Source organism: Giraffa tippelskirchi, chromosome 1 (assembly GCF_054371585.1).
Source record: "Giraffa tippelskirchi isolate mGirTip1 chromosome 1, T2T-mGirTip1v1.2.pri, whole genome shotgun sequence".
In the NCBI taxonomy this organism is placed as follows: domain Eukaryota; kingdom Metazoa; phylum Chordata; class Mammalia; order Artiodactyla; family Giraffidae; genus Giraffa; species Giraffa tippelskirchi.
Window position 1 is genome coordinate 131,177,134 of NC_137275.1, and position 507,867 is coordinate 131,685,000.

General features: G+C 43.2%; 6 protein-coding genes, 2 long non-coding RNA genes and 2 pseudogenes across 35 annotated transcripts in view; 6 read left to right on the forward strand and 4 right to left on the reverse strand.

Annotated features, from left to right (window-relative positions):
• Positions 1-38,872: 38,872 nt before the first annotated feature.
• On the reverse strand, positions 38,873-181,910 carry ELP3 (elongator acetyltransferase complex subunit 3). Of its 4 annotated transcripts, XM_081497041.1 has the most exons (16): positions 181,699-181,910; positions 179,669-179,799; positions 153,256-153,355; positions 150,066-150,204; positions 139,753-139,823; positions 138,362-138,425; positions 135,931-135,999; positions 133,489-133,643; positions 113,522-113,683; positions 110,023-110,149; positions 99,135-99,328; positions 79,109-79,199; positions 76,214-76,279; positions 73,991-74,218; positions 72,977-73,058; positions 38,873-39,510 (listed from the first exon to the last, which is right to left on the reverse strand). In XM_081497041.1, exons 3-16 carry the CDS (start codon positions 153,330-153,332, stop codon positions 39,434-39,436), a joined length of 1,602 nt encoding a protein of 533 aa, XP_081353167.1. In that variant the 5' UTR covers positions 153,333-153,355; positions 179,669-179,799; positions 181,699-181,910; the 3' UTR covers positions 38,873-39,433. The 4 variants fall into 4 exon arrangements, with proteins under 4 accessions (XP_081353167.1, XP_081353166.1, XP_081353171.1 ...); XM_081497040.1 differs by lacking the exon at positions 181,699-181,910 and having other exon boundaries at positions 179,669-179,886; XM_081497045.1 differs by lacking the exons at positions 179,669-179,799; positions 181,699-181,910 and adding an exon at positions 172,873-173,817.
• On the forward strand, positions 67,883-72,804 carry LOC145509101 (uncharacterized). The gene is made up of 2 exons (XR_014055854.1): positions 67,883-68,056; positions 72,462-72,804. It is a non-coding gene; the product is annotated as an uncharacterized LOC145509101 (long non-coding RNA).
• NUGGC (nuclear GTPase, germinal center associated) lies at positions 166,501-214,480 on the forward strand. Of its 14 annotated transcripts, none has more exons than XM_081496936.1 (20): positions 166,501-166,644; positions 172,385-172,602; positions 173,611-173,698; positions 178,517-178,621; positions 179,622-179,730; positions 181,043-181,265; positions 181,823-182,053; positions 185,108-185,317; positions 189,533-189,708; positions 190,641-190,659; positions 190,911-191,000; positions 196,199-196,304; positions 196,686-196,819; positions 203,202-203,366; positions 206,112-206,269; positions 208,038-208,179; positions 209,671-209,779; positions 210,686-210,822; positions 212,933-213,023; positions 214,213-214,480. In XM_081496936.1, exons 3-20 carry the CDS (start codon positions 173,656-173,658, stop codon positions 214,350-214,352), a joined length of 2,388 nt encoding a protein of 795 aa, XP_081353062.1. In that variant the 5' UTR covers positions 166,501-166,644; positions 172,385-172,602; positions 173,611-173,655; the 3' UTR covers positions 214,353-214,480. The 14 variants fall into 14 exon arrangements, 13 of the variants coding, with proteins under 13 accessions (XP_081353062.1, XP_081353079.1, XP_081353090.1 ...); XM_081496953.1 differs by lacking the exon at positions 172,385-172,602 and adding an exon at positions 211,204-211,282; XR_014055840.1 differs by lacking the exons at positions 172,385-172,602; positions 209,671-209,779 and adding an exon at positions 211,204-211,282.
• A 25,754-nt stretch (positions 214,481-240,234) lies between these two features.
• SCARA5 (scavenger receptor class A member 5) lies at positions 240,235-391,265 on the forward strand. Of its 3 annotated transcripts, XM_081497064.1 has the most exons (10): positions 240,235-240,592; positions 244,634-244,754; positions 272,332-272,460; positions 319,807-320,481; positions 334,547-334,627; positions 337,419-337,517; positions 339,399-339,455; positions 361,667-361,861; positions 372,505-372,659; positions 372,790-374,623. In XM_081497064.1, exons 2-9 carry the CDS (start codon positions 244,640-244,642, stop codon positions 372,639-372,641), a joined length of 1,488 nt encoding a protein of 495 aa, XP_081353190.1. In that variant the 5' UTR covers positions 240,235-240,592; positions 244,634-244,639; the 3' UTR covers positions 372,642-372,659; positions 372,790-374,623. The 3 variants fall into 3 exon arrangements, with proteins under 3 accessions (XP_081353190.1, XP_081353197.1, XP_081353187.1); XM_081497071.1 differs by lacking the exons at positions 372,505-372,659; positions 372,790-374,623 and adding an exon at positions 391,066-391,265; XM_081497061.1 differs by having other exon boundaries at positions 372,505-374,623.
• On the reverse strand, positions 361,311-361,404 carry LOC145521754 (U6 spliceosomal RNA; annotated as a pseudogene).
• A 10,841-nt stretch (positions 391,266-402,106) lies between the features above and the next one.
• PBK (PDZ binding kinase) lies at positions 402,107-423,309 on the forward strand. Its single transcript, XM_081497086.1, has 8 exons — positions 402,107-402,262; positions 403,858-403,935; positions 406,016-406,109; positions 410,190-410,332; positions 412,367-412,536; positions 414,443-414,572; positions 421,567-421,749; positions 422,330-423,309. The coding sequence occupies exons 2-8, from the start codon at positions 403,878-403,880 to the stop codon at positions 422,527-422,529; spliced, it is 978 nt and encodes a 325-aa protein (XP_081353212.1). The 5' UTR covers positions 402,107-402,262; positions 403,858-403,877; the 3' UTR covers positions 422,530-423,309.
• LOC145539564 (double homeobox protein A-like) lies at positions 405,008-405,674 on the reverse strand (annotated as a pseudogene).
• Positions 423,310-426,877: 3,568 nt separating the features above from the next.
• Positions 426,878-452,447, reverse strand: ESCO2 (establishment of sister chromatid cohesion N-acetyltransferase 2). 6 transcript variants are annotated; one of them, XM_081497109.1, is made up of 11 exons: positions 452,387-452,447; positions 450,965-451,025; positions 449,397-450,222; positions 446,953-447,046; positions 443,826-443,883; positions 440,641-440,767; positions 439,106-439,237; positions 437,947-438,036; positions 437,109-437,252; positions 430,393-430,568; positions 426,878-427,568 (listed from the first exon to the last, which is right to left on the reverse strand). In XM_081497109.1, exons 2-11 carry the CDS (start codon positions 451,015-451,017, stop codon positions 427,436-427,438), a joined length of 1,833 nt encoding a protein of 610 aa, XP_081353235.1. In that variant the 5' UTR covers positions 451,018-451,025; positions 452,387-452,447; the 3' UTR covers positions 426,878-427,435. The 6 variants fall into 6 exon arrangements, with proteins under 6 accessions (XP_081353235.1, XP_081353274.1, XP_081353244.1 ...); XM_081497148.1 differs by having other exon boundaries at positions 452,316-452,447; XM_081497118.1 differs by lacking the exon at positions 452,387-452,447 and adding an exon at positions 452,226-452,310.
• A 1,686-nt stretch (positions 452,448-454,133) lies between these two features.
• On the forward strand, positions 454,134-487,054 carry CCDC25 (coiled-coil domain containing 25). 5 transcript variants are annotated; one of them, XM_081497170.1, is made up of 9 exons: positions 454,134-454,236; positions 459,816-459,863; positions 463,041-463,080; positions 466,460-466,511; positions 472,146-472,221; positions 476,175-476,278; positions 476,488-476,690; positions 479,805-479,850; positions 483,808-487,054. In XM_081497170.1, exons 1-9 carry the CDS (start codon positions 454,209-454,211, stop codon positions 483,835-483,837), a joined length of 627 nt encoding a protein of 208 aa, XP_081353296.1. In that variant the 5' UTR covers positions 454,134-454,208; the 3' UTR covers positions 483,838-487,054. The 5 variants fall into 5 exon arrangements, with proteins under 5 accessions (XP_081353296.1, XP_081353286.1, XP_081353315.1 ...); XM_081497160.1 differs by having other exon boundaries at positions 459,816-459,903; positions 483,808-485,331; XM_081497189.1 differs by lacking the exon at positions 466,460-466,511 and having other exon boundaries at positions 459,816-459,903; positions 483,808-485,331.
• Positions 487,055-496,333: 9,279 nt separating this feature from the next.
• Positions 496,334-507,867, forward strand: part of LOC145509158 (uncharacterized) — a 29,820-nt gene continuing 18,286 nt past the window's right edge. Inside the window, exons 1-3 of the long non-coding RNA XR_014055884.1 lie at positions 496,334-496,488; positions 497,537-498,676; positions 506,187-506,500. This is a non-coding gene — a long non-coding RNA (uncharacterized LOC145509158). The remainder of the gene's footprint in view (positions 496,489-497,536; positions 498,677-506,186; positions 506,501-507,867) is intronic.

A 507,867-nucleotide genomic window follows, 5' to 3' on the forward strand; every position in this document is an offset into this window, starting at 1 on the left:
CAGTCAGACATCTTCCATTAGTTGGGAGTTTTAGTTCTGCAAAAGAGTTCAAATATATTGTTATTGCTCCTCCCTTCCCTCTGCATCTTCTCCCTTCCCTGTTTAGCAACTGTTTGAAGCTTCCCTTTGGAACTCAGGGAAGGTCCTGGAGGCTGGAGGCTAATCCCTACGAAGAAAAAATGGGGGGAGCGGAGCACAGTAATGTTACCATGCCCAGAAGTCCCACAGGATCCTGTTTGGTTTCAAAACCTTTTCATTTTCAAATAAATGGAGGGCAGGAGAGTGGGAGTAATTTTCCTAACATCAGCCAGGCAGCTGAGAGCAGAGTGGAGCTCAGAACTGAAATTTCACAACTGTGCTTTCTAATGAATTGATTTCACCCTGTTCAATTGTTGAATTTTATCTCAGGAAGCAGTACGCCCTGTCAAGATGATATCCTTCAGTTTGGTGAAAGTCCTTGGCATTTTGCCCAAGGGAAACCAGCCCAGTGGAGACTGAAAGAGAAAATCTCAAGTGCTGAATTTCTGGAGGGCTTGACTTCCTTGCATTTCTGATTAGATGAACTGTGCTGCAGGCAAGATGGTTGTGCCACTGGCCAAAATCTTGGCCTTCTCTGCCCACTGAAGTCAAATACAAAAAAACACGGAGACAGAGCTTGGAGGAAATAGAAAGGTGGCTTTAATTCTCAGCCAGCAGAGAGGGGAACACAGTACACTCATGCCTCAAGAACTGTGCCCCCACTCCATGAGGAGTCTAGGGGCTTATATAACACGAGGTCTCCTATTCAGGTGTCGGTGATGAGGAGCAAAGGTGATTTTTTCCTCTTGCATTGTTTCAAAGACAGTCATAAACTGGCATCAGTTACCCAGTAATTGAGTCTGGCAGTTCGTGGCTCTGCAGCCTTCTTTCTGATATGTAACTACAAGGGGAAGGGTGTTGTAATGGTAAACACCAGATACAGGATGTATTTAGCATAGAGTCAAAGGAAAATAGGTTCCAAGTGTAGCTTCTGCAGTTAGGGGGCAGAAAAGCAACTTAGTTACAGACATGCAGAGTTAGGAGCAGTTAAAGTAAAAAAAAAAAAAAAATCTAGGAATGTTCAGGCCTGCTCACTGTTCTCTTTATCTTCTTTGTTCTCAGGAAAGGGAAAGAAAAAACTCATTCTTCTTTTTTTTCCTTTTCACTGAAACAAAATTGAACTGAGAAGTGATAACTATTCATGGCAATAAAATGTCTCCTTTATTTAAAAAATGTTTTTGCATTTTAAAAAGAAGATATGATCTTTAAAGCTGGACAGTTTGAACAATAGGAAGAAAACAAACTAGTTATAGTCTTAACAGAGAGCGCCACTATTAACATTTTTGGAAACTTACTTCTGACTGTTTTGTATCTGTATTTTCTGTAATACAGAATTATCATCATCAGAGTCTATGTAGGTTGTTTTTTCTCAACATCACATCTCGAGAACCTGTTTGAAGGAGAAATTCTTAACATACCTATTTATACTTAAACTAAAGACTTTTAAAGTTTTTATTCTTTCTGCACATTCGGTTTGCCAGTTCCCTTAGAGGCTGATAAAACCCTTCCGGTTCCATTTTGTCATACTGTGCTATGTAGAGGAGCTGCCTAGGAAACATGTTACAATTCAGATTCCTGGGCCCACCTGCAGAAAGTACGTTTCCAGGCTGGAGCAGGAACTGGGAATGTGCATTCTTACCTAGCATCTCCAGTGCTTCTGATGCAGCTCGCAACACCAATCTGCTCTGAAAAACCCTGTGATCCCTGTGAATGGAGTAGCTTTCATCAGGTGGGTGGGGGTGGGCCCCACAGTTCAATGCCATTCATCACGGAATGTCTCTCTGACATCTCAGCAATTAGCAATGAATCAATCAGATTTTTTCCTCATATAATCACAATTAAGTTGCAAACGAGGCAAAAATTACTGACTACTTCCTCTGGGGCAGGTATGAATTTAAAATTCTTTTCTTTAATTATAGTTTATTAATAGGGGAGGATTAGATGCTTTATTTCATGAAATTAACAATAATCTTCCTTCCATCAAACTCTCTTTAAGCAGTGATCGTGCTTTGACCAGCTCTCTCTTACAGCGGTGCATAAAGTGAATGTCAGGTCACTCAGAGTCCCCAGATGATGTAACAATGACAGAATTATAGTTGAGGGCAGCAGAGCAGTGCAGGGCAGCAGCATAGTTCAGAATAAATTTGTCCATCTTACTGGAGTCTTGGCAGTGAGGGATGTGAAATTTAACCTCTCGGCCTTTCTTACTAACGTACATGACAACTTGGGCTGAAAACAAGGACCAGTCAGAAAAATGGACTCACAATAAAGAGACAATCTCATTTAATAATAGTAAGAGGACTTGAGTAAATATTTTTCAAAAAAGATATGCAAATTGCCAGTAAGAACATGGAAAGATGCTCACCATCATTAGTCATCAGGGTAAAGGAGATCAAAGCAGCCAGACGATACTATTTTATATGCACTTAAAAGGCTTCCGTGGTCATCACCATCATCACCATCACCAAGGAAATTGACAGGTATTGGTGAGGATGTGGAGAAATTGGAACCCGTTGCTGGTGGGGATTTTAGCTGGTATAACCACTATGAAAAATAGTTTGGCAGATCCTCAAAAGACTCAATATAGAATTACCACATAATCCAGTAATTCTAATGTAATCATGTACCTCCAAAGAATTGAAAACAGAAACTCAAGCAAGTATTTGTTCATCAATGTTCATAGCAGTTTTACAATACTCAAAATAAGGAATAATCCAAGTGTCCACGAACAGATGAATGGGTAAACAAAACATGATCTATACATCTAAATTAATATTTTTCAGTCATAAGAAGGACCGAAGTACTGAGACATGCTACAACATGGATGGACCTCCAAAATATAATGCTAAGTGAAAGAAGCCAGTAATGAAAGACCACATATTATACTATTTCATTTATATGGAATGTCCAGAATAATCAGATCTGTAGAGACAGAAAGCAGGTTAGTGATTGCTTAGGACTGATGGGTTTGTGGGCCTAGGAGGGTGATAGTTAAGGGTACAAGGTTTCTGTTTGTGGAGATGAAACATTCCAGAATCGACTGTGGTGATGTTTGCACAATTCTGTGAATCTACTAAAAACCATTGACCTGACCACTTAAATGGGTGAATTGTATGGTGTGTGAATTGTATCTCAACGCAGCTGTTCTGCTTATATTCCAGATTCAAAAGGACACAAAAAAATTCATGATAATTATTGATGTAGAACTCTGTTTATAATTTTAGAAGAAGTAACAACAGAATACTTTAAAAGAACATAAAAAGCTATGTGTTAGTGCACAACTTGTTATCTGAGAAACATACCAGCTGGCGTTACATTGTAATTTGCTTGTTAATATGATGACAATGACAAAAATTGAAAATATTTTCTTTTGCATTTTGGTTAAAGATACATACTCAGGAGAAGTTTTTCTGATCTTTTCAATATACCTATGTGCCCATGAGTGCATACTTTCTTGTGTGTATAATTTGTGCATAACCCAACATGCACACAGAGAAGGCAATGGCACCCCACTCCAGTACTCTTGCCTGGAAAACCCCATGGACGGAGGAGCCTGGTAGGCTGCAGTCCATGAGGTCGCTAAGAGTCGGACACGACTGAGCAACTTCACTTTCACTTTTCACTTTCATGCATTGGAGAAGGAAATGGCAACCCACTCCAGTGTTCTTGCCTGGAGAATCCCAGGGATGGCGGAGCCTGGTGGGCTGCCGTCTCTGGGGTCGCACAGAGTCAGACACGACTGAAGCGACTTAGCAGCAGCAGTAGCAGCAACACGCACACACATGCATGCAAATTAGTTTGGCTTGTACGTTTCAGTTATCTGAAGGCATACATCTGTACAGATTGCTGGTCAGATCCTTTTTATTCCTTAATGGTGTGCTCTTCACTTGCATTGTGTAAATAACGCCCTTGGCTATGTGAATTATCCTTCTCTGACCAAATTGAATGCTCTGACCACTGGTCCCAGGGATCCATGAAGACATGATTAACCAATGGGCCTTGCACGGAGTCTTCTAATACATAGCATCTAATTCCCCCTGGTTCCAGCTTCTGTTTCCCTAATGTCTTTCACAATCTAGCCAATCCACTTGTTAATTCAACCAAGGAAATGGTGATAAAAATTTACATCCTGAAACTAAGAATGGAGTCTATTAGAATGGGGAAGAATGAGCAAGGGAAAAATATGAAGAGGAAATCAATTTAAAAAAGACATCACTGTACCACACCGTGATGGCTTGGTTTAAAAAGTCCGAACAGTTTGTTAATATGTTGTTGTTGCTTAGTCGCTAAGTCGTTCCTGACACTTTTGCTACCTCATGGACTGTAGCCTGCCAGGCTCCTCTGTCCTTGGGATTTTCCAGGCAAGAATACTGGAGTGGGTTGCCATTTCCTTCTCCAGGGGATCTTCCCAATCCAGGGATCAAACCTGTGTCTCCTGTTTGGCAGGCAGATTCTTTACCACTGGGAAGTCCATTTGTTAAAATAGTGTATCACATTGATTGACTTGCAAATATTGAAAAATCCTTACATCCCTGGGATGAATTCCACTTGATCATGCTGTTTGATCCTTTTAAAGTGCTATTGGATTCTGTTTGCTACTATTCTATTGAGGATTTTTGTGTTCATGTTCATCAGTAATATTGGCCTGTAATTTTCTTTTTTTGTGATATCTTTGTCTGGTTTTGGTATCTGGGTGACAGTGGCCTCATAGAATAAACGTGGGAGTATTCCTTCCTCTGAAATTTTTTGGGAGAGTTTGAGAAGGATGTTAGTTCTTCTCTAAATATTGGATAGAATTTGCCTGTGAAGCAAAGTCCTGGTCCTGGACTTTTGTTTGTTGGGTGATTTTTAGTTACAGTTTGAAATGTCATATATTAATGCATAAATGTGGAATCTAGAAAAATGGTACAAATGAACCTATTTGCAGGGCAGGAATGGAGACACAGATGTAGAGAATGGACAGGTGGACGGGGTTGGGGAGGCGAAGGGGATAAATCAGGAGATTGACACTGACACATGTACACTACCATGTGTAAAATAGATAGCTCATGGGAAGCTACTGTTTAGCCCAGGGAGCTCAGCTTGGTACTCTTTGATGACCTAGAAGGGTGGGATGGGAGGTCCAAGAAGGAGGGGATATATGTTACATATAGCTGATTCACTTTGTTGTACATAACTTTGTAAAGCAACTATAACCCAAATTAAAAAAAAGTCAGAGCACAATGCCCACATCCCAACAGATCCAAGAGAGAATATGTACTGAGATTGAGACTATGTGTTGAGAACCTGTGCCTCCTGGCCTGAGGGGCTTGTGTGGTCATTCATGGGGTTGTTTATAGTAAGGATATTTATTGTTTTTAACATATGACCTTGAGTGTTAACTTATTCTTAAAATCTTTCCTCTTATGATTTTTAAATTTTAGTTATTTTTTGGCTGTGCTGGGTCTTCATTGCTGCGCATGGGCTTTCTCTAGTTGTGGTGTGGGGGCTTCTCATCACAGTGGCTTCTCCTGTTTCCGGGCACAGACTCAAGGGCGTGTGAGCTTCAGTAGTTGTGGCACAGGGGCATAGTTGCTCTGCAGCATATGGAATTCTTCTGGACCAGGGGTCAAACCTATGTTCCCTGCATTGACAAGTGGACTCTCATCTACTGTACTACCAGGGAAATCCTCCTCTTATGATTTTTAAATAGACTTAAGCTTTTAGAGCAGTTTTAGATTCATAACAAAATTGAGCAGAAAGTACAGAGAGTCCCCATATGCCCTCTACCCCACATATAGCCTCCCCCACTACCAACATCCCTTCCCAGAGTGGTCCATTTGTTACAATTGATGCATCTTATGGTGAACATCATCATCACCCAAGTCTGTAGTTTACATTAATGTTCATTCTTTTTGTTGTCCATTCTAAGAGTTTGAACAAATGTATAAGGACATGTATCCACCATTACGGTATTATACAGAACAGTTTCACTGCCCTAAAAATCCCCTGTGCTCCATCTGTTCATCCATCTTCCCTCCTAATTCCTCACCAACAGTAATCATTTTATTGTCTATGACTCCCCCCACACCCCACCCCGCCTCCAAAATGTCCTATATTTGGAATCCTTCACTATGTAACTTCTTCAGATTGCCTTCTTTCCCTTAGGAATATGCATTTAAGTTTCCTCCACATCTTTTCATTGCTTTGCAGTGCTGAATAATATTCTATTTTCTGAATAAGCCAGAGTTTATCTATTCAGCAATTGCAGGGCGTCTTGATTTGCTTCCAAGTCTTGGCAGTTACGAATAAAACTGCTGTAAACATTCATGTCTAGGTTTTTGGGTGGACATAAGTTTTCAACTTCTTTGGGTAGATACAAAAGAGCATGATTACTGGGTTGTATGTTAAGAGAATGCTTAGTTTTGTATGTTTTGTAACTGTCTTCTCAAGTGGCTGTACCAGTTTGCATTCCCACCATCAGTGAATGAGGGTTCCTGTTGCTCTACACCCTCACCAGCATTTGGTGTTGTCAGTGTTCCAGGTCTTGGCCATTCTAGTAGGTGTATAGCAGTATTTCATTGTTATTTTAATTTCAGTTCCCCAATGATGTGTGATATTGAGTGTCTTCTCATGTCCTTATTTGCCATTTGTATATCTTATTTGAAGTGTCTGTTTATTTCTTTTGTACTACTCCAAAAAAAATTTTTTTTTTATTATTTAGTTTTAGGAGTTCTTGGTATATTTTGGAGAACAGACCTTCATCAGATGTGTCTGTTGCAAATATTTTCTCCCAGTATGTGGCTCATTTTTTCATTCTTCTGTTAGAGTCTTTCCCAGAGCGGAAGTTTTTAATGAATTCTAGCTTATCACTTCTTTCCTGTACACATCATGCCTTTGATGTCATATCTAAAAAGTCAATACCTATGCAAAGTCTTTAGGAGTTCTTCTGTGTTATCTTCTAGGAGTTGGTAATTCTGTATTTCACATTTAGGTCTCTGATCCATTTTAAGGTAATTTTGGGGGAAAGGTGTAAGGCCTGTGTCTAGATTTCTTGCATGTGACTTACTGGGCATTTATAAAAATTCACATGTTTTAAAGGAGTGTTTCAGTTCCCTTCCATGTGGGCCTTTTCAAAGTTACATCATTTAAAATCTTTCTTAAACAGTTTTTAAACACAGAGAAATCATTTTCAGTCTCTGTCAGGGGCATGAATATCTTGCTTATCATTTAGAAGCAGCGTGGGCCTCAGCCAAGTACAGATCTGTTCTCTTGTTGATCTGATTTGCTTTCCTTTTTCAACTTGGTTAGTAGCCAGGCCAGGCAGGGCATTTATCAGTGACAGCCAGTTTCTGGTAAACAATGAGTTAGGGAGAGGGTTACTGCTGATTTCAATTCAGTCGGCGGCAGTGGCAGCCATTGTTTGGGGCTAAGAGCATAGAAACAGATCCTAAATTGTCTCTGGAAGGGAAAACACGAAGCAGAAGCTACAGAGCAGGGCAGGAGGGGGCAGTGGTGATTCAGGGCTTTATGGCTTCTTCTGAGTCATCCCAGAAGCAATTTCTCAAAGGGATGGTGATTGTTTGGGGGCATGGCACTGGGAAAGCTAAGCGCAGCCAAGTTCTGCAAAATGAGCAAACTGCAGTGAAGGTGGACCAAGCTGGGGCCCATTAGCTCAGGAGGTCAGGCTGGGGTGAGTGAGACCCCAACAGAAAGGAACATGGGGCCTCTACCTTGGTGCGTCCTAGTGCTGGATAGATGAGGTGGTGAGCACAGGAAGCAATACAGTTCAACCTTGTGCTTTTCTCCATGTCTGGGTTTCTCTCCTGATTTATTTCTGTCTTGTCCCTCTCTTTAACCCCTCCTCCCACTCCATCTCTCACTCAGAGCCCGTCCTTGCTCTGGACTGTGGTTTTCACTGGTACCTCCACCCTCCGCCAAACAAGATTATTGAGTGTCTGCTCTGAGCCCAGACACTGGGCCAGCACTGGGCCTTGGGGAAGACGGGAGCAGAGATTCAGGAACAAAAAAGTACAAGACAGTTGCTTTACAGAGAGTTGGGAAGGGAAGTGTGTCAGTGCTGCCATTTTGACATCAGGATCATTTTTTAGAGTATGGTAAAAAACACATAACATTTGATTTACCATCTTCATCAAGTTTAATTACAGTTCAGTGTGTTAAGTATATTCACATTTTGTGCAACAGATTTCTAAAACTTGCAACACTGCAGTACTACACTGATTAGATACTAATTGCCCCAACATCAGAATATTTAATTTTTTACTAATTTTTATTGGAGTATAGTTGATTCACGATTACTTTCTGCTGTACAGGATCAAGATGGTGATGATTCAGATGCATGCTAGAGAAAAGTTGAGGAAAGAACTCAACACTTGGCTCCATCTGCTGTAGGGGGTGGGGCAAAGTCCAAAATGACCATGAACTTAGAATTTGGAGTTGGGAGGCTATTGGAACCATTAGCAGAAGTAGAAGTCAGGCAGGGCAGCTGTTTTGTGGGGATGGAGGGACTTAGGCTTAATTTTCGATGACTTGAGGTGACAGCGGGCCATTACAGTGGAAATGTCAAGCATGCAATTGGAAGCGGGTGACTGGAGCCCACAAAGAGGGGACTTAATGGTCACTAATGGATTCACAGCACGCCTGAGCTCAGAGCAGAGGCTGCTGTTCTTCTAGAGAGGTGACAGGAGGGTGGTGAGGATGCTCACTTGTTTAACATAAAACGTTGTCTGAGTCCAAGGAAGGCAGGAAGAATCATTGCGATCCTGGAGAGAGAGAAAAAATACTGGGAAAAAGTCCCCCAGAATTTATTAAGTAGGAGATTCCGTGTTGACATTTTATAGCATAGGAAACTTTTTTGTTAAAACATTTAAAGTAAAAGCTCCCTGACTTACAATATTAAATAGGACTCCCCTGGTGCCTCAGATGGTAAAGAATATGCCTGCAATGCAGGAGACCTGGGTTTGATCCCTGGGTTGGGAAGATCCCCTGGAGAAGGGAATGGCCACCCACTCAAGTGTTCTGGCCTGGAGAATCCCCATGGACAAAGGAGCCTGGTGGGCTACAGTCCATGGGTAAATGCAAACTATAAAATAGAAAACAGCTTCGGTTATTTTTGTGTCTGGTGAGACAGATGCAGAAAGATTAAGAGAGAAACAACACATTGATGACAACACCCTGAGCTGAGGCGGCTCAGCTTCTCTCTAATAATATCAGACGATTCCACAGCAGGAGAGTGACTGCCTATCTGGCCTTTTCTCTAGCAAACATTTCCTGAAGCTACCCGTGTGCAAGGCTCTGGGTACACGGAGGTGAAGGGAGGGTGCTGGGACTGGAGCCACTTACAGCCTGGAGGGGCAAGGGTGAGCCCCCAAGTTCTGCTCACTTGCCTTCTGTACTCAGATGCGGTTGTAAAGAACTCACGTCATTGCATCTGAGTAGATGGGGGAGTCAAGGACTTGTCACTGCGTTTGCAGCTCTTTGGACCCACCGCCCCCTCCTTTGTCCATTTGCTACTGCATTCTGAGTTCTCAGATGTCTTTCACCTTGTTCAACCCACTTCTAACTCTGGTCTTTTCACTGTGGAGGAAGATTGCCACCTGCCTCATCAGTCCACAAAGGATGCTGTGGGCACAAGCCGGCACTCTGAGGGGATTCAGGGTGGAGAGGACAGGATACTTGCCTTAGATAAGGTGCATATCATAGGAATGATTGCAGTGAGCCCAGACTCGTGCATCTTCCTATACATAGAAGTGTTAAATTCACTAACTTGAGATGTCTGCCTTTTCTTTAGTTAGCAGTAATTTTTTGATGTTCGACAACGTGTTTTGTTGTTGTTTGTTTGTTGTGCAAAAGCTCCTTTTATCCTGGCTCTTCTCCCACCTCTTCAGAACAGCCCCTCTTTCACTTCCCTGGTGGTCCAGTGGTTAAGACTGCGCTTGCAATGCACAATAGGTGGGCTTGATCCCTGGCAGGGGAACTAAGATCCCACATGTCATGTGGCATGGCCAAATAAAAAAGAAAAAAGTAAGCCAAATAAAAAAGAAAAACATAAGCCAAATTAAAAAAAAAAAAAGGACAGAACAGTCTCTCTGAGCTATCTGAGAGGCTATCTCCCTGGCTTAAGTCCTCAGCAAGTCTGCTAAATAAAGCAAAGTTCTCAATTTTTAGGTTGCGCATTTTTTTTCAGTCGACACCATGTAGTGCTAAAACATCCCAGGCTGCACCCACCCTCCCCCACCACCTTGTCCAGCCTCTAGAGTGCACTCTGCTCTATGACTTCTTTTTGCAGGTTTGTGAGATTCCCTTGGCTTAGAGTTCTCTCTGTGTTCCTGCACCCCAGCCACTTTTGCTCATCCTCATAGCCCTCCCTGCAGAAGGTTTTCCTTTCATTGAATGCCTTCTCCTAGGCTTCTGTAGATTTTCTTAAGTATTTGTCAACTGAAAAGGAGATGTCCCACCTAAAAGTTGAGAATCATGCATTACTGAGGGCTTCCCAGGTGGCACTAGTGGTAAAGACTCTGCCTGCCAATGCAGTAGCCGCAGGAGACATGGGTTTGATCCTTGGGTTGAGAAGATCCCCTGGAGAAGGAAATGGCAACCCAATTCTTTGTGACCCCATCAACTGTAGCCCACCAGGCTTCTCTGTCTATGCGATTCTCCAGGCAAGAATACTAGAGTGATTGCCATTCCCTTCTGCGGGGGATCTTCCTGACCCAGGGGTTGAACCTGAGTCTCCTAGCATTGCAGATGGTCTCCTGCATTGCAAGGAGATTTTTTTTTACCATCTGAGCTACGAGGGAAGCTCCAATACTTTGGCCACCTGATGTGAAGAGCCAACTCATTGGAAAAGACCCTGATGCTGGGAAAGAATGAGGGCAAGAGGAGAAGGGGGCAACAGAGAATGAGATTGTTGGATGGCATCATCAACTCAATGGACATGAGGTTGAGCAAACTCTAGGAGATAGTAAAGGACAGGGAGGCCTGGCATGCTGCGGTCCATGGGGTCGCAAACAGTCAGACATGACTGAGTGAGTGAACAACAGTATCCTTGCCTGGGAAATCCCATGGATAGAGGAGCCTGGCATGCATTACTGACGACTATCGCCCAGGGAGGCATACGCTCACATAGCTCTGAGGGACTGCTTTGAAGAGAAAAGGGAGGAGTCAGGATGTAGAGGAGTTTTTGATTTAAAAAAAATGGAGTGGGACATCAAACGATTACTGCTAATCACAAAAAACATGTGTCTCAAGTTAATGATTTTAGTGCTTTTTTACATTTGGGAAGATGCAAGAGTCTGGGCTGGTTGAAATCATTTCTTTGGTATGCACTTTAACTATCTTGGGCTCCCCTGGTGGCTCAGACAGTAAAGAATCTGCCTGCAATGCAGGAGACCCGGGTTCAATCCCTGGATTCTTACCTGGAGAATTCCATGGACAGAGGAACCTGGAGGGCTACAGTTCATGGGGTTACAAAGAGTCAGACACGACTGAGTGACTAATGCTTTCACTTTCATCCTTTAGCTCTCTAGGGCCAGTATCCTGTTTTTCTCCATTCTTAATTCCCCTCAGGGCACACTGTCGAGGTGGCTGCACTGGCTGCTGGCTTGATGGCTGGCATAATTTATTGTTTACCAGCAAGGCAGGCAACATTTTTTGCCCACAGATTGAAGCCTGGCATTCTCCAGTTACAGGGGAGTGTCAAATTCCACACTTGGTGCTGAAATCTTGGTACTGAAGAAAAAAAATGTCTCTTTTCTAAGGGGACAACAAATGATTAACACAAAAACGGTAGTTAAAATTCATTACTCGGTTTTTTCAATTTTCGATTTAAAATAGAAGTTGAGTGTTGTTCATGCTAATTGAATGCCTTGAGGGATGGAGCAGGATAAGAAGAATGTTATTGCTATATATCCATATCTATAATATATATTTTTATTATGAATTCTTTAAACAATTTTTTTTGGTTGGAATATAGTTGATTTACCATGCGTCGGTTTCTGCTGTATAGCAAAGTGAATCAGTTATATATATACACACACACACTCTTTTTCAGATTTTTTTCCCATATAGGTCATTACAGAGTATTGAATAGAGTGCCTGTGATACAGTAGGTCCTTATTAGTTATCTATTTTATATACAGTGGTGTGTATATGTCAATTCCAGTCTTCCAATTTATCTGTCCTCCACTTATCCCCTGGTAGCCATAAGTTTCTTTTTTACATCTGACTCTATTTCTGTTTTGTAAATAAGTTCATTTGTACCATTATTTTTAGATTTCACATAGAAGTGACATCATATGATATTTGTCTTTCTCTGTGGGTTCTCACTACTATCTTGAACGAACCCAGTTGATGGGAGGTTCTTAGGGTCTCCCAGGACTTTAATGACCTCTCTTAGGTTATGAGATGCCCTTCCTTTTCTTTGAGTCCTGAACACAATCTCATTTCAACCATGAGAATGTCCTGTCCTGTATAAAAGCCTCACTTCAAGGGTGTGAGCTCTGTTCTCTCCCCAGCGTGGGAGGATTGTGTAGAGAGACACCCCCCACCCCCCCTCTTTCCTCAAAGAGGGAGGCCCCTGAATTTGGTTTCAGCAGTCCTCTCTGTGAGCTTCTCTGTGTTCTGCCTGCATGTGCACAGTTTGGCCCTCCAGGGAAATCTAGGCTGGGGGGGGGGCGGTCCAGCTAGACTGGTTCTGCTCTAGTTTACTGGGTTATTTGTTTACTGGCTATAGTTTACTGGTTCTTGAATATTAAAGCCTTACAGTCTGTTAAATTGCAGCTCTCTGTACAAATAGTGGTCTTTGCCATTAATATCCTCAGGTTGGGGACATCAGCTCAAACTCTACGGGCAGGAAGAATATCATCACATTCTATGTGAAGGATGTACTTACATATAAGTTACTATACTTTTGTTTCTTGGTCCTTTTTTTTTATTTTTTAATTTTTGGTTGCACTGGGTCTTTGTTGTAATGCACAGGCTTCTCTAGTTGTGGCACAAGGGCTTAGTAGTTATGCAGCACATGGGATCTTAGTTCCCTGGCCAGGGATCGAACCCACGTCCCCTGCATTGGGTTCTTAACTACTGGACCACCAGGGAAGTCCCTGTTTTTTTTCTTAAAGCTACTTCATTCATTTATATTAATCTCCTATAAGCTTTGAGATCAAAACCCCAGCTTTTTTTTTAACTTATTTTTTAAAAGGTTGATCTTGGGACTTTCCTGGCGGTCCAGTGGTTAAATAATCCACCTTGTGATGCAGGGGATGCAGGTTCAATCCCTGGTCAGGGAGCTAACATCCCACATGCCGAGGGGTAACTAAGTCTGCATGGCCAGGAGAGACCCCACATGGCACAACTAAGACCCAACACAGCAAATAAATAAATTTTAATGTTTTAATTGGAGTATAGCTGCTGTACAACACTATGTAAGTTACAGGTGTACAATATAGGATTCACAATTTTAAAGATTATACTCCATTTTATAGCTATCATAAAAGATAAAAAAGATTGTTCTTACTCTGAGATGAGTGAATTAGTCTCTCTTGCTTTGTGTTTTGTCAATTTTACTGCATGTTTTGTGTTTTGTAAGAAAAGTTATCTGAAACTTAGAGATAGAAAGAAGAGATTACTAGGTATTCTTTGGGCATCCCAGGTGGCACAAGTGGTAAAGAACCCCCTAACAATGAAGGAGATGTAAGAGATGTTTGATCCCTGGGTCAGGTCAGGAAGATCCCCTGGAGGAGGGCATGGCATCAAAGGGATGCTAGGCCTGATTCTGTTGACTAGATATTTTACAAGCCCTTAGGGCAGAGGTTAAGTTAACTTGCAGATGGCTGTCAGGTAGAGATGGAAATCATTTCTGTCCAGAAGAATAGATAACCTGAAAAGTTTTTACCAGTTTTGTATTTAACCCATAATTAAATTAACTATATGTACATATCTGGCTTCTCAGTTGCTCTTTGATAGGTTTTAACATCTTCCTGTTTACCTCATTAATTAGTTAAAATCTTTGACGTGTTCTTTTTTAACATTATATTCCATTTATAGTTATTATAAAATCTTGGCTATATTCCCTGTGTTGTACATCTTTTCAGCTTACTTATTTTATAAATGGTATAGTAGTTTGTACTTCTTAATCCCCTACCCATATTTTGCCTCTCCTCAATGGTAACCATGAGCTTGTTCTCTATATCTGTGAGTCTGTTTCTCTTTTTCTATCTTCACTAGTTCCCTTTATTTTTTTCATTCCATATATAAGTGATACCATACAAAAGTAAAGAAGAACTAAAAGGCCTCTTGATGAAAGTGAAAGAGGAGAGTGAAAAAGTTGGCTTAAAGCTCAACACTGAGAAAACTAAGATCATGGCATCTGGTCCCATCACTTCATGGGAAATAGATGGGGAAACAGTGGAAACAGTGGCTGACTTTATTTTTCTGGGCTCTAAAATCATAGCAGATGGTGATTGCAGCCATGAAATTAAAAGACGCTTACTCCTTGAAAGGAAAGTTATGACCAAACTAGACAGCATATTAAAAAGCAGAGACATCACTTTGTCAACAAAGGTCTGTCTCGTCAAGGCTATGGTTTTTCCAGTGGTCATGTATGGATGTGAAAGTTGGACTATAAAGAAGGCTGAGTGCCAAAGAATTGATGCTTTTGAACTGTGGTGTTGGAGAAGACTCTTGAGAGCCCCTTGGACTACAAGGAGATCCAACCAGTCCATCCTAAAGGAAATCAGTCCTGGGTGTTCATTGGAAGGACTGATGTTGAAGCTGAAACTCCAATACTTTGGCCACCTGATGTGAAGAGCTGACTCATTTGAAAAGACCCTGATGCTGGGAAAGATTGAGGGCAGGAGGAGAAGGGAACGACAGAGGATGAAATGGTTGGATGGCATCACCGACTCAACGGACATGGGTTTGCATGGACTCCGGGAGTTGGTGATGGACAGGGAGGCCTGGCGTGCTGTGATTCATGGGGTCGCAAAGAGTCAGACACGACTGAGTGGCTGAACTGATACTGATACAATCTTTGTCTTTGACTTACTTCACTTAACGTAATGCCCTCCAAATCTATTCATATTGGTGGTGTTGTCCAGTCGCTAAGTTGTGTCTGACTCTTTGCGACCCCATGGACCACAGCAAGCCAGGCTTCCCTGTCCTTCACTATCTCCTGAAGTTTGCTAAAACTCACGTCCATTGAGTTGATGATGCCATGCAGCCATCTCATCCTCTGTTGCCCCCTTCTCCTCCTGCCCTCAATCTTTCCCAGTATCAGGATCTTTTCAAATGAGTTGGCTCTTTGTATCAGGTGACCTAAGTATTGGAGCTCTGGCATCAGTTCTTCCAGTGAATATTCAGGACTAATTTTCTTTAGGATTGACTGGTTTGATCTCCTTGCTATCCAAGGGACTCTCAAGAGTCTTCTTCAGCACCATAGTTCAAAAGCATCAATTCTTTGGCACTCAGCCTTCTTTATGGTCCAACACTCACATCCATACGTGACTACTGGGAAACCGTAGCTTTGACTAGACAGACCTTTGTCAGCAGGTAACATCTCTGCTTTTTAATACACTGTCTAGGTTTGTCATAGCTTTTCTTCCAAGGAGCAAGTGTCTTTTAGTTCCATGGCTGCAGTCACTGTCTGCAGTGATTTTGGAGCCCAAGAAAATAGTCTTTCACTCTTTCCATTGTTACCCATCTATTTGCCATGAAGTGATGGGACCAGATGCCATGATCTTTGTTTTTTGAATGTTGAGCCAGCTTTTTCACTCTCCTCTTTCATCTTCATCAAGAGGCTCTTTAGTTCCTCTTCACTTTCTGCCATTAGGGTGGTGTTATCTGCATAACTGAGGTTATTGATATTTCTCCCTGAAATCTTGATTCCAGCTTGAGTTTAATCCATCCTGGCATTTTGCATGATGTACTCTGCATATAAGTTAAATAAGCAGGGTGACAATATACAGCCTTGATGTACTCCTTTCCAGTTTTGAACCAGTCCATTTTTCCATGTCTATTTCTAACTGTTGCTTCTTGACCTGCACACAGGTTTCTCAGGAGGCAGGTAAGGTGGTCTGATATTCCCATCTCTTTCAGAATTTTCCACAATTTGTTTTGATCCACACAGTCAAAGGCTTTAGCATACTTAATGAAGCAGAAGAATATGGTTTTCTGAAATTCCCTTGCTTTTTCTATGACCCAATGGATGTTGGCAATTTGATCTCTGGTTCCTCTGCCTTTTCTAAATACAGCTTGTTCATCTGGAAGTTCTTGGTTCATATACTGTTGAAGCCTAGCTTGAAGGATTTTGAGCATTCCTTTGCTAGTGTGTGAAATGAGTGCAACTGTGTGGTAGTTTGAAACATTTTTGGCATTGCCTTTTTTGAAATTGTAACTTTTCCAGTCCTGTGGCCACTGCTGAGTTTTCCAAAGTTGCTGACATATTGAGTGCAGCATTTTCACAGCATCATATTTTAGGATTTGAAATAGCTCAGTTGGAATTCCATTACCTCCCCTAGCTTTGTTTGAAGTGATGCTTCCTAAGGCCCACTTGACTTCACACTCCAAGATGTCTGGCTCTAGGTGAGTGATTACACCATTGTAGTTATCTGGGTCATTAAGATCTTTTTTGTATGGTTCTGTTGTGTATTCTCGACAACACTTCTTAGTATCTTCTGTTTCTGTTAGGTCCATACCATTTCTGTCCTTTATTGTCCCCATCTTTGCACGAAATATTCCGTTGGTATCTCTAATTTTCTTGAAGAGATCTCTGTGTGCCAAGTTACTTCAGTCGTGTCCAACTCCTCATGACCCCATGGACTCCTCTGTCCATGGGATTCTCTAGGCAAGAATACTGGAGTGGGTTGCCATTTCCTTTTCCAGGGGATCTTCCCCACCCAGGGATGGAACTGTGTCTCTTAAAGTTTCGTGCATTGGCAGGCGAGTTCTTTACCACTAGCGCCACCTGGTTCCCATTCTATTGTTTTAGATAGATATTCTATCCCATATCTATTCTTTGCATTATGCACTTAAGACGGCTTTCTTCTCTCTCCTGTTATTCTTTGGAACTCCGCATTCAGATGGGTATATCTTATCTTTTCTCCTTTGCCTTTATCATCTCTTCTTTTCTCAGCTATTTGTAAGACCTCCTCAGACAAACAGTTTGCCTTTTTGCATTTCTTTTTCTTGGGGATGGTTTTGATTACAGCCTCCTATACAGTGTCATGAACTCCTGTCCATAGTTCTTCAGGCACTCTATCAGATCTAATCCCTTGAATCTATTTGTCACTTCCACTATATAATCATAAGGGATTTGATTTAGGTCATACTTAAATGGCCTAGTGGTTTTCCCTACTTTCTTCAAGTCTGAATTTTGCAACAAGGAGTTCATGATTTGAGCCACAGTCAGTTTCCAGTCTTGTTTTTGGTGACTGTATAGAGCTTCTTCATCTTCGACTGCAAAGAATGTAATCAATCTGATTTCAGTTTTGACCATCTGGTGACATCCATGTGTAGAGTCGTCTCTTGTTGGAAGAGGGTGTTTGCTATGACCAGTGTGTTCTCTTGGCAAACTCTGTTAGCCTTTCCCCTGCTTCATTTTTTACTCCAAGGCCAAACTTGCCTGTTACTTCAGGTATCTCTTGACTTCCTACTTTTGCATTCCAGTCCACACATTTGTTGTAAATGGCAAAATTTCATTCTTTTCTATGACTGCGCAGTATTACATTGTGTATATGTATCACATCTTCTTTATCCATTCATCTGCTGATGGACACTTAAGTTGTTTCCATATCTTAAGTTTTGTGAATAGTTCTGCTATGAACATTGGGGTGCATGTATCTTTTCAAATTAGTGTTTTCCAATATTTCTGAATATATACCCAGAAGTGGAATTGCTGGATCATATGATAGAGTTTAGCTTTTTGAGGAAACTCCATACTGTTCTCCACAGTGGCTGCACCAACTAACATTCCCACCAGCAGTGCACGAGGCTTCCCTTTTCTCCACGTATTTACCAGCCTTTGTTATCTCTTGTCTTTTTGATGATTGCTGTTCTAACAGGTGTGAGGTGATATATCATTGTTTTTTTGTTCTTGAGTACGTTTTCATCTACATGTTGGCCATTTATATTCTTTAGAAAAGTGTCTAGGTCCTTTACCTATTTTCCAATTGGATTATTTGCGGTTTTTGTTTTGGAGTTGTACGAATTCTTTATATATTTTGGATATTACATCTTATCAGACACATTGTTTGCAAAGATTTTTCCCCTTCTATACACTGTCTTTTCACTTTGATAATAATTTCTTTTGTTGTGCAGAGGCTTTTGTTTTGCTATATCTTTTTTTTTTTTTATTTTAGTTGGGGGCTAATTACTTTACAATATTGTAATAGTTTTTGCCATACATTGACATGAATCAGCCATGGGTTTACATGTGTTCCCCTTCCTGGACCCCCCACCCACCTCCCTCCCCATCCCATCCCTCTGGGTCATCCCATTGCCCCGGCCCTGAGCCCTTGTCTCATGCATCGAACATGGAATGGTGTTCTGTTTCACATATGATAATATGCATGTTTCAATGCTATCCTCCCAGAAAGTCCCACCCTCACCTTCTCCCCCAGAGTCCATAAAATTGTTCTATGCATCTGTGTCTCTTATTCTGTCCCACATATAGGGTTATCGTTACCATCTTTCAAATTCCATATATATGCATTAGTATACTGTATTGGTGTTTTTCTTTCTGGCTTACTTCACTCTGTATAATGGGCTCCAGTTTCATCCATCTCAGTAGAACCGATTCAAATGTATTTTTTTAATGGCTGAGTAATATTCCATTGTGTATATGTACCACAGCTTCCTTATCCATTCGTCTGCTGATGGACATCTAGGTTGCTTCCATGTCCTGGCTATTGTAAACAGTGCTGCGATGAACATTGGGGTACATGCGTCTCTTTCAATTCTGGTTTCCTTGGTGTATATGCCCAGCAGTGGGATTGCTGGGTCATATGGCAGTTCTATTCCCAGTTTTTTAAGGAATCTCCACACTGTTCTCCATAGTGGCTGTACTAGTTTGCATTCCCACCAACAGTGTAAGAGGGTTCCCTTTTCTCCACACCCTCTCCAGCATTTATTGCTTGTAGACTTTTGGATAGCAGCCATTTTGACTGGTGTGAAATGATACCTCATTGTGGTTTTGATTTGCATTTCTCTAATAATGAGTGATGTTGAGCATCTTTTCATGTGTTTGTTAGCCATCTGTATTTCTTCTTTGGAGAAATGTCTGTTTAGTTCTTTGGCCCATTTTGTGATTGGGTCGTTTATTTTTCTGGAATTCAGCTGCAGAAGTTGCTTGTATATTTTTGAGATTAATTGTTTGTCTGTTGCTTCGTTTGCTATTATTTTCTCCCATTCTGAAGGCTGTCTTTTCACCTTGCTTATAGTTTCCTTCATTGTGCAAAAGCTTTTAATTTTAATTAGGTCCCATTTGTTTATTTTTGCTTTTATTTCCAATATTCTGGGAGGTGGGTCATGGAGGATCCTGCTGTGATTTATGTCGGAGAGTGTTTTGCCTATGTTTTCCTCTAGGAGTTTTATAGTTTCTGGTCTTACGTTTAGATCTTTAATCCATTTTGAGTTTATTTTTGTGTATGGTGTTAGGAAGTGTTCTAGTTTCATTCTTTTACAAGTGGTTGACCAGTTTTCCCAGCACCACTTGTTAAAGAGATTGTCTTTTCTCCATTGTATATTCTTGCCTCCTTTGTCGAAGATAAGGTGTCCATAGGTGCGTGGGTTTATCTCTGGGCTTTCTATTTTGTTCCATTGATCTATATTTCTATCTTTGTGCCAGTACCATACTGTCTTGATGACTGTGGCTTTGTAGTAGAGCCTGAAGTCAGGCAGGTTGATTCCTCCAGTTCCATTCTTCTTCCTCAAGATTGCTTTGGCTATTCGAGGTTTCTTATATTTCCATACAAATTGTGAGATGATTTGTTCTAGTTCTGTGAAAAATACCATTGGTAACTTGATAGGGATTGCATTGAATCTATAGATTGCTTTGGGTAGTATACTCATTTTCACTATATTAATTCTTCCAATCCATGAACACGGTATATTTCTCCATCTGTTTGTGTCCTCTTTGACTTCTTTCATCAGTGTTTTATAGTTTTCTATATATAAGTCTTTTGTTTCTTTAGGTAGATATATTCCTAAGTATTTTATTCTTTTTGTTGCAATGGTGAATGGTATTGTTTCCTTAATTTCTCTTTCTGTTTTCTCATTATTGGAGTATAGGAATGCAAGGGATTTCTGTGTGTTAATTTTATATCCTGCAACTTTACTATATTCATTGATTAACTCTAGTAATTTTCTAGTAGAGTCTTTAGGGTTTTCTATGTAGAGGATCATGTCATCTGCAAACAGTGAGTTTTACTTCTTCTTTTCTTATCTGTATTCCTTTTATTTCTTTTTCAGCTCTGATTGCTGTGGCCAAAACTTCCAAAACTATGTTGAATAGTAGTGGTGAAAGTGGGCATCCTTGCCTTGTTCCTGACTTTAGGGGAAATGCTTTCAATTTTTCACCATTGAGGATAATATTTGTTGTGGGTTTGTCATATATAGCTTTTATTATGTTGAGATATGTTCCTTCTATTCCTGCTTTCTGGAGAGTTTTTATCATAAATGGATGCTGAATTTTGTCAAAGGCTTTTTCTGCATCTATTGAGATAACCATATGGTTTTTTTCTTTCAATTTGTTAATGTGGTGTATTACATTGATTGATTTGCAGATGTTAAAAAAACCTTGCATTCCTGGGATAAAGCCCACTTGTTCCCCTGGCTTTCAGTCTTATTCTTGCAGTAGCTTCAAGACTTCTCCTTCCATACAGCATCAATAATAAAACTTTTAGGTTAATGGTGAAAAGATTCTCCACAGTGAGGGATACCCAGAAAGGTTCACTGAGTTACATGGAGAGATGAGGTTGGGGGGGCGGTTGAGGTGACCAGGAGGGGAAGAGGGGAATTCAAATGTGGAGAGAGCAATCTATCCAGTAAGCACTTCCCTCTGTGCTTGCCACAGTTTGGAACCCTCAGAGTGGTTCACAGAGATACATAGAGAGGGGGGAGGAAGGTAATAGAGGTGAGCATGAGTAGATAGGGGGGAATCAGGAGGGGAGAGAGAGATCTGGGCAGTATTCTGTTCCCAAAGTGTTCTCCGGTACCCAGAACACCCTCAGAGATTCACAGAATTGGGTTGAGAAGAGAAGGAGGAGGGTGGGAGATAGAGGTTCCCTGGGGGAGAAGAAAGAGCATCAATAGGGGGAGAGAGTGATCAGGCCAGTGATCACACTCCTGAGTAAAAATGGGTCCTAAAGATTGGGTTCTTAAATGTACAAAATTGATATCAAATATGTAAAACAAAGATTAAAAATCTAGAGTAGAGGTTAGACTCTTATAAAACGTACAATATAAAAAAAAAAAAGGAAAAAAGGAAACAGTGTAAAAAGAAAAAAAAACAGTAAAACAGTAAAAAAAGAAACAGTAAAAAAAGTAAAACAGGAAAAAAACAGTAAAACAAGAAAACACAAAAGGTATAAGATATATGTATGCAGTTTGCTTCAAAAATAGGGTTTTTTTTTTTGCAAGTTAATAGTGGGTTATGAAAATGGAAGTTAAAGGTGTAATAGAGGACTTGAAGAAAAAGGAAAGAAGAGAAAAAAAATTTTTTTAATTGAAAAAAATATTTAAAAAAAAAAATAATAATAGTAAAAAAATATATATATCCCGGACTTTCTCTGGAGCTGTTGTGAGCAGTGTGGGGTCTGCTCAGTTTCAGATAGATCCTTGTTCCTGCTTATACTTTTCAAGATCTATAGGTCCTTTTCAATGCAGTCGGTATTAACTACAGGGATTTTAATCTGTTGGCCTGTCACTTCCAAAGCGCTTCCCTCTGTTTATTTGGCTTCTGTTTGGAGATCTCTTCAGTATCTAATTTCCGCCCTGCAACAAAGGGGTGGAGGTGGTCTCTTTAGGTTCGCTTGTTCAATCGTGCTGTGGGGAGGAAGGAACACTGCAAACCTGGCGTGTGTGTGGTGAGCTCGCAGTGTCTCGGCCGCACTGGGTTCGCCCCCGCTCACGGCGTGTGTGCTTTCCCCGTCTACCCTGCTCAGGCTTCAGGTTACTCAGCCGGGGAGTGGCCCGGGGAGTGGGCCCTGAGCTGCGTGCACTTCCCAGGTCTAAGCCGCTCAGGTTCAGGCTCCCGGTTACTCCACAAAGGCGCAGACTCGGTTTCGCCCACGGCTTGTGCCGTTCCCGGTCGGAGCTGCTCAGGCAGCCAGGAGTTTGGCGAGCACGTTCTCCCCTGTTGCGGCGGTGTGGCTTATCACCTCCCTGGTCCCCGCCTCGGTTTACGGGCGCGCCCGGCTCCGGTGTGCTTTGTGTCGGTTCTGGGGAGCTGGTCTCTGGCTGCGACCCTCCCGGCGGCTGTCGACCCTCCGGGATCTCAGGCAGTCTTTGCTTAGAAACTGGGAGCCTGTTTGCAGTTTGGTAGGGGGTGCCCTCTCTGGGGCCGAGTTTGCCCCTTACCGGCTCTGGCGGGCCCCGCCTGCCCGCTGTGTCTGGCGGGGGATGGGGCGGTCCGCAGCCAGCTAGCTCTCCTCTGGTATCGCTCAGTCCTTTGTTCTGTGAGCGGGCCGGCAGTGCCTTAGAGTTGGGCTTTTCGCAAGATAGTTCTCTCTCTCTGGCTGTCCCACAGTTTAGGTTACTATCTCACGTTAGCTCCCTCAGATTGCCCTCGGGGCACTCGGGCCCGGTCCTTACCCTAGGCAGTGCCGCCCGCTCCTCTCCGTTCAGCCCCCACTTGCTGGTGGCGGATGATGCGAGCGTCCGGGGTTCTTTACTGGGAGTTGCTTTAGGCACGTAATCTGTGGGTTTTATTTATTTTTTCCTCCCAGTTACGTTGCCCTCTGAGATAAGAAATCTTCCCCCACACCCGCCGGTGAGAGGGTTTCCTGGTGCTTGGAAATTTCTCCTCTTTTACGACTCCCTCCCCGGGACGGGTCTCCGTCCCTAACTCTTTTGTCTCTCTTTTTATCTTGTATAATTTCTCCTACCTCTTTTGAAGATAATGCGCTGTCTTTGTGGAAGCCTGACGTCCTCTGCCAGCCTTCACAAGTAGTTTTGTGAAGTTTGCTCAGCATTCAGACGTTCTTTCGATAAATTTGTAGAGGAGAGAGTGGTCTCCCTGTCCTATTCCTCCGCCATCTTAGCCCCGCCTCCTCGAGGCTTTTGTTTTGAATGATCTCACTTGTTCATCTTTATCTTGATGCTGGTTCTTTAGGTGTGATTTCCAGAAAACTGTTACCAGGACCCCTGTCAAAGAGATTTTTCCTGTATTTTCTTCTAGGTGTTTTATGGTTTCTGGTCTTCATTTAAGTCTTTAATCTGGCTCGAGTTAATTTTGTGAGGTGTACGTTTAGGGTCTGGCTTCATTCTTATGTTGTTGTTCAGTCACCCAGTCATGTCCGACTCTTTGCGATGGACTGCAGCACACAGGATACTCTTATATGAATACCCAATTTTCCTAACACCATTTATCGAAAAGACTGTCTTTTCTCCATTAAGTATTCTTGGCACCCTTGCCAAATATTAGATAATTGAATAAGTATGAGTGTATTTCTGGTTCTTGATTCTGTTCCATTTGTCTATGTGTCTGTTTTTTGTTTTCACTCTGTTTTTGTTTTGATTATTGTAGCTTTACAATATAGCCTGAAATCAGGAAATGTGATGTCTTCTACTTTGTTCTTTCTCAAGATTGCTTTGGTTATTCGAGTTTGTGTGTGTGTGTGTGTGTGGTTCACATAAATTTTAGGATTTTTTTCTGCTTGTGTAAAAACTGCCATTGGAAAATTCATAAGAGTTGTTTTGGGTAGTATGGATATTTTAGCAATAATTCTTCTGATCCATGAACCCAGGATATCTTTCTATTTATTTATATCTTTGATTTTCTTCATCAATGCCTCATAGTTTTCATTATAGAGATCTATCACTTCCTTGGTTAAATTTATTCCTATTTTATTGTCTTTGATGCTATTATAAATGAGATGGATATGTCTTTTTTCATATAATTCACTGTTAGCGTATAGAAATGTTACTGATTTTTGTATATGAATTTTGTATCCTGCAACGTTACTGAATTCATTGCTTAGATCTAACAGTTTTTTTGAAATCTTTAGGATTTTCTATATACGTAATCATGTCATCTGAAAATAGAGACAATTTTACTTCTTTCCCTAAAGTTCTAATACTTTTTCTTTTTCTTGCCTAATTGCTCTGGTGGGGACTTCAAGTGCTGTGTTGAATAGAAGTGGTAAGACTGGGCATCCTTTTCTTGTGCCTGATCTCAGACAGAAAACTTTCAACCTTTCACCATTGGATATAATGTTAGGTGTGGGCTTGTTATATATGACCTTTATTATATTAAGTTACGTTCCTTCTATACCTAATTTATTAAGAATTTTTTTATCATGAATATATGATAGATTTTGTCAAATTCTTTTTCTGCACTTATAGAGATGATCATATTATTTTGTTTCCTTCATTCTATTAATGTGATGTATCACATTGACTGATTTACATGTTGTTAAACCATTCATGAATCCCAGGGATAAATGCTACTTGGTCATGGTGAACGTTCCCTTTAATGTGAGTTCATTTGCTAGTATCTTATTGAGACTTTTTAATATCTATATTTATCAGGGATATTGATCTGTAGTTTTCTGATAGTGTCCTCTTCTGGCTTTGGTATCAGGGTAATGCTGGGCTTGTAAAATGAGTTTGAGAATGTCCTCTCCTCTATAATTTTTGGAAGACTTTGAGAAAGATTGGAATTAATTTTTTAATGTTTGGTAAAATTTAGCAGTGAGGCTATTTGGTCTTGGGCTTTTCATCTTTGAGTGGTTTTTGGTTACTCACTTAATCTCCTTACTAGCAATTGGTCTGCTCAAATTTTCAATTTCTTCCTGATTGAATCTTGGAAGTTTGTTTGTATGATTTTTTTTTTCAGGTTGTCCAGCTTGTTGACATGTAGTTGTTCATAGTTGCATCTTATGATCTTTCATAAGATATCAGTTGTAATGTCTCCTTTTTCAGGTTTGTTAATTTTATCTTTTCAAAGAACCAAGTCTTAATTTTATTGATCTTTTCGTTTTCCTGCTCTCTATTTTATTTCTGTTCTGATTTTTATTTTCCTTCCTTCTGCTGACTTTGTGTTTTGGTTATTCTTTTTTTTTTCCTCTAGGTCTTTGAGACATAGAGTTAGGTTGCTAATTTGAGATCTTGCTTATTTCTTAATGTAAGTGTTTATTGCTATGGCCCTCTTAGAACTGCTTTTGCTGCATCCTGTAAGTTTTGGTATGTCATGTCTCATTTTAGCTTGTCTCAAGACACTTTTTAACTTCCACTCTAATTTCTTCTTTGATTCATAGGCTTGGAAGAGTGTTTAAGCTCCAATATTCCTGAAATATTTTCCAATTTTCCTCCTGTTATTAGTGTCTAGTTTCATACCATTGTTGTCAAAGAGCCACTTGGGTATGATTTCAGTCTTCTTGAACTTGCTAAGACTTATTTTGTGAACTAATATTTGGTCTATTTTAAAAGCTTCCATGTGCACTGGGTATGAACATATATTCTGCTGTTGTCAGGTAAAGTGTTTTGTATATGTTATGTCCATTGGGTATGTCTACACTGTTAGCAGCTTTTGCTGGATTCCCTGGTGGCTCAGATGGTAAAGAATCTACCTGCCCATGCGGGAGACCCAAGTTCTATCCCTGGGTTGGGAAGGGCAGGCAACCCACTCTAGTATTCTTGCCTGGAGAACCCCAAGGACAGAGGAGCCTGGTTGGCTTGGACACGACTGAAGTGATTTACTTATTAGGTCTATCAGATCAGTTCAGTCTCTCAGTCGTGTCCGACTCTTTGTGACCCCATGGAACACTGCACGCCAGGCCTCCCTGTCCATCACCAACTCCTAGAGTCTACTCAAACTCATCTCCATTGAGTCGGTGATGCCATCCAACCATCTCATACTCTGTCGTCCCCTTCTCCTCCCGCCTTCAATCTTACCCAGCATCAGGGTCTTTTCAAATGAGTCAGCTCTTTGCATCAGGTGGCCAAAGTACTGGAGTTTCAGCTTCAACATCAGTCCTTCCAACGAACACTCATGACTGATTTCCTTTAGGTTGGACTGGTTGGATCTCCTTGCAGTCCAAGGGACTCTCAACAGTCTTCTCCAACACCACAGTTCAAAAGCATCAATTCGTCAGTGCTCAGCTTTCTTTATAGTCCAAATGTCACATCCATATCTGACTACTGGAAAAACCATAGCCTTGACTAGATGGACCTTTTTTGGTAAAGTAATGTCTCTGCTTTTTAATATGCTATCTAGGTTGGTTATAAATTTCCTTCCAAGGAGTAAATGTCTTTTAATTTCATGGCTGCTGTCACCATCTGCAGTTATTTTGGAGCCCCCCAAAATAAAGTCAGCCACTGTTTCCCCATCTATTTGCCATGAAGTGATGGGACCAGATGCCATGATCTTAGTTTTCTGAATGTTGAGTTTTAAGCCAACTTTTTCACTCTCCTCTTTCACTTTCATCAAGAGGCTTTTTAGTTCTTCTTCGCTTTTTGCCATAAAGGTGGTGTCATCTGCATATCTGAGGTTATTGCTATTTCTCCTGGCAATCTTGATTCCAGCTTGTGCTTCATCCAGCCTAGCGTTTCTCTTGATGTACTCTGCATATAAGTTAAATAAGCAGGGGGATGATATACAGCCTTGACGTACTCCTTTTCCTATTTGGAACAAGTCTGGCGTTCCATGTCCAGTTCTAACTGTTACTTCCTGACGTGCATACAGGTTTCTCAAGAGGCAGGTCAGGTGGTCTGCTATTCCTATCTCTTGAAGAATTTTCCACAGTTTGTGGTGATCCACACAATCAAAGGCTTTGGCATAGTCAATAAAGCAGAAATAGATGTTTTTCTGGAACTCTCTTGTTTTCTGATGATCCAGCAGATGTTGGCGATTTGATCTCTGGTTTTTCTGCCTTTTCTAAAACCAGCTTGAACATCTGCAAGTTCACGGTTCATGTATTGCCAAAGCCTGGCTTGGAGAATTTTGAGCATTACTTTACTAGCATGCGAGATGAGTACAATTGTGTGGTAGTTTGAACATTCTTTGGCATTGCCTTTGTTTGGGATTGGAATGAAAACTGACCTTTTCCAGTCCTGTGGCCACTGCTGAGTTTTCCAAAGTTGCTGACATATTGAGTGCAGCCCTTTCACAGCATCATCTTTTAGAATTTGAAATAGCTCAACTGGAATTCCATCACCTCCACTGGCTTTGTTTATAGTGATTCTTCCTAAGGCCCACTTGACTTCACATTCCTGGATGTCTGGCTCTAGGTGAATGATCACACCATCGTGATTATCTGGGTCGTGAAGGTCTTTTTTGTACAGTTCTTCTGTGTATTCTTGCCACCTCTTCTTTATATCTTCTGCTTCTGTTAGGTCCATACCATTTCTGTCCTTTATTGTGCCCATCTTTGCATGAAATGTTCCCTTGGTATCTCTAATTTTCTTTAAGAGATCTCTAGTCTTTCCCATTCTATCTTTTTCCTCTATTTCTTTGCACTGATCACTGAGGAAGGCTTTCTTATCTCTCCTTGCTATTCTTTGGAACTGTGCATTCAAATGGGTATATCTTTCCTTTTCTCCTTTGCTTTTTGCTTCTCTTATTTTCTCAGCTATTTGTAAGGCTTCCTCAGATAGCCATTTTGCTTTTTTGCATTTCTTTTTCTTGGGGATGGTCTTGATCCCTGTCTCCTGTACAATGTCACAAACCTCCATCCTTAGTTCATCAGGCTCTCTGTCTATCAGATGTAGTCCCTTAAATCTATTTCTCACTTCCACTGTATAATTGTAAGGGATTTGATTTAGGTCATATCTGAATGGTCTAGTGGTTTTCCCTGCTTTCTTCAATTTAAGTCTGAATTTGGCACTAAGGAGTTCATGATCTGAGCCACAGTCAGCTCAAGGTCTTGTTTTTGCTGACTGTATAGAGCTTCTCCACCTTTGGCTGCAAAGAATATAATCAATGTGATTTCGATGTTGGCCAAGGGTGATGTCCCTGTGTAGAGTCTTCTCTTGTGTTGTTGGAAGAATGTGTTTGCTATGACCAGTGCGTTCTCTTGGCAAAACTTGATTAGCTTTTGCCCTGTTTCATTCTGTACTCCAAGGCCAAATTTGCCTGTTACTCCAGGTGTTTCTTGACTTCCTACTTTTTGCATTCCAGTCCCGTATAATGAAAAGGACATCTTTTTTGGGTATTAGTTCTAAAAGGTCTTGTAAATCTTCATAGAACCATTCAACTTCAGCTTCTTCAGCATTACTGGTCGGGGCATAGACTTGGATTACCATGATATTGAATGGTTTGCCTTGGAAATGAACAGAGATCATTTTGTCATTTTTGAGATTACATCCAAGTACTGCATTTTGGATTCTTTTGTTGACTATGATGGCTACTCCATTTCTTCTAAGGGATTCTTGCCCACAGTAGTAGATATAATGGTCATCTGAGTTAAATTCACCCATTCCAGCCCACTTTAGTTCTATTGGGTCCATTTTAATGCTATTGGGTCTATAGCATTATTCAAATCTGCTGTTTCCTTATTGACTCTGGATGAACTATCCAATGTTGAGTGGGGTATTAAATTCCACAGTTATTATATTGCTGTTTATTTCTCCTTTTTACCTCTGTTAGGTTTTGCTTTGTATGTTTAGGTACTCCAATGTTGGTTGCATAAATTTTTACAATTGTCATCTTTGTCTCTTTTTACCACTTTAGTTTAAAGTCTATTTTGTCTGATATATCTACCTCTGCTTTTTTTGGTTAGCATTTGTTTGAAATATCTTTTACATAGACTCTCAGTTTTGAAGGCTAAAGTGAATCTCTTACAGGTAGAATATTGTTGGATCTTTTTTTAAAAATTCCATTCAATCATTCTGTCTTTTGATTGGAGAATTTAATTCCTTTATGTTGAAAATAATTATTAATAGTAAAGACTTATGATTTCTATTTTGTTAACTGTTTTCTGGCTGTTTGTAGATCCATTGTTCCTTGTTTCTTATACTTTTGTCTTTGTGTTTTGAGGTCTTTTCGTATCAGTATATTTTGACTTCTTTATCATGTTCTTTTGCCTAATTACTACAGGTTTTTCCCTTGTGATTACCATAGAGCTTACATAAAATATCTTAAAATTATAACACTGTATTTTAAACTGATAAAAACTTCTGTAGCATTCCTAATGTTATACTTTCACTTCTCTTCCCTCACAATTTAGATTATTGATGTTACAGTTTATATATTTTTAAATATTGTGTAAACAATAACAGATTATTGTAGTTATGTTTTTTTTTAAACTACATTTGTTTCTTTAACTTTTAAACAAGACTTGAAGTGAATTATGCACCACCACTATCATATTACAAAATCTAACTTTGTGTAGTTATCATTACTAGCGAGTTTTATTGTATCTTCTCATGTTTTCAGTATGTTAAATAGCACTCTTTTACTTTCATTCAGAGAACTCCTGTTAACATTTCTTGTCAGGTAGATCAATGTCAGGTAGGTCAATTTCTTGTCAGGTAGTTGATGAACTCCCTCAGTTTTTGTTAGGAAAGACTTTGTATCACCTCCTTTTCTGAAGGACAGCTTTGCCAGGCATAGAATACTTTGTTGACAGTTTTTTTTTTTTCCCCTTTCAATAATTTGAATATGTCGTCCCATTCTCTCCTGGCCTGAAAAGCCTTACGGGGTTTTCCTTATATAAAACTTCTCTCTTTTCTCCTTCTCCTTTCAAAATTTTTGTCTTTGACTTTTGACAATTAAATTATGTCTTGGCGTAGCCTTACTCATGTTCAGTGTATATGGGGTCTTATGGGCATCATGCATTTGGATGTCCTCTTCTCTCCCCAGGTTAGGGAAGTTTATAGTCATTATTGTTTTAAATATACTTTTTGTCCCTTTCTCTTTTTCTTTTTCCTCTGGAGTTCTCATAATGCATAGGGTTTCTTCACCATTTTTCATTACTTTTTTTTTCTTTTAGTTCTCTGACTGGATAAATTAAAATATCCTGTCTTCTAGGTCATAGATTCTTTCTTCTGCACAGTGAAGTCTTCTTTTGAAGTTCTCCATTGAGTTTTTCAATCCTGTTTTCTTCAGTCATTGTATATTTCAGTTCTAGGGTTTCTGTTTGTTTTCTTTTGACGGTTTCTAGTTCTCTGTTGAACTTTCCATTTTATTCATGCATTGTTCTCCTAATTTCATTTAGTTATTAGTGTGATCTGATAGTTCACTAAATGTCTTTGAGGATTATTCTGAATTCTTTGTCTGACAGTTCATAGATCTCCATTTCTCTAGGGTCAGTTATTATACCTGTATTGGTTTCCTTTGGTGGTGTCATGCTTGCTTTATTTTTTCATAATCCATGATTCCTTATGTTGGTATTTGTCCATCTGAGTAAGTGGGCTCCTCTTCCAGACTTTACAAGTTCCCTTTGGCAGAGACAGTTCTTTACCAGTCAACTCAGTTTGGGTTTCTGGATATGTGTGATGGTAATGTTCTTGGGTGGGTGAGACCTGCTAACAGGGTCTGTTTTTGGGTGAGACCACTGCCTGGGCTCTGAGATGGCAGAATGGAGTTGTGCCATTGCCTGAGAATTGGATGGAATTGCTGGCTTGGTTCCTTGCCCAAGCAAGTTTGATTTTCTGCCTAAGCAAGGTTGCAGGATGGGCTCTGTGACTGCTCCAGTTCTCTGGCCAGGTTTACTAGATGGTCAGGATTGGGTACATTACTCTATTCTACTCAGCAGATGGGGCTATGAATTAGCATCCCTGCTCTGGTGGGGCAGCAGGATGGGCCCTGAGCCCTGAACGGCTTGTTCTTTGGGAGACTTGAATCAGGTAAGACTGCTCTGAATTCCCTGGCCAGATGGGACCTGGTTTTGCTCTGTAGACAGGGAAAACTGCTGGTTTGTTTTCTGCTCAAGTGCCTCTATAAGTCAGGTTGTTGGGTAAGCTATGCAGCTTCCCACGTGCTCTGGCTGGGTTCCCTGGTAGGGTGGGCTGATGGCTTCCCAGGTGGCGCTAGTGGTAAAGAACCCAAGTGCCAATGCAGGAGATGTAAGAGACGTGAGTTTGATCCCTCGGTCAGGAAGATCCCCTGGAAGAGGGCATGGAAACCCACTCCAGTATTCCTGCCTGGAGAATACCATGGACAGAGGAGCCTGGCAGTCTACAGTCCATAGGGTCACAAAGAGTCAGACGTGATTGAAGCGACTTAGCATGCATGCACACAGGGTGGGCAGAGGACTGTATCTAACTGTGGATGGGGCTACAAATTAGCTTCCTTTCCCAGGTACAGTGGGAGACCCAGTTCCAAGGCCAACAGGGCTCTACTCTGCAGACCATCAGTTCTGCCAGTATTTTCTGCTTGAGAGTTGCTGGATTACACAGCTCTGGGTGTTAACCTTCAGGCTTTCTGATCAGAAGGGGCCAGAAACTACACTCAGCATTGAGTAGGGCTATGGGTTAGTTCTCCCGCTTGGGCGAAGAGGGGAATCCTATAAGCCCAGCAAGCCATTCTGGTCATGGTCTTGCCTCAAGCTGACCCACTCCCAGAGTTCTCTGGTCACTTGGTGGTACTTGCTTCGCTGTGCAGATGATCAGCTCTGCCAGCCATACCCTCTGCTCTGCTTAAGTGTTGCTGGACTCTCTGGCTGCGTAGGTGTCTCTGATCAGGCTTTCTCAGGGGCTGGGAGCTCCACTCAGCAGTAGGCTGGGCCATGATTCAGCTCCTGCCTGGGCCAGAGCAGACCAGCCTCCAGCGCTGGCCAAGCTCTTCGTTTGAGACCCCAGAAAAGGCCAGCCTGTGTCCTGCCGAGTTCCCTGATCAGACTGTGCCCACCTAGGCTCTGCAGATGAACAAAGCAGCTGCAGTGGTTGGGACTACTCCTTGGACGTGGCAGGGAGGACCCACTCTGCTGGTTGTTGCCAGCCCCTCCCCACTTCTCATCACAACCAGATGCCCAGGGCTCAAGTCCTGCTGGTTCCCCTGCAGTCCCTGCGGGGCACAACCAGAGTGGGGTCTCCCAAGAAGGGACCCACAGTGGGAGCTGGGTATGCACCCTAGGCTCTCTTTTCTGCTGGGGAGCTACAGGCTCAGGGGCAACCACTCTGCCTGATGCTGTACCAGCCTGGGGAGGGGGTGGCGTAGTCAGCATGCAGCAGCTCCTCTTAGCACTTCTGATGTGGCCTGTCTTGGTGTCTGGTACAGGGATTGCTTCAGTCTCACTCCTGTGTTCCAGGGTTCTCTCAGTGGTGACCTGCACATGAATACTTGTTAGTTGTTCTTCTCGACGGAGAGCGAAGGCCTATAGGAATGGCCTATGTCACCAGCTTGGTGATGCCACTGTCCTCTGTTGCCTCTTCTTATAAGAACACACACACAGATACATGGACTTCCCTGGTGGCTCAGATGGTAAAGAACCCACCTGCAATGCCGGAGAACCAAGTTCAATCCTTGGGTTAGCAAGACCCCTGGAGAAGGGAATAGCAACCCACTCCAGTATTCTTGCCTGGAGAATCTCCATGGACAGAGGAGCCTGGCGGGCTATGGGCCATGGGGTCACAAAGAGTCAGACACAACTGAGCAATACTTTCACTTTCTTCACTTTTGTACATATATATATATTTAATATTTTAAAATAGTAATTATATAATGTTTCAAACATATCTATCTAAATGTATGTTTTCCAGTTCTGAAGATTTTAAATAATTTATTTAATTCTTAAAATGTTTTGGCTGTATGGCACAGCATGCGGGATCTTAGTTCTCTGACCAGGGATCAAACCTGTGCCCTGTGCGTTGGAAGCATGCAGTCTTAATCACTGGACCAAGGAAGTCCCTAAGGACACTAATATTGTTGGACCAGGGTTCCACATTATGACCTCACTCATCTTTAATTACTGTCCCCTTCCTCCGCCCAGCAAAGGCCTGATCTCCAAATTCAGCCACATTGGAGGTTGGGGCTTTAATATATAAATTTGGGGGGAACATGAACATTCAGCCCATTGGAGCAGGGCTTACTGACTTTGCATGGAGTGGCCATCTGGGTTGCTTGAGGAACTCTCTAAGATTATATTTTTATGTCCTTCCTCTCAGGCTGATTATTCTCTAGAAGGGCCTTTCTTTGCTTTCTTTTATAAAAAATATTTTATTTGTTTGTCTGTGCCGGGTCTCAGTTGCGGCACACAGGATCTTTAGTTGCAGCATGCAAACTCGTAGTTGCAGCATGATATCCAGTTTCCTGATCAGGGATCGAACCTGGACCCCCTGCATTGGGAGCATGGGGTCTTAGACACTGGACCACCAGTGAAATCCCTGAAATTGCCTTTCAACTTCTGGCCTGTGGAGGAAAGATCTTGCCAGCATTCTGAAACCGAGCTGGGGAAGATGGGGGCAGTATCTGTGCTATTTAGCATGCATGGGTTCCTTTCATCAGTCAGCCAGTTCAGTCACTCAGTCATGTCTGACTCTGCGACCCCATGGACTGCAGCATGCCAGGCTTCCCTGTCCATCACCAACTCCCGGAGCCTACTCAAACTCATGTCCATCGCATCAGTGATGCCATCCAACCATCTCATCCTCTGTTTTCCCCTTCTCCTCCCGCATTCAATCTTTCCGAGCATCAGGGTCTTTTCCAGTGGGTCGGTTCTTTGCATCAGGTGGCCAAAGTATTGAAGTTTCAGCTTCAGCACCAGTCCTTCCAGTGAACATTCAGGACTCATTTCCTTTACGATTGACTGGTTGGATCTCCTTGCAGTCCAAGGGACTCTCAAGAGTCTTCTCCAACACCACAGTTCAAAAGCATCAATTCTTCGGTGCTCAGCTTTCTTTATAGTTCAACTCTCACATCCACACATGACCACTGGAAAAACCATAGCCTTGACTAGACGGACTTTTGTTGGCAAAGTAATGTCTCTGCTTTTCTTTTTCCGGTCATCAGGTAGATGTAAATAATCCTGGCTGCTGTCTCAGCACCCCAAGCACGCAGTGGTCTAAGACTCTAGATTCTTTACCACTGCACCAAGCTTGGCATTCTTCATGATGGGACTTGTTCCCAACCACGTGTGCTGCCTCTGCTGGAGCAAGGCCAGGCCCCAGGCAGGTTGCTCCTTCCCTGACTCCTGGAAGTTGGGCTACAGATGAAGGATGGAAAGGCTTAGGGGTGAAGGACTACAGGGAGGGACCCGGAAGCCTGCAGTGGATGGTCAATGCTTGCAGAAAAAAACCGAAAGCATATCTTAGTATTGAGTCAACGTATGTGTGGAGCCCCTACTCTTCATCGATGATTCTAGCTATTGTGACAGTAGGAATAGAAAAGAATATGAAAGACCCGATGAAATAAAGTGTAGTGTCTGCAGACAACGGGAATTTAGGTAGTCATTAAAAAGGAGATAGAGACTTCCCTGATGGTCCAGTGGTTAGGACTTCGCCGAGATACATGTGTATTGACACGGGAAGATGTTGGTGGTAGTTACATTTTGTGGAGTAAAGACAGTTACAAGGTGACACGCACTGTGTGACCATTTCATGTAAAGTTGATTGGCTGTGTGCGTTCATATGTGATTGCATGAAACAGTAGTCATCACAGGGCTTACCACTGTCTCTTGGTGGGATGCCTTTCTGTTTCATTTCAACCTGTTAACGATGAGCATACATAAGTTTGGGGACCAAAAAAACAGCGATTTTCACTTAAATGGAAAGAGCAGATTTCCTCTGGTCTGCGTTCTCCCTTGATGACATCATGACTTTCCACTTCCTGCACTTGGGAAAACCTCGTTGGTGAAAGAACCCGATTACAGGTTGTCTGTTGTGAGGCTGAGATAATATGAAAGCAGACTGGTTGCTCGGTACTTGTTAGCATTCTCTTTAAACATAAGCTGACTGGAAACATTTTCCCCCCTAAAAAGGGAAACATGGGGTGGGGTGAGAAAGGCCGAGTCAGTGACTGGGGTTTGGATCCTAAATCCACTTAGTAAGTGAGCTCCGGGTTGTGGCGCTGGGCTGCTCCATGGGCGTCGTGCATGTGGCTGTATACACTATCTGTGGACATTCAGGGCTGGTGCTGATGGCACTGGGCAAGGTGGTGGCCCTGGGACTTCAGCCCCAGTGAGGCAGACACCAGCCCGTGTCCTCATTTATTAAAGGACGGAGATGAGCGTTGACCTTGAAGGGGGCATGAGGGTGACCTAGATAGCAAAGCAGTGCGTGGCGGGGCTCAGATGGTAGTTACCCTACTTGGAGGAGTTTTCCAGGTGGACAGAAGGGTATTCTAGGCTTGTCGAGAGACAGGGAGGAGATAAAGCTGTACATTTTGACATAAAAAAGTAGTTTTTTTTCCCCTTGTTACAGGCTTATTGTTATTTAGTCACTAAGTCGTGTCCAACTCTTTGGGATCCTGCCAGGCTCTTCTGTCCATAGGATTTTCCAGGCAAGATTACTGGAGTGGGTTGCCATTTCTTTCTCTAGGGGATCTTCCCGACCCAAGGGATTCAACGTTTGTCTCCTGTATTGACAGATGGATTCTTTAACACTGAGCCACAAGGAAGCTCCTTGTTATACATGTTAGGTTATTTGTCTATGTTAAAATCAGTTTCTTGCAAAGGTCCGTAGGCTTAGTTTTGGGGACAGCCATCACAGGACGAGACACAGAGGTACAGCTGGTACACATGACTGATGCACACAGGTGGCACTGCTCCTCCTCCCTGGCCCCAAAGGTGGCCAGACTCCCTCAGGGGCTCCCTAAGTGGACATGGCTACCTGTGCACACACAGGAGAGACCACAGTCCACGCTGATGCTGGACAGCTTTCCAGGAAGCCCCCAGAATCACAGTGATATGTGAAAATGCTTTGTGCTGTTGCAGAATCTCAGCTAGCTTCTTGTCCCTCAAAGCATGGAACAGACAAATTTGTAACCCTGGACTTATGTGAAACGAGAGAGAAGGACCAGTCAGAACATCCTCAGAGAGAAGGCCTCAGAGCCCAGTGATGCTATTCTTCTGATACTGGCCTCTAGCAAAATTGAAAGATTCTAGCAAAAAAAAAAAAATCAGATTCTACTGCCAGCAGGTAAGAAACTCGCATGTTAGAATGGGCCAGATAGACTTCCCTGGTGGCCCAGTGGCTAAGATTCTGCACACCCAACGCAGGGAATCCGGGTTTGACTGATCGGGGAACTAATTCCACATGTTGCAACCAAGAGTTTGCGCACCGCAACTAAAGATTTTGCATGCTGCAAATAAGACCTGGTACAGCCAAATGAGTAAATAAGTAAATACAAAAAAAAAAAAAAGGGCAGGATACTGCACTTGTTAGATATTGGTACTTGTAGTGTTTTATGTCCCACAGGCCCTGATCGAAGAAACAAGACATGTGTGAGCACATTTAATCCTTACAGCTACTGCACGAGGGAGAAACTTAACAGATCCATTTTACAGATAGGAAACTTGCTGAGGGGTGGAGTTTTCTTGCTCGAGGTCACACACCCATTGAGAAGCCACTTCACTGGAGTGAGGATGGTTTATATAGCGAATGTCGTGGTTTATGCAGCATCTATCAAATGTGAGCACATCAGAACATTGCATTCATTCTGATGGGTGGGCAGTGCTCTCATTACAAATGAGGGGAGGGCAGGTCAAAATGGGAGGGGACTTGCTCACAGCTTCAGAGTTAATAGAGAAGCCCAGGTTTTCAGAACCTAGATCTTGAGCTGTTTTATCAGGTTAGGGGTGTAAGTTCTTTAAGAACAAAACAGCTTTTTTTTGGGGGGGGGGAGTTGAGCCTTGCAGGTTGCAGAATTTTAGTTCCCCAGCCAGGGACTGAACCCAGGCCCATGGCAAGTGAAAGTGCTGACTCTTAAACACTGGGCCAATAGGGAATTCCCCAAATTTCATTTTTAATTAGATGATAACCTTAATAAATACCATAAAAACCTCTGGAAATGAAAAGTTGCAATTGAAAGATGTCTTCATAGAACAGGTTTTGGCTTTTAAGTTGTACTGCTCAGGGTTCTTCTGGGTCAGTAGGAATTTATTCCTTTAAAAGAACTCCACATTCATTCCCAAGTCTGAGAAACAGTGAGTTCTACTAGGCTCTTTTACTTTGCAATAATGGATTTTTAAAATCTCATTTTTAATGCAAATAGATTTCAGTCTGTTTTTGATAAGGGCTTGATTTAAGAAAATAAAAAACTCCCCAAGTGATTTAACAATCAAAAGGAGAGCTAGCTGACTGGGCTTGAGGTGGTTGCTAAGGAGTTGCTCAATACAGATCAGATACACAAACTGCAGCTTTACAGGCGTCATGCTGAGGCTGAAGGGATCACGCCTAGCTGATGTTTCTTATGAGGCAGTCCATTCGACCAAGACCACACATCTCTAGAATGGCCAGGCACCAGAGATGCCAAAAACAGTCTTTGGAAGTCAGGGGAAGTCATTCTGCTTAAACATGAGTTAACTTGAATTTCACGCTAACTAGAGCAGCTTATTTGTGACCTATCTGACATCCATTGTATGTCTGCTTTAATTAGTAAAGAAAAGGACACACTGATTGGAAGTAAAGAGTGTCCACATTAAAAATAATGATTAAAAGTGCCCCCCTTCCTGTGATGCCCATGCAGGTCCTCCTTCAATGGTAAGACTCCTTCCCCAGGTGTCCAGGCCATACTGACTGGCTGTGCATGTGCTGATCTGTCCTCAAGACTGCAGTGAAAACCATCCTCCTCTAGGTAGTTTCTCAGTTATCTGAGAGGCTGTCTCTGGGGCTAGTGTCCTCAGTTTGGCTCAAAACTGAGAAGTAGACAGCACTCATGAAAAGCCTCTGCAGTTCCATAACGAGTTGACCAGGGAGCCGATGCCATTTGCCTGGTGGCATTTTAACAAGATGGCAAGCAGCACCCAGGAGGACATGGCCAGTGCCGGAGACAAGAAACCTGAACCTGTAAACTCATGGCAAATGTCACTGTGTTTACAGGGAGAGGAGAGAAAAAGCCTTATATGATTCTTCCTTGTGTGTTGAAGATTTTATTTTTCAAATCTTTAGAGGAATCAGCTCCCTTTACTAAACCTTTTTGTAAAATGTCACTGAATCCCAGGGATACAGGTTAAGCCATGCTCTTAAGAACAGACCCTCTCCAGGCTGAGTCTCCTTAATAGCTTACCTGGAAGTCACAGAGAGGCAGTCCTAGAAGATGACGCTTTGAAAAAGCCAATCTTTCTCCTATTTTTAGACTTGGGCCTGTTTCCAGTATTTAACTTTCATATATGAGTTTAACTCTGACCTTTCTCCATTTAAAACTGAAAGAGTTAAAATGCAGGGAAGAATGGCTGTGGATGCGCGCCTTGACTTAGGGACACACAAGCTCAGACATGTGTGCGGCAGACTGTCTGCTCAGGACAGACCAACAGGGACGCCAAACGCTTCTCTGGGCGAAAGTGCTGCCCCCGGTGTTTTGCAGTTGTCAAGTGTGTGGGAAGTACAGGCAATAAAAATCCTGAAATAAATGGATGTCTGTAATGGCCCTTTGTAGATGGTAGCCTGTCAACTGAGAAAGGCTGATTTCAGGCTTGAACCCTTACCTGTTCTCTCCCCATCACAGTTATTTCAAACAGCAGCACAGGAACCACAACGATTGCCATTAAAATGAAAGCTCATATTTTAAGCTAGTGCTGGAATGCATACATATTGTAGTAACAGGACAGAGATCAATGTCTGACAGTTTTCACATGATCCCAACACGACTCTTTGTCTATACTCTATATAAATAACCTACCCCTAAGTTTACTCCTTAAGTGACATAGCCAGTTTTAGTTCATGAATCATGGTGTCCAAATGAGTTGATTAACTTGCTTTCTGTCTCTTTGCCTGAGTCACGGTTAGGTCACTTGGAAGTCTCATGCAAAACCGAGAAACTAGATACAGGAGTTAAGCCTCGAAAACAGGTGACGTCTTGAGAACATGCAGGAGTGGGTGGTGTAGGGGGGGGTCTGAGTGTCCAGGCTCCATGGGCTTGGTCAGCAGAAGCCCGACCCAGCCCTAAGCAAGGTTTCCAGGCTCCAGGGGGAAGGGGAGCCTCCTGCCAGGGGCTCAGGGAGGTCCATTTGCTTTGCTCAGCCTCTGTGCTGAGTTTTGAAGACATCCTGAATCCGTTTCCTGCCAGGGAGGAGATGCCTCAAAGTGGACTGGTGTGGTGTTATTCTAGCGTCTTTACCATGTATGGACCTTGCAATCTGTAGCCAATCTTTCTGTAATAATTCCTGGTGCCGACCCCTGTGAAGAAGCAGAAAAAACAGAAGTCAGAATCTCTATTAAGCTTAACTTTGCGTGCATGCTAGGTCACTTGAGTCATGAATGACTCTGTGACCCCATGGACTGTAGCCCACCAGGCTCTTCTGTCCATGGGTTTCTCCAGGCAAGAATACCGGAGGGGGTTGCCATGCCCTCCTCCAGGGGATCTTCCTGACTTAGGGATCGAACCCGCATCTCTTATGTCTCCTGCATTGTTAGGTGGGTTCTTTACAACTACTGCCACCTGCGAAGCCCCAGTGTAACTTTAGTAGCCCTCAAAAGCCAGCACATGTGTCCCTCTGAGTTGTCCTCCTTCAGTCTCCCACTCATTCACAGACCAAAGTCCATTCCAGATTGAATCTCATTTTAGTAAGTAAGTCTGGAACTGTTATAAATTCTGAACTCAAGTTGCATTAAAGCATAGAAACTGTATTTCAGAGCTGATGGGGTTATAATCCTGTGGGCACCATGCAGCATGGCTTTAGATGTTACAGGTGCATGGCGAGTGGTGGATCAAATGTGCGCGATGTCCACACTCCGAGTGAAGCCAGACAGCGTCATGATTTCCTGGGAGGCTGAACGAGAGGACAGGTGTGGGAAGTGGGGTCTCCGCAGCCTCGATGCCCTGACCCAGAGAAGTGTCTGTGCCCCTCACTCCTCCAGAGCGACCACTTCCGCAAAACACTGTCAGTGATATTGAACTAGTGGTACTTAATTTGCACCTTGTTTTACAGGTTTTTTGGGGGTATTTATTTTGATATACAAGCAGTTTAAGCACCAGGAACTTATGCTGACTTTTTATTTGCCTACGTGTTAAGGAACATTAGCTGATTTAAGTCAAATACTAACAGTCTGTAAACTTTTTCTTCTTGAAAAGGAATCTATATATCACTTCCACTTTACAAATTATTGTAATTGGTGTCTCTCTAATAAAACATGAACACATATAAGAAGTTGAGCTCCCAGGAGGATAAAGCGTGGTTTATGTGGTATTATCTATATGAGTGGTTAAGAGTGGCTTTTGATCAGTTAGACATGGGTTTAAGGCCTAGACCTGGTGTTTTAAGGGCTGTGGCTTTGGCTAATTATTTAATTTCCCTGAACCTACATTTTATCATCTGTAATAATGTACCTATGTTTTAAGGATGGTGAATAGTAAATGAGATGGTCCTTGAGATGTGCTTAAGCCCAAGAGTCTGGAAAAAGCTGATTCTTCTGAAACACTGGCTGCTGTTATTATTTTAAAACTTCTAATGATCTGATATCTGATGGTTTTTCTAGCTTCATCTCTTGCTACTATTCTCCCTGGAAACACTATGCTTGAGCCTTGGTGAAGTTTTAAGTTCCCCGTGTGTCTGGTTCTTTACCAGGCTTGGCCCATGCTGTGTCCCCTAGCAAATGAATTAAACCCTGGGGAGGGGTGTGGGATCCTCGGATCTGGAACTGGTTGGTCAGAGGCACACTGACAACCTAGACTTGCGATTTGCATCCAAAGTGGGGGCGGTCTTGGGGACTGAACACGTAACCTGTGGGGTCTGACGCCATCTCCAGGGAGCTACTACCCAGCTGGTGCCACAGAATCACATGTGTGGAAAACACTACTTCTGGTATCAGTAGTGTTGTAGTTTTACTCTGTGTGTAACGTAAAGGAAGACACTGGCATTTTTCTTTTCAGTGCTTTGCCCCACAGCTCTCACCACGGGGCACTGTGACGCTGGCTGTCCTCCCGCTGTGGTGGAAGCTCTGTGTATCTTGTTCGTCACTTTGTATTCCTAGTGATCAATATTGTGTGTGAAATCAGGCCATTGCTAGCCCTCTCCAGTCTAACCTCATTCTTTAGCCCAAACATTTGCTATTTAGGAACAGCCTTCCCATCATGTTTTGCTTCCCATCCCTTTTCAAAATCTTTCAAGTATTATGAAAATGGAACTGAAGCTGATGTGATGGAGGTAACAACAGCATTGTCATGTAGTAGGAGGTCACTGGAGAATTTCCCTTTTAATCCCAGGATTACTGATATTTTGTCTTGTACAATTTCACCTTGTCTTTGTGTTCTTATCATCATTTCTGTTCAACACTGTGGTTTAGGGTAGAGCTGGGGGAAGACAGAAACATGAACAAATAATGAGTCAGGCTGCTCAGACCCACTGGATCCAGGAAGACATCTCATACCTCTCAGAGGGTACGTGCATGTGTGCGTGTGTGCTAAGTCGCTCTTTGCAATCCCATGGACTGTGGCCTGCCAGGCTCCCCTATCCATGGGATTCTCCAGGCGAGAATACTGGAGTGGGTTGCCATGCTCTCCTCCAGGGGATCTTCCTGACCCAGGGATCGAACTCAAGTCTCTTATGTCTCCTTCATTGGCAGTCAGGTTCTTTACCACTGGCGCCACCTGGGAAGTCCCCCTCAGAGGGTACAACCACTTTAGTGTTTGCATTATCTCCTGAAGTTCTGTATCTGTAAGCAGGTCCTATGTCCCAGCAATCACATTCCCAGAGTGAAAAGAGAAACAAGTGCTTATAGCCAACAAAAGACAGGTTACTCATAACATCCAAAACAGGAAATAATCCAAATATCGATCAACAGTAGAATGGATAAAGTATGGGATGTTCACACAATGGAATACTATACGGCAACAGGAAAGCAGGAATTAGAGCTGCCTCGAACACCACAGATGAATCTCACAGATCTTATTTTGCATGAAAGAAACCAGATATATGAGTCCATCAATGAAAAGTTCAGAAACGGGCAAAACTAATTTTGCCCGTGATAAAGCTCAGAATACTGGTTATATTTGGAAGACGATAAGGACTGACTGACAGATGGAACAAGGGAGTGTTCTGGAATGCTGAAAACAGTGTATCTTGATATGGGTTAGAAGTTATTTAATACATGGGAACTTACATACACACAAATTACATGGTATACTGAAAACACTGTACTTTATTCATGTACGTTATAGTTCGATTAAAAAAAAAATCCCATGAGGGTGTACATCCATTTAATAGATGTTCCATGAGTTTTGACAGCTCTATTTATACAAAGAATTCAACAAAATAAGGAAAAAGGATGAGAGGTAGGTGGTTAAGAAACCATTACCAGAGTGATCAGTGTATCACACAGATGTCTCTGAAGTCATTCAACGCAGAGCTTTCTGTTTCTGCTGCTGCTGCTAAGTTGCTTCAGTCGTGTCCGACTCTGTGCGACCCCACAGACGGCAGCCCACCAGGCTCCACCGTCCCTGGGATTCTCCAGGCAAGAACACTGGAGTGGGTTGCCATTTCCTTCTCCAGTGCATGAAAGGGGAAAGTGAAAGTGAAGTCGCTCAGTCGTGTCCGACTCTTAGCGACCCCATGGACTGTAGCCTACCAGGCTCCTCCGTCCATGGGATTTTCCAGACGAGTACTGAATCCTAGAAACTCACAAATATGCTAGAAATGACTTTTGTCATCCTTTCTTTCTTCCACTTTAAAGTTTGCATTCAAACTGAACTTTGCTCTGAGACATGACAGCATTTGGCAGAGGCACCCTAAGATTAAAACGAGCTTTTCCTCACTTCAGCAGCACAGACTGTAGCACAAATTAAGGATTCTGATGAGAAAAGTGACATGACTGCTTACCTTTGAAAGAGATTGCTCTGCATGCTATTTTGAGGACAGAAGGAAAGTTCCAGGAGGGCAGGGTTTTTACCTGCAGAATTGTTAGTACCCGGAGCAATGCCTGCATGTATTTGTTCAGTAAGTGAGTAAGTAACCAAGGGCAGGGGGCTTCCCTGGTGGCTCAGATAATAAAAGAATCTCCTGCAATGCAGAAGACCTGGGTTCAATCCCTGGGTCGGGAAGATCCCCTGGAGGAGGAAATGGCAACCCACTCCAGTATTCTTCCCTGGGAAATGCTATGGACAGAGGCGCCTGGTGGGCTACCACCCATGGGGTCGCAGAGAGTTGGATATGACTGAGCGACTAAGCACACACACACACAACCAAGGGCAGAAACAGGGAGACCAGTTAAGAAGCTATTGCGACAATCCAGGTACGAGATGGAGGTGGCTCAAAGCAGAATCATAGTGGTGAAGAGTGGCTGGAACCTTGAAATACTTAAAAGGGAGACTTAGAAGAATCTGCTGATGGATGTGAAGAGAGGGGCCTAAGATGACTCTAAGGATTTTGGTTGAATAAGGATAGATTTGGAGAAAGAATGAACTGCCAGTTAGTGAGACAGAAAGCTGACAGAAGGGGTGGGGAGCTTGGCTTCGGCCGTGCTGCAGGTGAAATGGCTGTTAAGACATTCAAGTGGGGATGCTGAGTGATATGTGATGATTCTGGAAGCCTTTCTTGCTCTTAGATGGTCTCTTTTCATGTATGTTCTTTTGGAAAGAAATTCATTTTCCTTTTTTCTTAATTGAAGGATAGTTGATTCATAATACTAGTTGTACACATACAACACAGTGACTCAAAATTCTTAAGCCGTACTCCATTTAAAGTTATGATAAAATGTTGGCTATATGCCCTGTGCTATACAATATATCCTTGTAGCTTGTGTATTTCATACGTGGTAGTTTGTGCCTCTTAGTTCCCTACCCCTACTCTGCCTCTCTCCAGTGGTGACCACTAGTTTGTTCTCCGTATCTGTGAGTCTGTTGGAAAGAAATTTCTGGCCGGGGCAGGTAGCTTACGAGGGAGTTGGCTAAGGATGAAGAAGGTGGGTGGAGGCTGGCAGAGTGGGCACCTGAAAACAACCTGGGTCCTTTTTGATACTGTTGGATCATGAAGTAGCCAATCTTAAACTTGCTTACCTAGGAAGCTGTTGTGAAAAATGTTTTCTGTTTGGTGTAAGCCATTTTGTTTGGTACTTTTGGGCACTATAATAATACATAAGATAAACATCATTTTAACCATTTTTAACTGTCCAGTTTACTGGTATTAAGTAGCTTCACACTGTTGTTCAACCCCCACCACCATCCAGTCTACAGCAGTAAAACTGAAAGTCTATATCTATTAAACAATAGCTCCCTGATTTATAGTTATTGCTAGCTAATAAAAACATCCCCTAAAATTTTCAGAAATATAACTGTATTTTTTAAAAAACTGAAGTACAGTTAATTTGCAGTATTGTGTTAGTCTCAAGTATCCAGTGAAGTCATTCAGTTATATATACACACATACAAGATGTTGAGTACAGTTCCCTGTGTGGTACAATAGGTCCTTGTTGGATATCTCTTTTATATATAGTAGTGCGTTATCTGTTAATCCCATATTCCTACTTTATCCCTCCCCCACTTAGTAACCATACCTTTGTTTTCTCTGTCTGTGAGTCTATTTCTGTTTTGTAAATAAGTTCATTTGTATCATTTAAAAAAAAATTCACATATAAGTGGTATCTGTCTTTCTGATTTCACTTAGTATGATAATCTATATAGGTCCATCCATGTTGCTGCAAATGGCAATATTTCATTCTTTTTTACGGCTAATATTCTATTGTATGTATGTGAGTGAGCGTGTATTTGTATATTCACACACACCCTCTCCATACCTTTATCCATTCATCTGTCAACAGACATTTAGGTTGCTTCTATGTCTTGGCTATTGTAAATAGTGCTACAGTGAACACTGGGCTGCATGTATCTTTTCAAATTAGTTTTCTCTAGGTATACACCCAGGAGTGGAACTGAAGGATCTATGGTAACTCTATTTTTAGTTTTTTAAGAAACCCCCATACTGTTCTCCAGAGTGGCTGCACCAACTTACATTCCCACCAACAGTGTAGGAGGGTTCCCTTTTCTCCACATCCTCTCCAGCATTATTTGTAGACTTTTTAATGAGAGCTATTCTGACTGGTGTGAGGTTGGCTTTTTATACTTCTAATTTTACAAAACAGATGTCATTTCCCATGGGCTTAAAACAATCTATTGTGGAGAATTTCAAACAACAAAAGTAGAGGCGATAGTAGACTGAACCTCCAAATACCCAGTACCCAGCTTCCACAATGATCAACTCATCCATCAGACTTCTGTTGCTTCTAGCTTCCTACCTACATGAAGTCACAAGATAGATTTAATGTTTCCTTTTGATTCTGCTCAGCTCAGTCACTGGAATCAAGTTTAAATCTCCTCTTTCAAATAATGATGGTAATCTTTACCATCTTCTTTACCAGTTACAACCAGATTGAGGGCTTCCCAGGTGGCGCTAGTGGTAAAGAATCTGCCTGCCAATGCAGGAGACGTAAGAGATGCAGGTTCGATCCCTGAGTTGGGAAGGTCCCCTGGAGGAGGGCATGGCAATCCACTCCTGTATTCATGCCTGAAGAATCCCATGGACAGAGAAGCCTGGCGGGCTACAGTCCACCAGACTGAAGAGGTGCAGCTGGTCAGAGCTTTACTTCCCCAAGCATGCCCCAGCCTACACCTGTCCACCATAAATAGCTGTAGAGGTGAGAGAGAAGCCACTCCTTACATGTAGCACAGGATTCAACAACCCCTGGACAACCGCAAAGTTCCATGATCTGGCGCAGTCCAAGTGTGCTGGTTAATGAACAGCTTTACGGGGTATAGCTCAGCACTCCTTAGTTAGGAGTCCCACTGAGGGTCCCCTGGGGTCCAGTGGCTGAGAATCCATCTTCCAATGCAGGGGATGTGGGTTGGATCCCTGGTCGGGGAACTAAGATCCCACATGCCATGGTGCAACTAAGCCTGCGTGCCACAACGAGAGAGAAGCCCTCACTGTAACTGAGACCCAATGCAACCAAAAAAAAGAGCCCCACTGAGCATACAGACTCCCCAGTTCCCAACTTCTGCCCTAATACAGAAGATGGGGCCTGGCAACTTTTACCAACTTGAGGGAGGAGAGACATTCAGGCTTTGCTTGCTATGTACCTTTTTGAAGGAAAGGCACACTTTCAAGCTCCGATCCTTGTTTTCAGTAGCACTTGAGACGGGAAGTCTACTTCTGGCCCACCAGGAAAGCTGTCAGTATTTTGGGGAGGGAAGTTTGACCTTTAGCCAGCCTGGACTCTCACCTCTTACTTAAACAAAAATATTCCCCATTTGTATCTCTCTGTGCCTCCTGTTTCTTGAAAGAAAGATTTTCCTCTGTTTCTACCCTCCGCAGAACAGGCTGGCAAAAGTATTAGCATTCTCAGCCAGCTTAGAAGGGAAAACGCACCATCACTGGGGTGGGTGAAGGCCACGTTCTGCCCCTCCTGCTCTCCTTGGTTAGCAGGGCTCCTCCTCACAGTAACTTTCCTCTTGCGAGACAGCCAAGAAAAAGCAATTACATCTCACAGCTGACGTCAGCCGAGCTCCTGGATTGACGTGGGCAGCTGTCTCACAGGCTTCTGCCCTTGAGGACAGACAGGCAGCAGGCTGTCTCCAAAGTGAGTGAGTTCTCTACCCGATGGCCTGCGTGCGGCTCTGCCAGTCCCTGGGCTGGGGAGTGAGCAGGGATGACCTCTGCGCAGCTGTCCTCAGGGTGCCTGGTCAACAGAGCCCACAGCTGGCAGCAGAGCCTTGAAGACAGGGAGGAGGGGGCAGTCCACGAACTGGAGGCATCTCCCCCTGGTTTACTGGGAGCTGGGTGCTCTTGGCAGTCGGCCTTGGAGCAATAAGCCCAAGAGGCCACAGTGCAGAAACAGCTTTCCCACCAAGTACTGATCTGACTGCCCTCTGCTCTTCTCATCTCACTCAGAGCCAGCAGTGTCCTTTGCTTTGATTAAACCCTCAGCCTGGGGCTGCATGGGCTTCCCAGGTGGTGCAGTGGTCAATAATCCGCTTGCCAATGCAGGAGACATAGATTTGATCCCTGGGTCGGGAGGATCCCATGGAGAAGGAAATGACACCAGATGCCTCCGAGCCTCCAGCCCCTCAAGGTGGACAAAAATGCCTCGCTTCCTCATCCCCTCTCCCTTTCTTTGAAAGATGTGTACCATTTAGCTTAACACAGTTTCAGCTACTCTAAGTGTTGATGAAAGAGAGGAAATTACCCAAAATGTACAGGCTAACTGCCTCAGCCACTGGCCACAGAGCAGCTTAACTGTGAGCTGGTCAGTTCAGTTCAGTTGCTCAGTCATGTCCGACTCTCTGTGACCCCATGAATTGCAGCACGCCAGGCTTCCCTGTCCATCACCAACTCCCAGAGTCCACCTAAACTCATGTCCATTGAGTCGGTGATGCCATCCAGCCATCTCATCCTCTGTCGTCCCCTTCTCCTCCTGCCCCTAATCTTTCCCAGCATCAGGGTCTTTTCCAATGAGTCAGCTCTTCGCATCAGGTGGCCAAAGTATTGGAGTTTCAGCTTCAACATCAGTCCTTCCAATGAACACCCAGGATTGATCTCCTTTAGGATGGACTGGTTGGATCCCTTGCAGTCCAAGGGACTCTCAAGCTTCTCCTCCAACACCACAGTTCAAAAGCATCAATTCTTCGGCGCTCAGCTTTCTTCACAGTCCAACTCTCACATCCATACATGACTACTGGAAAAACCATAGCCTTGACTAGACGGACCTTTGTTGGCAAAGCAATGTCTCTGCTTTTTAATATGTTATCTAGGTTGGTCATAACTTTCCTTCCAAGGAGTAAGTGTCTTTTTATTTCATGGCTGCAATCACCATCTGCAGTGATTTTGGAGCCCCCCAAAATAAAGTCTGACACTGTTTCCACATCTATTTCCCATGAAGTGATGGGACCAGATGCCATGATCTTAGTTTTCTCAATGTTGAGCTTTAAGCCAACTTTTTCACTCTCCTCTCTCACTTTCATCAAGAGGCTTTTTAGTTCCTCTTCACTGTCTGCCATAAGGATGGTGTCATCTGCATATCTGAGGTTACTGCTATTTCTGGCAAACTTGATTCCAGCTTGTGCTTCTTCCAGCCCAGCATTTCTCATGATGTACTCTACATGTAAGTTAAATAAGCAGGGTGACAATATGGGGGAGGGAATCAAAGATGAAAATGGAACAAACCTCACAGTTTACTCAAATTCTGTGCTGTGTGTGCTTAGTCGTGTCTGACTTTCAACGACTTCAGAGAGTGTAGCCCACCAGGCTCCTCTGTCCATGGGATTCTCTAGGCAAGAATACTGGAGTGGGTTGCCATTCCCTTCTCCAGGGGATCTTCCCAACCCAGTGACTGAACCCAAGCCTCCTGCGTTGGCAGGCAGATTCTTTACCACTAGCGCCACCAGGTAAGCCCTTAAATTCTACTGATATGTATTAGAAAAAAATGCATTCTATTTTTACATAAATAGAGGAAGAGGGCAAAAGGAGTCAACTAGTCAAGGTGATACCTGATTAGGTTGTGACACTCTGCTTTTCCACGTTACTACAGCCCCTTTCTAAGGAGTAAATCCAATACCAGAGTGAAGCTTAGAAGATGAAAATAAACATATTTTTCCTTTAAAAGAGAAAACGAGTCAGAAGCAGGAAATGAGCCTCAACCCCGCTTGTCAGAATCACAATTAGTTACACAATCACAATTCTGACTAACTCCATCTCAAAATAAAAGCAGCAACAACTGTAGAGCTGAGTGACTGTACAGTATAAAGCCAGAGGAGGGCCACTCTGTTTGGAGCCCTTACATCCACACCAGGGACGCACGCCAGATGCTTGACACACACCACCGAGACTGAGATTACTATCCTGGGAGGCATGAGAGGTTCATAAAGGGTCCTAACTCAAGGTCACACAACTGGGAAGTACAAGAACCATAATTCAGAGCCAGCTTGACTCCATGGCATGCAGTGTGTTCCCAGGGGCCCTGGTGCCTGGTTGTGGGTGATGCCTGACCCCGCTTCCCTTGCTCTGGCTGTGAATATCTCGTCAGCCCTGATAACAGCACATCCATTTTTATTCCAGCATAGAAAGGACAGCTGACTTGTCTCAATCACCTTACCTTTTCTGTGTCCAGTTTCTCGCTGTCCTCTGTTTGATAAGGCCACCATGTTTGTTGTACATAGTGGTTTATTTCCATTTCACTAACAAGGGCTCAGTAAAAAACAGAACAACTACATACAAGGTTCTGGTAACATAGTTTTGAACTGCCTGCCTGTGTTAACAGATGTGGCTCTTACACATGTGAGAACTACTGGGAAGGGGTGTACTGTTTAAATAATTTCATAAATGTGGTTACCCTTTTTAAAATGAAGAGAAATATGATAGAGGTTTGGGGAAAAACAGCAACAAAGATGGAACACTGATGGAAACTAGATCCTACAGGATGAGGAGACCAGGCAGGAGTGCGTGCTGAGTCGCTTCAGTTGTGTCCGACTTTTTGAGACCCCCCATGGACTGTAGCCCACCAGGCTCCTCTGTCCACAGGACTCTCCAGGCAAGAATACTGGAGTGGGTTGCCATTCCCTTCTCCAGGGGATCTTCCCAACCTAGGGAATGAACCTGCATCTCTAACGTTTTCTTGCATTGGCAGATGGGTTTTTTACCACTACCACCACATGGGAAGCCCTAGGAGTATTTAAGCTTATAGAAAAGGTGACTTCAGGCTTATGGCAGACTAAATAGCTAGGGCCAACTTTTTAGCTGCAGACAGTTAAAAAATATATACAAAACTAAAAATGCTTCCACTAGAAAAATACCCACCAGCTATTGATTATCAGGCAGGAAATAGGGAGAATATGTGAGCTCTGAGAAAGGAGTAGAGCCTTTTCTGCCTCAGTGATGATGCCAACCCAGAATGGGCAGCTGGATCCACAAAGGCTGGCTGGATGCAAACAGAATGGGAAGAGGCATGTGGCTATCAGAGGCAGAGAACCAGCTGCAACACCCTGTATCTCTCTTCCCTCTACGAAGGGCTGTCCTCTACGGTACGAGGAAGGTGAGGAGCAACCATCATCGAGGTCTTGAAGTATTCCTGAAAGCAAATTCTCCCATAAAATGCTCAGCAAATAATAAAACAGTGAGGTAGGTACACATCAAGACAAGACAACAAAAGAAAAGAGACTGCAGAGACTCTAGATTTGAAATTATCTGACACAGGTTGTAGAAAAGTTCTGCTTACTACATACATGGAGATAGATGCTAAAGTTAAGAATGTTTAAAAGCTACAAGAAACTATAAAACATGATGTAACAGAGTTGAAAAAGATACCAGAAATCAGAGAATTAAGAACTAAGGCATCAATGGATGAGTTTAAAAGTAGGTTAGACTTAATTAGTAAAGTGGAAGATCCCCTGGAAAATGAAATGGCAACCCACTCCAGTATTCTTGCCTAGAACATCCCATGGACAGAGGAGCCTGGTGGGCTACAGTCCATGAGGTTGCAAGAGTCTGACAAGACTTAACTTTGTACTGTTGTTGCTTAGCCACTAAGTCAGAAGAAACTTCAACAACAAAGCATGGAGAGACAGAGAAATGGGTGAGGGTATAGGACATGAGACACAGTGGATACAATGAATAAGTCTAACATGTTTAGCTGGAGTCCCAGGATGTGGGGGAGGGGGCAACAATGGGATAGAATCTGAGAATGAAAATTACTTGGAACTTAAAAAAGTCAACCACCAATTAAAGAAACTCAATGAAACCTAAGCCATCCCAAGAAGATGAAATGCATATCTAGAATCATAGTAAAACTAGAGAAAATAAAGACATCTAAAAATAAAGATACTTAAAAAAAAGAATCATAAAAGCAGCCAGAGAAGATCCTCAAAAACAGACATCTGACTTCTTAACTGCAGAAGACAGTGGAAAGGCAGCTTCAAGGAACTGAAAGAAAATGCAAGCCCTATGCTATACTCACCGAAACCTACTTTTAAGAATAACCAGAATATGATATTTCATACAATTAAAATTAGAATAATTTGCTACCAGCAGAATTTTACTAAAATAAGTTTTTCAGATACCAAGAAAACAATACTGGCAAATTACCCAAATAAATACTCATCAGTAGTAAAACAAGTAAATTGTGATACATCTACATCATGGAATCCTATATATCAATGAAGGTGAATAAACTACCCTTAGATGCAGCAAGGACTGAAGAACAAAGAAAGTGGTAAATACACCAGTATATCTAAATGAATATTGACTGTACAAAACAGTAATTATAACAGTAGTAATAACAATATCTTGTGGATTTTTGAAAAAATATATCTCATACACAGACACTTCAGAAAAAAGAACATCTGAATAGCCAATAAGCTTACGAAAAGGTAGTCAACTTTATTAGTCATCAGGGAATGTAAATTAAAACTATGAAGAAACACCACTATAAACACATCATATTGAACAACTGACACTCTAATACGAGTGAAAAATGTTAGCACTTTGGAAAACCACTTTGCAGACTCTTATAGTTGAACAAATGTATTCCCTGAAATCCAACAATGCCATTCCTAGGTATATATTCCATACAGATATGTGTTTATGGGCCTCCCCAACTGGAAAATAACCAAATATCCATCAAGAGTAAGACAGGTAAATTGTGAGATATTTGTATAATGGAATCCTGCCTATCAATGAAAATGCATGAACATAGATAGCCACATACCATGTGACCCAATCTCACAATGTTGCACCAAAATAACCAGAACAAAAATGCACCAAAATGATCTCACTTATCTAAAATTAAAAACAACAAAACTATATATATAAATGATTCATAATTAGGAAGTAGAATATAAAGAAACACAACCAAGAAAATAGGAAAAAAGAGGCTCCTGGGGGAAGGAGGAAAGCAAGGGAGAGAGGGGGGTTAAGATTGGGTGGGGTTAACAAGGGTATTGGATGTTGGTTCTGTTCTTGACCTAAATAAGGATTGGTTAAACAGTTCATTTTTTAGCACTTAATGAACTTTGCTGTCTCTTTATTAGAGCTTACTGTCAACTTTTAAAAATGAAAAAGAGAAGGTAAGATTAAGTTATTTGACCTACATGAATACTTATTTAAATAGGGAAATCAATGAATCCTTCATGCATACAGAAATGGGAAAACTTGGGTTAGTGATTCCAACTGGACATAGAACATGAAATTTGTAATGTGACTTAATAAATATCTGATCAATTAAACGATTTCTTCCTCTATTGAGTATATACTGGGTTTTATCTCCTGGACTTCAAGGCAAGAAAAACTCTGGCCTAATAATAACGGTAGGTGCCCAATATGTTACTGGAGAACAGTGGAAAAATAACTCCAGAAAGAATGAAGAGACGGAGCTAAAGCAAAAACAACACCCAGTTGTGGATGTAACTGGTGATGGAAGCACAGTCCAATGCCAAAAAGAACAATATTGAATAGGAACCTGGAATGTTAGGTCCATGAATCAAGGTAAATTGGAAGTGGTCAAACAGGAGATGGCAAGAGTGAACATCAACATTTTAGGAATCAGTGAGCTAAAATGGACTGGAACGGGTGAATTTAACTTAGATGACCATTGTATCTATTACTGTAGACAAGAATCCCTTAGAAGAAATGGAGTAGACCTTATAGCAAAAAGAGTCCAAAATGCAGTACTTGGATGCAATCTCAAAAACAACAGAATGATCTCTATTCATTTCCAAGGCAAACCATTCAATATCACAGTAATCCAAGTCTATGCCCCAACCAGTAATGCTGAAGAAGCTGAAGTTGAACGGTTCTATGAAGACCTACAAGACCTTCTAGAACTAACACCCAAATAAGATGTCCTTCTCATTATAGGGGACTGGAATGCAAAAGTAAGAAGTCAAGAGATACCTGGAGTAACAGGTAAATTAGGCCTTGGAGTACAGAATGAAGCAGGGCAAAGGCTAATAGAGTTTTTCTAAGAAGAACACACTAGTCATAGCAAACACCTTTTCTAACAACACAAGAGAAGACTCTACACATGGACATCACCAGATGGTCAATACTGAAATCAGATTGATTATACTCTTTGCAGCCAAAGATAGAGAAGCTCTATACAGTCAGCAAAAACAAGACCTTGAGCTGACTGTGGCTCAGATCATGAACTCCTTAGTGCCAAATTCAGACTTAAATTGAAGAAAGTAGGGAAAACCACTAGACCATTCAAGTATGACCTAAATCAAATCCCTTACAATTATACAGTGGAAGTGATAAATAGATTCAAAGAATTAGCTCTGGTAGACAGAGTGCCTGAAGAACTATGGACAGAGGTTCGTGACATTATACAGGAGGCAGGGATCAAGACCATCCCCAAGAAAAAGACATGCAAAAAGGCAAAATGGTCATCTGAGGAGGCCTTACAAATGGCTGAGAAAAGAAGAGAAGCGAAAGGCAAAAGAGAAAAGAAAAGGTATACCCATCTGAATACAGAGTTCTAAAGAATAGCAAAGAGAGATAAGAAAGGCTTCCTCAGCGATCAGTGCAAAGAAATAGAGGAAAACAAAAGAATGGGAAAGACTAGAGATCTCTTCAAGAAAATTAGAGATACCAAGGGAACATTGCATGTAAAGATGGGCACAATAAAGAACAGAAATGGTATGGACCTAACAGTAGCAGAAGATACTAAGAAGAGGTGGCAAGAATACACAGAAGAACTGTACAAAAAAGATCTTCATGACCCAGATAACCACAATGGTGTGATCACTCACCTAAAGCCAGACATCCTAGAATGTGAAGTCAAGTGGGCCTTAGGAAGCATCACTATGAACTAAGCTAGTGGAGGTGATGGAATTCCAGTTGAGCTATTTCAAATCCTAAAAGGTGATGCTGTGAAAGTGCTACACTCAATATGCCAGCAACTTTGGAAAACTCAGCAGTGGCCACAGGACTGGAAAAGGTCAGTTTTCATTCCAATCCCAAAGAAAGGCAATGCCAAAGAATGCTCAAAGTATTGCACAGTTGCACTCATCTCACACGCTAGTAAAGTAATGCTCAAAATTCTCCAAGCCAGGCTTCAATAGTACATGAACCAAGAACTTACAGATGTTCATGCTGGATTTAGAAAAGGCAGAGGAACCAAGACCAAATTGCCAACATCCGTTGGATCATAGAAAAAGCAAGAGAGTTCCAGAAAAACATCTACTTCTGCTTTATTGACTATGCCAAAGCCTTTGACTGTGGATCACTACAAACTGGAAAATTCTTAAAGCGATGGTAATACCAAACAACCTGACCTGTCTCCTAAGAAATCTGTATGCGGGTCAAGAAGCAACAGTTACAGCTGGACATGGAGCAACAGACTGGTTCTAAATTGGGAAAGGAGTAAGTAAAGGCTGTATATTGTCACCCTGCTTATTTAACTTCTATGCAGAGTACATCCTGAGAAATGCCGGGCTGGATGAAGCTCAAGCTGGAATCAAGATTGCCGGAAGAAATATCAATAACCTCAGATATGCAGATGACACCACCCTTATGGCAGAAAGTGAAGAAGGACTAAATAGCCTCTTGATGAAAGTGAGAGAGGAGAGTGAAAAAGTTGGCTTAAAGCTCAACACTGAGAAAACTAAGATCATGGCATCCGGTTCCACCACTTCATGGCAAATAGATGGGCAAACAATGGAAACAGTGACAGATTTTATTTTGGGGGGCTTCAAAATCACTGCAGATGGTGACTGCAGCCATGAAATCAAAAGACACTTGCTCCTTGAAGAAAAGTCATGACCAACCTAGACAGCATATTAAAAAGCAGAGATATTACTTTAGCAACAAATGTCCATCTAGTCAAAGCTATGGCTTTTCCAGTAGTCATGTATGGATGTGAGAGTTGGAGTATAAAGAAAGCTGAGCGCCAAAGTATTGATGCTTTTGAACTGTGGTGTTGGAGAAGCCTCTCGAGAGTCCCTTGGACTGCAAGGAGATCCAACCAGTCCATTCTGAAGGAAATCAGTCCTGAATATTCATTGGAAGGACTGCTGCTGAAGCTGAAACTTCAATACTTTGGACACCTGATGAGAAGAACTGACTCACTGGAAAAGACCCTGATGCTGGGAAAGACTGAAGGCGGGAGAAAGAGACGACAGAAGATGAGATGGTTGGATGACATTACCAAGTTGATGGACATGAGTTTGAGAAAGCTCCAGGAGTTGGTGATGGACAGAAAAGCCTGGCGTGCTGCAGTACATGGGGGTGACAAAGAGATGGAAAACGACTGAGCGACTGAACTGAATAATGTAGACATTTTCATGTTTGAAGAAAGAAAATTAATTAGAAACCCGGAAGTTCTTTCCTGCTCTTTGACTCTATCTTTGTCTTTTTACTATCTTGTCTTTTTACTACATGGGGCTGTGTTTCACAGCTAGTTATGTGTTTTACTGAATTAAAATTGAGCCCACATCATATTCCTAGAATCAAAGGTGAAAAAAGCGAGAAAATATGCTAAATCCTTTGTACTTAAATTTCTGATTTTCTTGATTATATACAAAAGATTGAAATAATGATTCATGATCACTTAATTTGAAAAAAAAATCAGTGAAATAAAAACAAACTCAAAAACGTTTCATTGCTTTTGGGTTCAATTAATCAACCATTTATTGAATGCTTGATATATGACTAGTGGGATTAATGCAAGGAAAATGTATTCATTAGTTTCATTTATTTGCTACTGAAATTAGATTTTATTACATCTCATTGATCTCTTAGTAGGATTGTGATATTTCACTCTTCAACAATACACACTGATATCATAGTTGGGGAAAGGTTTTTCTTTTGAACCTTTTCTCTTTTGCTTGAAAACGTTTTTCTTTTGGCTGAAAAGGAGCCAATTAACTCAATGACCCTGCATCTTTCAAAGATAATTTTTTCCTGTTCTGTTAAAAAGAAACTCTTAGTAGGTTACCCACATATAATCTTAGCTCTTCAACGTAGTTGGTTATCACAAGTCATTAACACAGCACATTTATTCTCCATCAGAGAGTATCTTGGAAGATATACATAGAGTATCCTAGGAGAGGAGATTCAATCAGTTACCCAGCAACCTAAATGTTCCCCTGTCTGTTTTGAAATGACTATACCAAGACAACAAAGTAAAAATGAACAAAGAATAAAACCAGCGAACTTATAAAGCAGGTGTAGAGACTATTAAATAGACGCTACTGTGGTAACTTAAAATAGGGTGATGCTGGAGGGTTAATCCCATAGCTCTTGGGTTTATTCTTCACAGGGAATCTGATGACTTCACAGGAGGGCCTACAATCATCCAATTCAAAAGTCAGTGGCTCTGTTCCCACCAGCACAGAAAGTCTACTAGGTCACAGATCCTTCCCACTACTTTGCTCATGCCCCAGATCATCAGTGTGTTTCTGCAGAAGTTAAAGACTGCCATGTTAAAGACCAGGAAGGAAGTTAAAGACCAGGTAGAAGAAGAATCCTTTCTATTTATAGTCTTTTTTAAAAAAGGTAGGTTTTAAGATGGAAAATCGTAGAGTAGAAAATTCTATACTTTAGTCCCTCTACTGAAATAACCAGTAGCTGGAAAACACATAAAGCCAACTATTTGGGGACACCAGAACCTGATAAGGTACTTACAGCAACCAGGGGAGTGCTTGATGAAGGGAGAAGCTGCTGAATTTGGTAGGAGGGCAGCAGAGAGAACCACCTACCACCCTCCAGTGGCCAGCTGGAGCCAGAGTGGACAGTAACGGTATCTATTTTAAGATTTAAAGATCTTACAGTAGGTACTGTTACAAATCCACTACCCTTCTTTTTAAGGTCCAGACATTTTAAGGAAATCCCTATCAGGTGACAGGCCCACTGCAGAGATAATGAAACAGAAATTTCAGTGACCAGATGCAACAAAGATACTGAATTTGCAAAAACAGTTTGAAAAAAATACAAGTGGATGACTCAGCCCTCAAGGGTAATCCCTGAGGAAGGAGAGAATCTGACTTTTACTATTCTTGAGTGTGTGTGGTTCCAAACAGAAAATTGCAAAGCATACCAAAGACTTCCCCTGTGGCTCAGTTAGTAAAGAATCTTCCTGCAATGGGGGAGAGACCTGGGTTTGATACTTGGGTTGGGAAGATCCCCTGGAGAAGGGAAAGGCTACCCACTCCAGTATTGTGGCCTGGAGAATTCCATGGACTATATAGTCCATGGGGTCCCAAAGAGTTGGATACGACTGAGCGACTTTCACTTTTTCACTACCAAAGACAGGAAAGGAAGGCTCATTCACAAGAAAAAGAGAAGTTGACAGAAGCTATGTGTGAGGAATCTTAGACACTGGAATAACTAGGTGAAGTCGACTATTAATTACCTTCAAGGAGATAAGGGAACCACGGACAAAGAACTAAAGGTGCATAGACAACTAAAGCAAAAGCCGACATGTGGGACTGCATCAAACTAAAAAGCCTCTGTACTGCAAAAGAAATAACTGGCAAAATGAAAAGGCAACCTACAGAACGGAAGTATCTGCAAACCATATATTGGATAAGTGGTTATTATCCAAAATATATCAAAACTCATACAAGCTGATAACCAAAAACAATCTGATTTTAAAAATGGGCAGAAGAACTAAAGAAACATCCTTTTTCCAAGGATGACATCCAAAAGATCAATAAGTAAATGAAAAGGTGTTCAACACCACCAACCATCATGGAAATGCAAGTCAAAACCACATGACCACCGTCAAGAAGACGAAGGATAACAAGTGCTGGTAAGGACATCAAGAAAAGAGAAGTGTTGTATATATACCACTATTGAAATGGAAGTTGGTATAGCCACTATGCAAAACCATATGGAGGTTCCTCCCAAATTTAGAATTACCATATTATCCAGCAATCTCCATATTTGGGTATATACCCAAAAGAAATAAAAACAGGCTATTGAAGAGATACAGGCACACCCATATTTATTGTTAGATTGTTCAAATAGCCATGATATGGAAATGACCTAAGTGTCTGTCAATGGGTAATGGGTTAAAAAAAAAAAAAATCACACACTGAAATATATTTCAGTCATAAGAAAGGAGGAAAGCTACCTCTACACCATTTGCAAGAACACAGATGAACCTTGAGGACATTATGCTAAGTGATGTAAGTCATGCTAAGTTGCTTAAGTCGTGTCCGACTCTTTGCAACCCCATAGACTATGGTCTGCCAGGCTATAGTCACAAATTGATAAAGTTCATTTCATCAAGGTTTAAAAATTATATATACACACCTAACAACAGAGTCCCAAAGTATCTGAAGCAAAAATGGACAAACCTGAAAGGAGACTTAGTTCTGCAATAAGATTTGGAGTCTTCAGTACACATTTTCAATAACGGAGGACTTGAACAACACTTTAAACCAATGAGACCTAAGAGAACACATCACCCAGCAACAGCAGAATAGACATTTTCCACAGTGGAAATGGAACATTTTCCAAGTTAGATCATGTTATCAGACCATAAAACAAGTATTAATAAATTTTAAAAGACTGAAATCATACAAAGTATGGGGAAGAAAGTACAAAGGGGGAAAAAAAAAGACTCAAATCGCTAAAATTAGAAAGAGGAAACATTACTATTGACTTTACAGCAAGAAAAAGAATTACGAGAGTATGAATAACAATAAGAATATGTGTGTACACCAACACACTGGATAACCTAGTGTGTTAATACCAAAAATCAACACCAATCCTTCCCAAACGAATCCAAAAAAACAAAGAGGGACACTTCCTAACTCATTCTGTGAGGCTAACAAAACCATGATATCAAAGCCAGGCAAACCCTACAAAGAATACTACAGACCACTATCTTTATGAATATCTATGGGAGAAAATATTTGTAAATCACAGATCATTTAAGAGTCTAGTAGCCAGCAAATATTAAAAATTCTTACAGCTCATCAACAAAAAGACAATGACCCTATTACAAAATGAGCAAAGGATTTGAATAGACTCTTTTTTAAAAAAGATACCAAGAAGCACACAAAAATATGTTCAACGTCAGGTTAGTCACTAAGGAAATGTAAGTCAAAGTCACAGTACAACGTCACTTCACACTCATTAGGATGGTTATAAAAATAAAAGGAAGATAAGTACAGACAAGGATGTAGAGAAAATACAACCCTTGTGCACTGTTGATGGGAAAATCAAATGATGCAGCAGCAGCAGGAAACAACTTGGCAATTCCTCAGAAAGCTAAACAGAAGGACCAGTAGTCCAGCAACCTCACTTCTGGATACAGACGCAAAGGAACTGAAAGCAGAGACTCAAATAGATATTCACACATCAATGTGATAGCAACATCATTGACAACAGCCAAAAGATGGAGACAATCCAAAAGTGCAAGAGTGTGTGTGTGTATGGCTGAACCTTGAAGACATTATGCTAAGTGAAATAAGCCAGACACAAAAGGACATATGTTGTATGATTCCATTTCATAGAGACAGAAAGTAGATTAGAACTTACCAGGGGCTTGGGAGATGGGGGAATTGGAAATTGCTGCTTAATAAGTACAGCGTTTCTGCCTGGAGTGATGAAAATGTTTTGAAAATAGGGGTGATGGCTGCCCAACACCATGAATGTAAGTAATGCCATTGAACCCTATACTTTACAATGGTTATAACAGCAAATTTTATGTTAGTATATACAATTTACTACTTTCCCAAACACGGGGGGGAGAGGAGACTTTAAGGTGCATTAACTATCTTCAGTTTTTTATGGGGAGGAAGGAATGTAGATTAGGGTCAGATCTCCCTAGGGAAAGCAGGCACCCTTGGTCCAAAACTGGTCTTTTTTATTCCATAACCTAGGAGGAAGACGTAGAAGGTCAACATCATAGATCTTTAGACAGGCCTGTAGGGGGAAACAGAGGAATATCCTCATGGAAGAGACGGCAGACAAAGGTCAGATGCAGGCGTGACCTGTGGGGCCTGCCTGCCAGGTTCTGCTTAGGACCAAGTTAGGTGTAGCTGTGCTGCCTCAATGGCTGTATGAAAATCTTGATATCAGGATTAGGACTAGAACCTTTGAATCCAGGTATGCCCAAAGAGAGTCCATCCTGGGAGAAGGCTAAATGAAGTTTCCTGTGGAAAGGGACTGGATGCCTATTAATCACAAGTTAATAAAAATGTATTTGATCACTTAGTATCCAAAGATAGCCACTACCAGATCCTGTCTTTTTGAGAAGTGGAATTTTTTTCTTTTCCCTTTAAATCTGGGCTGGCCCAATGACTTCCTTAACCAACAGAATGGGGCAGAAGCCACATCATGGCAGGTAAAGTGACCCTCAGGACTTCCCTGGTGGCTCAGTGGTAAAGAATCTGCCTGCCAATGCAGGAGACACAGGTTTGATCCCGGGAAGATCCCACATGCTGCAACTACTGAAGCCTGCACGCTGAGAGCCCGTGCTCCACAATAAGAGGAGCAACCGCAATGAGAGGCCTGAACACAACAACTAGAGAGTAGCCCGCACTCATTGCAATTAAGAGAAAAGCTGGTGCAGCAACGAAGACCCAGCACAGCCAATAAATAAATAAACAAGTAATAAAAAAAATAAAATGACCCTCAAAGTTCACCATCTACTGACATTCACAGTTAGGTGGGGTGGACTCACTGGCTCTCTTCTGAGACCAGGTTATGAAGACTAGGGCTTCCATCTCAAAGGGGCTCTGTCTGTGATCACTCTGCTGGGGGAAGCAGGTGGCCACGTGATGAGCAGCCTTAGAGAGATGGTCACATGCCCTAGGGAGGAACAGTGGCCCTGAGAGCAGCAGCCACTGAGGAACTGAAGCCTGCCAAAGACCACACAGTGAACTTGGAAGTGGACCCTTCGACCCCAGTTGAATCTTTGAAATTACAGCCCTGGCTGACACCCTAACTGCAGCTTCATGAGATGCTCTGGGCCAGAGGCACCCAGCTAGATTCTTTCTAGATTCCTGACCTATGATGACTGTGAAATAACTGTTGTTTTCAGTTACTAAGATCTATGGTTTTTTAAAAAATTACACAGCCATAAATAATGCACAGAAGATGTTCTACAACTTCTAAGCCTCTTAGAGGCCAGCCTTCCTGCCAGGAAAAGCTCAAGCATGTGGAGAAGAACCAAGGTGCTCGTGTTGACAGTCTTAGTTGAGCACACCCACTGCCGCCTAGAAGAGACTCCAGATGCATCACCCCAGCAGCTGCCAACCATTTAAGCCACTGCGGCTGAGGCCCTTGACATCATGGAACAGAGACAAGCCATCTTCTCTATGCCCTGCTGAATTTCTGACTCACAGGATCACCGAACAAATAAAATGGTTGTTTTAAGCCACTAAATTTTGGGATAATATGTTCCTCTGTAATAAATGACAACTACTAATTATTATGACTTGCAGTAAGAGCTAACAGACCGCACAGGGTATAAATCTGGGGCTTCTGACTGGTGTACCAAACATCAGTGATTCCTTTACCAAATGGACAAACTTAGTAAGTGGGTGCTTTGGGAGGCAGTGAGGTACATAAGCAAATGTTATCCTGTGGCCACAAGCTAAAATCTAAATCCATCACCTAATGTCTTAGAAATGTAAGTCGTTGGTTAGAGACAACAGTTTAAGCCAGGCTCGTGTGCCTTGACTTCGGGCCACATGTTGACTGACACCCGACGGCCAGTGAAGGTTTACATGCTCAACAAAGACCAGCAGTGGGACAACCAGGGCACCAGGCATGTCCTCCAGCTACATGGAGTGGCCAAAGGGCATGTCCCTGCACGTCTGTCCCTGACAAAACATGGTCCACTGGAGAAGGGAATGGCAAACCACTTCAATATTCTTGCCTTGAGAACCCCATGAACAGTATGAATAGGCAAAAAGATATGACACTGAAAGATAAGCACCCCCCAGCTTGGGTGTCCAATATGTTACTGGGGAATAGCAGAGAGATAGCTCGAGAAAGAATGAAGAGGCTGAGGCAAAGTGGAAATGATGCCCAGTTCTGGATGTGTCTGCTGATGGAAGTAAAGTCCGATGTTGTAAAGAGCAATATCACATAGGAACCTGGAATGTTAGGTCTATGAATCAAGGTAAATTGGAGTTTACATTGACATTTAAGGAATCAGTGAACTAAAATGGATGGGAATGGGAAAATTTAATTCCGATGACCATTATATCTACTACTGTGGGCAAGAATCCCTTAGAAGAAATGGAGTAGCCCTCATAAGCAATAAAACAGTCCAAAATGCAGTACTTGGGTGCAATCTCAAGAACAACAGAGAGATCTTGGTTCGTTTCCAAGGCAAATCATTCAACATCACAATAATCCAAGTCTACGCCCCAACCACCAATGCCGAAGAAGACGAAGTTGAACAATTCTATGAAGATCTACAAGACCTTCTAGAACTAACACCAAAGAAAGACATCCTTTTCATCATAAACACCTGGATGCAAAAGTAGGAAGTCAAGAGATACCTGGTGTAACAGGCAAGTTTGGCCTTGGATACAAAATGAAGCAGGGCAAAGGCTAACTGAGTTTTGCCAAGAGAACACACTGGTCATAGCAAACACCCTCTTTCAAGGACACAAAAGACAACTCTACACATGGACATCACCAGATGGTCAATACTGAAATCAGATGGAATAGATTCTTTGCAGTCGAAGATGGAGAAGCTCTATATAGTCAGCAAAAACAAGACCTCGAGCTGACTGTGGCACAGATAATCAGGTCCTTACTGCAAAATTCAGGCTCAAATTGAAGAATGTGGGGAAAACCACAAGGCCATTCAGGTATGACCTAAATCCCTTATGATTTTACAGTGGAGGTGACAAATAGATTCAAAGGATTAGCTCTGGTAGACAGAGTGCCTGAAGAACTATGGACAGAGGTTCATAGCGTTGTATAGTAGGTGGTAACTAAAACTATTCCCAAGAAAGAAATGCAAGAAGGCAAAGTGGTCATCTGAGGAGGCTTTACAAATAGCTGAGAAAAGAAGAGAAGTGAAAGGCAAAGGAGAAAGGGAAAGATATACTGAGTTGAATGCAGAGTTCCAGAGAAGAGCAAGGAGAGATAAGAGAGCTTTCTAAAGTGAACAATGCAAAGAAATAGAGGAAAACAATAGAATGGGAAAGACTAGAGATCTCTTCAAGAAAATTAGAGATACCAAGGGAACAATGCATGCAAAGATGGGCACAATAAAGGACAGAAACGATATGAACCTAACAAAAGCAGAAGATATTAAGAAGAGGTGGCAACAATACACAGAAGAACTATACAAAACAGGTCTTAATGACCCAGATAACCACGATGATGTGGTCCCTCACCTAGAGCCAGACAACCTGGAGTGTGAAGTCAAGTGGGCCTTAGAAAGCATTCCTACCAACAAAGCTAGTGGAGATGATGGAATTCCAGTTGAGCTATTTAAAATCCTAATATATGATGCTGTGAAAGTGTTGCACTCAATATGCCAGCAAATTTGGAAAACTCAGCAGTGGCCACAGGACTAGAAAAGGTCAGTTTTCATTCCAATCCCAAAGAAAGGAAATGCTGAAGAATGTTCAAATTATGATACAATTGCAATCATTTCACATGCTAGCAAGATTATGCTCAAAATCCTTCAAGCTAGGCTTCAGCAGTACATGAACCAAGAACTTCCAGATGTTCAAGCTGGATTTAGAAAAGGCAGAGGAACAGAGATCAAATTGCCAATATCTGCTGGATCATAGAAAAGGCAAGGGAATTCCAAAAAAAATCTACTTCTGCTTCATTGACTATGCTAAAGTATTTGTGAATCACAACAAACTGTGGAATATTCTTAAAGAGATGGGACTACCAGACCACCTTACCCACCTCCTGAGAAACCTGTATACAGGACAAGAAGCAACAGTTAGAAAGTGAAGAAGAACTAAAGAGCCTCTTAATGAAGGTAAAAGAGGAGGGTGAAAAAGCTGGCTTAAAACTCAACATTCAAAAAATGAAGATCATGACATCCAGTCCCATCACTTCATGGTAAATAGATGGGGAAAAGTATAAACAGTGTCAGATTTCATTTTCCTGGGCTCCAAAATCACTGTGGACAGTGACTGTAACCAGACACTTCCTCCTTGGAAGAAAAGCTATGACAAACCTAGATAGTTTATTAAACAGCAGAGACATCACTTTGCGACAAAGGCCTGTATAGTCAAAGCTGTGGTTTTTCCAGTGGTCATGTATGGATGTGACTGTTGGACCATAAAGAAGGCTGAGTGCCAAAGAATTGATGCTTTCGAACTGTGGGGCTGGAGAAGACTCTTGAGGGTCCATTGAACAGCAAGGAGATCAAACCAGTCAATCCTAAAGGAAATCGATGCTGAATATTCATTGGAAGGTCTGGCGCTGAAGCTCCAATACTTTGGCCACCTCATGTGAACAGCCGACTCATTGGAAAAGACCCTGATGTTGGGAAAGATTGAAGGCAGGAGGAGAAGGGGACGACAGAGGGCAAGATGGTTGGACAGCATCACTGACTCAATGGACATGAGTTTGAGCAAACTCCGTGAGATGGTAAAGGTCAGGGAAGCCTGGTGTGCTGCAGTCCACAGGGTTGCAAAGAGTTGGACATGACTTAGTGACTGAACAACAACAAAGAAGAGGATGAGGTGGTTGGATAGTATCACGGACTCAATGAACATGAATTTGAGCAAATCTCCTGGAGGACAGAGGAGCCTGGTGTGCTGCAGTCTGTGAAGTCGCATGGAGTTGGACATGATTTACTGACTGGAAAACAACAACAATGTCCTGTTGGAGTCGGAAATGTCCCAGCTAAAAGGCTCCATAATATCAGTATCTTGGCTACCGCTAAAAAAGGCAGCAGCAGTATTTTCCAGCATTATTTAGTTATCTGCTCACCCAACCGGCAAGAATTTGCCAAATCCCTGCCTCTAATTGATCTCAAAGAGAAGGGCTTTATCAAACTGAATGGGTTAGAGCAATGTCAAACATTCGGAGAAAAGAACAGTACTAATCACACAAATGTTACAGTGGTAAGGAGTTAACACAGCAACGAACTATAAAAGAGCCTTTGTGCCAGACAGCAGATGGTGACCAGTGCAGGTCAGACCATTTTGGAAAAGGTGTCCTTCCTCAGAAAAAAGCCTGTGAAGCATGTAACAAAAAAAGCAAACCTTTATATCAAAGCTCCTAGACCGCTCAGGAATATTCTTAGGAACCATACAGTCTAACTCTGTTCCTCTACTGGAGCAGAAGTATACAACTCTCATTCCCAATATTCATAAACAAAGAGGAACAAGAATGGGGAGGAAAAGTCTACAAACGTACGTGGGTCAACTAAATTAGCAAGGTTATCTTGCAAGACTTTCAGGCACACGTTTTGATGAAACAAGACTCAACAGTGTGGATCGGGGAAGAGCAATAGCACCTGCTACATCCTATTGCTCCCGTGTTGGCATCTCCACTGGCATTACTAGCTTCTGCCTAGGAACTTGTTATCCCATTACACATGGATCAAGGTGCTTGCATGCTAAGTTGCTTTAGTCGTGTTCGACTCTGTGAAACCCTATGGACTGCCAGGCTCCTCTGTCTGTGGGATTCTCCAGGCTAGAATACTGGAGTGGGTTGCCATTCCCTTCTCCAGTGGATCTTCCCAACCCAGGGATTGGACCCTGGTCTCCTTCATTGGGAGGCAGGTTCTTTACCTCCAGCACCACCTGGGAAGTGCCCCTGCCTAGGAAACTTCACCAAAAATTCAGTTGCCTGCAACATCCAAACAGTGGAAGTTGACTAGTGGCCTATTTGGGAATATCTGAAAAAACATTAATTAACACAGTCATCTGATGCCAACAACTGTGGGACAGGTCCAATGCACTCGATGTACAATATACTGTATAACTGGTACCTGATTCATCTATAAATGAATAGATGAATAAATGCATACACATCAAGTCAAGGAATAAAGAGTCCTGAAGTGAGCTATGTGACAATGCCTCCAACAGTCCAGGTGTGATACAGACACCACTGAGCAAGCATTTAGCTAATGTGGTATCAAGCAAGAGTATTCTGTGTCATCAGTGCTAGTCTGGTTAATGATGATGCTGAAATTAATCAAGTTCTTGTAGTAAAGCAGTATTTTATGTTGTACCTGTTGTTTCTGAAAAGGAAGGTATTCACCACCACAGCACAATCCCACTGGAACACGCAGCAAAAAAGGATTATGTATGATTGCTGTTAACGTCGCAAAATGAACGAGAAGGAGGAATATATAGAACCCTAACGGTGTGCATTTCATTAAGGGAGTATTAGGAAATAATTTGGACTTCCCTGATGGCTCAGATGATAAAGAATCTGCCTGGAATGCAGAAGACCTGGTTAGATCCCTGGGTTGGAAAGATCCCCTGGAGAAGGAAATGGCTATCCACTCCAGTATTCCTGCCTGGAGAATTCCATGGGCAGAGAAGCCTGGCGGATGACCCACAGTCCATGGGAGTTGCAAAAAGTTGGATACGACTGAGCAACTTACACACAGGGAATAATTTATGAAAAAACTGTAAAGGGATAAATTATTATGAAGTTAGAAAAGATGAAACAATCTTTTCCCTTCCTTCCTGAGAAGTCCTATATTAACACATGTGGCCCAAACTGGTTTGCATTTGGCAAGCTTCCCATGTCCATCAGCAAATAGGTGAGCCAAAATGAGGAAAAGCTTTTCCAGGCATTTTAGTAATGATTATGAGTCCATTACCAGACAGATCTAGTTACAAATGTACCCCTTTTTTCAACTAGATGATAATGCAAAGCACAAAACTACCTTTGCCTCCAACTGAGGGAGATATGTGCAGCCTGGAACACTGGCCAATGAAACAAAATGATTGTTACCTTTTGCCCAAATATTATTTTGTTAATCAGTGTTGCTGGGGCACAAGACCATTCATTTCAGTTCCAGGGAGCCATATCAGATGCTGTAAGTCTCAGGCACAATGATGTTTTTCACTAGTTGGGATTGTAGACATGGCTTTAGAGTCATGTGACTCTGAGCTCCATGATCTAGAATAATTGTATGCCCACAGTAACTCAGTTTGCTCATCCTATATTTAAACTCGCCTCCCTTGCCCTCTTCTTTGCCTTTTTAATAGGCTGAAAGAAAATGGCTATCGATCTCTGACTTCAGTGATTTCTGTCATCAAACAATATGATATTTTCCTCATTTCTCATCATCATTTGATCCGTCAGCCTGGTGCAATTCTTGGCCAATGGCCATGTTAATTTTCTACTTGAAAGAACACAAATAGGATACTGCTTATGACGAAGGTAGTGGGGGGAGCTTGGGGAATAGCTGTCTGTCTTGATGCATAGCAATTAGCCTGGCAAAATGAAACAGGAACACGATTGCATCTGAAACCTAGCCAAAACTGCCTAAAGGAAAAAAGGTCACTTTGTTGGGGGTATTAAGTGGCTTTTTAAATAGTGGCTATTGACAGTTATATTTGCCCTTTCAAAAATGGTACGGGCAGTGTGACATCAGAGATCTCCAGTTTCCATGGTGATTATTAGTGATGACATTTCAAATGTTATGGTTAGGTTCTACAGTATAAATCTCTGCACTTGACACTAGAAGAGAGGGAAGAGAAAAAAACTGCTCCATCGTTAACATTTTTAAAGGAGAGAAAGCTGATCATCCAAGTAGATAAACATTATGGCTTTCAAGTAGATACGATTTGTTCATCTTAAACAAATGGATGTTGACAGAAGAAGCAACATGAGTAAGTTGATGAAAGATACTATAGCACTTGGACTTAGTAGGGACTAATTAATTGCTTAGGTATTTAGCAGCAATTAACTATTATTTCCTGCCTGCATATTATTTCATAAGCTGATTGTTCTCATACTACTGATTTACCCATTTTTATATGTAGAAAAAGATTATTTTCTCACGCTGAAGCAGCTAATCCTGAGTTGAGAAATAGTCTAAGTAGGGAAAAACCTGTCTTCCTCTGCAGTTATGGGCAAGCTGCAGGGTGAAGACTGAGTGAGCTGTTCTGGTCCATGTGAACATCCCTCAAAGGCAGGGCATCATTTCCTCCTTCCTCTATCTGCCCTCTCAGCCCTGGGCCCCTGCACACAGGAGACACTTCAGAAATGTAGCAATTCTGGTGTTAAGAAATTCATTATTGCTTTAGTTTAACATTTAGAGTTGATAGTTAATTTGAAAACACACAGTTTACCAAGACAATTTTATATACTTAGGCAGAATGAATAAACTTAAAAGTCACTCTGAGGGACCTCCCTGGTGGTCCGGGGGCTAAAACTCCACATTCCCAATGTAGGGGGCCCACGTTTGATACCTGTTCAGGGAACTAGATCCCACATTCCACAGCTACATACCCCAACTTAAAAAAAAAAAAAAGATCTCACGTACCACAAGGAAGATCAAAGATCCTGCATGCCGCAACTAAGACTCAGCACAGTCAAATAAATATTAAAAAAAAAAAAAAAAAGAAGACACTCTGAGTGTTTCATTTGACATTGATAAACGGGTTTTCAATTTTCTCATGTAGCTATCAAGTTAATCTTTTATAAATCAGCTGTGAAATACACAACATGGACCTTTTATAAACATAATATATTGAGACAACAAATAAAAAACAATTTATGTTTTAATATGGAAAAACAGAATATACGGAGTCTTTCTGACTAGTGATTCAAATCAGATCTACTGTGTAGTCAGTCATATTGTCCAGAGGCAGAATTGAAGATTATAAATCCAAGTAACAGAAACAATCTGCTGGCAAGATAAAGGGAAATCATAATGAATCAGAATGTAATTAAAAGAATTCTACATAAATGCATGCCTCTTACAGTCACTGTAACCAGAATGATAAATGATCTGTCTCTCCCTTCTTTAAGCTACTAGTTATGCCAGGACAGAATATCTAGGCCGCCACTGTGTATGAGTTATACAAAAGCCTACAGCCCAGAACAAGGATAGATTTACAAATCAAGGACAAGGTCAGAAAAGAAAAAAAAACAAAACAAAAAATAAGGTAGGACACAGACCACAAAGTATCAACAGTTGGGACTGAAGTGGACAGGCATCCACTTCATGTCATAGATAGGATTAGCTACCTACGGGAAACTTTATCATCATTTCTATCATCAAATACCCAAACTGAATGAGACTGAGATCAATTACTAATGAAATTAAAGCGTCTCCTGGTATGGTTTCATAAAAGAATCTACTTAATATGAAATTAGTAAAAACACAATTGATCTTGTTGAGAACTAAAAGAGATGAAGCTATTTAAAGGGGCGGAATTCTAGACTGTTAGAATGGCAAATGATAACCTAACACATTTATTTTTAGTAAAGAAATAAAGGTCCATGGAGATTCGAGCAACATGATTCAAGATCATCACAAGGAGAGCTGCTGTCAATGCAGAACAGAATCTTAACGCTCCTGCCCAAGTGTCTCTTCTTACACATCACATCTAATAAAGTACTGTGAATAAATGCAGCACAGAAGCACCAACACTATCATAAGATTTTCATTCTAAGGATCAACTTATGGAGAATAACTGACTCTTTACAAAAGCTAATTAAAACACACACACACACAGCATTGTACTTAAATCAGGAAGACCAAAGTCAACTGAACAAATAAGGAAGGAAAACAACCAACGAAGAAACACATTATGATTAAAAAACAACAACAACACTTTAAATCTGCCCTCCTTGAAGTTCTGAATAATGGACACCTCAGGTGTCTGATTCAGAAACTCAAACAGAACACTAATATGTTACTACATTAGAGAAATACAATGCATCACACACACAGTGAACGTTCTTGGTGTTTTCATCTGAAGAGGGATCAGATCTTGGGTCCAACAGAAAGTCAAGGCCCTAGCTGGATTCTTCAGTACAGGGCACTGGTGAGGGCTCACAGATCAGAGACAGGAAGTACCACTTCCTCCCACAGCACTCACCTGAGTACCAAGAACGCAATTCCAGGGCTGCTCCTGTAAAAACCTGCTGGCCAAGAGAAACCCCTATACAGAAATCCAGCAGTCTACCTGTGACAGCTAATAATGGGAAAGGTTCTTCCCTGTTATTTTTTAGCAAATCTCTTCTTGTTATTTTAAAAGTTCAACAAGCAGATGATCTGAAATCGAGCTATTATTTAGATTAGAATAATAACCTAGAAAGAGTACAGATGCTTATTTCCACTTAGTAAGACATTGTTCAAAAAACAGAAACTGCGGTTCTTATAGGTAACTGAATGTGTCCCTGGGCAAGTCAGAGGCTCCTCTCTGCATATAACATTTCAAAAAAGAGATAGATAGCATGAAGGCAAATTAACTAATGCAGAGAAGTGATAGAATACAGATGCCCTTCAGTTTTAAAATTCATCAGGTTCTCACAGATACCAGAAAATCACATGGCTGCATATCAGACTTTGGGAATGCAGGTGCTGCCAGGGTCACAGAGAACACCTTTACCTTAGTGATCTGAAACAGAATACTACATTTGGAAGAGAATACTAAAACCTACTCAAAGTGAGGTCTGAAGACAATCAGAATGGTCTTACCAGGAGCTGGTTAGACACCTAGGCCTTCAGGCTCCAACCTAGACCCAACGAGTCAGAATCTGCACTTTAACAAGATCTCCAGATGATTCACAAACACAGTAAGGCTTGGAAAGCACTGTACTACTGAAAACACTGACAGTTCGCTGGCAAAAGAGGCCAGCTGAAATTTCAGGTGATTCACAGATGCACATGTATAGTGAGCTTCTGAGTCAGTCTGGCCGTTTCCTGGTACCAGGGAAGGTTGACTTCTTGTCAACCACAAGCTGAACAATTGAGAAGTAAACCTTTTTTAATTACAAATACTGGCACCAATCAGGTGAGCTTCATTTAATTCCCACCTCTTTAGAGGGTTTAAGGTAACAGAAAAAACACAAAGAAAAGACTTGTGGTTGCCAAGGCGGGAGGAAGAGGGACGGATTGGAGTGTGGTAGAGTAAACTGTTACGTTTAGAATAGATAAACAACAAGGTCCTACTGTATAGCACAGGGAACTTCATTCAATAACCTGGGATAAACCATAATGGAAAAGAATATAAAAAAGAATGTATGTATGTATATAAATGAATCATTTTGCTGCACAGCAGAAATTAGCACAACACTGTAAATCACCTATACGTCAATAAAAAATATTCAAGATAACATAGAAAAATATAGAGAGCTAGGGGTGTTAAAAAATGCTTTATTCATCTGTCTGGAAAATGCCAAAACCCACAGCCAGATTAAATAATTGATTAAGTGAGCCTGGGTCATTGCATTTTCATAACTGTAATCATTAAAATCTGGGCAAAGGTATTGATTTATTGATTGGCAACAACTTACTGATTTTTTTTTTTTAAGTTTCATTTAATAATGCTGGAGGGAAAAGTAACCTGAATCTTGATCAGGGCTTTCACCATGTTAGCTGCTCATTGAGAAGAGCAAATTTTGTAAGGGTATGACACTGAAGAGTACGAGTGAATGGGTGTAGTCATGTTATTTTTTGCTCCACTTACATCAGACTTATCTTTTCACGCCTACTTCCCCAATCACCTGATGTCCTAGGTGAGGTTAAGGGGAACGCTTCCAAACAGGGGAAGAAATCTGTTCCCCAGGAACAAAGTCATTGAAAACAATTTTTAAGGAGTAAGGAACTCTGTCTTGAAACATCTTGTACTAGCAACATGGTTCTATTTTAATTTTCTGAACAATACTGACAGTTACCACATTAACTTATGATTTTCTTAGATTCATTCATCTAATTTCATTTTCCCAGAGTAACTGAGCAACGAAGCACAAGAGACCATGAGGAGATAGGGTACAGGAGGGTACCATGAAGATAGGGGACATGAGGAGATAGGAGAGGCCATGAGGAAGTTAGGGTACAGATTACTCGTCTTGCCACCAAAGAGTGTCTGCAAGCTCTATTCCGCCAGACTGCTTACAGGGATTTTCTTTGTGCCAGAGCACCACCAGTCTTTCCCTATTTAGCTCTGCCCAATTCTGAACATAATAATCATAAACGGAGGCAAGAGAGGTCTTGTTAGGGGAACCACTGACTGAAAACGCCCACCCTGGCCAGGCCTGAATAGTAACCGCTTTCATGAGTTCTCTTAAATAGGAGGTCCTGATAAGGAACGTGGAAATAACCAACTACCATGAACTGCAAGAACTTGGGAAAGGTCAAAATGAGAGTGGAGGCGCCAGTTCCTATGTCCTACCAAACTCCCAGAATCTTTCTCGCTGGAATCCATCTACGCTGAGTGATGCATGCACCACCAGGAAGGAACCCAAGTCAGAATGACTGGCCAGAGACAACCCGGAAACTAATCCCATCACCATAAAAGCCGAGACTGTGAGCCACGTGGCAGAGCAGTCCTCCTGGGTTCCCTTACCCTCTTGCTCTCCACCCGGGCGCCCGTTCCCAATAAAGTCTCTTGCTTTGTCAGCATGCGTGTCTCCTTGGACAATTTATTTCCGAGTGTCAGACAAAAGCCCACTCTTGGGCCCTGGAAGGGGTCCCCCTCCCTGCAACAGCCTGAGATACTTTTAATTGTGGTACCAAGTTAACAATGTGAATGAATCATGAACTTTGCCCTCTCCCCATGCCTACCCCCAGTTACCTGATATAACAGCTATTTTCCCAGATCCGTGTTCTTCTCTGGCTATTCGTTCTGCTTCCTCCATCAGCAGCATGCCAAAGCCCTGTGAAGAAGCAATAAAGGGGGTTAGGGAACTGTGAAGGAGAGAAGTCATTAAGAGGGGTCCATAAAACAAGAAGGCTGATATTTAGTAGCTGCTAAACTCTTTAAAAAAGAGTGACAAAAACCCATTTATAGGCATAAAGAAAGAAATGATTCAATTATACCAAAAGAACTCAGTGGCAGACTACGAATAACTCTGCAACAAAAGCCATCCCAAGGTATTTTGTGGATGATGTAATCTAGTCACAGCAAGGGAGGAATTGCCTGTCAATTTCTGTCGCTTTTTAAACAAGTTCTAGGCAATCTCCAGGTGATGAAAGTCTGGAACATCTAATCTTGTATTATTAGTCACCCTTTCAGTTTGTAAAAGGCTTTTGGAAACCAGGCAATATTCTTAAATCATCTATTTGGGGGTTTAATGCTACATCCACCATTAGTCGTTTTAACTTGCTCTCCTGAAAGTGAAAAAAAGTGGTTATTTATTTAGGTTGTTTGGGGGAGTAGAATAGTGTGCCACTATCTCTTAGCTTGCATTGACAAAGTGCTTTAAAATTTCATAAGTGCTTTCTTTCACATTATCATCTCCTTCGATTCCAAAATAGTTGAATCACACAAAATTGCCGGTATTAGATCATTTCTGACTTTCAAAAATAGCAATTTCCTATGGTTCAGTCTATTATTATATTCCACTTGATTGAGTCTCAATTCGTCTCTCCCTCCCCCTCCCTCATGCCCAAAGGGATACAATTTAAAGAGAAAGCCTCTCTGAACAACAGTAATGTTGGTTCCTCTATTTCTACACTTTCCTTTCTCCTCTCCTCTTCCTTTTCTCTTCTCTGCCCTCCCTTTCCCCACCCCACCCAATCCCTTTTCTCTTTTCCTCCTTTGAGCGACTTCTTAAGCACAGTCAAACAGAAATGCAGTTCGGGATACCTGATGCTGAAATTTAGTGGGATCCCGACTGCTTACGGGGACCACACTTCCGTACACGTGCAGCTCTCGGACTATGGACACACCCCCAACCAATTCAAAACGGAATGTCTCCTCTGAACACTTCCGTAATCTCAGGAGGCCAATCAAGATGTCCTGATCTGGGTCTTCATACGATAAGAAGGTTTCCCAGCCTCCATTTGCAACATAATCTCTTCTCACCAATTCAACCTGTTTTAATAAAAAGCCACACAAAACTTTTTTTAAAAAAGAATTAGAGAACAAAGTACATTTCTATAATTATATATATTTATTTAAATTAATATCTATAATTAGGGATAGAGAATAAATAATCACAAATTACGTCTCTTTTCACTTGTCTCCTCTCAATAACACTGACTATAAATGAGAATTTGTGCCTTGTCTATAGATGATGTAAGAGGAAAACTGTTTTACCATTTTATAAATATTTGAACCTCATTAACCTTAAGATTCTTACAGGGTTTGGCTCAGTTAATACTTCCATGGATTTATATCTCTCAGCCTCTATGAAAAGTCTGTAAGGTAAAATTATACGTTATGTCATGTATGTAGTTCTTGGGAGCACCCAAGGGCCCCAGAGCTGTCAGGTGCTCGATGGTTTTTAGTTCTCACCTCTTCCATTAAAACCTGCTTTTTTGGGGGAAAAATGTGTTGATCTCATTCCTTGATGGGATTTTAAGAAAAAGTATCCCACAGGACCTTTAAAATATTGGGTTGACCAAAAAGTACATTTGAATTTTTTCGTAAGATGTTATGGAGAAACCCAAAAAACTTCTTGGCCAGCCCAACAGTATGCCTAATTGTGAGATTAACAGGTTAAAGAAAATACAGTCACCAGAGAGGAGTTTTAGGGGAAGCTTTTGTGTTAGCACTCTACATGGTGTTTTAACTTTTGCGTCCTGCTCAAGTGGCCCTTGTACTCTGCACCAATATTAAGCAATTGTCACGTAGAGAAAGCTATGTATGTAGGCATGGTCACACTCAGATGCCCTGCAAAGATGGGCATATTGGCCCCATGGTGGGGTGAACAATCAGATTGACACTGACATTCCTCCTCAGCTTCTTGTTTGCCGAGTAACTGGACTGCACAAGAATTTGGCAGAAGAACTAACTGTGCCAGGGTCTACTTTTTCCTTAAAAGGTCTGAGATGTGAAAACTGTCAATTCATTTTGAGAAGAGAAATATCAGCTGCAGATCTCTCTCTTCTAGCCTTTCTCAAACAGGCTCCCACAGGAAAGAGATCCCCACAGAAAAATCTGGCAAATAGCTAACACGATGACATTACAGGAGAGAAGTTAATTCATTAAAAATATGTTTTATGGAAACCCTGTTGATGAGGGTGATCTTGTCACCTGATTACCACCAACGGGCAATAACTGAACAGTTGCACAGAGATAAGCACATGACACTCAGCTTTACCACTAGTCACATTTGGCTATTTATATTTGAATTCTTTGACACTGGGACATTAAATAAAATTAAACAGTAAGTTCTTCTTTGCACTAGCCACCTTTCAAGTGCTTAACTGTCACACGTGCCTGGTAGCTGACTCCATATTAGGTGGCACAGATGACAGGACATTTCCAACACTGCAGAAAGTTCTGCTGAATAGTACTGATCTATAATGAAGTTCCAACCTGATCTTCCTAACCTGGCTCTTCTAGTGTTGAGTGACCTTCATATCTGGCTTTGCTGACTTGACCTGATTCTCAATGACTCTTTGCTCTTAGTTTATTCATTAACTTTGAGAGTTTGGTTTTGGTTCTAACTATAGGGCTTCCCTGGTAGCTCAGCTGGTAAAGAATCTGTCTGCAATGCAGGAGACCCCAGATCGATTCCTGGGTCGGGAAGTTCTCCTGGAGAAGGGATAGGCAACCCACTCCAGTTTTCTTGGGCTTCCCTGGTGGCTCAGATGGTAAAGAATCTGTCTGCAATGCAGGAGACCTGTGTTTGATCCTTGGGTTGGGAAGAGCCCCTGGAGGAGGGCACAGCAACCCACTCCAGTATTCTTGCCTGGAGAATCCCCATGGACAGAGGAGCCTGGCAGGCTACAGTCCATGAGGTCACAGAGTCGGGCACAACAGAGCAACTAAACACAGCACAATACATAAGCAGGTATATGCCCGGGCTTGACAAAGCGTAATGAACAGGACCTAATCTCTCTATAAAATGAAGACACTAACCTGGTATGGCCGGACTTTGTGATGAATTTCTTGGATTCCAACCTCTCTGGTTCTCACATCACGACACTGTGAAAAAATTCAAAGCAAGAGAAATGACGAACGGGGAGGAAGGAGAGGGGAGGAAGGGGGAAAAAATAAAGAGAAAGAAAAGAAAGAGGGAAGGGGAGGCAAATATAAAACCAGTCACTAATACAATTTTTACTGAAACTTCTCCACCAAATTCTGGGCTCAAAATTACATCTGGACATAATTTACATTGAGATAAAAGAACTGAATTTAAAAACGAAGCCCTTTTTAATAAATCTGAAGATAGGGAAAAACAAAATGGAAATATATGAAGTTAGCACTGTATTGTTTTTAAAATGAGTTTAGAATCCAAAGGAGATCGATACATAATATTGAAAGTAAAGAACATACCTCCTAAAAATTTGAACATGGTTTTACCCAGAGGATATAACTGTATCTGAAAGTGCAATCCCAAACTATGTCTATAGAAGAGTAACAATTGAATTCCTAATGTTTGAAAAACTTCACCATTTTATAGCAGTTAATGTTTCTAGCATCACCATACCTGTATCAAATTTTAGAAATGTCAGAAAGAGGGAAACTAAGACTGCTATCTTTTGCAGAGAAGGGCTCCGTGGAATAAAGGAAGGGAGGGAGGAAGGAATGCAAGGACAGAGAGGAAAGAAAAAACCTTGAGCTTTTATTATTATACAGTCTGAATCATGGTGTCATGGTGGCAGAATGTCCCAGGAAGCACAAAGCTGCCTGTGGATGTGTGCATGGCCAAGCTACGTGATGTAACTCTTGCTTCTACTCCACAACCCGGTGTGCAGGCTGTGAAGCCTGAGACTTATAATTACAAAATCCTCACAGTGACTATTATCTGTCCTATGGTATACTTTCCCCTATAGAACAAACTGTAGAACTTATTGCCAAGATTCTAACACTTTCCATCAGTGAGACAAGATCACCCTAGGAAAGCTGATGATGTCTTGCAGTCATACTACTAATAGTGTATTTGGTGTATATATGGAGAGAATTTCACGAGAGAAATAAGAGCTCATTATTCAGTTCTAGAAAAACTAAGCTATCTCCATGCCCCGGGAACCCATATCACATGCTGCTAAAGAACACCTGCCTGCTTTTGTCCTTTCTTGGAGGGGAGGGGAATGCTTTTTACGAAAGAGATTGAGGTATCCTTATATTCTAGTAAAGACACTGCCTAGGTAAACTAGGTAACTTTTGGCTACGACTGAATTCCAGTCTTGAGACTCAATCCTAGATTACTTTATGAGAGGCTATCAAGGTTTAAGAGGGGTACAGGGTTAAAGATGATGGCTGGATGATGAGGTTATCAGGCTAACCAGGCCAGGAGGAGGAGGAGCTGAAGAACTGGGACAGCTGGGGACCAGGGAGCAGGGCAGTCACATACTTGTTGGGGCTATTCATTACTGTCCATGGGGCTGCCCTGGTGGCTCAGTGGTAAAGAAACTGCCTGCCAATGCAGGAGACTTGGGTTCAATCCCTGGGACAGGAAGATCCCCGGGAGAAGGAAATGGCAACCCACTCCAGTATTCTTGCCTGGGAAATACCATGGACAGAGGAGCCTGGCTGGCTATAGTCCACGGGGTCACAAAGAGTTGGATATGACTGAGCAACTAAATAACAACAACAATTACTGTACATACAGTTGCTGTTTTTCTAGAACTTAAATTATTATTATTTTGGTAGAATAAGCCAATAATGTTCATAAACTCTACTCTAGACAATTTTTTTCTAAAAAAAGAAAAACTTCTTTATAACAAATCAACTAAGAGAACAAAATGTTTTGGGTATGTCCACAAACATGATATGTAGTCCTTAAAACAATGCCTTTCGAAGAGTGGTCCATGTCTGCACTGTATGAGAACCTCCCTCAGCTCCGTATCAGACCAAGTGAATCAGAAGCTCAAAGCAGAGGCCAGGATGCAGGCTCAGACCTAGACACGCCCTGGCCTTTCCTCTTAGCAGCTCTGAGAAATAGCTCCTAGGGCTGCTGCTGCTGCTGCTGCTAAGTCGCTTCAGTCGTGTCCGACTCTGTGCAACCCCATGGTCGGCAGCTCACCAGGCTCCGCCGTCCCTGGGATTCTCCAGGCAAGAATACTGGAGTGGGTTTCCATTTCCTTCTCCAGTGCATGAAAGGGAAAAGTGAAAGTGAAGTTGCTCAGTCGTGTCCGACTCGTAGCGACCCATGGACTGTAGCCTACCAGGCTCCTCCATCCATGGGATTTTCTAGGCAAGAGTACTGGAGTGGGGTGCCATTGCCTTCTCCGAGGGCACTGAGTTTTAAACCATATCGTGATTTCAAAATCATCTGCAGAGCCTGTTAAACTGCAGTTTCCTGGGCTCTTTGTACTTCCAGGGAAAGCAGAAAGGAGGTGCTTAGTAAATATTTCTGGAATAAATAAGCAAATGAAAAGACACAGGGGCAAGGCGGGGCAAGGGAGAGTGGTATATCTGGACAATAATATTGCTAATTGTTTCAGCATGTCATCCTTGTTTCTTCAAAGGTCGCATTTGTCTATCTGGTCAAGAATCGAACACCCAGTATTTCAAAACAAAAGAGGTTTTCTAAAAAAAGGAGCTGAACCCATAGTTGGCAATTTCAGTAGGCAGGAGAAAACAACCATTAAATTGACAAACCCACACTCTTTTAGGAGATAGCAGAGGGGTGCAGGGATGGGATGCAGATTGTTGACCCACTACTTCAGCTTCAACACATTGTACAGAAAGAAGGGCTTCAGTGCATGAAAGCTCTTTGACCAAACCTGTACGTTTATCAGGTGATAGCATCACAGGTTTTCATGTCTGAGATTACTTTGATCTCTAAAGTTCCGCTCAGACTCTTACCTGTATTCCAAGGTCTTTCATTCTTGCAAATGCCAGCTCTCTCAAGTTACCGTGCTCCACTCCTGAGCTGACTAAGGGCATCGGAATATCTCTGCAGGAGAAAAACATCAGATGTTGCAAAATATAAGTCACTCTCTAAAACACGAAGGCAGGGATAATTTTTCAAAAAAGGAGAACCACCCTTCTCCCCTCAAAAAAAAACCCCCTACAAAACAGACCAAGAAAACAGAGGCTGAATATTCTAACTGGAAAGCAGATTCACAGCTTTTCTGCCTCCCAGTTTTCCCATCTATGAAATTACGATTTTCACCAATCATGCAGGGTTTTCTTAAGAAATACTTGATGAAATCACTTTATAAGATTACTAAATACAAAACAAATATCCAATAACCATTAGTAATGATTTTTGGCTGAAGAGACACCTATACTAAACAGGAAATAAAATTCTTGTTGTTGTTGTTTTATAAAATCCAATTTGTTCAAAAGAGAAGAAATAAAAATTATTAACACACTGATTTATAGCTTATAAACACTTTCCTGTAGAGTTGCTGAATGACAAGTAACCAGGAAGCTAAAAAGCCTGGCTGAGATGACAACTGGTCTCAAAGAATATATTCCACACCCCCCGCCTGGTTCCTAAAAATCTAAATTAGAAGTGACTCTTTCCTGCTGGTGCTAGTGGTAAAGAACCTGCCTGCCAGTGCAGGAGACTCAGGAGAGTTGGGTTCATTCCCTGGGTCAGGAAGATCCCCTGGAGAAGGAAATGGCAACCCACTCTAGTATTCTTGCCTGGAAAATTCCATGGACATAGGAGCCTCAGTGGCTATGGTCCATGGGGTTTTACAGAGTTGGACACGACTGCATGACCGAGCACAACAACTTCATTGAAGGGAATAAGAACTTGCCTAAAGATGAAGTAGATAAAATTTATTTCCTGGCACTAATATAGTGTTAAGTGCCAGGCACCAAGGAAACTTTGATCAAAAGTTGAAATTATGAGCTTCATTTTAGTAGCCCTCAACATCCCTTCTAGATAAAAATCAGTATCTTAACACAAAATAGCTAAAAAAAAAAAAATCTGAAGTAAGAATATGCTTAGCACATCTCCTATTTAAAGACAAGTCTCCAATTTGTTTTGTCTAATATTTGGTGGATTAGAAGACTTGAAGGATACACCAATTATCTTGTTTTCTAATTTTTGCTTTTGAATCAACTTGAGTCTTTTCCTTCTCTTTTCACTTATCCCTTCAAACGTTAAGTAAATACAATTAGCTAATTCACCGTTTGATTCTAATAAGATATTCCCCACTCATTCAAAAGTATCAAAAGCTAATCAATTAGCATTAAAAACTACACATAATAAATAGACTCTGGAAGCAACTATAAAGCAATGATAAGCCACAATTCTTTAAGAGAATGACATACCAGGGAGTTCAAAGCGACATAAAAAAATATATTTTAGAGTGATTAGTTAATACCTATGGTTTACTTATACTTATTAGTAAAATAAACTTTCTTTCTTTGGAACTATAATTCCTTCCAACCAGTCCATCCTAAAGGAAATCAGTCCTGAATATTCATTGGAAGGATTGATGCTGAAGCTGAAACTCCAATACTTTGGCCAGCTGATGCGAAGAACTGTCTCACTGGAAAAGACCTTGATGCTGGGAAAGATTGAAGGCAGGAGGAGAAGGGGATGACAGAGGATGAGATGGTTGGATGGCATCACCAAGTCAATGGACATGAGTTTGAGGAAACTCCGGGAGTTGGTGATGGACAGGGAGGCCTGGCATGCTGCAGTCCACAGGGTCGCAAAGAGTCAGATATGACTGAGCGACTGAACTGAACTGAAAACCAGATATATCTTAAATATTTATTTTTGTTTACATATTTATTTGGCTGCACTGGGTCTTAGTTGCAGCATGAGGGATCTTGAGCTGTGGCATGTGGGATCTAATTCCCTGGCCAGGGACAGAACCTGCGGCCCCTGCATTGGAAATGCAGAGTGCTGGCTACTGGACCACCTGGGAAGTCCCCAGGTACATCTTAAATTAGTAATCAGATGAAACTGAAAGAAGGCTAGTGAAGGAAAAAGCAGTTTTCTTTCTTTTTTTGTGGTCATACCCCAATAAGTATAATAGAATTTATGATTCTATTTGGTTACACAGATAATTAGGGTATTCTTTTAGGCGATGGAGGAAAAAGCAGTTTATTTTAGGAAGGAATGTATGAAAAACTGTTTTAAGTTTTTTACTATTTCATATTATATAAACCGAATTTAAAATCTCCCAAATGCCTCTTTTAACCCTGAACCTGTCAATTCTAAAGTAAATCAGTCCTGAACACTCATTGGAAGGACTGAGGCTAAAGCTGAAACTCCAATACTCTGGCCACCTGATGTGAAGAACTGATTCATTGGAAAAGACACTGATTCTGGGAAAGATTGAAGGCAAGAAGAGAAGAGTGAGGGAGAGGATGAGATGGTTGGGTAGCATCACCGACTCAATGGACATGAGTTTGAGCCAACTCCGGGAGATAGTGAAGGACAAGGAAACCTTGCGTGCTGCAGTCCTTGAGGTGGCAAAGAGTTGGACACAACTTAGCGACTGAATAACATTCTATTAAATTACTCACAAATACATGTAGTTTCACAACAAAGTAAAACACTGTTATACGTGATATGAAATTAATCTGATAATATCAACGGCAACCAGTTAGTACCCATTACATGAGATACATTTGACTCTTGTTCTTCATTGCAGTGAAGTCTGATAATGTGCCATGAACACCAAATGAGCAAATATGGAAGCACTGCTCCTATGAAAACACGGAGGGTTAGGTTCCTATCAGCTTTCAGTTCATTTTCTTCCACTGATCAACACATGACTTTGTTCTGTGTTTCTGTTCAAAGACACTTTATTTAACACAGAATTCATTCATTAACATTGTATATGGCCAACAGCACTATGATTCATGCTGCAATGAAGCTTATCTAACACATTTATTTTCTTTGTAAGACACATCACAATCTTGTGCTAAGGAACACTATGCATGAGGGACATTTTAAACAGTAAAATCAACAAAAAGCACAAAAATGTGAAAAACATGTTATTAGGTGGATTGTTAAAGGATACCTGTTACAGTATGAGAGCTGACACAAGTACAAATACCATGCCAATATCCTGTTCCTCACCGACCCTCTGACCACCAGTCTAGCATCTGCTGATGACTCCTTCTATATCACCTGCCCTACAACAGTCATCACTGGTGATTATTTCTACCATCTCTTCTGCATTAGTTGAGCTTATATTCTAAGGAAGAATGTTCCCTTCTCTAATTTATAAACTCATAGATTCCTATTTTATTCAACCAGTTGTAGTAGTCTGATATCAACATTATTCTGTTGCTTAAATTAGATGTGGCCAGTAGGCATGCATTTAGGCTGGCTTCTGGGTCCTTCTGACATATCTGCAACATTCTTTGAGTATTTCCTTACTTTCTGGAACAAGATGTTCCAGGCTTGTCTTACACGTTTGCTGCCCCAGCCCTAGAACTGGCCATTTACCCAAGCAGTCCTGATTCCTTTCAGTGCAGCATGGTATTTAAAACCAAGATCTGGGCACTCACTTTGCTCATTATTACTGAGGTATCATGGCCTTTAGAGATGCCTTTACACAAGGACATCACCAGATGGTCAATACCAAAATTAGACTGACAATATTCCTTGCAGACGAAGGTGGAGAAACTCTATACCGTCAACAAAAACAAGACCTGAAGCTGACGTGGCTCAGATCATGAGCTCCTTATTGCAAAATTCAGGTTTAAATTGAAGAAAGTAGGGAAAACCACTAAGCCATTCAGGTCAGACCTAAATTAAATACCGTATGATTTTACACTGAAGGTGACAAATATATTCAAGCGATTAGATCTGATAGGCAGAGTGCCTGAAGAACTATGGACAGAGGTTTGAAACACTGTACAGAGGCAGTGACCAAAACCATCCCAAAGAAAAAGAAATGCAAGAAGGCAAAGTGGTTGTGTGAGGAGGCCTTACAAATAGCTGAGAAGAGAAGTGAAAGGCAAGCGAGAAACAGAAAGATACATATCCAACTGAATGCAGAGTTCCAGAGAATAGCTAGGAGAGATAAGACAGACTTCTTAAGGGAACAATACAAAGAGATAGAGGAAAACAACAGAATGGGAAGGGCTAGAGAAAGACTTCAAGAAAACTGGAGCTATCAAGGCAACATTTCATGCAAAGATGGGCACAATAAAGGACAGAAACGGTATAGACCTAACAGAAGCAGAAGATATTAAGAAGAGGTGAGAGCAATCTAGCCAGTAAACAAGAATACACAGGAGAACTATACAAAAAAAGTCTTAATGACCCAGATAGCCACGATGGTGTAATCACTCACCTAGAACCAGACATCCTCTGAAGGATGTCTGTGAGTGTGAAGTCAAGTGGGCCTTAGGAAGAATCACTTTGAACAAAGATAGTGAAGGTGATGGAATTCCAGCTGAGCTATTTCAAATCCTAAAAGGTGATGCTGTGAAAGTGCTGCACTCATTATGCCAGCAAATTTGGAAAACTCAGCAGTGGCCACAGGACTGGAAAAGGTCAGTTTTCACTCCAATCCCAAAGAAAGGCAATGCCAAAGAATGTTCCAACTACCACACAATTGCACTCATCTCACACGCTAGCAAAGTAATGCTCAAAATTCTCCAAGCCAGGCTTCAACAGTACATGAACTGAGAACTTCCAGATGTACAAGCTGGGTTTAGAAAAGGCAGAGGAACAAGAGATCAAATTGCCAACATCTGTTGGATCATTGAAAAAGCAAAAGAGTTCCAGGAAAACATCTACTTCTGCTTTATTGACTATGCCAAAGCCTTTGACTATGTGGATCACAACAAACTGTGGAAAATTCTTAAAGCGATGGGAATACCAGACCACCTTACCTGCCTCCTAAAAAGCCTGTATGTAAGTCAAGAAGCAACAGTTAAAACTGGACATGGAACAACAGACTGGTTCCAAACTGGGAAAGCAGTATGTGAAGGCTGTATACTGTCACTCTGCTTATTTAACTTCTAGGCAGAGTACAACATGCAAAATGCCAGGCTGGATGAATCACAAGCTGGAATCAAGACTGCCAGGAGAAATATCAATAACCTCAAATATGCAGATGACAAGACCCTAATGGCAGAAGGCAAACAGGAACTAATGAGCCTCTTGATGAAGGTGAAAGAGAAGAGTGAAAAAACTGAATTAAAGGTCAACACTGAGAAAACTAAGATTATGGCATCCAGTCCTATCACTTCATGGCAAATAGAAGGGGAAAAAGTGGAAACAGTGACAGATTTTCTTTTCTTGAGCTCCAAAATCACTGCAGATGGTGACTGTAGCCAGATGGGGAGGGAGGTGGAAGGGGGGGTTCTGGAGGGGGAAAACATGTACACCCATGGTGGATTCATGTCAATGTATGGCAAAACAAATACAATATTGTAAAATTAAAAAATAGAAAATAAACTAATTTAATAAAAAAACAAAAACAAACAAATACCAAAAAAAAAAAAAAAAAAGACACTTGCTCCTTGGAAGGAAAGGTATGACAAACGTGGACAGCATATTAAAAAACAGAGACATCACTTTGCCGACAAAGGTCTATATAGTCAAAGCTATGGTTTTTCCAGTGGTCATGTATGGATGTGAGAGTTGGACCATAAAGAAGGCTGAGCGCCGAAGAATTGATGCTTTCAAATTGTGGTGCTGGAGAAGACTCTTGAGAGTCCCTTGACCTTCAAGGAGATCAGTCAATGCTAAAGGAAATCAACTCTGAACTGAGTTGATTGGAACTCAATGGAATTGAGTTCATTGGAAGGACTGATGCTGAAGCTCCAGTGCTTTGGCCACCTGGTGTGAACAGCTGACTCATTGGAAAAGACCCTGATTCTGGGAAAGACTGAAGGCAGGAGAAGTGGGCAGCAGAGGATGACATGGTTGGATGGCATCACCAACTCAATGGACATGAGTTTGAGCAAGCTCCGGGAGACAGTGAAGGACAGGGAAACCTGGTGCACTGCGGTTTGTGACGTCACTAGGAGTTGGACACAACTTAGCAACTGAAAACAACAATACACATATCTATTTCTATATATCAATTAAAAAGCTGTGAGATCGCGCTGATAATTACAATTCTAATCCAGTGCTCAGTGTTCTTTTCAGCTTTCTGCTTTTCAATGCTTGTAAATCCCTTCAGTGAGAAGTCTGGCTCTCTTATTTTTAGTATACTTATGTGTTTGCGACATCAAACAACAATCATTTGCTCAATGTAACCAACCTCCCAACTACTCTATCTGCCACCTCTGCACGCACTACTCTTACTCCCCATTTCTTCCGATGTCAGCCATGCTGCTGTCAACACCTCTGGGGTATTGCCTGCGCTGGTGATGATGGGAAGGGGAAGTGAAGGCAAAGGAAGAGGGGCTCTACAAAATATTTTTAATAACGTACCAGTACTTTTAAAAGACATACTAAAATGTGCAATACAAGTAAATTCTCTGAGGATTAGGTTTTATCATATAGTGCTATTAAGCAGAACTATATGATAGAAGGAAACACAGAATTACCAGCAGGGCTGGCTAATCATTTATGGGGCTTAGTGCAAAATGAGAACAGAGGGTCTCTTCTTAAAAAATCATTAATGATTTCAAGATAATGAGAACAGAGCATTAAGCCAAGTTAAAGACACGAGACTACAAGGTTGCACATCCCTTGAAGCTGGGACTAGCTACCTCAAAGAACAAGTCAGTGCTAACCTGATAACACAGGGCTTTACAAAGATTCTGACAGTTCATAAATGTCCTTACATTCATGTCTGTCACTACAAAATGCAACATGGCTTTAATGGTCTTTGGCAGTGAAATGCCTGGAGTGTACCAGACGGGAGTTTTTCCTCATTAGGGAATAGAAATGTGGCCATCTCCACTTTCAGAGATAAAAATTTATTTTCACTGAAAATGAAGAGAGAGAGTCCTATATACATTGAGCATCTTCTATGTGCAACACAGTATATATAAAGCAACCTGGAATATATAAACAGACACTATTCCAGACTCCCAGGAGTCCAAAGCCCAGGTAAGATTATAGACCCTCTGACTTTGCTACATTCATCTAGGTGGGAGTTTCGATTATTTTTAGGTTTTTCAATTTCAGTCTAGTTTCACTTTCTTGGCTTGAAGAGATACTCCATTCAGGAATATTCACTTTTCTATTTCAGCGGGTAACCTGTCAAGCTTAGAGGTACTAATATTTGCAATTTGCTCATCAAAAGTCTTTCAAAGTGATGTCTAGAGCTTTTTTTGGTCTGAAGTTCCTCACACTTCAGAAACATCTTTTGGTTGCAAATTGGTATTCTATTCTAATGCTCCACAGTGATTTAAAAGTCACATCAAGGCAGACAGCTGTCAAATAGCCTGTGGGCAGCGGCAGTTTAATGTGGCTCCATCATGTGTCTGGAGAGAATTTTACATTTAATCATTGCCTCCACTCTTTTGTGCTGCAATACAGAATGATTCACTGGGGTGCTACTTCGTAAAAACACCCAGTTAGATGTTACTGACTCAACTGTCGTAAAATTTAAAGTGTAAAATAGTTAAGAAAGACAAAGGAGGGGTAGGTGGGGTGAGGAAAATGGCCAATTAAAAAATTATCAGATGATCTAACAGTAAATTGTAATTTTTTTTAAAAAAGACAAGTGTAAAACATTGTTTTTACTTGAAATATCTTCCTTCCCACTTTCCTTCCTTTGTTCATTTCTGATACCTGTCCAGAAAATCATTCCTAGAACTTCTTCTCCATGTATGAGTTTAGATTCATGAGTCAACACTAAGTAAACTGTCTGTAATTAGCAGAAGCTGACACTAGGTGAACCTATACAGGAATAAGCCAGAGTTTCTAAAGGCACAGAACACAAAGACACACGATTTTCCTTTACTATGATTTCAAACAAAAATAAACTATAATTATTAAAATCCCCTGGATTAAACACCCTGGGAGGAGGCTTTTTCCTTTGCCAATGGTTTCTTAACAGCAAGATATAACCAACCGCTTCCAAATGAACAGAGTGAGGGTGCTTAGTTGTACTTCTGGACCATATCAGTTTTCTACATTTTCAGAATTATTCAGAGTTTAAAACCTAAAGCTAGAAGAAACACTGCAGAGTGAAAACCCTGTGATTCTCTTTTCCCAAATCAGAAGGTTTCTCAGCCACTTAACACCATCTAAACACTCAGCCTTCTCTTGTACACATTTGCATGTAATGCTTGAGTTACCCATTAACACTTCCCTTAGCACTTCTCTTTCAAAATTTGACCATTGAGCCCTTGATACAAATTTCTTTCTGGAAGCCTAAATATATCATATTCTAGCTATATCTGAACATAACTTTAAAAATAGCAGTAAATGGAGTATAACATTTTCATGCAGAGATATGAAGCTGTTTTACCCAAACACAGCTACCAAACTGTTAAGTGTTAAGCGTACTATGTGAACACAAACACAGCTTTGTTGGTTTCCTAGTCTTCGTATCTGCCCAGGAAAGAGAAGATCACTCCAAGACCTTTGAAAGGCAAAATTTATCAAGTTTTCTTTTTGAGCTATCTCAATAAAAAGCACCATCTATTTTCTTTATGATCCAAATTCCATGACTGGCAAATTATATATAAACAGATAACTGATGTAAGAAGACACAAATAATAATCAGCTTCATGGGAGAAATGTTAATCCTCACTAATAACTAGGGAAATGCAAATTAAAACTCCTAGGTAAATAAAATAAAAATTAGAACCATTTAATTCTGTAGAGGTTGTAATAAAACCAGAAACTGCATATTTACTCTAATCTGGTATAATTCCTTTGGAAAACCATATCAATATACATAGCAAAAAAGATAAAACTCATTTATACGCTCCTTGTTCCAGAAAGCATGTTAATAGGAATAATAACAACAATGCTTAGATCCTTTGTTATGAGTAATCCTTCTCCTGGGTTCTACTACTCTAACAGGTTACTTCAACAGAAGTAAAAAGTTGTATGCACATGAATTTTAGATGGAGTGGAGGCCAAGATAATAATAATAAAAAAAGAGAGATGAAGAAACCAGGAAACAACCTAAATGTCTAACATTAGGGAACAATTTGCTGAATGAGACAAATTAAAATGCTAGATCACCAGGCTGCCATTAAAATGATAACTATGAAGATTATTTTTTAAGTCATTGACAAGAAATAGAATTCAAAAAGCATTATTTGCCCGTGTATAAAATGTACCTGCACAGACCTACTGTCTGTTAAATTGAAAGAACTCACTGTACTATCACATAAGACACTGTGAAGCGATGATGATGATAGTATAAAGATAAGCATAAAATACTAGAAGTGGTAGCAATAATATGAAACCTGCCACCTGCTATAAAGATTTACTCTGGTGGTAACCTCAGATATGCAGATGACACCATTCTAATGGCAGAAAGTGAAGAGAAACTAAAGAGCCTCTTGATGAGAGTGAAAAGGAGAATGAAAAAGCTGGCTTAAAACTCAACATTGAAAAAACTAAGATCATGACATCTGGTTCTATCACTTTGTGGCAAATAGATGGGGAAAAAGCAGAAGCAATGACAGATTTTCTTTTCTTGGGCTCCAAAATCACTGTGGACAGTGACTGCAGGCATGAAATTAAAGGACTTGCTCCTTTGAAGGAAAGGGAGGACAAACCTAGACAGCATATTAAAAAACAGAGACATCACTTTGCTGACAAAAGTCTGTATAGTTAAAGCTATGGATTTTCCAGGAGTCATGTATGGATGTGAGAGTTGGACCATAAAGAAGGCTGAGCGCCTAAGAATTGATGCCTTTGAATTGGGGTGCTGGAGAAGACTCTTGAAAGTCCCTCGGACAGCAAGGAGATCAAACCAGTCAATCCTAAAGGAAATCAACCCCGAATATTCATTGGAAGGACTGATGCTGAAGCTGCAATACTTTGGCCACCTGATGTGAAGGGTGGCATATTTGGAAAAGACCCTGATGCTAGGAAAGATTGATGGCAAAAGAAGAGGGTGGCAGAGGATGAGATGGTTAGATAGCATCATGGACTCAATGGACATGAGTTTGAGCAAACTCTGCGAGATAGTGAAGGACTGGAAAGCCTGGTGCATTACATTCCATGGGGTCGCAAAGAGTTGGACATGACTTGGCAACTGAACAACAATAACAAAATGTACTGCATCCCAATTATACAAGGAAAGGTTTAGAAAAATAATGTAAGCCTGTTAATACCACATATATTGAAAGTGATTTTTTTTAAATAAATTTATTTATTTTAGTTGGGGGCTAATTACTTTACAATATTGTAGTAGTTTTTGCCATACATTGACATGAATCAGCCATGGGTGTACATGTGTTCCCCTTCCTGGACCCCCCACCCACCTCCCTCCCCATCCCATCCCTCTGGGTCATCCCATTGCCCCGGCCCTGAGCATTTGTCTCATGCATCGAACATGGAATGGTGTTCTGTTTCACATATGATAATATACATGTTTCAATGCTATTCTCCCAGAACGTCCCACCTTCACCTTCTCCCTCAGAGTCCATAAGACTGTTCTATGCATCTGTGTCTCTTATTCTGTCTCACATATAGGGTTATCGTTACCATTTTTCAAATTCCATATATATGCATTAGTATACTGTATTGGTGTTTTTATTTCTGGCTTACTTCACTCTGTATTATGGGCTCCAGTTTGAAAGTGATTTTATAGTACCTTTATAAATGAAATATCATTTTATTGATGTAAATATAGTTATCTTGCAAGAAAAATTAAATACATGGCTAAAAATTGAGAAGATAATATAAGTTCTGGATAATTAGTACTATTCTACAAACTTTGTTGGGAAGAAGGATAAGAATCACATGATCAAAAAGAAATGTACTGGGATCAATGAACAGTGGTGCCACATTACACCCTACACCCTAGTACCACAAAAGCCTAGTCAAGAATTTCAGTGATTATTGATAACAGAAAGTCAATATAAAATAAACTTGAATCATATTATGCAGTATATACAAAGGAAATACATAAATAAAATGGTTAAAAAACAAGTAGCAAGATATAGTAAACTTGAATGAATTCCACAGTATATGTGTGTTAGTTGCTTGGTCGTGTCCGACTCTCTGCAACCCCACAGACTGTAGTCCACCATGGGATTCTCCAGGCAAAATACTGGAGAGGTTTGCTGTTCCCTTCTCCAGAGGATCTTTCAGACCCAGGGATCGAACCCTGGTCTCCTGCATTGCAGGCAGATTCTTTACCGTTTGAGCCACAGGGAGGTCCACAGTGAGCTACACAAAAAACCAGAAATCTAACAGAAACGTGAAAAACAACATCATAGCTATATTAAAAACACAAAAATGTAAAAATAAAATGACAAAGATTTTATCTTTATATTAAAAATCTTAGAAAATAATCAACTTCAGAATTAAGAGGGAAGTTGCTACGTAAGACAGGGAGCCCGGCCTGGCTCGCTGTGGTGACCTAGAGAGGCAGGATGGGGGAGGGGGAGGGAAGCAAGGGGGAGAGAGAGGGGATATATGTACAGCTGTGGCTGATTCACGATGTTGTACGCCAGAAACTGACACAACAGTGTAAAGCAACCTTCCTCCAAATAAAAAATAAATTAAAAAGAAAAAGTTAAGTGAATTGTCAGTCCCAAAGCATGAAAATCTGACCACACATCTAAACTCTAGATGACTCTCTACCAAAGGTCTTCACTGTTGGCAACTGAATCATCACTGTCTTCAAATAGAAACTGTCCAGATTCACTGAGGGCATTACCAATTCCGCATTTTTAAAGAGATTTTACCTCTTGTTTTACAGTAGTCTGTCAGGTTTTAATTCACCCACACATTGGTAAAGTAATAAGAGTGTCACTTGAAAAGCTTAATCCTACACCCCCGTGTACTACGTGTTCCGCATAAACCCTGTGAGCGATGTACTGACAGAGAAACACCTCTGACAGTCTGGCCTCTAGGATTAGAGCTGGGGGCGGGAAGGGGGTGGGGACCTCTCCTACTGTTCGATTCTCCAGAGACCTGTGATGGCGTCGAGACAGGAGAACTGGGAACATGGATGTTTCTTTAATCAGCTTCATGTTAGTCATGCATAATATCAGGACTTTCTCCTCCTATGCCCTTTTGATTGTCTAAAATACATATTCTTAATTCTTTCTGTCATGACCCCTTTATAGTTTTACTGTAGAGATTATATTTCCTGCTCCTGTTTTCTCAAAGCCCTTATTTTTTTCAGTTGATGGTAAGCCAGGATAATGTCCCTCAGTGATATTTCATAAAACCTACAAAATTAAGCTTTGAATGTTATAGCAATGTCTTGCGTTGCTTGAGACTCACTGGTTACAGCACTAAGGAATTTAAAGCTAAAAACAATGCGGAGGATGTAAACTCTTCATCTGATTTCCCATGCTATGCCTTGTTACTCTTGGCTTAAAAAAAAAAAAAAAAGCAAACTGTGGTGACCATGGCTGTGAAATGTCTATTCTGTGATACCGGTTGCCTTGCTTGACTGCTGAGAAGTAGTGTACTTGTTTTTCTCTGGTGGCCCCAGTCAGTTAAATGCAAAACAAATTTTCTTTTGCTATTGTTAACACTACTTACTGCATCTTTGTTTTCTATCATATTTATTTTTTTTGACACAATCTCAAAGTCACAGAAAAATTCCCAAGTGCGGTACCAATAACTATATTCCTCAAGTATTTGAAAGTAAATTGGGAACAAGATGTCCCAATGGCCCCCCAGAATACTCTTAAGTATCTCCTACAACAAGGATATTCTTTTAAATAACCATAATACAACCAACAAGATGCAGAGACTGACAGTGGCACTTTACTACTGTCTAATCCTAGACTCCATCCCAGCTTCCTGTGAGCCTCTGGTCCCAGCATTTCCATCAGCTGATCAAACATGACTTCTTTTAAATTTGTGTTTCTATTTACAGTCTTGCACTCTCTCTCTCAATAGATGGAGAAATGCTTCATTAACATTGACCTCATGCCTCAAATAGCTCATGTCTGAAATGAAGCTAATCTGACGTAGGTATTTTCTCCATTAGGCACAGTATAGCCTTCTTGCACTCAGGAACACTATACACCACTTCAGTACTATGTTAGAGGCCATTTCAAATACCACCTCACCAACAAGCAGCCCAGAATTGCAAAAACCATGGCTGTTAAATAGACTGTGAAAAGGACATGTCCACACACAATATTGTATCTGTTATCGTTTGTTACAATTATTTCTATATCTACCAGACAGGTTGAAAACCACAAGTTCATACCAGTATCCCCTACTCCAGAACACCATGTGGTACATTCTAATTTTTTCCTTTTTCATATTTGTAGTTCCATTTTCAGGCTTCCCTGATGGTTCAATGGTAAAGAACCTGCCTGCCAAGGCAGGCTTGATCCCTGGGTTGGGAAGATGCCCTGCAGAAGGGAATGGCAACCCACTCCAGTATTCTTGCCTGGAGAATCCCATGGACAGAGGAGCCTGGAGGGTTGCAGCCCATGGGGTCACAAAGAGTTGGACATGACTTAGCAACTGCACAGCAATGACAGATTCTCTTTTCAGATAACAAAAACCCAGCTCCACTACCCTTAATATTGTCTACCTACTAGATCCACCTCCTGCATGTTACTGACCCTTTCTTTCTGTCCTCATCTCTGGATCTCCTGGACACACTCTCCTCACCCTGCTGACAAATGGTGTCAGGGCAGGCCTCAGCGAGAATGTCCCCCTCCCATCTGGGCTGTTCCAGCCTGAACCTCACAACTGACTCCTCCACAAGAACACCCTCCTCCCCGTGCTCTGGGTCCCATGGCCCCCTAGATCTCCGTGCGGACACATGCATGGCTCAGTACCTCCTAATGTCTCCTAGACTGAATTGTTCCAGAAAGGTGAAAGAGAAGGAGGAGAATGCAAATAATTGTGATAGCTGAATTTTCTCATCACTATCTCCTTAGTAATTTTTTAAGATAATTTTTTTTTTTTTAAGAAATTGGTGTGTATTTTTTTATTTATGGTCACATCATACAGCATGCAGGATCCTAGCTCCCTGACCAAGAATCGAACTTAGGATCATGGATCATGGAGATTGGCATTGGGAGCACAGAGTCTTAACCACTGGACCACCAAGGAAGTCCTTCTCCTTTGTATTTTTAACTGTACTTAAAAAAGAGAGATCATTAAGCAATTTAGGTCCTTTATGGTGGGCCAACAATTATAAAAATTTAAGAAATCAATATGCTGTGGCAGAAATCTGTAAACATTCTTTGGTGTTGTTCTTCTTTAGTTGTTAAGTCATGTCTGACTCTTTGAGATCCCATGGACTGTAGCCCATCAGGCTCCACTGTCCATGGGATTCTCTAGGCAAGAACAATAGAGTAGGCTGCCATTTCCTACTTCAGAGGATCTTCCTGAATCAGGGATCAAACCTGTGTCTCCTGCATTGGCAGGCGGATTCTTTACCACTGAGCCACCTAGGAACCCCAAACACCCTTTGACCTTTAAGCAAATCCATTATTTTACATCCTTGATGATTTTCCCGTAGTTGACAGTTCTGCTATATGTCATGAGTAGCACAGTCTTTGTGCTCAGCAGAGTACTAGTCACAGGATAGCCGATAGGACATCCATTTGTTAATCCCCATTTGGCCTTTTGCTGGTAATATTGGAATCTGGGTGGTTTTGAGTGGGGTGGTGGAAATGTGCCTTAACAACCAGCAAATGCAGGAATGGCTTTCTCAGGATTGGAGTAAATAGGTAACTTTATGGCTTTAAAATTTTATCTTCAGTGTTATGTTTCTAGTTAGAAAAAAAAAGCAGAGGTGGAACTTCCCTGACAGTCCAGTGGTTAGGATTCCACTCTTCCACTACAGTATATCTACAAGATGGCAGAGTAGAAGGATGTGTGCTCATTTTCTCCTGCGAAAACTCCAAAATTACAACTCGCTGCTGAACAACTGTTGACAGGACAATATTGGATCCCACCAAAAAAAGATACCCCACGTCCAAGTGCAAAGGAGAAGCCCCAGCAAGATGGCAGGAGGGGTGAAATCACATTTAGAAACAAACCCCATACCCATCAGAGATGCTCCAAGGGCTCAAACAAAACCTTGTGTGCACCAGGAGGCCCCACAGAGACTGAGCCAGACCTGCCTTTGAGTGTTTAAGTGTCTCCTGAGGAGGTATGGGTCAGCAATGGCCTGCCACAGGGGCAGGGGCTCTGGGTGCAGCAGATCTGGCTGTGGCATAAGCTCTCTTCGAGGAGGTCACCATTAACCCTACCACAGAGCTGCCAGAACTTACAAAGGACTGGGGAAACAGACTCTTGGAGGGCACAAACAGAACCTTGTGCACATCAGGATCCAGGAGAAAGGAGCAGTGACCCAACAGACTGACCCAGACTTGCCTGTGGGTGTCCAGGAGTCTCTGGCAGAGGCGTGGGTCGGCTGTGGCCTGCTGCAGGGTTGGGGGCACTGAGTGAGGCAGTGCCTGCATGGGACCTTTTGAAGGAGGTCACCATCATCTTCATTACCTCCACCATAGTTTGGCCTTAGGTCAAACAACAGGGAGGGAACACAGCCCTGCCCATCAACAGAAAATTGGATTAAAGATCCAATTGCATGCATGCATCTGAGCATGGCCCCACCCATCAGAACAAGATGCAGTTATCCCCTACAGTCAGTCTCTTCCATCAGGAAGCTTCCACAAGCCTTTTATCCTTATCCATCAGAGGGCAGACAAACTAAAAACCACCATCACAGAAAACTAACCAAACTGATCACATGGACCACAGCCTTGTCTAACTCAATGAAACTATGAGCCATGCTGTGTAGGGTGACCCAAGATGGACGGGTCATGGTGGAGAGGTCTGACAGAATGTGGTCCACTGGAGAAGGGAATGGCAAACCACTTCAGTATTTTTGCCTTAAGAACCCCACAAACAGTATGAAAAGGCAAAAAGATGGGACACTGAAAGATAAACCCCCCAGTTCGGTAGGTGCCCAATATGCAACTGGAGAAGAAAGGAGAAATAACTCCAGAAAGAATGAAGAGATGGAGCCAAAGTGAAAACAACGCCCAGGTGCGGAGGTGACTGGTGATGGAAGTAAAATCTGATGCTGTAAAGAACAATAATGTGTAGGAACCTGGAATGTTAGGTCCATGAATCAAGGTAAATTGGAAGTGGTCAAACAGGAGACGGCAAGAGTAAACATCAACATTTTAGGAATCAGTGAACTAAAATGGACAGGAATGGGTGAATTTAACTCAGATGACCATTCTACCTACTACCGTGGGCAGGAATCCCTCAGAAGAAATGGAGTAGCCCTCCTAGTCAACAAAAGAGTCCGAAATGCAGTACTTGGATGCAATCTCAAAAACAACAGAATGATCTCTATTCATTTGCAAGGCAAACCATTCAACATCACAGTAATCCAAGTCTATGCCCCAACCAGTAATGCTGAAGAAGCTAAAGTTGAACGGTTCTATGAAGACCTACAAAACCTTCTAGAACTAAAAAAGAGATGTTCTTTTCATTACAGGGAACCGGAATGCAAAAGTAGGAAGTCAAGAGATACCTGGAGTAACAGGCAAGTTAGGCCTTGCAGTACAAGGACAAAGACTAACAGACTTTTGCCAAGAGAATGCACTGCTGCTGCCGCCGCTGCTGCTGCTAAGTTGCTTGAGTCATGTCCGACTGTGCGACCCCAGAGACGGCAGCCCACCAGGCTCCACCGTCCCTGGGATTCTCCGGGCAAGAACACTGGAGTGGGTTGCCATTTCCTTCTCCAATGCATGAAAGTGAAAAGGGAAAGTGAAGTCGCTCAGTTGCATCTGACTCTTCGCAACCCCATGGACTGCAGCCTATCAGGCTCTTCAGTCCATGGGATTTTCCAGGCAAGAGTACTGGTCATAGCAAATACTCTCTTCCAACAACACAAGAGAAGACTACACATGGACATCACCAGATGGTCAATACCGAAATCAGACTGATTATATTCGTTGCAGCCAAAGATGGAGAAGCTCTATACAGTCAGCAAAAACAAGACCAGGAGCTGACTGTGTCTTAGATCATGAACTCCTTATTGCCAAATTCAGACTTAAATTGAAGAACATAGGGAAAACCACTGGACCATTCAGGTATGACCTAAATCAAATCCCTTATGATTATACAGTGGAAGTGACAAACAGATTTAAGGGATTAGATCTGATAGACAGAGTGCCTGAAGAACTATGGACAGAGGTTCGTGACATTATACAGGAGGCAGGTTCGTGACACTGTACTGGAGGCAGTGGTCAAGACCATTCTCAAGAAAAAGAAATGCAAAAAGGCAAACTGGTTGTCTGAGGAGGCCTTACACATAGCTGAGAAAAGAAGAGAAGTGAAAGGCAAAGGAGAAAAAGAAAGATATACTCATTTGAATGCAGAGTTCCAAAGAATAGCAAGGAGAGATAAGAAAGCCTTCCCCAGCGATCAATGGAAAGAAATAGAGAAAAACAATAGAATGGGGAAAGACTAGAGGTCTCTTCAAGAAAATTAGAGATACCAAGGGAACTTTTCATGCAAAGATGGGCACAATAAAGGACAGAAATGGTATGGATCTAACAGAAGCAGAAGATTTAAAGAAGAGGTGACAACAATACACAGAAGAACTATACAAAAAAGATCTTCATGACCCAGATAACCTCAATGGTGTGATCACTCACCTAGAGCCAGACATCCTAGAAAGCGAAGTCAAGTGGGCTTTAGGAAGCATCACTATGAGCTAAGCTAGTGGAGGTGATGGAATTCCAGTTGAGCTATTTCAAATCCTAAAAGATGATGCTGTGAAACTGCTACACTCAATATTTCAGCAACTTTGGAAAACTCAGCAGTGGCCACAGGACTGGAAAAGGTCAGTTTTCATTCCAATCCCAAAGAAAGGCAATGCCAAAGAATGTTCAAACTATTGCACAATTGCACTCATTTCACACACTAGCAAAGTAATGCTCATAATTCTCCAAGCCAGGCTTCAATAGTACATGAACTGCGTACTTGCAGATGTTCAAGCTGGATTTAGAAAAGGCAGAGGAACCAGAGATCAAATTGCCAATATATGCTGGATCATTGAAAAAGCAAGACAGTTTCAGAAAAACATCTACTCCAGCTTCATCGACTATGTTAAAGATTTGACCGCGTGGATCACAACAAACTGTGGAAAATTCTTAAAGAGATGGGAATACTAGACCACCTGACCTGCCTCTTGAGAAGTCTGTATGCAGGAAAAGAAGCAACAGTTAGAACTGGACATGGAACAACAGACTGGTTCCAAATAGGAAAAGGAGTACGTGAAGGCTGTATATTGTCACCCTGCTTATTTAACTTATATGCAGAGTACATCATGTGAAATGCTGGGCTGGATGAAGCACAAGCTGGAATCAAGATTGCCAGGAGAAATATCAATAACCTCAGATATGCAGATGACATCACCCTTATGGCAAAAAGTGAAGAAGAACTAAAGAGCTTCTTGATCAAAGTAAAAAGAGAGTGAAAAAGTTGGCTTAAAACTCAACATTCAGAAAACTAAGATCATGGCATCTGGTCCCATCACTTCATGGCAAATAGATGGGGAAACAATGGAAAGAGTGACAGACTTTATATTTTGGGGCTCCAAAATCACTGCAGATGGTGACTGTAGCCATGAAATTTAAAGATACTTGCTCCATGGAAGAAAAGCTATGACCCACCTAGACAACATGTTAAAATGCAGAGACATTACTTTGCCAACAAAGGTCCATCTAGTCAAAGCTATGGTTTTTCCAGTAGTCATGTATGGATTGAGAGCTGGACTATAAAGAAAGCTGAGTGCCGAAGAATTGATGCTTTTGAACTGTGGTGTTGGAGAAGACTCTTGAGAGTCCCTTGGACTGCAAGGAGATCAAACCAGTCCATCCTAAAGGAAATCAGTCCTGAATATTCATTGGAAGGACTGATGCTGAAGCTGAAACTCCAATATGTTGGCCACCTGATGCGAAGAACTGACTCATAGGAAAAGACCCTGATGTTGGGAAAGATCGAAGGCGGGAGGAGAAGGGGACGACAGTGGACGAGATGGTTGGATGGCACCACCGACTTGATGGACATGGGTTTGAACAACTCCGGGAGTTAGTTATGGGTAGGCCCTGGTGTGCTGCAGTCCATGGGTCGCAAAGAGTCGGACACGACTGAGCAACTGAGCTGAACTAAACTTCCACTGCAGGGGGCACAGGTCTGATCCCTGATGGAGATCCCGCATGCCTCACAGCACAGACATGAAAAAAAAAAAACAAAAACCAACCATGATTGTAAACGAGATCTAAGATTCTCTCTCCTAGAAAAAACAGTTCAGATGATTTCCTTCACGCTATCAGGAATAGGTCACTCTTTTTCCATACTTACATTAATATCAGTGAAGAATGCCTGTTGCTACTCTTTCAGAGGCTCTAGAACAGGGATAACACACACATGGCCATAGTGTGCCCTCTCACACTCAGTATAGGATCTGGGTTGGAGCAGATCCGGAAGAGGAAATACTGATCGAGATCACAGGTTCCTACAACCCAACACCACACTGCTGACCATCACCCTCCATCCATCTCCTGGCTCATGAATGAGTGGAGGGATGAACACATGGATACACATGACATTGCAAAGCACCTTGGACACCTGTCTTATCATTCCCAACCCCTCTATCTACAGAGAGCAATCCTGGTGTCCCATTTGTTCCCAGACCCTCTACAGAGAGCATTCCTGGTGTCCCATCTGTAATGAAAAAAAAAAATTCAAACCCATCAATTTTCATTGACACTATTCTCATTAGAAACTGTGGATAGACAGATTTGTCATTAATGACTGCTGGAATGAAAGGTAACACACTACCTCTGCACGCGGTACACTCGAGTCCATGGGGGTACGAGGGCCAGGATCCGGGCCACCAATTCGATCAGGTCGCTGGGGGAATAACTCTTGTATCTTCCTGACTTCCACAGCTCATAGAGCCCTGTCCCACGAATCACCAGGGTGGGGTAGAGTTTCAAACCATCAGGACGGAAAGCTGGGTTCTCGAAAAACTCCTGTGGAGAGAGAAGATGAGCTCCATTAGTTACATGGACATTACCCATAGTGAAGCTTCCATATTGGGCTGACTTCTCTCACATACCTGCCTGGTCCCTAGACTACTTTCCATCAAGCGAGGGGAGGGAGACAGAACAGAATCTCACTGTTTTTGCAGTCTCACAGGAGTAAGACACTTGGGTGCTGGCTGCCGGAGCCCTAGCTGACCCAACTCATGTCCACTGCTGTGATGTCATCACCTGCTATCCTCCCCACCTTGCCTTCCTGCTGTGGCAAAGGCCATTCCCTCTGCCTGGAAATCTTATCAGGTTTTCTTCATCTAGCTCACCTTTAGGTCTCAGCTTGAATGCCAATTCTTCAACAAGGTCTTACTGACCTTCAAACACAAGTTGCTTCATTTAAATTTTTTTTTGGGGGGAAGGAATTCTGTATTATTGCTTTCTTATCATCACACTGACGATTCATCTGATGCTCGCCTTCACCTCCAGACCATATCCTCCCCTAATAATGGAATATATTTAAAAGTGACATAGATCATCATCTGGGCTGCAAATCTTACAATGTTTCCCGTGTGGCCCTCTGCAGAGAAAGTATGCCGACCCCTGGGTATGACTGCGTTGTCCTCAGGCCAACGGGCGCCGTTCCTAACCCAGGAGACACACACAGTCCATTTGTCACCTGGATGCTGAGCGATATGGCTAATTCATCTCTTTTGACACAGTCATTTCCTGCATTGTTTCACCCCAGCTGGCTTATTTCTTTACTTGGGATGAAGCAAGGAGACATCAAGCCTTCTCCTTTCTGTAATTTTGCACCGCAAGTTTGCTCTTATCTAGATTCCACTTGACATGTGATGGAGGAATTAAAGTGGATTCATATAGTTCCCTCTCACCCCGACCCGGCATTAGTATCTAAATGGCCAGAGTACTGTATTTTGTGAATGGAGTAAATGTTTTCTATCTTGTGCGGTTATTACTCCAGAGCTTTCCTTTGTGTAACTGCTTTCCAAAGAGATTTAACTACTGAGTTTTCGATCTCTCTCACTGATTCCTATTATCATCTTAAATGCTGTAATCTTTGTGCACCTTGGCTCTGAGAGACAGTCTTCTGTAACTGCGTGTAATTTTCCCTATAACATTTATATTTTAAAGAGTCATCCGGTCTTTAATAAATATTCTATAGCCATCCACAAAGAGTAGGTATGCAAGTCACTCTCCACCTAGCCTGCATCAATAAGGGGAACATAGGATTTCAGCAAAGTGCTTCCGGCTACTTGCATAATAAATTTAGGAGATATAAGGGCTGATATAATCCTTTCATAAGAATGATGATAGATGGAATTGGTACAGGATTTCTGGTTAAACACAGAGAATTGAAATATGTTTCTTTCCTTTCCTTCTAAAATCACAATAAAATAACATGAAATAATTTTTTTAAAAGCATAAACCCAGAGGAACAAAGAGAACATCAGAGGAGAGAGGAAGAGGAATAAGTGATGGCAGTAAATTTCTGGAAGACAGAAAATGGAAGATTGGTAAATGACTGCAAATGAAGAAAACTGCAAACAAACTATCTGCAAAGGAGGATACGGATGAAAGGGCAGCTCAGTCACACAAGAGTCCCAGGAAGGCATGTAAATCTGAAACAGCAGGCATCAGTCAGGAGGGAAGACAGCACTGGATCAAAGTCTTTTCACAGATTTATCTCTAATTCCCCTAATTCCTGAGTCCTTCTACAGGCAGTCACCTGCCCGTTTGTTCCCTGGAGAAACTAGAAAGCTGCTTGACTCTGAGATTCCAGGTGCAAAAGAAGACGTGAGTGAGGATCAGAGCTTGAAAACAAGGAGATTAAGTGAAAGCCAGTATGGTAAATGGTGGACCCCACCCTGCTCCCTGGACACTAGTGACCAGATTGCTGTGACCTACACACTCAGTCCCCACAGCCCCCAAGAGCAAGCTGGAGAGTTTGTCTCTGGATTAAATAAATGGTCCTAAATATGAGTTCAGGGTACTGACATTTGGGAATTCCCTGAAGAAAGGAAGGCTGATTACTATGAGGTATACCATCAACAAGCCACAAAGAGCTTGTGATCTGGTTTTTCAGCTCCTCACTTTTAAAGCATGACCATTTGGCTAACGATTACCAGATACTTGGGGGGAAGTCTAAAACAGGAAAGGTAGACGAAAACAAAAAGAAACAGAGGAACTTGGAGGAAACAGAGGCATGGCATGAAGGAAAAATAAACCTTAAAAAAACAAACTATAATTCCTTTAGAGAGAGAACATCTAGTATATCCATAAAGGGCTTCCCAGGTGGCAAAAAACTTGCCAATGCAGGAGACGCAAGAGACATGGGTTTGTTTGATCCCTGGGTCAGGAAGATCCCCTAGAGAAGGAAATGACAACCCACTTCAGTATTTTTGCCTGGAAAATTCCATGAACAGAGGAGCCTGGAGTGCTACAGTCCAGGGGGCCACAAAGAGCTGGACATGATTGAGCACACACATAAAACAAGGGATGCTAGAGAACTGAACAATGAGAATATAAGAAAGAACTCTCGGAAATTAAAACTATCACAAAAACACCTAATAGAAAAGCTGAAAGGTAAAGTGAGAACATAAGAGAGGGGAAAAAAACAGACAAAAACAGAAAAGATAAGAATATCAGATGATCAACCTGGGAGATCCAACATTTCTAATACGAGTTTTAGAAACAGAACACAGAAAATGAAACAGGAAAAAGTTATCCCATAGTACAAAGAAATTTCTCAGATGATAAGAGTGGATCAAAATATAGCATGATTAACTTAAAAAAAACTCTTAAGATACACCACTGTGATACATCACTTTCTCCACAGTGAAGAAAACCCAGGTTATATGTATATTGTAGTTTTTAAGGAACAAAGAATACAGTATTAGGAATAAGAATGACAATATGCTTCTTAGCAGCACTAGAAGAGCTACAAGACAATGGCGTGATGTGTTTTTTTTAAAAAAAAAAAGGAGGGAAAATGGCTTTATAGAATTCTGTTAAGTGTGAAGGTAGAAGACAGAATAGAGACATTTTTGAACACGTAAAAGGCTTACTTTCCATGATGAATCCTTTCTTAGGAAGCTGCTGGAGAATGTGTTTTAGTAAAGGAAGTGTTGAAGTGTGAAGTGTTAGTTGTTCAGTCATGTCTGCCTCTTTGCAACCCCATGAACTGTAGCCCTCCAGGCTCCTCTGTCCATGGGGATTCTCCAGGCAAGAATACTGGAGAGGGTTGCCATTTCCTCCTCCAGGGGATCTTCCCAATCCAGGGATCAAACCTGGGTCTCCTGCATTGCAGGCAGATTCTTTATCCTCTGAGCCATCAGGGAAGCCCAAGCAAAGGAATAAACCAATAAAAAGGATTAATTTGGTTCCCAAAACAAAAGTTCTGACTGTAGAGAGTGAGAAGAGGAGCCCTAAGGAAGACACCTGTGAACTAGACAGAGAATTGCCAGTCCAGTTTGGGGCTGGAAGATTAAATGTCCAAGAGTTATATCTTCAGCCTAAAAATGGAACTTAAGAGTATCTGACAGGGTTGGCCAGTGACAGAGGGGCTTTAACACTGAACGGGCACATTTGAAGGTTACAGGAACTTGGAGAACTAATAAGCAAGATAAAAGAAAAAAAAAAAACGAGATGATTTTATAGTTTAAGAAAAACAAAAAGTTACTTAAGAAAAGAAAGTAAGCATGATATATCGGCTTCCCTAATGGCTCAGTGAGTAAAGAATCCACCTGCAATGCAAGAGACACAGGAGATGTGAGTTTGATCCCTGGCAGGGAAGATCCCCCAGAGAAGGAAGCGGCAACCCACTCCGGTATTCTTGACTGGGAAATTCCATTGACAGGGGAGCCTGGCAGGCTACAGTCCATGGGGTCAGAGAGTCAGACAAGACTGAGAGACTAAGCACATGGTATATTACTTGGATCCATCTGAACAATAATAATTTATGTAAAAACTGTAATGCAAACACTGACTACTAATGTAACTAAAATAGTGAGCCACAATATTGAGAGAACCAGAGGAGAGTTAAAATCATGAACTCTTTAACGCTTATAACAGTAATACATGGAACAATGGACTGATTCAAAATTGGGAAAGGGAACTTCTCATGCAAAAATGGGCACAATAAAGGATGGAAATGGTAAGGATCTAACAGAAGCAGAAGAGATTAAGAAAGAAGAGGTGGCAAGAATACACAGAACTATACAAAAAAGGTCTTCATGACCCGGATAACCATGATGTGTGGTCACCTACTTAGAGCCAGACATCCTGGAATGTGAAGTCAAATGGGCCTTACTACGAACAAAGCTAGTGGAGGTGATGGAATTCTAGCTGAGCCATTTCAAATCCTAAAAGATACTGATGTTAAAGTGCTGCACTCAATACACCAGCAAATTTGGAAAACTCAGCAGTGGCCACAGGAGTGGAAAAGGTCAGTTTTCATTCCAATCCCAAAGAAGGGCAATGTCAAAGAATGTTCAAACTACTGTACAGTTGCACTCATTTCACACTCTAGGAAGGTAATGCTCAAAGTCCTTCAAGCTAGGCTTTAACAGTATGTGAACTGAGAACTTCCAGATGTACAAACTGGGTTTAGAAAAGGCAGAGGAACCAGAGATCAAACTGCCAACATCCGTTGGATCATAGAAAAAATGATAGAATTCCAAAAAAACATCTACCTCTGCTTTACTGACTACACTAAACCCTTTGACCGTGTGGATCACAACAAATTGTGGAAAATTCCTAAACAGATGGGAATACCAGACCACCTTACCTGCCTCCTGAGAAATCTGTAGGCAGGTCAAGAAGCAACAGTTACAACTAGACATGGAACGATGGACTGGTTCCAAATTAGGAAAGGAGTATGTCAAGGCTGTATATTATCACCTTGCATATTTAACCTCTATGCAGAGTACATCATGCAAAATGCCAGGATGGATGAATCACAAGCTGGAATCAAGATTGCTGGGAGAAATATCAATAACCTTCAGATATGCAGGTAATACCACTCTAATGGCAGAAAGTGAAGAGAAACTAAAGAGCCTCTTAATGAAAGTGAAAGAGGAGAGTGAAAAAGTTGGCTTAAAACTCCACATTCAAAAAAATAAGATCATGGCATCTGGTCCTATCACTTCATGGCAAATAGATGGGGAAAAAATGGAAATGGTGACAGACTTTATTTTCTCCAAAATCACTGTAGATGTTGACTAAGGCATAAAATTAAAAGATATCTGCTTCTTGGAAGAAAAGCTATGACCAACCTAGATAGCATATTAGAAAGCAGAGACATTACTTTACTGGCAAAGGTCCATATAGTCAAAACTAAGGTTTTTCCAGTAGTCATGTATGGATGTGAGAGTTGGACCATAAAGAAGGCTGAGCACCGAAGATCTGATTCTTTCAAACGGCGGTGCTGGAGAAGACACTTGAGAGTCCTATGGACAGCAAGGGGATCAAACCGGTCAATCCTAAAGTAAATCAATGCTGAATATTCACTGGAAGGACTGATGCTAAAGCTGAAGCTTCAATACTTGGACCACCTGGAAGGTCTGATTGCTAAAGCTGAAGCTCCAATACTTTGGCCACCTGATGTGAAGTGCCAATTCATTGGAAAAGACCCTGATGCTGGGAAAGACTGAGGGCAGGAGGAGAAGGGGATGACAGAGGATGAGATGGTTGGATGGCATCACTGACTCAGTGGACATGAGTTTGAGCAAACTCCAGGAGTTGGTGATGGACAGCAAAGTATGGCATGCTACAGTCCATGGGGTTGCAAAGAGTCAGACACAACCGAGTGACTGAGCAACAACAACAGTAGGACAAGAGATTCTCTCTGCTGATGCTCAGGAAAAAGCAATCCAAACACGGAAGAAGGAAACACAGTGGTAAATATTAGGACCCCTGCCCCTACCACTAGGCTACAACAGTTGAAAGTGGCAGAGGACTACTGCATTTCGCTATGACCCCCTTAGGAGGTCCTGGATTCTCAAATACTATTTAATAATAATTTACTAATTCCACTTGTTTTATAAACTTAAAAATTAGTAAACATCATTCTGCTGGCAATGTGAATGATACATTAGACGGGAACATGGCTGGTGGCCCTGTGACTCAGATAAGAAGCTGTCTGCCTTTGCAGTGACCTGATGAAAGCATGAAGCCATGGTGGTGGGGAAGACGAGGAGGGGACAGCTTTAAAAGATATTCAGAGGGAGTAACAGACAGGACCTCGTGTTGGATTAGACCCAGAGTACAGGGACCAGTAATAGGAGCAGCAGCAGCAAAGATGTCCTGAGCACTCGCTCTGTGCCAGGCATTTTTCTAACTATGCGTTATCTCTGCCCATCTTCACAGCCGCCCCATTTTAAAGATGAGGAAACTGAGGAACAAAGCGGTTCAAACAGTTTGCTACCAAGTGGTGGGGCCAGGATTCACGCTCACCCCAGTCTGGCTCTGGAGTCCAGATATTTTCTACTTCTTGCTGAATGATTCCTAAATGTCTAGCTTGGGAGGGTATGTGGATGGCAGGGCCACAAACAGTACAGGATACAGAAGAGGAGGAGACCACTGGGGAATGGAGAAGTCTGTCCATATTGGATACATTAAGTCTGAAGCACGTGTAAGGCCTCTGGTGCCTGTTGAAGAGTATTCAGCAATTGGACTTAAGAGCTGAGGCTTAAGACTGCAGAGAAAATGAGATTCATTGAAGTGTAAGTGGTAAAATCAGGACAACAGAAGAAAGACACACATATACAGAAGACAGCAAAGGACAGAAGCCACATTTATGCAGTGAGGAGAAAAAGAAGATCTAGTAGAAAGAAATAGTCCTAGAGGTAAAAAGGGAACCAGGAGACAGCCGAGTCACAAAAGCCAGGGAGGTGAGAATTTAAGACTGGAGATAGTCCTGTGGGATCTACCTTCCCCGACCAGGAATCTAACTTGCATTCCCTGCACTGGGAGGTGGATTCTTAACCACTGGACCACCAGGGAAATCCTGGAGATAGTCTCTAACATTAACAAATGCTAAGGTTGGATAAAATGTCAGCAGAGAAGTAGCCTTTGGATTTAGAGATTAGCAAGTATATTACAATGTTTGAGGAAAGACTGTGTATGTGTATGTCTGTGTTGGCAGGGGAGGACCTGCCAAACTATAACTTGATCACTTGGTTTTTGGGAAAAACAGCTCAGTGGGGGTGCGGGCAACTCCCGAGAGTCAAAAAGGTGGGCAAACATGGATGGACTTTGCAAGACTTCCCATGACTGACAGAAGGTTCTGGAGATAAATTTTTCCTCAAGAGAAACTGACACTTTCTTAGTGACACTTAGCTGAAATGCTAAGGATTTTCAGCACCCTGAGCTTGGATATCCAAAACCAGTCTAATTTTAAAAGAATAAAAGACCGAAACAGCTAAAAGTTATTATGAGTAATAAATGATACAACATTTTGTAGTCCTATCTGAGGACAGGTGGAAAGGGTGAAGTTAATGCTCGGAAGATAAAGTCCTAAGATGTTAAACATTCTCCATCACAACCAGGACTTTCAGCTTTATAAAGAAAAAGAAAACTTCATTTCAAAAGTAAATTTGAGTTACTGGACAATATAAGTAAATGCTATTTATCACACACAGCTTTGACCAGCTCTGCACCTATCACTAGATAAGAGTGTGAATCTACAATGAACAGATGCAAATGACCACTTCTGCTCTTAGTGGCTCAGAATTAGCCTAAGTAACAAGGTGTGAGAGCAAAGCCAATGTATAACTAAGGTGCACAGCACACAACCCTAGAGATACTATGGCTGCAATACCTCAGTAGCTGTGGATGCTTTATGGATGTACCAGGCAAGGCTACATTGTCCTCCAGAGTGATAACATTTTATAGACTTCTACAATTATTACAAGTAGACTCCTTACTTAGCAATGCTTCCAATGGATAAAACACATTAAGGGAACTATCTGTGGCTGCTAACGTGACAATAAACATAGAGGAGGAAAAAGTTCTTAAAGTGTAAAATATACTGCCTACTAGTTCACAAAATCTCTAGAAAACAAGATTTCCTAGACAAAATCTAGTTTTTTTTTTAAATTAGTAAACCTTTTATTGAAACATATCTTAGTACGGAAAAGTACACAAATCATAAGTGTACATCTTGATAGATTTTTAATCATTTATTTAATTGAAGGATAATTACAATATTGTGTTGGTTTCTGCCATATGTCAACATGAATCAGCCATAGGTATACATATGTCCCTTCCCTCTTGAAGACAGATTTTTCCAAACCATGTAACCAGCACCCAGATGCTCAAGTTAAGAAAAGGCACATTATCAAAACCTCAGAAGCCTACCACATGTCCATTTCCAGTTACAATTCTACCCAAAGCTTCTGAACCTCACATTAATAGAATTATATGTTAGGTTGTCTTTTGGATCTGGTTTCCTTTGCTCAAGATTGTGTTCAATAGAATCAGCCACGTTGTTGCATGAAGCCATAATTAATTTAGTCTTATTGCTTTATGTATTTCATTGTTTGACTATACCACAACTTATTTATGTATTCGACTTTAATGGACACCTGGGGTGTTTTCAATCTGATGATACTACCCTCAGTAATCTGTGACTGTGTTTTGGTAAATATATGTGCACATTTCTGTTGGGTAAACGTGAGGAAGTAGAATTGCTGGGTCATAGACTATGTGTACGTTTGCTTTTAGTAGATGCTATCAAACAGCTTTCTAATCTGATGTACCAATCTATATTCCCACTAACAGTGGATGAGAGTTCCAGTTGCTTCACACTCTTATCAATACTTGATATTGTCTTTTTTCATTTTCACTACTCTGATGAGTATACAGTAGCCATGCATTGTAGTTTTAAATTTTATTTCTTTGAAGATAAATGACTTAGAGAACTTTTAAACAGTTATTGAGTAGCTGAACATCTTATTTGTGAAGTGCTTGTTCAAGTTTTTTTTTTTTGCCCATTCTATTAGGGTGTCTATCTTTTTTAAAAAACTGATTAGTAAAAATATTTACAATAATCTATAGATTGATTTTTCAGAAGATTTTTTTCTAGAGAGAAATCTGATTTCACATTTCAGCTCTATTGTGTTATTCATTTGCTGGATGCAGTTAGAAAAGGCATACGGTCTACTCACATTCCCTGTGGGTTTCTTTGAAAAGATTGTAAACAAGAAGATAAATCTGTTTACATGGAGGGCTGTCTTTGCAATATTACTTCTGAACTATTCTTTATTTTGAAGACACTAAGAAAATAAATTGTGAGACTCAGTTATTTGCTATTACTTTACATATTTCTTTTTTTTCCCAAGGGCACTTAAAGTTATGAACTCGGGCTATACCACTGGCCCGCCCAGAAGCTGTGATAAACAAATGTGTGTTTTAGGTGCCTTTTAGGCTTATAGTCTGAGTACCCGGCTAATACTACTGAGGGGAAGATATGACTCAAAATCTATTACATGGTCAATATGAGGGAATTCATAACATCTGTGAACATCTGTGAATTAATGCTGTCTTATAAAATAGACCTTTAATTATATTTCATTTGTTTCGAAATAATAAAAATAAACTTTCTGAAAGGAAAGAAAGAAGGTCATGATGAATTCCACCATTCTAATAACAGAGCATAAAAGTCTTTTTGTTGATGAAGTAACTTGATAAACATTTTCATCCTCTTCTCTAAAAGGATATCCCTAAGCCACTTTCCTATGTGAGAATCTGAAGGAAGAAAGAGTTTTGACCAATCTCATTTCTCAAGACCAAGCTAACATGGATCAAGCTAAGATGTGATAGAGTAAAAACAAACAAACAGGATCTCCCTGGGGGTACAGTGGATAAGAATCCTCCTGCCAATGTAGGGTACACGGGTTTGATCCCTGGTCAGAGAAGATTTCACATACTGCAGGCAACTAGAGACTGGGCACCTCAACTACTGAGCCCAAGCTCTAGAGCCTGTGAGATGCAACTGCTGAAGCCTGTAGAGCCTGAGCCCCACAATATGAGAGGCCATCACAATGCAAGCCCGTGTATCGCAACGAAGAGGAGCCCCCACTCACCGCAACTAGAGAAAGCCCGAGTGCAGCAATGAACACCCAGCGTGACCAAAAATAAACTAATAAATTATTTTTTAAAAAAGCAAACAAACCCCAGAGTTAGGTATTAAAATTCAAAGAACAGAAAGGCTAGAAGAAAACAGAATAGTTTCTTTTACTGTTTAAGGAAATCCTGATAGAGAAAGGCAGTTCTAAGCTCAGAAGCATCTTAAGAAATCACTAAATAAATAAGTAAACAGGAAAGCTTTGACAACAGAAACAAAAGTAAAAGACCAAAAATAGTGTGGGGAAAATATTTTTAACAAAGCCTAGAAAGTTCATATAATTAACATTAAAAATATTCATATCCAGTGGAGTAACCAGAGAACAAAAACACACAACTCCCAAAAGATGGAAGAATTATACTTATTGGATACATGTTTACGTATGGCTGAGTCCCTGTGCCATCCACCTGAAACTATCTCAACATTGTTAATTGGCTATACTCCAACACAAACTAAAAAGTTAAAAAAAAAAAAAGAAAAAAAGCAGAGAGGGTAGAAGCAGCATGCAGAGGCATTCTCAAGCAGCTTGGTTTTGGTTAACACTTACTGTAAACTGTTCAATGTCTCTCTCCAGTCCCACGTTCGGCAGATCAGGCATCATATGAGCCACCACTTTGAAGCCAGAATCTTTCGCCAGGTGGAAGGACTCGCACACTGCCTTCACAGTGTGGCCCCTGAGGAAAGAAAATTCACTACCTGTTACACAAATAAATGGGCAAGAAGGTGAATAGCAGCAACAGAGGGAAACAAAGTCTGACACAGGTAACAGAAGCTCTGGAAAGAAGAATATGGTTGAGGAAAAGGAAATCTTAGGAAGTCATCTTTACATCTCTGCTTCTAAGAAGGCCTGGAGAAAAATAATTTTACTCCTGACATATTTCTCAGAAATTCCCTTATGCACCTCCTCAAAGTTCTGACAGCAAGTGGCTGAGGTCACAAGAATTAATATGGTGGTGGTTTAGTTGCTTAGTTGTGTCCTACTCTTGTGACCCCATGGACTATAGCCCACTAGGCTCCTCTATCCAAGGGGATTCTCCAGGTAAGAATACTGCAGTGGGTTGTCATTTCCTTCTCCAGAGGATCTTCCCAATCCAGTTATCAAACCTGGGTCTTCTGCATTGCAGGCGGATTCTTCACTGACTGAGCCACCAGGGAAGAAGAATTAATATATATTAAAATTACGTGGTTTAGCATTATGGGCTAAAATAAGTCTGCTAAAATAAATACCTCAGTTAAAAACAAGAATAGTGAGATCAGAGCCTTACAGGAACAGCATCTTGTTATGCCCTTTTAAAAATATTTATTACAAATAATTTCATTGGGAGAAAGAAAGGGAGGAAGGGAAGGGGGGGCCAGAGAGATTCATCAATATGCAAAGTACATTTTACTCCGGTGGGCTGGTAGGTCCTTAAAAAAGTATTAGTAAGAAGAAAAAATAATTGAGTGACAAGGCAGAATCATTTGGGGCCAGCTGGATAAGTCAGCTTAACATTCTAGCGCTACATTCAAGTAAGACGCAAGCCCTATTAATAGTTTGGGGCTATTAAAAACTGAAGCCCACAGGGCTCTCACCAGAAAGACCTTCCCATTCACCACCAAAAACTCCTAGAAACTGTGGACCCCAGCCCACTCTCTGAAGGTTCCCATTCATTTCCATGGCTTCAATCTCTGATCTCTTTTTGCTAACGACTTCTCAATTGCCACGGCTGGGTCAGGCCTCTCTTCTGACACCACGCCCAAATACCCAGAACTCTACTGCTGCACTGCACAATACTGTAGTCACGAGGCGCACACGGTTATTCAGGTTCATCCTGAAACTGATCCAAATCAATAATTCAGTTCCTTGGCTGTCTATCACAGTGGACAATGTGGGTTCAGAACATTTCAGTCACTGTGGAATGTTCTGCTGGACAGCCTGGCTCTAAAGCAAACCTTCAACTGGTTGTTCCACCAGTATGTAAGGGTCTAAAGCCTAGTTTTCCACAATGAAACTCATCTTGCCTCCCAGTCTCTCTCCTTCCCTTTCTCTCTCACCCTCATTTCCATTTGGTCACCATACACTGCTTTTCAGGACATCACCTCCTGGGTGAATTACTGCAACAGCCTCTGAACCGGCCTTCCTTCCATCTTCTTAGTCCACCCTCACACTGTGATCCCTGAAAAGTGATCTTTCTACAATGTGGATATGGGGACTTACCTAGGGCCCAGTGGTTTAAGACTTCCAGTTTCCTCTGCAGGGGGCAGGGGTTCGATCCCTGGTAGGGGAACTTAAGATCCCACATGCCATGTGATGTGGCCAAAAATAAATAAATACATAAAATGCAGCTACATCTTGACCACAACTTAGCTGGCCGTGGATTAAAGTCTAAGCCCACTGGGCCAACTTCTGAGGCTCTGGTCCCTCTGCTGACCCTTTCAGCCTCACCTCTGACCAGGCTCCCACCTCATGCTCCACATTCCACCAAACAAAATCACTCCAAAATCCCTAAACGTGCCATGATGTGCTTCCACTCTCAGGAGCTTGCTTGTACTTTTCTTTCAGCCTGAAACAGTCTTCCTCTTCCCCACCTGACTAACTCAGACTTTTCCTGTGAATTTCAGCTTCCCCGTCATTTTCTTCAGGAAGCTTCTCTGACCTCCGAGAGCCTCCATCCCCAAGGTATCCCTCCAGCTCAGCCTTGGTTATTACTGTAGCAGCCCTACCAGCGTTTCTGGCTCAAGCCTTCCCCAACAAGACTGCATCCAATTCACGCTGATCTTTCTCAAGCCTGATATCCATCAGACTCTTCCTGTGCACAGAAATATTTTGGAGATCTCTATTACCTTAAAGGGGCTTCCCCGGTGGCTCAGTGGTAAAGAATCTAGTTGCCAATGCAGGAGATGTGGGTTCGATTCCTGGGTTGGGAAGATTCCCTCGAGAGTGAAATGGCAACCCACTCCAGTATTCTTGCCTGAGAAATTTCATGGACAGAGAAGCCTGGAGGGGCTACAGTCTATAGGGTCGCAAAGAGTCAGACACAACATGTCGACTAAATAACAACAACAAATTACCTTAAGGGAAGCATCCGCCTTCCGTGGCCTGGAACTCTTCTTGATTGTTTCTAAGATGCTGACCCATGTGTCTCCCTGATTTCCCTTTACTTCCTTCTCCAATCACAACCCTCCAACATGTCTATCTAACTCCTGTTAAAGTGAAGTAGCCTTTAAGGTCCAACTCAGCACACACTTACTCCTGAAACCTGTTTTTATTTCTGGACAGAAAAGAACTTCATATTGGCTCTATCTGCTCTTACTCCTTCCTTCTTTAGACTCTCAAATTTCTCAAAGTTTATACCCATCATCTCATCAGCCTTTCTTTCACTACCCTGCCAGTTGGCATTTGGTTCATAAAAACTAACCTGTTAGATCTCACCTGGGCTTATTTGTTTATGAACTGATTGACTGTGTTGGGTCACAGTTGGCCACATGGAGGGCATGTGGACTTTATAGTTTGCGGTGCACTGGTTCTCCAGCTGAGGCACATGTGGGTGCCTCCACCCACGTGTGGGTGCATGGGTTGAGGTGCAAGGGCTCAGTAATTGTGGCACACAGGCTTGGTTACCCTGCAGCATGTGGGGTCTTAGTTAATGATGACCATCACCCAGCAATCAAACCTGTGTCCCCAACATTGACAGGCGAATTCTCAACCACTGGATCACTATGCAAGTCCCCCTGGCTTCCTTCTTGTTCAAACCCTTTTCTCTGTTCCTATTCTCCTTCGCCCTCTCTCCTACTTTAAACTATTGACTTTGAGCCCTGCCTATGCTTTCTGTACAGGAAAGGCTATTCATGAATAGGAAAAGAGATGAAGATGATGTTTACAGGCTACTGGAAAAGAGTCAGCCCAGAAAGACTGAAAGTCAAGGAAGGAGGAGATGGGTTCAGAGCATGGACAGAAAAATGAATAGGAGGAACACCTAGAACCGTCCCTCTCAGATGGGTAGGAACATTGATCTGTTTGATGGGGGAAAAGGAAGGCTTGTGCAAGAGCACCTGTACCATCTTACCGGTTGGTATCTCTGGCCACATCCTCATAGACACTCTGCACCCCAATCTCCAGCCTTGTGCAGCCGTAGGTCAACATGTCACTGAGATGCCGCTTCATGCAGTAATCTGGTCTGGTCTCAATAGTAATTCCAATGCACTTTGTGAGGCTTCTCTCAGAATACCTATAGAGCAAATAGAAAAGTAAATAGCCTGCCAAAGCTTTAGGACTTTGGCTCTCATTTCGAGGATGTCTTCCTCTTGCCCTCCCGGATCTAACCCAGTGGTTGACAGCACCGGCTCTCGGGTCAGACTGAGTTCAAATCCTGGTTCTGCTACTTCTGAACTATGCAACCAGGAACGTGATTAGCCTCTTCGTGCTTCAGTTTCATCATCGGCAAAATGAGGATAATAGTAGCTACACCTCATGAGACAGACGTGCCTGAGCTGGCACACAGTGTACAGTTATCATCATCGCCATCACCATTATGTTCCTGCAGTGTGTGGCAGCCATAATCTCCTTGAAAAGCAGGGATTTCAACTGTGAAAACTCTAATTTTCAGTTCCTAGCAACGATTTTTCATGTAAGTGAAAACTATCTGCATCATTTATTTCCTACTCCATGTTTTAGAGTCATGTTAAATGAAGGAAAACAAAAGAAGGGGGAGGGAAGCGTATGCATAATGATCATAATGATCACAGGAATAATTCAGGTGAAATGTCTTACACACACGTCTTCTTGTCAAGCCTATGAATCTCAGCAATCACTTACAAAATTAGGAGTCATTTTTGTCTTTCACTAAAACCAGGTATCAGAGCAGTGAGTACCACTTGAGATTCAAGCTGTTTTGAGTTAATAGCCTTAATGCTGGCCAGAAACCCAGAAAAATGAAAATGACTCCCTAAGGGGAATGCTGATGTGAGGGAATAGGAAACTCTTACCTACAAAGGCCACTGTGGCCAAGCACTGCACTGAACATGCCATATGCAGTGAATCCTCTCATCAGCTCTGTGAAGTGCGTTTAATTATTCCCATTTTGCAGATTAAGAAACTGAAACTCCTAACGTGATCAAATAGTGGGTTGGCCTAAAAATTTGTCTGTGTTTTTCCATGCCAGCTTGTGGAAAAGTCTGAGTGGACTTTTTGGCCAACCCAACGCTCTGTCCAGGGCTTCCCTGGTGGTTCAGATGATAAAGAATCTGCCTGCAATGTGGGAGATCTGGGTTTGATCCCTGGGCTGGGAAGATCCCCTGGAGGAGTGCATGGCTACCCACTCCAGTATTCTTGCCTAGAGAATCCCCATGGACAGAGAAGCCTCGTGGACTACAGTCCATTGGGTCGCACAGGGTTGAAGACGACTGAGCAACTAACACCTCACTTCGCACCTTGTCCAAGAGTACAGAGCTCATAAAGTCTAAGTCAGGACTTGAAGGTAGGATTTTGACAAGGTCAAAAATCCTTGTTCTGTTTCACTCGATCACACTGCTTGGACAATTCAGCATGGGATATCAGATCTGTCTCCTCTTCAACTTCTGGGCTTCCCTGTGGCTCAGCTGGTAAAGAATCTGCCTGCAATGAGGGAGACCTGGGTTCAATTCCTGGGTTGGGAAGATCCCCTGAAGAAGGGAAAGGCTACCCACTCCAGTATTCTGGCCTGGAGAATTCCATGGACTGTATAGTCCATGGAGTCACACAGAGTTGGACACAAGTGAAAGTGAGTGACTTTCACTTCACACTTCAACTTCTAGAATGAAATAATTCTTCCAAATGCCTTTCTACAACGTTCTTAATTCTTTGGGGAGGGTGAGGGAAGCCTTTATTTGGCACTTCATTTCCTTCTTTCCAAAGAAGTTCATAGCTTTTGTCATGAAAAAGAAAAATCATAAAATTTCCACAGTTCTGTAACTACTGTTCTCTCTTAAACTCATTCATTCATCACTGTCAATAAAACTGACTTATCTAATTTAATAATAATTATTAAGGTGGTTAAGAATCACTGAACTGAAGAATTGACTCAAGTCTTTCACACTATGACTGTATTCCTAAGGTTTTATATAGGATTACCAGAGGCAGCAAGAACTAAAGGTAAACAACTAGTCCACAGTTACTAAACAACGAATTGTAAGACAAAAAAGGGCACAGATCTTATCAAATCTTGCTTCTGACAGGATACTAAATCAACTGGCTTCTCTGAGACAATCAGACCAGAAAGTCACAGGCCTTTCTAATAAGTGAGTCCTAAGGCATGCAGGAACAGAAGTATACACTGCCACAGGATACACATAACTCACACTCAAACATCAATTATTGTGTTTGGAGAAAACCATTATTTTAAAAAATTGAAACACTAATGTATTATGGAGAAAGCATATTGCATGAAGGTTGACTGAAAAAACCCATGAAGCAGAAAACTCTAAATGAGTATATTTCACAAAGTAAGTGAGGACATCTTACAGTCAGACATTCCAAAACTGTACCCCTCTATTAACTGGTATTTTTTACAAAACCCACAATATTTCTGAGAAGGATGCCATTAAGTTAGCAAGCTTGCGTTCCCGGGACAATGAGAGGACAGGCAGCTGCACAGATGGAATGTGTCTACAGGAAAGAGAACTAAATCCACAGAACCTCTCTGTGCATGGATCATCAAAGGCCCAAGCAAGACTGATAGAGAAGGTTGCTGTGAGGATGATAAGGTCTCTTCAGAAGTAATTAGAATATAGCCTAGGACACAGAGGCAAACCTTATCCTCAAACAATAATTTACTGCCAAGTCTTTCCTCTAGGGGGAGAATGTCAATACCTTTGGCAGCAGCAGAAATGAAGGGATAAGAAATAACTTGCTTTTAAAAGCCAATATTTTGTGTCAGTTTCTGCTGTACAACAACATGAGTCAGCCATACGTATACATATATCTCTCCCTCTTGAGCCTCCCTACCTCCCTCCCCATCTCACCCCTCTAGATCCTTACAGAGCACTGAGCTGAGCGCCCTGTGCTATCCAGCAGCTTCCCACTAGCTATCCGTATTACATGGCAGTGCGCATCCTTCAGTCCCAATCTCTCAATTCATCCCACTCCTTTCCCCATGCCCACAAGTCCGTTCCCTATGTCCACGTCTCAATGCCTGCCCTGCAAATAGGTTCACCTATACCATTTTTCTAGAGTCCACATACCTGCGTTAATACACAAATATGTGCATAAAGGCAGTCAACTAATCTAAGCAAAGACCTGAGCTGGCATTTTATGGCTGATATAACCTCCCATATCATTTAAACAGCCATCCAACAGTACAGCTCTTCTTTACTACCAGGTTCAACTGCCATACCTTTGGGGAGCAGGGAGAGGCAGTGGACTTCTTAAGTTCTTGGGCAGTTAGGAAATACCGAATTTTCCAACCCTGACCATGAGCTTCTAAGAGACCAAGTCAGAACCTGAATTCTGGTTTTCTGATTGCAACTCTACTTCTCTTTCTGTGACGTTATAGGGTCATCTAAATAAGCCTAAACTCCACCATTATGGGGCTATGCTGATCTGGCTTCTCAGGTGGTGCTAGTGGTAAAGAACCCACCTGCCAATGCAAGAGATGTATGAGACACAGGTTTGATTCCTGGGTTGAAAGAACCCCAGGAGGTGGGCATGGCAACCCACTCCAGTATTGTTTCCTAGAGAATCCCACGGACAGAGGAGTGAGCGCCTGGCAGGCTAGTCCATAGGGTCACAAAGAGTCTGACACGACTGAAACAATTTAGCATGCACGCACACTTCTTTGCATGCTGTAGGAGCAACATCAACTAGAAAAGGTGCTAATGTTCTCTGTGAAGCTAACTTAAGCCAACAGCTTACGCTGAAGGCATTTTTTTTAAACCTGGGAGGTGGTGGTGGGAGGGGAATGGGACAGTAACCTGGGAACATCAAAGCAAATAAAAACCAGATGCTACCAGCCTTCAAAGCAAAGCTCAAATACATTTCTCCTGTCATGACATCTTCCCAGTGCCTCTTGGTAACTCTGCGCTCCCATTCCGCAATACCTTGCCCATACTCTGTGTGGAGTTTGTCTCCTTATTTGTGGCTATGCCTGTTTGTCCATCTGGACAGGAAGCTCCTGGAAGGCAGTATGCTCATAAATGTTTAGAGGTAAGGCCTTCAGCACTGAAAACTCTCCTTCAATATAAAAAAGAAAAAATACAAATATGAAGAATGAATAAATGAATGAGGCAAAGCTAAAGACACATAGCTGAAGGAGGTCTCTCTTGACTCCTATAGCAGCCTCCAGCTAATCTGACTGGTTACCATTGAACAGTAACCTGTTCCCAAACAGTTAACCCTAAAAATTGCTTAACCCTAGACCAGGTAATCTATAGAAAGTAAAGACACAGCAGTCCTTTGTCCCAGGGATGGCTCAACAGTCTAGCTGTAGGGTAAGACACACAGCTAAAACCAAGAACCACTTAAGATCAAAGAGCCAGAAGCGGCAGATGTTGTAACTGGATAGAAACGATTTCTTGGAAAGCATGCTTCTATTTCTGGAAGAAAGTGACCTATAAAAGTGACATCTATTATTACTACTTACTGTCCCCTCACAATAAGGCCCCAACCAGCGGGACGCTGAAGGAAGACGATATGAAAGCCTCTTTATTATCTTTCGTAAGCTGTTTCTGCTTCACTCTAAGAAGACTGTGGCATCAAAAAACATTTCTGATTACTATTAATTTCCTGCTTCACTCTAAGAAGACTGTGGCATCAAAAAACATTTCTGATTACTATTAATTTCCTGCCATCCTCTCTGAAACCTCTGTCTCTAATGAAGTTGGATGGGCCTTACTTTCGATTTCCTGTGTAAAATCTCACTAGAGGTTGACGTCCAAATTCCTGAGAGGTTTATGGACCCTTTCCTGCCTCAAACCCAACCTGCTCAAACCAAACCACAAAGTAGATATTTGTGGAATGTAGATGAAATATGAACTTTCATTAGTCACGAGGGACAAACTTTCTTCTGCATCTGCAGTCCCAAAATGAGTAAGTAGAATTTATAAACTTCTTTGGACAGCCCAAGATTTGTTTGACTTCAAATAACATCTGGGGTCACTGGTGTAATTCCTCAGTGTATCTGCTTAGTTGCTCAGTTGTATCTGCTCTTTGACCCCATGGACTGTAGCCTGCCAGGCTCCTCTGTCCATGGGATTCTCCAGGTAAGAGTATGGAGTGGGTTGCCATTTCCTTCTCCAGGAGATCTTCTCAACCCAGTGATAGTTTCCTGCATTGCAGGCAGATTCTTTACTGGGGAAGTCCCCCAATTCCTCAGAAGTACCACTGAACACATTCTTTTTTGGGGAGTGAGTATAATCATATCTGGAAAATATCTCAACAGAATTTTACGTTCTGTCTAATGCTGAGCTAGTAATAGTCTAGACTGAAGAATGACTGAGTTGGATGTTTGAGGATTTATAAAATAACTTTTTCCTTTTGAGATGGTGGTCAAGTTTGCTTCCTGGATATCGGCAGTTATGTTGGGAGGGTCTAATACATAACAAAAGGTTCCACTCAACACAAACTGAAGTACCAGAGAGATGCAGAATTTCAATTTTTAAATGAGTACAACCTATGAGAAACTAACCTGGTAACAGAGCTTAGAGAATAATTAGGGACCTCTGCTCCCTTGTCTTGCTGGTTGACAAGATTTACGACATATGAAAAACAACCCATAACATTTTGGGTTTTGATTCTTCCAACACCCAACAAGAATGCTACTATTTTGTACACCTAGTCAGAAGGCTGAAGAACCAACAGCAATATACTGTTAACAGAAAATTAAAAAACAATCAGGGTTACCACACATTCTTTCAATATTGTATTCACATTCAAATTTAAGGACTAGAATGTTATGTATATAGCCCTTAAATTTGAATGTGAATACAATATTGAAAGAATGTGTGGTAACCATGCTTGCTTTTTTATTTTCTATTAATAGTACATTATATACATAACATTATGCTTCCCTGGTAGCTCAGTGGTAAAGAATCTGCTTGCTATGCAGGAGACCCTGGTTCGATCCCTGGGTCGGGAGGATCCCCTGGAGGAGGGAATGGCAACCCAGTCCAGTATTCTTGTCTGGAGAATTCCATGGACAGAGGCGTCTGGTGGGCTACAGTCCATGGGGTTGCAAAGAGTTGGATACGACTGAGCGACTAATACACACACACATACAAAACACTATAGAAAACCTGCCACTGTCAGAAAGTGACTGTTAGATGAAAGATAACCTCTCAACACATCTTTTAGATAAAAACTGCCATTCCAATAGAAATCCTTAAAGCACAGAATGTCACAGAAATCAGTAACTTTAGAGATAATCTAGTCTCACCTTCTCATTAATAACGTAGGATAACAATAGAAAATAAGCCTGGAACCTATTCTTACTGCACAGTTCTTCCCACTGCACTCACTTAACAATGGCTTCTAAGTATTGGGTTGGCCAAAAAGTTCGTTGAGGTTTCTGAATGAACTTTTTGGCCAACCCAATACCTTCTCTTCTCAAGGCATTGTGCTTGATATAAGAGATCCTCTGTCTTAAGAAGACATTCCATATTAAAAGATGCAGAAAAAAATGCATTATTTGAAATTAGACAATAATGGTATTCAGTAAGACCACAACTCTTGGCTACTAAAAACCAAAGTGAGGGAGTAACTAAATTAGTAGTTGCAAATCCAATTGTAGCAAATGTGAACAGATTAAATACTACAATTAAAGGCAGACAATGTCAAAATGGATTAAAGAAACAAGACCCAACTACTGCAGACTGTTATCTATAAGAAACACATTTTCAATACAGGGACACATACAGGTGGAAAGTAAATGGATAGAAAAAGGTAATACATAGAGGAAACAGTACGTATGTAACAGCTGTAATGGTAAACAACATCAAAAAAAAGAGTAAACTTCAAGACCAGAAAGGACTTCTCATAATGATAAAAAAGTAAATTCATAATCAAACTTTTATCAAAGTTCATACACCAAGAAAACATACCAATCACCAAACATGCTAGGTGTGCATACACCTAGCAGATCTTCAAAATAAATGAAGTAGAAACTAATACAACTAAAGGGACAAATAGATAATTCTTCAATCATAGCTGAAGATTTCACTCTTTTTCTCTCGGCAATTGATGGAACTACATAGAAAAAAAAATCCCCAAAGACCATTGAACAATACTATCTACCACCTGGACTTAATTGATATTTATAGAACATTATATCCAAAAACAGCAGAACATACCTTCTTTCAAATACACATAGTATGTTCACCAAGAGAGATCATATATGCTGAGCCACAAATAAGTCTCAATAAAAAAAAACGTTTAAGAAACTGAAGTGGTACAGAATAGACCCTCTCTGACCAAAATGGAATTAAATCAGAAATCAAGAAAAACTCCATGTTTTTGGAAACTTAGAAATTAAACAATCCATTTGTAAATAATCCACAGGTAAAAATACGATTTTAGGAAACACTGTGAATTGAATAATAATTAAAATAGAACATATTAAAATTTGTGGGATTCAGCCAAAGCAGTGCTTATGGGAAAAACTTAAAGCTTTAAATACTTACATTAGAAAAGAAAAAAGGTCTATAGGATAGCTAGGTTTCTATACCTTATCTAAGCAAAGAAAAAGAAAAGCAAAGTAAACCCAAAGAAAGTAGAAGACAATATAAGAATAAAAGCAGAAATATATAAAGTAGAGGGCATAAACAAAATCAAAAGTTAATTCTTTGCAAAGAACAACAAAATTGATAAACCATAACTAGACTGATAGAGAAAAAAAAGAAAGAACCCAGATTATCTTTATCAGGATTGAAGGAGCGGTGATCAATAACATCCTACAGACATTAAAAACAAAGTAAGGGAATGTTATGAACAACTTTATACCAAAAAGCTTGACAACTTGGATAAAACAGTCAAATTCCTTGAAAAATACAACTTATGAAAATGGACACAGATGAAACATAATATCTGAATACCCCTTTGTCTATTAAAGGAATGGAATTAATTATCTAAAGTGTTAGTCACTCAGTTGTGCCCAAGTCTTTGGGACCCTGTGGACTGCAGCCCACCAGGTTCCTCTGTCTATGGGATTTTCCAGGCAAGCATGCTGGAGTGGTTTCCCATTTCCTTCTCCAGAGGATCTTCCTGATCCAGGGATCGAACCCGGGTTGCCTGCAGTGCTGGCAGATTCTTTACCAACTGAGCTACCAGGGAAGCCCAATATCTAATAATCTAAAACCCTCCCATAAAGAAAACTCTAGTCTTGGACAGTTTTACTCATGAATTTCAGCAAACACACAGAAGAAATAATATTCATCTTACATGAAGTCTTTCAGAAAATAAGGAGGAAGCGCCTTATCACTTGTTTTATAAGGGCTGGCATAACACTGAAGCCAGAATGTAACAAAGAAAAGAAAACATGAAAGGAAATCACAGAGCACCATCCCCCAAGAATAAAATCCTTTACAAAGTATTAGAAAGTTGACTCCAGTGATATGTAGAAAGAAAAACACATTACAACCAAATAGGGTCTATCTTAGGAATGCAAGGTTAGTTTCACATTAAAAAAATCAAAGTAATATACATTATCAGAATGAAAGAGGAAAAGCGTGTTATCATTTAAATAGTCACAGAGAAATCATTAGACAAATGAGTTAGTGATAAAACTCTGCAAAATTTTTCAATCTGATAAAGATATCTTAAAAAAAAAAACAAAACTCTCAAGTAACACTGCACTTAATACTGCAGTATGAAATGTCTTCCCTATATTATTGTGAGTAAGACAGACAGACTCATTCTCATCACTTTCATTTAGCACTGGACAAAATGTCCAAGCTATTGCAATAAGGAAGAAAAGCATCACAACCAAAAGGAAAAAATTAAAACTCACTGTATTTGCAGATTACATGATTATTTTTGAAGAAAATCTTAGCATATCTACAAAAACAACTTACAGAACTAAGTAGTGAATTTAGTAAGTTCATATGCTATAAGGTTAATACACAAAAATCAACTGTGTACCTAGATACTAACTGCAAACAATTTAAAAATACAATTAAAAAAAATTTCACTTAATATAACATCAACAAGCAAATATTGGGTTGACTTAAAAGTCTGTTCTGTTTAACCCACGTGAACTTTGGGCCAACCCCAAATTTTGAAATAAATTTAACCAAAAGCTTACAAAATCTCCAAACCAAAGACTGCTAAGAGAAATTAAAAACTAGAAGACAGACTATGTTCATAAATTGGAAGGCTCAATATTGTTAAATTGTCAATTTTTTCAAAATTTTTATATACGTTAAACACAATACCAATTCTATCACACTTTTTACTAGAAATTGACAACCATAAACTTTATACAGAAGGGCAAAGGACCTAAAATATCCAAAGCAATCTTAAAAAACTAGGACTGAGTTAGAAGACTTACACTACTCCAGGATATACCCTAAAACTACAGTAATCAAGACTATGGTACTGGCATAAAGACTGAAAACAGATCAATGCAACAGAAAAGAGTCCAATCCAAAATTTATATAGCCAATGGATTTTTGACAAAACTGCCAATACAATCTATATGGGAAAGGGAAGTTTTAAAAGAAGTAACATTGAAACAATTAGGTATGTATATAGAAAAAAGAAATCTCAACTTCTATCATGCACTCCACATAAAACATTAAATCAAGATGGATCATAAGCCTACATATGAAACTAAACATAAAAGTTAAATCTATAACTAGAAAAAAACACAGGAAAATATCTTCTTGCCTTCTGAGTAGGCAAAGGTTTTTTAAGAGATAATACAAAAAAAGCAGTAATTATGAAAGAAAAAAATTGCTAGATTAAACTTTACCAAAACAAAACACTCTGCTCAAAGATTTTAATGTAATGAACAGTCAAGTCACAGACTGGGTTTTCATGTTTGCAAAACAGAGATTGAACAAAGGACTAGAATCCGGGGCATATGAAAAATAAAACGTAGGCAAAAGATTTTAACACACACTTCACAAAGGAAATATACACAGAAAGTGTAAGTACATAATAAAGTGCTCAGCATCATTACTTATCAGGAAAACGCAAATTAAAAGCACAGTGAGATGCCACTACACACCCACTAGAATGGCTAAACTTCCAAAGACTGACACCACCTTATTCTGGTGAGGCTGTGGAACAAATGAACACTCATGTGTTACTGGTGGGAGTACAAATGATGCAACTACTTTGGGAAAATGTCTGGCAGTTTTGAAACTAAACGTATGATATAGCAATTCCACTTGCAGTTATCACACCCAAGAGAAATAAATACATACATTCACAAAAAGACTGTATAAGTATGCTCACTGAAGTTTTATCATGATAGCTACAAACTGGAAACAGCCCAGTTATCCATCAACAGAATGGATAAACAAACTATGCTGCATGCCTACAAAGGAACTCTACCCATAACTAAAAAGATAATGACTATTATAATACTCAACATAGATGAAGCTCAAAATATAACTCTCCATGAACAGATGCCTCATACAAAAGAATATGCATTATTTGGTTCCATTTATTCGGTTGGCCAAAATGTCCGTTCGTGTTTTCCAGCCCATCTGACTGACTTACTAACTCCAAACTAACTTTATGGCCAGCCAATACATGAAGTTTAATAGGCAAAACTAATCTATGAAAGGGGAAAACATGAGAACAATGGCCGCCTCTGGGAGTCCAGGTGGGGATTTGTTACAGGGAGGAGGCAGGAGGCAACTTTCTGGGTGGCGATCATGTTCTCTGTCTTAGCAGGGTTTTGTTACACAGGTACATGCATTTGTTACAACTCATCAAGTAGTACCCATAGCATCTGTGCATTTCATTGTATGTAAATTTACTTGAAAAGAAAATACTACAGTGAACTGTCTAATGATGTGCATGATGATGTATTTGGGGAAAGTGTACCGAAGCCTGCACCCTGCTTTAAAATGTGTTAAAAATAAATAAATAAATAAAAAAGAGGGGTTGATGAATGCGTAGAAATGGCTAGTTAGCTAAGTATGTGATGAAGCACGTATCACAGAACATAGATGCTAAGTATGTGATGTTCACTGGAAAATTCTTTCCATTTTTGTTTCCAAGAAAATGTTGGGAGAAAAACAAACTAATATCTCTTTATAATGACTAAGATTGCACCTTAGGTTGTGCTGCCAGTGTCAAGGGTCCTGGTTACCGTCCGTGAAAATCTGATTTACCAAGAGAGGTAGTAAAAGTGATCAATATATAAAGTGAGGGGTGGGTGGGAGGTGGGATACTGGAGCCAAAGCCCAGCAAGGCAGGAGATAATCACTTTCAGGGCTTCTCAGGTTGCTCTGCTTTCTCTGTTACTCTGCAAATCGATGAAATTATCTTCTGGGCCTGGTACCCAGCGTTACCTAGCACTCTAGTTTTTCCAGGACTCAGGAGGACATAGTTGATGGACATGGAAAAAAAAAAAGGAAGGAATGGAAATGAATTAAAAATTCCACAGGGAGAAGGTATGACTCACCCACTTCTTGATGGGTAACTCCCCTTTTAAATGGCATCTTGTGAGAACAGCCAAGGAGCAACAAAGATTGAATGTAAAACTGCTTCTGGGCAAGACTGATTAAAAAGGAAGACAATGGTTAAAAGGTTGCTTTGAGTTATTTGGCGACAGGTGCATTCTGGTGAATGGGTGACTCAGACCCCACTGCCGGTCCTTTTCATCTCCAGGGTGATGATTTTTGAAGGACGAGAGTCACCCGTAATTGATGATCTCTAGAGACTACTGCGGTCTTAGTCTAGGTGATAGGAGTGATTATCCCCTGGCTTGATTTAATGAGTCTTCACAGAAACCATACTTGCTTCGTCCTTGACTCTCGGTTTACTCAGCTTTTCAATGTTCCCAGCTGCAGGGAGCTAGCATACTTCTTGCTACTACCCTGCCATAAATGTTAACCCAGTTCACCTTGTTAGGGTTTTTCCTTACTCTAACTCTTAATCTTTTCAGAAAAAAGCAAAACTTGAATTAGATGTGACACATGATAGCGAAGCAGGGACACAGTCGAGCTGATAGTAGAACTTGACGTGAATTCGAACAATGGCTATTAACTTTAAATGTGGTTGACTCATTTGTCACAATATGAATAATAACTTTTAAAAAATGTATTTATTTTTTTTTAATTTGGCTGCGCTGGGTCTTAGTTGCAGCATGTGGGATCCAGTTCCCTGACTAGGGATCGAACCTGGGCCACCTGCATTGGGAGTGTGGAGTCTTAGCCACAAGACCACCAGGGAAGTCCCAGTATGTAACTCAGTACTATATCTGTGTAGTCATATTAGCGTCAACTACTAGGAAAATAAGGATTCCCTGGTGGCACAGTGGTAAAGAATCGGCCTGCCAGGGCAGGAGACACGGATTCAATCCCTGGGTGGGGAAGATCCCCTGGAGTAGGAAATGGCAACCCACTCAAGTATTCTTGCTTGGAGAATTTCATGGATAGAGGAGCCTGGAGGGTTACAGGGTTGCAAAGAGTTAAACACGACTGAGCACGCATGCAGGCAGACTAGGAAAATAAACATGAATTCACTACCTTACATCTGAGAGAGGTGAGCCACACTAGGTAACTCAAATATTTTTCTTAAATACCATCTGTGTAAGAGAACTTACAGAACAGTAAGGTAAATGTCTCATCCAAAAATTTTGCAGGAAATGTTATTTCCAAAACACAGTATCTCTAGGCTGCTCTACATTTTGCAAGGATGTCAACATTTGAAAAGTTTTCTGTGTCTCTAGTTCTGTAGTACCAACCAGACAACTATTTCTTCAAATTACACAAAGCTTCCCTAAAAAACAAATACCAACTCTATTACAGGGAGCTGGCAGTAAAAATATACCTCCACAAACACAAGACTGCAAATTGGCTTTTTCCAGATTATTTCATAAAAGCAGAGAGGCCAGGAGAAAAAAAAGCAAAACATGTCAAGTGTGGATTGGCAGGACTCAGTGTAGCATTTATGGCTGGTTTGATGGCTCCCAGACTGTACTTTTACTACTTCTCGAGAGCCATTCATGATATTTGCTGCAATGAAAACTCAAATCACATATAAATTTTTATCTGAAAGTAAAGTGTTTATTGCCCCCTTGAGGTAAATTAAAGAACAGAAACAAAACAACGCCAGCTCTGGTCTGTCCTTTAGAGAAAGAGGCTTTCTTCTTCAAAAGGCTTTTTCTACACACATATTGTGATCTGAAGTTATAGAATAAAAGTTCATTTCACCCCCCCAAAAAGGACAATTTAAACACACCACTAGGCATCAGACCATTTCTGATGGTCTGATGGTAAAAAATAAAGCTAAAATAAATAAAGCTAAAACTTCACACAAAGAATATCATTTTAGTCATTCAGTCGTGTCTGACTCTTTGCCACCCCATGGACTGCAGCATGCCAGGCTTCCCTGTCCATCACCAACCAAATCCTGAAGCTTGTTCAAATTCATGTCCATCAAGTCGGCGATGCCATCCATCTCATCCTCTGTCGTCCTTTTCTCACCATCAACCTTTCCCAGCATCAGGGTCTAAGGAGTCAGTTCTTCACAACAGGTGGCCAAAGTATTGGAGCTTCAGCTTCAGCATCAGTACTTTCAATGAATATTCAGGGCTGCTTTCCTTTAGGTTTGACTGATTTGATTTTCCTGCAGTCCAAGGGACTCTCAAGAGTCTCCTCCAATATCACAGGTCAAAAGCATCAGTTCTCTGGTGCCCATTCTTCTTCATGGTCCAACTCTCACATCCATACACAACAACTGGAAAACCATAGCTCTGACTAGACGGACCTCTGTTGGCAAACTAATGTCTCTGCTTTTTAATATGCTGTCTAGGTTGGTCATAGTTTTTATTCCAAGGAGCAAGTGTCTTTTAATTTCATGACTGCAGTCACCATCTGCAGTGATTTTTGGAGCCCAAGAAAATAAAGTCTGTCACTGTTTCCATTGTTTTCCCATCTATTTTCCATGAAGTGATAGGACCAGATGCCATGATCTTCATTTTTTGAATGTTAAGTTTTAAGCCAGCTTTTTTCACTCTCCTCTTTCACTTTCATCAAGAGGATCTTTAGTTCCTCTTAGCCTTCTGCCATTAGGGTGGTGTCAGCTGCATATCTGAGGTTATTGATATTTCTCCCAGCAATCTTGATTCCAGCTTGAGCTTCATCCAGCCTGGCATTCTGCATGATGTACTGTGCATATAAGTTAAAATGCAGGGTGACAATATACAGCCTTGATGTACTCCTTTCCCAATTTGGTACCAGTCCATTGTTCAATGTCCAGTTCTAAATGTTGCTTCTTGACCTGCATACAGATTTCTCAGGAGGCAGGTCACATGGTCTGGTAGTCCCATCTCTTTAAGAATTTTCCACAGTTTGTTGTGATACACACAGTCAAACGCTTTGGCGTAGTCAATTAAGCAGAAGTAGATGTTTTTCTGAAATGCTCTTGCTTTTTCTATGATCCAACGGATGTTGGCAACTTGATCTCTGCTTCCTCAGCTTGTACACCTGGAAGTTCTCGGTTCACGTACTGTTGAAGCCTGGTTTGGAGAATTTTGGGCATTACTTTGCTAGAGTGTGAGATGAGTGCAACTGTGTGGCAGTTTGAACATTCTCTGGCATTGCCTTTCTTTGGGATTAGAATGAAAACCGACCTTTTTCAGTCCTGTGGCCACTGCTGAGTTTTCCAAATTTGCTGGCATATTGAATGCAGCACTTTAACAGCATCATCTTTTAGGATTTTAAATATAGCTCAGCTGGAATTCCATCACCTCCACTAGCTCTGTTCATAATGATGCATTCCAGGATGTCTGGCTCTAGGTGAGTGAACACACCATCATGGTTATCTGGGTCATTAGGAACTTTTTTGTATAGTTTTTCTGTGTATTCTTGCACCTCTTCTTAGTATCTTTTCTGCTTCTGGTAGGTCTATACTGTTTCTGTCCTTTATTGTGCCCATCTTTGCATGAAATGTTCCCTTGGTATCTATAATTTTCCTGAAGAGATCTTTATTGTTTTCCATTCTATTGTTTCCCTCTATCTCTTTGCATTGAAAAATTTTAAAGTTTCAGTTGATACGATATCAAATTAACTGTATCCTAAAAATACATTATACAGTATATCTTCAGCTGGTCTAGCTAGCTTACATGACCTAGGGGACCCAAAAAACAGACTAAAAATCTCTGCAGCAAACTTTCATGGAGGCAGGTGGAGGGGCGGAACAAGTCTACAATATTTATGATTCAAACTCACTTAATGCACAAGGTCTGCAACAAGAGAACAGCTGCACTGAGAAAAGAATGTATAACACATAAGCATGTGGAGAAAAAAATGTGATGGTCTGAATAGATGATCTGATCCTAAGAGGGAATTCTCAGAGTTCAATGGATTTTTAGGCAGTAATCCTCTGAGGTACCGTTGTCATCCTAACGTCATGGGGCTTTGAACTAATTAAGGCTGTTTTTCCTCTAATTGCGTTTTATTCTAAGCTGTCATCTGTTTGTCAGTATTATTAGGAAGAAGGCGTTGGATTACATCATGACTCCCTCAAAAGTTTGAAAGACTTCAGCGTTTTACTCAGTATGACTCATATTCATGAATGATCAAGGTTCCGAAGGAGCAGTAAAAATAAGGTCCCATTTCATTCTGCTACTCAAGGCCCTGCAGGATGGAGATCAGGCTGGCCTGCTGTTGCTCAAAGTGGATTCATGGACACAGAGTTGACCCATCGCCTCCTCTGGTGGCCATCACACACAGCAGGCTGCTCACACCCACTCTCCCAGACGCTAAGCACTCCACCCGGGCATCTCAAAACTGTTGCTGAATCTGAGGTTCTAGCTTCGTCACAAAAGAATTCTGAAATGAAGTGATAGGTAAGAAGTGAATCTGGTCCCATCACTTCATGCAAACAGATGGGGAAACAATGGAAACAAGTGACAGAATTTATATTTTGGGGCTCTAAAATCACTGCAGATGGTGACTGCAGCCATGAAATTAAGAGACGCTTGCTCCTTGGAAGAAAAGCCATGACAAACCTAGACAGTGTATTAAAAAGCAGAGACATCACTTTGCTAATAAAAGTCCATCTAGTCAAAGTTATGGTTTTTCCAGTAGTCATGCATGGATGAGAGAGTTGTACCATAAAGAAGGCTGAGTGCCAAAGAATTGATGCTTTTGAACTGCGGTGCTGGGGAAGACTCTTGAGAGTCCCTTGGAGTGCAAAGAGATCAAACCAGTCAACTCTAAAGGAAATCAGCCCTGAATATTCATAGGAAGGACTGATGCTGAAGCTAGAACACCAATAGTTCGGTCACCTGATGCAAAGAGCCAACTCATTGGAAAAGACCCTGATGCTGAGAAAGATTGAGGGTAGGAGGAGAAGGAGGTGACAGAGGATGAGATGGTTGGATGGCATCACCTACTCAATGGAGATGAGTTTTAGCAAACTCTGGGAGATAGTGAAGGACAGGGAATCCTGGTGTGCTGCAGTCCACGGGGTAGCAGAGTCGGACATGACTGAGTGACTGAACAATAACTATGACAAGTGGGAGAATTATTCCAATTATTTTGGGGAAGGGGCAGAGATTTCCATTAATCACCATCCACTTTTTGACCTCTTTGGTTAACCTTAGAACTGTTATGGCGCTGGTGGGTGTGCTATTTAGCATGCTAATGTATTACAATGAGTGTATGATAAGGCTCAATGTCTACTAGAGGCTAACTGTTCCACCATCTTGGTTCCAACCAGTCTGTCATGTCCCATGGCCATGTCATGGGTTTCCCAGGTGGCTCAATGGTAAAGAATTTGCCTGCCAATGTAGAAGATACAAGAGACCTGGGTTTGATCCCTGGGCCAGGAAGATCCCCTAGAGAAGGAAATGGCAACCCACTCCAGTGTTCTTGCCTGGGAAATTCCATGGACAGAGGAGTCGGGTGGGCTACAGTCCATGGGTTCGCAAAGAGTGGGACACGACAGAGCATACATGCCCACACATGCCCATCTCATTCTTTTAAAGGTTGTGTCCTGCCCACTTCCCTCATATTGTAAAACTACCCTGGAGATTTATTTAAACTTATGAAAAAGTCTCTCTACTCTTTTCATTTTTACCAACCCAAAGGAGAGCAGACATTACGGGGATTGAAGTAGGGCGAGCATGGCACCCTGTCCCCCATTCCAAGAGGCACCCCTTGAGGTGCCTACCCACGTAGGCACCCCTATGTGGGTCATTAGTTGTCAATATCCGACCAACAGACGATCATTCAAAATTCATTCACCAGTTTACTTGTGGCTGCTACATGCCAAGAAGCATTTTAATTACAGGAAAATGAAAGCATCTTTGGGTTCATTCAAGTCCTACTTATCACCCTGCAAAAGACTGAGAGGGGCACTGTTTGAACAACCTTATAATTAGCTGTCTTCCTGCACCCAACCCACCCCCACTGTAATAAAAAAGAAGCCAGAAGGCAGTGGGAGAGGGCGTGCAAGGAAAAAAAACGAAACATATTTCTTCCAGTATTTTGAAGCTCTGGTGATGTATACAAACGTGTGCTCATACACACACAGACAGGCACTCTTGTTCGTTTTACGCCTGGCACGATGTCCTGCATCATAATTATAGCCAAGTTTAGGCTCTGAAATCAAAGCTGCCTTGGTTTCATGGGCCCCACTTCACCTCCTGTGGACCTGGGCCAAGTGGCTTCATCTCTCTGGGCCTCAGTTTCCTCACTTGTAAAACAGGGATGATTTAAATATGTAACTCAAAAGATTTCTTGCGAGAATTAAGTAAGTAAATACTTACGGCAGTGCCCAGCACACTGCAGACAGAGTAAATGTGACTGTCCCCCTTCACTCCTATTTCCCACGTCCCTTCCGCCACGGTTCTAATGGATGCCAATGATGACCATGATTCCATCACCTCTTCCGTGTATTTATACTTACACAGGCATGGCCACACAAAAGACGGATCACATAGTAAGAGCTGCTCTAAAACTTGCTTTTTCATGTAGTGTACCTTGGAGATTCATGAGACTCTCCCATAAGGTAGGCGCATCCATTTGCATGATGATAAATACCCGTAACAATCTGATGACCCTCAGTTTAATAGGGCTGGCCAAAAGTTCATTCAGGTTTTTCCATGAGATGTTACATTTTTTTTCCGGAACATTTATTGCTGGCCCAGACATCTCTTGTACCACCTACAAATGTCCCCACTTGAGGCATTTCAAACTTAATGAAGCCAAAGTAAGTCTTGACCTTTCTCCCACAAATCTGTTCTTTCCCCTGTTCTTCCATCTTGGCAGGCAGCACTACCCTCAATCACTTTCTACAACCCCAAACTGGGTGTCATCCTTGATTCCTTCCTCTTTCTTATTTCCAACCCGATTCAAAGTCCATCAGCAATAAAACATAGCTCTAACCCCTCTACTCTTTTCTGTCACTGCTGCCACCAGCCTCATTTGAGCAGGGGTGGGTACAACAGTCTCCTACCTGGTTTACCATTTCTACTCTGGCACCCCTCAAATCCACTAGCCACACAAGAGCCAGGATGATTTCAGACCCACAAACCTGAACATGTCATTCTCTGGCTTCAAACCAATTCACCTACTTCCTACTGCTGACTCAAACATTTTTAAGTCCTCAACATCAAGCATAACCTGACTCTTCAAGTTCCCCTCACGACATCTGCTCCTTGGTTCACTAGAATCTAGGCACATCTGCCTCCTTTGTTCCTGGAACACCTCAAGTTTCTTCCTGTTTCAGTGCCTCTGTCTTATTTGCTTTCTGTGCCTGGCCTGACTGACTCCTCCATATACTTCAGATCTCAGCTTAAACATCACCACTTCATGCACAGAATCAGCCTCTGTTTTCTCCAGCCCAGCAGTCTGTCTCCATCACTGCGCCTACTGTTTGCTATCTGTTGAACCAGTAGAATGTAAGCACCACCAGGGCAAGGACAACATCCATCTTGTTCACCGTGTTGTTCTCAGTACCCAAGGCAGAGCATGGTCCCTAGTGGGCCTTCGATTAACGTTCAGTAAATAAAGGCAGAGTACACAGTAGCTTAGCCAGGTGTCTCTGAAATTTCTGAAAATAAAAACTATTTTAAGACTTTCACTTCTAAAATCACTAAACTTAGGAAACTTTAGTTTTCTTCTCACTAAAAATGGAGACAGGAGGTATCAAAAGAAAGCATAGCTGTCTTCTGTTTTATCAACTAGAATTTGAAACGAATAAACGATTTCATTCACAAAGAGAAATGACTCAACAGTCATCAGATATTAAGTTATAAAACAGTAACTATTAAATAATAGTCATTTGTTCTGTGAATTTTATAGCAGCTCAGTGTTTCAGATTGTAAGTACTGCCCCGTGCTCTTTCTGGGTGAGCTCACCAACTCCAATGAAGGCCACTCCTGCAGCTTAGACCAGCCTAAGGCTGAAAAGATCTGCACAGTGATTTTGTATGTTTTGTTGTTTTTCTTTTCCTTTCTTTTTATTCTTTTGCACAGAGACTTTGTGAGAATACTAATGCCAATGGACCACACTCACTTTTAAAAAACATAATCCTTCTCCCCACAATATAGCAGTAACAACAAGCACTAGGACTGCATGAGATGATTTTTGTTAACTAAACTTATCGTGGTCATCATTTCACGATGTAAGTGAAGCCATTATGCTGTACACGTGTAGACAGTATTGTATGTCAACTACATCTCAGTAAAATTGGAAAAAATGTATTTAACCTTACAACCCATGAAAACCATGCAAGTAAAAAGAATGAAAACCTCTCCCCTTGTCCCCCAAAGAACTAGGAGGATAGACATAGAGCAGAAGGAATTCTCACAGACTGCTGCTAGGAGGATAAACCAACAACCACTCAGGTGAATATGATAAAATAAGGATTTCTTACTTGACGGCCTCATAAATATTGTTGGAGGTATGTCCTGATAAGGCATCATGTAAATTTCGAATAAAATAATCTCTGTATTCTTCTGGAAGGGCCATAAATGTTCCACCCATCACGATAAATTCCACTTTATCCACACTGTGACCAAGTTGTTTTAACTGAAAGACAAAAATTCGTCAGCATTAGGAAGGTATAGTCAACTACTCTTAAGTGGCTTACTGAAATTTTCTAATTTTACTTGGCAGTGTTTTCATCACTACAGTTTAAAAATGAGAAGCAAACATGTTGAGCAAATTCTACGGACTGAAGAAAATAGGCTCCAGAGTCTGAAAGAAAAATTATGGCTCAAATAAGGAGGAAGAGTAAGAATTTAAAATAATCAAAAGTTTGATGTCAACTTACAGAGTTAAGTGAACATTCAAAAATACAGAGAAGGTAAATTAGACAGCAGCAAATATAATCATACAAGATATAACTGTATACATTGTAATAGAATAAACAAATATTTCTTGATTATGTATTTTTTAAGAAGACTTCACTGAATTTGTTACCAGATTGCTTCTGTTTTATTTTTTGCCCAGGAGGCACATAGACTCTTAGCTCACTGACTAGGGACTAAACCTGTACCCCTGCACTGGAAGGCAAAGTGTTAACCACTAGACCATCAGGGAAGCCCCCTCAATATGTATTTTATGCCAGATCTTGAGGTCAGCATTGAGGACAAAGAAGACTATATGCAATATAACCAGGACTTGATGCAAACGAAAGAAAGAGAACACCAGATTAGAAAGAAGCATTAAGAAAGCAGTTTCAAATGAAAACTTTGCAGTTTTTAATTGTGAAGATTCTGGATATAGGTGGCACCTTTTTAGCCTGGTTTCAGGGGTGGGGGTAAACCATCAGTCTGAAATACAATATCTCTTCTACGTGGGGATAGAATGGTACAGATCTTTCCATTTTTCAACAACAATAAGTCAAGATTCTAATTTTTTAAAACAGGTATTTCGATTTCTTGCCAGGTGTTAGGCTTGAGAAAAACTCAGTCAAGTGGACTACAAATTATGAATTCTAATGTACTACGTAAAGAGGATATCCACACTTAATATGAGCAAAAAGTTATCTTTTTAAATACTTATTTCTGAAAATGGAAAAGAGCAACTTATAAATACATACATCCTTATATTAGGTTGGCAAAAAACTTCACTCTGGCTTTTCCATAACATCTTATGGAAAAACTCAAATGACCTTTTTGGCCAACCCAACACATATGTAAATCCTTACACATACATAAGCGTATGTGCATGCATGTGCAACACATGCAAATATATAAGTATGTGTATATAGCTATCAACACTAAAAGAATACTCCATCTATGGTCGTTCACCAGGGATACACAATTAAATCTTCCTGGTAGCTTTTTCAAAATATCTTGCCTGCACCTTAAACCAGACAGCATCGTATAACTCCAGTGGTGAAATCTGGCACGTGTTTTGAAAAAGTCATTCAGGTGATTCTAGTACATTTACTGTTGGGAAAAGAATCATTGCTCTCTGGTATTTTCTACATCTTCCAGAACCCATACTCCTTTCTGGTAAACAGAAACCTTTCGCGCTTTACTGAAACATTTTAAATGAATTAAATATCATGGCTAAAAAAGAAATGAACACAGAAGTGACTTTCTGTTATGTTACTTTCCATTTCAGTTTGTCTAGTTGCCTGACTAGACGTTACTATAAAAACTATGGACAGTGCTTGCATTGTTTTAAATTAGACAAGTTTAAAATGAAATTAATGTTTAGACTTCTTGAACACAGCAAGGCCATTGACATAATACTTGTTTTTAATCAGTTATATTAAGGTATAATTTATACATTGGGTAGGCCAAAAAGTTCATTTGGGTTTTCCTGTAAGATGTTGCAACTTTTCTGGCTAACCCCATACAATAAAATCCATTAACTTTAAGTGTACAATTAAATGAGTTTAGAGTTGTGTAACCACCACCACAACCACCATTATACAGAACAATTCCATGGCTCCCACGAGTCCCTCATTCCCCTGTAGTCAATTCCCTATTCTCATCCCAGCAAACCAGCCACCATACTTCTCACTTGGCTTATGGAAGCTAAAATTCAATCCACCCACCTATTGTCTAAGATCTTCGACACAGCCACACACTGTAAGTTTCATAACGTGCATGACTTTCTACAAACTCAAAGAACTCTAGAGACTATAAAATCCTTACAGAAAATAATACAGTCTTTAAAGCAAGTGGTGTTTTTGACCCTGCTAGGAACTGCAAAATTGTCCTCTCCCTCAGATGGGATATTAAAAACTTATGAAGGAAAGAAATATTCTTTCAGTTCTTATTTCTGGTTCGACTCAAATCAAGCAACAGTACCTCCTAAGTATAAAGATCTAATGTAAAAATGCTTTTTAAAATCTTACCTGTTCTATCCGGTGTCTTGTCTGCAGATAAGGGTCATACCTGGCACGGATAGCTCGCATGGAGGTTGGCTAAAAAAAGAAAAATATCCTGTCATGCCCACATTGAATTCAAAATAAGATGTAGTTTCAAAAGGGTCGTATGAAAACTAAAATTCTCTTGGGCCCCTTTCTCCCTTCCTCAGTTTGGTCAGTTTGAAATAATGACCTGAAGATTATCTGGCTGGTCTCCATTCAACAGCAGGCAGCTCCCTGGGTCATAGTTACAGCTTTGTGTAAATGCTGATGGAATCCCCCAGGTCACCAAATTGTTTTGCTGCTCTAGACAGAGGTGTGCATGCATATTCATAAAGAGTTCCTTGAGAAAATAACCTCTGAACCAGATCATTAAATTACAACATAGTTTGTGATGGCTTAACACGGAAACAACGTCCTGGTAGAAAATGCTCCCAGCTACTGAGCCCTCGTGCTGCAACTACTGAAGCTGTGTGCCTAGAACCTGTGCTCCAGAGGAGAAGCCGCAATGAAGAGGGGCCCCTGTGCACTACAGCCAGAGAAAGACTGTGTGCAGCAACAAAGACCCAGCACAGCCAAAAATAATAAATAAATAAAATACAATGTTCCCTGAAGACACATTGTTAAATGAGAAAGGCAAGGTCTTGACAGACTACTTGCTGTGTACAAAGTTAGGATAAAGAACATGAATTGCCTTTATATCTATATGCTGTTAATATCTATGCTCGATGAACAGGAAAGGGACAATATTAACTGACTGTTCAGGGGGCTGGAGCCGAGTGGGGTGGTCAGGGAAAGTGCTGCTGCTGCTGCTGCTAAGTCGCTTCAGTCGTGTCCAACTCTGTGCGACCCCATAGACGGCAGCCCACCAGGCTCGTCCCTGGGATTCTCCAGGCAAGAACACTGGAGTGGGTTGCCATTTCCTTCTCCAGTGCATGAAAGGGAAAAGTGAAAGTGAAGTCGCTCAGTCGTGTCCGACTCTGTGCGACCCCATGGACTGTAGCCTACCAGGCTCCTCCGTCCATGGGATTTTCCAGGCAAGAGTACTGGAGTGGGGTGCCACTGCCTTCTCCAGGGAAAGTGATGAGAGGGAGCCTTTTCACTGAGAGATTTCTTTTGTATTTTTTACAATTTGATCTATTTTTTAAAAAAAGGGAAAAAATGAAAAACCATACATAAGAAGATAAAAAAAGTCACTTAGCTTGTAGGCTGCTGGCCTCTCCTGAAGGGGTTGACTGCTTGGAAAGCCTGCTCACTGGCCTCTTGCTCTTGCCCCCGCAAGAGCCATCAAAGGCCTCTTAAAACCTACCCGGATTATACCATCCCTCTGCTTTAAACCTGGATGGCTGCACATGACACCTATTGGGTTGGCCAAAAAGTTCACTCGGGTTTTTCCTTGACAGTTTATGGAAAAGCCCGGACAAACTTTTTGGCCAGCCCAATACAACAAACTTCTTGCCTTGCCTTACAACCCTCGTGTCACTGTCTCCCAAATCTCATTCTCCCCTCACCTGCTCCGGGGCCCCACCGTTATTCTCACTCTAGCTCCTTCTTTTATCTATTTTCTCTGTTAGGGATGCTCTTTCTTGATTTTCTCGAAAGCCTTCTTCTTGTCATTCAGGGCTCAGTTACCATGTCACCCCTCCCAGCCACCAAAGCTCAAGTCACCCTCTCCTATATCTTACTTGACTTTACTTCCCTGCTTCCCATTTCAACTGGTACCTGATTATTTTTCTTTTGTTTCATTACTGTCTTGTTGTCCAGTTGCGAAGTCATGTCCAACTTTTTGTGACCCCATGGACTGCAGCATGCCAGACTTCCCTGTCCTTCACTATCTCCTGGAATTTGCTCAAACTCATGACCATTGAGTCGGTGATACTATCTAACCATCACATCCTCTGCTGCCCTCTTCTTTTGCTTTCAGTCTTTCCCGGCATCATTACTATCTACACTCCACTTATTAGAATGCAGATTCCACAAGACCTGACCTGTTTTTTTCATGGCTGCAGAGGCAGGAAACATCCCGGTGAGGTGCACAGAATTCAAGGCCTGGCCCTGTTACATTCGGGATGTGTCTTCCAGGCCATTTGTGTAAGCCTTCTAGGCTCCAGTTTCCTTATCCATAAAACTACGATAATAATAGTGTCTACCTTCAAAATGCTGCTGGAAGATTTAAAGTTGTAAAGTGTTTGGAACAGTGTTGATATATGTTATGTTAATAATAAGTGCTTAGGTAAGTATTTCTGCAGTGACTGGAACAATATATATAGGCACTTGGCAAATGTTTCATGAATGAATAACTTGCGCAATCAAGAAAAAAAATAAGACATAAAAATGTTAAGAAAGCCAGTACTTGTAAAAGCATATGCTAAGTAAAGTATGACATAACACTCCTCTGGACAGCCTCACATTACTTTACCTCGTATCCAGTGTAAGACTGGGTGGAATATTCAAAATCTGAATCAGGTCCGCCAGGGCAGTACCTGCCAATACAAAAAGGATGAGGGTGTCAGATTCAGAACTCAGCTCAACTGTCAGTTCAGGTACCTGCAGCCTCCATAAAATCCTGCTTGAACCAGCTTCATTTTCAAATCCTAACAGAAGATTGTACCTTGGTGCTATCTGTAACTATTTACATTTTCTACTAACAAGTAAAAAGGTAAACATATAAAGGAACAATATTGTAGTAATTTTCAGAGTACTGCAGTCACTATCATTTTATTTTTTTATTGGAATATAATTGCTGTACAAGGCTGTGTTAGTTTCTGCTGTTTGATGAAGTGAATCAGTTGTATGTATACATAGATCTCCTCCTTCTTGAGCCTCCCTCCCCACCCCTCTAGGTCCTCACAGAGCCCCGAGCAGAGCTCCCTGTGCTGTAAGCAGCTTCCCACTAGCTATCTGTTTTACACACGGTAGTGTACGTATGGCAGTGCTACCCCTCAATCCGTCCCACCCTCCCCTTCCTGCCCTGTGTCCACAGGTCCATTCTCTACATCCGCATCTCTATTCCTGCCCTGGAAATGGGTGAATCTGAACCATTTTTCTAGATTCCGTATCTATGCGTTAGAAACAACCTAAATGTCCAATGACAGATAAATGGATAAGGACGATGTGGTACATCTATACATTGGGATATTACTCTGCCATAAAGAGGAACAGAATTGGGTCATTTGTAGAGATGTGGATGGACCGAGAATCTGTCATACAGAGTGAAGCAAGTCAGAAAGAGAAAAACATATTGTATATCAATGCACTATCATTTTAGAAGTTTAAGCTTTCAGGGGCAAATAACAGCACCTAAATTTTCCTAGTTTGGATTGATACTCACAGTGGTCTCTTGGTAACTACACTTAAGAAAATTTTTCTCCTGATTAATCTTACTTATCTAGAATAATGCATAATCTTCTAATTTTTCTAATTATTTAAACTTAAGAATTTTAAAGATTATTTATAAGGGTAACTTTTGGGGGATACTTTGCTGATCCAAATTCATTTTAAATTTCTGACATTTGGAATTCAGGCTTCCCATACTTCCATGTTTCATTTATCAAGTTAACAGACTATCAACTGTTTTGAGTTCTGTAACCTATGTATTGTATATTGAAACAAATTAAAATCTTTATATGTTTCTTTTTTAAAAGCACTGAAATTTCCTATTAATGGCTGCTTATTTCAAAGAACTAACTTATGAATCTTTCACAGTTAAAGTTTTAAATATTACCAGCATGCACTGATCAAGGCTCTAGGACTTGCTATATCAATTAAAATGCAAACACATACATGACTTATTAAAATCATCATACTCACACACATATATTTCCTGTAAAACTGATGTGTGGACATCTGTGGGGTTTGCACATGACAGCCACAACAGCAATCTATAAAAGAAAGATTAATAAAAAAGCAATTGTGAAATAATTCATAGTTAATTCTGGAGAGTGGTTATCTCAGAAAATGGGAGAGGACCGCAACATAAGGGGCTTCAAAAGCGCTTGTGATGTTGTGTTTCTTAAATAAAGCCGTGGGTACAAGGGTGATCTCTTTTCAATGTTATTAATCTTCAGATCAGACAGTACAGAATGAATCTTGGAGGAGGGGTCCCCACGTGTATAGATGCACAGCCTTCAGTTTCCTGACCTCTGGAGCAGTAAACAGACATTGAATGGAGCATGATGGATCCAGGATTGGGACAGAAGCGGACCAGAGCCCTGTGTACATCAGGGCCTACATAGGTTGACTGAAGCCTGATTTCAGTTTGGTTCAGTCCTGTAACAGGAATTTCAGCTGTGGAGTTAGCATGCAAGGCCTCTTGAGAAAGATGTACATTTCCTGAGAAAGCGTGAAGGTTTGGGTTTTTGTGTAACCTGGGTGTCCAGAGCTCAAAAGTCTGTAGCTGTTTTGAAGAATGAAGTATTATATAAAATTTTGGTTATTAAGGATTTAACTTTGTAGCCTTCCTATCTGAAGAAATAAAACCCTTTAAATGAAAAAAAAAAGTGCTGCACTCAATATGTCAGCAAATTTGAAAAACTGAGCAGTGGCCACAGGACTGGAAAAGGTTAGTTTTCATGCCAATCCCAAAGAAGGGCAATGCTAAGGAATGTTCAAACTATTGCACAGTTGCACTCATTTCACATGCTAGCAAGGTTATGTTCAAAATCCTTTAAGTTAGGCTTCAACACTACATGAACCAAGAACTTCCAGACGTACAAGTAGGATTTAGAAAAGGCAGAGGAACCAGAGATCCAACTGCCAACATCCATCAGATCATAGAAAAAGCAAAGGATTTCCAGAAAAACTTCTGCTTTATTGACTATGCCAAAGCCTTTGACTGTGTAGATCACAACAAACTGTGGAAAATTCTTCAAGAGATGGGAATACCAGACCACCTTACCTGTCTCCTGAGAAATCTGTATGCAGGTCAAGAAGCTACAGTTAGAACTGGACATGGAACAACAGACTGATTCAAAACTGGAAAAGGAGTACGTCAAGGCTGTATATTATCACCCTGCTTATTTAACTCATATGCAGAGTACCTCATGCAAAATGCCAGGCTGGGTGAAGCTCAAGCTAGAATCAAGATTGCTGGGAGAAATATCAATAATCTCAGATATGCAGCTGAAACCACCCTAAAGGCAAAAGGCCAAGAGAAACTAAAGAGCCTCTTGATAAGGGTGAAAGAGGAGAGTGAAAAAGCTGGCTTAAAATTCAACCTTCAAAAAACTAAGATCATGGAATCCAGTCCCCTCACTTCATGGCAAATAGATGGGTAAACAATGGAAACAGTGACAGACTTTATTTTCTTGGGCTCCAAAATCACTGCAAACAGTAACTGTAACCATGAAACTAAAAGAGGCTTGCTCCTTAGGAAAAAAGCTATGAGAAACCTGGACAGCATATTAAAAAGCAGAGATATCACTTTGCCAATAAAGGTCCAAATAGTCGAGGCTATGGTTTTTCCAATAGTCATGTATGGATGTGAGTTGGACCATAAGGAAGGCTGAGTGCTGAAGAACTGATGCTTTCGAACTGTGGTGCTGGAGAAGACTCTTGAGAGTCCCTTGGACAGCAAGGAGATCAAACCAGTCAATCCTAAAGGAAATCAACCCTGAATATTCATTGAAAGGACTGATGCTGAAGCTGAAGCTCCAATACTTTGGGCCACTTGATAGAAACAGCTGACTACTGGGAGACTCTGATGCTGGGAAAGATCAAAGGCAGGAGGAGAAGGGGTCGACTGAGGATGAGATGGTTGGATAGCATCACTGACTCAATGGACGTGAGTTTGAGCAAACTCCAGGAGATGGTGAAGGACAGGAAAGCCTGGTGTCCTGCGGTCCATAGGGTCGCAGAGTTGGATACAACTGAATGACTGAACAACAGATATACACACACATGTACATATATATACACACACAATAAATATAGACACAAATGTGTTATGTATATGTATGTTCATGTACATTCATACATCTACATGTTTATTTCCTCTGTTCACTGAGAGCATCTGGTAGCAGCAACACCCTAACAGCATTGAGCACATCTAGCATTCAGATCTTTGTTTCTAAATGCCCTTCTCTATAGCCAACAAAGACCTATTGTATAGACAGTCTATACAATACAATGTACAATACAATACAATACAATGACAGTCTCTGCTCAATGTCATGTGGCAGCCTGCAGGGGAGGGGAGCATATGGAGGCTGGGTCACTTTGCTGTCCATCTGAAACTATCACAATATCGCTAATCGGTTATACTCCAGTATAAAATTTAAAAGTTTAAAAAATAATAAGAAACGGAAACTCTTCTCTAGTCAAAGAAACAGGGCTCCTTGGAGACAAGGCCCATTCCATGGCTGGGGTAAACAAAGTACAAGATGAGCCTGGAACATTTTATTATGACAGAAAGCTAGAAACGGCTCAAAGAGTGATGAGGACATTCGAAAAGGAAACAGAAACCATCTTGAAAGGGCTCCTACTGGACAAAATTGGGAAAATTTGTACGTCAAAATAATGAATGAGGAAACGGGAAGTCTGATGAGGAACCGGACATTTACATAGTTTCCAAGTACTTCACCACACCAGACTTGTTAATTTCAAAGTGGAAAAGAGTAACTTCACAAAGGGGATGCCTGGCAGACACCCCCTTCGTCACAGAGGACAACGTGAGTGACTGGACAATAAACTAAGCACCAGCCGACAGGCTGTAAGAAGAACAGACTGTCTGTCACTTCTGTGACGTTCCTGCCAGACACGCCAACCTGAGTCTAATTATGAGGACACATCTGATTAAACCACACTGAGGGAGATGCGACGAAACAACTTGCCTGATATCTTCAAAAGCGTTAAGGTAACGGAGTCCAGGAAAGACGGGGGACGTGTCTAGACTGAAGGGCCATGACAGCCGAACACAGCACGTGATTCTGAACCTGGTCCTGCAGTTTATTACTGAGACAGCTGTTGAAACTTGAATAAGATGAGAGGAACAGAGACTGATAACGTATCCATGTTAAATTTCTGGTTTTGATGCCTTTATTGTGGTCACGTAAGAAAGTGTCTTTGTTGGCAGGAAGCACACGTTGAAACATTCATAAGGCATCGGTTTTGCAACTTAAACATTCATAAGGCATCGGTTTTGCAACTTACTCTCAAATGGCTCAGGGAGAAAGTGTTCTTGCCAACGGATTTTCAACTTTTCTGTCAGCCTGTGATTATTTTTTAATAGTAAAAATGATTAAAATTTAACTTCGATCATTAAACAGTGAGCGAGAGAAACTAAAAAAAGAAAATTTCGCAAATCTGAATTAAAAACTTAGATTTTCACACAAATGTTTTTATTTAAAAGGAGATACAAGTGGTATATGTATACCACTGATGAAGACAATCTAATTTCTCAATCTTTTATTGAGGACCTACGATACAGGCCAGGTTCTGAGCCACACAGAGCAGGCGGGCCCTAAGACTATAGAAATACTAATGCACTGCCTCTGTCCCCTGAAATCATACAAGCGAGCAGCGGAGGAGGATTTAGAGAAATAAGCTATCTCCAAAAAACACGGTAAAAAGCACATAGAAAATACTAGCGATGCTCAAAGGAGGGAATTAGTGAGTCCTGACCAGGGGAGTCAGAGAAGCTGACTTCCTGAGTGGCTGATAGCTACGCTGGCCAGCAAGTGGAGCAACAGGAACGATCATTCCCTGTTGGTGGGAATGCAAACTGATGCAGCCACTTTGGAAGACAGTTTGGCAGTTTTTTACAGAGCTAAACATGGTCTTACTATATAATCCACCCATCACGCTCCTAGGTATTTAGGTATTCAAATGAGTTGAAAACTTTTGCATATACAAACAACCTTCACGCAAATGTCTATCACAGCTTTGTTCATCACAACTGCCAAAAACTGGAAACAGCTGGGGTGGCCTTCAATAGGTGCATGGACAGACAAACTGCAGTATGCTCAGACAATGGAGTATTATTCAGTGCTAAAAAGAATAAGCCAGCAAGCCACTAAAAAGACATGGCATAAAACCTGAAATGCACACTGCTAAGTAACAGAAGCCAATATGAAACAACTACAAAACACACTGATTCCCCCCATATGGCATTCTAGAAAGGCAAAACTAGAGAGACAGTAAACAGATCAGTGGTGGCCAGGGGTATGAGGCAGAGGAAAGCATGATTACGGGAGTTTTAGGGCAGTGAAACTATTCCATGTGATACTATATGGTGGGTACATGACATTGTGCATTTGGTAAAACCCACAGAATGTACAACTGTGAGAGACCCTAATGTGAACTACAGGCTTCAGTTAATAATAATGTAGCAAGACTGGTACAGTACTTGGGTGCAATCTCAAAAATGACAAAATGATTTCTGTTCATTTCCAAGGCAAACCATTCAATATAACAGTAACTGAAGTCTATGCCCAACCACTAACGCCAAAGAAGCCAAAGTTGAACGGTTCCATAAAGACCTACAAGACCTTACAGAATGAACACACCAAAAAAAGATGTCCTTTTCATCATAGGGGACTGGAATGCAAAAGTAGGAAGTCAAGAGATACTTGGAGTAACAGGCAAGATTGGCCTTGGAGTGAAAATGAAGCAGGGCAAAGGCTAACAGAGTTTTGCCAAGAGAACGCACTGGTCATAGCAAACACCCTCTTCCAACAACACAAGAGATGACCCTACACAAGGACATCACCAGATGGTCAATACTGAAATCAGATTAATTATATTCTTTGCAGCTGAAGATGGAGAAGCTCTATAGTCAGTAAAAACAAGACTGGGAGCTGACTGTGGCTCAGATCATGAACTCCTTATTGCAAAATTCAGACTTAAGTTGAAGAAAGTAGGGAAAACCACTAGGCCATTCAGATATGACCTAAATCAAATCCCTTATGATTATACAGTGAAAGTGACAAATAGATTCAAGAGCTTAGATCTGATCGAGTGCCTGAAGAACTATAGACAGAGGTTCATAAAACTGTACAGGAGGCAGTGATCAAAACCACCCTCAAGAAAAAGAAATGCAAAAAGGCAAAATGGCTGTCTGAGGAGGCCTTACAAATAGCTGTGAAAAGAAGAGAAGCGAAAAGCAAAGGAGAAAAGGAGAGATATACCCATCTGAATGCAAAGTTCCAAAGAATAGCAAGGAGAGATTAGAAAGCCTTCTTAAGTGAACAATGCAAAGAAATAGAGGAAAACAATAGAATGGGAAAGACTAGATATCTCAAGAAAATTAGAAATATCAAAGGAACATTTCATGCAAAGATGGGTACAATAAAGGAAAGAAATGGTATGGACCTAACAGAAGCAGAAGATATTAAGAAGAGGTGGCAACAAAATACAGGAGAACTATACAAAAAAAGTCTTAATGACCCAGATAACCAGGGTGGGATCACTCACCTAGAGCCAGACATCCTGGAGTGTGAAGTCAAGTCAGCCTTAGGAAGCTCTACAAACAAAGCTAGTGGAGGTGATGGAATTCCAGCTGAGCTATTCCAAATCTCTAAAAGATGATGCTGTGAAAGTGCTGCTCAATATGCCAGCAAATTTGGAAAACTCAGCAGTGGCCACAGGACTAGAAAAGGTCAGTTTTCATGCCATTCCCAAAGAATATTCAAACTACTGCACAATAGCACTTATTTCACAGGCTAGCAAGGTAATGCTCAAAATCCTTCAAGCTAGGCTTTAACAGTACATGAACTGAGACTTTCTAGATGTAGAAAAGGCTGGATTTAGAAAAGGCAGAAGAACCAGAGATCAAACTGCCAACATCCGTTGATCACAGAAAGAGCCAAGGAATTCCAGAAAATCATCTACTTCTTCTTCACTGACTACACTAAAGCCTTTGACTGTGTGGATCACAACAAACTTGGAAAATTCTTAAAGCAATGGGAATACCAGACTACCTTTCTTGCCTCCTGAGAAACCTGTATGCAGGTCAAGAAGTGACAGTTAGAACCGGACACAGAACAAGGGACTGATTCCAAATTGGGAAAGGAGTATGTCAAGGCTGTATATTGTCACCCTGCTTATTTAACTTCTATGCAGAGTACATCATGCGAAATGCCAGGATGGATGAAGCTCAAGCTAGAATCAAGATTGCTGGGAGAAATATCAATAACCTTAGATACACAGATGACACCACCCTAATGGCAGTAGGCAAAGAGGAACTAAAGAGCCTCTTGATGAGGGTGAAAGAGGAGAGTGAAAAAACTATCTTAAAACTCAACCTTCATAAAACAAAGATCATGGCATCTGGTCCCATCTGCTGCTGCTAAGTTGCGTCAGTCGTGTCCGACTCTGTGCGACCCCATAGACGGCAGCTCACCAGGCTCCCCCGTCCCTGGGATTCTCCAGGCAAGAGTACTGGAGTGGGTTGCCATTTCCTTCTCCAGGGCATCACTTCATGGCAAATAGATGGGAAACAATGGAACAGTGACAGACTTTATTTTCTTAGGCTCCATAATCACTTCGAATGGTGACTGCAGCCATGAAATTAAAAGATGCTTGCTCCTTGGAAGAAAGCTATGACAAACATAGATAGCATATTAAAATAAGAGACATCACTTTGCCAACAAAGGTCCATTATAGTCAAAGCTACAGTTTTTCCAGTAGTCATGTATGGATGTGAGAGATGGACCATAAAGAAGGCTGAGCGCTGAAGAATTGATGCTTTCGAACTGTGGTATTAGAGAAGATTCTTGAGAGTCCCTTGGACTGCAAGGAGATCAAACGAATCAGTCCTAAAGGAAATCAGTCCTGAATATTCATTGGAAGCACTGATTCTGAAGCTCTAATACTCTGGCCACCTGATGCGAAGAGCTGACTCACTTGAAAAGACCCTGATGCTGGGAAAGACCGAGGGCAGGAGGAGAAGCAGGTGACAGAGGATGAGATGGTTGGATGGCATCACCGACTCCATGGACATGAGTTTGAGTAAACTCCAGGAGATAGTGGAGAACAGTGATGCCTGGCGTGCTGCAGTACATGGGGTCGCAAAGAGTTGGATACGACTGAGTGACTGAAGAACAATTGATGCATCAATTATAGGGCAACCTGGGGGAGGGGGAGAGGAAGTACATGGGAACTCTGTACTTTCTGCTCAACTGTTCCATAAGCCTCAAGCTCTATAAAAAAAATAAAAACAAAGCAAGGCAGTAACAGCAGGGATAAGAGCGTGGAGTTTAGGATGCACAACAGATAGGGGATGACAATTCGCTGTGTGCTCCTGACATTAAAGTAGGCTACTCTGGTGACACCGCAGGAGGTGGATTTGCTGCAGGTAAGACAAAGCAGGCCTGTTATGAAATGACTCCAATAAGCTCCAAAGCAAGAAATAATAAAGGTCAGAACATTCCTACCTGTGGTAGAAGGAATGGACAACACATTTCACATCTTTTGGAAACCGAATAGATGGGGGCACCATGAACTAAGGTGGTCGAGAAGGATGAAAGAGCAAGTCTGAGCAAGCAAGCAAGTCTAGTTTTGCTGTACTGGAGGGTCCACAGGCAGTCAAAGGAGAGACGTCTGACAGGCAATTTGACGTGGAGATGAAGTTTGGGGAAAGGCTGGAGCTGGGAGTCAGCGTATGGCAGTATTTAAAAACATCAGTGGGGACCTCCCTGGCAGTCCAGTGGTTAAGACCCCGCCTTCCAATGCAGGGGATGCGGGTTCAATCCCTAGTGGGGGAGCTAAGATCCCACATGCCTCGTGGCCAAAAAACCAAAACATAAAACAGAAGCGATGTTATAACAAATTCAATAAAGACTTTAAAAATGATCCACATTAAAAAAAAAAAAAAAGACATCAGTGGATGAGATCACCAAAGAAAGTGTGTATGGCACTAAAAACAGTGGGCCTGGGACCGCAGAAAATATCCATTTTTAAAGGCAAGCAGAACAAGAGTAGCTCTCAGAGAAAGAAAAGACATGATTTGAGCTAGGAGGAGGACAGAGAACGGAAGCACGGAAATCAGGTGCATTTGTCAAGTCCAGAGGTTGACAAACCTTTGCTTGCACAATGGCAAGCCCATACGTAATGCCCTGAAAGTACATTATTTAGGGATATGGAAGTAAATGCCAAGAAATCAGCTAAGACTTAAAAGCCGTTGCCCTGGGTAGGGGAGGAGGCAGGGGGAATGTAAAGTGGAGGTTGGGAACTATTAGTTTTTCTGAAAGCCTTTTACACTTTGGTACAAACCAACCAACGAACCCCAAACACTTCAGTATAGAGAAGAGACTGGGATTGATGTTACACTCTGTGCAAAAGTTCTGGGGTTTAATTAGTCACAAGTGTGATGTGGTCCAGGAGAGATGGCTACCTGGCAGGTCACTGTAAGCTGTGAGAAGTACCACAGCCCCACCCAAGTAACAGACTGAACTTAGTTCACACTGGGAATAAAGGATTCAACTCTGGGCAGCAAGTTTTAGGAGGGTCCAAATCCCACCCTGTGTCTTTCACACTCATCCTTTTTATCCTGGAGGCCTCGCCTCAATTGAGGCCCTTCATGCCTAGCTCAGACTGAGAGCATTCCAACTGGTCTTTTTGTCTCCAAGCGGCTGACCCTCCATCTTTATAAAACGCTTTATTTATTGTTAATTTGGGCTGCACTGGGCCTTCACTGCTGCACGCAGGCTTTCTCTAGTTGCGGGGAGTGCGGGCTTCCCCTTGCGGTGGCCCCTCTCGTTGTGGAGCACAGGCTCTAGGCACATGGTAGTTGCGGCTCCCAGACTCAGGGGCTCTGCAGTTGTGGCGCGCGGGGTTAGCCGCCCTGCGGTATGCGGGATCTTCCCGGACCAGGGACTGAACTCGTCCCCCGTACTGGCAGGCGGATTCCTAACCACTGGGCTACCAGGGAAGACCTCCCCTACCTCTTGTATCTAAATTGATTTTCTGAAAATCTATCTGGTTCCCATCACTCCCTTTCTCAAAACTCTTTTACAGTTTCCTCCTATCTGGCTTCTTTGTGGGACATCTGGGCTTCCCTGGTGGCTCAGCTGGTGAAGAATCCGCCTGCAATGCAGGAGACCTGGGTTCAATCCCTGGGTTGGGAAGATCCCCTGGAGAAGGGAACAGCTACCCACTCCAGTATTCTGACCCGGAGAAACTCACGGACTGTATAGCCCATGGGGTTGCACAGAGTTGGACACGACTGAGCGACTTTCACTTCGCTTCACTTGTGGGACATTTAAGATCTCAGACAAGCAGATGCCACACGAACGCTTCACCTTGAAGCCCTGCTGCTTTCCAAAGTGAAGCGCCAGCCCTGGTGAGCCTGGTACACTTGTGGTTTCCCCCCACACGCCTCTTATATCATCTGTGCCTTAGTTCTTGCCCCTTGCTCCCACGACTCTGCGCTTGCCCTTCTCCGCTCACACGGGCACCACTTCTGTGTCAGCCAGGGGCCACACTTCCTCCTCTTGGGTCCTTCCTAGTTCCTTGTACTGTAGGGACATCTCTGTCTTCAGGACACCCTCCTGAATGGTGTCAACTGGTCCACAGTTACCATACATATTAATATAATGACTTTGTACTATCAGTTAACTTTTCAAAATACCCTTTATAAGTATGTTATAAGCCACGAGCTTAAGGTGGCCAATAGTATTTATCATCTTCTGGTAGTTACCAAGTTTCAGTCTATACTTTTAAAGACCCCCTCCTTCACCACCCTATGCCCCGTGAGTGCGTGCTCAGTCATGTCCGACTCTTTTGTGACCCCATGGACTGTAGCCAGGCTACAGAGCCAGGCTCCTCTGTCCATGGGATTCTCCAGGCAAGAATACTGGAGTGGGTTGCCATTTCCTCCTCCAGGGGATCTTCCCAACCCAGGGATTGAACCCACGTCTCCTGCATTGGCAGGCGGATTCTTTACCACTGAGCCACCTGGGAAGCCCCACTTTTAAAGACACTAAAAATCAAAACACCATCTTTCCCTCTAAGTGACTCTCTTCCCCTGGTGCTCTCCAAGCATTCTGCATGCGTCTCCACTCCAGCACACACCACTACAGGTAGATTTTATGAATTCAAATCGCCCACCTCCACCTCACTACGTGGAGGCAGGGATCTGTGGCCCAACAGATACACAGTCAATACATGATGAATTGATCACTCACGCCACTGGCAGTTCTGATGGGTTTCGCCTTGAGCTTGGGGACCAAGACCTTCCGATACTGAGGCGGGACCGCAGCGATGATGTCTACCAGGCGGGGCTGTGCCGAGAGCCCGTATTTGGCAGCTGTCCTGGTCTTCACCCTGAAAGTAGACCATCCAGCATGATCAAGGTCACAATATGCCAAGGACAAGCTACCAGAAGAATAACCTACAAACAATGTCACCAATTCTCGTGACTCCCATATCCCGTCACCAGATGACAACAGTGGCTCTAACGCTTGTAACTATCAGGGAAACAGGAGAACAAAATTCATGACTTCTTGTTCTCTGGAATACCAGAGAGAAAGCCAGATGACTACGGGGAAGGGACCCAGGACAGTGACATAGCTGAGGTCTCGTTCAAGGTAGTGCTCCAGCTTCAAAGGACTCACACCCTCGCTCAGCTTCCTCACCACTGCATCTGGGGTCAGGTGAACCCTCTCACAGGGTACTGCTCAGCACACTGTGTGAGGATTAGACACATACTTGGCCTCCACTGGCACCTCTCTCTGTTGTAACAACCAAAACTGTCCCCAGACATTGCAAATGTCTTGGGGGTGGGTGGAGGAGTGGGAGTAGTCATGACTGGTTGCAACCCATGGTCTCAGGCCAAAAAGCAAAACAAACTGAAAGCAAAGCTATGTAGAACCAAACAGGAAATAAAGTATTGGGTTGGCCAAAAAGTTCATTTGGGTTTTTCTGTAAGATGTTATGGAAAAACCCAAATGAACTTACTGGCCACTCCAACATATATTTTTCAAAGCATTTAAAATATTTTTCTAATACAAAATATTACCTAAAGAACAGAACAATGAAACATGTAATATACTTTAACAATTACAAAACAATCACTCTTGTAACCACATTCCAAGATAAAGAACATGATCACCATTTCAGAAGACCCCTGTGTGCCCCTTCCTGACTGTAACCCTATCCATACCCCTCAAAATAACCTTTATCCCAACTAGTTTTCCTCTATAATTGTAGAAGAAAAATTGTTCCTTGTTTTCTTCTATAATTGTACCAACTTTTCTTTTCTTTGTGGCTGCTAGCCAAATCTCACAGTCACTTTAATCCATCTAGAAATACTATGAGGTATTCAAATCATTTAAACAAATGTTTACTGAGTTTCTAAGAGGTACAAGAGACTATCTAAGGACCTGCGACATCAGGAAGTGTAAGGCAGAGCTGTTTCATGCTCTATGTTTGCAGACAAGCATGCACAAAAATAAATCTGCAAATAATAAAAAACATATGTAATAGAACACACACCCAACCATGAATGTTTACAGCGCTCAAGAGATGAACTTCAGTGTGTGATGGAGAGATATTCATGGAAAATGGGTACAGAAAAGTGTAGGCTTCCCAGATGGGAAGGGAGTTTGAGGGAGAATGGATACATGTATACATCTGGCTGAGCACCTTTGCTGTCCACCTGAAACTATCATAACATTGTTAACTGGCTATACTCCAGTGCAAAATAATAAGTTTAAAAGTATATGCATTACAACAAAAAAGAAAGTTGTTAGGAGAGTAAATCCTGGAAGTTCTCATCACAAGGGAAGAAGAATTTTTTTTCTATTTCTTTAATTTTGTATCAATAGGAGAGGAAGGATGTTCACTAAACTTACTGTAATCATCTCATAATGTGTAGGCTGAATCACTATACTGTGTATCTTCAACTTAAGACAGTGCTACATGTCAACTGTATCAAAAAAAACTGGAAGAAGAAAGAAAAAAATAAAAAGGAATGGAAGAGGAAGTTGGTAGTGAACATGGAAGAGAGTTATAATGAAGACAGAGTAGGCAAAATTTTGACCCGAATTGGACCCAAGGAAAAAAGATTCAAAGGTGACACTAGTTTCAAGCCTGGGTGAAGGTTAAAACAATTTGGCGAAGAGGCCATCTGAGTATCAGCTGGTTTTAAGGAAGATGCTAACTTTAGCTTTAGATATGCTAAATTAAAGAGAATGACAAAAATATATATGACATAAAAATGTTCACGAGAAAAGATTTGTATAATTATGGGTATAGCCAAACAAAAAGGGGGAAAAAAATCAGTTAAACACATGGTAGAAAAATCAATAAAATATAATGTCTCCATAATAAAAAAGAGTATTGATTTCTTTAGCCAATGTTTATTAAGCAAAATGTTCCAAAGAAAGGGTAAAACATATTTTTTCTAGACGGGGTCTAGAGAAATGTCATGTGCATAGTGACTAGACCACTGATGACCTGGGGCTGGGGGGAGCGGATCACGAGAGCAGATCTATATAATGAATATACAGTGAATAAACAGATGCAGAGAGGAGAGGCCACTCTTATTTGACGATGCAGCCAAGTCCAAGCTGAATTTGACTGTGGAGAGGAAGTGGATGGACGTGTCCAGGAGGCTCTGAAGTGAGGAAGGGCTGGATGGCATCAAAAGGCCCAAAGAGAGGGTCTTCCTGGGAGACAGCTACCACCTCCTCTGTCTCAGAGGAGGGACAGGAGCGAGAGGAAGGATGTGAAGTGAGATGGACAGAAGTACAGACCACGGGCTCTGGAGACAGATGGTCTGACTCCAAATCTCAGCTCGGCCAATCACCAGTTACTCACTCTCGGAAAAATTATGTAACCTTCTCTGTCTCAGGGGACCCATCTGTCCAGTGAGGTAAGTACTGACCTCATACAGCGTTTGAGAGGATCAGCTGGGCTAATACGTACACTGTACTGCTAACAGTGACCTGACTGTAGTAAGTGCCCAAGAAATGTTAGAAGCTGCTAGTAATATTAGTCTCTGAGATAATTTTGCCATAAATAATCAACAGGGCAGGGCAGAAAACTAAATTCTCCATTAAAACATGAAACATGAGATGGAACCAGTAGTATCTGATAATTGCATGAATGAAGGAGCTCTATTAATACTACCCAAGAACAAGATTACCTTCTTTTTTATAGATCCACTTACTTATTTTTTAGATTTTTGGGGGGATGTGGACCATTTTTAGAGTCTTTATTGAATTTGTTGTAACACTGATTTTATGTTTTTGGTTTTTTTGGCCCTGAGGCATGTGAGATTACAGCTCCTTGACCAGGGATCAAACCCACACTCCCTTGCCTTGGAAGGCCAAGTCTTAACCACTGGACCACCAGGGAAGTCCCTCTACTTACTTATTTAGATCGATGTCTTTTCCCTGTTCGTGAGCTTCAATTAGTTGTTTAATAACATCTCCTATGGTCACCATCATTAGCTCAGCAGGGCTGAGATCTCCTAGAAAGATAATATTTGACAACGTAAAAAGTCAAATTATTCAGTAAAAGTTTTTGTATTTACTAGCAGTTTTCCTTCCAAAATCATTCCAATCATGCTGAAATAATAGCTCAAGTTTACCAGACAGTGAACTTTCATTGTTTACAATTTGGCCATACATCTTATACCTTTAATTTAAAAACAAACCTGACTTCACCTACATATGGGAAGAGTTCACTCTAGAAGCATATACACGATGAGCATGATAGATCCAGGGAAGAGCAGAGACAAACAGGAAGAAAAAGAACCTAATTACACAGGAAAGAACCAAAGTAGTCAAAAGAGCTTCCCTTCATCTCCAGATTTTTAATTACATTTAGATGCTTTATTTCATCTGATTCTCAGAAGAAAGTGAGGTGGATGGAACAAGAATATTTGCCTGTCCCATAAAAATGTTACCAAGGGGTGAAGCTGAAACTCAAACCCAGGGGTCCCCAGAAGCAGAATTACACAGCAGTGTAATACTATTTTGAAATACAAAGGAAGGGGTCTATGCTTGCCTAGGGACCTTAATGGATCTCTAAGATTCAGTCTAAACAGCACTGCAATCTTCTCCTGGCAAATGAGGCCACCCTTCTCACTTAAGAGGCAATAGCAGAAGCTGACATGGCATGACCCACCCCTTGCCCGCACATACACTTGCCTGGTTCAAGGATGGGCACCTATTCAGGCAGAGGCCAATCTGAGCTCTTTTACTCAAGGCAAAAAAACACCAGTCCCTTTCCAGTGGTAAAAGCTGTGAGATTTCAGCTCGGGAGCTGCTAGCAAGCACACTTCCTGCCTGCAGAGAAAGCTGGTGCCTAAAGATAACGACGTCATCAGAAAGGAGCATAGATGAGAAAGCCCTGGCCCTCCCATTTACCTGATCTCATTTGAGACCTCACAACAACACTGGAAGGTGGGCACTGTTTTCCCATTTCACAGATGTGAATAATTAAGGCAAGTTAAGACATCATTGCAAATGACATGGTTAAGACTCAAATTTAGGTCTTTCCCTCACAACTTACCTGCTTTTTCCCCCACCGTGCCAAATCACCTCTAATTTCCTGAGATACAGCTACCATAAACAATTTGAGAGAAGAAGTCTATCTATAATTGGAGGCTAATGCTTTCTAAACCGTGTAACTCAACCCTTCAGTATTCTACAGAGGTGCCCAAGGGGCCATGTAACAGACAGGGCTAGTGGTGAGGAAGGTAAAGTGGGGGGTGGGGGCAGAGGGAAGGTCTCTTTCTCCATTTCAACCCAAGCAGCTTCACTTCCATCTGTTTATATATTGAAGTTCTGCATAAGAATTTATTTGGAGGGGAAAAGGGGCTTCAGGTGATAAAAAATACAGGCAAACCTCATGCAGTTTGGTTCCAGACGACCACAAAAAAGGGCATACTACAATAAAGTATGTCACACGAATATTGTGGCTTCCTGGTGCATACAAAAGTTATGTTTACAGTGTACTATAGTCTGCTAAGTGTGCAATAGCATTATGCCTTAAATAAATGAGAGATATAAGTTTTGGGTGGCTTCTTCTGGCACGGGTGTGCCGTGCTAAGACACTTCAATCTTGTCCAACTCTTTGCGACCCCATGGACTGTAGCCCACCAAGCTCCTCTGTCCATGGGATTTCCCAGGCAAGAACAGTGGAGTGGGTTGCCATGCCCTCCTCCAGGGGATCTTCCCGACCCAGGGATCGAACCCTTGTCTCTTATGTCTCCTAGCATTGACAGGCAGGTTCTTTACCACTAGCGCCACAGGGTACTCTAATTTACAAGGAGAGAAGAGGAATTTCCCCAAGTCTCCCCGGTGGCTCCGCCCTACAGAATCCTCCTGCAATGCAGAAGCTGCAGGAGATCCGGGTTCAATCCCTGGGTTGGGAAGATCCCCTGGAGAAGGAAATGGCAACCCACTCCAGTATACTTGCCTGCAGAACCCTACGGACAGAGGAACCTGGCGGGCTACCTTCCGTGGGGTAGCCGAGAGTCAGACACGACTGAAGCGACTTAGCATGCGCGCTGCTTACCCTAGTAACAAGAGTGAGGCATGAAAAAGGGCTGCCGCCTAGTGGACACGTCCCGCAATAGCAACCTTCAACCTACAGGAAGACTCTTTTTACCACTGAGTCACCTGGGAAACCCCAAAACCTATCGCTTATGGGCACTCAGTATTCACAAGGACTACGCGTGCACTCAGTTGCATCTGACTTTTTGTGACCACCATGAACGGTACCTCGCCAGGCTCCTCTGTCCATGGGATTTCCCAGGCAAGAACACTGGAGTGGGTTGCCACCTCCTCCAGGGGATCTTCCCCACACAGGAATCGAACCCAAGTCTCGTATGTCTCCTAGCATTGGCAGGCATGTTCTTTAACACTAGCGCCACAGGGCACACTAATTTACAAGGAGAGAACAGGAATTTCCCCAAGGCTCTGCTTACCTTAGCAACAAGAGTGAGGCATAAAAAAGTGCTGCCACCTTGTGGACACGTCCCGCAATAGCAACCTTCAACCTACAAGCATCTTCTTTACCACTGAGCCACTTGGGAAACCCCAAAACTATTGCTTATGGGCATCAATATTCATAAAGACTACGTGTGCGCTTAGCTGTATCTGACTCTTGGCGACCCCATGGACCGTAGCCCGCCAGGCTCCTCCGTCTATTGGATTTCACAAGTGAAAATACTGGAGTGGGTTGCCATTTCCTCCTCCACAGGATCTTCCCGATAGAGGAATTGAACCCAAGTCTCTTATGTCTCCTAGCATTGGCAGGCAGGTTCTTAACCACTAGCGCTACACAGCACTCTAATTTACAAGGAGAGAACAGGAATTTCCCCAAGCCTCCCCAGTGGCTCGGCAATAAAGAATCCCCCTGAAATGCAGAAGCTGCAGGAGACCCGGGTTCGATCCCTGGGTGGGAAACATCCTCTGGAGGAGGAAATGGCAACCTACTCCAGCATACTTGCCTGGAGAACCCCATGGACAGAGAAACCTTGCGGGCTACCTTCCGTGGAGTCGCAGAGACTCAGACACTGCTGAAGCGACTTAGCATGCACGCTGCTTACCTTAGTAACAAGAGTGAGGCATAAAAAGGTGCTGCCGCCTTGTGGACACGTCCCGCAATAGCAACCTTCAATCTACAGGCAGATTCTTTACCCGAGTCACCTGGGAAACCTCAAAACCTATTGCTTATGGCACTCAATAGTCACAAGGACTACGTGTGTGCTCAGTTGCTCAGCTGTATCTGGCTTTTTGCGACCCCATGGACTGTACCCCGCCAGGCTCCTCTGTCCATGAGATTTCCCAGGCAAGAACACTGGAGTGGGTTCCCATTTCCCCCTCCAGGGGATCTTCCCGACCCAGGGATCGAACCCAGGTCTCCCTCATTGCAGGCGGATTCTTTACCAGCTGAGCTACCATCTGAGCCTTCAGCATATATACTCTTTTTACTGGTGTTGAGTTTTGCCTCGATGTTGACGGCTGCCAACTGCTCAGGGTGATGGATGCTGAAGGCTGGGGTGGCTGTGGCAATCTCTTAAAATAGGACAACACTCAAAGTTTGCTGCATGCCCTGACTCTTCCCTTCATGAACAATTTCTCTGTGCATGCAACGCTGTTTGGTGGCATTCTACCCACGGTAGAAGTTCTTTCAAAACTGGAGTTGATCGCCTCAACTCCTGCTGCTGCTTTATTAAGTAAGTTTAATATTCTAAAGCTTTTATTTTAATTTCAACAATCTTCACAGCATCTTCATCAGGAGCAGATTCTGTCTAAACAAATCAGTTTCTTTGCTCACCCGTAAGAGGCAACTCCTCATCCATTCAAGTTTCATCATGAGACTGAAGCAATTCAGTCACATCTTCAGGCTCTACTTCTAGTTCTCCTGCTGTTTACAAAACATCTGCAGGGACTTCCTCCACTGATGTCTTAAATCCCTCAAAGTCATCATGAGGGTTGGAAGCAACTTATTCCAAACTCCTATTAACGTAGTTTTTTTTTTTTTTTTTTTACCTGTTCCCATGAATCACAAATGTTTTTCATGGCGCTGAGAATGGTGAACCCTTTCCAGAAGGTTTTCAGTTGACTTTGCCCAGGTCCATCAGAGGAATCACAAGCTATGGCAGTTATAGCCTAAATGGATTTCTTAATAAGATTTGAAAGCTGAAATGACTCCTGGATGAGACTGTGCTGGATGGATGCTGTGTGAGCAGGGATGAAAACAACATTAATCTCATACATCTCCACCAGAGCGTGTGGATAACTAGGTACATCGACAATGAGCAGTGATATTTTAAAGGGCTCTGCTCTCAACAGTGGGCATAAAATATCAGTAAACCATGTTGTAAATAGGTGTGCTGTTTATCCACACTTTGTTCCATTTATAGAGCACAGGCAGAGTAGATTAAGCATAATTCAGAATGGTCAATGAGCATTTTGTTGTTGTTCAGTCACCAAGTTGTGTCCTACTCTTTTGAAACCCCATGGACTGTAGCCCACCAGGCTCATCTGTCCACGGGATTTCCCAGGCAAGAATAGGGGAGTGGGTTGCCATTTCCTTCTCCAGGGGATCTTCCTGACTCAGGGATCAAACCCCCATCTCCTGCATTGGCAGGCGGGTTCTTTATCACTGAGCCACCAGACCAGCTGCACTGTGATTGTGAAAGTCGCTCAGTCGTATCCGATTCTTTGTGACCCCATGGACTATATAGTTCATGGAATTCTCTAGGCCAGAATACTGTAGTGGGTAGCCTTTCCCTTCTTCAGGGGATCTTCCCAACCCAGGGATCGAACCCAGGTGTTCGCATTGCAGGCGGATTATTTACCAGCTGAGCCACAAGTCATCCTGCCCTCTGAAGCTCTCAAGCCAGGCACTGACCTCTCCTCTCTAGCTATGAAAGTCCTGGTGGCATCTTCTTCCAATAGAAGACTGTTCTGTCTACACTGAAAACCTGTTGTTTAGTACAGCCACCTTCATGAATAATCTTAGTTAGATCTTCTGGATAACTTGCTGCTCTGCTCATGATGCTGTAGAGATTACTTCTTTCCTTAAACTTCATGAAATTGAGCCCTGCTAGCTTCAAACCTTTCTTCTGCAGTTTCCTCACCTCTCTCAGCCCTCACAGAATTAGAGTTAGGGCCATGTCTTAGGTTAGGCTTGGGCTTAAGGGAATGCCATGGCTGGTTGATCCATGCAGATCCCAAAACCTTCCCCGTTATCAGCAACAAGACTGGTTTGTTTCCTTATCATTCATGAGTTCACTAGAATATCATTTTCAAATTCCTTCAAGAACTTTCCCTTTGCATTCACAACTTGGCTGTTTAGTTAGCACTCAGTCTATCTCAATTTTCAACAGGCCTTCTTTACTAAGCTTAATCGTTTTCGGCTATTAATTTAAAGTGAAAGATGTATGACTCTGCCTTTTATTAATACCTGAACCCTTAAAGGCTGTTGTAGGGTTACTAACTGGCCTAATTCAGTAGCATTTATCAGTCCTCATTGTCCAAAGGAACAGGGAGGCCCGAGGAGAGCGATGAAGATGGGGGAATGGCCAACAGGTGGAGCAGTCAGAACACATCATTTATTGATTAAGTTCATCATCTTACGCGGCAGTTTGTGGGACCCCCAAAACAATTACAATAGTAGTATCACTGATCACAGAGCACCATAACACACACACAGATAGTGAAAAAGTCTGAAATACTATGGGAATTACCAAAACATGACTGAGACATGAACTGAACAAATGCTGTTGGCAATACAGCACTGACAGGCTTACTCAACACAGAGTTGCTACAAACCTTCAATTTGTAAAAATAAATAAATAAACCACAGTATCTGTGATGTACACTAAAGCTAAGCACAGTAAAACAAGGCATACACGGAGATAAAGATTTAAAAACATTTGGACAGCTTTTTGGTGTATCGAAAATAATCTGGAGAAGTAAATTAGTAAGAAAAGTCTTCATGGAGGAAATTAGAGAGACCCTTAGAGAAAGGGTAGGGTTTGGACAAGCAAAACGGAGGGCAATCCAGAAGGAACAATGTTAGGTATAGGAATTACCAATCACGTTTATATGAAAGAGTGTTGCTAAGCTGGAATAGAGCCTTTCAGACAGGGTTGGGTAAAATCAGATTACAGGGTACACTGGCTACTCGACAAAAGATGCAATACACGGTGGAGAATTATATGTTCTTGAGTTTGGGAGTAAAAAGATCAAAGTAGTGTTTAAAGAAAGTAAGTACAGATTGATCCTTGAACACTGGCTTGAACTGTGTGTGTCCACTTATATGCGGTTTTTTTCCCAATAAATACAGTACCTGTATTTTTCAGATCCTTAAATTAACTAGGTGTGGGGAAAAGTTTTTGTTTGATTAGCGACCGCAATATGTGGAAACAAAAGAACTAGGATTTGAGTCCTAATCCTATCCAAACTGTGCGAGCCCCGGGTCAATTTTTTGCTTTTGAGGCAGAGAGAGCAGTATTTGGATTTTCAACTGCATAGTGGTGGGGGCAGCGCTTCCAACCCCAGAGCTATTCAAGGGTCAACTGTATACAAAACATACTACAGAAAATGGGGATACAAAAAACGATTCAGAAGATGAAAGAATACACATAACCTGCAGACTACGTAAAAGGCTCTTGAAAGGCAACTTTGCTTTAAAAAAAAACACACAGAAGATTTAAAGCAGAAAACTTGGATAACAGACTCAGTCCCTAGCTCCCAAATCCTACTGGCTGTGTTGTAACGGGAAGATCAATGCCTTCTGAGCTCCCTTTTCCTTGTTGGCAAAATTGGGATAATACATACACATTTCACAAGACCAGTGCAAGAACCAAGTGAAATAATGTACATGTGAAAGTCTATTATTCGAATATTAGTTCTTCAATGAAGGTGGGTTAGAGGAATGGTGGCTAGAATGAAGAATAAACTATTGCAAGAGGCAATTTCTGTAAGAACTAGCAGAGCTTGGTGATAGATGAAATTAAAAGTGAAGCCGTCTGGCCTAAGAGATAGAGGAGCAAGTTAGGCGGAGAAGATGACTAATTAGGGGCAAGCCGTCTTTGAGCCCACAAAGCAACTGAAGGTAATTTGGATACTTGGAGTACCTGATGCCAAGAGGCATAGTAATCAAGGACAGTTTTGTTTGTTTGTTTGGGGGATTAGCAGAGACAGCCTGACCAACCAATTCGGTTCTATTTCCTAAATATAATTTGGGGCTAGGAAAGTTACTTAATTCTTTTAATCTCAGCTTCTTCATTTGTAATTTGGAGATGATACCGACTTACGAATTATTAGCAAAGGCTCAATAAACGGTAGCTACGGTTATCATAACCATCATTACTATTAGACCGACTTCTCAAATGAGTTTACAGAGATAACACTACAACCTGCCAGAAAAAACTTGAAATTTGACTCTATCCGGTTGAAAAACTCAAGATGAAATCGCTCCACGCTAACTCAGGAGGTAATACAAATGGGAATAATTGCCTAATTGCCCCACAGATTCCAAAAATAACTCGGTGTTTCTCTTTCCTTTTTAAAAAACATTTAGAACTTTAAAACAATCTCAAATCAAAAAGGACGTGAAATGTGTAGTAAAATCTTAGCAAATTATGAGTTCGAGACCGTGTTAAATCCATCGATCACGTTAATTTCTTGGAATAGAGCTTTTCTTATCGTTTATGCAAAAGACACCAAATGATGACCAAAAAGGAAGAATAAGGATAGGCTGGTTTAAAAAGCACAACAGAGACGAGTTCACAAACTGACCACAGGTGGGGAGACTGGCAGGCAGCAGATTCCCGCGGGAAAAGCCGACTTCGGCCTCTGATGGCCCGGGTTCGCCCCTTCCCTTCCACCACCCGTTCCCTCTCCCTGTCGCACCTTTGCGCTTCTGCCTCATCTCTCCGCTGTCGTAGCAGCCGCCACCCCACAAAATGTAGATAGATATCTACTCGGACCACGGGAGATATTGACAGCCACAAAGCAACCCTGTCCTGTCGTAAAACGACGGAAATATATCGTAAAGCTGCCCCGGGAAGACCACGCGTGCAAGGGTCCGCCCCGCCTTTATGCGGCGGCTCCTGGAGCCCCTGGGAGATGGGGCAGAGCTACTGAGGCCATCCAGCCGGGGGTCAAAGGGCTGTAGGATGCTAGCATCCGAACGCCACCGCAGCTCTGGCATTAGAAACCTTGACCTGAGCAGTACAGCGACCGAACAGAGCTTATGGACAGAGGCTGCGCCAGGGAGCCAAAACAAGAGGGTGGATGTGGATGGTTTCTAAATAAGGTGGAGGAGCCTAGGATGCGTTAGGTCCGCGGGAATGTGAGGGGTGATAGAGTGATGACAAGCCCGCTAGTGTGGAGGAGACCATGCAGCAGTCAAGCAACGCTGTGAGGTCCAGACTTTGACGCCAGTTGATCACTCTGGTCTCATGCAAATGGGACGTTATCAATAACCATCCTGAAAGCTCTGGAATTTTCTCCAGAAAGACGCTCGCGCGGACAGCTTTGTAGAGTTTGGAGGCAGGACCTAGGATCATGGTTTTCTGAAACCCATCCATGATCTCCTTTATTCATAGACCAGAAATTAAGAACCCCTCTTATTGCGACAGGACTTCCCGGGTGGAACATTGGTAAAAGAATCTGCCTACCAATGCAGGAGATGTAGGAGACACGGGTTGGATTCTTGGGTCAGGAGGATCCCCTGGAGGAAGAAATGGCTCCAGTATTTTTGCCTGGAAAATCCCATGGACAGAGGAGCCTAGCGGCCCAGTCCACAGGGAAAGGGGGGTTGCAAAGAATCGGAGGAGACTTGAGCATGCAGGCATGCACTTGTTGGGACTTAACTGGTGGTCCAGTGGCTAAGACTCCGGCTCCCAATGCAGGGGGCTGAGGTTCCATGCCTAATCTGGGAACTAGATCCCACATACTGCAACTGAAAGTTCATCCACTGCAGTTAAAGATCTCTCAGGTAGAGACTAAAAGACCCTGCGTGCTGTAACTAAGACCTGGCACAGCCAGATAAATATATAAATTAAAAAAAGAAAGAACCCTCTTATTAACACATGAAGACATGAATATGTGCTGTTTCCAGTTCCTTACTTTGCACTAGAATTGAGATAACTCCAAGTCTTTGGCCTCACCATGACACTGAAACTCTCTTGGTCAGTGTTTGTGACTGTCCATCAGGACAAATTCAGTAACATGTATCTGTCCTTATTGTCATCCTAGTACCAAATGACATAAGTTAGCTCCCTAGAAAGTCTTCTAGGATCCTCCAAGAACAACTCTTACTTTTTCTTCTAATTTTTCTCAATCCTCCTGTATATATATCTTCTTAAAATAAAGGTATTCCATGAGGGTCGCTTCTTAAAATTGTCTCTCCAAAAGTGACCCCCAGAGCACCAAAGCTTAAATACCATCTGTTTGTTCCCGTATTGGTAGTTCAGCCCCAGCTTCTCCCCTACTTGACCCTGTGTTAGATCTGTGTGTGTAATGTGTATCAGAAACTTAACATGTCTCCAAAGGAACTACACTTTTACTCCAACTCTGCCCTTTCCCCAATCTTCCTTATCTGAAGACACCATCCTCTACCTCATCACTTCTTAACCTCACACAAGAGAAAGAGAGAAGCTGGAGATTTTAAAATTTAATTGAGAACATGTTATTTGAGCTAATGTTTGATATGCAGATATCTGGGGGAAGAGTCTTTCAAATAGAGGGAACACTTAGCATAAAGGTCCGAGAGTGAGAAGATCCTTGATGTGTTCTTAGAAAGCAAGGAGGTAGCTGGCATTTGAGCAGTGAGTGAGGTGAAGTGTAATAGAAGTCAGAGAGGTGATGGAGTGAGATTGGATGGAGGACACTGCAGCTCATGTAAGACCTTGTAGGCCAGTGTATAGCCTTTGCCTTTTACTCTCAGTCATGTGGAGTGCCATTGGAGAGCTTTTTAGCAGAGATACAATCTAATTTATAATTTAAAATTACCTCTGGACTTCCCTGGTGGTCGAGTGGTTAAGAATGCGGACAGTGCAGGGGACACAGGTTTGATCCCTGGTCCAGGAAGATTCCACATGCCATGGGGCAACTAAATCCACCCACCACAACTGCTGAGCCCATGTGCTCTAGAGGTCCTGCTTCGCAACAAGAGAAGCCACCACAATGAGAAGCCTGCACACAGCAACTAGTAGCCCCTGCTCCTCACAACCAGAGAAAACCTGTGTGCAGCAACAAAGACCCAGTGCAGCAAAAAATAGATGAATAAAAAAAATTTTTATAAGTCTATTTGTTGTGTTGAGAATGGATTGTAGGGAGGAAGGGTAGAAGTGGGGATATCAGTTAGGTGGCTATTATCGCACCTATGCCAGGGATTCCCAAACTTTGATGCTCATGAGAATCACCTAGAGAGAGGTGAAAAATCCCAGTGCCCAGGTCACACCCTGTGCCAATTAAATCAACATATCAAGAGGGTGGCAGCCAGGCATTGGTATTTTTTAAGATTCTTGGGTGATCCCAAAGTGCAGCAAAATGTGGGAACCACTGAACGAGACCAGAGATGATTATGATTTGACTAGGGGAGGAAGCAGTGGAGGTGGTGAGACACGTTCAGATTCTGAATATGCTTTAATGGTTTCAGCAAGACTTCCTGACAGCCAGATGTGGAGTGTGGGAGAAAGACAGGCATCAACACCAAAGGTGACATGGAAGGATTTGGATGAGGGGCTGGATGTAGCTGTCATGAGCTGAACTGGGGAACACTGTAGGTGGAGTGGGGTTTTAGGGGAATGGGGGGTTAATTTGGATGTCTTGTGTTTGGGATACCTTGTGAGCTGTAAGACATGAAAGAGATTGGGGCTGGAGGTACCAAATGAGAGTGATGGGCATATGGGTGATACTTACAGATGTGAGACTAAAAGAAAGAAAAGTGTGCGACAGGAAGAAAAGAGACCAAAGATTAAGCTTTGGGGTATTCTATCATCACCAGAAAACAGGGGTAAGTAGGAAAGGAGGCTGAGGAGGTGCAACCAGAGAGGTGGGAAGGAAACTAGGCGGAGTGATCCCCTGGATCAAATGCCTTTCATGGGTCAACAAAAGGAGGGTTGAAAATTAACTAGGGTCATCGGAAACTCTGACACAAACAGTTTCACAGAAGGGTAGAAGTAAAGGAGTGGGTTGATGATTAAAAGGAGAGAGCTTTGAGACAGCAGCTTTAGAAACAACTCTTGAGGGCGTTCGCCATAAAATACAGAGAAATGGAACAGCAGCTGGCAGGGAAGCCAGGGTCAGAGGGAACGTTTGTTAAAATGGAATAAGTAACAGCATGTTTGTATGCCGATGGGAATAATCCAGGGGATACTGAAAATCTGATGAATGAAGAGGGGGAAGTAGTCTACTTCGTCCTGCAGTTGGACAGAAGGAATGGGATCTGGTGCCCGAGAGAAAGGATTAGCTTTGGTGGGCGTAGGCATTGTTCAGTCACTGAACAAAGAGTATCTGACTCTTTGCGACCCCTTGGACTGCAGCACACCAGGCTTCCCTGTCCTTCACCATCTCCCCGAGCTCGCTCAAACACATGTCCATTGAGTCAGTGATGCCATTCAAGCACCTCATTCTCTGTCGCCCCCTTCTCCTCCTGCCCTCAGTCTTTTCCAGCATTCTTTCACATAGATGGGGCGAATTCGTAGTTCATCTATTTCCAGGCTGGAAGGCAGAGCCAGTGATACATGTCCAGAGGGGGGGTTGGGTGTGATGGTGGGAGTCTGTGGAAGTTCTCTTTCAGTTGCTTCACTGTTTCCAGTGAGTTCAACGGAAATTCAGCTTGGTAGTTTGCCCAAACTTCTAATGGAGCTAGCATTCAGGTGTCCAATAGTATCAAAGGCCACCTAACAAACCCAGTTTTAAAAATGACCAAAATTCATTTTAGTTATTAGGGGCTTCCCTGGTGGCTCAGTGGTAAAGAACCTGCCTGCCAATTCAGGAGGCACAGGCGATGTGAGTTCAATCTCTGGCACAGGAAGATGCCTTGGAGAAGAAAATGGCAACGCACTCCAGTATTCTTGCCTGGAGAATCCCATGGACAGAGGGACCTGGTGGGGCTACAGTCCACGGGGGTTGCAAAGAGTCAGACATGACTGAAGCAATTTAGCATGCACACACCTTAGTAGTACCTCTGGCTAAGAATACAGGTTAACTGTTGAAGCAGAGAAACAGCCAGTAGAGGGAGAGCTAAGCACACAGGACATGAATATATGTTATGATTTCAGCCCAAAGAAATACAGCACTAGTGATGGTAGTTCATGTTGATTTTCTTTGTTTTGAACTCTGTATTGGTATTTCTATGGTTTTCTAATGGATGCGGCACACCATCTTGCTAAAAGTTGCAAGCAATTTTTAAGACCACATTCTTTCTGACCTTTGGGTGCTTTCCCACTTTGGACTAAAAACACCTGCAGTTACTGAGGGGTAACTTAGTAATGATTGACTCTGTCTTTGAGGGTCAAACACTACCTGAAGCTGAAGGTTAAAAAACAGATTTTATCCCCGTACTTGATGTGACTGTTCGCGTTACAGCAAGGAGGAATAGGTTCTGCTTTCTTCTCCTGGACGGCATTTCAAAAATACTTGTTTTTATGTTCTGTTTTTAAAAATGTGGACGTAAAATTTAAGTTCCAGAAAGAGTTATTTAAAACTGTAGGACATTATTTCTACAGTCACATGATCCAATGTCATTTGGTTTTGGTGAATTTCAGGATCATGTATCAAGAATCAGCTCATCTTCATCATCTCATATTATCCATCGCTCCCAGTTGTCTCCTATTTGGGGTGGGGGGATCCCATACTTCATCTCTCTTGGGACTGGGGCGTTTTTCCTTGCTGCTTATGTTAAATCAGATCCATCAGAATAACTCTCATCCTTAAGGAAAGGATACTGCAAGGTGGAGGCTGCAATCCATTCGGAAAGGAAAAATGACTAATGTGTAGGCATAGGGAAGAAAAAAATATGAGCGCCCCAGTTCACATACAACTTAAGTTTAAATGAAAGGCGCAAATAGTACGTATCTATTTATGAGGGCGGAGACTGTCATAAATAGCTCTCTGATGGCAAATTAGTTTCACTTCTGCTTGTGTAAATGTGGCTTTATGACGGTGGCCACAAAGGACTCTCTACCCTAGTTGGTTTCACATACCTCGACCAAGGCAAAGGGGTTGCCACTGTCTTTGTGGAATCTTGGAGCTGTAGCATGCAAAGTGACATCTGGTAAGTTGTTTTTCTTGCAATTTATGCTGTAACTTATGATTGATTAAAAAAATAGCTTTAGAGAAAAATGGAGATGATGGTAGTTTCCATAGAATTCACAACCAACTTCCTCTCTCATCTTACGTTAGTTAAGGTACATTTTTTATAATTAATGAACATTTGTAGTATTATTATTAACTAAAAAGAGTGAAAAGAAAAAAAAGTGAAAGTGTTAGTCACTCAGTTGTGTCTGATTCTTTGCAACCCCATGGACTGTAACCCACCAGGCTCCTCTGTCCATGGAATACACCAGATAAGAATACTGGAGTGGATAGCCATTCCCTTCTCTAGGGATCGAACTGGGGTCTCCTGCATTGGCAGGCAGGTTCTTTACTGTCTGAGCCACCAGGGAACCCTTAAGGTTATCCTTTATTCAGATTTCTTAGCTGTTATCTAATGTCTTTTTTCTGTTTTAGAATCCTATCTAGGGGAGGGGGATTTGGGAGGGAATGGATACACGTATATGTATGGCTGAGTCCCTTCGCTGTTCACCTGAAACCATCACAATGTTAGATGGCTATACCTCGATACAAAATGTTTTTGGTGTTTAAAAAAAAAAAAAGAATCCTATCCAGAACACCATATTACATTTAGTTGTCATGTCTCTTCTTGGCTGTGATCTTGTGTTTGATGACTTTGACAGTTTTGAGGAGCCCTGGTCAGCTCTTCTGTAGGATTCACAATGAGACTGGAGTTGCGGGTTTAGGGTGGAAGGTTACAGAGTTAAAGTTCATTCTCATCCCGTCACATCAAAGGTACATATCATCAAGATGATTTATGACAGTTGTTGTCGACCTTGGTCATCTGGCCAAGGGAGTATTTGCCAAGTCTTTCTACTATAAAGCTACTCTTTTTCCCCTTCTTTCCATCCTGTCCCCCTTGGAAGAAAGTTACTCTGTGAGGCCCGTGCCCAAGGAGTGGGGATTAAGTTCCCTTTCCCTCAGGGTGAAACATCTTTAGAAATTGTTTGGAATTTTTCTGTGTGGGAGACTCATTTCTTCTCCTCGTGATTTTCCTACAGTCAGTTATTTCTTGAGGGAAAGTGATTTTTACTTGACTTAAATGAATTTTAAGGCTACGTAAAGGCCAATGAACTAGAAATCTGGAGAATCGGGACTTGGTTTGAATTTTATAACAGTGTGATCTTAGGCAAGTCATCAACCCTTCCTCCCCAAAGAGAACTTGTGTTCCAGGCACCATTAATATTAAATACATTGATATGAAACTAGTACTGTGTTTAGTATTAACGTCATCTTATGCCTCATTAACTTTGGCTTGGGCGAGCAATATGAAATGATTCAAGTTCATTTCCGTAAAATCTGATAAAGTATGTAATGAAAATATCTGCTTATTTTACTTATCTAGTCACCTAGGGGAGAAGGACTGAAAAAAGTCATGCCTCCTCTATTGTATCTGCCTCTGGCAGCCGTGCTCCTAATGTTGCACACAGTAGCTGATGCATTAATGCTGAAAACATAACTCTTTTCCTCTGGGGGTTTGATGGCCCTTGTTTCACTTTTGCTTCTAAGCTAATGTGTTTCAATTGTCCCTTTGGAGTGTACCCAGTTTGGAAGAGCCGTGCAATGTCCAATAAAGTGGTTAGGAAATTCTGCCAACACCAAAAGTTTTTAAACCTTAAAAAAAAGAGAGGAGATAAATCCACAACATTCCATTTTTAAGAATCTGCTCCTTGCTCTTATTTCATTCTTCAATTACCTCCCTGTGGGAGGGGACAAGATGCTACCAAAGGCATAGAACCCTGAAAATTCTTCGTCAATGGGAACAAGAATGGGGGTCAGTTTATCAGTTACGGTGGCATCTGTTCCCCCTGCCCAAATAAGTTGACTTTGCCCAGGTAAATATTAGTACTGATTTCTTGTTAAACTATCTTCACCAAATATTCTGAAAGTCAATAACATTTGTACTGGTGCATAAGTGTCTGTGGGGCTTCCCAGGTGGCTCAGTAGTAAAGAATCTGCCTGCCAATGCAGGAGACGCAAGAGGCGCAGGTTCAATCCCTGGGTCAGAAAGAGCCCCTGGAGAAGTAAATGGCAACACACTCCAGTACTCTTGCCTGGGAAATCACATGGATAGAGGAGCCTGGTGGGCTACAGTCCATGGGACTGAAAGAGTCAGACATGACTGGGCACGTATAAGTGTCTGTAGACCAGCTTTGCATCAGTGTCACATACAGCCCTCACAATGAACTCCAAACGTTAAGCACTTTTTTATTCTCATCTTATATGTGGATAAACTGAGACTCAGAGAGGTTAAGTGCTTTTAGTGTCACACTGAAGTACCAGAGCAGGATCCCCAAATCCAGGCTTTCTGACTCCAAATCCTGAGTACTTTTTCCATGGCATCACTCACAGTCTGCAACGTAAGCCTGGGTGTGCGGACACTTTGCCCATTTTCTTACCTCATGTGTCCCCAGGACCTAGAACCATGTCTGGCGCACAGTAAACACTTAACAAATATTTGCTGAATGAATGAATATAATTCCTGCCATTATTAATTTTACCATCCAAGAATATGTTTAAAAGACACACGTCATTCAACAAATATTTACTCCGTGCTCACTATGTACTGAGCACTTCCCACATTTATTAAAAGTAGGGAAGAAACCAATGTTAATGATCAAAATGCCCCTTCAAGGAACTTTGCTAATTTAAGTATTTTAATTTTTTCCTATTAGTGCTGCCTTGAGGTGGGGGCTGGGGTTGGGGACTGGAAATGAAAGGAAAATAAGAATCATGTCGGGAGGGGTTAATGATGTGAAGCAAGGGAGGGTGGGACAAGATTCAGACTAAAGGAGAAGAGACTTAGACATTTGTAATTCTTAATAAACACATTAAATTCTGCACTGGACACGGACTGAAGGCAGATAAATGAACTACTCAACCCCCACCCTCCCACACACACACAATCACGCATGCTCACGTGCACACCCCCAACGCCCCCAACAGTCTGGCTTGTTTTATTCTGAGGGCAGTAGCTTCAGTTGGTGTCCTTAAGCCCAATTTCATCAAGCTACCACTCTCCCTCCTACTCAACAGCCTTCACTCCCCAAATGCCTCCTAATCCCTTAAAGGGAACCCCTCATTTGTGGGCATGTGCTCTTCATCTTTTACTCCGAAGCTCCAGAGATGGTTTAAATAGTACCAGTTAGAGGTTTCTTGGTGGAATGATGAGAACCCCGAACTTGGACTCACTGTGTGACCTTGGACAGGCCCCTTCCCCTCTCCAGGCATCAGTGTTCACATCTGTCGAAGGGGCTCAAGAACATTATTTCATTCCACTCTAGGAAGCTCTTCTAGGACAGGAGTGACCACCGCCTTGGTGTCACCTCTGTCATGTTCTCTTAAGAAAAAAAGAGAGTAAGCAAATACAAAAAAGAGGGAAAAGGGAGAGTGAGAGAAGCAAGAAAAACTGTCAAAAGTCGCAATTATTTGACAGGAAACTGATTCTGTGCAGCCTTCCCACATCTAGCTAAATATGCAGAGTCCCTTTTAAAAGATGCTATTCTTAGGCTCTCTGCGCATGAATGTAAATAAGTACTCAAATCAAAACTTAAATGCTAACCGCACAGTTGAAATACAAGCGAAATAAACCACACGTCAAAACCTTGCCCCTGTGAGCCATACGTGTGGACGTTTTCAACTGCTTCTCTGCAGAAACAGTTTTCACAAAACACACCACAGTTGCTGCCTTTTGGGGGGAGAAAGTGGAGCCCAACATAATCTGAGAAAGGACTAAGGGTCTTTTGCTCTTTAAAGCAAAATTAACCTGAAATTACCGTATTATCAATTGTGTTACTTTTGACTATTGTTATTGTTTGTTTAGCTGCTCAGTCATGTCTGACTCTTTTGCAACCCCATGGACTGCCGTCTGCCAGGCTCCTCTGTCCATAGGATTTCCCAGCCAAGAACACTGGAGTGGGCTGTCATTTCCTTCTCCAGGGGATCTTCCCGACCTAGGGATCGAATTCATGTCCCCTGCATTGGCAGGCGGGGAAGCCTGATCCATCTTCTGTATTTGTTCCTGGCATTGACTAGCACAATCAGTCGAAGGTCTACAGTGGATTTATACCCCAGGAGGACCATACATTTGTTGTTTCCAGAGCCCACTGTGATATGACGTTTAATATTTTGTGTGTGTGACTATGGCTCATGGAACTGCCATCTTCAGTAAACAACAGATTATCTTTCCAGGGGGCATTCCTAGTTTCGCATCTAAAGTTATTGTTAGGCGCTATCATATTTTTTCTCCTAACTTGCCTAGGTTTTGCCGAGGTTTAGCATTTCCAACCAGGAAACTCTCATGAATTTTAGTAACCTCATAGAGCCCTCCCACCACCAGCTTTACTGATGAACATTTCAAGCAAGAACTCAGTGTCTTGGGATTTGAAGAAGCCTTAAAGCCCGTCTAGTTCAATGCTGTTATTAGGTGATCATAACAGTGAAGATTTAGATACTTCTAGGAGCAGAAAACTCATTACTTACTAAGGGAGCTCATTCCATTTTGGACAACTCTGAATACAAGAGAAATGTTCAGTAAAAATGTACTTTCTTATACTTTCCACCTAGTGGATCTAGTTGCCCCCTCTTGGCACCACTGGAAACAGGCATTATCTCACTATTATATACAACTCTAAGGTCAAGTATTTGAAGACCACACAAAGTCCTCTCCACATCTTCTACTTCAGCCCATGTCTTCCTTCCCTTAAGCTAAACATTCCCAGTTCCTGTGGAGCAGCCCTATCAAAAACGAATTTGAGTGGCTTCCCTGGTGGTCCATTGGTTAAGAATTCACCTTGCAATGCAGGGGATATGAGTTTGATACCTGGTTGGGGAACCAAGATCCCACGTGCCATGGAGCAACTAAGCCTGAGCACCGCAACTACTGAAGCCTGAGCACCACAACTAGAGAATTCGTGCAGTGCAACAAAAACTCCCACATGACACAATGAAGATCCTGCAGCTTCAACAAAGACCCCATGCAGCCAAATACATGAATATTTAAAAACAGATTCAGTGTTTAAACACCCTTTGCCACGGAATCTCATCAAAAGCTTCCCATCCACTGTAATTAATTAATTCACCATGATGACTGATCATTGCCATTTATGATAGAAATACAACATTGAAACAAATGCAGCCATGACCTCGAATAGCGCAGACATAAAGAATCACAAGCATATAATTCAGGTGTGCTCGGACCAGCAGTGACACAAGAGGGGAATGAATGGGAACCAGGACACAGCTGCACAGAGGAAATGTGCAAACGAGATGCTGAAGAAAGAGCAGGAATTCACCAGGAAGAAGAGGGGAGCATGTTTCTTCTTGACTCCCCTGCCTCGGAGGACTGTAAGGAGTTTGGGGTGGTCTGAGCCCAGGTGAGGAATGGAGAGATGAGGAACTCTAGCAAAGGCTCAGGAACGTGTACATAGCAGAGTTCACACCACCTTCACCAACACCCACCAGGAACAGAAACCACTTGTTCTGTTGATACTCGTGAGCCGAACTAAGTGTGAGTGGCTCTTTTGACTGAGGGGCTGCGATTTTTGTTTGTGAGTGATATGTAAATTAGGCACAGTCTCCCTAACTAACGGCCAGCCGTGTGTCTACTGGGGGTTGACAGGTTAGTTGAGCTTTTGCATATTTCAGAAAGGCTGGTGACTCTCTGCTTTTGAATTATGCAGCTGAGTCGTCCAATCAGCAACATCAGAAATGGAGAGGAAGCACTTGGGGTGCCCCCGACTTGTGTCCCTCAGATCCTCCCTGATGTGTGGAGGCAGAAACACTCCAGGACATCAGCACCCACCGTTCTGAGGCTTTGTGGATCCAGTTCTCCCTCTGTGTTCAGTCTCTGTCTCCCAGGACTGGAGACAGGTTGGATCCAATACTTCTTTTTTTGGAGGTACTTCCCCCTAGCCCGCTACAGATGCCCCATGAGGCACAGCTGACATAATCCCCAGTAGAGGTGTCTCCCTGATTGCAGTGCCGGGTGGGGTGGTGAGGAAGACCCAGAGAACCTAACAGTTATTTTATCTCTTCTTCCCTGCTCAGCATCCTCCAGAGCAACTGCAGGGGACCCCAGGAATATCAAATGTTCCATCCATCTCCCCAATAATTGCTGAGACCCACTGGGACTCAGTGTTACTCAGTGGCCCAGGGGTTCCGGGCTTACCTTATGGGGGTGCAGATGTCTCCCGAAACAGCAAAGCTGTATAACTTCACCTTCAAGGCTCTGGTCGTTAGAGGTTTATTGTCTTTTCAGACTGAGCTGCCTTCAAGATCTCAGGTCATTTCAGTTTAAAGGTCAATGGATAAAAAATGATGGGGATATATGTATACGTATGGTTGATTAATTTTGCTATGCAGTAGAACTAACAACACTGTCAAGCAACTATACTCCCAATAAAAATTAACAACAACAAAAAAATTACAAGAATTTCTTTTAAAAATCTGCTATATACATTCATGTGTAGTTTTTTGTGTGGACACAGCTGTCAGCTCTTTGGTATAAATACTGTATTCATGACTGCCAGATCAATGCTGAGTATGTTCAGTACTGTAACAAGTTGACAAACTGTCTTCCAACGTGGTATTATTTAGCACCATCTGCAATAAATAGTCATTCCTTTTGCTCCAAAAAAAAAAAAAATTCTATGGATTCAACTATTGCTGAAAATCAATAGTCAAACGTGGACTTTTGTTTGTCATATTTAAACCAACACATAGTGGATAAGCTGTTATAAAGGATTCAAAGATAAGGTAGAATAGCCGTTGCCCTTTAGAAGCTTGGTATTTAATTGGGGAGACAAGGCGTAAGCAAAATTACATGTTCTTTTTAGTTTTCGTTTTGTATTTATAATTTCTGCCGTCTACTCCTCCCCACCCCCACCCTGTACTTTGTATTTTTCAGGCTGATGCTCTAAGTGGACAAAGACAGGCGGTTACATAACAGGAAATGGCAGAAACTGAAGATTTTCTGGTTCAGGAGCTACATCCAGGTAACGTCTCTTCACTATCCCCTGATGAAGTGAGCAAGAACTATTTACCATTTTATATGTATGTATGTATGTATATGTGTGTGTGTGTGTGTGTGTGTGTGCGCGCGCGCGCGCGCGCTAAGTCACTTCAGTCATGTCCAACTCTTTGTGACCTCATGGACTGTAACCCACCAGGCTCCTCTGTCCATGGGATTTCCCAGGCAGGAATACTGGAATGGGTTGTCATTTCCACCTCCAGAGGATCTTCCTGACCCAGGGATCCAAATTGCATCTCCTGCATTGCAGGCGGATTTTTTACCACTGCGCCATTGGGGAAGACCTGAGCAGTAACTATTTGCCATTATAACCAAGGGCAAAGGGGTTGGGACTGTATTAAACTATAGTCATTTTTCCCTGTTCTTTATTGAGAAGCTGCTTTCTCACAACATATTTTAACAGTGGGTGAATATCAATTATTTCAATAACAACTAGAAGAGCCTGTTAATAATCTAGTGGGTTATCTGACCAGAAATTCAACTTGTGCCCCCACCCTCCTTTAAAAGTTCAAATAAACAAAATTCAAAAATACATAAATAAAAGAAGGTTCCAGGAAGTCATCTTGGATTTTCCAAGGGCAGCCCCCTCTCAGAATGGAGAAGGTAAGCCCCTGAAATTATTTTTTGTGCTTTCTGAAGGAGAACTGTAGGGTGAACCACACTGGAGTCCCCAAGGGTGGCCTCCCTTCCTAGAAGGCTGGGTGTAGGACTCCAGAGACAAGGAGGGAACTTCCCGTGGGAAGATGCAGGGAAGTAACCTTTGGGGTGTATCACATCCTTTGTGTGTTGAGAACTGAAGAGGAAAAATTTTCTTACCCCTGCGGATGAATTCCCTTAGGGGCAAGGGTCAGTGGGGGTAGCGCTGGTATCTGAGACATGGCTGTGCAAGCAAACTGAAGGAATTGCAACTTCAGGGCCCCTTTGGGTGAGGTTAGTCCTGAAGGTGTGGGGCGTCCTTCTGGGAAATCTGTGGCAGGTTCCCTCAAGGATCTGGATCAAAGCGCCTATATTGAGATGGTGGTCAGAAGCGACACCTTGTGGCAGCAAGGAGTGATAGCAGCAGAGACTACGGTAGGCTTCTCGGGACTGCCCCACCCACCCCTCTGCTCTCGCCTCCAATGTTGTCTAGCCCATAAGTTCTGTCACTATTTTGTGACCCCATGGACTGTAGCCTGCTAGGCTCCTCTATCCATGGGATTTCCGAGGCAAGAATATTGGAGTGGGTTGCCAATAAATCAGTGTTATATAGTGGAAAAGGGAAGGGAGTGCTCGAACAATTACAGGGAAGAAAAAGAGAAATGGCCAGTTCACACCCATTCATTCTGGTTACAATTTAGTATGAAATCAGTCGGGAGGATCCCCTGGAGGAGGGCATGGCAACCCACTTCAGTATTCTTGCCTGGAGAATCCCATGGACAGAGGAGCCTGGTGGGCTACAGTCTGTAGGTCACAGAGAGTTGGACACCACTGAAGTGACTTACCATGCAGGCACTACGATTAAGTGTTTTAAATCCTAGATGAACTACTTTCTCCTTTCCACCTGGTTTTTCATTTTGGATATTAAAGGCAAAGTGTAAAACCTTGCTATTTAACCTGACTTCTCAGTGTTTGCTTTAGTTGAGAAATAAGTTTCCACACTTTGATCAGACTGATTGCCACTCCTTACAAAGCTGAAATAAAGGCCAGGATACATGGGCTGTATTGAGACTCTTTTAAGTTTGTGGCTAAGATCCTATGCAAACGTTGTTTAAACAAAAGAGTTCCTGAGTTACAGGGTCAAGATCAAGGCGCTCCATCCTTTTACTCTTTCTACAGGCAGGTGTGAAAACACTCTGGAATTCCAAGACACTGTTTATAATGTGTTCTAAAGTGTTCTTCAGCAAGCCACTGGCCTAGCAGCTGGAGTAGTATTTTTTTAGTAGTTAAAAATTATCTGCTTTATTCTGGTAAAACTTTTTGGTAGATTTTCTAGGTTTTCCCTTGATAGCTTTAATCATAACATATTTAAAACTCTGTTTTTCTTTTTTAAACTCCAGGATGAATAAAATAGAAGAATAATTTATAAACATCTTCCAGAATATTAAACCATAATAGATAATAATTTAAAGTAAGAAGACTGTAATTGTGCATCGAAAAACATTGGACTTGTGGTGTCCATTCTTGGCTTCTAGTTATTGCTCTGTCATCTGCTAGCTCTGCGCCCATATGACAAGTCTCTTGATTTCTCTACATCTCAAGCCATACATATTTTACATTGCTTTCCAGCTCATAAATCCTGTGATTCTGTCACCCCCTTGTTATCAATATCAAGGTTCAAAAGTTTAACCCACAGTGGATTTCCTTAAGCTAAATTACTGAAGTTAGATATTGATATTTGCTTATTATAATCAAATACTTGGGGGACTTCAGAAAACCTTAACTGCTTCCATTTTAAAAAAGCTTTTAATTTTATATGGAGTATAGTTGATTAAAAATGTTGTGATAGTTTCAGGTATACAACAAAGAGATTCAGCTGTACCTATACACATATCCTTTTTCAAAATTTTTTCCCATTTAGGTTGTTACAGAGTTCCCTGTGCTATACAGTAGGTTGTTAGTTATCCATTTTATTTTATTTTTTTAATTTTTATTGGCGTATATTGCTTTACAATATGTGTTCGTTTCTACTGTATAGCAAAGAGAATCAGCCATATGTGTACATATATCCCCTCTGTTAGTATTTCCTTCCCTTTAAGGTCATCATAGAGCATTGAGCAGAGTTCCTTGTGCTATACAGTAGGTCCTTGTTTGTTATCCATTTTAAATACAGCAGTGTGTACATGTCCATCCCAAACTCCCTAGCTAGTGGCATATTTTTTTCTTCTTCTCTGCCCCTTTCTCTCTAGCTCTAGCCACTGAGCCAGCAACCACTTGGTCTTTAGTTCTAAGGCAGTCCTTAAACTGAGCCAGGATAAATTCTTTGAGTGGAGCATACTTGTAAGGTTAGAATGTCTGAGATGGAAGGGTCTACAGACAAGCTCTTTCAACTCCCTGTCACTGCGTGAGCAGGAGGGGGCCAAGATTCAGGCCTTGGCAGACAGCTCACCCCGCACTGCAGTACTCTGGGGTGTGAGCTGGCTCCAGAACACTGTGGAATTTGTGCTGGCAGATGCCGGACTGAGGCCGCCTGAGCTGTCTGAGAGACTCGGGTCTGGAGCCTGTGCGGGAGATTGGGCCTTCTGCTCAGGTTGCCATCCTGGGTCCCTGAGTGATGCTCCCTTTCTGTGGCTCTTGAGGGAAGATGACCTCCCAGTGTCATGCTCAGTTTGGGGGCCTCATGCCCTTATATGAGCTTGGAGTCAATTGTTTTTCCAGGTCACTTCCCGGCCATTTGCTAAGGTTTATGCCACCCCCAGGAGTGCTGGATTAGCCCATTTCCAACAGTCTTGACCTCCAAAACCCCCCTACTGTCCCTTTCTCACCAGGTGAATCCTGCCAGGGGTGTGTTTTCTAAAACCCACCCAGGGCCTTCTCTGGTGGTCCAGGGATTAAGAATCCACCTTCCAATGCATGGGATGGGGATTTGATTCCTGCTTGGGGAACTAAGTTCCTACACACCGTGGGGCAATTAAGACTACGTGCCGCAACTACTGAGCCCGAGCACCACAACTTGAGAGAAGCCTTCGCACCACAATGAAAGATCCCGCATGCCACAACAAGGACCCAATGCAGCCAAAGGAATTCTTTTTGTAAAAAAGTTCAAATACTACATATGATTTTAATGTATATTTAACTATGTTGCAATGGTGCTCAGTATTTCCTTATATTTCATATTTAATTATCACAGCTTAAAGAATAAATATGTAACCAAGACCCAGCACAATCAAAAAAAAAAACAAAAAACAAAAAACCAAACCATCTAAACACACAGTTTTGGTTTTCAGTTATACCCTTTCCTGAGGATTATGGAGCCTCCCAGTTCTTCACTTTGTAACCAACAGAAGCCACTAAAGTGAATAAACCTCTGCAAGACTACAAACATTTGCTTTTTGGCAACTTTTTTCCTTGCCTGTGTAAGGAAGCAGCTACTAGCATCTTTAAGGGAGGAAAGAGGAAAAAGCCTTGTCCCCCAATTTAATCTCTGAGGGACATCCACTTGGAGGGCAGTCTCCACTGCTCTTGTATTCCTTCTATTTTTGTCAACTGACTCATTGTACAGATAAAGAAACTAAGGCTCAGGGAGAAGAAGGGATTTACCTTGGTCACATGGCCTGTTCTGTCCTCTCATTCTGCTCCTGATCAATTTCCCGGGTTGCAAAGATCTCCCTGAGGCCTTTCTCCACCCCACACTGAGCCATCTCAGGCTTCCCTCTACACTCTTGGCACTTGGTGAAGAATATCCAGCCATCTTGGCTTCCCAGGATTCGCAAGCAGGAACTTTTCATGTCATCTTGACTTATCTTCTGGGCAGATAGGTTGGGCTGCATTTTGGAACTAGATGCAAAGTCTTGGGACTCTGGGAATTGGGAATCAGACTGGAATGATCCAACAGGGCTGCTTCTGAAATGAGCTCACAAACAACCAGGGCTGGCAGGGATCCTTCTAGCCTCCTGGGGTTTGTGTATTGATAGAGGTCAGGCAAAAATAGTGACCCCTGAACAACATAGGGATGAGAGTGACGACCCATCCCCTTCACAGTTGAAAATCTGCATATAAGTGGACTGTGGTTTTGGTCTACGGTACACCATGCCCCCAAGACCTATAATTTTATATGTAATTTTATGTAACTTCTGTTTATCTCTAGTGGATGATGATATATTTAAAGAACCAATGAGAAAAAGAAGACGATCCGATCGAGACCAGAGGTTTCGAGCATTTCCTTCTGTGGAACAAAGTGCCCTCAAGGAATGTGAGTGTCCTGAGAATGCTTTATCACTTGTTTAATGCAGCTCTGTTCTTTCCCAGATGTGTTAACACCCTCAAAAGAAGAGAAGGGCACTTGAAGAAGCAGGATGGAACAAGTTTGAATGATCTTGATCCCATAAAAAGAGGCCTCGGGACTTCCCTGGTGGTCCAGTGGTTAAGATTCTGAGCTCCCAGTGCAGAGGGTCCAGGTTTGATCCTTGGTCAGGGAACTAGATCCCACATACTGCAACCAAGAGTTTGCATGCCGCAACTAGGACCCAATACAGCCAAATAAATAAATATTAAAAAAAAAATAGGAGGCCTCCTAGTCTCTGCAGAGATACTGTGATCTGACAGTTTATCTCTCAAGATCTGGATAGAAGGCTTGTTACAAAAATAATCTCTTCCTGATTAACACTGTGAAAATGGTTGGTTTGGTGCTTTTGTGGGTATTTATAGGATGTCCTTGCAGTTTTATTCTATTTATGACTGCAGGAGAGAAGACTGTAGTGGTGCTGTAGCCCACGGTGAAGTGGATGCTGACTTGTGTTACCTCGTGCTTCAGAGCCACCTGGCTCCTTGGGGGGGCTCTCGTCATCAATGATTGCTCTCTCCCACGATCTGTGACCTCTCCCATCAGATAACTTGCTCTTTTGTTTAACTGGCTTTCATTGCATCCCCCCCTCCCCGCTTTTCTGTAGTATTAAGCAGACTCCCCCTGTGGAGACCAAATGCTTGATCCCTACCAGGTATTAATGTGCTTAGTCACTCAGTCGTGTCCGACTCTTTGCGACCCCGTGGATGTAGCACACCAGGCTCCTCTGTCCATGGGGATTCTCCAGGCAAGAAGAGTGGGTTGCTATGCCCTCCTCCAGGGGATCTTCCCAACCCAGGGGTCGAACCCAGGTCTCCCGCATTGGAGGCAGATTCTTTACTGTCTGAGTGACCAGGGAAGCCTGCCAGGTATTCATACATCCCCGCTAATACATCTCTATTGATTCCAGATGAAAAACTGGAGTCTCGGACCAGAAGAGTTTTGAGCAACACTTACCAGAAACTTATTCAGTCTGTGTTCCTGGATGACAGCATCCCCAACAGCGTCAAGTACCTCATGTGAGTCTGGTATCGGCTACCATCAGATCTTCCTTGAATGTCTTTCCTCAGGTGGTGGTAGAGGCTTTTCTGCAATAATAAAAGAGAATTTCTGGTTAGGAACTAAGCAAAGAAAGCCAGAAAGTTCTGTCGCTATGGACCATTTCTGTTAACACTGGTAGTTGCCACTCACTGCGCTGTCACCGTTGCTAGGCAACCTGCTAAAGATTTTGAAAACAGAAGGTGAAAGTGCTTTACATTCATACATCAAATTCCATTAATTGTTCCAATACTCCTAATAAAGTAGAAGCCACGATTATCACCCCACTATTTTCCTAAAATTGAGGCTCAAAGAGTTCAAGACATTGACCAAAGTCACACTGCTGATAAGTAAAAAGGGTGGAATCTAGCCCAGGCAGTGGGACTCTGAGCCTGTGCCATCAAAGGTCCTGTCCAGCTGCCTTGAAAGATTTAAGTGGGGTTGAGGCTACATCTCCTGCCCAGTAAGACCCTTAGGGTTGCTCCTAATAACACTTCTCACCACTGTATACAGTTCATGTCTAAGATCAAGACTGTGTAATTTTCATGGAACATAAACAAGGAGACATCACATCTATATGATATACTGTAGAGTTTGTGTAGAATTATCATTTCTTCTTCTTGTGTGTTCAGTTGTGTCCTTCTGTTTGTGACCCCATGGGCTGTAGCCCACCAGGCTCATCTGTCCATGGGATATCCCAGGCAAGAATACTGGAGTGGGTTGCCATTTTCAACTCCAAGGGATCTTCCCGACCCAGAGATTGAACCCATGTCTCTTGCCTCTCTTGCATTGGCAGGCAGATTTTTTTACTACTGTGCTACCTGGGAAGAATTATCATTGCCAAGTATTACTGCATATTCTTTTCTTAAACATAAGATTTTTTTCTGTGCTGAGTCTTGGTTGCAGCACATGAGCCCCTGGTTGGGGCACACAGGCTTCTCTAGTTGCAGCACATAAGTTTCTCTAGTTGTGGCACATGGGCTCAGTTGCCCCAGAGCATGTGGGAACTTGGTTCCCCAACCAGACCAGGGATCCAACCCACACCCCCTGCATTGGAAGGCAGAGTCTTAACCACCCAATTAGGGAAATCCCTTTATGCATAATCTCATTTGATCCTCCTGACAACTCTGTATAGTAAACAGGGCTAGGTATTCTCCTTTGACCAAAGAGACTGCAGAGACTCAGAAAGATGGGGTGGCTTGACCAGGATTAGAGCTCAGTTGCTGTATGTTCTGACATTCTCCCAACCTTGCTTTGATGACCTTGACAATGAGCATTTTAAAACTGATCTAGAAACAGGCTTCTTGCCATGATTGAAAAACCATCATTGGACCCCGTCTACATTGGATTATTTGGAAGCACTGGGGCTGGGAAGAGCTCCCTGATCAACGCCATCATCCAGCAAGCCATGTTTCTCCCTGTGTCTGGAGAAAGTATATGTACATCATGTATCGTTCAAGTGAGCTCGGGCTGCTGTGAGCAGTATGAGGCCAAAATCCACCTTCTCTCCGACCAGGTAAGAGCTGCCTCCCTCCTTCCTTCCTTCTCCCCTTCTCCTCTCCCTCCCTGTTATGTTCTCTCTCTTCCTCCTTTCTCCCTCCTTCCTCCTTTCCTTCCTTCCTTCACTCCTCTTTCTCCCTCCTTCCTTCCCATTCTCCCTATTTTCCTCTCTCCTCTCCATCCTTTCTTCTTCCTTCTTTGTCTTCCCTCTTCCTTTCCTTCTCTCTCTCTTACAGAATCACATTACATTCCTTGTAAACATAGCTCACATCTTTGTTAAACGAAAAGAATGTAGCCCATAGACAATGAGAAAGTCCAAAAGAATGAGATGGGGGTTCTAGCTTGGATGCTGCCTCAGCTGGTTATGGGACTTTGGACAAGACGTTTTCCTCTTTGAGTTCCTGTTTCCTCATTGACCAAACAAGGGGGTTGGGTTAGATGACACCTGCCTGGATTAGATGATCTTAGATTTCCTGGAGCCCCCTGCCCCGCACAGGCTCACTGGACTTTGCCAATGTCTGCTGAATCTGTGTCATGGGGGGGGGGCGGCTTGTCCCCCCTCTGTCTTGGCAGGAGTGGAAGGAGGAGCTGAAGAACCTGACAACACTCCTGCACAGGACGGAGGAGCTGGGCGGAGAAGAGGAGGATGCGTGGGACAGGGGTGATGCGGTGGAGGAAGCTGTTTGGAAGCTGCAGATGTTCTATGGAAACGGAGCAGAAGGAAAGAGCTACGAGGAGTTACTAAGGGCCAAGCCCAGGGGAAAGATTCCCACCTCCAGAGTCATCTCCCTCAAGGCAGAAGAGGTAGCTTCAAGATGTTTCTCTTGATTTTATCACAAGCCTCAAGGGTAACAGTTGAATCCGTTTAGGGCATTTGTGCAAGCCACCAGGTTCTCTCTCCTTCCTTTTTTCATTTTTATTTATTGACTTATTTTTGGCTGTGCTGGGTCTTCGCTGCTGCACGGGCTTTTCTCCAGTTGTGGCAGGTGGGGGCTACTCTCTAGCTGTGGCACTCAGGCTTCTCATTGTGGCAGCCTCTTCTGTTGCAGAGCACGGGCTCTAGAACACAGGCTCAACAGTTGTGGCACTCAGGCTTAGTCACCCTGAGGCATGTGGCATCTTCCCGGATCAGGGACTGAACCCACAGCTCCTGCACTGGCAGGTGGACTCTTTCTCACTGAGCCACCAAGGACACCCCCCGCCTCCGCTTTTTAAAAATATTTTTATTTACTTATTTATTTGGCTGCGCCAGGTTTTAGTTGCAGCACACAGGATCTTTGATCTTCAGCGCTTCAGGTGGGATCTTTAGTTGCAGCACGTGGGCTCTAGTTCCCTGACCAGGGACTAAACTCAGGCCCCCTGCATTGGGAGTGCAGGGTCTTAGCCACTGGACTAGCAGGGAAGTCCCAAGGCACAATGTTTTATTGGAAATAAGTTGGTACCAAAATCAGAAGTAGCCATGATATTCAATTTGCGGTCAAATGGGAATTTTTCGTGTCTGAGGGGGGAGCTTTTGTGCACAGCAAAGACTGTTGATAGTTACATGAGGATTAATTAAGGATGTGTTTTGCAGCAAATAAAAAAAAAAACACCCAAGTTTATAACAGCTTAAACAAATTGGGATTTATCCATTTTCTCACATAAAAAGTCTGGGGGCAGTTGGGTTTGTGGGTTGGTTCAGGGGCTCAATGACATCAAGAGCCACATACCTCGGTCCCCCTGACCTTCTACATTCCGTTGCCTCATTGTCACACAATGGCTACTGAAGTGCTCAACTTCTCAGCTAGCTTCATGGAAGGGACAAATGGCTAAACAGGGGGTACCAACCCTGTCTCCTCTTTTAGTGGGAAGTAAAAGCTTTCCTAGAAACACAGCCAACAAATTTCCATGTAGATTTGCTTGGTCAGTCCTGAGTCATGTGGGTTTTCTGAGCTGAAAGGGAGTCTAGGGAAGCAAGAAGCCAACTTGTCGTGATTGGCTGAGACCAGTCTCAATCCACTGCCTTCCCAAACATACAAATAGTCGCCACTGGCGTGGCTGAAGGGCAGGGTGGATATTAGATAAGCAACTAGTAGAACCAGGCTCTCCTCACTTTTATGATCAATGTTTTTTTTAAAAAATTAAAATTCAATTTTAAATTAAATCAAAATACATGTGGAACTAATATGCAATTTATTTATGTTGCATACTAAAAAACCTAGTTTTTCTTGCATCTTAAAATTCACCTTTAAAATATTGTTATTCTATTTGTACATCTGGTGCTTTCTATATAAAGTAAGAACAATTACTTACACCAGTTCTAAAATTTAATGTCTAATTATCTCCTAAGTTTAATATAGAAAAGCCTCCTTTAAAAGTTAATACTACTTACATAATTAATCAACATTCCTTAGACTTAAGAGTTCAAATTTAGCATATTTGTTTCTCTCAAAAATTTGAACTACTTGACCAGGCATACTTAGAAGTCAAATGGATTAAACCTTTCAAGGCACTTAGCTCTTATATATCTAGAAAATCAAACAAACGTAGTAGCCCCCTTTCTTATGTTTAAATGGATAGTCACTCAGTCATGTCCAACTCTTTGTGGCCCCATGGACAATATCCTACCAGGCTCCTCTGTCCATGGGATTCTCCAGGCAAGAATACTGGAGTGGGTTGCCATTCCTTTCTCCAGGGGATCTTCCCAACCCAGGGAGGGAAACCCAAGTCTCCTGCATTGCAGGCCATTCTTTACCATCTGAGCCACCAGGGAAGCCTATAATTAAAACTAATTAATGGGTAAACAACAAGGTCCTCCTGTATAGCACAGGGAACTATATTCAATATCCTGTGATAAGCCACAATGGAAAAGAATATGGTAAAGAATATATATATGTATGACTGAGTCACTAGTAGAAACCAAACACAATATTGTAAACCAACTATACTTCAATAAAATTAAAAAAGGACAACCCCCCCAAACATTAATTATCTTTCTAATATCCAAAATACAGACACAGCATGTCCAAAGAAACACAACGATGACAAAACTGGTTACTTTATCTGAATACATACAACTTATACCAAGGTGTCAAGGTAATATCCATTTCCTCACTACTCTGCACTTAGAAATATTCCTTCCCAGCGTGATGAATTTACCCATTTGAAACAAGACGAACGGAATTGCCATCTCCAGCTGCAAGGGCTCAAATTCAGGCTTTGGTGCATGAATTCTAGACAGGAGAGGGAATCTGAGTTTACTTCCTAGAATGGTTCGTCTCCACTAGTTTATTGAGTGGTATGTGCAGGCTAAGTTGCTTCAGTCATGTCTGACTCTCTACGACCACATGGACTGTAGCCTGCTAGGCTCCTCTGTCCATGGGATTCTCCTGGCAAGAATACTGGAGTGGGTTGCCATTCCCTCCTCCAGGGGTCTTCCCAACCCAGGGATTGAACCCACGTCTCTTATGTCTCTTGCATTGGTAGGCAGGTTCTTTACCATTATTGCCACCTGGGAAGCCCAGTTTATTGACTGGAGCCCTCTTCTTACAGAAAGCCCAAGCTCTTTTAAGCCCAGTGCTTTTTCTTTTCTGTTCCCAGCCCAGGGACAGAACCTGGATTTTCTGCATTGAGGGCGGATTCTTTACCATCTGAGCCAGCAGGGAAGCCCACAGGAGCTTGAATTTCCTGATCTCCCAGTGTTCTTTGTAGTTCTGAGTCTAGACCATTCCAGGTAGGATCCCAGGCCTCCTGGGGCCTGTCGCCCAGTACTGCTTCTCACATGACTCAGTGGACCTCTGCTGAACCTGAGTCATAGCCCTTCCAGGGCAGAGGTGCTGGAGACTGTCTGGTGTATGTGACCTTGTCCTTCTTCCTCAGGCAGGAGAGCTGTCTGTCAAGCTGGACCCCTACATCCGGACCCAGAGGAGAGACTGGGATGGAGGATCTGCTGAGACACACATCTGGCCCTTGATCAAACTGGTGGAAGTGACCCTTCCCAAATCAGAGCTGATTCCAGAAGGGGTTGTGCTGGTGGACATTCCAGGCACAGGCGACTTCAATAGCAAGAGGGACGAGATGTGGAAAAAGGTGATTCTCTTCCACAGGGCTTCATTCCCTCTCTCTCCATTCCCTGTGCTCTCTGTAAAGCAGCAAAGAATGTTCTACTTTCCGCTTAATGGATTTTATGAGCTCGATAGAGTTAAATTCTCCCATGTTCTAAGCCTCAGGGCAATGGTAGGATATGGGTGGCAAGAGACATCGGGGAGGGAGGAATCATGAGATAGGCCTGGGAGCTGGAACTGGAATTGTGGTACATGAGAAGGGCCAGCAACAGAGTGGCCTGGGAGTGAGCAGAGGAGACAAGGACAGAGTGAGACAGGGAGGGCAACATTTGGGTACAAAGCAGAGAAGCCAATAGCCACGCACCAAGGAACCAGAAGGCTGCTCCTGTGTTTGGTTGTAAGGACTTGTTGGTAAGTTGCTAAGTCATGTTGGACTCTCTGTGACCTTGTGGACTGTAGCCCACCAGGCTCCTCTGTTATGGGATTTCCCAGACAATACTGGAGCTGGTTGCCATTTCCTTCTCCAGGGGATCTTCCCAACCCAGGGATTGAGCCCACATCTCCTACATTGGCAGGCAGATTCTTTACCACTGAGCCATCTGGGAAGCTCTTGGGGAAGGTGGGGTGGGCTTTAATACCATGCTTCCTGGGGAAGCTCCAAGGGGGCGAGTGATAGAGAAAGAAAGAGCATCTTAGGCAGAAGGAGCTCAGACGTGCAGGACTGTGGGGAGGAACACGGGGCACAGGACAGCTAAAGGGGCTGGGAGGGTCAGGAGAGGTCCATGAGTCATCATCAGTGCAGACGCTGCCAAAAATCTCTCTGCTGGAATGCTGCTTCCCTGGCATATGTAGACTTTAAATTCCGCAGATTTGTGTTAAATGAATGACTATGGGCCAGGGGAGCTTTGCAACTGTGGTTTTTCAATAAAGATTGGGATGGCAGCTTACAGATAAGCAGCCTATGTCCTGATTTTACAGCTAAGGAAATGAAGGCTCAGAGACAGGAAGTCCTTTGCCCAAAACCACACAGCTACTGAGTGGCAGAATTTAAACCTGAGAGCAGATTTCTGCCTTCTCAGCTGAGGCCCTGTCTCTCAACCTCCAGAAAGTCCCCTAACAATTCTTTTTTTTTTTTTAATATTAATTTATTTTTGGCTGCGCTGGGTCTTTGTTGTTGTGTGCAGGCTTTCTCTAGTTGTGGTGAGCAGGGGCTCGTCGCTAGTTGCAGTGTGTGGGCTTCTCACTGCACTGGCTTCTCTTGTTGCAGGCATGGGCTTTCGATAGCTGTCCATGCTTCAGAAGAGCTTCATGCACAGGCTTCAGTAGCTGCAACACACAGCCTCATTAGTTGTGGACCCTAGAGGAGGCAGGCTCCAATAGTGGTGGTGCATGGGCTTAGTTGCTCCATGGCATGTGGGATCTTCCTGGATCCGGGATGGAACCCACGTCTTCTGCACTGGCAGGCAGATTTTTTAGCGCTGAGCCACCTGGGAAGCTTCCCTAACAGTTCTTTAAGGTGGAGGCAGTCTCCCAGTGTCCTTCATCCTTGGTGGCCTGCTCAGGCCTGGCCAGGAGAGCCTTTATTTCTGCAGGGTTTCAGGTCTCGCGGTGGAATCTGCCACCTCCTCGAGTTCCAGGCCAGCGTGGGGAATGACAGCCTCGGGGGTGGCCAGCTTGTAGCACAGGATGGAGCTGTGGCTGCTGCCAGTTCAGACACATTGGGCAGCTTATCAAAGGCCACTCAAAACAGAAGAGCCAGCAGACCTGGCTCAGAACCCAGGCTCTGAGGAGGTTGGGCTGAAGCGAAGCGATGGTTCCCAGCCTGCTCTGCTTGGCAACAGCTCCCCCACATTCTTGTGGTTTTGTGATATCCTCTCAGGAGAAGTTACTAGACTCCCCTCCATCCAGGGAGAACAGAATACACCCCACCTCCCCCACCCCTCCAGCTGCCAGCAGCACCCTCCCTAAATTAAAACCATTAATTCAAATTCCCCAGTGCTGCCACCTAAGTGTCACCTGACCTCTCAGAGGCCCATCCTCATTGCAAGGAGGGAGGTAGGTGGGGGCGGCAGGGGCCATTCCATTCCCTCCCAGTTCTTACAGATTGGCCTTTCCTGGTGTTTTCTGTGATTTTAATTTTACCAAATCCTGGCAGTCAGGAGCTTTATGTAGGGCCTGAAATTTAACCACTGCAACTTTTATGATCGAGGTCCTCTTTTGTTTGGCCTCCCTGGTGGCTCAGATAGTAAAGAATCTGCCTGCAATGCAGGAGACATGGGTTAGATCCCTGGGTTGGGAAGATCCCCTGGAGAAGGAAATGGCAACCCACTTCAGTATTCTTGCCTGGGAAATCCCATGGACAGAGGAGCCTGGAGGGTTATACAATCCATTGGGTTGCAGAGAGTTGGACATGACTGAGCGACTAAACAACAACAATAACAACAATTTAGCAGGAGCAGGGGGATGTAAGGTGAGAGACCCTGCCCTGGAGGAGGAGCTGGCAGGCTTCATCTTCCACAACTGATGGAATTGTTTGAAGCTTCCCTGAATTGGTTATAATTTGGGAAGAGGGAGGGAGAGATGAGTTTATTTTCCTGCCTGGATTTGAATTGATCCATGTAGGGGAGGAGGTTCAGGACCCAGATTTGTGTGCCCTTAAGTCAATCCTTTGCCTTGTGGGGTCTACTATGTACCTTTTCTATAAAACAATGAAGTCTGTTTGACTCTTGAGATGGGTGCTTTCAAAGCAATGATCCATGAAGCCAAGAGGTTCATGGGCAGAGGATGGGGGGTGCAGAGAAGATGGGGGCTCCAAACCCTCCACCTCAAATTCAACTAAAGCTGTTCTACTTTAAAAAATCAAGTTGGACCATTGGAGTTCTTCCTAAGATTTCATTTGGAAAAGGGATCCACTGCTAAAAACAAGCTTGAAACCCCCTGTTCTAGACCATGGTTTCTTAGCCCCAGCTCTTCTGACTTGGGGGTGGAGAGGGCAGAGAAATTCTTTGCTGTAGGGGCCCAACCTAGGCATTATGGGATGTTTAGCAGCATCTATGGCCTCTGCCCACTAGTGTCCCCTCAAGTCTGAACAGTTAGAAATGTCTCCAGGCATTGTCGAAGGTCCACTAGTTAAGAACCAGTGGCATAGAGCAAATAATGATTTAGTTAGCAACTCACAAACTTGTCACACCTTTATGTGCAAAGCGCTATTCTGAGGAACCATAAAACAAATTCAATCCTGGAGTTGGACCAGTTTTCCATTTATTTGGAGAGATAAGACGGGTAAAACAATACAGTCAGAGAAATGTCACAATTGCTTGTCACATAAAAGTTGTATATTTGATAAAACAATACGTATGCTATCAATCATTGTTACAATTTCCTGCTCAATTCAAGCATATGGGTTTCTGGCTCTCTGCTGCCACCTTGTGGTAGTATGCTGCATATGCAGGGCAAGCCAGATATCAAAATGATGCTCTGCAGTGACAGCTTTGGTATAAACGCATGACCAGGACTAGTTCTGGAAAAACAAGACTTTTCCCTAGAGGACAGCTTAGTAAATCAAGCTAGTGAGGGATCTGGGACAGAAGGTCTGATTTCTTGAATTCTATCAATGACTAATGCCACAGACATCTATGAAGCTTCTAGTATGGACAAGGTACTGTGTTTGAGGTGATACAGATTCCAAGCTGAATGATGTGGCCCCCTTCCCATCCGGCACTTCGCAGTCTGGGTGGGGAGGGGGGGAGGGATGCAGAGTGCGAACCCTGTACAGTATAGTAGCTGTACAGTAGCTCTGCCTGAGAAGTACCAGGGCAGGTAAGTACAGGGGCTATGGGATGCAGAGATGGGGGGACCAACCTAGCCTCAGGTGGCCCTTGGTGATCTCAGAGGGCAAACGGAGGTCAAGCAGAGGTTGTGGCAACGGCAAAGACCCCGGGATAGATGTGCAACTTACATCCAGGACTGTGCAAGAAGCTCACGTGGTTGCTGCATAGAGAGTGCCTGGCGGGGCTTGGTGAGAGATGGGGCTGGACAGAGAGCTGGGGCAGAGCACGGAGGACGGACAAGACACATTAAGGAAACATGTCCAGTATTCTTTTCTGGAGACTCCCATGGACAGAGAAGCCTGGCAGGCTACAGTCCATGGGGTCACAAAGAGTCGGATAACTGAGCAACTAACATGCTACAACCGAGGCACCATTAATGCTCTTAAACATGCTGTGGTCATGTTTCACAGACCATCGATAAGTGCTCCGTGATCTGGGTGATCACTGACATTGAAAGGATTTCTGGAGGGAGAGCCCACGAGGACCCTCTGAACGAGAGCATGAAAGCCTGCCAAAGAGGGTTCTGCAGGGACCTGGCCCTGGTGGTCACCAAGACCGACAAGCTCCACCTGCCGGAATATCTAAGGTACCACTCTGGGCATGCAGGGATGCGGGCTTCCCTCTGTGGGTCCCAGGTGCTGTAACTCCTATAACGACAGAGCTTTGACTCATGGGCATTGTGGACTCAGGCAAGTGACCACTGGTGATGAAAGAGATGCCTGGGGGACTTCTGGGCCTTCGGGTAGGTTGTCTTGAGAATCTTCCAGAGCAGCTGCTTAACACCCAAGAGGCTGAATTCTGCATAGCTCCAGGGGCGCCACTCATGAGTCTGAGATGCAAACAGCAGCTCCTGGTGTTTCACAGTGTGATGGACCTGCCTGCCCCCACGGATATGGGAAGTGTAGATGCCCCACAGCTAGGAGACGCTTCCTGTAACACTGTTTGGGTGGTACAGCTTTGAACTGTTAGATTTTGTTTCAGATTTATTTAGGCCACCACAGCCTTGAGTAGAGTTTCCTGTGCTAGATAGTAGGTTTTCATAAGTTATGTATTTTATACATAGTGTGTGTGTGTGTGTGTGTGTGTGTGTGTGTGTGTATGAATTGCAATCTCCCTATTCATCCCACTTCCCCATTCCCTGCTGAAAGTCCAGACATTTGTTCTTTATGTCTGTGTCTCTTTCTGCTTTGCAAATAGGTTCATCAGTACCATTTTTCTATTTGTTTTTCTCTTTCTGACTTGCTTCACTCTGTATGATACTCTCTAAAATGTCCATCAACAGAGGTCTGCATCTTGACTGGGATAGGGGGTGAGGGCACAGAAAATTCCATCGACAATGAAATAACAAGAAATTAAGATACTGTTATCAAATGGACCCTGGAGGTGGGTCAGAGCCTTTAGGCTGAAGGAAGAGCTTAGGGAGAGGAACAAAGGCATGGCTTATGCGGTGCTTTCAGGGGAAGTCAAGACTGCCGTGACACATCATGAGATAAGTAATTATTCCATTTTTCATTTCAGGGAAAGAAAAGTGGGAAATGTAAGTATGGACTAGATGTTTTCTTTTTTAAAGCTCGATTGAGATGTAATTGATAGACCAAAAATGCATCTTGAGTTTGGACTAGTTATTTTTAAATAATACTTTTTATGGCTAGTATTATATGATCCTAACACCTGCACACTTGTCTGGGTTAAATGGAGAGCAGCCCCCCTAAATGTTCATCTTATCCCTTTATTGCTCTTGATAACCCTGCATTCTTTGCGATGCTGTTATTTCTTCTTATAATCCAGCAAGCTATTCAAAGTCAGCGAGAAGCTGTTTTAGAAAGAAATGAAATGATAAAGCTACAGAGGAATAAAATTCTCAAGGATAAACTAAAGGTGAGTGAACAGATTCTGTTATGCATTTTTCTGCTTTTCAATCACTTAGACTTTGAGACACAAGTGCCTGTTTGGGCAAAAGCTTTAAAGTAGATGATATGTCCTATTGATTAATTATTTTGTAACCTTAGGCAAATTACTGTACCTGTCTGAGCCTCCATTTTCTCATCTGTAAAGCTGGGAAATAATAATCTCTACTGCCTGTGATTGTTGAAAGAATTGAATGAGTGTATGGTTTACTGAGAACCATGAGCAGATAAAATCGGGTATTACCCTGCAGGTTGAAGCGTGCTTGGCTAGAGGGATGCAGAGGGGCTCTGAGAACTCAGAGGAAGGATCCTCAGTCATGCTGGCAGTTGGGGTAGGTGGTGTTGAGAAGTTCAGGGAAAACTCAGCCTCTTGAGCAGAAGTTTAAAGAACCAGTAGTCTTGGTTGAGGAGAAGTAATAGGAGAAAGGGCATTCGAGACAGCAGGAAGAATGTGGTTGAAAAAAATCTGCTATGCTGGGTGAACTACAGGCAAATAGGTTTGAACAGCTAAACAAAGGGCATGTGCTGTGTTGAGATATAAGGTTTGAGCTCTATTTTTCAAGTTTGAGTAATTGGTCTGTGGGAATCTTGATGTTCCTCAAGTTATTTTTATTATTCTGTTAATAAAATAGTTACAAACATAAAACTCCTTCCTGTAATAGTCCTTTGCAACTCTAAACTTGAAACCAACTTGAAGATAAAATATAAAGAAAACAGCTTAAATGTTAGATGTGATAGGTGAGATGATTTTGCTGAAACTAAATCTTTAGGGCTGGGTTTAATAGTAAAAGCATATGGCCTTGCGGCCAGTTCTATAGTTAACTGCTTTCTGTATTTTGACTTTAATTATATGGATGCAGAAAATGTCTGGTGTACAATGTGGAACTGAAAATTGCAAAGCTTTTGTTTCTAATTCAGAATAATCAGACCTCATACATAAGCCAAGGTCTTCTACCAAGCAATTTTTGAATGCTGGTTTTCATGAGGCAGTAACTCAGAAGAGCTGTTCTTGTTCTCATTAATTGTGGAGGGCATAATTATATTGTTTCTGGAAATAGAAACATAAAATATTGGGTGGGCCAAAACCTGAATGAACTTTTTGGCCAACGCAATGCCTCAATTTACAATTCATGATTATATTTACTGCTAATAAATGTGGCAAACTGGTGTGTATGAGATAGGGTCTGTGCAAAAATGTCAGCTTGCAGGATGACTATGGTTCTGACTCTTAATGACATAAGTTCTTTTAGGTCTGCACACCTACCCCTCTGATGGCTACATAACACCTTCATTCTCCAGCTACCGTTTTTTCAGTTTGAATTGTTGTGAAACCTTTACTTGTCCTGCAGGCCTTCAATTTGGAGGATATTTAATTTAGCCATGGAAAAAATGAGGCAGAATTTGATTATACAGCCATTCATAGAAATGTCTATGCTTATTTTTTTAATTATAAAAATGAAAATTAAGAAAAAATATTTATGGAAAATGACAGACTCCTGGGACTACACTTATTGATCTAAATTTGGAAATATTTTAGAAAGATGATTTTCTCAGTAGTATTAAGAACATGTGTGTGCTAAGTCACTTAGTTGTGTCTGACTCTCTGTCGACCCTATGCGACGCTATGGACTATAGCCTGCCAGGCTCCTCTGTCTATGGGATTCTCCAGCCAAGAACACTGGAGTGGGTAGCCATCCCTTCTCCAGGAGATCTTCCCAACCTAGAGATTGAACCCACGTCTCTTACGTTTCCTGCACTGGCAGGCGGGTTCTTTACCGCTACTGCCACCTGGGAAGACCAGTATGGAGAATGGATAGTGGGAAGAGGGGCTAGTGAAGACTGGATGTAGAGAGATGAGCTTGGGAGGCTTTTTCTGTAATCTAGGTGGTGTTACAAAAATAAAAATAGAAGTGATAAGAACCTGAGTCAGGCAGTAACCATAGAAGCAGAGTAGAGGAGATGCATTCAGGAGCCAAGAGGGAGTTCCGTTCCCTAGCTCAGGATGGCTAACTGTATGTGGCAGGTGAGAGCGAGCTGGGTTTTGATGTTCAGGCATGTCTTTTGAGCAGATTAGTATTTTGCCTTTGCTTTAGCAAACCTGTAAAGAAAACCTGTGCCACTCTTCCTGTGTGTCTCTCTTTTACTTGCACACGATTTCCACGCTCACATTTCTGACCCCAGATGTGTGGCGTTTTCCCCACACTGAACAAGTCTCCCTGATCTCAGCTGGGTGCCTTACAGTTTAACTCAGTTTGACATTGTCTACTTGGAGATAGGGCTTCCCAGGTGGCTCAGTGGTATAGAATCCGCCTGCCAATGCAGGAGACGTGGGTTTGATCCCTGGGTCAGGAAAATCCCCTGGAAGAGGAAAGGGCAACCCTCTCCAGTCTTCTTGTCTGGGAAATCCCATGGACAGAGGAGCCTGGCAGGCTAAAGTCCACGGGGTTGCAAAAGAGTTGGACGCGACTAAACTACAACAACCAGAAGATAGCATCAGACCCCACAGGTTAAGGGTTTCGTCCCACAAGACTGCCCCCACTTCAGATACAAATTACAAGAAGTAGGTCCCCAGGTTACGCACGACTTTTGACTTCATTACAAATTGGTTCCTATGACTTCCTCCCCCTTGGACTCAGTTATTTGCAAGAATAGCTCACAGAACTCAGTGGATCAATTACTCACACTTACCAGTTTATTATATAATAACGAATGTGATATAAATGAACAGCCAGATCAAGATATACATAGGGCAAGCTCTAGGAGCCTCCCCGGGGCTGGAGCTTCTATCCTATGAAATTGGGGTGCATTGCTCTCCAAGTATGTGGATGTCTTCATTAACCTGGAAGTTCTCTGAACCCTATGTTATTGGGAATTTATGGAGCTTCATCATGTAGACATGATCAATTATGAACTACATTTCCAGCTCCTCTCTCCTCTCTGGAGAAAGGGGGTGTGCTTAGAAATCCCAAGGGATTCGGGAGTTCTGTGCTGGGAACTGGTGTCAAAGACCAAATTTTAGAATGAAAGATTCTCCCAACACCTCTTTGTACAAGGGTCTCAGGAGCCCTGTGTCAGGAATTCAGGGCAGAAACTGATAGACAGGCAGACAGACAGACCACAATACCTTACTGTTTTACTCAGTTTAAAGATCATATGAACTCATTGCTTTTCACAGAATTATTGTGTTCTGTTTGATGTTCAAGTTCATATGTTGGCCAGTGGGAGCCCTTAATTTAAGCTGAATCCTTTCAGCATCACAGAGACATTAAAAATCAATATCCTCATATCAATAACCTCAGATATGCAGATGACACCACCCTAACGGCAGAAAGCGAGGAGGAACTAAAGAACCCTTTGATGAAGGTGAAAGAAGAGTGTGAATAAAAACTGGCTTAAAACCCAGCATTCAAAAAACTAAGATCATAGCATGCAGTCCCATCACTTCATGGCAAATAGATGGGGAAACAATGGAAACAGTGACAGACTTTATTTTCTTGGGCTCCAAAATCACTGAAAATGGTGACTGCAGCCATGAAATTAAAAGATGCTTGCTCCTTGGAAGGAAAGTTATGACCAACCTAGACAGCATATTAAAAAGCAGAGATATTACTTTGTCAACAAAGGTCTGTCTAGTCAAGGCTATGGTTTTTCCAGTAGTCATATATGGATGTGAGAGTTGGACTATAAAGAAAGCGGGGCGCCAAAGAATTGATGCTTTTGAACAGTGGTGTTGGAGAAGACTCTTGAGATTTCCTTGGACTGCAAGGAGATCAAACCAGTCCATCCTAAAGGAAATCAGTCCTGAATATTCATTGGAAGGACTGATGCTGAAGCTGAAGCTTCAATACTTTGGACACCTGATGAGAAGAGCCAACTCATTGGAAAAGACCCTGATGCTGGGAAAGATCTCCTGCTGGGCAGAGAAGGGGGCGACAGAGGATGAGATGGTTGACTGGCATCACTGACTGAATGGACGTGAGTTTGAGCAAACTCCAGGAGATGGTGAAGGACAGGGAAGCCTGGCATGCTGCAGTCCATGGGGTCTCAAAGAGTCGGATGCTACTTAGCAACTGAAAGCAACAAGATGTTATAAAACTATCTTTGCTCCCTTGCAGCAAGTTTATATTCAGACCAATTTTTTTTTTTCTCTGCCCCAAGACATGAACCTATTACTATCAAAAGAAACTTGGGTTTCTTTTAGTGAATGAGTGAGTGAAAATCGCCCAGTCATGTCTGACTCTTTGCTACCCCATGGACTATACAGTCCATGGATCCATGGAATTCTCCAGGCCAGAATACTGGAGTGGGTAGCCATTCCCTTCTCCAGGGGGATCTTCCCAACCCAGTGATCAAACCCAGGTTTCCTGCATTGCAGGCGGATTCTTTATCAGCTGAGTCACCAGGGAAGCCCAAGAGTAGAGAATAATATTAAAAATAAAGGTTAGGGTACAAGGAGTACATATCAAAATGTTCATACAAGTAAAAGAAGTAGGTAGGGTGTTATCACTGCAAAATGATTTAAGTGACAAAGCTACATTTTTTAAAAAATGGGGTTACAACTAATTCAAAAAGATACAGGCACCCCAGTGTTCACTGAAGCATTATTTATAGTTGCCGAGACATGGAAACAATCTAAGTGGCCATCAACAGATGAATGGCTGAGTAATATTCTGCTGTGTGTGTATATATATGTACACATACATACACACATTTATTTATATATATATATATATATATACACACCACATCTTCTTCATCCATTCATAGTACTTCTAAGAACATTGGAGCGCATGTATATTTTGGAATTAGTTTTCTCCAGATACATGCCCAGGACTGGGATTGCTGGATCCCATGGTAACTCTTGTTTTTTTTTTTAAGGTTAAATACACTTCCGAACTATTTTCTGTATACATTTCCATATACCAAAATAGAATTGCTATTTTTTAACTCCGCAGAGAATCTCTGCAACAATGTCCTCATGACCTCTGACCTTGTGAGGGGGACAGATGGGAACATCTGACCTCGAGAATGTTGCTCATTCCTTACGGGGCTCGTGCAGAACTGAAAGTGGCTGAGCTAAAGTTTGCTGAAGGCTCTGGTGAAGCGGGTGCATGGCTGCCTTTGTGGTGGCTGAGTTATTCTGTTCCCTGTGTGCCTCTCTCACTTCAGAGAAAACTGCCAGCTGACTCCAGGGTTCTGGAAGCCTCTGAATTGGTGTACACGGTCAGCGCCCAGGAGTACTGGCAGCAGGCGCTCCTCAGCGAGGAGGAAACTGGTAACTTATACATATATAAATATATGTATTTTTATCTCACTCACTAAAATTCTCAAGAATAAGCTTGGCACTCTGAGTTTCCCACTCTAGAACTTTCTGTGCCACACTTCTAGTTTGCCACAGTTTCCATACCTATGAGCAAATATGTGTGTGTTTCTGCATTGTTGTGGTTCCTCCTGATGCTTCACTACTGACCTGCCATCTATAGTCTCTGATCCTAGACTGGGAAAAACAGAAAGGTTGGTTTCATGAGCATCCCACCCACACAGGACCTCAACTGAAGTTGATTCAGACTGCCGTCCTGATCTGTTAATTTTCATGAATTCTATTTCCTATGAACTCTGGCCTTTTCAAACTGTTTGTGTTGGCTGTGAATTCCAGAAATCCCCAAGTTAAGAGAATATATCAGGAGAAGCCTCTTGGATAAGAAGAAGAGGATGGTGACCAAGTACGTCACTGAAGCTTTTGGCCTATTGCTCCTCACAGACAGTTTCAACTGCACGGACCACCTGCAGGTATACCTGGGAGACCTTTGCCTCCCAGCCTGGGTAGAACCCTCCCTCTTACCAAGTTAGAAAATTAACTTGGAATGACTTTTCTTTTCTGACCAGAGGAACACCCTAAACTCAGAGAATCTAAAGAGAATAAAGATAATCTGAGTGTTAACATTGTAACCTTTGAGGAAGGAAAGAAAAGAATATTTTCTTTTTTTTTTTTTTTTAACCTGTGACGGATAGGCTGAGAGGGAAAGGTAAAAATAGTCACTTTGGCCTCTCCTGAGACTTGAATCAGGTAGAGTGTGTTTAATGGTAGGAGAGATGTGCTTTCTGCTGCTGGAATAAGCTGAGCTTCCCTGGTGGCTCAATGGTCAAGAAATAGCCAGGACATGGAAGCAACCTAGATGTCCATCAGCAGACGAATGGATAAGGAAGCTGTGGTACATATACACAATGGAATATTACTCAGCCATTAAAAAAATACATTTGAATCGGTTCTATTGAGATGGATGAAACTGGAGCCCATTATACAGAGTGAAGTAAGTCAGAAAGAAAAACACCAATACAGTATACTAATGCATATATATGGAATTTGAAAGATGGTAACGATAACCCTATATGCGAGACAGAATAAGAGACACAGATGCATAGAACAGTCTTATGGACTCTGAGGGAGAAGGTGAGGGTGGGACGTTCTGGGAGAATAGCATTGAAACATGTATATTCTCATATGTGAAACAGAACACCATTCCATGTTCGATGCATGAGACAAATGCTCAGGGCTGGGGCAATGGGATGACCCAGAGGGATGGGATGGGGAGGGAGGTGGGTGGGAGGTCCAGGAAGGGGAACACATGTAAACCCATGGCTGATTCATGTCAATGTATGGCAAAAACTATTACAATATTGTTAAGTAATTAGCTCCCAACTAAAATAAATAAATTTATTTAAAAAAAATAATAATAATAAATTTCCAACTCCAAAAAAAAAAAAAAAGAATCCGCCTGCCAATGTAGGTTTGATCCCTGAGTCGGGAAGATCTCCTAGAGAAAGAAATGTCAACCCACTCCAGTATTCTTGCCTGGAGAATCCCATGGGCAAAGGAGTCTGGTGGACTACAGTCCATGGGGTTACAGTCAGACACAACTGAACGACTTAGCTCACAAGCACGTAAAAAAGGATATGCTGTTAAATTATAAGTTTGAAAGAAAAATTGCGGCCAGAATAAATCACCAAAAGCATTGCTTCCGTATGAGGGACTGAATATACAAACAGACAAGCATATGTAAAAACAGAATTTTGACCCACAGTCTGCAACAACCAGCCTAGGAAGCCAACCCCTGATCTACAATAAGCAGCTCACGAAGTCAGCCTGCTCTGTCTTAGACATGTAGGAAGTTAGACTGCTATCTCTGATAACAATCTAAGAAGCAAAGCAATAACTTCTGTAATAATCAGCCTCAAATGGCCAGACCTTGGTTAATGACTAAGGGCTTCCCTGTGTGCTGTGCTTAGTCACTCAGTCGTATCTGACTCTTTGTGACCCCATGGACTGCAGCCCACCAGGCTCAAGGGGTTTCCAACCTTTTTTTTTATTTTTTACCCTTCATCCATATTTTATTGCAAAGAGATTACCATGATGCTTAGGTATTTTAAAATATGAGCAGTGGTTGCATACAAAACAGAAAAAATTTTTAACAACCTGAAACACACAAAAACAACCCATCTAATTCAGATGACTAAAAGTATGGCTGGAAAGTTACAGCTCCCGTCCAAATTAAACCCTTTAGCAGTGATGGCGTTGCCTTTAATTCTGCAAATGACACTCACTGTTTTGTTGACATTCACATTTTTGCTATAACTGGCTAGCCATTAAACTCTCATCACAGACAACCCTGTTGGCTCATGGGCTTCCCTAATCTTTATCCCTGCAAGGATCAAACAAGGAAAGATGAATATATTCATCATTTTAGAAATTCTACATAAACGTGACAAATAGAGCAAGATTCACCATCTTTTCACTCCTCCTCCTGAATCACATAGGATCTCTGCTTCAAGGTCCCCACTCACAGCAGCCCCACACCAGGGGTCTCTGATCATGGTGCCAAAAGCCTTCCCACCCCTCTGCCTGCCTTTGTGTGTGTGTGTGTGTGCATTCAGTTGTGTCTGAGTCTTTGCGACCACATGGACTAGCCTGCCAGGCTCCTCTGTCTATGGGATTCTCCAGGCAAGAATACTGGAATGGAGTGGGTAGCCATTCCCTTCTCCAGGGCATCTTCCTGACCCAGGGATTGAATCTGCCCACATTGCAGGCAGATTCTTTACTGTTGAGCCACCAGGGAAGCCCCTGGCCTGCCTTTGAGTATCTGCCAAATGCAGATGATGCCCACCGACTCCCTTACTACAGCAAGCTCTGAATTAACAGCCTTTGGACATTCTCGTTTGGTTGGTGTTTCTTTATTTCCATACTTGCTGTCATCTATCATATTTGTTCAGCCAAGCTGTCTGACCTGTTATTACGTAGAAAAGGGAAGGAGTAGAGACATGTATGATTGCATTGGTCCTGATAACCTGGGACCGTGAACCTGGGAGGGCCCAGTGGAAGGACTAGCTAAGGCAGCTGGTCGGGGCATGACTTCAGTGTGAAAAGTGAGCAATGTTGACTCTTAAACAATATTTTATTTATTTATTTGGCTGCACCGGGTCTTAGTTATAGCATGTGGAATCTAGTTCTCCAACCAGGGATCGAACCCGGGCCCCCTGCTTTGGGAGCTCAGTCCAGGGAGCCACTAGACCACCAGGGAAGACCCACAATGTCAACTTTTAATAGTCCATGCTGCTGCTGCTGCTGCTGCTAAGTCGCTTCAGTCGTGTCCGACTCTGTGCGACCCCATAGACGGCAGCCCACAAGGCTCCCCCGTCCCTGGGATTCTCCAGGCAAGAACACTGGAGTGGGTTGCCATTTCCTTCTCCAATGCGTGAAAGTGAAAAGTGAAAGTGAAGTCGCTCAGTCGTGTCTGACTCTTAGCGACCCCATGGACTGCAGCCCACCAGGTTCCTCTGTCCATGAGATTCTCCAGGCAAGAGTACTGGAGTGGGGTGCCATTGCCTTCTCCAATAGTCCATGCAGTGTTGGCCAAATGTCTTTGTTGTTGTTTAGTTGCTCAGTCGTTTCTGACTCTTTGAGACTCCATGCCAGGCTCCCCTGTCCTTCACTATCTCCTGGAGCTTGCTCAAACTCATGTCCATGGAGTCGGTGATGCCATCCAACCATCTCGTCCTCTGTCGTCCCCTTTGCCTCCTGCCCTCCATCTTTCCCAGCATTAGGGTCTTCTCCATTTTAGAAATTCTACATAAAAAGTGCCAAATAGAGCAAGATTCACCATCTTTTCCCTCATATTTCTTCCTCTGTGTTTGTTCTAGTTCTGTGAAAACCAAAAAAAAAAAAAACCCGACAAACAACAAAACCTTTCTGGAATTTGAGATTTTCTACTCTGACTTTTGTCCTCTGAAATACTAGTGAAGGTTCTGACATTCCAGCTTCCTGAGAAAATTCTTCAGGGTGAAAGTTGCCTTGCTGCCCAGCCAAAGATTGCTTTTGGAAGTGCTGATGGAAAATGAATCAGATGCGGTGCTGTGTGTGGCTGGTTTGTTTGATAAACACCGGGACAAAGCCGTCTGCAGTCCAAGCTGAAGTGTGATATGGAAGTACAGCCTCAGTTCTCTCCTTGTATCCAGACTCTAGGCGACAGAAGATGCAGAGGAGGGGGCTGGCTGGAATTCTATCATAGTCTTTTAGAGGGGGTTGCCAGCAGCCTTCCTCAAAATTCTTTGGCCTCACATATTGGTCTCAGCCTTACTTCTTTGATAGAAAGTTGGAAGGCAAGAGTTTTGTCAGTTCCTTTGTATTCTGAGGGAAAAAAACCCTAAAATTGTATGTGATGGACCATTTTATTTTTAAGATTGTGATTCAAAATCAAAAATTAGAGGATAATGATTTTATATTTATTTATATTTTTAAAATTAAATATTAATTAATTTCATTTTTGGTTGTGCTGGGTCTTCATAGCTGTGCACTGGCCTTTGTCTAGTTGTGGCAAGCGAGGGGTACTCTCTTAGCTGTGGTGTGAAGGCTTTTCATTGAGGTGGCTTCTCTTGTGGTGGTTCCCAGGCCCCAGAGCAAGGGCTATAGTCGTTGTGGTACATGGGCTTAGTTGCTCTGTGGCCTGTGGGATCTTTTCAGACCAGGGGTTAAACCCATGTCCCCTGCATTGGCAGGTGGATTCTCAACCACCAGACCCCCAGAGAAGTGCAGTTAGTGGTTTTAAATGAACAGGGATCTCACCTTTATTTTTACGAATCAATGGGAAGTTGATTATGACAATCTCAATGCTGAATGAATCCTACGTTGATTCATAGTAGATGCCAGCCTTTTTCCCTTTCTTCATTCCCAGCTCTTTCATTACCAGCCCTTCTGCTTCTTATTATTCTTTTCCTTCTTCAATAAGGATTCTTTGAGAGTGAGCCATTGTGAGAATCTTGCCTGTGGAGTTCCTTTTCATGACTTCTTTCTGCTTTCATTTTGGTCACCAGTGACACCACAAATTTCAAAGAACCCAGGGAGCACTCTGAGAAAAAAGTCCTGCTTTTGGAATTCCAGGGCTTCCCTGGTGGCTCAGGTGGTAAAGAATCTGTCTGTAATGCAGGAGACCGGAGTTCAATCCCTAGGTCAGGAAGAGCCCCTGGAGAAGGGAATCGCAACCCACTCCAGTATTCTTGCCTGGAGAATTCCATGGACAGAGGAGCCTGGTGAGCTACAGTATAGAATTCTAACTACTGAAAACTCTGAAACTTCCCAGGGCACGCCTGAAGTGGGATAGTTTCCATAAACTTCTGAAACGCATCTATTCTGAGACTCAGAATGTAGGAGTTTGAGGCTATTTTCAGGATCATTCAGCTCCATTCAACTTACTTCACAGACAATGCCCTTGAGGATTCAGGGATGATAAGTCATCTATGGAAGGTCATACCTTAATGCAAGAGCTATTTCTGTCATCCAATTTGGAATAGAATTTAAAATCCTTTGTTATCTAGCCATTTCTCCATGCCACTCACTCACTCCACAAACGTTTACAGACTGCACTCTCTGTGCCATGCCTGGAATAAACAAACACGAATATCAGTCTGTCTCTCCAGCAAGGTCCTGGCCCAGAACAGGGAGATGCAGCATAGCAGGGGTGTACCAAATGCAACGGGAGCCCAGGGAAGAGCACCCAAACCCTGCTCACCCCAACTCTGCTGGGGGAGTCAGGGACAGCATGACACAAGAAGTGACTTTTGAACTTTTCCTGGGAGGACGAGAACATGGGAAGAGCCTGTGCACAGCCAAAAGGATGGCACATTTGGGGAATGGCAGCAAGTTCATGGGCAGCTACATGGAAGGACCTTTTGGGCAAATAGAGAGCTGGTGATGCTGGAGAAATTGGTTGAGTTCTGGCCAAGAAGGAGCTTAAGTGCTGAGCTAAGGAGTGTGGCTTCTTTCCACTGCAGGTGGACACTGCATGGTCTCCAGGATTCTCATACTGGGGCACCCAGTTTGGAACCTAGAGGTCAAGACAGCCTCTGGTGGTCACTCCCTTGTATATTTGAATTGACATTTCAATTGGTTCAAGTAGGAACCAAGTCTTTATTTTGGTGGTCCTATAGCTCTGTTATTTATTCCAGAAGGTCACTGTTAACCTGGGACTTGCTAGAGGCATCGAATCCCAGGTACTCAGGTTTGAACCAACTTGCCCAGCGAGTTCTATGCACATTTTTCTCGCACAAATTTGAGAAATCCTATCCTCCCAAACTGTACCAAGTTCATTAAATATTTGTCAAATCAGATGTCACTGGAAAACATCTCTTTTAATAACAGCTGGATTTTTAAAAATATTTATTCTTTCCAATAGCCTAATGGATTATACCACTAAAATAAGTTGTAGGAGGCATATATTTGTTCTATTCTCCAATCCCACAAGTGGCTTCCCCGGTGGCTCAGATGGTAAAGAATCTGCTTCCAGTGTAGGAGATTCAGGTTCGACCATTGGGTTAGGAAGAGAAGGAAATGGTAACTCACTCCAGTATTCTTGCCTTGGAAATCCCATGGACAGAAGAGCCTGGCAGGAGACAGTCCATGGGATTGCAAAGAGTCGGACACAACTTAGAGACACGCATGCCAATCCCAGAAAGCTTAGGAGGTCTGTGGACTGGAGGATGCTTTACTGGGTGATGGGGTGAAGTCCACTGTGGGTGATTAGCTCAAGCTCAATCTGGACAGGCTTAGAGGAGGCAGACCAGCAAAAGCCAATGCCTATAGGGAGAGCATAAGTCTCATGCTCCTGATGATCCTTGTCCCTAGAATGAATACTTGCACATGAGTGGCCTGCGGAGATTTGCGGAAGAGAAGATACAGTTGCTGGAGAAGGCCATTGACCAGTGCTTTGCCCACATAGCACGGCCTCTGCAAGAAGGGATCTGGAACGCCAGGAGTTCCTACCGACGCATCCTCGGGGCGTGCCTGGTGGTGAGTGACCCTCTAAAGGGAAAAACCATGATATTTGGTGAGGTCTATCTGATCCCTTGCCTGCTTTTCTACTATCTCATTGCTTTCAAGAGAAATAAAGAGCTAGAAGAGATTGGGAGAGAGTGAAAATTGCACACAGGAAAGCATATTGAGCAACTGTTTGACTGTGCATTGCAAGGACTCAGGGAAAGGTACATGGTTAGGGAGAAAGAGTTGGAATTTAGGATCTGAGGGTCTTGTTTTGAATGGCAGTCCCACCAAACACCCTCTCTGTAGGCCTGGGCGAGGCCCTAAACCCACTTAAGCCTGTTGGATTTTTCTTCTATAAAATGGGGATGATAAATACTTTTCTAGTCTATTTCACAGGGTTGATGTAAGTATTAATTAGATACACAATAAGAAAGCATCCTGTAATCTCTCACTTGGTGTACAAATTGTTGTTTTATCTTTTAATTAGTTACATGGGGTTTCTAAGGGATGGCAAAGAGGATGAGATAGTTAGGTAGCATCACCAACTCAATGGACACGAATTTGAGTGAACTCCGGGAGATAGTCAAGGTTAGAGGAGCCTGGTGTGCTGCAGTCCATGGGGTTGCAGAGAGTCAGACACGACTTAGCAACTGAACAATGAGGGATGGGAAATAAGAAATGTGTATTGTTGTTTAAGCCATGAAATTTGGGATAATTTGGTTCATAGCAATAGGTAACTAAGTGACCCTAGGGAGAACTGTTTCCATACGATGGTAGAAGATCCCAGATCAAAAAAGTGAATGAGTAAGTGGGTGCTGAGCAAGTGAAGGCAGGGGGTGGGGACCAGTCCTCTGAGATGACGTACTTGGGGAGGAAGGAGCAGCATCAGGCATCTTCAGGCCGTCACTAGGGCTCTATCCTAGCAACTATCCCCTCTCTCGTTAGCCCTTCAATGGCTTCTTTCTCTATGACTACAGACACACCAGGGGAGCTCCTATGGGATAAGCAACTTGCTTTTGTGATCAGACATTTGGGCAAATATGTATATACTAACATCATATCGTTATATGATATAGTAAAATAACCTAAATGTCTAGTGATAAGAGAATGGTAAAGTGAATTATGATGCATCCATATGATATTATGTGGTTGTTAAAATATTTTTTGGAAGTATTTGCAATGAATTCAGGAAATGTTCATGTTATAATATTAAGTGAAAGGGCAGAATATTAAAATACAGATAGCTAGACAGATATGATAGATAGATGTGGGTAGATACAGCATGCTGCCAGTTGTACCATGCTACACAGCCATTAACTTAAAATATATTCCTCTAAAACACAGATCACTGATTAATGATCACAAGTGCTTCCCTAGTGGCTCAGATGGTAAAAGAATCCGCCTGCAATGCAGGAGACCCGGGTTCGATCCCTGGGTTGGGAAGATTCCCCTGGAGGAGGAAATGGCAACCCACTCCAGTATTCTTGCCTGGGAAATCCCCATGGACAGAGGAGCCTGGAGGGCTACAGTCCATGGGGTTGCAAAGAGTTGGACACAACTGAGCAACTAAACAACTACAACGATCACAAGGCCCTCTGCTGAAATTCTGGTCAGTGCTAATGTATTTTATATTCTCTTATTCTTCTACTGAGAATCAATCAGCATGCAGCTAAAATCTGTTGTCTCTACTACCTCTAGTTTCATAATAATTTTTTTCTTCTCATTTGTGAATATATGTTTTTGGGAAAAAATGTGACAAAGATATACATATCAAATCACATTTTATCAAATATTTAATAAAAGATATAAAACTCTGGGCTGTGCTTGGAAAATCTGAAACATACTTGCAGTCGAGTCAGAGCACATTTGTATATAAGAACTGCTCATTTAACACATGTTTATCAAGCATGACTTATGCCAGGACCAGATGGTGAGGACATCATGATGGATGAGACACTGGGCTTGATCTCAACCAGCTGATGATCCATTGCAGCAGCCTGATGAGTACAGAGACAAATGCGAAGCTGCTGTATGTAAGCAGAGACAGTAGAGGGTGCTTTGGGAGCTCAGAGTGGAAGCTCCTGCAGACCAGAGGTGTGACTGCTATCCTCTTGTGTAGCTTAATAATTAATAGCTTAATTGGAAGATCACGTCTCTATTCCTCCTGGTGATTCTTGCTAATAGTGTTTGGAATCTAGGACTAAAACATCCCAAATAGATCCTAGACTAGTGCACAAGTATTATTGATAATTTTGTTTTACTAAAAATTAGACTATTTGAATGAGCTTTCCAGGTGGCTCAGTAGAAATGAATCCAACTGCAATGCAGGAGATGCAGGAATGTGCGTTTGATCCCTCTGTTGTGAAGATCTCTTGGAGGACAAAATGGCTACCCACTCCAGTGTTCTTGCCTGGAGAGTCCCCTGGACAGAGGAGCCTGGCGGGCTATAGTCCATGGGGTTGCAAAGAGTCGAACATGTCTGACTGAGCACGCACATGTACATACACATACACACGAGGCTGCTGCTGCTGCTAAGTCACTTCAGTCGTGTCCGACTCTGTGCGACCCCATAGACGGCAGCCCACCAGGCTCTGCCATCCCTGGGATTCTCCAGGCAAGAATACTGGAGCGGGTTGCCATTTCCTTCTCCCATACATGAAAGTGAAAAGTGAAAGTGAAGTCGCTCAGTCGTGTCCGACTCTTAGCGAGGCAGTGTAGGTCTAATTCCATGAATTCCAGGTACCTACTAACTCGGTTATCTTATTGTTTATCCAGAGGAGTAGAGGAAACCAGGGCTTTCACCAGACTCTGAAAGCGGTTTGCCTGAAAAACGGCATCTATGCCTCCAGGACTCTTGCGAGAATTGATCTGAATGAAGCCATCACACAGCCCATCTACGAACAGATTGATCCCGTTTTTGGGGGCATTTTTAGGTAAAGGAATCCATTTGGCTCCTCTATGATCAAACATCCTAAGAACGCCTGGGCCAGAATCTCACCTTCAAGAATTTGTTCTTGGGATCTGCAAGGGTCCAGAGTAGCTTGCAACTTGAGGAGGAAAACTCAGTCTTTGGCAAAACACAAAAGCCTTCTTGGTTGGGTTTACTTAAAATTTTCCCGTGGTGACCCGGAGTGCAGCTGGAGACGCTACTTTGAGACTAATGTTATAGTTCCTGTTATTTTTCAAATACCTCCTACAGGCAGCAGGGGATCCATTTTCTTATGGACCTGAGCCCAGGATAGGGTATTTTGGTTGGAGAGTGTGGACTTAAGGAAACCCACAGCCTTCGTAAATTTCCCTGAGCGCAAAAAGGAAAAATGGCTCAGGAGGACTCTGCTTGTTCTTTGAAACATGGTGTGGGGTTTGGGGCTTGAGCCTTCACAGCGCCTGCTCCTTCCCTCCTTCCTTGACCTCCATCCACAGAAACAGAGTCTTCTATTCCTCACCTGTCTTCAGTCTCCATCCTTCACCCCTGGCATTTCACCTGGCCCACCACCCGCTCCTGCTTGAACCATTCAACTTCTGCGCAATGCTCCCTGCCCCCAACCTTCTTTTAAATTTGTTTTTCATCATGCCATTCCACCTTTGCCCACTCACCCTGTTTACATGTCTGTAGGGTAAACTCCAAATTCCTTGGAATAGACTTCAAGACATTCCACCTGCCTCCAATTGGCCTTTCCGGTGGGCTGCCGTCTATGGGGTCGCACAGAGTCGGACACAACTGAAGCGACTTAGCAGCAGCAGCATCCCTCCCTGTCCCCCCACCCCAGCTTTTACTAATCTGAGGGCAGCAGAGAGTTACTGAGATGTGCCAGGAACTGTGCTAAGAACTTCGCATGCATCATGTTCTCATATCCTCCCCAAAACCCTCTGAAGTGGCTCTGGTCTTTTTGCAAGTGAACACACTGCCATTGGGAGGAATCACACAGCTTTCCCAGGGTCACTTGACGCATAGGTAGAGAGAGAGGACTTCAAGCTTCTGCCCTCTCCTCTGCTCACCTCATACCCCTGGGATGTCCTGAAACTTAGCTCACTATGTCATCCCTGAGGAGAATGCTGCCTCCTTCTTTTCACATCCCTAAACCTTACACAGGCTTCCCTGGTGTCTCAGCGGTAAAGAATCTGCAGAATCTCCTGCAATGCAGGAGACACTGTGCTCAATCCTTGGGTCAGGAAGATCCCCTGGAGGAGGAAATGGCAACCCACTCCAGTATTCTTGCCTGGAGAAATCCATGGATAGAGGAGCATGGCAGGTTTCAGTCCATGGGGTGACTAAGAGTCAGACATGACTCAGTGGCTAAACAACAACAACTACAAACCTTGCCCATATTTTAAGATGTCATTCATCCCACCCTTTCAAGTGGGAACACTTGAGTAGCAGAAAGAGGTCAAACAGGTCAGTGTCTAAGGCCTGACCCTGCTACTCACTAGCCATGTGACTTTGAACACATTTTAGCAACCGTTTCCAAACTTCAATTTCCTCATCCGTAAAATGGGTGTCATTGCACTGACTTCATAGGTTTTTATATCAAGGGCCTAGCACAGAACAGTGCTTGGAACATTATAGAAATTTTATAACTATTAGGTCTCGTCCCTCTTCTCTTAAAAATGAGTAAAAGAATACCAGCTAGTTTATTCTTTGTTTTAATCCCACAATAGCTGCTGCTGTCTCTTAACATTTAACTTTGCTTTTCTCGGTAGGTCTGGGAAGCCCACTGATGGTTCAGCTCTGATCCCCCACATAGATGCTTTTAAGCTCTCTCTGCAGGAGAAGATGACTGAAATTGGGATAAGAAATGGCTGGAAATATGACAGCTATAAAAAGAGTTTCCTGATCCAGGAGGTAAGATCCTTATAAAGTGAACAGGGTGATGAGGTTGGGTAATGGTTTTCTTCCCAGCAGGATTTTGGAGGTTGCCTGTCTTTCTCTACTCGCTCCCTTGGAGTGTCTAGGCTCTGGGTAGACCTAATAACAGATGCTATGAGATACAGAATATAGCAGGATGGAGGAGAGAGAAGTGATCCTGGAGGCAGCAAGCTTTGTTCCCCTGAGAAGCAGCCAATAATAAGTGCTGAGATTGTCAAACAGACTCAGTTCCCAGGAAGTATCTTCAAAGAGTCCTTAGCTATACAAACATTTGAATCCACTTATAACAGTCTCACTGGCTTCATTTTTGTCAATATCATGAAATATCATCCACTGCAGTGAAGTTTAAAGAAGTGTCATTTTTTTGCAGATTATTTTTTAGTTTTGAGTCCTCAAGACTCTTGTGTGGGACTCATTTTCTTAGTCTGGGCTGTCTTAGTCTGTTTGGGCTGCTGTAACAAAATACCATAGACTGGGAAGCTTACAAACAACAGACATTTCTCATTACTCTGGAGGCTGTAAGTACAGGATCAAGGTGCAGGCAGATTTGGTGTCTGCTTGGGGCCCCTTCCTGGTTTACGGGTGGCTGTCTTTTTGCTGTGTGCTTACACGGTAGAAGGGCACAGAGCCTTCTAGGGTCTCTTCTATAAAGGGCATCATCCCAACTGAGAGGGCTCCACCTTGAGTCCTGATCACCTCCCAAAGGCCCTACCTCCTAATGCCATTACACTGCATTTGTGCTTAGTCGCTCAGTTGTGTATGACTCTTTGCAACCCATGGACTCTGGACCGCTAGGCTCCTCTGTCCATGGGATTCCCCAGGCAAGAATACTGGAGTGGGTTGCCATTTCCTTCTCCAGGGGATCTTTCCGACCCAGGGATTGAACCCAGGTTTCTTCCATTGCAGGCAGATTCTTCACCATCTGAGCCATCATATTGGGGTTTAAGATTTCAGTGTAAGAATTTTGGAAGACACGACTATGCACGGGCCCACAGCACAGGCCCAGCCCAAATTCCATGAGAATCACTTGTGCCCCCTTACCCTTCCCAAAGATGCCCCATCCATAACCATGAATGCACCTGAGTTCAACTCTGCAAATGCTAATTGAGTTGTCTGAGGCATCAGGCACTATGGGAAGCATTTTGGGATGTAAAGGTGCTTAAGACAAAGTTTTGGAACTTCCCTGGTAGTCCAGTGGTTAAGACTCCGTGCTCCCAATGCAGGTGGCCTGGGTTCCATCCCTGGTTGGGGAACTAAGATCTCATATGCTACAAAGCATGGCCAAAAAAACAAAAGAAAAGACACGGTTCCTGCCTGTGAGGGAGGAGCTCAGAGCCTGGTAGTGAAGGAGATGGGAACAGCCAACAGTAATCCAGGGCAGAAGAAATGGTACAGCCCACGGAAACCCCTGCCTTGCTTCTGTCAAGGGACTGTCACAAATGGCCTTTTGTTGATGTGGATTCTCAGATAAGTGCCATCCTGGGAGGCCTGGAGGGACACATCCTCAGAAAGAAGAGGAAGATTTATGAATCTCTCACCACCTCTGTTCAGAATGACCTGAAGCCCTATTACGAAGGTGGGGGCCCCAAGGGCAATGATTCCGCCTCCTCCGGGGTCTGTCAGCTCCTTTAGCATCCTTGTCTGCTGTTCCCCCCTTAAAGCATTTGTCGTTCTATGTCCTAAGCCCCCATAACACTCTTGGTCTACAAATTAAAACCCAACAATTGCAAAAGGGTGGGGAGAGGTCAGTCATGAACCACTTTTACCTGTTTCCAGTTCTTTCCATCCATCCTTCACCTAGACATCTTACTTCTCCTCTCTGCGTTGCATCGCAGCTAATTAAACTATAAAAGCCATTTATTGAATTCTCATTCTTATTTTCTTTAAGTACCTGTAAACTCACTTGCCAGCTTTTTCTTGGTTTGTTGGTCCCATTGATTTTTTTCTGGGGTGGGTGGTGGGGTTTGGAATTTTGTAACCTTCTGCTTAATTCTCTCATTAGTCTTTCTACATGAAAATGATCAAATATTGATTTTTTTGTATTATGTTATTCTACTTCCATGGTGTAGAAAATGGTGCTTACACGTATAACTATAAACATACAAATACGTATGGTTATGTAGGTGTGTATATGTGTGCTCAGTCGTGTCTGAGTCTTTCTGACCCTATGGACTATACTCTGCCAGGCTCCTCTGTCCATGGAGTTTCTCAGGCAAGAAGACTGGAGTGGGTTGCTGTTTCCTACTCCTGGGGATCTTCCTCACCCAGGGACTGAACCCATGTCTCTTGACTCTCCTGCATTGCAGGCAGATTTTTTAACCACTGTGCCACCTGGGAAGCCCCAGGTGTGTCTATATGTGTGTCTATATGTATATGCGTATGTGTATGTGTGTACAGTTGGTTTGCTTGTCTTTCTTTCTGATGCTAAGGATATCTAAGCAAGTCCTTGTTGAGGTGTTACTGTGGCTATCATTTTTGCCAGAGGCTGCACAGATCACAGGCAAAAAAGCCTGTGAAAGGATGAAAGATGTCCTCAGAAGAGGGGTGGACCGGCAGGTGGCCGAGGGCATGTTCGAACGGGCTCAAGAAAGGATGCAGCACCAGTTTCAGCAGCTGAAGGTATTCAACTTACGCGGTTTGCATTCTTGTCCCAGAGGGCTACTTGGGGAGCATGGGAAGGAGGGGCAGAGATGGAAGAAGTAGTAGTTGTTTGAGCCCAGATAGAGCTGGATGCCTTCTGCAAAGCGGGCTCAACTGACACCCATGATGCCGGGGAAGAGGCCAGCCTCCACTTGGCTTCTGCCTCTACCGCCATCACGTGCTGGCTCGGGCTTGTCTCAGTCTGTGACTCAGCGCCTCCAGCTCTCTCCTGCATCCTTTCTCTTTCCTGAGTCATCACTAAGATCACTGTGATATCTAGAGGGAACTTCACAAACGTGAGCTTATTGAATCCCCAGCAAGTCTGTGAAATAAGGTGCCATGATTGTTCCTACTTTACAGATGAGAAAACTGAGGCAGACAGAGGTGTACCAACAGGTCACAGAGCTTGCAAGTTACAAGAGTGGGAATTTGGGACCAGGTAACCTAGCTCTAGCAATAGTATTATCTCAAGACATACTTTTTAAAAAATATTTATTTGACTGCACCCAGTCTTAGTTGCAGCATGTAAGATTTAGTTCCCTGACCAGGTATCGAACCCAGGCCCTCTGCATTGGGAGCATGGAGTCTTAGCCACTGGACCACCAGGGAAGTCCCCAGATCTTTTTTTAATGAGGGAAAATGTCTTGTCTACATAAAATACCTATAGATAAATGCCAACCAACTCTTATAGATCTGTTCATTACAGTACCTGGCATAGATTTCGGTGAGATTCTGTCCATCTCAGAAGACAGTTCCTGACAGTTTCCTCGAAACTAAGTGCTCTGTCAAGTACACTTGGACCATCTAGTCCCAGTCCTGGGTCTCTTAGTTTGTCAGCCTCCTCCACAAGTAATATAAATTCTTTGCTTTAGTCCAAGCTACTGCTAGCCCCTCCCCAGCCAATAGCATTTCCAAATTCATCAGCCTCAGTCCAGGCTTAGCTGACCTCTCCCAACCTCCCAAGGACCCAGCTTCTTGCTATTTCCATCCTCCTCTGGACCAACCTGCTTCCTGAAACATCTCCAACCTCTTGTGCACAATCTCCTCTCCTCCCATCACCGCAGTTTTGGAAAATCCCTTTCTCCACGACACGAAGCATATTATTTCTCTTGGATCGGGCTAAGAGGTATCTCATTTACCAGTAGCAGTTTAGTTTCCATCATCTCACATATTACCACTGCTTACAAATACCTGCAGAAAATTTGCCAAATTCTACAGCTGCCAATCCCCACTGAGTACATAAAAACTGGCCCTTAAGGTGCCCAAGAAAACAATTGCACTGAAAAATGATTAGCACGTTGATCATGTACAAAGGTATCATAAATGACAGACATGTAAGAAGGTGCAACTGGGCAAGACCACAGAGGGTTCCCATTCTCCAATATCACAGACAATGAAGCTAAGGCTAAGGGCCAAAGTTACTAGCACAAGGTTCACAGATGCAGCTGAGACTAGAACTTTGGTCCAACGCATTGGTGAAAAGACCATGTCATGGAGTCAGGAGATGAGGGTTCAGAACTAGGCTCTGTCAGCATAGTGGAGAGTCGAGTGTTTTTCAAAGGGTGGCAAGAGATGGTTGGAAGAGGGAAATGGTTTTAGCTGATAAAAGGACTGAGAGTAGCAAGGAGACATATCTCAGGCAGTTGGAAAGTTATCTATATATTAATGGTGTGTTATGAAATGCAGGAGGTCGACAAACATTTAGACAGTGACTAAACTCACAGTGGGACAAGAGGATGATGATCAGTGCTTTGCCTCTTTTTCTGCTTGTGTGGTATCTGTTCTCCCCACCCCCACTCCACTATGCCTCTCTGCATCCTCATTACTCCTGATATAGTCCTTCAGCATCAGAGTACAATCACGCTGAGTCTAGCAAAGGAGCTATGAAGGCAGGTGGGACCCCTCAGAAATGTTATCCTGATGACTCTAGTCACCCAGGGTATCCTCAAGGATACCTTAGACTTGACTTTGGTTTCAGCAACTGTGGTCCCTACACTCTCTGGTTGGGGAATGGGGTGGGGTCCCTTTCATCACATTCCTTCCCCTTAACTGCACCATCCTAACAGAATGACTGTCCTTTGTCATGCAGAATGGAATCACGGAGAAGGTGAAGGGCAGCATCACTACCATGCTGACCCTAGCTTCATCCCCAGGGGATGGGCTCTACAAGGAGCTCGCAGGTAAATACATACAACCTTTGTGTACTGAGGAGCAAGACAGATGGTCTCAGGGTTCTGACTCCCTTCTTGGTCACAGTCTTGTCTCCCATTACTGGCCAGCTCAGGGTGGGTGAGTCTGAGTCATGCTATGGGGCATAGAGGCACAAAGGGGATTGGAGAGGCTTTCAGATCAATGCCAGAGCCAACCCCAAGGTCAGTCTGAACTGTCCCTTCACAGGGACTGTGTGTGTCAGGGTTCTCCAGAGAAATAGGACAACAGGATGTGTATGTCTCCCATACACACAAACATACATTAGGAGATTCATTTTAAGGAACTGACTCATGCAACTATGAAAAGTTCACGAGTCCAAAATGTGATAAGGGAGGCCAGCAGGCTGGAGACTCAGGAAAGACTTGGAGTTCAAGTCCAAGAGCAGTTTTCCAGAGAACCAGGAAGAGCCATTGTTGCAGATGAAGTCTAAAAGCAGTCTTCTGGAGAATTCCCTCTTGCTCAGGAAAGACCAGCCTTTTGTTCTAGTCTGATCTTCAGCTGATTAGATGAGGCCCACCTACATTGCAGAGGGCAATCTGCTTTACTCAGAGTCCACTGATTTAAATGTAAATCTCATCCAAAAATATACTCACAGAAACATCTAGAATAATGTTTGACCAACATTATTTGTTATTTTGTTATGGGCACCATAACTCAGACAGGTGGAGACATAAAATCAACCATCACAAGGATATCATCTAATTGCAGACCATAGGCTAAAAACCCAAGATGCCAAAACAGAGAAAATTCACTAGAATTTAGAATGGGGACAGCTGGGAGGAGAGGGAGCGGAGTAGGAGAGAGATGCCTGGAAAAGACTAGGGGAGGTTTGGCATGGGCTGTGCTTTGTATCTCCTTCCACTGAGCACTTGTGAAGCCTTGGTAAAGACCCAGTGATTCCCCAACTTCTTCTATGGGTAGGTCTGTGTTTATTTTGAAGGTGCCCACTATGATCAGGTAAGCCTTAAGGTAAGAGCAACAATGCCTGGTTTGATCAAGTTGTTTACAAAACACATTGACTGGACCATCTAATCTCGAAGCTCCATTCTTGAGCTCATATTTTGGGACAGTTGACCCAGGTCAGAAAAGGATTCTCAGGGGATCTGTTTCCTGGAGACATTTCTGAAAAGGACACTAACTCCTGATGCTCTTCTGTAGATGTCAAAAGTGAATACAAGGAGATGGAAAAGCTGCACAGAAGCCTGAGAGAGGTTGCTGAGAATGCAGCGCTGCGGAGGGGCATGCAAGACTTCCTTCTGAGAATGTCCCCCAGCAAAGCTGGCCCCCCCAAAACATAAGATTTCATCTTGGGGCAAAGCCCCAAGGGGATGGAATACAAGCTTAGAGACCATCAGATTTACTCCTGTTGGTTAAAACCTAATAAAGAACATCTCCCAACTTTGGGAACTTTATAGACAATAGAAAATCCATATACGGTTACTTTTGGCATAAGTTGAGTGCAGAACACATCATTTCATTTTTATTCTATTGCCAGTGAAACCCTCAGGAAGTTCTAGAGATGAGAAACCTGTGCCTCACCAAAGAAAAATACCTAAAGAGTGAAAAACTTATATGTGGAATCTAAATGACACAAATGCACTTATTTACAAAAGAGAAAGAGACTCACAGACATCAAAAACAAACTTCATCAAAAATAAACTTACGGTTACCAAAGAGGAAATGGGGTAAAGAGGGATAAATTAGGAGTTTGAGATTAGCAGACACAAAATACTATATGTAAGATAGATAAACAACAAGGTCCTACTGTATGGCACAGGGAACTATATTCAATATCCTGTAGTAAACCATAATGGAAAAGAATATGAAAAAGAATATATACATATATACACATATATGTGTGTGCATATATATTATATATGTTTATGTATACATACATATGTATACAATATACGTATGTATGTATATATATATATGTACATATAAATATATCTGATTCACTTTGCTGTACAACAGAAATTATCACAACACTGTCAATCAACTGTACTTCAATAATAATAATTTAAAAAAAAGAGTCTTTAGTTTGGTCCTTGGTCTGACCCATGGGCTCCATCACAAGTTCTAAGTCACAGCCGATCCATCTGCCCAGGAAATGGGATACTGGCTAGAATTAAGCAGAATGCTACCATCAGAAACATCACGACTGGGGTTCAGGGTAGCCCTTAATTCTGGAGGAGACAAGGGGAAAAGGTATGTTGCTCAGAAGACTGGAAGGTGGGCAGGGAAAAGAATAATTTTCGAAAACACAGCTTTAAATGCTGCACAGTATTCTGATATATAGATGTATTTTGTTGTTGCGTAGTCACTAAGTCATGTCCAACTCTTTCTGACCCCCTGGACTGAGCCCGCCAGGCTCCTCTGTCCATGGGATTTCCCAGGCAAGAATGCTGGAGTGGGTTGCTGTTTCCTTCTCCAGGGGATCTTGCCAACTCAGGGATTAAACTCATGTATCCTGTGTCTCCTGCATTGGCAGGCAGATTCTTTACCTGAGAAGCCCATACTACCATTTATCTTACCATTATTCTATTGCTGGACATTTAGATGGTGCTGTTTTTCTCCACTGTAAATAATATTGTAGAGAATATTCTTATATAGATATCTCTGTCTCTATCTCTGATTTTTTAAAGAGATAGACAACCTTATAGGTGATTTCAAATACAATTTTAAAAATTAAAATTCCTGTGTATACACAGTATTCTAAAAATCAGAATGAAAGGAAAGTATTCCAACTTATTTATGAAGCAAATTTTAACCATGATACTTAGAACAGTGATTATAAGAAAGAAAAACTAGTAATCATTTTGAATTATGTCTCAGTTCAGTTGCTTAGTCATGTCCAACTCTTTGCGACCCCATGGACTGCAGCATGGCAGGCTTCCCTGTCCTTCACCAACTCCCGGAGCTTGCTCAGACTCATGTCCATTGAGTCGGTGATGCCATCCAACCATCTCATCCTCTGTCATCCCCTTCTTCTCCTGCCCTCAATCTTTCCCAGCATCAGGGTCTTTTCCAATGAGTTAGTTCTTTGTGTCACGTAGCCAAAGTATTACAGCTTCAGCATCAGTCCTTCCAATTGAATATTCAGAACTGATTTCCTTTAGGATTGACTGGTTTGATCTCCTTGCAGTCCAAGGGACTCTCAAGAGTCTTCTCTGACACCAAAGTTCAAAAGCATCAATTGTTCGGTGCTCAGCTTTCTTTATAGTTCAACTCTCACATCCATATTATGTATAGGTATCCAATTATGTCTAGATATCCAAAATTTAAGCAACCTCAAATAAAAAATATATGCGTTTTCTACTGTGTAACCGATGAGTTATAGAATTGAGGAGTCCCAATTCCAAAATTCCTCTATCTGTGATTTTTATCTTCAGGATAAATTTTTTAAGAATTCCATTATAGGATCTGAATAAAAGAGCACTTTAAAGTCTCAACTGTTCCAGAAAACCTGTCTGCTTACTAGCAGGAAGGAGATTTCCTGTGTTACCATTTTTTAATACCATTTTAAAAAAAATCAAAAATGGATATTATTGTTTTGTTCAGTAGGTTCATGGGAACAGATTTTTAACATTACCATGTTGTACTGTATGGGTTGTTACTGATACTGAACCCCTTTTTTGTGTTTATTGAAGTTTCTCCCACTTGAATTGTCCTTTCATAATCTTTTCTTTTGGAGTGGCTATCACTTTCTCTGACATTTTTCTTGTTACTTTGAAAGAATTTCAAACTCTGAAAAGTTGCAACAGTACAAAGAACTCCCGTCAACCCTGTATCAACATGCCAACATTTTACCACACTTGCTTTATCATTTTTCAATGGGTATGTGTGTGTGCTTGTACATACCTTTCTCAACTATTCCAAAGGAGTTGTGTATGTCTATGCCCCTTCACCCCATAATATTTTAGTATATTCCATAAAAACAAGTATGTTCTCTTACATAACTCCAGTATAATGATCAAATTCAGGAAATTCAGTATAATGATCAAATTCGGTATAATATTATTGCCTTATCCACAGTCTACTTCCAAATTTCATCAACTGCCCAGTTATGGCCTGGGCAAAGCAATACTTTTTCATCCAGCATCCAACCCAGGATCAAGTACTTCCCTTGCTTCCTTTAATCTCAGACATTTTCGAGGAATACAGGCCAGATGTTTTATAAAATGTTGGCTTGTCTGATGTCTCTTCGTGATTAGAATCGGGTAACCTTGGCTAAAACAACCACTTAATTGCCTCATCCTTTTTAATGAACAGAATCGGAACTCACTGCTGACCTCGAATGATGAGGGAGTCTTTGAAACTAAAACAGACACAAGTCTAACCCAGGTATCGAAGCAGGTCCCTCACTTTCTGTCCTGCAGGGCGGTCCTCACTAGTCTTGGCGGGGTGGGCAGGGAAGTTGAGGAGGATTTGGAATAAGCCTCTTAGTCTCTTAGGCCTGGAATACCGCCTGCCCATGGCTGCTGGTGACGAGGAGGCATTGCCAAGATGCTTTCACAATGTGGAGAGGAATGGGGAAGAAGGCAGTGGGCACTCAGCTCCATTTCAGCCTGTGGCTTCGGGAGGCAATAGCTTTGTCTGTCGAGTTCCTGGACTCTCCATACTGGCTGACCTCCTGCAGGGCTGGGTGGATCTCAGAGCCCAGCAGCAGGAGGACAGGAGGCATGACCTCTGCCACTAAGAAGAGGACCCTGCCAAGCTTCACTAATAGCTCAGAGGGTAAAGAATCTGCCTGCAATGCAAGAGACGTGGGTTCAATCTCTAGGTTGGGAAGATTCCCTGGAGAAGGAATTCGCAACCCACTCCAGTGTTCTCGCCTGGGAAATCCCATGGACAGAGGAGCCCGGCGGGCTACAGTCCACAGGGTCACAAAGTGTCAGACAAGACTGAGCAACTAAGCACGCACAGAGGACCCTGCCAGGCTAAGACTGCCAGCAGCCCCCCGTCTCCTGACCTCCTGTGGTCTCTCCTCCTCACATTCTTTCTCCAGCAGCTCCCTTCAGGCCCCACACACCCTCCTTGGGGAATGCCACCCTTTGTCTACCTTCCAGTGAAAGTTTCAGAGCTCAGGTTTGGCCAGAGGGTGATGGAGACACTCCTCTGCTCAAGTGTGTCCGTTCAAAAATAGGGAGGAATGGGTCCTAAAGACTTAACTCTAGCATCTCCACCAGCAGGAACTGTGGTCTCATCTGTGAGCAGGTACACTTCTCCAAAGCAACTATTACTTTTTAAAAGTAACTTAATTTGGGGGCTGCACTGGTTCTTGGTTGCTGCGCACAGGCTTTCTCTAGTTGCAGTGAGTGGGGGCTACTCTTTGTTGAGCTGTGTGGGCTTCTCATTGTGGTGGCTTCTCCTGTTGTGGAGCACGGGCTCTAGGTGCCTGGGCTTCAGTAGTTGTGGCACACAGGCATAGTTGCCCGGTGGCATGTGGGATCTTCCAAGACCAGGGCTCAAACCCATGTTCCCTGCACTGGCAGGCGGATTCTTCATCACTGGGCCCCCAGGGAAGTCCAAAAGCGATTATTAGTATTATTCTTGTAGGAACCAATACTATCTCGTCTCATATGAGGAGAGCTTGCTCTTGGCCTCTGTTTCTTGGCAAGACTGTGCTAAGGTGCCTCTAATCCACTTTGTTCTGGGCTGATGTCACTAAAGCCACTGCTTGAACTGAAATGGGCTCTGCTATACCCATCTCAACCTGGCAGGGCTGAGTTCATGGCGGTTCTTTCTCATCCCCAGCTCTCTTCCTTAGGAGATGCCATGTGGATCCTGTCACAGTTACATCATAATAATAAGAAATGGTGGCTCTGACTCACCTAAAATGTTAAATTAAGCCAAGAAGCTCTGCTTACAAAAGCAGAGAAGTGATCATTTGAGAATGTACAGCACCTAAATTGTAAAAATTAAAACTGTTTCTATGAGGACCTACTTTACAGCACAGGGAACTATATTTAATACCTTTAATACCTTGGGGCTTCCCAGGTGGCTTAGTTGGTAGAGAATCCACCAGCCACGCAAGAGATGCAGCTTCGATTCCTGGGTCGGGAAGATCCCCTGGAGGAGGAAAATGCAACCCATTCTAGTATTCTTGCCTGGGAAATCCCATGGACAGAGGAGCCTGGTGGTCTTATAGTTCATGGGGTGGCAAAAGAGTCAGACATGACTTAGTGACTAAACAATAACAATAACCCACAATGAAAGAGAATTGAAAAAGTATGTATATATAACTGAATCACTTTGCTATATACCTGAAACACAACACTGTAAATCAAGTATACTTCAAAATTTTGTTTAAAAAATTTAAAAGCAAACATGTTTCAGTGCTAAATAACATAAGGAATGTGTAATTGGTGGAGCACTTCATTATCTGACAATATGGAATAAATGAAGTGCTTTTTTAAAGATTTTTTTTTGATGTGGACCATTTAAAGGTTTTATTGAATTTGTTACAACATTGCTTTTATGTTTTTGTTTTCTGGCCACGAGGCATGTGGGATCTTAGCTCCCCAACCAGGGATCAAACCTGCAACCTCTTCCCTGGAAGGCAGATTCTTAACCACTGGACCACCAGGGAAATCCCTAAAATAGTTGTTATTATTAAAATACAACAGCATCAGGATTTCCATGTCAAGGAGAGAACTGAGAAGTGACCTCTCATTTTCTCTGAAAGCATCTTACCATGCACAGTCTGTGTTACTAGCTGACCTTCAGTTCCTTTGTTTCTTTTGCATTTCTCTCCATTCTAAATGAATTACCCAGAAAAATATGAATGTGTGCTGGTTTATTTTCTTCTATCTAAATACCACATCACAACTCAGTATATTTTCCCTTCTCCCAGCCACATGGTTTAATCTGATTTAGGGATGAAGAGAAAATTGATAATGAGCCATGAAATCTGGATGAGGCTGTGTTCTAGACACCCTCTGTAATAAAAATCACATCAGTTCTCTATTTTAAAGTCTTGCTGCCTAGTCTTTATACAAGGCTTTTCATTGATTTTTGCTCCTGGCAGAAACATGTGGGTTCTTGCTTCTGGAAAGGAGACAAATCACGTGACTGTGGTCTTTGTCTTTTGGCATCACATGGAGAAAAAGGCAGATTTTGCTTTGAGTTAGGAAATGAGAAAAAGCTGTACAAAGAGGCAGAAAGAAAGCTGAGACCTGTTGATTGGCTCTTTCTCTCTCTGAAATCAAAACCTGTTGTAGAAATTTAAAAAAACATGGTAGAACTGTTGAAACTCTAGAACTACCAGTGAAACAGTTCAGCGTGATTGAAACATTCCTACTCAAGCCCAGATTGGGTGGAGCAGTAAGTAGCAGTAATTGATGACAATTAAGGATAATATTTATGCATGTATTTCTTTACATCTCACTGAGACTGTTCAATTTTCATTATTTTGATAATGATATTTATTTATGCTATTTGAATGAGCAAAATAAAGTTGCCCAGAGAACTTAGGAGAAGTGTGGATGAACAGAGTCACAAGTTAGAAGTTTTTAACAAAGAGTTAGAAAACAAAGAAGAACTAAACAGAGATGAAGAGTCCAACAACTGAAATAAAAAATACACTAGATGGAATCAACAGTGGATTAGGTGATACAGAAGAATAGATCAACACACTATAAGTCAGAGTAGTGGAAATCACTGAAGCTGAACAGAAGAAAGAAAAAAGAATCAAAAAAAATGATGAACTTCCCTGGTGGCCCAGTGGTTAAGAATCCGTCTGCCAATTCAGGGAACATGGGTTTGATCCCTGAAGCTGAAACTCCAATACTTTGGCCACCTCATGCGAAGAGTTGACTCATTGGAAAAGACCCTAATGCTGGGTAGGATTGGGGGCGGGAGGAGAAGGGGAAGACAGAGGATGAGATGGTTGGATGGCATCACTGACTCGATGGACATGGGTTTGGGTAGACTCCAGGAGTTGGTGATGGACAGAGAGGCCTGGCGTGCTGCAGTTCATGGGGTCACAAAGAGTTGGACATGACTGAGCGACTGAACTGAACAGGAAGATCCCATATGCCCTCAGGGCAGCTAAACTCATGTGCCACAACTACTGAGCTTCTGTACTCTAGAGCCTGTGCACTGTGACAAGGAGGAGCCCCCACTCTCCACAACTAGAGAAAGCCCACGTGCAGCAACAAAGACCCAGTGCACCCAGAAATAAATTAATTTTTAAAAAGGAAATGAGGACAGTTTAAGAGACTTCTGAGACAATATCAATCATACTAACATTTGTATTATAAGGGTCCCAGAAGGAGAAGGGAGAAAAGGGCAGGAAACATATTTCATCTTCAAACTTCTACAACTAGATTTACCTTGATGATCATTTTGAAGTGCACAGAAATATCAAATCACTATTTTGTACAACAGGAACGAACATAATGTTGCGGATCAATTATATTTCAAGAACAAATTCTTAGAAAATAGATAAGGTTTGTGGTTACCAGAGGTGGGAAACAGAGAGGGAGAATTGATGAAGGTAGTCAAAAGGTACAAACTTTCAGTTACAAGATAAGTAAATACTAGGGAGGTAATCCGGAGAAGGCAATGGCACCCCACTCCAGTACTGTTGCCTGGAAAATCCCATGGATAGAGGAGCCTGGTAGGCTGCAGTCCATGGGGTCGAGAAGAATCGGACACGACTGAGCGACTTCACTTTCACTTTTCACTTTCATGCATTGGAGAAGGAAATGACAACCCACTCCAGTGTTCTCGCCTGGAGAATCCCAGGGACGGGGGAGCCTGGTGGGCTGCCGTCTATGGGGTCTCACAGAGTTGGACACGACTGATGCGACTTAGCAGCAGCAGCAGAAGGTAATCAACAACATGATAAATATCATTAACACTGCTGAAAGTTAGAGTAAATCCTAAGAGTTCTCATCACAAGGAAAACCTTTTTTTCTATTTCTTTAATTTTATGTTGATATGAGATGATGGATGTTCACTAAACACTGCGATAATCATTTCATGATGGAAATAAGTCAAATCATTATGCATATATGTACACATTAAATGTGTACAGAGCTATGTGTCAATTACAGTAAATAACAGTAAAAGTGGAATTAAAAGAGATTGTGAGACTTCCCTGGCAGTCCAAATGGGTAAAACTCCAAAGCAAGGGGCACAGGTTTGATCCCTGCTTGAGGAACTAAGATCCCACATGCTGTGTTGTTCAGCCAAAAAAAAAAAACAGAGAGATTGAATGCAATCTATAACTACCCTTTAAAAGTGTTTAAAGTGTTGTTGTCTTGGGGTGTAGAGTTTTAGAAATAATGGTGGTGGACTAATAAGCAACAGATCAAGTCAGACCCTACCCCGTGGGTTTTCTCCAGCTTTTACGGAAATCTCATTATGCCTGGAAAAGGGAACATATACGCTCCTTGCTGTAAAAGATGCTAATAAAGACCTCAGCCACAAGACAATCAGATACACTGCATATTCTTTCCCAGTGGGGAGAAATATTTACATTTTATCCATAATCTTCTGTTTTCTTCTATCACTGGTTTATAACAAAGAGAAGTTTTTTCCAATTTGAGCCTAGAAATTGCTCCAATTTCTACATAGAAATGAAAATAGTGTCTGCTTGGTAAATCAGAACCTGGTTCACTATACATATTCATGGATGTCTTAGTCTGCTGGGGCTGCTGTAACGAAATACCACAGACTTTGTGGCTGCAACAATAGTAATTTATTCTCTTCAGTTCTGGAGGCTAGAAGTTCAAGGTGTCGGCAAGGTTGCTTGGAGACCTCTCTGTTCCATAGAAGACTGCCTTGTCACTACAACCTCATATCCTTTTTCCTTTGTCTGAGCTCTCCTAGTATCTTCTCATGTGTTTGAGTTTCCTCCTCTTTTTTTTTTTGATTTTATAAAATTAATTGATTTCTTCAGAAATGAAATGTAAATGGTAAATGGCAACCACAAAAGCCATGAATAGCGCAGTCACTGGAACTTTTAATAAACTTTGGGTGAATTCCTCTTCATTAAAATGAAGAATGTGGACTCCCTTAAATTAAAAGAGAAATGACCCCGTTCTCATTCCTCTATTCAGTTTTCTCCCTGTATCTGGAATAATCTGAGCATTCAACTTCAGAAGCTGATATTCCACACTGGCTGTGTTAAGGTGGTTGTTCATAGGATTTTTTTTTTTATATTTATAGAACAAAATACAATTATTGGAGAACAACTGCTCTACAATATTGACGTGTGGCAGAGGCCAACATAATATTGTTGAGTTTCCTCTTTTTACATGGACACCGGTCAGACTGGATTAGAGACTACCCATCAGCTTCATTTTAACCCAACTATCTCTTTAAAGACACAGTCACAGTCTGAGATAGTGGCAGGGGGAGGCTAGAGTTTCAACATGTGAACTTGAAGGGGACACAGTTCAGCCCATGACAATGGACCAGTCTTCCCAGAACCCAGGGAGGACTGGTGCCTCCTTGACAAGACCTGAGACTGGCTGCCTCCACGCTCCGAGCATGTGCTCTTCACCAGCTCTTCTCCACTAATGCACAGTACTGTTGAGTCCTGCCCCAAGGCCACAGAGGCAGAGCCCAGAACAAAGGTCACCTCCAAAGCTGACTTAACCCCTTTGTAACCATTGCCAATGAGAGTCCCTGTGATCATCACTAGCCAGGTTCTTAAACCAAAATTAGGCAAAAAATCCCCCTCTTGGTAGTCAGCCTAGAGCACCCCAACCAATCACCGAATGCCAACCTTCCAGCAGGATTTTTCTTCATCTCGAGGCTATAAAAATTGGCTACTAACCCATGAAAACTGTCGAATCTTCCTGGTCTGTCAGGAGGTCGGAGTGCCCACATTATCTCTGTTCTTTGTTTTTGATAAAGTCACTCCCTTCTGAAATGCTTTGTATCTGGAAATTCTTTTCCAACACATGCTTGGACTGCATCAACAAATACTGCCTACCTACTAAGTCTGAAAGGATCCAATGCCTAAGAGCCGATCCCTCCTCAAGGAAGCTTGTAATCATGTGAGGATGCGGGGGTGACCTCTATAAACAAAACCAAACCTAAAGAGAAGTCCAAAGAGTTATGGGACTTCAGTGGGGACAGAAGCTTGTGCTTGGTATCCTCGTCCGTTTGGACCGCTATAATAATACCACAGGCTGGGTGGCTTATAAACAACAGAAATTTACTTCTCATAGCTCTAGAGACTGTGGAGTCCAAATAAAGGCACTGGTAGATTCGGTGTCTGGCGAGAACCCACTTCCTGGTTCATAGCCGGGGCCTTCTCCCTGTGGCCTCACGTGGCGGAAGGGAAAAGGGAGCTCTCTGAGGCCCCTTTTATGAGGACACTAATCCTATTCACAAGGGCTCCACCCTCAAATGTAAATTGGTGCAGCCACTATGGAAAATAGTAATGAAGCATCCTTAAAAAAACCTGAAAACAGAGTTGCCATACAATCCAGCAATCCCATTCCTGGGCATATACCTGGACAAACCTATAATTCAAAAAGGTGCATGCACCCCTATGTTCATAGCAGCACTATTCACAAGAGCCAAGACATGGGAGCTACTGCAATATCCATCAGGGGATGAATGGATGAAGATGACGTGGTACATATACACAATGGAATGCTACTCAGCCATTAAAAAGAATGAAATAATGCTATTTGCAGCAACACGGATGAACACAGAGATTATCATACTAAGTAAAGTAAGATACTGGGAAAGATTGAGGGCAAGAAGAGAAGGGGGTGACAAGGATGAGATGGCTGGATGACATCATTGACTCAATGAAAATGAGTTTGAGAAAACCTAGGGAGATAGTGAAGGACAAGGAAGCCTGGCGTGCTGCAGTTCATGGGGTCACAAAGAGTCAGACACAACTTAGCAACTGAATAACAACAACAAAAGTCAGGAAGAGAAAGACAAATAATACCATATGATATCACTTATATGTGGAATCTAGAATATGATACAAATGAATTTATGTACAAAAGAGAACAGACTCATAGATACAGAGAATAGACTTGCGGTTGCCAGTGGGGAGGGAGAGGGATGGACTGGGAGTTGGGGATTAGCAGATGCAAACTATTATATATAGGATGGATAAACTACAGAGTCCTATTGTATAGTGAAGGGAATTATACTCAATATCCTGTGATAAACCACACTGGAAAAGAATATGAAAAAGTGTATATATATATGTACATATATATATATATATAACTGCATCACGTTGCTATATAGCAGAAATTAGTATGAATACAACAGTGTAAATCAACTATACTTCAGTAAGAACATGGGCTCCACTCTTATAGCCAAATCTCCTCTCAAAGACACCACTTCCTAATACTGTCACATTATGGGTCACCGGAAAAGACCCTGATGATGGGAAAGATTGAGAGCAAGAGGAGAAGGGGACAATAGAGGATAAGATGGTTGGATGGCATCACCAACTCAATGGACATAACTTTGAGCAAACTCTGGGAGATAGCGAAGGACAGGGAAGCCTGGCATGCTGTAGTCCATGGGTCACAAAGAGGTGGACACGACTGAAAGACTGAACAACAGCAACACGCATTTCAATGCCCAGCGAGCTTCACTGACTCCACACTCTGGAGTAACTGTTTTCTCCTCTCCCCAGGAGAGAACTGTAGGCTGGTCACTGGGAAGTTTCTAGACTGAGAAACGTCAAGCCTGGTTATATCATGCTGATATCATACTGAAAACACATTAAGTGCACAGCAGGATGCTGATGCCCTGTTGCCAGCCCCTTTTCCCTTCAGCTCCCAGAAAATTGACTGCCAGTCTTAGACCCTGATGCTGGGAAGAATTGGGGGCAGGAGGAGATGGGACAACAGAGGATGAGATGGTTGGATGGCATCACCGACTCGATGGACATGGGTTTGGGTAAACTCCGGGAGTTGGTGATGGACAGGGAGGCCTGGCGTGCTGCGATTCATGGGATCCCAAAGAGTCGGACACAACTGAGTGACTGAACTGAACTGAACTTAGACTCTCAAAAGAGAAGGCTGAAGATGATCAAACAACATGAAAAAAAAATCTTAAAGACAAATATTGAGGGTTCACTTGTAAAATAGTCCGTCCAGATCACCCTACAGTGAAACCCTGAGTTGACCCATTCTTTCAAATAGCTTTTTCAGTCCTCCACTCCTAAATATGAGAGACAATCAAGACTTTAGAGAACAGAACAATTTCTCACATAAGAGAATAAGAACAAAACAAACAGAATATAAGCAGCTCAGAGGCAATAGAGACAGTTACAGGGAGAAGAAAATATTTCTTAGAAGCCATCATTAATATCTTTAGGGAAACATGTAAAGATATTGCACAGATGAGAAAAGAAAGTTCTATAATAAAAATGTATCAGAGAGTAAGAACTCCTGGAAAATAAAAAATTTGCTAGCAGAAATTTTTTTTGAAGTTAAAAAGGACATTTCAAGATAAATTCAAGGAAATATCCCCCAAAGCAGGACAGAAAAATGAGAAGATGGAACCTGGGAGTTAAAAGCTAGGAAAATCAGAGAACTTGTCCAGAAAGTGCAACAACTAAACGAGAAGAGTTTTTAAAGAGAAAGGCGGTGGGGGGGCAAGTGTAGAGAGCAACTGGTCCACATGAAGCCAGTCAGAAAGTCTAGGGGGATATCTACAGGAATATGAACTGGTAGAATATCTTATGTACTTGGAAACGGGGAGGGAAGGAAATTGTGATGGCAATAATGCAAGAAACTTTCCAAAAAATGTAGAAGCTGAGATCTCAGACTGAAAGGTCTCATTTTGTGCCTGGAACAATGGGTACAAACTGGCCCACATCAGCACTCATCTTTGTAAAATTTCCAAGTACTGGGGACACAGAAGGTTTCAAACACTTCTAAAGAGGAAAGAAAGAAGGTCATAGGTAATGATCAGGGATAAGAATGGCTTTGAATGTCATAATAGTGGAAGCTAACAATGGTAGAATGTCTTAAACATTTGGAGGAGAAAGTATCTCAACTTGGGTATAAAATGGGAATTTTATGCCCAAACTATTAGTCAAGGGTGAAGGTAAAAGTAAAGACATTTTCAGCCATGCAGAGTCGCCATAGAAGTATTCTGCCCTAAATGTGCATCACCAAAAAAGGAAGAGAAAGGCAGGATTGTAAGAAAGCAGAAGTTCCAACCGAAGAACGAATCAAGGAGAAGCTCCAGGGTTATGGTGAAGGAAAATCTCTGGATAATATCCATGAACTAGGTGTAGAGATGCTTCCCAGGTGGCTCAGTGGTAAAGAATCCACCTGCCAATGCAGGAGACACAGGTTTGATCCCTGGGTCTGGAGGATCCCCTGGAGAAGGAAGTGGAAACTCATGCCTGTATTCTTCCCTGGGAAATCCAATGGACAGAGGAGCCTGGCGGGCTACAGTCCATGGGGTCGGACATGACTTAGTGACTAAACAGCAGCAGAAAGTGTAGAGAGCAACTGGTCCACATGAAGCCGATCAGAAAGTCTATGGGGATATCTACAGGAACATGAATTGGTAGAATATCTTATGTATTTGACTATATCTAGAAGAGATGAATGCAAATGATGTGGAGGAGGCTGGAGATTAGAGAAGAATTCATGATAGATAAATAGAAAACTACAGAATCAGAAAAATAAGATAATTATTCACTCTGGGAAAAATCAAATGTTGTAGAAGAAAATGAAAATAATAGATATTGCATGACTGTAAACAGAACTGATTTACATAGTCAAATTAAACTGAAAATGATATTTTAAAAAAAGCATGATGGCTCTATTAGGAGAGCAGGGGAAGAAATATTATTTGATGTGGGAGGTAAAGAAAGGTAATTCTTCTCTCCATAGCTGGAATGGATACTGCATAAAACAAACAAAAAATCAAGAAATAGCAGTATAACTGTGTTATTCAGAAAGGTGGAAAGAAGTATAACAAATAACTGTAAAAGTTTAAATGGGTGCCAATGGGAATTAGGAATTGGGTTTGAGCATTTAGGGATCTGTTGATTTCATAGTAAATCTATAGAACTATTTGGTTATTTAAAAAAATATATAAAATGCTTGCATAAAAAATAAAATGCATGCATACCTTTGATAAATGTAAAATCTAAATTAAAGAAAACCTCCATTTTGCATGAGCTATGATATGTATCCAGTGCTTCAGGAAGGGGGACAAAAAAGAAATATATTCTATCACTTGATGTTCTGTCTGATTCCCTCACTTTTTCCCTTCCTCTCCCTTCCCTTCCTTTTTTCCATTTATGTGCCTCATTTTCCTCTCTTTTACCTCCCTCATTCTTTCTCAATTTCTCTTCAACTTTCCCCCCTTTTTTCTCCTTTTCTCTCTTTCTGGCATAACACACAGCCAAAATATCTTTATTATTATTACTTATTATTTTTGTCGAATATAATGTTTCCTGTTCTTAGTTCTTAATATGACAAGCATGCATGGAATGTTCTTTCCTTCCCCCAGCCAAAGCAATCTAGGCAGAAAAATCAGTGTAAGTTACTTTTTAACAAGGCAGAGAAATTTTTCATGTAAAGGTGCTCATAGACTTGGGAGAGATGTCAGAGGTCACTGGCTCCAACCAGTTGCCTGGTGTAGGAGACCCCTGTGTGGTACTTCCATTAAGCACAGGTTACCCAGGCTCTGATTAAACAATGTGAAGTTTCCATCACAAGCCAGAACACCGAGATCCAAACAGCTGTTACGAATAAGAGCTTCTATAAAAACCTAAACTTAAGCAGCACTGTGGTGCATGTGTGTTAAGACACTCAGTTGTGTCTGACTTTTTGTGACCCTATGGACAGGCTCCTCCGTCCATAGGATTCTTCCGGCAAGAATACTGGAGTGGGTTGCCATTTCCTTCTCCAGTGGCTCCTCCTGATCCAGGGATTGAACCTGTGTCTCTTTCGTCTCCTGCATTGGCAGGGGGGTTCTTTATCACTAGTGCCAGCTGGAAAACCCAGAGCTTCTATATGTTGAATAGAAATCTGCCCCCCTCTCTCTTGGATTATTTAAACAAAAGAAAACAAACACTGCTCCCCATGACAGCTCTTCATGTATCTGCCAGCAGACAACACATCCTCTTGAGTGATTTCTGCTCTGGGCTTAATACTTCTCTTTCCTGTTGGTTTCTAGACCCTTCTCCATCCTAGTCACCCCTGTGGGCACCGTCTAAGCTGCAACCTACTCTTGCAATCAGAGGCACCTTAGTACTGAGCATACTTCACCAAGTGAGAGCTCACTGATGTAGACTGCAGGTGCTGTCACCTCCCTTTTTCTGCTCACCATGCTTCTGTTGATACAACCTAAGTTCTGAAATAGCTGAATATCTGTTTCTTTCAACCTTTATTGACTTACATCAACCTCGAAGTCATTTAAAATCTTATGTCTTTTTCTTATGTGTTCCCGAGAGGCTTGTTATCCCATATCCTGTATGTAAACAGATGAGTTTCCCCAGCACTGCTATCTGTTTTACATTTATCCCACTAAATCTCTTCTTCGGAGTTTTGGCCCCAATTTTCACCCTCTTTTGAGAAGTTCCTTATGATTCACTTGAATGAACATGTTTGGCTCCCAATTACAAATTGCTCACATTAAAATTACTTCATCACTCAATTCCCAAACAAAACTTACATCATCTCAGCTCCAAGACAGATCCCCTTCAAGTCCCTCACTATGTGACCCATGCTGGGTGCCCCAGGCTGTTGACAACAGGAGGAGGTCCGGGCAAGCCTACTCTTGGGTCTCTGGCCTATGCACATGATGGGGAGAGGCACCATGGCCTTCAGTGCCTAAAACCCTGGACCAGTGTCAGTAAACTTGAGCTGTCTCCTGTAATCCATCATCCCCACACCTTCTGGGAAATGAACGAGAATGAGCCGAACACAAGGGGACGAAGCAGATGGTTGGGAGGATTCCATACTGGATGCTGAGCAGGGAACTCCATAAGGCGGAGGCCCTTGCTCCCACTGTCTCGGACTCTGCGCCAGCTGTCAGCAGCTGGACACCAGAGAGAGAACCACATCATGATGAATACTCCATCCATCAGGAGCTATCAATCCTGAAAAATGACAACAATGGCTAACATTTGCAAACTGCTTTGAGTTTTCAACATTCTTCTCCCTTGTAGTAACTCTTGCAGACAGGAAGGCCAGGGAGTAATAACCCAGTCTGACAGATGAGGAAACTGTAAGATTTGAAGAGGCTGGGAGATTTGTCCACACCCACAGTGCTTGGGAGGTGGAGGCAAGGTCGAGTGTCCTGCCTTGGGGTCCAGTGTTTTGGGCATCTTTAAGCTGACTGTCAGGTCCTCAATTAGTAAGTGCTGACTTACCACCTGCCCTGGGGCTGATGCTGGCTTAGATGCTGGAGGGGTGACACACAAGAGAATAACACATGAACTCTGACCTCCGTGAGCTCGAAAAATCCTACAGTACTTTGTTCAGGGACCTGAGGGGGTGGGGCAACCCCTGAGCACAAGAGCCATTGAGAGAGGAGGAAGGCGGAGGATACTCCCAGTGAGGGGCAGGGCTTGGGCTGGTCCTGCTGTGAGCTGCTGCGTTGGAAAGTCTGGGGCACCAGTGCGAGGGAGATGGGTGAGGGTGGGGGTGAGAAGGGACTGGCCTCAGTGGGGATCAAGGTGAAGAAAACAGGATAGAGAATGGCAGTCACTGGCCTTGATCAAGGACGTAAAACCCATGCTTTAGGCATCCAGCTCTCAAGTATTTATCAGGCTCTGCTGCAGGCTGGTGTGGCAATGGCAGGTGGAGCAGGTGGGACAGGGTCTCCCCCCACCCCAGGAAGGGGACAGACAGGACTGAATGTCTCCTCCCCACACCCCAGTAGCATGAGCCATCTTCTATTCTTTGACACTCGGAGGAATAAGCCTTACAGTTTTCTGACATTTGTTTTTATTTAAATTGTAAACAAAGTCTTTTCACTACCTTAGCTCAGAATTTCCTTCAGCATCAGCTGTGGAGCACCAGCCCCGTTCTCTGTGTGCACTTAAAAAGGGAGAAACCTTAATATTCCACCCCCCACCCACTTGGGAAGGCAACATGCTCAATACCACCTTAAAGGCTCTGATAAGTCCTGCAATAAGAGGACACTTGCTTTGACCAGAGAACCCTATTTCAAGGGATTCCGAGGAATATCTCATGAAACTAGTGGGCTCACAGCCACTGTCCCATCCCATCTGACCCTCACAACTGCCCTGTGAAGAGGGGTTATTATCTTTTTGTCAGGGGAGAATACTGAGACCAAGAGCTTAGTGCCTTGCTGAAGGACACGCACGTAGGAATTCTCAGATTAAGGTCTAGACTCAATAATATGAATCTACAACTTTGTCCAAGTTCAGCCTTAAAGTGTCGGAATCATCTTTTAAAGATGATTATTGGATTTTTCTGATTAACAAAGTATACATACTTTTTGGGGGGCGGATACAGAAAATTGTGCAGGAAGAAATAAAAGTCACTACATGATACCAATCTAATGGCAGAAACTGAAGAGGAATTAAAGAGCTTCTTGATGAGAGTGAAAGAGGAGAGTGAAAAAGCTGGTTTAAAATTCAGCATTTATAAAACTAAGATCATGGCATCTGGTCCTATCACTGCATGGCAAATAGGGAAAAAGTGGGAACAGTGACAGATCTTATTTTCTTGAGTGCCCAAAATCACTGCAGATAGTGACTGCAGCCATGAAATTAAAAGATGCTTGTTCCTTGGAAGGAAAGCTACATCAAACTTAGCATATTAAGAAACAGAGAGATCACTTTGCCGACAAAGGTCTGTCTAGTCAAAGCTATGGTTTTTCCAGTAGTCATGTACAGATGTGAGAGGTGAACCAAAAAGAAGGCTGAGCACTGAAGAATTGATGTTTCAAATTCTGCTGCTGGAGAAGACTCTTGAGAGTCCCTTGGACAGGAAGGAGATCAAACCGGTCAATCCTAAAAGAAATCAACCCTGAATACTCATTGGAAGAACTGATGCTGAAGCTCCAATACTTTGGCCACCTCTTTGATGCAAAGAGCCGACTCACTGGAAAAGACCCTGATGCTGGGAAAGATTGAGGGCAGGAGAAGAGGGCAGTAGAGGATGAGATGGTTGGATGGCATCACCAACTCAATAGACATGAGTTTGAGCAAACTCCGGGAGATAGTGAAGGACAGGGAAGCCTGGCGTGCTGCAGTCGGTGGGGTCACAGAGTCGGACATGACTGAGCAACTGAACAACAACAAAGGAGTGACGTAAAGCTGATCAGACATAGACTCTCCCAGAGGCCTGGGCTGATTCAGAAGCCCCCTTCCTTGGGTATATCCTTCTTCCCCCAACATTTAGCTCCTATTGGCAGTGGCAGTGAGGCCTGTGGCTAGAGGTGGTTGAGGGATTTCAGTTAAGATCAGATGGGTGCTTAAAAATAAACAATAAGATGACAAGCCAGAAAGCATTTATGTTATTGATCAAACAAACTTGTAGAAAACCACACAAGCCCTGGAGAAGGAAATGGCAACCTACTCCAGTATTCTTGCCTAGAAAATTCCATAGAGGAATCCATGTGGTCACAAATAGGATATGACTGAGCTACTGACCATAGGGGTAAGAATGGGAATCATCACTAACTGTTAATTAGTAAGAAGAATCTTATTGGGGAGATAAAAATGTTACAAAACTTGACTGTGGTGATGGTTGCACAACTAGGTAAGTTTAATGAAGGTCATTGAAGTGATCCTCAATTCCATTCCTGTTTAAGCATCTGGGTTCCCTGCCATAACATCTATCGCCACCCATATCTAGAATGAAGTGTTGTCTTGGAGCCTGTTGCACATTTAAAAATAAACTTTTCTTAAAAGATCATTGAACTGTACAATTTAAATATGGAACCTAAATTATACCTCAATAAAGTTGTTTCTTCTTCAAAAAAAAAAAAAAAAAAAAGAAAACCACACAAGCCAAATTCCCACATCATTTCCTGTGTGTACAGTAACTACTTTTTACAAAACTCTGCTGAACAAGACCTAAATTGATTCAATTCACTGTATAATTAAACAATGTGTTTTTTTTAAAGGGTAAATGTAAATTCTGGATTTTGAGAGATTATGTACTTTTTGTCAGGACATTCCTACAAAGCCTACAATGACAGAGAAAGATAAACACTGGTTTGTGAACCATGGACAAGTTTTTTGGGGTTTTTTTTTGTATTTATATTTCACCTGAACCACGTTAAAACTTTTTATATTTCACGTGAACCAGGTTAAAAAGAAATGAAGACTAAAGGTAAAAATTACAAAGCATATATTTTGTATAGCAAGCCACAAATGAAGAAATATTAAGATATCTAGATTGTCACATTCATGGAGACAGAAAGTATAAATAGATGCTGGCTCCCAGTGACTGGGGAAAGGAGTAAAGGGTTATTTTTGATGGGAGTTTCAGTTTTGCAAGATAAAACAGTCCTGTAGATGGGTCACACAATACTGTGGATTTACCTTACTATGTATACTGAGTATACTGCTGCTGCGGCTGCTCAGTCGCTTCAGTTGTGTCCAACTCTGTGCGACCCCATAGACGGCAGCCCACCAGGCTCCCCCGTCCCTGGGATTCTCCAGGCGAGAACACTGGAGTGGGTTGCCATTTCCTTCTCCAATACATGAAAGTGAAAAGTGAAGGTGAAGTCGCTCAGTCGTGTCCGACTCTTCTCGACCCCATGGACTGTAGCCCACCATGCTCCTCTGTCCATGGGATTTTCCAGGCAACAGTACTGGAGTGGGGTGCCAGAGGATGTGTTAATTTCTTCCTTCCTGCCACCCACAGGTGGACAGGGTTCTGAACAAAGGCACTTTAACAGTCAGGCAGAGAGGCAGGATTCTCTGAGGCAGGCCATTATGTATGATTATAAGAAAAGCAATGGAAAGCAAGTCAAACAGTTCCCAGATGGAGTCAGAATTGACTTCTCCCTGCAACAACAATGCTCATCTATGCAGCTCTCGCTGTTTGTCAGGCACTGGTGCAGGCATTTGCATTGCATGAGTGAGCTGCCTTCACAGAGGTGGTGTTCCACAGAACATCAACAATACAGTAATAATCATCACCAAGCATAAATTAAGTCTATGGGTAATGAAAAAAAAAAAAAAGGCCAAGTGTATGGATAATCTCCAGGCAGGTCCTGGAGAGTGATTTTAAACAGGAACCTTAGGGTCAGCTCTGCTGAAAGCGTGACATTTGAGAAAAGACTGGAAGGAGGCAAGAGTTCATCATGGAAATACGTGAGGGAACCACTCCACACAGATGCAACAGTCAACACAAATCCATCAAGCAGAGACCTGCTGGTGTAAATGGAGGTACACAGACGGCTGGGAATTCAGGCCTAGAGTCCACGTTAAAAAAAAAATTCAGACTAAATAAGTATAGTTACAGGAGCTCAGCTTCACTGGTCATCAGGGAAATGCAAATTAAAACCACAGTTTGGGACTTCACTCATGGTCCAGGGGCTAAGACTCCAAGCTCCCAATGCAGGGGGCCTGGGTTCGATCCCTGGTCTTATTTTAGATTCTGCATGCAACTAAGGAGTCTGCATGCCACAGTGAAGATCCTGCAAGTTGAAACTCAGACCTACCACAGCCTAAATAAATAAATATTAAAAAACAAAATACAGTATGTTTGCGTAGGTGCCTGCTCAATTGTGTCCAACTCTTTGCAACCCCATGGACTATAGCCCACCAGGCTCCTCTGTCCATAGGGATTCTCCAGGCAAGAATACCAGAGTGGGTTGCCCTTTCCTTCTCCAAGGGATCTTCCCAACCCAGGCATTGAACCCACATCTCCTGCATTGGCAGGCAGATTCTTTACCAACTGAGCCACCAGGGAATCCCAAAACACAGTATGATGCCTCCACAAAAGATAGATGTCACTAACACAGGCATGGATGTGAACCATCTAAAACCCTCATGCTTTGCTGGAGGATGGTAAATTGGTACAGCCACTTTGCAGTGTTCTTGGGCAACATCTACTGAAGCTGAACATAGGCTACCCGATGACCCAGCCATTCCTTTCCAAGGTATATACCCAAGAGAAATGCACCCATTTGTTCACCAGGAGACATGCATGTGAATGGTCATGGTGGCACTCTTTAGAACCTGGAACTCACCCAAATGGCCATCCACAGTAGAAAGGATATTCACACAGTGGAGGACCTACAGTGGTGAGAAGGAATGCTGCTGCTGCTGCTAAGTCGCTTCAGTCGTGTCCGACTCTGTGCGACCCCATAGACAGCAGCCTACCAAGCTCTTCCGTTCCTGGGATTCTCCAGGCAAGAACAATGGAGTAGGTTGCCATTTCCTTCTCCAATGCATGAGAGTGAAAAGTGAAAGTGAAGTCACTCAGTCATGTCTGACTCTTCACGACCCTATGGACTGCAGCCCACCAGGCTCCTCCGTCCATGAGAGTTTCCAGGCAAGAATACTGGAGTGAGTTGCCATTGCCTTCTCTGGAGAATGAATGAACTACTGCTAAACACCAGAAAAGGGAACAATCTGAAACATAATATTGAAGCTAGGCATACACTGAATGAGTCCATGTATATGAAGTTCAAGAACAGGCAGAATCATCTATAGTGATGGACTATGGGATGGTGGTGATCAGTGTTGGGGGGATTAGGGACCAGGAGGGCCAGAGAGGAAATTCTGAGGGAGTGTCTGTTCTGCTCTTGACTCAGGTGTAGGCTCCTATTCAGTTTGTGAAGAATGTACAAATTGGATTATGTTTTGTCCATTTTTCCTTAGGTATGTTAAACTTTTAAGAGTTTTTTCGGTTGGGGGAAAAAAAGAATCTCTTGGGGTGGGGGTGGGGTGGGGGGAAACAAAGTCAGGCCTGAGGGTGAAGGTTTGAGATTCATCTGTCCTGAAGCCATGAGGAACCCCTTGAGGGTTGCCAGCTTGTGATTCTCAGCTCTCAGACCTACTCTCCCCCTGGACTGAGATCTGAAGGAAGGGGCTAGGTCTAACTCATGTTTGTGAAAACATTCAGGATATGCTGCAAGAAGGTCACACAACCGATGTTTGTTGAGTGAATAGCTGAATGGATGGACGGAATCTCTGCAGATGGAGAGGCTCCAGAGTGGAGGACCACTGTGGATGCTGCGTCTGGGAGCCCAGCATTGTGACCTTCAGTTTCAGCATTGCTGGGTTTCTCCATATGAAAACTGAGGATGATAAGGCCCCACCTCCACCCTAGAGAGATGTTGGGACAATCAAATGAAATCATTCGAAGAAAGTGGGAAGCACCTGAGCACATTGATGGACCTCACTGGCTTCCACATCCTTAGATGCAGCTGCTTCAGAAGTTTATCCCACTCTCCTTCAGGGCAATCAGTTTCATAATACTGTCTAGGTGGGGAGATCCCTATTATAAATGCCTTCTGTGGGGCTTCCCTTGTGGTCCAGTGGTTAAAACTACGAGCTCCCCATGCAGGGGGCCTGGGGGTTTGATCCCTGGTCAGGGAACTAGATCCCAAATGCAGCAACTAAGAGATCCCACAGGCCGCAATAAAGATCGAAGATCTTGCATGCTGCAACTAAGACTTGGTGCAGCCAAAAAAAAAAAAAAAAAAGCAACCAGAACTCTCATATTCTGCTAAAAAAAATAATAAATGCCTTCTGCGATTGAATGGAAGCAAGCCCTGTTGTGGATCCATGTGATCAGCATGGATCACCATGCTGATTTCAGGTGACAAGAAGTTATCATCTGAGCTATGAGCTGCCTATGAAGGACTCTCACCCACTAGAAATCTTGCCTCACAGGTCATTCCTATACTTCACGATCAAAAGCTCTTTGCTGTTTGGGTGGCTTTATTCATAACAGACAAAGAATGGAAACAATCCAAAAGCCCATCAAAAGGAGAATGTATAAACAAATCATGCTCTATGCATAAAATGGAATGTTACTCAGCCAAAAAGAAGAAACAAAGAATGAACTACTGCTCCAGGCAACAATATAGAATACTCTTATCACTGGAAGAAGTGAAAAATATCAGAACGAACAAGGGAAAGGCACCTCCTCTTGCCTGCAGCTGAGTTTAAAAGTTTAAGCTTCATTCTTCCTGCAATTCTATAGCTTAATGGTTCTATATCCATTCATAGGTCTCACTTGCAGAGAACTCCATGTCTGTGTCATCAATTGCCAATGGTAAAGGAAGGCTCAGCCAAGAGCCTGGGCTTCACTAGGGTCCCCATTCTTCCCTTGCCCTATGGCCAGGGCACAGCAGTGTAGGAGTGTTAAGAAAAATGCATTGTACCCTCCTACACTGTTGGTAGGATTGTAAATTGGTGCAACCACTATGGAGAACAGTAAGGAGATTCCATAAAAAAACAAAAAATAGAATTACCATATCATCCAGCAATCCCACTCCTGGGCATAAATCTAGTAAAAAGCAAAAACTCTAATTCAAAAAGATACATTCTCCCCAATGTTCATAGCAGCAGTACTTATAATAGCCAAGACATGGAAGCAACTGAAATGTCCATCAACAGATAAATTGATAAAGATGACATAGTGTTATATATGTATGTGTGTGTATATATATATATACACACACATGTGTGTGCGATGGGATATTACTTAGCCATAAAAAAGAATGAAATAATGCCATTTGCAGCAACATAGATGAACCTAGAGATTATACTACTAAGTGAAGTCAGAAAGAGAAACACAAATACCATATGATGTCACTTACATGTGGAATATAAAATATGACACAAATGAACTTATTTGTGAAGTAGAAATAGATTCACAGACACAGAAAACAAATTTATGATTACCAAAGGGGAAAGGGAGTGGGGAAAGGATAAATCAGAAATTTGGGACTAGCAGATACATACTATATATATAAAATAGATAAACAACAAGGATCTACTGTATAGCACAGGGAACTACATTCAATCTTATAATAATGTATAATGGAAATGATTCTGAAAAGCATATATATATGCATAAATGGATCACTTTGCTGTACACCTGAAACATTGTAAATAAACTATACTTCTGTAAAAATAAAAAATGCTTTATTTCACATGAAGTAGGACATCACCAGGGTCTCACCAATCACTGCGCTTATTGCTAATAAATACATTCTCTGCAATGAGATGCTTGGAGATAAGACTTTAACCACATTTCCTGCTATTTGTCGGAGAAGGCAATGGCACCCCACTCCAGTACTCTTTTGCCTGGAGAATCCCATGGATGGAGGAGCCTGGCAGGCTTCAGTCCATGGGGTCGCATAGAGTCGGACACGACTGAAGCGACTTAGCAGCAGCAGCAGCCTGCTATTTGTAAGATGACATTCCTAGGAACACTCGTGACTTGATGGGTGACTGAAGCACACTCTTTTTCATCAGAGGCAGTTAGGGGAATGGTCAGGGGCACAGACTCTACAGTCACACTGCCTGGAGTAGAATCAATCTCTGCCACTTGCAGGCTCCTTGACTTTGGACAAATCACCTATTTCCTCTGTTTCTATAAAATGGGAATAATAGCAATGCCTGGGCTTCCCTGGTGGCTTACTGGTAAAGAATCTGCCTGCAATGCAAGTGATGCTGGTTTGATCCCTGCGGGAGGGGAAGATCCCCTGGAGAAGGAAATGGCAATCCACTGGAAATGGCAATCCAGTGTTCTTGCCTGGAGAATTCCATGGACAGAGGAGCCTGGTGGGCTACAGTCCATGGGATTACAATTATCAGACATGACTTAGTGGCTAAGCCACCACCAATAGCAGTGCCTACTTGACAGGGTTGTCATCCAGGTTAAATGAGTTAATATATGAAAAGCACTTGGAATTGCCTGGCACAGGGAACATATGATGAAATATTTTTCTCTCACTTCCCTTTAGCCTCCTCCTCCTCCTCCTTCTCCCCATTCTCTCCCCTCCTTCCTCTTCCTTATCCTCCAATTATAATTATCATCATCATTACGATATAATTACTGCTTTTTCCAGTAAAACGGAGCCTCGGAGCCCCACACTGTAGCTCCCTCCCAGGGACGGTTAGGAGGCAGTCACTGACAGTGACTAAGTCTTCTGTGACTCAGCTGTGGTTTGGTGGCTGCGTGGGATGGGGGGTAGAGCTGAGCCCTGGCAGACTATTCTCAGGTACGAGGTCTGACCCTCCAGTGCTAGAGCTGAATTTGTAAATGGGCATATGTTCATGAACATGACCTTCGGAGCTCTGTCTCTGGGGTGGGAGGCAGGGGAAGGGGCATACAAACTGATCATGTACCATGGTTCAGATTGTTTTCAGGATTTCTCTGATGCTTCTCCCATCACCATCTCAACCTGAATGAAGGTAATCACCCCCTTAATATTTTGGTGAGAGCTCCTGTTTTTACACATTAAACATAGTTATGCTGAGCTTTACAGGTATGTGGTCAGACGCTCAGTTGTGTTTCACTCTTTGTGACTCCATGGATTGTAGCCTGCCAGGTTCCTCTGTCCATGGGATTCTCCAGGCAAGAATACTAGAGTGGGTTGCCATTTCCTCCTCCAGGAGATCTTCCCAACCCAGGGATCGAACCTGTGTCTCTTATGTCTCCTAGATTCTTTACCACTAGCACCACAGTAATTTGTGTCCAAGCCTGCCTCTCAGCCTGCGTTTCGACCCCCTAAGGACAGCAGCTTCCTCTCACTCACCTCTGTAGCCTAACCCTTGTACAATGTCAGTGCTCCAGAAATGCTGGCTTCCTTGATGAATTGCATTGACCTTGACTTTGGGAAGTTCCTTCAGCACCCTCAGAGTCCTCTTCTGAATCTCCCTGGTGCAGGCAGTCTGTGTCCTTTAGGGGTAGATACCGCTCCAAGTAAACACAGAAAGTAGTAACTCGACCCCAAGTTTGGTGAATGAACTGAGCAATGCCAATCCTGTCCTATAAATAAATTTACAAGGCTGGGTTCTTTGCGCAGCTCCTAAGCCAGTCTAGCTGCCATTCCGCTAGAAGCTTTCCAAAAAGTATCTCGAGCAGAGCCTTTAGAAGAGGAGGGTGGAGTCCCAAGACCAAGGCGCCTCTGGACGCAGCAGGCATTCCCGTGTGAAGCTGTAATGCTGAGATTGGCCACTAGAGGGAGGATGAGTTCTAGGCCCCAGGGGAGCCTCGCAAGTGCTCCAAGAACTTATAAAGCCTGGCGGCCAGTGCAGCTGCAGTTCACGGCTCAGTCAGTACCTAGCGGAGCCGTGGTGCCTCCACAGAACATCTCGAGCGCTGCCCTAGGCTGAACGAGGCCAGACACCAAGACAGGGACTCCCACTTGGGCACAAGGTTGAGTGAGTCTTGCCTCCTGATCTGATCCTCCTGGAGAAGTGACCCCCGAGACCCTGGGCACCGTGCAGTCTCTTTCTATGACTCCGTCTGGATTCGGCTGGCGGTGGGGACGAGCTCTGAGGGGCTGCCTGGGTCTCGGGGTGGGGGCAGTGGCCAGCTCTCCAGCCACCATGGCAAATGCCAGGAACTGAGGGGACAGGTTCTGCAGCTTCACTGGGGGCACTCAGGTGAGTCTGGGCACTGACTGTCCTAGCACCTGGGCATGGCTTCCTAAAGGCAGCCAGAGGACACAGGGCACGGGTTTGGGCATTGCATGGAGGTGCAGGTTCTGGGAGGGGAGGTCCTAACTGTCAGCCTGGGGAATCTGCCAGGTTTTCATCCATCTGCCTGGGCTGGTGAGTGTGGGTATTTGGGAGCCAGAGGAAGTGATTGCCTTAGTGGCAACTCTGCCTGGCTTGTGTCAGAGCGCCAGAGCCTCTTCTGGGGGCAGATGGTACAGGTGACAGTCTCTCCACGTGTGTGGCGAATGTGTGTGCATGCGTGCCTGTGAGTGTGCCCAGCGGTGGAACGCAGGAAGGCAGAGCTTATTTATAAACCATCTGCACCCTCTAGTTCTGAGTGATGCTTCAGCTGAACTGAGTACAGTCGGAGGAGAAAAGGGCTTAAAACCTCCTTAGTGATTCTCTCTCCAGAGAGGACCTTGTTCACGGTGATCCCTATCTGATTTTGAGGAGTCATGAACCCTGTAGAGTTAAATGCTGGAACCCAGCAAGGCTGGGGCCACCCCTCTGCAGGAAGAATTGATCGAGTCCTGCTGCTGCCTGGAGGGGGGCTGTGAGAATCAAGGTGCGGCTCTCAGGTCTTGTCTGCATTCACGATTGCTTTCGCAAAGGGGTCCAAATGGCACTGTTTCTGGGACTAGCTAGGTGGGAGGGAGGCCGAGGGAACCCAGAGACCCCTGTACCAGGCTGCTTGGCAGGATCAGAAGATGCTGGGGGGCTGTGGGTTGTCGCCAGGCTCCACCACCATCTCCCTACCTGCCCCATCCATACAGCCCTCCCACGTGCCCTGTTCCACATGAGACTCACAGAGACCATGTGGCTGGTAGGTGTGTCGTCCCCATCGCCAAGGTGTTGGGCTGAGGCTGGACGTGTTAGCTGATGGACCAAGCTCCCCGGGGATAAGATGTGGCGCCAGCTTGGGACCCCATGTCCTCTGAGCCCCCACTCCCCACAGGTCACTTTGGTGTCTGCACCCTGCCCGGGTTTCCATGGCACTGGCCCCCTCCCTTCCAGCTCTCTTGGCTCCAGGGTCCCCACCTGGCCCTCTTCCCTGAATCACCTTGGGACTGAAAGGTGGCCACCGAAAGGGACCGACACACACATCCTGGCCAGAGCAGCCTCGTGCGGAGCCAGTGCCCTGGGTGCGGAGCCTCCTCCTCTCTGACATTCTTCAGTTCCTTCTCCTCTGGGCTTCACCTGGCTTATCTTTAGAATGGGAACAACGGACCAATGCCACCTGCCCCCTCGCAGTGCTCCTGGGAGGTGGGGAGCTCCCGATGGCGTACGGTCTGGGACATACACACATGTTCCAGGGGTGGGGGGTGGAGGGTGGAGGCATTGCTCTATCATCACCACACTTGGCAGTCAATTGCTCAGACTTGGCCCAAGGCTATACAACCAATGATTGGAAGGTCTAAATTCCTGCCCCCCATTCCTTAAGAAAGAAAAACAGCCCCAAATAAAACCTGGGGCAGACAGAAAGCTCTTAGGTTTCAGTCCCCAGTAACAAACATTAGCAGAGTCGGCTGAGCGCTTCCAGTCTCAGTGCGCTCACATCTGGCCCCTCTCCCTCCTCCCCCTCCACAGGCTCCAGCTCCACCAGCTGAGGGGTGGGGAGGGGGCTGGGAGGGGCCACTCCGACAGACACATTCCAGATAACGAGCCCCGCCTTCCAGCTCTGGTCCAGGAGCTCATGGGCAGAGAGAGAAGGTGGAAAGGCAGATGGGGAAACTGGACCAACCCCAGCTCTGCACCTCCTCCCCTGGCACTCGGTGCCCCCACAGGCTCTGGGCGGCAGCTGCTGTTGCCTTTGGCAGAGAGAGGGTTCCCCCTCTCAGAGGAGACACTGGCCTCCTGCTTCGCCGCTCCCCAGGACTGAGGCCAGAGGGTGGAGTGCCGCACAGAGCGCTCATGAAAGGAGGGCGCGTCCTCTATAGCTTAGCAGCAGCGGAGCCGCCTGGGGCCCCACCTCGAGGCCCTCCCTGGGTGGAGGACTTGGACAGAGGGCCGGCATTGGGAAACTCGAAAACTGGACATAACTGCAGCCCGGGAGAAGCTGAGTTCAGGGCTCCAGGAACCCCAGGGTGCAGGAAGGAGAGATGCTGGCAGGGCTGTGGGCTCCCCTCCACCCCTTCCTCTCAGAGGCTGGAGGAAAGACCCACAGGGTCTAGGAACACCCTGAGTGGGCATGTGCATACATATGTATGTGTGTACACATATGCAAGGCATGTGGCTTCTCATCACTGGAGGTCAAAAGCAGACACCCCATCCGTCCCTCCAGGGCCAGTGGAAAGACAGGTGGATGGCCACTGTAGGCTCTGGCCTCCTCTTAGCCCTGAGGTCATAGGTCCCTGGAAAGAAAGGTCAGGTCACAAAAATAGGGGATTTGTGTTTGCTGTGTCTGGCAGAGGGATCCAGCCAGCCTCTTCCTTCACTGTCCCCATTTACGGGGATGGGGTGATGCCTCTTCCCTTCAGTCAGTGGCCGGTGGCCCCATACAGCCACCTGCCAGGCCCTACCCCGCTCCCAGCCAGCTCTCTGGTCCTCAGGGTCGAGTTGGCTCCATGCTGGGCCTAGGACCCACCTATCCTCCCAGGGCATTTATCTTCCAAAGAATTCACTCTTTAAAAGTGGATTTTTTGGTTCAATATCCACATAGCTATGGGCTTTCCTGGTGGCTCAGTGGTAAAGAATCTACTTGTAATGCAGGAGACCTGGGTTTGATCCCTGGGTTGGGAAGATCCCCTGGTAGAGGAAATGGCTACCTGCTCCGGTATTCTTGCCTGGAGAATTCCATGGACAGAGGAGCCTGGAGGGCTACAGTCCATGGGGTTGCAAACAGTTGGACACAACTTAGTGACTAAACAACAACAATCTACATAGTTAAAGAGCATCAGAACCGAAAGCCAATGACTGGAATAAACAGGAATAAACTAATGACTGGAAATGAACTAAAAGCAGAGAGTCATTTGTGAAACCACTGAGCGTCTATGCGGGAAAAGGATATCCAGTATTTTATGTAAATAAACACTTTGTGATCCAACCCCACAAATAAATTCTTCTAATTATACAAAGAATGCAAACGTATCGTAGAAAACTCAAAAAATACAGAAAACAAAACTAAGCGCAAATCCCCACAAGCCCCACCAGATTCCTGTAACACGTCTCACCCGGAGAAACCCAGAACATCTCCGCATATAATCTCCCGTCGTGTACTCTGGAATGTGTAGATATTGCAAAATGGGATCGCGTGGTGCGCGCTTGTGTAAACGGGGCTGGGTCATTTCAAATAGCGTGGCACTTCCCCGTGTCGAGGGGGCATTCCTGGAATTCCACGGGGTCACCTCAAAGCCCCAGCCACCCAGGAGACCATCCGGACACCAGAGCCCTCTCCCGGTCTAGGGCTGCCCAGGCCTTAGTGTCTAGGGGACCCCACCAAGGCCTCCTGCTCTTCAGGCTCCCATGGGGGTCAATCCTGGGTGTGGCCCCCTGAACGCAGCCCCTCTGACCATGCCAGCCCAGCCAAGTTTGGGAACAGTTCTGGTTTTAGCTGTGTTGGTTGGTGGTCTCTGTACTCTGTTTCATGCCTAGTTTCCCCCCATTTCCAACCCAGAGCAGAAACCCCAGTCTCCCTGCCATGCCCAGGACTCCAGAAGCATGGAGAATATTCTGTTTGGGTCAGGAGGTTTAGCTCCTCCCAGCCCCACCTGGCATGGCCCTCGGTGCCCTCCCCCTCCACACCCAGAGCTATGAGAGGGAGAGGATAGATCCCATGGTTAGAAACGTCCCCAGGACTGTGACCTCTCCAAGCCAAGGAAGTTGAGGAGGGGATTCGGATCCTGGTGGCTGACGCCTGCTGATGAGGGAGGGTCCCTGTGTTCAGGCTCCAGGTCATCACGGTGATGTCTTGCTCTACAGATTCATTTCCATCTCCAACTACAGCTTATTCTCTCTCCCCTATGTCTGCCCTCTCCTCTCCTGCTACAGGACGCGATGGAGAACAAAGCCATGTACCTGCACGCCACCGTGAGTGACCGCGACTCCAGCTCCATCTTTGAGGAGCCCTTTGATGGCAGGAGCTTGTCCAAGCTGAACCTGTGTGAGGATGGTGAGTGCCATGGGCTTGGTCTTGGCTGTGAGGTCAGCCCTGTCCTCCCCCACCCTCCCACCCCACCCCCCACCACCGCCTAATACTGCATAGGTTGAACTTCGTGCTCAGAAAGGTCTTTTCTCATTCATGCATCTCAACACACCTATGTGACCACAAAATAGACCCATTTCACAGATGAGCTAGGGTATGCTGAGAAAACCATTAGGCATCACACAGCTAGGGCTTACCAGTGGTAAAGAACCCACCTACCAATGTAGGAGACCTGAGTTTGATCCCTGGGTCAGGAAGATCCCCTGGAGAAGGGACTGGCAACTCATTCCAGTATTCTTGCCTGGAGAGTCCCCATGGTCAGAGGAGCCTTGTGGGCTACAGTCCACAGGGTCACAAAGAGTCTGACATGACTGAGCAACTAAATGACAACAATCACACAGCTCATCAGTCACAGAGAAGCCCCCGCACTGAGTCTCCTCACTCCTAGTTCAGTCCTTTTACCTCTCTGCCATCCTCTCCTCTTCAGAAAGGCTGGGGTCATGCAAAAGGCAACTGAACCAAGAAGCCCAGACTCCTTCAGGTGACAGATCTTCAATCTACTTCCCAAAGCTTTTGCAAGGAGGATGCACCTCTCCAGGGTGTTCATCCTCCCCCGAGACTAAGGCCCCAGGTCATGGGGCAGAAAGGAATCCCCTCTCAGTGCACTGCACTGCATCTTTGGGGGCTAAAACCCTGGAGCAAATGGATGCAGTTTCCTCCTGAGGAGCTCAGAGTATCTTGCCAACAGCTGACTCCTATGCATCCAACACAGAGCTCCACATTTAATAGGTGCTTAATAAATTGTTGCCTGAAGGAACACACTCCTCTTTGCAGTTAGTATAGGAGAGGAGAGCTTCATCTCCACTTCAAAGATGAACTGAGGGAAACTCACGTGAGAGATTTATGAAGATTTATGATCAATGAGATGGAGATTGGCTATCTTAGGCTTCTTCAGGGAAACGGAACCAGTATGATGTCTACACTTATGAAGAGACTGATTATGAGGAATTGCCTCACCTGGCTATGGAGGATGGGCAGTCCCATGATCTTCCCTCTGTAGGCTGGAGACCCAGGAAAGCCAGTGGTGTAGTTCAGTCTGAGTCAGAAGGCCTGAGAACCACAGAAACCGATGGTGTCAGTCACAGTCTGAGGGCCAGAGAGGATGAGATGCTATGTCCCAGCTCCAGCAAGCAGACAGGAAGTAAAAAGCAAATGCTGCCATCTTTTGTTGTAGTCAGACCCTCCCACCCACATTGAGGAGAACAGTCTGCTCTGATTCCACCAATTCAAAAGCTAACCTCATCCAGAAACACCCTCAGACACACCCAGAATGTTTAATCTGGGTACCCCAAGGCCAACCAAGTTGACATAAAATCAACCATTCCAGATGCCTTTATTCAAACTTTTTCTCAAGCACTATGTTTCATTGTGCCCCACTCTGCCAGCTGCCTTTGTCTTGAAATTCCTCAAAATTAAAAATGACTCCTCGTTCAGCCCTGTCTTTCCTCCCACCAGGTGCTGAGTGCAGGGAGAGAAGATGGGTGGGTCAGGCAGGAAGTGGGGATTGTCTCAGCAGGGAGAGGAGAGAGGAGATCTGGGCTCCTTTCCAGGTGGTGCTAGTGGTAAAGAATGTGTCTGCCAATGCAGGAGACATAAGACACTCCGGTTTGATCCCTTGGTTGGGAAAATCCCCTGGAGGAGGGCATGGCAACCCACTCCTGTATTCTTGCCTTGAGAATCCCAGGGGCAGAGGAGCCTGGTGGACTACAGTCCATGGGGTCTCAAAGAGTTGGGCACAACTGAAGTGACTTAGCACACACACACCTGCCCTAGTAAACTTCCCACCATCAGAACTGTGTCTCTGGATTCCAGTTAATAGACACATTTTGAGGACCCACAATGTATCAAGCTATGGGTTAGATGCCAGAGATGCTCTAGAGAGAAATTAAACCATTCTTGCCTTCCCAGGGCTTCTGATCCCAGTGGAAGGGACTGGCATGGAGACAGTTACCCACCATGTAAAGGAGGTAAAAATATGTGATTATTAAAGTCAACAAGGATGAACACTTTCTGGTAAAGGCCTTAAAGACCGAATACCATTTTGTAAGAGAAGAGGTAGATGGGAAAAATATTACCAGCTGAGCTGCACTGAGACAGGCCAGTGTTTCTGTCAAGTTAATGACACCTGGGAAGAGATGAAGGACCCCAGGGTGCTGACGCACTAGTCAGTGCTCAGCTGTTCCCCATCATCACATCAACAAAGGTCAAGGTGGCTTTTACATCCTTCAACTACCCTCTCTCCCCACCAGCCCATCAATAAACAGGCCTGGTTTGGCAAGAAAGAACTGGGGTATATCTCAGAGGGGTAATTGTAGGACCGTGAGGGCCAGTATTGGGTACCAGTGGGGAAAGTCATGGCAGGGAGACCCTGGGATGGGAAGAAGCTTGGGGGGCTGTTGTTGGGCCATCGTTTCTCCTTCTCTTGACCTCATCGTACCCCCCCTTTTCTGAACCTGGGGTTTAAAAGGCCATTTGGGGCTTCCTTGATGCCTTAGATGGTAAAGAATCTGCCTGCAGCACGGGAGACCTGGGTTCAATCGCTGGATTGGGAAGATCCCCTGGAGAATGAAATGGCAACCCGCTCCAGTTGCCTGGAAAATTCCATGGACAGAGGAGCCTGGCAGGCTATAGTCCATGGGGTTGCAAAGAGATGGACATGACTGAGTGACTGAACACATGGATGAACAAAGACAGGGATCCTTGAAATCTAAAGGAGTCAGAACAAATCAATTCTAAACCCGATTTCCACATTGTCTGGGTCTCCTCCACGCTCATTCCTGGATGCCAGACATGGGGTGGGGGCGTGAGGATGCTGGAAAGACCGGAGTATTGAGATGAAACAGCCACCTAAAAGCTCCTGGGTTTCTGGTTGGATTTCCCCCTTCCCTGTCATTTCTAAGAGGAAAATGGTGAGCTCTGACTTGGGGAAATTCAAGCCAGATTTGGTCTGTTTCCCCAGCACTTGGCTTCTTTGACCCTCATCTCTGGAGAGGGAGGAAGGGGTGGGGCTGCCAGGGGCAGAGAGAGGTGGACGGGGACACAGGTGGGGACCTGCCCGCCCCCCAGGCTTTGAGTAAATGAAAGCAGAGTCGCTGGGGCTCCACGTCCCTCCCAGTACTTTCCCCCTGAAAACAGGGAGGTAGGAAGAGAGGCGGTGCCTCCCCTTGGCCCCAGGGATTTTAGGATCAGCGGAAGCAAAGCTGAAAAACTGCAGCCTAGATATTCCTAGATATTGAGGTGTGCGTGTGTGTGTTCAGTCACGTCCAACTCTTTGCGACCACATGGGCTGTAGCCCGCCAGGCTCCCCTGTCCATGGGGATTCTTCAGGCAAGAATACTGGAGTGGGTTGCCATGCCTTCCTCCAGGGGATCTGCCCAACCCAGGGATGGAACCACGTCTTCTGTGTAGGACTCAGGCTTTAATGCAGGAGGGACTTGAAAGTATTAGGGTGTACATGCCTTATTTTCAGGCACTGGCAACCCCTCCCCACTCTCCTCCCTTACTTTCCTCTCCATTTGTCTTTTCCTCCTACCCTGCCTCCATCCTTTCCCTTCTGTTCATGAACCAGGTGAGAAAGAAGCTGAGGGGCTGTTCAGGCTGCAGCTCCCCATCCCCGCCATGACCCTCTCTGGCGTGGTGCCTCCCACATCCTTCCAGGCTCTCTCCCTCACACCCTCAGCTCCATGGTGACACCTTTGGGACCTCTCCATCCTCTGCACCCCTTGGCCGGGCCCCCTCTTAGGACCCCACCTGCCTCCTCCCTGTGTCTGAACCCCACTGTGGACAGGAAGGCGCCCAGGGTAGGCGCCTCCTCACCTCTGGGTCTCCAGTGGGGAACCCCATGGGTTTCACCTCTGTGGTTGGAATTCATGGGCAGGCTCATGGCAGAACGTGACCTTCAAGGTCTTCCAGCCAAACCCTCTCTAACCTTGGTGCCCATTGACGCCTTCCACGGAGGAGAAACCCAAAAAGAGGCTGTCTGAGCCTCGACCCCTCTTCCCCTAGCTCCCTCTGTGCCTGGCCCCTCCTCGCTTACCTCCGTGGTCCAGCCTTTCTCTTCCGGCCTGAACAGCTGAAGCCTCTCCTGTCTGGCGCCAGTAGGCGGAGGGCTGGGCGTGGGTGATGTTTGGCAGGGCCCGGCTCCTCCACGGCCCTCTCTAAGGGCCAGCGAGAGGTGTTAGTGTCAGAAAAATATTGCAGTCATGCTCACCCCGCGGCCTCGGGCCCTCCACCACGCTCCAAGCATCATCCACCGGCTGCAAATGGGCGGCCCGCAGAGGTAATGAGTTACACATGCGACGCCAGCAGCCAGGCCGCTTGCTGAGTGTAGGGTCCGAACTCCCTGTTCCCGCGTCCCTGCCCCATAAAATTAAATTATTCTCCTCAGGGAACCCCCACGTCTACTTTCTCAGCCATCAAACCTCCTCGGCTCACCGGCGTAGCTGAGGGCTGGTGGGCAGCCGCCCAAGGGTGGGAGTGGATTTCCAGGGAGGCCCCCAGCTGTATTGGTACCGCCCCCTTCACAGGTTGGGAATCAGGCACCCAGGCCGGAGAGCAGAGATGTTAACTCGTGCGGTGCCTGGTGCGCTCAGCTCCGCGCGCGCTGACTCCGGCTGTGCTCACGGGGGCTGGTGGGCGAGTGCGATCCTGGGTGTCTCTGGCCCCATTCTTTCCACAAGAGGGAGGGACAGCCAGGGAAGGTGCCAAGAGCCTGGAGGGTGAACTTCGGCCAGCCTAGGATCTGTGCAGGGTGTCTTCCGTTGCCCCTTCACATCCACCCCCTGCCACTCGGCCATCTGCCTTGTGGGGAGCCACCACAGCATGGAAGATGGGAGATTGGCGTGTTTATTTCCCAGATCCTGCCCTATGGGGTCACCTTGGGCTGCTGTGTCCTTCCGCCTGAGGTCACAGCTCCTTGTAACCACGCTCTCCACATGGCTTTCTGCTTCCAGGCTCCAGTAAGTGCTGCCCTGGTGGGCTCTGAGGGCCCGGGACACGAGCCTGAGGACACCACTCTGGCCCTTGTGGGCGTCTCACACCCTTGGCTACAACTTTGCACCCTTTTTTAAATCCTGTGACATTCTCTGATTTGAGCGGGCTGTCTGCCTCACTGGGGTCCTGACGCCCTCATCCTCAGTGTTCCCATCTGCAAAATGGGAATAATGTTACTCAGCTCTTGGGACCTTGGAGGAATCAGGTGATATAACTTGAGTGAAGCACTTCGGGACTTAGTACACCCTCAATACACAGATACTTCACCTCCCTGCCCTTTGGGGAGTGTCTTGAACACCTTGGGAAAATGGAGAAGGACAGGGGGAGACAGATCAGGAGCAGTGGCTGTCACCCAGGGTCTCCCAGGAAGCACCCATGCCACTTCTCAGAGACCCCTGGCCCAAACAGTGTTTTAAGGTTGGTTCCTCCCTTTTCTTAAAGAAAGCAGCATTTGGGTTAGTGGGCTTCCCCGTGAAGCCTAGATACTCAAGGAAACTGAGCAATTTCTTTTAGTCCTATTCTCCAAATAGTAGAATCTGTATGGAATATTCTGGGTCCCCAGGGCACCTGGTTCTGTGGCAAGTCCGTGTCTGTCCACTCCCCACCTCTGTCAAAGTCACTAGGTCCCTGAGGTTGTCCCCGGAAGAGTTACGGGTGTGTTTCATTGTCAGTGGGTGGAAGCTGGCTTTGCTTCAGACCCCACGGCCTTGCTTGCCCTGAGCACCTGGGGGCACATGTAACATCTCTAACATCCATAACAGTCTGCCTCATCCATTAAAGGGATGGCCCTGGAGTCCCATGGACTGGGCTTCATGTCAAGCTCTGACACTTGCAGGCTGTGTAATCCTGGTCGGGGGCTTCCCATGTAGCTCAGGAGTAAAGAATTCGCCTGCCAAGGCGGGAGACACAGGAGACGTGGGTTCGATCCCTAGGACAGGAAGGTCCCCTGGAGGAGGGCATGGCAACTCACTGCAGTATTCTTGCTTGGAGAATTCCATAGACAGAGGAGCCTGGCGGGCTACAGTCCATGGGGTCGCCAAGAGTTGGACATGACTGAGCACACAGCATGCAACCCTGTTTGAGTTCTTAGCTCCCTCTCCTCTGTAAAATGGAACAATAATGGCTCAAGACTCAGGGTTTTTGCCAAGCGACATGAATTACTCCGCATTTAGTCCTTGCAGTGCCTGGTGTATGCTGAGTGCTTCTAACCGTTAGATCTTAGGGTGAGCGTTCTCACAGCCTTTCTGTCTGCCTGGGTCTACCCTGGGGCCCACCCAAGGCACTCCAGTTCTCCTCATGCTCTGTTTTCAGTCTTCAGGACAGAGAGCTTCCTCCCTTCCTCATTCTAGGTTTATCTGGGATTGATTCCTGGTGTCAGATAACAAGCAGTGTGATCGATGCCTCCTAGCTTTTCTCAGTGTCTTTCCCAGGCCATCGACCCGGCCTCCTTGGCCCCTGTCAGCCTGTCCATCCACAGTCATGCTGAACTGTCTGTACTAAGTCCCTTCTGGTTGGCACTGTGTGCCTTGGATTCATCCAAATGTCCCAGTACCCAACACTGCGTCTTGCCCATAGAAGGTGTCTTTACTTGCTGAATGATCAAACACATCCTTGTTCACCAAGTGCAAAAGTACCAGGATAAAGGAGGTCTGAGAGAGTTGAGTTTAAGACATAATGAATTGGGACTTAAATCATCCAAAGAAGAAAGGGTTTATAGTGCTGCTGATGCAAACAGAAGTGAAAGATCTTGGTTCCTGCCTTCAAGGGGCTTAAAGTCCCCGGAAGACACTAAAGGTGCTAACAGACCGTGCCTTCCAGTGTGATTCATTCTCTAATGGAAGTGCAGTTAGAGGAGAGAATTTCACAGTCTGCCCTGGGGAGAGTGGAAGTTCTCCTGTAACATAGGGGTGTGGAGGCATGGACAGGAGCAGTGGTGGAAAGGCAGTGAGGTTCATGGTTAGTAGGTCCTGGTGAGATCAGGGAAGGGTGAGGGGATAGAGAGCTCCGGGCAGACCGGAGGGGCAGCTCTCACCTGGGATGTGTAAAGTCAGGATTAAGAAAGGGCCTCTATTATTGGTAGAGCCAATCAGAGTGTAACGTGAGCCACATGAGCAATTCTAAATTTTCTAGTAGCCACATAAAAAGATACATCTGAAAAAAATTTAAATACAGGAACATATTTGATTTAATCTAACACATTTAAAATGGTTGGGCTTCCCAGGTGGTGCTAGTGGTAAAGAACCCGCCTGCCAGTGCAGGACATGTAAGAGACATGGGTTCAGTCCCTGGGTCTAGAAGATCCCCTGGAGAAGGGCATGACAACCCACTCCAGTATTCTTGCCTGGAGAACTCCATGGACAGAGGAGCCTGGTGGGTTAGATCCATAGAATTGCAAAGAGTCAGACATGACTGAAGCAACTTAGCACACAGCACACATTCAAAATATTATCAGTTTGATATGTAGTCACTGTAAAAGTGATGGAGATATTTATATAGTTTTATTCGGGCTGAGCCTTCAAAATCTGGTGTGCATTTTGCATTCCAAACCTGACTTATCTTTGGCCACATTTCAAGTGGATCAGAAAAGATGTGACATCAGAAGAGAAAGAGTCAGAAGTGGAGATTGAGAGACAGCAACAGTGATCGCAGAAAGGGGCAGGGGAGCAGGTGTCCCTTGGCAATGAGGAAAAATGTACAGTCATGTGATGTGGGAGCTGGGGCTTTTAGGAAGAAGAGAAGGTTCTGGAAGTAACAATGAGGAGCAAAGAAAAACACCCCTTGCACCTTTAGGTCAGTTGCATAAGCATAGGAAAAAGAAATCTACACTTCAGGGAAGCAGGTTTCAGTTAAAAAAGGAAAGAAAAAGAAATCTTCCGAGCAGAGGTTGGGGAAATCAGGGATTTTTTGGATGACTGGCTGGGAGGTCTCGGGCCACAGTGGGAAGTTTTCAGCAGACGGGGAAGGAGATGTTAAGGAGGATAAACAGGGCTGCCTGGGGATTACAGTGGGTGATGGGGAGCCCTGGGGCTTCATGGAACTGATAGAAGCCAGGACCGAGGACTAGTGAGGCTGGGATGCTGGTCTTCGGGCAGAGCTGCTGGCAAAGCTGAATGTTGGTGATTGGGGTCTTGGCAGGAGTGGACAGAGTCCTAGAACTCCAGCACGCCCTCCCTGGTATGTGGGGCAGGGGAAGGGGGGTGGGTCTTGTCCTGGAGCACCAGGAGCCCTGGAGATCGTTTTGACTCTTATGGAAGCAGGGAGATCGGGGGAGGCCAGGGCAGGTGATGGGAGAATGGCAGGGGTCCAGTAGAAGTGATGATACAGTGTGATATATACAAGCAATCTCAGTACAATGGCTCCCCTTGATGGAGCTCATGGCACAGGCAGGCACTGTGCCTGGGGGTTCAATACATTGTCTCCATTAAACCTCAGGATGTATTATTAGTCCCAGTTTGTCAATGAAAAGATGAAGTCTTAGATGAAGTTAATTACCCAAAGTCACCCAGCTAGTCAGAGGCAGAGCCTGGATTCCAGTCCACAGCTGCCTGATCCTTAAAATCCTGCCCCTCAGCACAGCTCACCTGGTTCACTGCAGTTCCAGGACTCAGAGGCCCTGTGCATCCAAGAACCAGGCTGCTCGTGGTGAAGGGCTCTGAGCGGATTCTTGGGAGTTTCAGAGGTGGAGCTGTCCTGGGTTATGGCATAGCTAGGGCAGGGCCGTGGGAATAAATGGCTGTGATGCAGGAGACAGATGGAATGAATTATTCTAAAAGGTGCCGCTGGCAGGAAATAGATATAAACCCAAATAGGTTTGGACAAGAGCATAAGGACAGGATCTTAAGCGGCTTTGGCGGGAAGCCTGGGACAGTAACCACTATGGACATTAGGTCAGAAAATGCCCCTCCCTCCCCAGCATCCCTCCCTACCCCTTCACTCCACCATCTCCTGGGGCTTCTGGAGTCCAACCTGCCCATACAGAGTTCAGCAGGAGGACTGGGAAGACATAAATACAGCCATGAAGAGGTGGCCCAAAGAGGTAGGGTTAGCAGGGACTTTGCCCTGCAGACACATATGCTGGCTAACCTAAGATCCAGCCACAGAGCTGATGGGGACCTGTGATGGTCCCAGCCTTCTGCATGGTGTCCTGAAGCCCACCTGCTCCCTGATGCCTTCCCACTTCCAGTTATCTGGCTTGAGATTGAGTTCAAGTCAGGATAACCAAGATGTTCACAGCAGGCAGAAGAAGTCCTGTCTTTAGGAAATCTTGTTAAAAGAGTCTGCCACACTTAGAGTGAAATAAGTCAGAAAGACAAATATCGTATATTAACCCATATATATGAAATCTAGAAAAATGGCGAAGTTGAATTTATTTGCAGGGCAGGAATAGAGACACAGATATAGAGAATGGACTTGTGGACACAAGAGGGGAAGGAGAGGGTGGGAGAAATTGAGAAAGTAGCATTGACATTAATATATACTCTTGGAATTCTCCAGGCAAGAATACTGGAGTGGGTTGCCATTCCCTTCTCCAGGGGATCTTCCTGACCCAGGGATCAAACCTAGGTCTCTCATACTACAGGCAAATTTTTTACTGTCTGAGCCACCAGGGAAGCCCCTATTACATATGCTACCATATATAAAATAGATAGCTCGTGGGAACCTGCTGTATAACACAGGGAGCACAACTCAGTGCTCTGTGATGTTCTAGAGCATGTGATGGGGATGGGTGGGAGGGAGGCTCAAGAGGGAGGGGATATATGTATATATACATATAACTGATTCACTTTGTTGTACAGCTGTACAAACCCAACATTGTAAAGCAATTGTATTCCAATTAAAAATAAAAGAGAGAGAGAGCGAGGCAGCTGCAGGGACGGGGCTGGCTCTAATCTCGGAGACACAACAGTGAGTGGTGTCATGAAGCAAGGTCTTAATTCTCTGTCCGGGAATTGAACCTGGGTAGCCTGGATGGAAACCAGGAATTCTAGCCATCAGATTAGCCAGGGCTAGAGGCTGGAAGCTGTAATCTGCCTGCCTGCTAAGTTGCTTCAGTCGTGTCTGACTCTTTACGACACTATAGCCCACCAGGCTCCTCTGTCCATGGGATTCTCCAGGCAAGAATACTGGAGTGGGTTGCCAGCCTCCTCCAGGGGATCTTCCCGACCCAGGGATCGAACCCACCTCTCTTACATCGCCTGCATTGGCAGGCAGGTTCTTTACCACTGGTGCCACCTGAGAAGCTATAGAAACTGTAAATGCCGGTACGAAGTTTATTATTAGAGACATAGCACAACAGCAGGTGGGAGAGAACATAGAGTAATGGCTTGTTTAGTTAAGAGACCGAAGCAAGGCAGGGATGCACACCCAGAGAGAAAGGGTGTGGGCGTCCCCCTGGTGGGAAGGAGCACAGTAAAGAGGCAGTTAAGTCATTTATACAGGGCAGTTCTTCTGGGTCTTTGTCTTCCTTCAGGTCGATTATCTGGCTTCTTTTTCCACCTGACCTACCCTGGGACACTCCCTGGGTGCACCCATACCCCTCAGGCAAGATGCATCTCCAAGTCAAGGCTTCTAAGAGGAGCAAGACTCATTATGGCCTGGTGTTATCCCTTGACTTTTGACCCACAAGGAACCTTTGTGCACATGTATAATGTCTCCCTTCTCCCAAAAGAGGGAGCAAAGATCCTTTAATCCTTTACTCAATCAGGGTTTTGCCCCTCTTTGTCCTTGCCATGACTGTTACCTTGACTTTTGCCATGACTATCACCTTAAGGTGGAGAAGGCAATGGCAACCCACTCCAGTACTCTTGCCTGGAAAAGCCCATGGATGGAGGAGCCTAGTAGGCTTCAGTCCACAGGGTCGCTAAGAGTCAGACATGACTGAGTGACTTCACTTTCCCACATTGGAGAAGGCAATGGCAACCCACTCCAGTGTTCTTGCTTGGAGAATCCCAGCGACGGGGGAGCCTGGTGGGCTGCTGTCTATGGGGTCGCACAGAGTCGAACACGACTGAAGCTACTTAGCAGCAGCAGCAGCAGCAGCATCACCTTAAGGTGTTTACAAGAGACAAAGCCTGGCTATTTACCCTGTTTCTGTTGGTCATGCCAGGCGAGTGTATGTTCCTCTGTTCTATCTCGTCACAACACAGATTTGGAGCGACAGACATTAAAGCCCTCGGCGCGTCACAGCTCTTGGGTCTAGGACAGGCCGTGTTACAGCTCTTAGACAAATCAGTGTTACAGCTCTATTTTATTTAGAAGATAGCAGGAGAATTCATTCTTGAAGCTTGAGGGCATGCCAACCCAAAGATGCAACGAGAAGAGAGTGGAGGAGTGCGCCAGCGCACAGTGGGGAGAGAGAGAAGAGAGAGAGAGCCCTTTGGCTCCTCTTTTTATATGTTTTTTCTTCCCCCTGGGCCTGCTGTATGCAAATTGGGCTAGCCAGGAGTGTTGTTTGTTCTACCTGAAGTCCTCACTCCGGTCCTCGGACCTTCCTTTGACCTTTCTTCTATTTTCGCAGGCTTTTCCCTTCCTTGTCTTTTAGCCACCGCCATTTTGGATTCCTGTTTCCTATTCTAACTACCTAACAGTCATAACTTTCCTTTCAAGGGTAATATTACTTCCATTTCGGAGGGCAAACAGGAGGCTGATTGTAAATGCCTTAACTGAAGCCCATCTATCTCAAGATATGCTGACGGTTGTAAGTATCCAGCCTGAAGATCACTTCTTCCCCATGAAATGCAAACAGGAGGCCAGTTGTAAATGTCTAACCTCAGTTCAGTCGCTCAGTCGTGTCTGACTCCCCGTGACACCATGAACCACAGCATACCAGACCACCCTGTCCGTCACCAACTCCTGGAGTTTACCCAAACTCATGTCCATTGAGTTGGTGATGCCATCTAACCATCTCATCCTCTGTCATCCCCTTCTCCTCCTGCCTTCAATCTTTCCCAACATGAGGGTCTTTTGAAATGAATCAGCTCTTCGCATGAGGTGGCCAAAATATTGGGGTTTCAGCTTCAACATCAGTCCCACCAATGAACACCCAGGACTGATTTCCTTTAGGATGGACTGGTTGGGTCTCCTTGCAGTCCAAGGAACTCTCAAGAGTCTTCTCCAACACCACGGTTCAAGAGCATCACTTCTTCAGTGCTCAGCTTTCTTTATAGTCCAACTTGCTCGTCCATACATGACTACTGGAAAAACCATAGCCTTGACTAGATGGACCTTTGTTGGCAAAGTAATGTCTCTGCTTTTTAATATGCTGTCTAGGTTGGTCATAACTTTCCTTCCAAGGAATAAGTGTCTTTTAATTTCATGGCTGCAATCACCATCTGCAGTGATTTTGGAGCCCCCAAAAATAAAGTCAGCCACTCTTTCCACTGCTTCCCCATCTATTTGCCATGAAGTGATGGGGCCAGATGCCATGATCTTAGTTTTCTGAATGTTGGGCTTTAATCCAACTTTTTCACTCTCCTCTTTCACTTTCATCAAGAGGCTCTTTAGTTCTTCTTCACTTTCTGCCATAAGGGTGGTGTCATCCACATATCTGAGGTTATTGATATTTCTCCCGGCAATCTTGATTCCAGCTTGTGCTTCTTCCAGCCCAGTGTTTCTCATGATGTACTCTGCATATATGTTAAATAAGCAGGGTGACAATATACAGCCTTGACATACTCCTTTTCCTATTTGGAACCAGTCTGTTGTTCCATGTTCAGTTCTAACTGTTGCTTCCTGACCTGCATACAGGTTTCTCAAGAAGCAGGTCAGGTGGTCTGGTATTCCCATTTCTTTCAGAATTTTCCACAGTTGATTGTGATCCACACAGCCAAAGATGTTGGCATAGTCAATAAAGCAGAAATAGATGTTTTTCTGGAACTCTCTTGCTTTTTCAATGATCCATCGGATGTTGGCAATTTGATCTCTGGTTCCTCTGCTTTTTCTAAAAACAGCTTGAACATCTGGAAGTTCACGGTTCACATATTGCTGAAGCCTGGCTTGGAGAATTTTGAGCGTTACTTTACTAGTGTGTGAGATGAGTGCAATTGTGCGGTAGTTTGAGCATTCTTTGGCATTGCCTTTCTTTGGGATTGGAATGAAAACTGATGTTTTCCAGTCCTGTGGCCACTGCTGAGTTTTCCCAATTTGCTGACATATTGAGTGCAGCACTTTCACAGCATCATCTTTTAGGATTTGAAATAGCTCAACTGGGATTCCATCACCTCCGCTAGCTTTGTTCGTAGTGATGCTTCCTAAGGCCCGCCTGACTAACCTGTCTAGCCTGGAGCCCATCTGTTTCCTACATCAGCTCTGGTCTCCTCTCCTGGCACTCAGTGCGAGTTAGTTTCTATCATCCATGGTCACCTTGGGGAGCACAGGGAATCCAACTAGTGGAGGAGGGAGTCGGAAGATAGACAGTGCCAGGGACAGGGGGCAGAGGGCAGCAGTCAGGTCGTGAGGTGCAGACTGAAGAGGATACTGAGCGTAAGGGGAGACCGGGCAAGCTTCCTGTCTGCAGCTTGCAGGAACCCTTTGGTTTCTGCTTGCCCTGCTCTCCCTGTATGTTGATTCATTCAGCACTATTCACTTTTTTTATTTTTCAAACTTTTTATTTTGCACTGGGGTATAGCGGGTGGCTCAATGATGAAGCATCTGCCTGACAATGCAGAAGACTCAGGTTCAATCCCTGGATCTGGAAGATCCCTTGGAGGAGGACATGGCAACCCACTCCAGTATTCTTGCCTGGAAAATTCCACGGACAGAGCAGCCTGGTGGGCTGCAGACCATGGGCTTGCAAAGAGTTGGACACAACTGAATGATTGAGCATGAAATAGTCAGTTTTTAAGAAACAATGTTGTGACAGTTTCAAGTGAACAAGGAAGAACATATCCATTCTCCCCTAAACTCCCCTCCCATCCAGGCTGCCACATCACATTGAGCGGAGTTCCCTGGAGCACTGTTCACTGTTAACAGCGTCTCTGAAAATGATCTTATGGTTTGTCTACAAGTAACAGTGAGCTTGATTTTGTCCCTTTGCCAGGCAAGTTCTATCTTGGCATCTTAGTTCTCTGGCCCTTTGCTGACCTCAGTGTACTCTGCCAGATGTACGAATTCACTCCTTCCTTCTGGAGCTGGAAGGATGAAGTCCTTCCTGATGTCCAAACCTGGATGAAAGATGATGTCCCAACCCTAAGGGCGGCTATTAAAATGTAAATGTGACATCTTAAGTATTCTAAGCATTTCCAGGGCATCCAGGGGGAGCTGCCTTTTGTGTGTAGGTTTATGGGGATGGGGCTGGGGCTGGCGGTCTCTAAAGGATGCTGACAGACTAAAGATGAAAAGGACACTGCCACGCCGGGGGTTGGAAGAAAGAAAAGCCAGCCTTCCAGGAGCCTCAGCTTGTGGGGTTTGTCCTTTCCCTGCCCTCTGTGAATGGCCCTCCTGCTAAACGCATTTTGTTTTGTGATCAGGAATATAAAAATGGTTGTTCTAGTTTAGTTTTCAAAGCCTGAAGTTATTTCTAGATAGTTTAGACCCTAGGGGGCTTGCTTGGTGTTTCAGATGGTAAAGAATCTGTCTGCAATGCAGAAGACCTAGGTTCAATCCCTGGTTTCGGAGGATCCCCTGGAAAAGGGAACGGCTACCCATTCCAGTATTCTTACCTGGAGAATTCCATGGACAGAGGAGCCTGGCAGGCTACAGTCCATGGGGTTGCAGAAGAGTTGGACATGACTGAGTGACTAAACAACAACAATTAAAAGTACAGTGAAAAATAAAAGAAACAGCACGGTACCTGGATACAAAGATGAATTGTGTGTGGAGAGGAAGCTGTTTCTTATCCTAAGGCCCCAAGATGTCACAGTATCAGATACAGAAACTAGAATACATATTTTTATTTTATTTTATTATTATTATTTTTAGTTTGGCTGTGTTGGGTCTTAGTTGTGGCACTCAGGATTACTTGCCCCTTGGCATGTGAACTGTTAGTTCCCTGACCAGGGATGGAACCCACATCTCTGCATTGGAAGGTGAAATCTTAAGCGCCTGACCACCAGGGAAATCCCTGAATACATGGTTATTGCAAAAGCCTAAACAATGGCTTGGAGGGCCCAGTGTATTTGTGTTTAGTTTACTAGATTGTCTTATCTACACACAGTCAACAGATGTTGATTGAGTATTTGCTACATGCCAGGACCTGGGGGATCCAGAGATGAATCATAGATCCATAGACCCTGCCCTCTGGGAGCTGACTCAGGACAAATCTGTATTTTCGTTCGTTGATTGATGAATGCGATTCTGTTCCCATTATTAGCTATCTGATCATTGGCCATCTGCCAGTGAAGCTCTCTATACATGACAACTGTTGGTTCCAGCCCTTACCAGGGGGCAAAGTTTCAGTGGGTCTGAGGACCGTCATCTTTGCTCAGACCTGCTGAACTTCCTTCAGTGGGCCAGCCTCTACTGCTTCCTGTGCAGAGGCCAGAGTGGGGGGCTTCTGAGCCTAGAGACCTCAGAGATGGTTCTAGTTCAATTCCATACAGGTGATATGGGCTGTGGCCTTAGGCTTCCTGTCGTCAAAACCAGATCTCCAAGCACCCTAGATGTCCATCGACAGAGGGATGGATAAAGAAGCTGTGGAACATGTACGTAATAGAATATTACTCAGCCATAAAAAGTAACACGTCTGAGTCAATTCTAGTGAGATGGATGAACCTAGAGCCTGTTATACAGAGTGAAGTCAGAAAGAGAAAAACAAGCATCATATATTAACGCAGATGTATGGAATGCAGGAAAACGGTACTGATGAACCTATTTGCAGGGAAGGAATGGAAGCTCAGAGGTAGAGAACAGACTTATGGGCACAGTGGGGAAGGAGAGGGTGGGATGAACTGAGAGACTAGCATTAAAATAAATGCATTACCATATGTAAAACAGATAGCTAGTTGGAAGTTGCTATATAACACAGGGAGCTCAACTCAGTGCTCTGTGATGACCTAGTGGGTGGGAGGGAGGTTCAAGAGGGCGGGGACATATGTATACATAGAGATGAAACTAATACAACATTGTAAAGAAGTTGTCCTCCAATTAAAATGAAAATAGAACAACCCCCTCTCCACCCCCACCAGATACCTAAATGGCCCTTCCAACTCAATTGCTGGTAGGAGTTGGGGGAGTGAGACGGGTGGGGGGTGGGATGTTAAAGGTATCCATTCCTGCCCCGAGGACTCACCGATTCATCAGACCAAGGCAGACCAGGGCATGGGCTGGATGTTGCTCTAGCAGCCAGGAAAGAGTAATGATTTAAATGTGGAAATAGCTGAGCCCTGGCCTCCACGTTGCAAATACATCATCAGATGATTTATTTCCTCTGATGAGGTGCCAGGAGAGGAATTGGGAATCTTTTTGAGAGGGATTCCAGGGTCACTACATTGGAGGAGCATCCCTGGCCCCAATTTAGACTGAACTCAGAGCCCACTGTTGCCATGTATATATATACATATATATATATATACTATATATATATATATAATTTTATTTATTTATTTTTGGCTGTGCTGAGCCTTTTTTGCTTCGAGGGCTTTTCTCTAGTTGCTGAGAGTGGGGACTTCTCATTGCAGTAGCTTCTCTTATTGCAGAGCATGGAGTCCGGGTGCTTGGGCTTCAGTAGTTAGCTCCTAGGCTCTATAGCACAGGCTCAGCAGCTGTGGTGCACAGTCTTAGTTGCTCTGTGGCTTGTGGGATCTTCCCGGATTGTGGATTGAACCCATGTCTCCTGCACTGGCTGGTGGATTCTTTACCACTGAGCCACCAGGGAACCCCAACCCTCACCTTCACTCCCTTTGTTGTTTTGAGTCTCTCTGCATTGACACAGCCTTCCTTCCAATCCACGTATTGCCCATGTTGGATAAGAGTACAGGCGTGTCCCCTGAGCCTCAGGACCTAATTCTTTTCCTGGCCCCTCCCCTCCTCCTGGGTTGCGGTGACCAGCCAGGTCACCTTGACTGACCTCTGTCCCCTCCCACCTGGCTTTCTCTCTCCATCCCTCAGCCCCAGTTGCAAAATGATATGCACATCAGCCAGAGTCCCTTCCCACTGCTGAAAAATAAGCACACAAGCCCCTGATTGTTCTCAAAAATTTTCATGCAGAGTAACTTGAGAAGTAGATAGGGCTGGAGAAAAATAAATATTGCAAGGAAGTTACAAAATATCTCTAGGAGTACTTGGAGAAATTGTCCTAGGTCATCATAACATCTAAATTGAATTAGCTCCACCATCCCTCCTTCTCCCTTTCTTAGGAATGGGATCCCATCTGATCACATGAAATACTGCAGTTTCCTTTGTCTCTCGCCCTCACAGGGCTGTCAGCCTCGAAGACTCAGGTGTGTGGTCCAGTGGGGCAGTGGTGCTGGGTGCTCACCCAGACCCCACTGGTGGTGTGGGACCCTCCCAGACTCAGGTCAGATGAAACTGCTCTGCCATGTCCTTGCCTCATACCCTCCTCTTCCCTTTATTGAGGAAAAGTAAACAGAAGTCCCCGTGAAAGACAGAAAGCTGTGGCAGCTTCAAAGACGGAGGTCATTTGGGGCTCTCTATTACAATGAACAATGTGAGTGATGAGTAACCAGAGTGAGTATGATGAAATCAGACTTGGGTGGGTTTAACTAGATCCTTCGACGAAATGAGTGCCAAGGTCCCTGCCAGCCATAAAAACCTTATCTCCACCTGCTGTGTAGGAGCTGTGGGACCACAGAGAACAAAAAAGAAAAAGGCTGTTTGTTGTTGTGTGTGAATGTGCTCAGTCGCTTCAGTCGGGTCCGACTCTGCAACTGCAGCCTGCCAGGCTTCTCTGTCCATGGGATTCTTCAGGCAAGAATACTGGAGTGGGTTGCTGTGCCCTCCTCCAGGGGATCTTCCTGACCCAGGGATCTAACCTGCATCTCCTGCGTTGCAGGCAGGTTCTTCACCCACTGAGCCACCTGTTTGCTGTTGCTGAAACTCAAGTAGATGTCAATTGAATCATTTCATTCTGTCTGTTTTTTTTTTTAATATTATTTAGACTCAGGTTCTTTGGAAGAAGTTAATACCCACTTTTTTTCTGTTTTTTTTTTAATTTAAATATATACTAAAAGATTTTTTACAATGTTATGTTGGTTTCTGCCATACAATAATGCAAATAATACCCACTTTTGGTTAAATGCAATTTGTGAGTATTTTTTCAAATGGGAGGCAAATAAATTCAAAATAACTCCCCAAATACCTTAAAATTATAGTTAAGAAATTGAAAAACCAGGGACTTCCCTAGTGGTCCAGTGGTTAAGACTTTGCCTTCCAATGCAGGGGGCATGTGTTCAATCCCTGATTGGGGGAACTAAGATCCCACATGCCCCATGGCCGTAAAACCAAAACATAAAACAGAAACAATATTGTTAACAAATTCAATCAAGACTTAAAAAAATGGTCCACATCAAACAAAATCTTACAAGAAAAAAAAAGAAACTGAAAAATCAGTTTTGCAAAGAAAGACTAAATTGATGCAGGGGCTGCCTCAGAATGCTTTCTCAGGCTGTCCCAGCCAGCATGAAACACAGGCAGGCTTTGAATCAGCCTGCTCATAGCCCCATAACCATGTTTGTACCCCTGAGAGTGTCAGGAACCCTCACCTGCCTAATACAATACGTCCTCCAGGAAACAAAGGCCCTGTGGTTCCAGGGCTCCCACTGACATTGGGGGACCATCTCCAGACTCTTCCTCAGTTCAACTGTTTGAGGCTGAGTAGTTTTCAGATAAATTTTCCTTTTCTGTTCTTTAACCTTTGCTCTTAAGCACCTCCCCACCCTCAGCAGACAGTATTTTAGCAAAAGCTCTTTAGGGGGTCCTCTTATTCCCATGATTAAAAGGAATGCTTCACAATTTTAACCTCAGGGAATAATAAATAGTTTTAGTCAACCCTCTTTTGTGTGTGTCCTCTTAAAGAGAAATCAAAGTTTCAAAATGAAGCTCTGATAATAGTAAGACTTCATTGATTTTCCAAAAATATGTCTTCATGTTGTTTTGATAATGACAAATGCCTTGCTCCAGAACTGGGTACCTGTTGCCATAGATATGTGATTTCATCATTGAATTGGAATCAGGACATCCAGGGGTACAGCTTAGGCTTCTAGATGTCTAAGAAGAACCTTGTCTGATGATGGTACTCAGCCAGGATTAAGTGTCAATTCAGTTCCAATGAATTTCTCCCACAATTCACATCTATAAGCACTAAGTAGCAATTCCAAATCATGGGTAAATAAGGAAAGCCAAGATTTTATTGTTTGGGACCAAAATTTTGCTCAAAAAATACGTTTTTCAGCCAACAAAAATGTGTCAACTATTTGCATACAGTAACTTTAAGAACGAGTCTTTGCACCAAAAATAAATGGATTACACATGTCTTTGTTCTTGCAAAGAAACTTATTGTGATGGTTCTGCTGTGTGCTGGTTGATGGATGGGAAGATGAGTGAGTCTCAGGACACCTTTGGAAGACAGAGATGGAAATCGACAATTGTGAATAAAGAGATTAGTACCAAAGATAAGGGCAAGGTTCTGACATGGTTATTTCAGTGGCACTTAATCTTCAACATTCTACCTTCTGGATTATTATCTTGAACATATAAAAAAGTTTTGTTTTGCTTCTCAATAAGAGAAATCTCCTGTGAAGTGCATCAACATTTTTTCCCCTGCAACTTTCATTGACCTGTGATTTAATTACTCTTACTAACATCAGTGATTCTCAGAATGTGGCTATATGCAAGACAGCGGTATTCAAAGTGATCTATGGGTGTGCATTTGCTGCTTTAATAATTAGATATTTATTTTAATGGAATAAATACCATTTACTTATTCCATTATTATTCCATTAGTAATAGTGTAATAGGAAGACACTAATTTTTCCACTTATGAAGATGATAGAAAATTCCCTTCTTACATAAATCTCAGTTTAAGAAAAGTGGAGTGAGGGCTTCCCTGGTGGTCCAGTGGTTAAGAATCCATCTTGCAATGCAAAGGTCACTGTTCGACCCCTGATCGGAAAGATCCCACATGCCCCAGGGCAGCTAAGCCCACGAGTCACAACTACTGAAGCCAGTGCGTCTAGAGCCTGTGCTCCGAAACAAGAAAAGCCACTGCAATGAGAATCCTGCACACCACAACAGAGTAGCCCCCATCTGCTGCAACTAGAGAAAGCCTCGGTGCAGCAACAGAGACTCACAACAGCCAATAAATAAATTTTTTAAAAATGGGGCTTCCCAGGTGGCTCAGATGGTAAAGAATCAGTCTGTAATTCGGGAGACCCAAGTTTGATCCCTGGGTTGGGAAGATCCCCTGAAGAAGGGAATGGCAACCCACTCCAGTATTCTTGCCTGGGAAACGCCATGGACAGAGGAGCCTGGCAGGCTACAGTGCAGGGGGTCTCAGAGAGTCAGACACGACTGAGTGACTAACACACACACACAGTAGAGCAAGAAAATAATAGCCCAGGAATACTCAGCTCTGGCAAAATTGTGCAGGCTTCATGTGGATGGGGTGTGTAGAGGTTGAGAAACCATCCACTGACTACTTCCAGCCATTCATCAGGAAGCATGACTCCCCACTGAGATAAACAACATCTCCCAGCCTGGCATGCAGAACCCATTCAGCAAGCCACTTGGTACTTATTTTTGAGTTGCTCTTCGCTTTTTTGAAGCCACGGTCTTCTCTAAGGCTCTTGAGCCTCCTTCTCTTGGCTTCTTGATCTCCTGAGATGACACCCTCCTTTCTAGAGGCCATCGAGAGGTGAAAAACCTTTCCCTTGATTCTCCTAGACCTTGGAAGAGTTTTTGCTTTGTTTTGGTGGCACCCTTCTCTCTCTCGATCTGGTTTTGTGTGTGACCATGGCTCCAAACAACAACTATGTTTAATAACTAACAGCTTTGTCTGGTACGTTCCTCAGAACTGTTCTCATATGGAGGAAGAAAGTTTTCTTCTTAAAGTCATATGCTTAGTCGCTCAGTCATGTCCGACTCTTTATGACCTCATGGACCATAGCCCACAAGGCTCCACTGTCCATGGGATTCTTCAGGCAAGAATACTGGAGTGGGTTGCCATTTCCTGCTCCAGGGGATCTTCTGACCCAGGGATCGAACCCTCTTCTCCTGTGTCACCTGCCTTGGCAGGTAGATTCTTTGCCACTGAGCCACCTGGGAAGCCCCTATTCCTGTCTGCTATAAACCTACATCTTAAAGTCATAGTTTTCAAGTTTATAATAGCTACAAATAAGACGATCAAGCTAGAGTGAAAGAGTAAATTTCAGCCCATCTACAAAGGCCTGGGCTTCAAAGCCTTGCTGAGTTACTGCCTCCTCCAGGCAGACCCTGGGATGAGCTGCTGACACAGAAAGAATCATTGCCTCTGCAGTACCACACTTGGCTTGTGCCTTATCACCCCACTATACTAGTTCATTCCACCTCTGTAATAGTTATCTGTTTATACATCTTCTCAGATGTGAGCGTCTGAAAGGCAGTGATTTTACCTTCATCTCTCATTCAACACATGTTTTCCGAATGCCTACTATATGCCGGCACCGGTTTAGGAAATGAAAAATTGGACATAAATGATGCTGACAAAATCTTTCCCTCCAGCAGCTTGCTGTCTTTGTGTTTCCCACTGTCTATCATAGTGTGTTAGTTATCTACTGCTGCGGAACAAATTACCCCAAACCTTAGCAGCTTAAAGCAACAAAAATCTCTTGTCTCACCCTGTTTCTGAGAAAGCCATGGGGATGAAAGGACATCTAAGATTTTTTTTTTCAGACCCAAAGTGTTGCTCAGAAATATGAGTATATACATATTTATAATCCCATATATTTAATTTATATATGTATAATCCTATCTGGCAGAAAGCTGGGAGCAACTTAGCTGGGTTGTTCTGGCTCTGGGTCTCTTGTGAGACTGCTGTCAAGATCTCAGCCAGAGTGTAGTCATCTGATGTCTTGATTTGGCTAGAGAACCTACTTCCAGACTCGCTCACGTGGCTGTTGGCTGAAGGCCTCAGTTCCTTAGCCTGTAGTCTCTCCACAGTGTGTTCATGACATAGAGGCTGGCTTCCCCCCAAATGAATATTCCAAGAGAGATAAAGAGTAAGCAAGGAGGGAACAGCAGTGTCTTTTGTCTCATCTCAGAAGTGACACGCTATCACTTGTGCCGTATTCTATTGGTCACAGAAACCAATCCCTGTAGAGTGCAGAAAGAGACTATGCAAAGGGGTGGGATCCTCTGGAGCCATCCTGAAAGATGGCTGCCATAGTAGGACAGTGCATGCTTAATAAAAGTCTATTAGAGTTTTTCCTGTTCATGGGTTTTCTCGAGGTAAGAATACTGGAGTGGTTTGCCATTCCCTCCTCCAGTGAACCACATTTTGTCAGATGCAAAGAGCTGACTCATTGGAAAAGACCCTGATGCTGGGAAAGATTGAGGGCAGGAGGAAAAGGGAGCAATGGAGGATGACATGGTTGGATGGCATCACTGACTCAGTGGACATGAATTTGAGCAAACTAGCTCAGTTGGTAGAGAATCAACCTGCAGTGCAGGAGACCCTGATTTGATTCCTGGGTCGGGAAGATCTGCTGGAGAAGGGATAGGCTACCCACTCCAGTATTCTTGGGCTTCCCTTGTGGCTCAGCTAGTAAAGAATCTGCCTGCAATGTGGGAGACCTGGGTTCAATCCCTGGGCTGGGAAGATTCCCTGGAGAAAGGAAAGGCTACACACTCCAGTATTCTGGCCTGGAGAATTCCACGGACTATAGTCCATGGGGTCTCAGAGTCAGACACAACTGAACAATGTTCACTTTTCTTTTTCTGGGAGATAGTGAAGGACAGGGAAGCCTAGCATGCTGCATTCCATGGCATCGCAGAGTTCGACACAACTTAGTGACTGAACAACGGAGCTTTTATCTCAACAATCCATAAGTCAAAACCTTTACTTTTTTTAGTAGACTAATTTTTAAGCAGTTTTAGGTTTACAGTAACATTAAGCGGAAACTACAGAGAGTTCCCACATGCCCCCTGCTCCACACATTCACAGCCCCCCTTAGAATCAACATCCCCCACTAGGGAGGTACACCTGTCACAACTGATGAACCTACGTTGACATCATTGTCATCCAAAGTCCATGGTCTACATTAGGGTTCCCTCTTGCTGCTCTGCATTTTGTAGGTTTAGACAAATGTGCGATGATATGCATCCATCATCATAATATCATACAGAGTGGTTTTACTGCCCTAGAAGTCCTCTGTGTTCTACCTATTCATCCCTCCCCACTCCCAACCTTTGGCAACCACTGATCTTATTATTGTCCTCATAGTTTTGCCTTTTCCAGAATGTCACACAGTTGGAATAGTACAGTAAGTAGCCTTTTCAGATTGGCATCTTTTACTTACTAATATGGGCTTTCCAGGTGGTGCTATCAGTAAAGAACCCCTCTGCTAATGCAGGAGACATAAGAGACGTGGGGGTATATCCCTGGGTTGGAAAGATCCCCTGGAGGAGGGCATGGCAACCCACTCTAGTATTCTTGCCTGGAGAATTGCATGGACAGAGGAGCCTGGCAGGCTACAGTCCATGGGGTTGCAAAGAGTCGGACACGGCTGAAATGACTTTGCACACATGCACACATTTACTAATAGGCACCTAAGTTTCCTCCATATCTTTTCATGGCTTGATGGCTCATTTCTTTGACTTTTTAAAAAAGTCAAATAAATGAGCATATTACTGATTGCATGGTTTTGGAGCATTTTCAGTCTTCCACTAAACTTAAATAATTTGAAGGGTTTACTCAGTTAACATGTTGCTGCCATACTACACTAAAAAATTAATAAATGTGTTTGGGGCAGACTTAGTAACTCGTCTTTACCCTATATTGTCTTCTTTCTTTCCCTTACAATCATGTACACTGGCCATCTTGCCAGAATCATTCAGTGGAGTTCTGCTTGTTTAACCATTGGTGGAAAATCTCTGTTTGAAACCCTTGTTCTGTTTAGAACAGATTTTGTGTAATGTACAAAGTAATAGTTTGTTAAAAGGACTGAGCTCTCTCAGGAAGTGCTGTGTTGTGTATGTTTGTGGACAAAGGGACCTGTCACCAGTGGCGCTTATTAGACTGAAGCCTCAGGTAGAGGAGAAGGGAGCTACTCTTTTTGTTTTTTTAATTAAAAAAAGTTTTTTTGACCAGGACATGCACCACGCGGGATCTTAATTCCCTAACCAGACTTCAAACCTGTGCCCCCTGCAGTGGAAGTGTGGAGTCTTAACCACTGGACCACCAGGGAATTCTCTCTACTCTTTTTTGATTGGAAAAAATTAGAACTGTATCATTGCAGTTTGACCCACTCTTACAATGAGCTAGAAACAAACATGCAACAACAAAACAAGATGCAAGTCAGTAGTCTTCTTGGCTGTGTGATTTTCCTCCCCTTATTCTGCCAACATTGAAAGTCAGCACAGACTTGACAATCAAGGGATGATGTTCTAATTAGTGGGAGTAAAAGAAAAGAAGCTTTGCCCTTGTAACTCATTGGTTTAGGAAAATGTTCTCATCCCTAGAGGAAGGAAGAGGTCCCGATTATTTTGTTTTCCTCCTCAAGCTGAAAAATTTCAAACTGAAAGGCAATTATCACTAACCCATCCCTTTATAAATTATGAAGTAGCCTCACTAGTCAATCCATGACTCTGTATTGTTTGCTCTTAATCCTTTACTGTATTAATGCTCAACTTACTCAATGGACTTCCTCAAGCTCAGGCAAGGTATAATGTAGTGTTGTGCCTTAATAAAAAAGTTATGTGCAAAAAAACTTTTGCCAACATCTTTTTGAGAGAATAGATTCTTTTTATAATGAACATATAATTGTCCAGTGAAACTGGAACAGTTAACAGAATATGGTTAAACTTAATTAAACCTTCAAGAGAAATAGGAAGGGGTCAAACAAAGCCAACGAACGGAGAAGCCCAAGATGAATTTGAGATATACGTAAGGATAATGGCGTTTCAGCCTGGGTATCTTCTGGTCCCTCCTGATAGCTAAGCTGCCATCCTTCTCATCATCATCTCAAGAGAAAGCAGGGCTTAGAGCAGGAGGGCTGATACTAATATTTAGGGGCTTCCCTGGCGGTTCAGTGGTTAAGACTGCGCCTTCCAATGCAAGGGCTGTGGGTTCGATCCCTGGTCTGGGAGCTAAGATCCCACATGCCTTGGGACCAAGAAACCAAAACATAAACAACAGAAGCAATATTGAAACAAATTCAATTAAGTCTTTAAATTTTTTAAAAAATATTTGTGCAATACATGATGCTATGCCTACCATTCAGGCTCCTGAGGGAAATAAACTTTTCTCTACTGAGTTGCAACTGGCCAGCCAGCTGTTCTCATGAGAAATAAACAAAAAAGACAAAATGCTACAAGAAGCTTGCATATTTAGGAGCAAAACAGATTATAGGTCATACTGTGTGGGAAGAGATAGAACATTCTGGAAAAGAAGATTTAGGGTACATTAGAAAGATGTACTTTGCGCAAGATTTAGTGGAAAATCAGGTTAACTCTTCAAAATTTGCTAACATTTGAGGATTGACGAGAATGGTAATTGAATTTGTATTTCTCGACAATTTGTTCCAAGTCGTACCCGATGTTTTATGGAAATATTATGTAAGAGTTCTACTTAGCTGTTTTAGCAACAGTATTTTCAATAAAATAGAATAAATAAGTGGGAAAATGTTCCTTACTGAACAATACCTCTGGTGAGCTATGGCAATGCTACCTGATAGGTAATAAGGAGCCCCCAAAGCACCTCCCTGGTGAACCCCAAGGTACCAAGGATCACAAACATCACAGCATCTTTTTTTAAATTAAAAAAAATTTTTGGATATCTTTTGGCTGTGCCGCATGGCATGTGGGATCCTAGTTCCCTGACCAGGGATTGAACCTGTGTCCCCTGCCTTGGAAGCATGGAGTCTTCACCACTGGACCGTTAGGAAGTCCTATCACAGCATCTCTACAAATGTTTTTTGAATACCAATTATTTCAACATCTGTTGTCAACCTTTTCTGGCTCCCACATCTGCCTCCCTGTGCAATGAACAGTTCTCCAGTTGGCAATACTCTCCCTTGCAGGGGGTGGAGATTGAACATAATACGGGCATATTATGAAAAAAAAAAAGCCCTCCATCATTTCTTATCTGCCATGCTGGGGGTCAGGGCAGGATGGCATCTCTTCCTCTCCACTGTTAGTCAACTGAGTAGGTGGAGATGGGTGAGCTTGCTGGCCTCTGTAGCAGTCATCTGAAGGAGGCTTGAAGAAGAATTCTAAAGTAAACATGACCTGGAGTCAGAACCTGGCTTCCTTACCCCAGGGTCTGTCACTTACATTTGGCAACCTTTATCTATTAACTGAAGGGGTTGAAGTAGACAATCCGTGAAGTCCATTGTGCTCAGACACTCAGTCATGTCTGACTCTTTGAAGCTCCATGGTCTGTAGCCAGCCAGGCTCCTCTGTCCATGGGATGTTTCAGGCAAGAATACTGGAGTATTTTCTCCTCCAGGGAATCTTCCTGATCCAAGGATCGAACCTCAGTCTTTTGTGTCTACTGAGTTGGCAGGTGTGTTCTTTACCACTAGTGCTGCTTGGGAAGCCCCAGGGTCCATTAGAACTCTGGTATTTTGCTGTTCCATTTTGACCAGAACCTGGTGAGCCTTGAATAGTTTCACAGGATGAAGTTCTGTACTGTTTTCCTGTAAATCTAAACCCAAGGTTTTAAACTGATGGTCAGCTCTGCTGTATAAATGTGTTTTATTTTGTTTACACTCCCTAGTGGTTTTTTCTTTCCTTTGTCTTTTTTCCCCCCTAACTAGTTGTCAACACATAAAAAAAGGGAGATTTCTCTAAATCATTTCTGGCTTGTCTTGAAATTTTTGGATCCGTCAATACCTGGCCCTCGTTCTGACACAGCAACAGCTTCCAGATGGGGCATGCGCTGTTGGGTTCCCCAGGCCCACCTGGCCCTCCTCCCTTCCCAGCCACTGTTAGAAGCTGGAGTTTGCAACCTCTTTGTAAAATGCTCTCCATCTTCTCCTGATCATGTGGGACAGTAACATTTGTACAGGGCAGCCTATCCTAGCTTTCTCTGCTACCTGCCCTGGCTCCAGGAGGGTGGGTTTGTGCGGCCATGTGAGCTGTTGGCATGCCTTCTGGCTAGTTCATGAGCACAGAGGTTGGGAGGAGAGATAGAAGTTTTTCAAACTTATCACAGTTCTGAGACGCTCCCCACCGTTCCATCTGCATTACAGATGTGCAGGAGGTGTGCGTGGTGGTGGTTGGGGGTGTTGCTGCCACATGAACATCCACATGCATCAGGGAGAGATGAGACCAAAAGAGCAAAGTGGCTTTGGAAATTTTCAAATGTCTTTTTCCCTCTTATTCCTACTCTTATTGTTAGGTCCATGCCACAAAGGACGAGCAGGTGGCTGCTGTACCCAGCTGGGCTCCCTGTCGGCCCTGAAGCACGCAGTCCTCGGGCTCTACCTGCTGGTCTTCCTGATTCTCGTGGGCATCTTCATCTTAGCAGGTAAGAGCATTCTTTGCCACCCTGGCCTTTAAGGAAGTAAGCAGGAGGTGAGAGCAGATGGGGAATGGAGAGCGGGAGCCTCTGCTCTTCATTCCCACAGTCAGGAGTCCAAACACTGCCCTTGTTACCATGGAAACCACAAAGGAGGAAGCTGGCTGGTCTTTCTGACCAGGCATGAACCTGAGCAGTATTGCTCATGCCATGTTGGATGAGTTGGCAGGGGCTATGTGAGGGTGGGAAATCTCCAAGTCCCGGAGCAGAGACCTAGCCACTCTAAGAGGCTTCTGCCTTGTCCTGACTCATCGTGTTGACACTGTGCATTACACTGGGCCTCCCCGGAGCTCTGTGCTGTGGTTTGTACTGAGCAGGCTGGTTCCCCTGTCCTGGGATATGATGGAAATAGTTACGAGACATTTCATTGCTGAGGTTGATCAGGGTTGTGGTCAACCTGCTGCCCCTCTGTGATTCCTGGGGGTGGGATGAATTTGCCCCAGGTCAGCAGGGCTCTTCTCCCTAGTTTCTGCTTACAGAATAGGCTGGTGATGGTCTGGATTTTGGACCACGTTCTCTAACCAGGAAGAAGCAGAGCTCATGGACCCAGGAAGGGATCGGGTGGAGGATCCCATGCTTTGAGCAGCCCAGCTCACACACAGGTCATCCCACTGTGATGGACATGGTGGAACACAGGCACGGAGGCCATGGTGGTCTCTCCTGACTCCCACCCAGAGGGAGGGATGCTCAATTCCCACCTATCTCTATGGAGATATGAAAGGCTTGACAAAGTGAGGCCAAGGCATCAGCTCATTTCAGCATCATTCATCTTACATGAGTGCCTACTTTGTGTCAGATTCCATGCTAGGATCGGAGACACTGATAAATAAGACCCAGGGGCTCCCCTCCAGGAGGTCCCAGTCTAGGGGACAAGGCAGGAGCACAGAGGCAGAGTCTTGTCTCATGGCAGAACGCAACAGGGACTATGATGGTGCCTGTGAAGTTGACACACAAGTGCTGCGGTGATCCAGTAGAGATGCAGACAGATGAAGTGAGGGTGTTGCGTGGAGATCCTGGTGGGGGGTGTGTGTGTGGTGTTAGTCAAAGTCTTCTGACAACACAGAGCTGACTGGAAGAGCCAAGTGGAGTCCTTGACTTAACTCTTAATTCCTGCCCTTAACTCTGGGGCAGGAAAAGGGAGGCTGAACCCTTGCAGATGACCCCTCAGGAGTGATCCCTGGTCTTGTGTCACCTTCTGTCAATGAGTCTAATCACTTGGACCCTGTGCTGGGATATTCAGTGCTGCCTTTGCCCTCATATTTCCACACTCAGAGCAGAGGGTATCACTAGGGGTGGTATCTGTCTCATCAACCATCAACTTTGACCCGGGGGGAGCAGCCAAGAGCAACAATGAGAGAAACTCATGATTCATCCCAGGGACCAAGAGATGATGTCCAGCCAAAAGGTTTTTTTTTTTTTTTTGCACATGTTCTTGAGCTGCTCAGTGAGAGATTGGGATCTGGGTTTTGTGGGCTTGGCAGCCATGACCATAACAAATTTCCAGAATTTTTGGAAAGTGTTTCAGTGCAACAGGAAAGCTGAGCTATGGTGTTACAACTACTCGGCTGAATGAGAATTTTTAGGTGATGGAAGAGGGTCTGGAGGTGAGAGCCAGGCTGGTGGGGACCCTGGGGCAGGTCTCTGGAAGGCCTGGGAGGCCTGGAAGGGCATCATCTCTTGGGCTGAGAAGGGTTGCTGGGAAACGAAGATTCCCTTCTGGTGTCTGACAGGCTGCCAGGTAGGAAAGGGTGGGCATAGTTCTGTGTGATCTCAGAGGGTAGAACTAAGTGAATGGGTGGATTTTATAAAGAGACAAATTCCCATTCAAAACAGAGGAGGGTTTCTAACCAAAGGGGCTACTCAGCTCGACACAGAGGTTTTTTTTCCTCCTGGCTTGGAAGTTGAATGGGATTTACGATGACCATTCTGGAAGTTTCAGAAAGGAAGGTGGCACATGTTTTCCTAATCTCATGGAAAGGTTGCCTTGCTTCCTTAGTTATTCTGTGTGGAAACCTGGGAAGGAGTTTGATCATCATAATTACCTTTGAACCTGAAGTTCATGAGTACCAGATTGCCTGTGGGGGATGAAGATTTAGGGGGTGGACTGGAACTGATCTGATGAAACAGAGTGTTGGACTTCATCTCTTGGTTCTGTAACCTGGCCACTGTCACCTTCCCAGGTTCTTGTCTGGGAAATCATGTGGGCCTCTGGATGGGTTTCTCAGATGACTCAGTGGTAAAGAATTTGCCTGCCAAGCAGGAGACTCAAGTTCAATGCCTGGGTGGGGAAGATCCCCTGGAGAAGAAAATGGCAACCTCTTGCCTGGGAAATTCCATGGATAATACATGGGGTCGCAAAAGAGTTGGACACAACAACTAAACAACAACAACAGCCAATAAAGGACTACTGTCCCCAGCTGCTTCTCCCTTGGAGAGGGGACTCAGGAATGTGATGGATAAGCCTGCGGTTCTTCAAAGGGGCTCTGCCTGAGCTTAGGTAGGAAGTTTCTTCTAATTGCCCTGACTGGAGACCTTCAGGGATGCTCCTTTTAAATCCCAAGGTGATGGGGAGATTTATGGTTCAGAGTAAACTAGAGCTAGCCTGGCCTTCTGGTGGATGTCCTTCTGGGGCTGCTCCCTCATTTGGGGCAGAATGTGTTCTCCAGTGCCCTGCAGAGGTCACCTGGCACAGGATGGGGTATGGACTGAATTGTGTCCCTTCCAAAATGTATGTATGAAGCTCTTACCCCCAGTGTGATGGTATGTGGACGGTGGGGCTCTAGGGAGCTAATTAGGTCATGAGGATGCGGCTTTCATGATGGGATTGGTGACCATATAGGAAAAGAGGAGAGAGACACAGAAAGAGAAAGACAGAGATCTCTGCCAAATGGGGACAGGGAGACAGGGCCCTCTGAAGCCAGTAACAGAGCCCTCACCAACAACCAAATCTGCCTGTGCTTTTTTCGGCTGCCCTGGGTCTTTGTTGCTGCATGAGGTCTTGCTCTAGTCGTGGTGTGTGGGCTTCTCCTTGCATTGCAGAGCATGGACTTTAAGGACATGCGGGATCAGCAGTAGCAGTTTGTGGGCTCCAGAGCATGGGCTCAGTAGTTGTGGCGTGCGAGCTTAGCTGCTCCGTAGCATGTGGAATCTTCCCAGACCAGGTAAAACTGGTGTCCCCTGCGTTGGCAGTCAAATTCTTAACCACTGGGCCGCCAAGGACGTCCTGCCTACACTTTGATCTTGGACTTCCCAGGCTCTACAACTGTGACAAATGAATGTCTGTTGTTTAAACCACTGGCCTATGGTATTTTGTTATGGCAGCCCTAGCTAACTAAGACAAGAGGAGTTCTGTTTGAACCACTCTTAGGCTTCAAAACCTCCTCGTTGACACAAAGCTTATACATCTGACAACTGGATGCTAAAATCATCCACTGCAGTAGGTACCATGTCTGAATACCGGATGGATAATATCTGATTGTAGAACAAATGCTTGTTCTTACTTCAATATTACAAAATTAAAATCTCATTACATAAATTATTACTCTTTTTTTTTAAAGGTTTTTCCAATGTGGACCATTTTCAAAGTCTTCACTGAATTTGTTACAATATTGTTCTGTTCATGTTTTGATTTTTTGGCCATGAGGCATGTGGGATCTTAGCTGCCTGACCAGGGATCAAAACTGCACCTTCTGCACTGGAAGGCAAAGTCTTAACCACTGGACTGCCAGGGAAGTCCCTATAAAATAGTACCCTTATAAAACTTCTCATGGGCTTCTCTCAATTTCTTGCTTTATCCAAGTATTAAAAATAAAAGGCAAATACTGTACCTGTGTTTATGCAACATCTCAGCATCCCCTCTCAGAAGGTTAATCCAGTCATTACCCAAATTTTGTTCTCAATTGAGCTTTCTACCCAATCTACCTAACTATTCATCCCCCACCAGCATCCTCCTGGGAGCTTTCCTCTGATACTCCCACACCATCACTGGGTTCTATACCCATGGGATTCCATTATTTCCCAAGGAACCAGCATCAGTCCATTCTTCCCAAATTCCTCTAAGTCTTTTTATGTCTTCAACTCATTTTATTACCTGGACTGGTGGTTCCCTATTATGTTTTCATTCTGTTATGGGTTCATGTTTTAGACAGTACAGACTATCAGGCTTTAAGTTCATGAACAAGAGAATTGAGATTGGATGGTCATGTGGTCAGAAAATTCTCCATTTAGCACTTTAGGGAAGATGTCCCTTGTGATGGAGTTCAAGGGTTAGAGGAGGTTCACCCTTATCCATGACTGTTGTGAGACATCACTGTGATGATAAAGGGTGGTCATCAGGACCTATGTCTTCTTCCCCTTGTCTGTCGTGGCTCCACTGAGAAATCTGAATTCCCATCACAGCAATGATAACAGCAGAAAGGGGAACATCTGCGGATCTAGTTTGGTGGAAAGAGGGAGCGTTACAGCAATGCAGACTGCAGAATTGTACCAGCAAGAGCTCCTGGTGAAATATGGGCTCCTCTCCTGCCTTAATTTAATCCTTTCTTAACAGCAGAAGTCAGTTATTGCCATCAACAGCCTCAGTAAGTGCTCAACTTGCACACGAGTGCTTAGTGAGTGCAGGACACCAGAGTAAGCCCTCGTGTCTTAGTCTGTTCAGGCTGCCACGACAAACTATCACGGATCAGATGGTTTAAAAAACAAGCATTATGGCGGGCTGAGGTGGGGATAGGCAGGGAAGGAGAAGGTGAGAAGAATTGAGAGAGTGGCAATGAAACATATGCATTACGATGTGTAAAACTATTAGGTTGGTGCAAAAGTAATTTCGGTTTTGCATTGTTGAACTTTGCCACTTGATACTGGAACACATTCTTAAATAAATGTGGTTTTGTTATTCAACAAAGAAGAAAAAAAGAACAAATTAAACATGAAGTAAGGAGCAAAATTAAAAAAAAAAAAAAACAACATTAATTTCTCACAGTCCTGGAGGCTAGGTAGTCTGAGTTCGAGGTGCTGGCATATTCTGTTTGAAGAGAGCTCACTTCTGGTTAATAGATGGTTGTCTTCTTGCTGTGTCCTCATGTGGAGGAAAGAGCAAGGAAATTTCTCCGGGGTCTCTTTTATTAGTGCCTTTTATAAAGGCAATAATCCCATCCAGAGGACCCCACCCTCATGACTTAATCAACTCCCCAAGGCCCCACCTCCTAATACCTTCACTTTGGGGGTTAGGATTTTAACATGTGAATTTGGGAGGAACACAAACATTTGTCTATAGCTGAGGAATAAAAGATGTAATTCTTGCTCTGGGAGGATTTAAAAACATAACACACACATGCGTTAGAACAGTATGATGTAGTAACTCATACTTCATGCCAAATTCTGCAAAGGAGACCCTGGTTCTGGAGAGCTGGATGGTTGGGGCAGCGTCAGCTTGAGAGAGCTGAACACCGATTGACCCAAATGTTGTTTAAACTGAGCACTCCTTTTCTTTCTAACTTTTTATATTGGACTATAGCCAATTAACAGGGCTTCCTTTGTGGCTCAGTGTAAGGAATCTGCCTGCCAATGCAGGAGATGTGGGTTTGATCCCTGGGTTGGGAAGATCCCCTGCAGAAGGCAATAGCAACCCATTCAAGTATTCCTGCCTGGGAAATTCCGTGGACAGAGGAGCCTAGCAGGCTACAGTCCCTAGTGACTAAACAACAACAATAGCCAACTAACAATATTGTGATAGTTTCAGGTGGACAGCAAAGGGACTCAGCCATACATAAACGTGTATCCTTTCTCCCTTGAACTCCCCTCCCATCCATGCTGCCACATAACATTGAACAGAGTTCCCTTTGCTATACAGTATAGGACCTTGCTGGTTATCCATTTTAAATACAGCAGTGTGTACATGTATATCCCAAACTCCCTAACTATCCCTTCCTTACATCCTTCCCACCCAACCCACTGCAACTGTAAGTTCCTTCTCAAAGTCTGTGTGTTTCTGTTTTGTAAATAAGTTCATTTGTATCATTTCTTTTTAGAGTGCGCATATAAAGGATATATTTCTCCTGCTTTATCTGACTTACTTCAATCAGTATGGCAGTCTCTAGGTTCATCCATGTTGCTGTAAATGGCATTATTTCATTCTTTTTGTAAAATGTTTTATTTATTTATTTGACTGTGCTGGGTCTTCATTGCTGCACAGACTTTTTCTCTAGTGATGGAGAGTAGTGACTACTCTCTAATTGTGGTGCCCAGGCTTCTCAATGCAGTGGCTTCTCTTGTTGCAGAGCAGGAGGGGCTCTACAGCATGAGGGCTTCAGGAGTTGTGGCTCATGGGCTCTAGAGCACAGGATTAATAGTTGTGATGCATGGGCTTAGCTGCTTTGTGGCATGTGGGATCTTCCTGGACCAGGGATCTAACCCATATCCCCTGCATTGGCCAGTGGATTTTTTTTTTTTTACCACTGAGCCACCTGGGAAGCCCTATTTCATTCTTTTTTATGACCGAGTGCTATTCCATTGTATATATGTGCCACATCTTCTTTATACATTCCTCTGTCAATGGATATTTAGGCAGCTTCCATGACTTGGCTATTGTAAACAGTGCTGCAATGAACATTGGGTTGCACTTCTTTTTAGATCACTTTGTTTCAAGCAAGTCTGTCCCTGACTTTGCAATCAGAGAACAGTGTGCTCAGAGCCCACATCCCTTTATACCACAGATGACTGATACCATCATGCATCTTGGAATTTAAAGCGTGATGCCCTCAACCTTCCCTGGGACACTGGCAGAAATAGCATGTGCAGTGCCATCCTGTGCTTACTGTGAGGCTAGCCTTGAGGACTGTGTTTGTTCTATCACATAATGTCCATGGAGAGGACCTGTAGAGAGAATGTTTTCTGTCTTAGTCTCAGAAGAAGTACTTATCCTGAGGAATGAATTTGTTTTCACCGAAGGAGGCTGTGGGTCTTAAAGAAATTAAAATCACTTTCAGGGAGGTAGTTAATGCAAACTGAGAGCTGTTATCATCCCCTTGTAAGATGTGTGAATTTGTAGGCATTTGAATGCAGAGTTCCAAAGGATAGCAAGGAGAGATAAGAAAGCCTTCCTCAGCGATCAATGCAAAGAAATAGAGGAAAAAATAGAATGGGAAAGACTAGAGATCTCTTCAAGAAAATTAGAGATACCAAGGGAACATTTCATGCAAAGATGGGCTCAATAAAGTACAGAAATGGTATGGACCTAACAGAAGCAGAAGATATTAAGAAGAGGTGGCAAGAATACACAGAAGAACTGTACAAAAAAGATCTTCATGACCCAGATAATCATGATGGTGTGATCACTCACCTAGAGCCAGACATCCTGGAATGTGAAGTCAAGTGGGCCTTAGGAAGCATCACTACAAACAAAGCTAGTGGAGGTGATGGAATTCCAGTTGAGCTATTTCAAATCCCAAAAGATGATGCTGTGAAAGTGCTGCACTCAATATGTCAGCAAATTGGGAAAACTCAGCAGTGGCCACAGGACTGGAAAACGTCAGTTTTTATTCCAGTCCCAAAGAAAAGCAATGCCAAAGAATGCTCAAGCTACCGCACAATTGCACTCATCTCACACACTAGTCAAATAATGCTCAAAATTCTCCAAGCCAGGCTTCAGCAATACATGAACTGTGAACTTCCAGATGTTCCAGCTGGTTTTAGAAAAGGCAGAGGAACCAGAGATCAAATTGCCAACATCCGCTGGATCATTGAAAAAGTGAGAGAGTTCCAGAAAAACATCTATTTCTGCTTTATTGACTATGCCAGCGCCTTTGACTGTGTGGATCACAATCAACTGTGGAAAATTCTTAAAGAGATGGGAATACCTGACCACCTGACCTGCCTCTTGAGAAACCTGTATGCAGGTCAGGAAGCAACAGTTAGAGCTGGACATGTAACAACAGACTGGTTCCAGATAGGAAAAGGAATACATCAAGGCTGTATATTGTCACCCTGCTTATTTAACTTATATGCAGAGTACATCATGAGAAACGCTGGGCTGGAAGAAGCACAAGCTGGAATCAAGATTGCCGGGAGAAATATCAATAACCTCAGATATGCAGATGACACCACCCTTATGGCATAAAGCAAGGAAGAATTACAGAGCCTCTTGATGAAAATGAAAGAGGAGAGTGAAAAAGTTGGCTTAAAGCTCAACGTTCAGAAAACTAAGATCATGGCATCTGGTCCCATCACTTCATGGGAAATAGACGGGGAACAGTGGAAACAGTGTCAGACTTTATTTTTTGGGGCTCCAAAATCACTGCTGATGGTGATTGCAGCCATGAAATTAAAAGATGCTTACTCCTTGGAAGGAAGGTTGTGACCAACTTAGATAGCATATTTAAAAGCGGAGACATTACTTTGCCAACAAAGGTCCGTCTAGTCAAGGCTATGGTTTTTCCAGTGGTCATGTATGGATGTGAGAGTTGGACGGTGAAGAAAGCTGAGTGCTGCAGAATTGATGCTTTTGAACTGTGGTGTTGGAGAAGACTCTTGAGAGTCCCTTGGACTGCAAGAAGATCCAACCAGTCCATCCTAAAGGAGATCAGTCCTGGGTGTTCATTGAAAGGACTGATGTTAAAGCTGAAACTACAATACTTTGGCCACCTGATGTGAAGAGCTGACTCATTGGAAAAGACCCTGATGCTGGGAAAGATTGAGGGCAGGAGAAGAAGGGGATGACAGAGGATGAGATGGGTGGATGGCATCACTGACTCAATGGACATGGATTTGCATGGATTCTGGGAGTTGGTGATGGACAGAGAGGCGTGGCATGCTGCGGTTCATGGCGTTGCAAAGAGTTGGACACAACTGAGCTACTGAACTCAACTGAACTGAAAATGGGAACCTGGAGGCTTTTTTGGTCCACCCACAGCAAATGTATTGACTTCCTGGAAAGTGTTTTTTCTGCTAGTTTCATTTTTGCTTTCATTTAGTGTCTCTAACTTGTTCTTCCTTTATATTGTTCTCATCTACTGTTATTTAAGAGTATTTTATGTATCCTTATAAACTGCCTTAATCCTTTTTGGAACAAGGTAGGGTGTTATGCCCAGTTTGGTCTTTTAAAGATAATTCTGGGGACTTCCCTGGTGGTCCAGTGGTTAATACTCTATATTTCCAATGCAGAGGGTGTAGGTCTGATCCCTGGTTGGGGAACTAAGATCCCACATGTGGTGAGGTGCTGCCAAAAGAAAAAGGTAATGATCTTACCTACTGTATTCGATGCTACAAGTGCATGTTGTCTTAAATATGTGAATGAATGAACGACAGAGACAAGGTAACTTGGAGGGGATCTTATTTGTACAAAAAAAGATGGTTTTTCCGTTCTAGCCAAGTATCTAAAGGACATGGTAAATATGGAGTTACTGTCCAAGACCATGGCTCATGGAAGAAGTAGGTATATAGGTACGTTATATTCAGATACACACTTCATGGTATCTACTGTACTGGCATTACAGCCTTCAGGGAGAATATTAGGATAACAGGGTCCTGCAGTACTTTATTCTGGTTAATGCCATGGACTCTGAAGCCAGCGTGTCTGGGTTTGAATCTCCCATTCTCTATTACCAGCTATGTTGCCCAAGGGACCTGAACTTTCTCTACCTGAGTTTCTTCATATGAAAATGAGAAATAATTATACCTGCCTCATTGGGTTGTTCAGTTCACTAGCTCAGTTGTGTCTGACTCTTTGTGACCCCATGGAGAGCAGCACGCCAGGCTTCCCTGTCTATCACCAACTCCCGGAGCTTGCTCAAACTCGTGTCTATCAAGTCAGTGATGCCATCCAATCATCTCACCCTCTGTCATCCCCTTCTCCTCCTGCCTTCAATCTTTCCCAGCATCAGGGTCTTTTCCAATGACTCAGTTCTTCACATCAGGTAGCCAAAGTATTGGAGTTTCAGCCTCAGCATCAGTCCTTCCAGTGAATATTCAGGATTGATTTCCTTTAGGATGGATTGGTTGGATCTCCTTGTAGTCCAGGGGACTCTCAAAGTTCTTCTCCAACACCACAGTTCAAAAGCATCAGTTCTTTGGCCCTCAGCTTTCTCTATAGTCCAGCTCTCACATCCATACATGACTACTGGAAAAACCATAGCTAGATGGTTTTGACTAGATGGACCTTTGTTGGCAAAGTAATGTCTCTGCTTTTTAATATGCTGTCTAGGTTGGTCATAGCTTTTCTTCCAAGGAGCGAGCATCTTTTAATTTCATGGCTGCAGTCACCATCTGCAGTGATTTTGGAGCTCAAAAAACAAAGTCTGTCACTGTTTCCATTGTTTCCCCATATGTTTGCCATGAAGTGATAGGACCGGTTGCTATGATCTTAGTTTTTTGAATGTTGATTTTTAGGCCAATTTTTTCACTTTCCTCTTTCACTGTCATCAAGAGCCTCTGTAATTCTTCCCTGCTTTATGCCATAAGAGTGGTGTCATCTGCATATCTGAGGTTATTGATATTTCTCCTGGCAATTTTGATTCCAGTTTGTTCTTCATCCAGCCTGGCATTTCACATGATGTACTCTGCATATAAGTTAAATAAGCAGGGTGACAATATACAGCCTTGACGTACTCCTTTCCCGATTTGGAACCAGTCTGTTTTTCCATGTTCCGTTCTAACTGTTACTTCTTGACCTGCATACAGTTTTCCCAGGAGGCAGGTAAGGTGGTCTGGTATTCCCATCTCTTGAAGAATTTTCCACAGTTTGTTGTGATCACACAGTCAAAGGCTTTGGTGTAGTCAATAAAGCAGAAGTAGATGTTTTTCTGGTATTCTCTTGCTTTTTCTATGATCCAACGGATGTGGCAATTTGATCTCTGGTTCCTCTGCCTTTTCTAAATCCAGCTTGAACATTTGAAAGTTCACAGTTCATGTACTTTTGAAGCCTGGCTTGGAGAATTTTGAGCATTACTTTGCTAGTGTGTGAGATGAGTGCAATTGTGTGGTAGTTTGAACATTCTTTGGCATTGCCTTTCTTTGGGATTGGAATGGGTTGTTATGAGAGTTAAATAAGCTAATAAATATCTAAAGCATTTATAAAAGTTCCTGGCACACATTAAACATAATAAAAAGGGGGAAAGTGGTGGGATGAATTGGAAGATTGGGACTCATATAATACACTATTGATACTATGGGTAAAATCAGTAACTAGTGAGAACCTACTGTATAGCTCAGGGAACTCTACTCAGTGCTTTGTGGTGACCTAAATGGGAAGGAAATACAAAAAGAGGGGATATGTGTATATGTATAACTGGTCCACTTTGCTGTGCAGTAGAAATTGACACAACATTGCAGAGTAACTATACTCCAATAAAAACAAAAACACAATAAAAGTAGTAGCTATTATTATTGTTATTATAGTAATAGTACCCGTGGTGGCTCAAATGGTAAAGAATTTGCCCACAATGCAAGAGACACAGGAGATGCAGATTCGATCCCTGGGTCAGAAAGATCCCCTGGAGAAGGGAATGGTAACCCACTCCAGTATTCTTGCCTGGAAAATCCCATGAACGTGGGTTAGTCTATGGGGTTGCAAAGAGTCAGGAATGACTGAGCAACTAACACACAAACAAAACACAGTATTACCATTACTATCAGTATTATTACTCTTGCCTTTTCTCAGTTTTCTTTGCAGTCAGTTAAGCTTGATAATATAAACTGAGAGTCAGAAAAACTTGGGTTTAGCCCCATTTCCTCCTTTATCACCCTGTAATCATGGGAAAAAATCACTTTGCCATCTGAACCTTTGTACACTCATTTATAAAATGAGCAGGTTGGACTAGATCAATGTTTCTCAAACTTTGACCATTACCTGCATTAACAAATACATTTCACGTGACAAGTAGTTCACACATTTATTCATAACTGAAATAATCCTAAATGTGTGATGAATACTGATGACTTTCTATTCTATTCTGTTCATTTAGCAAAAAGTGGTCATGACCCATATGTTTTTTTTTTATGATCCACAAATGGGGTACAAACCTAAATCTGAAAAACAGTGGGCTACATGAGAGTTCTGTTGTTCTATGTGTCTTTCAAATATTCTATGACAAGGGTTACATTCTCTACAGTATAAGGGCTTCCCTAATGCCTCAAAGTAAAGACTCCACCTGCAAGGCAAGAGATACAGGAGATGTGGGTTCGATCCCTAGGTCAGTGAGATACCCTGGAAGAGGATATGGCAGCCCACTCCAGTATTCTTGCCTGGGAAATCCCATGGACAGAGGAACTTGGCAGGTTACAGCCCATGGGGTTGCAAAGAGTCAGACATGATTGTGCACTTCAGTATATGGATTTTGAGAGAAAATTTCTGAGTTCAAGTCCAGGCTGTGCCTCTGAATGTATCTATAATCTTAAGGCAAATCATTTACCCTCTCAAATGCTCAGTTTCCTCTTCTATCAAATAGGATGACAATGGTACCTCCCCGCTAGGACTGTTGTGAAGATGAAATTAATTCCTGCATGAAAACTCTTAGTGCCCGACAAATAGAAAGTGATCAATAAATATTAGATATGATTTTGATTTTACTATTATCATCATCATCATTATTGGAAAAAGCAGAGGGATTTTTCCGTCAGAATAGCAAAGGGTTGGAAACCTCTTCATTTTGCCTGGGCACCCAGTGGCTTTGTATATAAACAGAGGGAACTAGGCATGCCCAGTGCTGTGGGAGGCGATTGCTCAGAGCCCACATGGTTTCAATAAACTCACTGAGGTAGGAAGCCTGGAGACCCTGAGGGACCCTGGACTTGCAAAGGCAACGATGCGGTCAGGATGCCAAGAAAGAGAACAGTGTCTCCAGCACTGCAGGTGATCCAGCTCTGCAGTGCCACTTGGGAGCTTAGCCTTGGAAGGGGCTTCAGGGGGATGCCTTGAACACCCTCCCTCCCAGGGCAGGAACCTCCCTGCTGACATCCCAGAAAGAGAAGGTAGTGTGCTCTTACGGAAGAACAGCCACCTACAGAGCAACCACAGCTCCCGCTCTTACGGACAGGAGCCACAATCCTAGTCCCCTCGACTGTCCCATACTTGCTGTTTCTCATTTCTCTGGCAGGAACAATTCACAATGAGGCTTTTTCCTCATCCTCATGATTATTCTTCAGTGAGTTGAAAACACCAGGCTTAGCAGGCCTCATTCCTTCAACAGTCATTCGTGAGACCTGGTTTGCGGACTTCTGTGAGATTCCCCGGTCTTGCCACATTATAAGTTACAGTTTATGTGCCTGCTGCTCCCCTTCTAGGACTTCCCAGGTAGTGCTAATGGTAAAGAACCCACCTGCCAATGCAGGAGACATAAGAGACACTGATTTGATCCCTGGCTCGGGAAAATCCCCTGGAGAAGGGAATGGCAACTCACTCCAGTATTTTTGCTTGGAGAATCCCACGGACAGAGGAGCCTGGTAGGCTACAGTCCATGGGGTCGCGAAGAGTTGGACATGACTGAAGTGACTTATTTATTGACTATGCCAAAGCCTTTGACTGTGTGGATCACAATAAACTGTGGAAAATTCTGAAAGAGATGGGAATACCAGACCATCTGACCTGTCTCTTGAGAAACCTGTATGCAGGTCAGGAAGCAACAGTTAGAACTGGACATGGAACAACAGACTGGTTCCAAATAGGAAAAGGAGTACGTCAAGGCTGTATATTGTCACCCTGCTTATTTAACTTATATGCAGAGTACATCATGAGAAACGCTGGGCTGGAAGAAACACAAGCTGGAATCAAGATTGCCGGGAGAAATATCAATAACCTCAGATATGCAGATGACGGACTTCCCTGGTGGCTCAGAGGTTAAAGCGTCTGCCTCCAATGCAGGAGACCTGGGTTCGATCCCTGGGTCGGGAAGATCCCCTGGAGAAGGAAATGGCAATCCACTCCAGTATTCTTGCCTGGAGAATCCCATGGATGGAGGAGCCTGGTAGGCTACAGTCCATGGGGTCGCAAAGAGTCAGACACGACTGAGCGACTTCACTTTCTTTCACTTTCACTTTATGCAGATGACACCACCCTTATGGCAGAAAGTGAAGAAGAACTAAAGAGCCTCTTGATGAAGGTGAAAGAGGAGAGTGAAAAAGTTGGCTTAAAGCTCAACGTTCAGAAAACTAAGATCATGGCATCTGGTCCCATCACTTCATGGGAAATAGATGGGGAAACAGTGGAAACAGTGTCAGACTTTATTTTTGGGGGCTCCAAAATCACTGCTGATGGTGATTGCAGCCATGAAATTAAAAGACGCTTACTCCTTGGAAGGAAGGTTATGGCCAACCTAGATAGCATATTTAAAAGTAGAGACATTACTTTGCCAACAAAAGTACGTCTAGTCAAGGCTATGGTTTTTCCAGTGGTCATGTATGGATGTGAGAGTTGGACGGTGAAGAAAGCTGAGTGCCGAAGAATTGATGCTTGTGAACTGTGGTGTTGGAGAAGACTCTTGAGAGTCCCTTGGACTGCAAGGAGATCCAATCAATCCATCCTAAAAGAGATTAATCCTGGGTGTTCATTGGAAGGTCTGATGTTGAAGCTGAAACTCCAATACTTTGGGCACCTCATGCGAAGGGTTGACTCATTGGAAAAGACCCTAATGCTGGGTAGGATTGGGGGCAGGAGGAGAAGGGGACGACAGAGGATGAGATGGTTGAATGGCATCACCGACTCGATGGACATGGGTTTGGGTAGACTCCGGGAGTTGGTGATGGACAGAGAGGCCTGGCGTACTGCAATTCATGGGGTCGCAAAGAGTCGGACACGACTGAGCGACTGAACTGAACTGAACTGAACTGAAGTGACTTAACATCATCTTGAGCATCCCGTTCTAGTTCAAAAGAAAGCTCTTTCACGATAAGGCACTGTGTCTTGTTTGTCTTTGCATTCCCAGTGCCTAATGTAATACCCTGCATACATAGTAGGTGCTCATTTAATGTGTGGCCTAAAGTGAACACCTCAATATAATGGCCATCTTCCCAACATGTGTGCATGCTCAGTTTTCAGTCGTGTCTGACTCTTTGAGACCCCAAGGACTGTAGCCTGCCAGGCTCCTCTGTCCATGGGATTTCCCAGGAAAGAATACTGGAGTGGGTTGTTATTTCCTTCTCCAGGGATCTTCCTTCTCCAGGGATTGAACTCGTGTCTCTTGTGTCTCCTGCACTGGCAGGTGGATTCTTTACCATTAATGCCACCTGGGAATACCACAGGTTTTAGTGGTAAACAGAATTAGACAGGGGACTGCTGGTGTGGTCTGGCCAGGATGGGGTGTGCTGGGCTGTGACCAACTTTGTTTTGGTTTTGTTTTGGCCGTACCACATGGCATGTGGGATCTTAGTTCCTTGACCAGATATTGGACTTGTGCCCCTTGTGGTGGAAGCTTGGATTCCTAACCCCTGGACTGCCAAGGAATTCCCAGATCACCTTTGATTTGGACCCTCCGTGTATGCTGATGTAGCCTAAATTTGCATGAACCTTCCTGGCAGTGACTCACTGTAACACACAACACCACCTCCAAATGATGGAGCGCTGCGCAGCCATGAATAATCAGGTCCTCTGCCCACCCATCCCGAGCCCAGATTTCTCTAAAAAGAAACACTGCCTCCTGAGGGCTCCTCCATCCCACATCAGTACAACTGGCTTTTTGTGGCTTTTGGTTGCCTTTACTTAAAAGCAGGTCTTGTTAGTGATCCCAGTTCAATGTCATCACGCTGCTTTCTGCCAAGTGTTGGAGCCTGTTGGATGAGTTTGAATCCGGAGTCAGACATCTGTCACTGAGCTTTGCCTTTCAGCAGTGTGTCATCAGTCATTTCTGGGCCAGCATCCCAAGCCGCTCCCCTCCCCACAGCTTGCCGCCACGTGGATGGCTCCCAGGAAGACAGGACCCAAGGCACATCAGCCCAGGCGCACGAGCTGCTGTCCCGTGAGGTGAGGCAGGGAACACCTCACAGACCCCCACCAACCTTCAACTTTAAATGTAAACCTTCCCCTCCTAAGAGACCACCTTTCTCCTGAATCACACCTTGGGCTTCCCACCTTCTCACGCCATCAGGTCTCCCCTAGAAGTACTCCAGCCTCACCTTAGCTCCAGGGCAGAAGGATAAAAAGGAGGAAGAGATTTGACATCCTACAGCTCCACACAAGATTCCACTGGATGGGGGAACTTTATGTCTCTCTGACTCTGATAGAGGCTAACCATCCCTGAGATGAGAAAAGTGGTCCCCCAGGAAGGTCACCTACAAATTTGACAATATGCTCTCTCGGTCTTTAGTCAAATTGTTAACAATAATTGGGTAGGATAGGGCAGAGGACCTGTCTCAGCTACATCCCCTAGAATCCTTCTTCTGGATGAAGTGCCAAATCCAACCACTGCCTGTTTTTGTCAATAAAGTTTTATTGGCACACAGTTACACCCATTAGTTTATGTCTTGTCCACAGATGCTTTTGTGCTACCAGGGCAGAAATGAATGGTTATTTCAGAGACCAGGGGTTTCCCCGATGGCTCAGCAGGAGACACAGGTTCAATGCATGGGTTGGAAAGATCTCCTGGAGAAGGAAATGACAACCCACTCCAGTCTTCCTGTCTGGGAAATCCCATGGACAGAGAAGCCTGGTGGGCTACAGTCCATGGGGTTGAAAGAGTCAGACACAACAGAGCGCAGCAACAACAGAGACTAGATTGCCTGCAGAGCTAAAAATAATTACTCCCTGGCCCTCTACAAAAGTTTGCTGACCCCTCCCCGGGCTTGTCCTGACCACTAGCAAACCTTTCATCGTTCGCTTCTGGGTTGTGCTTCATGGTTTTCAAAGAATTTTCACATACACAATGTCATCTAATCCTTCTAACAATTGAAGGACTCCAGAAAACAGTTCACAGTATCTGGATGAGGAACCAAGCTCAAGGCAGTTGCCTGTGCCGGCCTGTGGACCCCCGCCAGGCAGCAGGAACTTGAACCAGGACAATAGACGTGCGTGGATTTGGGACTGCTCTCACCCCAGACGCCAGCTTGTGGCACCGCCTACTGCTCAGTGTCCAAGTGCACAGGGGCTAGAAGTGGACTGCAGGGTACTGGTCTTGGCTTTGCCATGTACTGTGTGACCTTGGGCAGGTTATTCAAGCTTCCTGAGTCTTAGTGTCCTCGTCTATAGAGTGGCAGTGGTAACACTCTCACTTTACAGTGTTGTGGTGAGGCTTATGTTAATCCATCCATATAAACTGCTTCCACTAGCCTATGGCATGTAGTTACGCGTAAATATCATCAGTTCTGTTAGATGATTGTAATCAAGAATAACACCCATCAACTGGGGAACTCCCTGGTGGTCCCATGTTTAAGACTTGAGCTCTCATTGCCCAGGGCCCAGGTTCAATCCCTGGCTTGGGAACTAAGATCACACAAGCACAGGGTGTTGCCAAAAACCAGCCAACCAACCAAAACAACAACAACAAAAACTGCCCATCAACTGTACCACAATCCAGCCCTCATTTCATGTGGTTCTGGAGAAGACTCCTGAGAGTCCCTTGGACAGCAAGGAGATCAAACCAGTCAATCCTAAAGGAAATCAACCCTGATTATTCATTGGAAGGACTGAAACTGAAACTCCAGTATTTTGGTCATCTGATGAGAACAGCTGACTCAATGGAAAAGTCCTTGATGCTGGGAAAGATTGAAGGCAGAAGGAGAAGAGGGCATCAGAGGATGAGATGACTGGATGACATCATTGGTACAATGGACATGAACTTGGGCAAACTTCAGGAGATGGTGAAGGACAGAGAGGCCTGGCGTGCTGCAGTCCATGGGGTTCCAAAGAGTCAGACACGACTGGGTGACTGAACAACAGCAATACAGAAAGTATTGAGGGAGACTTGTCAATTGTTTTGATTTCTCTCCCAGAAGCCAGGATTGGAGGAAACTTTAGAGGCACTGTAACACAGCAGCCAGGTCTTGCTAAGAAAAGAGCTTTCTTATTTAAGCAAATAAGCTTGCTTGAGTAAGGCTACTATTTCCTTCTACAGCTTTTAACCCCCTCTTCATGGCTCAGCATTTGCACCTGTGAAGCCTACCTTTCCTTCTGCTTTCTGATTCTATCTTCTGCTGTGCGTGCCCCATAGATCTCATCACTAACTGATGACTAGGAGAGTGGTCTGGGATTGAAGCTGAGGCACTAGCTCTTTTTCTCTGCACTTTGGAAGAAAAGTTATAAACTCTGGGAATTTTTGCAATGATTCTAGGCATTATGCCTCATCTGGCATCAATCCAAAACAACAAACGCTTGTTCAGTGCCAATAGCATGCCTGAGCTCTGTGTTAGACACAACAAGATGTCAAGACGAACGAGGAGAGGCCCCGGCCATAAAGATCATACCAACTGGAAGAGCAGATGTGCACAGATAAACTGTAAAACACAGCGTAGAGCAAAGAACAAAAGTTTTGGAACCAGGCAAACCTGATTTCAAATATCAGTTGATCATTTATGAGTTGTGATCTGGGAAAATTATTTAAACCTCATTTAAAAAAGCATTAAATTGGGGATAATAATGATCACTTGACTACAGGCATAGAATTAAAAGACACTTTCTCTTTGGAAGAAAAGCTATGACCACCCTAAACAGCATATTAAAAAGCAGAGACATTACTTTGCCAACAAAGGTCTGTATAGTCAAAGCCATGGTTTTTCCAGTAGTCATGTATGGATGTATATGCATGTGAAAGTTGGACCTTAAAGAAGGCTGAATGGAGAAGAATTGATGCTTTTGAACTATGGTGTTGGAGAAGACTCTTGAGAGTCTCTTGGACCAAAAGGAGATCAAACCAGTCAATCCTAAAGGAAGTCAACCCTGAATATTCATTGGAAGGACTGATGCTGAAGCTGAAACTCCAATACTTTGGCCACCTGATGTGAAGAACTGGCTCATTGGAAAAGACCCTGGTGCTGGGAAAGATTGAAAGCAGGAGAAGGGGATGACAGAGGATGAGATGGCTGGAGGGCATCACTGACTCAATGAGTTTGAGCAAGCTCCAGGAGGACAAGGAAGCCTGGTGCACTGCAGTCCATGGGGTTGCAAAGAGTCAGACGAGACTGAGCGACTAAACAATAATCAGTATTATAAGGATTCAGTGAAATAACACATAAAGTGTCTTGCATGATTGATCCTGGTTTAGGGGCTCCCTGCTATCGTCTCTAAGAAATCCCTCAGAGCTGGGAAACTGAGTTTTTTGGCCCCAGCTGTCCTTCCAGCTGAGCAGCCCCACATGGTCTGATGGCTGGTAGGCATCTCTGTGCTCCTTTGTGAGATCTTTTTGAGAGCAAACCAAAGGATGCAAGGAATTGGGGGCAGTGTGTGTGCTCAGTCACTCAGTCATGTATGACTCTTTGAGACTCCATGGACTGTAACCCGCCAGGCTCCTCTGTCCATGGGATTTTCTAGGCAAGAATACTGGAGTGGGTTGCCGTTTCCTCCTCCAAGTGATCTTCTCAACCCAGGGATCAAACCCCCATCTCCTGCACTGGCAGACGGGTTCTTGCCCACTGAACCACCTGGGAAGCCCATAATTAGGGCAGAAGGTGGGGTACGGCCCCTTTGTGTGTTCTCAGCTCACCCTGCTGGGGTGGTCTCATTCTGCAGCCTCTCTTCCTTGGGAAATCCTTTAAGAGAGGCCAGTTGGGCTCTGCTTTAGCTTAGGGCACATGGGTGCCCTCTCCCAGAGGTCCCTCACCACACTCCTCTCTGATGAGAGCATCACTCAGGGCTCAGCTGTTATCCTGGGGGCTACCTGGAGGCAGCTCTCCTTTTCTCAAGATCCCCTCTCCATGTGGAGTCTTTGGAATCTCCACCCCAACTTAGCACCTGCATGAACATGGAGGAGGGCAGCAAAGGTGTCCGAAGTGACTTCTAGGAGGCGACGGTGCCAGTTCCGAGGGCGGAGAAGTCAGGAATCCTTCAGAGCCCTGGCCATGCTGAGTCACCCTGGGAAGGATTCCTTCTGCAAAGTGTTTTGTTTCTCTTTCTTGCTGTTGTCAACAACGACGAGGTCTGGCCAGTTGTCCTCGGACTAACAGACTAACGTTTCAGCATATTATCTGCCAGGGTTTTGGAAAAACCACGTCTTTCTGGGAGGAGTGGGGGAAAGGCGTCTCTGGTTTTACCAATTAACACCTTTCTCCTGGCCATTAGCATCCCTGGAGCCTGAATAAACAAGCAGATTGCCTCGGGGAAATTAATGCCCTTTCAGGATCTATAAAAGCAGTGAGTACCCTTTGGCTCCAAAATCCTACTGCTTGACTCAGTGCAATGATTTCAAAGGAAAACGGCAGGTGTCCAGAAGTCCTAGCATGTTATCCAGCAGCACTCAAAACCAGAGAAAACTTGAACGTCCAACCTTAAGGGATTGTTTTGCTAAACGACTGTAAATCAACCAAAGGAATAGTACACAGCCATTCCAAATGATAACTATGAAGCAACATGGAGAAATGTTTATGAAATCGTGTCAAGGGAGAAAAGACTGCCCAGATGCGTGTGTAGGCTCCAGTATGGTTGGGCAAGCAGATGTGTGTATGAAAGGAGAAAGGGTGGAAGGGAACTTGGAAGAATGAAAACAATTGTGGTAAAGTGAGGCTTATTAGTACACATTCTTCTTTCTCAATTTCCTCTAATGTTGTTGATGATTTAATAAAACCACCCTTTAAAAAAGCCACGGGAATCCTGTAACCCGGGGAACACAACACTCAGCTCCCAGCATAGTTCTGACAGCCTTGGATTCACCAACACACCCTTTTATTGTTGTTTAGTTGCTAAGTCGTATCTGACTCTTTTGCGACCCCATGGACTATAGCCCACTCGTCTTCTCTGTCCATGAGATTTCCCAGGCAAGAATACTGGAGCAGGTTGCCATTTCCTTCTCCAGGATATCTTCCTGAACCAGGGATCAAACCTGCATCTCGTGCATTGGCAGGCAGGTTCTTTACTGCTGAGCCACCTGAGATGATTAGGACAGAGGAAAACTGTCTGCACAGGCCAGAGAGAGGAGCTACAGCTCTGGGTGGGTTAGTTTGCATTGGGCTGGGCTCTCACTAGCACCTCTAAGGACTGGCTAGCCCAGGAAGGGGCACTCTCTTCCCAGCCAGGAAGAGATGTCAGAACTTTGAAATATACAGAAAACTAAACACATAGACAATACACAGCCTCCTGTGAGGAAGAGGAAGGACCTGGCTTCCTTGGTCTCAGCTCACGTACACCAGTGCAGTATCCCCAGGGATGGAGGGCAGCACTGGTGGGGGGCACTCACGTTCTAGGTTGGGCTCCGTCTTTGGTCTCTCCTGGGCAAGTCAGCAGCCCCCCTAGGAGGACAGGTCTCCACACCGTGGTCCAGCCCTTGGCTCTTGGCCTCAGCACCCCCACTAGCTGTGTGGCCAGGGGCAGGAGGCCTTGCCCGGGGGAGCCTGGAAACCTGATCCTTTGGTTCATCAGTGATTATCAGCTGTTGACTACCTAGAAAACCCATTTCTACTCTTGAGGCTCTTTAGAGGTTATATTGGGGTCTCCAGGTTGATCATTTCTGGACTAGACCTTTGACACCTCACCAGCTCGGAAAAGTTCCCCTGATCCCATGACTGTACCCCTTTTGCATCCATTTAGCCCATCTTCCCCCTCACTCTTGTATTAAGGCTGGTGGTTTCCGTCACTCACCACTAAACCATGACCTGTGAGGGCTACATTTGAATACTTTTGAATCAAGCACACTAGCCCAGATTTTGAAATTACACAGACTTGGACCCTAGTTCCAATCTGCTCTTTTTCACTCTGTAACTTCTGGCAAACTACTTAACCTCTTTGAGCTGCAGTTTGCTTCTCAGTGAGTGGTGATCCTAATGCCATCCTCTGAGTAATGTGGTGACCCTTGGATTGAGGCAGTGTATTGAAGCACCCACCATTTCTCTTGGGAAGGAATCCCAGTACACCATACATTATGGTAATTCTTGGCATGGCCCACATCATAAGCTGTTTAGGCCATACTAACCTATTTTTTTCTCTTAGAGCTGAGCACTCAAATAGGTATTTTGTAAGAGATCTAAGTGGGGTTGATTGAGTGGGTGTATCCAGGGTATCTCTTATATTCCAGGGAAAGAGTCAGCATCAGTGTTTTGGGTGTTGCTGAGATGGATGAAGTTATTGCCACTTTGAGACCCAGGCTCCTGGCCTGGAGCCCCTGCCCTGCCCCCGTACTTTAGAGGGCCCCCTCCATCCCTCTTCTGACCATATCCCATCCCACAAAGCAAGGAATCCTGGGGACCAAGAGAACGTGACCGCCTGGAGCCCTTGACTTGTCCCCCTGGTTTCTGCACCAGGGACCTGGCACTGAGAAATTTCCTGCCCTGAAGGCCCAGATTTCTTCCAGGGCTTTTGGACCATTTGCTGTGGGCAAACCACATTGCTGGCCAGAGGGTGGCAAAGCCGGAGCTGTTTGCAGGGGTTGAGGGGATGGGAGAGTGGAATCTGGATGTTGGGGTGTCCCCAGGCATGGGTGTGAGGCATACTATGGTACAGGACTGCTCGGGGGTGGGAGGGTGTGGGTCCCCTCACTTGGCAGGGGCCTGGACCAGGTTCTGGGAAGGCATACATGTTCTTGGCACCTCCGAACTCTGACTCTTGTCAAAGCCCAGGCTACGAAGGTGTTGGTGTCACTGCCTCAGACCCCAAGGCTGCCTCCACTTGGCAGTGGTTATGTGCTAAGCCCAGACACTTCTTGGGGGCTCTGGACCTCCCCTGGCTGCAGGGACTCTGCTCAGAGACAGTGGGAGCGGGATGGGGGGGAGGGGGCAGTGATGCCCTCAGCCCAGGCCTCGCAGGGAGGAAGGGTGCTCAGAGAGCCACACGTACTCCCTGTACCTTCCAGGTCTCTGTTGGGGGCCCTGTTGATGCCCTCAGACCTGCTCAGGACCAGCTTGCTGGCCCAGCTCTTGTTCTTTCAATGGAAGCTCTGCTCCCCTCAGCTGGGGCAGTGTTCACCCCACCACCGCCCCCAGTCCCTCTGCAGGAGCCATACCTGTGCCCACCAGCCGTCTTCACCAGGCCGCCTGCCATGGAGGGTCCAGACCCCAAACACTGCCAAGCTTCAGGCAGGGTAGCTCCCCTCTGGCTCCAGTCCCTGCGAGCGTAATAATTCGTTTCTCCCATGGTGAGCTCTTTAATGGGCTGTGGTCAAAGGGGAAGGGGGTCAGCTAGGAGTGGATGATTTATCGCTGCTACTCTGCCCTCTTCTCGCCTTCTTTGCTCTCTGAGCTTTCACATGGCAACTATGGCCTGATGCCCAGCTACCAATTTGTGGTGCCCGAAGTCCCCACCTTCCCACAAGGCAGCTGCCACCCTCACCACCACAGCCACCACTACATCACCATCATGTTCTATTTTACATCCACCATTTCACTTGGTGAGGTGAATATCGTCCCCATTTACAGATGAGAAAACCGAGGCTCATGAGATTGCTGGTTCCCACAGGTGACTAAGTTTCCATTAAGTTTATTATTTATTTATGTATTTATTTTTTACTGCAACGCGAGGCGTGTGGGGCCTTAGTTCCCCGACCAGGGATCGAACCCACGTCCCCTGCATTGGAAGGTAGAGTCTTAACCACTGGACCACCAGGGAAGTACCTTCATTAAGTTTAATTGGCACCTGTGGTAGGAGTCAGAGCTGGGCTCAGCCTCGGGTTTTCCAACCAAGAGCTTGTTCTACATGCCCGTGAGATCTCCGCACGGTTTCCACCTGGCTCCCAGTGAGGGGAGGAAGCTCAGCTTGGAAGCAGAGTTCTGTCCACGTGACGTCAAAACTGGCCCACAGCTCAGGTCTCCCTGAATTCACCATTCTGTCCCCACAGCTCACAGCCTCTGGGTAAGAAGTAGATAGAGAAACTGAGGCATCTGGTTGTGAAGAGCAAGGAGGATGGTTTTTCATGAAGAAGACTATTTCCAAGTCAATCCAGTTCCATCCATTTGAGACTGTTCCCATAGCCTGGCCATGCAGGGTTTTGTTTTGTTTTTTGTTTTTTTTATAATGTCTGCTTTTCTAGCACACATTATACAAACAGATCCACAGAACGGGTTGTAACGTATCATAAATGACAGTAAAAAAGCATGAACTCTCGAGGATGAATTTTAAAATTTTCTTGATAACACAGGGCGTGATGGAGACATTCCCGTTCCTTTCTGCAGCCCACTGCTTTTGATTTAACTAGGCGTTTGGACGGGAATAGTTGTTTTTTTCCCCCCTCTCAATCTTGGAAAATGTCTCACAGCTGTAGCCGCCTGCTCTCAGCTGTTTGTTTTTCTTCCTTGGAGAGGGACTTGGGAAGGTTACCCACCAAACCCCAGGGGAAAAGGCAATTTGAAGGCACACAAACCCCGAACACGTGGGGCCTAGGCTGCACTCTGTCTCCCAAAGAGCAGACAAGCTGCCCGGGGGGTCCTGACGGCCCCCAGAGTGGAGCTGGCGGCAGGCCCCTCCTCCTTTACATTTGACGGCAGAGAAGATGGGGGAAGGGGAGAAGGTTCCAGCCCACAGGCCCCAGGCCAGGCCCTGAAACTTCAGTTGTAAAAGCTGAGCTGGGGCTGCATCAGTGGCTCCCAGTTGGCCCATTTATCATCTGGCCTTGGGTGGGACTGACCAGAGCCTGAGTAATGTTTGCCTGGGGCGCGTGTGTGGACCCAGCGGGACACGCCCCTCAGTCCCACCCTCACCCCAGGGGACTGGTCCTCAGACCCAGCGGAGGCTTCTTCTATCTTCCTGCCCCCACCCCACCCCAGCTCCTCTCTTTAGTCCCCTTAAGAATTTTTTAAAAATTGTGGTAAAGACCTAAAGTAAAACTTAACATCTCAACCATTTTAAAGTGTACAGTTCAGTGGCATTAGGTACATCTACATTGTACAAACATCTCTACCATCCATCTCCAGATTTCTTCTCAAACTGAAACCCTGTACCCTTGAAACATCAACTATCCGTTTCCCCTACCTTCTGCCCCTGGCTCCCACCCTTCTGCTTTCTATCTCGACAAATTTAACTATACTAGGGACCTCATATAAGTGAGATCTTCAGTATTTGTCCTGTTGTAACTGGCTGATTTCACTTAACATAGTTAATATCCTCAAGTTTCATCCATTTTATAGCATGTGATAGGACTGCCTTCCTTTTTTAAGGCTGGGTAATATTCCTTTGTGTGTGTCTATATGTCCTGATGCTGGGAAAGATTGAAGGCAATAGGAGAAGGGAGCAACAGAGGATGAGATGGTTGGATGGCATCACTGATTCAATGGATGTGAGTTTGAGCAAACTCCAGGAGGTAGGGGAGGGCAGGAAAGCCTGTGCTGCAGTCTATAGCGTTGCATAGAGTCAGACATGACTTAGGAACTGAACAACAAATATTCCTTTGTGTGTGTCTGCATATACCTCGCTTTCTGTTTATCCATTCACCTATCAGTGGATACTTGAGTTGCTTCCAACTTTGGCTGCTGTAAGTAAACAGTACGGGTGTGAAAATAACCATTAAAATCTCTGTTTTCAATTCTGTTGGGAGTATCCCCTAAAATAGAAATGACTTACCCTCTGGATTTTTGTACTTGAAATTTCCACAGGACAGTCTGACCACCTGAGACCTCTGTTTGCTGGGAGAGATGGCAGAGGTTGAAGGAAATTCGAGAAGAAAACCAAAAGCCACAGAGATAATAAGCTTTCATCCTCCCACATCTCTCAGCACAATGATGTCACTGAAATAGAAATGGGACAGGGTTGTTATTAGAAATGCAGACTGCCAGGGCTCAGTGTGCGTAAGTCGCTCAGTCATGTCCGACTCTTTGTGACCCCACGACGGACTGTCGCCAACCAGGCTCCTCTGTCCATGGGATTCTCCAGGCAAGAATACTGGATGGGTTGCCATGCCCTCCTCCAAGGGATCTTGAACCCAGGTCTCCTGCAATGCAGGTGGATTCTTTACCACCTGAGCCACCAGGGAAGCCAGGGTTCATCCCATCCGTAAATCAGAACATCCCCAGGCTATCGTCTCAGAGTGACTTGTGTGCCTCTGACTTGCAGCGAGTCTTAGAGCCACTGCCTGTGGACATTCCACTTACCGGGCTGAAGATGGTTAAAAGGACCTCATGAGATCCTCTGTGGTCCTGGGCACACTTGGAGTGTGGATAACCGCCAGTCTGCCACACCCGGTGTTCTGATTGCCAGATCCTTGGCCATAGCAGCCTGAACCCTCCCTGGCTGGGCTGTCTGCAACAGTCAGTTCAGGCTGCCATAACAAAATACCGCAGATTGGGTGGGTTAAACGACAAAAATTTATCGTCTCATGGCTCTGGAGATTGGAAGTCCGGGGTTAGGGTGATGGCAGGGTTGGTTTCTCTTGAGTCCTCTCTCCTTGGCTTGTAGCCCACTCCCCTCTTGCTGCCTTTTGAAAATTATTAATTAAATTTTTAAAATTAGTTAATTAATCTTGACTGCCTTCATTTCTGCGTGGACTTTTCACCCCACCGTGAGCGGGGCACTTTACTCTTTAGTTGCAGTTGGAGTGCTTCTCATTGTGGTGACTTCTCTTGTTGCAGAGCACAGGCTCTAAAGTGTGTAGGCTTCAGTAGTTGCCACTCCCAGGCTCTGGAGCTCAATAGTTGTTGAGCTTAATTATTGAGCTTAATTGTTCCTCGCTATGTATGATCTTCCTGCACCAGGAATCAAACCTGCATCTCCTGCATTGGCAGGCAGATTTTTTTTTACCACTAAGCCACCAGGGAAACCCCTCTTGCTGCCTTTTGACCAGGTCTTATGCCCCTGGTATCTTTCTTCTTATGAGGATGCAAGTCAAAATGGATCCAGGTTCCACCCTCATGGCCTCATTTGAGGTTACTTCTTTACAAACCTTACCTCCAAATACAGTTAACATTCTAAGGTACTGGGGGTTAGGACTTCAACACATGAATATGGGGGGCAGGGACACGATTTAGCCTATAGCACAATCCTTCTCTCCTTTATTCAATAGATGATGATTTTATTTTATCTCATTTTTTTAGGGAAACACATGAAGTATTTATTAGTAGGGAAAAATATTACAGTACGTGTGGTTAGACACATGGGCAGACTCGAGAGAGAGAGTGATATCCTTGTGTTAGTTTGAATCACTTTAATGGGGCATTTCTTCCAGGTTTCCTCTGGCTGATCATTTTAAGTTGTCTGGTTCAGAGTCCGTAATTGGTATACCTCAGTGTTCTCCCATGTGTGTGTGCTCATCAATAGATGATTATTTTAAAATTTTTATTTTGCTCAAACATAACAATACCATCAGAAAATAGGATAAAAATTACTCATAATTCTACCACAAAAAATCAATTATTTTTAAGCATCCCAGTTTTGATCCTTAGATATGTGTGTGTAGATGCTTAATTTTAAAGCATGTGCATTTCCCACGTTGTTGCATGATAGGCCTCAGAACTGTCATTTTTAGGTCATCATCACAGTCCACCTAGTGGATATACAACTAGGTAATTATTCCTAAATGGATCAGTCACAACTTTCCCCAGTTTTTCACTCCTACAAATAAGAATACGATGAATTTCTTTGTGCTACTCCATTTCCCTTCTTTTGGACTTTTCCTCAGGGTAAATTCCCAAGTGTGAGATTATTGGACAAAGGATGTGAACATTTTTGTGGCTCTTGATACATTTTGCCAAATTGTTTTCCAAAAGTATTTGACACTGTCATCAGCAGCGTATAAACACATAAGATTTCACCCAATTCTTGCCAGCATGATGTAGCACTGTCCCATTATTTTTAGAGACTTTTCATTTTATTTTGCATTTCTTTGATAATGAATCATATCATAAAGTTTTTTTATACATTGATTATTAACTGTATCATCTCTTAAGAAACTGCCTCTTTAAGGCTTTTTCCAGCTTACCTATGTGAGCCTAAATAAGTATTTACTACATGCTCATGGGGGACTAAGGAAGTTTAAGGCTTAGTTCTTAGCTTCCAGAAGCCTAAAATCAACAATCACACTTATTTAGTCATTACTGATTTCTTTATACTCAGTCCACTGCTTTGCACATTTTGTGTGTTCAATAAAAAGTTTGTTGCGTGTAGTTTAATCCCAGATAACATGTTTATTTTTTGCAGTTCAGAGATCTGTATTCCATTCAAAGAAATGCAGGCTCTGAATCCAAAAGAAGTCTGAATCCCAAAGAGATAGCCTGGACCTGATAATCTTACATGCATAAGCATGGGGTCCTGTGCTCCAGCATAGGGAAGGTGTACTTGACAGTAATTTTAAAGCAAGATTCAGGGTTTGAGGTTGGCAGAATGAGTAACTGTGTGATATAGCTGCTCACCAAAAGCTATTGCAATCAAAGTTTTATTAATAGAGGTGTAATGTGTAGAATAAGGGAGGTGAGAGTCCCATCTAGACAACTCCTCAGTGTTTGTCCTTTTTTTTTCTCTTTTCTGTTTTTTATTTTGAAAATCATTTTAAATCTATATTGTATTATGAGTGTCTATGTACCGTTCATCTTGGTCCATCAATTGTTAACATTTTGCTGCTTTTCATTCTCTCTCCCACCTTCTCTCATTGTTATTACTATTTTTTTTATCGTGGAACCATTTGAAAGTAAGTTGTAAACTTTAAACTTTACTTAAAACTTTATTTAAGTAAACCTGAATACTTCAGTATGGATTTCCGAGAACAAGGAAGTTTTCTTATATCACCACTTAGAGTTTTTACATTTAGAAATTTAGTATAGGAATGGTACAATCATAAATATATAGTCCATAATTAACTTTCTTCAATTGCTCCAGTAGCTGAAGCTCCAATACTTTGGTCACTTGATGCGAAGAGCTGACTCATTGGAAAAGACCCTCATGCTGGGAAAGATTGAGAGCAGGAGGAGAAGGGGGCAACAGAGAATGAGATGGTTGGATGGCATCACTGAATTAATGGATATGAGTTTGAGAAAACTCTGGGAGATAGTGAAGGACATGGAAGCCTGGCATGCTGCAATCTATGGAGTTTCAAAGAGTTGGACACCACTTAGTGACCGAACAACAACATCCTTTATAGCAATTTTATAAACCTACTACAGGATGCAAGCTTTTGCTGAAACTCAGCATCTTTTCACCAGGTGCTGAATAGAAACTCAGAGACAAAGTTTTGGGTGAAGTAGAAAAGAGTAGCTTTTCTTGCTTTGCCAGGCAAAGGGTGCCTTAGTGTGCTAATGCCCTCAAGACAGGGTGACCCACCCGGGAGCGGGTAGTGAGAAGTTTTATAATGCTCAAAGAGCAGAGTGTGATCAGCTCGTGGACAGTTCTCGGATTGGTTGGCATCAAGGTGAAGTTTCAGGCATCATCCACCCTCTGGTTTCCACCAGTCTAGGGTCCATGCTCCTGTGGTCAGCAGTTTTCATCTGGAGGGGGCGGTCTGCTTCCTGTAAAAACAGCTGAGGAATGTGTGTCAGACCTTTATATCTTTCAGGGAGCTGGGTGTTTGGTGACTCTGCTATGTGGCAGATTTATAGTCTAGATTATTACGAGTTCCTCACCCCAACAGTTATTCTTTGTTTAAACATCTTCCCTTTTCCCAATCATTAACTCTTGAATCAGCATTTTACTTCAGAAGACAAGGACGCAGGGGCTTGTACACAGTTTCAAAGCCGGGACTACTCATTCAGTTACCATGTTCCTTTAGTCTTTCTTTTATCTAAAATAACTCCTAGCCATTGATTGTTTTTCATGACAAGGATATTTTTGAAGAACACTGGTCTGTTGCTTGCCTTAATGTCTTGATTTGAGGTTGTTTCTTTTTCTGTGCTTAGATATCAGTTAAACATTCATGGCAGGACCATTTCATAAACCTAGCTCGGTGAATCCCACTGTGGGAGTATTATTGTAATTTTGTTCCTTTATTGATGATGTTATATTTGATCATTTCGTTGAGGGCTTCATTTACTATAAAGGTACCTTTTATTTCCTTTCTAATTCAAAGTGATGGAGACTCTTTGATACTGTCTAGATATACTGTAGATATACAACAGTCTCTCACTTAGTCATTTCATCATCCACTGATAATTCTTGCTTGAATCAATTATCACAAATCTGGTCATAAAATGGTGTTTTTTTCTAGCCCACCTCAGTGACACTAGATTGGACGCAGACCCTGGAGTGCTGAGGCTAGCTTCAGTTATGTGCATCTTTCCTCAGCTATGAATTGTGATGTCAATAGCTCGATGTTGGCCATAGCAAGAGTATTTATTAATACGCCTCAGAAATCGGCAAGCTCTACAAAGTGGGATTTTTGCTTTTCCCTCGGAGAACTGGTTGTTAAACACTTACTGCAGGATGCAGATAAGCTGAGACACATTCAAAGGAGAATGGTTTTGGTGGTGAGGGGATTTGAAACCTTAAGGAAAGGGAATCTGTAAAACTATTATATTAATTTAAAAAAATAATAAAAGGAGGGACTTTCCTAGTGGTCCAGTGGTTAAGACTTCACCTTCCAATGCAGGGGGTATGGGTTCGATCCCTGGTCAGGGAACTAAGATCCCACATGGTGAGTGGCCAAAAAAACCAACAGAAGCTATATTGTAACAAATTCAATAAAGACTAAAAATTGTCCACATCAAAAAAAACACAAAACTTAAAAACAAAAGGAAAGGGAATCTGTCTTCAAATGTTAAAATGATGACCTTGTGGGAAATCTTTGTTATTGAGGAGAGAGAGAACCCATGAACACCCCAGGTACTGTGCATCTCCACCACTCACTCACTTTCCAGCAGAGCTGAGGGGTGTGGCACCAGAGGGCAGAGGTGGGTGGGGGAGGGAAGCTTCTCACTCTGATCTTAGAGAAAACAGTGTGGATGCAGGTCTGCGAGGTGCAGAGGACGCAGAGCTCATGGCTCTCCTATCCTTGGTAAAGTGGGTACAGAGTTACTTCTAAGGATGAGGGATAAAGCAGGCTTGAGTGTCAAAGAACATGAAGACGGTTTTGAATAGCAGCTAAGGGGATTTCTTCCAGCCTACCAACCCACACAAGGCAGATCGATGCCAGGTATATTCCAACAGCACAAGGATGGGCCAAGTCAGCACAATTACTCTTCTCTGAGGTCCAAGAGGTTAAAGCAAGGGAAGGAGGGTGATGCAGCTGCCCGGGGTTTGTCACTGATGAGTACAAAGTAGAACTCCCTAGAGGCCCCAGGCATTTGAAAGTAGTTCTGTCTGACTCCTGCTGCAGCAGTGAATCAGGCATAGCAGGAGGAGGTTGAGTTACCAGGATCAATCTGCCTATTGACAGTGGCAGGTCCCCTCTTGATGGGAAGCTGACAAGCTTGGTGGTGGTGGTGGTAGGAGAGGGGGGAGTCAGTGTTTGGATTTCTTTGGAAAGGATCCAATGATTACCAGGTCCCAGGGGAAGCAGTAGGGAAGGGTCATCACCCTCTGCATCCCACAGGGCCCCAGTTAGTGAAGAACTGTGGGTTCAGAGTGCCAGTGGGTCACAAACAGGAGGAAGATGAGGGATAAGAGGTATGCGGGACTGGGTGTCACTGGCTGACGGTGGAGAAAACATTTCTTTTCACTGCCCTCAGTTCTTCATTTAATGTAAATGAGGATTCAATGCTTGTGAAAAGGATAAATTTAGATAATGCACATAACAATGTTTTGTAAATGTCAAGCTCTATACAGCTCTTCAAAGTACCATTATGACTATTAATGTCAACTAATTTGATAATCAGTGAAGGAAGCGAAGGCACCGAGAGTAGAGGGTTACCTTAAATTCATAGAGTGAATTTGAATAGGACTTCTCCATAGATCTGGGGTTTTCTTTCCACATGTTTGATTTCCTCAAATGAGATAACCATCTACATAAACACATAACACAGTGCCTGGCTCCTAGTAAGTGCTCAGTTAGAGTTTACTCTTATCTTCAATCTCACAACCACCTCCTGAGATAGATGTTGTTAATTCTATTTTTAGAGGAAAAGGGGGAAACTCAGAACAATGACTTCTCTTGTCTAAGAGCAGCAAGTGAAATCGTGGACAGGATTCAAACCCAGGCCTTTGCACTCTTAAGTTTGATATTCCTTCCTTTCTAATCTACGTGTGAGAACCCATCCAATTTTCAGAGTCTATGAAATTCTTAAACCTACTTCCTTTATGTAATCTGCACTTCATACTAAGATGTCAATTTTTGAAGAACTGTACACATGAGGTGCATGCAGTGTTCTTTGCAAAATTACAATATGTTAAAAGTCGTCATTAAAATTGTTCCCTTTTGTAGAAAAGACTCTGAACCCACATAATCCCACACTGTGATCGGTGATTATCACTGGCACAATTTTCATATGACTCTTTCACAATACTAAATATTTTTGCAATACTAAAGATATCTAATCTAATCATGCAGGATACTCTGGGGACCAATTAATATTTCAAAATAATTGGTACTCGTGGAGTAAATGTTTTTAATTGGAAAAAATCTGCCTCTTTGGGTGAAATGCTTTTCCATTATTATCAGTGGTGATTCACATGGGTGGGTGGATGGATGGATGGATGGATGGGTGGGTGGTGGGTGTTTTGACCAAAAAAAGATGCACAACGTGAGAGCTGTTCTATCTGGGGACAAAATGGGTAGTGCAGCCTGGGAAACAGCACCTCAGATAGTTCTGAGAGAGTGCTCCAAAGAAGCAATGGGGGAAGGTCAATATGTAAGATTTTGATGAAGGGAGAGTTTAATACAATCAAGTCCTTACTTTCGAAAGGGTTTTCTGCTAGTCACGAGGAGCTGATACCACCATGAGGGATTTAGAGCTTTTCTAGATATGAGGTGATGCAAGGATTGGGATCATGAAACCAATTCCTAAAAATATCTATCTAAAGACCTGTGCCACCAGCTTCCCTGGAGCACAGAGTGCTTCACTCTCCACCCTAAGTTCCCTTCAGGACATGTTGAAGTTTGGCAGCTGCAGCAGCACAGTGTTCAATCTCTGCAGGGGCAGATGGCAAATACCCTTGGCAACCACCAGTTTATAGTTGACAGGTGGATGGATAGATGGGTGGGTTGATAACTTATTCTGGTTTCCTGGACAGCAGTGTGATACCGTATCGATAGAAAGAGATAGGAACTCAGTCTTATGATATATGAGCCCTAGCCCTGATTCTGCCACCAACTATTAGATGACCTGGGACATTTTCATATCACCTTTATCAGCCTTCGTCTCCTCTTCAAATTGAGAAGTACATGATTCTTAAGGTCACTTTTAGCTCAAAGCGTCCATGGTCTAACTGTACCAGGAGTCCGAATTCTAAAGAACAAAGATGTGAGAGTTCTGACACGTTGGCTGCAAACGTCATGTTCTGAAAAAGGAAACCCAGTAAGTGCTGAGATTTCTGGCAAGTCTGGCCCAGATTCCTCACGTGCTTCTTTGTGAGAATAATTTCCAACCTCCTTAAAATACTCTGACAGGCTCAAGAGGCAAAGAAAGATGGATCTGAGGAAACCTGCCAACAGGAAGAGTTCACATCACTCCAACCAAAAGCCATGTGGAAACCCTAGGGGACTGATACTGAGCTGTTTGAAAACAAGCACTGATGGAACAGATTGTTCAGAAAGATAGAAATACAGAAACATCCTCGTTGCCTTCGCTGATTTCAGATAATGGCCTCATGTGGCTGTTGCTGGGGATGCAGGCTGGAGAATTGGAGGGGAGCATCAGGAGGGCCCCACTGGAGCTGGAGGATGATCTATGCATGGGATACAGCAGAAAGTCACATAGTCTTTTGCATTATTATCAGTGATAATTCACATGGATGGGTGGATGGATGGATGGATGGGTGGATGGATGGATGGATGGATGGGTGGATGGATGGATGGGTGGATGGATGGGTGGATGGATGGATGGGTGGGTGGGTGGGTGGATGGATGGGTGGATGGGTGGATGGATGTGTGGATGGGTGGATGGATCATGGATGTGTGGATGGATGGATGGATGGGTGGGTGGGTTGATGGAAGGGTGGATGGATGGGTGGATGGATGGATGAGTGGGTGGGTTGATGGATGGGTGGGTGGATGGGTGGATGGATGAATGGATTAAATCTGGATTTGCTGTTCACTAGTAGTGTTTTCTTGAACAGGCCACTCTCTAAGCTTCATCCGTAGAACTGGGCGTATGAACATGTCATGTATTCTTTACTGAAATGGCCAGGTGGATATGGCCACAAGAGGAGGCAGAGGTTCAGGCAGAGTTTCTTGTACTTACAGATACCAGAGACGGGAGGCACACAGGCCACACGGAACCTTGTGGGGAAGGGGGATCAGAAGGCAGAAGACAGAAGTGAGGGAACAGTTGGGCCCCAGCCTTTATTGGGATTTCTGTGAGAAAGACAAGGCAGTTCTAGCTAGTTTGAATAATTTTGGTGGACTGTGGGCTATAGAGGTGTTCTCTAGTTGCCTTGGTACCCAGCCCTGGGAAGATTGAGGCTGAGAAATATTGTTTCTTGGGGCCAGAGAAAGAGGTGTGGCTCCAGATTGGATAGAAAAGGGATGCTCCCAGCAGGGCCCTTTGGATCTCTGAGAATTGGCTAGCTTCAGGAGGAGCAGTCTCTCCTCAGCCAGAAAAGTTTCTTAAGATGTCAGAATATCATAATATATAGAAAATAATTATATATACAGGCATACCTCAGAGATCATGTGGGTCTGGGTCCAGACCACCACAATAAAGTGAATATTGCAATAAAGTGCGTCACATGAATTGTTTGGTTTCCCGTGTGTATAAAAGTTATGTTTACACTATCCTGTAGTGTATTAAGTGTACAATGGCATTGTGTCTAAAAAAAAACCAATGTACATATCTTAATTTAAAAATACTTCATTGCTAAAAAATGCTGGGACTTCCCTGGTGGTCCTGTGGTTAGGATTCTGTGCACTTCCACTGCAAGGGGCATGAGTTCAATCCCTGGTCGGGGAACTTAGATCCCACAAGCTGCATGGTGTGGCCAAAATAATAAAATAAAATAAAAAATGCTAACCATAATCTAAGCCTTCAGAGAGTCATAATTTTTTTGCTGGCAGGGCAGGGGAAGGAGGGAAGAGAATTGAAATATGGCAAGAATTACCAAAAAGCGACGCAGAGACACAAAATGAGCAAACGTTGGGAAAATGACACTTGCTCGATGAAGGTTGCCACAAACCTTGAATTTGTACAAAGCACAGTATCCGCGAAGTGCAGTAAAGCAAGGTGTAATAAAACAAGGCATGCCTGTACATAAACACACACATACAATGCACGACACAGCTCATCTGAGAAACTAGATATTTGAACGGCGATCTCAAAGGATCTCAAAAGTTAAAATACATGACAACACCCAGTCTTCTGTCTAGAATTGAGTGAACGGCCATTACTATTAGTTTTCTCTTTTCTTCTGTTAAGTGGATGAAACATGGCATTAATCATCCCATCTTCACGTCTGTCTAGCTGTGTGACCTGGGGCAAGAGGGTCTTTCTGTCTAGGATTCTGTTTTCATATCTGTGAAATGGAGGAGGGGTGGGCATCCATGTGGTCACCAAGGTACCTTTCAAGCCTTCCATGTCTGATTCCAGCTGAGACTGGAAATGCACCCTTGTGGGCAGGAAGGGCAGGGAAAGAGGTCCCATTGTAGGGAGGCATGGAAAAAGCAGTGTTGGAGGTTGAAACCATGATGCTAGATTGAGAAAGAGATTGTCCACACCTTTGAGCACAGAGCCCAGCTCTGAAGGCCTGCACTGGGCTGTCTCTTTAGATCTCATACAATTCATCTCCCCAGTGCCCAACCATGTGCCCAGCCTTGGGGATGCAGGGAGAAGGGACAGGGCATTTGAGGTTGTGAAGCACAAAAACACCTGTTCCATCACATACATTTAATTTTTACACTGATGTAAGTATCTTGTCTGTAGATCAAAACCCCTGAGGTTCCCCACAATGTCTGTCTCTGAGGACTGCTCTAAAAACTGAGAGCCTGGGGTGGGTGTCAGATATTCCACACAGAGTGAAGCGTCCAGTATGGTATCCAGAAATCACTAAGTGCTGAATAGGAAAGTTTCTTCTTTTTATGAATTATATGACCCAATAAAACTGTCTCACGTCTTAATAACATTCAAACATTTATTTGCATTTCTTAAAAAGTGGGAGTGGTCCATGTGATAGCCTAGTGAAGACATGAGATCCTAGAGAGCGAGTTTCTGCTCTGTGATGGGGAGTGTAACACGTGTAGAGAAGGGCCATGCATTAAGTGAAATACAGCACATTGATATACCCCCTTTCAGGGGGTGTTGATTTCTTTGTTGTTGTTGTTTTACTTTCCTTTTCAAGTAGAATGAAAACTGCTGGAGGTAAGATTAACTCTGGGCTCTAAAAAAGCTATATTTACACTCCCTCCCCCTTCTTGACAGATTGTTTCAAAATAGGTTAGGGTGTTTATTATATTATATATCAATGAGGAGACTCCAGCTTAAATGCCAAAGAAAAGCGCCTGGGAAAATCACTGAGCGTGGACCATGGGGCAGGTCACTTTTCTCTCAATGGACTCTGCTTTCCACGTGTGGTTTGAGAACAAGGTCTAAATTTGTCAGGAGAGGTTTTTATTTTTTTTAATTAAAAAATCGAAAACATTAATTTATTTTTGGCTGTGCTGGGTCTTCATTGCAGGGCAGGCTTTCTCTGGTTGCAGTGAGCAGGGGCTACTCTCTACTTGCAGTTCATGGCTTTCTCATTGTGGTGACTTCTCTTGTTGCAGACCACGGGCTTTAGGCACGAGGGCTTCAGTAGTTGCAGCACATGGGCTCATTAGTTGCAGCTTTCGGGTTCTAGAGTTCAGACTTGGTAGCTGTGGTGCACGGGCTTAGTTACTTCTCAGTATATGGGGTCTTCCCGGACAAGGGATCGAACCTGTGTCCTCTGCATGGGCAGGTGGATTCTCATCCACTGGACCACTTGGGAAGACCAGGTTTTTATTTCTGTATAGCTATGTTCCATTAGTAAGTCTTTGAGGGCCACTGTCTAGAAATAACTGCAATAAAGGGTGTGATAGAGGCTTGGAATTCAACACCCACTTTTACTGTCCACCTCAACTTCTTCCCAGTTAATCTCTAGTAAAGGACCTCATTTATATGGGGTAAATTGCATCTCCTCAACGTTCAAGTGTTGAAGTGCTAACCCCCAATACCCCAGACTATGACTGTGTTTGGAGACAGGCCTTTTAAAGAGGTGATTAGAGTCAGATGAGGTCACCAGGTTGGGCCCTAAATCAATATAGTTAGTGTCTTTATAAGGAAAGGAGATTAGGACACAGACATGCACAGAGGGAAGACCACACAAGACATAGGACGAATGAAGCCAGCTACAAGCCAAGGAGAAAGGCCTCCAGGAGAAATCAGACCTGCTGACACTTTGATCTTGGACTTCCAGCCTCCAGAACTACAAGACAACTGGTTTTTAATTTCTGCTGTTTAAGCCACGCAGTCTGTGCTATTTTGTTATGGTAACCCCAGCAAAGTAATATACCACTTATTTGTTTTTTAAAAAATACATTTTAAAAAGAAGGAAAAAATAAGGACAGATAAAGGGATAGTTAGGGAGTTTGGAATGGACAGGTACACACTGCTATATTTAAAATAGAACCAACAAGGACCTACTGTACAGCACAGAGAGCTCTGCTCAATGTTATGTAGCAGCCTGGATGGGAGGGAAATTTGGGGGAGAATGGATACGTGTATATGTATGGCCGAGTCCCTTTGCTGGACACCTAAAGCTGTCACAACATTGTTAATTGGCTATACTCCAATATAAAATAAAATGTTTTTTGAAAGACCCATAAAAGGAAGAAAGGAAACAATAATAAGAAAAAGCATACCCATGTGTAGAATGGTTTTTAGATCTGCTTCTCAGGATGGGGCTTCCCGGGTGGTGCTAGTGGTAAAGAACCCGCATGCCGGTGCAGGAGACGCAGGAGATGTGGGTTCGATCTCTGGGTGAGGAAGATCCCCCTGAAGAAAGGAATGACTGCCCACTCCAGTATTTTTGCCTGGAGAATTCCATGGACAGAGGAGCCTGGCAGATTGCAGTCCATGCGGTTGCAGGGAGTTGGACATGACTGAGTGACTGAGGACACATGCATGCACCCCATCAAAATGCTGAATTTCCTGATGTTGCTCGTAATGATTTCAGATACTCTGGCCTCTGAAGTGAGGGTCCTGGGGACAGCCTCCTCAAGAAGAGCCTTTTTCATCATAATTTGTCTTGGATCCCATTTCCACGGTCATTAAGACTGAATTATCAGAGACTCTGTTGGCTTGGACCACCAAAGGGAATGCTTGTGCCAGGAGCACAGAGTACCCAGCACACGTCTGGGGAAAGTAACCAACATATTGGTGGGGTTTTTCTTCCTCTGAGGTTGTGCCAGGCCATCCTAATGTGGATATAGACAGCTCTCTGCTGGCCAGCAGTCAGCCTCCACTCCATGCATCCCCCAGTTCTGAGGCTGTGCTCCTCCATGGGCCAGAGACAGGTCTATGAATAAAGGATGGGCATCTGGGTTGCACTGTTTCAGAGATGCAGTCTGCATCTTTCATGCCTGTTTCTTGGATCCTGCCTGAAGGATCTAGAATTGGCCACTGGGCTTACTTACTTAGGGAGCCCTCCAGTCCCAGAACTGACAAAGGCCACTGCACACAGGCATTCAGGACAGCACACCCATGTGGGTAAAGCATGTGGCCCTGGGAGCCACTGGTTGATGAGTCTTCAGGTGAACAGAGCATCAGAATGCTCAGGCTGCCTGGGCAAAGATGGAGCTTCTGCTGGTTTCCTTCTCAAAGGGCTTCCTGCTGCTCTGAGCTGTGGCTGCAAGCTCCCGGCTCTCTTCTGTGTGAGTGCAGGGGATGGTGGGCTGCAGACTAAGAAGCCAGTCTCCAGCCTGTAGATGTTGATCCAGGACATCCTGCTGAGTGAGCTCGGAATGGGGACATGTGATATTGAGTAGGCCAGAAAGTTTTTCAGGTTTTTCCAAAACAGCTAACCGAAAAATCCGAATCAAATTTTTGGTCAATCCAGTACTTAAAAAAAAAGTGAATAAGCTCATCCCAAATTTACCAGGGTGGCTCAGATGGTAAAGAATCTGCCTGCAATGCAGGAGACTTATGTTCGATCCTTGGGTTGGGAAGGTCCCTTGGAGAAGGGGCTTCCGGGCTACCCAGTCCCATATTCTTGCCTGGAGAATCCCATGGACAGAGGAGCCCGGCGGGCTGCAGTCCGTGGGGTCACAAAGAGTCAGACATGACTGAATGACTAACACTTTCAAATTTACCAATCTGCTGCTTTCCTCTTTGGGTCCTTATGCATATCCTCTAATACCTCACCTCCCCCATCTGCTTCATTTCCCCTGCTTCTGCCCTTCATTTACAAAACACACATTCAAAAATAAAATAATCCAACATTTCCAGAGAGCGAGAGCAGGGCAGTAAGCCCCAAGCATGGGGCCCTTTTGCGTGTGGGGCCTTGTCACACACCACGAGGCTGGCCCTGGTTTCCTCCTACCTCTTGGAAACAGGGGAGCCCTAGTGAAAGTGTGCATCACTTTAAGTGCTAAAGATCTACCAATAACCTCTCTATTATGCAATTTGGAATGAGCATTATGGTCCACTTTCAATTGAATTTTCCATTAAAGTCACATGTATCCCTATCTCAGGAAATCCAGCCCAGTGTTGCAGACCCCCTGAAAGAAAGCCCCCTTTCTTGTCTCTTTCTTGGTGATTAAACTGAGGTGCCTGACTTGCAGTTTCATTTCAGCCCCATCCTTTTCCAACTCTGCCCTCAATGTGTCTGCATGAGTTCTCAGTCATGTCTGATTCTTTGCAACCCCAGGGACTGTAGCCCACCACGCTCCTCTGTCCATGGGATTCTCCAGGCAAGAATACTGGAGTGGGTTGCCGTTTCCTTCTCCAGGGGATTTTCCTGACCCAGGGATCGAACCCTCATCTCCTGCATTGGCAGGCGGATTCTTTACCATTGAGACACCTGAGATGCCCCTTAATGTGACGCTCTGTGAATTCTGATACCCACCTTCCTCCTATCAGCATCATGAGCCTAAATGAGGACAAGGCAGGATGGCTGCATGGGACAGTGAAATAGCCAGACAGGTCCACTTCCTACTTACAGATGGTCTTGAGTTACTCACTTCATCTCTTGAGTTTTGATTTTTCATCTGTGAAATGGTGATACCATTTGCCTGTAGGCTTGGGAGGACCACACAGTTATATGGCCCCTGGATTGCATTCTAGAATCTGCTTGCCTCCTCCACCGGCCTTCTGCATCAGACTAGGATGCCAGTTCTCTGTGCCCCCCACCCCTTGCCACCCAAATCACTAACAATTCCCTCTCACTTCTAAGGCTGATGCAGGACTTCTGCTCAGGTGGCCTGGAAAAAAGGGGGAGAGGTACCTTCTGCTGTTTGTTTTGTGTAAGGGTGGGGCCAGCAGGGCCTTCATAAACCAAGCATCTTGAGCTTCCTTTCCCTCTTTCCTACCTTCTCAAGCTCCTTCATCTGAACACAGGCAGAATTCCTACTTCACAAGTGTGCTGGGAAGATGAAACGAAGTCACTCCTAACAAGAGACTAGAGCTGAGTTTGGCATATTTTTGTTCAATCGCTAAGTCATATCCGACTGTTTGTGACCCTATAGCCTACAGCACTGTCCTTCACTATCTTCCGGAGTTTGCTCAAACTCATGTCCATTGAGTCGGTGATGCCATCCAACCATCTCTTTCTCTGTTGCCCCTTCTCCTCTTGCCCTCAGTCTTTCCCAGCATCAGGGTCTTTTCCAAGGAGTCGGCTCTTTGCATCAGGTGGCCAAAGTATTGGAGCTTCAGCTTCAGCATGTGGTAGGTGCTTAATAAATGTCATCTCCTACCCTGCTCTCCCAAGTAGACTTTGGAGTTCAGTATGGGGCTGACCACCCCTGCAGCAGGTATGGAGGACAGAAGACTGGATAACGGGACAGATGACCCCAATCCATCCTTATTTTATGCTTCTGGCATCTCTTCCCTTCTCTGCGCCTTTTTTTTTTTTTACCCTTTGAGGCTATTAGGAATACTTGCAGCACTGCCTACCTCCCAAGATGAATTATATTTAAAATTAAGGGAGGTAATGAATGTGAAACTTTATACAAAGATAAAGGATTATTAACACAAGTGCTCAAGGCTTCAGTCACCAAACCTCAAACAGAACACTTAGCTTTTCTTCTTCCAGCTCACAGGTACCTCCCCTGCTCTGCTGGCATGGTGGGTGTGTCTGATGTGTTTGGGGAACGCAGCCTCTCTGGTCAGTCTGGAGCACTTTGACTTCACCAGCGTCTGATCATTTTTTAATGAGCATAAAAGATAATTATGAAACAGGGAGCCAGTTCAGGGCTGGGGTCTGGGTGGGAAGGCTGCAGGAGGTGTGTTTGTATGACTCACCTAACCTGGGGTGTGGCCTGAGACAGATATTCATCCATCAATCAAACATTATTACAAAGTGTACATGAACACATTCATTAGGATTCAGCAATTAATACTGAATCAGAATCTGAATTAGAATCCATGATTCCTGCCAAGCAGCCTGACTCCCGCCTGGGTTTATGATGGGGAACTCACTACCTTCAAAGCTTATTTCCTATTTGTATGTCTCTGTTAAAAAGTATATTCTAGGGACTTCCCCAGTGGTGAAGACTCCATGTTTGCACTGCAGGGGATGTAGGTTAGATCCGTAGCTGGGAAAAACTAAGATCCTGCATGCCATGTGATGTGGCCAAAAATAAATAAATAAATAAATAATAAAATAAATAAAAAGTTTATTCTACGCCTTCCACCCATTCAGTTCAGTTCAGTCGCTCAGCCATGTCCGACTCTTTGCGACCCCATGGACTGCAGCACGCCAGGCCTCCCTGTCCATCACCAACTCCCGGAGTTTATCCAAACTCATGTCCATTGAGTCGGTGATGCCATCCAACCATCTCATCCTCTGTCGTCCCCTTCTCCTCTTTCCCTCAGTCTTTTCCAGCATCAGGGTCTTTTCCAATGAATCAGTTCTTTGCATCAGGTGGCCAAAGTATTGGAGTTTCAGCTTCAGCGTCAGTCCTTCCAATGAATATTCAGGACTGATGGTGTCACAAAGGGAGCTCTGGACCCAAATGACCTGAATCCAAAGTCAGTCTCCTCTGTCTACCAACTCTGTGACCTTGTGAGTTACTCGACCTCTGTGTGCCTCAGTTTCCTCGTTTGGAATATGAATATCATAACAACACTTATAGGTGTATTATGAAATTAAATGCATTAATATGGGAAGTACTTAGAACATGTCTGGCACAGAGTAAGGACTCGGGAGATGCCAGTAATTACTGTTACTCTAAGATTTATCTTCTCCTTTGTGAACGTATGAAAGCTAAAGAATAGTTAGCGCAATTAAAAGTAAATACAGCAGGCAGAGAGATAAATGAACTGTTTGCATAAACATGAATTAAGAGAGTCACACTCAAGGAAGAACTGTTCCCTGTTGAGGACAGCAAACATCTGGAAGGGATTAAATGGGGGTAAGAGGGGGTGGGGTGGTGTGAGCTGAGAACACACTGTGACTGTTGGAAGGAGATAATTCATTTCTGGGGTGGGTAAGTGATCCCAAAAGAAGGCTGCTCTGGGCTTCTACAGCATGATTGGATGCCCAAAGAGTATTTACTCCTCTAAATAATTTTGTTCTGATTAGACTGAGTACCTAAAATATCCATGTCATTCATTTGAGCTAATTCATTAAATTAAAAAAAAAAAACCAGAAATCAAATTGTAAGGATAGGTAATGCATTGCCTTGAGAAAGTCACTTCTAAAATGCAAATATACTAACATAAAATAACAGGCTACCATTTTGTATCTGTGACATTAACCATATGAAAATTGTAATACTCAGTGCATTGAGGTTTTATTGAAACTGGTACATTTAAAAATCTATAATGTACATGTATGCCTGTGTGCTAAGTCGCTTCAGTCATGTCCGACTCTTTGTGACCCCATGTAGCCTGCCAGGCTCTTCTGTCCATAAGATTTTCCAGGCAAGAACACTGGAGTGGGTTGCCATTTCCTCCTCCAGGCGATCTTCCCAACCCAGGGATTGAACCTGAGTTTCTCATGCCTCCGGTATTGGCAGATGGGTTCTTTATCACTAGTGCCACCTGGAAAGCCTATAATGTAATTACAAACAGGTAAAACTGGGAAGTGATTTGGCTAGAATTTTTTTTTTTTCTTTTTGTGATTTGGTTGGAATTTTTAAGAGTTATAAAAATGTCTATAACTTTGGCTCTACTAATCCAGCTTCTAGAATTTTATTGGTAGGAAAAAATTCAAGAGAAGGAAGGACCTTTCTGCATTTGTTTTCCATGACTGAGAGTGGGTAAATTACCAGGCATCTCCCTGATGGGCTCTTAGGCAGCCATCAGAAGGATAATTATAAAGGACAGATGGGAAAAGTGTCAAATAATCATTCACAAATTTAAAAAGCACAGAAATGGAATTGTAAAGACTGGGTATTCATTTGGATGGAACTAGAAGAAAATGGAAAGGAAACCAGTGTTCTTTGTTGGAGGTTGTGAGATGGTGGAAGAATTTTTTCTTCCTTTTATTTCAATTTATGTTAAAATTGGTTGTGCAATGAAAAATAATCAAAGACTCAGAGGGACTCTCTCGTAAGGGGTAGCTGTAGTCAACCTTTACCATATGGGCAAGTTTCAGTCCAGTTTTCTGAGAGAGAAGGGGTCGCAGATCTGAAAGCTGGGGGCTGATGGGCAAGGTCGGGGGCCTCCCATGGCACCGGGACCACTTGCAGAGGGAGGGAGGGGCTGGTGGGAGCTGGGTGAGAGTGGCTTTAAGGGAAATTGCCTTCTTCACGGTGTTGCCTCTGACAGGCCTGAGCTAATGAGCATTAAATCAAGTAGTTGCACTGTTCCTCTTAGTCACTCGCAATCCCAATGTTAAAATCAGAATTAACAAAACTAGTGTTTTACTACTTCCGATGAGCTGTGGCATTTCTTTGAATTTCAGAGCATCAAGAGCACAGACTGACACTAAAATACCAGGCTTTCTGGTTTCCAACTGCCCTGTCTCAAATACTTGTCAGTCAATCTGGTCGAATATTGGACAAACACAATCAGATCCTGGCCTGTGATGACTTCTTAGGCAGACAATTCCTCTGGTTACTTGGGTTGTGATTGCGTCATGGATTCATTTCCCCAGAACCTTTACTTCTATTGACAACTCTTTTTAAAAAATATTTCTTTATTTGGCTGCGTAAGGTCTTATTTGCAGCAGGCGGAATCTTTCGTTGTGGCGCATGGACTTTCTAGTTGTGTCTCGGGCTTAGTTGCTCTTTGGCATATGGGATCTTAGTTCCCTGACCAGGGGTTGAACTCATGGCCCCTGAATTGCAAGGAGGATTCTTAACCACTGGACCTTTCCAGGGAAATCCCTTGATGACACTTTCACTAACTTTCCAGAGTAGTGGGGCAGTGAAGGGAACCACTGGACCAGGAGTCAGGAAGCGTGCCGTTAGGCAGATCATGAATATGCTCATGGCTTCAGTCTCTGTAAAATGGGGAAACTTTTTACCAAAGACTGCCTAGACTCAAAGTCAATGATGCAGGTCTTAAAAACTCAGTTTGGGCCATAGTAGAGAGTCTTCTGCTCAGAATGAAGTTGAAGACCCCTCTTCTAAACTTTGCCTAGTCTTTATACACCATGGAAAAAACAAATTTAGATCAAGCCCCACCCTGTAAGGAGATGTTGACACCCTGTTATGTGCAGAAGAGGTTAGCCAGGAGGTATGGAGGTTCAGAAGCTAGTCAAGAGACAGCTGATGAAAGAACTGCTGACTTTAACCAGAAACAGTGTTACATAGCCAGGATGTGATCACTGTCTTTGAGATTCTGAAGAGCTGTCTTGTGGAAAGAGTAAAATTCACTAGCTTTCTGTGACCTCAGAGGGCAGAATCGGTGGTTAGAGACTACAGGGAGGCAAATTTCAAGTCTGAACAGAATACAGAACATTCCAACACTTAGAACTAACTGAAAGTGGAGAGAATGGGTATGAGCAGAGGTTGGGCTTCTGATTTTCGTGGAGATTAAAGTGCTGAGTGGACACTTTAATTTTGTTGACTATTTTCATTTTTTTGTTTCTGGGTGTGCCACGTGGCATGCAGGATCTTAGTTCTCCGACCAGGAGTCGAACCCTGCCCCCTGCAGTGGTAGCACTGGACTGCCAGGGAAGTCTCAAGGGAGAATTTGAAGTGGGGCTCAATTGCCCCTCTAATGTTGTGAGCCTCTGAATATAATCTGAGATGACTTACATCCTCCAGGGTGGCCACCATAAATGCTGTGCACTGGCAGAAACATCAGCTCCAGCACCCACAAAACCACCTTCCTTCGTCCCAGCTTGAGGTTCAGGCAAGAGCTAGTGTATATGGATCCTCTCATCACTTGAACGAGCTGTACACCAGATTCCCCAGCTCTCTCCATCCCAAGATTTCCAAGGCAGAATTCCCTCTGTGCCTCCTTCGCCTCCACCTCCTACTCTGCCCCACCCCCACTACTAGTTTCCATTTTTCTGATGTGTAGATCAGAGAGGGAGACGAAGCTGTGCACAGTGCACAGCAAACAGACCAGCATTCCTAGACATCCCCGGCTTTGCTGTGTCCCTAAGTGCTCCCTGAGCCTGCAGGAGACACCGGATGCTAGATGATAATGACTCAGAGGCACTCCCCTCCCCTTCATATTGTGAACTAGCTGCTTACAATCAAGAAAAGAAAACCTCTTTTTCAAGAGAAAAGGGTGGGAGACCATTGAGGTGGTTGTTTGCCTGAGGACGAAAATGCACACGTGCTCATTCATTCAGTTGTGTCTGACTCTTTGCGACCCATCTGTCCATGGGGTTCTCCAAGCAAGAATACTGAGTGGGTTGCAATGCCCTCCTCTAGGGGATCTTCTCCACCCAGGGATCAAACCTAAGTCTCTTATGTCTCCTGCATTGGCAGATGGGTTCTTTACCACTAGAGCCATCTGGGAAGCCCCAGAGAAGAGAGGGAATGGATGTAAAAAGTATCTCCCCCAACCTAGAGGGAATGGGACCCCGAATTGAGGAGTGGGAATTACCAGCGCTGCCCAGAGCCTGGCTGAGTCTGCTGCTTGCATGGTCCCTTTAGGCAGTTCCAGAGTAGACTTGGAAGGCAGCATCTGGGTTCCAGAGCAAGCAAGCCATCTGGGTTGGAATCTTGTCTCCATGTCTTACTTGCTGTGCTGCCTGGGGCAACGGTAACAGCTTTAGCCCTAAAGGGGGGTAAATAAGGGTCCTTTGCTGCTGTTTAGTTGCTCAATGGAGTTTGACTCTTTGCAACCCCATGGACTGTATAGCCTGCCAGGCTCCTCTGTCCATGGGATTTCCCAGGCAAGAATACTGGAACGAATTGCCATTTCCTTCTCCAGGGGATAAGGGTACCTCCCTTCTAAAGTGGAGAGGATGACACACAATATTGGAGGGTAAGCCTCGTGGAACTGCTGATGTCTGATCCTTTCCGAAATACAAAAAAAGAGACAGAGAGAGACACCGGTTCCTACAGATCAACCTCATCCATAGATAAATGTGTGTGCGTCCGTGCATGCATGCTAAGTCGATTCAGTCCTGTCGGACTCTTTGTGATCCCATGGACTGTAGCCCGCCAGGCTCCTCTGTCCATGGAATTGCCCAGGCTAGAATACTGGTGTGGGTTGCCAGGCCCTTCTCCAGGGGCTCTTCCCAACTCAGGGATGGAACCTGCATCTCTTATGTCTCCTGCATTGGCAGGCGGGTTCTTTACCACTAGCGCCACCTGAGAAGCCCATAGATGAGTCCAGGGATTCCCAAACTCAACCGCATCTTAGAATTACCCTGGGCTCTTTTTAAAATTCCAAAGCCAGGGTCACCTCCCAGACCCATCCAATCACAATTTCTACAGGTGGGATCCCTGGCCAGGTGATTCTCACGGGCAGACGTGTTTGGGGACCACTGGCTGAACACCGTTTAGGGGATGTGTTAAGGCGCTCAGCCTTGTCCACCTCTGCTTTCCCTTCCTCTCATTGAGCGTCTCCTGCCTTCCAAGCCCGGGGCGGGGGTTGGGGGAGGATCTCCGCAGACGTCTCATCTCTCCCTCTCCTCCTTCGCGTCCATCTCCGCAGTGTCCAGGCCCCGGAGCTCCCCGGACGACCTGAAGGCGCTGACTCGGAACGTGAACCGGCTGAACGAGAGCTTCCGGGACTTGCAGCTGCGGCTGCTGCAGGCCCCGCTGCAGGGGGAGCTGAGCGAGCAGGTGTGGAAGGCGCACGACGCGCTGCAGAACCAGTCGGACTCGCTGCTGGCGCTGGCGGGCGCGGTGCAGCGCCTGGAGGGGGCGCTGTGGGGATTGCAGGCCCAGGCGGCGCAGAGCGAGCAGGCGGTGGTCCTGCTGCGGGAGCGCTCGGCCCAGCAGAGCGACGCGGCGCAGCTGGAGCTCTACCAGCTGCAGGTGGACAGCAACCGCAGCCAGCTGCTGCTGCGGCGCCACGCCGGCCTGCTGGACGGGCTGGCGCGCCGGGTGGGCGCCCTGAGCGACGAGCTGGCGGACGTGGGCGGCGCGCTGCGCGGCCTCAACCTCAGCCTTTCCTACGACGTGGCTCTTCAGGGCACGCGGCTGCGGGACCTGCGCGTGCTAGTGAGCAATGCCAGCGAGGACGCGCGCCGCCTGCGCCTGGCGCACCGGGGCTTGGAGCTGCAGCTCAAGCAGGAGCTGGCCGTGCTCAACGGTGTCACCGAGGACCTACGCCTCAAGGACTGGGAGCACTCCATCGCGCTGCGCAACATCTCCCTGGCCAAAGGTACTCCCCTTTTCCCCACCCACCGGGCCCTCGGGGACTGCGAGGGCCCCTCCCGCTCAGCGCTTCTTCCCACATGATGCACGTGCCTCCCCCAGGCCTGGGAATCCCGCTCCCTCCCCAAGCCCACACCTCCTTTATTAACTCTCGCCCTCAAAGACCCTGAAGTGTTCCATCCAAATGGATTATGCGCATTTCCAGGCCTGCACAGGATAAAGGTCCTCCTTGCCACCCCCTTCCTCCCCCCCAGGCAGCACACATTCAGTGTTCACACCCTGAGCCATGGGAATGGCCAAGGGTGGCTCCCCGGGCCCTGGGTGGTCAGAGCCTTGGATGTGCCAGCCGGAGCCTCCAAGAGTTTGGGGTTGGGGAGGAAAGCAGGGCTCAAACTGGGGATAGGGAGGTGCTCCCCTAGTGTCCTGGTGCTTCCATTGTGTTCGGTTGCATCCCAGACATCTACAAGGCCTGTGCTTGCCCAGCTTTAAGACCAAAGAAAGAGCTTGGAGTCAGCAACAGGAACATGGATGGTTTAATGGAAAGGGGAGCTGACAAGTCTGAAGCAAGGTTCTGGAGCGACTCCCCACTGTGTGTGGCAGATAGGTGGGATGTCCTAGCAGTGGTCTTTGCTCCTGGGGGAGGGGGAGATTGCCAGTTATAGCGGGATTTGATGTGGGGTGGGCTCATTGGTTACCAGGGAAACCAGCATATGGGCACGCCCCTCACCTCCCCTTTGATAAGCTATCACTAGCTAGGGCCCAAGGAGAGTATGTGGGAAGGTCAATGATGTGAGTAGGTGTGGGTGAAGCAGGCACTGGTCAGGTGGGGGATGGACAAAGAGCAAGAGAACAGCCATCTTGGGTGGCCTGACCATACACAGGTGGAGCTACAAAACGTGGGAGAATTCCAAATTTGAACCTGCCCTTCCAGGCTGTTATAAAGCCATAGTTCATCCAGGTAGAAGAACATATTTTATTTTCTTTAACAGTGTGTTAGCTTCATTTTTCACTCTTAAATATAATGGCAAAAATGTGCAGGCCTCCATTCGGCCTCTTGCTCCAGGTCCACAAACATTAGCATCTTTACAGCCAACCTCCCTCTCTTGCAAACCTGACTGACTGCACCCATACTCCCCTCTCCCCCATTCCTTCCCCTGCTGTCCACCCTGCACATCGTTGTCAGAGGCACAATTCATGAAATGTACTTTTCCTGCAGGACCCGCTGCTCAGAACCCACAATGACTGGCCCGGAGTCTGACAGGTTCACCAAAAGTCCTTAGGCTGACAGTGGACAGTGATAATACCACTTTGAACACCAGCTCTGTTGAGTACTGGGCCAAGTGTAACTCATAGAATGTCTTTTAAAAACAATCATGAGATTCAGGAAGCTGCTCACAGTGGCAGTCTGGAAGGTGATGGGCCAGGATTTGAACCCCAGCTTTTCTGATTGCAGAGATGATGTGCTTTCCACTGCATCCCTGTCCCCAGCCTGTCTTTCCTCCACCTGGTCCCCTGTACCAGGGTTCAGTCTGCAGGGGCCAGTCAAGCAATGTCAATGTGTAAAGTGACTTCTGTGTCAGGGAAATAGTAAGGGCCATGACAGGCCTGGTGCATTTTGGCCTTGGCATAGACAAGGTCTTCCCGTTTTTCTCCAGAGAAACCAGAAACGTGGAATGTTCTCGAAATTTTTAATTGTTTAACTCTGTGGGCCAAATACAACTTATCTGTGGTTCCTACATGGTCCACAGACAGCCAGCTTGCACCCTCTGCCCTGTGTGAAGCATCCAGTCCAGTGGGACATGTCTTGTCCCTGCCCTGGAGACACACCCCTCCTTGCCCACTCCCTTGGCTTTCCTCCAGCCATTCCTCCCACTGCAAAGCCCCCTTCTTCCTCCTCATCCAGACCCCACTGCTCTTTCCCATCTCACTGAGACCCACCTCCTCCAGGAGCCTCCTGGCCTCTCTAGGTCACTGAAATCTCCCTCCTCTGAGATTCTGTATTGATCAGAGCAGAAAGTAGCCATGATGGAGACTTCTACTTGCATAATACTTTTCAAGTCTGGTTTATAATAATAAAACATCATTTGGTTTTAAAGTGGGTCCCCATCACCAGCTGTGAGCTTGATTGAAGGCAGGATTCACTGGAGAGCCAATAGGATTTCTGCAGAGAAGCAGCTGAGGCTCCTGGCTTACTCCAGGCCACACAATTAGAAATGATCCAAGCCAGGGCTTTTGTTTTCAACAGTTTTAGTAAGGTATAATTTACATGGCGTTCCTAGTGGCTCGCTCAGATGGTAGAGAATCTGCCTGCAATGCAGGAGACCTGGGTTTGAGCCCTAGGTTGGGAAGATCCCCTGGAGAAGGAAATGGCAACCCACTTCAGTATGCTTGCCCGGAGAATCCCATGGACAAAGGAGCCTGGCAGGTTGTAGTCTGTGGGGTCACAAGGAGTCAGACACCACTGAGTGACTAACACACACAATTTGCATGTCCGCAGATTCACCCACTTAAGTGTGTAATTCAATGGCCAGGGTTTTCAACCCAACGCCAGTGCTCCATCTGTTACGTTCAGTCCACCCTCATCTGTCCACCCCTGTGTCCCCCAGCATGTAACTGTGTGACCCATGTGACTGGCACTTGAGGAATGTTTGTGGAGCAACTGTTCCGTCTTGAGCCCATGTCGTCAGAGCATTGGTTTTCTTTTCTTGGGTGACTTTGGGTTTCATGTTTCAGAAATCGAAGAACAGGAGGCAGTGTGTCTTCCAAATCCACACACCTGGGGTCTCAGCTTTCCGTTTCCTTGACCTCCCCAGTCTGCATGCTAAGTTGTTTCAGTTGTGTCCAACTCTTTGCGACCCCATGGACTGTATGTAGCCCGCCAGGCTCCTGTGTCCATGGGATTCTCCAGGCAAGAATACTGGAGTGCGTTACCATGTCCTCCTCCAGGGATTTTCCCGACCTAGGGATCCAACCCACATTGGGTTATGCCTCCTGCATTGGCAGGCAGGTTCTTTACCACTAGCTCCACCTGGGAAGCACCCCAGTCTGGTCAGTATTTAGTAACAGCAGTGACACTGACACTGAATCATAACCTATAGTGAACCTACAGTTGAACAGACATTTTGTCAACATTAATTCTCTAAATGGACATTAACGACTTCTAATCCTCACATCCTGCAAAAAAGGTGTTATTGAACCCATTTGATCTTTTTTTTTTTTTTTTTGGCCATGCCATGTGGCATGTGAGATCTTAGTTCCCCAAACAGGGATTGAGCCTGAGCCCCCTGCAGTGGAAGCGCAGAGTCCTAACCACTAGACTGCCAGGGAAGTCCCTGAACCCATTTTATAGTTGAGAAACTAATAAATTTCCCAATGTTTATTACAATTGGCAAGTGACAAAGTGACAAAGCCAAGGTTCAGAATGGGTCTTTCTGGCTCAAAAAGCATGTTTTTGTCACTAACTGTGGTACTTTCCAGGGTGGAGAGAGACTGGCTAGGAGCCATGAAGACAGAAGAGAGAGTAGAGTGGTCCCTCAGGTCTATCCCTATATTTGGGAGGTAGTCACTCCTGTTTGGGCTTTCCTGTGGCTCAGATGGTAAAGATTCTGCCTCCAATGCAGGAGACCCAGGTTCTATCCCTGGGTCAGGAAGATCCCCTGAAGAAGGGAATGGCAATCCACTCCTCCTCCACTCCTCCAGGACAGAGGAGCCTGGCAGGCTACAGTCCATGGGGTCCCAAAGAGTCAGACACGCCTGAGCAACTAACACTTTCAGGGGAACACTTTCCCACCAGGCACTCCCCCTTCCTTCCTCTTCCGGTCCACAGATGATGTCACCATGCTTCTTGCTGGTGCAGCCTCCTTGGCCTTACCGAGCGTTTCACATCCTTAGTTTCTGAGTCCACTCTCCTTTTGGCTCAAGCTAAAATGGCTCCAGATCACCCATTTGCCACAGTTCTTCTGGTGGAATCCTCCAAGCGGTCTTTCTTTGGTTCTGAAACTAAGTTCTATACTTGCTTCCCTTGTATCAAAGTTTCATGTCAGTTCTTCCCAGGACTGCCTTCCAGTCTTCAAGCTTTGCATTTTTTTATTAGTATTTATTTATTTACTTTTGGCTGTGCTGAGTCTCCGTTGCTGCACCCGGGCTTTGTCTAGTTGCAGTGCACGGACTTCTCATTGTGGTGACTCCTCTTGTTGCGGAGCCTGGGCTCTAGAGCACAGGCTCAGTAGTTGCAGCACGAGGGCTTAGTTGCCCCGTGGCATGTAGACTCTTCCTGGACCAGGGATCAAATCCCCTGAATTGGTAGGAGGATTCTTTACCACTGACCCACCAGGGACATCCCAGGCTTTGCATTCTTGATGGGCTGCTGGCTCTTCAGAGATGAGCACCATTCGGCCCCTGCCCCTCCCAGGACCACCACTCCCTGTCCCTCCTCCCTCTCTCATGGTTGCTGGGGTCCCAAATGGTGTGATTAAAGAGAGTTCTCTTTGGCAGAGGGGAATATAATTACCATATAACTTCAACAACACAAAACTCTATGCTGGCTTTTGGATAAGGGATTTTTAGCAGAGAAGCTTTGCTGAATTTGTTTATTGTGGTCTGAGTGGCTTTTCTTTACTTGTTTTGTTCAGTTCCACTCAGTCTTTAAACACGCACACAACACACACCCTCCCATTCTGCCTTTTCCTGGCTCAGAATCCACAAATGCTCTACTGTGTATATTTTTATATATATGAACTTGTTTATGTTATTCTTGAGCGTGACCCCAAACGGTTGCATTCTCTCACTTTGTTATACAGTTTTCTACGGGTTTTGCCTCTGGCTTGTCTTTTGTGTACATTTACAGTGGTGCTTTCTGTTTCCTGCTTTACGTTCTCAGCACTGATCAGGTCTGTTGAAATCTCTCTGTGGCGCTGAAAGAAGCAGAGAACCTAGATGATCAGGCAGGCGAGGCATTCCAGGAGGAGGAAAGTTAACCAGAGAGGGGAGGCACCCCAGGAGGGGCAGTGTGTGAGCAGAGGCCTGACGGCAAGACTATGCAACCATGTGTTCCAGTCGCAGCAGGCTCTGTTTGCTACATGGATGTTCATAGACTCCCAGAAGGTTAGAGTGACAAATGGGTGCTGAAATCAACTAGCCCATCTCTTGTTCTTCTTTTGTAGTTAAGGCTCTGGAGGCTCAGAGCAGAGAAATGACCTGCTGACATCAAATCCCCAGCCAGTGGCCCTGCTGGGCTAGAAGATTCATCTCGCAATTCATGAAAGCGAGTTGGCAAAGCATACTTATCCGTAGGCTGCTTTTTCAAGGAGAAAAATACACCATCTAGTAGAGAGTCCAATTCAACAAATGTTCATATGTGGGGACTGTCTCCCCTTCCCCCCACAGCGGGTGGCTGGGGCCTCTGTTGTTTGACCTTCCACATCCAGCTCTGCTGGGAGGGGAATGGAGTAGATAATATTTGAATGAGCTTTCTTTTTTTTTTTTAGGTATTTATTTATTTTTGGCTACCCTGGGTCTTCTGCAGGCTCTTCGTTTCTGTGTGCAGTCTCTCTCTAGTTGCAGTGGGTGGGTTTCTCATGTGGCTTCTCTTGTTTGGAGCACAGGTTCTAGGGTGCAGGGGCTTCAGTAGTTGTGACACGTGGGCTTAGTTGCCCTGTGGCATGTGGGATCTTTGTTCCCCGGCCAGGGATTGAATCCATGTCCCCTGCATTGGCAGGCGGGTTCTTAACCACTGGACCATGAGGGAAGTCCCTTGAATGAGCTTTAAGCTTCTCTGCGTTTGTACTGTCACTGTCTCATCTCTGTTTCATTGGAACAGGTCAGAGCAGAGGTGAGGTGAGGCTCTCCTGGGACAGGAGGGGAATGCATGCTGTGGAAGTCATTAGTTGCACCCAGTGTTGCCCACCAACCCTTTGCCTGAGGCTCTGGGGAAAACTGGCTTTGCAGGCTGGCCACAGCCTGGTGCATACACTCGGGGCCCCAGAGAGGACACATGAAATGAGGCTCGAGAGCTCAGTGTAAATGTCAGTGTAAACGTCAGCGATGAGAATCCGGAGCCCCAGTGACATCAGGAAAGTGGAAGCAGAACCCTAGTTGCGGGACCCCACCTCCAGGAGCCGCCCTGGGATTAGCATAGTTCTGCTGCAAGTGTTTACATTATAGTCTTGGGTCGCTGTTTCGCTGGCTTCAGGCCTGCCGCCTCAGCTATCAATGAACATTTGTTCTTGGCAGGTCATTGTCTAGATTCCAGCACCCACGGGTCCCCCCCCGCCCCATCTCTCAATCCAGGATCCGGGAAGGGAGAATGAATTGCCTTTCCCTTCCCGTTGGCTGATCCCCAGAAGAATCCTGGTGCTTCTGCCCAACGTGCATGTGTGCTCAGTCGCTCGGTCGTGTCCGACTCTTCGCGACCCCATGGACTGTAGCCTGACAGTCTTCTCTGTCCATGGGGATTCTCTAGGCAAGAATACTCGAGTGGGTAGCCATGCCCTCCTCCAAGGGATCTTCTCGACCCACCAGGTCTCCCACATTGCAGGCAGATTCTTTACCATCTGTGCCACCAGGGAAGGCCTTCCCCCTAGTCCCCAAATCCTTTGTTCTGAGCTGGAGATGCTTCCAGCCGGAGCGGTTCAGGGCAGTCGGGTGAGTGCAGAACTGCGCTGGGCAGTGGGCTAGACCGGTGGACAGGCAGGGACCTAGGCATGGGACTGCTCTGCTCCGACTTCCCTTGCCCTCCGTGGCAGGAGCTGGGAGAAGAATGTTGACACCAGGCCAGAAGCACAGTGAGGGGCTCTGGTCTGTTCCTGTGATTGAGGAGAAGTGGACTCTGCTCCTCTTGTCCCAGCTTACCTCTGTTCCGAGCTGCTCCAATGATAGAAAAGATGAGACGGCGATGATGTAGATGGTGAGAATCTTAAAACTCATCTGAATATTACTCAAAAAGAATGAAATAATGCATTTGCAGGAACATGAATGGGCCTAGAGATGACCATACTAAGTGAAGTAAATCAGACAGAGAAAGACACATATCGTATGATGTCACTTACATGTGGAATCTGAAGTACGATACAGATCAACATATCTATGAAACAGAAACAGACTCGGAGATACAGAGGACAGACACTTGTGGTTGCCTTGGGGGGGGGGGAGGCAGGGAGGGATGGATTGGGAGTTTGGGATTAGCAGATGCAAAGTATTAGATATAGAATGGATAAACAACATGGTCCTCGATATAGCACAGGAACTGTATTCAGTATCCTGTGGTAAACCATAAGGGAAAATATGAAATATATATCAGTTCAGTTCAGTCACTAAGTTGTGTCCGACTCTTTGTGACCCCATGAACTGCAGCATGTCAGGCTTCCCTGTCCTTCACTGTCTTCTAGAGTTTGCTTAAACTCATGTCCATTGAGTCAGTGATGCCATCCAACCATCTCATCCTCTGTGTCCCCTTCTCCTCCTGCCTTCAGTCTTTCCCAGCATCAAGGTCTTTTCCAATGAGTCAGTTCTTTGCATCAGGTGGCCAGACTGTTGGAGTTTCAACTTCAGCATCCATCCTTCCAGTGAATATTCAGGACTGATTTCCCTTAGGATGGACTGGTTGGATCTCCCTGCTGTCCACGGGACTCTCAAGAGTCTTCTCCAACACCACAGTTCAAAAGCATCAATTCTTCATTGCTTAGCCTTCTTTACAGTCCAAGTCTCGGGATCTGACTACTCGGGACCTGACTTGATGTCATTTTCTCAGGAAGCCAGGCTGGCAATCAGGAGCTTGCTTGGACTCCTCCCTTTCCTCTGCTCCTCCCCCTTCACGGCTCTCATCCAGGTGATTCCGAGGCATGTCTCTCCCTCACTCCTCACTGCCTCCCTCATCGGGGTCCTCCCAGCCTCACTTCCTGGCTCCAGCTTCTCTCTCTGACCCACTGTTGCTGTCTGATTGATCTCATGAATGCTCAGCCTTCTTTACAGTCCAACTCTCACATCCATACATGACTACTGGAAAAACCATAGCTTTGACTAGACAGACTTTGTTGGTATATTGTAAATATAAAAATATTATATATATATAATTGAGTCACTTTGCTATATAGAAGAAACTAGCACAGCATTGTAAATTAACTATACTACAATAAAATTAAAAACAATGCTCATGCAGGGACCACTGAGAGGGCTGTGGTCCATATAACAGCTTCCATGACTCCCCAGAAGTCATTCCTTGAATCTCACCCATGTGCTGGATGCTGTGTGAGGCCCAGGGCCATGGAGAGTGGGGCTGTAGCCCCACAGGTAGGCCTGTCCTCCTTGGGGACCACAGTCTGAGAGGAGTGACAGTGACAGGCACATGGGTATAGGGTGGCCTGTCCAGACTCGGAGGCTTCCCTGGGGAATCTGTGCACAGTGATGCTTGAGGCTCCTCCCAGCTCTGAAATGTGGGGGTTCCTCCCTGGTGTCCTCAGATCAGAGGGGTGAGTGTGAAGGTGAGCTTCAGAGCTGAGAGCGACGGGCCTCTTAGAAGGGAAAAGGACTTGGCTAGTATTTGGGGACACCATGAGGATAAAGCTTTGGCTGAAGTGGAAGAGAGTCTGTATCGAGAAGCATCAGACTGTGAGTTTGCAGAGGAAGGGGTCAGTTTGGGAATGATTTGCAGGATTCTCCATCAGAGAGGGCTGCTCATCGTAGCATGAGGGGCTTCCGAAGGCTCTGAGTTCACCTGATTCTGATGGGATCAATCAGACAGCAACAGTGGGTCGGAGAGAGAAGTTGGAGCCAGGAAGGGAGGCTGGGAGGACCCCGATGAGGGAGGCAGTGAGGAGTGAGGGAGAGACATGCCTCGGGAATCACCTGGATGAGAGCCGTGAAGGGGGCGGAGCAGTGGAAAGGGAGGAGTCCAAGCAGGCTCCTGATTGTCAGCCTGGTTTCCTGAGAAAATGACATCAAGTAGTCATTTTGATGATCTGTCTGAGTAGTCAGATCCCAAGTTAGGTTTTCAGTAGTCATGTATGGATGTGAGACTTGGAAGTAAAGAAGGCTGAGTGTCGAAGAATTCATGCTTTTGAACTGTGGTGCTGGAGAAGACTCTTGAGAGTCCATTGGACAGCAGGGAGATCAAATCAGTCCATCCTAAAGGAAATCAGTCCTGAATATTCATTGGAAGGACTGATGCTGAAACTGAAGCTCCTCTACTTTGGTCACCTGATGCAAAGAGCTGACTCATTGGAGGAGACCTTGATGCTGGGAAGGATTGAGGGCAGGAGGAGAAGGAGGTAACAGGATGAGATGGTTGGATGGCATCACCGACTCAATAGACATGAACTTGGGGAAACTCTGGGAGCTGGTGAGGGACAGGGAGGCCTGGTGTGCTGCAGTCCATGGGGTCGCAAAGAGTCAGACATGACTTAGCGACTGAACAAGAACAAATAGATCCCAAGAATGCATCACCAGCAGTCAGCGCTGACTTGAAGAAGTACTTGGTCCTCAGAGCTCCAGACAGCCTGGCCCCTTGAGACCCAGACTGGCCACATTCCAGGCTCCTCTGAGTCAGCCTGGCTAGTACCACCCAAGGACACGATTAAGCCCTGGAAATCAGCACCTGCCTTTACTAACCACCCTGGCTTCTTCCCAGTTAATCTCTAGTAAAGGTCTACCCTTTAGACCTTTAGACACTCTAACCTTTAGACACTAACCACTTGTCATTGTTGTTTAGTCTCTCAGTCATGTCTGGCTCTTCACGACTTCATGGAGTATAGCCCACCAGGCTCCTCTGTCCATGAGATTCCCCAAGCAAGAATACTGGAGTGGATTGCCGTTTCCTTCTCCAGGGGATCTTTGCAACCCAGACTTTGGCAGGTAGATTCTCTACCACTGAGCCTCCAGGGAAGCCCACACTAAGCACTTAGTTGTATCTTAAAAACTCTATCCACGTGTAGGATATTTTTAGAATCTGGCTCTTATTGAACTGGCGGGGGGTGGGGGGGGTTCAGATGTGGCTGTTCTAATAGCCATCCTCAGTAATCTCAGCATAGTTCTGATGAAGCATTTTGAAGAGTGGGGTACAGATGGTCAGGGATGGTCTTGCCACTCACAGGTTCTCAAGCCCATTTATATCCACCATGTCATTGAGTTCCCTTACTCCTCACTGCAAACACCCGAGGAAGGAATTTCTACTTAGATTTTACAGACCCAGAATTTGAACCCAAGATCTCCATCCTCAAACCCCACCTTCTAAGTGATCTCTGCACCCTTGATGCCTCTCCATCAGAGTTAGTCCATGTTTTTGCATCCTGTTTTTGCCAGAACTACTGCTGGGAAGGTCCATGTGTTGGGTCACACCCACCTTAGAGCAAATAGAAGAAATGGAGGACATGGTCCATAGCATCGTTGACCTGCTTGATCCCAGGGTGCTGAGTTTCCCATGGGAGGGCAGGAAGGAGCAGGGAAGAGTGAAAAGGGGTGGGGTGGTCTGGGGGCAGAGGAGGGTGACAGCCCAGTGACAACCCGTGATGGGCAGAGATTCAGGAACTGCTTGTCAGCAACCTTTGCTGCAGCCTTGACCTGGTCAGGGGATTGCTGGCGTGGGCATTGTAATGCTCACTTGCTTCTTTCCCCTCTCTTTCTCTGCTGTATAATCTTAGGGGTGTTCCCAACAGGGGTGGTGTCTCAGTCCTATTGTCTGAAAGCTGAGGGCCACATGGCTAGTCTTAGTTTGTTTTTCTTCCTAGAAAAGAGAAGTGAAAGTTGCTCAGTCGTGTCCGACTCTTTGCGACCCCAAGGACTGTACAGCCCATGGGTTTCTCCAGGCCAGAATACTGGAGTAGGTAGCAGTAGTAGCCATTCCCTTCTCCAGGGTATCTTCCCAGCCCAGGGATCAAACTCAGGTCTCCTGCATTGCAGGCGGATTCTTTACCAGTTGAGCCACCAGAGAAGCCCTAGTGAAAAGAGGAAGATGATTACAAACCGCGGTCCTCCTCACATGATCCATGTAACTCAGAAATCCTTGTTTAATGATTTGTGCACTCTTCAATTGTTGATTCCTTTTTTCCCTTGTTCTCATGCCATTGAATTCTTAAATCGCTGTCAACTTTGGTTAGGGTCTAAGGACAGTGCCAACTTTGGGAATGTATCAGTACATCTTGATCTTGGCCGCCTGGCTGTTTTTTGTGTCTTAACACCCTCTGATCTCATATACTCATTCATTTAGCAAATATTTATTGTGCAAGCATGACTGCTAGGGGGCGAGTATACATGTTTTGGTTTCCTAGGGCTGCATAACAGAGCACTACAACCTGGGTGGCTTATTGTTTTTAGTTACTCAGTTGTGTCCAACTCTTTGCGACCCCATGGACTGTAGCCCACCAGGCTCCTCTGTCCATGGGATTTCCCAGGCAAGAATACTGGAGTGGGTTGCCATTTCTTCCTCCAGGGGATCTTCTTGATCCAGAGATCCAACCCAAGTCTCCTGCATTAGCAGGAGGATTCTTTACCACTGAGCCACCAGAGAAGCCCTTGGGTGACTTGAAACAACAGAAATCGATTCTCTCACTGTTCTGCAGGCTGGAAGTCTGAGATCCAGGTGTGCACAGGCCATCCTCCCTCTAAAAGCTCTGGGGGAGGATCTTTCTTGGCCTCTTTCTGACTTCTGATGTTGCTGGCTATCTGTGGTGTTCCTTGGCCTGTAGACGCATCATTCCAACCTCGGCCTCCATGGTCACCTGGCCTTCTGCCCGTGTGTCTGTCTGTCAGGACACCAGAAATTGGGTTAGGACCCACCCTACTCCAGTCTGACCTCATCTTAACTAATTACAGCAGCCAAGACTCAGTTTTCAAAGAAAGTCGTCTTCTGAGGTCCCAGGTGGACATGAAATTGGCAGAGACAGTTTGACCCAGCCCAGTACAGTTTGGGCATTTTCCTGGTCCTTTTTTTTGTCTCACTGAGCAGCCAGAATGGAGAGTTTAGAATCTGGGTCTTCACAGCCAGTACAGGGATGCCAAGGGTGTGGTCCTATCTCAGGGAGCTGGCCATTTTGTTAGGAAAAAGAGAACATGCACACTTGTGACTACAGGACAAGGCAGTGTGAGATAAGCATCAAATAGTACCAAGGACATGTGTTCAAACAGGCCATGCCCACATGTGGCAGGAATGATGGATCAGAGAAGGCTTGGCCAAGAGAGTGGCAATGAGCAGCCTTGGTAGGGCAGGTAGTGATAGGAGACTGATGGGGAGGGCCCCCTGGCTTGCCAGCCTGGGAATAGCAGGCTGCAGGGCGTGAAGGGTCAGGTCTCTTCTGGGAATGGTGTGACATCTAGCATGATGAGCGAGGCAGGGTGGACAGGGCCAGACAGCCCTGAGCTGATCCACAGCTCCCTCACTCACTAGCTGGCTGTGTGGTCTTGACACCCAGCATGTGTGGACTGACTTGGATCACACAGGCTGGAATCCCTGCCATGCTGGAGCCTCACCGTGGAAGGAGGCCCTGCTAAGGAGCATTTAGAAATGCCTTCTTCCATCCAGGTGCTCAAGCTAGAAATCTGAACCTGATCCTAGCTGCATCCTCTGCTTTCACCTACATTTAGCCAAGGTCTGTCTCTTCTACTTCTTAACAGCCACTGACATCCCTCCTCATAGCTACTTCCCTAATTCAGGGCTCCCCCACCTCTCAGCTGGGTGCAGCCTCCTCCTTGGCCTCCCTCCTCTATTTCCCCCTGCTCCCATCCCTTTACCAACACCGCAGCCCGAGCACTCTTCCTTGTGTGCAGATCTGGCCTCACTTGTGTTTCAGGTCCCTCCTGTGGCTTCTGGTGCCCTCGGGGTCAACACTTGCACCAGGCCTCAGAGACCCTCCACTTTCTCACCCTTCTTACCCCATCATGTGTCCCCCTGGCTTCCAATCCTACCAACCCTCACAGATCTTTAAGTTCTTATGGAGATTGTTCTCTCTGCCTGGAACTTTCCCCTTTCACTGTGTCTTAGATAGTTAAGGCTATTATAACAATACCACGGGCTTCCCTGGTGGTTCAGTGATAAAGAATCCACCTGCCAATGCAGGAGACTTGGGTTTGGTCTCTGGGTTGGGAAAATCCCCTGGAGAAGGAAACGGCAACCCACTCCAGTATTCTTGCCTGGGAAATCCCATGGACAGAGAATCCTGGCGGGCTGTAGTCCATAGGATCAGAAAGAGTCAGAACTTAGCGACTAAACAACAATACCACAGACTGGGTGGGCGGCTTAAAAGGCAGAGATTTCTTTCTCACAGTTCTGGAGGCTGGGAGTCTGAGACCAGGATTGGTTTCAGGTGCAAGCCTTCATCCTGGCAATGGCTGCCTTCTTGCCAGGTCCTCCCATAGCAGAGAAAGCATGCTTGCCAGTGCCAGTGTCAGGAAGGGAGGGAGAGAGACTGCTCTCAGAGGTCTCTTCTTATAAGGGCACTAATCCCATTATGGGAGCCCCACCCTCATGACCTCATCTAACCTTAATCACCTCCCAAAAGGCCCCAACTCCAAATACCATCACATAGGAGGGTAGGGCTTCAACACATACATTTGATATTGGGATGAGGGAGCCACAGTCATTCAGTCCATAACACACTCCCACTCCTCCCTTTACTTAGCCACTTCTGTTCCTCCTTGCAATTTCACTGTGCATGTTACTTCTTTCAGGAAGGTTTCCCTGAATTCTGCCCACGCCACCCCCCCAACACACACACACAAAGGTGGACTAAGTAGAGCCCTATGTGCCTCCAAAGCATATTTTTGACTCTTCCTTTCTGTAGCAGTGAGGGTTTTTTTTCTTTTTAATATTTATTTACTTGGCTGCATTGGGTCTTAGTTGCAGCACACAGAATCTTTCACTGTGGCCTTTGGGCTCAGTAGTTGTGGCCTGAGGGCTTAGCTGCTCTGCATCAGGTGGAACCTTAGTTTCCTGACCAGGAATCAAACCCTTGTGGCTGCATTGCAAGACAGATTCTTAACAGCTGACCCACCAGGGAAGTCCCTCAGAGGGAGTTTTTGTTTCCTCTGCAGGCGACATGCTCCAGAAAGCCGTCCTCTAACCTTAGTGCTGTTTGTCACCCTTTCAGGACCACCAGGCCCCAAAGGTGATCCAGGGGATGCAGGGAAAGAAGGCGAGCCTGGAATCCCTGGACTACCTGGACTTCGAGGTAATGGGGGCGCTGGGAGGGACCTGGACATACCAGGAAGGAAAGAGGCTCCCCCATCCATCCCTGACTTTCTGTCTTATCGTTGGTGTCAGTGATGAGGCTCTCAGGACAGTCCCCAATTGACTCAGCTTCAGACACCCTGTTCTGTTAAAAGACTAAGAGGTTGTTGGTGTAAAACTGTGTATTTTAATCTCTCAGTTGTGTCTGACTCTTTGTGACCCTGTGGACTGTAGCTGTCAAGCTCCTCTGTCCATAGCATTTCCCAGGTAAGAATACTGAAGTGGGTTGCCATGCCCTCCTCCAGGAGCTCTTTCCCACCCGGGGATCGAACCCAGGTCTCCCACATTGCAAGCGGATTCTTTACCATCTGAGTCACCAGGGAAGCCCTGTTGTTAATATAAGTGAGTTAAAAAAAATAAAAGTTCTTTCTGATTTGGAAAGCTTAAAACATTTTTTAAGTAGTGTAACACTAGGGTGGAGCAAGTCCTTTTCCATAGAAAGTGCCAGGATCTGAAGGAAAAGAGTGCACAGGAGTCTTACAGCTCCCTGAAGCCCCTCCCCATCCCAGGAGTCAGGGCCCCTGAGACCAGGATCATCAGAAGGAATCGAGGGTGTCCTCTGATCCAGAGCAACCCTTCAAATATGCCACACCCCCTCGGCATTTCCTGAGTCCCCGGCACTTGACCCCTTGCCTCCTGCAGAAACCACCCCAGTCAGTAGATACCTGTCCTCTCCTGCCCTTTGCTACATGCCCTAGTGACAGCCTGGAAGGTCCAGTAGCTGACAGGGAGGGTACTTTGGGACCTTCCAGAAAGAGTGTGTTCTCCTTAGATGCCTTATCTCAGGAGTTCCTGTTCCATTGCCTTATCAAACTATGCATCCCAGCCTGTCAATTCCGGAGCCTCTGCTGTGAGCAGCATTTTTCTAGGGGAGTGTAGAGTGTTCTTGGGGCTTCCCAGGTGGCTCAGTGGGTAAAGAGTCTGCCTGGGATGCAGGAGACAAAGGAGACATGGGTTCGATTCCTGGATCGGGAAGAACCCCTGGAGGAGGGCACAGCAACCCACTCCAGTATTCTTGCCTGGAGAATCCCATGGATAAGAGGAGTCTGAAAGGCTATATAGTCCATAGGTCGAAAAGAGTTGAACATAACTGAAATGACTGAGCATGCATGCACTTAGGGTCTTCTAAATCAGCAGTCCCCAACCTTCTCAGCACCAGGGACCAATTTCATGGAAGACAATTTTTCCATGAACGGTGAGGTGGGAGATAGTTTTGGGATGAGTCAAGTGCTTTAAATTTACTGTGCCCTTTAATTCTATTATTATTACTTCAGCTCCACCTCAGATCATCAGGCATTAGATCCTGGAGGTTGGGGACCCCTGTTCTAAGTGATGAAAGGAAAGGGGAGGCTTATCAGGGGAGAGGTATCTGCTTATTTATGTCAAGAATTACACCTCCAAACCCTCTCCTTCCTAAATCTCTAAGGAGGCTGCAAACAGGAGAGGAGGCAGAGGCTGGTGGAGGCAGAGCTCACAGCCTCACCTTCTCTCCTGGCCTCCGCCTCTCAGCGCAACTCCCTAAACTCAGAAGTTAAGGATGCCGAAGGGGTTCCAGAGCTGTGGAACCTCTTTTTCTTTCTCAGTCAATGATGGGATGGGGGACCCCTGGGCATATCCTGCATGAGATTCATAATTCCATGACAGCAGGGCTGTTGGGCTGCAGGAATGTTATGTTAGGGGGTTAAAAAAAAAAAACAGCAATCAAGACTTTTTCTGAGGTCCTTCCACCCTCTTGGGACCCTGGTCATTTGGTGTTTGCTGTAGAGGAATCATAAGTGAAAGACAGATTTCTTCATGTCTTGGAAAAAGGCCAAAGAAAACCAACTAACATTCAAAGCAGGAAAGAACAAATAATTAGTTAATCAGAGTGCCCTGCTTTGCAGAGATAACTTCAGGCTTAGGTCAGGCCTCCAGGGGCGGGGGCCTCACTGGGTAAAAGCAATTGTTGACTTCTGGTCTCCATGGTGACCTGTGGCTGGCGTCATGGGCCTTGTGACCAGGAGCCCTGGGGCCTAACGGATCAGCAGCCTGTCTCGCCCCAATTAATGAGCTTTCAGACTTCCTCCCTCCTTGTCAGCCTACCATCCCCTTCTCTACACTTCCTTGTGTTTGCTGTAGGGAAGGGACCTTTCTATTTTTTTTTTTTTTTCCATAGAATGAGGAGTAATTTCATCTTCTTCCTACCCTAAGTACCAATAAGCCCTTTTCATCCAGCATGAGATGAAGCCAGCCCATCAGGGCTAAGATCCTATCTCCAACAGTGTCTGCTGTATGACCTTGGGCAGGTTGCCTAACCTCTCTGGCCCTCAGTTTTCTCATTGGTAATACAGGTGGAATAACACCTCAGATTACGGGGAGGATTAAGTAAGATACTTACGGAAAAGCATTCAAGACAGTGCCTGGCACATTCAAAAGGCTCAAAATTTTTTTTGCAAATCTTAATCTCCAGTATAGGTAGAGCTAAAGCGATCTCGCCCAAATGAGATTGGCACCTCTGACATTGCTCTCAATAGACTTGGACCTTTCTTGAGGACGGGCCCAGACTCACTGGATTAAAGGTGCTGACGGGGAGAGTTTGAGCTGGCCTTTTAGGCTCTGTTTTTGCAGCATCTTTAACTGAAAATAATCAAGAAGCAGAGGCAACAGGAAGATGCATGGTTGAGCCAGAAAATGGTCACTGAGGGCCCTTCTAGTTCTGAGTCTGAGGCCCCAAAACTTTCTTGTCTCCCTAGGTCTGCCAGGGGAGAGAGGGACCCCAGGACTTCCTGGCCCCAAGGGAGATGAAGGGAAGCTGGGAGCCACTGGACCAATGGGCATGCGTGGCTTCAAAGGTAACACTGCATCTCAGAGCGTGCTTGCTCACCACCCACCCCTGCACACCACCGTGGGCACTGGAGTGTAGACTGGGTTCAAATTCTGGTTCTGCCACTGATCCGCTGAGTGAGCCTGAGCAAGTCACTGAATCTCCTTAAGCATCTGCTTCTTTTCTTCCTTTTTCTTTCTTTTTCTTTTTGGCCATGCCATGTGACATGTGAGATCTTACTTTCTGGATGAGGGATCGAACCCATGCCCCCTGCAGTGGAAGCGTGGCATCCTAACCACTGAGCCACCAGGGAATTCCCATTAAGCATCAGTTTCTCCTTCCCCAAACTAGAAATCCTCATGATGCCATATTTCACAGGGCTTTCATGAGGATTACATGGAATGTATATAAGTGAAAACATGGTAAACTCTAAAGCACTATAGAAATGCAAGGGAGTGTTCCTGTGGTTGCAGTTCAGTGACGTAACGAGAGGAAACTGGGCTAGGAGAACAGAGACTGCAAACCCAGGATAGCCCCTCCCCCCAGTACTGCCAGATTCCTTACAGTTTGTCATATTCTTCTGATCCCCCAAATATTTAAAACTTTAACCAGTTCTCAGATTTCCACTGTCAGTAGTGTTTCTTTTGACTTGTTTTTCTTCATGTTAATAGTCACCTTGTTCATTTTCAGGGGAGCCCACTTTATAGTCATTCCCATCTTTTCATGTTCCTTTCAAGTGTCCAGACCTCCTAGCTCCGTTGCAGAAGAAGAAATCTGACACTCTTTCCCTGGCCTTTGCTTCTTCACTTGTTCTCAGCCCACATCAAGGATGACCTTGGATCTTGGATCCAAGGATCTTGGATTACTGGGAATTTTTATTCTACTTTCTGACTGGTGCTTAAACAGACTGAAGTTTTCCTTCCTCTTATGATCCACATTTAAAAAAATTGATTTTAAAACACATTACAAAAGCAGCGCATGCTTACTGAAAACAAGTTAACAATACAGAAATGTATAAAGTCTAAAGTAAACAGTGAGTTACCCTCCTTCATGGTCTCTTATGTGCTTACTCTTCAGAGTAACTGCTGTAAACACTTTGGAGCACATCCTGCCAGACTTTTTTCCAAAAGCACATTTATATTTACATATATGGTTGCCTTTGTTTGTTTGTTTTTCAAAACTTGGATCACACAAGGCATCTTCCCCTGGAACTTGCTGGCTTCCTTTTTTTCACGAGAGAATTTGCCATAAGCTTTTGATTTGCAGTTGTCTTTCTGGAGACACTTGGATGGAATCCCCTGGTCTTTTTAGTGTCCCGTTGAGTGGTGTCAGGACCTTTCAACTTCTTTGTAGAGTGAGATGTTAGCTGAGAAAAGTGCTTTGTTCTTTTAACCATATCCTGGGAAGGAAATGCCACAATTCCCTGGAAATTCTCCCTCGTGTCGTATAGCCTCCCCCATCAAAAAATCTGCCTGATGTAGAACCTATGTTTCTCCTTGTAACTGAAGACCCTCCCTGCTTCCTTTTCTCCCTGCATCCTTGTTAGAGCAACACTGGATTTGAGCTTCTAAAATTTTGGCTATTTAATAGGAATATCTTTTCTTTGTCTTCTCCCTGTGGGATACCATGCACTCCTTTAAGTCTGTGCTGCAGATGCTGCTCTGTGTTTTAATTAAGAGGGAAGGAAACTTCTCGGCTTGGTGCCCACCCACCCCGCTTCCAAGGAGGACTGGACAAACAGCATAATTGATTCGAACTCTTACCCTTCCTGCCATACATGCCCTTTAGGTCTGCGGGCTCCTGCCTCAGCATTTCTCTGGTTTGGGGTTAATGTCTCCTGCAGATAAGACTTTGTTCACCATGCGGATTTATTTCCATTTCTAATGTGGGTTTTCTTCCTCTGTTCTAGGTGATCGAGGCCCAAAAGGGGAGAAAGGAGAGAAAGGAGACAGAACAGTGGATGCCAGTAAGGAAATTCTGTTGGGGTCACTGGATTCTGGGTTGGCATGGGTGTGGCTGTTGCCTCAAGCAGCCCCACAAGTTTTGGGGTCTGGAAGATGGAGCCATTGGCCCTGACTCCAGTGTCCAAGAAGCTACCTACCTGCTCTAGGGCTCAGTTTGTCCAGCAAGAGAGAATTATATCCCAGGGGCACAGGCTATGTTTCAGTAGTTGTGTGGAAGGGTCTGGAGGCAGACTTCCCAGGCTTCTTTCTGGTTGCCTCACTATGTAATGTGTGCCTCAGTTTTCTCATCTATAGAATGGGAATAAAAAGTGTTCTTACATCATAGAATCATTTTGAGAATTAAATGAGTCAATCCATGTAACTGGTGGTTAGGACACATGGTTAGGACTCAGTGTTAATTATTAGTATCCTATGTAATACACCAATTCAGACAGACTTCCTCAAATCATCAGAGATGCTTGCTAAAATGCAGTTACTGACTTCACTAAAGAGCTTGACCTACCTGGGTAGTTATATGGAGAAAGGTGTTGAGGCTAAGCAGAAACCTGTTTGTTTTTTTCCTCTGCCACTAACTGAGCAGTGATGCTGGAGATCTCTTTATTTGGCAGACCACTGAGTCCAGAAATGGACGTCTCTCCAACCAGGATCCTTCCTACAGTGTTTATGAGGGGAAGTCAGCTTATCTAGTTATGACACTCTTTTCCAGGGCTTATTTTCACTATGAAGGGCTCCATGTAGAACCTTGGAGAGATTGCCAGAGAAGAGCGAGCCTCCAAGCCAAGTTTCAATGAATAGAGTTTTCTAGCCAAGTTAAAAAAACAGTACCAGCACATAGTATTTTGGGGGCTCTGAAATCTGCCATCTGGGTAAAGGCTCAAGCTGTTTACCCTCTTCTACGGCATCTGGGCTCTGGTGTGGGCTCTCCAGGAAGCCAGGGCCTAGGGAAATGGGCAGACACCACTGTAGATGCACACTTTGGACCCAGCGTGAGGATTTCCTGAAGGCTAATCCTTGGTTTCAGTGGGTCCTTAAAGTGACACTTCCATCCAAGCTATGCAGGGCCAAGAGACCTTGCTCTTGAATAGTACCTTCTCCAAAGTCCCTGAAGCTTTATCTTGCCTCCTACTTCCTCTGCCCTTTCCTTTCCCAGGACAGTGATTAATGATCCAACAGGAGAAATGTACATGGCAGCTCTTTGTCTCTCTAAAGCGGTGGGTGTACCTGAGAACAGGGATGCCCATATCTACAGGGACTCCATACGCTCATCTTCCCTTGCTGTGCCATACCAGGTTGCTTCAGTTGTGTCTGAATCTTTGCGACCCATGGACCATAGCCCGCCAGGCTCCTCTGTCTGTTGGATTCTCCAGGCAAGAAGAGTGGGCTGCTATGTCCTTCTCCACACCTTACCTTGGATGCTGTAATCCACAAGCAATCTATATGCTTTCTAGCATTATCTAGAGTCCCTTTCAAGGACAGCCAACTGGGAATGTCTCAGCTAGAAGAGATGTGTTGGACCATGCAGGAGCCAAAAGAAAAAAAAAAATTGAAGGCAAAGGAAGGGAGTCTAGATCTGATCTAGGATGTCAGTGACATATCTGAGTCACATCTTTCTGAGAGCTGGGCAAACTACTTTGTGTCTTGAACACTGCCTTCTGCAGCTCTTTGTTGACTGTTGACTTCTGATAGAACAGTGCCAAGGCAGCTGAGAAGGACCCTGACATTTCACTGTGAAATAAAGAAGTCCTGATATGGTGGTGGGAAAGGAGGGATGGTGGAAAGATGACCTCTGAGAGGGATAGCAGAGACACCGCCCACCCAGTGTGTATCCAGGGGTGCTTGTCATACTCTTTGGCAGCTTTTCCAGCTGACTTAAGAGCAGGGGGTGGTCTGTGCTGGGCAAGCCTGAAAGAGCTATGGGCTGTCAGTCACTATGCAGCCCACGGGGATGTTTTTGTCTCTGTTTACCTTGCCTCGGTGGGCCCGGCTGGGTGGGCTTTGCAGTGGGATTGGGCCCCGAAGCTGGGGGCACAGTGTATGGGGGGATGGGTGTGCGAGAGAGCTGAGTCGCAGATGTGGGGGGCTCCCCCAGGCATGGGCGGGGAGCCTGGGGGAAGGGCATCAAATCCACTCGGCCCTGGAGCCTCTATTCTGCACTCAGAGCCTGGATGGCCCCTTCTCAGGCACTGCTGGTGTCCTTTTTTGCCCTGAAGAGGCTGTATCCTCCCTGGAGCCCAGAGCTCAGATAACTGGCCCCGACAAGACCCCAAAATGTCTCCATCGATGATGGAGCAGGAAAGTGGGGTGGCTTTGCAAGTTCAACCCCGTCGACAGGGGACTGTACGCACCATGCAGGGCATGAAAGACACACATAAGCATTGCAGACCCACCAGGCTGAACGGCCTTGTCCATTTCCCCTTCTCAGAGGCCTGGAGTGGGGAGTAGAGACTCTCAGGGCAAGGAGCAGAGGCTGGACAGAACACCCAGGCCTCGGCCTTCTCTGATTCTGGAATGAGAGCTCAGGTCTCTGGTCTTTTGTTTTTTTTGGCTGTACTGGGTCTTCGTTGCTGCACATGGACTTTCTCTAGTTGCTGCAAGTGAGGGCTGCTCTCTAGTTGTGGTGCTCAGGCTTCTCATTGCAGTGGCTTCTCTTGTTGCAGAGCACGGGCTCTAGGGCGCATGGGCTTCCGTCGTTGTGGCTCCCAGGCTGCAGAGCACAGGCTCAATAGTTGTGGTGCACAAGCTTGGTTGCTCCTTAGCACATGGGATCTTCCTAGATCAGGGATGGAATCCGAATCTCCTGCATTGGCATGCGGATTCTTTACCACTGAGCCAGCAGGGAAGCATTCCTGCCCCTGCACATTTTTTTGGGTGCACCTCAAAGCTCCTTGACCCAAGAATTGAACTCACACCCTTGGCAGTGAAAGTGTGGAGTCCTAACCACTGAACCACCAGGGAATTCCCAGGCCCCTGGTCTTGAAGAGGAGGATTGAGCTCCTTAAACAACTTCGAGGAGCCTGCACCTGGAGATAGGGGGGACAGGGCCTGAGGCTGAAGGAGGGCGATTAAAGCTTTTCAGGGCTGAGACCTGGGCCTTCCCATGGCCTCCACCCACCAGCCTGCCTCTGCTCATGCCAAACCCACACTGTAGTCAGACTCCTGGTTATGTTTCCACGGAACTCTGGTCCCAGAGGCATTCACTGGATCCCTGGGACTGAGGTTCTGAGAAGGGGCCAGGAGATCATCTTACAGAAAAGTGAGGAAATTCTGACCCACGCTGAGTGCCTACTTCTGGGGGGGTTCTTAGTCATTCCTCCAGCCCAGAGCAGCCCCACCATGAGTTCCCAGGGGTGAAAGAAAAAGTTCTCAGCCCAGGGCTCCACCTTCTTTCAAAAAAGGATGCGGTAGAGGAGGAACCCTCATCTAGGAACCCAGCTTGCCCCTGAGGCCTGGAACCTTTACCAAACACCACCTACCCTGGCGGCACAGCGGTCAAGAATCTGCCTGCAATGCAGGATCCTCAGGTTCAATTCCTGGGAAGGGAAGATTCCCTGGAGTAGGAAATGACTCCAGTATTCTTGCCTGGGAAATCCCATGGACAGAGGAGCCTGGCGGTCCTCAGTCAATGGGGTCGCAAGAATCCAAGATGACTTAGCGACTAAACCTCCACCACCACCTCCCACCTTTAACAGCAAAAACCTAAAACTCCAGCAGGTGGGGGTGTTACTACATTAAAAGGATTGATGAGAAAAAACATAGACCCCCTCCTCAGGTCAGAATCGAAGTTGGAGGTTTCCCTTTGAAGAAGGCATTATAGCAGAGACTTCTCAGGACCCATGTTTTAAGTCAATATTAAACTATTTTTCAGAACAAGATCTTGTAATTATTTATCCATGTTTTGGCCTGGAGTCATAGGGTTTTAGAATCTCAGGATTTTAGAGTCATTGGGGTTGGATGGTGTTTCAAACCATCTCCTCTCCCACTCCAGACAGCTGTACAGAATTCCCACAGTCTCCCAGCTAGGTCATGGCCAAAGTGAGGCTAGATAGAATATAGAGCTTCTGATTTCTGCTTGATGAGAGATAAAGGTCTTTTTGTTGTTGTTTGTTTGTTTGTTTGTTTGTTTCAGGCAGGGCTGGTACCATGTTTGGCTTTTGAGAGTTTGGCCAAGAAAAAAAAAGTTAGGTTTACACATCTCAAGAGAGAAAGACATTTGTTTTACCCTCATCGATGGTCCATTTGCAAGAAAAATAAATAGTATTTTTGCAGCGAGGGAGTAAGTAAAGGATCTGTGTTGTTTAAGCCCCACAGCATGAATTTCAAGCAGGATGTAAATTCAGATTGTTTAAAAATGTTTCCTCAATTAGGATTCACATGGGAAAAAGTATGCAGGAGGGGCCAGGGGTAAATTCCAAGCCAGAGCTTAGTGATAGCTATCAGTAGCATCTCAGAAAAATTGAAAAATGTTTAACACCTTGTGTGTGTTTTCAGTGTGCAGGGAAGTAGGTTTCTGTGTGTTTAGCAGGGTGGGGAACCAGTGGACACCCTAACATAGAGTATATAAGCTCAAAACAAATTATCAGGATGGTGGTTTCTAGACAGTTCTTTTCCATTGCTGCTGAGATGTCTCTGTCTCTGCTTTAACAGATTCTCAATGTTTTGTTTTGTTTTGTTTTCTGCCTATGCCTCACGGTATGTGGAATCTTAGTTCCCCGGCCAGGGTTTGAACCCATGCCTCCTGCCATGGAAACTCAGAGTCTTAACCACTAGACTGCCAGAGAATTCCTTCTATCTCTCTTTTAGAATGTGTGTGTGTGTGTGTGTGTGTGTGTGTGTGTGTGTGTGTGTGTGTGTGTGTGTGTGTGTGTGTGTTCAGTCGCTTTAGTTGGATCCGACTCTTCAAGACGCTATGGACTATAGCCCACTGGGCTCCTCCGTCCATGGGATTCTCCAGGCAAGAATACTGGAGTGTGTTTCCGTGCCTTCCTCCAGGGGATCTTTCTGACCCAAGTCTCTTTTGTCTCCCACCTTGCAGGAGGGTTCTTTACCACTATCACCACCTGGAAAGCCCCTCTTTCAGAATATAGGATGCAAAGACCATCCACTGGAGTCTATGCTTGCCTTCCATCCATCCCTGTCTCGAGATGCCAGGGAACCTGTCTGGGATAGTGTAGCGCCAGAAGCTAGCATCTTTCAGACCTGAGGGACAAAGCTCCTGGACTTTTTATGTACACTTGCATCTATTAGTCCAACTGTGTGCACGTCTTATTCCTGGTACAACTTTACTACCTCAGCAACAGCATCATTTAAAAGTAAACCACACTTCCAAGTTAAAGTAGGCGCTCACTCAGGACTGCTAACTGACTAGCACCTGGTACTCGGAGAAGTAAAGTGTCTGTGCCCCACAGTGCACTTAATTCTCCAGTCCTATCCAGGAGGCATAAATCATGTGCCTGTTAGAGAGATGAGGAAGCTGAGGAAGAGGGTAAGGAGCCCACCCAGACCCAGCAGCATTCGTCAGGGGCAGAGCCGAGACCCCAGGCGGGTCTGGAGTCCACTAGCAGTCCTCGTGCTGCATCTTGGATTCTCTTTTATTCTCTGATTCATCCTCTCTGGCCTTTGACATAGGGGTCAGCAAGGGGTCCTCATGGGCCACTCTCCTTACTGGGTTTAATATGAAATTGCTAATTTCTTCCTTACCAGTGCTCATTGTTTAAAATTTATTTTTATAATTGAAGTTTAGTTGATATAAAATGTCATATGTTATAGATGTCCAATGTAGTGATGCATAACGTTTAAACATTATACTCCATTTACAGTTATCACAAAATGTTGGCTCTATTCCCAAGATGTACAGAACATCCCTATGTTATACCTAATAGTTTGTTCCTCTTTATCCCCTACCCTAGTCTTGCCCCTCCCTCTTCCCTCTCCCCACTGTCAGCCACTTGTTTGTTCTCTATGTCACTGAGGCTGCTTCTCTTTTGTTATGCTCACTGGTCGTATTTTTTACTTATTTTTTTGGCCCCAAGGCCTGTGGGTCTTAGCTTCCAACCAGGGATCCAGCCTCCACCCGCTGCATTGGAAGGTGAAGCCTTAACCGCTGGACCGCCAGGGAAATCCTTAGTTGTATTTTTTTGGAGTCTCAGTTCCTTTTAAGAGACTTCTCCCCATCTCAGAGTTTGTTCTTTATTTCACCAAGCCTTGACTGTCTCACCTGCTTGGGGGCCTCTGGGATTGGCCAGACTAAAGTTTTCCTACCTGGAATGGGGGCTCTGCCTCTGACAGCAACACTTCCCCCCTCACAGGCCTTTCCTGTTCTTCCTGACTGATTGTGTTCAGTTTCTGCCTTCGTTCATCCCTTCTCTTTATCCTCACATAGTGTCCCTGACAGATGCAAACACCACAGGATGGTGGAGATGGAAAACGGTTTTTTAAATGTTTCTTCCCTTACCTTTATTTTTGGTGACTGAAAATACACAGAGATACAAAACTCCCTCAGAAAAATTGTCTCGCGGCAAAGCAATGGTTTTTCCAGTAGTCATGTTCAGATGTGAGAGTTGGATCATAAAGAAGGCTGAGTGCCGAAGAACTGATGCTTTCAAACTGTGGTGCTGGAGAAGACTCTTGAACAGTCCCTTGAATAGCAAGTCTTGAGAGTCCCTTGAACAGCAAGGAGATCAAACCAGACAATCCTAAAAGAAATAAACCCTGAATATTCATTGGAAGGACTGATGCTGAAGCTGAAGCTCCAATACTTTGGCCACCTGATGCAAAGAGCCGATTCACTGGAAAAAATCCTGATGCTGGGAAAGATTGAGGGTAGGAGGAGAAGGAGGAAACAGAGGGTGAAATGGTTGGATGGCATCATCAAGTCAATGGACATGAGTTTGAGCAAATTATGGGAGGTAGTGAAGGACAGGGAAGAGTAGGGTGCAGCAGTCCATGGGGTCACAAAGAGTTAGACACGACTGAGCAACTGAACAAGAAATACTGCTTCAGGTGCTGGCTGGAGCAGAGTAGGAGACACTTGAGAGAGAAATGAGCACAAGGAAGTGGAAGATACGGAGTGCTGGGAACCTGATAAGAACCGAGCAGGGACAGGCAAGGCCTGAAACCTGTGGATCGATAACCCAGCCAGCACAGCACAGAGCCAGCTTGGAAGGGAGTCAAGGCGAGAGGGTGAGGGGTTCATCTCACTTCTGTCACAGAGAAAAGGTAGACGTGTGGAAGGAAAGAAACACTTAGGAAGAGAATGTCGGTTATTCACTTACTCAGCGAACATTCACTGGGCCTTCGCTGGAGCCCAGGCTGTGGCTGAGAGCCCCATGAGGAAGGCCTGTCCTCACCTTGAGGAGCTCACAGGCCGGCAGTTGAGAAGGACATTCAACGTTCCTCAGAGAGCATGGTGGGGGCTGGAGGAGACGAATGTACGAAGGGGGTCACTTGATGACATGGCCTTGATCCGAGTCTTTAAGACCATGTTGGTGACCATCTGGTGTCTGGAGAAGGTGAAGAAATTCCAGGTAGAGAACCTCAAGTAAAACAGCAGAGCACTATCTGATAAACCCAAAACGTTTGGTGCCGCAGCCAAGGTTTGGGAGCAGGAAACGAAAACTGAGGCCAGGAAGGCATCTGGGGATCTGTGGACAGGAGGTCAGGCTTGGTCTCTGGGCAGCCAGGATGAGCTGTAAGCAGCATGTGATATGGCAGCCATGAGACTGGAGCCCCAGTTGTCCACAGTGGCCCTCATCACCTCAGCCAGAGCTGGCACCCGGCAGGCTGGCTATTCCCCGATGGAAAGGTCCACTTTGGGCCCAGGCTTCCCTGCTGCCACTGCTCTGCTCTCGCTGAGCTACTTCCCTTAGAAAAAATCCTGTTTTTCAGAATCCCCCATTTCCTGAGAAGGAGAGGGGACAGGCGGGCTGCAGAGCAGCAATCCTGAGATCTGAGTGCCCTTCTGACCCAGCCATGTGGCCTTGAGGTCACCCTCTGAACCTCTCCAACCGCAATTTCCTCTTTTCTCCTCTGCTCTGTGCACGATCTGGCCCTGTTGGTGTTCCGCTTTGCCAAGAGCCTGTATTAAGCTTTCCGAAAAGAAATCCAGTGACTTTTCCTGAAAGCTTCCAGCGACCCCTTCCAGGAGAGCTTCAGATTGCTCGATGCAGAAAGCGGCTCAGTTCCGATGAATCCTAGCCGCCCTTGGTTTGATGGCTTTGAATAGATCCAAGAAGCCTAGGAAAAACACGAGGCTGGGCTCTTTTAAGAAGCCAGGGGGTGAAGTGGGGGAGTATGGTGGGAATAGGGGGGCTGCCTGAGAGCCTCTGACTTTCCCAGGCGAGAAAACAGAGAGGGAAGAGCTGAAGCTTGGGCCCTGGGGCAACGCAACCCCCTTGGAGAATCCGAGATCTCACAGAGAATCAGAGGATACTGGGAGGTCACTAACAGGCCCACTAGGATTTGTGTTCTGGGCTTCCCATGTGGCGCAGTGGTAAAGAATCCATTTGCCAGTGGAGGAGATGTAGAAAACATGGGTTTGATACCTGAGTCAGGAAGATCCCCTGGAGAAGGAAATGACAACTCACTCCAGTGTTCTTGCCTGGAGAAACCCATGGACAGAGGAGCCTGTTGGCTACGGTCCATGGGGTCGCACAACAGTTGGAGACGACGTAGCCACTGAGCACACACCATCTGTGTTTCTTGCATGAACCATATTCAGCTGACACCCATCCTCCTGGGGGGCCTGGAGGACCACAGCATCCCCCTCTCCTTGGCAAACAGCTGGTGGTTTCTGGGATCTGCCCTGAAGAAAACTTATAGTAATGCAAACCTCAGACCGAAGGTGAGCGAGGCATTTTCTACAAAATCAGCGCCTTGGAACCACTGAAGAATTGAAGTTTTAGTCTTTGATGTGGGTTTTGTATGAAGAAAGCTTTAAGTTGAGACTACATTAAAACCAAGAATGTGTTTATTGAGAAAGCAACTCAGCCAACTCAGGAATTGTTCATAATCCCCATGACCCTGTACTCCATCATCTTAGGTTGGGTGGTTAAGATGCTGCAGGCACTAGCTTAAGCCAGAGAGGTCCCCATCACCGTGTCTTTTTGATGTAACTGGATCAGAGTAGCTGCCACTGCGTTCATTTCACGGCTGCACTTCCCCTTGTCTCCTTTGACCATGGAAAACTGCCTCAGGGATGTACTTGGAACCAATTGTTCTAATGGGCTTATTTCCCCTGGTGCTGAATTTCAGCTGCTCTTCCAAAGAGTGCTACTGTGGAATTCTGAGGGAACAAAGAGGTAGGCAGAGCCTGTGTACACATCCCAGGAGGTCCGGTGGATGCTGTGGTTGGGGAGGGATGGCTGGTTGTGTCACTGACTTAGAGGCGGGGTGAGTCCCTTGCCCCAGTGCCTCTGTTCCCACCAGGATCCTGGGGGCTTATGTGGAGCTTGGTACTATTTACTGAGAACTCATCACCACCACCACCTCCCACCCTGAGCTCCTCATATGTTAGAAGAACTCTTTAAGGTGTATGCCATTGTCCCATTTAACAGATAGGGAAACTGTTCTGAGAGGTTAAATTACTTGCCCAAGGTAGAGCTAGAAAGTGGTGGACCCAGTGTACAGGCAGGATTCAAGGATTTAGAGGGGCTTCCCTGGTGGTCTAGTGGTTAAGACTCCATGCTCCCAATGCAGGGGGCATGAGTTCGATCCCTGGTCAGAGAACTAAGATTCTGCATGGTGCAGCAAAAAACAAACAAAAAAGAGAAAAGAGAGAGCGAGAGAGAAATGAAGATATTTTGGGACTTCCTAGGTGGCCTAGTGGTTAAGACCCTGCACTTCCAATGCGGGGGGAATGTGGGTTTGATCCCTGATTGGGGGGACTGAGATCTCACTGGCTGCATACCCAAAAATAAAAGAAAACTAAAAACAAACAGCAAGGATTTAGAATACACAGACGGGGAAGCATTCCAGCCAAGCGTCTCAGACCTTGAACTTGAAAGAGAGCAGAATGGAGAGAGGAAGCAGGGAAGGGTGGGGGCAGGATGAAAGGAGCCAGAGGGTGTGAAGGAGCCTTTTTAGGAAAGGCCAACAGTCTTTTTGTCTTTCTTTTCTTTTTAACTATTTATTTTGTATTTGGGTATAGCCGACTAACAGACAGTGTTGTGATGGCTTCTGAAGAACAGCAAGAGGATTCAGCCATACATATACATGTATCTATTCTCCCCCAAGGTCTTCCCTGGTGGCTCAGAGGCAAAGAATCTGCCTGCAGTGCAGGAGCCACAGGAGACCTGGGTTCAATGCCCGAGTCAGGAAGATCCCCTGGAAAAGGGAATGGCAATCCACTCCAGTATTCTTGCCTGGACAATCCCGTGGATGGAGGAGCCTGGTGGGCTACAGTCCATGGGGTCGCAAAGAATCGGACTTGACTGAAACGACTTAGTATGCACTCATTCTTCCTCAGACTCCTCCCCCATCCAGGCTGGAAAGGCTGGTCATGAACCCTGGAGGTAAGGCAATGGTCCGTGAAGGCTTTAGAGGAATGCCATGTGAACATCAGCACCTCCTCACCATTACGTATGTAACAGAGTGGGGTTTTGCGACCATGGCCTTTCTCCTGGCTCTACAGCTTTTCTTGCTAGTTCTAAAGGCCTATTGACCCTCTCTGACCCCTCACTGCCCTTTGAGAAGCCCAGGAACAAATGCAAAGCAAAGGACTCAGCTATCTACCGGAGCCGCCCAGTAAATTCCTACAAATCCAGCTCCCAGCAGTGTTAGCAACATCCTCTCACAGTGATGGGAGTGAACCGCTGCTTCAGAACTGGGCAGGGAAAGCGCTTCATTTATTATTTGATCAGACACATTTTTACTGACCACCTGCTAGGAGCCAGGCAGCCATGACTGGAGGATTGTTGTTGTTATTGTTTAGGTGCGTAGTCGGATCTGAGTCTTTGCGACCCCATGGACTGTAGCCTGCCAGGCTCCCCTGTCCATGGGATTTCCCAGACAAGAATACTGGAGTGGGTTGCTATTTCCTTCTTCGGGGAATCTTCTTGACCCAGGAATTGAACCTGCATCTCCTGCATTGTAGGTGGATTCTGTCACTACTGAGCCACTGCTGAAGCCCCATAGGGCGTTAAAGAAACAAAATCAGCCAAGACAAACTCCTAGATTCTAAAGAATATGCAGTAGAGTTGAGGGGGCCAATGGGTGAGTCAACAGTTAAGAAAAAATAATCCAGCATAAAAAGGACAATAATAATAATTGGGAGATACTTCTGCTATTCTTTCTGCCCAGTAAGACCCCTCCCCCCAATCAAAGACACAGTACAGTGACCTGTGGGACTGCTGGACAGGAGACCAAGTGTGGCCACTTTATCATATGACCTTGAAGAAGTCACTTTCCTTCTGAGTCCCAGTTTCCTCATCTGTATAATGGGTATCATACCCACCACCCCGGAGGAGGACTGTAAAGATCAAATGAGACCTAACAAAAATGCTTTGAGGAGCCATAAAGCACCATATTTAGAGTCAGTTAGGGTTCAATTCCTGGGTCAGGAAGATCCCCAAACCTTCCTGGGCATGGCATGGGCCTGGCAACTCACCCCAGTATTCTTGCCTGCAGAATCCCCATGGACAGAGGAGCCTGGCCAGCTATAGTCTATAGGGTCGCAGAGTTGGACATAACTGAAGCAACTTAGCACGCACGCCCACACCATTAGGAAATAGCATTTTATAAAGTGCACCCACAGGCCAGATCACAGTTTAAAAGCAATGCCCTCCAGCAGAGCCTGGCTGGAAATTCCTTAGGCTTGTGGAATGGCTCCTGTCCTTCGCATGCAGACCACATTTGCCGTGGATGTCAGGGGAAAGAACAGTGCCCTGTCTGGGCGGCACAGAGCCCTCGTGCTACAGGCCGGCTGGGGGGCATGGGGAGTTCTTTCTTCACAGGAGAAGAAAAGTTCAGCCTCCTTAAAGGGCAGCCGGTCTAGATTATCCCTGGGGCTCTGCTCTGCAGCTGCAGAGCATCAGAGCCTATTTTCCCAGCCCCATGTGTTTATTTCTGTTCCCTACAACCTCCTGTCTTTCGACTTGTTTTGCTTTGGCAGGGTCTGAAAGGCAAGATAAACACACCTAAAGGAGCTGTGAGATTTCAGGATTATGCCGGGTTTCCCCTCCTCTTGTCTCTTGAGAAGCAAAGTTCCCTGGACTTTTGGGCCCTTCTGATGCATATCCCAGCAGGATCTGGGGTATTTAGGGATAGGTTCTGTTCCGGGAGCCCCTCATCCATTCATTCATCCACTCACTCACTCACTTAGTAGCATTTGTTGATGGCAGCATGCCAGGTTTCTGCCTGCAAGTGGGGCTACGAGTGGGAACCACAAGGATGTTGAATGCCTGTCTTCTCCAGAGCTGACTGTGGTGGGGGCATGGGGGCTGGCTAAGGGAACAGTGCTAGGCTATTTCCCATGTGTGGGGGCCATGGGTCAGGGAGGCCCTCCTGGGGGAGGAGACATTGATGTGCCTTACAGCAGGGGTCCCCAGCCTCTGGGATCTAATGCCTGATGACCTGAGGTGGAGCTGATATAATAATAATGGAAATAAAGCACACAATAAATGTAATGCGCTTGAATCATCCTGAAACCATCCCCTCCCTCCTCCCAGTCTGTGGAAAAATTGTCATCCATGAAATGGGTCCCTGGTGCAAGGGCATGGCAACCCTCTCCAGTATTCTTGCCTGGAGAATCCCCATGGACAGAGGAGCCTGATGGGCTATAATCCATGGGGTCGCAAAGAGTCAGACACCACTGAAGCGACTTAGCACGCACGCCTGCACCATTAGGAAATAGCATTTTATAAGGCGCACCCACAGGCCAGACTACAGTTTAGAAGTGATTCTCTGCAGCAGAGCCTGACCAGAAAAAGGTTATGGACCACTGCACAAGACCCAGCTACTGTGAAATTGCGCAGCCCAGGCTTGATCCTAGATCTTCCCCCTACAGCAGTGCTTTTAGCCCTGGCTGGACATTTACAACATCTGCCATCTGTTCAAAAATTTCCCTTCCCCACTTTCCCACTGGTTGATCTTTTTTAAAAAACGTTTTATTTTATATGGGGGTATAGCTGATTAACAAACAATGTTGTGATAGTTTCAGGCATACAGCGAAGGGACTCAGCCAACCATATACATGTATCCATTCTCCCCCAAACTCCCCTCCCATCCAGGCTGCCACATGACATTGAGCAGAGTTCCCTGTGCTAGACAGCAGGTCCTTGTTGGTTATCCATTTTAAATATAGCACCTCCTGGTTGATCTCAAAGCACTCAGGTGATTCTTACAGACAGCCCATAGCCAGGAATTGCTGCTTGAAGTCCCAGGCTCTTTCTCTTACTCCTGAAGACATGCTTTCCTGCAGCTCCAGAGGACTGCTGGGAGACAGATGAAAGGCACTTTTTGTATGGAGAGGGAAATACTTGAATTCAGTGTTCAGCCAGCTCTGTGGTTTGAAAATGAAGGGCCTTTGCTCTCCTCCCCGGCTCCATTTCGGAGCAGCTGTGTGACCCTAGGCAAGTTATTTGACTCTTCTGGGCCCATTTCTCCTCTGTTCAGTGAAGGTCATAATGACTAACTTGTGGAGACGTGGAGAAGAGTAAATGAGCAAAGCCGTGGGTAAAGCGCTCTGCCCCGGGCCTGACATGCTGCATGAGGGCACTAGGTGTCCATGAATTCCCCTGGTCATCCATCCTTGACTTGAAATCTCTCCCGGGCAGAATCCACTTTTGTTGTCACTGAGTTCGGGGTGGTTCTAAGCCAGGTGCAGACAAGCCCCATAGACAGTGGGTAGTTCTAAAGGGTACCCTAGCTCTCAAAACCAGTTCCAAGATGGTAGCTACTGGTTGTTAAACTGTCCTCCCAGACCCACTGAGAGGGCGAATAATGCAGCCACTCCCTCGGCTGTGCTCCCACCAGACGCTAGAGAAAGATATTCGGCATCTTGCCCCCTCAATTATGACCCTGAAACCCAAAGTAAATAGAGTAAAGTAAGGTAGAGAATAATTGGACGAAAAAAACCCTGGAGCCATCCAGAGATGCCAGCGCCCTGTGAATGAAACCAGATGTAGGTTTTAAAATCCTGGAATGGATTCCCCAGAGATACTGTCAAGTTCCCTTCCATTTCCAGAGGCAGAATGAGCAGCTGTCAGGCCTGATACAGAGTGGAGAGGAATGCTGTATATGAAGTGGGGGAGGGAGGCGGGTTCAAGGCCAACATGACATTTAATGCCAAGGCCAGGACACCTGGGGTAGACCCAGCCTGCTTTGTCTAGGACCTTGCTTTTCCTACCTATATATCTACAAGGCAAAGAGAGCAAGGATGTGTTTTGAAAACAGAATCCCTACATACTAGATTTGTGCTGGGAGCCCCCAAGTGGCCTCAGCCCTGGCTCCACATTCCTAGACCGTTCCGGAGCAGTCTTGCCTAACGAATCACATCCAGCTTGCATTAGTGAGCAGAAACTTGCTGACAGCAGGAGCCAGTCTTCTGCCTACACCCCTGTCCCCTCCCCTCCCAGGCTAAGAAGCCAGGAACTGAGCCCTGGGGAGAGCAGAGGAAGTTAGGTGATTAATCCAATTGGAGGGCTGAGCCTGCCACCCCCAACTCGCCATTTCCCCCACTCCCCAAGCAGCAGGCTTGCTTTGCAACAAGACTCTCAAGGGTGTATCTTGGAGATTCCCCGGCAGTACAGTGGTTAAGACTCCATGCTCTCAATGCAGTGGGCACAGGTTCGATTTCTGGTTAGGGACTAAGATTTTCCATGCTTTACTGCATGGTGTTTTTTTTTTTTCAAAAAAGGGATACATCCCTGATGGGGCTACTGGTACCCAGACATCTTCACAAGTCATGAAGATGCCTCAGAGCTGACCGCAGGTTGCTGGGCAAAGTGCAGGCTGGTGGGGGGTGGGGCTCACAGTGATGGGTGTCCATGACGAGCCAAGTCCTTGACATGCGCTCTTGCTCCCAACCATCACCATTTTCCCCATTGTAAGAAGAGGTAAGTATAGAGCAGTCCCAGTGAGTCTTTAGTGGAGCCAGAATTTAAACCCTGTTTCTAAGTCCAGAATCAGCCTCTTGCCACTCTCCCCTGCTGCCTCCCCACAGGGATCACCATGTTTCCCTCCATCTGAGTTCCCCACCCCACTCAACACCCAAGAGGCAAGTAGCTAACCTGCCCTTAGACGGGTGCATGGGATCACAGGTGCTGTCTTTAGGCATTTTTGGTAACGAGCACCAGAGACTCACTGGGTCACTTCAAGTAATGCGGGTATATGGTAAGGACCCTGGGGAAGACTTCAGAAGACTAGGGTTTGTAATACTAAGGCTTGCAGAGCCTGGAACAGGAAGGTCTTTAGAATCCAAGACAGTCCTGGTGGCTTCAGGACTAGGGTTCACGTCTTCATTCTAATGTCTCATGTCCAGCATGGCTTATTCATCCCACCATCTTTGCTTCTTTATGCTTCTGCTCAGCTCTCTGTTACCCCTTCTAGGTTTCTGCATTATTTGTGGTGATTTATTGTTGTTGGTCAGTTGCTAAATAGTGTCTGACTCTTTTCGACCCCATGGACTGCAGCGTGCCAGGCTCCCCTGTCCTTCACTGTCTCCTGGAGTTTGCTCAAATTCATGTCATTCAGTCAGTGATGCCATTCAACCGCCTCATCCTCTGCCACCCACTTCTCCTCTTGACCTCAGTCTTTCCCAGCATCAGGTTCTTTTCCATTGAGCTGGCTCTTTGCATCAGGTGGCCAAAGTATTGGAGCTTCAGCTTCAACACCAGTCCTTCCAGTGAATATTTAGAGTTGACTTCCTTTAGGATTGACTGATTTGATCTCCTTGTGATGGTTAGAGAAGCCCAAAGACACTGTGACGATTACCTAGAAGTAGCTGCATGTGTCAAACAGTGGTGACATCTGTAGCCCACAACTGAGTGTGAAGAAGTTGTTGCTAGACGTATCGGCAGAAAATGCAAAGGCTTCTTCATCCATATATCAGGTTTTGTTCTTCTTCACAATCTGACCTCATCTGTGCCTGAGGGGCCACCCTGTTTAACTGAGGGGCTAAGAGCGTATCTAAGGTCTTGCTGCAGGAGGGTGGAGGAGGGCCTCATTGTTGATCCCAGGAGTGGCCTGGGTAGTGGGCAAGGTCAGCAGAGCAGGTCAGAGGATGAGGAGGTGGGTTCTATGGTCTGGCCCTGCAGCTAGGCAGGGAGCTCCCAGCAGGGCTTAGAACTATTGAAGTGCTGGAAAACTTGCTGGTGAAATGATTGAACCCTTTGATCTGGGAGAGAGCAAGGAGCCTACCCAACCAGAAAGGGCCAGTCTTCTGCCCTGGGTTTCCTACATCAGCTTCCTCTACTGTGGTTACCCAGCAAGACAAAAAGGGATGCTGCTGTTTGAGGTTGTGATGGAAGGGACTCTCCTTTGTCTCCTGCCTTGTATAAAAAGGGAGATCCGGGAGTTTTCTGGTGATGTAGTGGATAGGAATCTACCTGCCAATGCAGGGGACACAGGTTCGATCCCTGGTCTGAGAAGATTCCACATACTGAGGAACGACTAAGCCCATGCGCCACAGCTATTGAAGCCTATGCACCTAGAGCCCATGCTCTGCAACAGGAGAAGCCGCTGCAATGAGAAACCTGTACACCACAATGAAGAGTAGCCCCCACTCACCACAGTTAGAGAAAGCCTAGGCAAAGCAACAAAGACTCAGCACAACCAGAACAAAGAAGCAGAGGAGAACCTGTGACCCCAAATCTGGAGCTGTAGGGGAAACAGAACAATGGAGTGTCCCTGCTATGAGTGGTACCAGGAAAAACTCTGCCCAGGACTTAGTGGCCAAGGGCTTGGGACAAGCTGTCAAGTCAGCAACTCCCCATTCATCCTCCAAGTGTTCAGTGAGGAGCAGCGCTTGGTATTTCTCTTGAGCTTGGGTCTCCCAGAGCAGAGGTGGAGTGTGGGCGGAACTCTTCCCGCAGAGAGCAGGGTGGGGAACCGAGTGGTGGTCCCTACTCTACTCTCTACCTACAAACCGTGGGCACATGTCCAGGTAGATTCCAGTCTGCAGAGCAGCCTGAACAAGAGAACGAGTGTCATATCCTCTTCACTCAGGGGGTTCCCTTTGTGAATCAAACTCAGATATCCACATGGGAACTGCTTGGGCGTGGTGGGTTCTTCAGGGTTGCGTGTCAACATTTTGCTCAGGAAGGACTTCCTGGGGCTTCACTGCAGTGGAAGGTGAAGAAGGAAGTGGAGACCTATTGGTCAAGGGCAGCTGTTAAGGGAGATAACATGAAGTTGTGAAAGCATGAGGACTTTTGCCCCCACCTGAGCCATCCCTTCTGTCTACTGCCTTAGGAGTGTCTGGGTTTTGTTTTTTTAAGATTTTCTTTTTATGTGGACCAGTTTTAATGTCTTTAGTGAACTTGTTACAATCTTGCAGCTATTTTATGTTTTGTTTTTTTGGCCCCGAGCCACGTGGGATCTTTGCTCCCTGACCAGGGATCAAACCTGAACCCCCTACCTTGAAAGGCCAAGTCTTAACCACTGGACCACCAGGGAAGTCCCAGTGCCTGGGTTTTGAACAATCCGAACCACTGCCCTCCACCTCCCTCTACTGTCCTGTGCAAAGAGAGGCATCTCCTTGACCCCAAATAGCCAGGCACACTCCATGGGGACCACTCTGGATGGATGTCTAAGGAATTAGCTCCCTTGACTTACAGGAAGTATAACGGGGCACGTGGGGTGGGGGGTGTTGGGCACAAACCAGGCTGACGCAGCCTCCTAGACACCATCTCTCATTCTGTGGGGCTGACACAGCTGTGGGGTGAGCGCACTTCCCAGTGGTGGTGGTTTGCTTGGTGGGAAAGCGTTGCTCTAGGGCAGAAACTGCTGGGAAAAGGCAGAGTTTACACCCTCTGCCCACAGAAACCCAAACCTCTTAGCAAGTTGTGATGTTCGTCTCAGGCTGGAGAGGAAGTCAGTGTTGGCGTCATTGGGTGGTTCCCCAAGTGGGTTCCAGAAGGTGGCATGATGGCTCGGCCTGGGAACGGCCTGCCTCCGGCCGCCCCTGTAGCTCTTAGGGCAAAGCAGGCCAGGGATATTGTTTGTGGGACTGCCCCTTTAGACTGTCTGAGTCCCTCACTGGGGCAGTTAGCATCATAATCAGATCAAATCTCAGCTTATGGTTTTCCTCAGGGAGGTAACCACAGGGATGCGCTCTTGTTAGGGGAAAGAAAGGATTAAAAAATTATAGCTTAGAGACCTCCCTGGCGGTCCCGTGCTTAAGACTTCACCTTCCAGTGCAGGGGGTGTGGGTTTGATTCCTGGTTGAGGAGCTAAGCTCCCATATACCTTGAGTCCACAAAACCAGAACAGAAAACGGAAGCAATATTGTAACAAATTCAATAAAGACTTTAAAAAAGGTCCACATCAAAAAAAAAAAAAAATCATAGCTTAGTGCTATATTCCGTAAGATGGCGCTAGATCAAAATTTGCCTCATTGATTCTTTTGGGACCTGCAGTGTCTGCTGACCCCGTGGGCAAGGGACTGTGTTCAGCCTCCACTGTAGGGAGAAGTCCTGGATCTGGGGGACCTGGGGACAAGTGACAAGGGACAGGCTTCAGTGCTTGATAAATCAACTCTGATGTCCGGGTGTGCGTGGGTTGGGGGACACACATAACTCCAGGACTGATGGGGGCTGTGACCTTGCTTGGCGTGTGGGGAGCATGGGGCAGAAACAGCCTTGAACTTGACACTCTGAGTCCCATAATTATGGTTACCGTATGCTTCCAATGTTTTGAAGTTGTCCTGTTTCCAAATATTCTTTTGCCACTTCCATATACATTGAAGCCTCCTGGGAATTCTAACATTTCAGCATCCAAGTGACACTTTCCAGATTTCCTTCAGCACTCACTATAATCACGTGTCAGACCACATCCTTATTTTCTCATGTAGAATGTATGATCATCGAACCAACAGCTTGAGTTCTGCATCCAGAACCCCGGATCGTCCTACTGAAAGAAGATGTCAGTGAGGGGAGTGAGTAGAAGAGACTGAGATGTAATAAGGAGGGTGTTGGAAACATTGGTAGCCATGATGCTGACTCTCCATTAAGGCTCCCACCAAAGTCACTGGCTGTGTCCGTAGACAGGACCTGCCCTCCGGGGTATATGCTATCTGAGTGCATTCATCTGTGCATGCTTTCATTGGGCCCAGCCTGGGCACGTCGAAGTACCAGACACTGTATCAGGCTATATGACCTGTCCTCAGAATTCTCCCAGTGTCCTAAAAGAGTAAACAGGCAACTGTTATATGAAGTCATAAGATATGTCCACAGAAGGGGTCTTGAATGGGAATGGGTGACCACAGGAGGCTTTTTTGGGGAGATGTGACATCCAAGCTTGAGATTTAAAGGACGTGAAAATGTTAGGCCAGAGTACAGAGCGGGTTTTTTCTAAGATAGAGGGGTCCGTTGTTCTCCCTCAGCTCTTTCAGGTCTCCACTCAAGGTCTTCCTTGTCTCCCCATCTGCAATGGCGCCCCCTCAAGCTCCATCCCCTTCCCTGTCTTCTTGTCTATGATGGCACCCTCTACCTATTCCCTTTCCCGTCTCCCCATCTAAGACAGTGCCCCCCACCTTCCATTCCGTTCCTTGTCTCCTCGACCAAGATGGCGCCTCCCTCCATACTCCACTCCCTTCCTGTGTTTCTGTTCTTGTCTCTGCACCATCGTTACGTGGCCATAGTTATATCTGAATTTGTTTCCCAGCTCTATGACTAGTCTCTTCCACTGCAATATAGTCCATGAGGGCAGAGACTTTGTTCGTGGATCTATCCATCGCTCCTACAACAGGACCAGGCTCCTAACAGATGGTCAGTCACTTATTTGGCAAGATGAAGAAGGGAATAGAGTGAGTGAGGCTGGCCAGAGCGGAGGATAAGGGGGCGTCTCTGAACGTCAGCCCGGGCTGCCTGTACTGCACCCGACTTCTTCCTGTTATTTGGACCTTGAACTCTGCCTAGCCTGCTCTGGGACGCACAGCCTCCTCCCGCCACTCTCCCTCTACCGATGACCCCACACGGAGACTGCTGTTGGCAGCCTCCTGTCCTGGCGTAGCCCACGGCCATGGTGACAGGGTGCTGACAGAGGCGAGGCAGGTCTGGGAGAAATAAAGACTGACATTTCAGCCTCAGCCAACACACCAGGGCCAGACGCCCAGCCCGGGCCAGGCTGTGTTTGCGGCTGCCGGCTCCAGGTTGGCTTGTCACGACTGCTCCCGGGTGGCGTCTCTGTCTCAGACCTGGCCTCTGAGTCCCACTGCGCTCATTGTTTTCCATCTGGAGGATTCTCTGCTCTCTTGCTCATCCTCAGCCTCTTCTGATAACCTGCTGGAGCTTATGAACTCATGTGTGAAGAATAGTCAGGGATGACGGATGCATGAGGTGCCCAGTTTTGTCCGACTCTTGGTGACCTGTATGAACTACAGCCCACCAGGCTCCTCTGTCCATGGGACTTTCCAGGCAAGAATACTGGAGTGGGTTGCCATTCCCTCCTCCAGAGGGTCTTCCTGACCCAGGGATCAAACCCGCATCTCTTTCATCTCTTGCACTGGCAGGCAGATTCTTTACCAGCTGAGCCACCAGGGAAGACCCCAGCAATCCTCCTTATTGGTATTTACCCAAATGAATTGAAAACTTATGTCTATACAGAAACCCGAACATGAATGTTTGTGGCAGCTTTATTCATAATTCCTTCCAAGATGCCCTTCATTGGGTGAATGGATAGTTAAACTGTAGTACATCCAGACAATGGAACATTATTCGGTGCTAGAAAGAAATGAGCTATCCAGCCATGGAAAGAGGAGCCTTAAATGCATATTACTACATGAAAGAAGCCAATCTGAAAAGGCTACATACTGTATGATCCCAACTATATGGCATTATGGGAAAGGCAAAGCTATGGAGACAGGAAAAAGATCAGTGTTTGCCAGGGGCTAAGGGGTGGGGATTGGGATGAAGGGATGGAGCACAGAGGATTTTTTGGGTAGTGAAACCATTCTGTAGGATACTATGTTGGTGAATACATATCATTATACATTTGTCCAGACCATAGAATGGACAAAAAATGGACAATACCAAGAGTGAATCCTGGTGTAAACTCTTGATTCTGGGTGATTACGATATGTCTCTGTGTATTCACAGATTCGGAGAAGGCAATGGCACCCCACTCTAGTACTCTTTTGCCTGGAAAATCCCATGGATGGAGGAGCCTGGCAGGCTTCAGTCCACGGGGTCAATAAGGGTCGGACATGACTGAGCTACTTCACTTTCACTTTTCCCTTTCATGCATTGGAGAAGGAAATGGCAACCCACTCCAGTATTCTTGCCTGGAGAATCCCAGGGATGACGGAGCCTGATGGGCTGCCGTCTATGGGGTCACACAGAGTCAGACACGACTGAAGCGACTTAGCAGCAGCAGCAGCAGCAGCATTCACAGATTATAACAAATGAACCATTCTGGAGGCAGGTGTTGATAGTTGGGGAGGAAGCTATCCATGTTGGGGGTGGGGGGTCTATACCTTCCTTTTTTTTTGAAGTTTTTCCTTTTTTCGTTTCATAGGATATCTAGCGTCACCAACTGTAGAGGGAAAAGCCAGTTCTCACATTTTTATTTAGTGCTATAATTACTAAATGTGGATTTGACCTTGATCTTCAATAAAGTGATTAAATAATGATCAGTAATTAGCAAGAATTTATGCAATCCATGCTGAAATTTGTATTAGATTTCTACTGCAGCTGTAAAAAAAAAAAATTATGGAATGCTTCATGAATTCACATGTCATCCTTGCTAGTCTTCCCTGTATTGGTCCAATTTTAGCGTATGCACTGCCAAAGCCAGCACTGTTCCTGCTTTTCAATTTTGCTATGAACCTGAAACTACTCTGAAAAAAAAAACTATTAAAAAAGGTGGAGAGAAGAGCAGGGGTGATAATAGCAGGCAGGGGTGACACCATGGTTTCTGCTGGCTGCCTGCTTGGCCTTCACTGGAGCCCCAGCCACCCTTCCCATGCCGGGTGGTGATGAGGAGCCGAGGAGGGTTCCTGGGGGGCACTGCTGTGTCCAGGCTCGGGGGAATGACTGTGACCCTGTGTTTCTCCTGGCAGGTGGCGTGGAGGCGGTGATGGTACGCCTGGTGAACGGCTCGGGCCCGCACCAGGGCCGCGTGGAGGTGTACCACGAGCGGCGCTGGGGCACCGTGTGCGACGACGGCTGGGACAAGAAGGACGGGGATGTGGTGTGCCGCATGCTGGGTTTCCCCGGCGCTGAGGACGTGCACCGAACCGCTCAGTTCGGGCAAGGTAGGGCGCCCACCAGAGGAGAACGTGGGGCGAGGGACCCGGAATCCTAGGCCTGCCCTCCCATCCAGGGTCCCCTCGACGGCAGTCCTGCCAAATGTCACCTGGCCTCCACCTGGGTCCTTCCCACCTTGGGGAGCTTGCAGCCACCAGCCATCCGTCTTCAGGCAGTTCTGATCGTTAGAACATTCCTTCCTTCCCTTGAATTGGACTCCCTTTCTCTTTTTGTCTCCTGCTGGCCTCCACTGTTGCGGACTGAATGTTTGCGACCCCCCTACCCCATCCCTCCCCAGCCAAATTCATAGGGCCTTCCCTGGTGGCTCAGTGGTAAAGAATCCGCCAGCAAAGCAGGAGACACAGGTTCCATCCCTGGGTCAGGAAGATCCCCTGGAGAAGGAAATGGCAACCCACTCCAATATGCTTGCCTGGAGAATCCCATGGACAGAGGAGCCTGGTGGGCTATAGTCCATGGGGCTGCAAAGAGTCAGACACGACTGAGCGACTGAACAACAACAATATATTCATATGTCGAAATCCTGACCCCCAATGTGATGGTATTAGGAGGTGGGGCCTTTGAGGGGGTGACCAGGTCACAAGTGGAGCTTTTATAATGGGACCTTAGTAAAGGAACCTAAGGGTGCACTGCCTGCTTCCGTGAGTACACACAGGAGCCTCCTAGTCGGAAGAGGGCTCTCCCTAGAACCCCCGCATCTGAGCACACAGGCACTCTGATCTTGGACTCGCATCCCTCAGAACCATGAGAAATAAACATCTCTTGTTTACAAGCTGCCCAGTCTGAGCCCATGAAGACAATCGTGCTCACTGAAGCGCTCTTGTGAAATCTGTTGTGACAGCTGGTGGAGAGCAGCCGGTTGACCCCAGCGTCCTGGCCTCTGGACTGAAAGGCCCAGTGCGCCGGGAGTTCAAAGGGTCCAGCTCCACAGAGGACAGCCCAGCGGGGGCGAGTGCTTCCCTCCCACCTGAAGCTGTGCACTGGGTCTCAGCCTGTTTTCTGCAAGGAAAGCTACCATCTTTGTTTGCAGGAGAAACAGAAACGGAATCAGTCCTTACTTTTCCATTTTTGGCTCTGATGAGGACTTCTCCCTAATATGTGGGAGCAAAATGTTTTAGGAGGAAAAGTCATACATTCTTTTAGAAAACCCACGCTAGGTCATTTAACTGTCATAGGTGGGTTTAGCCTAAAACTCTTTCATCCTCCCTTGATTTAAAAAATATATATTTTTTAAAATTATTAAAGTCTGATAACACATTTTTTTTAATAAATTTATTTATTTTAGTTGGGGGCTAATTACTTTACAATATTGTAATAGTTTTTGCCATACATTGACATGAATCAGCCATGGGTTTACATGTGTTCCCCTTCCTGGACCCCCCACCCACCTCCCTCCCCATCCCATCCCTCTGGGTCATCCCATTGCCCCGGCCCTGAGCCCTTGTCTCATGCATCGAACACGGAATGGTGTTCTGTTTCACATATGATAATATACATGTTTCAATGCTATTCTCCCAGAACGTCCCACCCTCACCTGATAACACATTTACAGGAGACTTGGAAAATACAGAACCAGGTTACATATAGTTCTACTTTATTTTTTAAAGTAGATAAATTAAGATTTTTAGTTGGAGTTTCAATATCAAACTCTCAAAAATGAATAGAATGAATATACAGAGAAGTAGAAGGATATAATAGATCTGAAAAGCACTGTGAAACCAATTCAACATAATTAACATTTATATAATTTTCACACAAAAGTCAGATACAAATTCAAGTTTATAGAGTATAAACTAGGAGACACTGGAACATATTGGGTTTCCCTGATTGCTCAGACAGTGAGGAATCTGCCTGCAATGCAGGGGATCCTTCATTGATGTTTGTATCGTATGGCATGAGGGGAAGCCCTAGAATTGCCACTCAAGCCTTTTTTAAGTTAATTTTTACTGGAGTGTAGTGGCTTTATAATGTTGTGTCAACTTCTACTATTCAGCAAAATGAATCAGGTATACATATACATATAACCCCTCTTTTTTGGATTTCCTTCCCATTTAGGTCACCTCAGAGCACTGAGTAGAGTTCCCTGTGCTATAGAGTAGGTTCTCATTAGTTATCTATTTTATGTATAGTATCAATAGTGTATATATGTTACTCATGCTAAGTCACTTCAGCCTTGTCCAACTTTTTGAGACCTATGGACTGTAGCCCGCCAGTCCAGGACAATCCTCTGTTCATGGGATTCTCCAGGCAAGAACATTAGAGCAGATTGCCATGCCTTTCTCCAGGGGATCTTCCTGATCCAGGGATCGAACCCGCATGTCTTACATCTCCCGCATTGGCAGGCAGGTTCTTTACCACTGGTGCCACGTAGGAAGCCCTTATATATGTCGATCGTAATCTCCCAGATTCTCCCACCCACCCCTCTTTCCTCCTTGGTATTCATACGTTTGTTCATTACATCTGTATCTTTATTTCTGCTTTCCAATAGGATCATCTATACAATTTTTCTAGATTCCACATATATAAAAATATTGTATATTAATGCCACTGGAGTCTTTAAATCAGGCGTTGGGAAGCCAGACTCGATTCTACATTTGCATCAGATTTGCACCATTAAATATGAATATGAAGTGGCTCAGTTGTGTCTGACTCTTTGCAACCCCATGGACTGTAGCCTGTCAGGCTCCTCCGTCCATGGGATTTTCCAGGCAAGAATACTAGCTGCTGCTGCTGCTAAGTCGCTTTAGTCGTGTCCTACTCTGTGCAACCCCGTAGATGGCCGCCCACCAGGCTCTGCCGTCCCTGGGATTCTCCAGGCAAGAACACTGGAGTGGGTTGCCATTTCCTTCTCCAGGGGATTTTCCTGACCCAGGGTTAGAACCTGGGTCTGCCATGCTGCAGGCAGACTCTTTACTGTCTGAGCCACCGGGGAAGCCCTAAAATTGAACTGTGGCCTGACCTCCCCATCATTGTCCAGTAACTTAGGTCATGTGATATTTGAGACCTGGGCAGGTAGGCAGGCCAAGTGTTACTCACAGGTCGACAGCAGGAAATGGGGGCCTCCTGTCCTGGCTGCACTTCCTTCTTCCCAGAGCAGCTTCCGGCTCCTTCCATGGACAGGCACTAGGCTCAGTGCTGGGGCGTGGAGTTGGGTTAACCTAGTCTCTGACCTCAGCACGTTCAGTTTAGGGGGAGGCAGACATGTTCACAGATTCTAAACAGCATGAGAAGGGCTCGCCTGCCCTGCCAACTCTGGGGCAGGGCAGGTGATGCCCACCTCTCCTGGCAGAGGGCGGGTTGCGCTTCAGGTTCAGATGCCCCTCTGACCACAGATTCCCTGCAGGCGGGTGCCCAGACTCCCGACCTCAGTCGGCTCACCCTCAGCCTCACGGAGTCTCCCAGGCCCCTCCCCAGGCCCAGCCCCGCCATCCATCGTCTCTATTTCTCTTACGGATGTGCTTTCTGTCCTTCCAGGCAGGACTGCAGACCTGTCCCTCCCCTTCCCCTCACCCACTCCCCTGTCCCTTCTCTGCTGAGTCCCTGGGTCCTATGGATTCTACCAGTGTCTACCTCTTGGGCCTTTGACTCCGTCCCCTCCTATTTGTTCTCACTGTTCTTGCCTTAGGAGCTTAGGCTGGGTAGAGCAGTGGCGTGGAGCTCAGGCTCTAGGTCAGAGCCTAGCTAGCATCCCATATCTGCCACTTACTGGTTGGTGACCTGGAGCAGACTTCCTAACCTCCCCAGGCTTCAGCCCTTCCACTTTTGCAGGAGGATGGCAAATGAAAAATGAGATCATGTATGGCAAACAATTAGCGCAGCGCAGGCCCAGTGGTGCACAGTCATTTGCTGCTTGTTGGGAGGAGGTGGGGCATTCTCCAGGAGCTCCTTCCTGCATAGCCTGCTCCCTACCTCCTCCTCCAGGCCTTCCTCTTCCTGGCTACCAGGGCTCTTTCTAAAATGGTCTCCTGCTTGTCACTCCCCTGCCCAACGCTCAGTGGGTCTTTACTGCTCTCAGGATCAAGTCCGGTTTCCTTACCTTAGTGCAGCAAGGTCCGTCCTAAAGTGCCTCACTTCTTGGCGGAGCACCCTTCAGCCGCATGCACCCATATGTGGGCTCTGAGCTCATACAGCTGTTTTCAATCTCCATGTCCTATTGCCTGCTCTTCCTCAGGTTTGGAATGCCTTTCCCTCCTCTTCACCTAGCTAATTCCTCTTCAGTTTATTTGCTGTTATTCAGTCGCTAAGTCATGTCTGACTCTTTGCAACCCCAAGGACAGCACGCCAGGCTTCCCTGTCGTTCACTGTCTCCTAGAGTTTGCTCAAACACATGTCCAATGAGCCGATGATGCCATTCAACCATCTCATCTTCTGTCATCCCTTTCTCCTCCTGCCTTCAATCTTTCCCAGTCAGAGTCTTTTCCAATGAGTTGGCTCATTGGGATGTGATAGGTATTGCATAAAGTGACTCCAATACTTTGACCACCTGATGTGAAGACCTGACTCATTAGAAAGACTCTGATGCTGGGAAAGATTGAAGGTAGGAGGAGAAGGGGACAAGAGAGGATGAGATGGTTGGGTGGTATCACTGATTCGATGGACATGAGTTTGAGCAACTCGAGGAGTTGGTGATGGACAGGGAGGCCTGGTGTGCTGCAGTCCATGGGGTCTGAACTGAACTGAAAGTGGGAGGGAGGGAGGAGGGGCCAGAGGAGGGTGTGAGGAGAGAAGGAAGGAAGCAACTTGTGTGCCTGCAGAATCTGCATCCTCCCTGAGCCATACAAGAAACTGCCGAGCCTGGCATGCTCTTGGTGGTTTGGCACCATAAAAGTTTTCCTGGCCAGGGCTCAATAATTAAATGATCGGTGTCCCTGGGAAAAAAACAAGGAAAGACCCAAGTGAGAAAGACTTGGAGATGATTTTTTTTTTAATTTTATATTGGTCCAAGAGCTGTTGGAGAAGGAGGGAGTGCAGTTGGAGAAGATGGAGGCTGGAACAGGGTCCAGAAGGAGATGGAGGGGTTGAGACCAGGGCAGCACCCAGGGAACTGGTCCTGGACCCACTGAGAAAATCTGTGAAACATACAGACAGACAAAGGAGGTGAGGGTGGGTACAAATGAAGACGGTAGGTGAGGGTGGGTGGATGGATTGAACGTGTCCATTCTAATTATATTATTATTAGCGTTTTTGCTCTTTTTTTTTTTCTTAAGATCAAATTTAAATACTGGGTGGTGGCTTAGTGCAGGGTCAGCAAATGTTAAAGGGCCAGAAGTAAATATTTTAGGCTTTGTGGGCTAGATGGTCTGTCTCACAACTATTCAACTCTGCAGTTGTAGCACGAAAGTAACTACAGACGAAAGTAACTACAGTCTACAAGCTAGACTTGTGTAATTAGATGGCGGGGGGGGGATGCTGTGTTCTGATAAAACTTTATTTACAAAAGCAAGAAGTGGGCCGAATTTGGTTTGCCACCTCTTAACTTAGTGATCCATGAAATGCACTGTATATGTGCTTCTGTAAGGAACAGGGACTAGACTGGCTGGACATGAGAGGTCACCATCTCCTCCTCCTGTAATAGTTTTGGGACAGGTCTGCTAACCTTTCTGGGGCCTCAGTTTTCCTTTCTCTTAAGTATCTATTTGATAGCTGTCCTGCCTGCCTCTGTGTGGTGCTCTGATGGCAGCCTTTATGATTCAGTGTAAGTCATTCCTTCTACTAATATTACTCTAAATAAACATGCAGCAGCTCAAATGTAAGTTCCAGGAAGCAGAGATTTTTGTTTTTTCTTGATTTGTTTTTGTACCATTTTTAAAGGTTACTTTCCCCCTTTACAGTTACAACACAATATTGGCTATAGTCTCTATGTTGTACAATACATCTTTGTAGCCTATCTTACATCAGATTGTTTGTACCTCCCAGTTCCCCATCCATGTGTTGCCCCTTCCCTTTCACTGGTACCCACTAATTTGTTCTCTGTACATATGCGTTTTTTGGTATAGTCATTAGTTTGTTGTGTTATCTTAGATTCTCCCCTGGACAGATATCTATTAACCAGGATGTAGATGGTAAAGAGTCTGCCTGCAGTGCGGGAGACCCAGATTCGATCCCTGGGTCGGGAAGATCCCCTGGAGAAGGAAATGGCAACCCACTCCAGTACCCTTGCCTGGAAAATTCCATGGATGGAGGAGCCTGTACAGTCCATGGGGTCGCAAAGAGTCGGACGCGACTGAACAACTTCACTTCATTTCTGTTAGTTTGTTGTGTTATCTTAGATTCCTCCTACAAGTGATATCATACAGTATTTGACTTTTCTGACTTATTTTGCTTAGAGTGATGCCCTCCAAGTTCATTCGTGTTGCTGCAGATAGCAAAGTTTTGTTCTTTTCTGTGGCTGAGTAGTATTCCATTGTATATATAATATATACCACATCTTCTTTATCCACTCCTCTGTTGATGAACACTGGTTGCTCTCCTATCTTGGCAACTGTATACTTATCATGCTGCTATGAACATTGGGGTGCATATATCTTCTTGAACTAGTTTTTGTGTCTTGTGGATGTGTACCCGGAAGTGGGATTGCTGAATCATATGGTAATTCTGTTTTTCGTGTTTTGAAAAACCTCCATACTATTCTCCACCAATTTACATTCTTACCAGCAGTGGGTTTTTTTAAAACCATTTTCTGTTCACTAATGTAGCCCAAATACCCAGAATAGCGCTGAGCATGAAGTAGACGCTTAAATATTTATTGAATGAATGAATGAATGATGAGAATAAAATAAAATCTCTGCTTACTATCCCAACCATCCCCTCACATTTCAACAGCCCCTAAGGCTCCAAGTGTCAGAAGACCTGGCCTCTGGTCCCAGTTTTGCCTCCGTAAGAGAAAACCTCACTGTGTAGTTTCAGTTTTCTGACTCTAAAGTGGGGGAACAGAGAACCCCCTTCCTGCTTCCTAATGGGGCTTGTTATGGAGCTCACAGAGAGAACCAGCATGGAGGAGCAGACCTAATCTAGAGCAGGGCTCTCAGACTTGAAGGCATGTTGACTGGTGGAGATCCTCTTAAGATACAGTGTTAGTCGCTACATTTGTGTCTGACTGTTTGCAATCCTATGGCCTGTAGCCCACCAGGCTCTTCTGCCCATGAGATTCTCCAGGCAAGAATACTGGAATGAGTTGCCGTGCCCTCCTCCAGGAGGTCTTCCCAATGCAGGAATCAAAACCGGGTTCAGGTTCCGGTGGGCCCAAGACTGCATTGCTGATGAGCTCCCGGGCGATACTGACCTCCTGGTACTCAGGCCACACGATGAGTGTCAGGTGTCAGCTCTCATGGATGTTAACTGACACAATGATTGATATCTGGATTCATGAGAGTTCTAGCCTCTCTGACACGTCGGGGAGCAGAGATGATCTGTGAGTTCATTGGTCCCTTTAGTGATGTCCCAATAACGGCAGATATGAGTATTGCTGATTTAACAACCCTATCCTCATTTTATTGGCTCTTCCATGACTGAACATTAGCTAGAACTCCCTAGCCAAACCCCAACTAGAGTTTGGAGTTTCATGATCCTGTGTATGCATTAGGACTGGTAACCTTGGGCCTGTTTTGTATTTGTCAGTCTCCTTCATTTGCTGCTTTATTTGTTTTGGGTGTGACTAATCACACAGAGCTCTTGGGTCTGCAACCTTTTCCTGGGTAATTTGTAAACTGATGTGTTTTCCAGGAGACATTTAATCTGAGAATTTTTGCTCAGCCTCAAAGGGCTTATTGTGTAAGAGGCACATTGTATCCGGCCAGGGAAGAGGCTGTGATGAACAAATAACATTAAAAAAGACAGCATAAGGAGATCTCTCCTCCCAGCTCTGTCCCCTAGTTCACTGCTCGGCAATCCCTTGAGCACATGCTGAATATCTCAGCATAACAAAAATATGTACAAACCACTAAGTCCTTGAAATCAATTTGTTGTTGTTCAGTCACTCAATCATGTCCAACTCTTTGTCACTCCGTGGACTGCAGCACGCCAGGCTTCCCTGTCCTTCACTATCTCCCAGAGCTTTCTCAAACTCATGTCCATGGAGTCAGTGATGCTATCTAACCATCTCATCCTCAGCCACCCTCTTCTCCTCCTGCCCTCAATCTTTCCCTGCATCAGAGTCTTTTCCAATGAGTTGGCTCTTTGTATCAGTGGCCAAAATATTGGAGCTTCTTACTGGGCACCAAAAGGGTTTAGTTGTTCCCTGGATGCTCTTTGTAAAGGGATTTCCCATGCAGTCCAAGGCTGAGTGACAGGTTTAAGGATCTTAATACTCAAAGAGTCGGACATGATTTAACAACTAAATAACAACAATACTCAGTGCTGACAATTCCTCTAAAAGGGGAGGTTGTCTGGCTGCTGAGAGATGGGACAAGGAGGCATGGTGCTAGGATCAGGTGCTAGGATCCCTGAACTGCCTTTCATGTAGGGTTTTGGTGCATTTCAAAGCCCTTTAAAATACAGGAACTGTTACTTCATTTGGGCTTCCTTTGTGGTTCAGCAGTGACAAATCTGCCTGCAAAGGCAGGAGACTCGGGTTCAATCCCTCGGTCAGAGGGATTGAAGGAAGGAAATGGCAACCTACTCCAGTATTCTTGCCTGGGCAATCCCATGAACAGAGGAGCCTGGTGGGCTACAGTCCATGAGGTTGCAAAGAGTTGGATACTACATAGCGACTAAACAGCAACAATTACATCGTTTAACTTGCCCAGATTGACATGGTAATGTTGGAACGCAGTTTCTGACCTTCGACCCCATGATTTCTGGTACCAGCTCTTGAATATAACAAGTAAGTTTACCCAGTAGGTTCTCAGTTTACTTAGCTTCAGCACCAAAAGTTTCACGTCCTGGGAATCCCCTCCCATTTTTACAACTGAAATGGTCCTCCTGGATGGGCTGAGCCTTGAGATTTGTCCTACTTGTTGTAAAGCCCTATTTCTGCTGTACCAGTGCTTCTCAAACTTCAATGCAGGAACACTTGGTTCAAATGTAGATTCTGGTTCAGTAGGTCCTGGGAAGGGCATGAGGTTGTGTATTTTTAACAAACTCTGATGCTACTGATCTAGGACCACACTTTGAGTAGCAAAGCTCTAAGCCACTGACTCCACGGGAGATGGGAGCCCTGAAGCTCAGGCAGCACTCCAGAGGGCTCCCAAGTGAGCTCCCACCATTAAAGACCTGGCTTGGCCATCAGCCCAGAGAACCCACCAAAACATGGTTGATGGCCCTGCCAGTTCATCAGTGGGGCTCCAGGTGACTTCTCCCCTCTCTGCTGACCCCTCTGACCCCAGACAAGCCCTCTCCATTCCCTTGAAGCCTCACCCAGCTGCCCTATTCCCTTGACATTCATTGAAGACCTCAATGCCCAGTCTATGTCTCTTGAGACTCGGGTACAATCCTGGGAAAACCAACTAAAGGCTCCCTGCATGGGCACCTTCAGACCATCAGGTTGGTCCTCCTAAGAGCTGAGTGAACAAGGCGGGGTGAACAGGTGGGCAAAACAAAGCTGGATTGTCTTAGAGACCTTGTATTTTGGGAACTGACCTAGTTGCTTATGGTTACGGATGCTTCCACCTGTCATAACATATATGTCTGGTGATAATGTTAATTTCTGAGATCTGCTGTCATTCCAAGGACCACTGTTTGAGCTCATTGTGTGAGACCATCAGCTTTAAATTTCAAAAGACTGAAGGTGATGTTGACACTGAGATATTTGGTTATGGGGTACTGGATCTGTCCAAGTTAGATCTGTCTGACATTGTCCCTCTGATTATGTCTTGTCTGAATATTCAGCAGCAAAGGCTGCAAGATACATCCCAACAGAGGGGACTTCTCTGGTGGTCTAATGGCTAAGACTCTGTGTTTCCACTTCAAGGGGCACAGGTTTGATCCCTGGTCAGGGAACTAAGAGCCCACAGGTTATGTGGTATGGCCAAAATCTCAAAAGCTATTAAGCATCTTGTATAAAGTGTGGGCCTGAGAGGCAGCAAGACTTGGACTTGAGTTCAGACTCTGACACTTACAAGCTGAGCAACCTTGCACCAATTGCTTTCTGAACCTCAGTTTTCCCATCTAGAAAAAGGGTTATTCATGCCCATCTCATAGCACTGTGGTGAGAATGGACAAAGATCATATGTATAAGAGGCCCGACACATAGGAGCTGCTCAGTAAATACCATCATGGTTATTGTTTAGTTGCTAATTCATGTCTGATTCTTTGTGACCCCATGGATTGCAGCCCTCCAGACTCCTCTATCCATGGGATTCTCCAGGAAAGACTACTGGGGTGGGTTGCTATTTCCTCCTCCAGGGAATCTTTCTGACCCAGGGATTGAACCCACGACTCTTATATCTCCTGCATTGGCAGGTGGGTTCTTTACCACTGAGCCACCAGGGAAACCCATCCTCACTGTCAATTATTTTTATTCTACTTTCAAGAAACTGAGCCTAGAGAAGACATATTGGTCCTGGTGGAGTGGAGAAGACAGGGGGACCCACTCGATTGGAGAATTGACAGCAGAGCTCGGGACAGACAGCAGTGCTCCCGTGTGTCCTGTGCTCCTGCATTTCTGTTAAGACATCGTGTCCACTTGTCTCCACAGGCACAGGGAGAATTTGGATGGACGATGTCGCCTGCAAGGGCACCGAGGAAAGCATCTTCCGCTGCAGCTTCTCCAAGTGGGGGGTGACAAACTGCGGGCACGCTGAGGATGCTGGCGTGACGTGCAAGAGACACTAACAGTGGGCACAGCCGGAGGTCCGGGCCCAGCTGCCAAGCCTCCTTCCTGCATTCCTGGGGAGGGGGCAGTGCTCGGGGCTCCCCTGGCCATGCCTCTGCCCTCCACGCCCAGCCCAGTAACCCCAGACCTCTGTAATTCCCATCGCAGGACCACGGTGACCTGTCACCCTCCTCCTCTTGGACATCTATTCCAAAGCACAACTCTGGGATCCACTGCCTGTCTCTCCCTTCCACCATGGTTCCTGCGTGGAGCCCTGGTCGACTGGATCGCCTTTTTCCAGAGTCTTCTAAACACTGTGCCATCAGGGCTATCTGTCCATGTTCTCTGTGGTCTGTGAGTTACAGATGGATCCTGGCGACCAGTGCAGCAGTGAAGATGGGCAGGAGGCATCCCAGGTCGTTTACTCTGCAGATCATTCCCAAACCTCAGGCCAAGAGTTTTGACCAGCAAGAGACGATATCGAGTGATTCACGTTCCCCTCTTTACTCTGCCTCTGCACAGTGTTTGTTAGTTCGGGAAAGTGACATAGAGGAGGGGCGGCTCTAGCAGTGAGAGGGAGATGCCAGCCTCCTGCAGGAACCAGTCTGGAATCCAAGAAGGCAAGTGAAAGGAACATTTATTGAGTGACTGCCATGTGTGCTACATAGTATCTTGGGCGCTCAATTCATGTATCACTTTGCAGCACTCCTACAAGTCATGCTGGCTTGGGTACCACTTGACCTCTAAGTAGCACTCAAGTGACCCATTCACCTAGCCTATCAGTCAGAGAGAGAATGAGACCATTGTTTTGACCTGAACTCTCATGTGTCTTTGCTTAGACTCAAGCAAGAAGCTGGAGTGCAGCACAAGTGTGACTAGAAGATTACATACTCCAAATCCCATAGGGTGTAAGTTCAAGGTTGGATGTGACTGGCTTCCAAGGCAGCCATCCACATAGGAGGATGGATTTGGAGGGTGACCTGGGAGCTATCTGGGTTAAACCAAGGCCAGCCCTCAGTCATCTGGCAATCAGGGTTAAAGCCACATTGCCTGTGTCTCAGAGCTGTCTGGAGGCGATGATACAGAACCTTCCAGGCCTCTTTGGGTGTCATCCTGTGGTCAAGAAAACACATGTCCTGATGGAGCCTATAAGACTGGAAGGAAATGAGGATTCCCTACTACATCTAGGGAAAGAAGAGGCTGTGGGCCTCTGGGAGCCCTCAGTCTGCACCCCTTTCCTAGTGATGGGGAGATCAGAGTCTGCTTTTGACATGAGGACAAGGTCATGCTGGGCATTTCTGTGTTCTAGGCCTGGGGAGCTTCGTGGTAGTGAGTGAGCATAGGCCCACCGACCTTGGGGGAGTCACAGACTCAGACACGCCTCAGATATACAATCACCTGTCCTACCTGGTGAGCATCGCCTGCCTGGGGAAAGCAATGGCCGGGACCCTCTGGGGATAAGACCAGCCAAGCTCCTGGCTGACAACTAAAACCAATACATGCTATTGGTTGTTCTTTGCTTATAATATGCTTATTATCTGCTATGTTTACATAACATGCATGTACTCATGCATCTTTTCCCAGAGCCAATATATGTATGCATATATGAACACAGCACTCTTTACTACATAGCTCAGTACATCGCAAAGTTTGCATTAAAAAAAAAAGAAAATGCTCAAGATGGAAGAATGTCACATTGAGTGAAATAAATCCCTGTCTTTTCTGACACAGAATCCAGTTATCCCACCAATGAAGACCCCATGTAACTTTCTTACGTGGTCTTTTCATTCGGGAAAACATAAGTCTTGCTTTACATCAATGAAAAACCATGGTGATATGTGTTTGAACTTTAAAAGCAAAGTCTACTAGTTTACTCTCCGACTTAAAAGGACGTGGAAATAGCCATGATCCTGTATTTCAGGGACTAAAGGAAATTAGGCCAGGCCTAAAATACATCAGACCTTTTGTAAGAATTTCAATAAAGCTGAAAACATGATGCTAACAAGTTTCCCTCACATTCTTTCTCATGAAAACCCAGTGAGCATGGTGAGGGGGTGGGTGAAAATTGGATAGGTCTGATCATTTTTCAGCAGGAATAGGTAGAATGGGCAGCTTATGAGAAGCTGCCTTAATGCTTCCAGAGGATGATAAACATAGTCTAGATCAAGAACTTGATGGCACATGAAGTCTTAAGCCCTATTAGGTAACCTAAGGAAAGAGTCTCAAGCAAAAGAATGATAATCAAGACCCAGCTTATAAGAGAATTGCTTTTGTATTCACTAAAGAAAAGACCACCTGTCAATTTACTCACTTTTCCAGAGCTGTTGGCACAGACAGTAAAGAACCTCCCTGCAATGCAGGAGACCCAGGTTCAATCCCTGGGACAGGAAGATCCTCTGGAGTAGGAAATGGCAACCCACTCCAGTATTCTTGCCTGGAGAATTCCATGGACAAAGGAGCCAGGTGGGCTACAGTCCATGGGGTCACAGAGAGTCAAACACGACTGAATTCTTACTTGAGGATGTGCTTTCATCCAGAGTTCCATTCACACATAAGAAGACCACCCAAGGTCTGTGAACCCACGGGGCCTCATCACCCAGTGAGAAGCAGGGACCCCCAGGCACAGGACCCGGGCAGTATGTGGGGATGACCCAGGTCACTGGGTAGTCCCGGTCATATGCTCATAGCTGCACCTCCGGGAAAACCTCATGGCCCCAGGCTGGCTGTGGGCCCTAACAATTTGCCAAAGGAAGTCAAAAAGTAGGCTTTCTGAAAACACACCAGAGGCATCATGGTTTCCTCCTCTAAAAAGCCAGGTGATGCCCACCCGCAAAGCACTGTGGCTCCCACTCTATACTCAGGCCGCGTGGAGAAGGGGACTTCTCCCCTCTAATGTCTACAAGGCCCCATGTTTCCCTGGTCTCAAATACCCGAGAACCTATGGTGCCTGCGTGTGTTGTAGTCAAGCCAACAGCTGTGGTGGGTTTGAGTCCCAGAAAGAAGTTACACCATTCTCCACCATAGTCAGCTGGTGGTTTCTTCAGCCTCATTGTTTCCTGACAGTTGTTCTCACATTTCTATGAGATGTCAACTGTGTGAAGCACCTGTCTTTCTCTTCTTGGAACAGCTCTCCCTTCAACCCTCCACGGAACACCTCTCCCATCCCTCTTTTTCTCTTCTCCTCCACCTTTCGATTCTGGGAGCTGAGGTGGGTTCTGACTGAGGGGAGCTTTGTCACTGAATCCTCTTCACCAGCTCACCCCCCAGATAGAACATGCTAAGGAGCTTTCCAGGAGGACTCTTAGTCCATTAGGATAGTGGTCTCCAATCTTTTCAGCACCAGGGATCGGTTTCGTGGAAGACAATTTTTCCATGGACTGGGTGTGGTGGGGAGGAGGTTTCAGGATGATTCAAGTGCATTACCTTTATTGTGCCCTTTATTTGTATTATTATTACCTTGTGATATATAATGAAATATATACAACTCACCATCATGCAGAATCAGTGGGAGCCCTGAGCTTGTTTCCCTGCAACTGGATGGTCCCATCTGGGAGTGAGGCAGTGGCAGCTGCTCCCCGTTGCTAATACCACCACCTCAGCTCCATCTCAGATTGTCAAGCATTAGATTCTCACAAGGAACATGCAACCCATACCCCTCCCTTGCACAGTTCACAGTACAGTTTGAGCGCCTATGAGAATCTGACGCCTCTGCTGATCTAATAGGAGGTGGAGCTCAGACGGTAACGCGAGCAATGGGGAGCCACTGTAAAACAGACGAAGCTTCACTCACTCACCCACCGCTCACCTCCAGCTTTGCAGCCCGGTTCCTGACAGCCACCCACCAGCATCCATCCGTGGCCCCGGGGATTGGGGACCCTTGCCCTATGTGGGGACCTCCCACCCTAGCTGGAGGGAACTTGAACAATTCGCAGCTCACTGTGAGCTCTGGTATCAGTGCTTTCCTCAGAAGTTGTTCTACCCAGCCTCCCGGGGTTCACACAGATTCAGCAGACAACACGTGGGAACCCTGTGCACTTTTCTGGAACTTTCTTTACGTGGCTCCCTAGTCTCAGATGCTGTGCCCAGCAAATTCCAACCACCTTGGCCTTCCCAACCTCCAATCTCTGTCTCCTCACCTCAGCAAGTTTCAGCAGAGAGCCTAGGCCAGTGCAGGCTCACTTCATGGGCTGTCTTTTTCTCAAGGAGCACAGACTTGTGCTACTGAGGTCTAAAGCCTAAAGATATTTTGTCAAGTATTTTGACTCCCTAAGTCATGTCTGGCTCTTTGCGACCCGATGAACTGTAGCTGGTCAGGCTCCTCTGTCCATATGATTTCTCAGGCTAGAATACTGGAGTGGGTTTCCATTTCCTTCTCCAGGGGATCTTCCCAACCCAGGAATCGAACCCAGGTCTCCTGCAGTGCAGGCAGTCTCCTGCATTACAGGCAGATTCTTTACCACTAATGCCACCTGGATCCAAGTCTTATTTTCAATTACTAGATGAACTTCCAGCTTCAGGACCATCACCTATAACTCAGAGTATCCTACACACCTACGTTACAAATATTTTTCAAGAATATGTTAAATTAAAAGTGTTTAAAAAATCTAAAGGGTTATACAAATTGTTTTTGTTCAGTCGCTAAGTTGTGTCTGACTCTTTGCAGCCCCACGGACTGTAGTACTGCAGGCTTCCCTGTCCTCCACTATCTCCCAGAGTTTGCTCAAATTCATGTTCACTGAGATGCTATCCAACCATCTCATCCTCTGTCGCCTCTTTCTCCTTTTGCCTTCAGTCTTCTGCAGCATCAGGGTCTTTTCCAATGAGTTGGCTCTTTGCATTAGGTGGCCAAAGTTTTGGAGCTTGATATTCAGCCTCAGTCATTCCAATGAATATTCAGGGTTCATTTCCTTTAGGATTGACTGGTTTGATCTCCTTGCAGTCCAAGGGACTAATATTTATATAATAACATGGAAGACTTTGACCTTTGGTTTACTGGAAAGATGGTCATTATAATTTAAAATTTTAAGAATTGATCGAGACAAGACAATACAAATACCTTAATAAATAAATTCTGGGACCAAAATAAAGTATAGTTCATTATAGTACTATATTGCCAGAGTATCCGCCACAGATTTACCTGAATTGTCAATGAAACACAGAATTTGGGTTTTTAAAAAATCACTCTGTGGGAGTCTGCTCATGAGACAGAAGGGCCTCTAGGTCCAATTCTTTTCTGGAAGAGCAATGAATTGTCTGTGATGTGAACAGCTTCAAAATACATTTTGCAGCCCATTTCTCCAGCTTTACTGGGTAACAGGCCAGAGTACAGGAACTTGAAGGGCAGAACAGACAGGAGAAATGAGAATAAAAACTTGCTGTAGTTCCCACCACTCCAGGAAGACCACTGTTGGCTCTCTGGTGACATCTGCAGGCTAATAAGAGAATGACACATTTGAAAGCCTTTCAGGAAAAATATACCCTCTAGGGTCAAATCACCCAGATTATTCTAAAGCCGACTCTAACGTGCATAGGAATCACCTGGGGATTTGGTTCAAACTCAGATTCTCATTTAGCAGGTCTGGTTTGGACCCGAGATTCCGAAGGTCTATTTCCTGGGTGATGCCCAAGGCTGCCTGGCCACTCCACCTGTCAGGCAGCACTGAATGTCAGAGTTGGGAAGGGTATCAAAAGTCAACTTGTTCAACCTTATTTGACAAGTGAGGAGGCATGAGAGCAAGAAGAGAAGGCAGGCACCCCCACAAATATAAGTAATATAGGATGTTTCATTTCTCTCATTCTGCCTTCCATGTCTATAATAATAAACGCGTGAGCTCAGAAAGGTTTTCTAGCTCTTATGCTTACTGATGACATCACTTGCCCAAGGCCACAGGTCTAGTCTTTGCCTCTTCTGACGAGCTCAAGAGATCAGGTTGGATGGCAGAGGCCCCTGAAGATTAATCCAATTACCAAGTGCCTTGGGCATAAAAATGGCTGTTTTGTACAATTGAATGATTTTTTTTTTTTTCTGTTTCTCCTTGACTTCCTTGTGCTCCTGGCTGGGAAAGTAACTAGTTCTAGATGAAGTAGAAGATGTTCCTGGTTTCCAAATGAAAGTGATATTTTCCAGATGGTAAGAGACCAGTCCAGATTGCAGAAGGGGAGTCCAGGGTCAGAAATCAGAGTTCTTCCTACTGTCATCTCTAGCTGCAGTTACAAAGAAAGGGTACCTCCCAAAACAGTCGCTTCAACGTATCACCCACCAGGTTACAGCAGGGTTACCTCAAGCCTGAGCCTCCGGTTCCCCAGTGTACCCACCTCTCCAGGTTCTGTGGAACCCCCCTCCCACCCTCACCCAATGTCACAGTTGCTCCCTGTAGCTGTGGGAAAAACAAACAGGGCTATAGATTTTTAATTCAAAGACATTTAGAGACAAATCCAGCTAATTCTGTACAACATTAGGTGTCCTTGGTCCAAGTTTTGGAATGAATTACCTTGAAAAAAAAAAAAAACAGCTGACGCTGCATTTTACAATCCAAGGCCTCAGAGTGAATTACCCCCAAACCACAATTAATTGGCAGAATATGAAAATAAGCGCTGACTCATGGAATTCATTAACATTACCATTTAAAGCAATAGTTCAGCTATATGAAATTAGAAATGCAAGAAGTGGACACTTGTGTGTATGATCTGGCTTGGAGTAGTGGAAAATTCCCTGAATTGGGAAGCAGAAGATAGGGGATTTATTTCTGAATCTGCCACTTACTAGATGTATGTCCTTGGGCAAGCTATGTAGCCTCTTTGGGACCCAAATTCCTACATTTGTAAGATGAAAGGGCTGTGTCAGATGATCTCTCAGTTCCCTTCCAGCTCTGATTTTTTTTTACCTCAAAACCTGTATGCTTGCTTGCTAAGTCGCTTGAGTTGTGTCCGACTCTTCGCAACCCTATGGCTTCGCAACCCTAGCCCACCAGGCTCCTCTGTCCATGGGATTCTCCAGGCAAGAATACTTGAGTGAGTTGCCATGCCCTCCTCCAGGGCATCTTCCTGACACAGGGATCCAACCCACATCTCTTACATCTCCTGCATTGCAGTCAGATTCTTTACCGCTGAGCCACAGAGGAAGCTCCCAAGCCTGTAAAGGTTTTACAAATTCTGTGAAGAAGAACGCTAGTAAGGGCTCTCTTACACCTTAAAGTCACACAGAACTGTCTCTCCTGCTCAGGAACTGTATACAGTCATCCCTCGGTATCCATAGGGAATTAGTTCTAGGATCTCCCATGGAGACCAAAATCCAAGAATGCTCAAGTAGTTTATATTAAATAGCGTAGTATTTGCATGTAACCTACACACATCCTCCCAGATATTATAAATCATCTCTAGGTTACCTATAACACCTAATCCAATGTAAATACTATGTAAATACAGTTGACCCTTGAACATCTTGGGGGTTAGGGATGCCAGCCCTCCTCGAACTAAAAAATTAGAAGTGAACTTGACAGTGGGCCCTCCATATTTGAAGTTCCACTTCTGCAGATTTAACCAACCTTGGGTTGTGTAGTACTGTAGTATATATTGAAACAATTGGTGTATAAGTGGATCTGCACGGTTCAAACCTGTGTTGTTCAAGGATCAACAGTAGTCGCTCGTTTGGGCAAATTCAAGTTTTGCCTTTTGAAATGTTCTGGATTTGGGGGGAATATTTTTCATACATGGTTGGTTGAACTGCAGACTCCAGAAATTCAAAGACCCACAGATGCAGGTCAACTGTACGCAGCTAGTTGTTTGTCATCTAGGACCTTGATCATATTCAGTTACGTTTCCTTATCGCATAGTAGGACCTCATAAACGTTGAATAAAATGTCGAATGAAAGGAGTCAAGTTAGAACTTCAAAATTCTGGCAAGGCTTAAGAACATAATTTTCTTGGTCATGCTTCCAGTTATTGTCCTATGTGTCTCCTCTTTAAAGCCAAATGTTACGAGATGCCAGTTGACACCATTTCCTCTCTTCCTCCTGACACCTACCCCTGGAGAGACGCTGAAATAGTTCTAAGCTCACCAATGATTTCTGTGCTCAGGTGACATTGTGAAATGCATTCCTTTGGTCTTGGCACTGGTTTCTGGGACAGAGTTCCTAAAACCCTTGTAATTTCCCTGTGATGAGGATAAGAGGGGAGCTTAGAGACGAATTGAGAGTAGCATCGACATACATACACTATCATGTGTAAAATGGGTAGCTGGTGGGATGCTGCTGTATAGTACAGGGAGCTCAGCTTGGTGCTGTGCAATGACCTGAAGCGGTAGGATGCAGGGGTGGGAGGAACGTTCAAGAGGGAGGGGGTATATGTGTACCTATAGCTGATTCACTTTGTTGTACATCAGAAACTATCACAATATTGAAAAGCAATTATACTCCAATTTGAAAAAAGGATAATTTGCTTGAATAACCATGCTTCCTTAAGCCAGCCAGTTATTTGTGGCCAATCAGTGATGACTCATCATGATGGATGATCATCATCAATAAAAATAAATCCTTACATTTGCATCAGTTCAGTTCAGTTCAGTCACTCAGTCATGTTTGATTCTTTGCAACCCCACGAACTGCAGCACGCCAGGCCTCTCTGTCCATCACCAACTCCCAAGTCCACCCAAACCCATATCCATTGAGTCTGTGATGTCATCCAACCATCTCATCCTCTGTCGTCCCCTTCTCCTCCTGCCCCCAATCTTTCCCAGCATCAGGGTCTTTTCAAATGAGGCAGCTCTTCACATCAGGTGGCCAAAGTATTGGAGTTTCAGCTTCAACATCAATCCTTCCAATGAACACCCAGGATTGATCTCCTTTAGGATAGACTGGTTGGATCTCCTTGGAGTCCAAGGGACTCTCAAGAGTCTTCTCCAACATCACAGTTCAAAAGCATCAATTCTTCAGTGCTCAGCTTTCTTTATAGTCCAACTCTCCCATCCATACATGACCATTGGAAAAACCATAGCCTTGACTAGATGGACCTTAGAAGGCAGCTTTACATGTTATCTGATTTGGCTTTTGTCATTGCTCTGTGATGTAGTTATGGCTGTTATTATTATGATTATGTAGGTGAAGCCATAGAGGCACAGCCATTTTAGGTACACTGCCTGAAGTCACATCGCTGGTGCTAGCATCTGAATTTTTCCACCTCCTTCCCAGATTCGTATGTTGAATCCATAATACATAATTAACTTAGTGGTATGAAAAGGCAATAAATGTGCCTGGCAAATAGAATCTAAGGTAAGAGGCAATTGTAGTGATCCAGGAGAGAGAACAGGGTTATGGAAAAAGGAAGTAGCTTTAGACACGGACAGTGAGGGCCCTCCCTGGTGTCCAGCGACTAAGACTCTGCGTTCCCAGTTGGATCCCTGGTTAGGGAACTAGATCCCACATATTGCAATTAAAGATCCCACATGCTGCAAAAAGACCCAGAGCAACAAAATCAATATTTTTTTTTACAAATGGTGAGGACCAAATTCTAGATATGTTAAGAAAGCAGAATTGATAGGAGTTGACTGGCCTGAGGTAGAAGGTGCAGAAGAGGTTTCTGAAAGCATCAACAGAAAAATATCAGAGAGGGAGCGATTCTTTCAATATGGAGGGAGTGGATGGAGGTGGGAGGAACACACAGATTCAGTGTGAGGCGTGTTGAATCTGGAGTGCTTCTCAGACATTCAGGCCAAGAAGTCAGGGAGGCAGTGCAATAGGGAAGTATTTAGCTAGAGATACAGAACTAGAAGGTATTAGCACTAGCACTTACTGCTGCTGCTGCTGCTGCTAAGTCGCTTCAGTCGTGTCCGACTCTGTGCGACCCCATAGACGGCAGCCCACCAGGCTCCGCCGTCCCTGGGATTCTCCAGGCAAGAATACTGGAGTGGGTTGCCATTTCCTTCTCCAGTGCATGAACGGGAAAAGTGAAAGTGAAGTCGCTCAGTCGTGTCCGACTCTTAGCGACCCCATGGACTGTGGCCTACCAGGCTCCTCCGTCCATGGGATTTTCCAGGCAAGAGTACTGGAGTGGGGTGCCATTGCCTTCTCCGCTAGCACTTACTAGATGGTACTAAAGCCATGGGGAAACATAAGATTCCCTTGGGAGACCGTATAGACTGAAAATGACCTAAGAACTAAAATCAAAGAATTGACTTTATTTCAAAAGTCATTTTTTACAGAATGGTTATAATTGAAGAGTGCGAAAATTGTAGGTGACTGATGGCAACAAGCTATAGAAAAGTGTATGATGTACAAATAGCACCTTGGTAGCTAACACTGGAAACAGTGTTTTTATAATAGGAAAAGGAAAAGTTGTTAAGAGTTGTCTCCAGGTTGTTCTTATCATCAGGAATTTTATTCTGTGTAATGGCTTCCCAGGTGGCTCAGTGGTAAAGAATCCGCCTGCCAATGCAGGAGCCACAGGAGACTTGGTTTCGATCCCTGGGTTGGGAAGATCCCCTGGAGAAGAAAATGGCAGCCCATTCCAGTATTCTTGCCTGGGAAATCCCAGGGACAGAGGAACGTGGCAGGCTACAGTCCCTGCAGTCACAAAAGAGTCAGACACAACTGAGTGACTAAACAACAAAACAACAAATGACTCTTTGTCTTCCCATTTATGCCATTAGAAAGAAACACAGGAAGAAAACCAAGGAAGAAGTAATGTGTTCCTCTTGGGAAACATCTTTTTAGTAGCTAAAGTAAGGGTGCTGCAAGGGAAAAATGTCAGAAATCCAACAATGGTATTAAAGAAACTAAGAACTTTCAACAGCAAAATGTGCAATATTGAATACAACCCACTTCTGACACAAAATTGTCCAGAAGTATATCCAAATTCGAGTCATTGCAGCTTTGTGAGTTCCTGAGCGACGTGCCCAGGTAAGTCATGCCTAGATTCCTGATCCATGGAAAATGTGAGCTAAAAAATGGGGTAAATAGGTTTTTCACAAACAGTTTTATTCACACGTAATACAATTCGCCCACTTAAAGTGTACAGTTCAATAGTTCTTATTCTCTTCACAACATTGTGAAGCCATCACCACAATCAATTTTGTAACATGTTCATTGGGCCCAAAAGAAAGCCCATAGATTTTAGCAGTCACCCATCTTTCTTCTATTTCACCAGACCGAGGCTACTGCTAACCTACTTTCTCTATAAATTTGTCTATTCTAGACATTTTGTAAAAATGGAATCATGTAATATGTGGTCTCTTGAGACTGGCTTCTTTCACTTAGATAATGTTTTCAAGGTTATCCACGTTGTGGCATGTGTGTTTCATTTCTTTTAAATTGCTGAATAATATACTATTGTGCAGATAGACCACTTAGCTATGTATGCTCAGTCATGTCCGGATTCTTTGTGACACCATGGACTGTAGCCCGCCAGGCTCCTCTGTCCATGGGATTTTCCAGGCCAGAATACTGGAGTGGGTTGCTATTTCCCTCCAGGGGATCTTCCCAACCCAGGGATCAAACCTGAGTCTCTTGTGTCTCCTGCCTTGGCAGCTGGATTCTTAACCACTGAGCCACCCGGAAGACTACATGTGATACCTATTCACAAACTGATGAGTGTCTGTTGTTTCTACCTTTTGGATCTTAGAAATAACGCTGCTACGAATATTTGCACGAGAGCTTTCGGGTGGGCATAAGTTTTCATTTCTCTTGGGTTTATGTGCGGGAGTGGAATTGCTGGGCCATACGATAACTCTATGATTAAACTTTTGAGGACGTGCCAAACTGTTTTCCAAGCAGGATTTCTACCAGCCGTGTATGAGGTTTCTAGTTTCTCAATCTCCTTACCAATGTTGCTGGGGCTGATGAAAACTTCTGGTGGCCTACCTCTCCCAGGAAGATACCATATCCCTTAAGTAAGAGTTGGGAGAAGGAGCCCTGTGTCCTTGACTTCACCTTCCTGGAATAGAGTTTCTGTTGCACTGATCTGGAAGTGGGGAGGAAATGGATGAGTCATGGTTCAAATGCTACAGACCCTCACTGTTCTTACCAAATTTTACTATGTTTTCTTAAATAAGTATTTCTTTATTTTCTGTATACCCTAAGGACAATTTCCAGAGACTTTAAATGTTAGGATTTAAAAAATAATTTTCACTAGTTATGCATGTTTTGCTGGAGGCTACAGAGTGTTTTTCACTGTCATCCTGGAAGAGGAAACCTAAATGTTTGTAATTTAGAGCTGCCTAAGATTGTGGTAATTTACATGCAGCATGGAAAACTGTTACACAGGGAACTAGTGCTCTATGAAATTGACTTTGAGAAACACTGATGTAGGCTAATCAAGCACTGCAATAAATGGAAAATTAGATGAATTTGAAAGGGATAATATTTAATTATTAATGGAAAATATATTGAATGCATCCCGTTCAACAGTGGGATGTTTTTATTTTTAATAATTTAATTATTTGTTATATTTGGTTGTGCTGGGTCTTTGTTGCTGTGCAGGCTTCTCTCTGGTTATGGAGAGCAGAGGCTACTCTTTGTTGCAGTGTGCAGGCTTCTCATTGCAGTGGTTTCTCTTGTGGAGCATGAGCTCTAGTGCATGGGCTTCAGTAGTTGTGGCGCGTGGGCTCAGTAGTTGCAGTTCCCTGACTCCAGAGCACAGGCTCAATAGTTGTGGGGCACAGGCTTTGTTGCTCCAAGGCAACTGGGATCTTCCCAGACCAGGGATCAAACCCGTGTCTCCCGAATTGGCAAACAAATTCTTTACTACTAAGCCACCAGGGAAGCCCCAAAATATTTTTATTTTTACTCTCAAAAGGAAAATCATATTTATCTCCTTCCATAAATTATGCATAGCCAAAACACTCCAGTACCTGACGCCCTTACAGGCAAAGACATTCTAGAAGTTTGAGTGAACCACCAGATCCTATGCCTCTGAGTTTCACGGATCAGTTAATTTTCAAAAAATATTGGGAGGCTGTTTTTAATATTTGCCACATAAAGACATCTTTGAAAAACCATTTACACAAACCATTAACATTTCAGATCTGAGAGGGCATTTGAGCATCAATAAAAAGAAGAATGTCATCATCAAGATTACGAAGGAAAATCTTTTAAATAGAATGCATTTAGCCTTCTAAAATGTCATTCATTCCCCCTTTTTAGTCTTTTAATGGTGATCCTGTGGAGACATTGTTACAGACTGATTAGAAATTTGGCATTTTGGAACCATCAAAATTTGTAAGCTGAACAAAGAAAAATGGCAAATTTAATGGGCTCCCTTATTTTTGCAAGGCACTGCTACCCCAGTCCTACATTTGGACCTAGACTTAATTCCTGTCCATATGGAAAAATCAAAATTAACTGAGTGAATAGTCACTTTACCAAAACATTTAATAAACAATCTTCTAAATACATAGCTATTAGACATTTACATCTTTTCTATTCAAGTACTTGTCAAAGAAACTTGGAAAAGGAGAAGAATTAAAAGACAACAGTATGTATTAACATATGTAAAATAGATAGCCAGTGGGAATTTGCTGTATGACTCAGAGAACTCAAACCGGGGCTCTGTGACAACCTAGAGGGGTGAGATGGGGAGGGAGGTGGAAGGGAGGTTCAAGAGGAAGGGGATATTGGTATACTTATGGCTGACTCATGTTGAGGTTTGGCAGAAGCCAACACAGTACTGTAAAGCAATTATCCTTCAATTAGAAATAAATACATTAAAAAAAGATAACAGTATGTACATTGACATAAGCCATAATTGGAGATTAAGTGTTCTGGAAATTGTAATTATTGAATGGGGAAGTAAGAGGGGGTATGAGATGTCAGATTTACACAATTTTCAGAAATAGAGCTATTTTGTAAAACAAGGAACACTTACATTCGTTATTGTAAGGGTTAAATCCCAGGGTGCTTTTCTGTTAGCATAATACATCTCTGAGACATTCTCCTGCCCCTGAAGTGCAGTACAGCTGCTCTGGGCTCCATCCAACTTAGGCTAATATCTCTGTAATTCTTTATACGGCTAATAAAGTCTTTGGAACCTTCTTACTGTGATTAAACACTAACTAAGGCCTTGCCAAAGACACTTAGCAAAGAACTGGCATTGTAGGTTTCCAGTAACAGAATGACCATGGGCAGTCATAGCAATGATCAGAATTTGGAAATTATGTCACACTTGAAAATAAGCAGTTGGCACTCATTTCTGGCACCGTGGATTTTGTGGTTGATGCATCCCCCGCGCAGTGTGTGCTGGAGGTGAAAGAATATGTCACTGGTGCCTCCTTTTCCATTTTGAATTCCATATTGCTTCCCCAGAGAATCACGAGAATTATTTCTCTCTTTTTCCCTTTGCACAAGAGGTATCAGGTAATCCACTCATCCCACAAATTATTTGGAAGATGAGGAAAAGCTCGGGCAAAGCAAAACGACTGCCAAACCAAATAATGTGTCTTCTTGTCTCTTTCTCAGAAAATGAAATGTTTTTAAATAAACAACAATTCTGGAAAAAAGTCTCCTCCCTGGACTTTAGGTTTGGGAACAAAGCTCAGCTTCCTTCAGACCCAAGGAACTCTGGCTTGATGACATCCCATGCTTTATAGATCAGAATGGTCCTTTCCTAAAGCTTTCTTTCTGTCTGAGCAGAACTTCTTGCCTTAAAAGTCAGCACATTCAGGGCTTGCTCAGCTAAAGGGTTTCTGTTGCAGATTACTGTTGACCAGTTGCCTCATCCAGGAATCTGGGTTCTGGATTAAGCTTTGGTGACTAGTCCATAGCAAGGTTCATAAGCAAGAAGCGGCTCTAATGTGAGAGAATCAGAAAATCCGGATCACAGATGTGTGTTGAAACGCAGGTTTCCGTATCTAAAATTGAGATGATGTGGCGATTGTCAGGGAATATACGAGGCAAAGTCGGGGAAAGAAGAGAAATGAAAAATGTCTAGGAAAAACTCATCCAAAGTGTCCTGGACTGACCCATCTTGTCACAAAGCAAGCCCAAGAGAGGACATTGTTCTTCCACAAATGTTTCCTAAGGAGTAATAATGGTTAGACGTGAACCAAGGACACAAAGATCAAGGAGAGACTTTCAGAACTAAAAAATGAGAAAGTGGGCACATGTGCTTTCTTTCGCTTCCTCCTAATGCCCCCATGAATCAAGAATAAAGCAATTTTGTCTACTGTGGGCATAAACCCACAAGAATGGGTTAATAGGAGGGGAGACAAATGCAATAACAAACTGGGAAGCTGATGGACCAAAAATGAATGAACAGACATGAAAAGACTGAATGTTAACCATGACTGGACTCCCACATTGCAGGTGGATTCTTTACCAGCAGAGCCACAGGGAAGCCCAAGAATACTGGAGTGGGTAGCCTATCCCTTCTCCAGTGGATCTTCCTGACCCAGGAATTGAACTGGGGTCTCCTGCATTGCAGGTGGATTCTTTACCAGCTGGGCTACCAGGAAAGCTAGGGGGAGAAGGCTATGGAATTTCCCGAAAGTTTAGGACCTAGTGGCAATTATAACTTTTGAGAGGGAGGGGAATGTGAAGGTGTGGCTAACATTGGAAAATTGGTTGCAAGTCTGTTTAAGGAACAGTTAGACCTAGAAATAGTGACCGAACCAAAAGCAACATCCGTCCCTAACACCCAGATTGTGGTACTGTAATATCCCACTTTAAAAAGAAAAATGTAGGGTCTTTTTGAAGAAATGGCTGATACCAAGTCAGTGGCAAGAAATGTACAAGATGAGTCTAAAACATTTTGTCTTATTAATTGAAAATGAAACTGGGAAAAGCTATTAAGGTCATATAAACAGGAATCAGGAGCCGACCTGAAAAGACTGTTGTTTGTTGTTGTTTAGATGCTAAGTTGTATCTGACTGTTGTGCGACCCCATGGATTGTAGCCCACCAGGCTCCTCTGTTCATGAGATTTCCCAAGCAAGAAGACTGGAGTGGGTTGCGATTTCCTTTCCCAGGGGATCTTCCAGACCTAGGGATCAAACCCAAGTTTCCTGCATTGACAGGTGGATTCTTTACCACTGAGCCACCAAGAATGTGTTTAACAAAAGACATACAAAACCATAAGACATTGCTGGGAAGACCTAAAATAATGGAGAGGTATACTTTGTTTATGAACATGAAGACTCAGTATTACTAAGAAGTCAAATTGCTCTATGGATTCAACACAATAGAATCAAAATACCAAGACTTTTTTTGTTTACACTGATAAGATAATTCTGAAATTTGTGTGGAAAATCAAATCACCTAGTATAGTCAAAACAATATTTAAAACAAAAAATACAGTTGGAAGAATTCTACTACTTGATTCAGAGACTTGCTCTAATATGCTAATCAAGCCAATATGATTTTGTCATAAGGACAAGGAAACAGATCAAAAGAACATGTTAGAAAGTTAAAAAATATAACCACATATATACTGTCAATTGATATTCAACAAAATCACCAAGGGGAAAGTCTTTTCAATGAACAGTGCAGGAAGAACTGGAGACGTATGTGGTGGGGGGTCGGGTGGGATAGGGGATGAACTTTGACCCCATCTCCTGCAATACCCAAAAGTTGGGATGACCATAAACCCAAATTAAAAGCTAAAATTGCACTGTGGTGACCTAGAGGGCTGCGATTGGTAGGGAGGGTGGGTAGGGTGAGAGGCAAGCTCAAGAGAGAGGGGATATATGTATCCTTACAGCTGATTCATGTTGCTGTGCAGCAGAAACCAACACAACACTGTAAAGCAATTATCCTCCAACTAAAAATAAATTTTAAAAAAACTTTGAGAGAATTTGTAATGATATTTCTATTTTTAATGCATTAAAGTTAAAGATTTTTATTTCACAAATTAACATTCTAGGACTACCTTCTAAAAACTCTGTACCTGTATAACAACCTATATACCGTAAGAGTTTTTAACCATCCAAAATTGAGATATCACTAAGTTATGGAATTTTACTACTACAGAATCTATACTATCATTTGATCTTAGATGACTTGTGTTAGATAACATATCTAAGTGCTTAGTACTGGGAAAATATTAGGAGATAAATTTTAAGTTATAGGTGTAGAGTGGCCTTGATAATTTATTTAGTACCCTGATCTGGAGTAAATTCTAGGATATCTAATATAGGCCAAGAAAAATATTCAAAAGAACTGACGATGGGAAAATAAAACTGTAGAAGTGAAAAAAAAAAAAACCTAAAACTATAAAGTTTCTAAAAGAAAACTTAGGACTTCCCTGGTGGTCCAGTGGTTGAGAATCCACCTGGCAATACAGGAGGCACATTTGCTCCCTGCTCTCAGAAGATGCCACATGACTCAGGGCCACTAAGCCCATGCGCCACAACTACTGAGTCTGAGCCCTAGAACACACATGCCATAACTACTGAAGCCCTTGATCTATAACAAGAGAAGCCACTGCAATGGGAAGCCAGTGCACTGCAACTAGAGAAAGCCTGTATGCAGCAATGAAGATCCCATGCAGTCAAAATTAATAAAATTATTTTTTAAAAAAGAAAGGACATAAAAAGCCCTAACCATGAAAAATTGTTTACTTTGACTTCATAAAAGATTTAAAAATCTGTTCACCAAAAGATGTCAAGAAAATCAAAGGACAAGTCAAAGACTGGGAGAAAATATTTACATTACATACAACAAATGAAATATTTGTGTGCCGAGTATATAAATAACTTGTACAACTCAATAATAAAAAGACAACAAACCCAACTGAAAAATGGACTAACCATTTCAACAGACACTTTGAAAAAGAAGTAATATGATCACCAGGCATATGAAAGGATGCTCAACATTATTAGTCCTCAGAGAAATAGAAATTAAAAGCACAGTAAAATACCACTTTGCACTAGAAATAAAAGCATACATTGTGAGTGGGAGTGTAAAATGATGCAATTTTGGAAAAACGGTTTGGCAGTTCCTTATAGAGTTAAATATACACATGCCCCATGACCTAGAAATTCCATTTTAAATATTTATCCAAGACTAATGAAAACATATAGCCACAAAAAGACTTGTACAAGAATATTTATAGCAGTTGTATTCACAATAGCCCCAAATTAGAAACAGCTCTAATATCCATCAGCAGAAGAAAACAGGAACAATTTGTGACATATTCAGTAAAAAAAAAAAAAAAAAAAGTACATATTGTATGGCTTCCTTTATATGAACTTCAAGGATGAATAAAACTAATTAGATGATGGAAATCAGAACAATTGTTACCTATGCGTGGTGGAGATTATCAGGAAGGGGAAGAAAGGGAACTTTTGGGATGACAGAAATAGTGTATTATTTTGACTGCAGCGTTTATTGCCTAGATGTACTCATTTGTGTATCGTGTGTGAAATAAGTGAAATTTATCAACTGTGTATATAAAACCTATGCATTTCACTGTAGGTGAATTTTTTTTTTTCTTTTTTTTGGCCACACTCCATGGCATGCAGGATCTGAGCTCCCTGAACAGGAATCGAACCCATGCCGCCTGCAATTGAAGCACAGAATCCTAACCACTAGACCACCAGGGAAGTTCCATGTATGTGAATTTTGACTCAACACACATTAAAATAAATATATTTTCCAAAGTAGTCTTTTTTGAAAAAAGGAACTTGCAGAAGATGCAAACAAATAAAAACAAAACTAAAAATATGTCTTCAGTCTTGATCTGGCCTGAAATTTATAACTCTATTCTATTGAATTTTTAGGTCTAAACCACAAGGTGAACTTAAGGTGCTGTCCATTCAGCATAGTGGAAGCCTCTCCTAGCTTCCTTGCCTCCCAGCTCCCTGCCTGTCCCCCACCTCAGAGGAGCAATATCCCAGCAAGTCCTTTTGGCTTTTTCTCCTTTGACCAGGTTCCGATAGTCTTCTTGAGGGACTAACTTCCTTTCGTTTTGGTGACAGGCTTCTGAAGGCCTCACAATTTCTACAGATCGAAGTGTTAGTTGCTCATTCATGTCCGACTCTTTGGGACCCCAAGGACTGTAGCCCGCCAAGCTTCTCGGTCCATGGGATTTCCCTGGCAAGAATACTGGAGTGGGTTGCCATTTCCTTCTTCAGGGGATCTTCCCTACCCAGGGATCAAACTCGGGTCTCCTGCTTTGCAGGCAGATTCTTTACAACTGAGCCACCTAGAAAGCCCACATATGAATATATATATGAATTTTTTCAATTTTTTTTTAACCTGGCCCAGGATCACTTGTTCAATGAATAACTGAATGAATTGATCCACTTCTGGAATTTTCATGAGCAGTTCTTAAAGTGAAACCCCTCTTACCATTCTCAGGGGAAAGCCTCATCAAAGACCACTTAAGTTCAGGCTTATAATCTAAATAAATAAACAAGTGAATAAATAAAAGCTCCTTCCCTCTCTCCCTCCATCCAGCAGTGATTTTAATAAGCTACATACCTAGCTTAGGATTGTTCTCTGGTTCAGGATTTGTGCTGAGAATCTTAATAGGTACATGAAGGCCTATAGATAGGCCTAAAGAAGACCTGGTGATAGAAGCAACATTTGATGCTGTAAAGAGCAATATTGCATAGGAACCTGGAATGTTAGGTCCGTGAATCAGGGCAAATTGGAAGTGGTCAAACAGGAGATGAAAAGAGTGAACATCGACAGTCTAGGAATCAGTGAGCTAAGATGGACTGGAATGGGTGAATTTAACTCAGATGACCATTTTATCTACTATTGTGGGCAGGAATCCCTTAGAAGAAATGGAGTAGCCATCATAGTCAACAAGAGAGTCCGAAATGCAGTACTTGGATGCAATCTCAAAAACGACAGAATGATCTCTGTTTGTTTCCGAGGCAAACCATTCACTATCACAGTAATTCAAGTCTATGCCCCGACCAGTAATGCTGAAGAAGCTGAAGTTGAACAGTTCTATGAAGACCTACAAGACCTTCTAGAACTAACACCCAAAACAGATGTCCTTTTCATTATAGGGGACTGGAATGCAAAAGTAGGAAGTCAAGAAACACCTGGCGTAACAGGCAAATTTGGCCTTGGAGTACAGAATGAAGCAGGGCAAAGGCTAATAGAGTTCTACCCAGAGAACGCACTGGTCATAGCAAACACCCTCTTCCAACAACACAAGAGAAGACTCTATAGATGGACATCACCAGATGGCCAACACCGAAATCAGATTGATTATATTCTTTGCAGCCAAAGATAGAGAAGCTCTATACAGTCAGCAAAAACAAGACCGGGAGCTGACTGTGGATCAGATCATGAACTCCTTATTGTCAAATTCAGACTGAAATTGAAGAAAGTGGAGAAAACCACTAGACAATTCAGGTATGACCTAAATCAAATCCCTTATGACTATACAGTAGAAGTGAGAAATAGATTTAAAGGACTAGATCTGATAGAATGCCTGATGAACTATGGATGGAGGTTCATGACATTGTACAGGAGACAGGAATCAAGACCATCCCCAAGAAAAAGAAATGCAAAAAAGCAAAATGGCTGTCTGAGGAGGCCTTACAAATAGCTGCGAAAAGGCAGGAAGCAAAAAGCAAAGGAGAAAAGGAAAGATATACCTATTTGAAAGCAGAGTTCCAAAGAATAGCAAGGAGAGATAAGAAAGCCTTCCTCAGCAATCAATGCAAAGAATTAGAGGAAAACAATAGAATGGGAAAGACTAGAGATCTTTTCAAGAAAATTAGACATACCAAGCGAACATTTCATGCAAAGATAGGCTCAATAAAGGACAGAAATTGTAAGGACCTAACAGAAGCAGAAGATATTAAGAAGAGGTGGTAAGAATACACAGAAGAATTGTACAAAAAAGTTCTTCACGACCCAGACAATCACAATGGTGTGATCACTCACCTAGAGCCAGACTTCCTGGAATGTGAAGTCAAGTGGGCCTTAAGAAGCATCACTACAAACAAAGCTAGTGGAGGTGATGGAATTCCAGTTGAGCGATTTCAAATCCTGAAAGATGACGCTGTGAAAGTGCTGCACTCAATATGCCAGCAAATACGGGAAACTCAGCAGTGGCCACAGGACTGGAAAAGGTCAGTTTTCATTCCAATCCCAAAGAAAGGCAATGCCAAAGAATGCTCAAACTACCGCACAATTGCACTCATCTCACATGCTAGTAAAGTAATGCTTAAAATTCTCCAAGCCAGGCTTCAGCAGTACATGAACCATGAACTTCCAGATATTCAAGCCGGTTTTAGAAAAGGCAGAGGAACCAGAGATCAAATTGCCAACATCCGATGGATCATCGAAAAAGCAAGAGGGTTCCAGAAAAACATCTATTTCTGCTTTATTGACTATGCCAAAGCCTTTGACTGTGTGGATCACAATCAACTGTGGAAAATTCTGAAAGAGATGGGAATACCAGACCACCTGACCTGTCTCTTGAGAAACCTGTATGCAGGTCAGGAAGCAACAGTTAGAACTGGACACGGAACAACAGACTGATTTCAAATAGGACGAGGAGTATGTCAAGGCTGTATATTGTCACCCTGCTTATTTAACTTATATGCAGAATACATCATGAGAAATCCTGGGCTGGAGGAAGCACAAGCTGGAATCAAGATTGCCAGGAGAAATATCAATAACCTCAGATATGCAGATGACACCACCCTTATGGCAGAAAGTGAAGAAGAACTAAAGAGCCTCTTGATGAAAGTGAAAGAGAAGAGTGAAAAAGTTGGCTTAAAGCTCAACATTCAGAAAACTAAGATCATGGCATCCGGTCCCATCACTTCATGGTAGATAGATGGGGAAACAGTGGAAACAGTGGCTGACTTTATTTTTCTGGGCTCCAAAATCACTGCTGATGGTGATTGGAGCCATGAAATTAAAAGATGCTTACTCCTTGGAAGGAAAGTTATGACCAACCTAGACAGCATATTAAAAAGCAGGGGCATTACTTTGCCAACAAAGGTCCGTCTAGTCAAGGCTATGGTTTTTCCAGTGGTCATGTATGGATGAGAGAGTTGGTCTATAAAGAAAGCTGAGCACCGAAGAATTGATGCTTTTGAACTGTGGTGCTGGAGAAGACTCTTGAGAGTCCCTTGGGCTGCAAGGAGATCCAACCAGTCTATCCTAAAGGAGATCAGTCCTGGGTGTTCATTGGAAGGACTGATGTTGAAGCTGAAACTCCAACACTTTGGCCACCTGATGTGAAGAGCTGACTCATTTGAAAAGACCCTGATGTTGGGAAAGATTGAGGGCAGGAGGTGAAGGGGACAACAGAGGATGAGATGGTTGGATGGCATCACCCACTCGATGGACATAGGTTTGGGTGGACTCAGGGAGTTGGTGATGGACAGGGAGGCCTGGCGTGCTGTGGTTCATGGGGTCACAAAGAGTCGGACATGACTGAGCAAGTAAAGTCAACTGAAGGCCTATAGGTATTGAGGTCTTGGGGCTTTTTCCTTCTGATATCCATCTAGCTCTTCACCCGATGAGCAACCATAGAAAAAACAAAAACAAAAACGGTGTATCATGTTGCTGGAAAAGTGATTTCTGGTTAAGGGCAGCCTGGTGGAAACAAGCTCTGGGCTTGTTTTTATGGCTCTGTTTCATGGGATTTAATATATGGTATGTATGTACAGCCCGACCAGCTTCTCCATTTAACTAGATCCCCAGAGGAAAGGGCCTGAATTTATGATTTTCTTATGTCTTGAGAACATCTGGTTTATTCTCTTCACTCAGTCTATTTAGTATATCCTGTTGCCTTAGTGGCAGGATAATTTCCAACAGCATGCCGTAAGCAGAAGGATTTGCATTTCATCTAAACTCTCTATGCATTCCACATAGGTATTGGGTAGTCGAAGTGTAAACCACCAAAACCTCTTTCCTGTTTCTCACTGTATTGATTCACCCTAAGAGGCTGAGAATCAAAATGTTTTCTGGCTGAATTCGAAAGCAAAGAACGTTGGAGAGCAAAAACAACGGCAGGGTGCTGAAATTGTGGCCAGATGTCAAAACCAGCTCAGAAGTCTTACACAATCACTGAGGATGGAATACTCATCTTTGTTAGGCATTAAGTAGGCGTCTTCCCTGAGGGAGGGTTCGAATTCCCTGTTCCATCTTCCCAGTGTGCTGGACCACAATGGAGGAAGGAACTCATCAATTACATAGCACTTAGATCCCAGCACATTTTTCCAAAGCACTTCTTGTTTTTCAGGCCCCATATTCCCAGAACAAGCAAAATTTCATTTCTTGTTGGGTGGTAGGAAAAGTCAGAGCTGCAAGTGGAAATCTTTAGCCATTGAAGATGAGTAAAGGCTGGTGGAGTTCAGTCTTCCTAACAGGCAGTTGTGTGGAGGGCTTCCCAGCTCCTACTCTGCTCCAAGCTTGCAGCTGCACCCCCGACCCCAGATCCCCAGTGTTAGGAAGCTGCTCCAGACAAAAATATTACTTCCTAGAGTTCACCCATATTCCTGTTCCTATTTTCTGTCTCTCTCTTTTTTTAAAAAAAATTATTTATTTATTTTTGGCTGCAAAAATAAGTATCTTATTCTTAGTTGCAACATGTGCTTCTTGCTAGTTGTGACCTGTGGGCTCTGCAGTTGCTATGCGAAGGCTTAGCTGCCCCACAGCCTGTGGGATATTAGTTCCCGGACAAGGGATCAAACCTACGTCCCCTGCACTGGAAGGCAGATTCTTAATCACTGATTCTCCAGGGAAGTCCCTGTTTTCTTTTGTCTATCCTTAAATGTTTCCAGCTCGTGATCACCATCCATCTGAACTGACACACCCTTTTGCTGTCCTTTGAGGGAGTGGGGAGAGACCAGAGTATGAAGCCCAAAGTAATTAAACTGTAATAAGATGTCATGTTTGCTCAGTGGTTTAGCTTTTTCCTACTTCCACAGGTGCATCCATGAGGCAGATGATAAAAAATTTGACCAAAGGTGGTTTCTCCGTGACATTAAGTGGGAAGGGTCATAGTCAGAAACATCGTCTAAGAGGCAGCAGGCTTCAGCAGGTGTTCAGATCGTTGTGGAACGAAGAGTATGAGTGAAGTGAGTAGGGGATAACCCGTCCTTTGCCTCTTCTAGCTTCTGGTGATTGTCAGCATTCCTTGGTTGGTGGCCACATGGGCCCCTCTTTAAGGTCAGCATCCTTAAATCTCTGCTCCCTCTTCACACTGCCTTCCTTCCTGTATGTCTGTGTCAGTCTCCTCTGCTTCCTCTTCTAAAGATCCATGTGGCTGCATTTAGATCCCATTGGATAATCCAGGATGATATCCTCATTTCAACATCCTTTAACTTAATCCAATCTGCAAAGACCATTTCCAAAAGAGCTAACATTTACAGATTCCAGAGATTAGAACCCCATGTCTTTGGGGGCCAGTCCCTTGGACAGCGAGATCCAACCAGTCCATCCTAAAGGAAATCAACCCTGAGTATTCACTGGAAGGACTGATGCTGAAGCTGAAGCTCCAATACTTTGGCCACCTGATGCAAAGAGCTGACACATTGGAAAAGACTCTGATGCTGGGAAAGATTGAAGGCAGGAGGAGAAGGGGATGACAGAGGATGAGATGGTTGAATGGCATCACTGACTCAATGGACGTGAGTTTGAGCAAACTCTGGGACATGGTGAAGGATGGGAAATCTGACATGCTACAGTCCATGGGGTCACAAAGATTTCAGACATGATTTAGCAACCGAACAACAACAACATTCAGCCTATTACAATGTCTTTTGCCCATTTTCAGTCTGGATTGATTTCTCAACTGCTGAATTTTAGGAGTTCTTTATGTAATAGTCTAGAATTAAATCCTTTGTGGACGTGTGGTTCACAAACATTTTCTTCAGTTCTGTAACTTGTTGCTACATCTTCACAGGATCTTTTGCAGAACTAAAGTTTTGTAATGAGGTTCAGTTTATTGATTTTTCTTTTTTAAAAAGCTATTTATTTACTTATTTGACTGTACTGTTTCTTAGCTGCAGCACATGGGATCTTTAGTTAACAGCATGCAAGCTCTTTGTTGTGGCACATGAATCTATTTCTCTGACCAGGGATCAAACCCTGGCTCCCTGCATTGGGAGCAGAGAGTCTTAGCTACTGCAGCAGCAGAGAAGTCCCAAGTTTTCTTTTTACAGAGCATGCCTTTAATGTCGAATCTATAAACTCTTTACCTAGCCCTTTGTTCTGAAATTTTTCTTCAAGTATCACCAGTGTATTTCTAAATTTTTTATAGTTTTGTTTTATACTTTTTTTTCCTAAAAGTTTTATTTTTGTTGTTGTTTAGTCTCTGTGTCTGACTCTTTGCAACCCCAAGGACTGTAGCCCTCCAGGTTCCTCTGTCCATGGGATTTCCCAGGCAAGAATACTGGAGTGGGCTGCCATTTCCTCCTCCAGGGGATCTTCCCAATCCAGGAATCAAACCCTCATCTCCCACATTGCAGGGGAACTCTTTACTACTGAGCCACCAGAGAATTATATGCTTTACATTTTATATTTTATATTTTTTTTCTGTAAGTTTTATGTTTAGTATTTTACATTTAAGTCCATATTTTCCTGGCTCTTTGCCAGGATGGGCTTTATTACACAGTTGTGAAGATTTCTTGGATACTGTGGTGGACTGTGTTACTGTTTGTGTTATTCATCTTCCCTTTATGAGCTTTCTCTATCTGTTCCCATTGCCAGGCAGGAAACTAGGAATGTCATGTTCAAGAGTATCCACTGTAACTCTGATCCAGGGGTCAAGAGACCACCACTGTCCCTGCAGACATCTTTCAATGGCCACAGAGTGAGTGACCAGGTACCAGAACACAGCTACTGAAATCTCAAACTCCACAACTCTGCTTGCCATGAGATGTAGGTGAAAGGACATGAAAGGGATCCCATCTCACTTCTGCGTTCCAAATCGCACCCAGTACATCTCATTGACAATTTCCAATTTACCACCAGAGGCCCCTCGCTGTGTCCACTGTATAGGCTCCAACATATGGGAGTTTTAGGGGGACACAAACATTCAGTCCGTAACAGCCAGCAAACATTTATTCAGGGGCGATGGCTAAGACATTTGAGTTGCCAGCTCAGACTGGATTCCCAGACAAATTGGCATTCTGTGTCACTGAAGGAAAGATAAATTCTCTGTGCAACAGTGTTTATCCATCTTGTCATTTACTCGGGTATTCACTGAACATTTCTGAGCACTCATCTACGCAGGCTGCTGACATTCTAGTGGAGGAAGACAGAAGTAGAGAGAAAATTCCAATGTACTGGGATGTGTATTGGGATAGAGAAAACTGGAAGGCATTCTGGGAGCGTAGAGGAGAAATCACATAGACTGGGGGCATTAGAGAGTGTGTCCTGGGGCAGGCAGCACTTAAGCTGAGAGCTGAAGGATGAGTAGATGCTGAGCCAGTCGGAAAGGGGGGAGGGCTTTCCTGGCAGAGAGGAATTCATGTGCACGTGGTGGAGACATGACAAAACACGTGTGTTCCAGGAACTACCTTAAGTCAGTATAAGAGGAGACCAGATTCAGAGCTAGAGGAACCCAAGCTAGAGACTCTCAGTCAGATGCTACGGGGAGGTGTTTTTCACCCTGAACTTAATGAAGAACCCTGAAGGATTGCAAACAGGGGAGTGCCATGACCAGATTTACATTTCAGGAAGATTCATGAGGCAGCAAAGTGGAAATCAGGGATTCCTGGGTTGTAAAGCATATGCCTGCCAATGCAACAGATGCTGGAGATGCAGCTTTGATCTCTGGGTCCGGGAAGATCCCCTGGAGGAGAAAATGGCAACCTACTCCCGTATTCTTGCCTGGAGAATCCCATGGACAGAGGAACTTGGTGGGCTACAGTCCATGAGGTCAAAAAGAGTTGGTCAAGACTAAATTGATTTAGCATGCACACAGTGTGAATCAACTGGAAGAAAGGAGTGACAGGAAGAAGGGGGGGCGAATTAGGAGTCATCAGTAGAGAGAAGTGGGGGTTTATAGTCCAAGGTGGAATGGGGAGGAGAACGGAGATTTAAGAGATCCACAAGGAAGGGTCGTCAGAACTTGGATGGGTAAAGGAGAAGAGAAGCTCCTGGCTCAGGCCATGGGGATAGATGGAGGAGCCAATCACTAAAACTGGGATGCAGAAGAGCAGCACCAAGATGGGGCATGGGGTGGGGGACTCAAGTGGCCTTAGCTGTGGACCCAATGGCTTTAGGATGTCAGTACAGCACCCTGGGGACATGTTGACTGGTTGGATACACAGATAGAAGAAGAACAAATTTTGAAATTTTCTTTTTTTTTCTTCTTCTTCCCTAAACATTCTCATCATTTTTCTAGCCAATCAGCAGTATCCATATGGACTCAAAGAAAATTGAAACACAATAGCAGTAGAAAAGAGGGGAAAAAAATTAATATCCTTTTTTCCCCCCTTTAAACTAGGCTCAAAAGGGGAGGCGATGAAAGGAACAGAAGTTGAAGTTTATGCCATAAAAAGATGAGGATGCAAATATTCCTTTGGGTATAACCAACAATCAAATACAGAGTTTGGGTCTCTTTTGCCTAAGCCAGGGAATCCAGGCCACTTATACTCTGGGAGAAATTACCGATTCAGGTTGGAAACTGTTTCCTATGACAACTGACTGGGGTGCAAGATTTTGAGATTAGTGATTATATTTCACAGGCAATAACATTAAGCTTGTGAAGTTCAGATGTTTCTTCATATAATCTCTGGAGGTGCTTTTATAGTTACAAGATGGGGAACAGGATGGTTATAAGTGTTTACCCAAGGGCCTTCATTCCTGTGACCAATTTCTGCTTCATCTTACACCTGTGTCAACATCCTCATCTCCCTAGGGTTTCTTTGCACAGGCAGTGGTTAATTAAGATGCTGTCAGGCTCTGACTTTATTAGCCGGTAAGAATAGAAAACAGAGAGCTTGTAAAATTGTAGAACTTAATAAAAAGCATAGCAGATTATAGGCATTTTGTAAAAAGATGATGAGATGTATATTATGCATCTCCAAAAAATATCAGAATGAGAATAGAGGGAAGGTACTTCCCAGTTGGCTTAAATGATAAAGAATCCACTTGAAAATGCAGGAGATGCAGTTTGATCCCTGGGTTGGGAAGATCCCCTGAAGGAGGAAATGGCAACCCACTGCAGTATTCTTGTCTGGAACATCACATGGACAGAGGAGCCTGGTGGGGTACAGTCCATGGGGTTGCAAAGAGTGGGACATGGCTGAGCAACTGAACACACACACACACAAAGAGACCATCTCTGCTTAGGAGAGGGTGGCCAAAAATGGCAGGGCCCTGAAGGTGGAGACGTGTGTGTGTGTGTGTGTGTGTGTGTGTGTGTGTGTGTGTGTGTGTGTGTGTGTGTGTGTGTAAGATGAAAGAGGTTTTGAACACGTTTGTTAAAGAGGAACTCTAAATTAAGCATGAGTTCAAATCCTGACTCTACCGTTTACTGGCTCTGTGACTTTAGGCAAATTACTTAACCTCTCTGTGCCATTTGAGTTTCCTCATTTGCAAGAAATGGGCTTTACAACGATAGTTACCTACGTTATAGTCTCCTTTGTATTGTGTTGTGTATGTGTTTCTTTCTTTGGACACTTCCCTACCCTTCCCTCATCCCCCTCTGCCTAAGCTCCTCCTGAGCAGGAGGGGGCTCTGTGACTTAATCATCTTTGTGTCTCTTTTAGTGACTGCTATAATGTATCTTCTGCAGTGGGCATTCACTACACACCCGGGACATAGTAGGTGCTCTCTGGGCTTTCCTGGTGGCTCAGACAGTAAAGAATCTGCCTGCAATGCAGGAGACTTGAGTTCCATCCCTGCGTGGGGAAGATTCCCAGGAGAAGGGGAAGATGCTCTCTAAATATATGTTTAGTAAATAAACATATCCTTTTGTGGCTCAGCTGGTAAAGAATCTGCCTGCAATGCGAGAGACGTGGGTTCGATCCCTGGGTTGGGAAGATCCCCTCTGGAGAAGGGAAAGGCTACCCACTCCAGTATTCTGACCTGGAGAATTCCATGGACTGTATAGTCCTTGGGGTTGCAAAGAGTCGGACATGACTGAGCGATTTGCACTTTCACTTGAACTGAAGGTAGTTATTACAAGAGGTAGCAAAATTTCTGAGTATCTATGTTTCTTCTCAGTCAGAAACGATTGCTACTCAAGACAAGTGCATTTCTAGTTATAATGTTTCAAGGCCAAATTTGTAATAAAAATGACAAAAGAACCACCACACATTCTGGGCACAGCGTTCGTAATTAGGAAAGGATTTCAGCCTAACTACAGGCATATATTTTCTTTTTAACTGGAGTTGTCCCTCTGAAAGGCTGACAGTGGCTGTAAAAGTCAGTTCGTTCTTTGCTGCGCTTCCTACTTTTTATTTACTTCGAAGGATCCCTATTGGGTAGTAAGGTGGGATCGATAGAGTGGAAAGACTGAAAAGAACAGGAACGGCGAATCCGGCTTGGTGTGTCCTTTGCGCCGCCCCGTAGTTCGCGATCGATGTGGGGGCGGTGCGCGCGCGATTTTGAAAGCCCGGCGGGTTCCCGTCGGAACAACGGTTGCCGAGTCCTTGTGTTGGCAGGTCGGACCCCACCCCCTCACCCCAGGCGGCCGCGGAGTGTTGGCGGCCGCTCGGGACCAGTTTTCAAGACAGCCTTTCCCTGGACGTCTCGTCGTCCCACCTCGTGGCTCCGGTAAGGAGGGCTTTTAGGCGTCCTGCCGCGAGTGGGCCTGTCCGGGGGTCCCGCGCCCCTCGAGCCGCGGCCCCTTTCTTTGCTTTTTTGACAACTTGGGGCCTGGAAGGAAGGTGGAAGACGTTGGGGATATGGCGTTAAACTGGAAATTATCTTAGGAAGCATCTTGGCTACCCGAGAGCGCGTCAGACATACAGGGTAGGGTGGGGATTCAAAGAAAGAAACCGCTCTTTTCTCAAATCAGAGCTTGACACTCTACTTTTTATGGAAGCGCCGTAGGAACCCGCCAGGCTCCTCTGTCCATGGGATTCTTCAGGCAAGAATACTGGAGAGGGTTGGCCTTTTCTCCTCCAAGGGATCTTCCCGAACCAGGGATCGAACCTCCTGCATTGGCAGGCAGATTCTTTACCACTAATGCCACATGGGAGCCCAGGTGCTGTTTATTAAGGGATATTAAATGGCTCTATGCAGCATTTAAGCAAAATGCTCTCTTCCTCCCAGTTTTTTATGGACAATCCAAATGAGCTTACAGACAGATAGGAACAGTTTGCTTTACAGTAAGTCTAATACAAAACCAAACCTTTTTTCAAAAGAAGAGTCAATTTTTTTAATATAAAAGATTTTTTAAGAAATATGTTACAGAAGAAAAAAAACTGGATTAAGTTGCTTGTGTATGCAGTATGTACATTGTATTTTCATAGATAATTTTAAACTAATAGTTTATTGAGATGTAATTAACATATCATGAAACTCTTTTGAAAGTGTACAATTAAGTGGTTTTTGGAATAGAATTGAATATATTAACACTAATATTAGAACATTTTAGAACATTTTCATCACCCCAAAAAAGAAGGCATACACCCACTAGCAGTCACTCCACATTCTCTCTTCCCTTCAGCCCACAGCAACTACTCATTTATTTTGTCCATGGATTTGCCACTTCTGGATATTGTGTGGAAAAACAATCATATATGTGGCCTCTTGTGTCTGCTTTCTTTCACTTGGCATAAGGTTTTCAAGGTTCTTTCATGTTGTAGTATATATGAGTACTCCATTCCTTTTTATGACTAAATAATATTCCCTATGTAGAATATGTACTCTGTTGAATAATATTTTATTGTGTATAGTGTATGCCATATTTTCTTTATCTATTCATCATCTGATAGCTATTTCTGTTTCCTTTTTTTGGCTATTATGAATAATACTGCTTACAAAGCCAAGCTCTTAAAAGCATATAAAAGATCTGTTAATAACTACTCCTGGGAAGTGTGGGAGGGTATGAGGTGATTTTTTTTTTTTTTTTAACCAAGTGCATATATTATTTTTTAAATAAAACAAAATCCCACAGTCATTAATAGCATGACCTTGGGCATGTAATTTTACTTATCTTTAATTTTACTTTTACTTTATCTTTCTCCCTCTCTGGGTTTCAGTTTTCTCATTGTACATACAATTGGACTAAATATTTGTCATGGTCTTTTTCAGTTCTCAAAGTTTTTGTAAATGAGTGACAGTATTATAGGAATTTTTTCTTCTTGAATGAAAGATGTATTCTTTATAACTGCAGTGTACCTTTCTATTTATTTTTATCATAGGACCTTAAGTGATTATTACAATGGAAGAAACCAATAATTTCAAGACACCAAGCAGATTATCTGAAAAAAGGAAATCTGGTAAGATATAAAATCTTTCTTCATTGTTACTGATATCAGAAATGTCTTCATAGTATTATAGTTTAATCCTTTCATTGTTATCTATCACACAGGAACAATTTTAGCATAAGTCAACTTTATAATGTTGATCTTAAGAAATAAGACTTCTTTTATAGGTCAGAGTTTGGTCATCTATGATCTAATTTTATTGACATTCTGGCAGATTTGTAGGTTCTCCCTGGTGAAGAAGCAACTTAACTTGAACCTCAAAGGAACTACTTTATCTTTCCCCCTCTATATATGGGAAGGGTATTTTCCAAGGCAGTTCAGTAGACAGAGGGTAATCTGTCAACTTCAATTTGACAAGACCTTTGGGCTTCCTTTCTTTGTGCTGCAGCCTGGAAAGTGTCTCTAAGCAGTAAGTTAGGGCAGTGATAGGACTCATCTCATTAGCTTCTCTCCTCTCAGAGTTTATAGTCCTGCCCTGCCTATTGTCAAGTATGTGAAAACCATTATATTTTGTCAAATTTTCTAGTTGTTCATGGCAAAAGGGCAATCCAAGAGCAGTTAATTGTTCATGAGCAAAAGTAGGACTACTCTATCTCATCTCTTTTAATAACCTTATACTACTCTTGTAATATAGATATGCTATAATTATGACTCTAATGATGATTACTTAGGCTTTTCTCTTTTTTTTTGTAGCCACAAAAGCAGATCCCACTATTCACATGCATGCATGCATTCACGCGTGTATATGGTGTCTTTGGCTGCATGCCATAGTGCAGGCATTAGCAAACTTTTTGTAAATGGCAGATAGTAAATGGTTTAGGCTTTGTGGGTCATATAGGAACCCTTTTGGCATAGTCTTATTCCTTTCTTCTTTCTTCCTTGCCTGCCTCCCTCCTTTCCTTCCTTCTTTCCTTGATTTTTGCCTAACTTAGTCATTACTGTGATTGCCAAAAATGATATTAATAAATTTCTTTGTGGTGCTTTGTATGTGTCTCTGTCTCCTGAAGTCCTGTTTACTATTTCCAGAAGGCTCAGCTCCTGGAGAAGCTGAAGGTGTGTTTAGAAGGGTATGTTCTAGGAAGAGTTAGAGGTTTGGAATCCAGACTAATGACATCAAGCACACTGAATCTGTCTCTGTTTCCCCTGTTTTGGCTCCAGAGAAATAAGATGGTCACTGGTGAGACTGCTGCCATTTTGTGTAGTTTCTATACCTTGAATTCTCTCATCTCCAGGCTCTTGTCCCTAATTGTCTTTGTTCTAAGGCCTTCTTGGGTTCTTTTCTTTTCTGGACGTGGAATCTAGTTCTGTTTTGAAACCAGATTTGAATTCTTGACTCTGTAACCCTGGTTTCTTTAGCAAGTTGCTCTCTGGAATCAATTTCATGATAAGAGTTGTGCATAAATGCCTTGATGAGGATGTGTAATTGAGAGGAGTGTAGCTAGTATGATACTGTCTGTCTTTTCTGCTTTGAATCTGCTCTTCAGGGTGATCTTGGTGTTGGCTTGATTCGAAGTCATCCTCAGGTTCTGATTTTTTCTGGAATCAGTTCTAGCTCTTTGATTCTGAGACCAAATCTGGATTCTAGGTTCTTCAGTGTTATTAAAGGCAAGTCTTCATTTGGTAGCATAATCTGGATAAGGTTTTTGGTTAAAAGTGTTGATGAGTGTTTTCAGTTGATCTGTGTGAATTTGGTATAGCTGCTGTCTATACTTTGTTGCCATGGTGTTGTCTGGAGAGTTGTCTTGGGCCATGTTGGAAGAGAGTCATGAACTCTAAGGATTCAACCAAAAGACCTTCTTTATCTATTTTTTAACAACCCTTTTAAAATGTAAAAATCAATTCTTAGCTTATGGGTCATATAAAAACAGGCTGTTTTGCTGACCCCTGCTTAAGTGTTACTGTAGAATAGAGCTCCAAAAGTAGACTCGGTCAAAGGGTATCCATTGAAAGTTAGGACACGTAGAGTCAAATTGCTCAGCAAGACTTTGCCAGTTAATTCTCTTTACAATGATTTATTGAGAACGTTAGGATGCATCTGTAGAGGTCTTTTCAAATACTAATTTTATCTTATATTTCTCTTTCTGACATTTAGCATTATGTTTAACTCCATGTATAAATATTCCTGCCTCTCCATTTATGCAGAAGCTTGGCTTTGGTACTGGGGTAAATGTCTACCTTATGCAAAGGTGAGTATATGATTTCACGTTAACATTTTTACATGGAACCATAGTTCCACTGTACTTGGAGACAAAAAGGAATGAATGTGAAAATGCAAATATTTAGATCTGGGGTATGTTTGTATTTTTGCCAGAGCTCTACGTGGTACATCTTTCTCCTAGTCTCCTCTTAATGGATTATTAAAGGAGAGGTAATTTGTAATTTTTCATTGGCTTGTGTAGGAGGGGAAAAGCACAGAGGAAAGGGATTCCTGTGTGATAATAACACAGGATTCTCAATAAGAAAACTTCAAAGAGGATACCAGTGTTGGGAGATATCAGTGACTATTAATCCCTTCTATCTGGAGAGTTGCCTTCTCAGGATATTCTCTTCTAAAGAAGTAAATATTTTTATTTTATTTATGTCATCATTGTTAAGTGAGAAGGGCAAATACCTGATTCTAAAGTAGGAAAATTGTACTAAAAGAAAAATGGAATGCTAGAATAGATGCTAATAGCTAATAATATTACATATGACAATAAACACATTATTACAAAGTTGTTTCTTTTATTCATTACTCTGTACGTAGTTTCATGTTTATTAAGTGGCAAACAGTTGTGTACTGTTTAACGCTCCCTAGGAATTAGCCTGTTTAGTCCAGGGCAGCATGTCATTAGCTTCTCTAGGTTTACGTTGTTTTCAAATAGAAATACTTACTTGAATAAAAAGCTGGTGAATTGAGACTAGTATAGCGGTTATATATAAATGGGTCTTTTTGAAGCGTCTTTGCAGCTTAAACACCCCCTTTTGTGTGTTTGTCTGCTGTTAGTTTTGTGAACTTCATTTTTTAATGTCTAAAACTCTTGTTTTAAGTTATTTTGAAAGAAAAAACTTATCACAATTTCATGGCTAGTCTCATTTTTCTTCCTTAAAAAAGTTTTTTTAGAATGTGAAGTGTGTTGTTAACAAAGTTATACTGTATGTGACTTAATTAGAAAACTTCATTGGAAATAGCAGTTCCCGCCTGACCTTCCTAGTCCTCAATGTGGCTCTGTTAGCTTGGAATTTTCCTTTACAGTAGCCTAGAGATTTCCTTTGCTTTTCTGGTGAACTGGATCCTCTGTTTTTCTTATTTCATGTCTTTGTATTTCTTGGTTTACATCTCATTCTGGTTGAAGACATTTGTTAGTGCCCCATGAAAAGATGCACAGAAGATACATTTTTGAGAATTTACTTTTCTAAAATTGTCTTCATTTTATGCTTGAACTTGAGTGGCCTTTTTTGTTTTTCTAGGTTAGAATTCTCATTTAGAAGTATGTTTTCCCCAGAATTTTGAGAACATTGTTCAATTGCTGCTGTTGAGAATTCTGAAGCCCCTCTGACTGCTGAGTCTTATGTTTCTGTTCTATGTTACCTCTTGCTCCTGGTGTCTTGGAACCTTATATGGTCTTTCGTTTGTCACCACTCTTCTGAATTTCACAGTGACATGCATGGCCCTCTTGGAACCTGAAAATTCCTATTAAATTTTTGAGAGGTTATTTTTTAAAATTACTTTGTTGATCATTTTCACCCCTGTTTTTCTGTTCTCTGTCTTGGAACTCCTATTATTTGGATGTGGGATTTACTGGCCCAATCTTTGATCTACCTTTATTTTATTTTATTTTTGGTCTGTTTTTCTATTTTCTCTTTTTGTTCTATTAATATTTTCTCAGCAATTTTCCCAACTTCATTTTCTGATACTACTATTTAGTTTTTCATTTTTGTCTATCTTGTTTTTAATTATTATCTGAAAGTTTTCCTTTTTAAGATGGCATCCCATATCTTGTGGGGATGCTAGACATGTATATCTTGGACCTGGATGTTGATAACACAGGTATGTACATGTGTGAAAACTCACTGAGCACTTCAGGCACACTTGGTCATGAATTACTCTGTTCCTGTATAGACCACAGGTTCTCAACTGTGTCAGTCTACTTCAGGCTAAATACCTTCTGCTTTTTCCCTTTCAAAGTCAGTCTTCAGTCTTCAAACTAAAGTTTTTATTTCAGTGGTACTTGAGAGGAATCAAATTTATATGTGTATGTTCATTTTAATTCAGAGTATATATTATTTACTGTTAAATTTGCACTGCTGTATTAAACCCAACATAGTTGTGATGTATTATTATTTTTTAATAAACTGATAGAATCATTTTGCTATTGTTTAGAATTTTTGCATCTCTAAGTGAAATTGGCTTGTGATTTTTCTTTTTCTGTTGTCCCTGTTTGATTTTTGTTTTTTTAATTAAAGTTATACTAGACTCATAGTCCCTTTTCATTCTATTCCCTGGAATGGTTTGTATGAAATGGAATGATACGTTTCTTTACAGTTTAGTAAACTCAACTCTAAAATTATCTATGTTTTGTATTTCGTGTGGGGAGAGTTTTAAACTCTTGATTATGTTTCTTCTTTCATCAGTTTTCTTAACTTTTTAAAAGAATTTGTCCGTTTTACCTTTTTATTGGCTTAAAAGTTTTAGTATTCACTTGAATATTTTTTAAATCTCTGCTGAAAATGTCCCCATTTTTGTTGGCAGTATTGTTTGTGTCTCCTTTTGTTTTTTTCCTTGTGCAATCTCAACAGAAATTTGCCTGTTGTATTAGTATTTTCCATGAACCATCTTTTACCTTGGCAACATTTTATTCAGATTTTGTAAATAGTATCCTTCTCATTCTGTAACCTACAGGTTAGGATAGGCTATATGGAAAAGGCGAAGATGGACTTGCTCACTGAATTATAAATAATCAAGACCTATGGGGTACCTCTTGAACCTTGAGAAATAAATTTTTATATTAAAAGAACATGGAAGAGGTTATTCCCAAATGCTATTGTTATCTAAAACTCGAGGTTTAAGAATAGTTTCAGTAAACTTACGCATGATAGATGTCTGTGGACTGAGGAATCTAGTGATCCTCTGAATGCATGTTTCCTGTTGTTACAAATGGTCCTGCGGGCACAGAGCTGTGCTCATGCGGTAGGACAGAGCTAAACAGACTCTCAGTTCCATCTTGTTTCATGTTCTTATGGTTGAACTTTCAATCTTTAACTTTTGAGGCTCTTTGGCTTTTGTGCCCAAATGCTGCCTACACTTTGTTCTTTGTAATTGGCCATACTCATAAATGCCTACCCTATGGGGTGAACAAATCTTGCCCTGACTTCATTTTACCTGTTTGTTTATTTAAGCCTCAAAACATTTATACCTTAAATGTTCTTAAACAGCTGCATCTTCCTATAAAATAGACAATTTATATATTTGTCCTATTTGTATGTTTATTTTCTCCCTAAACACATGTATATGGTGAGAAGTATATCAGATAAATTGGTTTGTCTGTTAGAGGCACGATATTTGTTGGTAAAAAACAGTCTGTTTTTTGCATGATTACACGTGAGCCAAATGTATTTTGTACATCTCTTCTTTAAATTGTTTCTTCAACATTGATGTTTATTACTTTAACATTCTATAATTTATATCTGGTGAAAGTGAAGTCGCTCAGTCGTGTCCGACTCTTTGCGACCTCATGGACTGTAGCCCACCAGGCTCCTCCATCCATGGAATTTTCTAGGCAAGAGTACTGGAGTGCGTTGCCATTTCCTTCTCCAGGGGATCTTCCCAACCTAGGGATCAAACCCGGGTCTCCTGCACTGCAGGCAGACGTTTTACCGTCTGAGCCATTAGGGAAGGGAATCCTGTATATCTGGTACATGTAGTTAAATGCTTTCTAAGTAGTTGGTAGTTTGACATGATTGAGTGAGAAAAAATTAGAAAATACTATAGAAATTTTGAAGTTTAAAATCTAAAACATTTCATCTTTTTCCTTCTAGTTTTCTCTTTTAACCCTTCCCTTCCAATGATAGCAGACTTCTCTTGTAATCAGTAGATTTATCAGCTGTATGTACACAGTTAAAAAGGATGTATAACAGAAGTGTTGATAGTCTAAAATACTTAAAAATTAAAAAAAAAACAACTAAAATACTCTCAAGTCTTTTTCAAAATGTGGAAGTTCTTATTAGTCATTTGAACTGTATTATGGTTATTAATCTTTCTGTATGTTTTTGGTTACTCATTTAAGATCTCCAAGAGGTTTGTCTCATTCTCCTTGGGCTGTGAAAAAGATTAATCCTAGATGTAATGATGATTATCAGAGTATGTATCAAAAGAGACTAACTGATGAAGCTAAGATTTTGAAAAGCCTCAATCATCCAAACATTATAGGTAAGTTCACATTTACTTAATAACAGTATCTGGTATAGTATATTGTTTATCCAGAAATGGTTTACATAATATCTTAACTGCTTTCACTAATAAAAAGTGAAGAAGGCGTGATAAGATTGGCAAGAATCAAATTAATGTGAACATTCTGAAATTAAAATTAGTGGGACTTCCCTGGCGATCCAGTGATTAGGACTCTGTGCTTCAACTGCTAAGGGGTGTGGGTTTGGTTCCTGGTCAGGGACCTAAGATCCTATAAGCTGTGTGGCTTGGCCAGAAAAAAAAAAATAGTGCATATTTTTAGATGCAACAAATTTGGAAAACTCAGCAGTGGCCACAGGACTGGAAAGGTCAGTTTTCATTCCAGTCCCAAAGAAAGGCAATACCAAAGAATGCTCAAACTGCTGCACAATTGCACACATTCTCACATGCTAGCAAAGTGATGCTCAACATTCTCCAAGCCAGGCTTCAGTAGTACGTGAACCATGAACTTCCAGATGTTCAAGCTGGATTTAGAAAAGGCTGAGGAACCAGAGATCAAATTGCCAACATCTGTTGGATCATCGAAAAAGCAAGAGATTTCCAGAAAAACATCTATTTCTGCTTTATTGACTATGCCAAAGCCTTGGACTGTGTGTATCACCATAAACTGTGGAAAATTCTGAAAGAGATGGGAATACCAGACCACCTGACCTGCCTCCTGAGAAATCTGTATGCGGGTCAAGAAGCAACAGTTAGAACTGGACATGGAACAACAGACTGGTTCCAAATTGGGAAAGGAGTATGTCAAAGCTGTATATGGTCACCCTGCTTATTTAACTTATATGCAGAGTACATCATGAGAAATGCTGGGCTGGATGAAGCACAAGCTGGAATCAGGATTGCCAGGAGAAATATCAATAACCTCAGCTATGCACATGACACCACCCTTATGGCAGAAAGCGAAGAAGAACTAAAGAGCCTCTTGATGAAAGTGAAAGAGGAGAGTGAAAAAGTTGGCTTAAAGCTCAACATTCAGAAAACTAAGATCATGGCATCCAGTCCCATTACTTTATGGCAAATAGATGGGGAAACAGTGACAGACTTTATTTTTTTGGGCTCCAAAATTACTGCAGATGGTGACTGCAGCCATGAAATTAAAAGATGCTTGCTTCTTGGAAGAAAAGTTATGACCAACCTAGACAGCTTTTTAATAAAAGCAGAGACATTACTTTGCCAACAAAGGTCCATCTAGTCAAAGCTATGGTTTTTACAGTACTCATGTATGTGAGAGTTGGACCATAAAGAAAGCTGAATGCCGAAGAATTGATGCTTTTGAACTGTGGTGTTGGAGAAGACTCTTGAGAGTCCTTTGGACTGCAAGGAGATCCAACCAGTCCATCCTAAAGGAGATCAGTCCTGAATATTCATTGGAAGGACTGATGCTAAAGTTGAAACTCTAATACTTTGGCTACCTGATGGGAAGTACTGACTCATTGGAAAAGACCCTGATGCTGGGAAAGATTGAAGGTGGGAGGAGAAAGGGACAACAGAGGATGAGATGGTTGGATGGCATCACCAACTCAATGGACATGAGTTTGATTAAACTCTGGGAGTTGGTGATGGACAGGGAGGCCTGGCTTGCTGCAGTTCGTGGGGTCGCAAAGAGTCGGACATGACTGAGTGACTGAACTGAAGTATATATTTAAAACTTCATGGGAATAGATATAGTCATTATGGTATTGGTACCATGGAGAATTCAGGAATGTAAAATCTTCATTTATGTAATTTCCTTTTTTCATTTTTAATGTAAGAAAGTCTGGTGAAACTATTTTATTTAGGAAGCATAGAGTATTAAAAAATATTTCAATTTGTGATACTGTTGGGAAACACTGAAGGCATTTAAAATTAGATCTACTATGTAAGTTTTGTAAGCACTAGCTGTTTCATTTTGTATTTGACAGTGTTGATCCAGATCTGTTTTCAGTCACATTGTAAAAGAATTAAATACTTTTGTTTTTCCTTACTCCAGTAAGAAAATGATGTGTTTTCTTTAAGGTTACCGTGCTTTCACTAAAGCTAGCGATGGCAGTCTGTGTCTTGCTATGGAATATGGAGGTGAAAAGTCTCTGAATGATTTAATAGAAGAACGAAACAAAGATAGCCGAGATCCTTTTCCAGCAGCCATAATTTTAAAAGTTGCTTTGAACATGGCAAGAGGGTTAAAGGTAACTATGCTATTATGTTTTGAATTGAGTTTTGTGGAACCTAAAAAAACGAAATACTTTATTTACAATTTGTGTTTAATTTCTGCTGTATAGCAAACTGACTCCGTTATACATATATCTCCTTTTTCATATTCTTTTCCATTGTGGTTTATCATAGGATATTAAATATAATTCCCTGTTCTTTACAGTAGGATGTTGTTTTATACCCATCCTATATATGGTGGTTTGCATTTGCTAACCCCAAACTCCCAATCTTTCCCTCTCTCACCCAACCTCCCCCTTGGCAATCACAAGTCTGTTCTCTATATTTATGAGTCTGTTTCTGCTTTGTAAATAAGTTCATTTGTGTATTTTATATTCCACATATAAGTGATATCATATGGTATTTGTCTTTCTGACTTAGTATGACTGAGACCATCCATGTTGCTGGAAATGACATTGTTTCATTCTTTTTAATGGCTGAGTAATACTCCATTGTGTGTGTGTGTGTGTGTGTGTACCACATTTTCTTTATCTATTCATCTGTTGATGGACAGATACTAACATACCTAGTTACAAGGTGAATTTTTTTTTTTCCAAGAGAGGGAGTTGCCTTAAATCTTTATAGAATCTTTTCTATTGGAGAGTACTGTTTTGATCAACAAAGTATTGTTAGAGGCCTTCACACCTTCACATGGCCTGAAATAACCCAAGTCAGGAATTTTTGCTTATAGAGATTGCATGTTAGATTTAGTTAATTGGACTGTTTAGTCATTATTCCTGGGGGTGTATCCTAATCCTCTGTTGCTGTAAACAAGCCTTTCAAAGATTGCTTTGTGGGATGTTATTAGACATTGTGAATATACATCTATAGGTCAAATGAAAAAAACCCTCTCAGGGTTATACAAATATAAATTATTGTATCTTTGAATTAGACATACTGTTAGAAATAAAAATTCTGTATCCTGAATAACTTAAGTAATCACAGCTCCAGAAAATTGTTGGATGACTCAAAAAACAGATTATGTAATGTAGTGATGTCAAGACTTGCATGTTGAGTTCAAATAACGTTGATTCATGAAATGTGAAACTGGAAAAAGGCAATATTTCCAAATATATATATGTATTTTTAAATACATATTTTAATATGTTATAGAAAAACCTATTTTAAATAGGTCAGATAAGCTAATAATTTGAATCATCTAATAATTATTTTAAATGTGTATGTATAATGGAATTCATAAATTACATTATAAATATATTTAAGCATATTCAATTTATGGTTAACAACATTTAAATAAGCACAGTAAGTGTTCCAAGTTCAATACAAAGAATTGTTTCTGCATCTTTTGCAGGCCCAGGTCATAGAGTGTAGATGCCTAAATGCTGATGAATGAAAAAATAACTGTTTTGTAGGACATTTTTGATTATGGATGAATATTATCACTTGTCATTTATAAGAAAGGGTTAAAATATAGCCTTAGATTACATTACTGCTTGCTTCCTCTTCTCCTTGTGAAGTATGTGTAGCATTATCTCAACAGTTTGTTTGAGGAAACTGTCATTGTGAAGGTTACAAAATTATTTCTAAAATAATTGTAAATTTTGTAAAACTGTAGTATATTTTGAAATCTGCAGTATCATCTTTGATGCATAAGTATGTGAGATTGGTTTGAAAATTAGAAGTTGGCTTATCTATAAATAGACATCAATTTCCAAAGAATCTTTCAGATTTCTGGTCAGTATGGTAGACTAAGAGATAGCATGGGATGGTCCCTTCTCTAGCATCAAATAGTTTGAAATGATAGACAGATACAAGTCTGTATGTTAGGCAGGGAGTTCAGGTTGTTATTTTTGTTTGAAAGTTATACACTTTTTTATTAGTTTGTATTTTTGTTCAGATGTTTAAAATTTTTCACTATTTTAGTATCTGCACCAAGATAAGAAACTGCTCCATGGAGATATAAAGTCTTCAAATGTTGTTATTAAAGGTGATTTTGAAACAATTAAAATCTGTGATGTAGGAGTCTCTCTTCCATTGGATGAAAATATGACTGGTAAGCAGAATTCTAATTTTTAAAATGGTTTCTGTACAGTTTTTAAGTTTCTATTAGTTACATATTTAAACATAATAACATTCTTCAAAAATCAAAAACTATTAATAAAAAGTGTGTAATAAAAAATATCCCTTCTTTTCTGTCTCTGTTCTACTCAGCCTCCAGCCCCTTCCCTTGCCACATACACAATATAAATTATTGGTTTCTCATTAGTATATATTTTAATTGAAGAAATGTGGAGAAGTGTTTCTAACTTGGGTTGGGATTTTTAAGTGGTAAAAGATCTGAGAATAGAATATAAAATTTTTATAAGGTTGTATAAAGAAATTCATTTAGCATCAGCATAATGACAAGATTTGGGAAAACTGCTAGAAGAAACTGGAATGGGAGTAGGAGAGGAGTACTAAGACCAGTCTTCTGCGTTTTGCCCCTTGGCCCACCCCACCTCGTTCTTCTCTTTATTGTGAATACTAACCATTCTCTTCTCAGAGAATTTAAGATATGTTCTTTCTTTCTTCTTCTTTTTTTTTTTTTACTACATTCTTTTTCTAAAATATTCTTTTCCATTATGGTTTATCATAGGATATTGAATACAGTTTTCTGCTGTACAATAGGACCTTGTTGTTTATCCATTCTGTATATAAAAGTTTACATTTGTTAACTCCTATGTCCCACTCCATCCCTTCCCCAGCCCCCTCCCCCTTGGCAACCACTAGTGTACCTTCTGTACCAATGATTCTGTTTCCTAGGTAGGTACATTTGTCTCATATTTTAGATTCCACATATAAGTGATATCATATGGTATTTGTCTTTTTCTCTTACTTCACTTAGTATGATAATCTCTAGTTGCGTCCATGTTGCTACAGATGGCGTTATTTCGTTCTGTTTTATGACTGAGTGGTATTCCATTGCATATATGTACCATGTCTTCTTATCTATTCATCAGTCAGTGGTCATTTAGGTTATTTCCATATCACGGCTGTTGTGAACAGTGCAGCTGTGAACATAGTGGTGCATGTGTCTCTTTGAAGTCTGTTTCGGTCTGGATATATGCCCAGGAGTGGGATTACTGGATCATATTTTCAGTTTTCCTGAGAAACCCCCATACTGTTTTCCACAGTGACTGTACCAACTTACATTCCCACCAACAGTGTAGGAGGGTTCCCTTTTTTCCACGTCTTCTCTAGCATTTGTTATTTGTAGGCTTTTTAATAATGGCCACTCTGACCTGTGTGAAGGTGGTACCTCGTTGTAGCTTTGATTTTCATTTCTCTTAATAGTGATGTCGATCATCTTTCCACATGCCTGTTGGCCATGTATATTTATTTGGAGAAATGCGGTCTGTTTAGATCTTCTGCCCACTTTTCTATCGGGTTTGTTTTTGTTGTTGTTGAGTTGTATGAGCTGTGTGTGTGTGTTGGAAATTAATCCCTTGTGAGTTGCATTGTTTGCAAATATTTTCTTCCATTCTGTGGGTTGTCTTTTCATTTTGCTTATGATTTTTGCTGTGCAAAAGCTTGTAAATTCGATTAGGTCCCATTTGTTTATTTTTGTTTTTATTTTTATCACCCTGGGAGACTGACCTAAGAAAACATTGGTATGATTTATGTCAGAGAACATTTTGCCTATGATCTCTTCTAAGAGTTTTATGGTGTCTTATGTTAAGTCTTGAAGGCATTTTGAGTTTTGTGGATGGTGAGGGGGTGTGTTCTAACTTCATTGATTTACATAGGGCTGTACAACTTCCTAGCACCACTTGCTGGAGAAACTGTAGGGAATTTAAGATATGTTCTTAATGAGGAACAGAGCCAAAATCCAGAAGCCTCAAAGAAAACCCCTGCTTTCAACATATTTCTTACTAAATAACATTTAAATTTGCCTCTTTATATAAATATAAGGGGTGTGTGTGTGTATGTGTGTTAGTCGCTCAGTCATGTCCGACTCTTTGTGACCCCATGGACCACAGCCTGACAGTCTCCTCTGTCCATGGGATTCTCCAGGCAAGAATACTGGAGTGAATTTCCATTCCTGTCTCCAAAATATAAGGTATAAGGGAGGCTAATACTGTTTATAACTTATGTACATCTTAATTTCCAGTTAAAGTCTACAAGTTGAATTGAAGGAAAACACCAAGATAAATAGATTGACTTCATAATGATGTCTGTAATCAATAAAGGTAGAACTGGCATGAACCTTTAGGCCAAATAACTGGTATGAGGTTGTAACTTTAGCAAATAAAAGGAGAAATTGTCAAAAAGAATAAAAATAAGATTTTAGCATAGTTGTCTCAATCATTAATAGATCTAATAGACAAACTAAGATGTAGAAGATCTGAGTAAATAATAAGTTCATTTTCTATGCATTAGAATATTTATTAAAATTGACTATATACTAGTTAGGTTACAAAAGAAAACCTCAAGTTACAAAAGTAGGAATAGACTAAAGGTTAACATTCATTATTCTCAGAGCTATAAATAGAGAAATTCATGTACAGTTGGAAATAAAAACTCAGTTTTTTTAGGAATTTAAAATATTTATAAATAGTTCTTAGCTGATAAGTAGTGAAATTCCAGTTACATACTATTTAGAGAATAATGAGAATGTAAGAGCAAATCAAAACCTATTTGATATGGTCCAAAAGTACTCAAAGGAAAACACTGTCATTATTTAACCTTTATGAAATTGAGTTTTCAGCTAAAATTAGAAAGAAAAAAAAAAGAAACTCTAAAAGAAAAAAGCAGAAATGAATTAAAGATCTACAAATTTTGCAATATCCAAATATGATCTATGTTATTATAGAACATGTCAAAGAGAATATAGAGATTATCCTTGAGGATACATGTTCAAACACAGCCAGGAAAATTCTGTGAAAAAGTGTTGAGTAGGAATTTTCTTGATGAGATGTTAAGTATTATGAAACTGTAGTAATTAAAGCAGTGACACTAATGCCAAATTAGACAGAAAATTTCAACATAAGAGTCAAGAGATAGTTCCCAAATATATGAAATTTATTATATGATAAAGGTGACATTTTTGTATTAGTGGGAAAAGAGGTAGTTGAATTAGTAAATGATGGTATCTGTTTATTTTAGAGAAAGTTGTTTTCTGTTCTCACACTCTAATCTCTGTAGATTAAAGATTTTTAAAAAAGTAACAGAAAAAATTGTTGGTAAATATTTTCTTAATGTTGGGCTTAAGAAGGACATGAGAGGTAGAAACCACTTTTTAAAAGAAGTCATGATTAGTAAAAAAGTCAGTGAAAAATTTCCCCATTCTAGTATGAGCAAGAGTATAGGTTAACATACTCTCATGCACTACATAGAAGTCGTAATTTATCATTCAGGTTAAGATCAGTTTTGCTATGGTAACATAAACCCTCAAAAACCTCAGTATCTTAAAACAAGCAAGGCTTATTTTTCAAGCTGCATGTCCACTAGGCCTGTGTTCCATGTCATTCTCACATTAGGACCTAACATGCTAGAATATTTGTTGTATGGAATACTGCCATCATTGTGTCCATCATTGTGTGGAAGGTAAAAAAGCTCTAGAGCTGCACTGTCCACTACGGTTTTTTTGGTTGTTGTTTAGTCACTCAGTCGTGTCCAACTCTTTGTGACCCTATGGACTGTAGCCTGCCAGGCTCCTCTGTCCATGGTATTTCCCAGGTGAGAATACTGGAGTGGGTTACCATTTCCTTCTCCAGGGGATCTTCCTGAACCAGGAATTGAACCCACATTTCCTGCATTGCAGGCAGATTCTTTACTACTGAGGTACCAGGAAGTCTGTCTACTATAGTAGCCACTAGCTATGTATGACTATTTAAATTAATTAATATATTAAAAATTCTTTAAATTCATTTTCTCAGCCACCTTAGCCACATTTCAAGTGCTCAGTAGCTATGTGTGGTTAGTGACTACCATACTGAACAATACAGATAAAGAACATTTTTATCATCACCAAAGTTCTGTTGTACAGTGCCACCCTAGAAAGTCTTGCCCTGACAATTAAATGCTCCAGTTCAGAAATGACACAAGTCACTTCTTTCACAAGTCACTGCCCCGAACTAGTCAAATGGCTTCACCCAAAAACATGACAGGCCAGAAAGTGTGGTCCTCCTATGTGTCTAGAAGGTAGTCCTTAGTGGTGGTTGGTGGGGAATAGCAATAGTAATCGGAGAAGGCAATGGCACCCCACTCCAGTACTCTTGCCTGGAAAATCCCATGAACAGAGGAGCCTGGTAGGCTTCAGTCCATGGGGTCGCTAGGAGTCAGACACGACTGAGCGACTTCACTTTTACTTTTCACTTTCATGCATTGGAGAAGGAAATGGCAACCCACTCCAGTATTCTTGCCTGTAGAATCCCGGGGATGGGGGAGCCTAGTGAGCTACCGTCTATGGGGTCGCACAGAGTCAGACACGACTGAAGCGACTTAGCAGCAGCAGCAGCAGCAATAGTAATTACCACAGTGTGTAGCCTTTTCAGAGGGCAGTTTAGATATATGTATTTTCTCTGAAAAACAACCCTTAAAAATGTTTATGCCCTTCAGTCCTGTAATTCCATTCCCAAAAACACATTCCAAAAAAATAATTGGGCAGTATGGGTATTTTTTACATTAATCTGTTATATTAATTTCTGCAAAAGTCAAAAGCTAGGACTAGGCTTACAGAAGAGTTGTAACAAGAATCAAAATCCATGCAACCTTGAAAACAAAGCATACTAAAAACAGCAACAATCCTAGTAAAAATGCTAACACCTTAGATTTTCACTGCCAGGCAGCATCAGTCCTGTACAGCCATGAACCCTGTGTTTGTACTTCCTTGAAGGTAAATATGATGGCATTTACTGTCAATAAACAAAAAGTTAAAAATTGGATTTGGCTTTCTTAATAAAGTATGATATCACTTAGATGTGGAATCTTCCCTGGTGACTCAGTGGTAAAGAATCCGCCTGCCAATGCAGGAGACACAGGAGACACGAGTTCGATCCCTGGGTTGGGAAGATCCCCTGAAGAAGGAAATGGCAACCCATTCCAGTATTCTTGCCTGTAGATTGGCGGGCTACAGTCCGTGGGGTCACAAAGAGTCGACAGGACTGAGCAACTGAGCATACACTTGTGAAATCTAAAAAATGAACAAGTGAATATCACAAAAAGAAATAGATGTGGAGAACAAACTGGTGATTACTAGTGGGGAGAGGGAAATAACAAGAAAAGGATAGGGAATTAAGAGATACACACTACTATGTACGAAATAAATAAGCTACAAGGATACATTGCTATTGTTGTTCAGTCGATAAGTCGTGTCTGACTCTGCTACCCCATGGACCGCAGCACACCAGGCTCCTCTGTCCTTCACTATGCCCTGGAGTTTGCTCAAATTCATGTCCATTGAGTTGGTGGTGCTATCTGTCCATCTCATCCCCTGCTGCCCCCTTGTCCTTTTGCCTTCAATCTTTTCCTGATGAAAAGTCCCAATGTTAATGATGGTAATTTCTAGGTTGATTATTTACCAAATATTTTTAATACTATGTATAGTCAGGCACTGTGCTAGGAACTATATAGAGGAAAAAAGGACACAGTCCTTACCCTTTAAGGATTCCTAATCTAGATGGAAGGTCCCTCAGCAGCCACCTTGGTTATCAGATGACTGTTGCAGGTATGGCAGTGCTTAAGTTCAGGTAACCCTTATTTTACTTAATAGTGTTGCCACAGTGTATAGTGATGCTGGCAATTCAGATGTGCCAAAGAAAAGCCATAAAGTGCTTCCTTTAAGTGAAAAGGTGAAAGCTCTAGACTTAATAAGAAAAAAAAAAATTGGATGCTGAGTTTGCTGAGATCTACTGCAACTTCCATCTGTGAAATTTTAAAGTAGGAAAAATATTGATACTAGTTTTGCTATTATACCTCAAACCTTAAAAGTTATGGCCACAGTGTGTGGTAAGTGCATGGTTAAGAAGAAGGCACACATTTTCACAGTAAGATAATTTTGAGAGTGACTACATTCTCATAACTTTTATGACAGTATATTTTAATTGTTCTATCTTATGTTATTTTTGTTGTTACTCTTATAGTGCCTAATTTATAAATTAAGCTTTATTAAAGATGTGCATGTATAGGAAAAAAATAGTATATATATATATGGTTTGGTACTGTCCTTAGTTTCAGGCATCCACTGGGGATCCAGAAATGTATCCCCCAGGGATAAATGAGAGGAGGGGGGCGCTACACCAAAAAGCATAAAATAATTCAAGAATAAATCGAACCAAAAGTCTGACCTTTTTATTGAACACGATAAAACTTCACTGAGAGCATTAAGACATTAAGTAAGGGAGAGAGAGATCACGATTATGGATTGACAATACTGTTAAGATGTTAATTCTTCCCAGATTGATCTAGTGATTCAATCTCGTCCCAGTTTCAGCTAGAAAGCTGGCCTTCTCATGAAAATTGAGAAGTTGCCTCTAACATTTAAATGGAAACACGAGTGGACCTGTGTCATTCCTGGGCAGAGAAGCTTTAAGAGCTTCTGTGTAATTCCATCGGTTCCCTCTTCCCTGATCTAGCAATCCTAGACGCAGGGAAGTGGTCATCTCTCAGCTGAAAGACAGTGTAGTTTGAAAAAGGAAGAAACGGAGGCACAGAGATTAGGCGATCTGCTCAGGGTCACAGAGCTTGCACAGGTCTTTGAACCCAGGCGAGGCAGTCTGGCTCAAGTCTGTACTCCAGACATCCACCATCTACGTTTATACCCCTTTCTAAGAGAATTGTTTCTCTACACCCTTCCCTACTGACTAGCTTTTTGAATATTTAACAATCTGATAGAGAAAACCTCTTTTTACGAGGTTGAATGTATTTTCATGTTTACTGGCTATATTTATTAACCTTTAAACTACCTGTTAAATAACTTGCCCATGTTTCTTTGGGTTGTTTGCCTTTCTTAGTGGTTTCTGGTGCTTGCCCTTTTGATCAGTTTGCCTGTATCTTACTTGTTTCAGTGACTGACCCTGAGGCCTGTTACATTGGCACCGAGCCTTGGAAACCTAAGGAAGCTCTGGAGGAGGATGGTATTATTACTGACAAGGCAGACATATTTGCCTTTGGTCTTACTCTGTGGGAAATGATGACTTTATCTATTCCACACATTAATCTTCCTGATGATGATGATGATGAAGATGAAGGTATAACTACGTACTTTTAACATAAATCCCAATCTCTCAGTTTGAACTAAGTAATAATTTATAAATTGGGGCTTTCCTGGTAGCTCAGATGGTAAAGAATCTGCCTGCAATGTGAGAGACCTGGGTTCTTCCCCTCCAGGGAAGATCCTCTGGAGAAGGGAATGGCTACCCACTCCAGTATTCTTAGCTGGAGAATTCCATGAACAGAGGAGCCTGGTGGGCTACAGTTCTTGGGGTTGCAGAGTCAGACACTGGTTTAATCGCATACAAATGAGATGTAGATTGAGAACACGGAGATAAATTGAGAAAATCCAGAGGAGCAAGAAGTTACCTTAAAAACTCCTCTTGCCTGAGAAAACGATTGGAAAGCTACCCTAGTAAGGGGATTGGGGTTGCTAATCTTTAAATCCCTGACAATAATTAATATACACCATGGTGGCACAGTTGAAGAAACTGCCTGTGTAAAATGAAAAGCATATTGGATGATGAATTTTTATTTCAGGACAGTGAGTTTGAGGAATTGCTAAACTTTTCCATGATTTAAAGTGATTTTAGTTGTTTCTAACTCCTTCATGAGCAGATAAAACTTTTGATGAAAGTGACTTTGATGATGACGCATACTATGCAGCTTTGGGAACTAGGCCACCTATTAATATGGAGGAACTGGATGAAACATACCAGAAAGTAATTGAGCTCTTCTCCGTATGCACTAATGAAGATCCTAAAGACCGTCCTTCTGCCGCGCGCATTGTTGAGGCTTTAGAAGTGGATGTCCTGTGATCACCTCATACCCACAACTGCTGGAGCCTCAAGTATGGCTCATGTATATAGCTGTTCTGTTTATCATGATACATTTATGTAGTTATGATGATGATCCATAATTATTAGATGGAAGTGGCCTATTTTAGGACCATAGATAGCACCTTATTAACATTTGAACAACTGTTTATTATAAAAGTAGTTCATGTATGTTTATGTTAATAAGCATTTGAAATTGTAGAGGGTTTTCTATAAAATTTAAGAAACTACTCAAAAATTTGAACTTGTTTATATAGATTTAAAATAGTGCTGTAAAACTGATGTCCGTTAATTTGGGCGGAGTGACTTTCATTGATGATCTTTCTCAAATGTTCTCTATTTTAATGGATCTACTGAAATTAGCACTTGTTGTATTACAAAGTAAGTCTACATTTGCTTACCTCTTAAAACCTTTTGCTGGCCTTTCTTGGTTGATGTGCTTATTAAATAGGGTCACTGAGACCAGAGACCTGGGACATGGCTCATAAGAGGAGTTCCCTGGGTATATCCAAACATTTTTGGTTAAGGCTTGTCTTGTTCCAGAGCTTTGGCTTTGGCTTTAATTTGTTGAATGCATTTTCTGTACTGGTATCTTTAATATTTTTATTTACTGATCTATAACTTAAGCATATCACAGTATTGGTGTAAATAAAACTCTAATAGGACAATATAGAATAAAGGACATGTCAGTTACCCGAAGGTGTAACTATTTTGTACTCCATTGTATTGAGTGTTGTCATTAAACTTATTGAGTGAAAGTTAGCAGGTTTTTTTCCTCTTTTTTGGCCTTATTTTGTTAATCTGTAAAATGAGAGTGATTTGAATCTTTATTTTCTATCTGTGAGCCACATCTTCCTGGGATTTTTCAAGTACTGAATTGTGCTTGTGAATCTACTGATATGTCTAGGGTAAAAATTACTGTCATGTGGGGGATCTTAGATTAAGAACCACTGCACTCTGGGCTTTAAACAATTCTGGAATTCAACAGAAGGTTCCTTTTAGTATGAGATTGTACCAAGCAATACTATACAGATCATTAATGGCTTATCTTCTGTTAAAACATCATTAAAGTGTCAAAGAAAGTGAATGGAAAACTATATATAAAAAGCATGCTGCTGAAGTTGTGCTTGTGTTATAGTCTCAAATGCTACATGAGAAAAGGCTGAAAAACTGGTGAGCTAAGAATCTAGGAAAAACTACAACTCCTTTCCAATAGCAAATAACTGAGCAGAAATTCTAAAACAAAACCTATTATAGAAAATAGAAAACAAACATAATAGGGTCAACAATGCCAAAAGTTGGGTCTTACATGAAAAATCCCAAACAAACCCAAACTGATAATATAAAAAGGAAGAACTTCATCCAGACCAAGTTGGATCTGTTTCAGGACGGCTAGGTTGGTTTATTTAAATAACCATATTAATATAAGAAAAATCAAAGGATGGAATACAAATTTTGATAAAGTTCAGTATCTCTTCAAGATGTTTAAAGCAGTCTTAGAAACCTGGGGATAGAGGAACTTCCTTAATATAAGAAAAGGTGTCAATATCTAACAAAATCTATAGTAAACATCATTTAACACTAGCTATGGATTGGAAGTGAACATTCCACTGAAAGTCATATGTTGACACCTAATCCCCAATGTGTTTGTATCTGGAAGTGGGGCCTTTGGAAGGTGACTGTGCAAGAGGGTGAAGCCCTCATAAATGGGATTAGTGCCCCTATAAAAGAGATGTGAAATAAAATTTGTATTTTATGGCAAGGCAAAAACAGAATGTTCTCTGCTCTTCGGCTTCTTCTCTGTTCCCTTATGCACTAAGTACCTGCATTATGCATTGACCAAACTTCCCCATCAGCAGAAATACCTGCTAAGACATAAAGATGGCTAACAGGCACATGAAAAGGTGCTCAACATCCCTAATTAGAGAAACTCAAAACTACAATAAGGTATCATCTCATACAGTTCAGAATGGCTACCATCAAAAATCTACAAATAATAAATGCTCAATAATTACATAAATGCATAAATAATAAATGCATCAATAATCTACAAATAAATGGAGAGGGTATAGACAAAAGGGAGCCCTCCTACAATAGGTGGGAATGTAAATCGGTGCAGCCACTATGGAGAACAGTATGGAAGTTCTTTAAAAAAAAAAAAAGATTTACCACCTGATCCAGCAATCTCACACCTAGGCATATATCCAGAGAGGACAAAAACTACTTAAAAGACAAGCACCCTAGTGGTCACTGCAGCACTATTTACAATAGTGAAGACATGGAAGCAACATAAATGTCCATTAACAAATGAATGGATAAAGTATATCATTTTATGGTATATATTCATATATATGAATATTCATATATGGTATATATTCATATATATTAATATTAGCCATAAAAAATTGAAATAATGCCATTGGCAGCAACATGGATGGACCTAGAGATTATCATACTATGTCAAGAAGGAAAAATGTATCACTTATATGTGGAATCCTAAAAATGAAACAAGTGAACTTCTTTAAAAAACAGAAACAGACTTACACAAATACAGATTTATAGTTACCAAAGGGGAAAGGTGATAAATAAGAAATATGGGAGTAACAGATACATATTCCTATATATAAAATAGATAACCAACAAGGACTACTATAAAACACAGGGAACTATATTGAGTGTTTTGTAGTCTGTAATGGAAAAGAATCTGAAAAAGAAATATACAACTGAATCACTTTGCTATATACCCGAAACACTGTAAATATAGTATGTGAAAGTTGCTCAGTCGTGTCAGACTCTTTGTGACCCCATGAACTATACAGTCCATGGAATTTTCCAGGCCAGAATACTGGAGTGGGTAGCCTTTCCCTTCTCCAGGGATCTTCCCAACCCAGGAATCAAATCCAGGTCTCCCGCATTGTGGGCGGATTCTTTACCGTCTGAGCCACCAGGGAAGCCCAAGAACACTGGAGTGGGTAGCCTAACCCTTCTCTAGCAGATATTTCCGACTCAGGAATTGCACTGGGGTCTCCTGCATTGTAGGCGGATTCTTTACCAACAGAGCTATCAGGGAAGCCCAAAATCAAGTATACTTCGGTAAAATAAATAAAATGGGAAAAAAGATTTAATAAAAAGTAATGACATGATCAATGTGTAGATTATTTTAGAATTTTTTTCATATACTTTCGTGTGACAAAAATAAATAAAAATTTATTTTGGAAACAAATCTCTAATCAAAATAAAATTACTATTAAAGAAGTAAAGTTGTGAGATTAGAAGGGGGAGCTCTCATGCATGCCCTATGAAGACAGCAGAGCCCAACAAGAAGCGGACTTTCTTACCTAGCAACAGCTCAACCAATGAGAGACGGTCACAACTCACCCAATGCTAAGTGCAGGACTGTTTACTATTGCCCTCCCAACTTCCTCTTTCTCTCTTTTAAGAGTTCTCTCCATGTTTTTGCTCAGGACTTGAACATGATCAATTTGGCTGCAGACCCTGAACTGTAATACTTTGCTGAATAAACCATTTGAATAAACCCATTTTCGCTAGAAAGATAAGTGGCAGTCTATTTGTTTTAGGTCAACAGCTGCTATAAGTATCTGTGCAGGTTGTGTAGATATAGTTTTCAATGATTGTTTGTTTATAAAGAGCATGTACTATTTTTATAACCACAAACTAAAAATGAAAATCAGTAGTACATTCAACTGAATAAGAGAATAGAAAAATAATACAGAAAAGAATTTTAATTGATTCATCATAAAGGCATTGAACAAAATATGTTAATAAAAATTTTAAAATATTTTAGATAATTTTTAAACCCAGCAGCACAGAAACTAGCATTAAAATGTTTGGAAAATTTACACACATTTTAACACTTTCACAGTCTTTTTACAACCCAAACTTTAAAATTTTAGAACTACTAACTTAAAGGCAAATAAAAGAATGTAGAGGAACAGATTCTACAGAGTTACAACCTGGACACTACTTCCCTCGAGTCTTACTGCCAGAGTGAAGACTGCCAGAGTGAAGCTACATGACTTTATAATAACAAAAAAAGCTGAATAATTCTTTGTTTTCCAAAGTAAGTATCCATGAATTATATTAGAAAAATGTATCCATATTTAGCTATATTTACATAAAGTCATCATGTTCTGTGGCCCATCAGCCTAGACATATTTATTAATCTTGGTTCTGTGAGTATACATTTAAAGTCTAACCATATGAATCATCTAATCCAACTGGGTATCTGTTTTGTTAGACACCAATCACCAGTAATAAGTTCACTAAAGAAAAGTAGCACAAACACCAAAAATTAATGAAATGACAATAGTGCAATTACAAAGTTTAATTTTAATTAAATCTGAAGTGTGCTTTCTGAGTAATGATTTTTAAAATGAAAAAATATTTAGCTATAAATTCTGTTCTATATAAAAGGACATGGAAATCTTATTTCTTACATCTTTCCCTGGTATAAATTGGAAATTCAAAATACTTCAACTATACTCAAACTGAGTTGCTACAGCCATGTATCTATAAAATGAGAATTTTGTGTATGAAATCAGGAGTTACTTTTTTAAAATGGGGATGGAAATTTGCCTATCTTTAAATTTTCTGATCAGGCATGAGGTAATTCTAGCCTCAAAGTGTTACAAATAACTGGTCAAATTTCTGTGAAAAACCAATGTTCTTACACAGAAGAGAAATAATTTTCCAGCTATAGTTACACAGTTTCATAATTAAGGATTCAGAGTGCTAGTCAGTATACATTAAAGAGTTTTCCTTTCTTTGTCTCCCTAGATAATTGCTATTTGTTAAATAATTTGTATTTTATGATAATGGGTTGTCAGAACTCATTCACATAGTAACTGTTCTATAGTTGAAATTGGTTTCAACTATTAAAATTGTATACAAGGAAATTAGGTGTGTTGCAGTACTTGGTTGCAAATAACTTGCCATCTGGTGTTGGGTCAGAAAATGCTATTTCATTAGTGCTGAGAAAACAGCCAAACATGAAGCAATTCCTAAAAAAAAGAGGAAAAGACAATTTAACAATGGAACCAACTTTAAATTTTGATTAAACATGAGCACAGTATTTTAAAGCAATCTAGTTAAAAAACTTCAATCTCTGTTTTTCAGTCACTGAGTCGTGTCCAACTTCTTTGTGACCCCATGGACTATAGCCCTCCAAGCTCCTTTGTCCATGGTATTTCCCAGGCAATCCTGGAGTGGGTTCCCATTTCCTATTCCAGGGGATCTTCCTGACCCAGGTATCGAACTCCTGTCTCCTGCACTGGCAGGAATGAGTTTGTTTTTTTAAACCACTGAGTCACCTAGGAAGCCCCTCAATCTTTTTAAATATTCTTAGTTAAAATCATTTTATTAAGTGGTAAAATGACACAATGTCTTAATATTTTAGCGGGTGGAAGTTTAATGGTATCATTTCACAGGTGAGACAACGAAGGCCCATAGAAAGTTCTGCTGAGAGGCAAAGAGAACCATACAAACCATCCAGTTGACTCTAGGTGATCCATGGTAATAATAAGCTACTGATATGAAATAATATTGCTAATTAAAAGCCACAGATAATTACAATAAAAAAATAACACCAACAATTTTAACCAATAACTATCTTCAGCTACATCACACGTTCAGAGCTTTAAGAAGGTAAAACCTAATTTTGCCTTTTGACTACATTTTGACTGCATTTTGACTACAACTCTCCTTGATCCAGCTCAACTGGGATTAAAAGCAATAAGGTGAAAAATTTAGAAAGACTTCAACAAAACAGGGATATTCCATGAAATAACAGGCCTTAGTCTTAAAATTCGTCCAAGTCCTAAAAGATAAAGAAAGGCTAAGTAACTTACAGGTTAAGGAAGATGAAGACTAAAGACATTATGACTAAAAGCAATATGTAATCCTGAAGAGGAAAAAAAAATGCTATGAAGGGCATTTGAGACAAATAACAAAACTGAAATATGGACTATACATTAGATAGTAAATATCCCAAATTTGGTAACTGAGCTTATGTAAGAGAATTCTTACATAAGAATTCTTATGTAAGAGAATATACTTTAACATACTGAAGTACTAAGGGGGTAAAGAGGCATATTATATGTAACTGACTTTAAAATAATTCAGGAAGAAAATAAAAAAGAATCTGGACAAAGATATTGAGGGTGTTCTTTTTACTATTCTTCCTATTCTTTCATATGTGAAATTACTTCAAAATAAAAAAGAATTGGATTCAATGAGAAGATATCAGCTTCAAGTATACTTACTACATAATTCAATAAAAAGTGTATTGCTATATATACGAGACTCCAAAGCAAAATATTGATTAAGCAGTTCTCTTTGTCTTCATGAATGATGGTATGAGCTACAGAAAGTGTATTATTAGATCTGTGGCTTTGAGTCCTAACTCTTTTACTAGCTCCATCAGTGTATCTGTATTAATAATCCTATCTGAGCCTCAGCTGCTTCTGATGCAAAACAATTAGGAATAATACTGTTCACTTGTGAGGACTTAAAACATACATTGCCTGTACAGAGAGAGGATTAGGCTCCTCATATACAGGAGAGCTGCCAATTATGTTACCTGTATCTCCAACCCAAATGTGTGAGAAGATGTTCTCAAATGATTGTTTTTTATATTTCTCCTTTGCAACTTTATTTTTATCACTGCTTACAATCTATTTATTGCCTTAGTATTCAAAGTATTACCTACATACCAGCAACATTCAGCATCAGCCAAGAGCTTGTTAGAAATGCGGCATCTCAGGCCCACCTCAATCTACTGAATCACACCTGCATTTGAGCAAAAGCCCAAGTTGTTCACAGGCACTTTCACATTTGAGAAGCACCGGACTATTGCCTGGTAGAACCAGGTTAAATACCGGTATTCTCCATGGCCTTCCCTGGTGGCTCAGATGGTAAAGAATGTTCCTGCAATGCAGGATACCTGGGTTCGATCTCTGGGTCAGGAAGATCCCCTGGAGAAGGGAATGGCAACCCACTCCAGTATTCTTGCCTGGAGAATCCCATGGACAGAGGAGTTTGGCAGGCTATAGTCCATGGGGTCGCTAAGAGTCGGACAAAACTGAGTGGCTAACACACACACACATTCTCCATACCAAATTTATGTATCTCAATAAAAAATAAAGAAAATGGAGATTATTTTACAATTAACTACAAATAAAAATCTTCATAGACACCAACTTTTCTTACTGCTCCCCTTTGTAAGGTATGTGTGGGTGAGAGTTCTCTTATACACGTTAGATATACTAGACTTTTACTTATTAGATAAATGATTTGTAATTAACTATTCTCTGGGTTGTCTTGCTAATTCACTTTTACATTTAGTTATATTTGTGTTACAGTAAGTCTCTATTAATCATCTAGTCACACATCAATAAATATACAATTTCTACAATTCTTTTTTAAACCTCTGTTTTTATAGGTTATATTTATTTAAATTAATTTTACATCTGTTGAACCTAATAAAAAGTTGGGCTTGTATTTTCCATTTGTTTGCCTTATTTTTCTCTTTCATTTCCTAGCAGTTTATCTTTACTTTATATCTTATTAATGTGTTGGTCTATAACAAAATCCAGTCTTTGACTACAGGTAGTTTGAAAAGCACCGGTCTAGAATATTTCACACCTGGAATATTGTGTACAAAATTGAGTACACCTAGTGTATATATATATATTTTTTTTCCAGTATCAGCACTGCCTCAGCCTGACTTTCGTAGTATTTACACAGACCAACATCATTCCCTTTGGCTCATGAGCCAGGAAAGCTTCTGGGAGCGCTAACCTGGGTCTAACCGATTTTACTTCTCACCTGAGCGTGTCTACCAGTCGTCGTGCAATGCGCTTTCTTCTTTTCAGTCTGAAGACCCAGATTCTACTTATCCCACACACTGCAGGTTCCGGTACATTTGAACATTGCCAAGCCCTCTGACATTCTTTAGAGCTTGGGGTTTCTGGGCCAGTTGGTTCAGACAGGACACGGAAGGCCTGCAATGATGCACAGAGGCATTAGACCTAATGGTACAGCTGAGTTCATATTTCTTTTTAAACAAAATTTAAGTATCTAAAATGAATCTTATTCTATGATCACAAAAATGTTTAAGTTCTTTGCTATTTCTTGAATTCTTGCCCAATTATATTCACATAATGCAGAAAAATGATAGTGGTGTTGAGATATTCCCACATACTAGTGTATTATACCAATGTGAAATTTCCTTTTATTGATTTAAAAAAATGATAAAATTCAGACTCTTAATAAAGCACATAAGCTTCTCCCATTCTTTCCATCCTAAAGTGTATACATAGTGTCCTAAAAAAAATAACACTAAAGGTTTTTGCATATAAACTACAAAATTGTTATTTTAAGTTTCTTTTAATTCTTATTTTGAAATAATTGTAGATTCAGAGGAAGTTGACAAATGGTACAGAGAGGATGTGTATCCTTCACCCTATTTCCTCCAATGGTTACCTCTTCCATAACTGTAGTACAATACCAAAATTGAGAAATTAACATGGGAACAATGTGGGTGGGACAGTTCTGTGACAATTCATCATATCTGAATATTGATTTAACCATCACTACAATCAAAATACAAAGCTACTGCATTATCATGAAGCTCTTACTCTTGCTACCTCTCTATAATCACACCCATTTTCTCCCCTCCACCATTGCTAAGCTGTGCAACCACAAGCTGTTCTCTATCTCTAAAATTCTGATATTTGGAAGATATCATATAAATGGACTCATACAGCATGTGATCTTTTGAGAATGGCTCTTTTTCACTCAGCAATATGCTCTTGATAACCTGTCCAAGTTGTTGCATGTATCAACAGTTCGATCCTTTTTATTGCCAAGTAATATTCCATTGTATGGATACACCAGTATGTTTAATTACTCACTTACTGAAGGACACGTTGGTTGTTTCCAGCTTTTGGCTATTACAAATAAAGCTGCTATAAACATTCAGCTATGGGTTTTTGTGTAGACATAAGTTTTCATTTCTGGAATAAATGCCCAGGACTATGATTGCTGAGTCATACGGTAAATCTGTGATTAATTTTTTAAGAAACTGCCAAGCTGTTCCCAGAGTGGCTGTAATATTTTACATGCCCTCCAACAATGAATGAAAAAACCTCCTTTCCTTGCACCCACACCAGCATTTGCTATTGTCACTGTTTTACACTGTAGCTGTTATTAGGTGTATGTGAAGTTTTAACTTCCATCAAGAACACTCTGCTTCTGAAATGAGAATGAATAGAACAGTACATGTACGAGTCAGTTGGCTATACAGATCTTCCTCAACTTACAAACAATTACATCCTGATAAACCTAAGTTATAAGCTGAAAACACTGTACGTTGAAAAGGAGTGCATTTAATACACCTAACCTGCGAAACCTCATAGTTTAGCCAAGCTTACCTTAAATATGCTGAGAATGCTTACATTAGACTACAGTTTGGCAAAATCATCTAGCACAAAGCCTAATTTATAATAAAGTGCTAGAACTTCCCTGGTGGCCCAGTGTCTGAGACTCTGAGCTCCCAATGTAGGGGGCCCGGGTTGGATCCCTGGTCAGGGAACTAGATCCCACATGGTGCAACTGAGAGTTCACATCCTGCACTAAAGATCCCTCATGCTGCAACTAAGAGCTGGCACAGCCAAATAAATAAATATCAAATTGATATTAAAAAAAAGGGGGAAAAAGTACTGAATATCATGTAATTTACTGGATACTGTACTAAAAATGAAAAACAAAATGGCTGTATGTAGAGAACGGTTAAGTATACTGTTTGTTTACACTTGTGATCGCCTAGTAGACTAGAGCTGCCATTCTCTGCTGCTGCCCAGCATCACAAAAGTGCATACAGCTAGCTCAGGAAAATATGAAAACTTGAAGTAGTTTCTGTTGAATGCCTATGGTTTTCACACCATTGCCGAGTTGAAAAGTTGTAAATCAGAGACAATCGGTATTGCCTATTATCACTACATAAACAGTGCACTTAAGATCAAAGAAAGAAAAGGCCACATTGATTACTTTTACAGACCATAATACAAACCAACTGCTTTTCTTTCTCCACTCATATATATGTATGAGATGGAAGGCAGAAAAAAACAAGAAAGAGAAAGATGGTAGAAATGAAGGGGGAACAGGGAAAAGGGAGCCATCTATAAAAATGAGTAAGACCAATTTATGCTAGCATCATTTCAAGATGTCTTAAAACAGATAAGTATTTTTAAAAGTAAAGGGACATAAGTGTGGGATATTATAAAGTCAGGTTAAAAGAACACATTTGAGCTATAATTCTCTCTAGCTTAAGACTACCCTGTAAGCTCCTTGAAGGGCAAAAACTATTATCTCTATTTGAGAACAAGGGTTGGCAAACTTTTTCTGTGTGGGACCAAACTGTAAATACTTTAGGCTCTCTGGGCCATGTGGTCTCTGCTGCACCTATTCAACCCTGCCACTGTTGCACAAAAGCAACCACAGATAATATGAAGACGAATGAGCATGGCTCTGGGCCAATAAAACTTTACAAAAAAGAGGAAGACCACACTTAGCCCATGGGTTATTATTTGCTAACTCCTCTTCCAGAACACTGCTAATCAGTATCCAAAGTAGATTCCAATTATAGGACAAGTAACAACCACTTTCCAATTTTCTGTTGATGGGTGGGGCTGTGTTCCCTCCCTGTTGTTTGACCTGAGACCAAACTATGGTGGAGGTAATGAAGATAATGGCAATCTCCTTCAAAAGATTCTAGGCACGCACTGCTGCCCTCAGTGCCTCTGACCCTGCAGTAGACCACCACAACCCATGCCTCTGCCGGAGACTCCTGGACACTCACAGGCAAGTCTGGGTCAGTCTTTTATGGGGTCACTGCTCCTTTTCCCTGGATCCTGGTGTGTACAAGGTTTTGTGCAAACAAGAGTTTGTTTGCCCAGTCCTGTTTAAATTCTGTAATCAAATCCCACTGGTCTCCAAAGTCAAAATCCCTGGGGTTTATCATTCCCTTTGCCAGATCCCCAGGTTGGGAAATCTGTTGTGGGTCCTAGAACTTTCTTAACAGTGTGAGAATTTCTTTGGTGTAACTGTATGCCGTATAGGGCCACCCAAAATGGACGGGTCATAGTGGAGGGTCCTGACAAAACGTGGTCCACTGGAGAAGGGAATGGCAAACCAGTTCAATATTCTTGCCTTGAGAACCCCATGAACAGCATGAAAAGGCAAAAAGATACGACACTGAAAGATATGATACTGAACTCCCCAGGTCGGTAAGTGCCCAATATGCTACTGGAGAAGAGTGGAAAAATAACTCCAGAAAGAATGAAGAGACAGAGCCAAAGCAAAAACACCCAGTTGTGGATGTGACTGGTGATGGAAATAAAATCCGATGCTGTAAAGAACAATATTGCATAGGAACCTGGAATGTTACGTCCATGAATCAAAGTAAATTGGAAGTGGTCCAACAGGAGATGGCAAGAGTGAACATCAACATTTTAGGGATCAGTGAACTAAACTGGACTGGAATGGGTGAATTTAACTCAGATTACCATTATATCTACTACTGTGGGCAAGAATCCCTTAGAAGAAATGGAGTAGCCCTCATAGTCAACAAAAGAGTCTGAAATGTAGCATTTGGGTACAATCTCAAAAACAACAGAATGAACTCTATTCGTTTCCGAGGCAAACCATTAAATATCATAGTAATCCAAGTCTATGCCCCAACCAGTAATGCTGAAGAAGCTGAAGTTGAACAGTTCTATGAAGACCTACAAGGTCTTCTAGAAATAACACCCAAAAAAGATGTCCTTTTCATCATAGGGGACTGGAATGCAAAAGTAGGAAGTCAAGAGATACCTGGAGTAACAGGCAAATTTGGCCCTGGAGTACAAACTGAAGCAGGGCAAAGGCTAACAGAGTTTTGCCAAGAGAACGCACTGGTCATAGCAAACACCTTCTTCCAACAACACAAGAGAAGACTCTACACATGGACATCACCAGATGGCCAACACCGAAATCAGATTGATTATATTCTTTGCAGCCAAAGATGGGAAGCTCTATACAGTCAGCAAAAACAAGACCGGTAGCTGACTGTGGCTCAGATCATGCACTCCTTATTGCCAAATTCAGACTTAAATTGAAGAAAGTAGGGAAAACCACTAGACCATTCAGGTATGACCTAAATCAAATCCCTTACGATTATACTGTGGAAGTGACAAATAGATTCAAGGGATTACGTCTGAAAGACAGAGTGCCTGAAGAACTATCGACGGAGGTTTGTGACACTGTGTAGGAGGCAGTGATCAAGACCATCCCCAAGAAAAAGAAATGCAAAAAGATAAAATAGTTGTCTGAGGAGGCTTTACAAATAGCTGAAAAAAGAAGAGAAGTTAAAGGAAAAAAGGAAAGATATACACATTTGAATGCAGAGTTCCAAAGAACAGCAAGGAGAGATAACAAAGCCTTCCTCAGTGATCAATGTAAAGAAATAGAGGAAAACAATAGAATGGCAAAGACTAGAGATCTCTTCAAGAAAATTAGAGATACCAAGGGAACACTGCATGCAAAGATGGGCACAAAAAAGGACAGAAATGGTATGGACCTAACAGACGCAGAATATATTTAGAAGAGGTGTCAAGAATACACAGAACTATTAAAAAAAGATCTCATGACCCCAGATAACCACAATGGTGTGATCAGTCACCTAGAACCAGACATCCAGGAATGTGAAGTCAAGTGGGCCTTAGGAAGCTTCACTACGAACAAACCTAGTGGAGATGGAATCCTAGGTGAGCTATTTCAAATCCTAAAAGATGATGCTGTTAAAGTGCTGCACTCAATAGGCTAGCAAATTTGGAACACTCAGCAGTGGCCACAGGACTGGAAAAGGTCGGTTTTCATTCCAATCCCAAAGAAAGGCAATGCCAAAGAATGCTCAAACTACCACTCAGTTGCACTCATCTCACACACTAGCAAAGTAATGCTCAAAATTCTTGAAGCCAGGCTTCAACAGTACATGAACCATGAAATTCCAGATGTTTAAGCCGGATTTAGAAAAGGCAGAGGAACCAGAGATCAAATTGCCAACATCCACTGGATCACAGAAAAAGCAACAGAGTTACAGAAAAACATCTACTTCTGCTTTATTGACTATGCCAAAGCCTTTGACTGTGTGGATCACAACAAATTGTGGAAAATTCTTCAAGAGATGCGAATACCAGACCACCTAACCTGTTCCTGAGAAATCTGTATGCAGGTTGAGATGCAACAGTTAGAACCAGACATAGAACAATAGACTGGTTCCAAATTGGGAAAGGAGTATGTCAAGGCTGTATATTGTCACCCTGCTTATTTAACTTCTATGTAGAGCACATTATGTGAAATGCCAGGCTGGATGAAGCACAAGATGGAATCAAGATTGCCGGGAGAAATATCAATAACCTCAGATACGGAAATGAAACCACCCTATGACAGAAAGCAGGGAAGAACTAAAGAGCTTCTTGATGAGACTGAAAGAGAGTGAAAAACCTGTGTTAAAAGTCAACATTCAGAAAACTAAGATCATGGCAACCAGTCCTATCACTTCATGGCAAATAGATGGGGAAACAATGGAAACAGTGGCAGACTTTTTGGGGGCTCCAAAAATCACTGCAGATGGTGACTGCAACCATGAAATTAATAGACGCTTGCTCCTTGGAAGAAAAGTTATGGCCAACCTAGACAGCATATTAAAAAGAAAAGACATTACTTTGCCAACAAAGGTCCATCTAGTCAAAGTTATGGTTTTTCTAGTAGTCATGTATGGATGTGAGAGTTGGACTATATAGGAAGCTGAGCACCAAAGAACTGATGATTTTGAACTGTGGTGTTGGAGAAGTCTCTTGAGAGTCCCTTGGACTGCAAGGAGATCCAACCAGTCCATCCTAAAGGAAATCAGTCCTGAATATTCATTGGAAGGACTGATGTTGAAGCAGAAACTCCAATACTTTGGCCACTTTATGGGAAGAACTGACTCATTGGAAAAGACCCTGATGCTGGGAACGACTGAAGACAGGAGAAAGGGATGACAGAGGGTGAGATGGTTGTATGGCATCACCAACTCAATGGACATGAGTTTGAGCAAGCTCCAGGAGTTGGTGATGGACAGGGAAGCGTGGCAGGGAAGCCAACCCATGGGGTCGCAAAAAGTTGGACACGACTGAGTGACTGAACTGAACAACCATTTTGCCAAATATATTAACCTGTACTAAGGCACATGTTCAATAACTGAGCTTGTTTAAAATACTATACTTTATAGTCCAAGTATATAAAAGACTATATGAGCTTAAGACTGACTAATTCCTGCTTATATAAGGCAAAATACCAGACATAATAGAAATAAATGACTTCAATTATCTAGATGGTCAAGGATATTTTAGAAGGAAAAAGATCATTAATGGTAGCCTTCTTAAATGCTTGAGACTTCTCCCGACTACTTCATTTTGCTCAAAAATTACTCCAATAATTTGTAAGACAGCATACCATACCTGTTTGATGGGCTCTGCAATTAAACACCCAACTACTTTCTTTTCATCAGAGATAAAGAGCAAGGTTTTGATTTTGTTTGGACATTTGGGAACAACTTGTTGGAAGCCCAATTCACTATCAACAAGTTCCTGGACATCTTCAACCTAATGATGTCAAAAACCGAAAAAGATGAATTTGTTTTTAAAATATAACAGAATACATATATATATATATATATATATTTACACACACAAAATTATGCTTATCAGTTTAACCTCTTTTGTCTCTATTTCTTAAATTTTCACAACCCCCAAATTATTCCACTACTGAGGCATGTTTCTGCCACTTTGGAAACAGGGTTTTAAGAAACTATTTTAAAGATCACTTTCAGCACCCTTGAGCGGAACAGGGAGTAAGAGGATTCTGTTTCAGCTTTATCCCTTGTCCACTGGGGCGAAACATCCAGCCCAAGAAACAAAGGCAATATCAACCTAAGAATTAGACCCTGGAGCCATTAATTTCTCAATCTCATAAAGTTTAGTTTATTTTTCACAAATGGAAGATGTAGGCAAGCAATACACTATGGACTCTTATCTGTTTTCTTTAATCTCTTCTTGACACACCTTTACTTGTTTTGTAATTGTAAGTTTAATTTTGTATGAACTACTTTGAAAGTTATCCTAATACCTGTACCGATGTACAGTGATTATCTATAAGCAAAGGTGTTTTATATAATACTTCAATATAGGTCGATTTTATCATGGAGAATGGGGAGAGTAGAAGGAAAACAAAGACTGAAAAACTAATATTGTAAAGCAATTATACTTCAATTTAAAAAGAAAAACTAATGTTTCATACCTTTCTGATAGCATAACTCGGGTCACGTGGCAGGACCAACACAATTTTCCCATCCCAAAACTCTGCTACAACACGTTCTTTTTTCCAGCCCTGCCAAAGGGGGAAAAAAAATCACATTTTGATCTAAAGCAGAAAAAAAATTAAATAATGTGGTCTGGAGAAGACAAAAAAGATGAACAAATGAATGATATAAAAATGACAAAATTCAACTACATGAATGTAGTAAGGGAAATAAAAGATGACTGAAACAAAGCTCCTGTCCTCAAGGGGCTGACATACTGTTGGGAGACATGTAAATAATCTATTAAGAAAGAAAGTGAAAGTTGCTCAGTCACATCCGACTCTTTGCAACCCCATAGTCCATGGAATTCTCTAGGCCAGACTACTGGAGTGGGTAGCCTTTCCTTTCTCCAGGGGATCTTCCCAGCCCAGGGATCAAACCCAGGTCTCCTGCATTGCAGGCGGATTCTTTACCAGCTGAGCCACAAGGGAAGCCCATTATAAAACAAAGCGAAGTCAAGTAAGAGCCCCTTGTAGGAATATAGAGGTAAAAAAACACAAATTAGAAGTGTGAAAGTGGGGGAGGGGCAGGATAAGAAGAATTTTAATAAATCAGGCTAAAAATATTATGAAGGCATGAACTACAGTAATAAAAACATGAAAAACGGGGATGCATTTGAGTAGCAGGTGCAATCATAAAGATAAGGACAACAACACGCTGTATCTGGAGTAGGAAGGTATTTCATGAAGGTGCTTCATGAGGAGCAAAGAAATACCCTGGAGGAGTCAAAGAAAGCTGTTTTTCTAAGGTTATCTAGAAAGAAGAAACTGGAGTGAGCAAAGGGGAAACTCCTCAAGTCTTTGAGTTTTCTACCTTGACTGCTCAGCTCTGCTCCAAAAGCTAGAGGTAAGGATGCGGGGTGTTCATTCAACCGAGAGCAGTAACTTCTCTTATATTAGCACACGAAGTTTGAAATGGCACATCTATTAAAACTAAAATACCATCAGTCTCAAATATTAAACACACAACAAAATTACAGATGATAAAATATTTCTGGATATGTAAATCTTTCTATATTTAGGCAAAAGGAATGTCTCTTTTAAAGCAGTTTCATTTTTAGAACAAATGGAAGCAACCTTTTTTTTTTTTAATACTTACTGTATATTTGATTCCCTCCACAAATCGGTGGTGATGCTGAACATGCTGCAGTTCATCCTCGGGGCTGGAAGCAGCGTAGATCATGCCACAGGACTTACACGTGGTGGCTCCGAAACGTTTCTGACCTGCGTCCTGCAATTGCAAGAGAAAAAATAGCCCATCTAAACACATCACAGATAGCTCTACATTTAGTTCATGTAAATTTGTCCACTCATTCAAATTTGTCCTTATTTTTCTTTTATGCTGGTACAAGTGAAACATAAATGGAAGTCTGGTTACTCTTTCTCTCTGCTAAGTCGCTTCAGTCGTGTCTGACTCTACGCGACCCCATAGACGGCAGCCCGCCAGGCTCCGCCATCCCTGGGAGTCTCCAGGCAAGAATACTGGAGTGGGTTGCCATTTCCTTCTCCAGTGCATGAAAGGGAAAAGTGAAAGTGAAGTCGCTCAGTCGTCTGACTCTTAGCGAGTGACCCCATGGACTGTAGCCTACCAGGCTCCTCCATCCACGGGATTCTCCAGGCAAGAGTACTAGAGTGGGGTGCCATTGCCTTCTCCTCTTTCTCTCTACCCACCAACAAAATAGAATGAGAAGAGCCTAACATGCCATCGTGATAAAAGAAGTGAAACTGCCTCTTTGAATGGACAGCAGAAAAAAAACACACCAAGATTCTTTAGCTGGACCCATAGTTCTAAGAAGGAATAAGATGAAATCATAAATATTACAGCTAAGGTGAAAAATGGAACTTCCTTATTAAGCTCTTTACATGAGAGGGCTAAAAAAGCCTTATTTCAAAGAAGCAGGGCAAAATTTCAGGACTTATACACTCATTAGATAGCATTTTTTCCTTAAATGGTTAGGAAAAAATTAATTTTAATTAAATATTAAATAAATTAATATATTAATAAAATTAAAAATTAAATATTAAAATTCTCTTCCCCAAGAGTTGATAAAATAAGTATAATACATACTAAAAGTTCAAGAAAAGCATAGATAAATTAATGAATATAGAGAATTCAGGGATATTCAATGTCAAGGCTTATTAATTCCTATTCTATCTCATAAAGCATTGCCTAAGGCTTCTAAAAACACCAAATTTTAAACTGTCTATATAGGTGTTTGCAAATTTTCTGCCAAGGGCCAGATAGTAAACATTTTAGGCTTTTCAGGCCACATATATTCTTCTCCTTTTTTTACCCAACCTTTTAAGAATATAAACGCTAAAATAGCTCAAAGGTCATGGTCCAACTTTGGCCCACAGGTATCATATGCCAAACCTAGGTCTAATGCAGTGTAGCCCTTCTCGTTAAGTCTTTTATAGATTGACAATAATCTTCCTGATTCGGAGACAACTCATTCATCAGCATTCTACTAAACTGCCAACACTCCCCAACACTATCAGTTCAAAAATATCCTTGACTAGCTTTAAATGCTGCCACAACAGCAAAGGTAGCATTTACAAACTCAGAACATTTATAACTCCTGGTAACTAGGCTAAGACCACACGTCAGACTTTAGATGAGACCCACATACTCACAATGATAAGCTGGTCTTTTGTTTCTTTGTTTGAATCTCTGGTATTCGTACTCTTCTGTACGTTGATTTGTCTTAAGAAGTTAGTAGATGTGGTGGATCCCATAGAAGACTGTTCTTCAACTAGAGATCTTGAAACAGAAAGGTGGTAAGTGTTATTTAATAATTTTAACACCTTTGATAAATTATAATGAAAAGAAAACATATGTATATAACATTTGCAGAGGACTTTGCAACTTTTAGTGCTTTCTATCGACAATAACTTGATGAAGTAACAGGGCTAGAAACAATGAGAAGCCTGAGGTCCACTCAGACAGGATCGGTAGTCGACTCAAGGTAAAGTAACTAGGGAAGAATGATGGAAAGACTCAAATTCTTGTCTTCTAATTCCAAGTTCAAAGGATTTCATCTACAGTGTCAGATGCATATGGGTTTCCTAGGTGGCTCAGAGGTAAAGAATCCACTTGCTAAGCAGGAGATGCAGGTTTGATCCCTGGTCAGGAAGATACTCTGAAGAAGGAAATGGCAACCCACTCCAGTATTGCCTGGGAAATCCCATGGACAGAGGAGCCTGGTGGGCTACAGTTCATGGGGTCACAAAGCATCAGACATGACTTAGTGACTAAACAACAACAACAAATCAGGTGCATATACATAAGATTTCTTCATAAGTTGATGTCACCTTTAAAAATTAATCTTTTTTTGCTTTTCAAATCTTAAGACAATATTTACCCATGCAGGCATAAAGAAATTCATGGAATGCCACAGCAAATAAGTAGACTCTAATACTGGATCTCACAGACCCACAGGAAGTCAGTCACCAGCAACCAGCATATTATGATCCAACAACTTTTTACTGGGGCATGGGGCAGTGAGTGAGACTAATACACGCCTAAAGCAGCACCCCACTATTCTCAAATTCTTAGACAAAAAAAAAATCTAGCTGGACAGATGTCGAGGCAATCTTTTCCCTTTAACAGACAATGCTGGGGCTGGCTTATAGAGGTTGAAAATTGGAGCCCATAGGCCAAATCTAGCTAGCAGATATTTTGATTGGCTCACACAGAATTTGGATTAGCTACCAATATTTTAAAATCTAGAGATTTCACTTAAAAATGTGTATTTCCAATATTGCAAGAGACACTGGAAGATCATTAGACCTGTTTCATCAAGCAATCTAAGAGTTGGAGCTACTGGCACAGGCTCTTTTAGATGGGGTGTGCTTTTCCAGTTGGCTGCAGTCTCTATAGGCACTAAGTTTGTAACCCTTGCCTTACAATGAAATGACCTTCTCCCAAGGATCAAAGAAATAGAAATCTCTAGAGTGTAGAGGCAAGGGGGGGAAAACCAAGTAGCCAAAGCAAGAAGTTCAAACAGAAACTCACATTGATAAATTAAAAAACACTGGAAAAATACCCTATGTAATGCTTTATGCTAACCCAATCTGTCCTCTTATCATCTGACTAGAAAATGGCTTTTATAATGACTTGACAAACCTATGGTAAGAAATATATTTCACATCATGACCAATACAGATACACATACATAACTGGGAAAAAAAGATTCACTAAATACACTTACTATGTGAGAGATGTATTATTCCATTAAGAAAAAATGCTAGATGTGATGCCCTTAAATTTTTATTGATGTGACAAACTATCAATACTAATAATGCCAATAATATAAAAAACACTTGTCTAGGTCACTGACTCCCCTACACCTTATACAACTTCTGCTAAGTAACTCAGCACTTCCCATCCTTGCAGACAGAACTGCAACATTTTTACTTCTAGCCTAGCAATGTTAACACTTTATTATACGCATTTGTTTAAATGTCTGTCCTCTTCTAACCATGACTTCCTTGACAGCAGAGCCATGTTGTACTTATCTTCACATCTCTAAAATTCAGTGTAGTCCAATACCACATGGTTTTCGATAAATGTTCACCAAATCTGAGAGTACAAACCCAGACAATCTGTAACCTACCTAAAGTAAAAGTCAGATTAAACCACAAGAAACTGATGATATCTGACTTGTTGGGTCCTACCTAATGAGCAAATTTCAAATGATTCAACCAACAGTCTCCTAACATCTCCTTATGTTAGGTTAGTTTACACACTGTTAGCTAACTGTGATAGGTTTCGATCCTCAATAAATAGAAGACGACAGATGAGAAACGGGAAAGGTGAAAGAAATTAGGAATACGGTCTTTGAAGGGGAAAAGCTACCCACCCGACGAATCTCCAAGGCAATTTAGGGTGAGATGCCCTAAAAGCAGGAGAACTTTACTAGGGAGTACCTTGCTCAATATCTTCAGATGTTTATCATCAAACAGGAAAAAAGAAACAAAGCTGCTTAGTGAGCAGCTCCCTAGAGAAGGAAACGGCAACCCACTCCAGGATTCTTGCCTGGAGAATCCCATGGACAGAGGAGCCTGGTGGGCTATAGCCCATACGGTCACAAAGAGTCAGACGACTGAAGTGACTTAACATACTGCTTAGCGAGATGTTCAAACTGTAAGAAACTTTGTTCTCAGAGCTTTTTTGCATATACTCTTAAGCACCCATGCCTCCCTCAGTTTCAGTTTTAGTTTTGAGCAGGATAGTGTGTAGCTTCAGTTGGAAATTATAACAGCATTGAGTTGCTGCAAGTTACTTACTCCTCTGGCCAGTCTCCTCATCCGTAAAATGGGGTAATAATGGTTTCCACACCGTGAGATGCAAAGTGCCCATTAAACATGAACTATTATCAGTATGTTATCACACAGAGGAGGCAATACAGCCTAATGGGCTTTGATTAAATATGGATTCTAGTCCTGGCTTTGTCACCTAACAGCTGTGCAACTGTGGCTGAATTATAAAGTTTTCTCCACTGAAAATGGTAATAACAATATCAAGCTTCTGGGTTGTTGTGGGGATAACTGAAATAGTGAATATAAATTATTATGGGTCAGGTATTATACAAAAATTGAAGAAATTACTATTATTCCAGCCCCTAAAGGTCTTTTCCTTCTCTTAATTCTTCAAGTTCTTATGAAGTTTCTATGAGAGGGTCTGATTTCATCTCCTTTTCTAAATATTTCAATGGGGAAGAGAAAAATGCTCTCCAAATTAAATAGTATAAGCAAAAAAGAGAGACCCAGTGGACTCATAATTAAACCTTGAACATTAAAATAAGAGCAACCCTTACCTTTTTGTGTTGACTGAAGACATAGTGAAGATGGGATAGACAACAGACTCAGGAGAAACTGGTAAGGGAAAAAAGTGAACAATAATTTGTATCACACAATAAACTTAAAGCTTTAAAGCATAAGATTTTAAAGATTAATAAAACCAAAATACTCACAATACTTGATTTCAAGACTTAACAGTAATTAAGACAGTATGGTATTGACAAACAGATCAATGGAACAAAATAGAGCCCCAAAACACCTACCACCCATGCACATATAGTCAACTGATTTTTAACAAAGAGGCATAGGTTAATTCAATGGCAAAAAGATAGCCATCAAATTATGCTGGAACAATTTGACATCCATATACAAAAAATGACAACACTCACATAAAAATTAACTCAAAATGGATCACAGATCTAAATGCAAAATGTAAAACTATAAACCTTCTAGAAGAAAATTCCACATGAACTTGGGTTTGATAATAAGTTTTTACATACAACACCAAAAGTACTCCAGTAGCAATAAGCACATCAAGTCCAGAACCTGGTTCCCAAATAATATTACCCAACAGAAGGGACCATGGTTCGTTGGAGAAATGGCTGAGTCTAGGACTAGGTTAGGGAAAATGCAAGATGAGCCTATAGCCTTTTGTAGTGCCAGAAAGTAATAAGAAAGTGCTCAAAAAGCAAAAGAAGGGGACATGTCAAAGAGAACTGACCCAATGGTCAAAGCTGGAACAATATGAATGACAGAATAAATCATGTAGTATTAGATTTTAACCCCAAATATAAAATATTCGTGAGTGCATACTGGTGAATACTCAGGAGTCTATTTATTTATTTAACAACTGAGTAAATAAATGGGAGAGAAGAGATAACTCTTCCTAACAGAAGGATTCCAAATAATATATGTGAAAATTCCCCCCTCTAGGAGATGAAGCTAGCTTAATCCCCATCTTTCCCTAAAAGGGTAGGCTAGACTTAGTGACTTACTTCCAAAGAACAGAGTTTGGCAAAGGAAAAAGGGTAACTTTTACAGTGGAGAAATTGGGCAAACCTGACCAACCAATTGATAAAGGCCAGTTAACATCATCTATAATGTCATGTGGACATTGCACCCAAAGTGGTGAGAATGGCATTCACCTCAGTGGCATTCTTCCTCCAAACCCATAACCCCGGTCTAATGATGAGAAAAACATCAGACAAACCCAGGTGCAGGAACATCCTATAAGATATCTGGCCAGTACTCCTCAAGAATGTCAAGGTCATGAAAACAAAGAAAAGACTGAGAAAATGTCACAGACAAGAGGAGACTATGGAGACATGGCAACTAAATACAATGTGATCCCTAGGCTGGGTCCTACAACAAAAAGGGGATATTAATGAAAAAAATCAGTCAATTCCAGATACAGCCTAGAACTTATTTAATCATAATATACCAGTGATTAGTTTCTTAGTTTTGACAGAGGTATAATAGTAGTATAAGATGGTAACACCACATTCCTGTCTCTGAGAAACCTGTATACGGGTCAAGAAGCAACAGTTAGAACAGAACATGGAACAAAGGACTTGTTCAAAATTGGGAAAGGAGTATGACAAGGCTGTGTACTGTCACATTACTTATTTAACTTCTATGCAGAGTGCATCATGTAAAATGATGCGCCAGATGAATCACAAGCTGGAATCAAGACTGCCAGGAGAAATATCAACAACCTCAGATATGCAGATAATACCACTCCAGTGGCAGAAAGTGTAGAGGAACAAACAAGCCTCTTGATGAGGGTCAAAGAGGAGAGTGAAAAAGCTGGCTTAACACTCAACATTCAAAAAACTAAGATCACGGCATCTGGTCCCATCACCTCATGGCAAATAAAAGAGGAAAAAGTGGAAGCAGTGACAGATGTTATTTTCTTGGGCTCCAAAATCACTACAGATGAAGACTGCAGCCATGAAATTAAAAGACACTTGCTCCTTGGAAGGAAAGCTATGACGAAACTAGACAGTGAATTAAAAAGCAGAGACATTACTTTGCCAACAAAGGTCTGTATGGTTAAAAATATTGTTTTTCCAGTAGTCATGTATAAATGTGAGAGTTGGACCATAAAGAAGGCTGAGCACTGAAGAACTGATGCTTTCAAAGACTCTTGAGAGTCCCTACGATTGCAGAGATCAAACAAGTCAATCCTAAAGTAAATCAACCCTAAATATTCATTGGAAGGACTGATGCTGAAACTCCAATACTTTGGCCACCTGATGCAAAGAACTGACTCATTGGAAAATAAGACCCTGATGCTGGGAAAATTGAGGACAAGAGGAGAAAGGGGAGACAGAGGATGAGATGGTTGAATGGCATCACTGACTCAACGGACATGAGTTTGAGCAAATTCCAGGAGACCGTGAAAGAAAGGGAAGCCTGGAGTGCTGCAGTCCATGGAGTCCCAAAAGAATTGGACATGACTTAGTGACTGAACAACAACAATAGAGTAAATGGGGTAAGACAGGTACTCTTTGTACTATCCTTACAACTTCTCTGTAAATCTAAAATTACTACAAAATGAAAAGCTTATTTAAAAAAAGAAAAGAAGTGGGAGTTCCCCGGTGGTCCAGTGGTTATGATTCAATGCCACGGCCTGGGTTCATTCGCTGGGTTCAACCCCTTACTTGAGGGATCTCTTCCCTAGATCACAGTCAGTCACTGGCAGAACCATACAAAACCCAAGACTCCTGATGCCAAATCCAGTGCCCTCTTACGGCTTAGTGAATTCTGCTTACAGTTGGGCTTTGATCACAGATATATGTATTTTTCACTCCCTCCTATCATTTGGGGTAAAAGGGTAGGTATGATGAGAACACCTGGCTCTAGATAGCTTAAGTAACTGAGCCATATCTCACAGACCAATTAATTAATCAGAGTATTTTGTCTTAAGTTCTCACATAAGTTCTCCTTGTCTCCTCCTCAAAATGCACTGCACTGCTTATCATAGAAAACAGTGTTACCGAGAGCGCACAGACATACAAAGTCATGGATACTGAATATTTTAAAAAGCCGAAATAGTATTGTTTATAATTTCATATTGCACATGTAATGAAGCATTATTACAAGAAAAAAACTCATTTTGAGAAGAAAAGTTCTCTTACTTACCTGCCTTGTTCTCACTGAAAGACTCCTCTGAAGGACAACTCTTATTTTCATCAGTTTTACGTTGCCTTGAAGAAATGACTCTATCTGATGCATCCTGAAAATAATGAGTAAAATTAAAGAAACCTATAATTCTTAATCATCGCACATTTAGTCAATGAAGCCAAAGAGATCTGTTTCTAAAACAAAATATGTAGTTTATCATGAATTACATTTCATAATGACTTTAAATGCTCAATTTTCAGTCTATTTTAAGGAAAATTTCCTTTATATTTACTAAATGTAATATTTTTAAAAGAGTGTGCATATTTAAGTTTATAATTTGTCATTCTGTCAAAAATGACAGAATGAAAATCACAGAACATCCCGTCTACAATAATAAATTGAACAACAACAGAAAAATCAGTAAAAATGGTAAAAATTTCCCTGCTGCTGCTGCTGCTGCGTCGCTTCAGTCGTGTCTGATTCTGTGCGACCCCACAGACGGCAGCCCACCAGGCTCCGCCGTCCCTGGATTCTCGAGGCAAGAACACTGGAGTGGGTTGCCATTTCCTTCTCCAATGCATGAAAGTGAAAAGTGAAAGTTAAGTCGCTCAGTCGTGTCCGACTCTTAGCGACCCCATGGACTGCAGCCTACCAGGCTCCTCCGTCCATGGGATTTTCCAGGCAAGAGTACTGGACTGGGGTGCCGTTGCCTTCTAGGAGCCGCCAAACTGAAAAGAACCAACTCTTTGTCACAAGCTTTAAAAACAGGGAGCAAAGGAGAGAAAAACATTCTGGAGTAGTTGGAGAGGCTTCTAACTTCCACTTTTTGGGTAGTAGCAGGGAGGTGGGAAAAACAAAGTAGAAAAACTTGTGACAAATTTCAATAAACACTACTTATTTGATGAGACTTAAGAGAACATACAGCTTGGGGGAAAAGGAAAAAACTTTTGATTAAAGACAACTCCTATTCAAGATCATAACTATCTCAGAAGAAGGGGAGACAAGCCATCAGTTTGCCGTTTCTCAAGGCTCCACAGAGTTGGGAAAAGGTTATGCGCTCTCTAATGAAAACAGGATTTACCCTTAGCTGTACTGTGCTTAGTTGCTCAGTTGTGTCGGACTCTTTGCAACTCCATGCACTGTAGCCTGCCAGGCTCCTCTGTCCCTGGGATTCTCTAGGCAGGAATACTGGAGTGGGTTGCCATGCTGCCCTCCAGGGGATCTTCTCAACCCAGGGATCAAATCCATGTCTCTTATGTTTCCTGCACTAGCAGCCAGGTTCTTTACTGCTAGTGCCACCTGGGAAGCCCCTAAAAACACTGACTATCAAATAAAAGTTAAGTTTCTCTGGACCACAGTAGCGAAGGAACTTAAAGAGTTACCTCCATAATACCAAAACCATAATACCATAAAACCATATTATCAAAAAATGATGGTAGGCTTCATTAAGCCAAACAAGGGAGGAAAATTCTGTTTTTCTACTCTGCCTCAAAATTCTTTATAATGATGATGGTATCTGGCTTCATAAAAGCAGTCCTCCAGACTGTAAACAAAATTTTGTTCCTGTATGGCAGTAATCTCTGGGAACAAAGTATCAGGCTACCATTTGACAGGTCTGAGCTCTTCATTTCCTTCCACTAAATCAATGTATGGAAACATATGTAGATCAGACCAGTTTTGCTAATTTTACTTACCTTGTAAACATTTAAGTTTGCAGTTCCCACTGTCAATGTTTCTTCCTGTCTATCAAGTATTGCCAAGTATATTGTTAAATGGAACATATTCTTGCTTGCCTAAGCCATGAGAGCAATTCTACTGATTCTTTATATTGTTTCTGACAAAAAACCACAACTATATCTTGATAGGGGTTTTGGTTACATGGTATGTGAGTTTATCAAAATTCATACTATATATCTGCACAATTCACTGTACATAGATACATGTCAATTTTAAAAAATACGGGCACGGCTCAAGCTAAAATTAATTCTCAATCCATCAAAATAAGTGTGTGTGTATTGGGGGAGTCCTCTGCATTTCTACCTATTCATATTCTTATTAGCCTTCTCCATGTCTATTTGATAATGAAGAGACAGTCTTGTTAAAATGACATGATGATTTCTCTGCAACATTTCTTTTCTGAGCTTCATTTTAAGGGACTAGCTACACACATACATACATACATACAGATACGGTTTTCCCTGGTAGCTCAGTCAGTAAAGAATCTGCCTGCAATACAGGAGACAGGGGTTCGATCCCTGGGTTGGGAAGATTCCTTGGAGAAGGAAATGGCAACTCACTCTAGTATTCTTGCCTGGGAAATACCATGGATGGAAGAGCCTGGCAGGCTACAGTCCATGGGGTCACAAGAGTCAGACACGACTTAGCGACTAAACCACCACTACCACCACCACCATATACAGAGAGAGCCAACTTAGTTTTAGAAGCTATATATTTCCATTTACCTTTATTAATTTCTCTTCACTTTTACTTCTTTCACTCAACAGCTCAACGTTCAGTTCTTTTTCTACTAATACACACTTTGGCACTTGCCTTGTCTCAAAACTTCTTTCACTGACAGTCTCTCCATTAGACTCCTCAATAACTTCTGATTTATTTTTCTGGGTGAGTCCCAGTAATGGCTTATCTTCCAGGGATGATTTTCTCAGTGAGGGCTTCTTTCTACTAACAAAAAAAGCTGCTCCACCCTGTAGGGTAACTTGTGGTTTGACCTTCTGGCTTAGAACTCGAGGAGCATTCAGGTTATTTTCAGCCGAGTAACAATTATTCTCCACAGCTGGCTTATAGGTCACTCGGTTCTGCTTGGAATTTTTAGAATTCTTTGATGCAGGCTTGATGCATTTATATCCTGCTTGACACTTAGCAGTTAAACTCTTCTGTGGTTTTTTGTTCATCTTCTTGGAGCAGACTGGTTTTCCTTGTATTTTTTCTGTCATATAGGAATACGATTTATCCTCACTATTAATTTTTAGACCAATGGATCTACTCTCTTTTATCAGCTTTCTCTCCAATGGATTGAGGTACCACTTATCTTTATTGTAAAAGGATACAGCAGACACAGCAGATTTAAATGGTGAACCTTGATTTGCAGATGGCAATCTATTTTTAGTTGTTTTGAGTGGACTTGAAATCAAATGGCCTTGTTGAGAGCAATGAATCTTTCCTTCATTTTTATCATTGGTTTGGCAAATGTGCTTTTTATTAGGTGATGGAAATACATTTTCAGTGAAGTCCAAAATTAATTTCTTTGATGGAATTTCTGATAATGGGCTATGAAAAGAAACACAGTCCATTGATAGTTATTTTGCTTCAGTTTTTATGTCAATTTACTACTAAGCAGTAAACAACTTCACCTGGAAGGCATATCAAAAATATATCTCCAAAAGCATCTATCTACATACACTATTAGATTAGCAGTAGGAATTCTCAAATTCTGTCTTTACAAAGTATTTGAGTATTTTTCAGAACTAAGACCCCGATAATGTTTGTGAAAACACTTTACAAAGAAGCTTTGAGATATGTGTGTGTGTGTGTGTGTGTGTTTTAAAACCTATTTCTAAGTCTTGGCCATATACTCTGAAACAAGTTCTCTAAAATGGTTAACTGTACACAATAAACTGACCACTTTGGGCTTGTAATTTATATCTCTGGTATAATATACACAGAGTACACAGCTTTCTAGGATTGCTGTGTATAATAGGATGAGCACCTATTATATATAAAACAGTATTTAAATATTACATAAGAAAGCAGAAAGAAGCAAGGTAATAAAAGATCTGACACACATTTCCAAGCCATAGATAACAGTCCTTTTTCTGATTCCCTCCAAAGGCACTAAATAATTATAAAAGCTTACACTATTTCCAGACTAGAATTAGAATATAAAGTATTACTGTAACTACAAGGAGTAGGTAAATGAAAGAATGGAAGTATTTAGACATAGAAGAGAGAAGATAAAAAAAATTTAAGACGGTAGATTTTTTTAAGAATTTCCACTCAGGATGAGACTTACGTGTCCCAGTTCAAAGAGCACTGCTTCCTTTTTGTTGGCGTTAAAGTTGACATCCTAACTCCTAAAAGCAACAGAACAATATAATAACCAAATAAATCCAATGTGTATAAAAATCGCTATATCAAAACTACGATTTATAATGCTGAAACAGTTCTCAGATGGATGATGGCCCATTAAGATTGAAAAAAAGTTTTTTTTTCAAAAGCAAATTACTTTGATAAAGGTTTAAAGCATGAAGGTAAAAAAAAAAAAATTAAAAACACTACCTCACAAAGAAAGTGAAGTCACTCAGTCGTGTCCAACTCTTTGAGACCCCATGGACTGTAGCCTATCAGGTTCCTCCATCCATGGGATTTTCCAGGCAAGAATACTGGAGTGGGTTGCCATTTCCTTCTCCAGGAGATCTTCCCGACCCAGGGATTGAACCCAGGTCTCCCACGTTGTAGGCAGACGCTTTACCATCTGAGCCACCAGGGAAGCCCCCCCCCTCCACTAATTAAGCAGAGACAGTACAATTTAAATTAAGCAGGAACAGTACAAATTTCAAGCTGGAAAATGGTCCTATCAAAGAGGAAGGATTTTACCCCATTTCAGGACACTCTTTCCCGACTTCAATAGCCTGACGAATTCATCTCAAGTTTAGTCACTCTATATCCTGGGCAGCTGTCCTTCCCATAGCCCTCACCACCCGCCTCCCCCCAAATCCCAACAGCCCTCCAGCTGTTAGATGCTCCTGCCCTAGGCTTCCAATCCACCCTGCACTTCCTTGGTATCCATTTTGCATATTTTCTCGTCTTTGGCTTTACGGTCTTTCCCTATAGCCTGCAAGTACAATGAAGGCAGAGACCATCTCTAACTTTTTCATCAGAAGCCAGCAAGAAAACGGGGAAGTATAATTCTCTCCCATTTTATTAGCTGAGGAGCAGTTTGTTTTCTTATTTACAAAATACTCTGACCTCCTAAGGCTGCGAGTAACAAACACAATCACGCATGTTAACTCTCGAGCAGATGGTATGTTGCTCAATAAATTTTCCCTTCCCCTTCCTTTCGGATCAAGTGTATTTTAAAAAAATACATAAGCATAACTTTCAAGTTAAACAGAAAGATCTGAGTCTCTGGAAATTCGTGTCGAGCTGCAGCTTTAAAGACCTTTCTGAGGCTGAAAGAGGAAAGACAGGAGAGAAAAGCGACCCTGTCCCCACATGCTGTCAGGGCAAAAAGGCGAGAAAACTCAGCGTCAGAAAGCTGGAAACCCGGAGACCTGGAAGTGCGGACACCAGCTCGCTAGCTCTGGTCTCCAGCCTAGAACGCGCCAAGCACCGAGCAAAAGCTCTCTTTCTTTGACATTCACCCCCACGTTCCACAGAACCTCCTGGTCCCCTGGTTCTTCCACATCACGCCTCGGCCCCACGCAGCACTTACCTGGTAGAACCTAAGACAGGCAACCTCTCCTCAGCCGAGCCCGTGGTCCCCCACTGTATTCAAATTCTCGCGCGCCAGTCCAGGCGGAAACCGCTCCTTTCCGATTCGCCGCTTCCCAGCGTGTCCAAGGGCAGGCTCGACGATTGGTTGTGCACCAGCGCTTGCCCCGCCTCGCAGGAGGCGGTCTCCAAGAGTCTCCCGCCCTTGCAAGGGTGAAACCTCTCCCAAGGTGGAAACCACGTCTTCCAGAACCCCTTGTGGCAGCGCCGGGCTCCTTTTTGGAGGCCTTACCTAGGTGCATTCTGGGAATTATAGTTTTCCGCCGAATGAAGGCATTCTCTGGTACTCGATATATTATGAGGTCACTTACTGTAAGATATTTTTTTTTATAGTAGCCTAAGATTCTCAAGTTGTTTTTCACATTTGGAGCTATAATGTTGGTGATCTAGTCACTAAGTCGTATCCTACTCTTGCGACCCATGGGCTGTAGCCTGCCAGGCTCCTCTGTCCGTGGGATTCTCCAGGCAAGAATACTGGAGTGGGTTGCCATTTCCTTCTCCAGGGGATCTTCCCGACCCAGAATCCAACCCAGGTCTCCTTCATTGCAGGCAGATTCTTTACCGACTTTTTTTTCCCCTAGTGATGTTAGGTGAAGCATTTTTTTTTTTAATTTTTCAAGTTAAATAAATTAAATCACGGCAGTAACATCCACGTGCCAGGCATTCATGCACGTTTTAGTTTTTTATTTCATTCACTACAGTCTATGGTATATGTACCATCATTCCCATTTTATAGAGAATAAAACTGAGGGCCTGAAAACAATTACTATTCATAAGACAGTGTAGATTCTTCCTTTGGAAAGCTCTAAAGTTCCTAAAGCACTCGTTTGTTATTAGCTACTGTTATCTTTGTGTACCAGCTCCTAGTACACTCTCTGGCACATTTCTTAGTTCTAAAAAAAGTTTAGTTAAGTGATGCGCTTAACTTCACATAATAATATAAATGATCAGCTTAAAGCGAAGTGCCGTTGGGAACCGAGTCAAATCATTCCCACTTTACAGCCGGAAGATTTCTGAGGTTCCCTCAGCCTCGTAGGTACCGATGGCAGATCTTGGATTTAAAGGTAGAACAGTACGAGTCCAAACGCAGAGAGGTATATTGCCTCCGGTGAAACTCACTTATTCTAAAGTGTTCACTACGTCCTAAACCTTTTACATCTATTAACTTAACCCTGGCAAAATAACCTGTGAATTAACCGCTCCATTCATCCTTATTTTGCAGCTAAGTGCAGCAACTCCAAGTGCCCAAGTGATAGAGCTAGAATGAGAATAGTGGAGGAATTTGGGTTCATTCAAAAGTTAATGAGCTCCTATACTAAGTGCCAAATATCGTGATTGGTTCAGTGAAAGAGTAGCCTTGAAGAAGGCACACGGTTTCTACTTTCCGGGAGCCCACATGCGGGTGAAAAGCGGCAAATGAAACCAACTTGATCGCCCACAGGGGTGGAGGTTCTGAAAATAAAGCCAGGCGATGGCATTTTTCTCTTAAGATAGTTCCCCCGCGTCGTTTTCCACCCACGAATCCTCCTGCCTCTATCCTCTTTCCTTTGACCCCCAAGTAAGTTGAGTTCCGAAGGCGCCAACACCTTCTCCTCAGCAGAATTGAAGATGGCGCCGGCGACAGACGTTATGACGCGTCCTGACGTCAGCCGGAAGTGCGTAGAGCATTTCCGGGGAAGGCGGCCTCCGCGCTTCCGGTATCCTGAGCTTCCAGGTTTGAGTAGTGCTGCTGGCGCTGGAGTTGTCCCACCGCCGCTGGGATCATGGTGTTCTACTTCACCAGTAGTAGCGGTGAGTGGTTGCCGAGACCTTCCGGGTCCCTACCTCGACTGTGGGGCTCCAAAGCCGAGACCTCGAGGCCACCGCTAGCCTGGTCCTTAAGTGTCTTCTTGGCAGTGGGTGCCCCTTCCCTCGTCCTGATGGTCTCTCCACCGTGTCCGTCTCCCAGTCCTCCCAGTCCTCCCAGTGTGCCTCCTCGTCAGTGCCTGGTTGGGGGGAGGGAGCGTAGAGGGACCATCCCCTGTGCTGTCTTTGCCTCCGGGCGGTCTTCTTTACCCTCAATCAGAAAGACCTGTCGCTACCTGGAATTAGGCAGTTTGTGGGCTTATTCACACTACCATCGTGAAGTCTTCTCTTCCCCACCCATCCCCGTAACATTTAATCTTGCTGCTCTCTGGTAACTTAGAAAAAGAAAGGAGACACGGGCCAACAACTCTGCCTTACAGAAGGTGCGCCTTACCCTTCCAGGCAAGGGTTACTGGGTTTGGATGCTACCGAAAGACTCTGGACAGCCACTCATTGGGCAGAGTTAATGTCCTAGATTTTGAAAAGTGCCATGATAGTTTCTGATTTGTCTTTGGCAGGCAAGAAAAGGGTGTGTTTAGTTCCCAGGAACTGCTATGTCTTCGTTTCTCTGCTTATATTTTTCTCTTTGCCTTAAATCAACCCCCCAGTTAGCTGCTTCTCCCCAGAGACAGCCCTTGCCTATCTTTTCCAAATGCCTTTGTTTCCTTGTTCCCACCCCAGGATTGCTTAGGTATATCTCTTGGGGGAATCCCCTTAACACAATGCATACGTTCAGCATTGCACTTCTCATACGATGTTAAACTTTTGTCTGCTTGAGATAGCGTGTAAGCCCATTGAGGGCAGGTACAGGATCTTCTTGTTCCGCTAGCATAGTGCCTGGCTCTTAATAGTAACTCAGTAAATACTTACTGAATAAATGAATGCTCTTTTTGACTTCTAGCACACTCTATTCTATTACTACTCTCTGCCTACTTGTTAAAGGTGAGATTTAAGTGAAACTAACAGTATAGTGGTTATGTGGGTTTGAACAGGGTGGTACTTGCTCTTTAGAGATGAGAAAGTTGAAGCCCAGGAAAGTTGTAACTCACAGAGCCCCTCCTCTGCTACTCTATCACACTGTCACATCTCATTTTTCTCGATAGTTTAGGCTTCCACAGTGTGCTATAAGCTATTTCTCTGTTTCTTTAGGCTTAGTTTTTTCTTATCCATATTATTAAAATTACTAGAAACAAAATTCAAACTAGCCTGAAAAATCATCATAAGCTCCTAATTGCATTTTTATCTGCTGTCTGTCCTGTTCTGCCCCTCTGTCATAATATAACCAAAGCATCTTTTTGTAGCTTCTCCACTCATGAGAGTCCTTGACAACGTAGTTATCCATACAAGTCCAACAATGGAATGACAAATATAGGCAGGGCATGTTGTTGTCGTTCTTTAGTTGCTCACTCGTGTCTGACTCTTTGAGACTCTATGGACTCTAGCCCACCAGGCTCCTCTTCCCAGGCAAGAATATTGGGGTGGGTTGCCATTTCCTTCTCCAGGGGATCTTCCCTGACCCAGGGATCAATGTCTTCTACATTGGCAGGCAGGTTCTTTACTGAGCCACCTGGGAAGCCCAAGGCAGGGCGTGTAGGTACTAAGTGTATTTTACACCGGCTACATTATTCTGCTTAAAGCGATTCTAAATTCTTTGAGTGCCAGTCATGTACACGGAGATGCCCCTGATAGAGCAGAGGGCTTCAGTTGATTTTATGGGTCATTTTTTTCTCATTGGCTTCCATTGCAGCATCAGAACTGCTTCCTGTCGGAAAAATATTTGGCCTCTTAAGTCTAATAAATCTACAATTGTGCGGCTTTTAAAATTGTAGAGTAATATAGTAGTAAAATTTTTTACATATTCTGGTATGGAAAACAATTTGAACATAGAGAATCTTCAGGAAATGACTTCATATAGATAGCCAAGCTTTTCAACCAACTGATGGTTTACTGCAAAACAAACCTCTTTTAAAAAAAAAAAGGGCTGGAAACCCCAATAGAAAAATTTTGCCTTCTCTTTTAAAAGTAGTATCTCTGACTAAAATCTGCTTATTCTTTCTTGCTCCCATAATAGATTAAGAAAACATTAACCTTGCTGTATTTTCAGTGTCAAATTCAACACCTTCTGATTTATGGATTCCTGCACGTTAGTGCATTAAGCATGTTACGTTCACTTATGTTTTTAGTACCTTTTACCAGTGGCCATCTCAATATAGATGGTTCTATAGATTATGAAATTATCACAACGCCTCAAAAGTTGGGTTGATTGCTACACCTGAGTCAGGAATCTTCAAGACAACTAGTTCTCATACTAATCACATTATTTGGGTGAGAGTTACAAGAGTACTAGAATAATTCAGTTTACTCTTCCTTTATCTCTCTAACATGGAAAGGGAAAGTCACTTAGTCATGTCTGACTCTTTGTGACCACATGGACTATATAGTCCATGAAATTCTCCAGGCCAGAATACTGGAGTGGGTAGCCTTTCCCTTCTTCAGGGGATCTTCCCAACCCAGGGATCGAACCTAGGTCTCCCACATTGCAAGTGGATTCTTCACCAGCTGAGCCACAAGGGAAGTCCAAGAATATTGGAGTGGGTAGCCTATCCCTTCTCCGGTGGTCTTTCCGAACCAGGGATCAAACCGGGGTCTCCTGTATTACAGGTAGATTCTTTACCAACTGAGCTGTCAGGGAAGCCATGGAGGACAGCTTAATTCAGACTTCCTACTCAGAAGTCATGCTCCTTTTTTTTTTTAAATTTTATTTTCTATTTTGACATTTCAGTCTTTTGGAAAAGTTACAGGAATATTAAAAGATTTCCTTTATAGCCTTCTCTCAGATTCCCCAAATTCTACTATTTTACCACATATGCCTTATCTCCTTTTCCCCTTTCTTCTTTTTCTTTTTCCACTTTTTCCATCTCCCCTTGCCCCACTCTCTCTCTCTCTGCACACACACAAACACACTCACAGGTTTTTGGTTTTTTTTTCCCTGAACCATCTGTAAGTTGTGTCTTACCCCTAAATACCTCAGGGTATTTTTCTTAAAATCAAGGATATTCTGTTATCAGAAGCCATTGTTCACTATCCAAATTAGGAAATTAACATTGCAGCAACACTATTACCTAATCAGCAACTTTTATCCAGTTTTCATCAGTGTCCTCGTAATAAATTTATCACAAAGGAAAGCTGCAAATCAATTGTTGCATTCTGTTGTCATTCATTGCTCTCTGGAGTCTTCTGATCTGGAGCAATTACTCAGTCTTTGTCTCTCATGATACTGTCTGTTGAAAAATTATTCTGTAGAATGCCCCTCAGTTTGGGGTTGTAGCAGTTATGTTATTAACCACCTCATTTTATAGGTCCGCCATCCATTATCTGTCATTCTGTTGGCAGGAGTTTAGCTAGCTTGCCCTGCAGAGACAGCTTTGTTTACTTCAATCATTTGAAAAAAAAAACCAAAAAACTTTTTTTCTGATTACAAAAACCATCTATATATTTTGTAAGTAAGTAGGTAAGGTCACTGTTAACAGTTAAATATATATATATATATATCTCCTTCCATAGTATAAAGAAAATGGGTGTGTGTGTTAGAAACATATATGTAAACATGTTTATATGTACAATTATTTATTGTTTCACAGATTGACTCTTACTGTTTATAGATAACACAAAAATACTGTTCTGCTAGTTATTCACCTACTCTTTCTTTTTAATGGATCCATGGCATTTTGTTTGTGTGTTCTATAGTCTTAATTAATGCCTGTTTAGTTTGTGTGAAGAGCTTCATTGCTTGATGAAGTGTTAATTAGTAGGGTATGTACTCTTATTGGTGACATTATAGGATCAAAAGGGTGTACAAATACAGTAGTGCCCCAAGTGAACATCTGAAACACTTGTTAGTTGTATTCCTGCAGTTGGTATTTGTCCAATACTGTGCAAAGGGCTTATCAGGATAATACAATACTTAATTATAGACAGATCTCTCTGTCAGTTAGTCAGTACAAACATTCTCTCCTTTCAAACTTCTCTCAACTACTTCCAAGTAATCATGGACGGTAGTCATCATAACTACTCACTGAAGGAATTGGGAGTCTTCTGTTCCCAAGAAGGACAACTATGCTCCATCATTTAAGGAGCTTTTCATTCGGAAAGTACAGGCAACCCTGAATTTACGAATCTACAAATGAAAGAGTTCAGAGCTCCACTTAATAGAGTAGTTCCAGCTCTGGAGCGACAGCCAGCAGACCGCCTGCTGCTGCTGCTAAGTCGCTTCAGTCGTGTCCGACTCTGTGCGACCCCATAGACAGCAGCCCACCAGGCTCCGCCGTCCCTGGGATTCTCCAGGCAAGAATACTGGAGTGGGTTGCCATTTCCTTCTCCAGTGCATGAAAGGGAAAAGTGAAAGTGAAGTCGCTCAGTCGTATCCGACTCTTAGCGACCCCATGGACTGTAGCCTATCAGGCTCCTCCGTCCATGGGATTTTCCAGGCAAGAGTACTGGAGTGGGGTGCCATTGCCTTCTAGCAGACCGCCTAGCCCAGCCTTAACACCTGTCAGCCAGGCTTTGTAGACAGAGACCCAGTGGCTGTTAATTCAGGGGTCTAGATCCAAATGGGGTCTAACATTTTGGTAGACTAGCTTAGAAACTCAGGACCCAGTTAGGATTTCAATTAAAAACCTAACCGATTGCAAATGGAGGATGCCCACAGCAAAACACGCTAGCTCAGGAAAGCCGATGTTGTTTCTAAGGTAAGACATACCCAGAACGTCCGTTTTGATTTAGGGTAGGAGTTCCTAACGCTGACTTCACATTAGAAATTGCTGTAAAAAGAGATCTTTAAAAAAAAAAAAAAATCCCAATCCCCAGAGATTTGGATTTGGTTGGTCTTAAGTGGAGCTGGGGCAAAATTAGGTGATTCTATAAACAGGGTTCAGGGTCACTGATGAGAAGAAACTTGAGAGCCATGTGTCCCCTGAATGTGGTAGGGAGGCAGGTATGATTTGCAGCACCCCTGGAATGCAACTAAATCAAATCATGGAAGATAAACCTTACCTAGGTATAGGAACCTATTTTTAAATGGCTGAGGTGATGAGTTTTGGTGATTTTTTTTGGGGGGGGGGGAATATATATATATATATATATATATATATATATATATATATATATATATTTTGAAGAAGGCAAAAGTAGATGGAACTAGAATTGCATTGTGCTACCTCCCTGAGAAAGTAGGAAAGTAGCCATTTTTAAGAGATTTGGTCAATGTTTTACAGATGGTCAGTATTTTAGACTTTATAAGACACATATGGCCTCTCTAGCTTATTCTTCTTCGTTTTGCTTCTTTCAACCCTTTAAAAATGTAAGAATCATTCTGAGCTCAAGGGCTGTCCGAAAACAAGGCTGGATTTGACCTACCAGCCATGTTTTGCCAACCCGTCATAAGCATTTGTTCCTTGTTTGTCCCACCAAATAGGTGTGTTTGTAATGATGTTATCTAACTATGTCTTATTTTTGTTTTGTCTTAGTTAACTCGTCTGCTTACACTATTTACATGGGAAAGGATAAATATGAAAGTAAGTTTTCAAAAGCATTTGATTTTGAAATTTCCAGCAGGTAAGTGTTAATTGCCTTTTCTCTCCATGGTTTGTTGGATGGGTTTTCAATTAACTACTATAACCCATTAGAAGGAATTCCAAATGATTAATTTTCTTATAATGTAGTTGTATCAAGTGATAATTGAAAGAATTAGACCATTTGTTGCTGATTAGGAACTTACATAGTTTTGTGGTATCATTTGATGTAGGGGTGATAGGAATCAGAAGTTAACCTTTGCTAGTTTTCATCAAATAAAAATAATCTGTGGCTTGGACTTTTGCAAAGACCCTTTGCTGTATATTTTTACCTCATTTGAGAAACATATCTTGGTTTTTTTGAGGCAGAAGATGGTTCTTTTTGAATTGAAATGTGAACAGTGTTTGAAGCTTTCTTGACCACTCTCACATATATATCTATATCTATGTATATACACACACACACACATCACATAAAATGTATATAACATAAATATGATGATGTGATAGTTATATAACTATTATAAATCAGATCTATACGACAGTTTTGAACCCTGCTATAATCATAAGCAGACTCAGTATAAGCAAGACTATCACATCCTAGCCAAGAGAAAAAAACCATAGCATAACTCATTTTTAAACAGTGTTTTCCTTATCATGAATTTATGCCATTGACTCTGGGTGTGACTTAATGGGGAAGCAGTGTGCAGTGTATTAACACTTGAGTTTTATATTTCTCCTTGTAATTCACGAATGTCCTTGGTAAATTTTCTCATAGCATCCTCCTGATGAATGTAACTGAGGATACTGCTTATACCTCCCTGTATTACACTGAGCAGTAAGGCACAGTTATATCTCCTGGAGTTTGCTGAAACTCATGTTCATCGAGTTGGTGATGCCATCCAACCATCTCATCCTCTGTTGCCCTCTTCTCCTCCTGCCCTCAAGCTTTCCCAGCATCAGGGTCTTTCCTAATAAGTTGACTTTTCACATCAGGTGGCCAAAGTATTGGAGGTTCAGCTTCAGCATCTGTCCTTCCAGTGATTATTCAGGGCTGATTTCCTTTAGAATTGACTGGTTTGATCTCCTTGCAGTCCAAGGGACTCTGCAAGAGTCTTCTCCAGCACCACAGATCTAAAGCATCAATTCTTCGGCACTCAGCCTTTATGGTCCAACTCTCATATCCATACGTGACTACTGGAAAAACCATAGCTTTGATTAGATGGACCTTTGTTGGCGAAGTGATGTGTCTGCTTTTTAATATGCTATGTTTGTCGTAGCTTTTCTTCCAAGGAGCAAGCATCTTTTAATTTCATGACTGCAGTCACTGTCCACAGTGATTTTGGAGCCCAAGAAAATAATATCTGTTACTGTTTTTACCTTTTCCCCATCTGTTTGCCATGAAGTGATGGGACCAGAATAGGGGTCAGTTTTTCTGCGAACCTAAAACTGCTCTGAAAAATAAAGTCTGTTAAACAAAAACAGTGCAAAATGAGATAATATTAACAGCAGACATACAGAGAGTAAATGTGACTAGGGAGACCTGAGAAGGCTTCTTGGAGGAGTGGGTTAAAGTGGACTGGCTAGATTGTGGAATCCTTTAAACCTCCGTTGTAGGAATTTCTTTCTATAGATATAAATCTAGATACAGAGTTTGCGCCTATGGATGTAAATTTAGATTCTACCTGGACCCCACTGGAGTGGTGTTTCACTGTTGTTAAAGTATATGTAGGAAAAAAGATCTGTTGTGTAAAACATTTTTTCCCCAGGTACTTTTAGAGTCATCCACTCTCCTAGTCTGCTGTTAAAATGGTATTACGTTTTTCAGGTGCTATGTTCTCTACTGTACCTAGCTCATCACGTTTACTTCTGATAGTCTTGATGACTTATAACGAAGGACTGGATAGAACAAAAAGGAATTTTAAGTTGGACAGTTTCCTTTCACTAAAAAAGCTTTCTGATATGTTCTTTATTAGCCAGCAGGTGTCACCAGGGAGCCAGACATTGCCCAAATGAAAAGAAGCTTTTATAATTTCCTTTTTCTCATCTTTCTGATTACTTGTTGGAGGTTTGCTCAACTTTTTACTTGCACTTATAGAAAACTCTTCAGAAAACTCAAGGTGTTTGCATTTGCTTAAAGTGCCCTCATCAGATAGTGTACTCCATCATCGTTTTGCTTTTCTGGACAATAAATACCTCATTCAAGTTAGATAGATTATACTTGAGTACGTTTTAAATCATCACATGTGAATCACTTTGTTCACCCTGTTTTTATCTTTATGTCTAATATCAATACCAAGTGATGCTTCTGTATTAAACAGTTAGTTACTAATTATTGATATGATTCATTGTAGGTATATATTGAAATAAAATATGCACACATGGGAATTCCCTGGCAGTCCATTGGTTAGGTCTCTGCACTTTGACTGCCATGGCCCAGGGTTCAATCCCTGGTTGGGGAACTGAGATCCCACAAGCCATGTGGTGTGGCTAAAATTAAAAAAAAAAAAGCATACAATGTAAATACTTCACCTTTGTTCACTTTACCTTTTGAACAAATGCTTCATGATTATAATTGTCCAATTGTAGGAACTATTAAAAGAGTTTTTTAAAAAAAGAAGGTTAGGTGAAATATGCTGAAGTTTACTGTAAGTTGGGAAGGGAAAAAATACCAGTCTTTTCCACAAAATTTTTTCTCTCTCTTAATGAAGAAAAGAGTAATTCAAAGAGGCTTTGATGATGGAAAATTCAAAAAAAAATTTTTTTGAACAGTTTTTGTTTTATTTAAAAATTATTTATTTTTTATTGAAGTATAGTTGATTTAAAATATTACTTTAGGGAATTCCCTGGCAGTCCAGGGTTAGGACTCAGCACTTTCATTGCTAGAGCCTGGGTTCAGTCGCTGGTTGGGGAACTAAGATCCTGCAAGCTGTATGGCATAGCCAAAAAAAAAAAAGAACCAAAGAATAATTTTAAAACTGAATTAAAATTTTAAAAATAAATGTTATATTAGTTTCATATGTACAACATAGTGATTAGATATTTTTATAGATTGTACTCCATTTAAAGTTCTTACAAAGTAATAAAATTTAAAGTTTTTATGGCTGTATTTCTCTGTGCTGAACAGTATATCGTGTTGCTTATTTGTTTCCTTTTCTTTGTTCTCTTCTGTCTCTGCAGATGAAGATCTGATAAAGTATGGCTGGCCTGAAGATATTTGGTAGGTAACAAATTTTGGTTCTGCTGTTTACAGATCATTATTTATTTTCTGAGACTTCACCAACCACCTGACTCCTGTGATTAAAACTAGAACTCATGGTTTGCCATTTGTTTATGACTGTTCAGTGGTAAAAAGCTGACCACCAGCTCCCTTCACTTATAAGTACCACGTTAACTGGGAAGGAGACCTCAGAGATGGATCTCGGGCCTGACTGCAAAGGTCTTCAGAACATAGGCTTGCTTTTACCGCCTGTGTTTCTTCTCAGAGTAGGTGGCTGAGACCACCACACTGAAGCCCCAGAGATCTCCAGATCTGTCACGCAAGAGATAAGAGTGATTAAATCTGTTATGTAGTTACCTGCTGTAAGGTTTGGGGCAGACACACCTGCAGAGAAATGATTACATATTCAGATGCACTATGAAAGGCAATTCACAACAGCCTTTTACCTGACATTAAAAGAAAAAAAGTAAGTGGAAGAGAAATTTCCAACATTCAGCCTACATCTCATGTGTTATGACTTGGGTTTTTCATTTCATTAAGGTTGCCTCTCTCCTGGAATGCACTTACCGAACTGGTGTCTACAGATGCCCGATACCCACTTCAACACTCTTAATGTTAATAATCTTGAGATTTCATGTCTTGTTGGAAGTGATCGACTAGTACTTCCAGAAGCTATTCGAGGTCTGATGTGAGCTGGCATAGCCCTAAATTTCAAGACCTGTTGCAGTTCATAAACCTTCAATCCTGGAAACATTCTGAGGCATGCGAAAAATGAATGAGTTGATCTGCATTCCAGGGCAGATTTTCAACCTGGGTCACCTTGACGTAGACTCTGGAGCTGAACCTCTGGGAATGTCAACATCTGAGTTTATACTAGGAAACCTCCTACAGCGCTTGGAAGCAAAGAATTTTTCTAAGATTAAATGAGAATGGAACTAAACTCAATTTTTTTTAAGATTGTTTTTCTTTTTTCTTTTCTGATGTGGACCATTTTTAAAGTCTTTATTGAATTTGTTGAAATATTGCTTTTGTTTTATGTTTTTGGTTTTTTTGGCTGTGAGGCATGTGGGATCGCTCCCCAACCAGGAATCAAACCTGTACCCCCTGTTTTGGAAGTGCAGAGTCTTAACCACTGGATCACCACGGAAGTCCCTAAGTCCTTTCTAAGCAAAGGAAAATAGAAAAAGTGTGTGTTCACTGCCTCCAGACTCCCTAATGAGTAATATATCCAGAGACCCCACTTGAAGAAGTAAAATTACCCGACTTTGGGTACTCTACATGTCTACAGACTCGGGTCAGGGATGCTCATATATTCAAGTTTCTAGTCTCTGTATTCAGTGAAGGGTAATAGTGATTAAGCAGGGAGAGGAAAGTAACTGGAAGAGAGAGAACTAGGGAACTAGTGGGCATAATTTAAACTTAGAGTGAGCATTTGGGACATTTGGTAAGGAAGCTTGCTCCAAATAGTTTACAGAGCTGACTTTTTTGTTTGTTTTACACTTCAACCAAAGCCCTGAATATCCGTACATTTCCCCTGCCCTTTGTAGAGGTGTTCCTACAAGCCTGAAATTCATGTAGAGCAGCAGTGGCATTCCTGTGTGTGTTTTAGTACTTTGACTGCCTATGTATGAACCCAGTATATATGTACGTTGAACTATTTATGTATTTCTATTGACAAGATTCCACATTAGGGACCTTTAAGGGAAGTCAGAATACAGTCAAGCCACTATGGGTATGTAGAAAAGAGTTGTTGTAAATAGAGAACTTTAAATTGGAGTGGGAGAAGTTTTCTCAATTGAGCTTGCTTACGAATGGGGTATTTTTCTAACATCCTGAAACAGGGTAGTGAGATATAATTTCTAGATTTTCAAGAAGCTTATTTTCTGGTTGAACAGTACTGAACAGAAGAAGAAAATCAGTAGGAATCTCTTACATGAGAATGTAAATGAGTAAATGAACCTGAAGAAGAAAAATAAACTAAGATGTTATGTTGATTTCTGGATATCAGTATTTGTGAGGAATAAAACCTAGAGTCATAATAGACTGCCAAAAAGTGTATAAGACTTTTTTGTATTCCAAGTCACTAGCAAGATGCTTAACCTTTTTAAAGAGGGCATTACAAACAGCATAATCTTGACCTTTATATAGAATCACACTGTCTACATCTTGGACTGGGTATAAATGTGTAACCATTTTCAGTTCTAAAAGATCCTTTAATGCTAATAAAATATCTAGAGAAATACATAATGGGCTGTGATGTTGCCCCCTTAAAATTTTAATGAACATTCTTCAGTCTTGAAAGTAAAGGACTAAGGAAGAAAAGACTGAAATGAACAGAATCAGAAGTGACAGCTTTGTGTTACTATTGTTTGCTAGCATTCTGAAGTCATCTTTGGGTGTTGGGAAGAGAGATCCACCTCACTTGGTGATTTCTAAAGGTGAATAACTTAAAAATCCCCAAATGTTGGGTTAGGTGAAAAAAGGACACTTTTAAAAGATTTAATTAAATTGATGAATGATAGAGCCTTAATGAAAGGTAAATGCGGGACTTTGGGAGTGAGAGGGCATTCTAATATTTTTAGGACAACATCATAAAGGGCAATCACCATGCTTTCCCAGGAATCGAGTATTAGTGTCATTGTTAGATGTAAGGCTAGATGAATTGGGTTTCGGAGTTTTTTTGGTTTTGTTTTTTCTTTTTAAATTAATTTTTACTGGAGTATAGTTGCTGGATGAATTGCTAGTCTGACCCTTAATGGGAGGTGGTCTAGTTACTGCTTCAGTCCTTACCTGACTCTTCTATCTCTGATTGACATTCTCTTTGGATTGTTTTGCCATTGCTTGAAACTCAGAATGTCCCAAACCAGACCTGTCATCTTTCCCAGCTGGCTCCCTCTCAAGCTGTAAGGTGTGTCTATCAGTGGTCCTGCAGGTTTCCCAGACTTGCAGCCCTGGAGTCTTGATGACTTCTTTCATTCCCTTCTCTTCCCTTCTAAAATTCCTTTCCCATATTTGCTATACATCCCATGCTTCAGCCTGGGACCCTCCAAATCTCAGTTCACCAGTGAATCCTTGGGTCACTGATAGCTCTTTCTCACTTGAAAAATCACACTTCCCTGGGCATTTAATGTTCGTCACCTCCTGTACTCATCTTGGCACTTAGTCTTGCACAGCTGCAGAACTCTGCATGTTTTACTCACCTCTCCCAGTTGAAAGGGAGCCCTTTGGAGGTGGTTGGCTGTGTTTTCTGCTCACTGTGGTGCTCAGCATGCAGTAGGCAACTGAATTCATATTTTTGGATTGGAGTGCTTTCAACGCAGATGGCCTGAGGAGATGGTTATCTTGTACCTCTTGCTAAAAGTGGTTTTCATTCTTTTAGGTTTCATGTGGACAAACTGTCTTCGGCTCATGTGTACCTTCGATTGCATAAGGTAATTGGATTTAAACACGGATTCAAAATTTTTTAGTGATGAGCATCCTGTCTTGTCCTCTATCCTTTTTTTTTTTGAAAACGAATTGCTTATAGTAATAAATATGTACAAAAGTCTACAAATTAGCAAATGAAGAGATGTCTTCCCCTCACCTAGGAAATCTCTAAGGGCAAATCTAGTAACTTGAGGTTTGGAAGGGGAACACAGCACATATTTTCCAGCTAGAAGCACTGTCTTATCCTGCCAGCTGAGGTGTGCTGTGTGTCACCTCTGCTCTCTCTTCCTGTCATTTCAGTTGACACTATTGGACTTCCTGTCTTCTTCTGGGGAGATCGCATTGTGGTTCCTTTTTCTCAGACTGGTGATTCTCCTGTCTTACCAAGGGCACATGTACCTGTTATCCGGGGCTGCTTCAGGAGGTTTAAAACAGCATTATCATAGTAAAGGGAAAAGATTCCATGTTCCCTAGTCACATAAAACCATTTTTCTAATCTGTCTTTATATCCATATATTTTGTTGAATCATAGGGTATAGATAATTGTTAGTGTATTGCTTTTTTTATATATTTATTTTGGGATGATTTTAGATTTGCAGAAAAGTCGCAAAGGTAGTACAAGTTCCTATACACGCCATGTCCAGTTTTCCCCATTGCTAACATCTTACATTACCATGGTAGATTTGTCAGAGCTAAGGAACTACGGGTGCAGCACTATTCACTAACCTCTGGGCTGTGTTCTGATTTCTACAGTTTTTCCATTAACATGCCTTTTCTGTTCCAGTATCTGGTCCAGCCACATTGCGTTTTAGTTGTCGCGTCTGCCTAGTCTCTGGTCTGTGGCAGTTTCTCACTCTTTCTCTGTTTGTCATGACCTTGACGGTTTGAGAAATACCGCTCATGTAGTTTATGGAATGGCACTTAGTGTGGGTTTTTCTCATGACTAGACTGGAGTTATGGGTTTAGGGAAAGAATAGCACAGAGGTGGAGTGCTCTTATCCCATCATGTCAGGGGTACGTCTATTCACAGGACTTAGCATTAATGTTGTTAACCTTGGTCTCCTGGCCAGGGTAATGTTTGCTGGGTTTTTCCACCAGAAAGTTGCATTTCTCCTCATTTCCATACTTCATTATTTGGAAGCAAGTCACTAAGTCCATCCTGTACTCAAGCAGGGAGAGGATGGAATTCAGTCCCACGTCCTAGAGTAGGGAGTATCTACAGGTATTGTTTGGAATTCTTCTGTAAAGATTCGTCTCTTCCCCCCCATGTATTTAATTTAGTCATTTACTTCTATCAGTATGGACTGTGGCGTTTTGTGGCTACAATTGTCCCTGCTTTGACTCTTCTACCTCTGCTCCTGTGTTCCTCTGACACACTCCTGTCATTCTGGTTTTGGAGCCCTTCCTTACTCTCGGACACTCCTAAATGCTCCAGGCTCATGTGTTTTCCCTGGTCCAGTCCTAGAATCAGCCGTTTCTCCAAAGAACCTTGGTTCCTTTTATTGAGAAATGGTATTTAGAAACCAAGACCTGGACTCTGGGAGTGCTCATTGCTACTGGAGTGTCATTGCTTCTAGACCCTCTCATGTGACAGAGCTAGGAAATATGTGTATATATATATTAACCCATGTTAGTAATTTGTGTGAATAATTGTTCCTGTATCTACAGTAAGCAAAACATGAGCTCCTACCTTTGTCTCTGGTGAATCCATTACTGTGGGGGCCTTTCTCACCTTCCTTCCTTGCTCATCTATTACTTCCTTCTTAGACAATGGGAAAGGAGACCTGGCTCCCACCATCCACCATCATTTGCTTATTTGAATCTAGTCTATGTGGAAGTGGTTTCAGATTTGGTGACCTGTATACCCATAAGAAACAACTTTGTCAACTAAAGTACAGTGTTTATGTGCAATTATTTTTGGTTTCTGTCTTACAGTTTTCCATTCAGAATGCTGTTTTTCAAAGTTACTTGTAAGCTGCTTTCTCCCCCATGCCTTTCAGTGATATTTGTCATGCACTTAGATTCTTTCGTCTCAGTTTGCATTCCTCCTTGGCATCCCTTCGTTGATTGTATTACGTGACCACACTATTTTTATATTTACTGTTTTGACTGGCTGCTTCGAGTTGACAGTATGCCACAGTTAATTTGAAAGCGCCATGTCAGAATATAAGTTGTTTACAGCATTCAGTATTATGAAACCCCAACAAGAAATATTTTTTATGAACTATTTTCTTTTTATTTTTTTTTAAGCGTGTTATTGGGTCAAAAGATATAAACATTTTAGTAACTCCTTTTATGCCAGATTGCCCTTTGAAAATATTGTGCTGGTTTAAAATGCTACCTGATATGTATAGGTTTTCCAAAAGCATTTTGGGGTTTTATAACTTAAGAGCAACCTTTTGACTGTTTGTAATAAATAAAAAATGATATTCATTATGCTGATAATATTTACTTCTCAGTGTACTAACAAGATAAAACATGCTACCCCACCTTTACTTATTCTACTTGTGTTTTTGAGAACTGTATTGTAAAAAAGAAAAAAAATAAGAAGTTTGTGAACTCTGTGCTGGAACAAAATTCTGAATTTTCCTAGGCAACTTCTTGCCATTCTGAAACTATTTTAAGTTTAGAGAAAATAAAGAATGGTGTTCCCAGCTTTCCTTTTGGTTCAGATTAAGTTTTTTCCTCTGGATTCTGCTGTGTTAGAAAATGGAAATAATGGTGATAGTCCCAAGTTCACCTTACCACCAGTTAGTACTTGTCTGAACAGGAGTTCCATTTCATTTTCTTTTGGAAGCCCATAGTTGTGCTCAATAAAAATCTGTGCTCCTAAAGGAACTTCTACCTGGTTGATCTCCTGCAGTAAAGGCCATCAGTTCAGTTCAGTCGTTCAGTCACTTCTGACTCTTTGCAACCTCATGAACTGCAGCATGCCAGGCCTCCCTGTCCATCACCAACTCCTGGAGTTTACTCAAACTGATGTCCATTGAGTTGGTGATGTCATCCAACCATCTCATCCTCTGTCATCCCCTTCTCCTCCTGCCTTCAGTCTTTCCCAGCATCAGGGTCTTTTCAAATAAGTCAGCTCTTCGCATCAGGTGGCCAAAGCATTGGAGTTTCTGCTTCAACGTCAGTTCTTCCAATGAACATTCAGGACTGATTTCCTTTAGGATGGACTAGTTGGATCTCCTTGCAGTCCAAGGGACTCTCAAGAGTTTTCTCCAACACCATAGTTAAAGCATCAATTCTTCGGCGCTCAGCTTTCTTTATAGTCCAACTCTCATCCATACATGACTACTGGAAAAAGTAAAGGCCATAGCCCTTTGTACTAATTAGTAGGTACCAAGTAAGCGTTGGAGATGCAATGAGACTAAGTAATTCAGAACCTAGACTCTGGAGCTGGACTGCTGGCTTCAAATCCTGGCTCTGCTCATACCAGCTGTGCACCTCTGAGCAAATTATTCAGCTGTGCCAGTTTTCTCTGTAAAAAGGAGCTCACAGCCCCTGACTTACTGGGTCATTGTAAGGATTAAATGAGCTAGCATGACTGAAGTTCTTTTTTTTTTTTGCTGCACCATGCAAGATCTTAGTTCCCTGATCAGGGATCGAACCCTTGCTCCCTGCATTCAGAGCTCAGAGTCTTAAGCACTAGACCACCAGGGAGGTCCCAACTAAAGCATTTCTAATAATGCCTGGCACTTGCTAAGTGCTATGTGTGTTTATTCTTTTTTTTTTTTGTCAAATTCAGGTGAATTCAACCCAGGCTTTAAAGCTTATGGATATTCATCAAGTGTTTGGTTTTTTTTCTACACTGCTTTGATTTTTTGAAAACCTATAGAAAAATCTCACTCATCAAGAGGTTTCTTATCTCATTAACACAGATGGCACAATGCCTGCAGTCAGAATTCTGGCCTTTACCTTGGACTCTCCATGCATTTTGTTTACTCTGACTTAATGTGTAATACTAAGCCAAATGATTTTCTTTTATTTGGTCTGCTCATATTATTAGACATAGCAAAACAAGAAGAGGGGATTGCTTCAGGAATAGCAATAGCTCTAGGTAGTAAGGAGGACTGTTGGTACATAACCTGATATTAAGGGCCAAGATAACATTTCCACAAAAACTCCATAAGCTCCGTACTCTGGGGCCAGTTGTTAGAGCATGACTTTAGTCCTGGGTTCATCTGTCAGCTCTGACATTTACAAGACATGGAGGATCTTGGCCTAGTTACTGATCCTCACTAAGCTTCATTTTCTTCATTGGTAAGGTGAGCATAATAATACTATCCACTTCATATGGCTATTTACTTAGTGTTTCTAGCATTCAAAAAGTGAATATTCCTAAAGCGGTTGCTGATTTGTTATTATTCATTTGATGTATTTAGTATAGGGTCAGTCAGCTTCTATGAATGTTAGAAGCCCCTGAAGGCATCACCATCACTATATTGTAGCCTAGTGTAGTGGTTGATATTCATGATGATGACATTGTGTTAATCAAGTTGGTAAATTCAGAATCCTGTATTTAAGTGAATAAGTCTATTCATAGGATGAGATAGGGTTTAAGTAGTGACACTTAAATCACTTATTTTTTGGTCAAAATTTAGGTATTTGAGAGATTCCCATTTTGAAACATTAAGGGGGAAAAAAAACAGAATAAACTTAATTTTTCAAATATTTAGGTAGATAAAACATTTCACTCCTAGACAGAAGTGCTTCTGTAATCCCATGCCTAATAGCCAGTGCTGAGCTGATTTCCACTAGCTCTTGCCTCTGACATGTTTTTGTTCCTTTGAAATGCTTTGCTTATTCAGCTTTGACTTTGATACCATATCTGTAAAGTGAATGAATCGATATTTTTTTTCTCCCTTATGGTGGAAGGTTATATGTAACACACCAGGAGCTTGGTTCCTGACTAAAGCTGTGGGTAGATGACTTACCAGATGATTGAGACCCAAAACTGTAAGATGCCTCGTGTGTGTGTGTGTGTGTGTGTGTGTGTGTGTGTGTGTGTGTGTGTGTGTGTGTGTGTGTGTGTGTGTGTTTTAGTCACTCAGTCGTGTCTGACTCTTTGTGACTTCATGGACTGTAGCACACCAGGCTCCTCTGTCCATGGGATTCTCCAGGCAAGAATACTGAAGTGGGTTGCTATTTCTCTTCTCCAGGGATCTTCCCAACCCAGGGATTGAACCCAGGTCTTCTGAATTGCAGGCGGATTCTTTACTGTCTGAGCCATTGGGGAAGCCCTTGAAAGGGATGTCTCTTGAGAAGGAGGTTATAGGGACCTCAGCTAAGAAATCTTCCCATTGCCAAAAACAGACACCACTTTTCCACAAGGTTTATAAAAGTATGAATAAGAAAGAAGGAAAAAATTACTCAAACATAAAAACGCTTACTATTTGGTAGTTTTCTTTTCATACCCTGTTTTTTATTTACCTATTAAGTATCAATATTTTCCATATTACTGCCTTCTCTTAAACATTTCCGTAACTGACTTTATTTTTCAGTGTCTTAAAGTACAGTTGAAGAGCCCCCTGCTTTTAACAAAACTGTGCCTAGTAAGGTAGCAAAGCCCTACAAAAGTGCTCCAGTATTGCTCAGAAACAAGGTGGTGGGCCATTTTCTTTATTTTTGTGTTTCAGGGAGAGAAAATAGAAGATATTCCAAAGGAGGTGCTGATGGACTGTGCCCATCTTGTGAAGGCCAATAGCATTCAAGGTCAGTTTTCCTAGAGGTGTTTTCAGAACTCACACCACTTTGGGTCTGAAATGGATTACATCTTAGAGAACATGTTACTGACTTTGGCTTGAATCTAGAGAAGAACATGTATATAATATGCCTTTCCCCTGTTTTGTTTTTTAAGATGGCCATCTCGCTACCTGTCAGAGAACTGAAGACTAATCTCCACACCCCTCTAATGTTCATGGCCCAATTCAAGTCTTCTTTTTTTTTTTTACCCTGTTTTCTTTCCCTTGAATAGAAAGTTGTCTAGACTTGCCTACCCTTAAGGTTATTTGTGAAAAGACTTTTGGAAATCAGGTTATATTAAAAGCCAGGCGATAGATGTGACTCAGGTCTTTATTTGTAATGTTGTTGTATATCTTTATTTTTGTTATTTGTTACTGTTTTGTTAGCCAAAAAGTTCTTTGGGGTTTTCCATAAGATGTTATAGAGAAATCCAAACGAACTTTTTGGCCAATCCAATACATTCTAGAATTCAAGTCTCCCATTTGCTCTTTCCTACATTTTCTTTCTTCTCTCCTTACAAACTTATCTCCCTAAGAATTTTACAGATATCAAATCCATTGATCTTGTCATCTCCCAGAGAATCTTAAATAATTGGTCTGGGGTGATATGTTAGAATCAGTATTTTTATAGTGCTCTCCAGATGTGTCCAATGTGCAGAGAGTGCTGGGACAATTGGCCTCCGTGTTTTAAGTAGGACCTGTAATACTGGGCTTGGTGCCTGTTGAGTTCTATATGAGATTTAATTTTCCAATGATCAGTGTAGGTCAGTAAGGACAATTAATGGAGTGGAGGTGGCAGTTATAAAGGAGATTAGGGAGATGGTGTTCTGCTAAGAATAATTGAGCTGATAGACTGGATTTTAGTTGTAGGACATGGACCCAGATAGGGTTGAGGTAAGTCTGGGTTCATTTGAGGTTGAGGGCTGATCCAGAGGGTTGAGAAAAAAATATGGTTTACGTAGAAGATAAACATGGTGCAGACACAGAGCTGACAGCAGGTCGCAGAGGTCGGTGATTATTGGAGAAGAACTGGAAATGAGCCCCTCCTCCACCTTTTAGCCTGCGGATCTCAGGCGGGCAGCTTTCCTGGGTCAGGGGCCTAGCCAAAGAAACCGAAAGTCTTGTCCTGTAGACCCACTCATTCTTCAGCTCCATAAATCATTAAATTGTAATTCATTTTAGGACATTCCATTTTTATGAGTAGAACCAAGTTCCTAAGATTTCCGGTTAGGATCTCTGGTTACTGAAATAAAAATGATAAAAATAGAGACTGTCATCGTCCTCTTTCCTTGTGTGTTGCAACCTCTTTCACGTATTCTTGTCCCCTTCCCACGCCTCTGGCTGGCAGAGGCAACTTTGTTAAAAGAGCCTTGGCCTTGTTATTCTTGGCCCAGCTTCTTTCTCCTTAACCCGTCTGTAGTTTACTAGTTCTAGAGAAAACAGAAAAGAGAAGTCATTGAATCACTGAATCGTTAGCCTCTCCTCTTCAGCCTTCCACAGGGATGGCTCACTTAGCAGAGGAAGGAGCTGAGCCCAGGCGTCTCACTGTCAGGAGTTAAGCAGAGGATGCTGAGGAGTGAAGAAGATTGTCTTTGCTGTGAGATTTGCTGAGTGCACTCCATTTGTGTTACTGTGTCCTTAAAATATTTTCCTCCCTGGCTGACCACCTTCCATGCTGTTTGTCCTCATGGAATCTGGTCAGCCTCTTCTTTATTCACTTTATAATCTCTTGCCAGATTAAACTGTCTGAAAGCCTGGATACTTTCCATGACACCCTATACCTTGTCTATACAGTTAAGTCCAGACTTCCTAAGCTGGCATTTAAGCATCTCGGATCTGACCACAGACTCGGTTTCCCTTTGTGTATTTCGCACTCCAGCCAAAGCAAATATCTGCTGTTTTCCTATCTTGTGCCTTTGCTTATATTGTTCCCTCTGCCCTCAATGTTACACTCCTGCTCGGTCATCACATGCTTGGATCCGAGCTAAGGCTGAGGGTTGACACAGTAGTTATAACAGTAAGAACAGCTAACACTGAATGTTAATTACATGCCAGGTACTGTGCCAGAAACATTACACATTATTCATTTGTCAATTCTACTGAATTAAGAACGTTATTTTCATTTTATAGATGAGGAAGCCGAGATTAAACAATTAAGAATTAAGGAACTTAACCTCTCCTGTGGAATCTTTCCCTTTTTCCATCTTTGAGTGACCTCTGCCCTCTCTGAACTGCCTTAGTGCTTTACTTATATCTTTCCAATATCACTTGATAACGTCTCATTTTACTTGAACTTATTTATCTGACTCAACAGAAATGAGTCAAGCAAACTCCAGGAGATAGTGAAGGACAGGGAAACCTGGAGTGCTACCGTTCATGGAGTTGCAAAGAGTCAGACACAACTTAGTGACTTAACAAAAAACAAATGTATTTATCTGTCCTCTTTTAATCTTAGAGGACAGAATCCAATATCTGAGCCATGTTTCTATCTCCCACAGTGCCTTGCATGTGGGGATTTTTTTTAACTTCATTTTGAAAAAAATTTCAAACCTGCAGAAAAGTTGCAAGAAAAATACAGCTCTCATCTGCCTTTCATTTAGAGTCAAGAGTTTTTCCATATTTGTTTGCTCTCTCCCTATGATATACTCAATGGTTGTTGTTTTTTTTTTTAGCTGAAACATTTGAAAGAAAATCATAGCCATCATGACCATTCAGTGTGTCCTAAGAAGGACATTGCCTAAAGTAACTGTGTTACAGTGATTAAATTCAGGAAATGTAACATGGGGAGAATACCATTACCTGATATAGAGACCATATGTAAGTTTTGTCAGTAGTCCCACTTCTGTCACTTTCTAGCATCTCTTTTTCCTGATCCAGGATCCTGTATTCTAGTCACTTGTCATGTCTCTCTGGTCACGTTTAATCTGGACACTTCTTTGTCTTTCAGGACTTTGACACTTTTAGAATGGAGGCCACTTTGGGTTGGTCTGATGCTTCCTGTTCAGTAGGATCAAATTTTCTGGCAGGAATACTATGCAAGTGAAGCCTTGTGCATTTCAGTCAGGAGGCACCTGCTGCCAGTTTGCCTCATTTTTGGTGATGTTAACATTGATCGTTTAAATAGGGTTGTGGTCCCCAGATTTCCCCGGTGTATGTGGTCTTTGAATATAAACACTGACATGTATCGCCATCAAATTCAGAAGGGCCTTAGGGAGCACTGGACCAGTGATTAAACTGGGATTTTTAGAGCTGCCTGAGAGGCTGTTGGCATGGAGTGGCACATGAAGTCAGGGAGGTGAGGGCATAGGAGGCGTGAACAGGGTTCCTGGCACCCCTTTTATCTAGAGCATCTTGGCTTTGACTACTTTGACATGTTTTCTTTGGTGAAAGACATTCCACTGCTAAAAGAAATAAACAACAGGAACGCTACTAAATGAGTCCAGTTTCCTCATATTTCAGACAAGATTCCAGGAGCCATGGGGACTTGCCCAAAGTGAACCAGCTGGTTGGTGGTAATGCTGGGTAGGATCCTGTCTCCTGAATTCCTTTATCTTGCTGCTTAATCTTCATTAGGTCAAGGACTCCTTTGAGAATCTAAGAAAACCTGTTTGGCCCTTTTCTCTTTAAAAACACATACAGTAAATGTTGTTCAACTTTAGAAAGCCTCAGAGTCCCTGAAGCTCATCTCTAGACCCCTGCTTTCCATTGGAATACTTTAGCTTGAATTGTTTGTGGGCTTTACCATTTATCTTTGTAGAGAGCTGCTTTTTTAAAAAGACAAAATATTTTGTGGTTTGAAACGCTCAGTGGCTTGTTCATTCTCACCCTTTTCCCCTGTTGGATTATGGTGACTTAATCATGGGTGTGGGCATGCATTGGTCAGTGTCCTCCTGCCCACATGCTGAGGACAGTCTCTCTTGGCAGGCTGCAAGATGAACAATGTTAACGTGGTGTACACCCCGTGGTCTAACCTGAAGAAGACGGCCGACATGGACGTGGGCCAGATTGGCTTTCACAGGCAGAAGGATGTGAGTGTGATGTCATCGGAAGAGGTGGTGCCCTCATGCTGAGGGGTGCCTTGGTGCTGAGGGGTGTCTGTTTCTGCTGTCGAGGGCTCCGCATGTCTGTTTCCTAAAGGGAATCCACCTGGGTGGCAGAGGAAAGCTTCTGCCCTATTCTGAGGGGAAAGGGAAAACCATAAAGATTAAGTATCTTTTTTCCTACATCTCCCTCAAAGGTGAAAATTGTAACAGTAGAGAAGAAAGTGAATGAGATCCTGAACCGATTAGAAAAGACCAAAATGGAGCGGTTCCCAGACCTAGAGGCAGAGAAAGAATGCAGAGACCGTGAAGAGAGAAATGAGAAGAAAGCCCAGATTCAGGAAATGAAAAGGAGAGAAAAGGAAGAGATGAAAAAGAAGAGGGAGATGGATGAACTTAGGTATGCTGGAGCTAAGACACTCGCATTGACCTTGGACAAGTCCTCACTGCTGACTTAATTGGGAATTAACCCTTAGGAATGGTAGATTTAATTTGTGATACATGTACCAAAAAAGTTACTGATTCCTTTGGGAAGGGTATAGGATCAACATGAGCTGTCTTGCCCTGTCCTACCTGGTTTCCTTGGAATACTCGGGATTATTAGCAAGCTTGTTCAGCTAGAATGGAGGTATTATGATCAAGCGCTGGTATTTATTATCGACATGCACATGTCCCTGTTGGGAGTTGTGCTAAAAATAGGTCGCATGGTCTCATTTACAATACAGTATTCGAGTGGAGAACTCTTTAAGTGTTACCCCAAGTTATAACCTGCCTGCATGAGACAGACTATTGCAGAGACTTAAACATTCAATTTGTTGTAGAATTGTGAGTCTCTCTTCTGTTGTGAACAAAAGAACAATTAGCAACACCATCGGTTTAAAAAATGTGTGGAATTTTGAGTGATGCATGATTTAGACTATTCTTTTTGTTTTCAGTGTGCAGTGGGGTAAAAATTGAAAACATACCTTTTTGTGCCTTTTACAAATCTACCATAATTTTGTTTAGAAACATAATACTGTATGTTAGAAATATGAAAAAAAGTGAAAGTGTTAGTTGCTCAGTCGTTTCTGACTCTTTGCCACCCCATGGACTGTAGGGACCCCATGGAGAATCCAAGCAAGAATACCGGAGTGGGTTGCCATTCCCTTCAGGGGATCTTCCCAACCCAGGGATCAAACCTCAGTCTCCTGCATTGCAGGCGGGTTCTTTACCATCTGAGTGACCTGAGAAGCTCCCTTGATAATGTCACTTAATTTACTTACAATATTTAATAAGAAAGGTTAGCTAACGTCTTTGAATACTTGTCATCTTCCCAACACTGTATTGTGCTTTACTGCATTATCTCATTTAATCCTAACAATAGCCATATGAGGCAAATATTTTTTATCATCTGCATTTTGTAGAAGAGGAAAATGAGAGACTGAGTAACTCACCCAGAGACATGCAGCTCATCTCAGTCTGCTTCTCAATCTCACACACGGTTTCCACTCTCTTCTGCCCTCTCTTCAGTCTATTTCAGAGCTCTAGTGAAACTCCAACAAGCTCTAAGCTCTGATTTGTTTTATAACCTGGCGGTTCTAGTGTCACTTTAATTTGTCTTTGACTCTTTGACCCAAGAGATTGAATGCTATGCCTGCAAAATCTTCTCATTCTAAAGCCTTTCACTTGCCTTTCTGACATGGAACATACCATTAAATTTCACCAATGGTCTATTCATTTATTTGGACCATCTGCTGAGAAACGTCTAGTTTAATTGCTGTGATAGCTGAAGAAACTGATGTTTGAATCTTTGGGGAATTCTACAGATAATGTGAGAAGACATTCTCACCCTGGACAGTATCTGCAGTGCTTCCAGACGGTTTCAGGGAGGAAGTCCTTCACAGCCTCATATCTTGGTGATGCCCAAATTCTTCCCAATTCTAATGCCATTATTTAGACTCTAAACTCCCTTTTTCAACTTTCTGAACAAGAATGGCAATCAGCTTTTCATTTCTAATTTCTCTCAGGAGAATAAAAAAGGATGGAATTGCCATCGTAAAGTCCAGGTTCTTTAAGCTCTAGTCAGGAGTCTATCCCAGCAAAACCCGCGACACAGAAAGCACCCGCTTCCTTCTCAAATGGAGAGAGCAGCAGTCCCTGAAGACAGAGCTCCATCTTGTTCTTGAAAATAAGTGCTTTACCTACCTTGTCCTCAGTCTGCAGAAATTCCAGTGATCTGGTACTCTGAATAGGTCTACGTAAAGATCATCCTTTGAGGTAGTTTTCTTAAAGAAATATTTAGATTGTTGGGAGAATGCCAAACTGTGAAGGCTAAGTGGTAGCAGTATATTTTGTTGTTGATCAGTCGGTAAGTCATCTCTCTGTGACCCCATGGACTGCAGCACACCAGGCCTCCCTGTCCATCACCAGCTCCCAGAGTCTACTCAAACTCATGTGCATTGAGTCAGTAATGCCATCCAACTGTCTTGTCCTGTGTTGTCACCTTCTCTTCTTGCCTTCACTCTTTCCCAGCATCAGAGTCTTTTCCAGTGACTCGGCTCTTTGCATTAGGTGGCCAAAGTATTGGAGCTTCAACATCAGTCCTTCTATTAACCATTTTATTCATTTACACAATAATGAAGAATTCCCTGTATTTAGACTCCACATGTTAATTCTCACTTACCATCTTGTTCATTGGCTCTTTAGACAGCTTTTTGGCTCACACTTGCCCTGTAGCTTAGCATCTAATGGGATTTTTGTGTAGAGAATCTTTGTGTAGGGTTACCTGTAGAGAGGAAGCCTTGAGTGACATGTTCCTTCCTTACCTGCTGTGCTGTAAGCCACACATAGAGGAAGGATGCAGCAGAAGAAACACAGCATAGGTTCTGAAATTAGTCGGAGCCTTAGAAGTGACCTTGCTTGGAAAGTGGGAGAAGCAGAACAGCTCCCGCTCAATTTCATGTGGATTTTGGAGAGGGCCTTCAAACAGGTACCTGTGAGTCTCCCAGGGGACACCGTCGTTTATTGACACACACCGGAGAGGAGTGTCTGTAGTTCCCCCGCAGTGTGTCGGAGTCAGTTTCATCTCCGTAGTTGGATTCCGGGTCATAGCCTGCCCACCTGCTCTGTTAGAATCTTGCATAACTTACTTGGCTTTTGTGATATCGTAATAAACTTTTATTAACATTGAAATCTAGCTCACTGTGTAAACATTGAAACTGGAAGGAATAAGCAACAATCAGAAAAGGAGTCAATAGAGGAGAAGTGTGTAACGGATCAGAAAAGACCAAGGGTAGGACCTCAGTCTACCTAAGGTGGGGATGTTTCAGAGTTGGCAGTTTCAGAGATCAGAGTTGAAGCCCAAGGTTCAGGTGATTGAAGTTAGGAAAGAACAAGACCCAGGTGAGATGACAAGTCACAGCAGAGATGCTGTTTTCTTCAGAAGGCCCTCAGCATTGTTAGATACTTGGTAAATGTTCATGAAATACTTGCCAGCCAGAAAATCTCACTTAAAATGTGTTTTTTTCTTTTCTAGGAGCTATTCGTCACTAATGAAAGTTGAGAATATGTCTTCAAATCAGGTACATTCAAGTTATTCACTCTAATTTTGTGCCTTGAAATAACTCATTAAGTTTGTAATGATTGAGTTTCTGGCCAGTGTTGGGTGACACGTCGTGGATGGCTTGACAGCGGTTTGGTAATGACTGAACACTCAGGTGGATTCTGTTAGACACTGCCCACCTTCCCTGTGGATTTTGTCGCATGTTTGTTTTCAAGAACTTTTTCATTCCCTGTTTCCCTCTTTTCCGGCAGGCATGCCAAAAATGCCTTTATTTATTGATGTTCTATAGTAACGTGACTGCAGATTCTGTGTTTTAATTGAGCAAGGACAAAATTATCACCTTCAGTTAAATTACATGAAAGATCTTAACTGTAGTCTAAGCACCAACATTGGTTGTCTTCATGTTCCTCAGGAGCTAAGATAAAGAGAGATGGTGACCCATGTTATAGTATAGAAGGGTATAGTATAGTATAGTATAGCATCAGCAAGCACATCATTATTTTATTGGAACCGTGGCAGGGACTTACTGTCCACAAGCACTGTCTTGCCCAAAATTTATTTTGAAGTGGCTGGAGATAGCATAGTTAGGCTATTATTAAATAGTCTGTGGAAAAAACCAAAGTTAGACAGGTGTATTTGCTGCTATGTTGAGTGTTCATAGTATAGCGTATGATGCTTTAGCTCTGTTGTCCAGTGCACTGGGCACTCTTTGCATGTGGCTATTTAAATTACATTTAATTTGATTTAATTTAAAAATTCAGTGTCTCAGTCACACTAGCCACGTGTGTCTAGTGGCTACGTTATTGGATGGTGTAGAAGTAGGTCGTTTCCATCACAGCAAAAAATACTATTAAGCAACACTGCTTTAGATGCTTAGAGATAACAGAACTTAAGTTTCCTTAAAGGTCACCTTGCCAAACCCCAAATTCAGTGCATGAATTGTAATTGTTAATAGGATTTTGCACCTTGTTCGTCTGTAAATGTCCTTCTAAAATTGTTAAGAACAGTATTCTTATTCCTGTCCCTTTGGAGAACTAAAGTTACGGGGCTCCTTTATGAGTCAGAGATGTACCTTTATAATTTATTTGTGAAAAATTCCAGAGTAGTATTAGGTAATTAAATAGACCCTTGACTTTGAAGTTCTGAGGCTTAAACTGCTGTTTACTAATTGGATAAGATTAATAAAGTTACTTAACTTCTCCGAGGGAGTATTCACCAGCAGTAAAGAGAGACATATTATCTCATGGGGCTGTTCTAGAATTTAAACAAGATCATGTGTGTGAAAGTTCCTCATTGTGATGCTCTATGCATATAAACGGTCATTATTATTTCTTATCCATATAGTCCTTGGCTGTTATTTATCCACGGAGCATCAGTATCAAGAGATGAGGTGTATTTAATCCCTTCTGGAAACTACTCTGAGAAAACAGTTTAACAGTTGAGCAGAAGTCATTAACATAACCCAGGTCTGATGTCTTTGCTGTGGTTGTTGTTGCTATTGAAGTTTTCCGTTATTTAGAGACAACTTCCCAGCAGAAATCTGGCATGTATATTGTGTTATGACCTTAGCCATTTTCATTATGGATTTTCAAAGTTTGGATGTTGTTTTGGAATTAAGAATACACACACAAATATACATCTGTGTACAGACACTACCTGATCAGTGACATGTTAAAAGTTCCAGGATCAGAAAGTCAGGTCTGTAGACCAAAGGATTATTAACCTTCCTGCCTTTCCTCTCCCTCTGTCACTGCTGCTCCTGTTCCCAAGGCCCATGTTGGAACCAGCTTCAAATTTCCGAGAAAGTTTTGTGTTGGGTGTTTCTGTTCTCTCATAGTGCAAGGACTCACATAGCTCTTCCTCCTTCTTCAAAAGAATGGACTTTCATTCTCCTTGTAACCATCTTCTGTTAAGGGGACGCAGACCTTTTTGAATCCACAGCTTGGCCAGTTGATTTTCTGCCAAAGACTGGTGTTTACCTAAGGCACAACTCAATTTTTAAGTTAGCTTACACAAGTTCATCAGGAAAAACATTAGTCTTCCACCCTGAGGTTGGTTTTAATTTTGAGTTTTTGCTCTCCTGTTTAGAATAATTTTCTTCCATCTATCATTTCTTTCTAATTTCTAAATTTGGTATCAGGAACCATGAACTGTTTCTTGTGACATTTTATTTGCTTGTCACTTTCTAAGTGGATGATGAGAAACCTGTTTGCTAAACTGAAAAGCATGTTGACCCTTGTTTAGTTGCTAAATTGTATCTGACTCTTTTGTGACCCCATGGACTGTAGCCCACCAGGCTCCTCTGCCTATGGGATTTCCCAGGTAAGAATGCTGGAGTAGGTAGCCATTCCCTTCTCCAGGGAATCTTGCCAAAATATATTTTGACTCTTAAAGGCAATCTAAAATACAGAAATTGTCCAAATCAAGTCTTGGATTGCAGCTATATATTTAAAATTTACTGTAATCCCAAAAAAACACAGATCCCCTGACACATGGGAACTCTGCAGATCTAACTCATAGATATTGTAGGGAGTAATTCACTTTGATTGGCACCAAGCCACATTATCTTAGTGAGTTTTGGGGATACAAACATCCTCAGTGTTTGGGATCTCAAGCTGACCTTCGAAGATATAGGATGACTCTTTCAACATCTGACTATTATTTCAGTGTAGAACTCTTGGGCAGTCAGAGTTCGCGTGCGTGGATAGACTACAAACAGTAGTTTGTATTTTGTACAATTATCCAAGGCATTTTCACTGTGGCCTCAATTCGTTGTGCTAATTGAAGAGAAGCACAGAGAAGCCCGCTGAATGGAAATCAAGCCCGACTTCCCGGAAAGCACTGTTTTCTACCTGTTCCCCTGTTTCCCTGCCCATCTTGAATACGAGCTATTAAGGAGAAAAGCACGTAGCATACCTTTAAGCCTAAGTCCTCTCCCTCTTTGTCAAGGCAGGTATAAAGCATGGGAAAGAGAGAGAAGCCAAAACAATGTTGTGTTCAGGTTACATTTTCGAGCAAACGTACCAGAACTCACAGTATTAATAAATGTTGGCGTCCAGAGCAGTTGTCTTAGGGTGTATGCAGTAACTCAGAAAGGAACTTCAGAGTGAAAATCGCTCCTCTGTGTCCAACTCTTTGTGATGCTCTGGACTTTATGGAGTTCTTAGGCTTCTCTGTCCATGGAATTCCCCAGGCAAGAATACTGGAGTGGGTTTGCCATTCCCTTCTCCAAGGGATCTTCCCGACTCAGGGATCGAACCCGGGCCTCCTGTGTTATTGCAGGCAGATTCTTTCCTGTCTGAGCCACCAGGGAAGCCCAGAAAGGAGCTTTGGGGTTCGCATTTGTGCTTGGTCTCCAGGGCTTGTTTATACACAATAAAGTCAGTCCTTACACAGATACCACTGCCATGTGAGGACTTTTTTTTTATTTAATCAAAAACTTGGCACGCCAGCTAACTTGGTGGCTAGTCTGTAGCTTCTGGATGACTTTTTCTATTAAAAAAGAGAAGCCATCTTGTGAAATACCAAATACATGATACCCCAAGGCTCAAAATAATGGAATTTAGATCAAAAATATTTTTGCATATTTATAGCTGTTTTGGCATTGAAACATCGAGGCAGTATTTGTCTTGTTTCATTTTGTGGTCTGTTTGTTGAGGGAGGAGTCATGTTTTCTACACCCTATAGTAAGTCGTTGGGCCTCACGTCACAGTTTGGGACGCATTGGTCTCATTGCTGGGCAATCCAGGCCGTGTAGTGATGATACCTTAGAGAACACAGCTGTTCTTGCCGCCATTCTAAACAACTAACAATTTAAGATAGAGGAAAAAAATGACTGAATTTAATTATTTTACTTTTTAACTGAATTCTATAGTTCATCATAAGGAAGCTTGTTCCTTAATACTCACTGTAAAGTTTTTAAATTGAGTTACTTATTTTGAAGGCTTTTATGGTTTTACTGTTTTGTCTCCTACAGGATGGCAATGATTCAGACGAATTCATGTGAATGGAGAAAAGGACCTTTTAAAGATGTGAATTTGGGGCAGTGTGCAGAAGTTTTCATTTCATCTATGTTCTGAGTCATAAAAAAACAACCAACCAAAATTCTGCCTTCATAATATTCTACAAATATTACCAACTTTGGAGTTTAAAAAAAGTGTTCCCTTTTTTGCTGTCAGAAAAGGATCAGATGAATATATATGTATATATAAATGTGTATACAGTATAGTTGGACTTTAAGACAGCATATAACTAGGAAAGTGAAAATATTTTTGCCAGAACATGCCTTGGAACCTCGTGAAAGTTGGCCGCCCCTGTTCTTGGAATAGACTCTAGAACGAACCAACTCTGGAAAGTATTTCTATTACTGCAGTCTGTCCCTGAAAACAGATGTCTTGAAAAGCTCCTCATATTCTTAAAATAGTCTCAGTTCTGTTAAGAAGAACGTGTTGATGAGCAATATAAGCCAGTGTTCCTCTCACCCCTGACTTCCTGATTAAGGGGAAAAAAAAAGATATGGGGTTTGAAAGTGATAGTGATATTTTCAGAAGATAACTGGCTTCAGTGGTCACGTCCCATAGTGCCATCGAGTTTGTTAATGGATCTGCCCTCGTCTCTCAGCTTCTCCAAGCTTCCACCTGCTAAATCCTTCCTTTTCCCATTGAGAGCCTCCACCCAGGCACCAATAGACTTAAGAAAAAGAATAGTCAGTGTTAATCAAGGTTGGGCCTTATGGCAGTTTTTACCTGAGCCCCAAGTTGTATATTACAGCTTCCGGCTCCAGAGTTATTTCTCAACATTGAGGGAAGAAACAGGAAGGAGTGCTCTGTGAATTCCTTTGAAGATGTAGGTTACCTGATTTCTGTCTTGGGATGTAGCATAAAGCCTAAGTCAACTTGGCAATTATGGTTTAGAAAGACTTAAGCATTTCACTTGCCAGCCGAGTAGTTTGTTATTTACTTTGAAATAATATTTATTTTGTGTGGTAATCCCGGAGTTCAGATTCCTCAGTTGTAGACTCAGTAACTTAATAGGTAACAGTCCTGCTCATCTGAACCACGTGCCTTCCAGAATCACCCTGGAAGAGAGATAGAAGAGAGATCTTGATGACAACCTGTAAAGCAACTGCTATGGAAAGACACAAAACAATGAAAAGGAAAGACACAAAGTCTGTGGGTCAGAAGGCAGAGAGGGTCACACTTTAACCACACCCAGAAGTCTTCAGCTCTGTTCTAACCCAGCGAAAGTGCCTCCTCCAACAGATATTCCACCTGTTATAGTACTTTGGAACAGTGGGTTAAACCACAAGGCTTCAGTGTTTCTGTTTATCCCAAGTTGGTGTGTGGGGTTGAACTGGAAAACGTCCTGGGCCAAATTCTGAGAGAGGTGCAGAAGATGACTGCATAGATCAGTGATTATCTCTGTATATATGTCTCATGGTAGCCCGGGATTCTGTGAGTTGGAAATGTAACAATAAAGACTCATGTTTTATTTGGGAGGACACTAATCTATAACTTCTTAGAATTTGCTCGGTAGTTCCCTCCCCAAGCTGGTTCTTAGGGTGATCAGGCTGTGAAACCCTTCTCTGTCATGTGGGCTTAATCTGACAGGTTCTACAGGGGTGATCTTACTCCTTCACTGACAGATGTGTCTGTCCCAGATGCCCGTGGGGACCAGAGTGGACCACCTTTCTCAGACACCTTCTTGATTGAGTGTAAGTCAGCAACTGTGCTGCTTCAATCAGATAGCCCTCCCACCTGGTTACTGTAAATGAACTGCTGCAGATGTCTAGAGTGGGGAGACTGCCTCTGGCATTGCCTGTGTAACCTCATCTCTCTGCCCCACATTACAGCATATCCAGGGAGAACTTTGGAAGAATACATCTATTTTTACTGTAGTGTGAGAGATCCTGGGGTCCACATGGTAAACTCTTAGCTGACACTGGTTTCAAATTCCTGGCCCTCAACCCTTGCCAGCTGCTCTTTGCTGATCGCCCCCCTTCCTTCTCTATCTGTGTATTAGGCGGGGTTTTTGACCAGCTCCCATGGCCCCAGAGGAAGCATTGTCCTGAGAACATTGGCTCAGTGCCGACAGGTCCAACTGTTGGCATTGAAGTCGTCTCATTTCTGGTATTGGCATGTTTCCTCAGCTTTTTATAGGAAAATTCCAGATCGTTGGCATTTTTATGAGCTGTGCCCTTGATCAAATCACACATCACGAGCATTTCTCTTTTCCACTCCGCCTGCAGTTTCCCCACTCTGATCTGTGTGCAGGTGAGGGTCACATGATTGTTTACTTAACAAACTGTCGTATCCCTGTAGCCTGAGAATTTATTTCTTATCTACCTTTTTTGACCTGGAGTCACAGTCTTTTGGGCAAGGGAAGTTTGTCACAGTAATGGGGTAGAACAGACTTGAGGAAGTTTACCAAAATAGGGAAGGTTTTGACCTTTGCTAAGTAGGCGCTCAGCTGTAGTGGAACCCCTTCAGTATCTTTTTTTGTTGCTATGCTGTGTTGAACATTGTCTAAAGCCCAGATTTTTGTGAATCTTTGAACTGTTCAGTGCCAGTGGTTTCCCCCATGGGGAAGGAAGGTGTGAGCCACACATGTAGCAAGATTAGAGAGGGAAGTAGGTTCTGGCCTCTTGTTAAAGACCAAAGCTGTTCCTCCCACATTTGTATCCATCAGAGACAGGAAGCTCTCCTCTTCCAGGCTGGAACAGGTTATGGGAAAAACTGAGCAGGATGGAGAAATGGAACACTTTCCAATTTTTCCTGACCTGTGGTCTTGAGGCCTGCTTTTGTCTGTTTGATTTGAAGGACAGCATTGTGAATAATAAATCCCACACTCAGAATGATCACAGTAGAGTGAGTAGGCAACATCTTGATTCTGAAGTAGGCTGGGAAACAGTCCAGCTGTACTCAGCAGTGTAAAATTAGAAACTTCAGTTCCAAGCTAAATGTCCATCTCGACCCATCTAACTCCAGGGAGTGTGTGAGAGCTGGGAAATGAGGATAGCCTATACGGTGCCCTAGCAGGCCACCGTTCAAGGTGGGTTTCGTGAGAGCTCTTTCCTGCCTGGCGCATGTGGGCCCAGCACAGGGCAAGTGACTTGTGTGCATCACGTCATTTCACATTCAGTATGAACGATGCCACCCATATACTCGTCATGTTCTGGATGAATGACATATAAAATAGAATAAAAGCTTATAGTTTGAGAAGAACCAAGTGTGTGTGGGCTTTCACTTTCCTTTCCTCCTTCATGACGCAATCTCATTGATGGGCTGTGTGTACTTACTTTAGGCAAGTAGGAAGAAGGAGGTTCTTGGCTACATGAGATGATACCTTTCAAACAGTCAGTTTTGCTCTTTAGCAGGAGGGAAAGAACAACTTAGAGCAAAGGGGAGATGCCCAGGAATTTCAGGAAGAGAACTGAAGACCTTGTAGTCTCAGGGCCATGATCTCCGGGCACCAGGATGTGAAGTCTACAACTATTCCCCACCCTTCTAGAGTTCCTAGGGGTCTGCCCGAGAACCTGACCCCTGGATGAGGTGTGAACATGCAGACTTGCTGGAATGGTATCCTTGATGAATGTGGTAGCTCAGGGCCAGTGCCCTGTTCACAGAGCCACTCCTTCTGGGGTCCTGTGTTGTCACTACTGACAACACACGTTACCCAGTGTGTTGGCAGGAGGTATCAGGGTAGAAGGAATCACAGAAACAGACTTCTTCTCTCCCAGCTGTAAAAAGCATATTTGACTTCTTAAATGTTTATTAGAGCAGGGGCCCCCATTGAGGAAGTCCGAGCACAGACTGGAAAAGAATTTCCAGACACACAGCATTTCAGAAGGGAGTGAATTTATTAGAACAAAGAGCAGAGGTAATGTGGGCTCTGTGAGTGCAGTAAGCCTACCTCCTGACAGACCAGAGAGAGCTGTCGCTTTTTGTGGGTTAGTAACCAATTTTTATAGCCTCAAGACAAAATTCCTGCTGGAAGGTTGGCATTAGGTGATTGGTTAAGGTGCTGTAGGGTGACTACTAGGGTGGGCATTTTTGCTTAATTTGGAGTCAGGAAGCCTGTTAGTGATGATCACAGGGGCTTTTGGCAATGATTACAGAGGGGCTTAGTCAGCTTTGGAGGTGACATTGGTTCTGGGCTCCACTACTCTGGCCTTGGTGCAAAGCCTTGCACCTGTGTCCTTGGGGCAGGACTCAACAGTCCCCAACCCCTGGGATCTGATGCCTGGTGATCTGAGATAGAACTGATATAATAGAAATAAGTGAGGGGCTTGCCTTGTGGCTCAGCTGGTAAAGAATCTGCCTGCAATGCGGGAGACCTGGGTTCGATCCCTGGGTTGGGAAGATTCGCTGGAGAAGGGAAAGGCTACCCACTCCAGTATTCTGGCCTGGAGAATTCCATGAACTGTCAATAAACATCTCAAAACCATCCCCCCACCCCACCCCAGTCCAAGGAAAAATTGTCTTCCATGAAACCAGTCCCTAGTGCCAAAAAAGGTCAAGGACCACTATATTAGAGGATATTGGATTCTGTTTCTCACTAGTCAAGGCAAACCTGCATTCTTTTGGTTTTAACTGCCTTAGCTACTAGAATTCTGGGGTTTAAGTTTTTGAGTCAATCAACCTATCTGGGGAATGTAGGTGGAAACCAGAATTTTCACATAGAAAAATGTAGAGATTCATGTATATTCTTACTGGACTCAAGAGTACACAAAATACCAATACCTGTCTAACGCTGTGTGTTAACCATGGCTTACCATTAGAATATACACACCCCTGTTTTTCTGTCTCACAACTGATTGCTTCATTTCATCTTACTGAATTCATGGTATCAGTTGTTGGAGGGATGCCAAGGTCTCCACCTTAGTGATGGTAACTACAGCTCTGCACTCTGCTGGATGAAATAAGAAACAGGTCTCTGTTGGCAAGCGCCAATGTGCCCCAACTGGGCATTTTCTGCCTTTGTTGACAGCCAGGGAATGGAGGCTGGGAAATGAACGCTCGCCCTGGGATCCCATGTAGCTTTTGCTAGTTCCCAACCCTGGTGAGTGGGTGTCAGTATTTAAGGCTTAAAAAAAAAGGGAGCGGGGGGAAGGAATTCTCTAAACCCAGTATTATTTTCCAATCCCACATCAACCCCATCCTTTGTAACCACTGCATTAAAAATATAAGATTAATGGCCTGACATTTTACATCCTGCCTTAGCTTTCTGCGTACTTGCTGGTATTTTGGTTTCTGCCTCAGCAGTTTGCCTTGTAAAAAGAAGGTCAACATTTGCTTATGATTTCTGGAATATGCTTATGAGAACAGGATCTTCCAGGTGTTGAGGGCTAGTCTGTTGATCTTGAACCGTTTTAGCTCTTAGTCAAAATGCAGGGTCAACAGGTTAAAATTACAGACTGAGAAATACAAAGGGAAAATATTATTTGAGGCAGCGGTCTTTTATCCAGCTTGGCCTTACCAGAATTGTCTTCAGTTATGAAGCCCATTGCTTCATTGTATTATTCAATACATCCCTTCAGAACTCTGAAATTTTTGTACTTTGGTTAACATACTGAGCACCCAATAAGGTCTCCATAACTTATTTCAACAATAGAATGGGAAAGACTAGAAATCTCTTCCAGAAAATTAGATACCAAGGGAACATTTCATGCACAAATGGGCACAATAAAGGACAGAAATGGTATGGACCTAAAGGAAGCAGAAGATATCAAGAAGAGGTGGCAAGAATACACAGAACTATACAAAAAAGATTTTCATGACCCAGATAATCACGATGGTATGATCATTCACCTAGAGCCAGACATTCTGGAATGTGAAGTCAAGTGGGCCTTAGGAAGCTTCACTACGAGCAAAGCTAGTGGAGGTGATGGAATTCAGTTGAGCTATTTCAAATCCTAAAAGATGATTCTCTGAAAGTGCTGCACTCAATATGCCAGCAAATTTGGAAAACTCAGCAGTGGCCACAGGACTGGAAAAGGTCAGTCTTCATTCCAATCCAAAAGAAAGGCAATTCCAAAGACTGCTCAAACTACAGCACAATTGCACTCATCTCACACGCTAGTAAAGTTATGTTCAAAATTCTCCAAGCCAGGCTTCAACAGTACGTGAACTGTGAATTTCCAGATGTTCAAGCTGGATTTAGAAAAGGCAGAGGAACCAGAGATCAAATTGGCAACATTCATTGGATCATCAAAAAAGCAAGAGAGTTCCAGAAAAACATCTATTTCTGCTTTATTGACTATGCCAAAGCCTTTGACTGTGTAGATCACAACAAACTCTGGCAAATTCTTAAAGAGATGGGAATACCAGACCACCTTACCTGCCTCCTGAGAAATCTGTATGCAGGTCAAGAAGCAAGAGTTAGAACTGGACATGGAATAACAGACTGGTTCCAAATCAGGAAAGGAGTACATCAAGGCTGTATATTGTCACCTTGCTTTTTTAACTTATATGAAGAATACATCATGTGAAATGCCAGGCTGGAAGAAGCACAAGCTGGAATCAAGATTGCCGGGAGAAATATCAATAACCTCAGATATGCAGATGACACCACCCTTATGGCAGAAAGCAAAGAAGAACTAAAGAGTCTCTTGATGAAAGTGAAAGAGGAGAGTGAAAAGATTGGCTTAAAACTCAACATTCATAAAATTAAGATCATGGCATCTGGTCCCATCACTTCGTGGCAAATAGATGGGTAACAATGGAAACAGTGACAGACTTTATTTTTTTGAGCTCTGAAATCACTGCAGATGGTGATTGCAGCCATGAAATTAAAAGACACTTACTCCTTGGAAGGAAAGTTATGACCAACCCAGACAGCATATTTAAAAGCAGAGACATTACTTTGCCAACAAAGGTCCGTCTAGTCAAGGCTATGGTTTTTCCAGTAGTCATGTTTGGATGTGAGAGTTGGACTATAAAGAAAGCTGAGTGCCGAAGAATTGATGCTTTTGAACTGTGGTGTTGGAGAAGACTCTTGAGAGTCCCTTGGACTGTAAGGAGATCCAACCAGTTCATCCTAAAGGAAATTAGTCCTGAACATTCATTGGAAGGATTGATGCTGAAGCTGAAACTCCAATACTTTGGCCACCTGATATGAAGAACTGACTCATTTGAAAAGACCCTGATGCTGAGAAAGATTGAAGGCAGGAGGACAAGGGGAAGACAGAGGATGAGATGGTTGGATGGCATCACCAACTCAATGAACATGAGTTTGGAGTAAACTCTGGGAGTTGGTGATGGACAGGGAGGCCTGGCGTGCTGCAGTCCATGGAGTCACAAAGAGTTGGACACGACTGAGCGACTGAGCTGAACTGACTGAACTTATTTAAAAACTAGCATCGACCTTAGAAGAGTCTTTGGAGAAGTATCTGAAAAGTCTTTGGAAAAGGTCTGAAATAGACATGGCTTAAATTTAATAACAGAAAAAGCTGTACTGGGATTTTCCTGGTGGTGTAGTGGTTAAGACTCCGTGCTCCCAATACAGGGTGTCCAGGTTTGAAACCTGGTCTGGGAACTAAGATTCTGCATGCCACGTGGCACAGCCAAAAAATAAAAATAAATTAAGAGCTATGGGATCATTTTTTCTTTTTTAAACTGTATTGGTGCCAATGGTTGGAAAACGTTTCCTTTTTCAAGGAGAAGGGAGCTGGCAGTCGATGTTCCTGCTTCCAACCCACTAGGTGAGACCCTACATGGTCTCCCTCCTGCCTTGGGGAAAAGTGTTCAGCTGCCATGGTTAAATCCAGTTATTGATTAGGATTTTGTAGTATTAAAAGCTTGGTGAACAATATATCTGTTACCTGGACCTTTTTTCTCCCTCACGTCTGTCCAGACAGCCACTCATATATCAAGGATTAAAGAAGGAGATTAAAAGACACTTGTCATTGGAAGAAAAGCTGTGACAAATGTAGACAGCATATTAAAAAGCAGAGACATCACTCTGCCAACAAAAGTCTGTATAGTCAAAACTATGGTTTTTCCAGTAGTCATGTACAAATGTGAGTTGGACATAAAGAAGGCTGAGAACTGAAGCACTGATGCTTTCAAATTGTGGTGCTGGAGAAGAGAGACCCTTGCACTGCAAGGAGGTCAAACCAGTCATTCCTAAAGGAAATCAACCCTGAATGTTCATTGGAAGGACTGATGCTGAAGCTCCAGTAGTTTGGCCACCTGATGCAAAGAGCCAACTCATTGGAAAAGACCCTGATGCTGGGCAAAATTGAGGGCAGGAGGAGAAGGGGTGACAGAAGATGAGATGGTTGGAGAGCATCACAAACTCAGTGGACATGAGTTTGAGCAAACTCCGGGAGATGGTGAAGGACAGGGAAGTCTGGCATGCTGCAGTCCATGGGGTTGCAAAGAGTTAGACATGACTGAGCGACTGAACAACAGCAAAGAGGATAAAGGAAACATACAGACCCTCCCTCGCTTCAGCGTGCCCTCTCGTCTCTCCAAGCAGCTGTGAAATCTATGGGTCCCCCAAGATTCTGAGTTGAGAAGAATATTTAAAATGATATGAGTAGAAATTCAGAATTTAAAAGGAAAAGAAGGGCACAGGTGTTTCAGGGCAGTGAAACTCTTTGGATAGTACTCTAATGGGGGATACACATCTTTATACGTTTGTCCAAACTCAGAATGTCCAGCCCCTAGTGAACCCCAGAGTGAACCCAACTGTAAACTACACTATGGGTGATAAAGACCAGTCCTGTAGGCCCATCAACTGTAGCAAATGTACCCTCTGGTGTGGGAGGGTGTTGATAGTGGGGGAGGCTTTGTGTATGTGTGGGGGCAGGAGATACATGGGAAATCTCTGTATCTTCTCAATTTTGGTGAACTTGAAACTGCTCTAAAAACTAAAGTCTATTTAAAAGAGAAAAAGGGTATAGAGTGATAAACGTTCCCAGTTCCCCTTCTTGGAGGCAACCAGTAGTACCAGTTTTGTTTGTTTGTTTTTTTTTAATTAAGGGCAAGTGTCTAGACCCGGACTTAGCTCAGTCTGCCTGCTTCTTGGACTGGATGCAGTAGGGGCTCAGCGAAAGGTGTGGATGTTTGGTATGTATGTGTGTAGGGGTGTGTGTGGGCAGGGGTGCTTCTCTATGCTTTTGCCTCCTGGGGCGTTTAATCCAAAAGAAAATGCTCAACCCGTTCCCAGAGTCACCCCTGGCTGGGGTGGAGGGAATGGTCAGGAGTTCAGAAATGGAGAGAAACAAGAGGGTGGGCAGTGTCCTGGTGTCCTCACCCATGAAACAACCTCTGCCAGGACAAGGAGGTACAGGATGGGTTCTCTCTCAGTGAACTCCCGTGTTCTAATTAAAATCTGCCCTTAGTGGAGCACAGACAAAGGAAATGAAGAAAGCTTCTTCATCTCGGTATACGCTTGGGGGTGGGGAGGAGGTGGGAACAGGACTGACCTCTGGCATCTTATGATGTCAGCGCCCCAGCCCCCACTTTGGTTCTCTCTCCCACCCTCAGCTTAATACCTTAGCCACACGGCACCCCAGTGCCTCCGTTTACTGCTGCAGAAAGGATGGCGGGGAAGATCTAGTGTGGGTGGAGGAGGGGGAGCCATTCACCCTTTTCATCCTAGACTTACCTTTAGGAGTGTGGGTTTTACGTTATAACTCAGTTCCTTTTCTGTGTGACTTACGACAAGTCACATGTCCCTTCTGGGCCTTCTGGTACCCAGGGGAAAAGGAATAGGACCAAAGGAAGGACTCTAAATCCTAGCACTGTGGGGGCAGGCAAGTGATGGGACTGAGGGCCGCTGGGGTGGGGTGGACAAGTGTGTGCACAGCACGTGGGGGTAGCCCTTCTAAATGGGGGGCTGCTGCTCAGCCCCACCTGAGCTCACGGGGAAACTGAGTTCCATAAGATAAGCCAATGAGTAACCAATTCATTGAAGGGGTTGAACTTGACAGTGTGGGGAAAAAGATTTTGGTGTTTTTTTGATGTGGACCATTTTTAAAGTCTTTATTGAATTTGTTACAATAGTGCTTCTGTTTTATGATTTGGTTTTTTGGCCATAAGCCATGTGGGATCTTAGCTCTCCAACCAGGAAATGAACCCACACCCCCCTACATTGGAAGGCGGAGTCTTAACCATTTACCCTACCCACAAGGGAAGTCCTAGGGCTTTTTATCTTCACCATTTTCAACAATGGTTTGATTTCCCTACCCTTGGTCGATACTTTGGATGAATAGGCCAGATTCTGTGATTTCTGACCCACTTCCCAGAATAGGAACAGTTCCATCTTTAAATGGCAGTTTCCTTTTGTGTATTAAAAACTGCAGTCTTACATAGAATGGGTAAACAACAAGGTTCTACCACATAGCACAGGGAACTATATTCAATATCCTGTGATTAAACCATAATATGAAAAAGAATGTATAGATATATATAACTGACTCTCTTTGCTGTACAGCAGTAATTAACACAACATTGTAATTCAACTACTTCAATAAAAAATTTTTTTTAATTCCAGTCTCATTTAAATCCAAACTTTAATTACAAATAGGATTCCAAACTTCAACCCACCTTCTGGTTCATGTCTAATTCTTCCCTCTGCCTCTTCCAACTTCTCCATGCTCTCCTTGCCACCAGCAGCCAGCTCCTCTAGGGGTGGGGCCAAGGCTAGAAAGACAGATTTTAGGAGGCTTTCTTAGCACTTGGTCTTCCTCTATAGGAGCCAAGGGGAAGGGTCTTTAGGGATAAGCACCATTGTTATCTGGTTATTGGAGTGTCTTGCAACTAAAAGGTGGATGCACTCAACTACTTACTGCTTTCAGTTTTGAGACTTCACGAATATCCAATAGCAAATGACATTACAAATCTCACTTTCAGTCAAATTTCCAGATGGGTATATGAGAGCTCAAAATTATTCACCACTGCTGGATCCAGTCAGGCCCATCCATCACCCATGGGCTATCAGTTTGAAGGCTTTGGGTTAGAAGAGTTCTAAGGTCTCTTCCAGCCCTCATCATCTGTGAATTTATGCTTTTCGTAGATTTAGTAAGAGGCACTGGAAGTCATCCAAGCTTTTCATAGGAAGGGTTCCTCCCTGGAAGGAATTCTGGGTGTCATGTGGACACCTCCAACAACCCGAAGAGCAGAAGGTGAAGGGAAGGGCCAGCAGGTGGCAAGAGAGAATAGCACAAGTCCCAGCTTCCGTCCATCAGTTGTGATTCCTGGAGTTGCTCTGAGCCCCTCTTGTGTTCTTGCAGCTGAATGGGAGGTTGACACAGGACCTCAGGAATCTCTCCACCCCCAAGAATCTTGAAGCACATCTGGAAAAGTGATATTTCTGTTGGTGGGGATAGGGTCTTAAAGCCCTTGGCCGTTGAAATCTGAGAAATGTAAGATACCTATACCATTTATTGATTTTAAAATAAAGTGTCTGTCAACCAGGACCTACTGTATAGCAGAAGGAACTCTGCTCTGTGTTATGTGGCAGCCTGGATGGGAGGGGAGTTTGGGGGAGAATGGATGGATACATGCATACGTATAGCTGAATCCCTGTGCTGTCCACCTGAAACTATCACAACATTGTTAATCAGCTATACCCCAATACAAAATAGAAAGTTTAAAAAGTCATAGAATAAAAAAAATAAAAAGGAAGTGGTTGTCAAAACATAAGGCTTATATTTGAAAACTAATCTCTCTTGTTTTAGAATAAGCCTCTCGCTTACCTTCCCAGGCATAATACAGAAGTCTCACAGAATCATGGAACTGCACAGTCATAGCCTGCGGCAGTTGCAAGGGACCTGAAATGTCATTTAAGCCAATCGCACTCTTCTATGTCCTTTCCAACTACCTGTTAGCAGAACTCCCCCAGGCTCTGCATGAATGCACCCAGAGATGGGAAGCTCATGACCTTTCAAAGCCATCTGGCTATTAGAAAGTGACTTGATGGAGCCTCACAGTGTCTTCTACATTATTTTGTCTTCTGGAGCCTACCTGGGCAAGTTGAATTCCTCTTCCATGTAACAGCTTGAAAGGTTTGAAGACAGCTGTCAACTACACCCGTGACTCCTCCTAAACTCCTATTAGCAGGAAAAGCAGGCATCTGAGGACAGACAATGACTCTTCACATCTCCTGGGTCAAATTCCCTCCCTCCCAGGGAAAGAGCAGCTCCTCGACTGTGCACGGTCCTTGGCCAGGACCCCAGTCAGTAGCTCTTGATTACCTGAGTCTTTGACTTCCATTATCAACTAAGCCCCCTAACTCTTCCATGCATCACATTGATTAAACTATTAGAACTTTGGGGTAGTTTTTTTAGACCAGAGGACTGTAGATTTATTCTTTTCAAAAAATTTTTTTACTGTAAAATGTAACAAACACCGAAAAGAATGCATTCATTTGCAAAGATAATATAAATACTATGTTTCATCACCGAGGTCTTCCCAGCTGGCACTAGTGGTAAAGAACCCACTTGCCAATGCAAGAGACATTGGCAAGAGATCTTGCAAACACGGGTTTGATCCCTGGGTCAGGAAGATCCCCTAGAGGAGGGCATGGCAACCCACTCCAGTATTCTAGCCTGGAGAATCCCATGAACAGAGGAGGCTGGTGAGCTACAGTCCATTGGGTCGCAAAGAGTCAGACATGACTGAATCAACTTAATACTCCATCTCCCAAGGTAAGAAATTACAAAGTATCCCCTGCAGACCCTTAGTTCCTTTCCCTGATCACATCCCTTCTTCCCTTCCAACTTTCCTGACTTCTCTGATGATCATTCCATTGCTTTCCTTCATGGTTTTTATCTCCTACATGTATTCCCCAAAACAATACACTGGTAAGTTCCACCTGTTTTCAACTATATATAGGTGGAATCTTATTGTGATTTTTTTCTATGACTTGCTTCTTGCACTCAATATTACATGTTTAATTTTCCCTATTAAAGATATCTTGTTATAGTCTAGTTAATTCTGGCTTTAATTATTTCCTCTAACATAATTCCCTTTATAGATATTATATACATATTTGTAAGTATCCCTTCTATATTATCGTCCAAAAAATCTGGGGCAGTATTGAAAGGGTAAGTCTCAGGGTAGTACCTTCAGCAAACTACTAGAAACATACTTTCTGATTGAGATGAATCCATTATTTAATACTCTTTGAGTATACTCACCCAGTAATGAATTGTCCTAGTTTTACTTTAATTCAGACTTTATTTTTCTACTTGCTCAGATGATTATCAAAAAACACCTTGCTACTATATATAAAATAAAAAAAAGGACCTACTATAAAGCACAGGAAGCTATATTCTGGGAAAGAATATATATATATATGGCTGAATGACTTTGCTGTCCACAGTGAAGTATGTTTCACTAGTTTCACATAGTAAAACTAATACAACATTGTTAATCAACTATATCTTAGATCTTAGTTTAAAAAAAAAAAAACTTGCTTGAAATCCAGATAAACTATATTTATGGCATTTTCCTGCTCTACCAGTTCAGCAACCTCATCAAAATGTGTATTGGTTCCAAGTAATTGCTCTACTGCTTTCTAAATGGCATAAAACAATCTTGATTTTTATGTTTTTGTATGAGATTGAGAAATCTCATACGTAGGTCATAAAGCAACAGTTAGAACTGGACATGGAACAACAGACTGGTTCCAAATAGGGAAAGGAGTACGTCAAGGCTGTATATTGTTACCCTGCTTATTTAACTTATATGCAGAGTACATCATGAGAAAGGCTGGGCTGGATGAAGCACAAGCTGGAATCAAGATTGCCGGAAGAAATATCAATAACCTCAGATATGCAGATGACACCACCCTTATGGCAGAAAGCGAAGAAGACTAAAGAGCCTGTTGATGAAAGTGAAAGAGGAGAGTGACAAACTTGGTTTAAAACTCAACATTCAGAAAACTAAGATCATGGCATCTGGTCCCATCACTTCATGGCAAATAGGTGGGGAAACAGTGGAAACAGTGACAAACTTTTTGCAGGGGTGGGGGAGGGGGCTCCAGAATCACTGCAGCCATGAAATTAAAAGACTTGGAAGGAAAATTATGACCAACCTAGACAGCATATTAAAAAGCAGAGACATTACTTTGCCAACAAAGGTCCATCTAGTCAAGGCTATGGTTTTTCCAGTAGTCATGTATGGATATGAAAGTTGGACTATAAAGAAAGCTGAATGCTGAAGAATTGATGCTTTTGAACTGTGGTGTTGGAGAAGACTCTTGAGAGTCCCTTGGACTGCAAGGAGATCCAACCAGTCCATCCTAAGGGAAATCAGTCCTGAATATTCATTGGAAGGACTGATGCTGAAAATGAAACTCCAATACTTTGGCCACCTGATGTGAAGAACTGACATTTGAAAAGACCCTGATGCTGGGAAAGATTGAAGATGGGAGGAGAAGGGGACAACAGAGAATGAGATGGTTGGATGCATCACCAACTCAATGGACATGAGTTTGAATAAACTCTGGGAGTTGGTGATGGACAAGGAGGCCTGGTGTGCTGCAGTCCATCAGGTCGCAGAGTCGGACACGACTGAGCGACTGAACTGAACTGAACTAATGAGATCGAAGGCAAGGTCACCAAGCCTATACTTGTAGGAAATTGCCTTCAACCTTTGAAAAACCAGAATTATGCTTTCTGATCTGTTGCTTTCCATGATTTCTCTAAGTCCACAGACAGCACCAGGAGACCTCCCTTCACACGTTTTCAGTACCTGGAGCGCCTTTGACCTGGACCAGGAAGTTAGACTTGGAGAGACTCAGAGACAGCTAATCCCCTGAGATAAGGAAGGCATGTTTACTGGAAAGAAGGGAAGAAGACAAAGCTCTTAGAGACTGGCTTCCAGAAAGTGGTAGGTGAAGTAATTTTAAGAAATTGGCAGTAGGAGAGGTATTAAGAATTTGAGGGTGAAAGGCCAAGGTTGAGATAGTCCCCAGGGTAATGAAAAGCATGTTTTTATGGGAAAGGGATCAGATTGCAGAAAGGCAGTGGCAGAGTTAAAATGATTTTGTAGCTGGTCCATTTAGCATGGAATGATAGCTTTCTTCACCAGTCAAGGGCCAGGAGAGGAGAGAAAGAAGACAGGACAGTTCGGGGCTGAGGGGCAAATTGAGATGAGTTAAGGCCATTGGCAAGGACTCCTTCCAAAAGGCTGACACCATCCAAAAGACTGACACCATCCAAAAGGCTCCAGCCCCCAGGGGAAGGAAATCAGATGGCTTGAAGATGGTGTGGCTGGGTGGGGGGTGGGGGGGAGATGGGATAGGTGGTATGACTGGGGGTCTGAGGAGAAGTGAGTGGGTTGTGGTTGTGGTAGGAAAGGGAAGCCACCGAGGGGCCAGGTGGATGGAGACACTGAGCAGGGTGATGATATGCTCCACGGAAGGGGTGCTTCTTGCTGCTGAGGTTCACCCCAGGGAGTGACATCAGGAGGGCAGGAGCAGACTCAGGTGAGGCCTCCCCAGGCAGGTGAGCATCATGGACTAGGTCAGGGCCCATGACCCATGTTAGGTGCCAGAGCCACTGGAGTTAAAGAGTAAAGGACAGAAATAGATGGTGTGAACTTTAGAGAAGGAGCAGAGGACGGTGATGGGCCTGGAGGCTGCTGTACGGGTGGAGGCCAAGTTCCCTACACGGCCATAGAGAGGGATGGGAGTGGAAGAAGCCCCGAGGGGACAGGGGAGAGCCACTTTGGCTAAGGAGGAGGGCAAAGGAGAGGAAGGGTTTGAGAGTGAACGAAAATTCATTCTCGGTGGCAAAGCTGGAAGGTCACGCTTGTTGACAGCAGTTCTGGGAGTCAGCTTTTCAGGAGTGGGGTGGGATGCATAGGTGAGTTGCAGGTTGTTACAGTGGAGCTGGTGGGTTGTTTTTCAAAGAGAGGTCTGGATAATATCAATGAAGGCATCAAAAGTTGGGAGGTCTGTGTGAAGACCAGGAGTGATGTTGCTAAAGCCTTAAACTCCCCTATGGGATAGTCCAAGAATAGGATCTTCCTGCTAGAGATGTGGAAGTCTAGGGTAGATGTGAGCAAAAACAATGAGGGCTCTGCACCCAAGCCCTGTCTGGGTCTTCAGTCAATTTCATGTCCACAGAGGACCTGCCTCAGTGGGTAGAGGTCATCATCAGGGAAGGTCACTCAGCACAATTCCTCCAACTTTTCCAGAGCAGACAAAAATGTATGAGACCTTTAAAGCATGGATGGGTGGGACTTCTCTAGCGGTCCAGTGGTTAAGACTTCGCCTTCCAGTGCAGGGGCCGGGTTCAATCTCTGATTTGGGATCTAAGATCCCACATGCCTAGCGGCCAAAATACCAAAACAGAAAACAGAAGCAATGTTATGACAAATTCAATAAAGACTTTAGGGGAAAAAAATGGTCCACAGCAAAAAAAAATCTTAAAAAAATAAAAAGCATGGATGGGCTTCCAAATTCAAATAGAAACCAGTACACGAATACATGTTTAACTGATGTCTACAAATGTAATACTAATTGCCATCCTTATGCTCAGATATAGCATATAAACATTTTGTTTCAAACTCCTAAGTTAGCAATGAGCATTGATACTGAGAAATCACACTCAGCTGCAAACTATCTGAGTTAATCAAAGTCAAATAGCATCTGAATCATGCCTGAATTGAGATTTGAGCTCCAGAGTCCTGAGTGTCTTGCTGACTTGTATCATCAGAGGCCACCGCTGATCCAGTTTTCTTTCATCCGTCATTACCAAAGGTCAAAACTGACTGCCAAACACCAGGGTCTTTATATGCAATGAACCAGCCCCAGCCCCATCTTTAGGGGCTTCCCAGATGCTGCTAGTGGTAAAGAATCTGCTTTCCATTGCAGGAGACACAAGAGACAGATTTGATCCCTGGGTTGGGAAGATCTTCTAGAGTAGGAAATGACTACCCACTCCAGTATTTTTGCCTGGAAAATCTCATGGACAGAAGAGCCTGGTGGGCTCTTCACGTGTCACAAAGAGTGACACGTCTGAAGTGACTTGGCATGCACACATCCTCATCTTTGCTTTATTTTTAAATTTTTTTCCTTTTTTTTCTTTTAAATCTCTTGCTTTATTTTTCTCCATAGCACTTACCACCATGTGCCACAATATCTAATATTTGTATCTGCTTGTTGGGCTCCATTCCACATAGGTGCCATACAGTCAGGGGTTTTTGTTAACTCTGTACCCTAATATCTAGAACAGTGCCTGACTCCTCATGGCCTCGAAGTACATATGTGCTTAATGAATGACATTTCCCAAAATGAAGAAAACACTTCACTTTGTAAAAAACAACTTCCAAATTTTACACAACCAAATATATAGTTAATGGGTTTATGTTCAATTAAATGGGCTTCTCTGGTGGCTCACTTGCTAAAGAATCTGCCTGCAATGCAGGAGACGGATGCTGGATCCCTGGGTCAGGAAGATCCCTGGGAGTATGAAACAGCAACTCACTCCAATATTCTTGCCTGGGAAATCCCCTGGATAGAGGAGCCTGGTGGGCTACAGTCCAAGGACTACAAGAGTCAGACATGACTTAGCAATTAAACCACTGCCACCAGCATGTTTAATTAAATACACTTATTTAATGTGAGATGGACTAGAGTTTCCAAAAAAGAGAACAAGGGCTTGGTTGATTTTTCAATGGCCTTGTTCCTGAAATGATGAAGGAATAAAGCTGGAAAGTACCTTAGAGATCAGCTAGAACAGAGATATGCCCTGATTGGATTATTTAGGGCAGAGACTGGACTAGAATCAGGGTCCTAGGCTTATACTTACTCTTTCTGCAACCCACCCCAACCCCACCCCACAGTGAGGGGAGGATGTGGCGTGTGTCTTAGCAGAGAAAGGCTCACCATGAAACCAGTGTTGTGTAGGGTCGTCTCACTTGCACAGAGCCCCTTCCAAGGTCTGTGTCAATTTTTGCATTTGTAAGGTTATGTTCTTCCAAAAGAGGGCCTCCTGGCGAATGGTATCAGCTTCAGGCTGCCTCAAACTGAGATCTACCAGTCGTAGGCACAGACAGAATGGCCTACGCTCATCCCCCACTCATGCCCTGCACACACATCCATACGTGATTGAACTGCCTCCCAGGCCTACCAGGCCCTACACTTGGAGAACAATACAAGATTTCCAACCATAGCTTAGAAAGGACCTGCAAGGACTTGACTGGAGAGGTTGAAAATAGGCCTGTTTTGGGGGGCAGAAATCTCTTTTCTTCCCGGAGGAAGGAGTGACAACCTTTGGCATTGCTGGAGAGATCCAGGAAGGGGCAGGCCCTGACTAGTGCTGGGATTAAAACAGGAGGGAACTGGGCAGGGCACAACTTATAAAAGAATGATGTAGTCCTGAGGATATGACATAAACTGGTGAGAACCACTGAGGCCCAAGGAGCTGGAAGAGTCAACTTCCAGGAGACCTTGAGCCTCATTATATACTCATTGCAATATATTAGCATATGCTAAGTGGCACACCCAAGGGCGCCATGACAGTTCCAAGACTGACAATAGAAGGCCAAAAAGTGGGTGGTGGCCCAGTTCCTGGAGATCCTCATCCCTTCTCCAAGGTGACTGGAGTAATCCTCCCACTTTTTAGCCTGTGAAATTACCCAGCCTATAAAAACTAACCACCCTGTGTTTTGAGGCCATTCTCACCTTCTGAGATGGCCCATGCTCAGATGGAGCATGTATATCTTGCTCAATAAAACTTTTTACATACAGACTTGGGTCTACAGTAAGTGATAATGTTACATAATGGTGAAATATCCAATATGTATTGGGAGGGCTTCCTTCGTGGTTTTAGTCATTAGGATTCTGCCTGCCAATGTAGGAGACACAGATTCGATCCCTGGTCAGGGAATTAAGATCCCACATGCCTTGGAGCAACTAAGCCTGTGCACCACAACTATTGAGCCTGTGCTCTGGAGCCCAAGAACTGCAACTACTGAGCCCATATGCCACAGCTACTGAATCCCAAGCACCTAGAGCCTGTGCTCTGCAACAAGAGAAGCCTCCACACTGAGGAACCCTCATAATGCAACTGGAGAGTAGCCCCTGCTCGCCCCAACTAGAGAAGAGCCTGTACAGCAACAAGGACCCAGGACATCCAAAAATAAATAAATCAATAAATAAAATTATTTCTTAAATTTATAAATATATATTGGTAGATATTGGCAAGTTCCTCTCCAAAGACATTGTACAGTTTTTGTGGCTTTTCAATCCTTTTCTATGAAAAGGACTAACTTTTGGGACCTCTTTCCTCTATCTTCCACCCATCCTGTTCTTCCTGCCAAAATTTATTACCAACTGAAATCTCTTTTTTCCTTCTAGAAGGGTATTAATCGCTCAGTTGTGTCCAACTCTTTGCGACTCCGTGAACTATAGCCCACCAGGCTCCTTTGTCCCCAGAATTCTCCAGGCAAGCATACAGGAGTGGGTTGTCATTTACATTTCTCCCTCTAATTATCCCTAAGATGCAAACAAAAAATGAAACTAACAAGCATAATATACAACTGCATTTTGAGTTGGAGGTTTAACCACACTGAAAGTAATTACTTTCAGTAATTACCTAAAACACAGTAATTTGACTGTACACCCTTAGTGGGAAATACCTTAGGATAAAAAGAACTCACTTCATGGCAAACAGAAGGGGAAAAAGTGGAAGCAGTGACAGAATTAATTTTCTTGGGCTCCAAATGACTGGATAGTGACTGCAGCCATGAAATTAAAAGACACTTGCTCCTTGGAAGGAAAGCTATGACAAACTTAGACAGTATATTAAAAAGCAGAGACATCACTTGGCCGACAAAGGTCCGTACAGTTAAAGCTATATGGAATGGCTATCCAACTCCAATATTCTTGCCTGGAGAATCCCCATGGACAGAGGAGACTGGTGGACTACAGTCCATGGGGTCGCAGAGTCGGACAGGACTGAAGTGACTTAGCACAGCACAGCACAACCCAATAAATAAAGAGTTCTTGTGAGGCTCAAATGTCTGAGAAAATATATACGAAAGAGCCTGTATGTAGAAAATGATATGCAAATGTAAGGCAAGATTGTTTTTATTTTCAAACCCTTCTCCCTAAACGGAATTTTTCTTGGCCCCAAGCTATAAGAATATAGGAAAAACGAGTATGATGGGATTACTCAAGCCTAAGAGAAGTCTCTCTTTGATTTTCTGCAGCCACATACCACTGAACTTGCTGACCCAGGGATCTTGATATGTGTGTCCTAGGGTGGACTGCCTGGACCAGTCCATAAACCACTGGCTGGGAGAGAGGTCTGGAGGGAGGGAAGGAAGGAGAGGTTGGGGATGGGATCTTGTCCAAGTGATGAAGTGTATGAATCAGAGTTGGCTGGAACCAGGCATCAACACTAGGCTGGCCACCCAGATGCCAGCTGGGTTGTCTGGCTCCGGTCCTATGCCAACATCCCATGCCTCTGGGCACATTTTGGAGGGCATTTTGGGAAGCCAGGCAGCTGCCCACCTGACACAGAGAGCTCCACTGCTCCTCTGGGTCTGGGGGAATCCTAGGGTGGGCAGGTGACTCCATGGGACTTGAAGCACCTGCTGCCTCAGCCCTGAATCTCAACCTGTTCAGCGAGGTACATGGTTGGAGCTTCCTGGACTCAATGGGGTACATTGAAGAGAAAACCTGGGTGGCCCAAGGGGATGTGTGGAGGCCACAGTACTGTGGGTGGGAGGCTGGTCACTTACTCCTTGCCGGGCCCCAGGTACTCTAGGTCTTGAGTCAGGCCCAGAAACCTTTTGTGAAATCTTCTCAGTGACTCTGATGATCACACAGGTTAGAAACCATGCACTTGAGGCTTCACTGGTGGTCCAGTGACTGACCCCATGCTCCCAATGCAGGGGCCCAGGTTCAATCCCTAGTCAGGGAACTAGATTCCATATGCAGCAGCTAGCATTTCGCATGTCACAATTAAAGATCCCACACACCAAAACCTAAAAAAAAAAAAAAGATCTCATGTGCTTGGATCAGGAAGATCTCCTGGAAGGGAAATGGCAACCCACTCCAGTATTTTTACCTTGGAAATTGGACAGAGGAGCCTGGCGTGCTGCAGTCCATGAGGTCGCAAAAGAGTTGGACATGATTTAGCAACTAGACAACAACAAAAACAAGCCATGTGCCACAGCTAAGAGGTCACATGACAAAACTAAAAATCTCACATGCCACAATGAAGATCAAAGATCCTGAGTTCCGCAACTATTACTAAGACCTGGCACAGCCAAATAAATACATAAATGTTTTTTAAAAAGAGAAAGAAACCACATACTCCTCCAAATGGTCACTAAATCATCTCACTTTGGTTTTTGAAATCTGTTCCTGCCTGATCTTCTGCTTTTCTCTGAACTGTGTTCATTTAATTAAAAAAAAAAACAACCCATATATATGGGAAGTGCTTATTCAAGTAGGGGAAGAAAGGAAAACTGACATTTCTTAAGGAGGTAGTCTATACTGGGTGCTTGACCAAGGTCACCTCTGTGTGGCCTGCCCAGAAGACAACTGTGGACTATAGATGAACTTTCAAGTAACTTGCCTTTCTCCCTTTTCCTGACTCTGAATTGCAAGGGCCACTCTGCTAGAGATCTCCTCACACTCTAAGAGAGGGAAGTGAGATGGGAACTTACATTTATTTTTTGGCTTTTTTGTTTACATTTAACTTTTTAAAGCTAAAACGATGTGTAAAAGGAATATCCGTGTGTGTTTTTAAAGTCTGTAAATGAAAAATAGTGAGAGTTTACCTCTCGCCACATTCCAAAAATTGTCCCCCTACCCATCACCCACATAACCACCTTTAGTCTTTTCTTTTGGAATTTATCTCTATAATATGAAGATTACGTGTTTATACTGCTTTCTCTCAGTTTTAGACATAGTGTATTTATTGATTTTTCTGTTATGATAATATATGAATATGAGCTTTGTTCCCACCATGTACCTGTTGTCTCCCCATTCTCTCAACATAGATGAATCACTATTTTTTATTTTATGGCAGTAATCAGGGTTTACATCATTAAGACTATAAAATCTTGTTTATGACAAAGTCAAGTGGCACACTGCGATTGCATTCTTTTCCCAATATAGTTTTTTTTTTTTTTTCCTGGAGTTAATAATTGCTCTTCTTTTACTAGCATAATTTTCCATACTTTCTTCTTTTTTTTATCTGACTATGCTGGGTCTCAGTTGCAGCACGTGGGATTTAGTTCCCTGACTAGGGATGGAACCTGGGCCCCCGGCACTGGGAACATAGAGTCTTAACCACTGGGCCACCCAGGAAGTCCTTCCATACTTCTAAGAGCTCCATCATATAATCAACAATATCATTTATGTTATTGAATCTAGGTATTTTCTGCTGCTGCTGCTGCTAAGCCGCTTCAGTCGTGTCTGACTCTGTGTGACCCCACAGACGGCAGCCCACCAGGCTCCCCCGTCCCTGGGATTCTCCAGGCAAGAACACTAGAGTGGGTTGCCATTTCCTTCTCCAGTGTATGAAAGTGAAAAGTGAAAGTGAAGCCGCTCGGTCATGTCCGACTCTCCGCGACCCCATGGACTGCAGCCTACCAGGCTCCTCCGTCCATGGGATCTTCCAGGCAAGAGTAGAGAGCTCCTTTTCAGAGCCCTTCATCCTTCTCCAGTCTGGACAGGTCACTTCCTAGGTATGCTGTTAAAGTATCCTTTTAGATGTCTCTTCACTACTCCTCTGAGTTGCAACTTCATTTCTGGAAACCTGTGACTGATTCTGAGTTTACCTTTTTGTTTTGCTGGTACCTATTCTCCCATAGTTTCCCAAAACAATGTGGATGGAACTGAATTTTCTGAGTCTTTGCATGTTTAGAAAACATTTCTGCTCTCACACTTGGCTGATTGATTAACTGGGTACAGAAACATAGACTGAAAATAATTTTATGTCATAATTTTAAGATATCAATACATTTGATCAGGAGAAGTTGAATGTCATTCTTATTCCTTTGTGGGTAAGTTTTTACTTTATTCTGTCTTTAGAAGCTTTAAAATTCTTGGCTTTATGCTTGGCGTTCTGGAATTTTTGGATCAAAGACCTAGGTTTAGGTCTTTAAAAATTTTTTGTTCTTGTCCCTTGGCAGGTTCTTTTAATCCTATGAATATACTCCTCAATTCTTGGAACATTTTCTACATTATTTATTTGATAATTTCTTCTTTTGCATTCTCTCTCTCTCTGGAATTTCTGTTAGTCTTTGAACCTCTTAGGTTGATCCCCTGATTTTTGTATCTTTTCTCTCTTATTTCTTATTCCTATGTTCTGTTTTCTGGGGGATGTCCTCAGTATTATCTTCTAACCCTTTAATTGAACGTTTTATTCTATCTGTTAATTTCCAAGAGCTCATTCCTGTTAAATAATCATTCCTTTCTTATAGCACCTTATTCTTGTTTTATGGCCTCTCCTGTTTCTATGAACATATGAGATTGGTTGCTCATATTTAACAATGAAAAACCACAAAAGTTGATTGGAAACTCTGTGTTGCTTATCACTTTAAAGTGACTGGGTTGAGACTTTGCCATTTCTTTGGACGACTACACCCCCTGAATATTAGTATCTGGAAGCTCTTTTCTTGAGGACTATTCAGTTTCTCTGAAGAATCCTCTTTTCATGTGTGGGTGTGTGTGTGTATGCGTGTGTGTATGCTCAGTCATGTTCAACTCTCTGTGACCCCATGGACTCTAGCCCGCCAGATTCCTCTGTGCTTGGAATTTTCCAGGCAAAAGTACTGGAGTGGGTTGCCATTTCCTACTGCAGGAGATCTTCCCAACCTAGGTATCGAACCCACATCACTTACATCTCCTGCATTGGCAGGCGGATTCTTTACCACTGTTCCACCTGGAGAAAAGAGTCCCATCAGACTGTCAACTGAAACTTCCTTTTCAGCCCTGAATCTCACCCCTACAATTTGGTGCCTGGAGTCCCCAAGTTCACAACCTCTTCTGTTCTCTTTCTCCTAAGAATAAATCCTGTCTCATGCCTAAGGAGTAAGAATCTGGCTGCTTG

Excerpts from the sequence above, each read along its gene's own strand:
- ELP3 (XM_081497037.1), bottom strand. Across the intron at positions 113,684-133,488 it reads AATATTTATGAGGCCGTCAA|GTATTCTGAGAGAAGCCTCA; the intron begins GTAAGAAATCCT and ends TTTGCTCTATAG. Across the intron at positions 74,219-76,213 it reads ACAAAGTCCGGCCATACCAG|GTTGAATTGGTGAGAAGAGA; the intron begins GTTAGTGTCTTC and ends TTATTAAAACAG.
- NUGGC (XM_081496936.1), top strand. The coding sequence starts at position 173,656 with ATGGCAGAAACTGAAGATTTTCTGGTTCAGGAGCTACATCCAG. Across the intron at positions 178,622-179,621 it reads ACAAAGTGCCCTCAAGGAAT|ATGAAAAACTGGAGTCTCGG; the intron begins GTGAGTGTCCTG and ends TATTGATTCCAG. Across the intron at positions 185,318-189,532 it reads GGGACGAGATGTGGAAAAAG|ACCATCGATAAGTGCTCCGT; the intron begins GTGATTCTCTTC and ends CATGTTTCACAG.
- SCARA5 (XM_081497061.1), top strand. The coding sequence starts at position 244,640 with ATGGAGAACAAAGCCATGTACCTGCACGCCACCGTGAGTGACCGCGAC. Across the intron at positions 320,482-334,546 it reads CAACATCTCCCTGGCCAAAG|GACCACCAGGCCCCAAAGGT; the intron begins GTACTCCCCTTT and ends TCACCCTTTCAG. Across the intron at positions 334,628-337,418 it reads TGGACTACCTGGACTTCGAG|GTCTGCCAGGGGAGAGAGGG; the intron begins GTAATGGGGGCG and ends TTGTCTCCCTAG.
- PBK (XM_081497086.1), top strand. The coding sequence starts at position 403,878 with ATGGAAGAAACCAATAATTTCAAGACACCAAGCAGATTATCTGAAAAA. Across the intron at positions 403,936-406,015 it reads ATCTGAAAAAAGGAAATCTG|CATTATGTTTAACTCCATGT; the intron begins GTAAGATATAAA and ends TCTGACATTTAG. Across the intron at positions 406,110-410,189 it reads AATGTCTACCTTATGCAAAG|ATCTCCAAGAGGTTTGTCTC; the intron begins GTGAGTATATGA and ends TACTCATTTAAG.
- ESCO2 (XM_081497100.1), bottom strand. The coding sequence starts at position 452,168 with ATGTGGGGACAGGGTCGCTTTTCTCTCCTGTCTTTCCTCTTTCAGCCT. Across the intron at positions 447,047-449,396 it reads GTGAAGAGAAATTAATAAAG|GATGCATCAGATAGAGTCAT; the intron begins GTAAATGGAAAT and ends CATTATTTTCAG. Across the intron at positions 430,569-437,108 it reads TTGCAGAGCCCATCAAACAG|GCCTTCCGTGTCCTGTCTGA; the intron begins GTATGGTATGCT and ends GCATCATTGCAG.
- CCDC25 (XM_081497170.1), top strand. The coding sequence starts at position 454,209 with ATGGTGTTCTACTTCACCAGTAGTAGCG. Across the intron at positions 472,222-476,174 it reads GAAGGCCAATAGCATTCAAG|GCTGCAAGATGAACAATGTT; the intron begins GTCAGTTTTCCT and ends CTCTCTTGGCAG. Across the intron at positions 479,851-483,807 it reads AGAATATGTCTTCAAATCAG|GATGGCAATGATTCAGACGA; the intron begins GTACATTCAAGT and ends TGTCTCCTACAG.